Below are 459,870 nucleotides of genomic sequence, written 5' to 3' on the forward strand. Positions count from 1 at the left end.
CTCTTGCAGCCCCCCAGTGATTTTTGTAAGCATCTAATTCCCTGTATTAAATCCTCCCGCTTAAAACACCTGGAGTAATTGCTGTTTTCTACACTTTTATCCTGGATGATACCTGACTACAGTATTTGTTGAATATTGAATAAGTGTAGCCAAGTAAGTTTAAGGAATATTATATTAGCACCTTAAAGGCTTTAGAATTCCTGTAATAAGAAACTAGATTAAGTCATTTAACCCAACTTTTCCCATCATATTTAACAGACCCTTCAACAAGTGGGATGATGTTTCATGGAACATCAGGTAGGGAAGCATTGAGTAACACAATTCAGTATTCACGAGATTAAAAACAAACCAGTTGCCAATAAACAATTAAGATAGAATTTTTGAAAATACCATTCACTATAGCATCAAAACCTTCTAATATTTAGGGAAAAAATGAAAGATGTGTGAGACCTACACAGGAAAAAAAAAAAACTATAAAACATTGAGAGAAGTTAAATAGGACCTAAATGAGCAAAGAGATATGTCATGTTCATGGATTGGAAGGCTCAATATTGTAAAGAAGTCAGTTCTCCCCAAGTTGATCTATGGATTCAATATAATCCCAATCAAAATCCCAGCAGATATTTAAAAAGTGATAATTAACAAGTTGATTTTAAGATATTTTATGGAAAGGGAAAGGGCCAAGAAAGCTAAGACAACCTTGTAGCAGAAGAAATTGGAGGACTTATTCCACAAGACATCAAATCTTTTTTTTTAAATTATTTTATTGAGGTCATATTGGTTTATAACATTGTGTAATTTCAGGTGTACATTATTGTATATCAGTTTCTGTATAGACAGCATTGTGCTCACCACCAATAGTCTAGTTTTTAATCTGTCACCATACATATGTGCCCCTTTACCCCTTTCGCGGACCCCCACCCCCTTCCCCTCGGGTAACCACTAATCTGTTCTCTTTATCCATGTGTTTGTTTATCTTCCACATATGAGTGAAATCATACAGTGTTTGTCTTTCTCTGTCTGGCTTATTTTGCTTAACATAATACCTTCAAGGTCCATCCATGTTGTTGCAAATGGGACGATTTTGACCAGACAGCAAATCTTAATATAAAGCTACAGTAATTAAGGCAATGTAGTATTGGCATAGGAATAGTCAAATAGACCAATGGAACAGACTAGAAAGTCCAGGACAGACCTTCTCACATATGGACAGTAGATTTATGACAAAGGGGAAAGGATGCTCAATAAATGGTGCCAGGTCAGTTGCATGTCCATATGAGACAGAATGAATCTGGATCCTTACCTCACACCATGCACAATATCAATTCCAGGTGAATTGTTGATTTTAAAGTGAAAGGCAAACAATAAAGCTTCAAGAAGAAAAAAAATAGAAAAATATATTCTTAAAAGGTATACAAAAAGCTGCAATGTTTGGTTACATTAAAATTAAGTTCTTCTATTCATCAAAAGCCACCATTAAGAGGGTAAAAAAGGAAGCCACAAGGTAGAAGATATTTGCAGTACATATACTTGACAAAAGACCCATCCCAAATATAGTTAAAGAACTCCTGTAAATTAATTAGAAAAACACATGCAGTCTAATATAAAAGTTAACAAAATATTTGAATAAATACTTCACAAAAGAGAATCTGCAAATGAGAATTTCAGAAATGATAATTAAGGCCACAGGGCCGGCCCTGTGGCTTAGTGGTTAAGTGCGTGCGCTCTGCCGCTGGCGGCCCAGGTTCGGATCCCAGGTGCGCACCCACGCACCGCTTCTCCAGCCATGCTGAGGCCGCGTCCCACAAACAGCAACTAGAAGGATGTGCAGCTATGACATACAACTATCTACTGGGGCTTTGGTGGAAAAATAAATTAATTAATTAAATTAAATTAAGGCCACAATAAGATGTTACTACACGCCTATCAAAATGGCTGAAAAAGAAAAAGACTGGCAATGATGAGTGTTGGTGGAGCAACTGGAACTCTCATCCACTGCTGGGAGGAATGTAAAGTGGAAAAATGTTTTTCAAATAACTATTAAAGCTGAATATGTGCATGCCCCATAACCCAGCCATCTGACTCTTAGGTATATACTTCCCAGAAATGCTTACTGTGTGCACCAGAATGGCAGCATTATTCATAATAACCTCAAACCGGAAACAACCTAAGTGAAGAACTTGTGGTATGTACATACAATGGACTACTATACAATGAAAATTACAGGAATGAAAATTAACAACCTACTTCTACTCATAACCACATGGATGAATCTCACAGACATAATGATAAGTGAAAGAAGCCAGACTAAAAGAATACATACTGTATGATTCCATTTATGTAAGCTTCAAAAACAGATAAAACTGTGGTGTTAGGAATCAGGATAGAAGTTGCCTTTGGGGAGGAGGGTGGGTGTAGTGATGGGGAGTAGTCATGAGGGGGCTTCTGAGATGCTGGTAGTGTTCTATTTTTTTATTTGAACAGTAGTTATAATTTGTGATAATTCATTCAGCTGTACGCTTATGAATGGTGTGCTTTTCTGTGTTTATGTCATACTTTAATTTTAAAAGTATATATTTTTTAAATTCCTGGTATGAAAGCCTGAAAAAATGTCTCTAATGGGTCCTCATGAAGAGGATGCTCTGTCCTTGGCAACAGATGCAGTACAACTCGGGCTGTTTCTAACAGTGTCCCTGATGTGGGCTGAAGGCGGGATGCCAGAGGGAGAGTCTGTGCGGGCCCTTGCATGAGGGATTACTTCATTGTTTCCAGTACTTTGCTCTCTGCTGACCTGGCTCAATCCAAGGGTTAACAGAGTAGAGAAAAATGGATGGGCTGCATATCCTGCAGGCAATCCTGAAAACACGATTTCTCTCAGCTGAGTTTTTGCTGCGTAGTGAATGAGAGAGCGATGGAGATTATAGACTCTGACAAGAACTCGGGGTACAGATACACTCTACTGCCAAGTCAGGACGGATCTAAATGTTTTTCTTTTTTTTAATAATTTTATTTATTTATTTTTCCCCCAAAGCCCCAGTAGATAGTTGTATGTCATAGCTGCACATCCTTCTAGTTGCTGTACGTGGGACGTGGCCTCAGCATGGCCGGAGAAGCGGTGCGTCCGTGCGCGCCCGGGATCCGAACCTGGGCCGCCAGCAGCGGAGCGCGCACACTTAACCACTAAGCCATGGGGCCGCCCCCTGGATCTAAATGTTTTAACCATAAAGTGAGTTAGGAGGAGGATTGGTGTCCCTGAATGAAAATCTAACAGGTCACTGTGAATAGAAGCCCATCTCCCTGTCACAGGGAGGTGGGGACAAGGTGAAATCGGGAATACTGTATTTCATTAATTCTAAGATAGATATTTTCCCCCAACATTTTAACGTTTTAAAAATTAGAATGCATTTTACAGTGGATGTCTCATAGTTTAGTTGGCAGTGTTTTCTTCTTTCAAAAATATGATGCATCTTATAATTGATAGCATCTTAGAGTCAATTCAGTCAGTCACTACCTTCCCTGTGGTTCCCCTCTTTAAGCCTCAATATCTCCAACTACTTGGAGGTGATAGTTTAAATTTATTTTAAAAGTCTAAATTTTGGGCCGGCCACATGGCTTAGCGGTTAAGTGCGTGCGCTCCACTGCTGGCGGCCCGGGTTCGGATCCCGGGTTCGCACCGACGCACCGCTTCTCCGGCCATGCTGAGACCGCGTCCCACATACAGCAACTAGAAGAATGTGCAACTATGACATACAACTATCTACTGGGGCTTTGGGGGAAAAAAATAAATAAATAAAAGTCTAAATTTTGCTTGGGACCTTAGGGATCGTTTACTATAGTACCCCCCCCCCCCGCCCATTCCGTCCTATCTGTTGCCTAGGAGCCAGCTGTAGGAGGCATATTTTGATGAATATATAAAATGATTTGCAGTAGGTTATGACTTGCTTATATGGAAGGTAACTAGATTCCTGCAAACAGTCCATCCCTCTGCAGTGGTGTTTACACTGTAAATTTCCTTCGCAAACTCTTCTTTTCCAGATAATGTTGAGGCAAATATCAGCATAACCCATCTAAAATCACAGTCTAGATGATGAAGTTTCCTCATATTTAATTACATCAGCTCTACAACACCTTAAGTATTAGCCTTGGGGCTCCAGGAAAAGTCTACAAATTGCAGTATGAAATTGTGAAATAATACTTTGTCAAAGGAAGGCTTGATGGAAACCAAAATGCAAAAAGTTTAGAGAAGAATCCTTTGTTTTCCTTTATTTTTAAATTATTATTAAAATCCATGAATCCTTTTTCTGTTTGTTATGACAGCTGGAGTTTGGATTTAAAGATAATTTATAAAGAGAATAATTGGGCAAAGCCTTGCATGAGGAAGGTTAACCGCTGCTGTCCTTGCTTTTAATTAAATGCCCACAAGGTGGTAGGTAGGGCCTGGTCGGCCTCCTCTGCCCACGCCCTTTTGGAAGCATTGCACCTTCTCTCCACACTTACCACTGCCTTGACACCCTGGCAGACCCCAGAGCTAACAAAATCCCTTTCCCGCCACCACTTCAATGTAGGGAACAAATCGCATCCAGTAATTAACATTTAGGTGTTAATAATTGATAGTGGTTTGATATATTACCCTTCCTGAATATATTTACATTAAAAAATGTGTTACACAATTGATACATGTTCATTGCTGAAAACGGAAAATTCAGATAAGCAAAAAGAAAAAAAAAATTACCCCCAGTCTCATCAGAGAGAACCACTATTACTAATTTCGTTTCTATTTCTGAAGCTCTTGTCTGTGCATGTACTAAATTTTTGGGAGACTGTAACCTCCCTTCCTTCCTCTCTCTCTCTTGCCCTGAACTTATCATCCAAGAAGGAGCGGTTGTACATGTGTATACAAACCGACTGTGGGTAGTGTTACAGAACATGCCCCCATTCTTGAGAAATTCACGCGCTTACAGAGGTTGGTAGGTAGCAGTTCTCATTTATTTTTGGAAAGCGGTTTCCTTAGATGCTTATGTTGACGCAGATCAAGTTGACATCTCAAAATATTTGATTGGCCACCTCCCAACTCTTCAGGGGAGGGATCAAGTGTGCTGAGCGTGCTGCGGTGCTGTGTTCTAGGTGTTTAATTCCTTCCCTTCCAGAAGCCTTCCCTCGGTCCCCTGGGAGTCAGAAGGGAAGGATTCTGAACTTTTGCAGCCCTTGTCTGTGTCACTGAAGTGGCCCGGGGTGGCCTTGTATTGTTGTTTGTGACATCCACCTTCACAGCTGCACAGGAGCCTCTCAAGGCCACACTTAGAATCCTAGAATCTTACACTGCTTAAAGGGCCTCCCAGAGGGCCGGTTTAGATGGTCGGAAACTGAGGCTCGGAGGGGTTAGATAACCTGCCCAAGGCCACACAGCTTTTTAGTGAGCTAGGACCCAGTTCCCTTAAAAGTGCTCTTTCTATTCCAACAGTGCTAGACATGCTCCCAGGAGCCTACAAGTTGTGAAAATTGTTCAATTTTGTGGTTTATGTTTATGATCTATAAATTTAACCTAGGCACATTTCTGATCATCTGGGTCTACTCGTTATACTTGAGTAGCCTCTTAATTTCATTGTTTGATTTTGTGTTTTGTGTTGTCCTGTTGGTATTTTTCACTGGTTGGACCAAGTGGTCAGGCGACAGCTGTTAACATGTAATGCAGTGGTTCTTCTAGGGGGGGAGGGGTGACAAAGTGGAGGACACGCACTCGGGGTCCCCACTTTTTCAAATTTGAGCAACACTACAGGATAGCACACCACTTCTTGTTCCCCGCAAATGTGTTTGTTGATGACGCATTTTAGTAAAAAAAATAAACGTTCTGTCTTGGCCTCTTGTTTCTGATTCACAGTATTGTGTTGAGAGTAAAGGTGAACAGATTTTTGGCGTTTTTTGGTTACATTTTGGGAGTCGGACTGATTTCAGTTCTTGGGGGTGGGATCTGATTAGTAAGAACTGGAAGCAGGAAATAGATTTTGCCGGCGTGCCCCTGAGCATCCACGGTTTGAACTATCTCCCTAAATTCAGTGCCTGTCCCGAGAGCTGACCACATGTACTCATACTCCCTGTAACAGTGACATCTTGTGGCCCCGGGGTAATAGGACAGCAGTTGAGTGGCTGATGTGTGGATTTTGATGAGATGACCTTATTCTATATAATAAAGCAGTTGCCTGTCACCACGGAAGCCACTGCCCTTTCCCAGAGAGCCCCCTCCCCTCCTGTGACACATTCTCCTCCAATCGCCCCACACCCAGTAAGCACCTTCAACATTGTCCCTGCTTCCTTGGGGCGCTCTCCTCCCAGCCCTGCTGGCTCTTGAGCAGCAGACAGGCTACTGATGGCTGCCTGGGTGGGAAGAAGTGAACCTAACCCATAGGGCCCATGTCAGCTGCCATCGGCCATGTTAGGCCAGGCCTGGCCTGGATTCCGGTGCTCGAGGGCCAGTGATTTACTGCCTCCCTGGGCAGCAGGTGGCCGGGGTATTTTTAGTGTCTGGAGCCTTTAGGAGAAGGGTTGGGTGGGGGTAGGAGGCAGCAGTGGAGGAGTCACGCTTCCAAGGTTCAAGTTCAAAGCCTCCCGATTGTGGGGTCTCTTCCCTAAACTGTGGGCTCTCAGGCACTTGGTACAGGGGTCCCCACTTTAAAAACCATCTTCTTGCATCTGTCTGTCTTTTTCCTTTTCCTAGTCGGTTTGGAAGCTCGAGCTAGAGAAAGTGATAACTTTAGGGTGCCAAGTTGTTTGGTGTCTTGGAAAAGGACTGGGTGTTATTAACACCCTGCATGCATATTCATTCCACTTCAAGCCCTTTTCTGTTCATTGTGTGATCTGATCCTCATGATGGTCCCATGAACTCCATGGATAGGGATCATCATCTTCCTTCTATGGAAGAAGAACCTGGTGAAGGAGGGTGAGCATCTGCCCAATACCACAGGGAGTGCGTGTGCGGGACCCTGAAGCCGGCTGTCAGGATTTGCTGCTGAGCAGTGCTGAGTTGGAACCCTCTTCTGGGTTATTTATTTAGCTCTTCAGTCTCCTTACCGTGGTACTTGGCACATACAGTTGTGAGGATGAGCACATATTAAGTATTCCATAAGCTGTTCCTATCTTATCCAAATAAAAGCTCACACATTTACTTAGCTTTGAGTGGGTCCATGGTCCAGGTCCTGAGCATACGACATCGCCACTGCCTTCATATGGGAGACAATCTCAGAACCAGCTATTAAACATGCCAGCATGCTCAGGCCTAGAGCAGAACTGGCCAAAACCTGGGCTTCTGAGCAGGCCCACCAGAGAGAATAAAAGGTGAAAATTAAAAAGGCTGTGCGCCCGGAAACTTTGTCAGTCTTACCATCTGAGACTGGATTTGAGTTACTTTCATACTGCAATTACTTGGTGGCGTAAATGTTTTTGTGATTCCTTGTCCTCAGCATCCTTTTATGTCCTTTCTAAGGGAACCTTCTGCTTGTGATTCAGGGAAGAAGGAATTTTGTCAGCACCTGAATGGAATGGTAGTCAGCACCACGAGAGACCTGGAGAAACTGGGAAAATGAAGTGACCGAGCCTCCTGCAGGGAGGGAGTTGGGGGCGGCTATGATTGTAAATTATCCACTCCCGCATTTCACCCAGACCAGCTGAGCTGGACACCCTGGGCTTATCCTCCCCATGACTGCCCCTACCGTCTCCGGAGCCAAGCCTGACAAGGCGTGCCACTGTGAGCCACAAGGTCCCCAGCTGGTGGAGAGGCTGCTGTAGGTTTGATCTTAGTTTTGTGTGGGGTTGTCAACATGCCGTGAATCTGTGGGTCCACTGGGTCCCAGCCGCCCTGCTGGGTGCTTAGGAACCTTCTAACTGGACCTCTGCCTGCGCTTCTTTGTTTAGTTAGCACTTCAGTTTCCATGAGGGAAGAATCTGTCTTAAGTCTCAGTTCATTTGCCTGTTAAGCTGAAACTCTAAATAGATCTAGCCAGTGGAGAGGGGCTTGGTCGTGGTGGTGAAGATGTCAACATACAAGGAAGCAGATCCTTTTCCTGTTAGTGCTGGTCCCCAACTGACGCCCAGCCCCTACTCTGGAAAGTGTCGTCAGTAGTTCACTAGTCCAGTGTTATGTTCTGTGTAGACAGGGTGCCGTGGTCATGATCAAACACTGTACCATATCCCCACCCGCCATGCCTTAGAGATTGGCTATTCCCCACATCATATTAAGGGCTCTGAGATGTCCTGCATTAGAGAAGTCTGTTTAATTCCATTGAACCCAGCATTTCCCCAGCTTGTTGGACCGTGGAACCCTCTTTTGAAGTCAACAGCTCTTCACATCCTTCAGAACTAGTGTTTCACAGAACCCACCTTGGGAAGCACTGGCCCAAATCAAGCCACAGCCACCTCGTGATAGCTGTCAGCTGCCTTGACTCGTGGCTGCATTCCACCCCAGATGGCCTCTCCTTCGTCACTGATCCCTCCTGAAAGTGAACCTGAGCTCATCCCATCATGAGCCAGCCCCGCCTGGCCCATCTCCCCAGTTCTAATCTCACTCAGCCCTGGCTATCTACCACATTCCGGTTTGCCTGGTAGCTGAGCCGTCGTAGGGCAGCAAGGGAGAGAGGATTCCTCTGTGTCTTCATGTCTGCCACAACCATCTTCACCGTTCCCACCCAGATGAACACTGAAAGTGCAGCTCACCTCGATGCTGGGAGCCCACTGGACAGACATCTCTTGCTTTTCCCTGCTTCCCTCCCTTCCAGCTCCTCATGCTGTGCTCCCAGCATCTGCTTGGAATGCCCTGGGCCTGGGAGGAGCCTTTTATTAGGTGAGCTGGTCCAACAGCCTTATTCCTGATTCAGAAGTCTGTGGCTACCCTGGCCAGGATTCTGAGAATGTATTACCCTATTTTTTTGTTAAATCCTAACAAGTTGTGAACCACAACCCTTGACTCTACCTGTCCTTCCTCCTGGGTTTCCCTCCTCCCCAAACCCCCAGGCCTCCAAGCTTTGAGTCTCTTCCACCTGGCAGCCCCATTCCAAGCAGAGCTGACACTGCAGGGAGGATGGAGGATGCTTTGCTACAGGGCTGGGTGCGATTAAACTCCAGCGAGTCCTGCCCAGCTAAGGTGCGTTTCCGCCTCTGCTTCAGGATGGTTTCCTCCTCTCTGCTTTGATCAACATCATATGGGAGTCTCTGCTTTGAATCCCAGGATCTCTGGCTTCTGGAACCCATTGCCTGCTCTTTACACTTTACTAAACCTGCTCTCAGCAGAGCATCTAATCAGTGCATTCATATGTTAAGATCAACTTAACACCCCCAAGATGGGAGAGAGGTTTACAGCCAGGGACAACTCCTGGGAGCATGTGAAATTGGGAAACCAAGGGATTTAAGAGTTCTGTGCGAATATGCAATTTCGCACAACTTAAAATTGATAAGTAGTATTGTAGCCACACTCTCCCCCGCAGCATCCAGGGGTGCATGTTCCCTTGACATGACCACATTTATGTCGGACTCTCCAGTGTGAAAAGTCAAAGCGTATGCTAAGTGAGTAGGGCTTCTTTTGCCATCCACTACACCTGTCTGAGGTTAGAACTTCTTTTCCTTAGCTCATAAAGACGCAAGCTGTTTTCCTGATTTGTACTTGGAATACCATCCCTGAGCATTATTTTATAAACCTGTGAAATCTTAATATAAAACCTAGATAGGTAGTTTCCAACATTCAGTGCCTGTATTAGTCAGCTAGTGCTGAGGGAAAAAAAAAACCCACAAAAATCTCAGTGGTGGGCAACAATAAGCATTTGTCTTCAGAGCTCTGTGGGTTGTCTGGAATTTGGCTGATCCGGGCTAGGCTCAGCTGGTTGACGCTGCTCAGACCGCAGTGGCTGAGTGACTCTGCTTCTCACTTCAGGTCCCTGGACCTCCTTGGTAGCTTTACTGTACGTATCTCTCATCCTGTCCTCCTTAGACAGCAGGCTAACTGAAGCTTGTTCTCCTAATGGTGATGGCAGAGGCAGAAGCGTGAGCCCCAGTGAGCAAGCACTTTTCAAACCCCTGATCCCGTCATATCTGCTACCAAAGAAAGTCACGTGGCCAAGCCCACAGTCGACAAGGAAGGACACTCCGTCCATGATGAGGCCATGGCCAGAGCGTGGATGGAGAAAGGAGTGAAGAATTGGGGCCAATAATACCACTGTGCTAGCCTGTGGTACACAGGAAAGAGCTGAAGGATTTCTTTTGCCAGTTGCTGCTGGCAGCATTTTGTTGCAAAGATGCTACAGGGAACCCAGGAAACCTCTAAACTTAAAATAGAAAGGAGAAAAAAGGAAAGGAAAAAAGACTTGTTTCTTTGTGGTTGGTTTTCACAGCATTACTCCCCTGGGAAGCTCCTCAAGATGCTCACAGGTTCCCTGTGGCCAGAGAACCAGGATACCCCCCCGGGGCGATCCTGAGGAGAGAAGAGGGAGCAGGCAGCAGGAGGGCAGTGTGGCAACCAAAGAACTCTTCCATGGCTAAGGGTGGTGAACCTTTACACTCTGACAAATGGATGCTGAGGAAAGCACCAAGGAAGAGAGAGCCCCTGGGGCCAGTCAGGTGAAGATCAGCTTTACCCGAGAATCGGAACATGAGGGAATACCAGATAGACGAGGCTGAGACCCTAACTCCAGCCTACAATTGGTTGAATTTATATGACTAAATTAACCATTAAGTAAGCACGGTTATCCATGGTGTTTTGTTGCTCTTGACTAATTTATTATTTAACACGTAGTTTTAATTTTTCTAAAAAGAATACAGATATCTGATTTAAGAAGTGAAATAAAAATAGAGGCTTATAATGGAAAACAGCAGTCTCCTACCTCACCCCTACTAACTCCTAACTCCTTCTCCCCAGAAGCTACTGTTTTAGCTGTGTCTTCTGGTATTTTATCTACATTTTTTTCCATGTTGGTGTTGCTATTTCTCGATTTTTCAACTTTATACATAACCTATGCTCTTCGTACCTTGGAAGACAAGAATTTAACTCTCTTACACTCTCCCCCATGCTCCACCCCCACATATATATTTCCCTTCCCCCATCTTCCCAATATAGATATTTTGGTTAAATGAATATTTAGTATTTACACTATTATCACTATGTAAAAATTGTTCGCCGCTGAGCCAATTAGAATACTATGATTACGTTTCCTTTCAGTGCAACTTTTTGTTTCCCCAGGAGCTGATAATTGTCTTTTTTGTCTATTTGTTTGCTTGGTTTTCTACATACTTATTAGTAATACAACCCTAAACTGTCAAAACTGAAAACTTCACTGATATAATCAAATAGATAAAGTAAACTATTGGTTTTGTTTGTTTGTTTGAGACATCCTTCTTCTGGAAGCTGTTCATCCTCTTGCTCTTGTCTATACAGGTTGCTCTGGAGGCCTCTGCATAGCTGTTGCTCTGCAAATTCCTTTGCTTCCCTCTCATGTCGAATTCCATGTTGCCTGCATCCCACGTCTTCGTTTTGTTTTATTCTCTTGAGGAAGCATGACTGCCAGCAGCTTCCTAATAAAAGGTGCACAAGTCCGTGCATATCTGAAAATGTCGTTATTCTATCCTCATGGTTGATTGATAGTTTGGGTATAAAATTCTAGAACGGAAATAATTTTCTCTCAGAATGTTTTCTCTTTACCTTTTTTTTGTTGTTGTTGTTAGGGAGATCAGCCCTGAGCTAACATCCATGCTAATCCTCCTCTTTTTGCTGAGGAAGACCGGCTCTGAGCTAACATCTATTGCCAATCCTCCTCCTTTTTTTTCCCCAAAGCCCCAGTAGATAGTTGTATGTCATAGTTGCACATCCTTCTAGTCGCTGTATGTGGGATGCGGCCTCAGCATGGCCGCAGAAGCAGAGCGTTGGTGCACAACCGGGATCCGAACACCGGTCGCCTGTAGCAGAGCGCACGCACTTAACTGCTAAGCCACAGGGCCGTCCCTGTCTGATGTTTTCTTATGATTAGACTGAGGTTATGGATTTTTGGCAAGAATATCACAGAGATGATGTGCCCTTCTTAGTGCATCATATCCAGTGTACATGATGGTGGTATAGACTTATTACTGGTGATGTTACTCTTGATCACTTGGCTAAGTGGTTTATGCCAGGTTTCTCCACTCTGAAGTTACTATTTTTCCTTTTATAATTGATAAATATATTGGTGGACATGCTTTAAGACTATGCAAATATCCTGTTTACCCTCAAACTTTTACCCACTAATTTTAGCATCCATTGGTGAATCTTGCCTACAACAATTATTTCTGTAATATTCATAATGGTAATTTTCTATTTCTCTCATTTCTTTTACATTTATTAATGGAATTCTTTTGTAAGGTAGAGCTGTCCCTTCTCCATTTATTCAGTCAATCATTTATTTATATCAGCATGGACTTATAGATATTTATTTTATTCTAGGGGCTATAGTACAATTTCATTGTTCAAAATGCCCTCAGAATTAAAGGCTTTGCTCCATTATCTTTTAGATTTTAGTATTGCTATTAAGAAGTTTAATGTCAGGCCGGCCCGTGGCTTAGCGGTTGGGTGCATGCGCTCCGCTACTGGCGGCTCGGGTTAGGATCCCGGGTGCGCACCGACACACTGCTTCTCCGGCCATGCTGAGGCCGCGTCCCACATACAGCAACTGGAGGGATGTGCAACTATGACATGAAACTATCTACTGGGGCTTTGGGGAAAAAAAAGGAGGAGGATTGGCAAAAGATGTTAGCTCAGAGCCGGTCTTCTTCAGCAAAAAGAGGAGGATTGGCATGGATGTTAGCTCAGGGCTGATCTTTCTCACACACGAAAAAAAAAAGAAGAAGTTTAATGTCATTCTGATTCTTGATCTTTTGTATATAACCTGTTTTTCTCTTTTAGGGTGTTCTGAAATTTCACAATATTGTCTTTTTGTGTTTATCTTTATAAAATGTGTTTGTCTTGGGCATTTCATAGGCCCTTTCAGGCTGGAAACTCGTGTGTTCTGGGAAATGTTCATGTTTTATTTATCTGAGAATTCACCTTCCTCTACTCTTTTTTATTTCTGGAACACTCATTATTCTAATGCCAATTTTTGGACTAATCTTCAATATTTCTTATGTTTTAATTTCCTATTTTTCATCCTTTATCTTTTTTAGGAGATTTTTGTGTCTACTTTATCTTCCAACTTCATATCGGACTTTTTGGTGTAGATTTCCAAGAGCTCTTTCTTGTTTTCTAAATCTTTTTTATAGTAATCTTGCCTCATGGATGTGACATCGTCTCTTATTTCTAAGAATACTTATCAGTTTGGGGAAGTGTTCTGTTGCTTCCTGCACTTGTCTCTCTTTTGTCTGAGTTGCTGTTTTCCTGTTTGTTTTTGTCTCTCTCTTTCATGTTGGCGGCTTTTTCTCAGATGTCCTGTCATCCTTTATTGCCTGTTCATATCTGAGTAATGTGTTGAACAGGATATTCACACTGTGCCAGGTGTTACCCACAGTCCCTGATGAGGGGAGGAATGGACCTTTACTGTGGAGAGAGATCTAGTGGTCACTGCCTTTACCAAGGGATCAAACTTCACTTCACTACCGGAGAGATATGCAGATGCTATCTCCTGATGCGATGCAATATGAAGCAGAGAACTCCACCCATGTGTCTTGCCAAAAATGTCTGATCTGAATCTAGTTGTGCCTTTAGATCTAACTTCCAGTTAACAGGATTTACAAGAGATACAGGGACAAGTTGTATGATATCACAAGGAAACAATTAGACAAATCAGATGTGAGACCCTCCTTCAGTTAAATGGCCTGGTCCCTTTAAAAAGTCAAAAACATGGAGCAAACAAAAGGAAGGGGGATTCTTCTAGGAAGGAGAATAAAGAGACATAATAAGCAAATGCAATGACATTCTAGAGACAATGGGGGAAATTTGAATATGGATTGAATATTAGGAAATATTAGGGAATTATTTTAAATTTTCTTAAGTGTGGTAATGGATTTGGGTTATGTATGATAATGTCCTTATTCTTTGGATAGAAATACTGAAATATGTAGGGGTGAAATATCATAATGTCTGCAACTCATTTTCAAATACACAGGAAAACAATACACGTACACGTATATAGCTAAAGATAAAGCAAATATGTTAAGATGTTAACAATTGTAGAACTTAAAATGTGGGTATATGGGTGTTCATATACTGTTTTTTCAATTTTTCTGTATGTTTACATTTTTCTGTAATAAAAATGAAGGTGGAAAAAAGAGAAAGATACCAAAAAGCTGCTAGAAGCTTGTGTGAGCCCTGGGTATATGGGCAGGGCTCATCAATTGGTGAGCCAATTACTTCCTTGGAAGACCTTCAAATGTCAATGTCGCATGCCCTCTCTCCAGCAGGTCAGAATTGCTAGAGAAGAGCTCCCAGTCCCTGCCTGGGGGATGTAAACCTCACTGCCAGCACATGGGAGCTGGACAGGGAAGGGGTCTGAGCAGCCTCATCAGTCAGTCACAAACTTCCACTGAATTCTCCTGTTTCCATAGATGTCTCCCCCATCCTCAACTGGGAAATGCCTTCAGAGGCTAAACTGACAGGATTCTACCGGAGAGCAGAGGGGCAGTTGCCTGGCTTAAGTAAAATAGCGAAGTCTGAGGGTATGTCTCTTCAAACAGACTTTCCACCAATTCTGTTTTCAGCCGCTCTTTGATCTCCCTGATATTCCAAGTCCTAAGATCTCCTGGGGTTTGGTGCAGAAGGGCTTGCTTATCATGGTGAGGCTGTGTAGAGAATGGTCTCTGGGACACACCTCTGCGGAGGTTCAAATTCTGCTGTGTGACCTGGGGCAAGTTATTGAACCTCTCTGTGCCTCATCTCCAAAATCAGGGTACAAACTCTAGCATAGTTGGGGGATTATATGAGTTAATACACCTTCAACACTTAGTCCCGGCACAGAGTAAGTCATTTGAGCTATATACACACACACCCAACCCCCAGCCAATTTAGGTTTCTACTTTCTCTGGTCTGTGAGGTCACTTTCCATCTTCCATAATTTTATTGCTATCTCAAGCCTGCTACTTTCTCTTCTGCTTTCTTTGTCCTTGGGGGTTTGGGGAGATAGTTGACTTACGTGGATGTTCCATTTCACAACATTAAACCATGAGTCTCAACGACTTTCTTTCTTTCTTTGTCCCTCCTAAAGACCCCCTTCAGGTAGTATATTCCTCATATTCTAGCCTGAACTCACTGGAGTGTTGCAGGCAGAGCCTGGGGAGTGAATGTCTGGGCTTCTCAGTCAGGTCTGGAACCAACACCTAATGTTATATCTAGAAAACACCTGAGAAGTGCCCCAGGATGAACCTGCTGGTCGAGTGTTCCATGAGACCTTTCTGAAATCTCCTGAGTCATCATCACTGGCTGAGGGGAAGGAAGGGCTCATGGCGGGGCCACCCCCAAAGCTTGTGTGAGAACCTTGTGACCCATTGCTGTGTCAGAACAAAACAACCAGCCGGCTTCTCACCCCCACCCCCAGAGCTCTTGATTCCTCAGGATCATCTGATCGTCCTAGAGAACTTGATCTTATCTTCAAAGTGGTAGAAGGGGGTACCTTTGCAAATGATTTGCTTGAAGAGTTTGGAATGCTGGCTTAGAAGAATGAGTTCCCTCCCAGGTCGGATTAAGCCCATGGAATTTGTGATCTTCAGTTCTTTTTCTGCCTGGGTTATGGATGTTGTCCTTCTACACTCAGAGAAGCCCCACTCAAAGTGTAGGATACAATTCAGGAAAAAGTGGCTTTTCCAATTAAAGACTGAAGCTGCGTTCTGGCTGGTCATCCCTTGGACTAGAGCACTCTCTATTGCACAGAAATAAAGAGCTGGGGCTGCTTATTTCCCAGTTGCCATGCCCCACCCTTGTCTACCTGCTCCCTGCCCTGGGAAGCCAACCTCTGATGAAGACAATAGGAGAGTGGGAGGAAGGAGGGGCCAGATTATTAATTCCCTACACTCCCCATCCTGAAGGGGTGCTCCTGGGCTACCCAGTTAGTTCCGCACTCGAGGCCACCTTTTCCAAGCGCCTGAAAAGATGGCAATCCCACATACCCAGACCTTCTCTCCTGGACCTGCTTTCTGCACACAGTAGGTCCTTGCTGTGTGGACAATGACAGGTATGTGGCCCACATTCATTATAGCTTTAGGCAAGTTGTGACGTTCCAGCCCTTTCCTTTTTGGCGGCACCCCCATACTTCTTTCAGCTGTTTTCAACTTTTAGCTTTGTTTTTCATAAATAAATGAAAAGCAGTAGGATATATTGGAGTATACGAGGAAGCCATTTGGTTTAAAACTAACTCAACCTGACCTTGTTTTTCCAAAAGGGCCTGACGTGGCCTGTTGAGCATGCATTGTACATCTGCTTGAAACACTTACTATGTCCCAAAGACAAGAATGTTGCCCTTAAAGATAGGGATGTAGCTTCCCCCATATCGGCATTTCTTTAAGGATAAGCATCTCCTCCTGGAATCTAAGGATTAATTCCTGACCTGCAGTGCTCACCTTGTGACCACTGACCTGCTGACCATCGCCCTGCTGTGCCAGCTAAGCATCTCGTGACAGTGGTAAAAGAGATACTCCTGTCATGTGTGATGTATGCTCTTTGTTCCAAGACAGTACATAACCACTCTGTACACCCCACTTCTTTGGTGCCCTCCCTTCCTTGGGAAAGGCAGGCTCTGGGCTGTAGTCTTCAAACTTGGCTCATAATAAACTCACCCCAATTTTGATTTATAGATTGATTATGGATTATTTGCATTGAAATGTCCTTCACAAAAGCTTTCCTGAAAAGATCTTGAGAATTCATTCATATTAAAGTGCAAATAACTAATTCTCCCTGCTGCCTTTCTTCTAGGGATATTTTCTTTTGAAAACTGAAGTCCAAGGGATAAATCTGTAATTGTAGAATTACAGAGAGACATGGAATTGAGTGTAGGATTCAATGTCCAATCTTCTGAAATCATTCCTATCAGTTCAACCTACTAGCTTTTGCAAGAGGAGGGTGCATTTAAAGTGCATAGAAGAGATACTAATTCCGGGCTCTCAGTACTCAATTGAAAGTGCTTTAGTCAAGGAGGGGCAGAGGAGAAGCACCAGAATAGAGGGACATGGAGGCTAAGTGCCTGGAGTTTCAGAATTCGTGAGAGCAGTCTTGGGTCCTGCACTCCCACTGCCTCTACCCTTTCACCAGCCGTGGCACCCTATTTACTCCAGAACAAATCTGGATCTGGAGAATTCTGGGGAAGAGATCTGCAAGAAAAGCCTGGGCCCCAGAACTCTATGCTTCATTTGCATTTTTAACGTGCTTTAGCATGACTTAATGTTAATAACTGTCCGTTGTTGAAAGCTAGACTGTATGTTCAAGGGCAGGGACTGTGTTTGTATCTCCTTCATCCTTGTAGCTTTGCACATAACTCAATGCATTGCACATAGTAGGTGCTCAAGAGATACAAGTTGACCAGATGAGCACATTATCTCACTGAATTCTCACAAGAACTTTGTAAGGTACCTCCTATTATCATTCCCATTCTGTAGATGAGGCAGCTGGGGCTTAGTTGGGTTAAATAATTTGCCCCAGGTTACCCCCTTGGTGAGGAGTAGAGCTGGTGTTCTAGTCAGTTCTGACTGACTTCCAGGGCAGACTCCAAGCCAGCGCACTCAGTTGCATTTAGACAGCACCAACTGAGCAGAGGCCGGGGGTTGCATCTCCATCTTGGTAGCAATTCTCTCATGGAAGAATTTTCATAACCCTGATAATCTTTATATACATTTCTTTGTATCCTTTATATTTTTCTTCCAGGTTAAGCCAACACTTAATGCCATAAGAAACTGAAGTTTGTGGAATTCAAAGAGAAGGTAGAATAAAAATTGCAAACGATACAGTGTCATTTTCATAATCCAGAGATAATTTATAATCATGAGGTCTCCTTTTATTTGAAGAATTGGAAGTGCTTTTATGAGAATTAATTCGTTTAGGTTTGCAATTTCATGCTTGAAATAAGCTGCAAAAATAACCATGTGTCCCAGGTTGCTGGGGGGAGATGGGAAAGAAGAATTCATTATTAGATTTTAGCTTGAAATCTGAGGCAGAACAATGCCATTTCTTATGGAAAAATTTTAAATACTTATAATCTGTAGCTGCATAACCAAATTTCCTTAAGGGTGAATATGTCAGAGGAGTGGAAATCAAGACAATGAGGTTAAAATAAAAGACTCTTTTTTTTCCTTTCTAAAATTGTTTTGTCTTTCCTGAACTGCTGCTTGTACAAGCTGTGCGGGAAGGGAACGAAGGGGTCACACTTTACTGCACCGAGAAATACTTCTCTCAGTAAACCCAGAGGAAATCCCAGGTCCCCATAATCCTGCGGGAGGAGAGTGTGCAGTCAGACTGAACTTGTGTTCATCATTCCTAATGAAGGGTCCTCCAGAAAACTTCTAGATGCGTTCGGGTTGATTACCCTTTCCCCACGTCGTTTTACTAATCATGGGAGCAACTAGAACCTCACAGAGCCAGGCCAGTGGGGTCTGTGGGGGAAATAGAATTAAAACCAAATCTCCTGCCAACCCAGAAAACTTCTCCACAAAGGTGGTAGAGAAAGAAAACAGTTTCCTTAGTGAATAAGCATTAAACCAGAGTGTGATGCGCACAGAAAGGAATCTTCCGTCTAATTCTGGCTTATAAATAGCCAGGCAGATACAACCCATTACCTACATGGTCTCAAGATAAACAATAATCAATCCTCAAGTCAGAGGACCTGATGGGACTATTTGTCACACAGCGTTCATCCTAGATTCACCTGGTAATTGGGGTCACCTTCTGTGTCAGCAATTGGCTTTATCCTAAAGAACAACAAACCTCTCATATCTTTATGACAAGAGGTAGTTTTGCGACTTGGAGCGAGGCCCCCACCCAGTTAGGCTCCTCTCCTCCCATAGAGACTGGGGGATGGGGTCCCTATCTCCCATGAGGATTGCATTTCAAAGGGATGGCTCCCAGGTCCTTGAGAAAGACATTCCTGAGCCCTGAAGTTGGCGAGGCTTATTTAGCTTTTACAAAGATTTGCATACATTTCAAAGAGACAGAGGAGAGAATTTACAAGTTTTCTAAAGGACATGCTCTAAGAAAACGGAGGGAGGAGAAATCTCGTCCCTTAGTTTCAACAGGGAGAATTAAGCCTCTTATTTTTAACCTGTATTTGCCCTTCCAGGCCCAAGAGGTGGCAGCAAAGGTTGGTATTTCCACTTCCTGTTCAGGGACTCTCCCTTCTTGATCCAGACTCAGAGACAAGAGGCACAGACTGATGAACAATCTCATGATTCCCATTTGTCAGAAGGCGGGGGCAGGGGCTTCTGGAGGGGAGCGGCTGCCCCACCCTTGTTGAGTTGCATCACGTTGGTTCCGAGGAAAGTGTGAGTCATTTTTTTTTTTTTTTGTGAGGAAGATCAGCCCTGAGCTAACATCCATGCCAATCCTCCTCTTTCTGCTGAGGAAGACCAGCCCTGAGCTAACCTCTACTGCCAGTCCTCCTTTTTTTCTTTTTTTCCCTTTTTCTCCCCAAAGCCCCAGCAGATAGTAGCATGTCATAGTTGCACATCCTTCTAGTTGCTGTATGTGGGACGCGGCCTCAGCATGGCTGGAGAAGCGGTGTGTCGGTGCGCGTCCAGGATCCAAACCCGGGCTGCCAGAAGCGGAGCGTGCTCACTTAACCGCTAAGCCACGGGGCCAGCCCCAGTGTGAGTCTTTTTTGAGGTGACCTCACCACCTCACCTGAGATTGGGGCTGGGACTGAGGTGTCGATGTGCCTTCTAAAGCCTAAAGCCTCGAGGACGAGAAGGAAAGGCAAGGTCCTGGCTCATCCACGTGTTGGGGATGGAGTTGTGGTCCACTTTCAAGGACACAACTACCCCCAGCCTCAGCAGTAGGAAGCCAGTGTGTAGACGTGTGAGGACGGACAACTGAAAACCAAAAGTCAGCAGGACCAAACCAAAACTCGTATCCTGTGGTTCTTACTTTCACCAAAGGATTGATTCTGACCAAGAGGGGAAGAAGAACAATCTTCACAATCAATGAGTCGGAAAGGGAGAGACTCACCCTTCTATGCAGAGGGCTAATCAGTTCTCCAAAGTAGAACAATTCTCACTGGACACAGTGGTCGCAGGAAAAAAAAAATCTGATTCATTTATACGTAAGAAGGAAATAGATACGTGCTGTTGTGCCTTTACAGCCGCATCCTCTCTGCGCATTCCCGCTCCTTCCCTCACTCTCATGGATTAATGAGGGGCTGATGGACCTGAAAGGTGTGGGTGAATTGAAACAGGAACCTCTCGCGTACCAAATACCTCTAGGGGAAAGAAAGCACCATTTAAAAAACAAAATGAAACAGAAAGCATGGTTTGTTTTCCCTGAGTTGTGGCTCTGTAATATATATACATATAAATGGATGTATAAATATATATGTGTATCTCTGAGCAGAAGAGCAGGGGGGAGGCCCCTCCGTCTGCCCCCTAACCCCCGCTTCCACGTCCCCAAGGGCTCCGGCCTGCTTCAGGTGGGGAGGCAAGAGCTGAGGCCACCCTGCTGACTACTGACCGCCTCCCCTTCAGTTGGCGGCAGCAAAGGGAGCGGATTCCCGGTCATAAGGGCCAGCCTTGACCTGTTGCCACTCCTGCTCCCCGCCGGGCAAGGCAAGCTCCCCCGTGGTCTTCAGGGAAGGTTCTGAAAAAAGGTGGGGTCCACCCTCCCTCCAGAGCCATTCCTGTGAGGGTGGAAGCAGAAAGAAGGACGGGAGCCCTGAAGTGGGCAAGGCCAGGCCGCTGCCTGGGCACAGTAGAGCATCCTCGCCCTCCTCCTGGGCACCAGCTCTGGGCCCTGTGCCTGGTCTCACTGGCCACCCCTGGGGGCACAGCCTTTCCCAAGGGTGGGGCCCGGCACCATACCCCACCCACCTGCGCCAACCCTTCCACATTCTCCTCTCAGGCGCTTCTTGGCCCTTTGTCCCCACTTAGCAGCCCTTCTCCTACACAGACTGAGAGTCAGGCAGTTCTAAGAGCGTGACATGTTCTAGAAAGAGTGTGTGTGACTTTTTGTTGTTTTAACTACATAGGATGCCTGAAGGTTTGTGCTGCCATTTTGGCTCTCAAGCTAATGAACCTCCTGGTGTTCTCATATTTTGGATTTTATTCTGGACAGTTCAGAGGACCTGGGGACTCCCTGCCATGACACACAGTTCAATAGCTTTAATCAGTTATTCATTATTCACCCATGTATTTAATGAGCAACTCTCACTATCTAACATTCCAGGCTTTGAAGAGGGCCAAAGGATGTAAGGGATTGCCTCTCATCTTTAGGAATCTACACTGTATCCGGGGAGACCACATACCAACGTGTGGAACCGCCCCAGTTAAGGCAGAACGATGTTGGGCACTAGGAAGGGGGCCCTGGATGAGCGTGGGCTGGAGTGTGCAGGCAAAGCTTCCTGCAGAGGTGGGATCGGAGGGTCCTTAAATAGTGGGCAGGATTCTAACAGTAGGCAAGGAAAGGAAAACCTCCTAAGTCTGAGGAACAGCAGGTGTGTCAGGAGGCTTTCCTGAGTTTGTGTGAACCTGGACGCCTGCTGCCGCCACTGGGGCCACCACTGTAACCACAAGGACGGTCTGCTGACCTGGAAGCTTGACGGTCCAGAGCACACACAGAGGGGCATCAGAAATCCTAGCAGGTGCCGTAGGGCCTAGCATCATGTGGATTCCCACAAGTGCTTCAGGCAAACGTCTCAGGAGCCAGTGAGGTGGAAGGCTGGCAGAACTGCCCTTGGACTCTGAGGTTCTCAAAGCCCACTTTCCATCAGAGAATTGTGTAGTTAACGTCCCAAAGCTCACCTGCTGGGTCGTTCCACGTGACTGACTTGATGTTCATTCCCTCTAAGCAGAAGTGGGACCAGCGGGGAGTTATGGTTACCACTAACGGAGCGTGGTTCTTATGATCTTTGCTTTGTTGTCCTTCTTCCCAAATTTTATCCAAGGAGGCTGATGAAAGGAGACTTCCTGGGGCTTATTAAGAGCAAGCACATCTCTCTTCAAGAATTTGGGGCCGTCGGCACACGCTCAGACCCACCTGCTGGCCTCCTTGTCTACGCTGTCTCGTCCAGCAAGGAGCACACTCTTGAGCAAGAGCCTGGTATGTCCTGGTGTCAGAGACAAGCCCAGCGTGGCTGAAGCAGAGGGATCGTCAAGAGAATAGGGGAAAAAATACCCACAGCACGATGGGGCAGCTGCGATGACAAGGTGTCCGTTCAGACCAATGTGCTAGCAGTGTGCATATAAGTCAAAAGATACTCTGGTTGTCCTCTAACCTGTCTCCCTGCCTTCAGGATCCTCTCTCCACCCAAACACAGCTGCACAGGTCCTCTTCCTGAGTACAGATCTCATCATGTCACCCTCCAGCCAGCACCTGGGGAAGGCTTTCTGCCACGTATCAAAATACGTTCAGGATGTCTAGCAACACGGCAGGTGGATCTTTTCCCATTGTGGAGTCAGAGAAATATTGGGTAAATTATAACCAAAAAAGATACTTTATTTTAATATATGCTGTCCTCAAACAAAAAAAAAAAAAAGAGAAATCGTCAAGTGGCAGAAATAAAAAGAGAAACCAAAGCCAAACAGTTAAGTGGAAGTGGAAGCCTGTTGTCCACGGAGATCTTAGAGGAGCCCAATTTAGACTCTAGAGACTGGGCTGGGATGATAACGCTTGTATGGGAATGGGAGATGCGGCCTTACACTTGCTTGGAGGAGAGAAACTTTTGATCTGAGCTCAGCAGAAAAGCAAGAGCATCAAAGAGATGTCCCTTCCTTAAAAGGGGATTAGAAAATGCTGCCCACACGCTCAGGTAAGTACAAGGAAGCAAATGGTCTATCTTGGGATGTGGGCATGAAATAAAAATCATCTGACAGAAATTGAATCCCTAGAGCCTGTGCCATGAACGGGCGCAGTGTCCAGGTTTATACTACCTGTGAGGTCCATGGACCCCTAGCAGAGATACTAACATAACATAATGTTTGGTCTAAAACAATTGAAACCTCCAGGATCCTAGTAGACACTAATGCAAAAGCCCTCTGTAGAAACACTGTCACAACCCAGAGCACATGGGAGTCACACAGGAAAAACAAATCCTACTGAAGATGAGCTCACAATAAAAAGTGACAAATCACATGATGAAATGAGCCTCTGTGAGCGGGAACCAGTAGGTGCATCCAGCAGGGTACTTGGTGTCTCCAGGACTGCAGATAATGGAACAATCTGAAAGAAGTTGTAAACACATTCATACCCAGCATTTCAAAAGCAGAACTCAGCGGTTCTGGCCCCTGTCCCAACCTGTTCCTCCTGTGTCCGCCTTCTTAGTTCATGCCATTCCGATCCCTCCTGTCATATGGACTCAAAGTCTTGAGCCATCGTCAGATTCTTCCCCTCTCAGCTTTTCCCCTTACAAGTGGCTCTCAATTTTCCCATCTTTCTTCCTCTCCTCTGTTACTGCGATGGGCATCTAGCTGGTCTCCCTGGCTTCCCATCTCCAATGTGCCCCTTTCTTTTTATTCCACCCCCACACTGCCACTAAGTTATCCTCCTGAATGTCAAGCCCTATGATTTCACTTCCCCAAGCCAAACTCCTGATTATGAAAGCCCAAGCCTTTCCCAACTTAGGCTTAAACTTTTTTCTAGTTTTATTTCCTATTGTAATATGTCACCTGCACCCACTCCTCCACCCCAACAGCCACTCGGGAATACTTATCCTTCCTACACTCTCCATCATGCTTCCAAGCAGTCTCTTCCCTTGGACTAGACTGCTCCCCCATCACATCTGCTGATTGAAGTTAAACCTTAGCTTCAACCTTCTAGAAGTGTGATGTTGTGGAAGAATGAAGGCATCATTAGTGCTAGACATATCTGGTTTCAAATTCCAGTTATGTCACTTATGCTCTGTGCCTCAAGCAAACCTCTCCAAGCCTCAGTGTCTAATTAAATAAAATGGGAATGAGACCTACTTTGCAGAGTTGGGAGAATAGAGATAATCTCTATAAAGCACCGAGCACAGAACCTGGCCCCAGTAAGTGCTCAATAAACAGTTGCTGAATTAAGCCTCTGTCCTTGCATTTTTATGGGAGCTGTGTCCTACTGCTTCCCCAACCAGGGCTCCATGAGGCCTGAGGCTTTGTCTCATTTATCTTTGCATCTTCGCACTTTCCTGTATCTAACCCAGGAAGTCTTGAAACACGTCAATTGACAAATAGTGGAAAGAACTAGGCATGCCTAACCTGATGCTAGAAGGGAAGATTTTGGGTAGAGGGACCTGGCAGATCTCAGATGTTGGAAGGGTATTGAGGGCCAGTTTATACTGTGTCACTCCAGAGAGGGCAGAACCACCATCAGGAGCTAAAAGGAGGCTGGTGTTAGCCCAGGATAGGGAGGAATAGCCAACATTTAGAGCTGTTTATCATGAGAGCAGGTGCCAAATGTAAGCCATGTGCAATTTAAAAACTCAGATTATAGAAAGTATTCACTATTAATAATGAGAGCAATTCATTCCTATTATAGGTATCTTCAAAATTCACACATTCCATCTGGTAGGGCCTGGTTCATATCTAAAAGCTCAGTGTCTTTTGCCACAAATTCAATGCTCTCTGTATTTTTTGATTAAATGAATGAATAAATGAATGAATGAAATCACTGATTAATCTGATCTTTAAGGAAACACGTGCTACAAGAAGGAGAAAAGAGCAGGAAAAAAGAAAGAAAAAAATGAAGGGTTTTAGAAAAAGACCAACACAGGGTGCCAAGAGGGTAGAGAAGGGTGAATCAGGGTTAGAGAAGAGGATAAATTTTGGAAGGCCCAAACCCCTGGCTGAGTACCCCAGTGAACTTCTAAACCTAGGATTCTGTGGGAGCAGCCTCACTGGCTCAAATCTGCCAGCCCTGGCTGCTTGCACTTAGAGCCATCATGGCAAATACCCAGGGGCTACCAGGGATAATTGCTCATAAGATCATGACTGGGTCCAAATGATATTCTCATTTGATTTTGAAACCTCTTTCCCTCTGTGAATTTAGGTCTTAATTATTACACAACCACTTGTCACTCTATTATTACAATTGCTCAGTTTGCACTTAGTAATGAGTTATTAAGTGAAGTTTGTTGAGGTATGTTTTTTTCCTTCGAGTATCATTATTCTAAGAATAGTTGATTTTCAACATGAACACTGGTGATAATAAGTCCCAAGAAGAAAACATCTTGTCCAAGTGCAAAGGGATTTTTTGTTTGATAAACTGAGTTTAAGATTCTCAAGGATTAGCTGGATTTTCCAGTTCATATGAGCAAAGATAAGCTGCTCTGTCCGGGTCAAGACTTCTTGCTCTCCCCGGTCCCTGCCGCACCTGCACTCGCCTGGAGACACGCTAGCTGCAGGATTTCAGGAGGCTCCTCAGGCTCTGCAGGGCCTCTGGCAGCCCCTCGCCGGTGAGGGCACTGCAGGCCCGGAGCTCCCAGCAGCGGTCCTGGAATCTCTCCAGGCCCAGCCTGTCTCTGATGGCAAGCATCGGCAGAGCATCAGGTGCCTCCTGCTTGTTGGCCAGCACCAGGAAAGGGACACTGGCCATGTTGGGGTTGTCCAGGACTTCCATGAGCTCAGCCACTGCCTCGGGCAAGCGGGCTTCGTCTGTGCTATCCAGCACATACACGAGGATGTCCGTGCCTTCTAGGTAGTCCTTCCAGCTGGCCCTGAGCTGGGTCTGCCCCCCGACATCCCAGAGGGTCAGACACACATGCCCCGGGACGTTGAGAGTCTCCACGTTGAAACCGATGGTGGGCAGGGTCTCCACCAGCTGGTTGTCCTTCAGTTTGTACAGGAGCGTGGTCTTGCCGGCTGAGTCGAGGCCCATCATCATCACCTGGGCTTCCGCCTTGTGACCTCGGGAATTCACAGAACCCATGGTGGCCACGGCTAAATCCTAGGGGAGAAAGGCCAGGTGCACACATCAGCCATTCATTTCTAAAGGAACACAAATCCATGCAGGCACATGGAAGAAGAGCGTCTGCTCCAAAAGCAGAAAGTGTCTTTACAATGGCAGGTTTCAAACATGAGCCTGGGCTCCGAAAGGGCCAGGAAGTAAGAGTGTGTGAGTCACCATCAGCTGACCCATCTCCAGGGGGCGGGGGCGGCTGCTTCAGAGAAAGTAGGCTCACATTCCTTGGTAGTTAGAGCAAGGGAGCAAAACGAGGTTCCAATTAGACATACCTAGTCCAGTAGAAATGACAGAAAGACGTCTTCACTTCTTGCTAGTTTGTGGTTTCTAGCCTCTGTTTTCCTTCTGTAAGCCTAAGCATTGAAATGGAAGCTATCTTGGATTCAGTGCGCCGAGCGAAGAGAATAATCAACTCAGAGTAACTCCTGCTGCCGTTGGAACTCCCCACAGGACCAGCACTGTGTCCTGTAAACAGTGGCTATTTATAAATACTGTTGAGTGGGGACAAATTTACCAGTTGGAGCAAAGTGGTGTCCTCCAATGTCTTACCCAGGTAAATTACCTCTAGAACCCACTCATGTTTTTCAAGAATTCCAAATTTTAAGACTAAGGCCTGTTCCCAAACTAGTCAGAGGAAAACTGGCTGGGACAGGTGAAGGGACATCTAACCCCCAGGAGAATATTCCAGCTGCCCCTGGAGGAAAATAAGACAGCCTCTGTTCCTTCCTCATCCCAGGGGTAGAAGAGTAAAGGTAAAGTTACCTGCGTGTTATCAGACTGTGGCGGAATGCTCCTCCTCTGCGGCTCTCTGCTCCCGTGCAGCTGCTTTCTGCCCGTCAGTAATGTCCCAAGAGCGAGATGTGAAGCAAGTGTGGTGACTGCTGCTGTTTCTCCTTTTTCTGCTTCCTTTTCCCTGTGGTTGGGGGTTGGGGCGGGCTCCACAGCCCCTCCCTCAGCCCTAGGGGGTCCCTGAGCAGTCGTCTCACTGGGAGTGTGCCGCCAAGATGTCCCCAGCCCTGCAGCTCTTAATAGAGCGAGGCCCAGCACCAATTCCCAGCTCTTAGCAGCTCAGACTCAATGCAGGAAGGAGGGTGCCCCACGCAGAGCTGTGCCCACGTTCAGCTACTTTCTTTCTCCCTTCCTCTTATAATCTGTGACCTCCTCCGTGGAGAACTCTGCGAATCGGTCCGTTTCCTGCCAGCGCATGCCTCGATGTTTTTCTGGGGCCAGGAGATTCTTTTGTTTGACTGGAACCATACATGCTTTAAAAAACTACCTAAGTATGATTAAAACACTCTAAGAAATAGGTATATAGGTTGAAGGTAAACCACAACAATTTAAAAGTTGTGTTAATGGGCTAGAACTATGGGCGAATGAAGTTGTTACTTAATTTTTTCTTGAATAGTGTCATTACATTTTTCCCAGTAAAAATAATACCTTCAGAAAATATAATTTTTTTAAAATTTTATTTATTTATTTTTGCCCCAAAGCCCCAATAGATAGTTGTATGTCACAGCTGCACATCCTTCTAGTTGCTGTATGTGGGACGCGGCCTCAGCATGGCTGGAGAAGCGGTGCGTCGGTGCGCGCCCGGGATCCGAACCCGGGCCGCCAGCAGCGGAGCTCGCGCACTTAACCGCTAAGCCACAGGGCCGGCCCCAGAAAATACAATTTTTAAAAAATTGGCTAGTCAGAATTCGGGAGCTACCTGATTGGGATCCGAGTTGTCGTGATTTGGCTCTTGTAACCAGTAACGTTTATGTAGTGCCTTCTGCTTTCCTGCTCGTTATTTCATTAAAATGTCAAGAACCAAGTTGGGGGTTATGATGCTGCCATTTTACAAATGTGGAAACAGGCTTAGACAGGGTGAAGAGTTGCTCATGATCCTGCTGGGATTTAGAATTGTCTCTTTCTCTTTCACTACGTTGTGCTACTCACTGAGAAAGTGCTTTGTAAATGGCAAACACCCTATTGTAATTGTGGTTGTCAGGTTTTAACAGGAAGAAGTGATTAGGAAAAGTCAGAAACATGGACACCACTGTGTTATGTCCACCACTGGGTCATGTGTTGTTGAAGTTACTGCATGCCTGTGATTGTAGGCTACAGCCGTTTTGTAAGGGCCAGGGTGTGTGTGGTGAGAGACAGAAGCATGATAGAAGGGATAATGGGGGTGGAAATATCGTCAAAGAAAAGCCAGAGCTGGACAGTAGTTAAAGTAGCAAAAATAGATTTTGTTCGGGACTATTGCAATCGGGCAAAAGAGACCTCAGTATAGAACTAGGCTCAATTCTATATACAGCATGGGCAAGTGGGGATTTATAGCCAAGGAGCAGAATGGGAGTCAGTGGATGGAAAATTACCAAGAGGAAACATGAGGGGTAAAAGTGGGTTCTGGCTAAATGGAGCTAATAGGATTCTTGCTGAAGGCAGGCCAGGGGGATCAGATATCACGTGGGGGGTGGGGGGGATGAGGAATCTGATCAGATATCAAGGGTGATCAGATATTGAGGGTGGGGATTCTGATTAAACTGACTTAGCAGAGTTCTTGCTGACACTGGATTTTACAAGGAAGTACACAGATGGGCCTAGGAGAAGGTTCAGGAGCCTGAATAAAGTTTGATCAAGTAAAGAATCTTTGTCATTATCCCAGGGCAGTCTCAAAGCAATAAAGAATTGTCTGGAGGAGGGCTTGTCCGTCTCACCCATGGTGCAGGGCAATCAGATCAAGCTGGGACTCGGTCCCGTCCAGGCGCCGCGGAGGAACCAGTGGGAATTCTGCCAACACTGGATCTGCAGGAGGATTGGGGTGGGCAGAGGATGAGGATGCAGCAGGCTAAGGATAAGGGGTGCCTGGGGGCTGGGGAGCCAGGGGGTTCTGACTCTGGTCCCCATGTCTGAGCCCCAGGGAGGGAGGAGAGGTGGGCAGAAGCAGAAGAAGACGTTGATTGAGAGGCTTAGAGGCACCATACCAAGCTGCTCAGAGACACAGTGAGGGAAGGGACCCTCCCTTTGGCCTCCTGCCCCGAGAATTTCGGGGGAAACCTGGGGCCACATGGGCATCTGGAGGCGCCTCTGTGGTATTGACCTTGGGATCTTAGAGAGGCATTGCCCCTCAGGGACACTGCTCAGGCTCCCCTAGAAGTAAAGGAGGCTTTCCTAAGGGCTAAGGTCCTGCAGTAGCTGGAGAAGATGAGAGCCAGGGGAATAGCAATTGCTTTGAATATGACCCTAGTTCTACCCAAAGGCCATTGTGGCCCGAGTTACCTCTGTACACCCCACTCCTTCAGTTCAATTAGGAGGGAAGCTTTTCATTGGACACCCTCATGTGGGGAGCTTAGAGGGGCTGCAGTCCGGGGAGGCACAACAGAGCAGAGGGTAACACGGTGGGCTTTGACTTTAGTTCACCTGGGAGCACACTTGGCCTCCACTGCTTTCTGCTCTGTCACCTCAGGCAGGTTCCTGAATTTCTCTGTGCCTCAGTTTCTTGTTCTGTTATAATATGGTACCTAACTTGAAAAGTTTTGGGGGAAGATTAAATAAGTTAAGGCACGTCAAGTACTTTGCCCCCAAAGCAGGCACCTCATCCCAGGTTAGTCCTATGAAATAAGGGAAGGGGAGCCATCAAAAAATAGAGGCGTGTGGCCGGCGCGGTGGCATAGTGGTTGGGTTTGTGGGCTTCGAGGGCTCCGCTTCAGTGGCCCAGGGTTTGCAGGTTCGGATCCCAGGCGTGGACTTAGGCACCACTTGTCAAGCCACACTGTGGCAGGCGTCCCACATAAAACAGAGGAAGAGGGGCACGGACGTGAGCTCAGGGCCAGTCTTCCTCAGCAATAAGAGGAGGATTGGCAACAGATGTTAGCTCAGGGCTAATCTTCCTCACGAAAAAAAAAAATAGAAATGTGGTTGGAGAGGGACACAGCAACTTTGTAGGCCTGTGACTGCAGCTTCTAGAACTGTAATAGAAAAGAGAGGCTCTGCTAGACTCACTGAGACAGTAGGGATGAGGGTCTTGGGCCCCACCTCTACCACACCAAGAACTCACAACTTCCCCAGAGGGCCACTGACTAAGAGCCCGATGGTTCACAGTGTGAGTTTAGAAATAGACTTTTGCCAATTCTCATACAGCTAGTCAGGCCTGGAAGATCAAGGCATACTCACCACACTCACAGAGAAATGATTTATGACCCAGAATACTACTTCTTACATCTCCAATGGGATCTATTTGGCCCAAGACCAAGGGCCAGTTCTCTGTGCAGCACACCCGGAGGAGGTGGTGGGGGAGGGAGAGGCGTGTGGTGGATGCACAGGGTACTGAGTAAATCAGCCGTGGAAACCATGTGCACACTGGCTGTTTGGAAACAATGGAAAGTTGGTGGTTTTTAAGGGATTGTTTGTCATGGAACAGGGCCTGGTGATCACTTTCTGTTCTCCTCTCTACAGATAGGTCCAAAGGAGGAGAGTGCTAGAATCAGAGCTTTGCTCTCCTGGAAAGTGCTGGAGAAACGCTGACAGATTCTTCCTTTCCAGCCCTCCTGTTCCTGCGCTCCATAGCAGCCCCCACCTTTCTGTCTTGTCGTGACTTCATCTTTCTCTAGTCACTCACTTTCTCAACTTATTTCCAAGGACAACATCTTTTAAAAATCAGATTTTATTTATTTCTATTTTCAAGCTATCCATACAAAATCCAAAAGGTACAAAAGGGTAGAGTGTCCAGGTCTTCTCTCACCCCTGTCCTCCAGCCAAGCAGGTCTTTTCCTGGGGAAAAACCCACATCATCATTTTCTTAGATATTTTCCCGGAGATAGTCTGTGCATATATAAGCAAGTAGGATACATTCGTTTTTCATATTTTTCCTTTTTTTTCCCCCCAAATGGTAACATACTTTGAGGGATTTAATCTCTTGAGTAAATCTTCTCTCAGTAAGAATTTCTTAGCCACGGGCTCTGTCAAGGATCCGCGGGAGCGAACGAATCTGGGAGGAGTTACAGCCAGCAGCCCTGGGCCGCCCGCCCGACCTCCCTAACCCTCAGCAGCTGCCCAGTGAGTGATGCTGGGGAGCATGGGAAAGCTGTCCTTGGGGGGCATTGTGGTGAGAATCAACGCTCCAATTACGCTAAAGGTTGAAGTTGTCTGAGACATTTAATTCCCTCTATGACTATCATTTATTAGGCAACCCTGTGGATCCCTAAGCAGTATATCTGAATTTGGGATGGTGGCCACAGGTGCGGTATGCTTATAGTTGCCTTTTACAGGTACGAATGCCCATGGTTAGGCTTTCCCACGCTTGGAGAAAGTGGGCAGAGAGCACAAGTCGACTCCTAGACTGAGTGCAGTGATTCTCAATGGCAGCCCTTTGAAAGTCTCTTTAGAGCATCCCCCTTGGCACTCAGGGGGCGGAGGCCAGAGATCATTGCTGGGGATCATGCTGCGCAAGAAAGAATGCTTCTTGAATTTAAATTCAACTTCTGAATTTCCCAAACATTTACATAGTTTTTACAAGCCCACTATTTAAAAATTATCTGATTCTAGAATCTAATTTTGTTTTATACGTAAACACAACTATTTTTTTGCATAGTTTCACATACATTACAGTGTCTAGAAATGAGACAACTCTGCAAATTGAGAGAAGCTTGCACTTGGTTTTGTTTGGAGCTTTAGTGCGAGCTGTTCACCGTTTTTAGAAAATCACATGACTGATGGCAGCACTGCCTTGGCACCAAAGTAGCAGATAAGATGCACGGAAACACTGTGTCAGGTGCTACTGCAGCCACATTGATTCTACATTTAGATGCAGGAATTTGACGGCTTCATTCCTGTGATTGTCCCTGAGCACTTACGTAAGGAAATAGATATTCTTTTATCATATTTACCTTCCTTTTATTTGTTCCTTATCTTATAGTTACATCATTAAATTGATTCTCTTTCAAGATTATTTGGGCAGGTAGATTCTATTATTTATGATTTTCATTTCTAGATTAAAAAATAGACATTATAAAATATTTGTTGTATACAACAAGAGGTGAGTTGCTCTGTTCTGGGCCCCTCCTAGAAGAGGAGATAGTTGGGTGGAGGAAAGGCTGAGCAAGGAGTAGCAGTGGAGCCAGGTGGAATGACAACAGGAGACTGCAAATCAGAAGTCATACATGGTGACAGCCAGAGGGGTCACCTTGCTCTCTGAGTCGGTGAGGTCTGTTCCTTCAAGGTAGCATGCATGCATTCTCATCCCTGTGTGGAGCCTGGCTTCTACCAGCATCCTGTGAGCTACGTTGGAGCTAAACACTGTCTTGTCAACGTATGCAGTGATTGCAGAGGGGGCAGATGCAGGAGCATGCGTGCAAAAGTGCAAGTCAACCACCCAAAATATCCAAATTCATGATGGGTCAGAATTTTTATATATGAAGATCTAAATCTGATATAAGATACAGTAGATGCTAATTTCAAAGATATTTTATTTATATTTATAATACGTAAATGTATTTATTTTATTTTATTTTTTCATATGCTTTTTAAACATACATGTCTGTGATAGCTGTGTGCCCTTCCATGCTTTTCCTTGGTTTCATGGACTATTGCTGATACATTGCCCTCCACAGAACTCCCGAGAAAACAGAAATCTGTCTGCCTATGCATTTCTAGCACTTGGACTACAAACAAGGGTCTCATAGTAGAGGGTGAATCAATAGGAAACATTCTACAAGAAATATTTATTCAGAAAATGGCATGTGGAAGCTGTTTCCCTCTGTTCCCTAAATCCCAGGTTTCAGATGCTCTGCACCTCCCTTAGGTGTCTGAAGAGCTGAGATGTTCCTGGTACATCTTCCCCAGGACCTGTGTGGCGGGTTCTGGGCCAGGGCTCCTGCTGGGAGACCTCCTCAGGGTGCAGCTGCGTCTCTGCTGCCGGATCCTGCAGCTTCGCACTCAGCTGTCTGGACTATTTTGAAATCCACCTAATGGCCTTAGTGGAGAGTAAACAATGCCCTTTGTGTGCCCCACTATTATCACTGTCATCTTTTCTCATCTTTCCTCCCTTTTCTGGTCAGAGTTTCTTCAACAGTCTGCAGCCCCCTTATTTCCTGTGTTCCGCTGCACTTACTTAACAACTGATTTGCCAATTATAGTCCGGCCTAATTATAGCTGTGTTCTACGTGGTTGTAGCCAGAGTGTACATACACTTCTGTATACTGATATTTTTCATTTAAGTTTATATAGAAAATTACACTGCCTTACTCCTACATAGTCGCCAATAAAAATTTTTGTGTTGGCTTCATAGTTATATGACATCAAGGAGAGATATTATGATTTACTTCCAAAACAGTACTGAATTAAAGATTTTGTGAATAAAGTTTTTCTCTTCATCTGGATTCTTTCCATTGGCTAGACTGCCAGAGTTGGCATTCCTAGGGCAGAAGAAATGAACACTTTATGGCTTGCTCAGATCTTTCAATAGCTCATCATGTTGCAGTACAAGTTATGCTTTGATTTTACACACCCAAGTTTGTTTTTTTGTTTTATTTTTTTTGTGAGGAGGACTAGCCCTGAGCTAACATCCTATGCCAACCCTCCCCTTTTTTCTTGAGGAAGATTGGCACTGGGCTAACATCCGTGCCCCTCTTCCTCTACTGTATATGGGATGCCGCCACAGCATGGCTTAACAAGCGGTGCATTGGTGCGTGGCTAGGATCTGAACCTGCAAACGCCGGGACCCCGCAGCAGAGCTTGCGCGCTTAACTGCTGTGCCACCAGGCTGGCCCCGTCGAGTTTTCTTTTTATTTTCTTTCCTTATAGGCTGTCCTCTCCACCAGCTCCCAGGCCCACAGCACCCACGCCTAAGCTCCTCAGCATTTGGAGAGGAGGTAGCAGCTGGTTGTACTGACCCTAGAGCACTGTTGTAGGGAAAAGGTTCCAGGAGCCATGGAGATTGAGGAGTGGAGAAAACATTCCCACTGTTGAGGATGTTAATATAATGGTTACAATGATTATGATATGGGTAGCTACCATTGATTGAGTTCCTTTATGTTAGGCATTTTATTATCTCATTTCCTCTTCACAACCACCCTGCCAGGCAGATAGAGTTGTCACCATTTTATAAAGGAAAAAGCTGAGATTCAGAGAGGCAAAGTACGCCTTCAGCTGCAAGTTACAGAACACAGCTACAGTAGCTGAAACTGTAAGGTTTTCTTATTCTCTCACACGACCACAAGTGAGGAGGGAGGTGGTTCAAGGTTGGTTTGGCAGCTCAAGAGTGTCATCAAGGAGCCAATCTCTTTCCACTTTTCTGTCTTGGCATCATCAACTTTTGGGTGCTGTTTCCTTTCCGTGGTGCAGCAACACCAAGCATCTTATCCCTGAACAACTGAATTCAAATGCAGGAAGAAGAGGAAAGGTGGCAATCTCCTTGTGTGTGTGTGTGTGTGCACGTGTGTGCATTTATTTTATCAGGAAAGAAATATTTCCCAAAATCCTCCCAGCCAATTTCCTCTTATACCTCATTGGCCAGGAAAATGAAATTACTTGTCTTGGCCAGGCTGGGTCCACCTCTGAGCATATTGCCCCCCATCCCACAATCCCTGAATAAAATTGTGCAACTCTTAGCAAGAAAAAAGTGGGAATAGTGTTGAGTGGGCAACAATGTCTGCCACATTTCCCCAATATTCCATGGTAGAAGGTTCTCTTCTCACAATACAATGCTGTCCTCCAAGTCCTTTGTCTTTTAACGTGAGTTAACTGTGTGTGTGTGTGTGTGCGCTTGTGTGTGCGTGTGCACACGCACGCATGCGTGTCTCAGGCATTCAAAATTTGTTGTTCATTTAGCATGGTCATCAAGTCTAAAATTAAGAAACCAGAGGTAATGCTGCAGCAATTCTTGCCTGCTATCCTGCAACTGAGAGACAGCGTAGGACAGTGTGGCTGGATCAGTGAGGCACAATCATAAATGAGGATGAAGGATGGTTGAAGAACTAGGAGATCTGGATTCCAGCCCCATGTCTGCCACTTTCTATCTGTTTTAGCTTGGGAAAGTTATTTAGTCTTTCTGAACCTCAGTTTTCTAATCTGTAAAGCAAGAAGATTGGACTAGGTAATTTCTAAAATTTCTTTCAGTTTTAATATTCTATAGGTACAATGCAAGTTTTACTGAGCAGCTATGAGAAACACTCTGTACAGTCTCTCACATTATTTCTTAAAAAACTGTTCAAAATGCATCTGCATGCCATATGAATGGGGGAGGTCATTATTCTTGTATATGAAGACCAGGACATCATATAATAGAATTAGATATAAAATATAATATTGCAGACTCTTTTAAAAGGTCTTTATATTGCATTACAAATTGTATTTTGAATTATTATCACTTTAAGTGGCTTATGAGTGTTTTACATTTAGACCACAGCTCATCTTCCAGTTTCCATTTTATTGGAGATGCCATCTCTTTATAACCGAATGAGGAACGCGGCAAAGCTGGGGGAAATTTTCCTGTCTGTCTCTTTTTGCTCTCTCCCCCTCTTACCAGAAATACTATCTTGGCAGTCGATCTCTTTGTCTCTTAAAAAAAAACAGGAAAAGGAAATGGCAGGGGATGATCTGCTTTCTGAAACAGTGTGACAAAGATCTGAAGGATGTTAGCTTTGCACTGCAGCACCTTCAATTTCTGCTTTTACAGTATTTGCAGGAAGCTTCCTGACGCTAAGGGGGAAAAAAAGCAGTGGCCCGAGACTGTCTCCCGAAAACGTGCAGGAAGGATAACGTGGAGGCCGAGACAAATGTGTGTGATGAGCTCTGGCCGAGCCTCAGAACAGGAGCTGATGACAGCAAGCTTTTGCTATTTTTCTTCCAAGGTTGTTTCAATATGCAAAGTAGGTCCTCAGCAGCAGCTGCTATTCAATCAGCCACGTTTCCTGAACTGGATAGTGTATTTTTAGTTGGCAGGAAAAAAAAAATTGATTAGGAAGGAGGTTGGTAGGTCACTGAGCAGTTAGAAACTCAGATCAGCACTTGAGACTTTTCTGCATTTCTCAGATGAGTTACTGTTGCTCTGGGCAGCAACAAGCAAAGGGTATACTTCAATTCTCTTCTTTTTATTAAAAAAATGGCATAAGTGGGGCCGGCCGGTGGTGCAGGCAGTTAAGTGCGCGCGTTCCGCTGCGGCAGCCCTGGGGTTCGCCGGTTCGGATCCCGGGCGCACACCAATGCACTGCTTGTCAAGCCATGCTGTGGCGGTGTCCCATATAAAGTGGAGGAAGATGAGCATGGATGTTAGCCCAGGGCCAGTCTTCCTCAGCAAAAAAAGGAGGATTGACAGATGTTAGCTCAGGGCCAATACTCCTCACACACACACACACACACACACACACACACACACACACACACAAAAGTGGCATAAGTGATGAGGAATACATTTTTCTGTATGAGAGTCAAACAATATAAAAGTCTACAGGACAAAATTCCTAAGTTCGTCCTCCAAATCACGACTCCCTCTTCCTCACAGGTAATCAGGATCAATAGTCTGATGTACGTTTTTACAGTTATCTTTCTATATACTGACATATTTTGGAGCACACACATTTACTTTATTTTATTGTTTGTTTTTGGTGGTTTGGGTCTTTTTTAATGTAAATGTGATGTCCGTAACTTACCTATTTCATTTAACAATATGTTTGTGTGATCTTTTCGTGTTAAATAATAAGGTCCACTTCTTTATTATTTCTAAAGAGAATTTATTAAATACTAAGAAAGCCACAAGAAAATACAAGAAGTATAATACTAAAATATTTACAGATGAAATTGTATGGTTCTGAGATTCGCTTATCAATAATTTGGCAATGGAGAAGAAGTAGCTTGGGATAGAAACATAACAAGATTGGCCGTGCACTGATCATTGTTGAAGCTGGGTAGATGGGGGTGTGCTATATTAGTCTCTCCATTTTGCATACATTTCAAACTTTCCGTAGTAAAATATAAAAACATATATGAGGCATAAACTATTCCAGTTTACAAATCTCTGATTCAGCCATAGTTCACAGGGTTCTGGGGCTCCTAGGCGGTCTTGTCACATGCCACATTTTTTCTGCAAGAGCTCAAAAGTTACCTTCTCTGAAAGCTTCCATTACTTCAGCAGATGTAAGTTGCCCTGGCTCTACTCTTGCTACACTTGGTATACACACCCCCAAACACACACAACACACTCACACTCACACATAAGCTCACACATTAAGAGAATTATCTTATAAAATTGAGATTTAGAGGAATAGCTGTCACAGATTAAGGCCCTAATCTATATCATACATGATATCTATGTTAGTTTATTTACTCCTCCCGACAGCTCTGAGAGGTAAGATTTTTTTTCTCCTCATTTATAGATATGGAAACTGAGGCTTAAAGAGATTAAGTGACTTGCCCCAGCCTAGTTCTTTCTTTTTTACTGTCAATCAATGTTATATCATTTTGTCAACAACTGTTTTCATATAAATATATGTGAAAAGTTATCAACAAAAAACTGAGAATAAAGCACAAATCTAACTAAGAAGGAGCATTGCCGTTATTAGATGAAGGCTCCCAGAAGATGAGCTGAAGACAGTCTCTGGGTCATAGTCAGAATTTAAGCTTCCTTGCAAGTTTTACAAGAGTCCTTCTGGGGCGGCTGTGGGCAAGGCCATGACAGAGTCTTAGGAAGCATAGGGCTTACAGCTGGCAGGCCTGTAGTGTGAGCCCCATGCTGGTTATCCAGTAGGAACATGGTCAGTAGGAATGGACTGCTCTATATTTTCTACTTCAAAGCTTACCTTCAAATCTCAGGAATGGGCAAATCAGAATACTTCTTGGGGCACAGGGAGTATCCGCAGCTGATCCTGGCTGTAGGGCATGGAGAGGAGGGAGAAACTTATTTAGCACATGATCAATGCTGTTATCAATCCAATCATATTTGGATATCAATGGCTTCAGATAAGAATCTGAGGCAGGCTTGCCTGGGAGTTTTTCCCTCCAGGTAAAAAGTATAATGACTGTAGATAGCGTGGTGATAACAGTCCTCACTGTGTCTGTCTCTTAAATCATACTACTTCAATCTGAACTAGTTGCTTTCCAGATCGTTGGCACATCCTCTTTGAGATTCCCTTGACCTCTCTCTCTCCTGTGTTGGATTTGCTGCTTCTGTATCCCAGGTTTTCCCCTTTCTTGGTTCACTCTGTCGTTTTGGTGGAGCACATCTTCAGTAGCTTCTTGGATGCATGGGAGGTGAGTTTTCAGACCTCAAATCCCTGAAAATTTCTTTATTTTACTCTAACAACTAATTGATAGTTTGGCTGGATATGAAATTCTAGGATGGCAAGAATTTTCTCTCAGAACTTTAAAGGCATTGATTCATCGTGTTCTGGCTTCCACTATTGCTGTTGAGAATCTAAAGCCAGACTGATTCTTGATCCATTGATTGTGACTTTGTTTCTCTCTGAAAGTTTATGAAATCCTTTCTTTGTTCCAAGAATTCTGAAATTTTATAATCATGTTTCTTGGTATGAGTCTATTTTCATCCACTATGTTGGAAAGCTTAGTGGGTCCTTTACTCTGTAATTTATTGCTAGAAGTAATTTACTTTCAATTCTGGGAAATCTTCTTGAATTCTCCCCATTTTTTTATGTGCTTTCTTTCTGGAATGCCTATTATTTGTTTCCTGAACTATGACTTATTCTCTAATTTAAAAAAATATTTTCTTTCCTTTCTTTGCCTTTGACTTTTCACTCTTCTTTCCAGAAGATTCCTTTAATATTATCTTTCAACCCTTCCATTAAGTTTTTCATTTCATCTATTATATATTTTTTTGTTTCCAAGGGCTCTTTTTTGTTCTCTGAATTTTTAAAAATAGCATGCATATTTTATAGCGTCTCTCTGAAGTTTGATGGAACCAGGTAGAATGACAATAGAGACCCTGAGTCAGAGGACACATGTGGTAACAACCAGAGGGTTCATATTCTCATTTTTTGAGTTAGTGAAGTCTATTTCTTTCAAGGTAGCTTGCAGTCTTTTTCCTAGCTTGGAGCCTGCCAGCCTGCTTCTACCTGGATCCTATTTGCCACCTTGGAACAGAATGCTGTCTTGTCAATGTGGGCAATTATTACATTGGGGGAAGATGAAGAAGCACAGAACATTCATCAACACAGACCATATGTTGGGCTATAAAACAAGTCTTAATAATTGTAAAAGAATTGAAGTCACACAGAGTATGTCTTCTGTGTGACCAAAGTGGAATTAAGGTAGCAATAAAGGAGCCGGCCCTGTGGCGTAGCCATTAAGTGCGCACCCTCCACTGCTGGTAGCCCGGGTTCAGATCCCAGGAGCGCACTGATACACCACTTGTCAAGCCACGCTGTGGCAGCATCCCATACAAAGTGGAGGAAGATGGGCACAGATGTTAGCCCAGGGCCAGTCTTCCTCAGCAAAAAGAGGAAGATTGGCATGGATGTTAGCTCAGGGCTGATCTTCCTCACCAAAAAAAAAAAAAAAAAAGTAGCAATAAATAATGGAAAGATATCTGGAAAACCCCCAAATTTTTGGAAATTATTAAATAACATACCTCTAACTAACCCATAAATCAAAGAAGAAATCACAAAGGAAATTAACAAATATTTTGAGCTGAATGATAATGAAAATACAACATATCAGAATTTGTGGGTTACAGCAAAAGCACTGGGAAATTTATATGCTTAAATGCTTATATTAAAAAAAGAAATATATAAAATCAATTATCTAAGTGCCAATCTTAAAATGAGAGAAAAAAAGATAAGCAAACTAAATGCAAAATAAGTAGAAGAAATAAAATAAAATAAGATTGAAAATGAATTAAACAGAAAAAATAGAGAAAATCAACTAAGTCGAAAATTTATTCTTTGAAAAGATTAATAAAATTGACAAACTGCTGATAAGGCTGATTAAGAAAAAAAGAGAAAACCATGAAGAATAAAAAAAGGGACATCGCTATAGATTTTACAGACTTTGAAACAACTGACAAGGAGGATATTATGGACAACTTTATGCCAAGAAAATCAACAACTTACATGAATTGAATAAGCTATTTTTTTTTCTGAAAGACTTGAAATATCACCTTTATTATACACTAATTCATATATTTATAGGTAAGTGTGGGTTTGGATGTTTCTGCCTTCTATATTACTTTCCATTTTCTAATTGTTCCAAGAGCAAGCATTCCAGGGAACAAGTGGGAAGCTGCATCACCTTTTCTGACCCAGCCTTGGAAGTCACCCAGTGCCACTTCTGCTGCATTTCATTGGTATGAGCAAATTATCAGCCCACCCCGATTCAAAGGGAGGATACGCAGACTCTGTTTCTCAATGGGAAAAGCGCCAAAGAATTTGTGGCCGTTAGAAAAAAATCCATCCTGTCTTCAGTGCTAATGCTTCTAATGTTTTTATTAAGTATAATATTTTCTGTAGGTTTTGTACAAATATCCTTTACAGGTTTGAGAATCTCTCAGGTTAGATTATGAGCAAATAGAAACAGCAGTTGTCATTTGTTTTTCTCGTAGATAAATTAATATAATTCATGAAGAATATTTTTTAAAAGTTAATTTATACTGCCAGATTTCGTGCTAGATTTGTGAAATCTGGCTACACGGATGAAATTTACTACACAATACCAAATAATATTTGGATTCTAAACTTTGGATATTAAATCTTTGTCTGGAATATTTTACCACATAAGTGGGATATTGTTCTTTATGAATTGTAATTTGGCTGATAGTATCTAGCAATATCCACCACATATTGCAAAGAGATTCATAAAGAAAAGAATGATTTGATTTTTAAAATGTGAGAAATTTCTTATAGAAACAATACATTTATTTTTCACACAAAGGAGCTGTTTTTCCTTCAATCATAAATCTAGACAATGATCAGCTAAATACATTTAATTTCACTAATACCGCAAATCCCTCTGTAGAATCCTGCTGAATTAGATTAGATGAGACAACACTGTGAGCTCTTTAAACAAAACTAAGTGGTTTCCATTCCTAAACCCACATTTGTCATTTTAATGATGAGGAAAGGCTGACCTGGAGAAGAATGGACAAGAACCAGAATATAAGCCCCAATCTCTAGAACTGAGTTGAGTTAGGCCATCTGCAGAAGACCTTTCTAGAACAAGGAGTGGTGCAGCTTCCCTGGGCAAATCTTCCCTGGCTGCACAAGTAGTGATAAGAAGGGAGATCAGTGGCTACTCTAGATGGAAGGCAGAGCTCTCCCCCAAAAGAATGGATGTTTACACAATACAGCATTATTCATGTATTTTTGGCCCCTAGAAAACAGCCCAAGTGATGTTCTTGACCTTGGTACATACGCATGCTTGGGAAAGGTGTGGAGGTAGGGGGAGGTGAGGAGGTGGGGAGAAATCTGGAATGTAAAGAAGCCTGGGTTTCCATTGTCACCCCTTTTCTCTTAGAGAGATATTGACACAGTCACAGGATTAAATTGATGTTCCCATCTCAATTAACTCACGAGGTAGGAACAATAAGTTTACATATCAATGTGTGGGCTTATTCTCATGAACCCTCTATCCAAAAAAGGGGAGGAAAAAGATGATTTCCCCCCCCCCCACTATCTAGCATTGAAAACTTTTCTTCTCTTTAATTGCTTTCCCCAATGACATCAGGTGAGTTATATGTGAAATGGATATTTCAGAGTTTGCAGTGGTAGAGAAAGAAAGAGGTAGTAACAGGACCAAAGAAAAGGAGGGACATTTAAAAACTGTATCAAAATATAAGTACCGATGCCCCATCCCCAATTACTTGTAATAAGTGTTAGAAGCAGCAGCAACACCAGGTTTCCATTTGGCCACCTGCCAAATCTATTGCCTTTTAAACAACTGTAGATGTCATTCTTGTTTTGATTAATGCGGGGAGAGGGCTGGGAAACCTCTGCCTGGCATGTTATAACATGTTAAGCTTATATACTGTTTAAACTCTAGGAAATATGAACCCTGTATGAATTCTGACTCTTCCTCTTCAAACGGGGTTTTTATCCCTATTTGGACAGTCCTTGATATACCTATTGCATTTTTTATTGGCAATTCTTCCTTCTAATCTCGCTCATTGATTAACTTCTGAGTGGTCTGAGATAAATCCTACTAATTGCTGAGTTTGTTTCCTTGTTTGTGAAGCGCTGAAATAAACCTCTTGTGAATGTGCCTGGGCCACATTTTAAAAGTTGGTGTACCCTATAGTAGGTGTGGAAATATTGCAATAATTTCAGAACTGGATGAAGAAAGTATCTTGAAATAAAAAAGTACTTAAGCCTATAGAGTATACCCTAGCTTGGTATGAATTTCTTATTAGGCAGTATATCAAATCTAGGTTGGTTAGTAAATAAGCTAGAAGCAAACAAAATAAATGGGAATAAACTGTTTAACAGATGCTGGGTTTTGGCCCATGCCACATGGTGGCAGGCTTACTCTGTGTTGTGCTTCCTCTTCAGGACGAGAAAAAAAAAAAAACCCCCCCACACAAAACGGGAAAAACAAACTTCATTAAGAAACAAATCTTAACACTTGAATTTAACTATATTAAACCAGATCTTTTAGGAAGTTGACTTTTAAAAAGGATGACATAAATTATTAGTTTGTCAAGATTATATTTTCTTATTAAAATGTTGTTTACATCGTATCGTACTTGAGAAGCAATGATTTGGCCTTCAGTAGGACATTCAACTTCTAGATCTCAATTTCTTTTTTTTTTTTGGTGAGGGAGATCAGCCCTGAGCTAACATCTGTTGCCAATCCTCCTTTTTTTGCTGAGAAAGATTGGCCCTGGCCTAACATCTGTGCCCATCTTCCTCTACTTTATATGCGGAACGTCTGCCACAGCATGGCTTGATAAGCGATGCGTGGGTCCACATCTGGGATCTGAACCCGCAAATCCCAGGCTGCAAAAGCGGAGCTCTTGAACTTAACCACTACGCCACCAGGCTGGCCCCTAGATCTCGATTTCTTCATTGCTAAAATCATGAGTTTGGATTACTTACAGTTCTAAAATCGTTGCCCCTTTCTTGTAACTAAAATAAGGCCTAAATATTCTTCAGTAACACGAATTTCAGTCATATTGCAGTTACCTTGATAGGGAATATGGTTTCTGGGGTTCGATTGCCTAGATTTGAGTCCAATTATTGCCATTTATTAACTGTGAGATATTAGGTAAGGAACTTCGCCTATCAAAATTTCAGTTTCCTCATCTGCAAAGTGGTATAAATTATAGTACGTATCTTATGGGATTGTTAGAATTAAATGGAAAAAAATGCATGCATGGCAGAGACTGGCAAATTGTTCACCAAACCATTTCTTTTTCTTCCTGGGCAAACAGCTAAACCACATTTCCCATCTTCACCTGCAGTTAGTTGAGGCCGTATGACTGAATTCTGGCCAGTGGGATGTGAGCAGAAGAGACGCACGCTGCTTCTAGGCTCAGCTCACAAAAATCCACCAGTGTGATCACCCTGTTCTTCCCCCTTCCGTGGGTTTGCCCTAGAAGCCACTTGTTAAAGGTGGCAAAACCACAAAGTGGAAGGAATCTTGGTCCCTGAATCACAGCTTGCAGGAGAGCTTTATGCCTGTTACGACTCATTTTGGACTTTACATGAGTGAGAAATAAACTTCTATTTTGTTAAGCCATGAGATTCTGGGGTTTATCTATTAAGGCAGCTAGCATTAACTAAAATATCATGTAAAGCACTCCGCATAATACCTGACACAATACCTGCTTAATAAATGTTAGTGTTATTGATATCATGACTCTTAATAACACAAATCAAGAGCCTAAAACTCCACAGCAATAGTATGGAGCGCCCTTCTGCAGTATACAACATTTGCCCCCCTCCTCCTTTTTTTTTTTAAAGCTAGAGGAAGTCTAGGAAGTAAAGTTGTGTGTGGAAGTAGTAAAAACCTGAGTGCTTCATGCGTGTAACTTGCAGAAAGTCAATATTTTGTATTTATATTTGCTACTTTTTTCCCAAAAAATTAACAGAATATAAAAGAAGGAAAATCAAATAAAAAATTTAAGTTGTGCCATCTTTAAAATAATATTTAAAATTATTTCTTCCTTGTGATGTCTTCAGTCTGTGTTATGATTCGTTCAATGCTTTCTCTCAGTATTTCACACAATCCTTACCTTTCTTTCTTGAAATTGTCTTCTTTCTTGGCTTCAACACTTTTAATATTTTAGAGCTTTTGCTCATGCCTATTCCCAGTTTTCTCTAATGAAATTCTACCTCTCTTAAAGCCCAGATCAAATTTCATGTATTCAGTCAAAGCCTTCCCGGACATCCTGGTTGGAAGGGATCCCACTTGGCGCTAAACTGTAACGTTTATACCATTCAAGCCTCTTGCTATTTGCTGTCTTCTATCCTAGGGTTTATCCTAGGTGGGTTTGTATAGCTTGCTTCTCCCTAGTCAGATTGTAAGCTGCCTGATGACAGGCACTTTGTAAATTTTGTATTGTCCATAGAAAATAGTAGAGTCTGTGCAAAGAGTTATTGATAATGGACTCATTGATTTGAAAGCTCCAAGTATATGAGTTCCCCTAATATTTTAATATCTATCTTTCATGGAGTTTTACAAGAGTGAAGAACAGCTCTGACAAAGTTTTCTTTATGGATGAATAATTTATAGTAGGAGGATAATAGTGGCAGAGGTGGTATTTTATTGTCAGTGGCTTAGGTTAGAGGAAATTTACAAAGAATAAATTAGTGCCTGATTTTCCATATTGAAACGAGGGCAATTTTATATGTACACCAGTTAAACTTATTTTGCTTTTTTCCTGTCCTTCATTCTAACTATTCACTTTTTTCTTTCTTTTCTGCATATTTTCTTGAGATGTATTCCTTAAAAATATTAAAAGTTATAGGTGAAAATTTTTAACATTGTATATTCAACATCATAAGGACCTTAGGACATTTTAACTCTGCATCTTGCCTTTCATCTTCAATTTGGTTGCTATGTAATATTCTAGTTCCACCCTGTGTTTATCCTCTTAAAATTAATAATTTTTTATAGTTAATGTTTACTTAGACTTACTGTAACTGCAGACCCTCCCGCACCAGTTCAACTGACCCTATCTTATTAACAGAGTAATTAAGAAATTGTCTTTCAGAAAATTTGCAAAGTCGTATAGCCAGAGCATGCACAGAAGAAGAAATCTTGACCCAAAATGACCATGGAACCAAAGATTCTCCTCCCCATGGAACCAAAGGACCAGGACATGACTGGAACTTACAAGTTGGACTCTTATCAGAAGTGAGGGGTCTGTCAATCAGGAAGATCCAGTGTTAAAATTCCTTCCCCACCTTACCATAAATGTTTAGAACCCTGTCATAAATGTTTAGAACCTTATCATAAATGTTTAGAACCTCATTGTAAATATTTAGAACCTCATCATAAATGTTTAGAAACTTACCATAAATGCTTGAAGCCAACCAATCAAAACCCGTCCTGCCAGCATTTCCACATGCCAGCCTCTTCTCCCTAACCTCTTAAATTTCTCCCCAAATCCTGAATCGGGGAGACAGATCTGAGGGCACATTCTCCCTCTCTCCCTGCAGAGTGATATCTCAGAATAAAGCTGATTTCTCTCCCAAAAGCTGATGTCATAATTAATTGGCTTGTTTATAGGCATCAGGTAGGAGAAACCCATTTTTGTGCAGTAACATTACCAATGTGCTTACTAATTTCTTTGCTCACTATTGATTCTTGCATTCTAATCTTTCCTCCTGGGTTTATTTTTCTTCTTTCTGCAAGGGTGTGTGCGTGGGAAATTCTCTTGGTCTTGGTTGAAAATGTCTTTATCTTATCCTCACCTTTGAATGCTAGTTTAACTGGACAGAGAGTTCTAGATTAGCAGATATTTCCCCTCATGATTTTGAAGATATTATTCCATTATCATCTGGCGTCTACGGTATGTGATAAGAAGCCAGCTTTGTCTATTTATTGTTTCTTTGTAGGTAATGTGACTTTCAGGTCCATCTCTAACATTTGTAGACCCCAGGGTAAACTTACAAATGGAGGCCCACATACCATATGTGTAAAAATTTATGAGTTAAAAATCAAGCTAACAACTTGTCAAATAAAATAGGTTCTATCCTCCTATCTTGACAAATACAGCTTAAATATAGCTTTTTAATGACCTGGGTGGGCAAGCCTTGAATTTAGGATTCTTAGAATCCTTGGAATTCATACTGGAACTTGGCAGGGTAGGGAGAGATTGCCATCCCATTCCCTCCCCACAGCTCATCCCTCTTCTTTTCTAATCCTAGCTTCGTCTCCATTGCAAGGGGCTTCACACACATGCTTGTGGACACTCCACTTCCAAGGCCTACAACAGCCACTCCCTGGCCACCCTATGGCCCTAGTGGTGCACAGTCTTTCCTTGGGGGCTGGACATAGGGAAGAGGCCCCTGCAGGTGGGCCTGGAAGTGGGCTGGGAATTCCAGGGTCTTGGGCACCTGGCACATGGTTTGGAGGGAGGGGCAAACTTTGGGTGGGTATGTTTCTTGATGCTGCAATAATCTCTTTAATAGTTTCCTCCCATCCAGTCTGTTCTCCACACTATCAGAGAGAACTTTTTTTAAATGCAAATCACAGTATTTTACTCTCTTGCTTAAAAACCCTTTAAAGGCCTCTCATTGCATTTGAAATAAAATCCTTTAAAAGGACTACAAAGCTCTGGGTGGTATTTCAACATGCTAAGCTCTTTGGGAAGAGCTTTTATCCAAGATGTTTCTCTTTCTGAAACACACTCTTCTACTTGCTCTTCACATGGCTGACGTCTACTCTTGCATAGTTTACCTCCTATTATAATGTCACCTCCTCTCCAAGTACACCTTCCCTGTTATTTGCTATCACTGCATCTTGTTCATTTCCTTTGGAGTACAAATCACAAATTTATTTTACTTGTTTATTTTCTTCTCCTCCAAACTGTAATCTACCCTAGAGGAACAGTCACAGATAAGATTTCCTGGGAAGTGGACTCTGAGATGGAGATTAGCACATAGGAAGTTTATTAGGGAGTACTCTAATCAACACTTGTTGAACAAAAGAAAATAGTATTGGGCATCAATCAGTCAGTGGACACTGGCTGCCCAGAGGGAGGCCTGACTTTGAGCAAAGCAGCTGTCTTCAGCTGAAGGAATTTCTAAGAGGGCTGACAGTTGTGGTCTGGGCGGGACAGTATAGCGTCCAGGACCGTCCAGGCCTTGTGCCACTCAGATCCACTTTCTTCACATGAGTTCTGAGAGCAGCTCCTTCGGGACACTGGTCGGCCTCTTTTCCTGGGGGAAACTCGTAAAAGGAAGGTTAGTAAGATGAACTACAACCCCTCTGCTGCAACAGCTGGTCTGAGGCTGCAACCTATATTCATCCTCTCCCATTTCTGTTGCCCATTCTAGATTTTCCTCACTATCTATTAGCACCTCTTAAGGTTTAGGTGTCTCACCTGGTAGAGAGACTCAGACTCAAAATTGATGAGTTCCCATTATTGTTTACCATGCTTTTCTCAGGCTGCACCTGCTGTGCTTGTCCATTTGCCATAAAAATTGCATAAGACAGTACTGAAAGATATCCAAGTTGATCATCTGGGTGCCAAACATATGCCTCCCTACCTCCATTGTATCACAGTGGCTCTACTGCCTCTTGATAAGAGTAAATTACCCCCAACAGGATCTTTTTCTTGCCTGCTGGTCCTTGGCATGAGGGGCCCAAAGTGCCTGGGTGGTGGTATAGCTTCAAGTGCAATGAAGAGTCTTGCTGTGTTCCCTGGTAGAAATGTTCCCCCTTTGGGAACCAAGACCCTTAAACCTGTGGTTACAGTTGTGAGGATGAAAAGCACAAATTCCCAAGTGAGTCACTAGGATTGATGATAAATAGGGACACTTCTGCTTCCACACCTTAGATCCCACTCCCAGGTATTCTCCTACTAGGGATACAGCACCATATAATGGTGATCGATAGAGCATTACTGCATCCTGGAGGTTAGCACTTTACCCTCACAGGGGATCATCTCCAAGCTGGCACTTCAGCCAAGCTTTCAATAGGCAGTTCCATTGCTTATTCGGCCAATAGCTTCTGGATGGTATGCCATGTGATAGGTCCAATGGATTCCATGGTCATGTTCTCACTGCTACAACTCCTTTGAATAAAGTAGGTTTCTTAGTCCGATGCAGTGATATATGGGATGCCATGTTGGTGGATCAGATACAATATAAGCCTTTGGATAGTCAGGTTGGCTGAGACTCTACAGACAGGAAAGGCAAACCCACAGAATATGTGTCTATTCATGTTAACAGAAACGACTGCCCCATCTAGAGTGGAAGGAGTCCAGTAGGGTCACCTTTCCACCAAGTGGCTGTTTGGTATCTTCAAGATATAGTGTGGTATTGGGTCTCAGCACTGGTTTCTGTTGCTGACACGTTGATCATTTGCCCATGGCAGTACAGTCATGCGTCACTTAATGACGAGGATATGTTCTGAGAAATGCGTCATTAGGCAATTTTATCGTTGTGCGAACATCATAGAGTGTACTTACACAAACCTAGATGGCATAGCCTACTACACACCTAGGCCATATGGTGTAGCCTATTGCTCCTAGACTACAAACCTGTACAGCATATTACTCTACTAAATACTGTGGGCAATTGTAACACAAAGGTAAGTTTTTGTGTATCTAAACATATCTAACATAGAAAAGGTACAGTAAAAATATGGTATAAAGGATAAAAACCTGTTTAGGGCACTTACTTTGAATGGAGCTTGCAGGACTGGAAGTAGCTCTGGGTGAGTCAGTGAGTGAGTGGTGAGTGAATGTGAAGGCCTAGGGCATTACTGTACACCACTGTGGACTTTATAAATACTGTACACTTAGGCTACACTACATTCATAAAAACTAGTTTCCTCTCTTCAATAATAAATTAACCTTATCTTACTGCAACTTTTTTACTTTATAAACTTTTTTATATTTCTAAACTTTTGACTCTTTTGTAATAACATGTAGCTTAAAACAAAAACACACTGTACAGCTGTACTAAATATTCTCTTTCTTTATATCCTTATTCTATAAGCGTTTTTCTATTTTTTTAATTTTTATTTTTTTACTTTTTAAACTTTTATCTTAAAAACTAAGACATAAACACACGCATTAGCCTAGGCCTACACCGGGTCAGGATCATCGATATCACTGTCTTCCACCTCCACATCCTGTCATACTGGAAGGTCTTCAGGGGCAATAACACTCATGGAGCTGTCATCGCCTATGATTACAATGCCTTCTTCTGGAATACCTCCCAAAGGACCTGCCTGAGGCTCTTCTTGAGGAACTGTCACTCTTTTCAGAAATATGTCCATGGTGGTTTGCTTTGTTTGTTTCTTTTTTCATCATAGATTTGCTTGTAAGCAGATAATGTACCATGAACATTCCTCTCTATTAATGAAAACCTTTTGGTGTTGAGGTCTGTTTTCAAACTTTTTAAGGAGATTGTTGAGGTCTGCAAAAGCTTCTACCAAACCCTTCACTATGGGTTCTTCTCTTTCTTCTACAGTTTCCTTTTCTCTTGCCCCTTCTTCAGCTATGCTTTCCTGTTCCATTTCCAACAACTCCTCATTAGTCAATTCCTCAGGAACCACCTCTAGGAGCTCCTCAATGTCACCTGCATCCACAGTCAGATTAAAGTTGTTTGCCAACTCAACCATAGCCTTGTTGATTTTTGCAACCTCCTCATCCTTGGCAAATCTGTTGAAGTCATGAACAAACCTCTCGAGTAGCTTCTTTCAGATACCATTCATACAGCCCTTAGTGACATCACCCCAAGTCCAAGCAAGGTTCTTTTTTTTTTTTAAAGATTTTATTTATTTATTTTCCCCCCCAAAGCCCCAATAGATAGTTGTATGTCATAGCTGCACAGCCTTCTAGTTGCTGTATGTGGAACACGGCCCCAGCATGGCTGGAGAAGCGGTGCGTCGGTGCGCGCCCGGGATCCGAACCCGAGCCGCCAGTAGTGGAGCGCGCGCACTTAACCGCTAAGCCACAGGGCCGGCCTTCAAGCAAGGTTCTTAATGCAGTCATAGGTGTTGCAATTCTTCCAGAATTGCATCAGTGTCTTCTCAGTTCTTCTTCAGTTGCAGCAATAGCCTAGGCAAAGGTCCTCTTCAGGTAGTAGGCTTTAAAAGCTGCTATACCTCTTTGATCCATTTGGTTGGATCAAAGAGGTGGTGTTTGGAGGAGGAAACACCACTTTGATATTAGGATGAAGATCACCAATAAAAGGAGGATGTCAGGGAGCATTATCAACAATAAGTGAAATCTTGAAAGGTATGTTATTCTCCAAATTGTACTTCTCTATTTGGCTGGCATAGCAATTCAGGAGGCATCTTGGAAGAGGACCTGGGTCATCCATGACTTCTTTTTGCTCCTGTAGTACAAAGGCAGTGTGTGCTTATTGTTACGCTTAAAGGCCCTGAGGTTCTCACTGTGCCAGATTACAAAGGGTTTCAATCTGTAACCTGCAACATTGCAAGGCAAGACTGTTATCCTGTCCTTAAAAGTGTTGAAACCTGGCATTGACTTGGCCTCAGGCATCTGTTTCCAGAATAGGGAGATTTCATCCATATTGAATATTGGCTCTGCAAGTAATTTTCCTCCACAATCAGTTTATCTAGAGTTTCTAAAAATTCTTCAGCTGTCTTCACATCAGCACTTGCAGACTCACCACTCACTTTCACATTACGTGATGAATAAAGATTCTTGAATCATTTAAACCACACAGAACTAGCAATAATCTCAACACTGTTGTTGGGTACAGCTTTTTAGTTCAATATCGCAAACAAACTTTTTGCTTTGGCCCTGATGGTCATGGTGCTGAGACAGATACACTTCTGTGTCTAGTCTTCAATTCAGGTCATTACAAGTTTCTCCATGTTTCAGGCCGGCCCCGTGGCTTAGCGGTTAAGAGCACGCGCTCCACTGCTGGCGGCCCAGGTTTGGATCCCGGGCGCGCACCGACGCACCGCTTCTCCGGCCACGCTGGGGCCGCATCCCACATACAGCAACTAGAAGGATGTGCAACTATGACATACAACTATCTACTGGGGCTTTGGGGGATAGAAAGGAGGAGGATTGGCAATAGATGTTAGCTCAGAGCCGGTCTTCCTCAGCAAAAAGAGGAGGATTAGCACAGATGTTAGCTCAGGGCTGATCTCCCTCACAAAAAAAAAAAAAAAAAATCACCTAGCACTAGTCCAGGCCAATTTTTGGTGAAGAGCTTATGATATGTCTGATAGAAAGTTGCTCAATCCAATAAATAATACTAGTACTAGTAGATAGGTCATTCTTCCAAGTACATCGGTGTTAAACTAATTAGGTTTCCTTTGTCCCAGAGGTAAATAAGGTCACCAAGTCCAGCCATACAGGGTTACTTGCTTTTCCTAAATAAATAACACTGTTTCATGCCTCCCTACCTCTGAACATACTGCTCTCTCTCCTAGAAGGTATTTCCCTCCCTTCGTCAACTAACTACTACTTTTCCTCCAAAGTCACCTTCCCAGGAAGTTTTTTCCTGACCCCTAATTCGTGGTGCCTCATTTGTGTTCACTTATCCTGTATCAGGATATTTTTCACCCTGCACTGGAATAATGAACCAGACTACACATTCCTTGAGATCAGCAACCATGTCTTATTCAACTTTTTATCCTCCAAGATGCTCTAAGTATGGCATCTGGTACCTAAGCAGTGAGTACTCAGGGAATATTTGATGACTCAAACTCCAAACCCCCATTTTTTCTCAAACATGCTTACAGAATTTTTTTTTCAGGTTGTAGCCTAAAGGAACTGATTTCAGTTCCCTTGAGCAAAGTAGGGCTCTTTTAGTAAAATCGCTGAACTGCTAAAACCTTGGTCAAGCCACTTAGGGGATATTGAGGGTCTACCACATGGACCCTCATTCATTGGATACTGAGGGCACTGTGCTAAGCCCAGGAGTCCTGTTTCAAAGAGTTTATAATCTAGGGAGGAAGATAGGGATAGACAATTTACCTCTTACAGGAAATGTACAGTACATTCCTGGGCAGCATGAGACTTACAAATCAGAATACGTACAGTGTGCTGGAAATCAAGGAAGAAGTTACAGCTGACACTGCCCTAGTGAACTCCAACTGCTGAAGCTGTTGAATCAGGGAGGAGGATCCAGAGAAAAAAGACAAGAGTAGGTGGTATTTGACCTTGATTTTGAGAGATGAGCAGGACACTGATGTGTACATTGGGGGTTGTTAAAGAAAACCAGAGCTGAACAGTGGTGAAAGCAGTAAAAACAGATTTTATTCAGAACTATTGCAACAGGGGAATTGAGCCCAGTTCTATACTGAGGTCTCTTTTCCCCTGTTGCAATTGTTCCTGAATAAAATCTGTTTTTACTGCTTTCACCACTGTCCAGCTCGGATTTTCTTTATGGGAGAAGGAGGAGGTGATTCAGGGTATTTCAGACAGAGGCAAAAGAATGAACAAACGTGAAGAGGAGTAAAGCAACTTAGGGAAAAAGTAAGTAATCCGAAAAAAGTTGAGCAGTCAAGGAAAACAGGAATCGTCTGTAGCCAGAGTCTAGAGTAGTGTTGAGGAAGTGCTAGAAGATAAGGAAAAGTGGGCTTGTTTTAGTAGATTAGCTGAGCTGTTTGGTGATATTTAGAAAAGGAAATGTTTTTCTGTTTATTCCCTGGAGCTCAAATGGGAAAAGTTAAGTTTGAACAAGATTGTTTGGAAAGTTACTCCAAGAAGTTTGGACTTGATCCTCTGGAGCCAACCGGGAGTTTTCAGAGGGCTCTACAGCATTTTACAAAGATGTCTGTGGTCTCAATAGATGATAGGCTGGAGCCGCATGAAGCATCCCTTCTCCCGGCCTCAGTTTACTCATTTATAAAAAGAAAAGTGTTGAGTCTCTTGCCATTTTAGGTCCCTCCTAACCTTGACAACCCGCTTCCGAGCTACCTCTGCCTTCCTTCCACTACCTGGGCCCTGTGCCTCACCCCTCCTTCCTTCCGAGCTTGGTGCAGTTGCCACCGTCCCTATCTCCCGGCCTTACTGAGGTGCTTTCCGACCTGGAGGTCGGGAGGGGGGCCACGGCTCTGGAGTAAACGGAGTCTCTCCTCCGAGGCCCTTCGTCCGAGGCAGCAACACCTGGGTAGTGCCTAGAGTGGGCAGGGCGCGCTATGGAGCAGCGAGAAGTTTCCAAGCGCTTTTCCGTCCGAGATCCCTTGGGGCGGGGGCGGGGGAACGACGGGGTGCTGGTCGGCTGTCCGGGGAGGACGGCAGGAGCGCGTCCCCGGTTCCTGAAAGACAAAAGCCTGCGAGCGTCAGCAGCCACTAAGCTCCACCACCACTCTGCAGAACCTGGGGGCTGGCCTCGGACGGCCAATCAGCTCCTAGAGAAGCCCCGAGCCCGCTGCCCGATGGTCCACCTTGCAGGGGCTGGGGGGGGGGGGGGCAGCCGCACGGCTTCCTTGGAGAGCCCGCACGGCGCGCGCAGCGTCGGCGTCACGTGAGGCGGCCTGGGCCACGTGACCCGGCGGCCCCGGACCCTGTGCCACGCCTCCCGCTCCTCCCCTTCGAGACGCGGCTAGCTCGCGGTTCTCCGGCTCGCGAAGCTGCCCTCGGCGCTCCCAGCGGCTGGGCCTGGCCGGACGGCGCGCGGCAGTGGCTGGCCTCCCAGGTAGCCAGTGGGTTGCGAGCCCGAGCTCGCGGAGGCCGCTCTCGCGCCTGCCCTTCTGCTTGCTCCCCTACCCGGCGGGCCGGGCCGGCGTGCCCCGTTACTCCCGCTCCCTCCCTTCTTCCCTGCCTCCCTCCCTCCGGCTGCGGGCCCCGGGCCCCCGCTCCCCGGCCCGCGGGGCACTGCGTCCGGGCGGGTGAGGGGGCCGCTGGCCAGGCACCATTGGCACCTCAGCTGGCGTTTCTTCCGAGGAGGAGGGAAAGGGTGGGGAGAGGCTAGGGAAAGTTTTCCCTGCTCCCTCTCTTTTTTGAGCTGCACGGACGCGGTTTTGCTAACAGCTGAAGTCGGTCATTGCTCTAGGTGCTGTTTTGCTGAGAGACCTCCCCTCTGACTCTCCCCACCCTCGCTCGGCTCTTCCCAAGATCTTAGCATCTCCTCTCTCGCCTCCGGAGAGTAGTGGTGTCACAAACCATATTCTTTAGTTTCCCTTTCCTCCACAACAAAAGGGAGTTCACTTAGCAGGGGCCTTTATCCGGGAGTAGTGAGTGAAATGACATTTCTCTTGTCCTGCCTCGGATAAACTACCTGCTTTGTTTTATTTAAGATGACCATCGAGGCACACTCTGTTCTCGTCTCGTAAGTGGCTTTTTGTTTATATCTATTTGCATGTGAGACACTCTGAAGTCATCTGCTGCAGAACTCTTTGCAGCTGGGAATTGCAATTTTATAAAGCGATATTATAATCTTAAAAGAAAAAACATTCAAAGTCTTACTTGTCTTTCGCCTATTCTTTTTGTGGGGAGGATTAAAGCCCTTGGAGGCAAAAACCGGGTTCTGAGACTAGTGTGCGTTGTGAATTAGTAACATCAAAACATGAAGGTATATAATGCTGAAAGGAATGGCAGATTATGTTGTGCTTTAAACTTTAGATAAAGTATCCATTTGAAATGAGCACTGGTTGAATTTCATCTCCTTGAACTGCTTTTAGGGTTGAGTATGTAACTGTATATTTAGATTCTATTAATACGTATAGCAGTTAATCTGTGGGACTGATATCTTTTAATCCATTGTGTTAATCCCAGTCTGTTTATTAATACTTCTAGATAGGTCCTTTTTCTTCTACCGGCTAGTCTGTTTCTCTTGAAGAGGAAGGATATTAATCTTTAAAGAGATTTCTTCTACAGTGATTTTTATGTATGTGATCCAAATGATCAAGTTAGGGGAACTTCAGAATACAGCCATAAAAACCAAAGCAATCAAGTTTGCAACTTAAAAAAACTTCTTTTAAATTTTTTAAATTAAAGAGTGACTGTTATGTTCCAGCAAGAGCTTGGCTCCATCTTAATAATCAGTAGCTCAAGCTGGGAAGTCTGAGACAGTGTCCTCCTTTATTGGAAAGTCACAATGAGGCAGATGAAACTGAAGGGAGGTCAAAGACCTTCTTTTTATTAGTATACTATTCCTTCTGTGTGTACTACATTAAACAATAAGTCATACATGGGAAACAAAGTTTGGGCCCTCAAGGAGTCTAGAGTCCAGGCAGGGCATTAGGACACATTTTAAATATTCTGTGATTTAAAAAAAAAAATCTAAAAATGTTACATATTGTGTACATGTCGAGGAATGCAAAGGAGGTGTATGATGAATGTCGGCCGAGTTGAACCAGAATAGACTTCCTAGAGGAGGTCAGTTAATCCAATAATTATCTAAATCAATAATGTATTTGACCCACACTACGGACTTAATTAAAAAATTTTTTCCAAGTACATTAAGTCCACAATATAGACTTTTTTTAAAATTTTACAGGACTGAAAGAAAATTTAGAAAATACAGAAGCGTGAAGAAGAATATACCACACCTATAATTGTACCTACTATCTATAGATAACAGTTAATACATTACATTGGTGTCTAAGTACTTTTTATTATACAAATTTACTGGGTTCCTGTGTTCAGATAGTGAGATTTCAGATTGTAAGAGATACTGTGATGTCCATATCTGGTTCATTCCTGAGTCTAAGAGAGCCAATAGCAAAAGTTTGAGTGTTGAAGAACTTAGCCACGTCTGTTTGATTCTTGAATTTAGATAGAGTTTGGATAGCAAGAGTTCCGATAGCTAGGGATAGCTCTGTATTTTTTAGTATTAGATACACTTAAAAAAATGAGATTATATGGGCTGGCCCCATGGCTTAGCGGTTAAATGCGCGTGCTCCGCTACTGGTGGCCCGGGTTCAGATCCTGGGCGCTCAGGGACACGCTGCTTCTCCGGCCATGCTGAGGTCGCGTCCCACATACAGCAACTAGAAGGATGTGCAACTATGACATACAATTATCTACTGGGGCTTTGGGGGAAAAAAAAAAGGAGGAGGATTGGCAATAGATGCTAGCTCAGAGCCAGTCTTCCTCAGCAAAAAGAGGAGGATTAGCGTGGATGTTAGCTCAGGGCTGATCTTCCTCACACACACACACACACAAAAATTAGATTATACACATGCATACATAATCAATTGTGGTGTGAAATGACTTTGGGAGATGATGAATCCCAGCTGGGGAAGACTACACTCAGACCATTCCTGAAGGATCGTGTCTATATCCTTCCCACGATCTCAAAAAAGAAGGTTCCATGGCTTTTCTGAGATTAGCATTCCATGGGGGCAAAGGAATATCTTTGCAGAGGTAGTCTTTTTGATGCTTAAGAAAAAGTTCTAATTTTGGAAATAGACAAAGTCTGTCGCCTCTCTAGTGCTTTTCAATGCTGAGTCCAAATGGTATAGTGGAAACATCCAGTAAAGTTGTTTACAGCTGTGGTAGTGTGTTTTCAAAGATGACTGCCAGCCATTCCTCCCATCCCTGTCCTTGACTGCTCCTCCTCCATCAACAGATGGAGTCTGTTTCTGCTCCATTTGAGTTAGGCTGGCCTTGTGACTTGCTTTGAGCAATAGAATGTGGCAGAAGTGATGTCATGCCCAGTTCTGGGCATAGTCCTTGAGAGCATGGCAGCTTTAGCTTTCACTCGCTTGGAAGCCAATCAACATGTATAGAAGCTTGGGCCAGACCAGGTGGAGAAAGAGAGACCACCTGGAGTGGTCCAGGTACGTGAGTGAGGCTTGTTTCAAGCTCTAGTCCATGTCCCAGTGCCTGTGACCTCATGAGTAACCCCAGCTGAGTGCAGTCACAACACAGAATTGAGAGAAATAATAAATTGCTATTGTTTTAAGCTGCTGAGTTTTGAGATGGTATGTTACCCAGCAAAAGATAACTGAAAAAAACAGCATAGCACCTTGTGCCGTAGAACCCTTGGTATAAATCTGGTTCCCGTATATCAGTCCCAAGATGTGATCCCTGAGCACAGAATTATAGTCAACGTATGCAGTTGCATATGTTAATGATAAATCTTAAAATTAAATAAATCTTTACTTCATATTACATAGAGATGTACTTATTGAATTAATTAAACCAAAGACTGTGGCTTTATCTCATACCCTACAAGGTAACCAGTTAAGTCAAAAATCATTTTCTTTTGTGTAATTGGTTATTATTTGTATGTATGATTGTTATTATCAGTCTTAAGTTAGCAGTTAGTGATGTGAGTATCTGACATGTTTTAAAGAAGTTAACCCATTATTGAGATGATGGATGTGTGGTATTTCTTGCAGTTTGTCGTTTGATGAAGTTAGCGCCATGACTGTAAGTCCTTATGGTACAGAGGTGAGATCTGCTGCAGTGAATACATGTATGAGAGGTGCTTTGTTCTCAAGGGTCAAGGAGAGCAAATCTTATGTAAACTGTTATTTCTAATGTGTATGTTACAGGACTTTAAACAAACAAAACGATGGATTTTTCAGTAGCACATCTGTCATTGCCTTTAAATGAGAAAATCCTTTAGCAGCTTTCCATTCCAATTCTGTTAGATCGGTTTTTTTTTTTAAAAAGCTCTTTCTTGGAGAAGAAAATCTCACAGGTCAGTTGGGTACCTTTATAGACTTACGGTCTCCAGCTTCCAATGAGCTCTATCTTAGTGTCTTTTTAGGTTTCCCTGGTCAGTGCTTTTTCCTGTCCTCCCTGGTGGCTGCTTCAGATTTTTCCACCCTTGTTTTTTATTGCTCCAGTCCATTTTCTGTTGCTACCTCCCCTCTTACTCTCAACAGAAAGCCTTCCCTCTTTCTTCACAGGGACAAATAGGTGCCCTCAGAAGAGAATGTCCCCAGATGCAAATCAAAACCACAGTGAGATACCACTTCACACCCACGAGGATGGCTACAATACGAAAGACAGACAATAAGTATTGGTGGGGATATGGAGAAATTAGAGCCCTCATAAATTACTGGTGGAAATGAAAAATGCAGACTCTCATTAGCAGAGAAAGAGAAACACACACACATAGAGAAAAAAAAAGAAAGAAATTGCCTCCAGCTTAATGTACACATCTGCTTCAGATCCGATTCCCTGCTACTTTCTTAGAAACCTCATTTAGTTATGTCCTCTCCTCTATCTTTACTGGTTCCTTCCCATTAACGTTTAAACATTTTCAAGTCTCTAACATGTTTAAAGTAAAAAGATCACCCAAAATATATCCTCCAACTCCAATCCATTTTACAATTACTACCCTATTTCTCTTTTTTCCTTCACAGTCAAATTTCTTGAACAAGTTGTTTATGCTCGTCGTTTCCTCTTCGCTTTTCACACACTCCTCAAACTGCTGCAATCTGGCCTTGTCCACCCACAACTTCACTGAAACTCTTCTTGTTAAGGTCGCCAGTAATTCTCCTTGTTAAATCCAGTGGACATTTCTCAGTCCTTATCTTGTTAGCTCTCTCAGCAGCATTAGGCACTGATACAGCCTCCTTTGTGTGATGTTCGTGTCCCTCGGCTTCCATGACACTATGCTTCTGGTTTTCTTCTGTCTCTGCCTGTTCCTTCACAGTTTCTTCCATGGGGTTTCCATGTCTTTTTGCTCTTGGAGTTTCTTAGAGTTCTGTCCAGGATCCTCTTCTCTTAGCCCACACACTTTGCCCTGAGTGATCTCATGCTAGATTTCCAAATCTTCAATCCAGATCTCTTTCTTGAGCTTGAGCTTTATAAATTTATCTATTGGGCATGTCTACTTGGATATCCCACAGGTATCTAAAACTTAAAATGTCCACGGTAGGGGCCGGCCCGGTGGCGTAGTGGTTAAGTCTGCGTGCTCCGCTCCGGCTGCCCAGGTTTTGCAGGTTTGGATCCTGGGCGTGGACCTATGTACCACTTATCAAGCCATGCTGTGGCAAGCATCCCACATATAAAGTAGAGGAAGATGGGCATGGATCTTAGCTCAGGGCTAATCTTCCTCACCAAAAAAATAAATAAATAAAAACTAAAATGTCCAGAGTAGACCTCCTCATCTCCCCTGAACTTTCTGTGTTCTCTGTCATAGTGAGTAGCATTACAGTTCACTCAGTTACTTAAGCTGAGCATCTGGGTGTAATCCTTGGCTCTGCCTTTCCCTTATGCAGCTCCCCTCCTCCCAGAATCCTCTTGAGTCTATCTCTTGTCCAGTTTTCTCCAATTCCATTTCCCTGGTATAGGCTTCCATTCTTTCTTTCCTGGCTTACTGCATCCACCTTAGGCTCCCTCTAAGTACTCCTCCTTCATTCCCACCTAATCTCTACATGCAGCCAAAGTAATCTTTTACGAACATACTTCTGATCTTGGCACTTCCCTTCTTAAGATCTTTCAGTGATTACATGTTGCTCTTAGGATAAAGTCTAACCTTTTTGGCTACAGCCATGCTAACTTTCTTTCACCAGACTTTTACCTGGCATATATGTTCACTGTTCCAGGTACCTGCCTTCTCTTCAGGTAGTTGACAGTTCCCAATTCTGGTGCTTCCATAGCATCCGAACCTCCCCATCAGAGCACTGGCCACCCTGTGGTGAGCATCTATTAAGGTGTCTATACTCCTCCTCCCCACATAAGTTCTGCTGGGAGCCCCGGGTGGTTGTGGTGTTGGCTCTGTGTCCTGTTTACCCAGCGGAAATTCAGTGAACATTTATTGAATGAATATAGTATGGTTCTGTCTGTCTATTGCTGGACTTTTAGTTTGGCTTTAGGCCATCGTGGGTACAGTTGATACTTTTTATGCAGTGGAGACTAGTAATTGAAATCACTTTAGAAAGGTCCACTTAGGAAGGTTCATGATACCATAAATAGGCTTGAACTTGGGCCCCTCCATTCCAGCCTTGGAGTCATTAGAGAAATAAAATGAAGTATTATTGTGTTCTATCCATTTCTTTGACCTGTTGGCACATCTATTTTAATTGGTCTATTTTTTTTTCTTTTTCTCTTTTTGGTGAGGAAGATTGGCCATGAGCTAACATCTGTTGCCAATCTTCCTCTTTTTGCTGAGGAAGATTGTCCCTGAGCTAACATCTGTGCCCATCTTTCTCTATTTTGTATATGGGACGCCGCCACAGCATGGCTTGACAAGCGGTGCGTCAGTCCATGCCCGGCATCCGAACCCACGAACCCCTGGCCACTGAAGCAGAGTGCACGAACTTAACCACTGTGCCACCAGGCTGGCCGCTTATGTGGTCTATTTTGTGAAGCCTGTATGTTTGGTACAACAAAGAATGAAACTGTAAAAGGAAGTTATTTCTAATCATTAGGGTTTCTTTTCTGGTTTCCTTTTTTTGTGTGTGTGAGGAAGATTAGCCCTGAGCTAACATCTGTTATGTTGTGCCCATCTTCCTCCACTTTATATGGGAGGCTACCACAGCATGGCTTGACAAGCAGTGCATTGGTGCATGCCCAGGATCCGAACCCCAGGCCACCGCAGCACAGCGCACACACTTAACCTCTACGCCACTGGGCCTGCACGTTACGTGGTCTATTTTGTGAAGCCTGTATGTTTGGTGCAACAAAGAACGAAACTGTTAAAAGGAAGTTATTTCTAATCGTTAAGGTTTCTTTTCTGGTTTCCTTTCGAAAATAAAAGTATCTCATAAAAGGAATATTTTATAAGATCACAGTCAGCTTCACAACCCTGGATATTTTTTTTTTTTTGCTGCTAATCCTATTGCCACTTGGGTTGTTTGCTTTTCTAACCTGAGCACATGGCTTCAATAGGGTTATTTCTTCACTGACAATGAGCTATCAGTTTCCCTATGTCCCAGAATTGCCTAAAGGTGTGCAATGAAATGAAAGCCACCCTTTGGATGATGGGGCTAAAGAATTGCTTCCAGAGGCAATATTGCAAATTGTGCTTCAAGTCAAGTAACTTATTGGTGGTTGGGAAGTGACAATTGTCCTCTTAAATGAGTGATGAATTTGAACAAAACTAATGAGGCAAAGGGCAGTCACAGTGAGTGTTAGGAAATTCAGAAACAGCAGTCATGCTGTTTTTAAATGAAGGTAGGAGGATTACCTTGTCACCTGTACAGCTGCATCTCTATGAAATATGGCATAAACTCTTTTGGAGCTACATTTTTAGAGTCTCTTAGTCTTTATGGAATTTGTCAAGTATTCAGGACATGCTTTCCCTTTCATTCTTGTAGTATGGTAAACTTGCAGAAAAGAGAAGTAGATGACAGCTGTTCTAGCAGCTGGGGCAGTAACAGCATCAGTGAGTGTCTCAGCAAATCTCTGAAACTTTGCTTCTTTGTAGTACTTATACCATAGAATAGGTGAAATAGTTTTAAAGTCTATTTTTATTTAAAATTTTTTGAGGCTGATTCTATCTTAGAGGCTTGTCTGGACCTGGGAAATATATTTGGTATCTAAATCAGAGTTGTAGTGGACTCAGAGAACTCAGTCTTAAAAAAACTCATCAGAATAAATATGGAAATTGATAAGAGTAACATTTCACTCTTCCATAACTTAAGAGGTTTTTTGAATTGGTTTTACTGTAGTTTAGGTGTATGACATAGCAAATTGTAAAGTTGTACCCCAAAAGTTTACCCCAAACCCTAGAACTCGTGTATTTGAAAGTTTTCCTAGAATTGAAATGTAATGTACTCAAAAATAGAGAAAAGATGGCCACACCCTTAAATCTTTTGTGCCCAAAAGGGAACTTCCATTGATGAAAAAGGAAGAAGGCTATGAAAAACGCTTGTTCCTGCAGGAAACTGGATGATCTTCACTGAGGAAGTGTGTACTAGAATACTGAGAATCTGATTTATGGGATTTCATATAACAGTTTTCTGGGATATATAATTTTTGTATAGTTGTAACTGTTGTGCACATATTTTTTTTTCCATGTACACATTAACACTTATCACATGGACTATATATTTGCATGTTGTATCCCATTGTTTGCTTAGTTATTCCACTTATGTTTGCATTCTAGGTTTCCACTTACTAGGATCTGACATTGTATTACTCTTTATGAGTTCCCCCAGCATTCTTGGTATGTGGGGTCATTGTCAGAAAAAGAATTAATATATGTTATCTTTTTTTTTTTAATTTTTTAAAAATTTTTTTGTGAGGAAGATGAGCCCTGAGCTAACATCCATGCTAATCCTCTTCTTTTTGCTGAGGAAGACCGGCTCTGAGCTAACATCTGTTGCCAATCTTCCTCCTTTTTTTTTTTTTTTTTCCCCAAAGCCCCAGCAGATAGTTGTATGTCACAGCTGCACATCCTTCTAGTTGCTGTGTGTGGGACGCGGCCTCAGCATGGCCGGAGAAGCGGTGTGTCGGTGCGCGCCCGGGATCCAAACCCGGGCCGCCAGTAGCGGAGTGCGGGCACTTAACCGCTAAGCCACGGGGCCGGCCCCAATATATGTTATTATTTTGTTCACTTTATCATACAGTAGTCCTTTTTTTTTGTAAGACATCTTAGACTTTATCAGTAGCTCATTAACCATAAATAAATTCCTATTGTAAGGCAGCTTAGCAACTTAAACTGATAGCTAAAATAATCACCCATCCAGTTTATGAAAACAGAGAAACTTCTATTAGGGATCTTCAGTGCACATGTAAGTGCTTTAATTTAATTAAAGTTTTTTTGCAATTTAAAAAAATCATTTTTCATAGTTGACATTGCTATTTCAAATAGTCTAAACCCGGCTATGGCTTGTATGCTGAAGAACGTATAGGCCATTTTAAATGGATTGTTCCAACAATCAGAGTCCTTCCTGTTTCCTGTGACAACATTAGCTGCCACAATAAAGAATAATACAAGCTCACTTCATGCCCCAAGAATGACACCAGATGAAGAGTCATAATCTTGGTGCTAACCAGTTCTGCAGGGTTGCTCACTCTATTCTGACCTCTTTTCCTTAGCACGCCTTTAGGTCAGCAGAAGACAGGTCCAGAGGTATAAAGTTGCGTTGGTGGCATCAGTCTCCTTTGTGCCAAATACATCTGGTTAGAATGGGGAGGTTGAGGTCTGTGTGGAAGCCACATGCTTGCTTATATATAAGTCTACTCTAAATTTCTAATATTGTTTAATATTTGGACCATTATTTCATCAAAAACAAAGTTTTCTTGTACTATTTTCTCCATTTCCTGTTGTTTTTTAAATTCTGTAAACATACTCAAATATATTTTTGCTAAATCGGTAAAACAAGACCTTCCTCCCACCCTCCCTTATTATTTGGTTCCTTGTCGTCCTTAGTGCTGTGGAGTGGATTCCGACTGCTGGTGACCCTGTGCACAGCAGAGCAGAACCCTGCCTGGTCTTTTTGCACCCTCTCACCCTCCGGTGGGATATCAGACAGTGCTCTGCTGCTATTCATAGGGTTTTCATGGCCTATTTTTTCGGAAGTGGGTGGCCAGGTCTTTCTTCCTAGTCTCTCTTAGTCTAGAAGCTCTGCTGAAACCTCTCTACCGTGAGTGACCCTGCTTGGTATTTGAAATACTGGGGGCATAGCTTTCAGCATCACAGTAACATGCAGCCGCCACAATATGACAGCCAACAGATGGGTGGTGTGGTTTCCTGATCGGGAAGCACACCCAGGCGGTGGTGGTGAGAGCATGGAATCTTAATCACTAGACCACCAGGGCTGGCTACTATGTTCCTAGGGGAAGGGAAAATAAATGTGTCCTCTTCTAAAGGAATCAAAAAATTGGTTGCTATATTACTCCTTTAGTCTTCGAGTTATAAATGTAGACTTCTAAAATTGGAAGATCTGTGTTTGTCTTCTTGACTGAATTTGCTTTCAGAGTGTAAAATAAAATAAGCTTTTCTTCCCCATGCCACAAACTCTCTGAGGGACAGTGCCAGTCACTAGGAAAAGCCATCTCAGGGAATGGGATATTGATACATAGTATTAGTGGACACAGAATAAGTCCATGGGAATATAGGATGTATTTTCAAGTGCCAAAGAAAATCTAAAGAGCCAGGTGGGTTGGCGTATTATCCTCTGAGGGTGTTAAACTCTTTTCCAACCTCTGCTTACATTTCTCTTTTCTGCTCTTCTGTTCTTCCTTTATCTCCATACAGCAAAATAAACCATTGATTCACCTACTCATGCACAATTGTGATAATTCAGACTGAACATATCATTGCTATTTATGAGAAAGTATTTCCTAAATAAAAGAATGGATTAAAAAAAGTTTACAAAAAACCACTATCTTACTGAAGCACTTCAGAAGTAACTATTTAGTATAGCTGACATGCTTGTTACAACTCTTTTTTGTGTGTGAGGAGGATGGGCTCTGAGCTAACATCTGTGCCCATCTTCCCCTATTTTGTATGTGGGATGCCACCACAGCATGACTTGAGCAGTGCGTAGTTCCGTGCTGGGGATCTGAACCTGCGAACCCCAGGCCGCCAAAGCAGAGTGCACGAACTTAACCACTACGCCACTGGGCCAGCCCCTTGTTACAACTCATTTTTATGATTATCAGTCAAGCCCTGGAAGGACTGGTCATCATAGCTATTACTTTGTCTAGTTTGATTAGCTGTGTGTGTTAGAAAGTTCTAAGAAGGCTATATTTCTTTTAGAAATGTTCCATTCAGAATTTCCCTATTCTGAACTTGCCTTCCCAAGACAGAATTAATGAATTATGATTGTACTTTTCCAAAAATATTTTTTAGGACTGAAACCTTTCTACATTTAATTTTTAAAAATATATCTTTGAGGGGGCCGGCCCGGTGGCGCAAGCGGTTAAGTGCGCGCGCTCCGCTGCGGCGGCCCGGGGTTCGCTGGTTCGGATCCCGGGCGCGCATCGACGCACTGCTTGGTAAGCCATGCTGTGGCGGAGTCCCATATAAAGTGGAGGAAGATAGGCACAGATGTTAGCCCAGGGCCGTCTTCCTCAGCAAAAAAAAGAGGAGGATTGGCGGATGCTAGCTCAAGGCTGATCTCCTCACAAAAAAAAATAAATAAATAAAAAAAATATATATATCTTTGAGTTTATTAATGCAGGCTTGATGTAAGCCTATGGGATCATAATTTGATTTTTAAAAATTGTAGTAAAATATACATAACGTAAAATTTACCACTTTAAAAACCATTTCTAGGTATATAGTTTAGTGACATTAAGTACATTCACATTGTTGTGCAACTGTCACTACTGTTCATCTCCAGAACTTTCTCATCATCCCAAACTGAAACTCTGTATCCACTGAACAATAGCTCTCCATACTCATCTGCCGCCTAGTCTCTGGCAGCGACCATTCTACTTTGTGTCGCTATGATTTGACTAGTCTAGGTACCTCATGTAAGTGGAATCATACAAGTTTTGTTCTTTTGTGTCTGGCTTATTTCACTTGCCATAATGTCTTCCAGGTTCATCCCTGTTGTAGCATACGTCAGAAATTCATTTCTTTTTAGGCCGAATAATATTCCATTGTGTGTAGATACCACATTTTGTTTATCCATGTGTCTGTTGATAGATGTTTAGGTGTTCCACCTTTTGCCTGTTGTGAATAATGTTGCTATGAACATGGGTTTACAACTATCTAGTCAAGTCCCTGCTTTCAATTCTTTTGGATATGTACTAGAAGTGGAATTGCCAGATCATACAGTAATTCTATGTTTAATCTTTTGAGGAACTGCCATAATGTTTTCCACATTGGCTGCACCATTTTACATTCCTACTTTCTACATTTCATTTTATATTAATAATTCATTTTACAAATTTGTCTGAAACACTCTGCAACCCTAGGTTGTGAATTTAAGGTAAGAATACCTCTTAAAACTTTTCACAGCTTACAGGGTAAACATAATTCAAATAATCAAGCTTTTATTTTCATTTAAAATATTTGTTTATTTTTGATCACAAAGTATTTGTTTTAGAAATTTGGAATATATTTAAACAATACAAAGAAAGGAAACATCACCTCTAATCTCTCCGGAGAAATACATTTTGGTGTGTATATGTATAGCCTTTTTTCTGTATATATTATACTTTAAAAAATTGTAATCATATAGTACATATTATTTTATAGCATAGCTATGCCTTACAGGGTACATTTGTTTTTTGTGGAGTTTATTTGTTTTTGTTTTGCTTTTAATTTGGGAATAAGCACATAGTTTAGCTTTTTGTTAGCATCTTCCCTCGGGATGCTTTATTTGATGGATGCATTGTAACATGGGAAGGAAAAGCATTGGGTTACCTTCTTTAAGATCCTTAGTGAATAACTGCTGAATACTTACCAAAGTAAAGGCCTATCCAAGATGGCCTAGGTGGAGCAGGCCGTTTGAAGATTCTTCCCAATTAGTGGTGCCTCCTCAATACGTTAATAGAATATCTTCACATATTACCCTTTGAAACATCTAAAATTTTTTGCAACCTCTAGAATAAGGATTTCAGTGAAATGTAGTTGAACTATTTATATTCCTTTAAAGTGAAATCCATACAATTAGAACAAAACTGTAAATACTTTAGGCAAGTTTAGTAGATGTCCTAAGACATCAGAGCTGTCCTAACTCATACCGCTCTTCTTGTGATAGATCCTTATATTTCTGAGTCAGCCACAGGTTCTTAACTCTGATATAGACTTCATAACAGATTAAATGCTAGTTAATTTTTAGTGATTCCACCTGCTTTAGCTTTTTGGATTAGTAGTATACATATATACTTTATAATTTTGTGATAGAGGGTCCAACATTGTCTGTGAAATTGATAGAATTATGATGCTTAGTGTGATTTTCTTAATAGTAGCAATAGTGCAACTGCCCTGAGGAAAATGGGTAATTAAATATCTCACCACAGTAATCTAATTGTGATGATGATGGTGGCAATTTTGAGTTAATTAGAAAATTTTAGTGGTATTTACATTTACATTTATATTTATATCGTGCTGCCTTAGTAAAGATGTGCCACATGCCCAAGCTCAGGACTCCGGTCTGTTTTTCTGTATTGCACAGAGCACATACCGGGTTTTAATACAACCACAGAACCTCTCAGAGAACCTTGCCTGAATTCTGAGGCTATCCTTTTCATGTCATCAGCTGCCCAGATTGAGTAGAGTCTGCTGAAGACATACTTTAGCCTTAGCAGTCTAGAGCCCAAGGATGTACCTTGTGCTCACACACTCTTGTGAGCTCCCTGAGGACAAAGGGCATGTTTGGTCTCCAGGGCCTGCCTCCCAAAGGTTTTGGAAGAATGAATGAATGAATGACACTCGTGAGGTTTAACTGGGCAAATCTAGACAGAGCCATATTGAGGAACACATTTTTTTTTGGAAGCACTTTTTGTATTTGAAGCATTTTAAAAACAGATGCTGGTGTATATTTATGAGGCAAGATAAAGTCAGAAGGAAGTAATGTTGGACAAGTTTAGCCATTGAAGATCCAGGACTGATGTTCTCTGTAAGAATCAGAGGAATGGGAGTTGAATCCTGACTATGCCACTTACTGCTCTGTGACCTTGGGAAGTCATTTCACCTTTGAACCTCATTCCTCATCTGCTAAGAATGGATTATGATTTCTTCCTTCCAAGAGTGTTGTGAAAATTAAATGAAATAATGTATGTGAAGCTCCCTAACAGTGTCTACAACAAAGCAAGTTCTCAATCATTGTTCGTTTCCTCCTTCCTCCTCTTTGTTTGTTTTGCCGGATTGTGTTGCTAGGAGTAGTTACTTGCTTGGCTAACATTACAGCCCTTCTTGTTCTCATGCATTCAGAAATCCCCCATTCTTCATTACGTCTTGAACATGCAATTACAGAACATGTTTTTACAGAACAGCTTTTTGGGAAACCCAGGCTCAGAAAACTAAGTAGCATGTCACACAGATTGGTTAAAAGTAAACCTGGGACTAAATCACAGGCCTCAGGACCCTCAGTCCTTTCCATTCTGCCAGGGCTGTTGGTGATGCTTTCTGCTTTTGTGATGGGTGTGTACATGGATGATGTATGACCTGGTTTTTATATTAACTCTTTGTAATTAATTACAAGTCTTTGGAGAAATATGTTGTAAAATAAAGTTTCAAGTAGTTTGGCAATGGGGGTAACTCAGTTCGTGTAATAAGCCATCATTATGAAAGTCAGCTTGATTTTTCAGGAGGTTACCAACCCTCGGGGCAGAGTTGCCTGTACTTGATTAATGACTTTAGAATAATTGTACTGCTCTCTGGAAATTGTATGATTTTGAATGGTAATATCCCTTTGTGTTGTAATTTTAAAGGTGGTGAATCATATTTTTAGCTAATTCTTTTTATCCCCCTATTTATTTATTTAAAAGGTAATTGTATATTACATAAAATATTGCATTTTGAAAACTAACTTTTACGTGGTTCATATTCTAGGAAACTATGCTTCTGGATTGTCTTGGAAGTTATCTACCTGTTTATAGGCCTTCACACTGTTTCACTTCTTGGGACTCCTTTCCCTGTCTGTTTTGTAAGAGGCACAAGGCAGGCCATCTGTGGGGCAGGCATCCTTTTAAATGTTATGTAAAAGGATGATGTGTGGGCTCTTAAACATATGAGACTGAGAGGCGAAGAGTGCGCCTGCTGCCTCCGGTTGTGTGGCTTCAGGTCCTGACTCTGCCACTTACTAGTTTGAGCAAGTTCTTAAAATCCCTGTGCCTCTATTTCCTTGTCTGTAAAGTGAGGATTAAATGAATTAATAAATGTAAAATACTTGGAACAGTGCTTGGCACATAGTGCTCAAGAAGTGTTAGTTGTTGTTGTTGCTGTGATTGTGATTATTTTTTTAAATGATGCCCAAGCTCACTCATTATAAGAGAAATTCAAGTTTAAACAATACTGACACACCATAATATTACACTGTGTGGTAACGTACATTGATGGTTATTTTATATATTGTTACTATGTCAGTAGAGGACAATTTGAAATAGCTATTCCAGGTAACATAGCTGTTAGACTTTGACCCGGCAATTCCATTTTTAGGAATTTATCTTAGAAATTTATGTATAAAAAAAGACATGTATATACAATAATACATGCAAACAATAATTGCAGTATTGTTCATGTTAGCATAAAGACTGGAAATGACTTAAATGTCTCTCAGTGGAAACAGGTAAAGTGTTAAAGAGATGTAATGGAATGCTATATAGTACCATTGAAAAGAAATGAAGTTAGGTCTACATGTGCTCATATAGAATGATTTCCAAGATGTACTGTTAAGCGGGGGGAAAAAAGCTTCCACACATACATACATATAATGCTGTAAGTATACACTATGTCTGGAAGGAATTAGAAACAACTGCTAACAGTGGTTGCTTTTGAGGAGAGGGATGGTACTGAGACTTACTTTCCTATACCCTTTTGTACCACTTGAAACAAAAATTTTTAACATGTTTATGTATTAGTTTTTACCCTACTCCAAATCCTTTACCTGTTACCCCCAACACACCACCCCCCCACACACCCGTGCAAGCACATTTTTCACAACATTCAATTGTTATTCCAGGAGTCTGGCTGTGCCGTGATAGGGAATAGCCTGTCCTGATGGTGTTTAACGCTCATTGAATATGTGGTGTGATACTTGGGACATAGCAGGCACCTGATCCTTGTCGTCCAAGTTGGTGCTGATGGGAAAAAATCTCCCTGGATGGTGGAAACTGAGGCCTTGGCTAAGTATGCCCAAGCCCGAGGCTTGCTCTACAGATGCTATCAGAGGTGCTGGAGACAGAAAGACCTGGGTCTTGAGCCTGCCTTTCTTGGCTATTTTTAGAGGTATGAGAAGAAGGTGAGTGGGAAGGAACTTGAAGAGTTCTGTACCTCGTTAGGAAACCCTGGTTGTATTTATCAGCTGTTTGGTTCTATTTCAGTTTCCAGAGGTGAGAGCCAGAATGGAAACTCACTTGGCACGATTAGGGTTTTGTGCTTATGCAACCCCCTGGAATTTCTAGAAATACTTGTTAACCCGAGAAGAATTGGAGCCATGGCAAGGATTCTTTGTGTAAAACTCCTTAAACGGATCAAGTTTAGAGTTTTATGGAAATTTATACATATCTCTACTTTTTATAAGGTACTAGTTAAGCTGATTGCTACTTGCATGAAGGCTGTAGTCATCAGCTCTAACACCAAGATTGGGGTCAATTGTCTTGTTCATATGATAACTTTTCTCAACGTGAAATGTCTGCATATATGTAGAAAATGTGGACATATAAATTAGGACCAGACTATAATACTTTCTTTTATGGTTTCATCTAGTAAGTCTTAGGCTAGTGCTTCTTAATATTTTTGCCACTCTAGACTATCTGAGGGATGTCCCATTCCCATGATTAAACAGCGGCTCAGTGTGGCAGTGATTTTGTACAAGGGATGGGGGTCTTCCAGTGCATCCTGGGGTTGGTAGTGGGAGAGTGGGGAGGTAGAGGTAGTGATTCTGATTTTTATAACACACACACTCCTAGTTGAGAATTAACTGTCTTAGATAGGCTAGTATTGTAACCTTTAACTTTATCTCAGTACCGTGGGGAAAAAAATACCTGATGGGAGACCCTGGTTTCAACCAGTTAGCATGTCTTCTCTCCATTTTCTGCTGTCTGGTTGCATATGAGCATGTATGTACCAGGTAAGCACTGGTAAGTAGGCAAGACAAACAGCTGGTTCTAGCAAGTTGTTCCTCCCATTACAGGAGAAGGCCCGGGTGTGAAGGTGGAGGAAGGATTGGACACGTTGCCGGGGAAAGTGAGCAATCCATTTAACCAAAGGTAGGTAGTTTATTCTGGAATTAGCTTTTGTTTTCTTTTATTAACAGTGTCTTTTTTGTTTTTGTTTTTGTTTTTAGTTTAGTGGTTATTTAAGTTTTTTCTTGGAATACTTTTTGTTTGTTACAGCAGAGATGTCGGCTTATTTATAGGAATTACTTGAAGCCAGAGTCATGGTGGATGTAGGAAAGTGGCCAATCTTCACTCTGCTCTCACCTCAAGAAATTGCATCTATTCGGAAAGCATGTGTCTTTGGCACCTCAGCCAACGAAGCACTCTACGTTACTGACAATGATGAGGTAAGAGATCGCTCAAAACCCGGAGTTTAATTTTAAGGCTTATTTGGAGGTTGAGCTTTAAAGTGTGTAGTCTGAAGCCTGAGAAAAGGTGGAGGATAAAGAGAAGCTGAAGACTGTGTCTTGGATAGAATTTGTCTTTCCTTTCAGTTTCTCCATTTAATACCCTTCGACCCCTACTACTCTTTGAGTTTCGTAGTATAGCCAAATATTCTAAAACTCAAGAAATGTCAGCAGAGGCTGAATTTTTTTTAACAACCATATCAGTCTTTTTCTACCTACTGAGCTGTCACACTGAACTTCAGAGTGGGGAAGGTAGCCTTTGTGTAACTTTAGGCCCAATGACTCAGACAGAACTGTTTGTTTTCTAGGTCTTTGTATTTGGACTGAACTATAGTAACTGTCTAGGAACTGGAGATAACCAGAGTACACTTATACCCAAAAAGCTAGAAGCCTTGTGTGGAAAGAAGATTAAAAGCCTTAGTTATGGCAGTGGACCACATGTTCTTCTCAGCACTGAAGGTAAAGAGGGAACAAGTCCAGCTTTTCAGTTTGTGGGAAATGGAGCAGTTCATTCTAAGCTAAGGGGAGGTAGGGAGGTATCAAGTAATTAATTTCGAATGGTTTGTTTCTTAATTTCTGAGGGGAAGTATACAAAGCAGGTAAAAGTTAAATTCAGGCGAACTCGGGAACAGCCATAGGATGACTTGCAAAGTAAGCAAACTTCTAAGGTTTTAGACAATTTATGGAAAGCTGTGTAAGATTACATATAATATAGCAAACGAAGTGGTCCTTTGGCCTAATTTTTCAGTGGATTTGTGGTAGCAAGGCAACTTTCAGGTTTTACTTGGTATGTTTTTATAAACACAGATGATACTGATTTTCCTTCTTTTTTTTTTTTTTGTGAGGAAGATTAGCCCTGAGCTAACATGCTAACATCCGATGCCAATCCTCCTCTTTTTTTGCTGAGGAAGATTGTCCCTGGGCTAACATCTGTGCCCGTCTTCCTCTACTTTATATGGGACACCGCCACAGCATGGCTTGACAAGCGGTGCCTTGGTACATGCCTGGGATCCGAACCTGCGAACCCTGGGCCGCTGAAGCGGAGCGTGCGCGCCTAACTGCTATGCCACCGGGCCAGCCCCTGGTTTTTCTTTCTATGTGTAGTTTCTGAATCTTGAATTCAAGAGGTCTTAGTTTATTCCCTGGCATCATGTGGGTGCCATATGGAAAGAGTGTGGGATAGATTCTTCTCCTTTTTCTCTCTGCCTCCCTAAGGTCACTAAAGGAGGAGACCATACATTCTTTGATAATTTATCTGCACTGTGGGCAACCAGAACTCGCTGAGAATCTGTTCTATATAAGCTAAGTTCTTCCCTTTATATTTCAGGCCTAGTAGCTCTTGCTCTCTCTCTAGCAGAGGTCCTCAGCTTTTTATTGCTAATCCTTTAGGGTGGCATTTGGGAGACAGTTTGTTTCTCTGCTTTTCTGTCTTAGACTGAGGAATCACAGCTTCCTTGGATGTTGCCATAAGTCTTAGTGTTGAGCTTTTTAATTGCCTTTAACTCATAGCTGAATCCACTCTAAGTTCTCTGCGTCTTTCTCAAGCTATGAGATCCAGATCTGAGCGTGATCATCTGGTAAGAGTATAACTGGTATCGAGCATAATGAGGTGATTATCTCACTTTGAGTTGTGTAGCCATGCCTTCTGAAGTCACACTGGCTCTTTCAGGCACTTACTACTTTGCTGACTGGTTCAGCTTGTCATCCATTGTGTCCTAATGATTTAATTTTTCCTAACACATCAATTTTAACTAGTCATTGATTTCTGACCATAGAGAACTGAGGCAGAGCCGGCCCCGTGGCTTAGCGGTTAAGTGCGAACCCTCCGCTTCTGGCGGTCCAGGTTCGGATCCCGGGCACGCACCGACGCACCGCTTCTCCAGCCATGCTGAGGCCGCATCCCACATACAGCAACTAGAAGGATGTGCAACTATGACATACAGCTATCTACTGGGGCTTTGGGGAAAAAAAGGAGGAGGATTGGCAATAGATGTTAGCTCAGAGCTGCTCTTCCTCAGCAAAAAAAAAAAAAAAGAAAAAAAAGAGGAGGATGAGCATGGATGTTAGCTCAGGGCTGATCTTCCTCACAAAAAAAAAAACTGAGGCAGTTTTTTAGAGAAAACATATACATTCAGATTATTGTTTTTTTTCAAAGTGGTGACCTTAGTAAATTATAACTCTTCTTTTGGGATTATTTTCAGAGTCTAGATCATATAGTTTTAACTATCTTGAGTGTTACAATTAAGATATAGTTGTAAATAAAGATAAAACATAAAAATATAAATGCAAATAAGTGGTTGTCTTGGGATATTTTTCTTTTTGTTTTTAATTCAATTTCGATTGTCATAATACATTTTACACAATATACATTAAACATGCTATACACTATGTATCATATGTATGTATAATATGTATATTATTATGTATGTATATTCTTGTGTATTATATATGTATTACAATCAAATAGTTTTAAAATAATTTAACACTTTAAAGCATCAAATAGTATATGACTTTTAGTAAAAAACAGAAGGACCTCTGCCTCACCCCTCCTCACTCTTAGAAATTACTCTTCAGAAGGAAAACTTTTAACTTCTTCAAATGTGTCTTCTGATATTTAATCTTACATTTTTTAATTAACATGCTTCTACTGCTATTTCTGAATTTTCAATATTAGGTCTTTATCCTTGACTTTTTATAATGGCAGATGGAATTTAGCTCTCTTTCCTCTATCTTCCCTCCCCTTATCCTTTCAATATGATCATATCACCATTTGGGTTAAATCAATATTTAGTGTTTACATTTTTAGGACTTGGTGCGTATTATCTGTAGGTGAGCCATCTCACTTCTTGTACAACTGTTTGTTTCCCTGAGGTTCATTTACTTTTCTATACGTGTATCGTGAATGTATGTCCAGACTCTTCTATAGTGCAGTATTGTTGCTTCTCAGCCCATCTGAGCATATCAGATCATCTCTGGAGCCCTCTGACCTGCTCGACCCTGGCCTGGTCACTCTAGGCCTACTGCAGAGCTGTGTGCCTAGAACTTCATTTCACCATCATTCTTGGAAATCCTTTCACCTTTGTCCTTTCTGGATTCCCTATTTTTTGTGTCCTATGTCTTCCTCCCTGGATTATACCCTCATTTGGGTGAAACACGTTCTCTAATAGCTTCCCAAGGAAGGGGGTGTGAGAGAAATCTTTGAGACACAGTCTTAAAATGTCTTTATGTTACCCATGCAATTGATCAGTGATTTGGCTGGGCTTAGAATTCCTGATTGGAAATCGTATTTCCTCAGAATTTTGAAGTCATTGCACCTTTTAAGTTTCAGGGTTTGCTGTTGAGAGTGTGATGTCATTCTGACTTTTGCTATTTTGCATGTGACTGTTTTTTCCTCTTTGGAAGCTTTAAGGATCTTTCCTTTATTCCAAGTGTTCTGAAATAATCATGATTATGTACTCTGGTGTGGGTAATTTTTAATTTATTGTATTGGTTATTCTATTGTCTCATCAGTCTGAAAATTCCTTCATTTCTAGAAAATCTTCTTGTATTATTTCATGGATAATTTCCCTTCTTTGTTTTCTCTGTTCTCTGCTTTTTGGAATTTTTCTTAGGAAGTTAGAGATTCTCGACTGATCCTCCTAATTTTCTTATATTTTCTCTCCTGTCTACTTTTTGGGAAATTTCTTCAACTTTATCTTACAATGCTTATGTCTAATTTTAACATTTCTGCTGTTACATTTCCAAATTCTCTTTCTTGTTCGCGGTGCCTTTTTATTTTTTATTTATTTATTTTTATTTTTTGTGAGGAAGATCAGCCCTGAGCTAACATCCATGCTAATTCTCCTCTTTTTTTTTGCTGAGGAAGACCTGCTCTGAGCTAACATCTATTGCCAATCCTCCTCCTTTTTTTTCCCCAAAGCCCCAGTAGATAGTTGTACGTCACGGTTGCACATCCTTCTAGTTGCTGTATGTGGGATGCGGCCTCAGCATGGCCAGAGAAGCAGTGTGTCAGTGCGCGCCCGGGATCCAAACCCGAGCCACCAGTAGTGGAGCGTGCACACTTAACCACTAAGCCACGGGGCCGGCCCTCTCTGCCTTTTTAGAGCCTCTTGTTCTTGTTTCATGGGTTCAGTATCTTCTTTTGAGGCTGTTATAGGTTATTTTTAAGGTCTCTTCTGTTCTCTGCATTGTTTCTTTTTTTCCTTTCAAATTTCTAATTCTCTTTATATTTTTTAGTCTCTGACTTTCAGGTTAGAGGCTTTCTTTAAAAGTTTGGTGATCCTTGACTGTTTGTCCACAGGTAAGAGCCAGGCACTAATACCCACATTGAGAGTACTGGGTTCATGATGGGGCTCGTCACATGCTGAGCTTCACTTTAGGGAGATAGTGAAATAATTGTTTCATTAGGGATGCTCCCACTATCAGTATATGAACTTCTGCAGGGTGGAATCCTCCAGATTCCTGATCTGGATATGTTTTTTTGCCAGCTTTCGATGAGCAAGGGAAGGGCAGCGACCTCAGTATTCAGTAGGTGGACTCCCAGTTCTCCTTTCTCACTACAGCGCCTCATTGCTGCCTCCAGGGCCTCTATAGACTATCTTCTAGCTTCTGTTCTTTGCTGTGTTATGTGGGGGAAGGGAGGGAAGCAGGTTTGGGCAAAGGCAGAAGTTGGGCTGCAGTGCAGTGACAATAAGAAATTCACAGCAAGTAAATGGTGTAAGTTTCTTGTCTTTTTCCAGGGTTGAGGAGGGGTAGTTGCCTGACCCGGCAGGAAGAGGAGGAAGATACGGGGTCTAACTGCTTCTGTTTTTAGTTGCACCCTGCACTTGCATCTCCAGTGGTCCCTGGTCCCTCTAATCCCTAGACCTTCCTGAGATTCCAGGGCTGGAATTGGCTGCCCCTTTTGCAGATGTAGGTGTCACCTTCTCTGGTCAGCCATGTTATGTACCACACCCATCTGCTTTCCATCTTCCAAGATTTTGTTGACATCTCTCATGTAGTGTTTTCTTCTCTGTTGTGCTCCTTGTCCTTGAGTCTTTATGCCTTTTGTTGTTGTTCCCATTACTATCATTTCACTAGGCTTTGGGGAGGGAATAAAGATAAAAACGTGTCCAATTCTCCATGCTTTACTGGCTTGTGTGGTATTTCTAAAGGGTGTTTTAGGAATATTTTGATCAATGCTATGTTATTAAATTGAACTTCTAGTCCCACCTGGTGACTACTCTAAAGATCAATATTCCTTTGGTATTATTATTTCACATACAGACCTAGGGCTTGTGGGTTTCTTTTTGTCTTCTGAAGCAACATTAAATTAGGTTATAAAATTATATTGTATATAATTATAAAATTAATTGTTTCTGGCCGCTTCTCCAACTCAGTGTCCAGTCTCTGAAGGCTAAACTGAGTTTCCTTGAAGGTCAGAAATTCATGGGCTACTTCTTTGTCTTCCTCTACGCTCTCCCTTTCCGACTCCCTTCCCACTCCCACTCTCCTTCTAGCCTGGTAGGCTTCACTGTCACAGCCTTGGGTAATTTTGCTCATCTCTTAAGCTTCAAGTGATCCTGAAGTTTCATCCTTGGTCCATTAGAGACAGCGTGACAAGAGCAGGGCTGGGAAAGTGGACACTGGTGTCCGGTTGGATTGGGTTGCTTTGAAGGCTTCCTGAGGAATTGGGACTAAGAGCCATTTTGTGAGGAGTTCACTTTTCCTATGCTTCATCACGTAAAAAGAGAAGAAAGATGTATATATACTATTTTACAAATAGTAAAATAATGTATTAACAAGAAAGTAATTGCCAGGGGCAAATCTGGAGAGGACATAGCTGAGAACGGGCAGTTGGCCGCACTCCCAGCGCCTGGGGAATAAGTCCTTAATCCTGAGGGGCATCTGGGTGACACAACACAGTGTTCACTAAGCATCTCCCATGCACTGCTCAGATCCACGTCTTCCTGTATGTTTTGGGTGTAGCTCCTGCAGGATTCTAGTGGCCCTCTTTTCCTAGGGAAAACTTCAAGGAAGATCATTAGTGGGACGAATTACAGCCTCTGTGCTGCAGCTGGTCTCATGGCCACAACTGATACTCATCACCTCCTTCCTCTAGAACCCATCCTAGATACCCCTCACATTTGGCTAGCACCTGGCTCAGGTGGCTTACCTGATTGCATGACCCAGACTCGCATCCTTAAGGGGTACAAGCCCCTGACCAGGCTGTGTACTCTGGCCATGGCTGCTGCACATTTCTGTTTACCATCACTATTGGGCAAGTGTGTACCAAAAGACCACCAAATGTCACCTGTGTGCCAACCATATTCCTCTCTGACCCCCATTACATAACAGCAGTCCTCCTCTTCCTGTTGACTGGGGCTGTTGCCTCCGGCAGGAGGGTGACTCCTCTTCTTTCCTGTTGGTCCTTTGACTAGAGGAGCAGAGAGTACCTATGGCAACCATAGCTTAAAGTTCAGTGGGATTCTTGCTGTGTCCCTCAGTGGAAGTGTTCCTGCTTAGGGAACCAGGCCTTATAAACCTACAGAACCTCCAGTCGTAGAGACAGGAAGCACAGACTTCCAAAGGCAGTCATTGGGAGTGATGGTCAGCGGGGCCGCTCACGTATCCACTTTGGTTCCTGGACCCATGTTTTCCACCTATTAGGGACACAGCACTATATAGTGGCTATTGATTTAGAGTGTATACTTTACGTTGGAGGGTAGCATCCCATCCTCACGTGGTGTCATCTCCAGGCTGATGCCTCAGCTGTGCCTTCAGCCCACTTGCCATCACTCTCTTCAGCCTGCATCTTCTGGATGTTGTAGTATGTGATAGGACCAGTGAGCCCCATGGTCATGTCAGCACTGCTGCACTCTTTTGCAATAAAATGGGTCCCTTGGTCTAATGAGATGTTTTATGGGATCTTGTGTCAGTGGATTAAATACTCAGTAAGCCCTCAGATAGTGGTGCTGGCTGAGGCCCTGTGGGCAGGAGACCCATACCTGGATTATATGTTGATTCCTGTAAATATGAATGGTTGCTCCTTCCAGTATGGAATGGGTCCATTGGAGTCACCTTGCTACCTTGAGGGGTTGTGCTGTATCAAGGCTCTGGTCTCAGTTACTGGTATAGTGGGCATTTGGCAGTGGTAGTAGTTAGATAGATCAGCCTTGGTGAGTAGGAGTGCAATCTTCTGTTATTTGCATTTTTCTTCTTATGAGTGACGTTGAGCATCTTTTCATATGGTTAAGAACCATTTACATTTCTTATATTGTGAACCGTCAATTCGTATTTCTATAGGGTTCTTGGTCTTTTTCGAAGCTCTTTTTATATTAGAGATATTATCTCTTGGTAATATAAATTACAAATATTTTTTCTCAGTATTTAATTTTTTTCTTTGCTCGTGGTATTTTTTTTTCCATATGAAGTTTTTAAAATATATATAACTAGATTCATCTCTATTTTTGTTGCTTCTGGATTTTGAGTCATGGGAAAATTTTCCCTACTCCCGGGTTATGGAGGAATTCACTAATTTTTCTTTCTAGTTCTTGTTTGGTTTTATTTTTTACATTTAAGTTTCTGATTCATTGGGAAATATAGTATATGGTGTGAGGAGTGAATCTAATTTTTCAATATGACTGTCCAGTTATCTCAACCCAGCTTGTAAAAAGTCCATTTTCCCCCAACTGACATAGCTTTATTTCTACATGCACTTGGAATATTTCTAGACTTTCATCTCTGTTCCATTGGTTGGTCTGTCTGTTCATGTTCTAGTATTAATCTTAGTTTTAGAAACTTTTTATGGGTTTTAATAACCAGTAGAGCTAGCTATCCTCTCACTTCTTTTTTTAGGGTTTTTCTATTTATTCTTGTTTGATCTTCCTCATGAACTTTCTAATCAATTAGTCTAGGTCCAGAGAGTAACTTGAAGCATTTCATTGCCATTACTTTAAATTTATAACTTTACTTGGAAAAATTAGCATCTTTGTGATATTGAGTTTTACTGTCTGAGAACAAGGTGTATGTTTCTATCTGTTCAAGTCTATTTTTCTGTCTTTTAGGAGTTAAAACACTCCTAGGTTTAGACATTTCTATCTCCTGATTTAACACATAACATTGTGGATCATTTTTCTAAGTTTTATGCTCTTTCAGTCTTGAGCCCCATCCTTCTTAGGATGAAATTTCCTATTTATGGTTTTAGTTATAATTTCTGTAATAGAGAAACCTCTTGAGAAACACACATCAGAGGGTCTCTAGATCTAGCTTGTACCTGGAAGAGGACCCTACCTTTGTTGACTTGTTGTCATTCTAGATTAGAAAATCAGAAACCTACGTAGTTATGAGTACCTTTCCTCTGGTTGCTTGGGGACTGTTGCCTGTGAGTCACAGCCTGATAATAACACTTGGATTTCTGCTGTTGCTCTTGGATATCATTCTTGCCAGGTCCAGATTGTCCTTAATAGGTCAGCATGTTTTATTATCGTAGGAAAGTCATGAGAAGAGTATATCACTCGGGGATATCTGCTCTTGATACTCAGCATGCTGTGGGAGGAAATGCACGAAACAGTAATACTTCCAGAGAGGACACAAAACAGAAAAGTTACCTCTATCAGAATCCCAAAAAGATAAAGTCATTAAAAAAAAAAATTCAGCCGTATTTCATACCAATAACTAGTCTGCTTGAGAGAAGCTCTGTGATTTTTATATATAGTACATACCTCTTTCCTCTGTACTTTGTGAGTGAGTGACACCTGCCCCCCAAGGGTTCTCTGAGACTTGGTATTTAGTAAAACGATGGTAAAGATTAGTGATGAGCTTTCCTGTGTCTTCTGCCTTTTGCTTGGTACCTGACACACAAACTATTGAGATGAGTCAAAGTGTTTAGAAGGTCTAATTTTTGTATCCAGTCGTGCGTCACTTAACAATGGGGATATGTTCTGAGAAATGCGTCATTAGGTGATTTCGTCACTGTGCAAACATCACAGAGTGTACTTACACAAACACAGCCTACTACGCACCTAGGCTCTGTGGTACTGATCTTATGGGACCACCGTCGTACTTGCAGTCTGTTATTTTCCGAAACATCGTCAGACAGTGCGTGATTGTATATAAACTGATTTCTGACCACAAAGCTGATCTTCTTTCTATGTTTGTGCCAAGTCCTTTCTTTAATGACTTTGCATCTGTCTATCCTGTTTTCTCATCCATCCCTCTTTCCCTCACCCCTCATCAGTGGTTACTTTATAGGGAGGAGGGGGCAGTGTGAAAGAAATTGAGGTTGCAGAATGAAATTACAGAGTCTTGAGAAGAAAGTACAGGGCTTATCATTTCTTCTTGGAGCTGATTCTTTGCGTGTGGCCATCTTGTATAGATGGAGTTGTTTATGCCTGGGGCCACAATGGATATAGCCAGCTTGGGAATGGGACGACCAACCAAGGCATTGCTCCCGTCCAAGTCTGCACCAATCTCTTGATCAAGCAAGTGGTTGAAGTAGCTTGTGGCTCACATCATTCAATGGCTTTGGCAGCTGATGGAGAGGTAAGTGCCCTGATTTTATTCTTTATTTTTAAATTGTGGTAAAATATACATAATATAAAATTTACCATCTTAACCATGTTTAAGTGTACAGTTCAGTGACATTAGGTACATTCACATTGTTGTGCTACCATCACCACTATCTACCCACAGAACTCTTTTCATCTTGCAAAACTGAAACTCTGTACCCGTTAATCATTAACTCTCTACTTCCTCTTCCCCCTAGGCCCTGGCAACCACCATTCTACTTTCTGTGTCTATGACTTTGAGTACTCTAGGTACCTCATATGAGTAGAATCATACAGTATTTGTCCTTTTGTGACTGCCTTATATCACTTAACATAATGTCTTCAAAGTTCATGTATGTGGTAGCATGTGTCAGAATCTCCTTTCTTTTTAAGGCTGAATAATATTTACATTATTAATAATATATTATTAACATATTATTACTCAATATTACTCAGTATTATTATCGAGTATGTATATGCCACATTTTGTTTATCCATTTATTTCTTGATGGATATTTGGGTTGTTTCCACCTTTTTGGCTATTGTGAAAGTGCCTTGCTTTTAAAAAAATAAAACAATGACCATAGTTGTTCTTGGTATAGTGTGAACATAGTAGTCCTGTGTGCATAGCTAAAAGCATTGTGGGAACACACTCTTTTTCTAACACAACCTATATTGTGTGATCAAGACCACTCTTGATGATAGTAGACCTTAGTCTTAAAGCAGTTGAGTCTCATGCTCTTTCCTAAGACTACAAATCAGATGTGTATGACAGCGTTCTGTACTTTTGTTTTTTTTTAATGACCCCATCCCTTAAGGTCTTTTTTGTTTTTCAATAAATGTAATGATGTCATAGAAAATAACTTTACCAACATTATAGTAGTTACTATACCACTTGTTCACCCCCCACGTTCCATGTTTATCCTAAAGGTTACTCATCCTATTGATTCTCCCTTTTAATTTCTTGTATCATTTTGTTCCTCTCCATCTCCATAACCTTAGGTCATGCTTTGTCACCTGCCTGGACTGTTGCCGTGGCTTCCCTTGTTCCATAGCTTTTTGATTGGTCTACATGTCCAATATTACTTCCCTGCCCACTGTGGTTTCTAAAGCACAAATCAGATCATCTTGTTCTCGTTTAAAGTCCTTCAGTGATGTTACAGTGATTTTACTAAGTAGGGCGGGTTATGGATGAAGAAACCAAAGAAGCTCGGGGAGATCAAGGTTTCATGGCTGGGATGTGCTGGAGCCAGGCCTAGCATACAGGCCTTATGCCTCGGAATCCACCGTGTCCTAGTCTGTTTCTTGGTTAGTGGAATCTTAGCTCTCATTTTTTTAGATAAAAGGCAGCTGCATTGCAAGGGAACCTGGGATATTTGAGAAGTGCCAGAAGAATGATTGTTGAAATTAGAACTCACTGATTTGTACAGCCTGGATTCTTGGTTTATTTTAACCTTAAGCATATGCTACTTTGGATAATTGTGCTAAATATTTGCATTATTATGCTAGATATTCCTGTGAATCCACTTTCAGGAAGTGTTGCGGGTTCTTTCTTTTGTACCTGTGAAGTGAACCTGTAGCACATATTCTTTTAAGACATCAGCGGTGGGTTTCTCTGTTGTTGCCTTGGGCAGCATCAGACATGTGAAACTCAGAAAGTGCTGACAGAAGAAAGAAAGAATTGTGGAAACCAGAACTCAGGATGTGTGAGGACCACTTCCTGCAGGCAAGTGAAGGGGGGTGGGAGAGGTCCTTAGAAATTCTCCTAGTGGTGGAGGAAGTTATTTCCTCTCCTGCCAACATCCTCCCTCCCCTGATTTTTCTCTCTGTCACACTCTTGTTTGATAGGATCAGTTGGTAATTAACTTGAAGTGATAGGATCACTTGGTAATTAACTTGAAGTGATTTTTGTTTTGTTTTTCGTCTTTGTTACTAGATTTTAATTAACTTAGAGATCCATTTGTGTCTCTCTCCCTTGGAAATCTGGCTTTCATGTTATGGCAGATCACAGGCCAAAAGCAAGCAGGATGCAGTTGAGGAAGGGAGCTGCTTAGAGCTGACAAACAGCAAATGAGAACTCAGAGGAAATATTACCAAGCACAGCCCCACAACCCAGTATCATTTCTGTAGGGGCAAATGTCTCTTTAGTACTTGGGAGCATTCCTGTGTTATAATGTGGAACTACGATTGATAATTATAATCGTGATGGTCCTGAGTCATCAGGAAAGGTTATGTAATGTCTAGTATTGGTGATTAGTGAGACAGGGAAAAGCATAGTATGGTTTCAAAAGGTTTCCATGAAAAAAAAAAAAAATTTGTGCCCAAAGAGTTAAGCAGATTTTTCATATCACTGGTACTTGTGTGGCATATACATTGTTTCCTAGTGATGCCAGATTAAAAAACAGATGTAGCTGCCATAATTATAGAGGCACTATGGCGTAGTGCTTAAGAGCACAGCTAAATGGCTTGGGTTCAAATTCCACTTCCACTATTTACTGGTTGTAGAACCTCAAGCAAGTCACTTAACCTCTCTGTGTTTCCATTTCCATATATTAGGTGGGGATGATAATAGTATCTACCCCAGGGTCACCTTGTAGGATTACTATGAGGGTAAAATAGGTGAATGCATGTAAAGCACTTAGAGCCATTTACTCATTGTAAGTACTCATTAAGTGGGTTTATTTTTATTTTATGATTATTGTCATGTGTTAGAGGTAGAATTTTCACCCTTACTATTCTTTCTTTTTCTTTTTCTCTTCTCTTGTGTAGGTATTTGCCTGGGGCTATAACAACTGTGGCCAGGTGGGATCAGGATCTACAGCAAATCAACCAACTCCTCGAAAAGTCACAAACTGTTTACACATTAAGAGGGTGGTTGGCATTGCCTGTGGTCAGACCTCGTCCATGGCTGTTCTGGACAATGGTGAGGTGAGCTATCTCTGCGTTCCGCTTTCTGCTTCCACCTCCTCTTTCAGTGAAATGTCATTTTCTTCATGAGGTGCATGTATTAGGTCATGGGAGGAAGAGTGCGTCATTTTGATAGCTAACTGGTTACTGACTGAGGAGTAACCAGAGGATGTTTGCTCCTCAGTATGAATTTTTAAATTTCAAGATTTATCTGCAAGTAAAAATTCTAACGTGTCTAAATTTTACTTTTTTGCAAGATTCAAATAGCCTAATGCTTATAGGTGTGTGTTTGCGATTTAATGTCATGAATTAAAGAATTTGACACTGCCTCTTTCTTCCAAGGAAAGAATCAACTGTGCAGTCTTTTTTTCTTTTTTTTTTTTTGTGAGGAAGATCAGCCTTGAGCTAACATTCATGCAATCATCTTTTTGGTGAGGAAGACCGGCCCTGAGCTAACATCTATTGCCAATCCTCCTCCTTTTTTTTCCCTTTTTCTCCCCAAAGCCCCAGTAGATAGTTGTATGTCGTAGTTGCACATCCTGCTAGTTGCTGTATGTGGGACGCCGCCTCAGCGTGGCCGGACAAGCGGTGAGTCGGTGCGTGACTGGGATCCAAACCCAGGCCGCCAGTAGTGGAGCACACGCACTTAACCACTAAGCCACGGGGCTGCCCCCTCAACTGTGCAGTCTTTAAAGTTAGCTGATGGGGGTCCAGCCCAGTGGTGTAGTGGTTGGGTTTGTATGCTCTGCTTCAGCAGCTCGGGGTTCGCGAGTTCAGATCCTAGGCGTGGACCTGCGCACCACTCATCCAGCCATGCTGTGGCAGCATCCCACATGCAAAGTAGAGGAAGATTCGCACAGGTGTTAGCTCAGGGACAATCTTCCTCACCAAAAATAATAATCTATTGTTGACCTGATTGACATTGCCATCAATTTAAATAAATAAATAAATAAATAAAATAAAGTTAGCTGATGATGTTTATAAGCAGTCAGTGATTCCAGTGGGCACGAAGTCTCTGTAGAAGTCCCTGCCTACATCTGGAATGTTTGTTCACAGGAGGAAGCAACTTGCAAAAGCAGAAGTTTTTGTCCTGACTGTTGTTAGCTACTTTCAAAAACCTACCTTTCGGTGACTCTCTACCATGCTTTGAGCTGATGGTTATTTCTATAAAATTGTTCTCATTGCAACTTCTACTTAAATGGACCTGTTACCATCTATGTATGCCTTAGTGCACAAAAATATACAAAGATATGTCTTTGGAGACAGACATGTGGAATCATGCATTGGGGTTCTGGGGTGCTTTAGAATTTACTGAATGCTCACTCATGTTACTTATTTTTTTAATCAATCCTGATATCATCCTGGATGACTTCAGAATTCCTTGAGATAGTCATCTAACATTCTCCATTTCAGTATTCTTCACTTCTCCTTTTTTAAAAAAATTAATTTAATTTTAAAATTATTATTATGTGGTTATTTTAACAAAGGAAAACAAATGAAATGTAAAAAGTAAATACCTTTTCCCCAGTCTTGTTAATAGTTTGATATATAGTCTTTGGACTTTTCTCCATAAACAATTACAAAGAGGTGAATATAATTCCCTTTTTAAAAAAATGAGATGATTATACCTACTGCTTTTTTCTGCTGTCCTGCGACTTCCCTTCTTAACAACATATATGTTTTACCTGAATCTGTGCTCAGACCATTTATAGCTGTTTTCCATTATAATGGCTGCTTAGTTTTCCTTGTGTGGATGTTACTGTTTCTTATATGGATGACCCACATCCAGAGCTCTACTGATGGACATTCCAATTATTTCTAATTATTTGCTGTTATAAACAATGTTGCACTGATTTTCTGTGTTACTGTTTGTGTGTGTGTGTATATCTTTGTACACTTGTGCAGTATTTCTATAGAGTAAGTTCCCAGAAGTAGGATTTCTGGGTCAGGGAGTATGCCGTTAAAAATTTTCATAGCTATTGCCAAATTTCTGTCCAGAAAGTTCAGACCTGTTACACTTCTGACATTGAAAGCACTTGTAACCATCACTTGCTAGAACCCTAAAGTCTATGACTCCTTTCCTGTTTTATCACATTGCCCTGAGAAGCCCCAGCCGATGCCCGTTTGCCCTGTATTACCGTGGGGTGTGGTGCCACCACACATCTCGGGTTTCTAATTTGAGCTAGACCTTTTGTCTGTTCCTGGTCTACTTTTTCTTCTCTCCCACACTGGCTGTTCTAAACCTTTAACACTCCTGTCAAACCTGTGCCCAGCTCTGCCCTTTCAGCTGATGACTACCCTGTCACTCCAGGTATCCAAGGGGTCACCAAGTTCCACTACATCTGCCTCTCTAACCTCTTTCCTATCCACTCCCTCTCTCTTGGTCCCACTGTCACTGCCTTAGTTTGGACCCTCACCAGAGCTCACCTGTTTGCTGATGAGAGACAAATTTGTCCACCAAATGGTGCCTGCCTCTAGTCTTACGCATTCCAGTTACCCTTCATGTTGTGGCCGGTGTGATCTTTCCAAAAACGCAAATTTAATCATATTAATCTCTGTTTTGAAATATTTCAGTGGAAGATCCACAGATGCATTCCCTTTCTCTGCTATGTGTTTTGACACTTTATCCCTGGCCCTTACCTTTCCTTCTAGTCTTTTCCCTACCACTAACCCCGGATGTGTCCAGCCAGGCCACCTGCTTGTCTTCTGAACCAGCCTCCAACACATTCTGTGCCCTCTTCCTGGAATGCCTTCACCCCTCATCCTTCACCCCTGCTCAAATTTCCACTTCTGAAAAGTCTTTCCTAAACTTTCTTCCTATAGCTAAATCCTTTCTCCTCTCTGCTGCTATAGTGCCTTGATTATGTCTCTATTATAGCACTTGCCACCTGGCTGCAAAAAATTTGCGTATGTCCATCTCCCTTGTTAAACTGTGACCAAAAACTTATTCCTCGTATCTTGCACAATGTCCTGACGTAAAATAGGTGCTTAATAATTGTTGATGAGCCTCAGCTTACTCATGTATAAAATAAGAATTAGTGACTTGCCCAGGGCTGTCCAACTAGTAAGTTATGGAGTAGGAACTGCCAAACTCTGTCATCCCCACCCCTAAAGCATCTTCTATTTGGAGATCAGTGTAGGATCACATAGCGTGGAATATTGGTGTTGGAGTGAAGAAAGTGTACTCGATTTGTTTAGACGGACTGCATTTTTACCTCTTCTCTCTCACTAGCAGTTTGAAAAGCCTGTTCTCTCCCTTCTCTCCCTAAGGTGTATGGATGGGGTTACAATGGCAATGGTCAGCTGGGCTTGGGAAACAATGGCAATCAGCTGACCCCTGTGAGAGTGGCAGCTTTGCACAGCGTGTGTGTGAACCAGGTACGTGTGGTGGACTCTTAGCTGCTGGTCCCCATCTATCTTCCCTGCTCTGACTTGGAGGAATGTTGAAGATTTACTCTTCAATAAATCTTTTCAAACAATACCCTGTGCCTTCATCTTCCACATTTAATATTATGTTCTCTCTAAATTCCCACCATGAGAAGGAAGACTGTGGTGCTGGGACATCAATGTTGACAAGATAAAAAAAGCTAGCGGAAAAATCCAGTGGTTTCAGGTTTAGGCTTTTCTAATGCTTTTTTAATGTTCCAGAGAATGTCAGTCCACACTTGATGATGAATTGGCATTCTGCAGAAGCTGGCTGTAATTGTTAGGTAGATGTTTTCCCTGCCCTTCCTGTTTTCCTGTTTATGGTAACCATTCAAATTTACTTGCAGATTGTCTGCGGCTATGCACATACTCTAGCACTAACAGACGAGGGCTTGCTCTATGCCTGGGGAGCTAACACGTATGGGCAGCTGGGAACTGGCAATAAAAATAACCTGCTAAGCCCAGCACACATCATGGTGGAGAAAGAAAGGTAACTTGGCTGTGCTGTGTCTTGAGATTGTGTGTGCATTGTGGACTTGGGACTGTGTGTGCTGGAGCTGTGGTGTTTGGCTTTGTAGCTGTTCTGTTTATTAACATTCTCATTTTGAACAAAAGAGTTTGAGTACCAGCAAGAATGACCGTGAAGTTGATATGATTCTTGTGCAGCTTTCTAAAATAATGTCCTGTGATTGATAGGCATTGGTATAATTCCTGCTGACTTCTTGTTGCCCATTTAGTAGGGAAGTAAAAGAGGGTCTATCACCTAGTTGAAATTCAAAGTGTAGTACAAAGTTTTCCTTTGCGCCAACTAAAACAACTCTAAATAAATAAAATCTGCCTTTGAAAGGACATTATCTGTTTAAATATTGATTTGATTTAATGTGTGTTACTGGAATAGATGCTTAATGTTTGTTCTGCCAAATTGTGAGATCTTAGCCACTGAGTTTTAGAATGTTGACTTCTGATTCCGGAACCCTGCCTAAGAGGCGTACTGAGAAATGTAGTACGTTTGGCTTGATGCCCAGTGGATTGGGATATTCCGAGTCCATGACCCCTAGACCAGTGCTTATCAGCCTAATGAGTGTTCTGAGCTCTGGTAGGGGATGAGAGGAAAAGTTGTATTTGTAAGGAAATGATATGTTGGAGACGGTATTTTTTTTGCTACTATCTAAGCCCCTAAAACTGTCACGGCATTTTGTCAGAGTCCACTTTCCTCATTTCCTTTGGTTTCTAGTCCCTTTTTCCAGGTTTTCCTCAACAGTATGTTTTATTTATCCTAACTCAGAATGAGGTTAGGATGAGAAGTGGGGCGACGGGAAGGGGGAAATGCAGTGCTCTTGCTTCAACCTTGTGGTTTTGTCCATATAGCTTGGCAGCTAATGTCCCTTGATCTTGGGCTGTTTTTTGAGGTGTTCCAAGCATGAACATTTCATTTACCTTGTGTGGTGTGCTGTAGGCTTTTGTGATAAAGAAGTGACAAGCATTTTTCTTAAAACTTTTCAGGGTAGTAGAGATCGCAGCCTGCCACTCTGCCCACACATCTGCTGCCAAGACCCAGGGAGGACACGTGTACATGTGGGGCCAGTGCCGGGGCCAGTCGGTGATCCTGCCGCACCTCACCCACTTCTCCTGCACCGATGACGTGTTTGCCTGCTTTGCCACGCCCGCCGTCTCATGGCGCCTCCTCTCTCTAGGTAAGAAAGCTCAGGGCTACTTCCACCCAGAAAGAAGGGTACTATCAGCTGACCAGTTTTCCTGCATATTTGCTGATTATCGGCTCTTGTAGGTTCCAGAATGTTTTCTTCTCCATTAGCTTTAATACATTTTCCCAAATTAGATTTGCGTAAGAGAATATATTTATATGTTATGAAATATTATATGGTCTTATTATTTTCTCCCCTTAAATGCTTTCATTTTAATTGAGGTGAAATTCACATACATAAAATATAATCATTTAAAGTGTACAATTCAGAGGCAGTTAGTACATTCACAGTGTTGTGCAACCACCATTTATATCAAGTTGTAAAACATTTTCATCACCCTAAATGAAAACCCCATGCGAATTGAGCAGTCACTCCCTATTCTCCCTTTCCCCCAAGCACTGGCAACCACCAATTTGCTTTTCATTTCTATGGATTCACCTATTCTGGGTATTTCATATAAGTGGAATCATACAATATGTGACCTTTTTTGGTCTGGCTTCTTTTACTCAATGCTTTTGAAGCCCATCCATGTTGTAGTATATATTAGTATTTCATTCCTTTTTATAGCTGAATAATGCTCCATTGTATGTATATACCACATTTTGTTTATCGATTTGTCTGTTGATGGACACTTGGGTGGTTTCCACCTTTTGACTATTGTGAATAGTGCTGTTATGAACATCCATGTACAAATATTTTAGTAACCTGTTCTTAAGTGCTTTTGTTATACTAAATTTATTACATAATTCAATACAATATGAACCAAAAGTGAACTTTAAAAAAAGTAAAGAACTTGTGGTTTTTAAGGTGACATATTAACTCTACTTTCTTTCTTTTTCTTTCAGCCAGTCTCTTGAATAGTTTTATTTCAAAAGGGCATCAAAACAGAGGTTTTTATAAAGGGTAGTGAAATTCAGGGTGATCTTTGGTTACATAATCTGTCCTTTTTTGAATATTGTTTTAAGAGTCCATTATTGATCAAAGATATTAAAATGTTGTACAGCTGAATAGTCATTAACTGGATGATTTTAATTTCTTTTCCTTTTATTTCTTGTTCATTTCTTTTTGCTAATGCATTTCTTTATTTTTTTAATTTTTTTTAAATTTTTTGTGAGGAAGATCAGCCCTGAGCTAACATCCATGCTAATCCTCCTCTTTTTGCTGAGGAAGACTGGCTCTGAGCTAACATCTATTGCCAATCCTCCTCTTTTTTTTTTTTCCCCCCAAAGACCCAGTAGATAGTTGTATGTCATAGCTGCACATCCTTCTAGTTGCTGTATGTGGGACGTGGCCTCAGCATGGCTGGAGAAGTGGTGCGTCGGTGCGCGCCCGGGATCTGAACCCGGGCCACCAGTAGCAGAGTGCACGCACTTAACCACTAAGCCACGGGGCCGGCCCATTAATGCATTTCTTCTAAGTTGTCCTTCATTTGTATGCAGAGAGAATAAGTGGGTCATGATGCCCTGTGTTTGAAAATTACTGTAGCTCTTGACAACCAAGGACTTGGGTTGCTCAGCAATTGATATTAAAGGCTAGTCTATAATATACATCGTGCTCAGGTGTGTCAGACGGCTGGTGCTGTCCCATCGTCAGGTGACCAGTCTTTATGGTCGTGGGGGCAAGAGTATGTTTAGGAAGCGTTAAGCTGCTGCTCAACTTAAAGTGAAACAAATGGAACACTTCCAGGTTCTTTCGCTATAGTACAGTGTTTGTTTTGCAGTGAACATTGTGATTAGAAAAAATTTAGTTCCCAGAGTGGGACTATTGGGTGATAATCACACATATATGTATAGCACGCACAGTGAAAGCACTCTGTATGCATCTTCAGATTCCCGTGTACTACTTAACCTGGACCTGTTTGTAAAAGTCTTCCCAGGCTCTTGCATCTTAAAATGGCACAGACATCCTTTTCAGAACAAACGTCCTAACATTTTTGAGTGTTAAGTTTGGAAAAAATGTGGTCATTGGATATATCTCCCAGATAGCTTCTTTCCCTTCCACCCTCTAAAAGTCAGAAGTCTTTTTTTCCGCTCAGTTTATGATCTCAGCTGAGTATTAGGAAGAAGGTCAGAGGTGAATTCACACCTCTGAAGAATATTTCTTCTCCAAAAGGAAGTATTATACTTGTTGCCAGAAACGAAGAGGGGAAAGGTTATTTTAACCTGTTGACTAGATGCAGAAGTTGAGGCACTGATAAGAAGCTATTTTTTGGATGGGTGGGTAGCAATCTAGACCCCTGGACTTCTTGCTTAGTCATTTCCTTTCTTTTATTCACCGGGGATCCAGGTTACAGGGTCAGGGAAAGCCTGATTTTTGAGAGATTGTCCACTTTTCCTCCATAGCCAAGAGGGCTCTGCATTGTGGGAGTTGGGGAGGGCTGTGAGTTAAGGTCACAGGGCTTAGGTAAATGAGATTTCCTTGGGAAGTTCTGATAATAAAACTCATGGATAAGTTCATTTGTTAAATTTCAGCCTGAGTTTTCGCAGTTGTCCCTCCTCTAAGAGTTGCCCTGGTAACGCTAGGCTACTGAGAGACACAGCTCAGTTCTTTGAATGCCATTCTCATTTGGTGGGCAGTCGAAACGTGTCCCTCTGTCCATAGGACCTTCGTTCAGGGCCGATGAGGATCTCTGGAATTTTTTTATTTCCCCGTTAGTCGTCTTCTGCTTGTTTGTACATATAAAGCACAAGAAAGTGTTGCGTGAATTTGCACAAGTGCCTTTACTTTTCTTCCTAATGACACAATTCTGCTTACGTATAACCATAACAGCAATTCTGCTTATTAGGCAATGTGATCACATTTTTGTAAAACTGTTCCCTTTGTAACATTGTTACTAAGTAAATTTGCTCTATTTTTAGATAGTATGTAAGGATTATTGTTTCTACATTAGTTTTTAGGGTTAAGAGGGATGTTTAGATTCCAGATAACTAGGAAAAAGGGTTTCTCTGCATAAGGACATGACTCAGCATTACCACTTAAGTGGTGAGTTTGTTTTTTGACACTCCTTGAGTTGAATATACCAACCCCTTGAAACTACCCCAGAGCAGAGCAAAGGTGTTCTTAGTGTTTCAGTCAAGGAAAATTGATAAATTCTTAGTCTTAGAAGAGAACCACTCAAGTTTTGAGAGAGTGGTTATATAATCATAGACTACTTATAACTTTTTCTTTTTTTGAAAATACACATTTTTAATGTCTAACTTAGTATGTAAGACTGGTATTTAGCCTTTCCAAATACATATTTTTTTGTGTACTGTATAGACTTAGGATACTTATTTTAATACTGTGAAATCGATTTGTTAAATAAGGCATGAACTCTTTTGAAAAAAATCTAATGGAATGATCCATTATGCTAATGATTATCTTTTTGAAGTCTTTCAAATCTTGAGTATGTTTCCTGAGCTTCCTGTATTAATAATGTGTTTGTTGCCTTCAGAGCACGAAGACTTTTTAACAGTTGCAGAGTCACTGAAGAAAGAATTTGATAGTCCAGAAACTGCTGATTTGAAGTTTCGAATTGATGGGAAATATATCCATGTTCATAAAGCTGTTTTGAAAATCAGGTATTTTTGCATGAGCTTGGAGGCATCAATAACCTTACTTTCTTGCAATCTCCATTTCTTTGTTATTCCACAAAATGGGGGCTGATAAGAAATAGCCTTGGCAGTAGAGAGAAATGGCACAACTTAATATTTTTGCAGATAGCATCGGTCTACTCATTTTTGGAGAGTTCTGCGTGTGTGTGTGTGCACACACTCACGTGCCTTTTAGGAAAAGTGTAACACGGTAGTCTAAGTATTTCTCTGTATTGTTTTTTAAGTGAAGAATCTTGTGAATACTTATTTCCATCAAAACATTTGTTTACGGGGCTTAAAAAAAATACAAAAGATTGTCAGTGAAAAGTACATATGTCCTCTTTTAATTAAAGATTCATTATCCCCAAGTAGAATACTCTCATAGTCAGGAATGCTGGACTTCTGGCCCTGAGAGCCATCTAATTCCCAATTAAAGACATGTTCTTGGGATATAGTAAATGGCAGGAGTTTTTTGTATAAAGGTGATGGAACTTCATATTTGTTAATAAGTGTTTGGACTGTTGCTCAATGAGGCTGCCATTACAGAGAAAGAGGCCAGTCAAATCAGACCATTGAGAGTTAAACTGGCCGTTTACAAGTCTTTTTGGAAATTGAGTTAGAAACTTATTTACAAAATAACATGTTTTAAGGGAACTGAAAAGCCATATGTTATTCATTACTTAAGGGAGTAAGTATCTGAACGAAAGTATTAATTGAAGAGATGAACTGGAAATGATTCTATCTGTGAACCTATGGTCAGCCAGGCTATTCCCTTCATGTATCATTTTCTGACCCATTTTACCTATTATTTCTTGCTCAGATAGCTATTTCTTTTTACTTCTTAGATGAAGTAATTTCTTATGTAAGGAGAGCCATTCTTTTAGTATTCTGAGTGGATTTTGAAAATATTTTGTATTTATTTATACTATATCTCATTTTAAAAGGATTTGAAAAGATGATTTTTTAAAAACTGTGAATTTATGTTATACTTTAAGAAAATCTAATATTCAGAAATCAGTTCCTCATACAGGTGGATTGGTACATGTAAATACAATACAAAAAGACCCACTTAGGTTTTCTTGAAATATGTGACTATCCTAGCAAACATGTTTTATTAGATAAATTGGTAACAGGCTTGGGAGGAGAGGAAAAGGGAGCAGGGCAAAGCACAGGAAAAAAATAGGAGTGATGGCTGTTTTGAAGAGGAGTCAGAAAAGAAGGAAATTGTCATATAAGGTAAGGGAACAGTAATCAGCTTAAATGTAATCTAGTTAACGTTGAAAACAGTTTAAAGAATATGCTGATTACATGAAACAAAAAACAAATGAATCATTTAAATGATGTTATATAATCAAAAGTTTTAACTCTTGTTTCTTTTTTTAAAGGATTGCTGTTTTGCCCATATATGGGACTGTTAAGAGATGAGACTTTTTTTTTTTTAAGTAAGATTGCCCTGAGCTAACATCTGTTGTCAGTCTTCATCTTTTTATTTTTTTCTCCCCAAAGCCGCAGTACATAGTTGTATATCCTAGTTGTAGGTCCTTCTAGTTCTTCTATGTGGGATGCCGCCTTAGCATGTCTTGATGAGCAGTGAGTAGGTCTGCCCCGAGGATCCGAATCAGCGAACCCTGGGCTACCAAAGCAGAATGTGCGAACTTAACTGCTACGCCACTGGGCCAGCCCCTGAACTCTCATTTCTGAATTTCCTGTAATTTCATTGTTTAAAATGCATTTCTGTAGAGCATCTTTTTAAAAAAACAAGAGAGCCAAAAAACTTGATCTGAATGGGGGCTGTCAAATGGAAACGGTAGTACTGCTTAAATGCTGAAGTGAATTGGTCTACATGTGATACTTAATATTTAACAGGAAGTACTCATCAGAAATGAAAGTGAGTGTACTTGAAAGGCACATATAAAGCCCTTGCACATGGAGTGTTTTTAGGATGCTAGCTACAGATTCATGATCCTGGAGTGTGCGAGCCCAAATATGTAGCACTTAAGGATACCTGTACTTTTTATCTGATTCCATCAACTTAATTAGGTAACTTTTGCTGTTCTGTTTTAGGTGTGAGCACTTTCGATCCATGTTCCAGTCTTACTGGAATGAGGACATGAAGGAGGTGATAGAAATAGACCAGTTTTCTTACCCAGTGTATCGTGCCTTTCTCCAGTACCTCTACACAGATGCAGTCGATCTGCCGCCTGAAGATGCTATAGGTACTTCAGCCACTTGGGACTGGCCAAGCCACATGGTCAAAATATATCTCCTCATGTTCTTATAGTATTGGAATGTAAAGTGTCAGGTTTATTGGATTTTACATGGTTTTTAAAAGATTTGAAGTAAATGTCTTTAAAAATATTATTGTGTAGATGTTAGCTCAGAGCCGGTCTTCCTCAGCAAAAAGAGGAGGATTAGCATGGATGTTAGCTCAGGGCTGATCTTCCTCACACACACAAAAAAATTATTGTGTAGTCATCATGGTTAATAATTATGGACAGTTCATTTATGACTTTGGACTTATTTTAATTTTTTAAGACTGATGTTGTTAATGATTTAGCATATCATTTTGGAAACAAAATGAGGAGAGAAATTCCATTTTTTCCCCTTCCTTTGTACTATAGAAGAAATTGTATAAAGTGAGTATGGAAGAGGAATGTTTTGGAGGTGGGGGAGATAAGGAGTAAAAAGAGAATTTATTTAATAAAATTCAGAGTATTATTCACTAAGAAACCTCTGCTGGTTTATCTACATAACTGTTCACCAAAATGAAATATATATGTGTAGATATTATGGGAAATTATCATAACCTTGATTTAACCTTTCACACTTTTTACTTTTAGGTCTTTTGGATTTGGCGACATCTTACTGTGAAAACAGACTGAAAAAACTTTGTCAGCACATTATCAAGCGAGGAATCACTGTGGAGAATGCCTTTTCATTGTTCTCTGCTGCAGTCAGATATGATGCAGAGGTAACATAACACAGCAGAGACCACAACCACCCTAAGTCCCCGCGTGCTCTGTCCCCCCTTTTTCTCGCATGAGGCAAGGAACGTGATGAGTAATTTCACTTCTGTTGTCAATGAACGGACTGATCCCTAAAAAATGAAATCTGGCCTCGCTTGTTCATTCTCTGTTTGTAGTTTCAAAAATGATTGTTCCTCTACTTTCATTTTTAACTAAGAAAAGAAACTAGCTGAGGTCTCAGCAGCTGTACTGCAGGTTGGAATGTCAAGTGCCACAACTAATGGGACTAACAAACAGCATGTTTTAGTTTCAAGTATTTCTCAAGGTCAGCATATATATTTTTTTCAAGACCCACTTTGTTGTCTCCCCAATTCTCCCCTGTCACAAGGCAAGGATGCTGTATGATTTATATCTGTGTATGCTCTGAAATTCTATCATTGTCTGGTCGTAACTCACAATTATTCGTGTATGAAGAACTTGCTCTGGATTCCTTTTTGTTTGTTTGTTTTTGCACTGGATTGAATTCTTAGTCTGGGATTCATGGATCTCTAGAGAGTCTATGAATGAATGGGCTTTTGGAAGTCTGAAATTTTGTGTTCATGTGCATTTTCTTGAGGTTAAGAACCACAGCATCATCAGATTGTAAGCTCTTCGTGAGCAGGAACTATATCTTATTCATCTATGTGTCTATAGTGCCTGGCACATAGTAGGTGCTGGATGATAAATGTTTGTTGAATTGAATGAAGCTCATACCACCTGAAGGATGCATCATGGGTGATTAGTGAATTGAAGGCTGGTATGGTTGGGTTTACAGACTCATAGACAATAAAAGGTAGAGAGTAATAGCTTTAGAGTTCAAGATATCTAGCTAAGGTATGCACCCCAAATGGCACAATTAGTCTGTTCTCATACGTATTTTGTCATCATATGACGAGGCAGAATACCTGGTATCAGGGAATTGACCAGACACCTGCAGAGATCTGCAGCTGTGGCCTCAGAGATGTGGTGGAGGATATACTTCATCTTTGTCACATTTAGGGACTGAAATGGACCATTATGTCTATATTTTCAAGATGTATCCTATTTTTGTTTGAGATTATATTATGATTATAAATATTTGATAAGGTCAAATATAGCTGACTTTCTCTGTGGCTTGACAACAGAGGGAATCAAAGTAAATCATTTCTAATAGGAAATGGAAGTATAGTTTTTTTTCCTACCCTTTTTGTGACACCATGAACTTCTTTATTAGAAGTGTTATTTCCTTAGATTTCATTTCCACCCAATGATATAATTTTAAATTGGTTGATGACTTTTCTCTCCATTTGGTGGTTGATTTTATTTATTTATTTTTTTGTGTGAGGAAGATCAGCCCTGAGTTAACATCCATGCTAATCCTCCTCTTTTTGCTGAGGAAGACTAGCTCTAAGCTACCATCTATTGCCAATCCTCCTCCTTTTTTTTTTCCCCAAAGCCCCAGTAGATAGTTGTATGTCATAGTTGCACATCCTACTAGTTGCTGTACGTGGGACACGGCCTCAGCATGGCCGGAGAAGCGGTGTGTCAGTGTGCGCCCAGGATCCGAACCCGGGCCGCCAGTAGCGGAGCGCGTGCACTTAACCAAGCCACAGGCCGGCCCGGTGGTTGATTTTAGAATCTTCTCTGTCTCTCCACACTCCTCCTCACAGCTAATGAGTTCCATAGTCTTGGGATTAGGATCCTGCTAATCGACTAAAACCACTCAGAACCTTCTGGACAGAGGCAAACATCTCGGCTCTAGTTGCTGGAAATCCCTTCCTCACTTGCATCTAAAATCTACCCCAGAAAGTTTATAGAAAAAGCCTTATGCCACTTCTACCCATGCCAGCTGATCATTTCCTTTACTAGTTTTGATTTTTCTCATATTAAATATAAATTGCATTAAAAACTGGCCCTTATTTGAGACCACAGGTGCACGTGATTCCCCAGAGTCTGTCACAGTGTGGGCATATAGTTGGCACTCAAAAATATACGTTGAGTTGAATGAATGAATGAATATACTTGAAACACCTCGCCGTGAAGGTGTGCTTTTTAAAAAATGTAAAAGAAGTACTTTTACATTTTATTTCTTTAATGCTATAGAATGTAGTAAGTAATACTTTAGAATATAAAAATGAAACCTACTTACTATATCTATTAGTTAATGAGAAGACACTACTAAGTTGGATTTGAAATTAACTGGGAAAATGATTATTTTCAGAAGCTCAACTTGGGCATACTAGATGACTTTCCTTTCATTCTGTGGGTTGAAATGCTAGAAGATGGCAACTACCTGCTTCTCACGTTTCTTCTCTTTTCTATAAAAGTTATCGTGGTTCCTCCATACCCTCTTGTGAGAAGATAATTTTGAAGCAAATGTACACACATAAAACCAAAAAGAATGTATTGACTCCATAGTTCTGAGGATTTTAAAAAGTAGGCTGAATTGTTGTGGAACCCTTGCATTATGAATGCATTGTGAGACTTTTCTACGGGTTTTAATAGAGTAAAGAAAGCCTTGGAGAAGGAGCACTCAAATATTCCTGTAGTACAAACCCAAATAAATGTTGACATCAAGGGAGAAAATGTCAATAAAACATTGTCTAAAGATAGTTCTGTATCACATTATAAAGATTTTGAAATGCTTCTATTTATAGTGTTTCTTTTCAGGAAATTTTTGTTTTCTATGTATATTTGAACATTAGGAGAAACTAGGGAAGTATTATTTGTTTAACCAGAGCAGAGAACTTTCCAGAAAATCCTACTTGCTGAGCAACTTACATCTTAGAATTTTGCTTTTGGTGGGAGGTAATAAACATGAGCCCAGGAATCTAATTCCGAAATTAGTTTGGGATATGAGTGTTGGAAAACTTTGTGCTAAAGCCATATGTTCAGCATTTTTATCTTCTGTCAGAGGGACAAATTAAAAGTTTTCAATGATCAGTAGACTGTAAAATATTTTTGGGGTAGTGAGAGAAAGCACCTTTAGTTTTTATCATATGGTAAGACATTTCAATACATTCTAGAAAACAAAAAACAAAACCCACTTAGATCTGGAATCTTTTTTACTTGATATACTATAAAATGAATTCCAGACTTGATTTTTGGGTTTTGTTTTGTAATTGCTTCAACTAAGTTTGGACAGAGTCAGGTGTGGTTCACAGTCTTACCATCTGGAATGTGTCTCAAGAGGGGCTTGTGACTCAGGCAACCTGTCTCACTCTGGCCAAGTGGCCTTCCACAAGAAGTCTTAGCATTCTATCTTAGCTATCTTAAGCTTGGGATTTTAGGACTGGATAAGAACTCCATTAAAGGCCGCATTAGCATTTTAAAAATGTGGATATTGAGACCATCTATTCTCTGTGGTTTTTATTATTAAAGAAAACCTGTGGAAAGGAAAAACAACTTATTTTCAGAGTATGTATAGGGATTGGAATAATTTAATCAAAAATTTTGGAATGAATTTATAAATTATTTCAGAAGAGCAATTTTGTATTTTGATCTTCCTTGCTAATTACAGCAAATCTGGTATTTTATCTGATTTGCATCAGAACCACTTCATAATAATTTCACTGCAAAATGTCATAAATGTGGACTCTAGTTTCTAGAATACCAAGAATCCTGTATTAGACTCCTTGATTTTATATCCTCTCCCACTTCCCTGTTCCATGGGCCTTGAGAAGACCCTCATTCTGTTATGAGCGTTTGACATCTACTGGTCAAGTGATCCTTCTCGTCCTTCTTGGAAATGTCTTCTTTAAAGCCTGGCAGTTCTGTTAATAGTTGGCTTATTAGTTGGGTAAGAGTTGAATTTTCTAAGTAATTGAAGATCTGATCCTTTGCAGAATGAGGTGAGGAGATCATGTAGGTTCTTGTAGTATTTAAGAATTATCAGAAGGGTGTTTGATTCATACTCAAAGACAAACTGGCTTAGGGCATTGGCTGCTGAGTGAGTCTGTTTGGTGGTGTCACTCTCTGGTTCATGCAAATGAACTTGCAGATTCCAATTTCTCTCGCTCCAGGTGCGTTCAGTGCTTCCTTTTCCATGGATCTGCCTTAAAGGTTCAATTAGGGCTGGACCAGTGGTGTAGTGGTTAAATTCACATGCTCCACTTCTGCGGCCCCAGGTTCACGGGTTTAGATCATGGGCACAGACCTACGCACCACTCATCAAGCAGTGCTACATACAAAGTAGAGGAAGATCGGCACAGATGTTAGCTCAGGGCCAATCTTCCTCACCAAAAAAAAAAAAAAGGTTCAATTAGTTATTTAAACAACCTAGATTTAGATTATTTTCAGCATTCTGTAGTTAATATTTGAAGCTGTTAAACATTTGTTGAATACTGAGAAATCTCACCAATTCCAACTAATTGGAGGGGAAGGTAAGGCAGTTTGATAGAATGTTTTCATAGATTTAGGAACTGATTCATAATTAGAAGCACCGTTTATATACCTATACTATATAAAAAAGTCCTTAAAGTTTATACTCAAGGTAATCTGTACAATTAGTACACTGAATAAGCTCTTTCATGTATAGTACAAAGATCTTGAAATCTAAATTAGTAGACATAGAAGTGACAAAGGTTTTACAATGCCAGAATTTGGTACACTCTTCTTTTCCTTTGAATTTGAAATTATATAAGTAAAGCTTAATATTTAAAGATCTTTATCTGATACGTTACATGGTTTGAAGAACTTTCTGTGCTCATGACTGGCTACCTCTTCCTAAGTTATCTGTAGACAAACTAGTTTTCTATTTTTGATAAATAAGAATAAAATGTGACTTATCTCCCTTTGGAATATAATTTAGTCCCTTGAGCTATTAATTAACCATTGGGTTATAATACCAGGAGTAGTGCTTTTTCTTTAATATTTATCTGAGAGGGAATGTTTTATATAGTTTAACATTTTAGTTTATTATAAGACACAGAGCATTCAGCTGTATATTCAGCCCACTGGGAATCTCTTAAAAAACATGGATCCGGAGATTGTCCTAACATTTTTAATGCATCTTGAATTATCTAGAAAACAAAACTCTGGCAGCAGCTGATACACATTAGTTGTGGTTTATCTCTTACTGATTATATGACTGGAAGGGGGCATCTTTCAGCTAGAAACAAAGGGACTCTTGGAATAAGGAAATATTTGTTTGCTGGGTCTGCACTGAGAGAACAGGAAAGAGGTGTGTCCATATGTTTGTGTGGGCCCTTCCCCACTCTGCCTAAAATTCTCATTTCATGGTGGCTGGAAACGTGAAGCCAAGACCCTGCAGTTTAAATGTTGAGTTTCTGGTTTGAAAGAACCCTGAGTGTTGACCTTCAGTATAGCCAGCCAAGTTATAAAAATCAAGCTATTTGTGATAAGAGCTTTTAGTGTGATTTGCTTTTATGTACTTAGTCTTTGTATACATTCCAGGTGCCTAATTGATTTCGTAAATATACATTCCAACATTTGAAGGAACAGACGCCATTATAGGAGAGTTTTGCTGGGGATGAAAGGATGTATCAGCATCGGCAGAAATAGATTTATAAATTGTTCTGGTTTGCCACTTGTATATGTTCCTTCCCTTCTGAATGTTGGTAGTTGGTGACTTCCATTTGTCTGACTGAAAAATCCAATCTGTGACTCTTCTTCACTGGATTGACTATCTGAGAAATTAGTGTGCTAGAAGTTGTAGTATATTCTTTGTGGCTTTAAAAGTGAAGGCATTTTTACTTTAGAAGAGCATGGAAGTGAATTTAAGGTCCTTGGAATTTTTTTTTTAATGTGTCACTTTACGTTCTCTAAATCTCTTCATCACTTTTCTATTTCTTAAAGTCTTCTCTTCCTTAAACTAAATAATCCACATCTTAATTCCTTTCTCTGACTTCTTGAATGTGGTAAAACATATGATAATGGACTAAAGTTGCTTTCAGCTTTTTAAAACAATGTCTGTAAGTATGACTAGACCATGTGGTAACCATGAGGAAACTTTCCCCCACAGACGGTGTGTGTGTGTGTGTGTGTGTGTGTGTGTGTGTGTGTGTGTCTGTCTGTCTGTCTGTCTGTCTGTCTGTTCTGAAGGGTCAGATTTGAGGTAGCAGAGTCGTTGCTCTTACTGTGTTCTGAGTAAATAGTATGTTTTTCTGACACCTGCCTGTGGTCACTTGTTAGCCTAGTTTGAGGTTTCTGGCCTCGAATATTTTTTCTAGGGGAGGGTAAGAGATTTGGGGTGAGGGGTTTGGAGAGAATTAATTCAATCAAAGTTAATAAAAAAAGGCCTCTTCTTGTTTTTATTTTTGTTGTATGTGTCCAGGATTTAGAAGAATTCTGCTTTAAGTTTTGCATCAATCATTTGACAGAAGTTACACAGACTGCAGCATTTTGGCAAATGGATGGCCCTCTGCTAAAGGAATTCATTGCTAAAGCCAGTAAATGTGGAGCCTTTAAGAACTGAAGCCCAAGGCTGCTGGGTTTTGTGTGAGTGCTCTGGGCCGGGTATTGGGTGATGGTGTGTTGTTGGTGCTCTACGGGTGATGCAGTTCTGCAGGTAAACAACCCATCAGGTGGTTTTTTCCCACATCTGAGACACCGTTCTCTGTGTAGGAATATATGTATGAAGGATCTACGGCTTTTCCTGAACCCATTTTAAACAATTCTTGTTTCCAGATATGTCTATTTTAATTGTGACCTTAGGTTGGCTGGAACATTGTACAAGGGTGAGAGTTTAGCTGGTTGTTTTTTTTGTTTTTGTATTTGGGTTGAGGAACTGGTAAACTTGGGAAGGGGAAGTCAGTGGCAACTCTCCAGGCTCACATATCAGCAACCTTTTTGACACAAGGAGTTGGGATGGTTTGTGAGTTGTGAGACAAACATGGAGGCCCCACCGTGAATTAAAGATGCTGACTTTGGGGCCTGTTGAAGTGCTGCTTTAGTTGCTACTTTGATAGCCTTACTGTGAAGGAATAGGTAAGATCGTGAGGCTTTTGTTTGTGTTTGCACTATTGATGACTTTTTTTAATTTCACGGTGTATCAAAATAATATTCAGTTTAATGAGTTAAACCTATTGAAATGATAATTATGTAAAGATAAATTTCTAGGTTAGCCAAGATTTCTCTTAAGACTTAAGCGCATAAAGAGTAGTAATTTAGAACTCTCCGTGAAATGTTAATAATGAAAAAAACTTCATTTGGACAATGGTGAATATTTTATAAATTAGAATCTCCACTACTATCCAATTGTGTTTTATTTTATTAAGATAAAATTTGAGAACTCAAGTTTAAATTGCCCCTCCCCCTTTTCCCCTATAAATGCTAATTGTAAGAGGGAAATAATGACATATTCATTATACTCTGGCCTTCCTAAATTATGGCTGCTAAATCAGATCTGCTACATCTGACTCAAAGAAGTGGTTCTTAAACCAGCTATTTTTACAGGACTTAATGGACTTCGTTTTCTCTCTTTTATCTATGCAAAATGCCAGCACAAATTTGATTATTTGAAATTTCACCAGCTTTCACTATCGATTTTCCTCTCCTTTTAATTGTGTTAGGTATAATACTTAGCATAATTTAACTTTTTTCAAAGGATCAAATTATGGGGGTTTTTTTGGTCTGGTTATGAAGTGTGACTTTGGGAGGTAGGAATGCTCAACTCTGAGTTTTATCACTTGTGTCCTGTGAGCTTACTTTAAGAACAAAGCTTTGTTCTGCTCTCTGGCCCATGGACTCATTTCCGTTTGTGGGGGCTCCTTAGTGAACTCTGCTTCCTGCTTGGAAGGTCCCCCATCTGAACTTGGAGCTTCAATACATTTCAGAGCCAAATTAACAAGAAGGTGAAGAGACACTGCAGCTCCTGTTTTTAGCAGTGTTTTAAGTGTGTGGTGGGGGGGAGAGGGCGATGAGGGCCCAAAGATAGGAATTCATTGATAGGTGAAATAAATACAAACCTAGAAGTCCCAGCCCCTTTTTCTTGACCATGTCACAAGTGATTGAAGCCCAATGAATTATTAGTTTAGAATTAGTTCTGCAACACGATAGAATTTTTCTTACTAGGTTGATAAATGCACATTAATTTGATTATTAGCTGTGATGGGTAGTGTTTATAACAATGAATGTTCTGTAGGCTTATGATCTGGACAAAACAACTTCAGTAAGTTTACCATTGCTCTTACTTGAAAAAAAAAACTTCAAAAAAAGCACAAATTAAAGTAGTAAATTTCCATAGATCATTCATTCAACAAATATTTACTGAGTTCCTAATATAGGTAAAGAACCACTTTTCATATTAGATTACTGAGTAATTTGAGTATGTATGTAGTAAAGAGAACACAATAAGTCCTTCAAAAAGTACTTATCTTTTTTTTTTAATTCACTCTCTTATTTTTCTACTTGGTTTTGTTGTTAATCATAGCAAAAGATAAAAACTATTCTTTGAATTGCTTTCTTCATGATGTAATAACGAAAGCCAAAGTATTCATATTTCTTAAAATAGCCCTAAATGTACTCTTGAACTTCTTACTGGAACAATGTTTGATACTCTAGCATATAGGCTGTATTTATGTAATGTTTAGAATGACATATTAATAAATAAAGTAATCTCTTAAAACAGGCATGAAAAGTTGTTTTTCCCCCTCAAAAATCAGTAATACGCAGCCTTAAAAAGGAAGGAAATTCTGATTTGAGATGAACCTTGAGGACATCATGCTAAATGAAATAAGCTAGACACAAAAGGACAAGTCCTGTATGATTCCACTCATATGAGGTACCTAGAGCAGTCAAACTCATAGAAATGGAAAGTAGAGTGGTGGTTGCCAGGGCCTGTGGGGAGGAGGGAATGGAGAGTTAATGATTAATGGGTACAGAGTTTCAGCTGGGGAAGATGAAAAGAGTTCTGTGGATGGATGCTGGTGATGGTTGCACAACAATGTGAATGTACTTAATGCCACTGAACTGTACACTTAAACATGGTTAACATGGTAAATTTTATGTGGATTTTGCTACAATTTAAAAAAAAATCAGTACTATGATTCTTAGCAGGTATCAGGCTAAAAACAGATACCACCACGAACATGTCAACTGTTTCTCAGCTACACCCCCCCCCCCCCCCCCAGAAATCCTTTGGTTTTGCTCCTGCTGAAAGAAAGTACAATTAAACTATCATAACAGAAAAATGTATCTTGATCCTTTGAGGTACTTATAAATAAGGGAAAGACATAGTCCCTTGTTAGGAGAGAGGAGAGAGGTTTAGGAATTAACAACACAATAACATATTTATAAACAGCTTTTCCTAATAGTCAGTGAGAGAAACCTAACAGAGTTAATATGAGAAGCAGTTGTTCTGAACTTGGTTCAGAAGACTTTTGTGCAGTGCAGGGGAAAACATAAAGTGTCCTTTTAGCTCATTTCCAGAACAACTGGTAAGTGGCACAAGCAAAGATTTAGAGGTGGGGGCTCATGAGCCTTCCAGAGATCACCGTAAGCAAGTTAGTTTGGTTAGAATGGAGACAATAAGCCAGGGCCCATTAGGAGGAGACATCGTCCAGGGGAGAGAGTGTGTGTGTGTGTATATACACTTATTTCCCACGGTGCCAGGTCTTGTGCCCTGTGCTTCACATTTTCTTTTTTAGTGCCCACATTTTGTACCATAAGGTAGGCAGAGTTAGGCTCAGATAGAGTAAATAATTGGGTTACAGTTTCTCAGTAGTAAGTGACATAGCTAAAGTACAAACCTGGGTCTAACAGTTTGCCCAATATTTGCCTCCTTTGTGACTGCCAAACACATGTTGCTCCATGGTGCCAAATTACCTACTGTGAATGACAGATTAAATTTGAAAGCACCTACTGTGAATGACAGATTAAATTTGAAAGCAAGGTGGGAGACAAAGGTTTTCTTTTAAAGATCATGACATCAAAACTATTACTCAGATAAGCTTTGTATAGGAGGTGCTATTGGGAGGAAGCTGAAGTTACAGTAAATATCTATTCCAGGGGAAATCTTTAGTCATTGGATCTGGGATGGAGTCTTGGCTTCTGTAGTTTTTTAAGTGTCTCAGGTGACTCTGATGTGCAGCCAGATTTGAAAATCACTCATTTAGATTCTGTCCCTCAGGTAATGACGACTTGGGCTAGGGTTGCCATTACAACAGGACATGTTCTTTTTTATCTACATCATATTCTTCAACAGAAATTTTTTGAGTACTTATTACATGCCAGACACCATGCTGGGGACCCGGATCAAACTCATTTTGAAATGCAGCATTATTGTGAATCAGAGTACCATGATAAAAAATTGGAAATATGAATTTGAGGTCTTCAGGGGTCAGACATGGTGGTGGGGCATAAAAATCTTTATGGTATATTGTTAGGTTGAGAAAAGTCTTAACTATCAATTTTTTTTCATTCATGCATATTTCCACGGATCTTATTCAGGGAGTCCAGTTTAAATTTAAACGTTTATTTTGAAGATGATGTATGTGCATGTGGTGACTGTGGCTGGAAGAAATTTAAAAAGCAGACTTTGTGACAAGAACACAGGTAAATTTGGTACAAGTAAAGTAGAATATTCAAATTTATTATATCTAAGAGGCATTATGGGCTGGAACTAGTCTCAAAAGATAAGAAAAGTTAGTGCATTTATTCAGCAAACATTTGTTGAGCGTGCTGGGAATGTAATTGTGAGCAAAACACAGAATAGTGAGTTCCTGCCCTGAGACAGCTTACATTCTAATGGTGTAAGGTAAGGGACAGTGGGTTACACTGGGAAGTGATATGAAGGAAAAGTACTCTCAGATGGAGTAAGTGGGAGAACTGGTGTGATGAGATCTACAGGAGGAGCAGACAGAGAAGTTAAAGAGAAGTTAAAACTTCACGGCAGGATGTGCAAAGGCCCCAGGGGTAGGAGCACCTGGTGTGTGACTGGAATCAACTTAGATCCCTGGAGTGTGGGAGAGGTGGGTGGCAGTGCACCAACAGGAAGCCACTGCAGGATTTTCAGTGCAGAAGGTGGGAGAGATGGGAGGCATGATCCAATTGACTCAAGTAGACCTGAGAAACATTTTATTGGAGAGCGGAGGTAGAAGTGAGATGATAAGGGAGGGCAGTAAACACCCAGTCAGGCATGAAATGTCAGTCAGCAAGAGGGTAAGAGCTGATGAGGATCGAAGGTTGCAGACCAGAGAGAGATGAGAGGCCAGGTCCTAAAGATGTGTGGCTTTCACAGGCCAGAACTCCAGTTTTGAGCCTGCTTGCAACTATGCCTGACTTCTGGCTTAGGAAATGGCGAGCATTAAGAAGACAGAGAAGACTCTGAAGTAGAACTTGATCTAAGGTCTCTGTTTTCTTGAAGAGAGCACAAGGTTTGTTTTAAGTCCCGAAGTAGCTCAATCTCTTCCTTCAGCTGCTGCTGCCTTTCTTCAGATTGATGAATTTTATTCTCTATTTCTATAAGAAGAAATAAAATGATTGATTTCAGATTATTCAGTAGTTTTATAAAGAATGTACTATTTCTAGCCCCTTTCACTTGTAAGTACACAATGCTGTGCCCCAAATGAGAACAATCTGGGGTCTCGTGAGCAGGAACTGGCTCTTTTATGCCTTTGCTTCCTCTTTCTTCTAATTCAGGATAGAATTCTAGCACTTTTCACACATAAAGCTGATCAGTAAATCTTTAAGATTTTGTATACATTCATAGCAGAACCACCTTTTGTATATCTTTGAGAACTCGAAAGCAGCGACTGTAGAACCTTCATGCTCCACTATATCCATTTGTGGAGAGATGATAATTGGAGAGCGCATGTGGTTAGAACATGAAGGAGAAGGGCAAATCTTCCATAAAAATGAATCCAATTTTTAATGTTACATAGAAGCTTTTGATTTTATTTAGAAATAGGAAGGCTTTTATTGTGGAAACTTAGGAAGAAGATACTTTAGTTAGGCTTTATAAATAACAATATTACTCAGTGGCAATGTCATTTTTTTTTTTTTTTGGAGGGGATCAGCCCTATGCTAACACCTGCCAATCCTCCTCTTTTTTTGCTGAGGAAGACTGGCCCTGGGCTAACATCCATGTCCATCTTCCTCCACTTTATAGGGGATGCCGCCACAGCATGGCCTGCCAAGCAGTGCGTCGGTGCGTGCCCGTGATCCGAACCGGCGAACCCTGGGCCGCCGCAGCGGAGTGTGCACACCCAACTGCTTGTGCCACCAGGCTGGCCTAGGCAATGTCATTTTTTTAAAAAAACCTCATAATTGAAAAATGTTAAAACACACATAGATAATCTTTCTTTAGAATACCTATGTACCTGTAGTTAAATTTCTGGAACATTAGAAAGGCTAAATTAAGCAAGAGAGTCTTTATCAGTTGGGGTTTCAAAAGTTAAGCCTTTTATGTTGGTTCTCATGCAATTCCAAATAGTGTCCCCTCCTGGTGCCCCTACACCCCCCAAACACTACACTGTAGTGTCTATACTCCCAACTAACCCACCCAAGCAGTGACATGTGACATGTTCCAGACATGTAACTTTTATATGAAAGAAAAATAAACACAGATGCAAGTCCCCTACAAAATAAAGCTTTCTAGAAAAAGATTTTAAAGACTGCTTGTTAAAAAAATATGGATATCTCAATTAGCAGTATGCAGACCTTCTCAAGAGACTTTAAAAGATATATGATTTTTAGTAGATTTAAAAAAATATTTTCTGATTATAAATATAATACAAAATTCACATAGAAATGTGTAATATAAAAACAAAAATGAGAAAGGCTTGTATCTATTGAGACAGGGATATGAACTAATATTTTCTCCACAAATTGTCCTAATACTATTTGCTGGTTAGACAAATACATGTGTAGGAAAGAATAGAGTGTAGGGTACTGTGTTTGTGTGACTTCAGGGGGAGCCATCTGCACCAAATTCTGTGTGACTCTGTGCCCCCCAACTCCTGCTGGGACGTGCAGTGCCCAGCTGCCCAGCTGTGAGGGGCAGCCTTGATGGAGAAGTCAGATCAGACACATAAATAAGTGGAAATTTAGCCTGTTTTGAAGGCATCTTAAACAATGGTGAAAGGACCTACTCAATAAATGGTTGATATTTTATAGAAAGATTAAGTTTCTGCCCCTACCAGGTTTTCTTCTTTTTCAAAAATTTCTTCGCTATTCTTTCTCGTTTTTTTTTTCCAATGAACTTTAGAATCAGTCAGTCACAACCCTCCCCACACCACTAGATTTGAAGATGAATGTTGGAGAATTTAAACTTGTATACATCATACCTTGTGAGAGGGTTACCACAGCCTCGCCACCTCAGAGCAGAGGCTGCAGGAAGCCTCACCAGTTCCTGCTGATTCCCAAACATGATGCCCAAATAATCTCCCATTTTACAATCAAGTTTTTGTTGTTTCTTTTTTTTTTTTTTTTTGCTGAAGAAGATCTTTAGCCCTGAGCTAACATCTGTTGCTGATCGTCCTCATTTTTTTTTCTTGAGGAAGAGTAGCCCTGAGCTAACATCTGTGCCAGTCTTCCTCTATTTTGTGTGTGGGACGCTGCCACAGCATGGCTGACGAGTGGTGTAGGTCTGCGCCAGGGACCCAAACCTGCGAACCCACACTGCCAAAGCAGAATGTGCCGAACTTAACCACTACACTATGCGGCCAGCCCCTCTACTTTTTCAAATGAGTTTTTTCTGATTATGGAAGTATTGTGTGTATGCAGAAAACGTGGAAAATACAATGCAGCACTAAAGACAAAAGAAATCACTATAATCCAGCCACCTACAGATTACTGTTTCCATTTTTTCTGTGTGCATCTGTGCCTCTCTGAATTTATGTATTTTTTTTTTCTGTGTGTGAGGGGATCATTGTTTTGTAATGAGCTTTTTCATTTAATAAAACAATGACCATTCTTCTAAAATATGATTTTTATCACTTGAATAGTATTATATTATTTCAACATATATGATAAATATTTATAGACTTTGCTGCTCAGTTATAACTCGTATACCTGCTTGAAAATTCACGAATATATCGTCAAACAATCTGCAGTCGAGAAGTGAAGTTCCAATTTCTTCATAGTCTGGAGGGAGAAGAACATTTTCAGTTTTAATTTAAATAATTTATATAGGCAGAAACAGCTCACAAAATAACCCAAAATAGGGAAGAGTAAACAGAGCTCCACTCCTGCTTCTAGAATGTCAGTGTTAGACTGCAGTAGCAGCAGCATCACCTGGGAGCTTGTCAGAAATGCAGGTTCTTAGCACCTTTACTGAATCAGAACCTCCGGGGGCAAGGCCCAACTATCTGTTTTAACAAGCCCTCTAGGTGACTCTGAGGGGCATGTTTCAGTTTGAGAAGTGCTTGGTCTAGAGAAAAGAATAAATGAATAAAAGAATATAATGGGGCCGGCCCCGTGGCTTAGCGGTTAAGTGCGCGCGCGCTGCTACTGGCGGCCCGGGTTCGGATCCCGGGTGCGCACCGACGCACCGCTTCTCTGGCCATGCTGAGGACGCGTCCCACATACAGCAACTAGAAGGATGTGCAACTATGACACACAACTATCTACTGGGGCTTTGGGGGAAAAAAAGGAGGAAGATTGGCAATGGATGTTAGCTCAGAGTGGGTCTTCCTCAGCAAAAAGGAAGAGGATTAGCATGGATGTTAGCTCAGGGCTGATCTTCCTCACAAAAAAAAAAAAAAATAAATAATGAATGAGCTTTTGGAAATGTTTGCTCTTAATTGCACTTTTTGGTTTTGTCCTATAGAAAATAATCCCTTTCAAATAATCCTATATTTTACATTGTTGCCTAAAATATAGACGGTCAAGCTTTTCCTTTTAAAATAGCTATGTTTATAATAAAGTTTTTAAGCTCATAATATAGGTTATAAGAAGGCGAAGTGGCTATCTACCTGCATGTACAAATGGAACTTTGGCTTCCCAAAGAGCTCTTTATGAAAGGTCATATTTAACTAAACCAAACATCAATAAAAACATTAAAATTACTTTTTTCTTCTATACTTTACAATACAGAAAAAGACAGTTGGTTTATTAAGGAATAGAAATTGAGTCAAATCAAAACTAACATAAGGCCATTCTCAGATCTTAGCAACAAGTGTGTCAGCAGTGGGGGGTGGGTGTGTGACTGAAGCTAGCTCTGAGCGTGCCTGTTCTCTTGGTCACTCTCAGTTATGCACCTCTGGAAAATACATCAAAACTTTAAGGGCATCAGGGTGTTTTTTACTAAATTACTGAGTTTGTCAATTACCCACAACCTGTTGATCTATAAAAGACGAGATCTGGAACAATGAATTTTATTAAAGAATGAGATAAAGAGGAAAAGAAAAAAGAAATAGCATGGAAGGAAAATGTGTAGTACTTTTTTGTTTTGTTTTATTTTGTTTTACATGTAAGTCTGGAAGAAGTCTCTATATGTAGAAATTTTGCTATTTCAGTACCTGATTCTGAAGTAGTCTTATCCATGAGTCTTTGCTGAATCAAATGAAGTTTGTCTAATATTTCTTCAAATAAATCATTAAGAAGCCCCGCTTCCTTACATTTCTTAAGAAAAGCAACTTTCACAATTGCATCTAAGAAGAAGAAGAAGATTTTAGAAGGAAATGGTCTGTCTTAGGGCAGCTATCATAAACCACTTTATGGTCACTTCTTCAGACCTTGCTAGTGGTGGATGAGCACTGTTAGTAAGATCATACAGACAGCACCTTTGTCTTTTCTATTAATTGTAATTTCATCATACCTCATTTTTTCTAGCTGAAACAATGAATGAAATGTTATAAAAAGTGAAAATAAAAACTTCTCTGCTTAGAGTAATTATATGAACCAACAGGATTTTCTAAAATTTAGCTTCAAATCTTTGAGATGACAGCCTCCGTCAGTTTTTCTGTCACAGTTACTGTGTGTCATTATAGAATATCTATTTCCTTAAAGAAGAGAAAGCTACAATTACTGGCTTCAGCTTCCTGGGGGCTCACGGTGTGAGGGGTGGCTCATCCCTGGATTCTGAGCTCAGGCAACCCTGGCTTCTATACCAAGAAGTGGATCCTTTCTTAATACTGAAGAGTGATGGACCATCCCAACCTAAGTTATTTTGATCTGCTGGAGTTATGCTAGAATGGATAGTTATGATAAAAGATTTCTACTCTTATAATTAATTACGTAAATCTAGAAGAATAAAGTGGAATACCAACTTTGAAACACACAGGTCATCATTTTTGTAAGTACTGTAGATTATATTTGTTACAGACAAAACTTATAGCAAACCTGTGTGTCTGTCATCTTCATGCATTTGTTTTATGCCTCTATTGAATGCCGCTGCTTCAGGTGACTAGAAGGAGAGAAAAATCAAGATTACTTTACACTGATTTTATTGTTGGCATTTAATATTTCATAAAATGAAAACCAATCTTTTGTTGTGCATAATTCAATGATATGCCTTTGGTGAAAATCATGCGCCACGTTCATCTGTAAACATCAAACGTATTTTTGTTTTGTATAACAAAACATCAAGAGGTGTGACAAGCATCCTCCTGTATAATCAGCAAGAGGTAAAGGTTGCTGGCTCCTATTAATTTAGTTTATATGAGCTGATGTGTAAAAGAACTGTTTCAAAGCCCCAAAACATTTTCATACACTTTACACATAATAATAATCCTGAAAATTATAAGAGTTACAAATTAGGTCGAGTGCGGATCATGCAGCTGGGAAATACTTGGCTACGTAAGGATGCTTGACTGCACCTCTGCTCATTTTAAGACCATCAACACCCTCTGAGCTCAGATCCTCTCACTACATCATGCACCTCATAACGATGTTTCGGTCAATCACGAACCACATATATGATAGTGGTCCCATAAGATTAGTACCATATAGCCTAGGTGTGTGGTAGGCTATACTATCTAGGTTTGTGTAAGTACACTCTAAGATGTTTGCAAAACGACAAAATCTCCTAACGATGATTTTTGAGAACGTATCCCTGTCATTAAGCGACATATGACTGTGATTTGGTATGAAGGGATGCGCTACAGGAGCCGTGGGGCTGTCACCTCCTGAGGGTTATGTGCTTGGATACCGAAGACACATCCAACTTCTCTTTAATACTCATCTCATTATGGTTCTATCATCATTTTACCTGAAATTCAGAACGCTTAAAATAAGGACTTTGGACAAAGAAACTTAAAGCTATAATAAAATTAAGTCAAATTACCTGTACCTGAATGTCTGCTGAGAGACGTTTCTTCCTCCTCCTTTTTCTTTTCACTCCTGAAAAATCAGCTGAAAATAGAGAAACCAGAATCCATAAAGGAAAAGATTGATGCTTGACTACGTAAAATATAAAACTCTCGCATGCCAAAAGTTATTACAAAGTCAAAAGATACGGCAAATTTAGACTAAATGTTTGCAACATATATGATAAAAGGCCAATTTTTTAAATATAAAAAGATCTTATAAATCAACATGAAAAAGACAACTGAGTAGAAAAATGGGCTAACGGGGAACCTTCTGCAACGAGGGTTCATTAAATAGAAAAACAAACAGATTGGGTCACAGGAAAACAAATATAATTGACTGAAAGAAAGGGTAATACACTCAATTTCACTCATGAGATATGCAAAGTAAAACAATTTTTCACACATCAGATTGACAAAGATGAAGATGTTTAATATATAATTTTGCAAAGATTTGGGTCACTGTGTACTGCTGGTGTGGCCTCTTTGGAAGATAATTAGCCAATAGTTAACCAAGTTTTCCTTGTTTATACTCGTTGACCGAGCAATCTATATATAGGAATTTTTCCTTATAGTATAGTTGCATAAAGGTACAAAGATGAATGGAGAAGAACGTTACCTACAGTATTAAATGTGACAGAAAAAAATGGAAATAACCTAAATGTCTATCATGCAGAGACTAGTTAAACTGTGGTTCAGTTATACAATTGAATAATATACACAATGGAATATCACATAGCATTTTACAAATGAGGTAGATCCACTTGTGCTGATATGGAAGGATCTCTAAGATATATTAAGTGAAAAAAAGCAAAATATAGTGGTAGGTATGTTCGAGTACACAGAAAATTTTTGGAAGAATTCAAAAGAAACCGATGGTTTCTTCTGGGGAGAGGATTCATTACAGGCAATGTTATAATCTGCTTTTTAAAATTAATATGTTATTGTCATCTTTCCCTGTCAGTAAACACTGACTGACAGCAATATTTTTTATAGTATTTCCTGATGAGTTAAAAGGGTAATGACTGAAAAACGAGAGTAACAATATTGTTTAGAGAGTGTTGTTTACCACCACAAAGTGCAGTTGGCATGATACAGAACTAAGCCATGGGGCCGGCCCTGTGGCGTAGCAGTTAAGTGCTCGCGCTCCGCTGCTGGCGGCCGGGTTCGGATCCTGGGTGTGCACCAACGCACCACTTGTCAGGCCATGCTGTGGCAGCGTCCCACATAAAGTGGAGGAAGATGGGCACGGATGTTAGCTCAGGGCCAGTCTTCCTCAGCAAAAAGAGGAGGATTGGCATGGATGTTAGCTCAGGGCTGATCTTCCTCACAAAAAAAAAAAAAAAAAAAAGAACTAAGCCTTTTCCAAAGAGATCCTGACTCCAGTCCAGATTTAGTGCTGATGAGACTCTGCTGTTCAGGCAGCGCTCAGAGGCTGTTCATTCATGAATGAATGTACATCTCATAACGCCAGTTAGCCAAGATCCAATTTTCTTAATTAGAACTGAAATGCTAACCATGCCTTCTTAGGAAAATTTCATTCAGGGAATGTGCAGCATTTTATCAATTTTATCTACTGAAAATTCTAACATTCTTTTAGAAAAGAAGCAGTCACAAAAGTCAAAGCTTTTTACCATGTCTCTGCTGGGTCCCCTGATTGTCATGAGAATGGAAGACATCACGCAAAAGTGTTTCTGAGAGTAGATCTAGTTCACAAAGTAGAAAAGTTAGTTCATTATACTGCACACTGCACAAAGAAACTGACAAGTTAATTTTATAAGTCTGTAAAATTTTAAATCAAAAGTTTGTATTTTAATTCAGTAAGGCTAGTAAATCAGACTATTCCATGTCTTACCTAAATGTTTACCTGTCTTTAAAGCCACAATACTAAATTTTAGACACTTACCATTTTGAGTGATCCATGGAGCATGTTGTTGGCAAAAAACTCTGAAAACATGCAATTAAAAAAAAACTGTTAAATATTTTTATTTACACTTTTCAAATATCATGCCTATTTTCTTGTGATTTAAAAAGGAACTAACCGGGGCCGGCCCCATGGCTTAGCGGTTAAGTGTGCGCGCTCCGCTACTGGTGGCCCGGGTTCGGATCCTGGGCACGCACCAACACACTGCTTCTCTGGCCATGCTGTGGCGGCGTCCCACATACAGCAACTAGAAGGATGTGCAACTATGACATACAACTATCTACTAGGGCTTTGGGGAGAAAAAGGAGGATTGGCAATAGATGTTAGCTCAGGGCTGATGTTCCTCACAATAAATAAATAAATAAATAAAAAGGAACTAACCTATTTTTCCTGAAGGCTTCACCTTAAATATTTATTTGTTAAAGAAAAATGCTGTTGAGACCTGTGTCAGTTACTGAGCCACATCAAGTGCACATGGAGCCTCTGTGCTCTCAGACCTCGGCAAGGTCAGTATGCTCTCTGAAGGAGTGAGTGCTGACAAAAGATTCTGAACAATACTAACTCATATATAGTGGTCAGTGGGATTTTACTGTATAAAGATACCTAAAGATCCAACATCTAAGACATAAATTTTCATCTGACTACACAAGGTTCTGCTGATTTTCAACAATAAATAGCACAAAATTGCATGCATTAATTGGGGGAAAGTAGTTTTCTAACTCAACAAGCATCTCCCCCAGATCTTAGATTTGAACTTCATGAACCTGGAATTGATCAATAGCCTAGAAGAGAAGAAAGGAGCATAACAGGCTACAACAAAAAAATGGAGTGACTGAATTTTAAGGAGCTGCTCAGGCCCCATTTTCTTTCCAGCCTTTCTTCCTCCTCAGCCCCCAGCTACGTTTCCCTTCCTTTCCTTATGGTGCTGACCTCCAGGATGCAGGGTCACCCTCGCCTAGGGGAATGTATGAATTCTTCCTGTCTTACGCCAAGCTCCACCTCCTCCATACAGTCTTCCTAGCAACCCCACCCTCTCCCCCAATCAAAATTATATTTCCTCACCCTTTGGATTCTGGTATCTCTGAGCACTTTCATTTGCCAGGTACTTAAATTTTTTTTTTATTATGGAATATTTCAAACATATATAAAAGTGAGCAGGAGGAGATATGAGCAGGAGGAGGTATGATGAACCCCCATGCTTCAACAGTTTCAACAATTATCAACTCAAGGCCAAGCTGGTCTCATGTAAGTCTCCTCCTGCTCCTGTCAAGCCATGTGCTTCTATTAGCTTTGACTTTTCTGGTCCTCCCACGAGGTGATAACGTCTCTGAGGTTTAGTCTACATCTTGTTCCTCTTTATATCCTCACTGCAACTGGCAAGGTGTCTAGTGTATGATAGGCACTCTGAATGTTTAAATTCAATTTAAAAATGCATAAAGGTGCACCTGATATTTGATAAAACAATGACAAAAATGACTTTTTTATTGAGTCTCTATTCACTGGTTCTACTAATGTGTGATCAGTGTTTTTTCAAACTTTAAGATACAGCAGCAACTCAACTCCTTTTTGTTTGATATTGTAGCTCTGCTAATAATAGTCTTTCTAGTGGGTGTTTAAGGTCATTGTAGAAGTCATAATAAAAGGAGCTCTTTGGGAAGGTAAATAATAAAAGTGAAACTGAGAATATTACAATTCATCAGAAGGAAGATCAAGTTTCTTCCTGGATAAAACAAACATAATTCTATTGGACTTGAAATATGCTTTAGTGGGTCAAAATTAACATTAAAGAATTACTGAGGGCCGGCCCCGTGGCTTAGCGGTTAAGTGCATGCACTCCGCTGCTGGCGGCCTGGGTTCGGATCCCGGGCGCGCACCAACGCACTGCTTCTCCGGCCATGCTGAGGCCGCGTCCCACATACAGCAACTAGAAGGATGTGCAGCTATGACATACAACTATCTACTGGGGCTTGGGGGAAAAAATAAATAAATAAAATTATTAAAAAAAAAAAAAAGAATTACTGAAAGAAATGAAGCAGGATTTAAAAGCCAAAGGCAATACAAACAGGATAAGTTTCTTCAAGGATTTAATGACTGATTACTGGATTTGCTGCATAGTTTATCATTTTTAGCAGCTATTTATAGGTAAGATGGTGGGGAAATACATTCATTCAGCAGTCAAGATGGATAAACCATGGGCCTGTGGCTGACAAGTAAGGCTCCTTTCCTGTTTGCAGAAAAGAGCAAATGTGAAGTGGTTCTCAGTCTCGTGGCCACCCGTTAGGTCACTCATGCCACTATGACAACCAATGCTTTCTACCAGGAAAGAAAAGATGTAGGAAGATTAAAACCAAAACCAAAATCAACTCTGCTTATTTTCTTCCCCATGATATTTGGGGAAGGTGTTGTGAAGTCAGGTTCCCAACTAGGCATCCCCCAAACCACGTTCTTACTTGGAAACTATTTGCATAAAATTAGCTTAAAAAATCTCCTTGTCTTAATCTAACCTTTCCTTATTTCAATTCCCCAAATGTGGCTTTAAAATGTTTTATTAAATACTTATAAATTCCTTGAGATCCATCAGTTTGCAGAACTGCGTTGTCATTCTTGGCACAGAAAAAGTGGTAACTCTTGGAACAGGCTTTTACATCACATCCCACGGTGGCTCCTTTTTCACCGCAAAATTTGCATTTCTATAGAAGAATAGAGTTTACTGAGTAAGCATCTCTTTTTCATAATCTTTGCTAAAATTCAAAGTTAAAGATGTCATTAAATGTTATTTTTTGAAGTCAGCAGCCCTGATGTCCTCAGCTACAAACATTAGGTACTAACATTTGGCAGCTCATTTTGAGATTTCAGCAAAACCTCAGCTAACTAGAATACTTGGCACAGACTGTTTTGTCATGATCTGATTAAAAGCAGAAAACCCTTTTTGTTTCCAAAAAACCCTATCTCTTTCTCTCTTTTAAAAAGAGATTTCTAAAAAGCAGGTTGGCAAAATTGTCCAGCTCCAGGCAAGGGGTCCTATTAGGGACATTGAGTCTGTGGCAAGGGCAGCTCCTGGCTGTGCCATGAAGAGCTGTGTGATCTCCAGCCAGTCACTTCCACTCTCTGAGACCCAGATTCCTCCCTGCGGATAACAGTGCCTGTCTTTACAGAGTTACTACTGAGGACAAGGTGCGATAAAGTCAGTGAAACCTCTTGGGAGTCTATGTACTAGGGTCAAAAATTAAAAATTAACAAAACCCCAAACACTGAGTAGTAAGTGTTTTCTTAGTTTAATTTATTTGATTTCTTGCTTTTATATATTAGTCTATCTATCTGGTACGTTATATGAGAAGGTAGTGTAGAGATGGCTAGGGGGACAGTGTGCAGCCACAGAAACGTAGCTGGTTTAGGGGAATCCGAGCCATGAGCAAGGCTGATTTACATCACACTCTTGCTGAATGAAGTGGGGGCACAATGACACCACCTTGCAAAGCATGAGACAGCTCACACACTATCCCCAGGTTAGCACAAGCAACCATATAAATAGTTAAAGAAAATTCAATTATGGGTGAGAAATTAGATTACGCTAAAGGTGGAATTTCAAATCAGAGCACAAAGAATGATCATTTAATTTGGGGGGAGCCATGTTGCTATATGTGTAGAAAAAAATAAAGTTAGATCTCTACCTCACAACAGGAAGCTTTCTAAGCAAGGCAGGAAACCCAGAAGCTGCAAAGATAAAGATTGACATATCTGACTATAGTAGTCCCCCCTTAGCCATGGTTTCATTTTACATGGTTTCAATTGCCTGCGGTCAACCACGGTCCAAAAATATTAAACAGAAAATTGCAGAAATAAACAGTAAGTCAACAGTAGTGGATAAGGTACCTGCCTACATGAAGTTATAGTGGAGAGAGACAGACAGGGACCAAATAAAGCAAACCTAAAGACATAGTGATACATGCTTCGCAGAGAATTAAAGCGAAGTGACAGTGGTCACTGGGTCCCTACTTCCGAATGGGTACAAGTAAAGGCCTAAGGAGGTGATATAGAATGCTAGATTTGAATAATAATAAGAGCTCCTAGCACCCAGCAAAGCAGGGAGAGGACATTCTAAGCAGAAGGCCTTATGTTCTTGTGGCAAGAATGAGCTTTCCTGTTGGCAAGCTTACCAGAAGGACAAGAGGGACAGGCTAGTGTTGTTGGTTAGAGGTGAGGGCAAGGGGGAGAGTCTGAGATAAGATCCAAGGGGTGAGTAAGGCTGGGTCACGTAGGGCTTACAGAGTAAGGAGTTGGGGTTTAATCTTCATGAAAGGGGAGCATAAACTGTTAATATTTTTAAGACACTATTCTGACTGCTGTGTGGAGAATGGGCTGGGGTAGGGATGAGCAGGAGAGAGCAGGACTGGTATTAGCAGTGTTCAGCAACCATCCAAGAGAGTGAGATCAGTGACTTCATAATGTTGGATCAGTGATACAGAGAGAAGTGGAGGATGCAAGGGCTGTATGGTGACGCTGATGGGCTCTGATGGGCTCGATACTGGCCGGGAGGTCAATGAGGAGATGATGATGGACAAATGATGTGCTGTTTACTGAAGTGAAGAGTGAACAAGTTTGTTTGGAGAGTGTGTATGTGTGTGTAGAGGATGGAACTGTGGTCTTTTTTGGCCAGTTTAACATGAGATGCTATTAGACATCCATGTAGACATGTCAGTTTGGTTGTCGGGGCTGGAGATGGAGTCCCTGGCATAAGTGTGGTATGGAAGCCATGGGAACTGGATGAGGTCACATAGGAAAGATGTTCCGTTTGAGGAAGGAGCCCAGGACAGAGCTTTGGGCACTCCAAGCTTTAGAGGTTGAGCAGAGGAAGAAAAACAATCAAGGTGCCTGGGAAGAAGCAGCCAGAAAGGTAAAAGACGTACTAGCAGAGTGTGTCAGGAAGTCAAAAGAAGAAAGTCCTTCAAGATGCAGGGCACAGACAAGTGTGTGATGAATACTGCTGAAAAGTCAACTAAAAGACAGAGAAGTGACATTGTAATTGACCGATTTCTTGTGTATAAGGGAGCATTTCTTTTTTAAGATGACCTGATCAGTTGACCATGTTTATATGCTGAATGGAATAATCTAGTAGGAAGGGGGATACTGACATGAAGGGGGTAGTGGGAAGTGCAAGAGCCTGGTCCTTAAGGAGGGGAGGAAGGGGCTCCAAAGCCCAAGAGGAGGGTTGGCTTTGACAGGAGGGAGGTCTGAGAGTCTGGGGACAGAGGTGGGTGGGCAGTGGTTTGGATAGTGGAAACTCCTGTCTAATGGCTTCCATGTTCTCAGTGAAAATCACGTAAAGAAATGTACAACACCAAGACTGAACCCTAACGTAAACTCTGAACTTTGGGTGATTATGATGTGTCAGTGTAGGTTCATCAGTTGTAACAAATGCACCACTCTGGTGAGGGAGGTTGATAAAGGAGAGGCTGCGCTTGTGTGGGGGCAGGGGGCATATGGGAAGTCTCTGTACCTTCTCTTCAATTTTTCTGTGAACCTAAAACTGCTCTAAAAAAGAAAGTCTATCAAAAAAAAAATCAGCAGTAGTCATCAACTCGGAGATGAGAAGTTGGGGTGGGGAGAGGTTTTGAAGAGAGATGAGAGGATGTGAAACAGTAAATGTGGAGGATGAAGGGTGAAGGGTTGAAGGTCTGTTTGAGGTTTGTGGCCATGAATCTAAGATCAGTCAACGTATCTGTGGGTTTTTCTCCAGCTGCACCTGCTCAAGTGCTGGTGCTACTTGGCATATGCCAACAACAGGCAGATGCATTTCACCAAGGCTGGGGCTTTGCTAGGTGAGTAAGGAAGTGGTCTGTGGGGGGGTGGGGGTACAGGATGTTTGCAAGAGAGTGACTGCAACGCTGGACCATGGCTATGAGGTGGGGCCACTGACAGTAAAGGGATCCTTGAAGAACTGCTCAGCTGAGTGAGCTGGGAGGATGGAAGATGCCTGAAGAGAAATCATGCTCAACCTCTCCAGTAATCAGGGAAATAAATGCAAGGTTACCCCTTTCTGTCAGACTGGCAAAAATTAACAAGATTTACGATGTTCGCTTTTGTCAAGGGCTGGGAAAAGTGCTCTTTCATCCACCACGTACAGAAGTATAAAGTGGTACACTCTTTGCAGGCAACAGTTTGTCAGCATGTTTCAAACTTTTTAAAAGGGAATGCTCTTTGACTCAGCCATTCTACTTCTAGGAGTGTGCTCTATCTACAGCAACACTCAAACAAATACTCAAGGATAATGTGCAAAGATTAGTTGTTATAGTGAAAACCCAGAGGCAACCCATTATCTAACAACAAGGGAATGGTTTCATGCCTTCTAGTACATCCTATGGAATTCCATGAAGTGAGTAGAGAGAGACTCTCACGGAGAGTCATATGCTTACAGTTTTATGAATGTGCCATGTCTTTCTTGCCTTCCACACTTTTGCACATCCTGTTTCCTCTCTCCGGAATTTCCCCCTTCCCCATCTTCATTTTCACCCCCCTCCCCAACTAGGAAGGCTTCCTGATCCCCAACTGCATCGAGGCGCCTGTTGCAGAGCACCCAGTGCTGACCCCTCTCAAAGCACATCAGGCCGTGTGGAAACCGTCCACGTATGCTCACACCTTGCAAGGACTAAATAAATGTTCCAGATCATTAATCTTATTGTGGTAAGGGCATCAGGTGCTCACACTTGCTATACTGCTTGTTAAGCTGTGAAGGGCCTTTCGTAGAGGAAGTCGACTGTAATGGACCCAGTAGGGTAACTGCTCAGTGTTCTTCTTCCTGAGGGGAGCTGACCCCAGCTCCAAGGGTAGATCTGATTAGTTATGCTCACCTCTAGCAACTGTGCAGGAAGAGGCAAGCGGCCTAATTAAACTTTCAGAAGGGCTCTTATTCCACGCTTGGGGATGAACTTTCTCTTTCACTAGACAGGAACAAGAAAGCCTGACTCATCAGTTGCTGCCTGTGGCCTCCTATAACCACAAAGGGACCAGCCGATGTTGTGGACAGAAGGGCAGAAAGGATGAAGGGCCTTTGATAACATAATTGAGCCAATGAATCAACCAACCTTGAAGCCAGTTCTTCCTCTGGCTAAGTGAGAAAATAAGCATCCTTTTTGTTAAAGCCAGTTTGAGTTGGGGTTCCTTCTATTTACCAAAGAAGGAAATAGCCAAAGGCATTCTAATTCATATTTACTTTGCTGATGAAATATGTTGTAGTTTATTTTAAAATATTAAATGTTCAGTCAAATCTAAGTTTCCAGTACAGGTCCTACTTCTTTCAGCTCTCCAAGATGCATCTCCATCCCTGGTTTATCAATCAAATAGTCTTCCTTTTGAAGGTACCCCCCGAGGGTCTGTTCATCCTATATGAGGAATAAAATCATTTATACTTACTAATTTGCTTCCTCTCTTGATTTCTTTCTTTACTGATTTCACATCAAAATTTCTATCGTTATTACGTGGATCATGATCCTCACATTCCACAAGTGCTGAAGAATACAGCTGCAGATTGGGAAAAGAAAAAATCCAGAGTATGCACAAAGTAATGTTGAAAGCTACAAGTCAGAAAATGGTACCAAAAAGCACTCACTAGGAGTGGAAGATGGACTAGGGGTAGAACAGTGACCACCTTTTGGGGTGTGTGAGCAGATCACAAGCTCTCTTGCTTTTCTTTGGGAGTGGCCCTGATCCCAGGCATGTTTCAGACTGCCCAACCCTGACCCCTAGTGGCTAATTGGACCTGGTGGGGGCCCTGACCCCAACCTAGGCCAATCAGATTCCCTATCCTAGGAGAGAGGAATAGGCTCTGAGCCACATGGTCAGAGCAAGCCAGTCTGCAAAGAGAGAAAAACAAAAACAAGGACTAGAGAGGACATCCTGGGTTCGTGACATCTTTCAAGTTTCTGTTTCTTGGACCTGCCTGCATGCCTGCCTTCAGGAGATGTGAAATGCCTCTGCAGCCTTATTACAAAGCTCATTTATGTTTAGGTCAGCTCAAGGTTCTGTGTGTTACTGGAAACCAAAAGAATCCAATCTACCTCTGAATTGAAGATCAACATTATACATATACTCAAATAACAAAGGACATGAAAAACATAGGAGAAAGTTTTTGTGACACTGGCATAGGCAAAGATTTCTTATAAAAAGCAGAAACTATAAAGAAAAAGTTAATAAGCTGGACTTCATCAAAATTAAAACTTTTTGCTCTTTGAAGGACATTGCTAAGTAAATAAAAAGACAAGCAAGAGACTGGGAGAAAACATTTGCAATATGGATATCTGACAAAAAACTTGTATCCAGAATATAGGAAAAACTCTTACAACTCAATAATATGACAAAAAATTCAATTAAAAATAGGCAAAAAATTTGAACAGACACTACACTGAAGGAGAGTTATAAATGGCGAATAAGCATGTGAAAAGATATTCAACATCATTAACCCTCAGGCAAATTGAAACCACAATGAGTTACCAAATATATACTCACTAGAATGGCTAAAATTAAAAAGACTGAAAATACCAACTGTCAGTGAGGATGTGGGGCAAATGAAACTCTTACACCTTGCTGGTAGAAGTGTAAAATGATGCAATCAATTTTAAAGTTAAATATGTACTTACTTTATGACCCAGCATTCCTCTTCTAGGTATTCACCCAAGAGAAATAAAGGCATATGTCCACACAAAGTCTCATATACAGACATTCATAGCAGATTTATCCTAATATCCCCAAACTGGAAATAACACACATGTCTATCAACAGGTAAATGGATAACCAAATTGTGATATGTCCATACAATGGAATACTATGCAGAAATAAAAAGGAATGAAATATAGATACATGCAACAACACGGAAGAATCTCCAAATACTGTGCTGAGCTAAAGAAGCTACACACAAAAGACCACATACTGTAGGATTCCTTTCATATGAGATTCGAGAAAAGACAAGATCAATCTACAGGGATTGACGGTGGGGAGGGAGCAATTGCAAGGAGGCACAAAGGAACCTGCTGGGGTAATGGAAATATTCTATATCTTGATGATGGTTGTGGTTACATAGGTAAATAAATGCCTTAAAACCTCCAAACTGCACACTTAACATGGGTGCATTTTGTTTTATGTAAATTATACCAATCAATTTAACTAAAAATAGTAGCAAATTAACATTAACAGTATATTAGAATAAATCATGATCACCTGGTGTTAATCTCAGAATGGTTTAACAGCAGAAAATAACATATTACTAACAGATTAAAAGGAGAAAATTTGAGACATGAAAACCAAATGCAACTGTGAACTGGAATCCTTTGTTATAAAGAAAGTTACTAGGACAGTAGGTGAAACCTGAGTGGTTTGAAGATTAGGTGGTAGTAATATATTAATGTCAATTTCCTGATTTTGATGGTTATATTGTGATTATGTGAGAGAACATTTTTGTTTGTGGGAACGACATACTAAAGTATTTGGAAAGATAACACATCATGTCTCAATTTAATTTCAAATGGTTCCAACAGCAAAAAAAAGTTCTTTGTACTGTATGTGCAGCTTTTCAGTAAGTTTGAAGTTTTAAAAAAACATCAAATTGTGTACATAAGAAAATAAAATAAAGTATCCATTATTGTGCATGGCCAGGGAAAGAGAGGGAAAGAACCTAGAAGATCATTACAATAAATGCAGAAAAAAATCATTTCATAAATTCAATACTCTAACTTTTAGCAAACTAGAACTTCCTTATTTTAATAAAGTGAAAGTACTAAAAACCTAACGTATACACAAATTTAATGATAAGACCTTAGAAGAATTCCATTAATATAAGAAACAAGACAAGGCTCTCTACTTTAAATGCTTCTAATCACCACTATAACAGAATGTTCTAGAAAAATGCAATAAAACAAGAAAAAGAAATTAGGAGGCCCAAAAATTACAAGCAAAAAAATAAAATCATCTTTATTTACAGATGAAGATTGTCTAAATAAAATATCCAGATGAATCTAAAGACTTTAAGAACTAATAAGAGTTTGGTAAGATTGTTGGATAAGATCAATAAGTAAAAATCAGTAGTGTCTGTATATACCAATAATAGCTCATTTTAAAAAGGTATTAGGAAAAAGTAACATAACAAAAAAGCAAACCTAGGAAAAAGCCTAACCCAAAGTTATAGACCTCTGTAGAAAAAAATTATGGAACTTTTTTGAAATTCATAAAAGAAGACCTGAATAATTGGAGAGACACACCCTGTTAATATCTAAAAAGATTTATATATATGAGGGTGTCTATTTTTTCCCCAAATTCATCTATAAATTCAATGGAATTCCAGTTAAAATTCCAAAAGGAATATTTGTGAAACCTGACAAGCTGATCCCAAAATTCAAAGTGCCAAAAAAATAGCCAAGGCATATCATAAAATCATAGTAATTAAGACAGTGTTGTACCAGCTCAAGGATACACACAGTGATCCGTGGAACAGAAGAGAGCCAAAAACAAATCTGTGCACATACGATATATTACATTGTTAGCGCACTGGATAAGCGTGAGGGTTCTAGAACTAGACATCCTGGGTGAGAATCCTCGCTCAGTCTCATATAGCCATGTGACCTTGGGCAAGTGACTTAATGTCTCTGTGTCTCAGCTGTTTCCTCTTTAGTTTGAGCATAATAACAATACCTACCTGTGAAGGCACTAGCCTACATGCTCTATCTTAACCATGTTTCCTTCTGGCCCCCTTCTGGGCAGGATGCCAACCATCCTGTATTGTAACTCTCTCTCTCAATGAACATCAGGTTCTGAGGGAACAGAGCCCCTCCATGTGAGCTACTGATCCTCGGAATGCAGCCATGCAAGGACAGTCCCTCTTGGCAAGCACGTAGCCTTTGTTCCCCTGCCTACATAAGCAACCCCCTCCCTGTTCGTGGTAGTGGGTGCAGGTGTACAACTCCATCCAGCTGGCCACTCCTGGACATTCCCAGTAAGACCCAATAAACCCTTATGTCTCGTACGCCATCTCTGGCTCTTTTCTTCCATCTTGCCACAACGTATCCCACGCTGCTGAAGCAACTGGGCATGTGGCCAGACACTACCTCTTAGGGTTGTTGTGAGGATTAATAGTTTTAATATAGGTTAAACTCCCAGAACATTACCTTACACATAGTGAACACCAAATAATAATAATAGTAATCATTATTATCACTACACATCGGTGAGGAAAAGATAGATTGTTCAATAAATGGTGCTGGGAAAAGTGATTCATCAAATGAAAAAAAATAAAAGTAGATCCCTACTTTACACGGTAGTCCAAATAAATTCCAGCTGGATTAAGAAGCTAAATATGAAAAGCAAAATTTTAAAACTTTTGGGAAAAAAGACAGAACCTCAGTACAGAAAAGAATTTCTTAGGAGAAAAAAATCCCACAAATTATAAAGGAAAATATAATGAATCTAACTTCATTATACGTTTTTCTATCTGACAGAAAAAACCATAAATAAAATTAAAAGCCAACATACATAATAAAGCATTAGAATCTATTTATATATAAATATAAACAAAACCAACATCTCAAATATAAAGTGTAGTCTATGAACACAAGTCACAGAAGCGAAAAACAGAACCGCACAGAAGCACAGCCAACCAGGCGCAACCCCACTAGTAATCTAGGGACTGCAAATGAAAACAATGAGAGATCATTTCACACCCATAAGAGAGGAAACAATCAAAATCTCATAATATCAAGCGTTGGCAAGGAAGAAGAGAAACGAACCCTGAAACAACAGTGGAAGTCAAACTTGGTACAATCTCTTTGGAGAGCAATTTGGTACATTTAGTGAGGTGCACAACACTCCCTCCCTGTGTCCTGCAGTTCTGCTTTTAGCTATGTGCCCTAGACCAGAGAAATTCTTTCGTGAATTAGGAGACCTATATACAAGGATGTTCATGACAGCTGGTAAGTCATATAAAAAAACTGGAAGAACCTAAATGCTCATTCACAGGAGAATAGTTAAATAGTGATATAGTCATGAAATGGAATACTGTTAACATTTAAAATTAAAGACTTAGGGCTGGCCCCATGGCTTAGCGGTTAAGTGCTCGCGCTCCGCTACTGGCGGCCAGGTTCCGATCCCAGGCGTGCACCCACGCACTGCTTCTCCGGCCATGCTGAGGCCGTGTCCCACATACAGCAACTAGAAGGATGTGCAACTATGACATGCAACTATCTACTGGGGCTTTGGGGGTGGGGGGCGGGGAAAGGAGGAGGATTGGCAATAGATGTTAGCTCAGAGCCGGTCTTCCTCAGCAAAAAGAGGAGGATTGGCATGGATGTTAGCTCAGGGCTGATCTTCCTCACAAAAAAATAATAAAATAAAATAAAAAAATAAAAAGAATAAAATTAAAGACTTAGAGCTACGTTTCTCAACATGGATAAATCTCAATAATCCATAGAATTTGATAAAAATTCTATAAAGTCCAAGAACATGTAAAACAATGATCATATCTTGTTTATAAATATTTATATGTGGTGGGAGCATAAAATTAAAAACACAAGATAATAAGAATCATTAAATTTGTGACGGCAATTACCTCTGGGGAGGGATGGAGAGAGGGGAACAGAGAGAAGTAGTGAATCCTTAACTATCTATGTTTAATTTCTTAAAAAAAAATCAAGCTGAAGCAAATATCATATTAAAATTTACAAATCTGGGTGAGATGTCTATAGGTATCTGTTATATTTGAAATATTTCATTAAAATATCTTTAAAGAAGCTTCATCATAATTCTTTGTGTGTTTGATCAGTTACAAATAAAATTAAAAGTAATCATAAGGTGATAAGATCTGAAACAGTTTAAAAAGTTAGAAAAATATGCTCTCCAAATCCCCACTTAAAAGGCAAAACCATGGCCAACTAGTCATCTTTGTATCCAAAGTACCATTTATCTATTTTGGTGTGTCTTTCCCTAAAAGAACTCATGTGTTTTCAAGTAACTTACCAAACAATTTTCATGCGCAGCTATATTCTCTGATTGTGCAAAATACAGGACACTACACTCGAGGTCTTTGGGGCAGAGTGCACATGTCCTTTTTTCCATCTTTTCTGTAACCTGAAAGACACCTTTAAGTAACATCCCTGATGAGAAACGGAAAAGTGGAATTTCTTGGTCTTCATAACTCCTCCACCAGGCTTAAAGTAGAAAGCAGGGCACTTGTTTTTATAAGAGATTCTCAACTTCCAGGGGGACAAAAAATCGGGATTCAAGTGGAAAAGCAACTTATTTTGTATTTTTTTAATGGCTTAATGAAAGAAAAGAAAAAATTAATGAATTCATTTAAAATGTTTAAACCAGAGGAAAACGTTTATTCAGGAAACATGACCAGGAATTTAAATACAAAGCTCTCAAAACATTGCCTTGCCTATAGTAAGCTCTCAATAATAATAATTATTATTCTCATAAATCAACAAGAAAAAAATGGTGTATCCAAGAAATAGTGCTCTGGTTAACTACCTGTAAAAACTTTTTTTTAGATCCCTATGTCATACTGTATTCAAAAATATATTTTGGGTAAATTAAAGAAGTAAATGAGCAATGTACTTTAATTTAATATGTGCTTTAATCTAGCATTATAAGAAGATAGGAGAGAAAGATACGTGAATGTAGAAAATAGATTTTGTTTTAAACAGAGTGGAATGGAAGAAAGGAAAGAAACCTAAGAGAAGGAGAGCTAGGAAGAACAGGGAAGAGGCAGAGAGAGGCAGGAAAAAGCTAGCTGTTCCCAATGTCCCACTGGGGTGTCAGTGAGAGGAAACCCTCTCTAACCTATTAGTTTGCTGTTAATCTGACCAGATGCATCCATTTAACATTTCTTTGCCCTTTCTAATGCTCCTCCTCTTATTCATTTTGTTTTCTGTAATAGAAAACAGCTTTTATTTTTAATCTTCAAATTTTAGTTTTGAAACGAAGATTTATTTTACCATTTAATGGTGAAAGTTTTACATTTAGATGATGTTAACCGCTTAAGGGGTTCCTAAAAATCCTTTTTGTTATTCAAAAGTGTAAGATCTCTTGGCGTCTCTTAAATTAGGTCTTGCATTCCACAAAGTCAGAAGACTGCGCTTTGGAGCTAGCATTTATTTCACACTCCGATGAGTTTCTTTTATTAATTTCTGTTTCCTGGATTTGGTCCTACCTCACAGTGGGGAGACAAATTAGTAGTCCTGCTCCCCACCAACCAAGAAAAAGGGGGGATATTGAGAGAAAACCTCTCAGATGAAATGGGCTAGCTGCTGCTTTCCATTTGTCAAACAAGCACCAATTTGGGAGCATCTCTTGTAGGAGAGCCCCTGTGCTGGCCGCTTGAGACTAGTGCTGTACAACAGAAACACAGTGTGAGGGCTGGCCCTGTGGCTTAGCGGTTAAGTGTGCGCGCTCCGCTGCTGGCGGCCCGGTTCCGATCCCGGGTGCGCACCGACGCACCGCTTCTCCGGCCATGCTGAGGCCGCGTCCCACATACAGCAACTAGAAGGATGTGCAACTATGACATACAACTATCTACTTGGGCTTTGGGGGGAAAAAAAAAAAAGGAGGAGGATTGGCAATAGATGTTAGCTCAGAGCCAGTCTTCCTCAGCAAAAAGAGGAGAATTAGCGTGGATGTTAGCTTAGGGCTGATCTTCCTCACACAAACACACAAAAAATCAATGCCACAAAGTAATATAACTGCTAATTGAGTGAGAACTACAATACATGCTCTGGATACAGAGGAGGAAGTGCTCCCTGTGGGATGGAGTGTTGTCAAGGCCATGGGCCTTGGGCTGGTACAACCTGGAGATGGAGAGAAAGGGGAATGGGGATGGGAGGAACGTTGCAGACAGAAGCAGCGATGTGGGAAAAGGCCAAGAGATCTGACCTGGAAACAGAAAACCAGCTGGGCTGAAGACGAGAGTCTGTGCAAAGGAAGCTGGAAAAGAATTTGAGAAACATGGTGAAAGGCTGCCAGGAAGGATTTTTGAGCAGTGGGATAACATGATGAAAGAATTGTTTTAAGAAGCTCAATCTCAATACAACATAGAAATACTGTGCTCCTGGAGAGGACGGCTGGACGTTATAATGCTGTCAATCCTGCCCCAAATGAGTTTTAGGTTTAATGTCATTTCAACTTAAATCCCAAGAAGGTTATTTTAAAGAACTTGGGGAAAAAAATGATTATTTGGAAGAATAAATGGGCATGGACAGTGAAGAAAACTTTGAAAAACAATGAAAGGGTATCTGTCTACCTGATTTAAAACGTATTACAAAAGTATACCTAGGACAGAAGTTTGGATGACCATGTCAAAGGAAAGAACATGAAGTGCAGAGAGAAGTGGATCATAATCTATAATAATGAATTTAACATATCATCAAGTGGCATTTGCATTTCTTCTCTGACACTGATGTCCCTAGCCCATTTTTCTAGTGGGTTATTCACCATTTTCTTATTGATTTATAAGTGCTCATCATGTATTTAGGATATTAACCCTTCGTTAGCCATATATGTGGTCTTTTAACTTTGATTATAATGTTCTTTGATATATAGAATGTTTAAATGTTTTATTTGATGAAATTATATGAATCTTTTATATTTTCTACTCTTGGGTGAGGGGGACATAACTTAGAAAACACCTCTATTTTCTTCTAGAATTTTTATTTTTTACATTAAATATTAACATGAAATTTATTTATTTTTTTTGCTGAGGAAGATTCGCCCTGAGCTAACATCTGTTGCCAATCTTCCTCTTTTTGCTTGAGGAATATTTGCCCTGAGCTAACACCTGTGCCAATTTTCCTCTATTTTATATGTGGGTCGCTGCCACAGCATGGCTGCCAATGAGTGGTGTAGGTCTGCGCCTGGGAACTGAACCCGGGCCACTGAAGTGGAGCGTGCTGAACTTAACTCCTAGGCCACGGGGCCAGCCTCAATATAAAATATATTTTATTGTAAAGTATGAGATGGGGATCTAACATTTTCATAATGGTGAGCCACTGATTTAAAATATCCTTTTCATATATTTAATTATTATATATATTTGATTTTGTTCCCATACTTCTGTTTTTCCATTGACCTGTCACTTCCTCTACCAATACCACACTTTAAAATTTTCAGTGCTTTAGAATATATTTTAATATTTGACAACACAAAGCCCCCATGCTAGGGTGAAAATGGGAAAAAAAATCCCAATATTTTATTCACCTCAAGTCCAAAATCTACTTCGATAGAATACTGTGTTGTTATTTAAAAGAACACTCAACTGGACATTAAAATTTGTAACGCACGGGCTAAAAAAAAGTGTCAGACAGTTAAATTACTAGTGCTAAAATTCTCTTAAAAATGCCCTAATAATACAATAATGTTTGATAGGATATGCAGTGCCCCCTGTTGTACAAGAGTTGGACATTTCTGCACAGTGTCACCCTTTCCTGTGCAAAGCTGGACCTTCAGACAGATGGGCTGCATTGGGCTGAGCTGTCAGGCTGCTGATCCCTGAGCATGGCCCCCTTTGCTTGCTCTGGGGACTCCGTGCCTGTCTGAGCTGCACTCCCAAGTCTGCAGGCTCCTAGGGTCTTGGCATCTGGGAATACAGAGGTGGGGGCAACACTGCTATGTGCTGATCTGGAGTTTGTTTCCAGTGCTGATGGACAAAAACCCAAGGTGGAGGGCCAGCCATGTGGCACAGTGGTTAAGTTTGGCGCACTCCGCTTTGGGGGCCTGGGTTTGCAGGTTCAGGTCCTGGGCACGGACCTACACCACTTGTCAGCTATGCTGTGGTGGCAACCCACATATAAAGTGGAGGAAGATGGGCACAGATGTTAGCTCAGGGCTAATCTTCCTCAAGCGAAAAAAAAGGAGGAAGAATGACAAGATGTTAGCTCAGGGCTAATCTTCCACAGAAAAAAAAAAATCTCTGCAAAAAAAAAAAAAAAAAATCCCACGGTGGGACACAGAGGCTCCCCCTAATGGCTTTTTCCTGCTAAAACACCCTCTCATCACAGTTTCCTAAAAGGTCTTGGCTCTTCTACCTTGTTTATTCTTCTAGATTGGAGGAGGTACACAACTCTCTGTAGTTGGGGGAGTCACATTAGAGACTTTTACATTGACAGGCATCCCTCACTATCCAAACGCTTTCTACGCATTACCCGGAACTCATGAACCAAATACATTTGGATAATTTGATATCTCTCACCATGTGAACTCAGGAACTGTATAGATTCAGACAGTGAGAGAGACAGGTGTACCATGGAGGCTGGGGCATTTTAGGGAAGAGTCCATTGGTCTCCATCAGCAGCTGAGACCAAGAACAATGAAGATCAGCAGGGCTCTACAGGGTCTGAGGACCCACAGAGACTGACCCAACAAGAATTCTCAAAAATGAAAATTGGTAGCCAAGAAGGGTTCTACAGAATGAAGCTACAGAAAAATTACAAGCCACGAACACATGAACTGTGACTAGCTCAAACCAATACAGTGAATCTTGGTCTCTCAGCAACGTCCAGGCCCAGCTCTACCCAGGAAGGGATTGCTAACGCCACAGCCTCTGCAGAGATGTCAGGGGCGTCTTCTCAATGATTTTCTTCCCAGAGATGGTCTTGAAGCCTACCAGAAAAAGGCAACCCACCCAGAGGACAGAATCTGGGGTAGCCAGATAGGATGGCCAAGGAGCACATTCTGTCACTGAAGAAATGAGTGAAGCTGATGGAATGAGATTCACTAATCCTATAATTCCATTTATAATCCCCTTCCAGTAGGGTATGGTCTGTGTTCTGGACTGGCAAGCAATTTATGGTGGCGGCTTGGAAATTTCTTCCTTTTTTCTCCTTTGATCAACAGTTTTTATTGCAGTTTACGATTTTAGTTCTTCCATTCTATATCAGAGGAGTAGGAAAAGTCAGCTTTATCACTGAGTCCAGTGACTGCATATCTGAATTGGATGAAGACCAAAACAGAGGAGGAGTAGACATTACCTAGAGGCTTGGTAATGAAGTTGGTGACAGACTTGGAAAATGAATGGCTCCATCACGAAGTCTCAGGATGACATGACTGGATATAACTTTGGGAGAAGTTAAGTGTGACTGAATATGTATTTGGGATAGTTGGAATGCGTTACTGGGGACAGCTTTGGAATGTATAAACAAGAATAAGGATGTGTTTGTTGCAGGGGAAGGGTGGTGGGCAGCCAAGAGGTAGGATGTTCAGTGGACTTCTTTAGAGTATCTGTCTAGCTCACAATCATACAGAGGGATGATCACCAGCAGGCATGTTTGTACTATGTGATTGCATTTCCCTAGGCACAGCTGACAGTCCCAGAGGACCTACCTGCCCATCTCTCAGATATACAGAATTCAGAATAGAAAATTTTAATTCAGATTGGGCTGGTTTCTTGAAGAAGGAAATGTAAAAACCAGGAGGCTGTGAGGCTAGCATCTTCTATCCCATTATCAGGAAAACTGGACCAGAGAAAGAGGAGACCAAAGCAGATATGTTCAGAGATGCAGAAATGAGAGAGAGAGGAGAATGCTGTCAAAGTTTATGATGGCTTCTCAGGTCCTTGTTCCTGGCCCTTTCTGGAAAATGCTACAGCATCCATGCTCCTAAGGTCTGTGAATCTGGTCTCCCTGCTTCCCAGTAACAAGCATCCCTTTTGACTAAATTAGATCAAGTTGTTTCTGTATATTTGCAGCCAACAAGTCCTAATTAACACTGGAAGTACTGTGACCTGATCTGTGTGTACGTATGTGTGTTTGCACATGTGTGTTAAAGAGAGTTTTGGCAGCAGTGTGGAAGGTGGACTGCCCTGCCCTGTCTTTCACCTGGTCCATACCGGTAATCTCATCTCCCTGCTTCTGCTTTCCCTGTCACAACTCCACTCCATTCTTCATGTTGCTGCCTGAGTGATGTACCTAAAATGTACAGCTGCCCATGTTTCTCTCCTGCTAAAGATCCTTCTCCATCTACAGAAGACAAGACAAGCCCCTTAGGGGTACATACAAGCCCATTCATTCCTTCAACAAATACTTAATGAGAACCTACCTTGTACTGTTCTAGGCACTAGAAATAAGGCAGAGAACAAGAAGAGAGTTTTAACTCTCACAGAACTTACATTTTGGTAGTAGAGACAGACATCAAACAAGTATTTTTTTTCAGGTAGCGATAGGAGCTATCAAGAAAAATAGAGCAGGAAGGAAGTAGAAAGTAATGAGGGCTGGTGGGCGGAGGGAGTGCTCTATTAAGGGCAGGCAAGGCTGTGGAGAATACATTTTAGCAGACATTTAATATGGTGGGGAAGTGAGAAATCAGATGCAAATAGAAAGACCTCGAGGCAGGGACAGGTTTGGGGGCTTAGAGGACACACAAGGCTGTGAGGGGTGGCAGTCATCAAGATGGGCAGGGGCTGGATCAGATCAGGAAATGGGGAGCACTGCAGTCCACAGTAAGAAATTATTCTGAAAGTAATGAGATTATTGGAGGGGTCTGAGTAAGAAAATCACACTTGCTTTTTGTTTTTTAAAGACCTTTCTCCTTGCTGTGCAGGCCTCTCTGTCTGAGAGAGTAGAGTAGAAGCCAGGAGACCAATAGTCCAGGCAGCAGATGATAGTGGCTTGGGCTTGGGTGGTTTGGGGTTGGTAGTGATAGAGGTGGTGAGAAGTGGTCAGGCTCGAGATATATTCTGAAGACAGAACTGACTGGTCTGACTAATGCAGTAGACGGGAGGTGGAGGAGGAAGGAGGCACTGGGGGAGCCGCTAAGGTTTTTGGTCTGAGTAACTGGGTGAATGGAATGAGGAAGGCTGGTGGTTGAGCAGGTTTGGAGTATGTGGGTATGTATGGAGAAACAAGCATTCTCTTTGGGAGATATTCATTTTGAGATCATTCCAGGTATTGTGAAGTTGGTTATAGGAGTCTGGAGTTTGAGGAAAAGATCAGAATGAAACCTCATCTCCAGTAACTCCTCATCTTGCATTCCATACATATACTGAATGAAACATTCAACTGCTTGACTTGTGGTTGCTATTATATGATGTTTTGTGGCTGGGGCCTTTATTGGTGTCTTCACCTCTGTCCGGAACACCCTTTCAACCTTTCTACCTCTGGATGACTCTCCTTTTAAATAAAAAAATCGGGCATCCTTGCCTCCAAAAAGCTTCCCGTGAATACCAGGCTGTTAGGAGCCCCTCATTTGTGCCTCTGTGCTTCTAACCAGGTCATATGCAAGTTGCCTATTAGATTTTTTAGGGCAGGGTCTGCCTAACTCATCTCTGTATCCGCAGGACCTAACCCTGAGCCTGGCACAGGGTAGGAGACCTACACTTGTTGAAGCGAAGGGAAGGAGCCCACTCAGAAGACTGCTGCCTCACCCCGGAGTGAGGGCCGCTGGAGACTTGAACTACTAAATGGAGAGGAAGGGATGGTTCCAGAAAGTCATTCTCTGTGGAAACTTTGCAAACTGCTTCCTGAGACCCAGCTGACTACCTCTCTTCAAGAAGGGGTCCACCTCCTGCCTACCTCTCCCACGGCACTTCTGCGACTGCACTGTTTTACCGGTGGGTGGAGCCGCGCTTAGAGAGGAAACCCACCCGAGTTCCCGTGGGTTTTGCTTGATGCCCGTATTGCTAATGGAGCAGGACAGTAGCAATGGGCTGTCCCATCAGCAGTGGGAGAGGTAAAGGGAAGACATACCCGCCTCTTACGTGAAGCCCTGGGCAGTGGTATGGGCGCAGAGCCACTGCGGAATTGCCCCCAGGGCCGCTGGAGGCGAACACGGAGGGGCCACGGGGCCGCTGAGACAAGCTCCTCAGCCCTGCCTTAGCGGCTCCGCTCGCGAGGCGGGGCCGGGGCCCCCAAGCGGCCGCGACCAGAGAGCAGGCCAGGGCCCAGGCCTGTATTTGCGAGACACCGCCCTGCCCGGCCCCGCCCCGCCCCGGCCGCCCCCCGCGCGGTACTCACCAGTGGGGCGAGGGAGCGCGTCCTGCGCCTCGGAGCAGGCGGCGCCGGGGGCCGACGCGGGCCGGGAGGCCACGGCTTGGTCCATGGCTGCGCTCACGGCGGCCGCCCGACTGCTGTACGCTGCGCTGCGCTGCGCTGCCGGAAGTTCGCCGGCAGCCGCCAAGTTTCGTTTTCGTAAAATCCGCGATGACTGATTTCCCCTGGGTAGGGGAAAGTTCCCAGCGAGAAAAGACATGTTGGGTTTGCAGATGGGGTTCTCAATCAGACAGGAGCTCCCTTCTTCCCCAGAGCTCCGAATCTGAATTTTTTTTAAACACGCCAGGCTCTCCCCACGCTGCCCCCACCTTTACTTTTCTGATGGTCTGAGCAAAGGCGGCCAAAGCCCCTGGGCTCAGCTGGAGAAATTATTGCTATTCGGAGGGTTTACTCGTTTTTTCTAAGAATTATGTCACACTGAGTTTGGTCTAAATGGGCATATCATAAACGGACGCAGAATTAACCGACCGTAATTCCAGTTGCCAGTCGCAAGCCTTTATTTAGCACCCATGGGGTACACAGCACCATACAAAACGAGGTTTTCAGTGCATGTACCAAATATACATGTAGAGAACATAAATGCATATAATTAAAGTTAAAAGGAACCCTATAATAGTTGGTGGTTTGCTGGGGAATTAAAGCAAAACTTCTGGAGGTCTTGCACTTTGAGCAGGTTTTAAAGAGAGAAAGGAAGCAAATTAGGCACAGTAGAAAACAGCATATTAAAAAGGATAACTTGGATAGTCTTGACTAATACAGAAATGGATTACAGAAGCAAGAGCATGGGGCTGCAAAAAGAGAGAAAAAAGCAGACTCTGGCAGCCAAGGTTTTTGGCCCTTCAAGCAGGAGGAGGGAAGAGTATTCCATGTCAGGCCCAAAAGAAAATTCTAAAGAATGTGTGTGTGTGAATGAATTTGTGTGAATGAACACACATACACACAAATAGTATTTTCAAGAGAGAAGATACTGTAACCATGAACCAAAAATAGGATGTTATTAAAGAAAAGAAGGTTCAGAGAAGAGAGCTCTAGAAATTAAAAATATGAGACCATAAAAATAAAACACAATAGAAATTGGAATATTAAGTTGAGGAAATCCTAGAAAGTACAGCAAGAAGACAGAGCTGGAAATTAAAATAAAAATCAGAGAACCAATCCTGGAGGTCTAATATCTGGATAACAGGAATTCTAGAAAAGAGAGAACAGATGAGGAATCATTAAAGAAACAGCTCAAGAAAATTGCCCTGAACTGAAGGATGCAGTTTTCAGACTGAAAGACCCCACCAAGGACCCGGTACGAGGGATGAGAATGGACTCTTACCAGGAACAGAACATTGGGACAAAGATAACGCTATAAGCTTCGAGAGAGACAAAAACTGGTCATATATACAAAAGATAAGGAACAGAATGGCATCTGACTTCCAACAGTCACCCAGGAAGCTAGCAGATGCCTTCAAAATTGGGCATGGAGGCTGCTCAAGAATTATATACCCTGCCAAAAGAGCAATCAAGTGTAAGGGTAAAATAACATTTTCAAAGATGCAAGGTCTCAAAATACTTACCTCTCATTTTTCCTTTTCAAAAGCTAGTGGAGGATGTGCTTCATCAATATGTGAGAGTAAACCAAGGAAAAGGGAAATAATGGGACTTAACCAGAAACAGATTTGACATAAGAGAGACAAAGGGAATCTCTAAGACACAGATGAAAGATGCTAGCTGTGAACCAGTGCAGACTGAAGCAGATTAAGATGTCAGGATTTCTGCACAAAAATATTTCCCATATTGATCAAGTGTCTTCACTTTATTTTAGTCCACTGCCTAAAATTCTTGCATCTTTTCTGTGAATAGATGGACTTTTCAATTTTCCTCATCTGTCTACAGGTTGTTAGGTTATAATTTTTTGCTCCTTTTCCTAGTTATTTGATTTCCCACTCTCTAAAACAATTTCAAGTAAAATTTTCATCAAGTTCAATATTTTTTAATTAAATTGGGTCCAAACTTAGAATAGACTTGTGTTTGAAAGGTAACCAAATTAAACCCAGAATCAAGTTCAGAAAAAAGAAAAAAATATATAACCTCTCAAAAACCAGAACTACTTTTAATTACAAACCCTTTTGAGCTAGTATTCCCATCCTGGTTCAAAGGGGGAAGTTCCTGGCAGCCAAATGTACATCTTTGTTATAGATAAAATTAGTTTTGATTCTTGGAGATTCTCAGTCCCCTTTCCACTAGATGATCAGGGCTGGGTATCCTATAGCAAAGTAACTCTTTCCCTTTTTCTCTAGAAAAACAATTTGCACATCATGCCCAAGAGAGACCAAGGGGCTGTTTCAGACTTTGCAGCTCAGCAGAATTTTGTTTTGTTTTGTTTTTTAAGTGAAATTCTTGCCCAGCCTAATTCTTTCTGGCCTAAATAAGCCAAGTGTGACTAGTTTCTAAGTTTCCTTTTCTTATGGCTCTACTCTATCTAGAACAGAAATATTCCAATTACTCCAGGTTTCTATTCCCTCTTTTCCTGTCTGCATTTGTACTGAAAGAGTAAAGAGAATCCGTGAAAAAGAAGTTTCATCTCAAAGAGTTTATCAAACCCTTCCCCCTTCTCACTCAAATGGTTTGATGGGACAGTGTTTCATGGACCAGATACAGCTTCTCCAACTAGTGCTAAAATACTTGGAAGTAATATGTATAAAGTTAGTTTTTACATATTCCTCAGGCTCTGTTGCCCACCTTATGGCTCATAATGGTAAATTATTTACCAGGAATTAAACATAAATAAGTTTTATAAATAAAGATGTGAAATTTGGCCCTTCGGGGGTAAGAACTCAAAAGATAATCACAAAAGCAATAAGAACAGTAAGAACAGCTGAATTCTATTGTGACATTTGTTTTTCTTTATATAATTTACAAATAAGTTACAAATTATATAGTGGTACTTTATATAAAATATACACTCCCATCCTACTCATGTAAAGTTGAACAGTAGTAAGAATAAAGGGATACCCTATGCATATGAAAATGGCCTTATTTTGTTCCCGGCATTTCTAAGTCATGCAAATAAACCCCCGACAAGGGTAAACTGAGAGGAATTCTCTTGATGGATCACAACCTAAATTAATTCTACTGATGACTGAGGGTTCTTTTGCATGGCTCTAATTTCAGCTTGATAAGCTAGTTTCATGAACAGGCATTAGCTACAGATTTACAATATTTTCTTTCTACACTTATTAACCCCACATTGGCAGAGGATTTCTTTCTCAGGCATAGTCCCAGCTTCATAACCATAATCCCAAGTTAGTTCTGTTCTGGCTTTCACATATCTAGAAAGTAGAAATCAAAAAATAATCATAAATTACCTTGAATAACTATCAAATGAACCAAACTTGATTATATCAATCTCATATTAACATCATTAACTATCCTCAAAAATGGTTTATTCTCTCCCTCCAACACCCACCAATTAGGAATGCTCTTTTATTAAGAATAATCATTTGAGGTTTATTTCAAATCTACTAAAATCCTAAGAAGACACTTGTCAATATCCATGAGAAAGGAAGTGTTTTGCGAAGAGTGAAACCCAGTGATATGATGAGGCCTGTGGTGTGGTAGTTGGAGGCAGTTCTGACTTACAGATGTAACACTCTGCGTCACTTATTCCCTGGATTGAACTGGGTGAGACCTGCCACCCTTTGCCCTTTCAGGCATTAATTATAAGAGGATATAAGAATTGAAATTTCAGCTGTTTAAATTTTATTGACTAGGAATAGTTTGGGATAATAGAATATTCTAGGCTACCAGATATTAGGGTATGCTATAGCACATATTTTCCTGTTATTTTTAAAGTCACAATTTCAAAATTAAATCATATAAAAAAATTTCAAACCTGTTAGTAAAGAACGCCATCAATGGAAAATTCCTGTCATGTGTTTCTACAAAAACATTCTGTACCAAAAGATTTGGGCAACAGCTATGCTGTTAAAAAAAAATTAAATACAGAAGTTAGATATAGCATAAAGTTTGATGCATTTTTCTTTGAAGCATTATTATTTTTTTTTATTGGTTTATAACATTGTAAAAATTTCAGGTGTACATCATTGTACTTCTATTTCTGCATGGACTACATCATGTTCACCACCAAAATACTAATTACAACCCATCACCACACACATGTACCGAATTATCCCTTTCACCCTCCTCCCTCCCCCCTTCCCCTCTGGTAACCACCAATCCAATCTCTGTCCCTATGTGTTCGTTTATTGTTGTTATTATCTACTACTTAATGAAGGAAATCATACGGTATTTGACCTTCTCCCTCTGACTTATTTCACTTTGCATTATACCCTCAATGTCCATCCATGTTGTCACAAATGCCTGGATTTCATCGTTTCTTATGGCTGAGTAGTATGCCATTGTGTATATATACCACATCTTCTTTATCCATTCGTCCCTTGATGGGCACTTAGGTTGCTTCTTTGAAGCATTAGAATACCATTCTGTTTCCAACACAACTCACTTATTTTTGTTTCTTTCCTTTTTTTTGCTGACTAATATATAAAATATCATAGCTCATTACAATTCTGTTACTAGTAGGAACTCATTCAGAAAAGCCCTGTTTTGACACTCTTATATCTTGCTGGTAGAAATGCAAAATGGTACAAACTCCTATAATAGACAATTTGTCAATATGTACCATTATTATAAATGCATTTATTCTTTGACTCAGCAATCGCATATCCAGGAATATATTCTACAGATACATCTGCACATGTATCTATGTGTAAGATTATTCACTGAGCATTGTTTTTAACAGTAAAAATTTAGAAACAACCTAAATGTCTATCTAAAGAGGACTTGTTAAATAAACTTTGTTATATCCACATGATGGAATTCTATGCAGTTATAAACAAAACAAACAAAAAGAATGAGCTCTCTGTGTACTGATATGGAAAGATCCCAGCGTATATTGTTAATTTAAAAAACAAGGTGTAGGATAGTGAATATAATATACTATCTTTTATGTAAGAAAGGGGGAGAAATAAGAACATATTTATATTTACTTGTATTTGCATGAAAAAACACTATAAGAATACACAATAAACCAATAAAAATAATTTTACTATAAAGGGAGGAGTGGGGGCAGGCATGAGTGGGAGCATAGTATTTCTCAAGGTAAGTTTTTTTTTTAACAAAACAAAAAACTTTAATATGAAGAATGTCCTTTTCCAAGGCTTTTAACATGATGATACAATTTCCTCCTATTACCACCATTCCAATATTGTTCTGTTGCCCACCAGCTGCCATCTCCACACATTCATCTATCACCAGATTCATAAAGGGATCAAATCCCTACAATATTCCTTGGACATGTCTGCCACCATTTTATTTCAATGATAACTTCCTGCCCATATATTTTTTCAATTTGGGCCAGAGAGAGCTTTACTCATGGTGTCTACTTGGCAGGCTCAGAGCTACCTTGAAATAGAATTCTCTTTGGCTGAATGTATGTATTCTGTATAGCTTTTATTTTATTTCAATTTTTAAATCATGTGAATGTATTATTTATGCAAAAAAATTAAAGAAAGAAAGAAAAGCTCTGTTTTTTTTCCTTCTACAAACAAGGGAGGGACCTGGCTTGTGTGCTGACTGGGAGAGATGAAAGCAACCATATTGTAGTAGTGCAGCCATTATTCAACATAACTGATGGGAAATAAAACCATGACAGTCCCTTCCTGGGGATCCTTCTTTAATGCCTCTCCTGACATGTTGAATAGCTCCTGATATGTTTGGCGACAGTGTAAAAGTAGTCAAAGTGGAACAGAGAACAGCATTTGGGGGACAGAGAAAGGGAGGAGAAGATTCAATTTCCTGTTAACTAAGTATACTGCTAACTAGGAAAGAGAAAAAGAAATAAGCCAAATAAGCAGATTCACCTAGCAAGGAAAAAGCTCTTTGGTTTTAAAGATTTTATGACTTAAGAATATTTTCTCTTCTGATGGCAGCTGAATACATGTAAAATTATCACTGCACATAAATTTCACACCATTCACAGGTCACATTTTAAAGAAGTGTTGAGCTTACCTTAAAGGTGTCAAAAGGAATGCCTATAACAATCACAGGCCATGCATGCTTCCCTTCCTTCACCGTTACTTTAAGGGAAAAGTCAAGGTTGCTCATCCCACTAATTTCACCCACAGGGAAGAAGAGCTCTAATAGAGATCAAAGAGAAAAACTAAGGCCATATCCAGGGGTCAGTGTGCTAGAGTGAACTCCAAAGGGTATGTGGAGGGGATCAAAGTTCTCAGCCTCCTTGCATGACTCTTCTTCACTCTCCCGGATATGATAAGCAAGGACAAAGTGGAGCCCAGAGAGTAGGGGGCACGCAGCAGGGTCTGGCTCAGCTCTTGATTGGGTGGGTCAGGGCTTCCACATGGTCTAGTTTGCCAAAGACAGAAGAGACTATAAAGACACTGAGACTAGAGGTTGAAGGGGATTTTTTTTTTTCCTAGAGGATTCGTGGAACCATAAATTCTCTGACAACCACATATGATGATAAGAGACAGGATAGGATACAAGTCTAATGGGAAAGCCACAAGGTAACTCCAATTCCACTCTCCACAGGAGATATGACCAATAATACAAATTATCGCTCTTATCATGAAGATAACAGGAGTCTTAAGTGTAAATTAACCTTAAAATCAGAAGAATCATAAATATTTCTCTGTATAAATGAAATAAATCTCATTACATATATCCCAAACATACACACAAACAGAAAATGACTATGGTTTGGGAATAAAAAAAGGAGTAAGATAGTAAAATGCAATATTCTGATAAATGTACTGATTTTCCACACTAAGCCACTAAAACATTCAAAACTTAGTGAGAGGAAGTAAAACATAAATACCTCCAACTGATTTTTTTTGACATTTAGAGGCATTTCTGAATAAGACCTATTGTATTATATAAGGCTCAAAAGAGAAACTTATTGTGTGTGTCCCATTGTGATTTTTTGGAAATAACAAATCTTGAAAATCTTTCAATAAATATAAATGATTTTCTTATATACCATTTCTTATAGTTTTCTTAGGCAAATGTTTACCATGTCCTAGGTACTGTTTAAATACTTGATATATATAATTCACTTAATCCTCACAACATCCTATGAAGACAGTTATTATTATCTCCATATTATAAAGGTGGGAAATAAGGCATAGAGAGATCAACTAACATCCCCAAGGTCATATAAGCGGAGGTCACTGGCATTCTAATCCAGGTAGTCTGGCTTTAAAGTCTGTTAATCATATTTTCCTCATGATTTTGTTAAAAAGCATAGAAAAAAAGTTGTTTAGAAATGTGAATCTCAGCCCATATACTCACATTAAGGAAGCGGCCCACATTTCCTTCTTTTGTGGCATCCAATAAAAACACATTCCCTTTATTGAACTTCTTTAGAGAATCAGATGAAGTATTCCTGGTTTCACTTGGCAACTCTTTATCACAAAAGACCTGCTGGTTTTGACATGCTGGAGATTTTTCCTCTTGGGGCTTTTGTATTTGAACCTCAAACTCCTTTATAATATTCTGATTATCCAATGTGGTTGCTTGGTTACATCTGCCCCCTGGTGGAGTTTCTTCTCTACATTTAGTTATATCTATCACATCTGATTCAATCAGCAGACTGTCTTCAGAATCTTCAATTTTGTTTGAGCTTGAGTCCTCTAATAAACATTTTGGAAGGAATTATCAGGAAATATATTGGCTGAGCAATAGTGCTGAGATTAACAGTACTAATTAAATGCTAGTCACTTTAATTATCGCTAATCCTTACAATGTGTTAAGGTAGACAGTACTCCAGTTTTACAAATGAAAACTTTGAGCCTCTGAGGGGTTAAGGGATTCACCTGACCAGCAATAATAATGAGAAGTGGGGTAACAAACCCAGAAATGTCTGGCTCCAAAGTCTGCCTTCTTGCTAATACATGAGTGCCTTGTTATGAATCTACATATGTTGCTTCCTATTACTATATTTAATCTCTACTCCTCACAAACTGACTTACCTCTCTTCAATTTTGGAATCTGCATTTAAGTATATTTTAAAGAGCTATAACGCAGTGGGTGCTCAGGGAGCTCTCCAGGCCTTTAAGACAGCAATGAAAGCCCTGAGAAGACTGGTCGGAGTCACCCTCTACAAGTCCCAATAGCAGTAACTATATTGCTATGGGTTTTGTACACATTAGTGTTTGGTGTTTTTGCTAGATGATCATTCAATAATTACACCTTTAAAAACAATAATACTTTAGAAGATGATGAACTGCTTAATGATTTTTCTTATCTAATGGAAATAATTTTTTGAGAATATTCAAGAGTATGAATGCATGTCAAATGGAATAAGTAAAATCATTTATTTTAAAAAAAGTCTCTTTTGCCACTTAACTCAGTGGCACAAAGAAATTCTGTTTCTCTAAAATTAATCTTGATTTAATCATTACTGTTGCTGGCTATTATTCCTACATGTACTCATATTTTAATCATAGGTTACTTGTGAGGCATAACAGTACATAACTGATTTTTGTAGTGCCTGCCATATGTTGTAGCAATCAATGAAAATGACAAAAAAACAAAAGCAATAGTACTCCTTATGGCTCACATGCATTAAATGGGGAAGGAAATCAAAATAGGTCATCCCAAAATATGTCTCTTTGACATAAGAATTATTCTGAACTAAGGGCAATTAAGAAGCATATGCAGAAAAAGCTTTGCCCTCCCCCTATCTGCCTAAAAGCAGGACATAAATGTACAAAGGTGTCCCTCCTCCTACCAGGAAAGAGAAAAGTTAATCACAGGAAACAACTTCAGACCTTCATTAGCCTGGAGACTGAACCAGAGGAATCTACATAACAAACTTTACTAACTAGCCTTTACTATCATTGGTTTTCCATATATTTGCCTCCCCACAATTTGCTGCCCCTAGGGACCTAAGGTCCTTTTCCTTTGTCTGGTCGCTGCTCTAAAAATGTATTGTTCTTTGGCTAAGATGCTTGGTAAGCTGGAGTTCTAAGCCACCTCTTTGAGTTACTATCTCTGCATATTCCCATGTGTTACACGTATCATACATATGGTTATGGTAATGCATGGTGATAAACTTCTCTTTGTTTTTCTCTTGTCAATCTGTCTTCTGTCAGTCTAATATACAGGGATCCAGCTGGACAACCTAAGATGGGTAGAGGAAGAGATTTTCCTCCCCTACAATGGTGAAATAATTGTAATACATAAACACCCTTTCTTGATAAACTTTTTCTGTCAAGGAGCTGCCTTGCCTCTCCCAATCTCCATCCTTTAAGACTAAGTACAGGGGCCAGCCCAGTGGCGCAAGCGGTTAAGTGCGCACACTCCGCTGCGGCGGCCCGGGGTTCGCTGGTTCGGATCCCGGGCGTGCACTGATGCACTGCTTGTCGAGCCATGCTGTGGCGGCGTCCCATATAAAGTAGAGGAAGATGGGCACAGATGTTAGCTCAGGGCCAGTCTTCCTCAGAAAACAGAGGAGGATTGGCAGATGTTAGCTCAGGGCTGATCTTCCTCACCAAAAAAAAAAAAAAAAAAAAAGACTAAGTGAGGAGTTGGAGGTGCAGATACAAGGAAGCTCAAAGGGAGAAGAGGCAATGGCTGGTCAGCTCTTCAGAAAGGGTCATCTCTCAGCAATGTCTCCTCATGGAGGGATATAGTGAAATGCAAAAGTACCAAAATCCAGGTTTGTCATGTTGTAATAGTGATTGTGGCAGGACCAGTAACACTGAAAGACAAGCACTCAGGGTAGCAATATTTTTGCTGAGCATTCCCTGCAGCAGCGTTGGCTGGAGTACGGCAGGAGAATGATGTGTCTTTGTTTTTAAAGGAGCCCCAAACAAAGAGTTAGGAAATGGCTGCTTTGGACAATGCTTCCAAAGCCATAGATAACATGGTGGAATATGTAGACTCAGAGTTGTCCACCCCACTCCTTCCTGCCATGCATCAGGTCACTGTTGGCATCTAGACCAGGGGTTGGCAAACTTATGTAAGGGGCCAAATAGAAAATATTTTAGGCTTTGACAGCCATGCGGTCTGTTGTGCCTCTTCTACAGCATAAAAGTATTCAGAGACAATATCTAAACAAATGACTGTGGCTATGTTCCAATAAAACTTTGTTTATGAACACTGAAATTATAATTTCATATAATTTTCAAGTGTCATGAAATATTATTCATATTCTCATTTTTTCCAGTTATTTAAAAAGGTAAAAATCATCTCCGCTCATGGGCCATATATAAACAGGTGGTGGGCCAGATTTGGCCCACAAACAATAGTTTGGCAACCTCTGATCAAGACAAGCAGTAACTTTTGTGATGAATGCAGCATGTTTGTTATGGAGTCTGAGAAAACGAGCCACAGGTATTGAGCAAGAGAGACAAAAAGGCTAAAGAGGCAGGAAATCACAGAGTGAAACAAAGCCTACTTTTCGTTTCCTTGGCTTTAGAGTTCAGATGTACTTGGGATGATTTAAATCCATCATTATCTTCTGAGGTGACAAACTCTGAGGAAGCAAATCCCTTAAAAGAAGACAAGGAAGATGTCTTTACTTTCTAGGTTAGGTAAAAGAATTTAATTTAGTAGTTAGGCCTCTTTTATTAACAATCAATCTTCATAAACTTCATACAAACGAATCTGGATCTACTAGATTAGTTTTGAAAGCCTCAAAGCTGGTATCATAAAAAATCTTTGGAGTGATGGAGCCCTTTTGGCTATATTCTACTTCTAGGCACTTTAGTAAGCCACAGCTATAAAAACTAGAAAGACCGTCAAGACATTCTTTAGGCATTAAAATTCAAATACATCTGTTTGTATCCCTCAATTCTGATATCAGATTATAAATTTGGCTTCAACTATAAGATGTGCAAAGATAAAAACACTCTTTGGCTAGTTTCTACTTCAAAGAAAAGGTTAAAGGAGTTGCCTATATTTATGCGTTGTAGACACTGCAGTCACTTTAAATGGTAATAATTTTTAAAAAGTGGTATATGCTTAGCACAATGCTTGGCACTCAACTAACTGCTCAATAAATGCTGACCATATTATTACCATTCAAGTACTTAAATGGTCAACAACTATTGAGCACTTAGTTGGGTGACAAGCATTGTGCTACACAAAGTTTCGATGTTTATCTCATTAAATTCTCTTAACTCCGAGATAGATACAATTATCCTCACTTTACAGATAAAGAAAAATAGATATGGAGATGTCACCCAGCTAGCAAGCAACCAGATGTACACCCAGATGTAAGCAGCAAAGCTGGAGGTCAAACCCAGGTCTATGTGATCCCATGGCTCAATCTTTTCTTAATTATGTGATACTGAGGAGGCACCCTCTGTGTGTTACCAGGCAGAGGACAAATATTTGCACGGCACCTAGGACAGAGTTTTTATTTTTCATCAACAAGCCCCACCGTGAACTACCATTATGTCCATCTCTGTTCTTTTTCCTGCATCTTTCTCTGCTTCTCAGTTATAGTCTCTGACTAGTTATTTTTCTCAGTTCAGACTGAAAAGTTTACCTTCAGAGGCTATCATGTAAAATGTTCCTTGCTGGGTGATTCTTTCATTAGGCTGCATCTCTTCTTTCTCCTACATCTCACAACCTTATCTCCTTAACCTAAATTACTCCATTCTTTTTCATATTATGTATCACTATCAACTCTTGAACACTTTAGCTTCTCCTACAAATTCTCAGAACTGGATAGTTCTTAGGCTCAGTGTAACACACTGTCAGATCATGACCAACATTCTCCTTATATACCTAACTTGGGAACATGGCAACCACCATGGAGGATACTAAGTAAATAAAACATGGTCCTAATACTTCAACAGTACACCCATTCCAAAACAATAAAAGAAATCCTGCACATTATTAAGTAACACAAACAATTTGAACTAAGTAAAAGACAGAAAGGGGAGATAATAGTTAATGTTCTCAGAAGGGCCCCATCTACATTTTGCAGTTTTTACCATCTTTTCCCCATTGCGTTGAATAAAGGCTGTCTTGGCTTTAGGACTTCTAATGACTGAATGATACTGAATTCTTGAAATATTGTTACATTTCATTTCTCTGAAAAGGAAAAAAAAGTTATTCTGCATATCACTAAAAATTCTCTACTGGACCTTGAATTATAGATAATATTACTTTTACATAAACATCCATTAGAAATTAATCTAAGTAATAACATCTATGCCTACCCTTCACTAGAAGAAGGAAACATAATCATATTTTAAAGTCAATCATTTTTGAAGTATGTTAAAAAAATGAAGAAAATCTATGAAAAGCTTTGCAAGTAAAATGGTGATAGAAAATAAAAAGAACTGCAAAAGTATGACATCCATAAAGAACCTGATTAAAGTCATAAAGTTTTTAAAGGTAAAACTCCAGAAATGGAACACTGAGGAAATAAAATATGTTGGTTAGATTTTCATATCTAAGTGTCTTAGATTTCTCACCGTGTTAAACTTATAACTGTGAAGCAAACCGATATGTAAGAGATACATAGGAGTTGGGGAGAAAATAAGAAAGAAAAAGAGGAAAGATAATGAACTACTCTTGATCAATAATACATATAGATCAATCTTGTCTGAGTTCCTAAGATCTTACTTACGTAACAGGCTGTTTTGGATTATTATTGAACCTAGGTGGATGTATCTCAGTCTCAGCACTTCTAGAATGTGTTTCCAATTCTAATGGGATAGCTTCAACCTCACAATCTGCAACTTCTATTTTCCTCTTTTTCGAAAACATATTTTTCATAATATTCTCTTCTTTTCTACTTTCATCAATAGCTTCAGATTTCTCAGTGTTAGATCTGCTTAGTAATCTTCCTAAAACAAAAAAGTAAAAGAATTTAACAAGACAAAAGATAAATTGTTAAGCAACAAATGGGCATCTCTATTCTGCTCCATTACTAAAGAATCCTGTGAGGTGTACCTTATTTTTAGAATGAGGATAAACACATTAACCGATCCTAGAAAATTATTGTAAGAAATAATAAACAAAAGACCAATAAGAGATTTCATATCTTCCAGTATATGAAAAAAACACAGGGCATCTAAAAAAAGCATTTGTCTGTTTTGGTATAACATGAAAAAGAAAAGATTTAGCTACAATAATATAAAACAAAAGTAGAAATCAGAAAGCACTCTAGAAAATTAAAGTGGTGAACTCCAGTGTTAAAATTGCAGCTTTTGTGTCTAGTTAAAGACACTATCATTTAAAACCTATACTCTTTTTATAAAAGTGACCTATTTAAATCTGTGGTGATAAGTGCCTATTATTCTCATATTAAGTCCTACTATAACATTAAAATCTTAAAGTTTATGCATTTTCTTTCAGGGGACTCAAAACTACGGTCACTAAGTCAAAAATTAGCAGCTGGATCAGTGAGATACATTAGCTGCAATTTCTAGCAATGCAGATAATGCCAACAATACTTCCTAGACACCCTCCTGCATTTTATAGGCAGCTGAATTTCATCAAAGACTTATTTTGAGAAATATGAGAGACGACTGGTCAAGTTGTGTTGTATGTGTGGCTGTAAGCGGTATGTAGTAGGGATCTAAGTGTAACTACTCTGAATTCTGATAATTCTTGCCCTCACTGAAGTGAACCTGGAATTTCAGATGAGGGGGTTGCTCTGGTCCCTGTTGCCTGGCTGTCAAGATTCCGTCTACCTCGTTTCCTTTAGACTGGCTCTGGAGATGTGTTTCCTTAACCTTTCTCATTTTATGGTACACATAGGAAGTGAGGATTTTTGCCTGACACTCTGGGGTAAATGGCCAAGACTACTGGAGACCGACATGTCTGGCCTGGGGGCTGTGGCCCGAGTCAGTAACTGCACAACTGTAACATACTGGTTGGGAAGTTTTGCTCAGAATGTGGGCAGCTCTCTCAAGTGAGCTGCCTAATTCACTGCCTGAATCACCACATGCAAATATTTATCACAAAATTAACTTATTAAATTCTAATAGCTCAAAACATTAAAGAAGATAGTCTTTGATTGATAATCTTTACCTTGGCAAGTCAGTCATTTAGTTTCCTATTTAAAATTTTTCTTACCTTACCCCAAAGCATCTGTAGCCATGGAAACAAAAAATGTGCCTCACACAATAACCCAAGTTTTATCTCTGAGCCTTTCTTTTCTGGAACATCCAGTACCTCCTAAGCTATCTCATCCCTTCAGTGCTCGATTTCCCAGTCACTTGCCTTCTTCCTCTGATGCTCCTCCTATATATTGTTGCTCTTGTTCCTGCTATAAGATCTCAATGGCCCTGACTAGTAAAATGGAGATTCAGAAATACAGATCTTACTATGGAGTAATTTGAAAACAAACCTTTGCTTTACCTGAATAAATGCAAATAAATGTCCCTCTGTCAATGTCATCTAGGCACCGTACTCCCCATCCTTTCTTTTCAGTTTTGAATACCTGCAGCCTCACTTGAGGTCCATGCTGGACAACTCGGTTTTGACACATTTGTCGATTACACTTGCACAATAGGCTGCATTCATAAATGCTGTCAATAAAATATGTAAGAGAAAATCAACCAGACATCCTAAATTAAAAGGGAAAGCAGTTTATATTGCTACCTCACTAATAATTACCAAAGGAGCCAGACTAAGTGTGAAGGCTCCTACAGCTATACTGCCTAGGTTCCCATCATACCTCCTCTCCGTGTTTCAATTTTCCATTTTTAAAATGGGGGTTAGGGCCGGCCCCGCGGCTTAGCGGTTAAGTGCGTGCGCTCCGCTACTGGCGGCCCGGGGTTTGGATCCCGGGCGCGCACTGACGCACTGCTTCTCCGGCCATGCTGATGCCACGTCTCACATACAGCAACTAGAAGGATGTGCAGCTATGACATACAACTATCTGCTGGGGCTTTGGGGGAAAAATAAATAAATTTTAAAAAAAAATTATAAATTAAAAAATAAATAAATAAAAATAAAAAATAAAACTTATAAAAAAATAAATAAATAAATAAATAAAATGGGGGTTATATGACAGTACCTACCTCATAGGGTTGTTTTGTGAAGATTAAATGAGTCAATATTTATAAGGTGCTTGAGACAATGCCTGGCACAGAGTAAATGTTAGTTCTTTAAAAATATCTAAGAGAGCCAGCCCCGATGGCCTAGTGGTTCAAGTTCAGCACACCCTGCTTCAGTGGACTGGGTTCGGTTCCCGGGTGTGGGACCACACCATTCTTCTGCTAGTAGCCATGCTGTGGTGGCAGCTCACATAGATGAACTACAAGGACTTACAACTAGAATATACAACTATGTACTGTGGCTTTGGGGAAGGAAGAAAAAGAGAGAGGAAGATTGGTAACAGATGCTAGCTCAGGGCGAATCTTGCCCAGCAAAAAAACAAACCTTAAAAAAAAAAGTCTAAGAAGGAAATGTCTGGGAAGGGAATGTCTAGGAAGAAATATTTTCTGTTTCTGTTTATTCATTTATTTTTTTGTGAGGAAGATTAGCCCTGAGCTAACACCCACTGCCAATCCTCCTCTTTTTGCTGAGCAAGACTGGCCCTGGGCTAACATTCGTGCCCATCTTCCTCTACTTTATATGGGACGCCGCCACAGCATGGCTTGACAAGCGGTGTGTCGGTCCGCACCTGGGATCCGAACCTGCGAACCCTGGGTTCCGCCAAAGCGGAGCATGCGACCTTAACTGCTATGCCACCGGGCCAGCCCTCTGTTTATTTTTTAATAATAACAATCTTGAAAGGTTGAACATTCCCAATTCTCAGATGAGCTTTGCACAGTATATTTCTTAATGGGGGAATACCTGCCCAAAGTAGGCTAAGCCTAGAGGGGTAAGAGCCAGACTCAGAGCAGATGAGTGGTTGAGAACACTCTGCATGATACATGTGGCTCTCTGACTTCCATTTCTAAGAAGAATATACAGGTTTGGGTTTTTATTCCTTAATTTAGATTTCTGGTATAAGAAACTAAGATTTAACAACATCTATAAGACTATAGGCCACAATGATAAAGTACCCACCTTCAAAGATACAAACACCCTGCAACAAATCCTCAAGGTATCTTACCCAGTAGGTATTTGTCTCTGTAGTCTTTTATATTTATATCCAGTTCTTATTTTATTACTTGACAAGTGGCAAGTCTTGGCATTCCGTGCTGTCAGTTGAAGACACGCACATTTTGTTCTAAAAGGAAGGCAATGGATGGAGAAGTTAGAATAAAAAAGCACCAAGTAAAGAGACTGTCTTGATATAAGTGCAAATGATATGACAAAGGATATAACTGTACTGAAAACAGTCGTTTGCCTCATGGACAGTTGGACTTCTTTCCTAAATAGACTTCTTCGAAAGACAATATGTATCCAAAGTTTATAAATAATTATAAACTGCCCTATTTGCTCACGAAATAAATACTTAACTATATGAGTTTTCTTTAACTTTTCAAAATGAATTCCCTTCATTTCCCATTCAGTAGAAGCTTGTTTGTGAAAATTCTCCTAGGTCCAGTCTCCTACAATGGATAAACTTGTGTGTGTCAAACTCAAAAGGGCATACATAGTTTTGCAGATGTCTTAAATTCTCTCTCCCTCCAATGACATGAAAACAGACTGGGGAGACTGATGCTGGGTATCTGGCTACTACAACCTGTTTTTCATAATGTTGCTAAACAGGAAACATGCAACCATAAAAGTCTTTTCCCTCTAACTATTTAGTAATTATCTAACATGCCAGGGACTTATAACTCAACAGGGAGTAAGAAACCTGGGTATCTCAGCTATAAACTAGATATGTGATTACTGGTGAGCTGGTTAAAATTTCTGGACCTGTCTCCACTGTTGAATAAGAAACTTTAGTCTTTTCCTCTATGATTCTCTTCTGCATTCTTCTGTATATACATAATACACATCATAGAGTGGTAGCGACTGTTTGCAACAGAAAAAAACAAATTCATTAATTTGGATTCTGTTTACAGGTACAGAAATTTACAGTTGCTTTTTTTGATATGATTTTGTTTGCCAAGTTTAAAAAGTACAGAAAAATACAAATATTAATATAATAAACTCATATTTCCACCGCATAGAATTAGCTGTCACGTTTTGTCCAGTCCTTCTTTTTCCTATGTATATAAAACACATACACTGTATATATGATCTTTAAAAATAAAATAAAACAGTACAGATACAACTAAACTCTCAAGAGGTTTGGTGCTGCATCCTTTATACTTTTACATACATATATATCTACAAACAATATATTGTACTATTTTGAAAATTTTATTGTAGTTATATGCTACAATTTGCTTTCTTTGTTCCATACATTTTTGAAACCCATCCGTGTCATACACAAATCTAGTTACTTCCTTTTAACTTTTCTACAGCATTTAGATATGCAATTAAGTTGCTTGTTACAATTAAGTTGCTTCCAGTTTTCAATATAACAAACAATGATGCAATGAACATCCTTATTCTTATGTACATGGATAAGCATCTCTAGAGTTAGTTTTCAAATATTTATTATTATGACCCACAGTAAGATACATTTTCTTCATGATCTCACACAGGCACACATATTTATATATGTGTGTATGCATAAATGGAAAAAACAGTGGCATTGAACTTCACCATGTGTGATGCACTTGGGTATTTTATGTACTATTTAATTTTAAAGAATGCTAAATGATTTTACATCCCACTAAATCTGTAGCTTGGAAAACGATACTCTAGATGTACTTAAAAGTGCTATTGGTGTCAGCCCCATGGCCTACTGGTTAAGTTCGGCATGCTCTGCTGCAGCAGCCTGGGTTCGGTTCCTAGGCATGATCCATGTACAAAATAGAGGAAGACTGGCACAGCTGTTAGCTCAGGGCAAATCTTCCTCAGCAGAAAAAAAAAAAGTACTATTGCTGGAAAGTAGGTATTCATGTCTTCAATCACTGTGTACTTGTTTGAATACCCTACTCCCTCCCCCTGCAAAATGACTGTCTGGCTTGGTACAGAATTCTAGTTTTACATTTATTTTCCTTCAGCATTTTAAGCTAATGTGCCTCTTTTTGTCTTCTATCATTTCTGATGAAAAGTATGTTGTCAGTCTATTTTTTCTCTTTTCCATCTGATAGCATTTGAGATTTACTCTTTACCCTAGATACTTATTAAGTTGTATCATAATATATTTAGATGTACATTTATCTTATTTTCCCTTTTTAGTACACAGTAGGCTTTTTCATTCAGAAGACTCCTATCTTTCTTCAACTATGGAAAATTATCAGCTATTATCTCTTTGAATGTTGCTCTTTTCCTCTCAGATATGTGGTGGAGTTTCTCATTTTAGCCTCCATCATTTTTTAACCTGTAAGTTATTTTCCCCATATCTTTGTGTCGTTGCATTCTGGAAGATCTCTTTAGTTTTGCCTTGCAATTCACTAATTCTTTCTCCAGCTATACCAATGCTACCATTTAGTCTATTCAGTTTTTCATTTCAATGACCATATGTTTTATTTCCCGTATTTCCAAATGGTTCTTTTTCATATATACCTTTTTTAAAAAAAATAATCTCCTTTTCTGGTTACATGGATGCTAATATTTTATATCTTTGGACATTTTAAACATACCTATTTTAAAATTTCTTTTAATCAGATTCTACATTTATCTCTGATTCTTCAGGTGTGAATTCTCCCATTTGGGACTCATGCTGCCTTCGCGGTACTAAATGTCTTTGTGTGCTTTGACTGTCTGAAATCATACCTTCTGTGCTCCTCTATGTTGGCTGCTTTCCCCATTGCTCTGGCTCTGACCTATGGGTTTCACAGTTCTAAACCTCGTTGTTATTAATACGATTCCAGGCCCTGTGAGATATTAGCCTACTTCTCAGTCTTTCGCAGGTCCCTTTTTCTAGCCCCTTGGAGAGCTCAGTGCCTACTCTCTGCCATGCATGGGACATGTTTAATTCTCATTCCTGTAAGAATTAGAATCCCTGGCCACAGTGCTTATGTCCATTTCCAGATTCAGCCTTTGCTTACTTGTGTGATTTCTCTTGTCATTTCTGACCAACAGATGAAAATACATACACTGGTGATGTATGTTGTGTGAAGGTTAGTTTCTACAGTCTAAAGGCAAAAATCACATATGGTCAAAATTACTCTTTAAAAGATCTCATAAATTGACCACAAAGTAGATTAAACATTGTCCAACAGTCAGTTTTTTTCTCCAGCACTGAAAGAGGTTGAGCTTGACCAGATGTAGCTGAATTATGTTTAGAGGCAATATTTTAAAAAAAAAAACTTATTTTTAAATAGAGTAAAACTTGGCATAGTGAGAGGCTGCCTCTATGACAGGCCTAAAGGAACTGAGCCAAACTGAGGTAACAGCAGATTTATATATCTCATCTCACACTCCAACTAACTGAGAAGATGGTGAAAACTACTATCTATAATATTTAAATTATTTCTTTTTATCTCTCTCATTCTTTTGCCTAGTATAGGTAGCTAAATTTGCATTAAATTAAATATACAAATAATGCAACTGCACTCTATATATGCATACCTACAAATACATGTATATTATACACTTTTAAAACAAAAAAGTTTTTAAAGTCTCAATACATTAGGAAAGTTTTCGTTTTTTTATGGAATGTCAATGTTATGACCAAGAGAGTACTAATTATAAGCACCATTAACTTTCTAAAAAAGTAGCAAGGAGGGCTGGCCCCGTGGCTTAGTGGTTAAGTGCTCGCACTCCGCTGCTGGCGGCCCGGGTTCGGATCCCGGGCGCGCACCGACACACCGCTTCTCCGGCCATGCTGAAGCCGTGTCCCACATACAGCAACTAGAAGGATGTGCAGCTATGACATACAACTATCTACTGGGGCTTTGGGGGAAAAAAATAAACAAACAAAATTATTAAAAAAAAAAAAAAAGTAGCAAGGAAATGATTTGTAAAGGTAAAATAAAACAGGGCCCGCCCGGTGGCGCAGTGGTTAAGTACGCGCGCTCTGCTGCAGTGGCCCGGAGTTCACAGGTTTGGATCCCGGGCGCACACTGACACACCGCTTGTCAAGCCATGCTGTGGCGGCATCCTATATAAAGTAGAGGAAGATGGGCACAGATGTTAGCTCAGGGCTAATCTTCCTCACAAAAAAATTAATTAATTAGTTTAAAAAAAAAGTAAAATAAAACATATTACATAGTGGTTAAGAGCACGGGTTTGAATCCTGGTTCTCCAGTTTCTTTGCCCTATGACCTTACAATTGGCTTCTCAACTTCCTCATTTGTAACATGGAAATAATATTACCTACCTCATGGGGTTTTGTAAGGATTAAATAAGAAAATATATGTAAAACACTTGTCACAGTTTTTGACACTATTACATGGCATTAGCTGTAATTGCCGCTGTGATGATTATGGTACTAGATTAAAGGAAATATTCATCCTTAGAAGAAATAATTTTCAAATTAGTATAATATTTGGTAAAGAGTTTTCTTTTCTACTGCTAGTAAGAGAGTACATCTTTCCATTTCAGACGTTTGGTGAACAGGTTTTAGACAGTTAGACAGAGACAGACAGACAAATTGATACATAGCAAAACTTCTTGACAAGTAGCCCTACATTCAGAAGATTTTTTGAAATGCCATGTTTTTCTACTCACATGTCTATGCAGCCCTCAGAACAGTCACATGAATCAGTAAACATGTTGGAAAAGTTGTTTAGATAATATGCTCGTGGCCACATAGTCTTTCTGTATTTAAAGTATGGAAGCTTTCTATTGTCAATTTCATTACAGAAAGAAATGGGCACCGATTCCATTCCATTGCTAATATCCACATCAGAAACAATTTCTTCTTGCTTTGGGTAATTTCGAGTCAACTGAACATAGGTATTGAAAGAAAAGTTATCTGTAAATAAAAAGTTACACTCTGTCTCAAGCAGGTAACGAAAAACTTCCTCCACGTTTCGTAGACTCCTTCCACAAGGGGTTTTATAACTCACATGGAGTGCTGAAGAATGCGAGTTTGTCTTCGCATGTCGTCTTTGGAAGTGGCATTTGATTGGCAGCTGTAGAGGGTTTTCTCCCTTGAAGGTTAGTGGTGTTTTTATCAGACAGGCACCAGAGCAGTCATGACTTTGATAAGATAAATTCAAAGATGACTCTTTTTCTCTAAAGTCTGCAACTTTATTTTCCAGAGGGGGAATTTTCTTATTTTGGGGGAATCTGTTTAAAATTAATTATTTATTAGTATCTCAAATTTATAGTACAATTCCCATTTTTAAAAAACACTGCACACTAAAGTGGTAATTAGTTCCTATTTTCTTCTTCTTAGATACCACTAACATAAGCCAGATTCTGAAATAAACATTTTAATATGTTCTGCAGCCATATAAAGGTTATACCTCAAAGGGTTTTCTTCCTCCAGACATCAAACATGTGCTGTTTTTTCCAGCACCACTTCTTCAAACAATGATTTGATTCAATTCTGACACTATCTACCGGGAGTTAGCATTAGATCCCACAAGTTAAAGGACTCAGGCCCACAAGGTGCCCCCACTTCAGATGCCAAATACAAGTCCCAGGCCACCCATACTTCCAACCAACCTGCAGGTTTCCACAACCCCCTCCTCAGGTTTGATAATTTGCTGGAAAGACTCACAGAACTCAGGAAAGCACTTTAATTCCTATTACCAGTTAATAATAAAATATACAACTCAGGAACTGCCAAATAAAAGAGATGCACAGGGCAAGGAAAGTGGGAAGGAGCATGGAGCTTCCATGCCATCTCCATATATGCCACCATCCCACCACCTAAAAGTGTCCACCAACCAGGAAACTCCCAGAACCTTGTTGTTCAGAGGTTTTTATTCTACAGAGGTTTCATTAACGTAAGCATGATTGATTAAATCCTTGGCCAGTGGTGATTATCTCAATCTCCAGCCCTTCTCCTCTCCCTGGAGTTGGGAGACAGGGCTGAGAGTTTCAAACTTCTAATCAAAGTTTAAAAAGCTAATTAGGAGGCCCTCACCAAAAGTCATCTCATTAGCATGCCAAAGACACTCGTATTACTCAGGACATTCCAAAGGTTTTAGAAGCTATGTGCCAGGGACCTGGGCAAAGACCAAATATCTTTCTTATTATACCACAACCTAATTTCAGAATATTCCAGCTATAATCACTGAACTTTTTGCTACAGCACCTAACAAATTCAGAGTTCATTTAGAGCATGCACTCAATAAAGAGCTGAGGAAGGTTACATCTTCAGGCAAAAAACTAAAAGCCAGCCAAAAAATAATTAATTCATCAAGAATCCTTTATGCTGTTTGTTTGCCTTCAGCAATTGTACCAACTGAATTTTTTGCATATTATGTAATCCACCTGGCATCATACTGACACATATGAAAATGGTAAACTGACAGGAGAAAATGAAGTTATTAAGAAAGAAAAATCTGTGAAAAGATTCCATGTGTTTAAAACTTGGGTTTTAAACTTTCACAAAGAACCTAAGTTTGTTTTCCATATATTTTCTATCTATCTTTAGGTGTCTGTCATTTATTATAAAAGTAATCTGTGTTTTAGAGATATTTTTATACTCACCATATAAAGCAGCACTGTCCAACAGAACTTTCTGCATTGATGAAAATGTTCTATAGAACATCTTTGCTGTTAAATTGGGTAGCCACTAGCCACATGTAGCTGCTGAGCACTTTTAAATGTAGCTAGTGCAACCAAAAAACAGAATTTTAAATTTCACTGATTTTAATTAATTCAAATTTATAAATAGCCACAGGTAGCTGGTGGCTACCATACTGAATGCACAGATATGAGGTTTCCCATCCTTTTTCCAGCTGTAATTCTCTCCACAAATCCCACAATTTATTTAACTATTTAACTAACAATTTAACTGGAAACACCTTTAGTATTTCCAATCTTTTGCTATTACAAATCATGATGTAATGAATAAGCTTGCACCTAACAATTTCATACATGTAAAGATTTATCACTGCAGAATACATTCCCAGAAGTGGGAATACTAGATCATAGGGTAAATGGATTAGTAATTTTGTTAAGATTGCCAAATTGCTCTCCATGGGGTCAGCTCCTTCAGCAATTTATGAGAGTGCCTGCTTTTGCAGAGCCTCATCAATCAATGGCTCTTGATGCTTTTGGATTTTGGACAATCTAATAGGTAAAAGGATGTATTATAATTTGTTTATAAATCTTTTAATGTTGGAAACATTTGTTTCCAACTTTTCCCTATGTTAATACTTTGATGAACATCCTCATACATAAATCTTTGTCCAAATTCCTGATTATTACCTTAGGATACACTCCTTAAAGGGGAATCACTAGGTCAACAGAATATACATTTAAAAATAACTTTTTATTAATAAAACTTTCAAACACATACATAAGAGCATATTTTTCTCACTAAAAAAGATTGATATATTGGACCCCCATATATTTGTGAGAGCTGCAGAACTCTCGGCACATGACGACTCTGCCCCAACCTGTGCACTAAGAGACAAGAGAACTCTAGCAAGGCTTCTAGCAGCATAAGGCCATGTGTCTAGGATGACCCCAGCCCCCAATAAAGTGCCTGCCTGAGAAAGCTCAATGCTGCCAGGAGAATTTACTGTTTCTTCTAGCCAACGCCTGAAGATAAGCCCCTGACCTTTCTTTCTCACAGAATTTACTAAAAAATGCTTTACAATTGTGAAACTTGCCTTGGTCCCTCTGAGATGTATATGTTATCTCCTACAACTCAGGAGTGTCTTTCTCAAGGACCTGAAAGCCATTCCTTTGAAAGGTAATCATCAGGAAGGACAGGGCCTCTGTCTTCCAGTCTCTGTGGGAGGACAGAATCCTAACTTTGAAAACTGGCAGCTAGCGCACACAGCTGGCCTCCTGGGCATTCACGCTGACCAACTCTTTGTAATTTCTCACTTGAGCTCCTGCCTTCCTCCCTCCCTACTCCCTTATTTCTCTTTAAAATGCCAGTCACCTCAGCACAAATCGGAATGGAGCTCAGCTCTTTCCCCTACTGTCAGTAGTTACTGGATAAAATCTGTTTTCACCACTTTAATGTCTGGCTTTGTTTATCTTTGATACTTGTTACCAAGCTTCAATAATTATCAACATGTTGCCTATTTTATTTCATCTATTCTCCCCCCTCTTGCCCCACCCTGAAACATACTGGAGTATTTTAAAGCAAATCCTAGACATTATATCTTTTTACCTGAAATCAGTATGTACTTCTAACAAATAAGACTTTTAAAACATTGTTTCCCCTTTAAAGAACTTCAATCTATTTTTGTATTTTTGAATAATGTTGGGTGTGCATTCCACAGTAAGAAATATATTCTATAATGTACCTTTTGTTTTACTCTTCCATTTAACTTCTTCTTTAGCCTAGTCTACTTTAGTAATTGTTTTTCTTCGTTTATTTATTTATTTTGGTATCCAACACTTCCTTGCTTTTTAAAGCCTGTGCCTAGAATTGCTTTTCCCCTATTATCAAGTGCCAAGTTCCTTCCTACCACTTTTTCTTATAAATCATTATAGGATACTCTGAACTCTGAGCACTTCTATTTATTTGTCTATCTGAGATATAACCCCCTTTGTTTTGCTGCATTCAGTATTCATTGTAATAAATTCTCTTAGGCTCTCACAGCTTTGTTCTGTTTTGATGTAGGCTACTCACTCTCAAGTAAGTTATACATCTACAGGGTTGTATAACCAGTAAACTGAATGTTTCATTTCCCTTTTCACCTTGCCTTAACCAAATAAATTATGTTTTAAACTGATTTCTGTGGCATCTTTTTCTCCAAATGTCATTATTTGATTTCCCCTATTTCAACTATGATCTTTTTTTGTTTCTGTTTTCCTATTTTGGGGGAAGGAGAATATGAAATACTAATTGGATGACTCAAAAGGTTCTTCTCTGAATATGAAGGGATTAACTCAGGGTATATGTGACAAAGTATCTGGGTTACCCTTAGTTCTTAAATAATAACTAATATTTGTATAGTAGTTTACAGTTTACGGTGTGCTTGTACATAATTTCCTCATGTAACACTTAATAAGTACAGCTGCGAGTTAGTGATTACTGGAAGAATATAAGATTAGAACTACTTAGGACTAAATTTGAAATAGTAAACACACTGGTAAAATCTGTAATTTGGAATTTAGGATTTCAATAAAGTTAGCCAACCCGGCTTAAATGTACTCTTCTGGTGACTAATCTAATAAAAATTAAGAAGTGTAAGCCTCAAGTTATCGAGCAATAACAAAGGGAGAAATATCTTACTATATTTAATAAAAGTTAGAAAACAAGAAGCAGAAAAACATGGAAATGAAACACTGATACGAACTTTAGAAATGATTCTTTTCTTACCTGTGCCTCATTTCATAAAATAAATGAAAGAAAATCAACTTACTACAAGTCTCAAGAGTAAAGTAACCTAATTTCAATCCCATTTTATGGGGAGGAAGATTAACTTTCTTATATGTATGAAGACACATTACTGGAAAAAACAAAAATAAAAAGAAAGAAAACCAATCCTATGCAGTGTTGTAAACCTAGTTACTGATCAAAACCATTAAAATGCTGGAGGTAAACAAAAGATAAGTAGGTATGGCTATCCAGTATTGTTTGCACCTGTCTGCCAGGCTCTGGGTAGGAGTTTCTCAGTCTGTATGTGGCTTGAGAACTGTTTTGTCATTAGACACCTTGAACTTGAACTACAAGGCAGAGCACGGCTTCTGAGACTGCCAACTGATTTCTAGCTTTTGGCAAGTCTGAGGTAAAAAGTCATTCTATCCTTTATGACCTTTGAAGGGGCATATTTAAAAAAATGAATGAAAACTGTATTCATCTTAAAGACTGTAGTAGACAAGTTTATTTTCTGCTAAGTTCCTTCTTTGGTCATCCTATTCTCAAAAGTGGTCATTTTAATTTCAGTGGACTAAAAGCTGCTGGATCACGTATTCATACTGGGCTATTTACAGTCTCTCTCAAGAATTTATATTATCAAAAAATATATCACAAGGTAACACTCGTACTAGGTCACATAGTGTTTAGGTGGGGCAGCTATGTTAGGCTATATGGGAACAGAAGAACCAATTGATAACATATGGAGAAAAGCAGAGCTAAATAATGTGGACCTTGACCTCAGGGACTGATTTTCCAGTTCCAACTCTAGTCTCTATACGGCCTGCTGTATTACATTTTCTGTTCTTGAACACTTAACTTATTTACATATGTATGTGTAGGTTAGGTGTATGTGTGTGTGTGTGTATTTTTTTAAAAATAATTTCTGTTGGGTATTTGCGTGCACGTCATATGAAAAGCCAAATGACTTAAACTCACACCTGTGTCTTTTAGTAGCGGAGCAAGCCCACTTTCACCATGTACACTAGCCAAAGCTGCATGCCTGGTATCTCTAATAAATTCCGCTACTTAAGCCAGCTTGAGTAAGTGTGTGTTGCTGACAAACGAAAGTACTTGACTGAGAAAAAGAATTAGGGCCGGCCCCGTGGCTTAGCGGTTAAGTGCATGCACTCCGCTACTGGCGGCCTGGGGTGGGATCCCGGGCGCGCACCGACACACCGCTTCTCCGGCTACGCTGAGGCCGCGTCCCACGTACAGCAACTAGAAGGATGTGCAGCTATGACATACAACTATCTACTGGGGCTTTGGGGGAAAAATAAATAAATAAAATTATAAAAAAAGAAAAAGAATTAGGGGCCGGCCCGGTGGCGCAAGCGGTTAAGTGCGCGTGCTCCGCTGCGGCGGCCCGGGGTTCGCTGGTTTGGATCCCAGGCGCGCACCGATGCACTGCTTGGTAAGCCATGCTGTGGCGGCGTCCCATATAAAGTGGAGGAAGATGGGCACAGATGTTAGCCCAGGGCCGTCTTCCTCAGCAAAAAAAAAAAGGAGGAGGATTGGCGGATGTTAGCTCAGGGCTGATCTCCTCACAAAAAAAAAAAAAAAAAAAAAGAAAAAGAATTAAGCCAGGTTTCTTGACATCACAAAAGTATCTTTGTAAAAGATTTATCATTGGAATAAAGTTTTTCTTTTTACATTTACCTATGTTATAGCTCACTTATATGGAAATTCAATTCAACTCAAGAATAAAATACAAAAAGCCAGTTTTCTATGAGACCTAAAATTTTCACCCTGGTTTTGCCATTAACAAATTGTATGCTCTTGAGCAATTCAGCTGGGGTTGAGAATCTGTGCCTTAAGTTATTTGCCATTTACTTTGCCAGTGTGCCTATGAGACTGCTGGCCTACTAGGAGTTTAACTACTGAAAGCAAAACAAGTAATAAACTCATGATGTGCAGAGGAAATATAAAAGGAATTAAACACAATTCTGGTCAAGAATGAAATGTGGCCTTGGAATTCTTAGTGGCAAAGAAAGAAAACCTGAGCCTAATTAGACATGTCCCTTCATCTGAAAATATTTCAGAAAGTTCAACTCAAAGTTAGATAAGATCTCATGGACAAAGCCTCTGAGTGGGAATACAGCACAAGAAGAACTGCAGGTTCTAAGGAAATGAAGTTCTGATTATACAATCATAAATAATTCTAATGAGATGGGAAAGCAGTTATAGAGAAAGCAATTTAATTTAAGAAGCTCAGATTTTTAAAAGAATATGTACAAAAGAAAAAAAGACCAATTATGAATACAAAATATTGGTGTGAACCTACAAGAAAAGTGTCACAAAAGCTCATGCCTACTAAGAACTGAGGATTCCAAAAATGCTAATAAAACAACAACGAAATTTTTAAAGCTGTGTTTGGAATAAGAAGACAGTGTGTTAGCACAAGGTTAACTGGCAACAGAGAGAAGAAAGAGCTCAAAAACAATTTTGCTTTGTCTTTTACATCTATTAAGTATCGTCCTCAAGTTGGAAAGACCAGAAGAAAATGAAATGAATTGAAGTCTGTGATAGTTAAAAAGGGGTCCTAGAAGAGGAAGACTGGCAATGGATGTTAGCTCAGGGCCAATCTTCCTCACCAAATAAAAAAAAGGGGGTGGTGGTCCTAGAATGCTAGTTTATTTAAATATATTTAAGACTCTAAGCACAAACAAATTAAACCTCAAGGTCTTGAAAAAACTTCAAATATGAATGAAAAATGGGAAAATGCTGCCTTGATTTTTTAAAAAAGGGACAAAGGTTAATACTCCAGAAAGTACAGAATGGTTAGCTTAATATTGATCTCTAAACAATTTCTAGAAGAGAGAATAAAGCATGTGACTTTTAAATACTTAGAATTTGAAAAGCCAAGATGAACTAGGTGAGAAAAGTATAAATTAACTTAATTTTCCTTTTTGATAAAGTTTGGTAATGATATCGAAAGCTATAGCAGTGAATCTTGATTTCTCAGGAAAGCCTTGTGAGTAAAATAGAGAAATGTAGGTGGGACAATAGTAGAGGTAAGTCAATTCATGGTTGGTTGAACAGTTCTTTCTGAAGAGTAATGAAAAGAGGTCTCTAGCAGTGAGCTAACCAGGTTTTAGGTTTTCCTTTGGTCTTGTCTTATCCAATATTGCTTTCAGTGACTTGAATAAAGACTAGAAAGCTTTTTAAAATATATTTGTACAAGATAAAAAGCTAGAAAGAAAACAGAACAGATAGATTCAAATTCAAAAGATTCTGATAAGCTAGGATAACGAACTTAAAACCAGAAAGGGACACTTCACGAGAATAAACCAACTCTTGCATTTAGGCTTAAAATACAATTATCTAAATATAAAATGAGGGACAGTTGGTTTGGTGGTAATTTATATGAAAAAGAATCTGATATTTTAGTGATTTAGAGTGACTGAATTTGCTTTTAAAAGGTAATGAAATTTTGTACTACATATCAGAGGGTCAGAATTTCTAGGAAAAAAATTTGTTTTGTGAGCTACTGTACTGGCCAGTTACAGAGTTTTAAAAGTGTGAACTTAGCTTTCTTTGAGAGTATTTTAAAATAAGTTTTATGAGTCTTTTAGACTTAAACTGTAGGGACATCTCTAATATTTGTAAATGCAAATCATATGTAACAGTGTCAATCTACAACTCTCATAAACACTAAAAAGAGGGCCGGCCCAGTGGCACAGCGGTTAAGTGTGCGTGCTCCGCTGCAGCAGCCCAGGGTTTGCAGGTTCAGATCCCGGGCACGCACCGATGCACTGCTTGTCAAGCCATGCTGTGTCAGCGTCCCATATAAAGTAGAGGAAGATGGGCACAGATGTTAGCCCAGGGTCAATCTTCCTCAGCAAAAAGAGGAGGATTGGCATCGGATGTTAGCTCAGGGCTGATCTTCCTCACAAAAAAAAAAGCACTAAAAAGAAAAAAAGAATTCTACATTGACAATTTTTTTGGTTAATATGTGGCTAAAAGGACAAACAAAATAAGGCAATAAACTTAAAAACTTTCTTTCTATAGAAACTTTTTTGTTTTTTGAAATTCTGTTTCCTGCCCTACCACAAAATACTTTCAGAAACTTCCCTTTTAACTAGTACTTGAAAGTTTTAGTACAGACATTACCCACTAAAAATAAAGACTAAGTGTGAGCGTGTCAGATTTCCTCTTATACAATTCTACTTTATGCTGAGGAATCTTCACTAAAATTAGTGGTAAAGGAGAAAGACAAGGCCAGAAAAATTTAGCCTATTCTCATAAACCTTCTGATACTAATTTAGAGCTGTTATGCATTTTAAAAACTGAACTGATACTAAAAGAAATACTTTTGACTCTTTTCAATACTCTACTTTAAAAGAAATAATCCAGGAAAAATAATTTTCTAGTTAAAAAAAAAAGCCAGATGGTAGATTTCAGTATGTTAATAATACACACAAAGACATCCTAAGCTAAATTTTATTAAAAGACTTGATTACCCAGGGACATTAACAAATAAGTAACCTATTAAGGGACTCATGAGCCTTTATCTTACATAAAATACTAAAATTTACAACTTTTAAAGCTTTTTATGGGAAAGGATCTTTTTTTATATATTATATCTACTTATGTCAAATATTAGAAAGATTAAATCTCTTTCTGGGAGCAAAAGCATTAACAACATAAGTTTAACTTATATACATACAGAAATGTACAGTCTTCTGGAAAGGTGTCTTCATGTGATGTAGAGGGCAATGAACTTGATTTGTTTTCCTGTTCATTTTGGGTCACAGACATATGATCTACATGAATAAAATACAAACATGAGTAACAAGTATACCCAATTAAAAATTATTCACTCTATTATCTAATAATACCTTTACTGACTACAGATATATGGAGCTCTTAAATCTGTAAACATATTAAGATTTCAAGATTGAACCACAAAATTAGGTGTCAATATTTTCAAAAACATTAAGAAAATAAGATAGGATAAAACAAAAGACTTAGGATAAAAGAGATTTCTACTGCAGAAACTCTAGTTTGGCCTGAACTTAAACAACTTTTAAGGTGAACACCAAGTATCCCTACTTCTGCTTATTTTATAGAAAATAAAATAACTCTTAAAGGCTCTATAAAAGGTCACAAATGGAAAGTTTATGTATCTATTGTTTTCTCATTCTACTACTCTATATATTTTTTGGGGGGCAGGAGGGTATTTGGGTACCTCTTTTTGTCTTTCCAGTTGTCTTTTAATATTTCTCCTAGTCTCTCCTATATGTTTCTGCACTTAATTTCATCTCATTTCTTGTCTTTTCTTTTTCTACTTGATCTATTCTTACTCTCTAACATGATGACAATATAGAATAAGTTTTGTATTTAATGAAAAAAGTTATAGATTTCCTTTTCTTATTTTGAAAAATGGATAGGTGGACTATCCTATGTTTGGTTTAAAGATTTTTTTTTTTAATGTGCTTTTTCCTACGCACTGATGGACCTTAAGAAAAAGTGATTCTCATCCTGCCTTGGATTATTAACTTGCATTGGTCCCTTATTGTGCAGACCAGTCTTATTAAAAAGAAAAAAAAGTTTAAGTAAATAAAAGAATACTTTAAGTTATAATCCAAGGTAACTTCTTGGCTAATTGGAAAACAAATATCCCTCTTTAATTTTCTAGGTTAAGAAAGAAGGCTTAAAATCTGATAGCTGAAGAGAGCTATAATAACCAATTAATTAAGAATTTCTGATTTTTCCTAGCTAATTTTTTGCATGAGTCATATAAATCCATACTACAAATATGAATAAAGCAAATGTATATAAAGCATAGTTAGAAATAAGATTTACTGAAAAACATGGAGATTTAAAATTAATCACTAGATAAGGGGGTAAAAGGGAAATAATAATTCCTTTCAAGAAAACAGTATCCAATCCTTTGTATGCGCACACAGCAAATATTTTACAGAGTTATACACAAACAAGAAAAATAAAGGTAATTAGTGGTTTGGGGAGTTTAGGCCAGATCTGGGATGTCTTGTTTTGATCTCAATACCAAGTCCTTTTATTTCTCTCAGTCTCAATATTCTTTGTAAATAAATACTAACATGAAACATTATTACTAGAAAGTTTTTCATTTGTCAACAATGTCAATTAAACAACTGCCCAATTACTTACTTAAAAACATTGCTCTACCACTGGCAAATATATTCTTTTATTTTGACAAATTCATTACATTTAAGATGAACTATGTAGAATACGAAATTATAATAGTCAGCATTTCTACTGATGAAATTATTACTTTAAAAGAACAAAAACAAAAGCTCAACTTACTTATAGTGGGAAATAGATGGTTTCAGATAAAACAAAGACTTTGTTTAGAATTAGTTCCTTTTACCACCTCCTGGATTTAAAGTCTCTCTCTTGCAAAACGAATGTAATTCCTTAAGAGTGTGTTGATTCCAAGTGCTACTGAAGGATACTGCAAAAGACTGTTTTCTTAAAGAATCTATTCTTCTAAAATTATACATTGGCTACTGAAATCGAGAATACTTTTGAATAACAAAATGTTTCTTTCTTTCTTTCTTTTTATTTTGTGAGGAAGATCAGCCCTGAGCTAACATCCATGCCAATTCTCCTCTTTTTGCTGAGGAAGACCGGCCCTGAGCTAACATCTATTGCCAATCCTCCTCCTTTTCTTTCCCCTTTTTCTCCCCAAAGCCCCAACAGATAGTTGTATGTCATAGTTGCACATCCTCCTAGTTGCTGTATGTGGGACGCGGCGCTCGGCCTCAGCATGGCCGGACAAGAGGTGCGTCGGTGCGTGCTCGGGATCCAAACCTGGGCCGCCAGTAGCGGGGCACGCACACTTAACCGCTAAGCCATGGGGCTGGCCCCAAAATGTTTCTTTAAAAGAGACTGATGATGCTAGGCTATATTTTCAGAGATTTAAAATCTTAAGGCTCCAAATTATAACAGTTAAGATTATTACAATTTGTTGACAATATTTGGCAGTATTAATTAAAATCTAGTAAATGCATACTTCCTCAACACTTTAGCAAATTAGTAATAGACTAAGATTTATAGGATAGTGATTCTGATAAAATAATTTTTCAATTTTTCTTTTTCTAGTCCTGGTACATTGTCTTTGATCAATTTCATCTAAAATGAATTTGTTTAGGGGCCGGTCCCATGGCTTAGCGGTTAAGTGCGTGCGCTCCACTGCTGGCGGCCTGGGTTCGGATCCCGGGCGCGCACCGACGCACCGCTTCTCTGGCCATGCTGAGGCCACGTCCCACATACAGCAACTAGAAGGATGTGCAGCTATGACATACAACTATCTACTGGGGCTTTGGGGGAAAAAATAAATAAATAAAACTTTCAAAAAAATAAAATAAAATGAATTTGTTTAGAGTCTGGAAGACTGATGGCCTAATAATAATCTAGAAACGAAAAGATTTTCCACCAACTTATCTACACCGGAATATAACTTTCTAGTATTGTTCTTCACACAACGTGGGTTTATCGTGGTTTGGACTCTTGCCTTTCTTATACGAGAAGCTTTTTTGAAGAAGAGATACATTTCCTATCTCTGGATGGGTAGGACTTTTCATTTAATAGGGAAACTGATTTATATAACTTACCTATATAGATCTTACATTTTATTTTAAATTATCTTTAGGTAACGTGACATAAATAAGGCTGGCCTGCTTCAACTCAAGAAAACACCAGAGAATACTCTACATTGGGATTAGAAATGTTACCTACCCTTTATCAATGTCGAATTGTTACTGATAGTTGCTTCATTCACTAGAATCATTGCTTGATCGTACTCTGTTAAGGAAAGGAAACAAGAAAGAAAACAATCAGCAGCAGCAGCACCTTTATTCATGGTGCCAACTACTGTACTAAACAATTTACATCCTTTATCTCATTTAATCTTCACAACTCCTCTGAGAGGTTCTTACGGTTATCTGCATTAGAGAAAAGGAAATTGAAGCTTAGAGATTAAGCTATTTACTCCAGGTCATTCAGCTAGGAAGTGGCAGAACTGGATTCAAACCTAGATATATCTGACTCACGAAGGAAGGAGAAGGAATATCAAAATGAAAAGTAGTACTAATTTTTTGGACAAGTACATAATAGATTAATGTCATAAGAACATTCAGAAAGTATTAAGAATAGTTTGGGAAAAAAATAAAGAATAGTCTGGGGGAAAATTTGCTTGAAAAATCATATGTCCTGATGGAATGAAGGAGCTTTCCACAGAAAGTCTTATGTTCTACAACCAACCAGGGTTGAAGACAAAGAAAGAGAAAAAAAAAAAAACTTGGATGACTGAATTGACTGCCTACACAGACTGCAAGTTTGCTTTCAGAAGACCAGTAGGGCAAGTTCTGTTTAAAGCAGGTAAAATATAGTTACATGTACTTTTACATTTAAAAAAATACTAGCTGTCTCTGAATGATGGGGTAATAGATAATTTTTGTTATATTTTTCTGTATGTACCAAATGTACAATGAGCAGATAATACTTTTGCAACACCCCACAAAGGAAAAAAAAATAGGGAAAAAAAGGTAGCCTAAGATAAAAAGAGATAAATTCAGTAGCTATTATTCAAAATAATCATCTTTACCCACTTTCACAAAATGTCCATGGTACGGTAAAGTTTTTATAGAAGCAGAGAACACAAAAAAAGCAGAACTGATGTTAGGTTCTTAGAAAACAAAAGAAATTATTTAACTTTTAAAACAAACAACACTGGAAATAGAATTATACTTTATTGCTAGTGGGTAATATTTAGCATTAAATGTACCGAAAGTTTTTATCACTTCAAACCTTTATTTGTGGCAGACCCATCTTTGATCTTTTGTTTCAGTGACTGTAGCACATTTTGCACTTGTTCAAATATGAAATCCACTTTTCCATCATCTTCCAGCTCCATCCAGAAAGTTTTTGCATCACCTAAAATAAAAAAAAGTGAATAGCCTAAGAGCTCGTTAGAAATAGACTATAATTTCCCCAAGGTACATGTTACAGAAAATCTGCTTGGTTTCTAAACAAAATCAAGATTTAATTGGTCTATGGCTTTCCTTGAGGAAAAACATTTTGGTCATTGTTTCTCTACAAAGAACTAGAAACAAACACTATGATCTAAGTATCTCACTTATTGCTGCTAATTTAAAAAACATGTTGAGGGCCAGGCCCGATGGCCTAGTGGTTCAAGTTCAGTGCGCTCTGCTTCAGCGGCCTGGGTTCAGTTCCCAGGTGCCAAACCACACCACTCATTCAGTGTCCATGCTGTGGTGGCAGCTCACATTAAAAAAAAGGGGGGGAAGACTGGCAACAGATGTTAGCTCACGGTGAATCTTCCCCAGCAAAGAAAAAAGAAAAAAAAATATGTTGAAAACTTTAGTGACACTACTTCTTAACTGGAAAACAGAAAGAATGACTTCATTCTAGGGTGGTGGGCATATGTACAGACACATATACATTTTAAAAGTTTCAAGGATATAACCTCTACTGAGTATGAAAGTGGATGGTTTCAGAATGAAACATCTCAACAATTACTGAAATAACTAAACGTCCAACAATAAAGCTTTTTAAAATGTCTTTTATATTAACTTTTTAATAATTACATGAAGTAAAATGTTTGAAGTTTTTATAAAGAAAGTTATATAGATTAGCCAACATTTTATTTTATTTTAAATTAATTTTTACCTGTTTATTTATTTTTAAATTTTTATTTATTTATTTATTTATTTTTCCCCCCCAAAGCCCCAGTAGATAGTTGTATGTCATAGTTGCACAGCCTTCTAGTTGCTGTATGTGGGACACGGCCTCAGCATGGCCGGAGAAGTGGTGCGTCAGTGCGGGCCCGGGATCCGAACCCGGGCCACCAGCAGCGGAGCGCGCGCACTTAACTGCTAAACCATGGGGCCGGCCCCAGATTAGCCAACATTTTAGATGCCCAACAAGCTAACAACTTAATCGAACATTTCCTAGAGAAATAATCCTTTCAAAGCTGAAAACAGAAGTATGAGAAAGGCAATTAAAATAAATTGGCAGGGCCATTCCTGGTGGACCTGTGGTTAAGTTCAGCACGCTCTGCTTTGGCAGCTCAGGTTCGGTTCCAAGTGGACCTAGACCACTTGTCAATGGCCATGCTGTGGCAGAGGCCCACATACAAAATAGAGGAGGACTGGCAACAGATGTTAGCTCAGGGCGAATCTTGCCCAAGCAAAAAGAGGAAGATTGGCGACAGGTGTTAGCTCAAGGCAAATCTTCCTCAGAAAAATTAAAAAAAAAAAATAAATTGGCAAAAACCAAATCTCACACTTACACCACGTTTAAAACTAACAAAAATACCTAAAATGCTAAACACAACTTATTTATAAAATGTTAAAATTAATGTATAATATGTTTAAAATTAATTAATAGGGCCTTAAGCAAAGGAAGGACATAATAACCGCACTTTAGAAAGGTCCCTTGAGAAGTCATTGGGAGGATTAATGAGAAGGGACCTCAGTAAGTTTACAAAAAATACATTTTCCTTAATAAAAATTAAACCCAGAACATACAAGTTTGGCAATGCAGTGAGGATCTTCATAAGAGGCTTAGGCCTCAGAGTCCCAACTCTCCCTGACAAAGTCACCTTACCCAAAGGGGATTTCTGGCTAATGAGGGTTGCTGCAACCACAGCAGCCTCAGGAGGAATGTTGTTTCCCTGTTAACCCTCTGGTCCAATGTGTACTACACAAGACTAAGCCTACTTTTAATTCCCCATAGCACAGTTCAAACAAGGTTTCAATATTTGAAACAAATGCAACATGAGAGGACAAAAGGGATGAGAAATGCTTCAGAGGCGGGGGGGGGGGGGGGGGGCATGACATGGAGGGCCTTGTGTGCCATGCAAAGCAACTTCATTTTTGCATGGAAGGCTATGGGGAACCACTCAAGAATTTGAAGATCTTATGGTGTGATTAGATTTGTTTCTTAGAAAGATCACTCAGGTTGCAGTGGGAAGAGGGAGGAGACAAGAATGATTTCTAAGTCTCTGACTCAGGCAACAATAATTATAGTAATGATATTCATTGAGAGAGGGAATAAAGGTAGAGAAACAAGTGAGAAATTCAAGTAGGGCAAGTAAACTGGATACACAGGCTCCAGAGTAAGATCTGGCCCAGACATACAAATTTTGGAGTCAACAGCACACAAATGCTTGCTGAAGCCACAGAATAAATGTGATTAGGGAGAATATGTAGAATGAAAAGAGGGCCTTCTGTACAACATCAACATGTAAAGAACGAGTACAAGAGAAAGGAACCATGGAGACCGAGAAGGAGCAAATAGGTGGAAGGAAACCACAGCAGAGTAGCATCTCAGGAGTCAGTGGGAGAACAGAAGCGGAGATTAACAATCTGGGCTTTGCAGTTCAGATGTATTTGGATTTGAATCCCAGGACTGCCACTTATTAGCTGTGTGACCATATCTGTAAAATAATGAGAATGATAATAGCATCTACCTCATAGAGTCGATATGCAGATAAGCACGTGGCAGTTAGCAAGAAATTACTGTATATAATTTAATAGGGAATATAGTCAGGCAAAAGGAATTAATCTTTAATTGTGGAATTTTAGAGATCATTCAGCTAAGTGGGGAAAATATTTTGTGAAGCAAGGCTTTCCACAAATCCTTAAAATCACTAAGTTTTTTACTGACAGATAACAAAAAAAATCATTGTTTTAAGGCAAAACTATTTATGAAAGTACTTAATTGACTACTGTTACCATGTTTCTTTTCATGGATATGAGTCAATACTCCACACTAGGGATTTATCTTTATTTGAGGTGGACATCTAGAAGGGAAGGATGTTGAAAGGTATTTAGAAATAGCTTTTGGTAGCATTATAATTTTCTGGAATCATATACGACTCTCTCCTGGCCTGAAAAAATAAATAGTGATGATGAAAGAAAGCAATCAGGATTTATTTGAATTAAAAATTGAATTAAAATTCAATTGAACTTAATTGAATTAAAAATTCAGGACTGAATTTTTGTTCCTCAGTGACTATCATTTAAAACTGTGTTAGAAATGTCAATATATGAAACCACATTATTCTGATAGGAAATACTTAAAATGAATTATTTAAAAAGTGAACATGGTAAATGCTTAGTCTTGGAATGGATTAATAAAGAGGATACTGGTAATATAATTTAAGAAAATAAAGCCAATCAGAAAACACTAAAAATATCTACTTGTACAATAAATGAATTTAACTAAGCAATTCAAATTTATTTATTCTAGGTTTTTAATATATTGTTCCTTATGACATCCTTATTATCGCATACTGCTAGGTTTAATTCTCATATTTAAATGGCTCTTATTGCTCATGTCTTCCCTCTTGATCATTTTTGTCTTCTTGCTATGGACACTTTTAACCACAGTAATATTAAGTATGAAAAGAGATAACCAACATATCTGATAAATGAGATTAACAGATCCAGTTAATAACTTTTTTGAACAAAGAGGCTAAATAAGTATCATAAGAAGAAACACTTGAGTGATTTCATTTCAATTGTAGACTGTATAGATGGTTACTACAATGTAAACAATTTTAGCTTCCTGCTCCTTTTCTTTACTTCTTTGTGCATTGTATGAATGCTCAGGGTTGTAATTTAAAACCTGAAAAATTTCAATATATTTCACTATATATACTGAAGCCACTTACTAAGAATATAGGAGCAGGTACTTGAATTGCAAAGCAAATCAGTATATTAATATTGCTGCTACTTGCCTCCAGAAATGCAGAACACCATCTGATAACTCTACTGTTCTTGCTCCCTTATTTAGCTAGATATGACTATTTATTGTAAGAATATAATCGGGGGTCGGCCCAGTGGGGCAGCGGTTAAGCGCGCACCCTCCGCTGCGGTGGCCTGGGGTTTGCCAGTTCGGATCCTGGGCACACACTGACGCACTGCTTGTCAAGCCATGCTGTGGCGGCATCCCATATAAAGTAGAGGAAGGTAGGCACGGATGTTAGCCCAGGGCCAGTCTTCCTCAGCAGAAAGAGGAGGATGGGCATTGGATGTTAGCTCAGGGCTAGACTTCCTCACAAAAATAAATAAATAAATAAATAAGAATATAATCATGAAGCAGAGCAGCTTTGTAAAGGAAGACAACTGACTTATATAGTTACACTATATGTTTCCACATTTCACTTGAGATAGACAGTCTTTGTAAATAGGCAATGCTCATGAATCACACTAATCTGAATTCATGAATATTTACAGAGTACTTACTAAATACATTGATAATGACCTAGGTACACAGAAATATATATATCTCTCTCTTCATCCCTTGAGGAGCTTCAGGGCATTGGTCTTGAGGATCTCTAAGACATCTTTCAGCCTGTGATCAACAAACTGTGCTCTATGAATCCTTGAGGGTCCCCAAATCCTTTCTCAGAATACGCTATGTGAAACTACTTTAATAGTAATACTAAGACATTATTTGCCTTTTTTCCCTGTATTGACCTTAAGTGATGGTACAAAAGCACTGGTAAGTAAAAGCGTTGGTGTCTTAGCATGAATTAAGGCAGTGGCACCAAACTACCAGTAAGTCACTGTATTCTTCACCACCACTCTCATTTGAGAATGTCCTTGATAAAGCAACATAAATTATCACCACAGTTCAATGGCTGTCTCAAGGAAAAGCACTATTGAGACTGTGTGAGTTGTAAGCTAAACTAGCCGCTCTTTTTTTTTTCTCATGGAAAACCATTCTTACTTAAAAGAACCACTAATAAAAATTATGTTTTTTCAGACTTGGGTGTTTGGTACACATTTTTTCAAAAATGAACAAAGTGAGCTTATCACTCGAAGGACAAAACTGACAGCACTTGTTGTTAAACATAAAATTCAAGCTACCAAGTTAAAATTAGAAATTTGGAAACCTTGTATCTGCCATGGTAAGCTTGACAACTTCTCAATACTTAATCACTTTTAGATGAGATTGGTAGCAATATTAACAAATGTGACTTTTTAATATTGTATGATGAAATGTGTCAACATTTGGAAAATCTGCATATTCATTAAACCAGTATTTTCCAAGTGGCCAATGCCTGTTATAAAATCATACATGTGTAAAAGACCCATTCAAAGTGCAAGACAGACTAACAGATTTTAATGTAACAGAGTGTAAAAAAACTCACTGATGGGGCCGGCCCGGTGGCAAAGTGGTTAAGTGCGGGCACTCCGCTTCAGTGGCCCAAGGGTTTGCAGGTTTGGATCCCGGGCGTGCACCAACGCACTGCTTGTCAAGCCATGCTGTGGCGGTGTCCCATATAAAGCAGAGGAAGATGGGCACGGATGTTAGCCCAGGGCCAATCTTCCTCAGCAAAAAGAGGAGGATTGGCATCAGATATTAGCTCAGGGCTGATCTTCCTCACACACACACAAAAAAAACAAAAACTCACTGATAAGAGTTCAGATTCTACACTATGACTAACCTTAAAGGAATGACTACTTGTTGAGTTTTGTAGTTGTATAAAAGAAAAATATTCACAATTATGTGAAAGGCTATTAAAATATTATTTCTTTTTCCCACTTCTTCTCTGTGTGAAGCTTCATTTTCTTTATACATTAAAACCAAAGCAACATATCACAACAGATTGAAGCAGATCTGAGAATCCTTCTTCTATTAAGCCAACTTGAAAGAGATCTGTAAAAACTTAAAACAATGTTCTTCTCACTAACTTTTTTATTTTAGAAAATAGTTATTTCTTACAAAAATGTAACATATGTTAACATGTTGCATTTACTGTTAAAAAAAAAATGAACCGATTAACATTTTTGAAGCTTCTCAGTTTCTAATACAGTAAATACGAACAGATATTATCCACATAAACAAAAGCTGCTAGGGGTTTTAAATATTTTAAGAATATAAAGTGGTCCTGAGATCAAAAGAGAGTTTGAGAACCACTGGCCTAGATAATGGCCCAGTGAAATCAGCACAGTAGTCCCTCTTATCCACAGGTGATATGTTCCAAGACCCCCAGTGGATGCCTGAAACTGCAGATAATACCAATCCTATATTTACAATGTTTTTTCCTATACATACATACCTAATGATAAAGTTTAATTTATAAATTAGGCACAGTAAGATATTAACAACAATAACTTCTCTTTGGTATATCCAAATTGCCAGCATGACTACTGGTGCTTTGGGGCAATCATTAAGTAAAATAAGGGTTACCTGAACACAAGCACTGCGATACTGCAACAGTTGAGACAGCTACCAAGTGACTAATGGATGATTAGCATATATAGCATGGATACACTGGACAAAAGGATGACTCACATCCCAGGCAAGATGGAGTGGGACAGTGCAAGATTTCACGCTACTCAGAACGGCATGCAATTTAAAACTTATGAATTGTTTATTTTCTGGAATTTTCCATTTAATATTTTTGGGCCATGATTGACTGCAGGTAACTGAACCCATGAAAAGAAAAATTGTGGATAAGGGGAGACCACTGTATTATGATCTGTATAATAATCCATATATTACAAGTATATTAAAGGGTGGTGAAACTATTCTGTATGATACTGTAACGGTGGATACGTGACATTATGCATTTGTCAAAATCCATAGAACCTTAAAGCACAAAAGAGTGAACCTTAATGTATGCGAATTTTAAAATATCATTTAAAAGGTCAGGATCCCAGGAAGGAATGCAGATTGTGACAAGAGATTCTATATTACAAATGTATACACAACTGCACTGAAGGACCGGGTAGAAAAGGTGCTGATCTAAATAACTTTGGAAATATATGGAGTCCGTAAGACTAAAGGCAAAAGGAACTGAGCACAAGCACTGTAGTCTTCCACCCGGGAATAAGTTTACCTTTCTGATACTGCTATATATATATATATATATATACTGAAAGCGAGTAATTAAGTAAATGGATAACACATAGTGGGAGCCACATTTCTCACTGTTCAAGTGGGAGTTTACAGATGAGCAAGGAAAGTAGGCTAGAATGATCCATGTGGTAATGGATTATCATCAATATAAACTCATGTTTAGCTTAATAGAGTACAGATAGTTATATATAGAAATATTTATAGATACATATATGTACAGGTTAGTACATACATACATTTCCTTGTTCTGACAGCTGAGAGGGCCTATAAGCAACGACACCTCATTAACAATGAGCACACCTGTCACCAGATCTTGGTTTCTAATACCATTCTCCAGTAAAAGGAATTAGGGCTCATTCAAGAAACAGCTGATTCTAGAACTGACGCAGGAAATATATAAGATGAGCATGGAGCATCTTCTAGTACTAGAAAATAAAGAGTTGCTAAAAAACAAAAATAAGAAAACAAACAAAACAAAAACTACCTATATTAATGGGGGTATGTCAAAGGGACACAGCCTAATGGGGGTAGGTCAAAGGGACACAGCCAATTGAAAGAGCTTCCAATGGCCAATCCTGGGACAATTTGAGTAATAAAATAAAACAGTACTGGTTTATAACCCAAAGTATAAAATAAGTATCCATGATTACATACTGATATAAATAAATGACTGAACAACTACAGAAATAGGGGAAAGGAGACAAAACTTCCTTGCAGAAGAATTCTATAATTAGTGTAGATATTCCATTCTCAAGGAGGGGGAGCATAAATCCCCCACTCCTTAAGTGTGGGCTGCACATAGTGATTTCCTGTCGAAGAGTACAGTAGGGAAAGGGAGTGGGGAAAAAAGAGTAATTTACAGTAGAGAAACCAGATAACACTATGTCAGCCAGGTGATCAAGCTCAACATCAATAAATGAGAAATCATGTTGATAACATGTACCCTTGATATGATGTGGTAAAAATGGTACTCTATCTCTATGGTCTTCCTCCCCAAAACCCATAACTCCAGTCTAATCATGAGAAAAAAAATTAGTCAATAATTCCAATAGAGGGGCATCCTGAAAAATACTTGAATACAAAATCCTACAAAATAAAAATTAAGCAATGTTTGAGAAATGTCACATCCAAGAGGACCCTAAGGAGACATGACAAGTAAATGTAATGTGGTATCGTGGATGGAATCCTGGAACAGAAAAAGACATCAGGTAAAAACTAAGGAAATATGAATAAACTATGGACTTTAGATAATAACATATCAATAATGGTTCATTAATTTTAACAAATGTAGCAGTCAAATGTTAAGATGTTAATCACAGGCAAAACTTGGTGCAGGGAATATGGGAAATCTCTGTACTATCCTCTCAATTTTTCTGTAAATCTAAAAGATAAAGTATATTTTCAAAAAGTGCATTAAAGTACTGACTTAGCATTACAGATACACAATTAATTATAAAGACAGTTAAAATTGTTGACTACATGAGAATAAACCCTTAATTCCTTTTAATTCAGAAAAGTCACTTGCAACAAAAAACCTTGAAAATTCCACAAATCAATTTCATTAAGTAGTCTATATACTTTTAAACATAAAGTTTAACAATGGTTTTTCAACCTACCATTTTTTTCTCCCATCTTTTGGCGTCGTTTATAAACATAAAACTCTTCAAAATTAACTTCATTAAAGGACTGAATCACTTTGATTGGAGAATATAACTGGAATCCAACTGTGGTCTCTATGATATTTGCAGTCCTCAAAGAAAATACATCATTACACCATTCTAAACCAAATATTCTTTGATATTTGAATTTTCAAATAGAAATTCGTTGAAGAAACCTTCAGAAACGACCACTAGTCCAAGCTAATGACAAGTCCATGCATCTTTATCAAATGAATATTTATAGTTATATCAGATCATTGATAATATCTTTTTAAAAATAAAAACCAACTCCATCTTTTGGTCCGTGAATTCATTCTGTAAGGAAAACAATAAAGAATGGGACATATTTGTAAAGAATAAAATATATGAGAAAAAAGAGATTGTTATAACAATAGTTCTGTCTTTTAAAATAGCATGAACTATTATGAAAAAAGAATACATATTAACTGGAAAAAGTGTGTAAATATCAAAATTAGGAAAATTACAGAGAAATTGAGAATCACTCATACTTAATATATTTGTTAATTAACATAAACTACCCCCATTTTATAAATACTTTATAAAAACTTTTAAAATGAGGATAATAATGCTAACTACCTCAAAGGGTTGTTGTGAGGATAAGACTTAAACACTCAGAATAGTGTCTGGCACATACAAAGGACCCAATAAACGCTAGCAATTATTATTATCCTTTCAATATATACTTTTAAAACAAAATTTGGATTTCAGTATAATTTTTTATAATCTTTCATTGATACCATATCCTGAATTTGCCCCCTATCATTAATATTTTTCTGTGACTTTTAAGTGGCTATATAATGTACTTTGGTTGCTAAGCCATGCTATGCTAAGCAATGCTAAGCTATTAAAGTACACTAAATAATTTTAATAATTAAATTTTAACAAATTATTAATTAGTACCGTAAATAAACCTCTATATTGGACACTTAGATTGTTTCTATTTTTTCAGTATAATAAATAATGCTGGAACATACTTTATACATATCTCTGATTATTTCCTTAAGATATATACCTAGAAGTGGAACTAATAGGTCAAAAAGAGATTAACAATTTCCAGTCTCAAGATATTAGTCAACATATGATAAATTCTTCTCCCACTCCCACACCAACTCCACAGAAATGTTAGAAGATTTTTTAAAAATTAAAAATATATAGTCATGCTGAAAACAAAAAGGGAATTCTCTATGTACCAAGTCTGTGAGATCTCTCTGGGGAAAGGAAACAGATGGGAAGCTGCAGAGATAATGCCAACCACCATCACAACACGGCAAAAAGAAGAGCCAGTCCTCTCAGAGACGAGTGCACAACTGAGAGTCATCAAACATCTGAGGAAAGCTACACTATGAAAGAGACTTAACAAGCCCACCAAATGATGGACTTACATTCAAGAGGAGAATTAATAGAGCATCCTGAAAATAATTTTAAAACAAATGTTACTGCATTTAATATCTTCAAAGAGCTAAAGAAGGAAACCTCATCCATGAAATAACATACAATTTTGAAAACTAACCAATTAGATATCCTGGATATAAAAACAGTTGTTGAATAAACTCAACAGATGATTGAATAATAGCATAGACTCAGATGAAGAGCCAGTTATTTTTTTTTTTTTAAGATTTTATTTATTTATTTATTTTCCCCCCAAAGCCCCAGTAGATAGTTGTATGTCATAGCTGCACATGCTTCTAGTTGCTGTATGTGGGACGCGGCCTCAGCATGGCCGGAGAAGCGGTGCGTCGGTGCGCACCCGGGATCCGAACCCGGGTCGCCAGCAGCGGAGCGCGCGCACTTAACGGCCAAGCCACGGGGCTGGCCCAAGAGCCAGTTATTAAGATGGAAGATTGAGTTGAGTAATTCATTCAGAACACAGAACAAAGAAATAATAAGAGGAGGGATAAAACAGAGAGAATGAAGAAGCAATAATGACCCAGAATTTCTCAGAACTGGAAAACACATAAGCCCACTAAGGGTCCGTTGAGTACCAAGCAGGATAAGATTATTAATACACATCACTAGATGAACTGTGGATAAACTTCAGAATATCAAGAATGAAGAAAAAGTCTTAGAAACTTCCAGAAAACCTAGACTATCTAAAAGGAATGTGTATCAGACTGGTAATGGGACTTCTCATTAGAAATGCCAGATGCAAACTGTTAACAGAAAATAAGTCTGAATCCAGAATACTATTTCAGCCAAGCTATCTTTCAATAGTGAGGGTACAAAAAAGAGACTTTTACAGACATTCAAAGAGCCACTCAGAGACTCTGAAAGAAATAAAGAAGTAGTTCATGAACAAAAAACAACCTAGAAGGGGAGCCGTAGTGGTTCAAGTTTGTGAGCTCCGCTTCGGCAGCCCGGGGTTCCCAGTTCAGATCCCGGGTACGGACCTACACACCGTTCATCAAGCCATACTGTGGCAGCATCCCAAATACAAAATAGAAGAAGACTGGCACAGATGTCAGTTCAGGGACCATCTTCCTCAAGCAAAAAGAGGAAGACTGGCAACAGTTGTTAGCTCAAGGCCAATCTTCCTCACCAAAAAGAACAAAACAAAACAAAACAAAAAAACCCCACAAACCAACCTAGAAGGTATACAGAGGTACAAGAAGCAATAGTGTGCAAATAAATGAGTAACACACATTAATGCTAGATAAACACAGATTAAAAATGGGTTTTAATAAATGAAATGAAACAAAATGAATGAAACAAAAATGCTAGAAGATATAACCATGGGAAGTTATGTTTTTGAAGGGGGGATGGAAGGGGATTGTTGCAAGATCAGAGAAAGTAAAGTAGAAGCATGCTAAGTTCTTCTTCATAGGAAGGATCTCAATACTAATTAAATTTAAACTTTGTTAGGAAAATATAAATTTTAAAACTGTGCTGAAAAAGTAAAGGTAATCTATTAGGAAAAAAACAGGTAGAACAAAGAAAACCTGGGCTAACCTCAATTAAAAAGAGAAATGGAAAAATAAGATACAAAAGATACAAAGAGAAGCATGGTAAATAAGATGAGAAGAAAAAGGGCAAATATTAATAATCACAAAAAAGGTGAATTTGATCATCTTACTCATTAAAGGATAAACTCTCAGATTGGATTGCAAGCAAAACCTAGCTGATATTTTTAAATAAGAGACCCAATTAAATCACACAAAATGTCATCTAAAGGTTGAAATGAAGGGATGTGAAAAGACATACTAGTAAATACAAGAAACATTCGTATCAAATAACAGAATTTAAATATGAAAACCAATAAACAAAGAGAAATATTTTACACTGACAGAACAATTCACCCTGAATATCTAATTGAAATTATTGACTCCATACCAAATAGGCTCAAGAAGTAAAAATCCCAATTAGAGTGATAAGTATAGAAAAGAAACTGAAACAGTCAAGGATCGTAAGAGCTGCATGCCACACATCCCCACCTCTCACTCCCAGTATACCAGGTCCATAAAGTTTTATAGATGAAGTCTATAAAACTTTCAAGGAATGGATAATTTCTATAGTACACACTAATTTCTATAGTACACACACAGTTTCAGAGTAGGAAAAATATGGGAAGCTATTGAACTCTTCTTTTATGATTAGTATAACCTTGACACATAAGAAAAGAAACTCAAGGCCATAGAAGCAAAATAGTAATGGGTATAGAAGCAAAAATAGTAAGTAAAAATATACAGCAGTAGAGTGTTGATGCAAATAATCAATAACCAATCTACAGATAAGAAAGATAGAGTGTTATTTATTGATATTTAAGGAACCAATGCTGAGGACTAGCCCAGAAGTGTTATCTTCCCCAGGAAAGAAAGCACTCGGAGAAGCGTGGTTTATGGCATGGTTATATATCATTTCAGAACAAAAAACATACATCAAGCATGACAGGAAAACAATTATTTTTCCCCAAAGTCACAAGGAGATGTTTTGCTGCAGTTTAGCACATACACAGCAAGTCAACTTGACCTTGGTTCTCTGGGAAGAAAAGCTTATCTTCAAAGAAGTACTGGTAAGGCTTCAGAGAAAGGGAGACATTCATTCCTATCTTTAAAGAGCATATTCTTTGCTTTGGGAAAACGTTTGAAGCAGATGTACAATGCATGTTTGGCGGGCCGTAAGTCAGTCTGCTTTTGGAAAAGGAAGTTTTAGGCCAAATCAGATTTAAACCAGAATGGCTTCTCCATATACCTCAGTATGTGAAAACATTATTATTTTTATTATTTTTATCAAGAGTAAAAGTATATTACCAATGTAGGGTTTATCCCAGAAATACCCAAGAAGTTTAACATTGGGAAGTTTATCAATGTAAATTTCTACATTAACAGATAAATGGAGGAAAACTATCATCTCAGACGCAGAAAAACAAAACAAAAAAATTCAATAGAAGTCAACAACTATTCTCAGGAGGAGGGCAGAGGGGGAACCCTTAGCAAACTAGGAATAAGAGAGAACTGCTTTAACCTGATAAGGACTACTAAAACTTAGCAGCAAACATCATCCTCAATGATGAAATATGAGAAGCATTTACATTAAAGTCAGGTACAGGATGAGGACACTTGCCACCACTGTTCTTATTTAATATCGTACTGGAAGTTTTAGAGAAATGCAGTAAAATAGAGAGAGACCTAAAGATTGTAAAAAAGAGAAAAATCTATATGTAGAATAAATAAACAAAAACTAACAAAAATAAACTTAAAAGCCAAGCAAAAAGTTGAGAGAAAATGTTTGTAATATATTTTAACAATAGTAAGAAAAAGGGGATGTAGCCATAGACAGTGAAGAAATTTTTAAAAATTATACAAGTACAGAGTATCTAGGACACAAAGAACTCCTTAAATCATTAAGAAAAAGATGACTCAACAGAAAAAATGGATAATTTTTAAAAGAAATTATAGAAATTTACATAAGTTATAGGTTACTAAACATATGGATAGATACTGCAACCTTACTAGTAATCAAAGAATGAAAAATTTTTTTAAATGAGTATTCATCCGTCAGACAGGCAAAACGTAAGAAGATAGTATCTAGGTTGGTCTAGATTGTAGGGAAATTGAACTCTCATAAACTACTTGTGGCATGTGTAAATTAGTAGAAGTAATTTGGAGGCAAATTTGGCAAGACCTATTAAAATAAAAAATGTTCAGAACTTAAAACCAAGCAATTTCACTTTTAAGTATATATCCTTGAGAAATAGCACATGTGCACAAGAAAACATACAAAGATTTCCCTGCAGAATGGTCTGTAAGGTGAAAAACTGGAAAAAACATAATGTCCATCAAGAGGAGGATAGTAAATAAAATGTGCTATATAGTACATATCAAACAAAATAGAATTTAATATGAAAAAGAGACAAAGATAAATATTTTACATTAACAGAACAATTCAGTTATACACTGGAACACTATCCGGCAGGTTAAAAAAAAGAGAGCTAACATGTACACACTGCAAAAACATTGTCAAGTGAATAAAGTTAAAAAATTATATAGTATGACACTATTTCCATTCCAAAAAATTACAAATGCATATATGCCCCTATAGAGAATATGTAAATATAAAAAAAGGACTTGAAGGCTCTGCACCAAAGTCTTTAGTGTGGGTGGTGGTGGGGGGCAGAATTCAGGGATTGTGAAGTATGCTCTTTATCTGTAAGGTTCTAATTTTGTAGAAGGAGAATGTAAAAGTGTACTTAATTTAAAATTTAAGTATATAACTTTCAAAAAGGCTTTCTTAAAGCAATCTGAAGCATACTGCCAAACTGCTTTCCAGAAAGGTTCTACCAATTTATACTTCCACCTACAGCATTTAAGCACACTCAGTAATAGCTTCTTTTTAAAGAGAGCTCTCACCAGTGTCATTCATACCGTCTGATAATTTAAAAATAACTGAACTTAAAACATGGTTACTGAAAAAATTTGCAAAATATAGTAAAGCATAAAGAAGAAAATTTAAATCCCTCATAATCTCATCATCCAGAGACAACCAGTGTTAATATTCGGGAGTGCAAAAGGGATTTTTAAATTTGTTCATACTTTTCTCCTTCTCACTTTTTCATTTTGGCAGAGAAGTAGTCACTCCGTTTCACTTCAACTTATGATTCCTTTTCGTTTTTAAAAATAGGCTCTTATGAAACTGTGATCATTTCCTCTCTGTTCTTTATGTTTTAACAATGATGACAGTAATGAACATTTATTGAGTATAAACCATGTGTCAGGCGCGCTTCTAAATACTTCACAAGTTCTCATTAATCTGCATAACAATCATGTGGAATGAAGTAGCACGCCAGTTTTTCTAATGAAACTAAAACATGTTACAATGTAAGTGACAGGCAAAAAATAAGGAACCAGACAGCCTGGTTTCAGAGCCCATGGTTTTGATGATTCCATTCTACTGCCTCAGTTACCTCCTTTCTTGGCCTCATTCATTAATACATACAGAATTGACTGCAGGCTTCCACATGCCAAAGAGGACAGTTACATACTGTTCCTTATTTTATTTAATTTCTTATTGGGTAATTACTTATCGGATTGTGGCTAACGAGAGTCAGTAGCTCTTAGGATCTGATCTCAACTCCATGACCCTGGATAAATGATTTTACTTATTTATGGCTTGTGCAGTCTTACCTGTGAAATAGGTCAATGGTTAAACCTTCAAGGTCTGCTTCTGGATTTTATACTGCGGTCCATTTCCTACAGCCCTTTTTACAGCCTCAGGTTCCCAGCTGCTTAGGAATCACCTCATACTAAGGTGTCCATCCACCAGGAGATTTGAGACTGAAATGGGGGTCGAGAACTCAGTGCGCCCCCGGTCCCTTCTCCAGCCCGGGACTGCACGTGAGTGAAAGGAGAAGGGAGGCTGCGAGGTCCTGGGCCGGAGGAGCCGTCGTGGGGCAACCCAAGGCCGTGCCTCGGCTACTCTGGCTCCACTGCGTTTTCCACGCCGCCCGCCAGACCTGAGGGCTGCGCTCCGCCCGCTCCGTTAGAGAGGCTGGATTCCCCCGCGGGCCAGACGCCTCTCCGACTCCACGCCACCGACACCCCACGGCCCCAGGTGTCCCCTGGCCGGGAAGTACTTCACCATTCACTAGACCTCACCTCAGCAACAACTGTCCCGCCTCGCCTCGGCCGGGGAGGGTGGACCGCCCAATTTCTAAAGTCCAGGCCTACCTAACACGAACCCTAAATGGGAGGAGTCGGCCACCGACGACTTCCATCACCTGGCCGGGAGCCCATTGGTTGTACACCCCACTGGGTCCACGCCTCAGAGGCTCTGCGCGCGTACCGCCGGCAACGCGGCGGCGCCGGAGCGCGCCTCCTTCCGATTGGCTGTCAGTGCTATCGGGTTGTCTCGCGCTCTCTGGCTGGGCCAATGAGGATATCCGCAGTCGAGTATCCAGCATCGCAGGAGTGGTGGCGCATCTGTTTCCTCTGGTAGGTGCTTGGCTGCCATCTTGTGTGTGGCTGGGACTGGGCTTGGCGATTGAAGGCTTCCTAGCGGCTCCAGGTGTAGAGGGGTCTTGAGGGAGCCGAGCCGGCGTCTTCTCACTTGTTGGAAAGGGGAAGGTTTTCCTGCTCTGAGTCTCAGCTCTGGCTCTGGAGAGCGATGAATGGTCGTGGTGGTGGGGTTCCTACGCTTTGGTTTGCTCGCCATTGTGTGGGGTTGGCGGGGGCTCTGATGCCTTAACACTGATTCTTTGGGTTTCAGGGAGCTATTCCAATAATCTTTGTCTCGGAAAGATTCTGACCATCAACCCCCATTACTGAGAAAGTAGGTTGGCTGATGGACTGCCTGATTCAGAAAGGAACAAGGCTGGTAATGGAAGGGGAGGAAGGAGATGCCTCACTACTATTCTCAGGTTTGAAAGAGACGTCTTCATTTTCCGTCGTTTGCGAGGGAGCGGCTGCTAAAGTGTTTGCTCTTCTCGGTAGTTACCCTCTGGCTAAGGCCGTCCTTCGGTGGTAGTGGGCAGCAGGTTCTGTGTTTGGGCAGTTTTATTCATTAGTGTGCAGCCAGCATTCCTGCAGTGGTCTCTTTTAAACGCTAGAAAGTGGTGGTCTTTGCAGAAACAGTGAAAGTGAAGGAAGAATTTTGTCAGATCTTGGTTTACTTGATTTTGATTTGCTGAAGATTTGGAAATCTCTGAGTCTGCCTTGACATGCTTGGTTGCTGCGTCATGAGGCTGGGGGAGGGAAAGCCTTTGTAAGGGAAAGCATCTTAACTTCTGAGCTCTTTTTGGGGTGGGAGGAAGGAGATAGAAATTACCTCATTTTCCTCTTCCTCATTATCTTTTAAAATCGAAGTAGAAAGCACACATTGTCTTTCATTTGAAGGGAAAATTTATCGGACCCGAAAATCTAGCCCATAAAAGGCCAGTTATTTGTGATTTACTTGAGCAGTTTTGACAGGCATGAGAAGAAAGTAAAGATACTTATCTTCTTGCCTTGAGTTTAGTTTTCAGTTATTCAAGGTTAACTGATGATCCAACCCAGTCAACAATACCATGTTATTTTGTGGCAAGAATACCAAAGAAAACAACAGTAAAATAGTTGAATAATCAAAAATTAGTTTTCTTTTTAGAATTTACTTTTTAATCCACGAGTCTTATACAACCTAAGTTGCCAGAGTTGAATTATTAATTTAGTGTTGAGTTGATGGCTAAGGTACATGTTAGTACCAGCTATCAGAAAGTAATAGATCGGTGGCTAAGAAACACCAATAACACATAGTAGTTGCTCAGTAAATGTTTGCTAAAACTTTTGTATAGCGTTCATATATAATAGTGCCTGGCATATATTGAAAAGTATAATTGTTGAATGAATAAATAAAATAATGCAGTAATTGGGAGGTAGGGATATACATTTATTTTTAGACTAACCAAAAAATAATTTTTTAACCTGCTTTCTGGAAAACTTAACTTTCCGTTTGTTTGAACAAAATTTGTTTGTTGCTTCCAATTTACAAATAATACAAATACAAATAATGTTAAAGATAAGTTCATAATCCTTTTGTGAGGTCTGTTTATAAGATCTTAGTATAGAGAAATTTAGATGATGAAGATGAACCCTGAAGTAATAATGCTCTATTTGCCATTTTTTTCTTGAAAGCATATAGTCTCAGTAAATGAATACCAAACTTATCAGTGCCTTAGATCTCTTCTGCTGAAGAAAATTTATTGCTTTTCTAGTTTCTCTTTAACACAACTTAAAGTCAAAATACTGCAACTTTAAATTTACTATATTGCATGAATATGTTCTGTAATTTTTAACTAATAGATAAGTATCTTCAGGTTTTTCTTTGAAGAATAGTTTTTTAGATTTCGCAATATATAATCTGAAGATCTTTTGAAATTTTTTGAAATATCGCTTTTGCGTGAACAGGTTAAGTAAAAACAATTTTAATTTCATACAGATTTAGATTTTTTCCTGTTAAGTGATGCATGCTGTGTTGGGGCCCAGGGCAGGCCACCCCAAAATATCCCACAATAGCATATTGATTATTTTGAATTAAAGTTACTTGAGAAGCGAAAAGGGCTTTCTGACTCTTCTGTCTCTGTTCCCCCTGAAAGCAGGACATAAATCTCTCCTGTGAAAGGTGCACTCTGTGCATCCTTATCACTAGAGCTAGGAGATTCAAGGCCGAGAAGCCTGCATAAACAAACCTTGCTAATTTACTACCTCAAGCCTAAACTCTGCTTTAAATTCGTCGCTAATTATGTACCCCAAATCTAAGTTTCTTTGTCCTGTCAATTTTTCACAAATTTATGTTTCTTTGTGTAAAAGATATATATACTGCCTGTTTTGTTCATTCTCTGAGCATCATTTCTTTATGGTCTCTGATATGTACATATTACTGGGTTTTTCTCCTGTTAATCTGGTCTTGTGTCAATTTTACTGTCAGTACAGCCACAAGAGCACAAGAAGGGAAGAAAGGGGATTTTCCCCACCCCAGTAGCTATTTAATTATAACAAAAAATTTGATAAACACCTTTTAAATGAATATGGTATTTTGTGACAGAATGTAGATTAAAATCTGTTTATCTAATTCAGCATAAAAAAAATCAATGAAAATTGCTCTCAGAACCTGTTTGGAATTCTTGCATTTGGTACTTAAAAATCTAAATGATTTTGTAAGTGAAGATTTTAGAGTAGTTTTAAGCACTTCTTTATTTAAAAAAACATTTAAAATGTGATAGGTTTCCCCCCTCAGTAACTGAAAAACCAAATCGCAAATAAGAATCATTCCTCTTTTTGAAATTATTTTTGAAGTACTAGAAATACCTTGCTATGCTTTGTAATAATTTTGATCATATAGAAATGTCACTTTGGGGGAACATTTTGAGATTAATTTTCAGAAATGTTTCCATATTCCTCATTAATTTAGTTCATTTTGCCGTCACTTTTCTGGTCTTTAACTAATATGGTCCATTATGGGGATAAATTAAACAATGTGACTAAAAATAAAAAATGATTTAAAACTGTATAAATGACCACTGCAAGTTGTGGTGTTCAGCTAATCAATAAAATTGATTGAATGCCTGAATCATGAGGATGCCCGTTAACTAATGAAAATGTTTGTGAGATAAACAGTGGGACATTCAGATTATTTCACTTAAAGAAGAAAATGGAGAAAATGGTTAAAGTATTATATATTTGGCTTTTTTAAAAAAAATGGAGGCATTGGGGCTGGCCTGGTGGCATAGTGGTTAAGTTCGTGCACTCTACTTCACTGGTCTGGGGTTCAGGGATTCGGATCCTGGGTGCCAACCTACACACCACTTATCAAACCATGGTATGGTGGCGCCCCACATACAAAATAGAGGAGAATTGGCATGGATGTTAGCTCAGGGACAATCTTCCTCAAGCAAAAAGAGGAAGATTGACAATAGATGTTAGTTCAGGGCCAATCTTCCTCACCAAAAATAAATAAATAAATAAATAAATGGAGGCATTGAAACACTAAAATTTTGCCTTTACTGTGACTTCTCTTTTGTAATCACATTTGTTCCTGCTGCTTAAATTATCATTTTTGTGCAAATGAGCCCTAATTCTATGTCAAGTATTGCTTTCATGAGCACTTAACACTTATTTCTCACAGCTTTTTGGACAGATTTACTCAATTTGTATACAACTCTCCCTCTTCTATGTATCTTACCTTGATTAACGGCATAGGCATCTTCTGAGTGGCTGGGATTTAAAACTTCAAATTCTTACCTCTCCCTTTGCCCAGCTGTATAATCTGTAGCCTCAACCTCCAAAATAGCTTTCTCCTTCATTTTTCTACTCTCATTGCCACTTCCCTAATTTAGACCTCTTTTTATTTTTCTTATAAACATTTTATATGCCATTGTATTACTGACAAAGCCCCCATTCCTCAACTTGTAATTTGTGTTAGTTAAGATATAGGTTTGGCTGGTGTGACAGAGAAACTGAAAAATAATTGTGGCCTAGAAAATTTTTTTTAATAAAATAAAAAGTTTATTGCTTTTCTGTGTAAAAGTATGAGCTGTGAGCTGATTGGGTAACTTTGCTACAAAAAGTAGACAGGAGCCCAAGCTCCTAACCTGTTGCTCTGCCATGCTTATCATACAGCTCCGTTTTGTGGACCAAGATGGCTGCTTCACTTCCTGCCATTATATGCCACATGCTTAAGTTAAAGGCTAAAATGTATTGTGGTAGGGGGCAAAGACTATTTGCAAGTGGTAGTAGAAGTAGGATTTTATTCTCTACCTTAATTTTTAAAAAGTTATATTGTCCCAAAAAATTTTAAAGTAACAATTTCATCAGTTCTGTTATGATTTCATGAAGTTTGGATGGTTCTGTTAGATTCCTACAGTTATATTTGGGAGGAGTAAAGTGGGTAGCTTGTGACCCTCAAATACTATGCTTGTGGCCTATATTGTCACTTGCAGACCTCGAGACTACTTTGTGCTTTCCTTTTCTCTCAGTAAAAATGGTTCCCAGAGCCCAAAATTACTTTGTTTTGAAAGTAATTGATACCTAGCTCATCTTCCTCCTTGAAGTATAGACAGGTTTCACCCAATCACAGTCTCTTCTTACGCTATAGTCAAATTCTTCATTTATGCATATTTTATGTTACTTCATTTCTTGTTGTGTGTGTGTGTGTGTGTGTGTGTGTGTGAGGAAGATCAGCCCTGAGCTAACATCCATGCCAATCCTCCTCTTTCTGCTGAGGAAGACTGGCCGTGAGCTCAACATCTATTGCCAATCTTCCTCCTTTTTCTCCCCAAAGCCCCAGTAGATAGGTGTATGTCATAGTTACACATCCTTCTAGTTGCTGTATGTGGGACACCGCCTCAGCATGGCCAGACAAGTGGTGCATCGGTGCGCACCTGGGATCTGAACCCCGGGCCGCCAGTAGTGGAGCACGCAAACTTCACCGCTAAGCCACAGAGCCGGCCCCCGTTACTTCATTTCTAAGAGGCTTGTGAGAAACAAAATAAATCCTTGGAAGGCAAGACTTCTTCCTGAATCTGGTGAAAACATGTTTGCATACAGTTGATATTGGATAAATATTTGCTCATTTGAAGTATGTTTCATATTTGAAATAGAATAAAGAATTGAGTGGGGAGTTCAGAAGTAAGCCTATCTGGCTGTACATATAAAGTGTGATCTATACCTTTGGGGAGTGTATTCATCTCTTACAAATCACCAACTAAAAACATTAGTACCCTGAGAGAAAATGAGCAAATGACATGAACTTGTGATTATAAAAGAACAAGCACAAATGGCTTACATGAAAAATATTTAACCTGTAAAGATATAAATATTTAAACAAAGCACTTTGTCAGAATGTGTAACAGGAGACAAAAATATGTATACTCTTTGACCCTTTCTAGGAAACTTCTGTGGAAGTGGAAATGGCATCAAAGCTTTATGATCACAGTGTAATTTTATACTTGTGAAAAATTGGAAATAAGAAATATCCAGTGGTAGAAGAGTGGTTTTGTAAATTATGGCACATCCATCATGATTGGCTATATTTCAGCCTTTTAAAAGGAATATTTTGGGGGCTGGCCCCATGACAATGGTAAAGTTTGGTGCGCTCTGCTTCAGCAGCACAGGTTCATGGGTTTGGATCCCGGGTGCAGACCTACACCACTTGTCAGCCATGCTGAGGCAACGACCCACCTACAAAATAGAGGAAGATTGGCACAGATCTTAGCTCAGGGCTAATCTTTCTCAAGCAAAAAAAGAGGAACATTGGTAACAGATGTTAGCTCAGGGTGAATCTTCCTCAGCAAAAAAAAAAACAAAGAATGTTTTTGAAGAGTGCTTAGTGTTATAGGCTATTTAATGAGATAGGAAAATGGTCACCATTTTGTGTTAAATGAGAAAAGTACAGAATAGTCATTGAGAAAATGCAAATTAAAACCACAGTGAGATACCACTATACAACCTCTTAGACTGGCCAAAAAAAAAAAAAAAAATACTGAGTGCTGGCAAGGATGCAAAGCAATGGGACTCAAATCTTGCTGGAGGAAATTCAAATGCCACAGCCATTGGGAAGACTGTTTGACGATGTCTTATAAAATCGAACATACCTAGCAATCCCACTCCTAGGATGAAATTTACCAGCAGGATATGAGAATTCCATTAGCTTCTCTTTCTTGCCAGCACTTGGTGTTATCAGTTTTTTAAAAACAATTTTAGCCATTATATGAGATATGTAGTGGCATCTCATTGTGATTTCAGTTTGCATTTCCCCAACAACTATTGTATGCTTTTCTCCTGAAAAGTGAAATGAAAACCTGTAATTGCCTCTCTGCAAATTTTTATAGCAGTTGTGTTTGTAATCACCAGAAAATGGAAACAACCTAAATGTCTCTCACCTGGGGAATGGGTTTTTAAAAACTGCGGTACATCCATACAATGTAACACAGGTAGGAACCTCTTCTCAGTCCAGGATAACAGATAAATATATGGGGAAAGGGACTCCGATATAACTACATACTAAGTTATTATAAGAAAACTTAAAAATAAGCCATAAAACATTACATCATGTAATGAAAACACACCAGAAAAAATGTGATGGGCCACAAAGCAGATGAAAGTGATGATCTAAATATTTCAAAATAAGTGAAGAGAAATTAAGCAAAAGATGAAAGATTTTGTTCTTTGAAAGAACCACATAAATCATAAATAAAAGGAACTCAGAAATGAAACAACTAGGCCGTAGAAGGATGTGAAATGAGAGCTGACAGAACTCAAGGAAGAATTAGGAAAAAGAAGAGTGTATATATATATATATATATATATATATATATATATATATATATATTTGTGTGTGTGTGTGTGTGTGAGGAAGATTAGCCCTGAGCTAACATCTGATGCCAATCCTCTCCTTTTTTCTTGAGGAAGAGTGGCCCTGAGCTAACATCCGTGCCCATCTTCCTCTACTTTATATGGGATACCGCCACAGGATGGCTTACCAAGCAGTGCGTCGGTGTGCACCTGGGATCCGAACCTGCGAATCCCGGGCCGCCGAAGCAGAGCACACGCACTTAACCGCTTGCGCCGCCAGGCCGGCCCAAGAAGAATATTTTTTAATGACGATTAAATTAGAAAGAAAACAAGAATGAATATACCTCACAGAAAGCACAATAAGAGAACTAGAGAACAGGAAGAAGAAAATCAAACATACAAAGATTTTTTAAAGGAGTCAAGAGAAAGTGACAAGACAGAGAAAGAGAGCCAAAATATCTGTATTAGGAGTTCTCCAAATGTAAACCAAAGCACAGTGGTGATGGTTACATAAAATTGTGAATATACTTAATGCCACTGAATTGTATACTTGAAAATGGTTAAAATGGCAAATTTTATGTTGTTTATTTTACCACAATACAAAAATGTAAACCAAAGCAATAGGCAGAACAACTATTAGAACTATAATTCAAGAACACTTAACATTAAAGAAGGTTTAAATCTACATATGTTGAAAGGCACACTGAATCTGGGGAACTCAACCCAGAGCAGTTAACACTGAGATATATTCTTGTAGAACTGTTGGATTTTAAAAATAAAGGGGGAAAAAAAAAAACTTGTGCATCCGTGGAAAAAAAGACCAAGTCAAATTGGAAAGAAAATCAGATTGGATTAGATTTTTGGGCAGCAGCATTTTATGCTAGATACTAACAAAGCAACATTTTTTAAATATTCAAGGAAATAAATATTTCATATCTCACCAAACTATCCTTCAGGAATTCAGGACATCAACAAGTATTTGTAAACATGAAACAACTCAAGAAATATTGTTCCTATGAATCCTTCCTGAAGAATATGCTAGAGAACAAATTTCAGACAATCGAGAAACGATTGGAGAATCATTTCTCCAATCACCCAACGTAAGGTCGGGTGGTGAGTGTTGCATATATTTTATGTAGCACTAAGATTAAAAGATGGGAATAATGGTGATAGAATGGGATATAAATATTATATAGTCTGACAACGTAGAAATAATACAACACACACAAAAATGGGAGGAGAATGGGAGAGTAAATGAAAAGTGGAATAAGGTGTTGTTTGCCTCTTAGGAATTAGCTGTGAGGAAAATGAGAGCACTTGAAGCTAATTGATGGAACCCTAAACATACTATAAGTATACGTACTTACATATATGAGATAAAACACTAATAAAAATGATACCAGTGATCAAAACTGAATGGTGGGGTTGAAAAGAAAGGGAAGTTACTAATTTTGTTACTGCTTACAGCAGTAACACTTAAAAAGAGTGCAGGGGAATGATAAGTATTATATAAAGATATTACTATAGAGTTAACCCCAAGAACAAGATACACAAAAACTTTCCTAAATACTAGAAGAAATACCTCCCCTAAAAAGAGCAAAGGAAACAGACCATATAATGATATGCACACATTTTTCTATATGTATTTGTGTACACACACAATGAATAGAACATGAAACATTATCACAACACCAAAAACATCAGGTGTGTTAATAAAATGTATGTGGGCTCAACTTACTTAATGATGCTGTATACAAAAGGTACAGTTGTAAGAACTATGAATAATAAAGAGAATAATAAATGAAGAATAATTAAAAAACAGAGAAGGTCAAAGATAAATCAGATAAATGCAAATTTGAAAAAAAGCAAGGTTCCTCATCTTAGTATCAGGCAAGGCAGAATTTAGTTCAAAAAGCATTAAGATACAGGGTATTTTATAAGCCAAGGGCTACATTCACAATGAAGATTTTTTAAAATGTCTATTTACCAAATGACACATCAACAGCTTTCATAAACTACAAACTATAAGAGATGTAAGGAAAAATAAAAACCTGCTAATAGTACGGGACTTGAACACACCTCTCTCAAAATAAGTCAGGTTAAGTGGACAAAAAAAATTAGTCATAATGCATAATCAGTAAAGTGGATCTTACAGATTTATATCAAAGTCTGAATCCACTAAGGATACATCTTTTCAAGTACACAGGGAATAGTTATAGAAGTCTATCATATATTAGACTACAAGGAAAACCTCAGTTCCAAAAAATAAAAAGTCAAACAAAATTCTGACCATGTGCAATAAAACTAGAAAATAATTTAAAAATTAAAAAAGGTTTCCGTAGGATGATGGCAACTGTCTAAATCCAAATCTCTCCATACATCCTTTAAAAAAACTATACAGATCTATAAGGAGAGCAAATTACATAGGATGATGGCAACTCTCTAAATCCAAATCTCTCCATACATCCTTTAAAAAAAACTGTACGGATCTATAAGGAGAGCAAATTAAGCCACCACCACCCTTGCCTAACTAACGTAATTTCAAACTGTGGATATATAGGGAAATAAACACGGAAATGCTGAGCCAGTTCTGGAACCCATGCTAAAGCGGCAAGTGATGTTGAGACTGTTCAGTTACAATAGAGGAGAGGACAGCAGGACCTAGGGTCAGTAGGTTGCGGATAAAATAACTTCAGAAAGAGAAAGCCCCACCCTAAGGAGGGAAAAACTAAGAGGTTTGAGACCTGTTAGGCAGAAGGAAGGGACTTGAAAGTGCATGGGACCAAAGAGGCAGTCTCAGAAAGGTACTGCTTCTGGGAAAAGAGGATGACTTAGAAGAGGCACTATTTTCCTGGAGGCTTGGTGGTAAAGAGAAGAGGTAGTAGAAATTAAGAATCCCGGTGACATAGAATAGAAGATAGATCAGCCCCTCTCCCACCCAAAAAGGAGTCATTGATTAAAAAAAACTGTACTTTATTAAGCCAATGGAAGGTGCTGTTGAACTAAAAAAATCCAGTAATTCTTCCAAATCCCTCACTGTTGTCTATATACTAGAGTTATCTGGTTTACGAAAATTAAAACACTTCAAGAGGAACAGAAAATGACAGACAGCATCCGTATAAAGTTACTGGAAGTAGAAAACGTAAAATGAGAGTCGAAATATTTCAAGTGATGAAGTCTTCCCCAAAACGTTCAACTACAGAGCTAAAGGAAACTATAGCACAATACTCCTACCTGAATTAAATATCCTTAAACAAGCATTTGCAGAGATAAAAATCTCAAATATGAATTCAGAACCCCCAAAAAAATGGACAAAAAGAGGAGGATATGAAAAGTGAATTTACTGAACTCAAGAAATAAAATGAAAGAAAAGAAAGCTCATCTTTTGAAATGAAGCTCAAGTCCAAGGTACCTAAAGGAGAGTAGAGTTAACTGAATATAAGGGGCGTTGAGGAAAGACATGAAGGCAGCCAAAAGAATGAAAATTAACTGAAGAGAGGTAAAAAGAGAGAGAAAGTGATTGATATAGACAATATATAAAATTAGAATTCCTAAGAAGAAAATACAATATTTTAAATTTCAGTCCGTGAAAACATTCTGGAAGTAGCAGAAGACTTAAATCTACATATTGAAAAGGCTTGTTGTGTACTGGGAAAATTGATCCAGAATGGTCAACTCTGAGTCTTGTCCTAGTAAAACTATTGGACTTTCAAAATAATGAAAAATTTCTCTGGGCTGCCAGGCAGAAAGAAGAGGTTAGCAACAAGCTTCTCAACAGCAACATACAAAGCGAAAGAGCCACGGAACAGATTTAAATTCTGTGAAGTTATAAACCAAGGATTTTATAACTATGATTCCATCCCAGAAAAAATTAAAAACCATGATAAATTCCACTATATTAAAAAAAACTTTACATGGTGAAAAATGCCATGAGCAAAGTCAAAAGACAGGTGACAAAGTGGGAAGAAATATTTGAACTTATATCACAAAGAGCTACTCTCCTTAATGGAAATAACCTAAAAATAAAGGCAAATGACCATTAACTCAGTAGAAAAGTGGTCCAAAGATAGGAAACAGAGTTCACAGAAAAAGAAATGCAGGTGACAAACATAAAAGATGTTCAACTTCAATCATACAAAGAGAAATACAAATGAAAACTATACTAAAAATTACAGCTATACTAAAAATTACAGCTACACTAAAGCCTTTTTCACCAAAATCCAAAATTGTACAATATACTCTGTAGACTGTGGGGAAACATGCACTTTGATGCATTGCTGGTAGGGATACAAAAGCACAAAGCCCAGGAGGGAGTTTGGCAATATCCAGCAAAATTACAAATGCATTCATCATTTGACCCAGGCATCTGACTTCTAGGAATCTGTTCTAAAGACACACTGGCATAAAATATAAACTGGCATTTGTATAAAGTTAGTCACAACAGCATTAGTTGTATTAGCGAAAGATTGGAAACAACCAGAATGCCCCTTAGTAGGGAACTGATTCAAGTACATGCAACAATGGAACAATCTCCAGGTAGATGGTGTCCCTTCCAAGTCACTCTTTTTCACAGAAGAGAGTACATGGGGACTACATTTCCCATAAAGAGAATGTAGAAAGTCTCCATGTGCCAATATGGAATGATCTGGAGAATATATTGTGAAGTAGAACAAAACAAAGGCACGTAACAGTGTATAGAGTAATCTCTATGTAGAAGTAGGGAATGGGAAAGGTGCCAACAATGGAAGAGGGATTTCTCTAAATATAACTTGTTTATGTAATTTTGATCTTGGAATCATGTATGTTTACATATTCAAAAATCAAATAAAAAGAAAGAAGAGGAAAAACTAAAAAGAAACTGAAACGAATTTACATAACTAGATAGCATTTTGGTGACATAACCGCACAAGAAAAGGAACAATTTCTAGTGACTTTAGAACATAAATTTTCGACCTTACCTTCTTAGTGGAGTATATTCAGTAGTATTGTTGTTGTATTGCTATTTTAAAAGTGTTTTATATATATTGTTGGGTAAAATAAGTGTTACAAAATGTTGATAATTGTTGAACAAAACCACAGAAGTTTATCAAGGCTATGACTTAAGAAAATTGAGTCTGGAAAGCCCTTTGACAGATGGAGCAAAGTGGAAATGAAGTACAAAATTACACAGAAGGACAGCTGACATAATAGAGAACAAGTTATATGGCAGGCACTGTGCTAGGCACTCTCTCTCTATATGTATGTATGCATGCTATATCATTTGACTCTTGAAGCTATCCATTGAGACTTGTGATATAATTTTCCTGAGAGTTTCAGAAGGGTGGTGATTTAAACCGAGATCTATGTAGTTCCAAAGCCTGTGCTTTTTCTACTACATTGCTGCAGGATATACATCAAATATTCAGAAGAAAGAACATCAGGAGCTAAATGTTCTATTTAAACCTGTAGTTGCTGGTCAGAAAATAAATAAAGATGCAGACCCGAAGTCAGTGGTTTATACGTTCCTCAGGCAAGAGCAATGTACTGAAGGAGAGAAGTGTAAGTTTTCTCTTATTTCTGCTGGGAAAATGTGAACACACATACACATCCTTATATTGATGTTGGAGGTTGAAATTTTACCAAAGTTGCTATTGATGACTGAAATTAGTAAAAGGTGCAAACTAAAAGTATGGCAAAGCAGAAAAGAGAAAAATCTAGTAGGCATGGGTTTTCAGGATGCTGTTAAAAGCAAAAAACCCTTTAAAGCTTCCCTTTGTGATACTTCAAAGCTCTTCTAAGCTTTCCACAGCCTTTTTGTAAACAGTGGCCTTTGAGATACTAGTTTAAATAAGTTGTGTTTCCTCCTGTGGAAGATGAGGGCTGATTGAGATTTCGGAGGTGCTCGAGTTCCCCTCACCCAGGCTACCTCATCACACTTCTGCTGGTTTCTCCTGATGATAAAATATTTTCATTCGATTCAATTTCACTTTTTAAAAGGTCTCCCACTTAAACTAATTGGGGTAGGGGGATTTTTTCCTATTTTAATTTGATTTATCTGTACATGATTTTGATGGAAATTTAATTGATAATTTTATATATCTGATAACAAGAAAATATGCTGATTTTGCTATAAAGGTTTTCAAAATTAATTTTTAAGGTTTTCTTTTTGTCAGAAGCTGTGTTGATCAGTGACTTGGTGAAGGCTGAGAAAGTTGAATTTGCAGATGATACACAACTTCTGAGGTAAGCTAATATAATAACTCCATCAACGTTGTAAGTGCTCTTGACAGACTTGTAGACTATAGTAACACTAAAATAAAATTTATCAGGAATAAATAGAATATCCTGATTTAAATTTTACAAAGCAATTGCAGAAGTATTAAATAGACTTCCATTTCTGACAGCATGATAGACAAGCAATCCACCAAATATATAAAATACTAGATTCAATATTTTAAAAAAACCTTTAAAATGAATGGATGAACCTATAAGAAAATAAGGGAAACTTTCTGGGGCTAGAAACAAAACAAGTACATTGTGTAAGGTAAGCAAGGCTGAAGTCACTGAATACTTTGGCGGCATCCATGGAGTTCTCTTGGCATAAAAACTTGTGCACGGAGAGGAATGGGGACTGGGGAAAATTCCTTGGTTCTGCAAAGTGTAGGGGGCCTGATCAGAGACCATCTTGGAGAGGCGTACGGCTCTGGACGGTTAAAATCTCCTCTAATAATTCCTGGTTACTAGCTCACATTCACTTGGATTTGAGGCCTTAATTTACACTATTTTCGTGGTCCCTAAAACTCCAGAAATGGAGTGTTTTAGTTTAAAATGGACTTGGGTCTGTAACACTCTTTGGTACCTGGCAGGAACAATCAGAAATCCTCCATGGAGGAAATTATCAACCCAGTTATCAAATAATCATAGTTAAAATTCTAACAAATAAGAAAAACATTTTTTATAACATTAAAAAAAATCATAAAACATAAGGGGAAAATAATCAAAACACTATGAGGAAAAATCAGCAGAAACCATAAACAATTAAAACAGATCTACAGAGATTTCAGCTGTTAGAAATATCTAATACATAAAATAAATGTTTAATATAGTTAATAAATAAAAGAGGAATTCTAAAAAATAAAGAGTAATAGACTATAAAAGTAACCAGGCACATTAAAATAAGAACCAATTAGAATACCAGAAATGAAAAATATAATAATAGAACTTAAAAATTAAATGATGTTTAATTTTTAAAACCAGCATATAAGTCACAGTTAAAAGTAGAAGGAAACCACATAAAAGGCCATACACAGAGAAAAAAGATATATGATTTAATCAGAGTTCCAGAAAGAAAACATGAAATAGGAATGAGGCAATGTTCCTAGTTGCCATTAAAAATTTGCCAGAATTGATAAGAGACAGAAATCCTTAGATTAAGGAGCCCAGGGAATCCCAAGCAGGGTAAATAAAAAGAAATACACATCTCACTGTTGTCATGCTATAGAATGCCAAGCTCAGAGAGACCAGTAGGTCACAACCCCCACTTCAGCAAATACTGTTCTAAATGGTTATGCTTCAAGAAGAAGGAAAATGGTCCTAAAAGGAAGGTATGAAATGAAAGAAGACATAATAAAGAAAACATGAATAAATCTAAGCCAACATTGTTGGAAGGAAACAGTAATAATAGTACTAATGTCTAATTTGTGGCTGACAGATAAGGTCGAGCTGTAATACTGTACTGGCCTGCAATGGCATGTAAGCCAGTAGGGGTTGATTGGCATTTCAGTATCCTATGGTCCATGTACTGTGTGAACTGAAGGTAAAGGCATATTTCAAATCCAATCACCAAAAGAAGACAAATAATTTAAAAAATTTAAAAAAATTTAAAAAAAGAAATTTAAAAAATTTCTTTTTTAAACCAGAAAAGGAAAATAATGAAGTGAGGGGAAAAAAACAGTAGTAGGCAAGAAATAAGTACTTATTTTTTCTTGTCTTTTACTCAGCTTAGTCATTTTAGAGATTCATCCATGTTGTTGCATGTATCAATAGTTTATTCCTTTTTGTTGCTGAATAATATGTCATTTTAGGGATATACGTACCACAATTCATTTATCCATTCGCATATGGGTGGAAATGGGTTGTTTCCAGTTTTTAGCTAATACAGATAAAGATACTATGAATTTTCATGTACAAATCTATATGGACATATGCTTTCTTTTCTCTCAAATAAATACCTAGGAGTGGAATAGCTGCATCATATGGTAAGTGGGTGTTTGACTTTTTGAAGAAACTGCTAGACTTTTTTTAAGTGGTCATCAACAGGAAAATGAATACCAAATTGGTATGTCTATCCAATCGAATACTACTCAGCACTACTTGTAACAAAGTGGATGAATTTCAGAACAGTTGTGCTACATGACAGAAACCAGACAAAAAAGAATACATACTGTTTGATTCCACTTATTGAAAATTCTAGAAAATATAACTAACATATAGTGACAGTGCATATCAAATGCAGGGGATGCAGCAAGGGATTCTATGAAAACATGAAGGGAGCAGATATGATAATCTAAATATTGACAACAGGGATTATTAATTGGGATTCAAATATTTAATAACATTAAGCAAAGATAGCCTCAGGAGCCATCTCTATACTAGCCTCCATCTATATACCGGACCCTGGAACCAGACAGTTCTAGAGCATGCTTGAATGGGCCTTACCAAATTTAACATTTTCTCCCCACTGAATGCTCCAGTGGCTGACCAGTGTCTCTTCTGAATGAGCCATTCATCTTTTAAAATAGATATGTTAACACTTTCAATTGGGTTACAGCCAAGTTATGCAGGCCTAGCTATTTTGTCTTTTAGGTAATGTTATACATGTCTTCTATAGTTTTCTATAGTTAATTGTACAGTTAAATTAACAGTATTCATATTATTTATAGTAGTTCCGCATTATTGGATTTATCTTATTCCCACCTGCCGCCGACTATCTACACCATAAAGAAACCTGTCTCATTTCACATCAGTTAGCAGTATGAGAAAGGTCATCTCTAGTTAAGTATAAATTTCTAATTCTGTAACTAAATTTAAATTAAATATCATAGATCAAAATAAACTCTAGGCTAATTAAAAGGAAAATAAGCATTACAGCCAGTAGCATATTTATCAACTTTGTGGCAACTGGTAGCTTTCTCAGCCTTGGAGTAAAAAAACACTGAAGAGTATTTTATAGATTTTAATAAATTTTGTAACTTTTTTGTACCAACAAATGTTAGTAAAACCAAAATGAAAAAAGACAACAGATTAGGAGAAATATTTGAGCCAAGTAACAGAGTGATATTTATAAGAGATAAAGAATTTACTAAATTTTATGAGAAATCCTGGTGGATAAATGAAATACTGATGTAAACTTAAAGTTCTTATAAGAAGAAATTCAAAAACAAACAAAGGGGAATGTTCAATCTCACAAGTAATCAAACGAATGCAAGTTAAAACTATGAGAGAACATCTTGTATCTTTCTAAATAAGCAAGAGTTCAGAAAGGTAATTGGAGATGGTGAGGTTCTTGTGAACCTCATGGTGTACTCATGCTGGTAGCATTTTTAATTAATATAATACTTTTAGAAATCACTAATGTATACCAAGGTCCTCAAAATGTATATTTTGACCCAGTAGACCTATTTGTGGGACTTTATCGTAATAACATAACCCAAATAAGGAGGGAAAAAAATGCATGGGAAATTTTTGACAGGATTGACCATAAGAGTGACAAATGGGAAATGACCTAACCACCAGCAGTTATGGGTTAGGTAAATTACTATAGATTAATATTGTGTTGTCAAAAATAATTTTTTCTAAAATGTCTATATAAAAACATGGTTAATGTTTTATATAGTTAGTGAAACAAATAGGTAAAATTTTATACTATTACTACAGTTATGTGAAATGTATATGATAAAAAGGTGTTAGGAAATACTTTGAAATAAAAATAGCTTTTGTGTTAACAGGTTGAGATTTTGTGTGTGTTATTGTCCCTAAACTTTTAAAAATGAATTTTTAGTGGAAAAAATATAACTTGAAAGAATTAGATGAGTGAATGAATTCTTACTTAGAATTGTGGGGTATATAATTTTCTTAGAATTGAAGTTCTGAATTAAATTAATTCTCAAATATTTAGGTGCTTAATGAAATCATTTTCACTTTGCCTATTCTAGCTTTCTATCACTAGTATATAGGAATGTCGTTGATTTGGTTGAGGTAGGTGCTACATTTTGTAAATTTGCTGAACAAATTATATTTTACTCAAAGAGCTTGCTTATTTGAGTTATCATCAAGCCACATGAGATCATTTACCTGGTTAAGTACATGTCTAGTTAGAGAGCTAAAAATCCTCCCTTCAGGGTGAGTTGTTGAATTATTGTATCTTCGTTATTAGAACTAAATACTGTTTTGTAAATGTTTTTGATGTTTTCATATCACGAAAAAATGTTAGTATAATGCATATTATAACTTAGTTCTCCTTATGGGAAAATGGGGTTGAATCAGACGTGAGTCTGTCGTTTTCCAAGTAGATAACTTGGGTCTAGAGAGTTGACTGTATATGTGAGCTATAGTTAAAGGGCTGTTGGGACAGAATGAAAGTTATATGTACGGATGGTTTAATCACACAAATTGTTTTGATAGTTATAATACAGCATTTTTCAAAGGGAGGTTTGATAAGCTATCTGTAGGAGCTCAAATTCTAAAACAGCTTTTTTTTTTTTAAGATTAAGATGTAATTGACATATAACATTATGTTAGTTTCAGGTGTACAACATGATTTGTTATTTGTAAATATTGTGAAATAATCACCACAGTAAGTCTAGTTAACATCTATCACCATACATAGTTACAAAAAAATCTTTTTTTCTTGTGATGACTTTTAAGATTTATTCTCTTAGCAACTTTAAAATATACAATACAGTATTATTAACTATAGATACCATGCTGTACATTACATTCTCATGACTTATTTATTTTATAACTGGACATTTGTAACTTTTGACCCCTTCACCCATTTTGCCCACCTGCCACTGTTTGCCTCTGGCAACCACCAGTCTGTTCTCTATATCTGTGAGCTTGGTGTTTTTTTCGTTTTTCAAATGCCACATATAAGTGAAGTCATATGGTATTGGTCTTTCTCTCTCTGACTTATTTTATTTCACTTCATACAATGCCCTCAAGTTCCATCCATGTTGTTGCAAATGGCAAGATTTCATTCTTTTTTATGGCTGAATAGTATTCCGTGTGTGTGTGTGTGTGTGTGTGTGTGTGTGTGTACACATACATATACCTGCCACATCTTCTTTATCCATTTATCCATCTATGGACACTTAGGTTGTTTCCATATCTTGGCTATCGTGAACAATGCCGCAGTGGATATGAGGGTGCATATATCTTTTCGAATTAGTGTTTTTGTTTTCTTTGGATAAATTCCCAGAAGTGGAATTGCTGGATCATATAGTAGTTCTATTTTTAATTTTTTTAAAATTGTTTTATTGAGGTCATATTGGTTTATAACATTGTGTGGTTTCAGGTGTACATTACTATATATCACTTTCTGTATAGACTGCATCCTGTTCACCACCAATAGTCTAGTTTTTATCCGTCACTATACATATGTGCCCTTTTACCCCTTTTGCCCACTCCTCCACCCCTTTCTCAGGTAACCACTAATCTATTCTCCTTATCCATATGTTTGTTTATCTTCCACATAAGACTGAAATTATGCAGTATTTGTCTTTCTCTGTCTGGCTTATTTTGCTTAACATAATACTCTCAAGGTCCATCCATGTTGTTTCAAATGGGACAATTTTGTCTTTTTTTATGGCTGAGTAGTATTCCATTGTGTGTGTATGTGTGTGTGTGTGTGTGTATATCTCATATCTTGATCCATTCAGCAGCTGATGGGCACTTGGGTTGTTTCCACTTCTTGGCTATTGTGAATAATGCTGCAATGAACATAGGGGTATATAAATCTCTTTGTAGTGTTGATTTCATGTTCTTTGGGTAAATACCCAGTAGTAGGATGGCTAGATTGTATGGTATTTCTATTTAGAATTTTTTGAGAAATCTCCATACTGTTTTCCATAGTGGCTGTACCAATTTACATTCCCACCAACAGTGCACAAGGGTTCCCTTTTCTCCACATCTTTGTCAACAGTTATTATCTCTTGTCTTCTTAGTGAAAGCTATTCTGACAGCTGTGAGCTGATATTTCATTGTGGTTTAGATTTGCATTTCCATGATAATTATTGATGTTGAGCATCTTTTCCTGTACCTGTTGGCCATCTGTATGTCTTCTTTGGAAAAATGTCTATTCAGATCCTCTGCCCATTTTTTAATTGGATTGGTTGTTTTTTGCTGTTAAGTTGTATAAGTTCTTTATATATTTTGGATATTAACCCTTTATCAGATATAAAAAAGCTTTTTAAAATTATAGCTAAGAAGGGACTTAGAACATTAGAAGGAAAAAAACAAAACTCTTTAATGGAGTATAAAAAGAAACATGTCTCTTTAAGAATAATGAACATTTAATAAAAGAATTAAATGATGACTCTAAATGTCCAAGAATTAATACTTTATTCTTCCCTTAACATACTGGCACTCTATTTTGCAATAAAAATATATTACAAACTTCTGAATTATGCTTTTGAAATAAAAAATCAGAATGTGTTATGAGTTTAGTTATAAATGACATCTATAACTCAGCTTTTTCATAATCTTTTCTCTGTATCATTTTTACCTTCTGCTAAGTAATTCAGAACTGGAGCTACACAACACATTCTTTACTTGAAGTTGACTTTCTTGTGATACTGTAATTTCAATAAACCTATTAATTAACTTAGAGTAATTAATCCTATGCTAAATTTATACCATGCTGCCTTCGTAGGTATTCTGAAGGTCAAAAGGCTTAAGGTAGGAGAGACCCTGAAGCAAGACTTTATGGATTGTTGGCCAAAGAAATGTTAGCAAGACACTGCAGTTTAGATGAAGAGAAGACCTGAAAGCTGAGCTGGGAACCTATGCCCAGAACGAAGAGGGTAATGCTGTGTGGCACAATGAGAATGGGCCAAGAATGCCTTACATCTAAGACATGGGAGGAAGAGAGTGAATAGCTGGGCAGAAGAATGGTCTTTAAGACCAAATTCATGCATGTAATCTATATGAAGAAAATCATCAGAAATATGCACAAAAACTTATTTAAAGGATATGTATGGCATTATTTATGATAGAGAAACAGGAAATTTAGACCACCTGTAATAGCACTTTATGAAATTAAATATGGTACATTTCTCCAGTGAAATAGTGTGCATCCGTTAAGATGGGAACTTGATAGTGAGAGGCAGAATAGAGTAATGGGGAGGTGCATTTTATTTTAACAGGGGCTGTCTTTGGGTAGTAGAATTGTGTCTTGTAGCATTCAGGGGGATTAATAACTTAGTTGAAAGTACTTACCATGGTATCTGGGACGTAGAAAACACTTGGGAAATGTTAGTTACTTTTGGATGTTGGGTAAGAACTCAAGAACTGAATTTGTTGTCAAGTGTGTCTCAAGGGGCATGAAAAAACAAAAGACTTGGAGAAGGGTGGGAAGCCCAGGCAACTTCAGTCCTGGGCTAAAACAGTGGGAAGGTGCAAGTAAGTAGCCCTGGCTACTCCAGATAAATGGAGGCCCTTTGTATTTTAGGAAGTTAGAGGAGGGGGCAACAGAGGAAGCAGAAGGGAAGAAGAAGAGAATTGAATGTTAAATTATACACATTATATGTGCTAGTATATCTAAATATTCACATAGTCTATATATTTTGCAATTTAAGAAAGAAGTTGCAAAATCTTCTCTAGGTTGTGTAAATTGGTTATATTTATGACACTGTGTATATTTCGTAACATGAATATCAATAAGTATTGTTTAAAGTATTTTTGTTATTTGAGTTTATTTTTGAACTCTTTATATGTATTATCTATTAATAATTTATGGCTTATTTAGTATTATCACCTGATTATATCTAAAAAGTTACAATGAGCATTTTAAGGTACTATTTTTATCCCTATATGTATCAATAGAAACAGGAATAATTTGGGAGGAAAAATTTGTGAAAAGTGATTTTTTCCAATGGAATATCCAAGACTCTCTTCTCCCCTTAATTGAATCAAAGATTTTGCTATCTTACACAAATATCATTTGCATCTAATTCACTAATTAACTAAGAAAGAAAAGACATTTTAAGAAATAGAGAAAAATGTATCCAAAATATGAAAAATTGTGAGGGTATTATTTTATGAGTGCACACTGGGCAATGTTCAGAAGCAGATATGAACATGGAATTTAATGAATAACAACAAAAATAAAAAGTCTAAATAAAGAATTTACTTTGATTTGTGGGAGGCAAAGATTCCTTTTTGTAGTCAGAGAAATAGTTATTAAAAATAACTTTTAAAGCAATATTTATGGCAAAATTCTTGATATTTCTTGATTGTGGGAGTTGACCAAAAATGAATTAAAACTATTCATAAATCTACCTATTCAGAAAATATCTTTTGTGGCACACGTATCTTCACAAAATAATCTCTTCCAGTGAGGAGACATTTTTAAGTATAAAAGATAAAAATTACGGTAATTTTGTGAGATTATAATTAACCAAATGTTATTTCAAATACGGTGCAATACGAAACGAAATAGCTGATATTAGTAGAAATGCCATAGGATTTGAATCCTGGTGATTCTACTTACAAGTTGTCGTCTGAGTCAAGCTTTTTAGCCTCTCAGTTTCAATTTTCTTATGTGAAGCTGCTATAATAATAATATTTGCATTATGTTCCTTTCAAGGCCTTTGTAAAGAACATATATATGCACAGTCTTTGATATTATAAAATGCTATATAGATGATAATGATGAATATTAATTTAGGACTTTTAGTTTAAATTTGTATCAATTTAAAAATAACTTTGCAAACATCTTTGAGATAGACCATTTAATTTTTGGAATTTAGGAATATATATTCAAAAACTGTTACTTGTAATCACTAATTTCTATATCTTTACTAGGCTTTTTTTTTTTTTGGCTGAGGAATATTTACCCTGAGCTAACATCTGTTGCCAGTCTTCCTCTTTTATTTTTTTCGCTTGAGGAAGATTCATCCTGAGCTAATGTCTGTTGCCAGTCTTTCTCTATTTTGTACGTGGGTCGCCACCACAGCATGGCTGCTGACGAGTGGTGTAGTTCCGTGCCCAGGAACCAAACCCGGGCCAAGGAAGCAGAGTGTGCCAAACTTAACCACCAGGCCACAGGGCTGGCCCCTTTACTATGCTTTTTATTTAACTTTTGTGGCAGACTACTTATTGTCTACGCAAAAGTCATGCCAAACCTCCTACTTGCCTGCTTTCTTCACATGATTGAGGCTAAAAATGCCAGATACTTATTTTTCTAGACTCTTTTGCACTTAGGAGTAGCCATTTTATCCTGTTCAGGCCAATGATATGTAGAAATTTGTTGGAGGATTTCCTGAACAAATGTTTTTTTCTCTAATAAAAGATGAGTATGTGAAGAAAGTCACCCTCTCTTCCTCTGTTTTCTTCGGTCCTTATTTGGGTGCCTTTAAATGGGAACGTGATGCCTGTAATTGCCAATCTATCTGTGGTAGCCAGCCTCCAAGATGGCTCCCACTATGTCCTAGTATTCATGCCTAGTCTTCTTCCACAAAGTACCAGGATTGATCTGTGTGACCAATAGGAAACGGCAGGATATTACTTTTAAGATTAGGTTATAAAATACATCGCAGTTTCCATCTTTATTACACTCTCTCTCTCTAATTACTTGCTATGGCAGAAGTTAGCCACATTGTGAGCATACCTATGGAGAGGCCCATATAGCAAGGGACTGAAGCCTCTAGCCAGTAGCCATATGACTTCTTGGAAGCTGTTCTTCCAGCCTCAGTCAAACCTTCGGGTGATTGCAGCCCTACCTGAGGCTGATATGTGAGCAAGAACCACCTAGCTAACTACTCCTAGATTCTTGATTTTCAGAAATTATGTGATATAATAAGTGATTATTTTAAGCTTATAAGTTTTAGATAATTGTTATGCAATAGGTAACTAATACATGTTGGTACCAGAACTTGTATGATGTCATAACAAATATTTGTTAATGTGGGTTTGGCTTTGGAACTTGTCAGTGGGTGAAAGGTGGATGATCTTTGAGGATAATATTAGTGAAAGTCTAAAGTGGACTCGTTATGAGCTTTGAACAGGTTGCCAGTGAAGGCTTAAAGGAAAGTGAGGAGAATGTTATTGGAAACTGGAGGAAAGGGGATCCTTCTAATGGAGTAGTAAAAATTTTAGCAACACTGTCACCTGTAATAATGTAGAAACTACAAAATGTCCGTAATGAACTGGATGATCTAGCTAAGGAGATTTCCAACTAGAAAATTGAAGATACTACTTGGTTTATTCTTGCTGCTGTCGGGGAAGAGGGAGAATCCCCCTCTACCCTTTCCCTTAAGGTTCTTATGGCTGGCCAAATAATTAAAAGACAGGTTAGCAGGAGAAAATAATACCAAGTTTAATAACGTGTACATGGGAGAAACCAGGGAAACTGAGTTTCTCAACACAATAGCAGAGGTTCTTGTCTTAAATACTATCTTCAGCTAAAGACAAAGAAGGATGTTGGGGGTGGGGAGGGAGACAGAAATTACAGTAATCAAGGGTATGTAGATTTAAGTCCTCTCATACCGTACTGCACAGATAAGGCCATCCCCTCCTCTTCCCAATACAGAGGGGGAGATATCTTTACAAATGGAGATTTCTCTTATAAATGTAAATGTTTGTCTGGCAACTCTTTGCAGGGCCACCTAGAGAATGTGGCCTGGGAGAGACAGAATTTTTGTTAAGATGGGCTTGTTGGTGCCTTTCCTATTGTAACATCTATTTTACATTATATTATAGCCATCATATGATAGTAACTCCTTCTTGGAACAGATCTTCTATGTTAAATTCTTTAGGCAGTTTAGGGGAGGTCAGATGTTCATCAGAGAAAATAATCAAGGTAAAGAGACATAATTCAGAGTGGCCAATTTTGATCTCCCACACTGCTTATAGTAAAATGTGGGAAGAGCAAGTATGCTAAAGAAAGGTCTAATAAACAAAAAGGAGCTGGGACTTGATGGTTTTGACCATTATCAGCCTCTCCAGACAGCCAGTGATGATAAAATTAAGAAATGGCTTCTTCCTAACAAAGATAAAAACCAAGGCATTGTCAGGAAAACTTGGTCTAAGGATGAAGCTGAGGGTGTGGCTGTAAAATCCTTTGTTAATACTTAAGAAAGATCTAAGGTGCTGCCTCAGAGTACTTTCAGTCAGATAAAGGGCCCTCTAAAGACTTGAATGGTGTTACTGACAGATTCATTCAGTTGAACAACAGGGCTTCTAAAGAAGTTTACAATATAATCTTTATCCTTCAGCCATTTCAGCAGAAGCTCAAGGTAGAGAAGGACTTAATCTGAAGAGATTTGTTCTTGTGGCTTTTGTTTAATGGAAAGAACCCCAATAAGATTCCTAGGAGTCTCACAAAGCTTTAAGAGAATTATATTTTAAGGATCACTGCCCCTGGGACTAAAGAAGACAGAGAGTATGAAATGAAGCCTTTGGAACCTCAAACTTCTACAGCAGGAAGCAAGGTGAAAAAACTACTCAGCTGTGCTACCTTTCATGAAAAATGAAGAATGACTCAGAGGCTTGAACCTAGAGGGTAGAGTCCAGAGCTATAGAGAGTCATTTCCAGATGGAAGTGGGACTGAGTCCTAATCAGGGAAGTTCTAACATTTGCCTGGCTGTATTTCAGTGATTCCTATGTACTTCTCATTTTCCCCCTTTTTGAACAGGAGTGTCTATAGTGGTTACCTATACCTGATCAAAAATTGGATGAGTCAAATAACTTGTCTTTTTAGCTTGGGGTCAGCAAACGTTTTCTGTAAAAGGTAAATAGTAAATATTTTTGGCTTTGTCGGCCATTTAGTCTCCCTGGCAACTACTGGACTCTGCCTTTGTTATGTGAAATAGCAGCTATAGACAGTGTGTAAATGATGGGTGTGGTCAGATATGGTCTAAATGCTGTAGTTTGCCCACTCCTGCTTTAGCTCGCTGGTCTGTAAAACAGGAGAGACTGTATCCAGGAGGTGTACCTAAGGAATTATACCCAAGGGGCCTCATCCACACCTGGATCTGATTTAAATGATGAGATACGGGACTTGGAGCTGATGCTGTAATATGATGAGACTCTTGGAGTCTTGGGAGGAGGTGAGTGTATTTTGCATTGGGAAAGATTTTGCAATCTTTGAGAGTCAGAGGGTGAATTATGGTAGCCCAGCTTTAAGATGTTCCCCAGTGACGGGGCTGGCCTGGTGGCGCAAGCAGTTAAGTGCGTGCACTCTGCTGTGGCGGCCCGGGGTTCGCTGGTTCAGATCCCAGGCATGAATGGACGCACCGCTTGTCAAGCCATGCTGTGGTGGCGTCCCATATAAAGTGGAGGAGGATGGGCATGGATGTTAGTCCAGGGCCAGTCTTCCTCAGGAAAAAGAGGAGGATTGGCAGGGAGGATTGGCAGATGTTAGGGCCAATCTTCCTCACCAAAAAAAAAAAAGATGTTCCCCAGTAATCCCTGCCTGTTGGTATTCATAGCCTTGTCTAGTCGCCTGCTACATTGTACCAGAGTTGGTCTGTGTGACCAATAGAATGTGGCAGACGTGATGGTGTATCGTTTCCGAGCTATGTCATGATACGTTGCAGCTTACATCTGGGTGGCCCTCTTTTTCTCTCTTGGATCACTTGCTCTGAGGGAAGTTAGGTGCCATGTTGCAAGCAGTCCTATGGAGGGGGTGAAACTGACGCCTTTAGACAGCAGACATTTGAATGAGCCTTCTTAGAAGAGGATCTCCAGTTCCAGTTAAACCAGATGACCACAGCTCTGGTTGGAATCTTAACTGCAACCTCTTAAGGGACGATGAGCCAGAACCACCTAGCTAAGCCACTCTCAAATTCCTGATCCTAAGAAACTGAGATAATACATGCTTGTTGTTTTAAACCACTAAATTTGGAGTAATTTGTTATGTAGCAATAAGGAACTAATATACTATCTTACTACTATGAGGCTACAAGCCTGAGGATGGCTAGGGGCAAGGGTGGAAATAGACAGCCCTTAATGACATTCCCTGAGCTGCTGAAACACCTGGGAACTGCCTGCCTGCCACACTTCTTGTGTGAGTTATGTCTTTATTATTTAAATCACTCTTAGGTGAGTAGTCTGTTACTTGAAAATAAAAATCATAACTGATACAAAAGTATTTTAATACATATCTGTATATTGATATCCACATGTTTGTGATTTTTATAGTTACATCATATCCAATTTATTGCCTCATAAGCTATTAACTATTTCCTTATTCTTAGGCTTTTGAATTGTTTCTGATTTTTCTTAATTATCAATAGTATTGCTTTGAAAATCTTTTGTGTAGGTTACTTTCTTCTCCCTCTTAGGGTTATAAGAATATTTCCTAAGTTGTATTTTTTGGGTGAAAGGAGATGGAACACGTTCGTCACTATTATAATTATCACCAGATTACTCTCCAGAAAGTTGAAGTTAATTTATGATATCACCTGTGGTAAATGTACTTGTTTTTTTCATAGTTTACCAAATAGTTTTGCTAACATGGCTATGCATTTTTCTGTGTCTTCATTCACTTATTGTATTCCTACTTGGAAACTGTTTCCTTTGACAATGCACAATTGAATTTAAGTATTTTGTACACATCTCTTTATATGTGTATATATGCACATGTATTTTTCTACGTACACATATAGTTTTGTATATTGATATTTTAAGTAGCAGGCTTTGTAATGATTTTCCTAACCTATTATATTTCTTCCTACAATTTTTGTTTTATTTGATTATAAAAAAGTTTTACTTTTCATGTATTTGAATTGATTTGTCTTTTTCTTCAGGACTCATAAATTTTTCTTCTAGCTAAGATAATATAAAAATCTTCTATTTTATTCTAGCTGTTTTTGGACTTTTCTTATGTTTATATTTATGAACCTCCTGAAATGTATTTCCATGTATGTTGTGACGTATCAGTTCAGGTGAATTCTTTTTTTTTTTTAACTTTTTGTTTATTGTAGTAACATTGGTTTATAACATTGTATAAATTTCAGGTGTACATCATTATACTTCTATTTCTGCATAGATTACATCATGTTCACCACCCAAATACTAATTACAACCCATCACCACACACATGTGCCAAATTATCCCTTTCGCCCTCCTCCCTCCCCCCTTCCCCTCTGGTAACCACCAATCCAATCTCTGTCTCTATGTGTTTGTTTATTGTTGTTATTATCTACTACTTAATGAAGGAAATCATACGCTATTTGACCTTCTCCCTCTGACTTATTTCACTTTGCATAATACCCTCAATGTCCATCCATGTTGTCATAAATGGCTGGATTTCATCATTTCTTATGGCTGAGTAGTATTCCATTGTGTATATATACCACAGCTTCTTTATCCATTTGTCCCTTGATGGGCACTTAGGTTGCTTCCAAGTCTTGGCTATTGTGAATAACGCTGCAATGAACACAGGGGTGCATGTACCTTTACAAATTGGTGTTTTCAAGTTCTTTGGATAAATACCCAGCAGTGGAATAGCTGGATCATATGGTAGTTCTATCCTTGATTTTTTTGAGGAATCTCCATACTGTTTTCCATAGTGGCTTCACCAGTTTGCACTCCCACCAGCAGTGTATGAGAGTTCCCTTCTCTCCATATCCTCTCCAACACATGTTGTTTCCTGTCTTGTTATATAGCCATTCTGACGGGCGTGAGGTGATATCTCATTGTAGTTTTGATTTGCATTTCCCTGATAGTTAATGATTTTGAACATCTTTTCATGTGTCTGTTGGCTATCTGTATATCTTCTTTGGAGAAACGTCTGTTCAGGTCTTTTGCCCATTTTTTAATTGGGTTGTTAGTTTTTGTTTTGTTGAGATGCATGAGTTCTTTATATATTTTGGAGATTAAGCCCTTATCAGATGTATGGTTTGCAAATATCTTCTCCCAATTGTTAGGTTGTCTTTTCGTTTTGTTGATGGTTTCCTTTGCTGTGCAGAAGCTTTTTAGTTTGATGTAGTCCCATTTGTTTATTTTTTCTATTGTTTCTCTTGCCCGGTCAGACATGGTGCTTGAAAATATGTTGCTAAGACCGATGTCGAAGAGCGTACTGCCTATGTTTTCTTCTAAAAGTTTCATAGTTTCAGGTCTTACATTCAAGTCTTTAATCCATTTGGAGTTAATTTTTGTGTATGGTGTAAGGTAAGGGTCTACTTTCATTTTTTTGCATGTGGCTGTCCAGTTTTCCCAACACCATTTGTTGAAGAGACTTTCTTTTCTCCATTGTATGTTCTTGGCTCCTTTGTCAAAGATTAGCTGTCCATAGATGTGTGGGTTCAGGTGAATTCTTTATACTGACATTCTATTGTTTCAATATTTATTTAATTGAAATTGCTTTGTGTTTGTTACATTTTAAATTCGTTTTAGTACTGAAAATTTTTTGGTTGAGTTTTCTGCTTAATACATTATTGTGGATTTTGACAACTGTAGCTTTATAGTGGTCTAATTCTAGTGAAATGAATCCACTCCTGTTAGCTTAAAATATGTAATTTGGTATTCTTATCCTCCTTTTGTAAAATATACATTAAACTTAGTTATTCCAGTCAGGAGCAAATCGCTGTATATTCATTTATTCCTTTATCTAACTAAATAATATATTCATTTATTCCTTTATTTCTACCATTGGAGTTTTGTGACTTTTAAAATAAATTAGTATCCTGTTAATTCTCAAGTTTTAAAAGTTTTAAAATAGACTTTATTTTTTAAAACAGTTTCAGATTTAAGAAAAATTGCAGAGATAGTACAGATGGTTTCCATATATTCTGCAACCAATTTATTAACTGTTACATGTTAACTAATGTTACAATTAATGAACCAATATTGATAGGTTATTATTAACTAAAGTTCATACTTTATTCAGATTTTCTTGGTTTTTACCTAAAGTGCTTTTTCTGTTCTAGGATACCACATCACATTTAGTCTTCCTGTTTTCTTAGGCTCCTCTTGTGCTGTGACAGATTCTCAGACTTTCCTTGTTTTTAATGACCTTGACAGTTTTGAGGAGTACTGGTCAAGTATCTTGTAGAATGTCCGTCAGTTTGGATTTACTTGTTTTTCTTATGAATAGACTGAGGGTTATGGGTTTTGAGGAGGAAGATCACAGAGGTGAATTGCCATTTTCATCACATACTGTCAATGTGACTTATCACTGTTGATGCTGACCTTGATCACACCTGGGTGAGGTAGTGTTTGTCCGTTTTCTCCACTGTCCGGGTACTACCACTCCCCTTTTCACTGTACTGTCTGGAAGGAATTCTAGATGTACAGTTCACACTTAAGGAGTGGGGAATTATGTTCCACCTGCTAATTATTGGGAATTCTTCTGCACAGAGATTTGTCTCCCTTCCCACTTATTCAAGTCTCTTCCTTTTTTTTCTAGTCTCTAAAGAATAAGAATGCCAATGAGGTTATAACTTGGAATTTTGCTGCACAAAACTTTCTATGTTTGTTATTTTGGTTGAATTTCTTCACTTTTCTACGTATATAGTTATTTTTTGTTCTATTTCATCCTTTAGAGGTGAAAGGCTTCTTCATGTTTGTGTTCTCAGTTATGTGGCATGGTGTCTGGCACATAGTTCACTTTCAATAAATGTTGAATAAATGGATCAAGAAGGGTTTTTTTGTGGGGAGGGAGTTGCTTATTTTTATTTTCTGGTTCTTATGAACTTTTAACTTTACAATGACTTAGAGTTCTGACTTCTATTTCTCTCACTAATTCTTAAGTCAGAATTAGGTACAGTTGTTCTTCTGCTTGCTTTACTCAAGTTAGACTTCCAGCAAGTGACCTTTATTATTATATTTTGTGATTTGCTTAAGAATCATCTTTCTATGGCATTGGTTCTTAAAGTATAGTCCCTGGACCAGCAGCGTCAACATCACTGGGGACTTCTTAGACATGCAAATTCTCACCTGCCCAAATCTATTTAATCAGAAATTCTGAGGACGGGACCGGTAATCTGTTTCACCGCCCTCCAGATGATCTTGATAATGCAAGTGATTGAGAATCACTACTTTATAGCATATTCCTTCACCAGTAGCACATCTGTTTATTCTTTTTGTCCTCACTCAAGCTCGAGCATATTTCTGCACTTACGTTTGTGGATTTCATTAAGTTTTTGTGGTTTTTACATATAATTTGGAAAAAAAACTATAATCTGAGAATAACACCTTCTAATATTCTTAGAAGTTAATTTAGTATCATTTCATTCATAAAATATTTTTGACTGAGTTTTTCCAGCATGTATTTTAATACTTAAAAATTGGCTTTTAAAATCTTTATCTTCATTGCTGAACGCTCTTGGTTTTTTTCTTCTAAGAATTGCACACTGAATAATAGTAGAGAAGAATAAATTTGAGAAGTGCGAAGAATTCATTCTAGTTGCTTACAGTCCAGTGGTAAATTCAATAAATAAAAAAGTAAGGAGGAAATACAGTTTTAAATGCCAAATTTTCCTTGACCTAATATTCTTAGGAAACATTTATTCTTTATTACTAAGTTTATAATTGCCTTGCATTATCTTGAAAATTAGTAAAGGTATTTGCTATGTAAGTGCAGTGTGTCAGAGGAGTTTTGATTTGAAGGGCCAGAAAATTTTGAGAGACGAAAAGGAAATTGTTGTAGAGTTCATTGATTAGTTAACAATGCAAAGTGGTGGGGATACAGTGGCAAATAAGATACTCAGTTTCAGCACTCAGGGAGCTTACAGGGTGTCTTAGGGCAGACAGACAGTAACAGATAATTACACTAATGTGTTTGCATTCACATATTATTACTAGCATTCATGTCTCCCTAATGATTGTAAAAATGATGAAACAGGGAATTTTCATTCTCAGGCTGGCTCTGTTAGCTGGCTATTATAATTGTGTTAGTGAGGAGGGGTTCCCTAATTGAAAAACAAAGTACAGTTCTGCCTGCAGTGGGTATAGGCATTGTCACATGAGAAAATCCTGATTATCAGAATTAAGAATTTATCTGCATTAATATATTTTAGTATGTGTGTGTATATATGAATGTGTTTGTATATGTGTGTGCATTTATTTCTAATTATATTCGTAATAATATGGTATTTTAGGGGGGAATTACTTGAGTAGAAATGTTTAAACTAGGGAATGATTTGTATTAAAATAGCATGCATTACTGAAAGCATGCTTGTTCTAACAATATACTTGCTAAAGGCTATTTATTCTTTTCCCTCAGGGAAGGAGGGAGCAAGTAAAGTAATAAGGAAGGAAAGGCATCAGATGTAAATTACTCCTCGAGTACCATGAAGGAAAGGACTATGTTTGTTTTATTCTCTGTTAATCCCCAGCTCCTAGTATAGATCTGACATACTGAAGACTTTGAAGCATTTATCAAATGAAGAGTGCAGTTTTGTTTTAGAAAGGCTTCATGGAGGAAGTGAGGTTTGAATGTGCTTTGGTTGAGTAATGAATATTGAATTACAAAACTTAAAAGCTGTAGCGAAACATAAAGGGATTATGTTGGAGTGTAAAAGTCAGGAGAGCACCATGAGATTGTTGGTATGAGATTATATGAGGAGTTACTTGAAGATAAGGTTGAATAGAAAGAGTAGACTTAAATTATGGAGAGCCTTAAATGCCAGGGTCAGAAATTCAGGCTAATTCAAATGGGTGGTGGCAAACTATTGTAGTTCTTTTAGAAGTAGAAGGACATACTGAAAATAATATTTCTAAAATATCTGTTTGAGCTGTGTCCAGAAGAGATTGGAAGGAAGACAGGCCGAAATAGGGAGACCATTTAGCAGGTTATTTCAGAAAGTCTTTAATAATAAACGATAAAAGTTTACTGGGATGATCACAGCAATGAGGATGATAAGGGAGTCTGAGATATTTTAAAGAAAATATTAGAGAGGGCCGGCTCCATGGCTTAGCAGTTAAGTGTGCGCGCTCCGCTACTGGCGGCCTGGGTTCAGATCCCGGGCGCACACCGAGGCACCGCTTCTCTGGCCATGCTGAGTCTGCGTCCCACGTGCAGCAACTAGAAGGATGTGCAGCTATGACATACAACTATCTACTGGGGCTTTGGGGAAAAAAAAAAAAAGGAGGAGGATCGGCAATAGATGTTAGCTCAGAGCCGGCCTTCCTCAGCAAAAAAAGAGGAGGATTAGCATGGATGTTAGCTCAGGGCTGATCTTCCTCACAAAAAAAAAAAAAAAAAGAACATTGCTGGTTAATCTATGCATCTGCTTGACTGCACCTGTCCCTTTTTCTGACTCTTGCCAAAGCACCATATAAGCTAGTAGCAACCCTGAAAGTATTGACAGTATTAATTGAAGTTCAATATGCAAACCACCTTGTGTCACATAGAAGCTATCCAAAAATTATTTGTTGGAATGGAAGATATGGTTTAATCGAATGTAAAATAAAGCATTTTTATAGAGCATCTCCTTGATGATTTACCATTAATTTCAGATTCACAAATATTGTAGAACCCCTCTGCCACTTCTAGAAGCTTTGAGATTGCCTGTAATCTTTTTTACCTAGATCAAGTGCCTAATAGTCCCATTTCCCTTGCCCCCACCTCAACTCTACCTTTGGGTTAGGGCAATCTGATATGATGTAAACGTATTTTTTTACCTTGTTCTTTTAGCTCCATTGTGGTGGAGCTAAAATGATAGTGGCTTCTGGAAGTTTTTCCAGTTTGATTTGAGAGTTAAGTCATAGAAAAATAAGAACACATTTATTCTTTATACCCATTCCATTTTACTAGTTTTCTAGTTTAATAATTTGTCTAGTTATTTACATGTGTGTGTGTAACATTAAATTTCCATAATCCTATGAGGGATAGATGAAGTATCCCTCCTTAAATACATAGAGACCAAAACTTAGAGATGTTCATTGACTTGGGCACAAGGCAAGCAAATGATGAAGCTAGACTAAAATCCAGGGTTTCTGTCTTCCTATCCTATGCTTTTTAAAAATGCTGCATCCAGTATTCTTTTAATGGAATTATTTTAGTATGGTTGGTATATAAGACAAATTAAAAAGTCCTTAAACACATAGTTAATGGTTTAATGCTGTAAGCGTATGTGTATCTCTGGAGCACCTGGTATGCATCCGCTAAGTGTTTAATAAATGAAGTTGATTACACACTACTTGTGACTCCAGTGAATCTTCCCCATTCCAGAGTAGTGACAGGGCAACCACAAGTGGACTAATGTGCTTTTAATATATGCTAGAGTTGGTTTTTTTTATTTTATGAGTGGAGCAGTGTGTAACATTCAGCACTTAACTAAGTGCCAAGCATGTATGCATATTATTTCACTTAATCCTCACAACCAGTGCTGGAACTGTATATTAGTATCTCCAATTTAAAGATATGTTACTTATGCATAATCAGGTTTTATTCAAAGCTGGGTCTGCCTAATTCAAAGACTCTGTGGCCTATGAAACTAGCTACTTGATATCTGAAGAATATTCAGAATAGCTTATCACATAAAGGCCTTCAGAGGCTATATATCTATATTTGTTGCTAGTTGGATATAGCTATAGATATATGCTATCTTGGCATTAGGGAAACAAGACAGTCATTACTTGGACTGGCGTAGTAGATCCTATTGCTGGGGCTAAATATTGCAGCTGCCTCTACAGCTCAGTACCAGCAGGAGGCCAGAGAATGCTGAAAAGTGAGCAAAAGAATGATGTTCTTGGCTTTAAGAGACTGGTCTGGTGTTTTTGAAATACAGCCAGTGGGAGTAGGGGTGTTGCCTAATTTTTGTTATTCAGCTTCCTTCTTCCTAAAAAAAAGTAACAGAAGGAGATGGGAAGCAGAATAGCATAAGAGAGAAACCAGAATAATTAAGCTTTGCTATCCTGTTAAAGTTAATTACAAGACCTTTTAAAGATTTCCAAATTTGTCCAAGATTAGCAATTAATAGACAACTGGAAATGTGTTTTTCATTCTATCAATTAACCAACATTTCTATGCAACTTGGACACCTCTAAAGCATTTCTCCTATAGCATTTCTTCTATGTTCTGCTTTTGAGAAAGAAATTTGAATATCTTTAAGCAATTTCCAGGCCACAATGTTAATTTTATCTGAAATGGAAATTATGAGAAGGAAGAACTAGAGATATCTATGGTACATGGGTAGCATGACAAGCTCCTGAGACAGTAAACAGTTTTTTGCTTTGGGGCTCCCTTATTGTCATAAGGCTATTGAAGAATGAATCAAATGTTATTCCTGGACTATCTGGAGGTATAGCTGTGATATTTTATATTTATGCTATGGTCTTTAGGAATAGAGTAAAACAGAGAAACAAAAAGTGTGAATGAGAAGTAAAGAAAAAAAGATAGTGGGAATAAGAGAGAGGTAAATACCACTGAAAAAAAAAAGAGATCTGAGTTACCCAAATTAGCAAAATTGCAACAAGTCCACAATACTTTTTAGCGTTCTCTAACATATACATATAGGAATACATATATTTTATGATGGTCAAAATAATAGTCATTTCTGCTATAATACTTGTTTTGAGAACACAAATTTTTACTAACATGATTGATACATTAAGGAACTATTTGAACATAATGCAGATTTCTCGTTTGCTTTTGTGTAGTTTCATTCGTGAGAAACACTATATGAATGCAGAAAACCACAAGCTAAACCAAGCCACAGAGGAATACACAAAATTTACACATGCATACACCTCAAACACCTACCAGCTATCTCAGTGTACCACATGTTATATGAGTCACATCCCTGCATGTGTGGTGTTACAACTTTCCAGCTGATTTCCAATAACCCTGTTTCCACTGTTTCAAAATAACTCATAAGCTACAACTCTTCTTACACCCACCTCCACAAGCAAATGTCAGGTTTTTTTTAAGGTAAAGTGTTATATTTATTTTAGTATTTATGTACTTTTTAGCCATTTAACATGTGTGAAACTGTGCTACTATTTTTATTAGATTCCTACATTTAAAAAAATATATATCTCTGACAAAGTTTTTTTTTTTATTGATGTTTTAATAGTTTTTAACATTGTGAAATTTGGGGTTGTACGTTTTTGTTTCTCCATCACCATATATATGTCCCTCTTCACACCTTGTGCCCACCCCCCACCCCCATTGCCCCTGGTAACCACAATACAGTTCCCTGTCCATGTCTTGGCTTATATTCCACATATGAGTGAGATCATACAGAGTTTGTCTTTTGCCTTCTGGCTTACTTCACTTAACATAATACCCTCCAGGCCCATCCATGTTGTTGCAAATGGGACGATTTTGTCTTTTTTTACGGCTAAGTAGTATATCATTGTATATATATACCACATTTTCTTGATCCAGTCGTCAGTCAAGGAACACTTAGGTTGCTCCCACTTCTTGGCTATGGTGAATAATGCTGCAATGAACATAGGGGTGCATAAGCCTCTTTGGATTGTTGATTTCAGGTTCGTTGGATAGATTCTCAATAGTGGGATGGCTGGATCATAGGGCATCTCTATTTTTTTTTTTTGTCTTCCCCTTTTATTTTTTTATTTTTTTTAAATTTTTTGTTTATTGCAGTAACATTGGTTTATAACATTGTATAAATTTCAGGTGTACATCATTATACTTCTATTTCTGCATAGATTACATCATGTTCACCACCCAAATACTAATTACAACCCATCACCACACACATGTGCCGAATTATCCCTTTCGCCCTCCTCCCTCCCCCCTTCCCCTCTGGTAACCACCAATCCAATCTCTGTCTCTATGTGTTTGTTTATTGTTGTTGTTATCTACTGCTTAATGAAGAAAATCATACGCTATTTGACCTTCTCCCTCTGACTTATTTCACTTTGCATAATACCCTCAGTGTCCATCCATGTTGTCACAAATGGCTGGATTTCATCATTTCTTATGGCTGAGTAGTATTCCATTGTGTATATATACCACAGCTTCTTTATCCATTTGTCCCTTGATGGGCACTTAGGTTGCTTCCAAGTCTTGGCTATTGTGAATAACGCTGCAATGAACACAGGGGTGCATGTACCTTTACAAATTGGTGTTTTCAAGTTCTTTGGATAAATACCCAGCAGTGGAATAGCTGGATCATATGGTAGTTCTATCCTTGATTTTTTTGAGGAATCTCCATACTGTTTTCCATAGTGGCTTCACCAGTTTGCACTCCCACCAGCAGTGTATGAGAGTTCCCTTCTCTCCACATCCTCTCCAACACATGTTGTTTCCTGTCTTGTTATATAGCCATTCTGACGGGCGTGAGGTGATATCTCATTGTAGTTTTGATTTGCATTTCCCTGATAGTTAATGATTTTGAACATCTTTTCATGTGCCTGTTGGCCATCTGTATATCTTCCTTGGAGAAATGTCTGTTCAGGTCTTTTGTCCATTTTTTAATTGGGTTGTTAGTTTTTGTTTTGTTGAGATGCATGAGTTCTTTATATATTTTGGAGATTAAGCCCTTATCAGATGTATGGTTTGCAAATATCTTCTCCCAATTGTTAGGTTGTCTTTTCGTTTTGTTGGTGGTTTCCTTTGCTGTGCAGAAGCTTTTTAGTTTGATTTAGTCCCATTTGTTTATTTTTTTCTATTGTTTCTCTTGCCCGGTCAGACATGGTGTTTGAAAATATGTTGCTAAGACTGATGTCGAAGAGTGTACTGCCTATGTTTTCTTCTAGAAGTTTCATAGTTTCAGGTCTTACATTCAAGTCTTTAATCCATTTGGAGTTAATTTTTGTGTATGGTGTAAGGTAAGGGTCTACTTTCATTTTTTTGCATGTGGCTGTCCAGTTTTCCCAACACCATTTGTTGAAGAGACTTTCTTTTCTCCATTGTATGTTCTTGGCTCCTTTGTCAAAGATTAGCTGTCCATAGATGTGTGGGTTTATTTCTGGGCTTTCGATTCTATTCCATTGATCTGTGTGTCTGTTTTTGTGCCAGTACCATGCTGTTTTGGTTACTATAGCTTTGTAGTATATTTTGAAATCAGAGAGTGTGATACCTCCAGCTTTGTTCTTTTTTCTCAGGATTCCTTTACTTATTCAGGGTCTTTTGTTGTTCCAAATAAATTTTAGGATTCTTTGTTCTATTTCTGTGAAAAATGTTGTTGGAACTTTGATAGGGATTGCATTGAATCTATAGATGGCTTTAGGAAGTATGGACGTCTTAACTATGTTAATTCTTCCAATCCAAGAGCATGAAATATCTTTCCATTTCTCTGTCTTCTTCAGTTTCTTTCAGCAGTGTTTTATAGTTTTCTGTGTACAGCTCTTTCACCTGTTTGGTTAAGTCTATTCCTAGGTATTTTATTCTTTTTGTTGCAATTGTAAATGGGATGGTATTCTTAATTTCTTTTTCTGCTACTTTGTTGTTACTGTATAGAAATGCAACTGATTTTTGTATGTTGATTTTGTATCCTGCAACTTTACTGTATTCGTTTATTACTTCTAAAAGTTTTCTCGTGGATTCTTTAGGGTTTTCTATATATAAAATCATGTCATCTGCAAATAGTGACAGTTTCACTTCTTCCTTTCCAATTTGGGTCCCTTTTATTTCTTTCTCTTGCCTGATTGCTCTGGCTAGGACTTCCAGTACTATGTTAAATAGGAGTGGTGACAGTGGACATCCTTGTCTGGTTCCTGTTCTTAGAGGGATAGCTTTCAGTTTTTCACCGTTGAGGATGATATTAGCTGTGGGTTTGTCATATATGGTCTTTATTATGTTGAGGTACTTTCCTTCTATACCCATTTTATTCAGAGTTTTTATCATAAATGGATGCTGTATCTTGTCAAATGCTTTCTCTGCATCTATTGAGATGATCATGTGATTTTTATTCTTCATTTTATTAATGTAGTGTATCACGTTGATTGATTTGCGAATGTTAAAGCATCCCTGCATCCCCGGAATAAATCCCACTTGATCATGATGTATAATCTTTTTAACGTATCATTGTATGTGATTTGCTAGTCTTTTGTTGAGGATTTTTGCATCAATGTTCATCAGTGATATTGGCCTATAGTTTTCTTTTTTTTTGTTGTCCTTGTCTGGTTTTGGTATCAGGGTAATGTCGGGGTCATAGAATGAGTTAGGGAGCTTCCCCTGCTCCTCAATTTTTTGGAAGAGTTTAAGAAGGATAGGTATTAAGTCTTCTTTGAATGTTTGGTAGAATTCACCAGGGCAGCTGTCTGGTCCTGGACTTGTATTCTTGGGGAGGTTTTTTGATTACTGTTTCAATCTCCTTGCTGGTGATTGGTCTATTCAAATTCTCTACTTCTTCTTGATTCAGTTTTGGAAGGTTGTATGATTCTAAGAATTTATCCATTTCTTCCAGATTGTCGAATTGGTTGGCGTATAGCTTTTCATAGTATTCTCTTATAATCTTTTGTATTTCTGAGGTGTCTGTTGTAATTTCTCCTCTTTCATTTCTGATTTTACTTCTTTGTGCCTTCTCTCTTTTTTTCTTGGTGAGTCTAGCTAAAGGTTTGTTAATTTTGTTTATCTTTTCAAAGAACCAGCTCTTGGTTTTATTAATTTTTTCTATTTTTTTTTGGTCTCTATTTCATTTATTTCTGCTCTGATTTTTATTATTTCCCTTCTTCTACTGATTTTGGGCTTGGTTTGTTCTTCTTTTTCCAGTTCCTTCAGGTGCATTGTTAGATTGTTTATTTGAGATTTTTCTTGTTTGTTGAGATAGGCCTGTATTGCTATAAACTTCCCTCTTAGAACCGCTTTTGCTGTATCCCATAAATTCTGGCATGTCGTATTTTCATTTTCATTTGTCTCCAGGTATTTTTTGATTTCTTCTTTGATTTCTTCGTTGACCCAGTCGTTGTTCAGTAGCATTTTGTTTAATCTCCAAGTATTTGTGGCTTTTCTGATTTTCTTCCTATAGTTGATTTCTAGTTTCATACCGTTGTGGTCTGAAAAGATGCTTGGTATTATTTCAGTCTTCTTAAATTTATGGAGACTTGTTTTGTGGCCTAATATGTGATCAATCCTGGAGAATGTTCCATGTGCATTTGAAAAGAACGTGTATTCTTCGGTTTTGGGATGGAATGCTCTGTATATATCTACTAGGTCCATCTGTTCTAGTGTATCATTTAAGGCCAATGTTTCCTTATTGATCTTCAGTTTGGATGATCTATCCGTCGGTGTAAGTGGAGTGTTAAAGTCCCCTGCTGTTATTGTGTTACTGTCTATTTCTCTTTTTATGTCTGTTAATAATTGCTTTATATATTTAGGTGCCCCTACATTGGGTGCGTAGATATTTACAAGTGTTATATCCTCTTGTTGGATTGTTCCCTTGATCATTATGTAATGACCTTCTTTGTCTCTTTTTACAGTTTTTGTTTTAAAGTCTATTTTGTCTGATATGACTACTGCTACCCCAGCTTTCTTTTCATTGCCATTTGCATGGAGTATCTTTTTCCATCCCTTCACTTTCAGTTTGTGAGTGTCTTTAGGTCTGAAGTGTGTCTCTTGTATGCAGCATATATATGGGTCTTGTTTTTTTATCCAGTCAGCCACCCTATGCCTTTTAATTGGAGCATTTAGTCCATTGACGTTTAAAGTAGCTATTGATAAGTATGTACTTACTGCCATTTTTTAACCTTTTTTCCTCAGTGTTTTAGTAGGCCTTCTCTGTTCCTTCCTTCTTCTATACAGAATTGATGGTCTCTTTAGTTTGACCTCTGTCTGAAAGCTCTACTCTTTAACTCCCCTCCTCCCTCCTTTTATGTTTTTGATATCATATCTAACCTCTTTTTTGTACATTTGTATCCCTTACCCTCTTATCATGGAAATAGATAATTTTTCCTATTTGTGGTCTTCTCTTTTCCCCTTAAATCAGTCCCTTTAACATTTCTTCTAGCACTGGTTTCTTGGTGACAAACTCCTTTAATTTTTGCTTGTCTGGGAAATTTTTGATCTCTCCTTCCATTTTGAATGATAAGCTTGCTGGGTACAGTATTCTTGGCTGTAAGTTTTTTCCTTTTAGCACTTTAACATATCGTGCCACTCTCTTCTAGCCTGTAAGGTTTCTGCTGAGAAGTCAGCTGATAGCCTTATGGGGTTTCCTTTGTATGTAACTTGTCTTTCTCTTGTGGTTTTTAGGATTCTCTCTTTATCTTTAATTCTGGACATTTTGATTATGATGTGTCTTGGTGTGGGCCTCTTTGGGTTCATCTTGTTTGGGGCTCTCTGTGCTTCCTGTACCTGGATGTCTGTTTCCTTCCTTAGGTTAGGGAAGTTTTCATCTATTATTTCTTGAAATAGATTCTCTGCCCCTTTGTCTCGCTCTTCTCCTTCCCGGACACCTATAACATGGATGTTGTCCCAAAAGTTGATGTTGTCCCAAAAGGTTGCTTAGACTGTCCTCACTCTTTTTAATTCTTTTCTCTTTTACCTGTTCAGCTTGGGTAATTTCTTCTCGTCTTTCGTCCAGCTCACAGATCCGTTCTTCTGTATCCTCTACTCAGCTTTTGAGTCCCTCTAGTGAATTTTTCATTTCCAGTATTGTATTCTTTATTTCTCGTTGGTTCTTTTTTATAGCTTCCATTTCTTTGTTGACATTCTCAGTGAGTTCATCTAATCTTCTCCCCACATCAGCGAGCATCCTTAACACTCTTTGTTTGAACTCGCTGTCGGGTAGGTTGCTCATTTTGGTTTCACTTAGTTCCTTTTCTGGGGTTTTGTCCTGTTCCCTTACTTGGAATGTATTCCTTTGCCTCCTCATTTTGCCTCTTTTGCTGTGCTTGTGACTCTGTATTAGGTAGGTCAGCTATGTCTCCTGCTCTTGGATAGGTGACCTTATGTAAGTGATGGCTTAGGAGGCCTGCCGTGTGCTTCCCTCAGTTCTCAATGTTCCAGGGATGACCCCTATGTGGGCTACATGTGTCCTTCTGTTATGGCCTGTTTGCTGTCCCTGTAGGCGCCCAGGGAGGCCGAGTTACGTTCCTGGTCAGCTGTTGTAATGCTCAGATGCTTGTAGTTGTTGTGGGCCCTTCAGTCTCTTTATCAGGTGTGGGGAACCCCAGCACAGTTGGCTGCAAGTTCTAATACCACATTTGTATTCCAATATTTCTTTTAAGTGAGTAGGCCCCTAGCATGGCAGGTTGTTAGGCTCAGGGCCTTACAATTGCTATAAGCCTCCAGCCTTTAGGTCTCTTGTCAGCTCTCTGAGGATTGCAGCTGGGTGGGGCTGGCCTCGGGCACGGGAGCACCCAATTGTTTCAGGCTTTGGAAGGTGGGGCAAACCCCCTGTGTGGGTCTTTGAGAAGCACAAGTCTTCTGCATCTGACAAGCCTTGCTGCCCACAAGTCCACATACACAGTCAACACAGTCCTGCCCCGTGTGCGTGCCCCAACCTCCCGAGGCAGACCCAGTCTCTCCACGGTGGTAGCCCCACACACTCCACCACTGCCCCACACTTTCCACCTGCTCCTTGTGCACACCCTGTCCCACTGAAGTCGGCTCAGTTGCCAGGCTGCAGAGAATCCAGTCACCAACCTATGCAGGCCCACAGGTTGCCTGAGGGCATGTTGTTGGGTGGGGCCAGTCTCTAGGGTGGGCTGCCTGCCCTGGCTGAGCTGGATTAAATCGGTGCTCTAGTGGGTGGGGCAGACCCTGGGCTAGCAGGCCCCAGGGAGAACTCCAATGGCATCTGTGTCAGCACACCCACACCAGGCCATAACAATGGCGGCCGTCAATGTCCCAGTCCCTGGAGAGGTCTCACCTGTCACCGAGATGCACACAGGGCCTATTAGGTGAGTCTCTTTTCACCAAAGCACTGTGCACCTTTCTTTCTGGTGATTTTAGGTTGTTTTCCGAAACGGGTGAGTTTGCGCGTGGGCACTTTAAGAGCCGGTTTTAATGTCTTTGTGAACCAGCTTTTCTGGGGGTACTCCCCAGTGTTTTAGTAGCAGGCAAAGTCAGATATTATGCCACTCGTCTCAATTGTGCTGGGTCCACAAAATGCCCACAGCAGGGGCGCTCCCCGGCTCAGGGCCCCGCGCTTCCAGGGAGGGCTGCGTACCTGTGGGCTGCTCCCGGCGGCGGTGAGGCGCTGCGGCTTGTGAAGGCAGCGTTTTTCCTCTCCAGAAGGGAGTTTCTGCCTCTTCCACCTCAGTTAGGATTGTCCGTTGTTGCAGAAGTTCCTCTTATCCAGTTTTCAGTTCTGTCTCAGGGGTAATTTTTCCACGAGTAGTTGTAAATTGGCTGTGTCCGTGGGAGGAGGTGAGTTCAGAGTCTGCCTATGCCGCCATTTTGACCTCTATCAGGGCATCTCTATTTTTAATTCCTTGAGGAATCTCCATACTGTTTTCCATAGAGGCTGCACAAGTTTGTATTCCCACCAGCTGTGTATAAGGGTTCCTGTTTCTCCACATCCTCTCCAACATTTGTTGTTTTTTGTCTTGGTAATTATAGCCATTCTAATGGGCGTGAGGTGATATCTTAGTGTTGTTTTGATTTGCATTTCCCTGATGATTAATGATGTTGAACATCTTTTCATGTGCCTATTGGCCATCTGTATATCTTCTTTGGAAAAGTGTCTGTTCATTTCCTTGCCCATTTTTTGATGGGGTTGTTTGTTTTTTTGTTGCTCAGTTGTGTGAGTTCTTTGTATATTATGGAAATCAACCCCTTGTCAGATGTATGTTTTGCAAATATTCTCTCCCAGCTGGTGGGTTGTCTGTTCATCTTGATTCTGGTTTCATTTGTCTTGTAGAAGCTCTTTAATCTGATAAAGTCCCACTTGTTTATTTTTTCTTTAGTTTCCCTAGTCTGGGTAGGCGTGTCATCCAAAAAGATTCCTTTATGACCAATGTCAAATAGTGTGTTGCCTATATTTTCTTCTATGAGTTTTATAGTTTCAGGTCTCACCTTTAGGTCTTTGATCCATTTTGAGTTAATTTTCGTGAATGGCGATAGCAGATGGTCCACTTTCATTCTTTTGCATGTGGCTGTCCAGTTTTCCCAACATCATTTATTGAAGAGACTTTCCTTTCTCCATTGTATGTTCTTAGCTCCTTTGTTGAAAATTAGCTGTCCATATATGTGTGGTTTTATTTCTGGGCTTTCAATTCTGTTCCATTGATCTGTGTGTCTGACAAAGTTTTTGAGTTTCAGCTCCAACCCTATTTTCCCCATAATTCCTATGGTTTTTACTGCACAGTTTTGTGTAGCATGGTGATTTTTAGGAACACTTATCTCATGTTGTTGCAAAACTGACAGTACATGCTAATTATAGAACATTTGGAAAGCATACAAGAATACAATAAAAAATTAATTACTAGTGATCCAACTAATGTTAACATTTTGGTATTCTTTCCTTGTCCATATGGAAGGAGATGTTTCTGTAAAAAATAAGATTGGGCCGGCCCCGTGGCTTAGCGGTTAAGTGCACGTGCTCCGCTGCTGGCGGCCCGGGTTCGGATCCAGGGTGCGCACCGATGCACCACTTCTCCGGCCATGCTGAGACCGTGTCCCACATAACAGCAACTGGAAGGATGTGCAGCTATGACATGCAACTATCTACTGGGGCTTTGGGGAACAAAAAAGAAGAAAGGAGGAGGATTGGCAACAGATGTTGGCTCAGAGCCGGTCTTCCTCAGTAAAAAGAGGAGGATTAGCATGGATGTTAGCTCAGGGCTGATCTTCCTCACACAAAATAAATAAATAAATAAAAATAGATAAATAAAAAATAAGATAAAAATTTTGGGCTCATATTCTTTACTAAGTTTAGCATCTTGGATTTTTAAAACTTGATATTATATAATAAATACATCCTCATCTCTTTAAATATTTTTAAAGAACATGACCACGAAATTCTGTGTGGATGAAGGAACACCACCCAGTGTTCAGCAGTTGTGGTGAATGGCCCATGACTGCAGTGGTTGCTTGGATGTCTGCTTTGGTTGGTCAATGCCCATATCACATGTAACTCAATGATTAAATATAATGAATCCCATAGTTTTGGACTTAAATTTTTGGAGTTTTTCTGCTTTTGTTTTTGCTTTGCTATAAGTAGTAATGTAGTAAACATCCCTGTATGTGCTTTCTTGCATACTTATTAGTCTTAGAATAAACTTGTAGATTTGTATACTGATTACTGAGTAAGAAGTGTATGAATATTTTAAGGCTTTTGCAACTTACTGTTAATATCCCTGCAGAAAATTTATGTTAATTTACAGTCTATGTTAAAGTACTGGAGTTCTTGTTTCATTGCACCCTCCCCAACCTTAGAAGTATAATTAAAACAAAACACAAAAACAAACTTTATTATCTGTTTAGGTAACTATAGTGTTATTGAACACGAGAGAAGAATGTGGGGGAAATACAGAGACTGACTCCTTTCTCTAGGGAGTTAAATACAGAAGGATATGTACAATGGGAAGTAGAGTGATGGCTAGAACTGATAAATGGAAATTTATTATTTTAAGTAATGAATGAATTTACTTGACTAGAGGTTTTATAAAAGATATATGCAAGATAAAGGCTAAAGGAAGCTGTAAAATTTCTGCATTCTTGCCATCAAAAATGCTGAATGATCTAATGATATAAGAAAAGTCCAATCAAAGGGAATGGAAGTCTTATTTAATACTCTCCAGGCATCACTTCCAATTATCAGATTTTAAGCCACTCTTCTCAGAATAATGACATTGTAAATGAGCAAAGTCACGGGTACATGAAATGAGTCATAGTCAGTGGGGTAATATGTGGTGTTGCAAAGCTCCACCTGGGTAGAATTTGAGTAAAAGACAAAGAATGAGTTTATATGGGAAAGGATAACTAAAAGGGCATATACAGACTCTGAGAGCTTAAGAACTTCCTAAGTGTTGTACCTGCCTGTTTCTCTCTCCACTGTGATCACAGCCCTAAGCTAAATTAGTATGAGCAAAAGCAGGGAGGCAGAAAGTGTGAGAAAGATATGAAAGAACCTAGAAGAAGATATGATTAGAAGATATGAAAGATATAATTACAAAGAAAAGATATGATTGGAATTTAGGAGAAGCCTGAAGACCCAAACATCTTTCTTCTTCTCTTTTGTTGGGCAAAGGTAACAGTCAACCCCAGAATACAAAGCAACCTATTGGGGTGCAGCCTGTTGTAAAGGGGCAGGTTTTCCCCATTTCTTGGAAGAAGAGGCCAAGATGGAAGCAGTTTAACTTGGGGGCTTGACTAATGGGCAGAGCAATGAAGCTGGTTAGAGACAAAAATCACAACAGCAGGTCCAAATTCAACAGTTTCTGACTTTGATTGGTAGAAAACAAGAGGCAAAATGATTAAAAGCCAATTGAAAGTCTAAAACAGTTGTATTGTCAAAAGAATTTCAAGTCTGAGAAATAAAGGCCTGCGATTTCCCATCTCCTGGAAACTCCCAGACCCCTAAATCTGACTTCAAAACAAGTGGACTGCTCCAGCAAGAAAGTTCCCAAGTCAGGAACCATCCACAAAGACCCTATCAAATGTGATTTTGGAGGATAATTTGATAGAGGAGGTTCTCCCAGAGATCAGAGAGATTAGAACCAGGGGCAACCAGTTTGATAACTAAGAAACTCATTTCCCTTCCCAGGCAAGGAAGCTTGCTCTTCCTGTCCAGCAAAATATAGTATATATTACGGGCTGATGTTTCTTCACCACCCTTTTTTCATGTGGGAGTATTTATTGCTGGTATTCTGTTTTCCTTTTGCCTTGTTTGTTAGATGTCTTGGGCTGGGAGGTTAAATTTATAATTGAGCTGTAGGATGCTGGACCATAAGGAGCTACTTCAAACTTAATTGAGAAGCATATAACCAACAGAGATCTTGGAGCTGGATGCAGTAAACAAGTTGGAGCACAGGTGAGTGCACTGTTAATCACAGTTGGAAAACTTGCCCAGTGTTAGGCAGGACCATTGTTAAAAGTATGGATGTGGGAAAAGAGTAGATGTGGATGCTGAGCAACCAGGTTGGACTTTTTTGTGGAATGGTATTATATAATACCCAAATGTAGCTGAGTGAATCCAAGTATATATGCTTTGCAATTAAATCATAGCACAGATAATCTCACCCAACATTTTCCTTAATGACTAAGATAGATAGAAGACTTGAAGTTGCTCTTTCATAGTGAGCCTCTCACTGTATGTTTCTCCTGTCAGTCACTTAGCGCTCATGCTAATACTCAGCAGCGAAGCTGGTCAATAAGAGCACCACATTCCTATGGATATGGTTATTAATGGTTGGTTACCTGAACTGGCAGGACCAGAATCATTTTCCAGGGATTGATATGGCTACTAAAAGAGGCTCAGGGACTTTTCTCCTTTTGAGATTGTGGGGACTAAGGCCATATAATCTGTCAGTGACCAGCTTTGTCACTGTGTAGAGAGAGCCCAACTGTGAATGAAGACAACACAGAAGAAAGCAACGCAAAAAGAAAGAGAGAAAGATCTCCAATGATATTGTTTAAGCTTGGGCTAAAGTTAGCTTTAATCCAGGGTCTCTCAGCCTTGGCACCGTTGACATTTTGGGCTGGATAATTCTTTGTTGGGGAAGAGGGCGTTCTCTGATTGTAGGATGTTTAGCAGCATCTCTGGCCTCTACCCACTAGATGCTTCCGCCTCTGAGAACCACTGCTCTAATCCTAGGCTTTTTGGTTACATGATCCTTAATTTCCCTGTTTGCTAAATTTATTCGCATTGAGTCTGTCACTTGCAGTCCAATTGTTTTAGTTAATACACTTTTTCTTCAGCTTTTATATGAAAATAAAAACAATTATATTAATTAAACATAAACAACTCTAAAACCAATGAAGTAAAATTAACAATAATTTAATCCAACAGAAAGCACTAAATTGCAGATTTAGCAATCATAAAAATACATATTTGTGTGTTTAGTATCTTACATGTTAGAGTCTTGATTTTTTTTTTTGAACATGACAAACTAGTTTTTGTGTCGGTTATTATTATTGTTGGCAGTAAACTCTTTTTAAACCACAAATGTGTTATTTTGATGTACTAATCAATTTAATAATGTGCCTTAAAAAATTCTATAACTAGTTCTAACACTTATAACTAGTGAAGTGTTGCATTAGCTATATACCAAGATTGAATCTAAGTCTTATAACCTTATAACACTCAGTAATGTGAATGTGACTGCCAAGGTGGAGGAGGTAATTTGAAATTCTACATAATTATACTGCCACATATGGTGATGAATCACTTTTCTCACCACATTTTTGTGTTCAAGTAACCGTAGAATTGTTGCTGACTTAGTGTACCACAATGTCATTTGACAGTAATTTGATCTATATGCATCATTTACATTTTTAACTCTTGCTCTGTGCTTTTCTCAATAGCTAAAACGACTCCATGGAACTACATCATTTATAGGTTGTTAAAGTCTCTATTTAATAATAAAAAATTTAAAATCTCATTCTGTGAAATTTCTCTGAATTCTGAATTAACAATGTAAAATAGAAGTTTTGATTTTGCAACAGGTAAAATAATTCAACATTTTGACTTTATAACTCTCTAAAATAATGGTAGTCGTATACTGTATGCTTACGAGTACATTAAAAGTTAAATTAGAAGTTAACTGCAAAAAATTCTTTAAACCATATTCATTAGTTTTATTGTTAGGAATTTTTGTATTGTTATTTTGAATCTATGTGAAGTATATTGAAAGATAAAGCAAATACATCATTATGCTAATGATAATAGAACCAAGTTTTTATATAAGAGAAGACAGATATAAAATCAAAGAAGTAGAGGGCCCGGCCCTATGGCCAAGTGGTTAAAGTTCCACACACTCCGCTTTGGCAAGCCGGGTTCGCAGGTTCGGATCCTGGGCGTGGAACTACTCCACTCACCAACTATGCTGTGGCAGTGTCCCATGTACAAAATAGAGGAAGATTGGCACAGATGTTAGCTCAGGACTAATCTTCCTCAAGCAAAAAAAGAGGAGGATTGGCAACAGACATTAGCTTAGGACAAGTCTTCCTCAGCAAAAAAAAAAAAAAAAAAAAATCAAAGAAGTAGAGTTAAAACTCTAATGATAGATTAGAATTGAAGATATCAAATATAAATAATGATTTTTTAAAATGTGTTTCCTAACTTTCACCACTGACAGGTCTAGAGGCAGTGACATCCCAGTAGCAATGAGTATGCCTGGTACCCAAATTTTTTCTAAATACTCTTCCTCACTAAAAAGAACTAGGGCTCCTTGGAGAAATGGCTTATTCCAGATATGGGACAGTAAATACAAGGTAAGGCTGAGACATTTTGTTGAAGTAGAAAGAAATGAATGTTCAAAGATTAATGGAATTGTATCAAAAGGATGCAGAAGCTATCTTAAAAGGGACTCCCGCTGGCCAAATTTGGGAAAATTGGAGCAATTATTCAGATACCTTTTATATACTTTCACAGATTCTCTAGGACTCACTTATTTCATTTCAGCCCTATGCAAACTCTCGTGCAGGCATAACCTTAAACAGCTTCATTTCCTGCCATTCTGCAAGCCTTTTGCTTCCTGCAGTGTCCACAGGGAAGATCCACACATGTGCAACCTGGAAGCGCAGAGGAATTAAACTCAAGTGTAGGGGAAATGTGCTTTTGGGAAAGCCTTTCATCAATGAAAGATGAAAGCCAGTGGATAAATCTTTTCTCTGCTTTTTCTCTCCACACCCTAGGAATGGTCCTGAATTGCAGTTTATATGGCTTCTAAGAGGTTCAGTCTGACTGATTAAACAGGCGGCCAGTTTGATAATACATTGTCATATTGGCTCTCCCTCCTTCTTTGCTTTATTGCCCTTGTCCCTCACTCCTGCTTATTGTGATTGGATTTCTTTTTAAAATAATATTACATAAGTCTTCAGATCCTGGATTTTGGGGAACCCAGGCTAGAAGGACAGCATCAAAAAGAATAATGCCGGGGCCGGCCCCGTGGCTTAGCGGTTAAGTGCACGCGCTCTGCTGCTGGCGGCCCGGGTTCGGATCCCGGGCGTGCACCAACGCACTGCTTCTCTGGCCATGCTGAGGCTGCGTCCCACATACAGCAACTAGAAGGATGTGCAACTATGACATACAGCTATCTACTGGGTCTTTGGGGGAAAAAAAAAAAAAGGAGAAGGATTGGCAATAGATGTCAGCTCAGGGCCGGTCTTCCTCAGCAAAAAGAGGAGGATTAGCATGGATGTTAGCTCAGGGCTGATCTTCCTCACAAAAATAAATAAATAAGTAAATAAATAAATAAATAAAAGAATAATGCCTATAACTGATTGAAACATATTGAATATATAAAGATTTTTGAACCTATAATGATATTCAACAAAAGAGAAAGACTTCTCTCACCAAAAATAAATCTCTCATTTGCCACCATCGGAAGTGAATGTTACCAACTTCTTACTCTCAATGCCTTTTCAATTGTAAGTATAGTTGAGGAGAAGCTCTTTGTTACAAAAAAATACCATCCAACATATGCAGGAAGAAGAATAGAATTTAAAAAATCACCAGTTTGCAACCCTAGTGAAATGATTGATTTAGGCAAGGATCATCAATGAATACTAAAATCATTGGAGGAAGTTTTGATAGAGAACTGCATATTTGTATGTTGACAGAGTATCACCCTATACCTTACTAGCTAGTCAAAAAGGAAAACAAGTCTTTTCAATAAGAAATTTGCTATTATTACCTTAACTTAGTCATCAAACATAGATCACTAATAGTGGACAATGGGACATTATTGCCTCCTAATGCTATACATTATAAACTTATGAAATTATCTTGTGAAAAAGGTTTGACTTTTTTTTATGCTTTTAGATCTAACTTCCTGTTTTTAGGAAATACAGGGGATAGAGGAACAAGTTAAATGGTACTACAAAACATTCTAAAGTGTCTGTGAGACAGTTGTCCTGGTTTCTTGAAAATGTCAAAATCAGTTAGAAGAGAGGGTGCATAACCAAATCAATGCTTTATTCTTAAATAGATCCGGTTTGAAAAAACTATCTTACCCATCCAGAGATCAAATAAATATTTACCTGTATTTTTTATAGCTCTTTTATGGTTTAATGTTTCATTTGACATTGGTATTTTTGTTTTTTTTCCATCATTCTTGTAAGATATTTATCAATTTTATTGATCTTTTCAAAGAATCAGGTTATTTTTCATTGTTTTTCTGTTTTTAACGATTTCTGCTCTTTATTATTTCCTCAGTTCTCCTTGTTTTGCATTTAATTTACTCTTTTTGCTTTGAGTGAAAGCCTACGTGATTAACTTGAGGCCTGCCTTCTTTTTTAATATAAGTACTTAATGTTAAACATATCTCTTTAAATACTTCTTTACCTGCATCCCACAGATTTTGATATGTCATGTTTTCATTTTCATTTAGTTCAAAATACTTTCTAATATCCATTTTTATTTTCTTTTTTGACTAATGGATTATTTAGTAGTGTGCTGTTTAGTTTCCAAATATTTTGGAATTTTATCTTTTATTATTGATTTCTAAGTTAGTATGATCAGAGAACATATTTTGTATTTTTCTATGTTTATTACATGTCAGGTCAAATTGGTTTTAGTACTGTTCAAGTCTTGTATATCCTTATTGATTTTTCTATCTACTTTTTTCTGTGAGTTATTGAAAGAGGAATGTTTATATCTTGGACTATAGTTGTACATTTGTATTTTTCTCCTTTATTTCAGTTATTTTCTTCATGTAATTTGAAACTTTGTTATTAGGTGCATAAATGTTTAGGGTTTTTATGACCTCTTGTTGAACTGACCCTTTTATTGCTATGAAATGACCCTTTTTCTCCCTAGTAATGTTCTTTGCTCTGAAATCTACTTTCACAGTATTTATAGTCACCTCAGCTTTCTTTTGAGTAGTATTAGCATGGTATATCTTTTTTTGTCCTTTTACTTTTAATCTATTTGTGTCTTCATACTTAAAGTGGGTTCTTATAAGCAACATGTAGTTGGGTCTTGCCTTTTTTGTTCAATCTAACAATATCTGATTTTTAGTTGGAGCTTTTGGAGCATTTACATGTAGTATGGTTATTGATCAGGTTGGATTTAAATCACCATCTTGCTATTTGTTTTCTATTCATCCCTTCTGTACTTTGTTCCTTTTTTCCTCTTTTTTCTGCCTTCTTTTGGATTGATTGTTTTTTATTATCTAATTTTATCTCATTTATTGGCATATTAGCTATATCTCTTTGGGTCTCTTTGTTTATTTGTTTCTTTAGTGGTCGCTTTTGATTTTATAGTATGTGTGTTTAACTTATCACAGTCTACCTTCAAGCATATACTTCCATTTTCCCCTTTCTGGCCTTTGTGCTATTGATTTTGCTTCTAATCTCAAAATACATTGTTTTTGCTTTAAAAGTAAATTCTCTTTTATAAAGAGATGTTTTAAAATAAGAAAAAATTCTTTTATGTTTAGCTACATGTTTATTATTTCTGGTGCTATTCATTCCTTTGTGAAGATTTCTATTTAATATAATATTTTTTCTGCTTGAAGAAAGGACCTCCTTTAACATTTTTTGTAGTTTGATCTTTTGGCTTTGCTATGTCTCCGTTCGTTTCTGAAAGCTATTGAGAGTTATTCTTTTAGTACTTTGAAGATGTTTCTCCACTACTTTCTGACTTGCACTGTTTTTGATGAGAAATCTGCTCTCATTTCTTTCTTTTTTTCTCTGTATGTAATGTGTCTTTTTCCTCAGACTGCTTTTAAGATATTCTCTTACTACTAATTTTAAGCAGTTTGATCATACTGTGCCTTGGTATAGTTTTCTTTATGTTTCTTGTGTTTGGGGTTTGTTGCTCTTCTTAGATCTGTGGGTTTATAATCTTCATTAAATTTGGAAAAATTTCAGTTGTTATTTCTGCAAACATTGTTTTTCACTTTTTCTCTCCTCTCCTTTTTGGACATAAATGATATGTATGCTTGAATTTTATAAGTTCAGATATGATTTTTTTTTCTTTTTTTTTCTGGTCTTTTTTTCCCCTCAGTGTTTGATTTTGGTAACTTCTGTTATGTCTTCAAGTTTACTAATCATTTCTTCTGCAGTGTCCAGTCTGTTCGTCCTATTTGGTGTAATTTTCATCTCAGACATTGTAGTTTTAATCTCTATAAATTTGATTTGGGTCTTTTTTATACATTCCATGTCGCTCCATAACATATTTATGCTTTCTTTTACTTTCTTGAACCTATGGAGTATATTTGTAATAGTTGTTTTAATAGAATTGTGTACTAATTCTGTTATTTGTGTCATTTCTGAGTCAGTTTCTATTGATTGATTTTTCTGCTTATTATGCATTGTATTTTTCTGCTTTTTTGCATGCCTGGTAATTTTTGACTGGATGCCAGACATTGTGACTTTTATGTTGTATGCTAGATTTCTAAAAATTCTTTTAATATTTTGAATTCTACTCTAGGATGCAGTTAATTTATTTGGAAAGAATTTGGTCCTTTCAAGGCTTACTTGTAAGCTCTGTTAGGAGGGACCAGAGCAACCTTTAATCTAGGGCTAATTTGGTCCCGCTACTGAGGCAATATCCTTCGCAGTACTCAACCTAATTTCCCACATATTATGAGATTTCTTCACTCTGGCTGTTGGGAACATGAACTATTCCCAGCCCTGTGTGAGTACTAGGAATTCTTCAGCCTGCCTCTTTCCAATGGTTCTTTCCTTGGCCTTGGAGAATTTTCTCACAGACATGTGCTAATCAGTTCTCAGATGAAGATTTTGAGGGGAACCTTCTGCAGATTCTGGGGCTCTCTTTGCAGCTCTCTCCTCTCTGGCATTCTGCTTTATGAATTTTAGTCACACTGGCCTTCTTGAATTCTTAACTCTGTCTCTTTAACTCAGGGAATCTGCCATGCTCTGTTAGGATTCCCCTTCCTGCTGTGCATCCTGGGTAAATTAAGGCTTACCTTGTTTGTTTCTCTTCTCTCAGGAATTACTGAGCTGAGCTGCCTGATGTCCCAGATCTGAAAACTGTTGTTTTATATATTTTGTCCAGTTTTTTAGTTTTGTAAGACAGAAGAGTAAATTCAGTCCCTGTTGCTCCATCATATCCTGAAACAGAGGTCACTGTAATTGTACTTTTAATTCTCTGTCAAAATAATTTTTGGAAGATGTTCGTTTTAAATTTTTAAGTAGTAATAGGGCTTTTTAAAAAACATTTGCTTATCTGTTTAAAATTTTAAAAATAACTTCTAGTTTTATTGTCTTGTATTCAGAAGATGAAACTTGTACCATTTTTCCTATGGAAATTTATTGATTTCTTTGTGGCTTATTACAAGGTCACTTTTTGTGATTTCTTTGTGTACAACTTAAAAAAATGGTTTTTAGTAGGAATCAAATCTAAACATGCACACAATCATATGTAGTCAGTCTTATTATATATTTTAAATATCTTGTCTTTATTTTCTGCCTTAGAATCATAGATTGATGTCTACCAATTTTAAAGTGGCTAAAAAATAAAATTAACCTTGTAGTTATTCTAAGTGCCACCCTTTACAAATTTTGAATTTTTTCAGTTATACCAGAACTCTTTGAATATAATCTTGGACTCAAGAAGATACTAGGCACTCAATACCCCTTAGTGATTTGGGATAATTTCCATTTGACGTTTCTTTAAAAACAAGAAATAAAACTCTAAATTTTCCAAAACTACTAATTGAAGGAATAATTGGCAGACTAATTTCTAGTCTTCTTTAATGCCTGTTTCTTAGGTGTTAACATCCAAATTACCTCATGATATATTTAAATTTTGAAAGTCTACTTTAAATGAACCAGATTAAGAAATACATGTTTTAAATAAATATATATGTATATTAGAAATGTGTATTAAATATATGATCTGTAGATTAAGAAATAAAGCCAAGCTTTATTTTCTTATTTTTCTTAAGGATTATAAACAACTGTTTACAGATAATTACCTTTCACTTTATTTAAGCTCATACTCATAGAGTTATTTTAGTTCTGCAGAGAGAGATTAAAATAATAATAGGTCTAATAACTTCTTCTGTCAGCTCTGTAATTGAGAGATCTATCATCAGAAGACGAGGCCGAGAATTTTGATTGGAAACACATAGTGGGAGACAGAGAACCTAAAAGTCTTTGGGGCTAAGGAACTGGAACAGAAAACTCCAGAGCAGGCTCTGACCAGCATTTTCACAGAGCCAACATGTATTCCAAGCTGAGGCCATTGCCTCCTAATGCCAAAGAATCCTACAGATGCCATCTAAGCTTGTCACCAACCATCTCACTCAGCTTTCTACCTAATTCCTCATTCCCAAACATGCAGAGAGATCCATAATTTTAAGATATTTTACTTTATAATTATACATGTATAATAATGAAAAAATGTTTTTTATAGCCTGTAGCCTTTTAAATTCTCATTGAAGAAGTATTATGCATCTGGACCAATAATGCTTGTATTTGTGTGTGGGGGGGAACTTTTTAAGCAAAATAATTATATATGGTATAAGCTGCTCTATTTAATTTTTTGTGTCAATATTTTTCTATGTTCTTTATAATTTTCCCTCTTATGACTGCAAATGTTTGTTCTAAGTTGCAAAACATACCACATTTAAAAATACATTAAATTTTCACAAAATTACACTCTAAATTATGAATGCTCTAATTCTAAAATCTTCTTTGCTTTTTAAATTTCAAGATTAAATTGATAATATTTAAGTATGTACTTGCTATACTTTCTTATTATGATTGGGAATAGCATCTTCCCTGAGGAACTAACATATTAGCAGATGAATCTGTTACTATCACTATCAACATGCCTTTGTTAGAAACCTTTATTTACATTTTTAAGCAAGATAGTCAGGCCAGTTTAATCTGTTGACAAAACCCCATGTGTGAATAAGTATAAGACTGAAAGGGAGAAATGGGATGAGAAAAAAATTTTGTTTATCCCTGGACTTTTTTTTTTTTTTGGCCAAGAATTAAATTTGCCTCAGCTTAATTGCTTTATGCACATTCTTATGACGTTGCACCATTGGGAGCGAGGAAGAAAAAGAGCTGTGACTGTGTGGTATGTATCTAAGAGTGTGTTAGAGAGGGAGAGGAGAACGCATAAGCAAGCTGGTTTGACCAGAAACAGAACTGCCTGTGACAGATTAAGAGACAAGCAAGGCTTGGAATCTGAGAGCAAGCAAAGAGAGTGGAAATTTACAGCTCCCCTGTGTGAGTGTTCAAGTGATCATTTTCTGCTAACGTTTTCCGGTGGTAACTGTTGCTCTTCAAAGAGAGAGACAGAAAGTCAAGACAAGATTGTGGAAACTCTTTTCTCTTCCACGCTTTGGTAATAGGAGGCACCCTCTATTAAATGGAAGATAAAGACTACTTCGTCTAAGGTGCTTTGAACCCGAGAGAGAGCTGTCTTCAGCACCTCACCATGTGTCTACTTTTTGTTGCTTAGACAAGCCTGGGCATTTCTATAACATTTGGTGAGTATCAACCAGGTTATCTATACCGTTTCATAGAAATGGAATTAATATGGTAAACTTTAGTTCTAGTTGAAGTTTTACAGTTGTTGCTTAGACATTCATTTGATAAATCATGTTGTTACCTTGTTTCTTTATGCATGATGAACTGCTGTTACTAGGAGAGGTTTAAAAAACAACTACAAAACAATACTTCTCTGTTGCCTAAGGCATTTGAACCATTACCAACTATTCTGTGTCCATGGACTATCTTATTTTGGAAATGGGTTTTTATTTACAAAGTTTCCAAAAATAAAAGTAGTGGCAGTATACCATTTTTTATATTTCTCTTTAAACTGCACGAAAATTCAAAAGCTATCCCTTTCTGTCTATTATCAGTAAATTTAAAATTATCATTGTGAGGTTTGATATTATCAATTATTATAAATTACAGCATTCCCTTATAATTCAAATAGAAATGTTAATGATACCATTAATTAAAAGGATATATAATTTAAATGTTGAATGTTTCTGTTAGATCCAATAAGTGACACATGATTTTTCCAAAATTCTGTAATGAAAATAAAAATTAGACAATTTACATATCAGATTTACCATTTAATACAAAATGAATGCACATGGATTTCATATTAAGGAATAAAGCAGTTATTTTGTTCTTATAGCTGATACCAAGCTCTCATGTAATGTTGTTCTGCTGAAGAACTATTATAACTAGATGCAAATGTATATAAGCAATAGAGCAGAGAAAAGAAAAGTAAACTCTTAAATACGTATTTACATTCCAGTTCCAAACTTCATGTGCGACTGTAACATAGGAGATTGTAGGCTAATTTTATAGGCATTGACAGAAGACATGTAGTCATTCCTCTGTGGGAGGAAGTATGTATTGTTAGCTGCTACACTGAGTCATTGCATAAAGATGCACCATTCTAACAAGTTTCTAATCTACTCTCTGCCAGCCTCAAAAAATTTCCTTAGTTACTGATTCAATTGAGTCCTTTAAGGCAGAACAACTTAGCTGAAATGAAAACTTCAGCAGAGTGTCAGTAAACCTATTAAAAGAGTTTGTACCCTAGACATAATATAAAATGGCTGTACTTTTTCTGATATTTCCTCTATGTGTGCAGAAGCCTGTAGAACAGGTTTTGTTTTGCGGGGTTTTTTTTTTAGCCTATTGACCTGTGTATAAGAAGAAACTCAGCTGGTCTGTGGAAATCTTTTCTGGACCAATATCTTGCATTTAAAGTCAAAAGTAGATACAATAGAGATAATATCACAAACTCAATTTTTACTTCTTTATGGAATTTCCCACCTTAGATCCTTCTTAGACCAATGGAAGATTTGCACACAGCTTCACAATTGTCAGAGTAATTTTTTATTTTAAACTAGTAATTCATTAGTATTACTTTAGTGGTGGCACCATTTCTTAAGCACATAGGAACGTAAATATAGAAATAAAGTATAAGTCATCCCCAATTTACGAATGTTTTGTACTTTAGAAATTTAGAGTGGGTTGTTGGAAATTTGGGACGCATCTTCTCTGGGAAACAGTTTAACAAAGGATTGTTTGGCTTTTATTATAGCCTAAGAATATATTTTAGTCACACTATAGAAGAACCATCACCACCCTGAAAAATATTAGAAAATCAATTCTAGTGATGAAACTAAATATAAAAACAATTATGTTAAATAAGACATTATTTTTATTTATCCTAAATATTAATACTTGAAGAAAAGCAAATTTAATGAGATGGATGGGTATTTGGAAGAATGCTTATAAATAGGATTTCTAGGTACTTTTTTTTAATAATTTTATTTATTTATTTATTTTTCCCCCCAAAGCCCGAGTAGATAGTTGTATGTCACAGCTGCACATCCTTCTAGTTGCTGTATGTGGGACGTGGCCTCAGCATGGCTGGAGAAGCAGTGCCTCGGTGCGCACCCGGGATCCAAACCCGGGCCTCCAGCACTGGAGTGCGTGCACTTAACCGCTAAGCCACAGGGCCGGCCCTCTAGGTACTTTTAAGAGCTTCCAAGGTTGATTGCACTGTTTATGAGATCTAATCTTATGTTAAAATCAGTGATGTTTCTTTTCTTTGCTACAGGAATATTTCTAGCCATTGCTTTCATGCTTATCAGCCATTTCTGAGGTCCAGCCCAGTGTCTTGGCACATAAGTAGGTACCTAATAAATAGTTACTAGATGAGGACTAAACTCTTTCTTTGATTCCTGAAAATGGAACTGAGTAATTTTTCCATGGTATCCAAAAATGGAAAGGAGTTTAGGGGCACACACTTTTCATTATGAGAAGAAATGCCTTGACGAGAGTTGGTTGAATTGTGAGAAGTGAACAAAGCAATAGTACAGAATAGGCCTAACTATTAAGAGAAAAAGAAAAGACCTTGGTATAACTTGATGGCAGTCCTGAATGTTAGAGATGGTGATGAGGTGAGACAGTTTACTGGCGAGGTATCTTGAGTACATGGGATATTCTGAAGTAAGGTGTCAGCTTTAACTTTATTTATTTGCGTATGTGTACTAGGACCCATATGAAGGAATGTGGCCTATTGGTAAAACTCAAATCAAGTCTATCCAAATTAACTTTAATTATACTGGCCTAAAAGTTTCTCTAAAGTGCTGAGATATAACATTTAAAAGTTAGTATTGCAATAAACATGTGTAATGGAGTAATTAATAATGAAATAATACAATGAATGCAGATTACAGTTATCTTGGATGATTTTTAGTGGCAGAAAAACTTTTCCATTTGATCAATAAACACTTTCTTTGTTCTGTTTGAAAAAAATTTAAAATAAACCTGCCACCACATAAAAAAAAAATTCAGAAAAGTTCAGGAATGACCATTCTTTTATTGACAAATCATATTTAAAAAGTAATGATTTTGAATAATCCTAAGTGGCATAAAATAGGTGCTTAATAAATATTTGTTGAATGATTGAATGAAATAAGATGGAATAGTTTGGACGATTTTCCATTTCCGAGATATGGATGTCTGTATTTACATGTACGTATATGTATGTTTTTATAGTACAGCTTAAAGATAATATTTAGCTGATATTCTCTTAGCAAGGAAAAAAATCTATTAATACTATATTAGCATGCTTTTTAATTATGGTCATACTTAGTACTCCATTGGTAATTAAAGTAATTGGTTTAAACTGAAATCTTTACTGCTTGTAAATGAGATAATATACTTTTCAGTTTTGTGTCTTATATGTCTTAAATTTCTAGCAGAAACTCATCTAGTCTCTTCCAGCTTTGGAAGAGAGGTTATATTAACCTACCCAGCCAGAAAAACTTTCCGAACCTGAAGTCTAAGAGATACTTGCTAACTATAGCTAAATCGCTTTCATCTCTACTCTTCCGTGTTAATGTTTTTATAGATTGACAGTTCATAGACAACAGGGGCTTACTGAAGCTATGAAATAGTTATTTTCACTCTATAACTGTAACTTTTTCACTCTATAACTATAAACCTTGTCTTACAACCAATAACAGTATCTAACCAAAATTTGGTGATTGTTATGTATAAAATGTATGTGCTTACAGGAAAGACTAAAAAAAAAGTGAATTTTGAGTTTCCCTTGATAATTCCATTGTGAGAAATAACCATTTGTGAATTTTGGTGAGATTTGATGCTTTACTTACAGTTACTAGTTTTTGAGAATACTGATCTAGCTTCAAATCTCTGCTATAAATTGAGATTGTGCAATTCTAATAGTATCTAATTCTAGTAGTATCTAATACTAATTTAGAATTAGTATTCTAATTCTAAAAGTATCATTCATTGACAATCATTAATAGCTAAGAGATGTAGAAACTTTTAGCTCTTACCAATGACTGGAGCTGTCAACAGAAACATTACTATGAATCTAATGAATAAAGTTACTGGTTGTTTTTTCTGGAACAGTAGTCTAGTAGGTTATTATTTATAACAATAAATAAATTAGTAGTTGTATGTCTTCCTAACTTCATATACTAGTTCTATTTTTAAGTTATTTCAGTAGTTACAATATATTAGAATTAAGAAGCAATTCCCAAGGACATGGGTTTCTCTTCTTATAAAAGAGTTTTTATTCCGATGTAAGTCTGATCAAGACTTCCAGATGAATAAGGATGCATAAAAAACTTCTCACATGTTTTCCATTTCTATGTAAATTGTCTTATTTTTAGAAAATGTCTCTCCCTCAAACTCTGTTAATAAAACTTATAAAAACAAGATCATTCTTAGTAATTTTGAACTGAGAAAAAGGATGATCAGTGACAGTATTTATACTTGTCTACTGATTTTCACTCATTTCTTTAGATTTTCAAGTACAAAATTCAATTGTGGTGCCTTCTAATTATATTTAGGATGTATATTAGGGTAGAAGACATTGGAAGATACTTTGACATATATAATATGCTTTATAATGGATTTGGTGTCATAACATATATAACTATAATGATATTCTTTGTAATTTATTATCTCTGTGATGGCAATTCTAAATTATGACTTTGCCGGGGGAGCAGGGGAAGGCCTACTTGGATACAGCAAATATAGTAGAACTTTTAGTATACTAAAATACTTTATGTATTTTAAAATTTACATTCAATCAAATGCACCCATTTTAAGAGAACAGGTCAATGAATATGGGCAAATGTATACATTCATGTAACCTCCATCCCATTAGTCTTTAAAAGATGAATCTTATAGGCCCAATTATTTGCCATAGATGCACTTGATTACATTGTTTCTATCTAGTGAGTCTTATTTGGAATACAGATAAAAGAATGGTAGTAATTCATGAACTTTTCTGAATTTTTCTTATGTGGTGGTAGGTTTATTTTAATTTTTTCAGTTTAAGAGACGGTACCCGTGCCTTAAGTTTAAATTAGCAAACTCTGAGAAAGAATTTTGGAAATGTTCCTCTCTCACTTATTGTTGATTGTAAATAGACTTAAATGAAGGGAAAGAAGGCTCATTTTTAAGTTGGCCTTCTTAGAGTGAGTTAGCAGTTTGGTTATCCTTTTTTATGGTTTTACCTGTGGAAATCTTGAGATTTTTCTTGGCTTCAAAGATAAATTTCCCACTCCCTTAAATTTTTGTGAGAAACCTTTGAAATTAGAACTATTATTGAATAGCACCAATTAGAGGTTAGACATAAAGGCCTGGAAATATTCATTAGCCACCTACAGATAGACACTTATTCCTGCTTAAAATATTTTAAGGGATAACAATGACGGCATTTAATGCCCCAAATGACCTCTTCTCCTAGCTTCGCCTTTCCTCTCCCCCTTCAAACACTCCTCTTCACTTATGTCATTGAACATGTTCCGATGACTTACTCAAGTGATTGACTTTGGGCCATCTTTAATAGGTCTCACATACAAGTTAGGAATATGAAATATTTTAGTGTGTATTAGAAAAGGGAATGCTGCCAAAATCTACTACAAAATCTACAGGGCCTGAATTCCCTGGGCACAGAGCTGAATAAATCTTTTTTGGCTTTCTCTCCAGAATCTGAGCCAAGTACTACTCTTTATGAAATTTCATAGCCAAAGTAACAGAAATTGTATTTGTTTGTCTAATGCTTTGAAACGACATGGTGATCAGATATTCCACAGTTTGAACTTTAAAAAACGGTTGTTTAGTCATTAAAAATATCATTTACGAGAAAGTGTTTCCATTATAAAAGCATTTGCATGATCTATTAAAGTTCGGAAAAAACGGAAAATTTGAGGGAAGAAGAAAATTAAGCATCCATAAGCCAACTTATCCAGAGGCAATCAGTGTTAACTATTTAAAATTATTTTTTCTATGCATAGGTTTGCTGTATTTGTTTACTTTTACGTAGTTGTAGTTGTGCTGTGTAATATGGGATGCTGTTTTTAGCAACATTTCCATTTTAGTTCACATTCTTCGTAAACATTTTAATAGCCATATACTGTATTTCATTAAATCTAACAAACCGTTGGTTGTAAGGCATATACTTTATGTACCACTAAGAAAGAAAAAAAACAAACTGCCAATCAGTTGTAAGACACACCTAAATTTCAGAGATGTTAAAATGGAAAAAAAAAAAAAGTTATAGAAATAACCATATATTAGTTTATTTTCTGAGGACAAATTGCCGGGAGAGGAATTACTACTAAGTCAGAGGTTGTGAACGTTTAAGGGTTCTAGATCAATATTGCCAAATTACTGTCCAATTTATATTCAATATAAATATATTATTTATATTTAAATAAATTTAAATATATTTATATTCAGTAAGAAAAGAGAGGGCCTGTTGCATCTCACCATCAGTAGAATTGAATTTTCTCAAAACAGTAACAAACAACTTCATCATTTGATGGGCAAAATAGTCTTTCACTTTGAGTTTGCATTTTTTATCGTAGAGAATAAACATTTACTATGTGTTTAACTATATTTCCTCCTTTGTGGTTTTCCATTATCTATATATTTTTTCCTAATGGTTTTCTTATTCATCTTCAGAGATCTCCTTTTATGATGATATTAGCACTCTGTCTTTCATATTCATATCACAGAATTCTCTTATTTCTTGTTGCCCTATAATTTTATTTATTTGATCCATAAAAATTCAAAATTTTTATTAGATTTGTAGCATATTTGTATTAACTCTGATTTGTCAGTCTTTTTCTTTGAGATTTAGGTCATCACTTTTAAAATTAGAGAAATTATTTTACATCCAGAAATTTGAAAGTCATTTATATTAACACCTGTATCTAGGCTCTTTTGTTCCATTGGTCTGTTTTTCTTGTGCCACTGTTTTACTTGGAGTACTTTATAACACTTTTAATTTCATTCCTTCCTAAATAATCTTCCTTTTTAAAATTTGTTATCCTTGCTTTTTTGGTCTTCTTGACTTAGTTTAGTTACCAAGAACTTTTTTGGACATGTAACTGGAATTGTATCAAACCATGGACTTTAAGAATAATTGACATCTTAATAATATTCAGTTATTCTGTTCAAAAACAAGATAGGTTTTTCTACTCAAGTCTTTTTTATCTTAGTTATGTGGGTTTTTTCCCTCAAATCTCTATTGTTTCAGGAAAGAAGAAATGTACGCATTATAAATAATGCAGAAAAACACCATGATGAAAAAATTTAGGGGGCCAGCCAGGTGTCACAAGTGGTTAAGTGCACGCGCTCCGCTGCGGCAGCCTGGGGTTCACCGGTTCGGATCCCGCTTGGCAAGCCATGCTGTGGCGGCATCCCATATAAAGTGGAGGAAGTGGGCACAGATGTTAGCCCAAGGCCAGTCTTCCTCAGCAAAAAGAGGAGGATTGGCAGATGTTAGCACAGGGCTGATCTTCCTCACACACACACACAAAAAATTTAAATGTATCACAAATCTCATAATTCAGATAATACCATTAATGTTAGCTGAACCACATTCCAGAAATCATTCTACAGATATATACAGTTAAAAGGATGGCTTGCTGAAGGATTGCATAGATAAATAGACACATCTTGTATGTCTTTACGTACGTCTTTCACTTATTAGTTTTCTACTTTAGGAACAGTACTTGCCCTTATGTTGGATTATCATTTTCAATTTTCCATAGTGATAGATTCCTTATTTTTAACTTTTTATTTTGAGATAACTATCGATTCACATGCAATTATAGGAAGTAATACAGAGAGATCCTGTATACCTTTCATCCAGTTTCCCCCTATAGTGACATCTTGCATAACAAGATGTACTTGCATCTTGCAGTATCACAACAAGAAAATTGACATTGATACAATTTACAGACCTTATTCCAATGTCATTGGTTTTACATGCATTCATTTTGCATGTGTTTGTATATTTAATTCTTTGCAATTTTATCATATACGTAGATTCAGATTCGTGTGACCATCACCACAGTCAAAATACAGAACAGTAACATTGCAAGGATTTCTTCACTTTCTTAGCTGTAGCCACCTCCTTCCCTCACCCCTCCATAACTCTGGGCAACCATTGTTCTCCATTTTTGTAATTTTAACATTTTAAGAATATGGAACGGAATAATTCAATATGTAACTTTTGAGGTTAGCTTTTTCCACTCGGCATAACTCCCTTGAGATCCAAGTTGTTGAGTGTATTAATAGTTTGTTTCTTTTTATTGCTGAGTAGTAGTCCATGGTATGGATGTATCACAGTTTAACCATTCGTCCATCCAAGGACATCTGGGTTGTTTCTAAATTTTTGCTATTACAAATAATGTTAGTGTGAAAGTTTGTGTACAGGTTTTTATGTGAAAATAAGTTTTCATTTCTCTGTGATCAGTCATTGCCTTAGAGTGCAATCAGTGGGTTGTATGGTGATCACGTGTAGTTTTGTAAGAAGCTACCATATTCTTTTTTAGAGTGGCTATACCATTTTACATTCCCACGAGCAGTGTAGAGTAACCCAGTTCCTTTGCATCCTCACCAGCATTTGGGCTTATGTTATGACTGTTTTTTATTTTATTTTTTCTGATATGTGTGTAGTAATACCTCGTTGTGGTTTTTTGTGGGTTTTTTTGCTGAGGAAGATTTGCCCTGAGCTAACATCTGTTGCCAATCATCCTGTATTTTTTTTTTTTTTGTATGTGGGTTGCCGCCACAACATGGCTGCTGACAAGTGGTGTTAGGTCTGCACCCAGGAACTGAACCCGGGCTGCTGAAGAAGAATTTAACCACTAGGCCGTGGGCCGGCCCCTCATTGTGGTTTTAATTTGCATTTCTGCAATGGCTAATGATGTTGAACAACTTTTCATGTGGTTATTTGCCATCTGTATATCATTTTCAGTGAAATGTCTGTTTATGTCTTTTGCCCATTTTCTAATTGGGTTATTGGTTATATTACTGTTGAGTTTTGAGAATTCTTTAGATATTCTGGTTACTAGTTATTTGCTGGGTATGTGTTGGTTATGTGAGTTTTAAATATGCTATAATTATGTATTTTTATATTTAATATTTTTAAATTAAAGTTTTGTAGATTTTTCAAGTTTAGCTCTGGTGTAGATATTGTGTGTATGTCGTTATCAGTATGAATCGGATATGTTTTTCATTATATTTTCTTACTGGTTATTGCTTATGTATGAAAGCTAGTAGTTTATGTATATTTATCATGTATTTGACTACTTTTCTCAACTCCTATTAACTCCAGAATTTTTTTAGTTGTTCATCTTAGGTTTATGATGTATATAATCATATTGTCTGTGAATTGCAATTTTGTCACATCCTTCCCAAATTTTGTACTGTTAATTTGTTTTATATTTTAATGCACTGACCAGCACATATAATAATGATAGTGTGATAGTCATGGTCCTTGTTTTTTACCTCTTTTTAGTGAGAATGCCTTCATTAACAATGATATTTTTTTCGATTGAGCTGAGATTTATGTATCTCTATAGATTTTAATTTTATTGGATGCCTTTTTATCATCAACTGAAACAATTTTTATTTGACTTATTGATATAATTAATTATATTCACCAATTTCCTAATGTTAAATAATCTGATTTGGTCCATTATTCTGTAAACATAGCCTTTGATTTTATTGACAAGAATTGTATTTAGAATCTACATTGAACATATTTAAACTGAAAATAATTTAGATCACTTCCCTAGTAACTCCTGTTCCCATTTCTAATAGTAGCTATTCTCAACTTCTGTCTCTTTCTTTAAAGTCCCTACCATACTCCTCTTCTTCATCTTCTCTTCTACTTAGCAGAGAAAATCAAGGTCACAAAATAAAAATAGATAGATAATATAATCTTTATTTTACCCAACATACCTAAAATGTTATTTAGTTTGTAAAAGTAATTGACATATATATTTATTATATATTATATATATGTAATCTATATATATATATGTCCTGTTCACAATAAAAATTAGATACATACAATATTTACATAATATATATATATATAATCTCTACCCCCCTACACACACACTTATATATAATTTAATTATCTTGAGTTCTGTGTTGTCTCATATTCATGTTGTAATATTGCTTGGTATATGTTTATACATCTCTTTATTCTCAACATTTTTGTGTTATTTTGTTTTAGTTGTGTCCCTTGCAGAATTTATAGCTGAATTGTGTGTGTGTGCACATGCATGCACACTAACCCAATTTGAGTTGTGATTTTTTGTAGTAGAATTTAACACATTTGTATGTATTGTAATTGCTAATGTTTGCTCTTATTCCTTCCATATTGTTTTGTATTCTCTATTTACTATTTGCTTATTTTTTTCTTTTTCTTTCCATTCTTGATTCTAGCTGATTAGGTCAAATTATTTTTGTTCCTTTTGTCCCCCTTCTGGTAGTTGAAAGTTCTACCTCCTACTTCTGTTATTGTTCCTTGAACAAAGTACAAAGTGTATTAAAAGAATTTTACTTATTTTTATTTTTCTAGGTTAGTGTTGTTGTTATTTTTTGTTACGCTTTGCCTCTATCAAAATACTTTAGGAATACTTTTTTAATAATTATATTCAGCTTCACAGATACATTGTCGGCCTTCATTTAGACTTAACTATAAATTTTATTGGTTTCTTCATCCAACTGCATATCTTTTTTTTTTTTTTTGGTGAGGAAGATCGGCCCTGAGCTAACATCTGCCAATCCTCCTTTTTTTTTTTTTTTTTTTGCTGAGGAAGACTGGCCCTGGGCTAACATCCATACCCATCTTCCTCTACTTTATATGGGACGCCGCCACAGCATGGCTTGACAAGCAGTGCGTTGGTGCGCGCCCGGGATCCGAACCGGCGAACAGTGGGCCGCTGCAGCAGAGCACGTGCACTGAACCACTAGCGCCACTGGGCTGGCCCCCCAACTGCATATCTTTTTCAACTATTTTCTCATTTTCTTGTTTCTTCTCCCTCTTGTGCTTCCTCCACTGCTTCTCCATCTACATCCTTAGATAATTTTACTTTGCCCTCACACATGCATAATAGTTTGACTGAGTATAGAATTCTAGATTAAAAGTCTTTTCCCCTAGAAACTACGTAAATAGTGTTTCACTGTTTTCTAACATTTGATGTCAAGTTAAAAGTCCTTTCTTCTCTTAGAATCTGGTTCCTAGCTGCTACTCTGGATTTCCCCACTCTATGGAAGGGGATTTGTAGGATTCCTCTTTAGTCTTAGGATTCAGAAATTTTAGAATGTTCTTGGAGTGGACCTTTCTGCATTCCCCCTGTATAGCCGTTAGTTTATGTAAATCTGAAGACATATGCCTTTGTTTAGCTCAGGAAATTTTCTTTTTTTTTTCTTTGTTGATTTATTTGTTATTCTCTTTTTGTCAGTTATCTTTGTTTTTTTCTTTAATAACTCCTATTCAGTCAATACTGGCTCTTCAGATCTGTCCTGTGTATTTCTCTGAATAGATTCTTTTTTGTATTTATTCGTGTTTTTCTCAACATTCCAGATTTCCATGGCTTGGTCTTCAAATTGCTAATTTGTTTTTCAATTCTATACCATTCTACCAGTCAGCTGCTGTTCTACTGCATTTTTTATTTAGTTGTGCATGCTTTTACTTCTAAGAATATTTTCTCATTCACTGTTTACTTTTTTGTCTCAGCAGCCTGTTCTTATTTTATGGACACAATAGCAGCATGTCATATTTGGGGAGGAATATTAAGTAAATATATATTTTTTCTAGTTTCTTGTTTTAATGCCTTTCCTCTCCCCTTCTCCCAGGGGTTTGCTCTCTTTGTTTATCTTTATATTTCTCTTTCATTTTCTTTATTTTCCTCAAATGCCTGGTGATTCTTAATTGTGATTTATATTTTTAAGCAAGGGACTATATTAATTAGCATTGGTAGCTAGTATGGCTTTCTTCAACTACCTAAAGAAATGGGCAAAGTAGAGAAATAGGAAATTTACAGAAAAAGAAAGTTTAAAAGCCAATAAGTATATGAAAAAGTGCCCATTCTTGTTAGTAATGTGAGAAATACAAATTAAAATAATAATGGGGTAACCTTTTACAACTGTCATGTTGGCAAAAATTTTGAATTCTGACAGTTCCAACTGTTGGGAAAGATGGAGCACAGCTGGGACTTATACACTGCAGTGAGAGTAGAAATTAGTATAACACCTTAGGCAAGCAATGTGGCCGTGTCTGGTGAAGATGAGCATACCGTTTGTGCCCTTTGAATCCACTTTAGAACAGTGTTTTTTTAGACTTTAGTTTGTCTAAACTCACTAGCAGGTAGTGAAATCAATTTAATGGATAATGATCAGCACTTTTTTTTTAATGATGTAGGGTTGAACAGGTAGAATGGAAAATATCCAGAGGGCAGGTATTGTTTCATGAAACAATTATACAATCATTTATACATTCCTTTGTTCTGGGTCATAATGTAACATGCATTTCTTACTACAAGTCACTATAAAAAAAGTTGAAACCAGTGCCCTGGAGAAGTTCTTGTACAAATGTACCAGTAGACCTGCAAAAGAATCTGTATTACAATCATGTTTGTAATAAACAATTGAAAACAATTAGAACTCGGAGAATTGGTAAATAAATTGTGGTATAGTCATACAGTAGGATGCTATACAGCAGGTAAGATGAATAAACTAGAGATTAATGTATCAACACGAGTAAATCTCATAAACATAGTGTTGAGCGAGGAAAAAAGGAGCTTATGGTATGATACCATTTCTGTAAAGCTTTAAAGTGTACACAACAATATTATGTTATCTATAAATGTTAGTAAAAGTGTGAAAAATGTAGAGGATGGATAAATGATAGGCCCAGTATGAGCCGGAGGGGAATGGGATCAGAGAGATGTACCAAGGGGGTTGATTACTTCAGTTGTTTTTTTTTATTTTAATCTGGGCAGTACATATACACGAATTTATTACATTGTTCTCTCTTTCTTCTTCTGAATACCCCAAATATTTTATTTAAACTAAATTAAAATATCTAGAGGGAAAAGTCCTGTTGAAACATTTTGATTAGCATGATGGTGTGACAATCCATTTGTGAGTCAATTGCTGTAGCCAGGGCAGTGGAAGAAGTACTCTGGCCACACCTGTGTCATGTTCCCATCCTTCTGGTAGAGTGAGGTAGGAAAGGAAGCAGACAGGTCTATCGCTAGAAGAGGCCAAATAGCTACCAGAGCTTTTCTTTTTCTTTTCTGATTCAGTTAATTCTACTTCTATTGTTATTATTTTCTATCCTTCTTTTATTGGAGATTTTTGGGGCAGGTTCCTTTTTAACTTGTTTAATTGAATTCTTATTTATTTTTATTCCCATATGAATGGATTATAATTCTAGATTCTGACCCTCTCACATGTCCTGCCAACAATATCAAGGCTCCCTTTCAAGAACTGTTGCTGATTTTTAGCATTTATTTTGTGGAACTCTTGTGGGCTTGATTCCATCTCATCTTTTTGTAAAATTTTTAGTAAGCATACACAGTCTGTTCACACATAAATATGTTGGCTAAAGATTTAATTATGAGGTTAGAGACTTTCCTTTTAGAACTCTGTAGATTTTCTCCATGGTCTTATGACATTCGGTTTTATAGAACTCCAAAGAGAACTTGATTTTTATCCTTTTTTTTTGTTAAGTTCACTTTGTAGGAAAGTGCTTTGAGGGAAGAATGTTTGTTTCTTTTAATAGCCACAGGACACTGAATTTGGGGTCTCATCATTAATCTCAACTGGAAAAATCCTTTAAATGACCAGATTTAGATCTTTTTTCTGCTTAAGCTGTTATATCTTTGTGCTTCTGCTCCGTTTTTTAGTTCCTTTTATTGTTCTTGTTGGCTTCCTCCACTTCCCCCCATTGTTGTAGTACCTTTTTATAGGATAGTACTTTATCTTCTCCATAGCTCTATAATAAACATATATATATATACACACACACATACACACACACTTAGTATCTTTTCTCCATCATTTTAGTTTCTTTGACCTTTTTTTACATTCTGGCAAAATCTTTTGTGTGTCTGTGTTTGCCACTACATTGTGAGCCCTCTGAGGCATATTCATTTTGCATTTCCTAGTTTAGTGCCTGGCACATTACAGGTGCTCAGTAAATAGTTTTTGAATGAGTAACTGTAGACTAATTTTGTCCTTTTCAGTTGTCCTCAATCAGTTTTCTGTGGGGTCATTTCCGCTTTCTGCAGATTTGGATTACCATGCTGCATATGGGGCATATCTGTATACGTGTGTATGTGTTTTTGATCTTTTATCTTGGCCAGCTCTCATTTTGTCTAAGTCTTTTTCTTTTTCTTTTTTCCAGTTATGTCTGTTATATCTCCTACAGAGAATTAATTTTGGAAGCAACCTTTCCTGTCCATGTCCAAGGGCATTTCTCCCCTTTTCTTGTGCTGCTTTTTTTTTTTCTTTAAATAGAACCTATGTTACTTGTTGTTTATTCTGTTTGCTCTCTTTTCAAAGTGGAGGAGTACAACAGGGCCAGTGTCAGTCCACTGGCATTTGTGTGCTGCATGGCCCGCTGTCAGCACTAACGCTAGAGGGCAGATTGATGTGCATGGCCCCAACACAGTTTTCAGTGCCCAGGAGGCATTCATCTAATGTCAGTCTGTTGGACTTAACATGACATCTTCTCCTGTGCTTGCTAATGTGTGTTCTAAAGACTCTGAGGTAGACTTTATGGAAAAATTACTACTACCACTTTATCCCTGCAAAGCACCATTTTCAGGACTTCTCCATTCCTTTTGCCTCCGTCGTATGCACTTTGTCTTTGGCCATGTTGAATACTAGGAGTTAAAGACTCAGAATGGATATGGACCATCGATGAATAACTGAGAGCTCCCTATATATGGCCTATCTAATTTCAAAATATGGTTCTCTTTCTTTAAGAACCCCCATCTTACAGAACGGAGGTTCCTCAAAAATTTAAAAACAGAACTGCCATATGATCCAGCAATTTCACTTCTGGATATTTATCTGAAGAAAACCAAAACAATACTTCGAAAAGATATACGCACCCCCATGTTCATTGCAGCATTATTTACAATAGCCAAGACATGGGAACAATCTAAGTATTCATCAATGGATGAATGGATACAGAAGATGTGGTGTATATATATATAATGGAATATTATTCAGTCATAAAAGGAATGAAATCTTGCCATTTGCGACAACATGGATGGACCTCGAAGGCATTATGCTAAGTGAAATAAGCCAGACAGAGAAAGACAAATACTGTATGATCTCACTTATATGGGGAATCTAAAAAGCAAATAGTAATAAGCTCATAGATACAGAGAACAGATTGGTAGTTGCCGGAGGCAGGGATTGGGGGGTGGATGAAAGGGGTGGAAGGGGGATCAAAAGCTACAAACTTCCTGTTATAAAATAAATGTCATGGGGGTGTAAAAAAAATAAAGTAACTAAACTGGAATTGACAAATAAATACAATGTATCTGGACTTTCCCAAAACATTTGACAAAATTTTTCTTGATATGTTCATGAAAATGGAAAATATGAGTTAAATGATATGACTAGGTGAATTCACAGTTATTTAGTTAAGTTAAAAAAAACCCAAACTTTCTTTTTATAAATAGAACAAAGACACTCAGACGAGGGTGATAACTTTAAATTATAGTAGATCAGGGCCGGCCCGGTGGCGCAAGCGGTTGGGTGCGCGCGCTCCGCTGCGGCGGCCCGGGGTTCGCTGGTTCGGATCCCGGGCGCGCACCGACGCACTGCTTGGCAAGCCATGCTGTGGCGGCGACCCATATACAGTGGAGGAGGATGGGCACGGATGTTAGCCCAGGGCCGTCTTCCTCGGCAAAAAAAGAGGAGGATTGGCGGATGTTAGCACAGGGCTGATCTCCTCACAAAAAAAAAAAAAAAAAAAAGTCCACTTTGGGCCGGCTCCGTGGCTTAGCGGTTAAGTGCGCGCGCTCTGATGCTGGCGGCCCGGGTTGGGATCCCGGGCACGCCCCAAGGCACCACTTCTCCGTCCAACCCAAGGCCGAGTCCCACGTACAGCAACTAGAAGGATGTGAACCTATGACATACAGCTATCTACTGGGGCTTTGGGGGGAAAAAAATGAATAAATAAAATCTTTAAAAAAATAAAAAAATAAAAATAAATAAATTATAGTAGATCAGTTACCAACTCAGAACTAGACTTTGTGGTTGTTGAACAGGTAGCGTGGAGTGCCAGTTGGCTCATTTCTTATGACTGGTGGGTTGAATGATGTGATTGGGGTGGATGCACATGAGTGACCAGCACAGTTGCCCAGAGAGTAGTAGGAAGGGCAGCCCCAAGTTTGAGGGTGGTGGGGGGAGGTGTTCAGTTTGGGTATGGGGTAGGGTTGTCTTGGTCTGAGGAGAACAGAGCAGGCAGGAGAGTTTCACCCTAATTTGTAGGGGATTTGGGGCCTGGAACTGCGTAGTTTGAGAATACAGATTTTGATTCCCCTCAAAATATGGATTGCAGAATTGAAGAATGATCTTATGAAATTTTAGAACATTACTAAACTAATTTTATAGTTATTATGTAAATAGATACATTTAAAATATGAAAATAATAAATTCGAAAAAGGGAATGCTGTATTAAGAGGCATATATACTGTGTGTTATTTCCTTCTGTTACATAATTTTATTGCCCCTAAAATGTTTGCTTTCTCCACTTAATAATAATCTCCAAAGAGCAGGGATTGTGTTTTTCTTACTCATGGCTCTATCCCTAGTACTTAGCAAGGTGCCTGTGCTTAGTACTTACTCAGATTGTTTGTTCAATGAGTAAGTGAATGAAGAAATAAACCAACAGGCAAATGAAAAATTGGGAGACAGTAAATTAGGAAATGCTGGCTAACTACAATGTTAACATGGAAGTCCTGAAAACATTTATAATTTCAGCAAAGTTGGCATGAGAATTAGCTTGATACAGTGAGAACTGAGCAGAGCAATAGGTAATGGACAAAAATCATGTCGTATCATATATGTGATTCCTTATCATAATTTGTACTCTGTTTTGATGTCAGGGAGTATTTAGTTGAAATTCGTACAGTGAACTCTTAGTGCAGTAGAACTACATAGAGAAAGAGAACAATTACACAAATGCATTCAGCCTTTTTAAAAAAAAAAACAGTTTTAATGCTAAATATTTGAATATTGAGTATTTAAAATTCAAAATTCAAAGAATAAATTTTTATTTTTTTTGAAACAAAAGATGTATGAGTGACTCCAGGAGCCAGAAGTGTCTAGGACACTTAATTAAGACAAAATCGTATCTCAATTCCTATGCCTTACTGTTTAGTGCAATAATTCATTAATTATGTCATGGAACTTTTTGTAATAATAGCACCTAAACATAGAGTACCTCACCTATACAAGGCCTGTGCAAGGTGCTCTTCATAGCTTTAATCCTCAAAACAACCCTGAGAGGGAGGTGTTATCATCCCCATTTACAGATAACACAGAGCCTTAGAGAGATCCCATACTGTGCCCAAGATCACCCAGGTAGGAAGCAACAGACTGCTTGCTCTGCGCAATGATCAGTGATTGTTTCAGCACCCACCCCACCTCCACACTACAGAAACTTTTAAATACACTCTACCTTTATTTATTTATGTGTAGGGCTGGTTATTAAAGAAAAACCTAGTACATCCTTATGATTTTATTCTTGAGTTTTATAAAGGAACCAGACACAATGTTCTTCCAGTGCTCTCTTTTTTTGTTCCTGACACCACCCTCTGAGAATCACAGTGTGGTCTTCATGTACTTTGCCTTTGAATACTCTGTCAACTTTCAGTATCTGCTTTAAAGGCTGACTGGTATCCCTTAATATGCTGTTCAAACTTATCCACACCCTGAGAGTGGACAAGTTCCCATCACACTTACCCTCCCCACATTGGGGACTTGAGGCATCCGTACCAAAAACAGCATCTCTACTGAAAATAGGGAATGTTTTTTAAGTCTTCTAGGTTTTTTTTTTGTTTTTTTTTTTGGTGAGGAAGATTACCCCTGAGCTAACATCCGTTGCCAGTCCTCCTCTTTTTGCTGAGGAAGATTGGCCCTGGGCTAACATCCCTACCCATCTTCCTCCACTTGTTTTGTATGTGAGACACCTGCCACAGCATGGCTTGATAAGCAATGGGTAGGTCTACGCCCAGGATCTGCACTTGTGACCCTGGGCCTCCAAAGCAGAGCACACAAACTTAACCACTACGCCACTGGGCTGGCCTTAAGTCTTCTGTTTTATCATCAAAATTCACACTAACAGTTTTGATTTCTACTTCATAACGTATATGTATCCCAATGGAATTCTTGATCACAAACAACAAATACTGAAGGCATTTATTAGAACGATATAAGGTAACTCACAGATCTGACAGAAATCCTAGGGAACCAGATTTGGGAAGTAGGAATATAGGGAGATGAGGGATTTAGAACCATAACCAAGGTTATACTATAGGAATAGCTGGTTAGAGTCCTGCTGTCAACTGGTGTATATGTTTGTGTATGCACGTTTGTGTGTAATATTCTTCATTGATTAATTGCATCATTGTTAATAAGAAAAATATTAGGAAAAATGGAATTAGCCCAAAAGTACATCAATAGGGTCTTGGTAACATAACTTTTATAATAATTTAATAAGAAATTGCAAACAATAATAATCATGTAATGTATCTGTATAATGGAATGCTATATTACTGTAAAAAATATTGTAGTAGAACTAAACATACACTCACAGAATGATATTCAAGATATAAAAAGTGAGAAGAAGTTACAAAATACTATGTTTAGTATTCTATTTTTGCTTTAAAATATATTTATTTTTGTATGTCTAGAAAAAATTTGGGAGGACTATCTACCAAGTTGATAATAGTTGTCATCTCTGGGTAATTGGTTAATGGGAACCTTTGATTTATTACATCATATTTCTATAATGTTTGAAATATTTTTTCAAATAAATGTAAAGTAAATGAATATACCTCTACTAACTGGAGCCTTCAGTTATAAGATTTTTTCTCTATTATTTTTTATATAAATAGGGCAATGACAGCCGTATTTGGCTTTTTCTGTTCTATGTAAATAATTGTTCTCAAAAGCAAGAATTGAAACTTCTTTTCCCCACCCTCCTCACCATCCACCATGATAGTCTTCATTTTATCAGTGAGTATGGCTAGCTGAAAATTTAAAGAGCAAATAAAGAACAGATTTGAAATAATTTTACATTGCAATTTTGTGATTGCTATGGTGTAGTATGCTTTTAAATATTGTTGTACCGCAGTATGTGGGTCCTAACCCCCCTTTTGTTTTTCATGTTTTATTTTATCTATTATTATCATCATTATCATCATTACTCTCCTTAGTCAAATATCTCGTTTTAAATATAGGCTTAAAAAAGCCTGTCACAACCAAATAAAGTGTACATGTTTCTTTTCTTTTTTAAATATATTTTTGATTGTAATTAAAAATAAATAAATAAATAAATAAATAAACATAGGCTTATTTTTGAAAAGTACTCCTTTTCCATTCTTGCATAATCTTTGTGTTTCTATTGCAGGAAAGATTTTAAACTTTGAGTAAAAACTTTTTTTTTTTTTTTGTGAGGAAGATCAGCCCTGAGCTAACATCCATGCTAATCCTCCTCTTTTTGCTGAGGAAGACCGGCTCTGAGCTAACATCTATTGCCAATCCTCCTCCTTTTTTTCCCCAAAGCCCCAGTAGATAGTTGTACGTCATAGTTGCACATCCCTCTAGTTGCTGTATGTGGGACGCGGCCTCAGCATGGCCGGAGAAGTGGTGTGTCGGTGCGCGCCCAGGATCCGAACCTGGGCCGCCAGTAGCGGAGCGCGCACACTTAACTGCTAAGCCACGGGGCTGGCCCGAGTGAAAACTTTTAAGTAAAATTTTTAAAATATCTTCCTTAAAATATTTTATATGTATTTAAATTTGGTATAAAACTTGATGAAACCTATTTTCGTCTGATTGATTTTAATGTTTCAAATTACTGAACTGAGGTTATTGAAAACTTATAAAGCATTTTGATATAACAGTTTAATCACATTGAGTTAAATTCATGATGTTTGTTTGTTTTTAGCATTCCATATTGGAAGAAGAGATTTCTATAGATGAAAAAAATGCCTTTGTTTAGTAAATCACACAAAAATCCAGCAGAAATTGTGAAAACTCTGAAAGACAACATGGCCATTTTGGAAAAGCAAGACAAAAAGACAGACAAGGTATGTGCTAAAACAATAACATTATCATTAAAATACATGTATTCCAAGACCAAAAAACAGCATAAAAGCTTAGAGTCCCAGATGGGTCTGTTATGTGCACATAGAGTTCCTATAAACACATTTATATTGATTTCAGATTTTATGCAACTGATAATTGCTACAGTGCAACCTCATTTTAGCATTATTTTAAGATCTTACCAAGTAAGGCTTCCTCATAGGAAGGCCTTTTTAGTATTTTAGTTATTCCTTCAAAGGGATGTTGAATCCTACATATTGGATTTCTCTCTAAAGTGTTAGTTTATGGCAAGATTCACAATATCTATAAAGTTAATACCCTTGAGTTCATAGTATCTTTCTGTCCCAGTGTATGGTACAATCTTGTATTCTTATAAGGATGTAAAAATATATTTTAAATTCTAGTGAACTTTGTAATATTGAACCAAATATTGGCCCAAGTAGAAAGAAGAAATGACCTTCATAAAAGTAAATCTAGGGGTCAGACTGGTGGCATAGTGGTTGGGTTTGCACACTCCGCTTCGGCAGCCCAGGGTTCGCAGGTTCTGATTCCGGGCATGGACCTACGCACCGCTTATCAAGCCATGCTGTGGCGGCGTCCCATATAAAGTAGAGGAAGATGGGCACAGATGCTAGCTCAGGGCCAATCTTCTTCAGCAAAAAGAGGAGGGTTGGCAATAGATGTTAGCTCAGGGCTAATTTTCCTCACCAGAAATAAAAAATTTAAAAAAGTGAATCTAAATGACAAAAGAGAAAAAAGAGAAAAACGTAAAGAGATACTCATTTTCATTAGTAATCAGGAAAAGGCCAATTAAAACCACAATAAATTCGTATTACACACGTACTATCTTGGCAAAAAGGAAAAATATCTGGTAGTATTAACGGTTGACAAGTATGGAGAGCAAAAAGAACTTTCATTCACTGTGAGTAATAAAGCATAAATTGGTGTTTGGAAACCAGTTTGGTATATTATCTGAAATGTGAAGATATGCATGTTCTGAAACCCTGCAGTTCTGCTCCTAGGTATAAACTCTAGAGATGTTCTTGCAAATGTGCACCAGGATGCATGTACAAGAATGTTCATAACATTGTTGTTCACAATAACCCTTCAATAGAAACAACCCAAATGTCCATCAATGGTAGAACTGATCAGGAAGTTGTGGTCTAGCCATCAATGGAATACTATAGAGCAAAGAAAATTAGAGAACTGCTGCCTACATGCAGCAGCATGGGTGAATATGGTGTTGAGAGAAAGAAGCAAGTCATAAAAGGGTACATACAAATGCTGTTCCAAATCAGCAGAACTGAACTGTATTGTTTGAGGATGCAAGCGTAAGTGAGAAAAGTGTAAAGAAAAGTAAATAAATGATTGTCATCAAAGACATGAAAGTATTTACTTCTAGCCTGAAAAGGGGGCATTCAGGTGTCTTCTGGTGTACCAAAAATGTTCTATTTCTTGCCCTACATTATGGTCACACAGGTGTTTGCATTATAATTACTCTTTATATATATGTTTAAGGTACTCTTCTGTGGATATATCTCATAATTTAAGAAACTTACAACCTTTATTTGTTTTTTTGTGTGTGTGTGAGGAAGATCAGCCCTGAGCTAACATCCATGCCAATCCTCCTCCTCTTTTTTTTTTTCTTCCTGAGGAAGACTGGCCCTGGGCTAACATTCGTGCCCATCTTCCTCCACTTTATATGGGACTCCACTACAGCATGGCCTGACAAGTGGTGCGTCGGTGTGCGCCCAGGATCTGAACCCGGGCAGCCAGCAGCTGAGCACGCCCACTTAACTGCTATGCCACGGGGTGGGCCCCAGCTTCTAACCTTCAATAAATTAAGGATTGCTTCGATCAGATCATAAAATGTATCTGGAAATTATTTTTTAAAGTAATGTCATGCTACTATGAATTATTTTTATTTATTTTGCCTTATTCCCTTTTTCAGTTATAATGATTAGAGTACTTTACTTGAAAGTAATAGAACTGCGTTTCTTTAAAAATATTTAGCAAATCAAATTAACTAATTGGCCTGTTCTCCTATCCTCACCTGTATTAATTTTTCAAAAATTTTTATTGAGTGTGATTCACATATCATATAACCCTGTACCTATTAGCAGTCATTCCTCATTCTCCCCTCTCCAGGCCCTAGCACCCACTAATCTACTTTCTACTTCTATGGATTTTCCTATTATTCTTTAAAATGCAATGAGGTGGGGTTTTTTTGGAAGTTTCATAGACAGCAAAAAAGATAATGATTATGTGTGAGGGGTAAGTGGATTGACAAAGTTTATGGGTTTTGGCAACTTATGATTTTATACCTAGTCCATTAAAAAACAGAATAGGGATTTGTTGAAAAACCTTAACAAATGCTTTAAGTAAATACTAGTAGCTACTGATAAGTCTTCAAAATGGAGTCAAATGTAATTTTCAAGAGTTATTTTTATAGTTAATTACTAGCAAAGTTGGCTGTGTCTGAGTATGGTTTAAAGGAAGATTGTTTCAATTATGTTGACTAAGTAGAAATACTAGAAATCTTTTTTATATAAATAAATTGTAGTAACATTTTCTAAAATAAAAAAGCTGTGCCTACTAAATGTTTTTGTTTGTTTGTAACTGTACAGTGTTCTTTGATCATAAATAATCAGGGCCCAAGAAGTGGTTTTTGTTTGTTTATAGCCTGAAAATTTTTATTGTTCTTAACTATTAGCATACTTTTTGGTCACTAGACTTCAGAAGAAGTGTCGAAATCACTGCAAGCAATGAAAGAAATTCTGTGTGGTGCAAATGACAAGGAACCCCCAACGGAAGTTGTGGCTCAGCTGGCACAAGAACTCTACAATAGTGGGCTGCTGGTGACACTGATAGCTGACCTACAGTTGATAGACTTTGAGGTAAACTATCTGTAAAAGGACATCTCTGCTTTTTGATTTTAGTATATATAACTATCAGTATTTGACTTTAATTTTTTATTACTGATTATTTAAAAATTTAGTTTTTTCTAAAACATCTAAAATCACTTTAATCTTTTTTTAGAAGAGCAAAAAGGTATACTATAGTTAAGTTTTGTGCAGCGAGGTAGCAAAGTTAGTAGCTAATAATAATAATAATAATAACATTTGTTAAATTCTTACTACATGTTGTACGGTTGTAAGCACTCAACTCATTTAATTCTTAAAATAACCTATGTGATTGGTACTATATTATTAGCCCCGTTTCATAGATGAAGAACCTAAAGTTCAAAGATATTAAGTAATTTGCCCAAAGGCACTCAGTTACTAAGAGCCTAAGCTGGGATTCAAACTCAGTGTCTCTCAAGCCTGTTCTTTCAATTAAAATATTATACCAATGATTTAAAAAGTTTGTTAAAGGCTAGTAATATAGGATATTTGTCTCATTTTGAAAGCAATTATACTTAATTTATCTAAATAATAAATTAAATAAAACAAAAACCTAGAAACATAAGTGGTGAATATGTGTAGGTGTTTTATTATGTATAGTATATCTAACTTAGAACAGTGATTTTTCAGTGAAAAATGTGTACATTAGGCAAGTTTGGGCATTGGCTATTTCAATGGTGGAAGTCTTGGTTTTGATTTGTTTATTGTTTTGTTGCTACTATCAGGCTTTTGTTGCTATCGGGTCATTGCTTAAGTCTCCATTAATTCTCAGAGATAGAGGATAATGCAGATTTCTAAAGTGAATTGCTTTTAGTTTTGTAACTAAGGAGGTAAAAGGAAAACTAGTTACAGTGGTTAGACCAAGGTATGGTCAGGGCTCTGGGGACCTGTGGAAATACTGGGCCAGAGCTCTCTGGACAGCTTAGATGGGGGAAAATTTTTGGCTGCTTCAAGCCAAGAAGGAGGAATGCAGAGCAAGACTGCTCTGGAGATGTGGAGCCAGGTGTGTTGGCTGGAAGCACCAGTGAGGACCCCAAAGAGCCCAGACTTCAGCTCCTCCTTCCTTTCAGATGCACTTGTCTTTTTCTTTCTTTCCTTCCCTTATCTATTCCTGTATCTGACATTTTCTGCCCAATAATCTCTTTTCCTTCTTTTTTCTCTTGCCTGGCTTGCCTACGCTCCCTCCCCATTTTACTCCCCATTTCCCTTTTAAACTGGCCATATGTGGAATTAAAGTGTAGCTTTATCATTATGTTTATATGCTTTCATGTTTCTTTTATTTAGTTTAAAATGAGATATTATGAACATTTATAGAAGCTGTGCATAATGGAGAAACACTTGACTTGGGATTAGAATTGTTTAGAGTCCCTGCTCTGGCATTCTATAGTCAGTAACATAACTTCTTTGAGACTAAATTTTCTCATCTAAAAAATGGGAATAATATAAACTTACAGCATTGTTTTAAATATTAAACTAAATAAAATATGTATACGTATGAAAGAACACTAAATACATGTGCAAATTATATAAAAATACAACGTAGTATAGTTTCATTTCCTCTTTCTCAAACTAAAGTTAAATTTAAGCTGGTTTATTTTTGTTATAACTCTTGACATTTGTTTGGTTTTTTTGTTTATTATTTTAGTTTGAGGTTTAGTTGGTCAGTGACTGTAAAAGGGAAAACGGCCCCTGCTCTTGGATTACAGTATTATATTTCTATACATTTATTTTTTTTGCACATTTCCCTGAAAGCAGCAATATATTAAGCTATTATCATCATTAATTAATATGTTAGCTTGAGTTAGTTTATGACATTAGCCCAATTTGCAGTTGGATGCTGGAGGGAATATGACCAAGGATGGTTATGTTTTGAAGAATAAGTCAGGGATAAGATGTTGTCAGGTACAATGATCTGGAGAAGCCTTGAGCAGCCACAGAATAGTATGGGTTCAAATTGCTCTCCAGGAGTCAGGGAGATAGGAGTACACCAATGAGAAACTTTGAGTACCTCACAACTTTGTTCAGCATTGGCTTAGACAACAAAAGTGGAACAGTAAGAAACACGTAGGTGAGTTTCCCTTATTTTACATGATATACTGAAAATAAATAAATTTACAGAAGATGTTTACTTAAAAATTGTTTTGGGATTAAGATTCAAATGCCTAAAACTTGAATTATACATTATCAAGTAGAGTAAACTTTTACTCTCCGGAATCCCTGGAGAAAAGAAATATCTTTCTGAATATTTGAATTTTCCATGTAGCTAAAGATTAACTCTTCAAATGCAAAGAGTTAAATAGATTACTTTTGTGGATTACCTTACATTTTCTTTATAAAATGCATTATATGCTTGCCTCTCCTCCAAAATAATATATTAGATATAACAATTTTTTTACTGATAGCTCAAAACTATCATTGTGAAGATCTGTTATTGTGATATTAGCAGATAGTTCTTTTTTCTCCCCTAGCCTTATTGAGGTATAATTGACCAGACAGTTCTTGCCTTTGTTCATTCAATTGATGTAACACAATACTCAGAACATAATTTTAAATGAATGTGACATTCAGTAGATGAAGCTGTCCTTCTCAAGCCCAAAGAAAGTAAATACTATAAATACTTCTTGGTTGAATGAATGAATGAAAAACAGTTAAAATTTAGGACAGTTTGGTTTTAAGCATTCTACCAACTACATACTCATACTATTTTCAGGAAGGAGGCAGCATTACTAGCATTGTTAGCCTACTTGGAGAAATGTGCTATATATCTTTTTAGACTGAAGGCATAAATGATCAGCGTACAGGCAGCAACTTTCCTTCTCAAGCCTAAAGTATCCATATAAGCCAGTGACAGCTTAATAAAATTCCTCCTAACTTCAAAACTCAGTCTAATCACACAGAACCCCACCCTCCTCATCTCCTAGTTCATAGGTAGCACGGGTACAGCGCCTTCTGGATTGAGAGTATCTTGAGTACTAGGATGGTGTTTCCCACACCTAGTGCCATGTCCATTGGTTGGTTGAATGAATGTAGGAATGAGAATGAGAGAGAGAAGCAGAGGTAACAGAATTGGACCAAAGGAAGATGTCTTGAGGCACAGCATTAAGCCACTTTTCTGAAAGAATTAGTAAATTGTGTAGAAAATAATTCAAGAGTAATGATGATAATATTTCATTAAGTGAATAACCTCTCCTGGGGCTTCTTTGAAGAGTACAATAGGCATTTGACTATAAAATTTCTGATGTGTTTTTGTAACAAGAAAGAAAAATTATTACTTTGGGGATGGGCTGCAGCTTTTGCCAGATAACCTAAAAGGACAGAACATTCCTTACAGAGAAAAAAGTGAACTTTTGTTTAGAAGACACCTAGATGGGCTTTTTTGTTAGTTGTGAAAGGTGAGGTCTCGAGGCAGTGTTTGGAAGGAAAAGACTGAAAGAAAAGAGCTTAGATTCCCTTTGTAGAGTAAAGTAACAGAAATTTGAGGAATGCCCTCTCTTTGGCTAAATTTGTTAGGAGCAGGAAATAGAAGAGAGATAGGGGTAGGGTTTGGAGTGAGGGAGAGGGAAGGCTCCAGAACCATGAGAGAGGAAGGGGCTTGAGGAAAAAGATGATCAGGAATGGTAAGGAACCTTTAATAATAGTGATAAGTAGGATTCAATTTGAAGTTGTTTCTGCACTGTGCTATAATTACCATTTCTTACCCTTAAACCTTTAATAAAAGGACTATGTAATAATAGTCTATGTTGAGTGAAGGAGAAGTGGCAGTTTTCCACACTTGGGATAAATAGGGTATTGAGAAAATAACTAGTTGCAGGAGGCAAGACAATGGACAGGGGTTGAGAGGAGCTGGGAGCAGGGATTTGAAATCCAGAGCTGACAGCAGTGATGGTGGCCCAAGGCGTTGCCTTAAATTGGGTAGCAGGGACTGACTCAGGAATCTGGGTGACAAACCCATTTCTCCTTCAGAAATCAAGAGGGGAGTGGTCCATTGGGGTAAGGAAAGTATTGGAGGATCCTGCTGTTATATGAATAAGGGCTAGTTAGGAGGCAGACCTTTGGGTTAAGATTGTTTAAAAAGAAAATCTCATTACTTTGTAGCGATAAATTTTTATCTAATCCTTCAAGCCTTAAAATTGCTGACAAAAAAGAACCACTTCAGCTTATGGCTAAGATTGCAAGTCTTTTGATTTTGCAGGCTCAGGATCCAACTCAGAGCTGTGTGTTTTGAGGTTTGGCTGATATTAAAGACGCAGCTTTAGATTCTTTGATGTTTTGAAACACAATGCGATAAGAGATCAAAGGATGAAAATTTATTGCATGTAAGAGTTGATGCATTCATTTTAAAGGCAGGTGTGCCTTGCAAAACTAAGGTGGATGCAAAGTCAGCTGTTCAGGCTGAATTAGAAAGCAGCTCAAAGAAGCAGAAAACTTACTACTGTTTTAATTTAACCTCTAATGATTATTTCTTGCTACGTTAAAAAAAAAATCAGGAAAATAAGCCATTTTGTGGTCCTAAGTTTTTGAAAATTTCTATCCTGTAAAGATTCTTTTCTCTTCCCTGGCCCTGATTAAAGTGGTCCTTATAACCTTTGGTTTTATTACTGTAAAAATGAGAAATCATGAAGCTTTAAGATACAAGCTTTGATTGTACTTCATGCATATGACAATTTGAAATGCTTACTTTGTGTGTAAGGCATTGATTCTATTTGGTCTTGATCCTGATTGGTTGTTTATATATTTTGCACCTGTCATTAGACAAATTAAGTTAAAGAATTTACAATTTTGAGTGGGGAAATACTATATTATATTAAGTAGGATTTTATGTTATTGTTAGCCTATTGTCCCCTTAAAACTAATGAATATAAACTTTAGAAGCATTTATACCTATAATGGTACGTAATTTATGGGTGATTAAAAATGGTATTGGTCCTTAATCAGAAGCATAGCCTGTTAATTGTTTGTATTCCCCCTATAAAAATTAAGACAATGACCATTTTAGTTTGACCTTATCATGGTTTTTAAGGAATGTAATCTGCCGTAAGGGTGAAGACTGCTCATGCCACGTATAATGTACAGAATATTTTGTCTGCCCCTCTGCTTTCTGGGGAATGCTCCCTCCTTCCCCACCCACATGATTACAGTGAGAGGAACCATTTTGTGCAACATGACATCCTGCCCGACACACAGCTGATTGGCCAGCAGTGGACATCTGACCAAAGCAGGACCAGAGTTTTTCTGCAGGATTCTGGAACTTAAAAATTTTTTAGAGCAATTAGTTCTCTGCTAACGTGTGCTTGGTTTCTCTGAAGCTTTCTCAGTATCTGTAAATTAGTTTAGTTTGAATTTTAGTCCTCTGGGAAAGAGTCCTTGCTAATCCATGCAACGAACGCTCACCCCACCCCACCCCACCCTCGCCCCCCATAGACTGCTCTATCTAGCTCTGCTACTGAAATTCCTCACAAACATTTGCCCTACCCACCTCAACTCTCCCTGCCCCCCTCGCCCAAGGTAACACGTACAGGAGCAGAATAGAGAAGTCTGTGACTTCCGTGGCTACAATTAACTTTCATTTTTTAAAATTAAGGTATAATTTACAAATAGTAACATTCTCCCCTGCACAGTTCTGTGATATAGAACAATTCTATCACCTCCCAAAATTCTCCCACGCCCCTTTGTAATCAGCTCTTTTTCCTACCCCTAGCTTTTGGCAACCACTGATCTATCCTCTATTCCTGTATTTCTGCCTTTGCAGACATGTAAATGTAACTCACACAGAATGTAGCCTTTTGAGTCTGGCTTCTTTCACTTAGTATAATGTATTTGAGATTCATCCATGTTGTTGCCATGTGTCAGGAGTTTGTTCCTTTTTATTGCTGAGTAATAGTCCATTGCGCAGATGTACCACAGATCATTTATCCATTCCCCAGTTGAGAGGTATTTAGGGAATTTCCAGTTTTTAGCAATTACAAATGAAACCTCTGTAACCATTTATAGTTTTTTGTGTGTGGATGTAGGTTTTCATTTCACTTGGATAAATACCTAAGAGTAGGATTTTTGGATAGTCTTGGGGTTTTTTGTTTGTTTTGGCTTTGGTTTTTTTTTTTTTTTAATTTTTTACTTATTTTTCCCCCAAAGCCCCAGTAGATAGTTGTATGTCACAGTTGTACATCCTTCTAGTTGCTGTATGTGGGACACGGCCTCAGCATAGCCAGGCAAGCGGTGCGTCGGTGCACGCCCGGGATCCGAACCCGGGCCGCCAGCAGCGGAGCACACGCACTTAACCACTAAGCCACGGGGCCAGCCCCCGGCTTTGGTTTTTTAATTTTAGCCTTTCTAATAAGTGTTAGTGGTATCTTATTGTGGTTTTAATTTGCGTTCCCCTAATGACTAATGAGGTTGAGCATGTTGTCATGTGTTTATTTGCCATCATATCTCTTCTTTTATGAAGGGTCTGTTCAGATCTTTTGCTGTTTTTATTTGGTTGTTGAATTTTGAGAATTATTTATGTATTCTGTATACAAGTCAATGGCAGAAATTTTAAAGTGGGTGTTTTCTTTTCCAATCTGTGCCCTCTTTTACTCTCTCATTTGCGTTTTCTCACTTCTGTTATCAGTGAAGGATGCTCTTTATTAGCAGTTACTTCTAATTGCTGTGACTACTGTTGATCACTTCTGTCTTCCCTCTTTTTCTCTTTTCTTATTTGATTCCAGTTGGTACTTCCATATATATCATTCATTCAGCAAATAATCGTTGAGCATCTTATATCGGGCTGATCTTTTTTGAATTTGCCAGCTAACAAAAGTGCTTCTTCACATTTGAGATGTGATCGGTTACATTATATGTAATCTTAGAGTTACTGGCTAATTTCAGACATTTTTGGTCATTTTTAGATGTTACTTCATTATCATCAAAGATGCTTTTAGAGTTTTTTTCTTTTTTATTTCTTCTGGCCACTTGTAGATCCAGAGCTTGAGATCTGGCAGCCTGAGGGTTGCAGAAGATTGGTTTTGAATAGTTAAGGTTTTACTCCAGTTAGATATAGTGTGATGAATGGATATTTACAAAGGTTACATATAATGTAGAGACCATCATTCATCATTTGTACTTGTTTAAACTTTCTCTAATCCTTTTCATTCTTCTCCTTCTCTTGGTTTTGGGAAGCTGCCCCTGGTAGCAGAACTTGTTTTTATTATCCACAGGGGGCTTCCTTTGCCTTTGCACACATTTGCTAATGAACCAGAAGAATGTTTTCCTCTGTGTAAAAGTTGGATAGAGTTCTGTGGAGCTTCATTTCTGCTGTTCACTGGAATGCTGTATGGAAATGTTCTTGTGACATTTTACTGGGAAGTATGAAAAACACGATCTTATGACATTTCAAAGAGGATTGATATTTATTCTGCAGTATTACACTTTAGAGTCTGGAAAGGTTTGAACAAAACAGACCACTTCTTTCATTTCAAAATTCATTTATATTTACAGCTATACCTCCTTTATACAGCAAATATATTTTTTAACATCTCTGTAAATGAAATTCATGTAGTATGAACGTTCTTTAGTGTTTTAAAATTGTGAGAGCGACTGATTCTTTTTTTTTTTTAATTTTTTATTACAGTAACATTGGTTTATAACATTGTAAAAATTTCAGGTGTACATCATTATACTTCTATTTCTGCATAGATTACATCATGTTCACCACCAAAATACTAATTACAACCCATCACCACACACATGTACCGAATTATCCCTTTCACGCTCCTCCCTCCCCCCTTCCCCTCTGGTACCAATCCAATCTTTGTCCCTATGTGTTTGTTTATTGTTGTTATTGTCTACTACTTAATGAAGGAAATCATATGGTATTTGACCTTCTCCCTCTGACTTATTTCACTTTGCATAATACCCTCAATGTCCATCCATGTTGTCACAAATGGCTATAATTAACAAGACAGGAAACAACATGTGTTGGAGAGGATGTGGAGAGAAGGGAACTCTCATACACTGCTGGTGGGAGTGCAAACTGGTGCAGCCACTATGGAAAACAGTATGGAGAGTCCTCAAAAAATCAAGGATAGAACTACCATATGATCCAGCTATTCCATTGTTGGGTAATTACCCAAAGAACTTGAAAACACCAATTTGTAAAGGTACATGCACCCCTGTGTTCATTGCAGTGTTATTCACAATAGCCAAGACTTGGAAGCAACCTAGGTGCCCATCAAGGGACGAATGGATAAAGAAGATGTGGTATATATACACAATGGAATACTACTCAGCCATAAGAAACGACTGATTCTAAAATACACTTTTAAAATGAAGATTTACCTCCTAATTTCTATTAAAATTTGGATTTTGCAGTGTTTTTCTTATGGGAAGATATAGTTTACTTTCCTGTGTGCCTGTTCTTTATCTCTCTGTGTCTCTTCCGCCTAAATACTTGTTCCTCCCTGGCTCCTTTTCCTTCCTTTCTTCTCTGCTGTTTACTTCTCTCTCTTCATCCCTTATTTCTATCCTTCTTTTTATTTCTTTCTGTGAAATAAAATGAAAGCAATGGATAGCTATAGATATTTCTTATATTTAATTATTGCCAACATTTTGCTGTTCCAGTTTCTTATTTCTGCCAGTTAGACATACCATAATTTATTTACCCGTGCCTAATTCTGGATATATTGATTGTTTCTAACTCTTTATTATCACAGCTATGATAAAGATCTCTGTGCCTGAAACTGTTTTCTCTGTATTTAGGATTGTTATTTAGGATTATTTCCTCAGGCTACATTTCTCAAAGTGGGATTCTAGCACATCAGTCAGTTATTATTAGATTGCTTTATATCCTTACCAACAATGTATGAGAACCAGCATTGAATTTTGTTATTTAAAAATTTACTGGAACTCCACACTGGGATAGCAACATAGGAGAATCCTAAATTTCCCTCCTCCCATGGACATACTGGATATACAGCTACACAGGGAGCAGTTCCCTCTGAGAGAAATCCACAAACAAGCTGAGTGACTCCTCATCAGGCAACTGAGAAAATACCCATGTCGAAATGGGTAGGAAAGGCTGAGACACACTCTTGCCATAAACCCTACTGCCACCACAGCGCCATACAGTTGGGAGACAGCCCCCAACTCCCAGCTTCTCCCTGAGGGGCAAAGAGTTTGGGACCACATATCTAGTGGCCCAACTTTTAGGCTGCCACCTGATGGGCGGGCCCCCAAATCACCTATCTCTGAAAGCTAACAGGGCTTGCATTCACGAAACCCACAGGACTATAGCAAACAAAGAAGCAGTTGTTAAAGGGCATGCAAGCATCATTGTAGCTATCTCTCCAGGGCTAGCAGAGAGGGAGCAGGCAAAAATGTCCATCTCCCAGTCTTTCCGTGGAAGGGGTTTGAGTGCATACTCTATGAGCTGCTGCCTGAGGGTCCGATTTTTAATTAGCATGCAGCTAGGTGCTGAATGTGATCCTCCCAAGATCCCAAAAGAGCTGATGGGCACTTCCCCTACCTTCTTTCTCTGGTTTGCTCAAGAGTAAAACCAAGTCAGCAGTATCTACCTGGAAGGAGGTTGTCCACACATCTAGTACCTCAGTTTTTATGGCTGCCACCTGAGGGATGGGCCCCCAAATTACCTAGCTCTGGTAGTCAATGGGGCTGGCACTCATGAGTCCTGTAGTACTATATGAAACAAAGAAGCAGTTTTTAGATGGAGCATCCCCCACAGCTATACACCCAGGCTCAGTGAAGAAGGAGCAGGCAGTAAAAGCCATCTCCAGTTTCTCCTTAGAAGGGGTTTGACTGCATACTTTCCCAGCTAGTGCCTCAGGGTCCAGCTTCTCATCAGACTGCATGTAGGTGCTGAATGCAATCCTCCCCTTTGGGTCACTGATGGGTCTTGGCACACCCTCAACTACTAGGAGCCACTAAGAACAGCTTGGCAGCTTGGACAATCACAAAATTTGAGAGGCAACCAGGAGTTTGGGCCAGATTGATTGGCAAAATTCAACTCCTACAAGATACCATTCTGTCAAAACTGAGAGAGGTGACTGTTTTATCTGATTTACACAGGGTCACAGAAAATGAAGAAACAAGGAAATATGTTCCAAACAAAAGAACAAGATAAATCTCCAGAAACCAATCTTAATGAAATGGAGATAAGTGATTTACCTGATAAGAGAGTTCAAAATAATAGTCATAAGGATGCTTGCTAAAGTCAAGAAGCAATACGTAATAACTAAGGGAGAATTTCAACAAAGAGATAGAAAATATTTAAAAGGACCATCAGAGAACTTAAGAATACAATAACTAAACTGAAAAATTCAATAGAGGAGTTTAACATCAGACTAGATCAAATGGAAGAAAGGATCAGCAAACTCAAAAATGGGGCAGTGGAATTCATGAATCAGATGAATAACAAGAAAAAAGAAGGAAAAAGAGTGGAGATAGCTTAAGAGACTTCAGGAACACCATCAAGCAGACCAATATATGCATGATAGGGGTCCCAGAAGGAGAAGAGATAGAGAAAGGGACAGAAAGCTTATTCAAAGAAATAATGGCTGAAAGCTTCCCTAACCTGGGGGAAGCAATGGACATCCAGATCCAGAAAGCCCCGAGAGTACCAAATAAGATAAATCCACACGGACCCACACTGAGACGTTATAATTAAATTGTTAAAAGTTAAAGACATAGAGAGAATCTTAAAAACAGCAAGAAAAAAGCAACTTGTTACATGCAAAGGAACCTCCATAAGACTATCAGTGGATTTTTCAGCAGAAATCTTAGAGGCCAGAAGGGAGTGGAATGATATATTCAAAGTGTTGAAAGAAGAAACTTCCAATCAAGAATACTATACCCAGAAAAGTTGTCCTTCAGAACTGAAGGAGAGAGAGTTTCCTAGACAAACAAAAGCTGAAGGAGTCAATCACCACTAGATTGGCCTTACAAGAAATGTTAGTGGGAGTTCTTCCAGCCAAAATGAAAGGATACTAATTAGTAACATGGAAACATACGAAAACTCACTTGTAAAGGTAAATATGTAGTTAAATTTAGAATACTCTAATATTGTAATGGTGGTGGGTAAATCACTTATAACTCTAGTATAAAGGTTAAAGGACAAAAGTATTAAAAATAGCTATACAATAATTTGTATAAAATTATAAAAAAATATAAATTGTGACATCAAAACATAAACTATGGGAGGAGAGAATGCACAAAAGTAAAGCTTTTATATGAGTTTGAAGTTAAGTTGTTATCGGCTTAAATTAGACTATTATAAATATGAGGTGTTTTATTGTAAGCTTCATGGTAACCACAGAGCAAAAACCTATAGTAGATACACAAAAGATAAAGAGAAAGGAATCAAAGCATATCACTACAAATAATCATCATATCACAAAGGAAGAGAGGAAGAAAGGAACTGCAAAACAGCCAGCAAACAATTAACAAAATGGCAGTAGTCTTAATAAATTTAAGAAGATTAAAATCATAAAACATCTTTTCCAACCACAGTGGTGTGAAACTAAAAGTCAAGTACAAGAGGAAAACTAGAAAATTCACAAATATGTGGAGATTAAACAACATTCTCCTAAACAACCAATGGGTCAGGAAGAAATCAAAACTGAAATCAAAAACTATCTTGAGACAAAGGAAAATGGAAGCAGAACATACCGAAACTTATGGGATGTGGTAAAAGTAGTTTTAAGAAGAAAGTTTATAGTGATAAATGCCTACATTAAGAAAAAAGAAAGATCTCAAATAAACAACCTAACTTTACACCTTAAGGAACTAGAAAAAGAACAAACTAAGCCCAAAGTTAGTAGAAGGAAGGAAATAACAAAGATCAGAGCAGAAATAAGTGAAATAGAGCCTAGAAAGACAACAGAAAAGATCAATGAAACTAAGAGCTGGTTTTTTGAAAAGATAAGCAAAATGGACAGATCTTTAGCTAGACTAAGAAAAAATGAGAGAAGACTCACATAAATGAAATCAGAAATAAAAGAAATGAAACTGATAACAGAAGTACTAAGAATCATAAAAAACTACTATGGACAAATTCCTAGAAATGTACAACCTCCTAAGACTGAATCATGAAGAAATAGAAAATCTGAACAGATCGATTACTAATAAGGAGATTGAATCAGTAATCAAAAACCTCCCAAGAAAGGAAGGTCCAAGACTGGATGGCTTCACTGGTGAATTCACCAAACATTCAAAGAAGAGTTAATACCAATCCTTCTCACACTCTTCCAAAAATAGAAAAGGAGGACCACTTCCAAACTTATTTTATGAAGTCAGCATTACCCTGATACCAAAGCCAGACAAGGACACTAAAAGAAAAGAAAATTATAGGCCAGTATTCCTGATGAACATAGATGCAGAAATCCTCAATAAAATATTAACAAACCAAAGTCAATAATACATTAAAAAGATCATACATCATGATCAAGTGGAATTTATCTCTGGGATGCAAGGATGGTTCAGTATCCACCAATCAATCAATGTGAAACACCATGTTAACAAAATGAAGGGTAAAAATCATATGATCATTTCAGTAGATGCAGAAAAAGCATTTGAAAATTCAACATCTTTTTATGATAAGTTGGGTATGAAAAGAATGTACCTCAACATGATAAAGGCCATATATGACAAGCCCACAGCTATGGGGAAAAGCTGAAAACTTTTCCTCAAAGGTCAGAAACAAGACAAGGATGCCAATTCTCACCACTTATTCAACATACTACTGGAAGGTGTAGCCACAGCAATTAGGCAAGAAAAAGAAATAAAAGGCATCCAAATTGGAAAGGAAGTAAAACTTTCCTATTTGCAGGTGATGTAATATTATGTAGAGAAAACCCTAAAGACTCCACCAAAAACCTGTTAGAACTAATAAATGAATTCAGTAAAGTTGCAGACAGAAAATCAATATACAAAAATTAGTTTTGTTTCTTTACGTTAACAATGAACAATCAGAAAGAGAAATTAAGAAAATAATTCCATTTACAGTAGCATCAAAAAGAATAAAATATTTAGGAATGAATTTAACCAAGAAGGTGAAAGATCTCTACACTGAAGACTGTAAAACGTTGATGAAAGAAATTGAAGAAGACACAAATAAATGGAACGATATTCTGTGTTCACCCATTGGAAGGATTATTAATGTTAAAATGGCAGTACTACCCGAAGTGGTCTACAGATTTATTGCAATACCTATCAAAATTTCAATGCATTTTTCACAGAAATAACATAACATTCCTAAAATTCATATGGAACCACAAAAGACCCTGAATAGCCAAAGTAATCTTGAGAATGAGCAAAGGTGGAGGCATCATACTTCCTGATTTCAAACTATTTTACAAAGCTATTTAAAAAGTATGGTACTGGCATAAAAACAGATACATAGATCAATGGAAAAAAATATAAACCTAGAAATAAACCCATGTGTATATTGTCAATTAATTTTCAACAAAAGAACCAAGAATATACAGTAGGGAAAGGATAGTCTCTTCAGTAAAGGGTGTTGGGAAGACGGGATATCCACATGCAAAAGAATGAAATTGACCCCCTATGTTACACCATACACAAAAATAAACTCAGAATGGATTAAGACTTGAACATATGACCTGACACCATAAAATTCCTAGAAGAAAACAGGGGTAAGATCCTAGACATTGGTTTTGGCAATGATTTTTTTGGATTTGATGCCAAAAGCAAAGGCAACAAAAACAAAAGTAAATAAGGGGGACTACATCAGACTAGAAAGCTGCACAGTAAAGGAAACCATCAACAAAATGAAAAGGCAACCTATGGAATAGAAGAGAATATTTTTGCAAACCACATATGCAGTAAGGGGTTAATATCTAAAGTGTACAAGGAACACATACAACTCAATAGCAAAAAGCCAAATAACGCAATTGAAAAATGGGTACAGAACCTGAACAGACATTTTTCCAAAGAAGACATGTGAATGGCAAACAGGTACATGAAAAGGTACTCAACATCAGTAATCATCAGAGAAATGCAAATTAAAACCACAATGAGGGGCCGGCCCTGTGGCTTAGCGGTTAAGTGTGCACGCTCCGGTTAAGTGTGCACGCTCCGCTACTGGCAGCCTGAGTTTGGATCCTCGGCGCGCCCTGACGCACCTCTTCTTCGGCCATGCTGTTGCCACGTCCCACATACAGCAGCTAGAAGGATATGCAACTATGACATACAACTATCTACTGGGGCTTTGGGGAAAAAAAGGAGGAGGATTGGCAATAGATGTTAGCTCAGAACCAGTCTTCCTCAGCAAAAAGAGGAGGATTAGCATGGATTTTAGCTCAGGGCTGATCTTCCTCACACACACACAAAAAACACCACAATGAGCTATCACCTCACACCTGTTAGAATGGCTGTTAATCAAAAAGAAAAGATATAACAAATGCTGACAAGGATGTGGAGAAATAGGAACCCTTGTACACTATTGGTGAGAATGTAAACTGGTACAACCACTATGGAAAACAGTATGGAGGTTCCTCAAGAAATTAAAAACAGAACTACCATATGATCCAGCAGTATCGCTGCTGGGTATGTATCCAAAGGAAATGAAATCATTATCTGGAAGAGATGTCTGTACTCCTGTGTTCATTGCAGCATTATTCACAATAGCCAAGGTATGGAAACAGCCTACATGTCTATCAACAGACAAATGGATAAAGAAAATGTATATATGTATGCATATGTGTGTATATATATATATACACACACACACACATATGAATATTATTCAGCCTTAAAAAAGAAATAAATCCTACTAGTTGTGACAAGGGTGAACCTGAAAGGTGTTATGCTAAGTGAAATAAGCCAGACAGAGAAAGACAAATACTGCATGGTATCACTTATATGTGGAATCTACAAAAAAAAAAAAATGGTGAGCTCAGAAAGAGGGAGTAGAATGGTGGTTGCCAGGGGCTTGGAGGGTGGGGCAAATGGGGAGAGGTGGTAAATGGGTACAAACTTTCAATTGTAACTTGAATAAGGTCTGAGGATCTAATGTATAACATGGTGTCTGTAGTTGCTAATACTTTATTTTATAATTGAAATTTGCTAAGAGAGTAGAACTTGTGTTGTCACCCTCCACCCCCAAAAAGGGTAAATATGTCAGGTGATATGTGTGTCAATTAACTGGATGATGGGAATCTTTTCACAATGTGTACATAGGTCAAATCATTACATTGTACACTTTAAATATATTGCAGTTTTGTCAATTATACCTCAGTAAAGCTGAAAATATAAATAAATAATGTTGGATGAAGAAATACTTTAAAAAAATTAACCTTTATTTTTATTTCGAAATAATTATGGATTGGCATGCAGTTGTAAGAAATAATACAGAGAGATCTTGTGTACCTTCCTAGTTTCCCCAATGGTTAACACCTTGCAAAACTATAGTATAGTAGCATGACTAAGATATTGATATTGATAAAGTGAAGATATAAAAAATTTCCTACCACAAAGATCCCTCCTCTTGCCCTTTTATAGCCACACTCACCTCTCACCCCCATCACCACCCCATCCCTGACCTCTAGCAATCACTAATCTGGTCTCCATTTCTGTAATTTTGTCATGTCAAAAATTATGTAAATGGAACCATACTGTGTGTAACCTTTTGGGATTGGCTTTTTTTTGCTCAGCATAATTCCTGAAGATTCATCCAAGTTGTTGCATGTACTAATAGTTCATTCCTGTTTTATTGTTGAGCAGTAGTCCCTGGTATAGATGTACCACAGTTAGTTTGTTTAACCATTTACCTGTAGAAGAGTTTCTAGGTTGCTTCCAGCTTTTTTCTATTACAAGTAAAGCTGCTCCGCATATTCGTGGCCAGGTTTCATTTCTCTCTGATAAATACCAGGAGTGCAATTGCTAGTCTGGTAGTTGAATGTTCAGTTTTTTAAGTAATTGCCAGATTATTATCCAGATTGGCTATGCCATTTTACATCTCTACCAGCAATGTGTAAGAGTAGTTTCTCTGCATCCTTGACAGCATTTAGTGTTATCACTATTTTTTATTTTAGCCTTTCTGATAGGTGTGTAGTAATATCTCATTGTGGTTTTAATTTGCCTTTCCCTAATGGCTAATGATGTTCATCATCTTTTGTGTGCTTGTTGCCATCTGTATATCCTCTTTTGTGAAATGTCTCTTCATGTCTTTTGCCCATTTTCTAATTGGATTGTTTGGTTTTTACAATATTAAGTGTCGAGGGTTCTTTACAGATTCTAGATAATAGTTTTTTGTTACATATGTGGTTTGGAGTATTTTCTCCCAGTCTGTAGCTTATCTTTTCATCCTATCAAAAGGATCTTTTGCAGAGCAAAAGTTTTAAATTTTGATGAAGTTCAATTTATCAATTTTTCTTTTATAGATTGTGCTTTTAGTGTCCAGTTTAAGAACTCTTTACCTAGCTCTGGATCCTGAAGATTTTCCTCTGTTTTTTCCTAAAAGTCTTATAGTTTTATGTTTTACATGTTAAGTCTGTGATCTATTTTGAGCCAATTTTTGATAAGGTGAATGATATACTTTTGTATATATTACTATTCTTAATCAATACTTAGTCCATATTTTATATGGCCAGTAGTTTTAAGATTGAGTAATTAGTAGAGTAATCTTACTGTCTTCTCTTCATTTTGAGTCTTAGTTCATTTAGTATTAAAAAAGTGCCACATTGATAGATAGGAGAGATCAATGGCCCATATTTGTGATAAAGGATTTACAGATGGCTATGCCTCTAAACTAATAAATAAGTCCAATAAATATTGAATACTACTATATACTGGGCCTTAATATGCGTATTGAAATGTGGCCTGTGTCCTTGAGAGCTTATAGTTTGATGAGGAGATTAGAGACGAAACTCATTCATTTCGATGTGCTATGTTCAGAGTTGGCGTCCATTTAGTATGATGGCTGAGAACCCAGGCTCTGGATTGCGTCAACTTGGGATGGAGTCCTGGCTCTCCCACATTCGGTCTGAGTAAGATAACCTTGCTAGTTCTTCATTTCTTTACTTATAATATGTACATTATAAGGCTGTTGTGAGGATTGGACAATACATGTAAAGCTCTTATCATAAGTGTCTGGCACAGAGTAAGGACTTAATGAATGTTAGCTGCTATGGCGATGGTAAAGGTAGAGGTAGGGGTACTGATCAATGTAGTCAAAGGATGGTGTTGCAATACAGAGAAGGGCACTTATACCAGACACAAATACTTCTAAATTGAATCTTAAAGGATGACTAAGAATTAGCTAGAAAAAGGAAGGAAGGGAAAGCATTCAGGACAAATGGAAGAGCATGAACAAAGTTATAGAAGCATGAAAGACTGTGTATAAGTGTACTTAAAGTAGCAATTGGAAAGTGAGAGAGTGCTGATGAGGCTGGAGAGGTAGGCAAGGGCCAGGTCATGGAAGGCATTGGCCATTTTTCTAAGCAAAAGGGAGTCATTGAAGAGCTTAAGAGAAGAGAATGGCATGGTCGCATTTGCATTCTAGCTAGCTCACTCTGCAGAGTGAAGGATGCTTTCAAGTGGAAGATATAACTGGATGACGCTTTTTAATAGTTCAGTTGAGAAATAAAGGCCAGAATCAGGGCCATAGTAATTGACAGTGGAATGTCATTCTTGTCCTTATTTTCTGTTTAATACACTCCGGTTCAATCTGGAGCTTCAATTGGAGAAGCAGGCTAGCCTCAGGTTGTAGAGTGTGTGAGAGCAGAAGTCTTGTGTATGAGGACTCTAAGAAGCCCTATCCAAGACTGGCTGTAGTTCCTCTGGCTCAGGCTACTAGGACTGAGTGCTTCCTTCTGTTCATCTAGGCTAGACATAATTTCTTACGATCATCTAAGTCAGCTATATCCACCTAGTAGCAAACTCAGTTTTTTTTTAATGCATCAAGGTGAAAGGAGAATGGATAAAGCAGAGGGAAAAAATTACCAAGAAGTATATCTAAGAAAAAGGAATTTGATTCCAACCTACATTTGCTAAAATCTCTATTTTATTCATCTATTTTTCCCTCCTTATTTATGAAGGTTTAAAAAAGTTAAGCATGATTTTCTTCTTAAATAAAGCTAAAAAGTAAAAAAAATAAAGAATTCGTATTCGCTATTTTATATTCTTCTGCGCCATTTCATTTACTGCTGTGAGAAATAGACCTCTAGTTGTTCAAATTTCCCACAGTGCAAATCCTGTGGAAAGGAGCTGCATCCATTTTGTAGACTCTATGTTTGAATGTTTGAAAGCACAGCTAATTAAAAATAAATGAAAAGAGTAAATTAATGTTTTTGCGTGTTGTAAAGGACAGTGCTATTTCTGTTTGTGTGTGTGTGTGTATTAACAGCTTTTGTGATATAATTTACATGCCATACAGTTCACCCATTTAAAGTGTGCAATTTAATGGTGGTTTGTTTCTTTAACAGGGAAAAAAAGATGTGACCCAGATATTTAACAACATCCTGAGAAGACAGATAGGCACTCGGAGTCCTACTGTGGAGTACATTAGTGCTCATCCTCATATCCTCTTTATGCTCCTCAAAGGGTACGTGCATGGTTTCCTTTAAAGTAGGTTTGAGTTTAGAATAGTTGTTAGAAGTATATAGCATTCACCTCCTTTGAGATATATGATGGGTTCTCTTTTGAAATCATAGTAAAGGTATTTGCCATTCTTGAGGTCAACGCTCCAAATCTATGTCGCCATGATTACTTAGGCCGCAGCAAAATCTTTTCTTTGCATCTTTTATGTTTCTAAATAAAGTTCCTTCCATTTACTGCCTCTCTTTCCTCCACTTTCCTCGTATCTGTCTCTTCCTATTCTATTATTGCTTGTCGTTTCCCAGTCTGCCCTTTTCCTAGCTGCGCGAGTACCCTTTTCCTGTTTGCATGAGACCGAATCCCTTCGTTACACACACACACACACACACACACACACACACACACACAATTCTTTCAATGACTAACATCTGCCAAGATGACATGCTTCCACGTGGGGATAGAGTAAATAATACTGTATGTATATGGGACCATAGGGCAACTGAAAAACTAAAGTCTAGCCAGGTAGTAGAATCCCTGATTATTACTTTTTATGGATACTCATTTATAAATGTTTCTTGGACATTTTGAGGCCTCTAACTCCTGAAGGCTGGAGATCTGGATGTAGTAAGACTTGGGGACAGCAGACTATCTTCTTCCTCCCCTTCCCTATCTTTCTACTCTACCATCTCAAACCTAGTGTGATGTTCCATACCTAGTCCATCTCGTCTGTGTTCAGTTTCCAAATACTCTGATACATTTTAAATGTTTAATTATATCAAAGTAATACATACCATGTAGTTTAAAAATAAGATATATCAACAAACAGCACCTCTTTGCTTCTTCCTTCTCTATTCCTCAGTTGCATTGCCCAAAGACAACCACTTTCATCTTTTTTATTTGTTCTTCTGGTGTTTACCTGTGTATTACAAATAATAGGCTTATACTAATCTTTTGATTTACCAATTTTAAAAACTATCTTTTGAGTTTCTCATAGACTAGATGATAATTTGGTTTTTTCACCACCACAACTACTCCATTTTCCTTTCCCTTATCCTCCCAATATACTTATTGCAATTTTTTATTTTATAAAAAAATCACAATAAAATTATTGTCTATGTAATTATTCATTGTTGAACAAAGTAGTGTACTGTGATTCCTTTGTTTTTTAGCACAAAATATTGTTTTTACTGGAGAATTATGTCTTTCAGTTCTGCAAAGGGAAATATACTTGTATCATGTATTAGTTAGGGTGGGCTAATTTTTTTAACAAACCTTAAACTTTATAACAAATAGACCCCAAAATGGAGTGGCTCCACCACAAGATAAGTTTATTTCTCATGTAATAGTGCAGAGCAGATGTTCTAGGTCAGCAGAGATTCTTTCAACATGTGGTTCCTAAGATCGCTTTGTTCATTGCCACTTTGGCCCACAGGAAGGCAAAAATACATGGGAGAATTTATGAGCCAGGCCTGGAAATGGCTCACATCACTCCTACTCATGTTCCGTTTGAGAGCACTTAGTCACTTGGCCCCTTAATTCTTAAGGGAACCTGAGAAATGTAGTAGGGTGCTCAGGAAGAAGAGAATGGATTTCGGTGGGCAGCTAACATTCTCTGTCACATATCGTTTCTTTGAAAATTTTTTCCCCTTCTATTTTTCTATTCTCACTTTCTAGATCTCCTATTAGTCAGAGTTAACTCTCTGTGATTGATTTCTTATCTCTTCTGTTTTCTGTTTCGTCTTTTTGTTTTACCTGTCAGAAGGTGTTCTTAATTTTATCTTTTGTTGAAGGTAAACTCTACTGAATTTTCATTTCAGCTACTGTATTTTTAATTTATAAGAACTCTTTTTTTGTTCTCTGATTATTCCTTTTTCTGGTCTCTTGCACTTCTTGGCTCTGTGACTTTTGGCAAGTCACTGCATCTTTCCAAGCCTCAGTTTCCTTATGTGTAAAATAAGAATAAAATTTATAATATTATCTTCACACTAAAATAATATTGCATTATATACCATTGACTATGCATTGTTAGACAGACCCGTGTTCTTAGTCAGGATTCTGCTACTTAATTACTGTAAGACCTTGAGCAAGTTACCTAACTTCCTTAAGTCTTGGTTTCTTCATTGCGATATGGAGACAATAATAATAACTATTTCAGTAGGTTGCTATGATTCTTCAAAGAGATAATGCTTGCAAAGCACAGACCTAGCATATGATAATCAGTAATTGTTAATCTAAGAAATTATTATCCTTATCCCTCTTAAGAGCTACAATTCACATTGAAATATATGTACTATTTTAAATAACTATAATTAAGTACTATTTTAAATAACTATAATTAAGGTCATATATAAGTGTCAGAATAATATAATAAAGGAAAGTTCTCATTTCCAGCTCAGGTGGATCTGCAAGATTTAATGGACCCACTGAGATATCATCTGCACAGCTGTTCATTGGTGGATAAGGCCAAAATGATCAATTTGGACCTACTTCTAGAGATTCTAAAATGTTAAGCTAAAAGCATTTGGCATTACCTTGTGGGAAATGGGGATCCACTGAAGAGCTTTAGGAGAGGAAGATTTGTGTTTCAGGAAGTGGAGATAAATTAATAGTCATTTAAATTTAGTTTGTAAATAAATGATCCCTTGAGAATGCTGAAATTTATTGTACTAAAAATAAACTGGAAGTCATATCAGCTGATGGAGAAGAGTAGTGATTTGGATGATCTAGAACAGTATCTTCCACTGTGGGCTCACTGTTGAAGGGATGCATGCAACTCCATGAGCTTCATTCCCAGAGAGGGAGTTATTAGTGTGGAGGATCTCCTGTAGCTGTTGTCATTGAATAGCAGTCGGGTAACGGCAACTGCCTTGTATTTACTTTGTGCAAAGAGGCATACTAGGTACAAGTGGCTCTGCTAAAGACATGGATTTGGTATCTTCTTAACAAGGAAATTATAAACATATAGCAGTTAATACTCTTAAACTTTAAGAATTCAGATTAATGAAGAGGAAAGGCAATCTAGTAAATTACAAAGTAAGCTGTAGGGTAATTTAAAATTAATTTCATTCCTTTTATATTTTGTAGAATGATATACATTTTATACATTTATACATTGTATATACTTTGTGGAAGATAAAAACATTTAGCTTAATTGGATATTTATTTTTAAAATTAAGTTGGTGAAGAATGACAACTACATTGAAGAAAACTTCATTTTCTCAATCTAGAATAATGAGACAGAAGATAAACAACTAATTCTAATTGTTATTTATTAATAATTTAACTGCTGGGACATATTTACAGATCTATAGCAAGCCTTTTTTATTTGTGATGTGCACAGGATTCATTAATGTGTAATTGTCCATGGTTTCTCCCCCTCCCCCATCTTTCAGTAGAGCAAATTGAGAAAAGAGCTGGTGATTGGAAGCCAGGCAGGGGAACTAGACTAAGCTGGAGATTATGTCCACTTGCACAAACAAGACTTGGAGATGAGGAGGAAGGAATCAGAGGGAGACAACCCACCAGTGTCAGGAGAAGGTTTTGGAGATTTAATAGTGGGAGGCTCCAAAGTGGCTGCAAGTGAACTGGAGGAGAGAAGGGAGTTTTTGTGATGCTGTAGCTTATAAATTGATATTTTTGAGAGACATATAAAAACTGGAATCTCTTTTGATGACTTTTTACTGCTGGATTATGTTTATTTATATGTGACTCTGTAAAATTTGTGGAGCCTTGGCTTTTTTGAAATTAGGATTATGTATAAAGTTTACTGAGTATGAATAATCAGTGTATCTTTATGTATCTTTATTATATCTTTAGTTATTTGAAAATGTGCCTCTGACCTATTTGATGGTAAATGTTCTGTTCTTATACAAATTATTTGATGGTTACTGTTCTTATACAAATTATTAGATGCAATGGGTCATTCAGTTTCTAAACAAACTATTAAATTGTTGTAAGTAGAAATCTTCCTTATATTTGAAATGCAAACTTTTCTATTTATCACCTGTATTTACCAGTGATCCTATTTTAATGGATAATTTGTAATAAATAATTATATGTCATTTTTTCTGTATTTAAGAAAAAAACTTAAATAGCTTTGTTCATTTTTCTAATATGTAGAGAAAATAATTTTGAATTGTTTAATTAAAAAGCCACTTTCTTAATATACAGATTTCTATTCTGACTCTATTTTCATGTAATTATAGCACACAATAGAGAAATATGAATTGTTTATTTTAAGCATAACTCCCTCAAATCTGATTCGTTAGGAAAGTTTTATAAAATGTCTTTTCATTTCTTCTGAAAAGTTAATATTTAGTTTAGTTTGTAAGGCTACAAACTAAGTTTGAAAGCTTTTTACCATTTTAAACTAAGTTTGTAAGGTTTCCTACCATTTTACAGTTGAAGAAATTAAAACTTAGAGTAAGGCTATTGCTCAAGGTTATGCAGCTAATAAGTAACAGAGCCAAGTTTTCAATCCAGATCCATTTCTAAATTCCATGTTTTTTTACCATTAATATATCCTTAATAAGATTTGAGGACCATTCAGATGTGAAGGGAGAGGAAGTTATAGAAGTCCCTGAGGACAGGGTAGACAACAAGAAGTCCTAAATAGAATAGTTGCACCAGAATCCACTTTACCTGTCACCATTTTCTAGTTTAGCTTGAAATGCTAGAGATTTAGCCCTTTGTTAAAGGTTAGCATTTTCACTGAATTATCTCTTGTCAAGTTACTTAAAAACTTAGGACATAACTTGATTGGTGCATTCATACATCAAACAATGATGTTGTTTAGGAATATGATAGTAGCATGCTATATTGAACCTAAGTCTAACCATAAAGGCTGTTTAAGATAGAAATAAATTGATACTTATCCGTCAAAGAGAATCATCTGGATATGGGATTCAAAACATAGTATAAAGGATTTGGAACCCACATTTTATGAAAAAATTATAAGTAAAGACATTCTCTAGATGAACTTTTCTCCTGGCCCAGGCAAGTGACATTCCAGGACACTGAGAGAACTTGAGGATGACGTCACTAAACAAACTCCTCTCAGTAATCTGTAAAGAATCATGGCCAATAGAAGATGTTCCAGAAGTCTAATATTAAAATCATAAATTTATCCCAATAGGAGAATTTTTATAATTTTTATTATAATTTTTTATTACAAACATTTTCAACCATATACAAAAGTAGAAAGTACAAAGAAACCCTATGTACCCATCACCCAACCTTAACAACCATCAATATTTTGCTGTGTTTGTTTCATCTATCTCCCCAATACCTCTTCCTTTTTTTTTTTTTTTTTTTTGGCTGGAGTATGTTATTTCAGGTAGGAGGCTCCTTTCCACATTTCTTGTAAGGCAGATCTGGTGGCAATGAACTCCCTCAGCTTTTGTCTGTCGAAAAAGTCTTTTTTTCTCCTTCATATGTGAAGGATAACTTTGCTGGATAGACTGTTCTTGGGTGATAGTTTTTGTCTTTAAATATTTTGAATATATCATTCCCCTCTCTCCTAGCCTTGAGAGTTTCTGCTGAGAAATCTGCTGATAGCCTAATGGGGGTTCCTTTGTAAGTTGTTTTCTTCTCTCTGGCCACCCTTAATATTCTTTCTTTGTCATTGGCTTTTGACAGTTTTAATATAATATGCCTTGGAGAAGGTCCTTTTGTGTTGAGATAATTAGGAGTTTTGTTAGCTTCATGTACTTGTATATCCAGTACCTTCCCTAGGTTTGGGAAGTTCTCAGCTATTATTTCTTTGAATAAGCTCTCTGTTCCTTTCTCCTTCTTTTCCTTCTGGGATACCCATTATCCTTATGTTGCTTTTCCTAATTGAGTCTGATATTTCTTGTAGAATTTCTTCATTTTTTAAAAATCTTAGTTCTCTCTCTTCTTCTACCTGAATCATGTCTAGATTTCTATCTTTGAGCTTGCTAATTTTCTCTTTCATATGGTCTGCTCTACTTCCAGTGCTTTATACTTTATTTTTCATCTCACTGTGTTCTTCATCTCCAGAATTTCTGTTTGGTTTTTTTTAGAGTTTTAGTCTCTGTGGTGAAGTACTCCCTCTGTTCATTAATTTTCTTCCTGAGATCATTGAACTGTCTGAGTTTTCCTGTAACTTGTTGAGTTTTTTCATGACAGCTATTTTAATTCTCTGTCAGTTAGATGGTAATCTTCTGTGACTTCAAGTTTGGTTTCTAGAGAGTTGTCATTTCTTTCTGTTCTGCCATGTTACTGTACTTCTTCATGGAGCTTGATGAATTGATCCTCTGCCAGTGCATTTGTGGTAGTAAATACCTTTTTGATTTGGGGTATGCATTGGTTACTTTGATGTTGAGCTGCTTCTGGTTGTATCTGAGAGCCTGCACTTTCCACCCTCCACTACCTCTACCAGAGGCATTGTCAGTGCCCTCTTTGTGCTGCTTGTGCCTCTGAGGTTGCTGGTGCCTTACTGCTTACAATGTCACTGCAGTCTCAAGTGTCACCAGCAGAGTCACCAGGCTGCAATCACTTCTGCTGCTTCCAGGGTCACCTGGATCTCATGTTCCCCAATTGGCTCTCCACAGGGTGTTCACGGGCTCAGGTGCTGCTGTCCCGTGTTCCACCTGCGCTGTTGCTCCTGGGTTATGTAGGGGTGCTGGCAGCACCATTGCCCTGAGCACTGGGTTCGTGGGTGTCACTGTCACTGCCGGGGACCCAGGGTCTTGTATGCAGCCCCTCCTGTTGATAGATTGGCTGAGTAGTTTAAAGCAAATCTCAGACCTCGTGTAATATATTCATATCAACCCTAAGCACTTTAATATGCATCTGAAAAATAAAAAGATAATTTTTACATGACCACAATATAATTACTGCACTTAAAAATTGACAATAATTCTTTAATAACTAATACCCAGTCTGTACTCAAATTTCCTTAATTGCCCCCAGAAAATTTCATAGTTGGTTTGTTCAAATAAGGATCCTAACAAGGTCCACTTATTATATTTGGTTGTAATGTCACTTAAGTCTTTTTTAAGCCACTTTTCATTTAGAGTAGTACCCTCTCCCCTTTTTATGCCATTGACTTGTTCAAAAACTGAGTCAGTTATCCTACAGAATATCCTCCATTCTAGATTTGTCAGATTGCTTCCTAATAGTGTCATTTAACTTGTTCCATTATCACCTATATTTCTAGATTGGAAGTTATATTTAAAGTCTTGATTAGATTCAGATTAAATTTTATTTTGGCAATCATGTTTTGTAGGTGGTGCTGTGTAGTTTGTATTTCACCACATCAGGAGACATACATTTCATAATGCTAAGATTGAGCAATGGGTTCAGATGGTGACAGCCTAATTCATTATAAAGTTCCCCATCAACTACACTTAATTGTTTTACCATCCATTGATGAACATTGATTCAGTCATTTTATTAGGGGTTACAAAAAGGTTGATTTTCTGATTTTATCATTCCTTGCATATTTATTGACTGGAGTAGTTTTATAGAGAATAACTTTCCCTCATCCACCACAATTTAATTACAATTTATACCAGAGAGGAACAATAAATGCCTAGTTCTTTCCCTTTAATTATCAGTTTAGAGAGTAATAAGTTGTTACCCTAGGAACTTCCATTGGTGTCCAATGAGTATTATTTATCTCTCTCTCTCTCCCCCTGGTCTTCTCCCTCTCCCCCTCTCCCCCTTCCCCTTCCTCCTTCTTCCTCTCTCCTTCTCCCCCCAACCCTGTATCGCTTATGAACTAGTGGGTTTAATATTTTCCATACGTCTTATATAGTTGCACACATTTTTCTTTTTGGTGCTCAGTTGTGTATCTGTGGCCTCTTCAAGTTGACCCATGTCCATTTGATATCACCTGCATTAGTTTGTGAGAGTTTCCTTGCTTTCTGGCACAAGATATACCAGGCCCATCTTGTACATTTTTAACACAGACCTGGAATCAGCCATTTCTACCAAGGACCCTTGTTCCTTTTAATGAGGAATGGTTCTTAGAGGCTATAATCTGAATGCTGGGGGTGCTCATTGGTATTGGATTGTTTATGCCTCTAGCCATTTTCAATGGACAGAGTTAGCTCATTATTTTTAAAGTATGCAAATGTTTATAGATTAGAGGCAAAACTTTTTGACTGTATTGAGGAGGCCAAATGTTTTTTGAATGGCATTTTATAAAATGTTTTCAAGTACTGGCTGACTTTGTTTTCTTCCATCAATAACAACAGTTATTTTCCCCCTTACATAATATAATCTGTGTTCTTAAATTGAGATATTCTCACACAAGATCTTTCTTGTAACCATTTTCAATGTAATGTTTACTGTAGCTGACTGCTAGATGAGATAATTGCTCTTACATTTTAGCTTTCATTAAATTTGAAAGGGCTCTTATATGCTGTTATTATTTGAATAAGCATGCATATGTAATAGTGTACCTTATCCACACCCAAACAGTTAATTATAGTCCAGACTATATGATCCAAGCTATAAATCAGAAGGAAGATATGATTCAGTTCTTATTCAATTCAGTAGCGATTCAACATTCATCAGATTAACCTTCATTGGCAACCTGCCATTAAGTTAGTCGTTGTGGAGAACATAGTGATTCGTCATGGTCCCTGGCCTCGGGAACCTAGAATAGAATAAATGAGATAAATATTGATTCTTTACCAAACCCAAGGATATTAATGTTATTGGGATTTGAAACTTAAGATAGGCTTAACTTATGGAGCACGTCTTTATACAGTAGGCAACAAACTATCAAAAGTCAATATTCTAGAGGGTAGGCAGATTGAAATGATATATGTGAATTATAGATCCCTTAAAGGGTACTGAGGAATATTAGGAATTTCCGTATATATCCCAATGCACTCCTAACTTTAAGAAGTTGTCATTTCAGAGAATGATATTTCCACTCTTGGGCACAAGCTACTGGGATGGAATAAGTATTCTGACCCAGAGGAGTATTTTTTTAAATAATATCTTGGTTCTCAAGAATAGATAGTCAGTGCATCACAGATGGTTCCAATAAAATTTACCAAATGCAAGGAAAAAGAGAAGTAATTATACACAAAAGTTGGAATAGAAACTTTTTATGGATAGTCTCAGTTTGGAAGTTGAGTTAAGAAATGAGAAAACATTGGCTAGAGATCATACAGGTTTTTGTATAAGCCAAAGTTTGTGTCTCATTAGAGTCCTCTAGTTTTAAGAATTTTAGTCAGAGTTTGCAATTCATTAAATTCATTGTATGCTTACTTTGTGAAAAACATTACACTAGGCTCTCTTTGGAGATTAGGGTGTGGGTGGAGGGAGGTAAAAATAAATAAGACATAGATGCTATGTGGAGATGGGGGTAGAGGAGGAAAGGAGAAGGTAACAGGATGAGTAAAACATATCCCCAGCAATTAAATTGTTTGTAATAACGTGAAGAAAACAGATTTATAACAACTTATTATGATGTAACATAATACAGAAAGAAAAAGGTGCTAAAGTGGAATTACAGACAAGCTGTTGTAGGAATATGGAGGAGGGAGAGAATAATTCTGAATGGTGGGTGATTAGGAATGACTTCAAGAAGGAAGTGGCATTTGAACTAAACCTTGAAAGATGAGAGAGAATCTTAGAGGTAGAAACGTAAGGAGAAGGGCATTCTAGGTTAAGAGAATGACATACTCCAAGGAATTGGGGAATATGATGGAGATGAAATTGAAAAGTTAAGTTTAGGGCAAAATTATGAATGTTCATAAATATCTTACTAATAAGTCTGAGTTTTAATTGTCTGTCCCCTAGGTTCTTTCTCTAGGCCAACAGTCTTTATTTTATATTTTCTTAAGTACTCTATTAATAAATGACATTGTTTTTCTCTGTCACATTTCAGAAAATATCCTCACTTTATAGCTCTCCATGTTTGTCAGTAGGCTGATTTTCAAATTCTTCTGATAAGAGAAATTGGCATTTTTTAATATTCTGCAAAGAATCATGCCTATCTGAATATATTAGCATTTAATGTTAATTTGAGTTTTTCAGGGACTATTCAAATGATATTTGTGAATATTATTCAGTGTAAAAACAGAATAAAAATGAATAAATGCTACCCTCATCTAATGAATTCACTCAAGTATCTTTCTTTGCTCTTTCCCTGACTGTATTTATAAATTTGATATTACAAAGTAGCCTATTTCCTAACTTGTGGGAAAGAGATTTTATTCTTGAATCTGAATTTCATGTAAATATTACCTTATTATTCTTGAATCCTCAATTTCCCTCACCGCATATTTACTCCCCACCCTACCCCAGCTACAGCACCAACAAGTCCTGTTGACGCTCCTCCTAACAATATCCGTGACCTGCCCACAGTCCTCTGTCCTACCACTACCACCCCAGTTCAAGCCAGTGTCATCTCTAGCTGAGCTTCTCCTCCTCCTACCTAGTCTCCCAGCTTCCACTCAAGCACCTACCTCCCCCGCCCATTCGTCCCTGCTTTACAATAGATTCTCCACAGGTAGCCACCGTGATCTTTTCAAGGCATAGGGTTAGGCCCTGTTAATTTCTTGCTTTAAACTCTCCAAAGGCTTCTACCACACTTAAAATAAAAACCAAGCTCCTTACCTTGGCTCACAAAGCTGTATATGACCTGCTCTTCTCTCCACTCTTGCCTCGTTCACACCGTTTACTACTCTTCCCCCTACATTCCAACCACACTGGCCTTATTTCTCCTCCTCTAACTCCCCAAGCTGGTTCTTGCCTTGGGGTCTTTGCATGGTTAGTTCCCTTTGCCTGGAACGCATAGCCCCTTCCCTGACCACTAAAGTGGAGTAAAGTAAATTAAGTAGTCACACTCTATAATGTACCTATTCTATTGTCTTCAGTTTCATAGCACTTCTCAGTATATGAAATTATCTTTTCATTGTTCCTCCCCACCAGACACAGTCTCACTAAAATATGAACACTGGGAAGGCAATGACCTTGTCGTGCTTACTATTGTGAACCCAGCATCTGGAATAGTGCCAAGCACATCCTTAGATATTCAGTGGGTATTGAATAAATGGTGTTTGAATGAGCTGTGACAAGTGGTATCTATGCTTCTATTAACAGCAGTATTGAAATGGTTCTCTTGATACCATTAATGTTATTTTGTTAATAAGATGACAGAGTTCTCTATTTCTCTCTCGTTTACGCTTTAGATATGAAGCCCCACAGATTGCCTTACGTTGTGGGATTATGCTGAGAGAATGTATTCGACATGAACCACTTGCCAAAATCATCCTCTTTTCTAATCAATTCAGAGATTTCTTTAAGTATGTGGAGTTGTCAACATTTGATATTGCTTCAGATGCCTTTGCTACTTTTAAGGTAATTTTTTTTTTCTTAATCAGCCAGGTCATTTAGTTTCAGCATTTAAAGTCACTTGGCCTCTGAAGAGGCAATTTAATTTTAAAAAGCATAAAATTATATTCTTTAGGCCTGAGCATAGCCAACTGTATATGATATGGATCGTAAAGGGGATTCAGTAAATAGAATGCAATCTATTAGGCCAGTCTGTCACATTATGGAAAAAAACAACTCAAAATACTTGTCATGAACTCATATGAAATGAATTCCAATATTTAAGTGAAAATGAACAAGTAGTGCTCTGTGTATGGCGTGCTTTCATTTATGTTAAAAACAGAGTATAAACTGCCACTTAAGGTGCATGTGCACTGAATACCTCTGGAAGGATATCTGGGAAACAGTAAGAGTAGTTACCTCCAAGGAAAGGAACTGGGTAGTAAAGGAAGATAGAGAATTACATCTTTGAATATGAAAGATATCACATTGTTTTATCAGTCTAATTTTAAATACCCACATGGTAAAATATACGCTAATAATTATAGTTAATTTTTTGTAATCATGTATATATTTATAAACTTATTACCTATTTTGTTATTATATAGGAAATTTAATAACTTAATTTAATAGTCTTTTAAATTTTATTTGTGGTAAAATACACATAAAATTTACCATCTTGACCATTTTTTAGTGTACAGTTCAGTAATGTTAAAGTATATTCGTATTGTTATGCACCCAATCTCCAGAACTTTTTCATCTTGCAAAACTGAAACTCGTATCTTTATACTCATTAAACAACTCTCCATTTCCCCCTCCCTCCACCTCCTGGCAACCGTCATTCTACTTTCTGTTTCTGTGAGTTCGGCCATCAAAAAGAAGTTTAGAGAGCATATTAGAAAATAGCTAGCTAATTTGCAACTAAAATACTAGAACTTATACAAAATGAGGGACGACACCTTCAAGGTTTCTATTTTAGAAAACCATTTACTTATTCTTATGATCCTGCCATTATTTAATATATTTTGAAATTGGTATCAATGTCTGTAGCATGTTCATTTTTCAATAATAGCAAGTCTCTATCCTTTGAGGGCAAATAAAAATTTTGGAAACAGCGAAAAGCTATTTGAGATCCAGGTTAGTGGATAAAGTGGGTGATCAAGTTAGCTAGAACTGTTGTTGTTTTTGATAATGATAATAAAAATAAATTTTAAAATGACTAAAATAGTCTGATTTTCTTCAGTGTCTACCAAATCGGTTCTGAAGGCCATTTTAGAAGAGGAATTCCAAAAACATTTTGAGCTGAAGATGAAATAGCATCATTGAAAAAAATAGGTTTTCAAGTTGATTATAAAATAGGCAAGGCTTATTTAAATGTATATATTCAAATTTGTTTCTTTAAAGGCATTTCAGCAATCCACTTGTTCGTTACATAATTCCAAATTTACTTCTTTCTTTCAGGGTATAAATATGTATTTTTACTTAATTATAATCTATGTATGACTTTATTTTTTATATATTATCTTAAATACATATTTCAACAATGTTGACATAGTTCATATACTAATATTAATATATACTTTAATCTTATTACTTTATGTACATGGTTTAAAAGTTGCCTGTGACCTGGGTGATAAATAGTTCTTTTTAATAGCTCTCTAGCAGTGGACAAAGGTGAAAGCAGTGGTGTTGCTCTGCTGAAAACTACATATTATCTCAGAGACTAGGAATTTACTCAGCCTTTCTGAGAAGGTTCCCTAAGTCTATTAAAAGGTGTGTTAGCTCACGTGGTGGCAGGAAGTGTGTGAGTGTCAGGGAGCAGAAAGAGTCAAGAAGGGGCAGAGATTGGAGTGGAGCAGGAGGAAGGGGGGCCTCAGGAGAAGAAACATGGCCAAGGAAAAGGGATACAGCAGGGTGCAAGTGGAGGCGGGTCCTGCAGGCGGGGCAGTGACGGGGGCTTGCTGTGCCCAAGAGAACGGAACGCTGGTGAGTGACTCTGCCCTGAAGGCAGCCTGGTTAGGGGTAGGCAAGACTGGGTGGCTGCCTGGGACACAGTCCATAAAGGGAACCAAGATACCTCCGGAAATAAAATGAAATGAGGAAAATTGTCTTGACAAGAACTCCTGTCGGGGAGAATCCTATTTGAGGATGACAGTTAACTGTGGCACTTTTGTTTTAACAAACGGGATGTGCAGGTTTGGGAGCAGGGCTGAACTGTCTGAGACAGTAGAGGAAAGGAGCTGCAGTGCCGTCGTTTCCTAAAAGCCTCAGCCAAGCCTGAAATAAATACAGAACCAATCTAGAATCTCAGTTTGAAGAGAGGGCGGTCACCAGCCTGCTTAGGTTTTCTGTCTCCATTCAGTCCTGCCTGCCCCCTAGATTCTCCCTGAGAAAACAGGGAGGAGAGGAAGAGCCCACGCCTGGAAGTCAGGGACAGACCGAAAAGAGCAAGGGAAAGAGAGAAGGGAAGAAAGGGGAAGAGGGGAGTATGAAGAAGACAACGACTAGCGTAGGGAAGAAGAAAACTGGCAAGAACAGCAAAGAGTAAGGGGAAGGAAGGAAAAGAAAGAGAGGAAAGGGTTGGGGACAAACTCTAAGGAGAGTTGACTGGTGGGCGGAGGGAGGGGGAGTGCGGGCAGCAAACATGGACATGTGGTCAGAGTGCTGTGAAACCCACCCCAGGAGCCTCTCCCATTTCACAGGCGACAAGTCTCACTCGGGAAAACAAAATTGTACAGTGGCTACAGATGAACCCCACAAAAGAGTTTATCTAGAGCACATGGTGAGAGAGGCCTTGGTGCATCAGATGTGAGGAATGACATTTAACACAAAGGATGATTCCATTTCTTTCTAGCAAAGTGTCTGTGCCTAAACAACTAATATGTTTTCTGTTAATAGGTACCGTAGTCCTATTTTTTTCCCTTTTCTATGAGATGACTCTTAACTGTCATGGAAACAAGTTAGTTCCTTTTTTAAAAAAACATAAGTAAGATTTCACAAATAATTATAAATATAGAACAAACTTTAATGGAGGGAAAAAGCAAATACAAATCAATATGTATTTTTGAAAATTTCCCCAAAGATTTTTCAACGTTTAATAAACTATACTTGATAATAATATCTTGCTATCATATATTCTGGTCAATTTAATTTTCTGTACAATATTGAATCACAAAAATAAATTATGATGTTCTGATTTGTACTTCAGTGTATTTTCCATTGAACTTAAGTCCTTAAAAATCTAAATAAACAAAAAGTTTTCTAGTATGCTAACAATATTGGAAATGTCAATTTTCTGTATTTTTCCAAAATACTATGGTTAATATATAATGTAACAATGACTGTAAGTCAGCATTTTTTTTAAGTAGCTGGTTTCAAGGGGTTTTGTTGGTTAGTTGGTTGGTTGGTTTGCTTTGGTTTTAGTTTGGTTTTATTTTGGTTTAGGATTTTGTTTTTAACCTCTTAGATTTATCTTTTTTGTTTTGAGCTTCAAGATCATTGTTGCCCAGTTTAATCATTAATGTTTTAACATTATTAGTTTATGTTTTTGTCATGGTATTGTCTACAGATTGTCGTTTTCCAAGAAAGATTCCTTACAGCTACAGTCTCTTTCATCCTTCCCTCCAAGAATCCGCATGATAGAAGTGGTTGCTTCTATACTTAAGACTATGCAAAACTTAGTTCTGTCCAAACAAAATTGTTAGGAGGTAGGATGAAAGAGTGTCTTTATAATAATTTTAAATTCTTTAAAAGTTGAACTTTATTTTTCTTTGAAATTTTTTGCTTTTTCCTTTTTGGGTAGGATCCTAGCTAGGTTTTATTTTTCCACTCAGTTATATGATCTATAATGATGCAGCAATTATGTTTGTCTATGTATTATATGTATATATGCTTGTTTGTATTTATATATATATGGTATAGTCCCTCTAGTTTTGTGCATACATTTATGATGTACATAAATTTGAGGGTATATCTATGAATATACAGTATATACACACTCAAGTATAAGGGTGTATGTGTGTGTGTGAGAGAGAGAGAGAGAGCAAATCATTTATTGGCTATATCCAGCATATACATGAGCTGGAGGAACTCTACCCTACCATATTTTATTTTTGTATTATTGGATTTTTGAGTTATTTCAAGTTTTTTTCCCCTTGGAATTTGAAGGAGCTGCTACTAACAGAACTCCCTTCTAGTTCCTCTTTCTTTGGTATAACACTAATGTACAGTGAATGGAAAACCTTTCCGGGAAGCGCTCCTCTGTGCAGTGCTTGCCTTTGCCATCGTCACTGCGTGTGCAGGCCCTGCAGCTGTGGGAGAGCGCGGGCTTCACCCTCGAGGCTGACACTGGTTGTCATAGGTGGAGAATTCCCACAGGCACAGCAATCCACAGTGTCTGCTGCAGCCCATGGAGAGCACCCCTTTCTAACCTGGGTCAGCTCAGAAAATCACTGATACTGCTCAGGAGATTAGGGAAGGGAGTGTCTGAAAACTAGGCATCCCAAATATCCACTTAGAAAAAGATTAGGAACCCCAAATGATGCTGTGGAACTACCTTGCTCTCTCAGGGGTCCCCTGATAGAGGAACTAGTTTGAATTTTGACTTTGGACAGGCTGGGAATGAATCCCTATAGAAGGTTTTCCCGTTTTAAAATTCCAGTTCCAGAACAGTACTGAATGTCCTACTGGAAAAAAAAGTACCACATTTCCACTGATAGGCCCAAACTTGTGACAATAAGTAATATGAAATGAAATTAATAGCTAGTGTCATTATTTTTGAACTTGAAAATTATAGTGCAAAATGCTTTAAATATTTTACTTTTTATTAAAATAGCAATAGGTGGGTTTTACCATTACTGCTGTCTTCTTTTTCTCTTGAGGTTGTGTTTTGTGTCTTCTATATGCTTTTATGAAGTTTTAATTAAATATGTATTAAAGTATAAGAATTTATTTTGGAAAACTTTAAAATTCTTGTTATGTTTTTAATTAAATTCTGCATAGTACCTAGACAGGGTATTTAGCCTCTAAGTGTATAAAAGGGATTAGGTGAGGCTTGTTTTCTTTCAACATTAGGGTGAATTAAGGGTATAATTTAGGTGTGAGTTGAAGACAGTCAAATGTTCCTTTATGCTTTTGTTGAGTTTTCTGAGTGTTGTGTCTGTAATAAGATCGTGCTACTTGTCTTCAACTTTGAAAGGGTGCATTGTGCTACTTCCTAACTGCACAACATCTCACAGCCAGTAACCTGAGAGCAGGACCAGCCTGAGGTGGCACCACTAAATGTCATTCTTGTGCTTCCCAGCATTCTAGGCACCTCCATTTTAAAAGTGGTTAAGAAAAAACCTAAAGGTTAAAATCCTTGAAAAGCTGTTAACTTGTGAGATATAGTTTTAGGCCATTCAGAATTCTTTATTTTTTATTTTATTTTTTTTGTGAGGAAGATTAGCCCTGAACTAACATCCAATGCCAATCCTCCTCTTTTTGCTGGGGAAGATTGGCCCCGAGCTAACATCTATGCCATCTTCCTCTACTTTATATGGGACGCCGCCACAGCATGACTTGACAAGTGGTGCATTGGTATGCACCCGGCATCCAAACCTGCGAACCCTGGGCCACCAAAGCAGAGCACGCAAACTTAACTGCTATGCCACCAGGCCGGCCCCCAGAATTCTTTTTTTTCAAAAATGATTAGTTATTAATGACCTTTTTAAAAGATCATCATAAACTGTATTTGAATATTTATTATATCATAATCACAGTGCAGAGTTATGGCTTAAAAACATATACTGTAAACTTGTCTCAGGTGCCATTTGTTTTACTAAATTATTTCTATCATAAATCTAACAATAATATGAATTTAAAATACTTTGTTGTTTTTAACTTGAAACAAATGTGTATTTCACATCTCAAACTAAGAATGGAAATAATTTTGTGATGTAAATCAAAATATTCTTCTGAAACTTTTATATAAAAGTTTCAAATTAATGGACTGTAAGACAGATTTTAAAATTTATTAGCTATAATAATTTTGTTTCACTTGGCTGTTCTTTTTCTAGGATTTACTAACAAGACATAAAGTATTGGTAGCAGACTTCTTAGAACAAAATTATGACACAGTAAGTAGAAGTCGTTTTTAAGACTTTACCTCATTCTCTCTTCCTCTCACTCCCTCCCTCCCTCTTAGATCTCTGAGCGCTTACTCCTATTTATGATCCACAGTACAAACCAACCATACACCCAATTTATCTATTACCTGGAAGCCAGGTCATCAGGCTCCCTGACAGGCAGAAACCTTAACTGTCGAACCCGGGGGTTCAGAGTACAATACAGACTTTAGAATCCACTTGCTTGGCTTCAAGACTCAGCTCTGCCTCTTACTAATTGTGTGACCCTGGGCAAGTTACAGCACCTAGTACAAAATGAAGATATTAATAATACCTACCTCATAGGGTTACTGTGAGAATTTAACAAGATTTAAAGTTTTTAGAGTGTACCATGGTAAGCACTCAGTGTTCGTTTTTATCGTTATTACCCTATCCGTAATACCTAACTCAGAGCCATACATCTGGTGGTGTTCCATGAATGTTGAATGGACAGATACAGCCAAAAGCAGCTATGCTTTAAAAACAATAGAAGCGGCATGTTTAAGTAGAACATAGCGCAAACCTAGAAGCAAAACTTTATAAGTTCTGTTCCAGTATTGGTTCTGATGCTCTAGACCAGTGCTGTCCAGTTAGAATATAATGCAAGCCATCATGTAATTTTAAATTTCCTAGTTATCCACACATAAAGATAAAAATAAACAGATGAAATTAATTTTAATAATATTTATAATATGTACTTAATACAGTATATCAAAAATATTTTAATGTACTATCAATATAAAAAATGAGCTATTTTACATTCTTTTTTTATGTGAGTCTTCGAAATCTGGAGTATATTTCACACTTACAGCACATGTCAATTCAGACTAGCCACATTTCGATGCTCGTTAGTCACATGTGGCCCTGTATTGGACAGCACAGCACAGCTCTAGACTGTGACTGAGGAGGACACTCTCTCTTATCATCTTCATCATCATTGTCATCATTATCCTATTGGTGGTAGCACCAACAGCAGAAGTTATTTTTTACTGAGATTTTAGGCATTCTATATGTGTTAGTTAATCTTACTCATCTTTGTTTCCTCATTAGCTAGCACAGAGCCTGACACATAACAGCAACAATGTAATCTGCTATCTTAAAAGAGTACTTTGATGCCCAAACCAAGAAGTTCTAATTGTTTACATATATATATGTAAATCATTATATATATATATATTTGTATATATATTGATTAGTGGATTTTTGGTCTTCATCCATTAAAAGCAAAAGATAATTTTATGTATATATAGTATTTATGATAGTAATGAATAAATTAAGATAAAGTATCCTTATTGGTTGAAAGCTTTTGGTATTGAATTAAATTATATGTATTTACAAAGAGAAATGTATTTTTGATGATGACTTTGTTGCTTCATGCCTTCCCAACAGTATCAAGCAGAGAGTTGGCACATAATAGACATATAATCAATGATGGCCAACAAATACTAATAATAACCCTCAAGAAGTCTCTGAACCATTTCTACCCTAGACACAACTTGCAGTATACTCCTGGACTCTAGGAATATATGGAATACCCTACCTGTCAGTGTCCTTTATCTTCACACATCCAAATCACAGAAATTTAACTATGTCCCTCTTATTCATAAATTATATGCTGGTCTTCCTTTGATTTAAGATTAAGAATTAGCAATATAATCATGAAATCAAAAGTGATTTTCATATTCTAAAATTATCAAGAAAATATCTGTGGGATCAATTGGAGTGTTTTGATCTAAGTGTAAAACCTGAAGGGAGAATAATATTTATCACCAGAGACATCCAAAATCTTCAAAACTAAAAGAAAATGACATATTTTTGTATTTAGGAAATGAGATGTTATTATAGTTTGGTTGTTCGGTAACCGTATATACTAGATGGAATGTTAAAGAAAGACTCATTAGGTGTTACATTTATAATAAATGAAAATGAAAGAGGGTTAAGATAGCTTATGACAAAATCTGTAGTATCTACTACTAATCTTTTCTATAGAACAAGAGGTAAATATGTTATGCAGTAATGCTTTGCGTTCAGGGATAATACACGACAATTTGAGAGACCATGGACTCATTCTCTTTGACGCCTTATTTACCTAATTTTATGTTTATATCTATACCACTGCTTATGTAATTTAGTAGTTTCACAGACATGGAGCCTGCGGCACTGACTGAACACTACTGTGAGAACTCATGCTCCCTCAAACATTTCATACTTCTTCAGTTTCATATTGCTTTAGCAGAAAACCATGAAGCTGGAGCACATGATATGCCTCTAAAATAATGAAACTGGCAGCTTGGGGAATCAATCATACCTTATACATGTATTTACATTTTATAGTTACAATTAAAACTTACCACAAAGTTTGATAAATTTAATGACCCATAAAATCTTCCTTGTGTTTCATGACATTTAGAATAAATAGTAAGTCCTTCACATAAAAGAGTATAATTACTGTGATTTTAATGTGAGCTACATATTTTTGTTTTTGCTTTTCACTTTCTTAATTCTTTATTGGTAATTATCACCAGTTTGCATGGCATGCCCTCATCACACATCTGTACACACATGCACACACACCTTGCACTCAGCCCTCTGAGGACCAGGACTGTTCCACTCTCCTCAGCCCCTGAACTCTTTCTCCTTCAGTTCTCTGCTGAGCTTGCTCCTCCCATCTTAGTGATCTCTGAGTATGTCACATGTGGTGGGAGGTTGACACTGAGCTTCCCCAGCTGCTGGCACTCTGTGTTAAATTGAAGGGCCTAGGTAATGATTGATGACCAGCTTGGGAAACGGGAGCCCCAAGCAGCAGTGTCCCCCAGCTTCTGGGGAGAGTGGAAGTGCACCAGAAAGGCCAGCTGGGATTAGCATGGCCATCATGCGGCATCATGCCCCATTCCTCTACCTGTTCATGCGATGAATTTGATTCTTTTTGGGTTACCAAGTGAAGCCCTAAGTGTGTTATTTTATCTTTTTCCAAATTATTCGTGGGCTAATAACTACCAGCAAGGCTACATAAACGGATTTCTTTAACATGGCATAAAATAAGTTCACTTGCAGCTCATTTAATAGATGAGTTAACACATGTTTTATTCAAAATGATTTATTGGGAAGACTCAATTACTCCATTTTCTACTCTGTTTTTAATTTGCATAACTAAAATAAAAGAGAAGTATGTCTCTTGTATCACTTGACCTCCCTATCCCCTAGTGTTTTTGTGTGTAAACGAGGATGGTAAAATGAGGAAACCTCCCTCTGGACAGTGGTGACCAGCCTAAGGTTAAGCATATCAAGATACAAAGCATAGCAGCTGGGCTGCGCTGGCTGGGAGGTTGGGGATTTACTTCAGAAGCAAGAGAGTAAGCAAACCTAATGCACAGAAATCACTGCTGGTTTTACACTCTAATATTTATTTTCTTTTCATTAGATTTTTGAAGACTATGAGAAATTGCTTCAGTCTGAGAATTATGTGACTAAGAGACAATCTTTAAAGGTAACATCAAATTTCTTTAAGTTAGAGTCGTCATAAGTTGATATCTTATTAGTAAATGATTGGTCTATTAGTGAACAAGTGAATATAGAAAAATTGAAGTATCCCTTTTTTTGTAACTTGAGAAATATGTTTTATGTTATGACTATACCTTATAGCAAAACAATGTAAGTATGATGCCTCAAGTATTTTGTGTTTTTTTTTGGCAAGGAAGATTTGCCCTGGGCTAACATCTGTTGCCCATCTTCCTCTTTTTGCTTGAGGAAGATTAGCCCTGAGCTAACATCTGTACCAGTCTTCCTCTATTTTGTATCTGGGTTGCTGCCACAGCATGGCTTGACGAGTGGTGTAGGTCTGCACCCAGGATCCAAACCCATGAATGCTGGGTCGCTGAAGCAGAGCGTGTGAACTTAACCACTACACTACCAGGCTGGCCCCTCAAATACTTTTTGGAAGTAACAATATAAATAAGTACACAATAAGGGGTGTGTGTGTGTAATCAAACGACATTTGCAATTTGAGATTATATCTCCTACACGACCCCTATGGAAATGCCACTCTCCCTCATCAGACAGGGAGCCTGGCAGAGTAGGGCCACATCTGTCTGTGAGTGGCCTTCTCTCCCTCAATGAAAACAGTCATTTGGCCAGGAGGAGGTGGCACAGCTCATAGGGGAGTGGGACATCAGCTAGAGCTGCATCTCCAGCTTTCAGATGCCATCAGATATTCAAAAGAATGTTGTTCGAGATAATAATTGGCTGTTTCTTGTCAAGCAATTTGTATGATGTTTAACCTTCCTAAATATCACTCTTATATTATTTTTATATGTTGGGATGATGACATCCATAGAACAATGCATTTGTTTCTAAATATTGGACACAGGTTTAAGCTAAAGCAATAAATTAAATCTATTTTCTACCACATTTTTGTCAGTTCACTTGGCCATGATTTTGTGATGGCCATGACCTGCTTTCCCCTGTGTCTTTATTTGCAAAGAGCTCCACAAGGACAACCAAAACCAGGGGAGCTTTTCCATGTTACAAGAGATAGTCGCCCTGGGAGGGAAGTGGAAATTGGAACAGTAAACAGAGTGACAGTGCTCTGAAGGGCCAACATATAGGAAATCGCTCATAAATTTTCCAAATCCTTTTTCTTTTCAGTGGGAATCTGTCAGATACTGGACCAAAGTAGAGAGGTTCGTATGAATTAAGGTGACTGAACCAAATTGGGATCAAGAAAGCTGAGGGTCATGGACTTTAGAATTTATCCTTGTACCATTTTCAGCAACGACAAGAACTTGTGACAGAAATTCTTCTGTGATCAACTGTCTCTAGGACCTTAGGCACAGTTATAAAGCTGACAGTTTTTTACCCAAACATCTTCCTTCTGGGCCCTCTTCCTGCTTTTTCTGTCATGTTATCCTATCATCCCTTCCTACCCATGTGCCCAATGCCCTCATTCTCTTCTCAGGATGTCTTCAGCTGCACCTTGTCCTGTTCCCTTGTTAATATTTGTAAAATGGTTAGAGCAGAGCCTAGCACATGGTAAGACCTAGATATGTTTGCTAAAAAAAATAAAAATAAATTTTATAAATATTCCTCATCGTTATCCCCAGAGTTCATTCTGTGGAAGGTGTTTGATCTATTCTAAATAAATAATTGGGACTAGGGTATGAATTAGACTTTTTCCTACCAGGATGCATTTGCATTTAAAAATAGAAACCTGTTAATCCAGTGGATGTAGGATTAGTTCAATATGTGATACAAATTTTGGTGGGTAGCAAAGGGGAGTGAGGATGACTCATTTCTCACCACTGTCTGCTGCCACCAGCTCTCCGCCATCCAACCTCCCTTCTCCTTTTCATGCGGTTCTCCAGCTACAGACCTAGACCCTATTCCCAGTGACGTGGGCAAAGAGCAACCGAATTTGTATCTGGTATTGAAAGTCTTGTTTAAACTCTCCCTTTTCAAACTGACTGTTTCCTACTTGTTTACCAGTGCCCCAGCCCACTCATGAGGCCTCTCTCCTGTTCTTTGTTAATCCACCCAGACATACTACATTAGCTGCTATTCCTGCCTAAAATTCTTTACAGTTGAGTGTCTCACAATATTTGATTTACAGTATGGGAAAACCAAGCACTGGTTGGACAGTGAGAAAAACTCATAAAAGGCAGATAAAGCGTATCTAAGAATGCAGAAATTATTAAAATGGCTAGCAAGAGTTAGATTTTTTCGGATGCTAGATTATAGGCAGAGACATTGCTAAAATGGTCTTGTATCACTCTGTTCAAGGAAGGAGCTCATTAAATATTGTTTGCTCTTTTCTTCAATAGAAAAACATTGTTTTGGAGAACTCTGCCAGTGCACTGTTGGTTTTTCCTTTTGGGAATTAGATCTATGGGAGCATTATGTTCTATTTGACATAACCATGTTTATATTTCTGGATTTGGTAATTTTTTGTACATAGATGTTTCATAATTTTAAGAAACAAGAAAGGTTAGATTATTATAAAAGTATACTTATTTACAGTATTCTATAAGTAATAAACTGTCTTAAAACTAGGCTATTTTTGGATTCAAAGTAGTTGCTGGTGTCTTTTGTTAATTACATTCTAAATTTTCCTGAACTATGTTGGGGTGCTTAGATTCCTGGTGTCAATAAAAAATAATTAACAGAGAAATTCCGTTCCCTCATGTGACACAGCTTAGGAATTTATTTCTTATCTACTTCAGAGGGCTGGCATTTAATTACTAGGAAGAAAGATTATAATTCAAAAGAAAATTGGTGGAATTTTGGGGTTTTTTTGGGCTCTGGTCAGTTTCATTAAAACACTAAGTTTTTAAAAAACTTATTATTTCTACTTACTGTGCATGGTTTTACTGTGTACTATGAAGCCTATAAAATGAAATTTAAAGAAGTAAAATATGAATTTTTTCCCATTTACTTAGTACAGTATTGCTTTATAGTGCTTTGTATTATAATGAAATCCAGCGTTTTGTCATTGTCAGTGTTAATTAAAATAGATTAACATTTAATGTCTAAAAGATTCAGTGTTGTTAGTCAAGGATTTAACACAATTGATTACTTCAGAAAAATAATGAAAATTATATTGGCAGAGGACAGATTGGATAGAATTTATATGTAGGCATCCCTGTGTAATAAAAATTGAAGTGACTTAATCTGAATCTAACTCACAAATGTCACCTCAACAAATGTTTATTGAATGTGTGTGTGTGTGTGTGTGCATGCGTGTATGTGTGCACATTTTAAGGGTCAATTTTTTTACATGAAATTTCTTTTTCTGAAAGACCTTTTGATATGTCTATGTGATATGATATATATGTGTGTGTGTATATGATATATGTTATATGATATATTTTATAAAAATATATCTATACAGAGTCTGTATGTATATAGAAGCCATGTGTACACACATATGTGTGTGTGTGTATATGATATATGTTATATGATATATTTTATAAAAATGTATCTATACAGAGTCTGTATGTATATAGAAGCCATGTGTACACACATATGTGTGTGTGTGTATATGATATATGTTATATGATATATTTTATAAAAATATATCTATACAGAGTCTGTATGTATATAGAAGCCATGTGTACACACATATGTGTGTGTGTATATGATATATGTTATATGATATATTTTATAAAAATATATCTATACAGAGTCTGTATGTATATAGAAGCCATGTACACACACATATGTGTGTGTGTGTATCTTTAGAAGCTGCTTGTCAGCTTTACAACCCAGAATTTTTTTCTTTTTTAAGAGTCTGGGAGCCATCCACCTGAAATGTAAACATCTAGGAAGATAGCACTCCTATCTCCCTGTCACAGGAGAATTTAACCTTGGTGCTTCTCTCCAAGCTATAACCATTTGCTTGTCAGTGAGATAAGAGATGGTTTGTTATTCTCTTTTTTAGTTAGATAAAGGCAATTAATTAGCTAAAACAAATTGCTCCCTCAGTGGCTGGGTGAATTTAGGATAAACTATGAAATGGTGCACAGCAAATGGCGCTGTCAAGTCTTCTTAGAGGGATAGGTTACCTTTCATCTTGAGAATATATGTATGTAATGGATTATAGCTGCTGGTCTGTATAAATAAGGTGGAATTTTATCTGTCTTAGTAATGTCATTTTTGCAGATTACCTACAATGTTGTGCTCTGGATATGCTTATTCAATAATAGAACTTTCTTTTCTACATTTTGTGGAGAGGATTCTATGTTGGTAGGACTTGATTTCCCCAACAATGTCCACACATATCACACAGTTAGCTTGTAAGGGATACAAACACAAGCGAGATTTGATGCATGCCCTTATGGAGCTTACATTCTAAAGAGGCTCATAAGTAACTCTGTACCACAAAGCAAAGTGAGAACAACTAGGAAAAGACAAAGAGCACAGAGGTGAGAGAGGAGATTCAGCTCAGGAGAAAAGTCGAACTCATAGAAACAGAAGGTAGAACGGTAGTTATCAGGGGTTGGGGGGTGAGGAAATGGGAGATGTTGGTCAAAGGATACAAACTTTCAGTTATCAGATGAATAAGTTCTGAGGTCTAATATACAACATGGTGACTATAGTTAATAATACTGTGTTGTATACCTGAAATTTGCTGAGGGTAGATCTTAAGCATTCTCACCTCAAAAAAGGAGGGTAACTATGTGAGGTGATGGATGTGTTAATTAACTTGATTGTTGTCATTGTCTGCTTGACTTGCAAGTGTATCCTCTTTTATGTAGCATGCCATGCTGTTTCTCAAGTGACAAAATGTGTCATTACTGTATTATTTCTATCATTACTTTATTATTGTTATATATTCTTGCTGTGCTGCTAGTTCTATTTAATTTTCATGAAACTTCAGCTGTTTATACTGTTGATGCAAATAATCTGTAATCAATCTATAAATCAAAATTAAGGTGAGTTTATTATGAGCCAAATTTGAGGACCATATAGCCCGGGGCCTTCCTTCCCCAAGGAAGGAAGGGCACCAAAGAAGTGGGGTGTACAGAGTGGTTATATACCGTCAAAGAGCATGTATCACATATGATTGCAGTGTCCCTTTTATAATAGTCACAAGATTGCCCTGCCAGCACAGCGATTGATGGAACACAGTAGGTATCAGGTCTGCAGTCTCAGATGGGCACAGCAGGTAGCAAGTCTGTTGTCTCGAGTTGGGTGGTCACAGGATGAGCACAGCAATCAGATCCTAGCCTAGGGAGAAATGCTTATCCTTAAGGAAATGCCAATGTGGGGGAAGTTTCATCTTTGTCTTGAGGGCATTTGTTCTTGTCTTTGAGACATGATAAATGCTTGAAGCAGATATATAATGCAAGTTCACAGGCCACAGGCCCTTTTGGAAAAACAAGGTCAGGCTGAATTAGTTTTACACCAAATGGCTTCCTCATATGCTCCTTTATGTCCTATTGCTTACTATTTATTTATCAATACTTAGAAGCATTTTGAAAAGGAATAAACTCCTTTATACATATGCTTAAAAAAAAAGGTGCTAAATATTTCACAATGTGTATGTATATCAAATCACCACTTAATATACCTTTAAATATATACAATTTTGTCAATTATACCTCGATAAAGCTGGGAAAAAATGTTTAGAGCAAAGGGAGTGAAGCCACAGAGGCAGAAGAATGAGGAAGACTGATGGAGCTGAGAAAAGAAAGCAGTAGAAATGACTGGAGATCACAGAGGGCTTTGAATGCCAGGAGTTTAATTTTTTTTTCCTAAATCCATAAGAATCTAGAGATTTGTTTGTTTATCCACTCTCTGTATAAGTGGAATTAGTAACATGAATAGGGCTGATCTTCAGGAAGATTCATTTGATGTAACATGCAGAATGAATTGGAATGGGTGAAAACTGAAGGAGAGACCATTTTGCATGCTGTTGCAATAGTCCAGATGAAAGGTAGTGAAGGTTTGAATGAGCATAGCAACAGTAAAAATGGAATGAAGGATGTTCGAGATGTTTAAAAACAGAAAATTGGCAAATCATGGATGTAGATTTGATGTAAGGAGCAAGGGAAAGAAAGGAGCTGAGAAGACTTCAACTTGCTCCCCTAGGGGACTGGCAGATCATGATGTCATTAACAAAGAGAAGAAAGAGAATTGTTTTTAGAGACTCTGAGTGGGATAGGCCAGGAAAGTGTTCAACTGCAGCTGCCCAATGCACAGTTAGAAATGTGGGTATAGAGTTTAGGAAAGAAGTTCAGACTAGAAATGTAGATTTGGGAGACATCTTCCTAGAGTTACAGTTCAAGCTGTGGGCATAGATGAGGCTGTTGGGAGATAAAAGATAAGAGATTCAAGTATACAGCTTGGAAAATTCCTACATATATGGTACAGAAGGAAGGAGAGCCAGTAACAGAGGCAGCAAAGGAACAAGCTGCAAGAAGTAAGAAATCAGAAGAAAGCAGTAGCCTTGAAACCAAGAACAAGTAGTTTCCAGAAGAGTGTTCAGTTAGCATTAGATGCTGCAGAGATATTAAAGAGGATGAAGATTAACAGTTTACATGGTTGCTTTCCGTATGTGTGAGACTAACTGGTGACCAGCTAACATCCAACAGTGGTCATCATTTTTTGTGTTTAGCAACTATGATTTTTGTGCACCAAAATAACTTTAAGGTGTGTACTTTTTATTTGTTAGCAAAAGATGCATCACAGGCAAGGTGGTTGTTTACTGGCAGCCAGACACACCCACACACATCCCCCTGCATACCTTCTTCTGGAGTTCTGTTGCTAGACTCTGTTGTGATACACAGTTAGCCCTCAGTTCATGTGCTTTCTCCTCCCATCCAGGACTCCTGTAACCATCTATACAATGTGTTACTATCCTGAGGCATCCAGAAAAAGTCCACTAAATAGGATAATAAATAGTCCTATTTATTATCCTATTTACTAATAGTCCAATAAATAGGATAGGAAAATAAATATACCATGTATAAAATTACTGTAGTCCTCCCTTATGCATGTGAGATACAGTCCAAGACCCCAGTGGATGCCTGAAACCAAGACCCTATGGATGCCTGAAACAGTGGAAACCTGAAACCAAATCATATATGTACTGTGTTTTTTCCTATACATACCTATGATAAAGTTTAATTTATAAATTAGGCACAGTAAGAGATTAACAACAATAACTAATAATAAAATAAAACCATTATAACAATATACTGTAATAAAAGTTAGCATAGATCTTAGCAACCTCAGTATATGATTTTTTTCCTTTCCTTATTAAGTCAAGAACTTTCACCTTTTCACTTAAAGGAAGCACTTTACAGCTTCTCTTTGGCATATCTTTTTTTAGGTATAATGTTACTAAAATTTTTAGGTACTGCATACCTAAAAAAAGAGGAAAATGAGAAACACATCACAGAAAACCACCAAACTGAAATGGCAGACAGAAACGCAATGAAAAAAGGAAATACAGAGTGACGAGAAAACAGAAGATGAAATGGCAGTATTAAGTCCTCATATATCAGTAATCATCATAAATGTAAATTTATGCCAAATGTAAATTTGCCAACATCACTACTCTTGTGATTTGGGGCCATCATTAAGTAAAATAAGAGTTACTTGAACACAAACATTGCAGTACCATGACATCTGATCTGATAATCAAGAGGGCTACTAAGTAACTAATGGGTGAGTAGCCTATACAGTGTGGATATGCTAGACAAAGGGATGTTTCATATCCCAGGCAGGATTGGCCTGGACAACAGCACAAGATTTTATCACACTACTCAGAATGGCATATAATTTAAAACTTATGCATTGTTGGAGATGACATCATCATCACTTCCCTTCAATCTACAGTGAGTAAAATGTCCATAACCCAACAAAGGCTAGATTGCTCAATGTACGTCCACACATCAGTACAAATGAAGGTGAATGGATTGGGGCACATAGAGGAGACACAAGAGGAGAACAGAAGAAGCAGTGCCCAGGATTCTGGACCCCTGACCACGACAGCTGAGCCAGCTGCCCTTGACCCCCAGAGAACCTGGTGGGCAGAAGTGGAGGTGCACATGCAGCTCTGGCCAGCCAGCTGCAATGGCACCTGTTGTCGTGGGGAGCCGAGCAGCAATGAAGGGAGAGCCCCATGATCCCAGTCCCCCAACCATGGCTAAGAGCCCGGTAGCAGCAGCAGAGGCACGCTGACCTCCCAGCTGTAGCAGCACCTGCAGCCACAAGGTAATGGGCAACAACAGAGGTGGTGCCCTGCAAACTTGCCTCCCTCCTCACCCTCTCCCTCCCCCTGGAGCTTCTGACCCAGGTGATCCCAGGCATGGTTGAGGTGTCAGCCATCCCTGTACCCTTGGCAGCAAAGCCAGCAACTGTAGCAACACCGGCAACAGCAAGGCATCAGTGACCCCCCAGAGGCACAGGTGGCAACAATGAGAGTACCAGCAACACATGGAATAGAGTTGGTGGAGGGTGGAACATGCCTATCCTCAAATATAGCCCGAGGCAGCTCAGGTAAGAGAAATCAAAAACTGACACTATAGTGCCACCTACTGAAAAATAAAAGAAAGGCATGTAATCTCCAATCAGTTGAATAGTTTGAATCAAAACAAACAAAGCTATACTTAAATAAAAGGGTTTGCTATGACAAGTATGCTAACAGAAGAATAACTCAGCAAGCACCATGAAAAGCCACAGTAACATAGCATCACACACACAAAAAATAACAGTTCTCCAGAAACCAAACATAAAGTCATGGAAGATTGTGATCTAACTGATAAAGAATTCAAAATAGCTGTCATGAAGAAACTCAATGAGCTATAAGAAAACTCAGAAAAGCAGTTCAGTGCACTCAGGAATAAAATCAATGAACAGAAGGAATACTTTACCAAAGAGATTGAAACTCTAAAAAAGAACGAAACAAATTCTGGAGCTGAAGAACTCAATAAATGAGGTGAAGAATGCATTAGAAAGCATTGGAAATAGAGCAGACCATATGAAAGAGAATTAGTGACTTCAAAGACAGAAACCTAGAAGTGATGCAGGTAGAAGAGGAGAGAGAACTAAAATTTTTAAAAAATAGAAATTCTATGAGAATTATCTGCCTCCATTAGAAAGGGGAATGTAAGGATAATGGGTATCCTGGAAAGAAAAAAAAGAGAGGAGAGCAGAGAGCTTATTTAAAGATATAATAGCTGAGAACTTCTCAAACCCGAGGAAGGAATTGGATATACAAATCCATGAAGCTAATAGAATACCCAATTATCTCAACACAAAAAGACCTTCTCCAAGACATATGATATTAAAACTGTCAAAAGTCAGTGACAAAGAATATTAAGGGCCACCAGAGAGAAGAAAATAACTTGAAAAGGAAGCTCCATCAGTCTTTCAGCAGATTTCTCAGCAGAAACTCTACAAGCTAGGAGGGAGTGGAATGATATATTCAAAATATTTAAAGATAAAAACTGTCAGCCAAGAATACTCTATCCAGAAAAGCTATCTTCCAGATATGGAGGAGAAATAAAGGCTTTCCCAAAGCTGTAAGAGTTCATCACCAGTAGACCTGCCTTACAAGAAATGTTAAAAGGAGCTCTCCTACCTGAAGCAAAAAGGCAAAGGTATACAAAGCTTTGAGCAAAATGATAAATAGACAAACAGAATCAGAAAATTGAAACTCTAGATTAGTTTACAAATAGGTTAGTAAACAAAATTATTTATGACATAAAGACTAAAGGGGAAGGAAGCATTAAAAATATCTATAACTACTTCTTTTTGGTAATGAACACACAATACAAAATGGATAATTTGTGACAACAAAAACATAGAAGGGAAAGAGGAAAAGGACAGAACCTGCATAGGAAAATCAAGATAAGATGCTATCAGCAGAGAAAGGACTATCTCATCTCTGAGGCCTTTTATGCAAACCTCATGGTAACCACAAAACAAAAATTCAAAAAAGAGACACAAAAATAAAAAAAAGAGGAAAATGAGAAACACATCACAGAAAACCACCAAACTGAAATGGCAGAGAGAAACACAATGAGAAAAGGAAATACAGAGCGACCAGAAAACAAAAGATAAAATGGCAGTATTAAGTCCTCATATATCAGTAATCATAAATGTAAATAGATTGAATTCACCAATCAAAAGACACAGAGTGGCTGGATGGATTAAAAAACAAGACCCAACAGTATGCTGCCTCCAGGAGACCCATCTCAATGCTAAACACAAACATAGGCTCAAAGTGAAGGGGTGCAAGATGATACTCCAAGCAAATGACAACCAAAAGAAAGCAGGTATAGCCATACTTATATCAGAAAAAATAGACTTCAAGCCAAAAAAAGATAACAAGAGACAAAGACATTAGATGGACATTATATAATGATATAAAGGGGACAATCGATCAAGAAGACATTAACATTTATTAATATAAATGCACCCAACATAGGAGCACCAAAATATATAAAGGAATTATTAACAGACCTAAAGGGAGAAATTGACAGCAGCACAGCAATAGTAGGGGACTTTAATACTCCACTTACATCAATAGATAGACCATCCAGACAAAAAAGTCAGCAAGGAAACATGGGCCTTAAATGAAACATTTGACCATATGGACTTAACAGATAAATATAGAACATTCCATCCAAAAGCAGTAGAACACAAATTCTTCTCAACGGTACATGGAACATTCTCAAAAATAGACCATATGTTGGGAAACAAAACAAGTCTCAATAAATTCAAGAAGATTGAAATCATATCAAGCATCTTTTCTGACCACAGTGGTATGAAACTAGAAATCAACTACAAGAAGAAAGCTGGGAAAGTCACAGATATGTGGACACTAAACAACATGCTACCAAACAACTATTGGATTAATGGAGAAATCAGAAAATACCTGGAGACAAGTGAAAATGACGACACAACGTTCAAAAGTCTATGGGATGCAGCAAAAGCTGTAGTAGAAGGGAGGTTTATAGCAATACAGGCCTACCTCAAGAAACAAGAAAAATCTCAAACAATCTAACACTATACCTAAAAGAACTAGAAAAAGAAGAATAAACAAAGCCCAAAGTCGGTAGAAGGAAAGAAATAATAAAAATCAGAGCAGAAATAAATGAAATAGAGACTAAAAGGACAATAGAAAGGATCAATGAAACTAAGAGCTGGTTCTTTGAAAAGATAAACAAAATTGGCAAACCTTTAGCTAGACTCACTAAGAAAAAAGAGAGAAGGCTCAAATAAAATCAGAAACAAAAGAGGAGAAATCACAGTAGATACCACAGAAATACAAAGGATTATAAGAGAATACTATGAAAAGCTTACACAGCAAAAATTGGATAACCTAGAAGAAATGGATAAATTCTTAGAATCATACAACCGTTCAAAATGAATCAAGAAGAAATGGAGAATCTGAATAGACTGATCATTAGTAAGAGGATTGAAACAGTAATCAAAAACTTCACAAAAAACAAAAGTCCAGGACCAGACAGCTTCTGTGGTGAATTCTACCAAACATTCAAAGAAGATTTAATACCTATCCTTCTTAAACTCTTCCAAAAAATTGAAGCGGAGAGGACACTTTCTAACTCATTTTATGAGGCCAACATACCCTGATACCAAAACCAGACAAGGACAACACAAAAAAAAGAAAATTACAGGACAATATCACTGATGAACATAGATGCAAAAATCCTCAACCAAATATTAGCAAACTGAGTGCAATAATACATTAAAAGGATCATGCACCACAATGAAGGGGATTTATTTCAGGGATGCAAGGATTGTTCAACATCTGCAAATGAATCAACATGATATACCACATTAACAAAATGAATACAAATCACGAGATCATCTCTCAAAAGATGCGGAGAAAGCATTTGACAAGATTCTGCATTCATTTGTAATAAAAACTCTCAATAAAATTGGTATATAAAGAAATTATCTCAACATAATAAAGGCCATATATGACAAACCCACAGCTAATATCACATTCAATGGTGAAAAACTGAAAGCTATCCTTCTAAGAACAAGAACAAGACAAGGATGCCTACTGTCACCACTCTTATTCAACATAGTATTGGAAATCCCTGCCAGAGCAGTTAAGCAAGAAGAATAAATTAAAGGCATTCAAATTGGAAAGGAGGAAGTAAAACAATGACTATTTGTGGATGACGTGGAAAACCCTAAAGAATCCACCAAAAAACTATTGGAAATAATAAATGAATACAGTAAAGTTGCAGGGTACAAAATCAACATACAAAACTCAGTTGCGTTTCTATACACTAACAACGAACTAGCAGAAAGAGAAGTCAAGAAAACAGTCCCATTTACAATTGCAACAAAAAGAAAAAAATACCTAGGAATAAATTTAACCAAGGAGGTGAAAGCCCTTTTCACTGAAAACTATAAGACATTGTTGAAAGAAATTGAAGAAGTCACAAAGAAATGGAAAGATATTCCTTGCTCATGGATTGGAAGAAGTAACATAGTTAAAATGTCCATATTACCTAAAGCAATCTATAGATTCATTGCAATCCCTGTCAAAATTCCAATGACATTTTTCATAGAAACAGGACAAAGAAACCTAAAATTTATATGGGACAACAAAAAAACCCAAATACCAAAAACAATCCTAAGAAAAAAGAACAAAGCTGGAGTTATCACACTCCTTGATTTCAAAGTATACTACAAAACTATAGTAATCAAAACAGCATGATACTGGCAGAAAAACAGATAACACAGATCAATGGAACAGAATTGAGAGCCCGGAAATAAACCTACACATTTATGGACAGCTGATTTTCAACAGAGGAGCCAAGAACATACAATCGAGAAAGGAAAGTCTCTTCAATACATGGTGTTAGGAAAACTGGGCAGCCACATGCAAAAGAATGAAAGTAGACCACTATATTACACCATACACAAAATTTAACTCAAAGCTGATTAAAGACTTGAATGTAAGACCTGAAACCGTAAAACTCCTAGGAGAAAACATGGGCAGTACGTTTTTTGACATCAGCCTTCACAATATCTTTTTGGATATGTCTCCTCAGGCAAGAGAAACAAAAGAAAAAATAAACAAATGAGACTACATCAAACTAAAAAGCTTCTGCATAGCAAAGGAAACCATCAACAAAACAAAAAGATAACCTACCAATTGGGAGAAGTTATTTGCAAATCATACATACAATAAGGATTTAAGATCCAAGAGGTACAGAGAACTCAGGGATTTCTCAACAACAAAACAACAACAAAAAATCAACCTGATTAAAACAGAGACAGAGAATCTGAACAGTTTTCCAAAGAAGATAATGCACTTGGCCAATAGGCACATGAAAAGATTGTCAACATCACTAATCATTAGGGAAATGCAAAGCAAAACCACAATGAGATATCATTTCACACCTGTCAGAATGGCTATTATTAAAAAGACAAGAAGTAACAAGTGTTGGAGAGGATGTGAAGAAAAGGGAACCCTTATACACTATTGGTAGGAATGTAAATTGGTGCAGCCACTGTGGAAAACAGTATGGATACTCCTCAAAAAATTAAGAAGAGAACTACCATGGGATCCAGCTATTCCACTTCTGGGTATTTATCCAAAGAATACTCTTTTTTTATGTTTCATGACCAGAGGTAACTGAAACCACGGAAAGCAAAACCATGGCAAGGGAGGACTACTGTGTATGTTAAAGGTACATTTCAGCTGCCTGGTTGCTGAAGCTTTAAAAATTGCTACCACTACAGTGAAAATAAAAGTTTATGAGGGGGCCGGCCCGGTGGCTTAGCGGTTAAGTGCACGCACTCCGCTACTGGCAGCCCAGGTCCGGATCCCAGGTGCGCGCCGATGCACCGCTTCTCCGGCCATGCTGAGGCGGCGTCCCACATACAGCAACTAGAAGGATGTGCAACTATGACATACAACTATCTACTGGGGCTTTGGGGAAGAAAAAAGGAGGAGGATTGGCAATAGATGTTAACTCAGAGCCAGTCTTCCTCAGCAAAAAGAGGAGGATTAGCACGGATGTTAGCTCAGGGCTGATCTCCCTCGCAGAAAAAAAAAAAAGTTTATGAGGTAGAGCAACAGTACATTCAGCTTTGCCGCTAGAGAGTCTTCAACTTTTAATATTTTTATTTTGTTTTGAAGTGTCTTAGTTTGTTCCGGCTGCTATAACAAAAATACCATAGAGTGGGTGGCTTAAGCAACAAGTACTTATTTCTCATAGTTCTGGAGGCTGGCAAGTCCAAGATCAAGGTGCTTGCAGTGAGAGAGCTCTCCAGGGTCTGTTTTATAAGAGCACCAATCCCATTAATGAAGGCTCCACCTTCATGTCCTAACTTCCCAAAGGCCCCACCTCCTAATACTATTACATTAGGGTTTAGGATTTCAACATACAGATTTTGGGGGGACACAAACATTCAGTTCATAATGTGGAGTAATGCTGCATTTTGAGAACTATGTCACCAGAAAATATTTTGCTTTACTTTTTTATAAAAACTTGCTGTACATGTTAAACTTCATATGGATTCAGGGTCAATGATTTTGTTTTTCTGGCTGTATATGAGGTTTTATAATAAAAGTTAGGGGGAAGTTAAGAGTCAGTTAACCTGTTTTTCCAGTAGGCTACGAGAATACATTTATTCAGGTAAGGGAGGTATAATTGTAGAGTCAATTTTGTTATTCTTATCCTACCTCAGTGCCTAAGGGGAAGCATGTTCCTGGGAAGCAAGACAGTTGAAGTAGTTGATGAAAATAATAAATTCATTTCTGGCTAGCTCTTGATGAGAGCTGCAGAGAGAGCTTTTTTAAGCTGCAGCAATGACTGACTTTAAAAAAAAGATACAGAAATACATTGGGCACTGACTTGAGCAAAACTATGTGTGAAAAGCTTAAAATAATAATAACTACTGTTTTCATGAAAACCCTGTGCTTTAAGATGCACTTAAGGACTTTCCATTTTTTTCATGTCAACATTCTTAACTCACATTTATGTTTTGTTTTTCAGTGAGAAGAAGTGAGATATATTTTAAATAAGATGACTCTCCGGCAGATGATAGCTTTGACCTTGTGTTTTTCTGTAGCTGCTAGGTGAACTGATCCTGGACCGACACAACTTCACCATTATGACAAAGTACATCAGCAAGCCGGAGAACCTCAAGCTGATGATGAACCTCCTTCGAGATAAAAGTCCCAACATTCAGTTTGAAGCTTTCCATGTCTTTAAGGTAAAGTGCAAGCTACAGAAACTGGGTGGACATTTGTTTTCCAGTTTCAAGTGGCAAACGCCCTAGTTTTTACTCTCCTTTGTACTTGAGAGAAAATTAAATAGACAGTCTTTCTGTTTTGCATGACTTGGATGAAATTTTAGAGTTATTTTAATGAATGCCCATTTGTTTCTCAACAGGTTGCTAACTAATTCATATCTCTAAATATTTTCATTTTCTTCACTGAGAAAATAGTGGATATTGTTTCCCAAAAGTTACTAAAATAATCAGTGATTGATCTAGAACCCAAACCCTGAGGGTCAGAATTTGAATGCTTTGCTTTCTGCCTTAAGTGTTTCTTTGAATCTTAAATGAAGCACTGAAGAAACACTTGGGTACTACTCACTTTTACTACTTGCTTAGAAATATTTTTTAAATGCATTTTGTTGTGAAAGCCCCTATAATGCCTACTTTTTCTTTCTAATATTTTTTCTTTGATATGAGTAATAAAATAGCCCCCTAAAAACTTCAGATAATAGATTTTTTAAAAAGTAGGGTAGGTGGGAGAAATCTAATCTGTAATCCCATACTCCTAACCTAACTATTGTAAAGATTTTAGTAAATTTTATTTTCCTGTGTACATATTTGAAGTTTTTTTCTGCAGCTGTATTCACATTGTACACAAAATTGATGTCCTCATTTTATCACTTAATGCTGTACCATAAGTGAGCACTAATTCACTGTGGTCATATATAGTTTTTAGAGCTCTAGTTTTATTGGCATCATAGTTTATCATTGAGTATATTTACTCTAGTTTACTTAAATATTCTGTCATTTATATTTAGGTTATTTCCAGTTTTTCCTACTGTAAGTAATGCTGCAATGAGCATTTTATATATCCAGCTAGTTTTTTCCATATTTAGGATTATTTTCTTAGGCTACGTGGTGTAGAGTAGAATTAAAGGTTCACAGAGTTTCAGGTTTTTTTTGGCCTTTATAACATATATTTGATGATTGAATTTATAAGTCTATAAATGGGAGACAGGGCAGTTTATAAGGTATGTAATTAGTGCTTTGAGAAGTAAAAAGAATTTTAGTCCATCTGTCAGTCACCAGATCTTTGTTGTCCAAAAAGCTACTAGAGCAATTCAAATCACAAATTATAGGATTTATGGTAAATGAAGATAGTGTTGTATTGGCACAGAAATAGATAAATAGAACAATAAAACATAGTACAGGGCCCAGAAATAAACCTGTGCAAATATGAAACTTGATATTGATAGTGGAGGGATTACAAATCAGTGAAGAAAGGGTTAACTATTCAGTAAATAGTTCTAGGCTAATGAATTATCCATATAGAAAACCCTACCCTCCACTATACTCAGAAATAAATTCTAGGTAAAGATCTATACTTGAAAAGCAAAATTTTTTAACTTTTAGAAGGAAAAATAGGAGGCTGTCTCTGTGATGTTGGGTGGGAAGAATTCCTTTATAAAGAAAATCATAAACATAATAGAAATATTAATGTTTGACCACATTAAAATTTTAACATTGCTTCTCAAAAAGACATCATAAGCAAAGTGAAAAGACAAGATAGAATGTGACACATATAACCTACAAATCTTTAAGAAAAGACAAACAGTTCAATAGAAAAATGGGCAAAGGATACAAGTTGGTAATTTACAGATGAGGAAACCTGATTGGCCAATAAATAGGTGAAGATGCTCATCTTAGTAGTAATCTTGGAAATGGCCATTAAAATATCAATGAGGTATCACTTTACATTCTTCATATTGCCAAAAATGTTTAAGTCTGACAATATCAAATTTTGGTGAGGTTGGAGGACAGTGGACTCTATCACACACTGTAAATTGGTACAACTACTTTGGAGAGCAATTTAGCAAAATAAAGAATTGAAAGTGTGCATACCCTTCAATCCTGCAGTCTTATTTCTTGGCAATTTCCTAGAGACACTCTTGCACATGTGCATAAGGAATTATGTACAAAAATGTTTATTTCAACATTGTTTAGAATGGTGTTAAATGATAAAAAAACATAAGTGGGCATCAAAAGGAAACTGGGGAAATAAATTGTGATATATTCATACAATAGCATATAGAAATGGGTTAAAACTAGTAGAGTTATGTGGATCAGTTTGGATAAATCTCAGAAACATTGAGTGGGATAAGCAGACATTAAAAGGATGTTATTTATTTAAAGTTTGAAAACATGAAAAACAACACTATGTATGAATTCATACATATGTGGTTATAGTCTAAAAACCTGCATGGGAATGATAAATACCAAATTCCGGATAGTGGTCACCTCAGGGGAGGGGTAGGGAAGAGAGTGGTATCATGAAGAAGTAACCAACAGCCTTTAATTATATGTGTAATGTTTGATTTTGTTAAAAAATCTGAAGGCAAGTTTGGTAAAAAAAAGATTTTGATAGAGCTGATGAGAACATGAAGTCAGATATGTTATTTCTGTACTCTTCTCTGTATTGGAATTATTTCATAAGCAATAAACACAAATTGGATGAAACAAAAATAAACTGCTGTAAGACTGGAAAATGCCTATGCAGTATAAAGTGATAGACCCTCTCAAGACTGTTCTGACTGAAGACATTGTAGAATGCTATGTGTCATGACATTCAGCTCCCATAGAATTTTAGTGTATCATCCCAGATGAGAACAAGCTTCATATAATTTTGTTCAAAAATACATTATTATAGGGGCTGGCTCTGTGGCATAGTGGTTAAAGTTCGGCATGCTCCTCTTCAGCTGGCCTGGGTTTGCAGGTTCGGATCCCGGGCGCGGACCTATACCACTCATTAGCCGTGCTGTTGCAGTGACCAACATACAAAATAGAGGAAGATTGGCACAGATGTTAGCTCAGGGCTAATCTTCCTCAAGCAAAAAAAAAAAAAAGAAAGATTGGCAACAGATGTTAGCTCAGGGTGAATCTTCCTCAGGAAAAAAAAATATATAGTATTATAAAAGTATTCAGTGAGTGACAAAATAGAAATAACCTACCTCCAACCTCTGAGAAGATCAGAATTTGGATCATCTAATCATTGGACAGAGGTAGATGATTTAAAAAGAGTTGACCACTTGTTTACTTGTATGTGTATAAACAGGCCTACCCTGTACCCTAACTATGTTCCTTCCACTGAAGTATGAACTGAATTGTTTACTTGCCAAAAATAATATTTTGTTATTTAGAAAAAGTAATAGCTGAGTCCTAGAATTTTTTTCACAGTTCTTTATTAATAATTTTTTTCCCCAAAGCACCTTCCACAAGGTGCAGAAAATGTGGAACACATTACTAAAAATGTCTTTGCCAGATTATTAGTGGCTTATTTTTGTTAGCTTGCTGATAAGTTCAAGGACTCCAATGAAATGCCATTTCACATTTTTCTCCTATTGTATCGACGAGCAGGATGGTGTGGTGGAAAAGCAGTGGATGAAAGTCAAGAGACCTGGGTCTTTCTTCTGACTCAGTTACCAGCAGTGACTTTGAGCAAATCCGTCTGGATCCATTTCCTCACTTGCAAAATGAAAGAGTTAAATTAAGTCTAAAGTCTAGTCCTAAGATACTAGGGTCAGGAGACCTTTGTCTCTGTGACCCTAGCTCTCGCAGAGATGTGTCCAGCATGAATGTAGGAGTCAGCTATGAGCTGATCATCTCCCTTTCCTTTCCCCGTTAACCTTAATAGCAAAGGACCATGTTGCCGCTTCCCCCCAAACTGTGTAGGGGATGGGGGTGGTCTGTGCCTTTTGGCTCACCTCTCAGAGCTGCTGGAACTTGGGCATGGCCACTGCCAAAAATGGTCCTGAGTATACTACTCTATCACTCAGATCCTAGCAATTGGCCGCAATAGCCATTTCCATGGAAACAAGAAACTGCACCTGAACTGCACCTGAGCTTATCCAAAATACAAAGGCCAGCTTGACAATTCACCTAAAAAAGTATACAGAACAAGAAAGATCCTAGATGAGAATAGTTTCAGTGTGGTCTTGGTGAAAAGAATGCAGAATTACAGATTAATTTAGTAAAAGACTAACCATGAATTACCCACATCCTTAAGGACTCATTTTTCAGCAGGCCAATTACTCCAGTCACGATGTACCAAATCTGAGTCTACTGATGGAGAAAGCAATGGAGACCAAGTGAATTTAGGAATTGGCTATGAGCTGATTTAATAATAATAATTTTTCCAAAAATTTTAACAGTACAGTGAAAAATGTTTATATCAACTGCCAACTTAATGTTTTGTTAGCTACTTTTTTTTTTTGTGGTGAGGAAGATTAGCCCTGAGCCACCATCTGTTGCATTGGCAACCTCTTTTTGCTGAGGAAGATTGGCCCTGGGCTAACATCCTTGCCCATCTTCCTCTACTTTATATGGGATGCCACCACAGCATGGCTTGATAAGCGGCGTGTAGGTCTGCACCTGGGATTCAAACCTGCGAACCCCAGGCCGCCACAGCACAGCACATGAACTTAACCGCTATGCCACCGGGTCGGCTCCCTGTCAGCTACTTTTAAATAGTGTAGAATGCTCAACTTTATCCTGTCCTCGTTTGAATTCATTGTGCCCTTTTTGCTTATTTAACAAAGAGGTAGAGGAGAAAAGTGAAAAGCCGTAATTAAGACGTGACTTCTCCTTTCTACTTTTTAAAATACTTTGTTTAAAAATTCATGAAATATCAACTGTATATTTATTTATAGAAAGGTTTGTAATGAGTGTTTGCAACCAACTTTAGGAACATCACCAAACAAGTATGTAAATATATTACTTATGGCTCTGTTTGATAATCTTGCTGCTGAATGTTTATAATATTATTACCTACTTTGGAAATATTTTTACAGTAGTATATAAGGAAAATGAAGACTATATGTAATGTTTGTGAATACTATTAGAGTAAGGAATTTTTCAAGTTCCTTTTCCATATAATTTTGGAATATAGTTTCCTACATAATTTCCACAATTGTGTGCAATTTTTAAATCACAAAGACTTGGATTCCAAAATATGAAAGCAGTTGTAATAACAGTGTTACTAACATGGGAATATTCTGTAGTGTACAGAGCACTTTCCCTTATAAAATTTCATATGATTCTCGCCCCATCTGTGAGATCAGACAGGTGTATTATCCTCATTTCATGGGTGAGGAAACTGTTTCTCTGAGAGATTAAGTGACAAGCCTGAGCTTGCACAGACCCAGCAACCTGCTGCTTCCCAACCCCGTGTTCTTTCTTCTACACATCTACACGGATGTGTGGGGCTCTGAAGCTGGTAAATTAGAAATGGCAGTGCCTCTTCCTAGACTTTGTTCATGTTATAGAAGCTCTTTGAGAGCAGGGATCCTTGTCTGATTTTTTCTCTGATATATCACCTAGCATCTAGAAGGGCCCCTGGCACATAGTATGTATTTATTAAATATTTAATAAGTGACTGAATAAGTGAAGTAATGTGTATGTTTCTCAGGGAAGGAAACTGAGAGCTACGGTGCTTCTGAACCAGATAAGGTTGCCAGATAAAATACAGGGTGCCCAGTTGAATTTTAATTTCAGATAAACAACAAATAATATTGCATGGGACATGCTTATAGTAAAAAATTATTCATTGTTAATCTGAAATTCAGATTTAACTACGTATCCTCCATTTTTGTTTGCTAAATCTGGTAACTGTTAACTAGAGGAATTAACCATTATATCAATTTTTAAATATCTAGACGAGAACAGCATCCTGGGTAATAATTTTTTTTAAAAAAAAAATCTTCTCTTTTAAAATGTTTGACAAGCATCTTAATGTTAAATAGTCGGAACTATTCTGATTTGAGGATATATGTACATCTTTCCTGGTGTACTGAATTCAGAAACTGAGGATTTGTGGATCTGGAATCCATGTTTTGTGCAGGTGGTTTCATCTGGGAAGTCTTGATTCACATTTGTATCCGAGGCTTGGCCAATGAGGTAGACAGTGTGTGCTCCTCACACCTGATGGAGCAAAAGGGCTCTGGGAACCAGCATTCTGGAAGAAGGATTCTGAACTGCCACCTATTTGTAAATTTTGGATGAAGCCAGGGATAAGTGCTAAATGCTCAGTGGTGTAAAGTACAGGATCACAGAAGGAAATCCTTCTGTGAAGGAAAAATACGAACTGAGAAAGTGATGGCACAAATAGAAAAATCCAGGGAGAGCAGGTGCTAGCTGAATGCAGCCTTCAGATGCACAAAGAAGGCGGTACTTTCCTCAACTCTCAGATTTTACTGGAATAAAGTTTATATTCACAACCCTAGGAATCTTGAGAGATCGTCTTGATTGGCCATCTTGTCAGGTAAGTGACTTTTTCTTAAGGATCCCTAGAAAAGGGACTCCACAGTCCGTCTGAGATGCTTGACTGAAGGAGGGGTGTGTAGAGGACACAGAGAGGCTAAAGAGAGAAATGCCACAGAGACGACTGAGTTATATGGAAAATAAGACCTATGTGGAAAGATTTAAAACGCTAATACACCAAAAAAAAAAAAACAAAACTACAGAGATATGTCATAGTGGTGCTTGAGACCAGGAGCACACCTATCACAGAATATTATAACCCGTTGCTGGTTTTTGTCACTGCTCGATCAGAACCAAAAACAGCTATCTGAACATGGAGCAGGAGGCAGACTGTAAATAAAGCAAATTTCCTGAGAGGGAGAGTTACAGACATTGCAATAGGTTATTGAGGATGGTTGTAGAATCACCTTTCCAGAAGATCTAATAGGAGAGAACTCTTGTCTGCCCAAAATTACCTGTGGGTTGTGTCTGAAGTGGGAGGATGAATTACCTAAATTCTTGAGGTCCCTCTCAGTTATAAGAGTCTACTCTTCTTTCTACAATTGATTTTGATAAAGTATGTTAGAACTGTGCATTCGTCTGTTTACATATTACCAGGAGTAAATACCAGTACTCTCTTTGGTTAGAGGATAATTCCATTTTTCTGAGATTTTTACCCGTTATTATTATGTTTAATTGTTTAGATTTTCTCACTTTGCACTAGTTTCTATACTATTGTAGTAATATAATGGAGGGGAAATCATTGTTACCAGAGAATACAAATATGTATAATAATTAATAAGCAAAGAATGTCTTTTAAGCCAGAACAAAATTTCAAAATAGTTAAAATGAGCTGTTGGGTTTAAATGTATATATCTTAATAACCTGCATCTGCTTGACAGCAAAGGTTTGGGGAAGCAATCACTATTATATGTGACAATGGTGGTGATTTCTTATTGAAGAAATAGCAACTCTAATTTAATGAGCAATTACTGTGTGCCAGGGACTCTGCTAAACTCTTTATAGGAATAATGTCATTTAATCCTGCCAAAACTCAGTGAAGTTTTGGCAATAAAAGAGAATGAAGTACTGATACATCCTACAACATAGATGAACCCTGAAAGCATTATGTTTAAGTGAAAGAAGCCAGTCACAAAAGGCCACATATTCTATGATTCCATTTATGTGGAATGTCCAGAATAGGCAAACCTCTAGAGGCAGAAAGCAGACTAGTGATTGGGGGGTGGGGTGGGGATTGACTGCTAACAGTGGGTATGAAGTTTCTTTTTGGGGTGATAAAAATGTTCTAAAATTGACTCTAGTAATGGTTGCACAACTCTGTGGATATACTAGAAACCATTGAAATGTACACTTTAAATGGGTGAACTGTATGGCATGTGAGTTATATCTCAGTAAGCTGTTTAAAAAAAATTTTTAAACAACCAATGAAATATAGGTAACCACTAAGTTATAGTCCTCCTATAAAACTTGAATTGTTCGATTTAAATTAATATGTTCTTTATCTCTAAAGAAGTTTCCAGATATCTACCTTATGTTTGGCTGTCAAAAGGCAATATGAAAATGATGAAAAAACTTTAGAAAGAAGGCAAAAAACAAGTTCTCATTTATTTGACCCACTAGTTGGCTTAAAACAAAAGTTTTATAGATAAGGAATGTGTGTTTATAGCTTTACTCCAGACCCTTCTCCCCTCTTGCCCTTACCTTTAGATAAGCAGTAAAGAATATTTGAACCAAACGGTATGTCTCTGCCTCAAATGGAGGAGGTGGGGTGGGCAACATCACAGTACTGCGGTTGGTGATGGTCATCTATCAGAGCTCGGAGCACAGCCCTGGAGGCACCTGCAACACGGCCTGGTAGCCAGTGGTCTGGTTTTTTAACTTCTCTAAGCCTCATCTAGAGAGTGAGGGAAAATAGTATCTTCTTCACAGAATTGTTGTAAGGGATCCAATATGGATAAAATACATAACACGGAACCCAGTGCATAGCAAGGACTCGGCAGACAATATCTATTACTGTAGTCCTGACTATACCTCAAATGCTGATCGGCTCACTTAATGTTAGTAGAATCTGTAAGTGTGAAATACATATTATTAAATGAAAAAGCAGGTTACAAACCACTCTATACAGAATGCAAGCCCAGTTTGGTCTAAAATATATTTACATATAGCTATGTGCACAGAAATAAATGCTGGAAGGATGTACACCAAATATTCACAATGGTTATCTTTGGGTGGAGGAATTATGTGACTCTTTCTTCTTTGTGTCTTCTTCTTTCCCAAGTTTTCCACGTGTATCACTTTTATAATCAGAATGGTGATAAGGATGGTGGAGGAGGAGGATGACTTCAGGAGATCCTGGAGATTTTTGGAGCATTCTGAACTTCCGGCCTGCTCTCTTCTTCCACCCTCACTTCCTTCCCAGGGTTTTTATTCCTCCCTGGGCATGCAGTGTGGCCCAGTTGGTCCTGTTGTGGTCTCAGTGGTGCTCATATACATCAAACCAGCTTGCAGAAGCAGGGATGAGGTTCTTCTTTCTTAAACAGGAAAAAAATTACCTGTCTCTGATGAGTACTAACAAGTATTGTGTCCAAATATTCCCCATATTGTATTGCTCAGATTTGTAATCATTGGGGATGGTAAACCTTTAGAATGAAAATGTCTTATTTTACATTTACATGGAATGGAATTTTGCTTTGAGTAACTTCCACGTGACTATATCAGGAGCCCCAATTTCAAATCCATGTACAAAGCATTATGGGCTTACAGCATGCCTCACAGACAAGGAAGTTTGCAAAGCAGAAGATTAGCTTTCCAATACCTCGTCTAGCGCAAATCCTCCTTAACAAAATAAAATTTGAATGAAATGAATGAATATGTGTATAAGACATGCATTTTTTATCTTTCATAAAAATCATTCAGATTTAAAATAGACAGCAAAATATTCTTAGTTTTCTGAGCTAAAAATATTTGTGTTGTATTAGCGATATTTGTCTTTCTGTAACCAAGCTTGAGAACTCCATAAATCACATTTATGAGACATGTTATGTAAATTAAAGGATACAGCCAATAACACTGCATTCTCAAAAGAGAAGTCACAGGTAATTTCATTTGTTTAACTTGTTTGAAAGTGGTTTGAAACTACTTTTTAAAAAATTAATACAGCAGAGAGAGAACCAAGAAATTCTCTATACTGGACACAATATTCAAAAGATTTGGTTCCCCATACTTTGATTTAAAAGTGCATTCCTTATGATAAATCTCAAGCCTTCTAATTTTAAATTAGGTGAATCTCAAGGTTCATCTCAAGCCATGACTAGGGCCCTTCAGCGTCCCACTGCCCCTAGGGACTCGTGCACTGTTGCGTTAGTTGCCTCTAATCAGCAACTACCTTCAGAGGCAGCAGAGTTCAAGAGTCATAAAAAATTAACATAAAGAAAATTTTAAAACTTGAAAACAAACAACATTTTTTAGATCTGTTGTGCAGTATATGGAGTCAATGGAGTTGATCCAGTGATGCCTGTCCGTAAATTCCACTACATTTTACATTTATTTTGGATTGAAACAGATATATTTAATCTTTTTTTTTTTTTTAAGAATGAAAGACTAAGAGGCCGGCCCCGTGGCTTAGTGGTTAAGTGTGCGCACTCCGCTGCTGGCGGCCCGGGTTCGGATCCCGGCACGCACTGACGTACCGCTGCTGAGGCCGCGTCCCACGTACAGCAACTAGAAGGATGTGCATCTATGACATACAACTATCTACTGGGGCTTTGGGGGAAAAAAATAAATACATAAAATTAAAAAAAGAAAACAACATAGTATTAAAAAAAAAAAAAATGAAAGACTAAGAGTGAATTATGTAGTTACCACAAAATGCCAGACAATTTCTAGCTAAAACTTCACAGCAACTCCCTTGTAAACAAATGGTAACCAGAGGAGCCACATATTTGGCTCCAGTATGTGATTTCCTAACATATTAATAGGTGTTACATGAATGTCAGGCATTTTGTGTAATAATGTAAATGAGCCTGGGGTACTTTTTTTATAAGTGACAGTTTTAGTTTATTGTAGTAAAATCCATATAACATAAAATTCACCATTTGAAAATGTACAATTCAGTGGCATTTAGTATATTTACAGTTTTACACAGCTATTACCACTGTCTAGTTCCAGAACATTTTCATCACCCCAAAAAGAAAACCTGTACCTATTAAGCAATTACTTCTCATTTTCCTGTATCCCCAGCCCCTGGCAACCACTAATCTGCTTTCAGTCTCTGTGGATTTGCCTATTCTGGATATTTCATATAAATGGAATTATACAATATGTGGCATTTTGTTTCTTTCATTAGCCTAAGGTTTCAAGATTCATCCATGCTGTAGCATCATCAGTACTTCATTCCTTTTTATGCTGAATAATAGTCCATTGTATGGATATACCACAATTTGTTTATCCGTTCATCAGTTGATGGACTTTGACTATTGTGAATAGTGCTGCTATGAACATTTGTGTACAAGTTTTTGTTTGAACAAATGTTTTCAATTCATTTGGTATATACCTAGGAATGGACTTGCTCAGCCTTATGGTAATTCGGTGTGTGTCTTATTGAAGTACTGCCAAACTGTTTTCCACAGAGGCTGTGCCATTGTACATTCCCACCAGAAGTGTACAGGGTTCCAATTTCTTCCCTTCCTCACCAACACTTGTTATTGTCAGTTTTTTAATTGTAGCTGGCCTAGTGGGTGTGAAGTGATATCTCATTGTGGTTTTGCATTTCTTTGGTAACTAATGATGTTGAGCATTTTTTCATGTGCTTATTGGCCATTTGTGTATCTTCTTTAGAGAAATGTCTATTCATGTCCTTAGCTCCTTTTTAAAAATGATTGTTTATCTTTTTGTTGTTGTGTTGTAAGAGTTCTTTATATATTCTGGATACTGGACACTGATTTACAAGTATTTTCTCCCATTCTGTGTGTTATCTTTCACTCTTTTTTTTTATATTATTTTATTGAGGTCATATTGGCTTATTAACATTGTGTAAATTTCAGGTGTACATTATTGTATATTAGTTTCTGTATAGACTGCATCATGTTCACCACCAATAGTCTAGTTTTTATCTGTCACCATGCATATGTGCCCCTTTACCCCTTTCATCCTCTCCTCACCCTCTTCCCCTCTGGTAGCCACTAATCTGTTCTCCTTATCCATGTGTTTGTTTATCTTCCACATATGAGTGAAATCATATGGTGTTTGTCTTTCTCTGTCTGGCTTATTTCCCAGAGCATAATACCTCAGGGTCCATCCATGGTATCGCAAATGGCACGATTTTGTCTTTTTTTTATGGCTGAATAGTATTTCATTGTATATATATATATACCACATCTTTATCCATTCATCCACTGATGGGTGCTTCGGTTGCTTCCACGTCTTGACTATTTTGACTAATGCTGCGATGAACATAGGGGTGCATAAATCTCTTTGAATTGTAGATTTCATGTTCTTTGGATAAATACCCAGTAGTGGGATAGCTGGATCATATGGTATTTCTGTTTTTAACTTTTTGAGAAATCTCCATCCTGTTTTCCATAGTGGCTGCACCAGTTTGCATTCCCATCAGCAGTGTATGAGGGTTCCTTTTTCTCCACAACTTCTCCAACATTTGTTATTTCTTGTCTTGTTAGTTACAGCCATTCTGACCGGTGTGAGGTGATATCTCATTGTAGTTTTGATTTGCATTTCCCTAATAATTAGTGATGTTGAACATCTTTTCATGTGCCTGTTGGCCGTCTATATATCTTCTTTGGAAAAACGTCTGTTTGTATCCTCTGCCCATTTTTTGATCGGGTTGTTTATTTTTTTGTTGTTCAGTTGTGTGAGTTCTTTATATGTTTTGGAAATTCACCCCTTATTGGATATATGATTTGCAAATGTTTTGTCCGAGTTGGTGGGTTGTCTTTTCGTTTTGATCATGCTTTCTTTTGCCTTGCAGAAGCTTTTTAGTCTGATGCAGTCCCATTTGTTTACTTTTTCTTTTGTTTCCCTTGCCTGAGGAGACATGGTATTTGAAAAGATACTGCAAAGACTGATGTCAGAGAGTGTACTGCCTATATTTTCTTCTAGGAGTTTTATGATTTCAGGTCTTACATTCAAGTCTTTAATACATTTTTGAGTTAATTTTTTGTGTATGGCGACAGATAATGGTCTACTTTCATTCTTTTGCCTGTTGCTGTCCAGTTTTCCCAACACCATTTATTGAAGAGACTTTCCTTTCTCCATTGTATGTTCTTGGCTCTTTTGTCAAAGATAGCTGTCCGTAGATGTGTGGTTTTATTTCTGGGCTTTCAGTTCTCTTCCATTGATCTGTGTGTCTGTTTTTCTGCCAGTACCATGCTATTTTGATTACTAGCTTTGTAGTATATTTTGAAGTTGGAGATTGTGATACCTCCAGCTGTGTTCTTTTTTCTCAGGTTTGCTTTGGCTATATGGTGTCTTTTGTTGTTCCATATAAATTTTAGGATTCTTTGTTATGTTTCCATGAAAAATGTCATTGGGATTCTGATTGGGATTGCATTGAATCTATAGATTGCTTTAGGTAGCATGGACATGTTAACAATGTTTATTCTTCCAATCCATGTGCGTGGAATATCTTTCCATGTCTTTATGTCTTCTTTGATTTCTTTCAATAATGTCTCATAGTTTTCAGTGTATAGATCTTTAACCTCCTTGGTTAAATTTATTCCTAAATATTTTATTCTTTTTGTTGCAATGGTAAATGGGATTGTACTTTGACTTCTCCTTCTGCTTTTGTTATTAGTGTATAGAAATGCAACTGATTTTTGTATGTTGATTATGCACCCTGCAGCTTTGCTATAGTTGTTATTTCTTATTAATTTTCCAGTGGATCCTTTAGGGTTTTCTATATATAGAATCATGTCATCTGCAAACAGTAGAGTTTTCCTTCTTACTCTCCAATTTGCATACTTTTTATTTCTTTTTCTTGCCTAATTTCTCTGGCCAAAACCTCCAGTACCTGTGTTGAATAAGAGTGGCGAGAGTGGGCACCCTTGTCTTGTTCCTCTTCTCAGCGGGATGGCTTTCAGTTTTTCCCCATTGAGTATGATGTTGACTGTGGGTTTGTCATGTATGGCCTTTATTATGTTGAGGTACTTTCCTTCTATACCCATTTTATTGAGATTTTTTGTCATAAATGGATGTTGGATCTTGTCAAATGCTTTTACTTGTCAAATGCTTTCTCTACGTCTATTAAGATGATCATGTGATTTTTATTCCTCATTTTGTTAATGTGGTGTCACATTGATTGATTTGTGGATGTTGAACCATCCCTGCATCCCTGGAATAAATCCCACTTGATCATGGTGTATGATCCTTTTAATGTGTTGTTGTATTCAATTTGCTAATACTTTGTTGAGGATTTTTCGTGTATGTTCATCAGCAATATTGGCCTGTTATTTTCCTTTTTTGTGTTGTCCTTGTGTAGGATTGATATCAGGGTGACGTTAGCCTCACAGAATGAGTTAGGAAGTGTCTTGTCCTCTTCAATATTTCGGGAGAGTGTGAGAAGTATAGGTATTAAATCTTTGAATGTTTGGTAGAATTCACCAGAGAAGCCCATCTGGTCCTGGACTTTTGTTTTTTTGGAGGTTTTTGATTACTGTTTCAATCTTTTTACTTATAATTAGTCTATTCAGATTCTCTATTTCTTCCTTATCCAGTTTTGGGAGGTTGTATGATTCTAAGAATTTATCCATTTCTTCTAGGTTATCCTATTTGTTCAGATGTAGCTTCTCATAGTATTCTCTTATAATCCTTTGTATTTCTGTGGTCTCTGTTGTAATTTCTCCTCTTTCATTTCTGATTTTATTTATTTGAGTCTTCTCTCCTTTTTTCTTAGTGAGTCTGGCTAAGGGTTTATCAATTTTGTTTATCTTCTCACAGAACCAGCTCTTAGTTTCATTGATCCTTTCTATTGTTTTTTTAGTCTGTATCATTTATTTCTGCTCTGGTTTTTATTATTTCCCTCCTTCTACTGACTTTGGGCTGTGTTTGTTCTTCTTTTTCTAGTTCTTTTAGGTGTAGTTTAAGTTACTTATCTGAGATTTTTCTTGTTTGTTGAGGTAGGCCTGTATTGCTGTAAATTTCCCTCTTAGTACCACTTTTGTTGCATCTCATGAGAGTTTGTATGCTGTGTTTTCATTTTAATTTGTCTCCAGGTATTTTTTGATTTCTACTTTGATTTCTTCATTGATCCAATGGTTGTTCAGTAGCATGTTGTTTAGTCTCCACATATTTGTGACTTTCCCAGCTTTTTTCTTGTAGTTGATTTCTAGTTTCATAGCACTGTGGTCAGAAAAGATGCTTGATATGATTTCAATCTCATTAAATTTATTGATGCTTGCCTTGTTTCCCAACATATGGTCTATTTTTGAGAATGTTCCATGTGTACTTGAGAAGAATGTGTATTCTGCTGTTTGGGGATGGAATGTTCTATATATATAGTCCTTCTTGACTTTCTGTCTGGATGACCTATCCATTGATGTATGTGGGGTGTTGAGGTCCCCTACTATTATTGTGTTGCTGTCAGTTTCTCCCTTTGGATCTGTTAATAGTTGCTTTATATACTGTGGTGCTCCTGTGTTAGGTGCATATATTAATAAGTGTTATGTCTTCTTGGTGGAATGTCCCTTTTATCATTATATAATGCCCATCTTTGTCTCATTATTTTTTTTATCTTGAAGTCTGCTTTGGCTAATATAAGTATGGCTATCCCTGCTTTCTTTTGCTTGCCATTTGCTTGGAATATCATCTTCCATCCCTTTGCTCTGAGCCTATGTTTTTCTTTAGAGCTGAGATCTGTTTCCTGGAGGCAGCATATTGTTGGGTCTTGTTTTTTAATCCATCCAGCCACACTGTGTCTTTTTTGTGTGTGTGGGGAAGATCAGCTCTGAGCTAACATTCATGCCAATCCTCCTCTTTTTGCTGAGGAAGACTGGCCCTGGGCTAACATCCATGCCCATCTTCCTTCACTTTATATGGGACGCCGCCACAGCATGACTTGACTAGCGGTGCATTGGTGTGCGCCAGGCTTGACAGTGCGCACCCAGGATCCGAACCCGGGCCGCCAGCAGCGATGCGCACACACTTAACCGCTACACCATGCGGCCAGCCCCCACTCTGTGTCTTTTGATTGGAGAATTCAATCTATTTACATTTAGAGTGATTATTGATATATAAAGGCTTGATACCGCCATTTTATCTCTTGTTTTCCGGTTGTTCTATATTTCCATTGTTTCTCTTCCCTTGTATTTCTGAATGCCATTTCAGTTTGGTGGTTTTCTGTGATGGTTTTCTCAGTATTTATGATTTGTGACTCTGCTCTGATTTTTTGTTTTGTGGTTACCATGAGGTTTGTATAAAAGATCTCATAGACGAGATAGTCCATTTTCTGATAGCCTTTTATCTCCATTAGTAAGCAGGTTTCATCCCTTTTTTCCCTTCTATGTTTTTGTTGTCACAAATTATTCTTTTTTGTGTTGTGAGTTGGTGACTAAACTGAAGGGTTTATAGTTGATCCTTTGTTGATAGTTGATCAAAAAGTTGATCCTTTTTTTCCTTTTATCTTTTATGTTATAATAAAGTGTTTCTAACCTTTTCTGATAGAGAGCTGTAATTTTCTGATTTTGTGTCTATTTATCTCCCTGCTCAAAGCTTCGTAAACCTTTGCCTTTTTGTTTCAGGTAGGAGGGCTCCCTTCATCATTTCTTCTAAGGCAGGTCTAGTGGTGATGAACTCCTTCAGCTTTTTTTTTTTTTTATCTGAGAAAGCTTTTATTTCCCCATCATATCTGAAGGATAATTTTGCTGGATTGAGTATTTTTGACTGATAGTTTTTGTCTTTCAGTATTCTGAATATATCATCCCATTCTCTCCTGGCCTGTATTGTTTCTGCTAAGAAATCAGCTGAAAACCTGATAGGAGTTCTTTTGTAGGTTATTTTCTTCTCTCTCGCTGCTCTTAATATCTTTTCTTTGTCATTGACTTTTAACAGTTTAATATTGTATGCCTTGGAGAAGGTCTTTTTGCGTTGATGTAATTAGGAGTTCTATTGGTTTCACGTAGTTGTACGTCCAGTTCCTTCCCCAGGTTTGGGAAGTTCTCAGCTATTATTTCTTTGAATAAGCTCCCTACTCCTTTCTCCCTCCCTTCTCTCTCTGGGATACCTATAATCCTTATGTTACTTTTCCTGAGTTGGATATTTCTCAAAGAATTTCTTAATTTTTTTTAAATCTTAATTCTCTCCTCTACCTGAAGTGTTTCTAGGTTTCGATCTTCGAGGTCACTAATTCTCTCTTCCATAAAGTCTGCTCTATTTTTATGCTTTCTACATATTTTTTATCTCATTAATTGTGTTCTTCATATCCAGAATTTCTGTTTGGTTTTTTTTTTAGACCTTCAATCTCTTTGGTGAAGCATTCCTTCTGTTCATTAATTTTATTCCTGAGTTCATTGAACTGTCTTTCTGAGTTTTCTTATAACTCATTGAGTTTCTTTATGACAGCTATTTTAAATTCTCTGTCAGTTAAATTGTAATCTTCTGTGACTTCAGGTTTGGTTTCTGGAGAGTTGTCATTTTCCTTCTGTTCTACAGTGTTACTGTAGTTCTTCATGGTGTTTAATGAATTGATCCTCTGCCAGCACATTTGTGGTAGTATCACCTTTTCTTATTTGGGTACAGATTTGGTTGCTTTGGTTCTGGTCACCTGGGTCTCGTGTTCCTCCACAAGTTCTCCACAGGCTTGGATGCTGCTGTTACATGAACCACCCATACTGTTGTTCCCAGGTTGTCTTGGGGTGCTGGTTGCACTACTGCCAGGGGTGCTGGGTTCACGGGTATCACTGTCGCAGGTGGGTGTCTGGGGACCCAGGGACTTGTATACAGCCCCCGCTACTGGTGGAGCTGGTGTTGCCACTGGAGGCTGGGTCACCAGTTCTGTTGTGGTTCCTGTTGCTTCTGGTTGCAGATTCCACCTGCAGCCGGGGTGGGTGGGGGTGGGCAGGGGCTATTTTTTCTGTTCCCACCCTGTCTGCTCAGAGTTGTGCTGGTTGGGCTGCTCTGCGTTCTCACAGGCCCGGCCACTGCCTCTCGATGGGTCGCACTCACGCAGGCCTGGCTCCCACCCAGCAGGGCACTTTCACGTGGGCCAGGCTGCTGCCATGCTCAGTGGGAGAGTCTGCTTCTCTGGTGGGCACTTTTGTGTGGGCAGGGCCACCACAGCATGGTGGGCGCTCCCATGGGCCAGGCTACCACCACTCTGCAAGCATCTGCGCGCAGGCCAGGGGGCCCCTGCCTCCACTCAGAGTCACATTGGCCACTGTGTGAGGATCCGTGACCTGGATCTCTGCCACCAGGGAGGAGAAGGGTGCTGCCCCCCTAGTTCCACTGTTTCCCGGGGGTCCAGTCCACCCACCTTCAGATGTATAGGTACATGGATCTCTCAGGCATCCTGTTGTGCTGTGTAGGGAATCCTCTGTTGGTTAACGGATGTACATTTAGTTGTAACTTAGAGGGGAGAGACAAAGGGAACAACTCACTCCACCATGATGCTGACATCCATCTTCATTCTCTTGATAGTGTCGTTTCATACACAAAAGTTTTCAATTTTGATGAAGTTTATTTTACCTGTTTTTTCTTTTGTTGCTCATGCTTTTGGTGTCATAGCTAAGAAATGATTGCCAAATCCAAGGTCATGAAGATGTATCCCTATGTTTTCCTCTAAAAGTTTTATTAGCTCTTGTATTTAGATCTTGGATCAATTTTGAGTTAGTTTTTGTTTATAGTGTGAGGTAGTCCCAACTTCATTCTTTTGCATGTGAATATCCAGTTGTCACATGTTGAGTGTTTTTTTATCATGAAGAGGTGTTGGATTTTGTCAAATACTTTTTCTGCCTCAACTGAGATGTTCATGTGGTTTTCTTTCGTTATTTTAATGTGGTATATTAGTTTCCTAGAGCTGCCATAACAAAGTACCATAGACTGAGTGGCTTAAAACAACAGAAGGTTATTTTCTCACAATTCTGGAGACTGGAAGTCCAAGGTCAAGGTGTCAGTCAGCAGGGTTGGTTCCTTTTGGAGGCTTTCAGGGAGAGTCTGTTTATGCCTTTCTTGTAGCTTCTAGTGGTTGCCAGCAATCCTTGGCATTCTTTGGCTCATAGATGCATAACTCCAATCTCTGTCTCCATCTTCACATGGCGTTTTCCTCTGTGTATTCCTGTGTGTCTCTGTGTCCAAATTTTCCTCTTCTTATAGTGATTCCTCTTCTAGTCATTGGATTAAGGCCCATCCTAACACAGTATGACCTCATCTTAGTTTCATTACATCTATAAAGCCCCTGTTTCCAAGTAAGATCACATTCACAGGTACCAAGTGTTAGGACTTGAACATTCATCTTTTGAGGAGACACAGTTCAACCTAGTACATGTGTGTATTACATGGGTTGATTTTGTTATGTTGAACCACCTTGTATTTCTGGAATAAATCCCACTTGGTCATGGCATATAATCCTTTTAATATGCTGCTGGACTCAGTTTGCTTTTATTTTGTTGGGAATTTTTGCACCTTCATTCATAAAGGATATTGGTCAGTAGTTTTCTTGTGATGTCTTTTTCTAGCTTTGGTATCAGGATAATGCTGGCCTCATAGAATGAGTTAGAAAGTGTTCCATTCTCTTATTTTTTTTGGAATAATTTGAAAAGGATTGGTGTTAATTCTTTAAAAGTCTGTAGAACTTTCAGTGAAGTCATCTGGTCTTGGGCTTTTCTTTGTTGGGAGGTTTTTGATTACTGATTCAGCTTCCTTAGAGAAATAAAAAAAGATTATAAGAGAATATGATGAATAATTGTATATCAACAAATTAGATAACCTAGATGAAATGGACCAATCCCTAGGAATACACAAACTAGCAAATGACTCAAGAAGAAATAGAAAATCTGATTCATAGACTAGCTTTCATGTTACCCCCACAAAGAGCCCTTCTTGTTCCAAACCCAGAAATCTAATGTTATCTCCACCTCCTTTGAACCTCCATAGCCTTTCATTCCCCTCTCTTAGGTCCTTAACATCCTTTTATAGTTTTCTCCTTCTCTCACTTGCTGGGCTTAGAGGAACCTTGAGGGCTCAACCTTGTAGCCCCCACTGTCCCCACAATCTGTCCTTGTCCATAGTGTGCTCAGTGTAGAGTTATGCACTGTTGGAGGTACAGGATGGGGAGGTGGTGGGCAGAGGGGCTGGTGGTAAATACCCAGCCCTTTTGAGGAGTCAGGAGCCCAGAGAGCTATATAGGAGTCAGATATTTTTATCTGTATTCTGGTCATGTTGTCATATATGTAGCATCTAACTAAGAATTGTGTCCACTGCAAAATATTATACCAATCAGTATTACCGTTTTGAGTTATTGTGTCCTATTATTGTTATAGGTGATGCTGTCTTTTATAGTATAGCTGAGTTATTAGTCCAGGATTGCAGTTTCAACTAGGATCTTTGTGGAACTTTATACAAATAGAGAGTGCCAGACCTTTACCCCAGATCTGCTGAGTTGGAATCTCTGGGAGGTGGGGCCTGGGCAATTGTAAATTGTAAAGCTCCACATACATAAGAAAACAGTAACATTGGTGACCTCCAGGGAGGGAAGGTGAGAGGGGGCTTTTCACCTTTGTCCTTTTAGAAATTTGAGTCAGATGAATATATTACTGTTCAAAAAAATAAATTATAAAAAAAAAATAAGCACAATCAAATACTATGCATTATGTTTACATATATATGTAGGAGGCAGAAAAGGATAAAAACGTGCCTGGGGATGGTAACATGCTGCTCAGGGGAGTGGGGAGAGATAGAGCGTGAGAGTTTGACTTTATTTGTAATGTTTTATTTCTTTAAAAAGAGAGATCTGAAGTAAAATGGCAAAGTCTGTTTAATTTGTGGGTGAGTATATTGGTATCTGTTATGTTATTTTCTGCTTGAAAGATTGTATAGTTAAAAGCACATAAACGTTTGAAACTAAAACAAAGTAAAAGTAAAAAATGTTAACAGATAGCTCTGATGTGCTCCTGGCTAGCTACCAAGAAAATGGATACAGGTGGGGAATTACTGATTTTCCTCAATAGGGAAACTTAATCCCAGGCTTTCACACAAGTAACACATGAAACACAAGTGGGATCCGTGTTGTCCCTGGTGTGTATTCCTTGTGCTAGGTGTTTGTTTCTTATGTTTCAGGTATTTGTGGCCAGTCCTCACAAAACACAGCCTATTGTGGAGATTCTGTTAAAAAATCAACCTAAACTCATTGAGTTTCTGAGCAGCTTCCAAAAAGAAAGGACAGATGATGAGCAGTTCACCGATGAGAAGAACTACTTGATTAAACAGATTCGCGACTTGAAGAAAACAGCCCCTTGAAGATCTTATCCAGTTTCCTGCCACAGTCACCGTCTCATCTGTTCAGTTTGTACAAAAGTGTCATTTCAAAAAGTAATCGTTCTTGGGAAGTCTTTGGAGGTGCCTATTTTTTCTCAATTCATTATTCAAGGTAGATGGAATATAAACATTTGAATGAAAAAATAATTAACCTAGAATAATGTATTCATTTAAATCAAGTCTGTGGTTATTTTTGTGAAATCAGAGCCATTGTACTTGACATGGAGAAAAGCAATTTTAACCCTTTGTTGATGAAAGGCTACAGGGCTGTGGGCTTGCAGACCCGAGCTCTCAGCCACCATGAGCCACCAAGTAGAAGCCCAAATGATGGGCGTCACTGAGTCCTCAAAGAGGATTAAGTTCTCAGAGGAGAACTGGACATGGGGGCGAGAGGTGCAAAACCGTCTTGCCTATCTGCGCTTAGATTTCTTAAGGCACTTAAAGATCTGAGAAAATAAGATGCCTGTTTTCAGCCATTACATGTTCTTGTTCCTTGCCCATATCTTTTGACTGTAATTAGTGGTTCCCAGCTTCCTAGGGAATTGATGCCCACCTCCCACTCAGCCTTCCTTTCTGCTCACTATCCCACATTCCATCCCAATGGATCTCTTCAGCACATCTGACTCATGGCGCACGCACGCGCACACACATGCTTACACACACACCCCACTCCGACCTGCAGTAAGGTTAGCATGGAACCAACTAAGTACGAATAAGATGGATTAACAAGGGTCATAGGGGCATAGAGGTGTATGACCTACTCACTTGAGAACTTGGAACGGTGGTTAAGAACCACAGCTCCAGCTGTAGTCACTGCTGTTTCACACTGACTTCTGTAGGGTTAGGGAATGTTTGGAATATTTCATTCATAACTGTCATTATGGGAAAGATTTTTTTGTGGTGAAAGTGCGTTTTAGAGTAGGAGTCATTGCATTAGGATGCCTAGCATGTACAGCACCGTGGGTCCAGAGGGTTGCACAGGTCTTTAGACCACTTTTATAAATAAGGGAACGTTGCTGTTGGCTGGGCAAACAAAATGCATGAAAAAATTCTCAAACTAAAAATTTTTTTCAGTTTATTTTCTAATTAGCTGTCACTCGACTTTTCCATCAAAGTCTTCAGTGAAAAGGTAGAAAACCTATAAAATTTTGGTCCCAAATATTCTCTTGCATACTAGGATGGTTAAGGAATTAATTTAGGTTCTTTAAAAAAGGCATAGGACAACAACAAAAAAAAGGTCATGATTTGTTTTCAGCCGTCAAGTGTATAAAATGGAATTTTAAAGCTATATTTACAAGGCATTAAAGGTGCAATTATTAATCTGTATTTTTTCATCATTCTGTTTCCAAATCATGAGTTGTTGCCTTCCGTAAGAACCCTCACTTTTTACAATATCGGGTGCTGTGTTCTTCAATCAGACATGTCTCCACTCGGAGAGGGAAGTATCCCTCCCCAGGGATCCTTCTCCAGGATCAGTGCCCTCTGTAAATTTTGCATCTGAAAAATTACCTGGCAGAGTTTCACCCTTCTTAGCTGGGACACAGGGTTGTGTTTTCTGTGCCCATGTGGAATCCTGAGGCAGATGGTGTGGGACCTGTGGGACCTTCTCATGGCAGCTCTAGCCAATGCTGGCGTGGGAGTGTCAGCCGGCAGTCGATCTAATGACCTTCATTCTTTAGTCACTGAAGTCAGATTATTTCTATAACATTCCCTGACCAGTCCAGAGTCTCTTAGAACTTGACTTTTCTGGTTTTGCTTACTTGATTAAAAGAGAAGAGTGTAAGTATAAAAAGCGAAGGTGCAATAACCATTGGAAATTTGTTTGGTTGCTTAATACTGTTCCACAACATCATGGGACGCATGTTTTCTATTGGAAAGCAAGGCTTTGTTATGATTCTTTCTTAATAAATAAAACATATTTTATTTCCTCTGGGCTTGAATTAGCTCTTTCCTAGCAACCCCTTATCCGAGTTTAGTACCTGCAAATGGAATACTAGAGTCTGAGAGGCAATAAATGAAGTAGCTGGGGTTTTGTTGTAATACAAATTTGTAAATTATTAACATGAGAGGGGGAGCAAGAAGCTCACAGTCAAAATATGTTTGCACAAAATTCACTGTAATATTGTGAGAATTAAATTTTGAAAAGGTCACATTTAATAAGCTATTTCAAAAGCACACATTTAAATAAAGAGTGACTAAATAAAAAGGTGCCACATACTCTGTGGTCAGTTTCATTCCTCGGCATGTCCCGCATCTGTGTTCTTTTCACCTCTCCAAACAGGGAAAGGCCCAGGTGAAGGGTCGGTGTTGAGCCTCTGGTTCAGGCTGCCCAGAGGCTCCCTACTGACTTTTCCATGCTCTGCTGTCCCATTGTCCAAGTGATGCTAACTGGAAGGCACTGAATATACACATTACCTTATTGATGCCTCACCACAGCCAGAGTCATTCTTGTTTTATGTTTGAGAAAACTGAGGCTCTGGGCGGTTTATCCCAGACAGTGTGGGCTAGAACCAGGATACAAACCCACAGTGGCCTGATGCCGAACTCCTGCTCTTCTGCCCTCTTATCATCCTCAAGGCTGTGAGCTGGGGAAGGTCTGGGGTGTCAGAAACTGCTTTGTGCCGTCCCCCCGCTGCGGCCTGGGAGGTTCCCGGGGGTGTTAAGATCCTAGAGTGAAGCCAGCAGGGCTTGAGATCATGATGTTCTTGGACGAGGCTCTCGGCTAAAGCTGGGCATCTGCCCAAGTGTTAGGATTACCCTTGGAGAAAAGCCGAGTGGCCCAGGGCCCTTGTTCAACAGTTCTTGACTGCCAGCCTCCATAGGTTCTCATCCATGGGGGGCTCTGGGGGAGCAAAATATGCTGGGGAGGGGTGGGCGAACTTTTCAAAGCCTGTCACTGTCCACACTGGTTTGTCTGTATGAGATGCAGGTGCTCATAGTGCGGTCTGGAAATTACACAAGGCCTGAAAGTAACTGAAATAATGTGAAGGAAAATGAAATTGAAAAATCACTAGAAGTTTTTTAATATGAAAAGATAGTTGTTTCAAAATAGATTTACAGATCTTTCTAATCTACTATATTAGAAGAAATTAAGATTTTATATCTTTTTACTTTTTTCTGTTTTATCCAAAAGACACTTGTACGTATGGCATGAATAATCACCATCTTATCATCCATTTTTCAGGAAGGTTTGGGATATTGTAGTGAGGGCCTATAGTTGGATAAATGTCTGAAATATATAAAGAGACCTTGGAAAGCTAGACATGATCTTCCTAAGAAGATTGAAAAGATTGAAGACGGATATGAACAATGACGTAATTTTGTTTTTGAAATATGGAAAGTGCTGTTACGTAACCACCGTAATGAAAGCAAGTAAATCAAAATGATAAGCCTGGCCGGCACTGGGCCTCACAGACATCTCATTAGTGGTATCAGTCTCCACTTTATGGAGGACGCTGAATCACAGAAAGGGTGAGTAACTTGCTCCAGATCAAATAGCTGCCAGCAGAGCCAGGATTTAAGGCCAGGTCTGACCCAAGAGTCCATATCTTTGGAAACCAGGCTGCATGTCCAGGCCTGCTCCTCAGCTCTCTCCCCAGGGCAGACACTTCATTCATCATGGCCCCCAAGGAAAGACGGAATCCTGGATTCCACTGCTTAGGGTTAACGCAACAGAAAGGTTTCAAAGGCTAGATTCATTTAAGGGGGGTAACTTTGCTCCACTTGGTTGTCTGATGTTTGGAAGATCAAATTAGACCTATGTGTAGGATCGGGGATTTGATCTTGAATTTCTCCATCACTTTGAGCAATCCCTTGATTCTACGTGGGTATTAATTTCAGACTGCAATTCTGCACCTGCTTTTGTTTTCTTGGCTTGCTTTTTCAGTTGGACATAATATTAGCTTAGATCTCTGATAAGAGGGGTTGCTCAGCCAGCCATTCCTCCACTTCACATTCCTCAGCAGCCCAGCGCCACAGGGCTACCACAAGGCAGTTCCTGATGGATCCAATTCCTGTCAAGGTCACCCAGTTCCTCTTCTCCCTCCCAGGGAAGAGGATGTTCAATTACCAACACCCTAAAATAACGTCACAAAGCCACACAAAAAGTCACAATCCCTTTACCATCAATTAATTCAATATCAATTGTAATTTAATCACTGCACTGTGAGCCATCTATGTTACTTTAAAAAAGCTATGATCATAGGGGCCCTTTGGGAGAACATATTGTAATAGACATTAATTTATCCTTTAGGGAAGGTTGGAAAAAATGAGTTCACCTCATTTTAGTTCTTCTGAAATTTGAAGCCTAAAGCAACCAAAATATTTATTTATTCAACCACTTGATACATTCATCCAACATTGAACTCATTCTCCGTGCCCCTTAGGGGTTGATCTGGGGAACAGAACCACCAAGTGACACACTGGGGTTACCAAAGGGGTTAGACCTTACCTGCTGTGGGAGTTGGGTAAGCGGCCTTTGTAAGTCCGTCCCTGCCTCTGGTGCTGGGCCTGAGTCGGCAGGGAAGTGAAGATAGACTTGAAATGGGAGCCCCCCACTTGAGGAAGCCCCACATGAGGAACAGCTGGAATCCACGGAGACGATCTGCAACCCACACTGCCCTCTCCGCCTTCCAGGAGGTGGCTGACCTCAGGACAGCACGATTCACCACCGAGCTCCCCAGGCTGAGCCCAGATTCAGAGAAGCTGAAGGAGGAGATGCTGGGCGAATGGGGGGACCCTGACAACAAGGTAAGCCAACAGGTCTGCAACAACCCTCGTGCCGACCTTCCCAGTATAAATGTGGCTGCCACTTCGCTTCCCCTTGCAACTCTGACAACTTTCTCTTGAGACCAACTCAAATTCATTAATTCTGGAAACGTGTTCCAGCTTAGCTAAATCGACACATTACAAACCCACCACTTATGTTCTCTACTGGGGCAGTTGTTCCTACGTCCTCTTAATGTCCTCCTCCTCTCGAAGATCTCTGACTTTTATCCTCTTAAATGACATGAGAAGTTTGTGTGAAGTCAGTGGAACCACATGGATTTTGGGGACAGCCACACTTGGATTTAATCGCAACTCCACTACTAGCTGATCTGGAGAGTCACTGAGCTTCAGTTTCCTACCCAAAAAATGCGGCAAAAAGAGGACTTGCCTCACAGGGTGGTTGTGGGAATCAACGCTCCCATGTCAGCTCCTTCAGCCACTCCAGGGGCTCACTGCCAGTGGAAGAGGGGATTCCACTGCAGTATGGAATCCAGGCAGAAGGGGCATGAAGCATGGCGGGTCAGAGAATCACAAGGCGTGTGCCCCGAGTGTGGGGGGCATGTGAATGTGGAGGGGGCTGGGGGGGAGCCTTGAGTACCGCCCTAAGTTTACGCCATCATCAAGGCAGCTGGCCTTTAAGCAGAAAGTGACACGCAAACCTGCAAGTCTGAGCAAGGAGGCCCTAGAAGAGAGCAGCCTGGAGTGGGGAGCATGGGGTGAGGGGGCACAAGATGGTGAGGACCCTCTAAGAACAGCTATTGCTGATTTAGTGCCTGTTCTGCGTGGGCCCTGTTCTGGATGCTTCACAAGTACTTAACTCAGTCCTCAGAACCACCCTATGAGGCGTGTGCTCCTATTATCCTGGTTTTACAGATGTGCCAACAGAGGCACAGAGAGGGTCACTTGCCCAAGATTATACAGTGTGCACATGGCAGAGCAGGATTCAAACCCAGGGCCCACAGGCAGGACCCATAGAACTTGTGAGATATTTAGGGCTTAATATTCAGTGGACTTAGTGCTGTACCATTTCTAGAAGAAAAGGACAAGGAAGAGGATGCCTTACAGGCCTGTGGCTTGGGCGACCTGAGCAGATGGTGACGTGCTCAACCAAGACAAGACTTAGAACGAGGGGCTGAATCACATGAGAGATGATGAGTTCAGCTCTGGACCAGTCAGGTGTCCAGTGCCTGAGACAGCTACACGGAGAGGTCCAGGCAGAGGTTAGACAGATGAGCCTGGGTGTGGGCCAGAGGCACTGACTTGGGGATCACTGAGATTTAGGAGCAACTGACCTCTGAGCTAGGAGGAAGCGATCCATTCCTCACTGTGATTCGAGCCTCGGAACCCACCCACACTTGCATCTGTTTTCGTTGGTATTTTTAACTGACTGTAACAGTCTCCTGCTTGAACACTTTCTCCTCACCTCCCGGTGGAGGCTCAGGGGGAAACCACCGTGTCCCTCCCCTGCGGCCTCCTCCTTTTGTTCAGTTAGGGGTGAGGGCTGCTCGGCTGTAGTATCCCCAGCTAGGCCTCCAGGACCCCAGCTTCAGGAACTGACCAGGGTTCTATATCCAAGGACTCAGGGAAAGAGGCAAGGCCCTGACTGCAGATCATTGTTCCTGCTGTGGGGAGAGAAGCTTCTGCCATTTTCTGGGCACTGAGTGTGACATTCACATGGCCATGACCTGGCATCTGTATGAATGAGACTCTGTGCTGCCCTGGGTGTGGAAGGAAGGGAGGAGGGCGTGGAAGGAAGGGAGGAGGGCGTGGAAGGAAGGAGCCACCCGGTGGCGTCTGGCAGCACCAGGCTGCCCTTCACTTTGACTGGGGACCTTTTCCAAGCAGAGCAGCTTTTTTCGGCTGTCAGTTTGCTGTGCCCATCTGCATCCAGGCGTAGCACATGGCCTGAGCAGCCAGGAAACTGGCACCTAGAGAAAAGAGCCAGGGCAAGGAGGGGACACAGGATGTCTCACATGGCACTGTTATAGGAAAGGCTGAGAATCTGGCCCTGGCCCCACGGCATGGAGCCGGGCTCTGGGCCAAGTTGCCTGTGGAAAGGCGATGATGAGCTCGTGCGCCACAAGGTGGACGCAGTGTCCCTGTAGTCCCAGCTCCTCCCCAGGCTAGATGCTGCCCCCTCTCAGAGTCCTCTCTCGGGAGCCCCACCAGCCCCAGGAGGTGAGTCTGTGAGAGTCCATTCGCCATAGAATGGCAGTGTCCCAGGACGCCCCGAGGCCCCCGGCTGAGGAGTTCATGCACATGCAGTGTGCCTGCCCCACCGGATGAAACCCTCTCCACTATTGGCCCTTATCTTCCTCCAGGGACAGGAGACTCTGTCACCACTGCCCAGTGAGCTACACCCTGCCCCAGGCTGGGGAGCTGCAGCAACATTGGGTCTGACCCCATCCAGGGGCTGCTTGTGAGGGTCCAAAAGGCTGCAGACCACCAGGCAAACCCCTGCCCCCAACGAGCCAGCTGATTACCCCTGGTTCACAGCCTCTGCTCCCAGTCTGCGCACTTCTCCTCCTGTCTCTTCTGCGGAGGCTGCCACATGCTGTGTTAGTCACCTTGAGCTGCCATAATAAACCACCACAGACTGGCTGGCTTAAACCACAGAAATTTATTTCTCACAGTTCTAGAGACTGGGAAGTCTCAGATGAAGGTGCCGGCCCATTAGGTTCCTGGTGAGAGCCCTCTTCCTGGCTTGTAGACAGCCGCCTTCTCCCTATGTTCTCACATGGCCTTCTGATCAGAGCCGCACCCTTATGACCTCATTTAACCTTAATTATTTCCATAAAGTTCCCATCTCCACGTACAGTCATTTCAGGGGTTAGGGCTTCAACATACAGCTCTTAGGAGGACAAAAACATTCAGTCCATGACAGATACTTTCCTGCTTAAGTCACTAAAAATCTAGCTCAGAGTAAACTACTTGCCTGACGAGAGAAAATTCTGTATTTCAAAAGAATGATAACTAGGAGCCGGCCCAGTACCGTTAACGGTTGGGTTCACACGCTCTGCTTCAGTGGCCTGGGGTTCGCAGGTTTGGATGCTGGGCGCGGACCTATGCACCACTTATCAAAGCCATGCTGTGGCAGCGTCCCACATAAAGTAGAGGAAGATGGGCGCGAATGTTAGCCCAGGGCCAGTCTTCCTCAGCAAAAGAGAGGAGGATTGGCAATAGATGTTAGCTCAGGGCTAATCTTTCTCAAAAAAAAAGAATGATAACTAGACAGTAACAGACTTGAGTTGCAGCAAGGATGATTGTGATGAGACAGACAACTTCTTGGAAGGGTGAAAGGGTTGTTAATGTCATTCCGGATTGCTGATTTCCTTGCATATTTCCCATGGCCACACTCACCTCAGACCATCCCCACTTGAGATGATGACTCTGGTTTCTACATATTCTCTGTGAAAGTTAAGCCCTTAAACCCAACTGTCTTCCTCTTCCCTCTCTATGCACTCACACAGTTTCTTCTCCTCCAGGCTGGGGGATGAGACATCCAGACTCTTCAAAGACTAACCCAACTGCCTTTGCCTTGAATGCCTTTCCTTCATCTCTTCCTTAAATAGCTTATTCTGCAGCTTATCAGAGTCCACCATCTGCTTTCCTTCTCTGCCATCCATCCTGGACAGGTAAAAAAAATATCATTTGACCATATTACCCTCTCCAGCCACAGTCTTTTTCTGTAATCTTTTACAGGAGTGGCTTATACTCTAACTCATCTTAAAGCAATCTCTTCTCTTGCCTCAGGATGACCAAATCATAGGACTGGAAGGAACCTAGGTTAGTTTGGACCTTTTCAGTTACAAGTGATAGAAACACCTCTCAAATGTGCTTAAGAAAAAAAAAATCACTTAACTGGGAACTCCAAAGGGTAGAACCAGTTTCAGACATGGCTGGATCCAGGAACAAACCACATCATCAGGGCTCCCTCTGACTCTTCAATGCCCTCTGTGTGGGTTTCATTCTCGGGCAGGATGTGTCCACATGGTGAGAAAGTGGCCATTGGTGTTCCCAAACCAACACACTTATGGCACATGATTCAGAAGGAAGAGAAAGACTCTCTCTCAGTGTCTCCTAACAGCACTTGATGGTTCCTGCTTGTGTCTCATGCTTGCCCCTGGAAAATATCTATTTCTATTTTGAGATATGTCCATCCTAGGGGAGAGATGAGAAGGTGGTGGCGCATGGAGGAATGGGGCACTGTCGGAGTAGGGGCAAAGTGGGTCCCCTGAGGAAGGGATGCTGACAGAAGACTCAGGTAGTCTTTCCTAACTGGGCCAAACATTGTCTCCCGCTGATTTTAATAATCAGGGCTCTACACAGCTGATCCCATTCCTCTTTCTTTCCAAAAGACCACACCTCCTCTGTCCCCATGACCAAACTTCTCTAGGATGTTTCAAAGGCACAAAAAAGTGTGGGCTGGCAAAATTACTCCTCCTATGGTAAGGTTTCTGGTCCCCACTACCTGCCATTGCAGCATCCTGGTTCTCTGGACCCACTGAGCACACCTTCTGACTTTTACTGGCCCCTCTCTTATTCTTCATAGTTTATTACAAATATGTTCATTATAAAACATTTAGAAAATAGAGGTAAGCAAAAAGCAAATAGTTAAATTAACATATAATTCACTAGGCAGAGGCAACAACTGTCAACAACATCACTTCAGCCTTTTTGTGTGTGTGTGAGGAAGATCAGCCCTGAGCTAACATCCGTGCTAATCCTCCTCTTTTTGCTGAGGAAGACCGGCTCTGAGCTAACATCTATTGCCAATCTCCTCCTTTTTTTTCCCCCAAAGCCCCAGTAGATAGTTGTATGTCATAGTTGCATGTCCTTCTAGTTGCTGTATGTGGGACGCGGCCTCAGCATGGCCGGAGAAACAGTGCATCGGTGCGCGCCCAGGATCCAAACCTGGGCAGCCAGCAGCAGAGCGCGCGCACTTAACCGCTAAGCCACGGGGCCGGCCCCAGCCTTTTTTGATGCATAATTTTTATTGACAAAAATAGAATCATGACATACAACCTCAATAATAAAAAGATGAATAACCCAATTAAAAAATTGGCAAAGGACTTGAATAGATATTTCTCCAAAGCAGATATACAAATGGTGAATATACATGGAAAGATTCTCAGCATCATCAATTATTAGGGAAATGCAAATCAAAACCACAATGAGATACCTTCACACCCACTAGAATGGTTAGAATCAAAAATTCAGATAATAACAAGTGTTGGCAAGGATGCGGAGAAATGGGAACCCTCATACACTGCTGGTGGGAACGTAATGACACTGCTGTGGAAAAGAGTCTGGCAATTTCTCAAATGATTAAACATAGAGTTATCAAATGACCCAGCAATTTCACTCCTAGGTATATATCCAAGAGAAATGCAAACATATGTGCACTCAGAAACATGTAATGAATGTTCATAATAGCCAAAAGTTGGAAACAACTCAAATGCCCATCAGCTAATAAATGAATAGACAAAATATGGTATACAGCACAATAAAATATTATTCAGCCACAAAAACAAATGAAGCCCTGATACATGCTACAACATGGATGAACCTTGAAAACACCAGGCTAGTGAGAGAAGTCAGACATGAAAGATCACATACTATATGATTCCATTCATATGAAAGTCTGGAATAGGGAAATCTATAGAGATAGAAAGATTAGTGGTTACTTGGGCTGGAGAGGGAGGTCATGGGGACATAGGGAGTGATAGCTAAAGGGTACAGAGTTTCTTTCTGAGGTTATGGAAATGTTCTAAAATTGACTGGGGTGATAGTTGCACATATCTGTGAATTAATATACTAAAAATCATTGAATTGTACATTTTACATGGGTGAATTGCATGGCATGTGAATTATACTTCAATAAAGCTACTAAATTTAAAAAATTATATATCCATGATACTGTTTTGTAACCTGTTTTTATGACTTATTATCTCATGAACACTTTCTATGTTATTTGATATTATTCTGTCTTTTTCATGGCTGCATAGTGTTCCACTGTATAATTGTCCCATACCAATCACCAGTTATTTCCAGTGTATCATTTTTACAAATCATACCACAAAGAATATCATTATAATTAAAGTTTTTGCACCCATCCATGATTATTTCCTTGTAAGAAATTCCTGGAAATCACAGGGTTATGCACCTCTCCAAGTTTACTATTCCCAAATGCCATCTCTGCCAGCACTGTAGGACTGCTTTGTTTCCAGATCTTGTTCCCTTGCTTCTCCCAGCTTCTACTTGGGTGAACCCCAACTTTCTTGTTGGGTCTTGGCTCTTCTTTCTGACCTCTTCCCAAGTTTTCAGGTAGTCCCTGACAAGTGTTTCCAGCCATAACATAATACTTCTCTCTCCATTTCCAACTGCCTCTTGGACTTCTCTTTTTTATACCTAACCATAAGCCCAAACTCATCATAACTTAAACCAGATGGGTTCACCCAAAACAGATTCCCAACTTCTATTAATTGTGCTGCCTTTTCTCTGTCTTCCAGTCACAAACACTGATGTGATCTGTAGTGGCTCCCTTTCCTCTGCTCCCATCAAATAAATCCAGGAGGCCTGGACTTCTCCAAGTGCCCCCTGAGAGAACCAGTCTGCCATGAACCGCCCTGAGTGAGCAGCCCTGAGCCCACTGGCTCAAGTCTCTGTTTGCCTCAGTCACTGCCAGGTGTCCACACCCCTCACCACCCCTGGCCATCACCTGGCCTCGGCTCTCCATGTTGCCCACTGATACCCGTTATAAAAACACCTTCCTTTATCCCTCAGGCCCACTCCAGCTCCCACTTCCATGTCTCTGCCCTAAACTTCTCAAGTCACTGCAGGGATGGGCCCACCTCCTCACCTCCCATGTACCCCCCACCCCCTAACCCTGGTTTCCCCCAACTCCCCTGAAAACGCTCTTCCTAGAGGCCAAACAAGACCTCAGTGTTGCCAGATCCAAGGGGCAATTCCAGCCTCATCTAACTCACCCTCTTGGCTGCAGGTGACAGACGGCCTCTTCTCAAAGCCCTGTCCTCTCCTGGCTCTAGGAACCTCACTCTCCCGGTCTTCTTCCTCATCTGCCTTCTCGGCTCCCCCTCCTCTTCCTCACACTTGAGTAGCAGCCTGCAGGCTCTGTCCCTCCCATCCCTCCTCTCCATCCATCCCTTTCCTAGACGGCCCACCATGCCCACCTCTACCTCTATAACCCGTGTGCATGCCGGTGACCCCATTGTTGTACCCCAGATCCACTTTTCTTTTTCTTTTCTTATTGTTGTTCAGGAAGATTCTGTCTGAGCTAATACCTGTGCCAGTCTACCTCTATTTTATATATAAGCTGCTGCCACAGCAGCAGATCTTCCATTACCCTTTGGAATCAGGTAGAAAAAATTACTGCAGGTTGAGTGTGTTTAAAAAAATAGTGTGGCTGATTCATATGTATCAGTAACCTGAAAAACAAAAAAACAAAACCAAGCAAAGCTATGGGTTATAACTTTTTCCCCTCTAAATTAAAATTGGAGAAGTGAAAGACTGCAAACTGCTTTTGACTCATCCACGCTAAACCTAATTTCTTTAAGACATCTGACAATGACACAGTGGAATTTGTCATTCTCAAATTTTGGTATCTGACCATAAAAAAAGCCTGTGTCACAGTGGTACTAGATGAACGCTCTCAGGTCTGACACACTCAGGCGTGGGTAGTAAAATACTTACTGATACTCACTTCATGGTTTACATCAGGGGCTCTCAGCTGGGGTAACTTTGCCCCCTAGGGAACATTTGTGGGTGGCATCTGGTGGGTGGAGACCAGGAATGTTCTACAATGCACGGGACGACCCCACACAGCAAAGAATCACTGGGCCCAAGTTGCCAGTAGTGCCAAGGTTTGGGGAACCCTCATCTACATTGATTTTCTTGTGTTAGAGTACAACTACTCTAGAACATCAGCAAAGGGTTTTCTGGCACATCCTTCAGGTAGTATCTGGAATAACTCATAGCTTTAAACTTGTGCTAGGAGGTAAAGGTACATTGTCAACTCTGGAAAATAAAGATTATTTTTGCAGTCTGCTACTGAACAAATTTATTAAACTTCTCAAAATTCAATTTTGTGAAATTTGACAGTACAAATTTAATTTCTCTTATTTTATAAAGCGTCTAAAGCAAATTACACTGTTTCCATTTTGAGCAGAGAGTCTATCACAGCCTGTGGCATGTCGGTGCTCAGGCGTTGAGTGAATGGTACCATAGGTACCACAGGCCTAAGTTCCAGAGTCAGTACCTTATACAGGTGGCCTGAGCCATAACTCAGAATCGCCTTCTTAGGGTGGCTGAGGCAGGCCTCCACAACCCAAGTTAGGACCCTTCCTTCACCGTATTGCACAACAGGCCGCAGTACAACTGGTCGGAGACCAGTCTGCTCAGCTACACAGAAGTTAGAAAACCCGCAGAGACTCTGGCCCAATAAACCTCCCTGGCTAACCAGAAGTGGGTCACCCAGGTTAGAGCAGCTAGTTATCTTTTCCTATTAGGAAAAGCACTACAGGCTAAGGAGAATGAAGAAATTTGACAGACAAAAGGTAATAAAGTGCATGAAACAAACTGGTTATAAAGTCTCTTAGAAGGAGGCGTAATCACAGCTCCCTCGGGAACAGTCCCGAGAGGCTCTCAGGGTGGCTCTGAACACCGCGGTCCTGCATGAGCATGGACAGTCTTTCAGGAATCCACGATGTGCCCTTGAAAGCAAATGTAGAAAAGATGCAATCTAAGGCTCTAACCTAGATGTCAAAAGAGGACGAAATTACTTATGACTAAGACTCCAAGTGCTAATATATGTCAATCCTGCATATTGGGTACATGAGTATTTGTTATAACTATTTCTTTATACTTTTTTATATGTCTGAAATATGTTATAATTTAATGATAGCAAAAAAATGAAAAGACTTCAGGAATGTCACACCTGAAATGAAAGTACTAACCTGATGCTTAATCCTAACAAGCAACAGTAACAGCCTCAGCTAAATGCCACGTGGCCACTATTGGCAAGACCAGGACTTTAAAAAAATGGTGTTTAATGGGGCCGGCGTAGTGGTTAAGTGCACGCGCTCCGCCGATGGCGGCCCGGGTTCGGATCCCGGGCGTGCAGGGAGGCACCGCTTGTCAGGCCATGCTGTGGTGGCATCCCACATAAAGTGGAGGAAAATGGGCACGGATGTTAGCCCAGGGCCGGTCTTCCTCAGCAAAAAGAGGAGGATTCGCATGGATGATAGCTCAGGGCCGATTTTCCTCTCACACAAAAAAATGGTGTTTAATGCCACTTGCTCTAAAGTAGGCCAAAAGCAGATTGCTGTGGCAGATCCTAAAGCAGAACTGTTCATGCATAAAATGAGGAAGATTTATGAGAGAAGGGTATATTTTCAAACTCAATAAGTAACCAAGGAAGAAAAACCCATAGAAAAGCTGGATTAAAAAAAAACTTCAGCAGTAATACAATAAAACAATACACAGAAACCTGTGTGTACTCGACAGGAATGGAGGGGACCTGGCCCATGCTTATGCTACCTCGTGTCAGCATATTCCACTGTCACTTGGCAGTAAACAAATGCAGAGCTAGTCTTTTCAAATTATGAACTTAGTATTACCCTCCCAATCTTTGAATTTAAGGAAGACGTTGTACATTTGTTTAAGTGCAAATTCTGATTTCTCAGGCTAAGGGATGAAGCCTCTTGACTCTGAATTACTAGATCTTAGTCAATTTTGCTGCCCTGGGGGGCTCTCGGTACAGCTCAGCAATCTGTGCATCTCCAGTCACTTCCCTTTCCTACTTCCCAGTGCGACCATCCATGTCATCCATTACTTTCTCTCAGAAGTTCATCTCATCCCCACTGTTTGTCTGGCCACCCCCTGTGCCCCCTTCAGGACCCACCATAAGCACCTCACCTCTACAAAAAAAAGCACCCTTTCTCCATGCTCACCAGAGCATAGGCTTGGCCTCTTTTGCGCCACCACTGCTCCTATACTTACATCCACAGGGTGGTTCTCAACCTTAAAGGTCATCAGAATCTGCTGGAAGGTGTATGAAAATGCAGATTGCTGAGCCTCACTCCCAGAAATTCTGATTCAATAGGTCTGGGTGGGCCCTAAGAATGTGCATTTCTAACAAGTGCCCGGGTGACGCTAATGCTGCCGGTCCAGGGGCCCCAGCCTGGGCATCATTCTCGGTTACTTGATTAGATGCTCATATCATCCACTAGACTGTGACCTCTTGAGATCAGGGAGCATTTGTTACACATCTCATCTCCAGGGTCTAGCCAGTGTCCAGCGGTCATTCGATCAATCAACAGACATTCATTGAATGCTTATTATGTGCCAGGCACCATTGTAGGCACTAGATTCAGTAGTTTAAAAAATTTATATATATATACCTGCTCTCATAGAGCTTTCCTTCTGGTACTATACAGTTAACTCTCAAGAAATGTTGAAATCTGACCAGTTGTACAGAAGGAAATATGACCTTATCATGACCATTTTAATAGTGCTATGGAAATATCAATTTTCCACTTCATAATCATAGCTTTTCCCATTTGTATGTTTCTCCCTTCTGATATCCCCCCCAATGCCAAACACAAAATCCATAAACGTGGCAGTATACCAGGCATTTGGGTCTTACAAAATATTTGCTGACTGATTTATAAAATACTTGATGCAGTTGACATATTAGCAAAAAACAACAAATCTAATATGAACTTAAGCACGTATAATCACTATATTAAAGCAATCGGGGGATGTAAGCAAATCTGAGTATTTTCATATTGATAACAATTGAAGAATTGCATAACTACTGGTTTTCAAATTAGCCTTAGTTATCTCTCAGGGTATCTTTCCTCCCCTCCCTCTCTATTCCATGCCCAGCATTTTGTGTTAAAACGTTTATGGCAGTTCTCAACTGCCTGCTATGGTGACTTTGAATCCCAGGGCACATAAGCAGGCTGCTGTACAAGCAGGGGCCTTGGGTCAACATTTGGATTGTCCTGTGTACAATTCTGAGAAACTGGGAGGAGGCCTCGTGAGGCCGTGTGATGCCATGGAAAGGAAGAGGACAAGAGCAGAGGAAACCTGATCACCCCTCCACAGCCAGGGGAGTCAGTCCTCAGGACGTCATGCGCAGGCCTGCGGGCCGTGGGCCATGCAATTCCCTCCCTAACTCCAGGAAAGTACGATACATGCACCTCCATCTTTGGACTAATTTTCTGAAAGTTTCTCAGCAAATAAAAATGAGAGGACTCACGAAGAGCAATCTGGAATGTAACTGAATTGACCATAATGTTTACTTGCAAGATTTTCAGTATTCTCAAGGTTTGCAAATGTTTTTAAAAGGCCTTCCATTCAAAGCCGTGAGATACTCTGTGTTAATTATATGGAGGGAAAATGGGCAGCATTTATGAATGGAATTTGAAAAGCTATTTTCAATATTCCAGATTAAAATATTTCTTCTCTCTTAACATCATAAACAAATTTGAGGCTCAATGTTAGTGATTTCGAGAGTCAGTGATATGAAATAGTGATACTGTCTCAGAATGATATTCTCCTCCTATTGCTACCCAAAATCAGCCATATAACACTCTAATCCAAAACCATTGTGATTTTTACATATTGAAAGATTTAAGAAAAATTAATAACCTTGTGAGGAATATACTTTTATAATGGAAATTTTATGATTAAATTCTAATTAAGTAAATTCTGACTATTAAAAGTTTTGGGTATAAATGTGAACTTTTAGTGAGCCATACACTGACTTAAAAAGGCTAAGTCACCAGTTATTTCCCTGGAGCAGTTTACTAATTATCACCTTCATAATCCAAAGGAATTACTATTTCTTAAAAAGTATGTAATTCTCTGCTGAGAAGTGACTTCCAGTGACTCCGTCCCTTTCAAACTGGCTAATATAAAGCTAAGAGAAGGAGAAATCAATTCCTATGAGTGATTAAATCGGTCTCGTTAAATTATTGCTACCTCATTTAGTGTAATAAAAGAACATACCACTACAATCTAGAAAACAGAAATAAATCTAAAATAAAAATATTCTCATTAACATAATTCATATGCTGGTAATAAATTAGCTTCCTTAAAAAATTTTTTCTATTTTTCACAAGATCCATCCTCATTTTCTGAGTTAACAAGGCTGAATTTAAAAAGTGCAATAAAAATTCTTGAGGCTTTCACTCTAGTTTAGGCAGGACTCAGTGCTTTCCAAGACGCAACTTCTTGTTCTGGTGCTGTTCTTCATCCAGAGGTATAGGTCTCAACACACCATCTAAGTGTTCAAGAATAGCTTAATGTCAGGAAAACTTCACTTCAAATACATGGGTATTTGTTAAAGTCTTATAGGTTGTAAGATCAAAATAATGCTTTAGTTACTGAAAAGGAATATTCATTAATTTTATCTCAAAATTCTTAACTGTTGAAGAACGGTTTCTAGATATTTCACTCAGGCAATATAGTATCTGACCTTTTAAAAACTGGATTCACTCAACGGTGTATAGCCACAATTCATAAAACGTTTTTTGGGGAAAAGGTATTACCACGATTAGGCTGGAAGAAACAAAATGCACCTCCTCATCCTCCAAGGAGAGGAGGGAACCGTCTGTGGGGCAGGGAGGGTACAAGGAAGCGCTCCACCATTCCTGCACTCCTCCCTGGAAGGAAGACAGACTATCCCATTGGTCAAGGGGAGAAGGGCTTGGCTCCAACCTCTTCCTGTCTTTTGATTTTAATAGCTTTATTGGTACAATAAACTGTGCATGTTTAAAGTGTACAATTTGATGAGTTTTGACCTAAGTACACATCCGAGAAACCATCACTGCAGTCAAGATGACGAGCAATCCATCACCTCCAAAAGTTTCCTCTTGCCCCTCTGCTTCCCGTCTTTCCAGGGACCTGTCTGCCCTCCAAGCCTGTGTGTTCCGCTCTGCTCGGTCTTCCCAGTCATAAGGACCTGGATCAGGGCGCAGGCTTGCCCTCAAGGAGGTAGATCTGGAAAGCCTTCTCTCTCTCGTCTTATTATGTAATATTTGAAACATTAAAAAAAGAGAATATATGTAATACAGACGGGAATTTTAAAGCCTAATAATAAAATGAACACTCAAGAACCTACTACCCAACCCCAAAACCAGAACATTTTCACTTCCTGTGTGCTCCCCAATCTGATTCCGTCCCTCTTTCACCCCTATTCAGAGGTAACCGCTATCCTGAATTCTGTATTTATCATTCCATTACTTCTTCTTCTGTCTTTTTTTTTTAGATATTGCAGTGATTTCTTTTTTCTTTTATTGTGGTAACATTGGTTTATAACATTGTAAAAATTTCAGGTGTACATCATTATACTTCTATTTCCACATAGAGTACATCATGTTCACCACCCAAATACTAATTACAATCCTTCACCAGACACACATGCCTAATCATTCCTTTCACCCTCCTCCCTCCCCTCTTCCTCTCTGGTAACCAACAATCCAATCTCTGTCTCTATGTGATTTTTTTCTTGTTGTTTTTATCTTCTACTTATGAGTGAGATCACATGGTATTTGACCTTCTCCCTCTGACTTATTTCCCTTAGCATAATACACTCAGTGTCCATCCATGTTGTCATAAATGGCTGGATTTCATTGTTTCTTATGGCTGAGTAGTATTCCATTGTGTATATACACAATATACCACATCTTCTTTATCCATTTGTCCCTTGATGGGCACTTAGGTTGCTTCCAAGTCTTGGCTATTGTGAATAACGCTGCAATGAACACAGGGGTGCATGTATCTTTATGCATTGGTGTTTTCAAGTTCTTTCGATAAATACACAGCAGTGGAATAGCTGGATCATATGGTAGTTCTATCCCTAATTTTTTGAGGGAATCTCCATACTGTTTTCCATAGTGGCTGCACCCGTTTGCACTCCCACCAGCAGCATATGAGAGTTCCCTTCTCTCCACATCCTCTCCAACATTTGTTATTTCCTGTTTGTTAATTATAGCCATTCTGATGGGCGTGAGGTGATATCTCATTGTAGTTTTGATTTGCATTTCCCTGATAGTTAATGATGTTGAACATCTTTTCATGTTCTGTTGGCCATCTGTATATCTTCTTTGGAGAAACATCTGTTCAGGTCTTTTTCCCATTTTTTAATTGGCTTGTTAGTTTTTTTGTTGTTGAGATGTATGAGTTCTTTATATATTTTGGAGATTAAGCCCTTATCAGATATATGGTTTGCAAATAACTTCTCCCAGTTAGCAGGTTGTCTTTTTGTTTTATTGATGGTTTCCTTTGCTGTGCAGAAGCTTTTTAGTTTGATGTAGTCCCATTTGCTTATTTTTCCTATTGTTTATCTTCCCCAGTCAGACATGGTACTTGAAAATATATTGCTAAGACTGATGTCGAAGAGCGTACTTCCTATGTTTTCGTCTAGAAGTTTCATGGTTTTGGGTCTTAAATTCAAGTCTTTAATCCATTTTAAGTTAGTTTTTGTGTATAGTGTAAGATAATGGTCTACTTTCATTTTTTTGCATGTGGCTGTCCAGTTTTCCCAACACCATTTGTTGAAGAGACTTTCCTTTCTCCATTGTATGTTCTTGGCTCCTTTGTCGAAAATTAGCTGTCCATAGATGTATGGGTTTATTTCTGGGCTCTCGATTCTATTCCACTGATATGTATGTCTGTTTTTGTGCCGGTACCATGCTGTTTTGGTTACTACCGCTTTGTAGTATATTTTGATATTAGGAATTGTGATACCTCCAGCTTTATTCTTTTTTTTCAGGATTCCTTTGGCTATTCGGGGTCTTTTGTTGTTCCACATAAATTTTAGGATTCTTTATTCTAGTTCTGTGAAAAATGTTGTTGGAACTTTGATAGGGATTGCATTGAATCTACAGATTGCTTTAGGAAGTATGGACATCTTAACTATGTTAATTCTTCCAACCCAAGAGCATAGAATATCTTTCCATTTCTTTGTGTCTTCTGCAATTTCTTTCAGCAATGTTTTATAGTTTTCAGTGTACAGATCTTTCACCTCTTTGGTTAAGTTTATTCCTAGGTATTTTATTCTTTTTGCCGCAACTGTAAATGGGATGGTATTCTTAATTTCTCTTTCTGCTGCTTCCTTTTTAGTGTATAGAAATGCAACTGATTTTTGTACGTTGATTTTATATCCTGCAACTTTACCGTATTCATTTATTACTTCTAAAAGTTTTTTGGTGGATTCTTTAGGGTTTTCTATATATAAAATCAGGTCATCTGCAAATAGTGACAGTTTCACTTCTTCCTTTCCAATTTTGAACCCTTTTAATTCTTTTTCTTGCCTGAATGCTCTGGCTAGGACTTCCAATATTATGTTAAATAGGAGTGGTGAAAGTGGGCATCCTTGTCTGGTTCCTGTTCTTACAGGGATAGCTTTCAGTTTTTCACCCTTGAGGATGATATTGGCTGTGGGTTTGTCATATATGGCCTTCATTACGTTAAGGTACTTTCTTCTATATTCATTTTATTCAGAGTTTTTATCATGAATGGATACTGTATCTTGTCAAATGCTCTCTCTGCATCTATTGAGATGATCATGTGATTTTTATTCTTCATTTTTTTAATGTGGTGTATCATGTTGATTGATTTGTGGATGTTGAACCATCCCTGCATCCCCAGAATAAATTCCACTTGATCATGGTGTATGATCTTTTTAATGTGAATGGATTAACTCAGTGAGAACATCAACAAAGAAATGGAAGATTAAAAAAGAACCAATCATAAATGAAGAATACAATACTGGACAGGAAAAATTCACTAGAGGGACTTAAAAGCAGAGTAGAGGATACAGAAGAACAGATCAGCGGGCTGGATGAAAGACAGAGGAAATCACCCAAGCTGAACAGATAAAAGAAAAAAGAATTAAAAAGAAAGAAGACAGTCTAAGGGACCTCTGGCACAACATCAAGTGCACTAACATCCGTGTTATAGGTGTCCTAGAGGAGAAGAGAGAGACAAAGGGGCAGAGAATCTATTTGAAGAAATAATAGATCAAAACTTCCCTAATCTAAGGAAGAAAACAGACATCCAGCTACAGGAAGCACAGAGAACATCAAAAAGGATAAATTCAAAGAGGCCCACACCAAGCCACATCATAATTAAAATGTCCAGAATTAAAGATAAAGAGAGAATCCTAAAAGCCGCAAGAGAAAGACAACAAATTACACACAAAGGAAAACCCATAAGGCTATCAGCTGACTTCTCAGCAGAAACTTTACAGGCTAGAAGAGAGTGGCATGCTATAAAGTGCTAAAAGGAAAAAACCTACAGCCAAGATCACTCTACCCAGCACGGTTATCATTCAGAAAGGAAGGAGAGATAAAGAGTTTCCCAGACAAGCAAAAATTAAAGGAGTTTATCACCAAGAAATCAATCTTACAAGAAATGCTAAAGGGACTTATTTAAAGGGGAAAGAGAAGACCACAAATAGGAAAAATTATCTATTTCCATCATAAGAGGGTAACGGAGACAAATGCACAAAAAAGAGGTTAGATATGACATCAAAAACATAAAATGTGGGAGGAAGGGAGTAAAAGAGTAGAGCTTTCAGATAGAGGTCAAACTAAAGAGACCATCAACATAATACATATTGCTATATACGTAGGTTACTATATATGAACCTCATGGTAATCACAAACCAGAAACATATAATAAATATACAAAAAACTAAGAGAAAGGAACCCGAACATAATACTAAAGAAGGCCATCAACCACAAGGGAAGAGAGCAAGAGAAGAAGAAAGGAACAGAGAAGAACTACTAAAACACTGAGAAAAAAAGTAAAAAATGGCAGTAAGTACATACTTATCAATAGCTACTTTAAATGTCAATGGACTAAATGCTCCAATTAAAAGGCATAAGGTAGCTGATTGGATAAAAATACAAGACCCAAATATATGCTGCCTACCAGAGATACACTTCAGACCTAAAGACACTCACAAACTGAAAGTGAAGGGATGGAAAAAGATACTCCATGGAAATGGCAATTAAAAGAAAGCTGGGGTAGCAATACTCAAATCAGACAAAATAGACTTTAAAACAAAAACTGTAACAAGAGACAAAGAAGGGCACTACATAATGATCAAGGGAACAATCCACCAAGAGGATATAACACTCATAAATATCTATACACCCAACATAGGAGCACCCAAATATATAAAGCAATTATTAACAGACATAAAAGGAGAAATAGACAGTAATACAGTAATAGTAGAGACTTTAACACTCCACTTACACCAATGGACAGATCATCCAAACAGAAGGTCAATAAGGAAACATTGGCCTTAAATGACACATTGGACCAGATGGACTTAGTAGATATATACAGAACATTCCATCCAAAAACAGAAAAATACACATTCTTTTCAAATGCACATGGAACAGTCTCCAGGATTGATCACATATTAGGCCACAAAACAAGTCTCCATAAATTTAAGAAGATTGAAATAATACCAAGCATCTTTTCTGACCACAAAGGTATGAAACTAGAAATCAACTATAGGAAGAAAATCAGAAAAGCCACAAATATGTGGAGGTTAAACAAAATGCTACTGAACAACAACTGGGTCAACGGAGAAATCAAAGGAGAAATCAAAAAATACCTGGAGACAAATGAAAATGAAAATACAACATGCCAGAATTTACGGGATACATCAAAAGTGGTGCTAAGAGGGAAGTTTATAGCAATACAGGCCTATCTCAACAAACAAGAAAAATCTCAAATAAACAATCTAACAGTGCACCTAAAGGAACTGGAAAAAGAAGAACAAAGAAAGCCCAAAATCAGTAGAAGGAGGGAAATAATAAAAATCAGAGCAGAAATAAATGAAATAGAGACTAAAAAAACAATAGAAAAAATTAATGAAACCAAGAGCTGGTTCTTTGAAAAGACAAACAAAATTGACAAACCTTTAGCTAGACTCACCAAGAAAAAAAGAGAGAAGGCTCAAATAAGTAAAATCAGAAATGAAAGAGGAGAAATTACAATACCTCAGAAATACAAAGGATTATAAGAGAATACTACGAAAAGCTATATGCCAACAAGTTGGATAATCTAGAAGAAATGCTTATTCTTAGAATCATACAACCTTCAAAACTGAATCAAGAAGAAATAGAGAATTTGAATAGACCAATCACCAGTAAGGAGATCGAAACAGTAATCAAAAACCTCCCCAAAAATAAAAGTCCAGGACCAGACAGCCTCCTTGGTGAATTCCAGCAAACATTCAAAGAAGACGTAATACCTATCCTTCTCAAACTCTTCCAAAAAATTGAAGAGGAGGGGAAGCTTTCTAACTCATTCTATAAAGCTAACATTACTCTGATACCAAAACCAGACAAGGACAACACAAAAAGGAAACTACAGGCCAATATCACTGATGAATATCGATGCAAAAATCCTCAACAAAATACTAGCAAATAGCATCCATTACTCCTTAAAAATAATTTTATGACAAAACTAAACAATACACTATTTGGTTTCTTGTTGAACTTTATATAGAAATTGTATCATAATGTACTTAAGTCTTCTGAAACTTGACTTTTTCTATCAACATTATATTTCTAAGATCCACCCATGTTTATGAATGCAGATGTGGTTCATTTATTTTCACTGCTATATAATATTCCACTGTGGGAATACACCGTAATATTTTTATCTAATCTCCAGAGATAAACATTTATGTTATTTCCAGTTTTTGTTTTAAAGAACATACTGCAATGAATTATTTGTCTCTCTGTCTTTTATACAACATGCAAGAGTTTTTCTAGGGCATATACTTAGAAATCAAATTGTTGGGTCATGGAGTACATACATGTTCAGCTTTACAAAGATATTAAATTGTTTTCCAAGGAGGTTGTGTCAATTTTCAGTCCAATTGGCAATATATAAAAATTCCTAGGGGCAGCCCCATGGCATGGCGCTTAAGTGTGCACACTCCGCTGCTGGCAGCCCAGGTTCGGATCCTGGGCGCGCACCGACACACTGCTTGTCAGGCCATGCTGTGGCAGCATCCCACATAAAGTGGAGGAAGATCAGCACGGATGTTAGCTCAGGGCCAATCTTCCTCAGCAAAAAGAGGAGGACTGGCATGGATGTTAGCTCAGGGCTGATCTTCCTCACACACAAAAACATAAAATGAAAAAAATGGAAAAAATAAAAAATAAAAAAATAAAGGGGCCAGCCTGGTGATGTAGCAGTTAAGTGTGCATGCTCCGCTGCAGCAGCCCGGGATTCGCCAGTTCAAATCCTGGGTGTGCACCAATGTACCACTTGTGAAGCCATGCTGTGGCGCCATCCCATATAAAGTAGAGGAAGATGGGCATGGATGTTAGCCCAGGGCCAGTCTTCCTCAGCAAAAAGAGGAGGATCGGCATCAGATGTTAGCTTAGGGCTGATCTTCCCCCCCAAAAAAAAAAAATCTCCTAACGATCCACATCCTCACTTGGAACTGGAAACTTTAATTCTGCAACTCTAATGGGTATAAAACATTGCTTCAGTGTGGTTTTAATCTACATTTCCCTGACTTTACTAATGAGTTTGAGCATTTTTTCACGTGTTTATTAGACATTTGTGTTTCTTCTTTTGTGGAATGCCTATAACTATCTTTTACTCATTCTCTATTATTATTTTTTTTTCCTTATCAATCTGTAGGACTTCATTATATGTTCTGGAAACCAATTCATTGTCACATGTGAAAAATATATTCTTCCAATGTATAGCTGGTCTTTTCACTTTATAATGTTTTTTGGAGAAATAAAGTCCTTAATTGTAATGTATTCTAATTTTTCAATCTTTTCTTTTATGGTCAGCATTATTTGCATCCTGTGTAAGGTATCCCTTCTACCCCAGGTCATAAAGATATTGAATATTTTCTTCTAAAACTTTTTAAAAAATCACTGAATTTCTGGTTTCTGAACTTCTGAACTTGCAAGGAGCTTGGAAGTTGCCACACAGTCCTAACAACAAGTAAAAAGCTGAACAGACTGAAAAACCAACAACTTTTCTTGGATCTTCAAGAGAGGAGAGGACACAGGGCAAACCCCTGCCCCCAAGATTGGAGAGGCAGACAGTTGAATACAGGGAGTTGCAGCTCACCAGAGCAGACTCCTGAGTAGAAACTGCCCTGAGAACCAGAGCCAGGGTAGGGAAACCTGAACCATAACTGATGAATTGCTGGAGGCTCAGTGTGGACCCAGTCATGGAGGGTTCCCACAATATTGCAAGATTTACCTCCAAGAGCTTGACCATGTTTTCACAGTAAATATTGAAAAATGCCCTCATGCTCTGGTGTGCGGAGGGGAAAACGAACCATTCTGAAATATGCTAGAGCATGCTGTTCTTTTTAACAAGTCCTGTCCTCAGGGGAAACTAGTTAATGAGAATCTATTCTGGTAGGAATTTATCAGAGCCTAAATGACCTGGGGGAAGGGAAATACCCAACTCCAGCCCACTCTAGCTATCTTGTCACACTTAAGAGGGGAGAAAAAAACTGAGAAACACTTGGGAAGTTCACAGTCCAGAGGCACAAGCTCACTAAAAAACTGAGACGTAATCAAAGAACTATAGAATGCTTACCCTCCCCTAACACCTCACCACCACATTGCTAAGGCCTATTTACAGCAGTTCCTTTCACCTGATACATCATGTCTGGTTATCAAGAAAAAAATTACAAGGCATACCAAAAGGTGAAAAACACAATTTGAAGAGATAGAGCCAGCATCAGACCCAGATATGGCAGGGAAGTTGGAATTATCAGATTGGGAATTTAAAATAACTATGATTAATATGTTAAGGGCTCTAATGGATAAAGTAGACAGCATGCAAGAACAGATGGGCAATGTAAGCAGAGATGGAAATCCTAAGGAAGAAGCAAAAAGAAATGCTAGAGATAAAAAACACTGCAACAGAAATGAATACCTTTGATGGGAGTATTAGTAGACTGGACACAGCTGAGGAAAGAATCTGTGAACTAGGGGATATATCAATAGAATCCTAGAAAACTGAAAAGCAAAGAAAACAAAGACTAAAGAAAACATCACAGAATATCCGACTGTGGGACAACTACAGGAGGTGTAACATATGCATACCAGTTGCATACCAGAGGGAGGATACCAGAGGGAGAAGAAAGAGAGAAAGAAACCAAAGAAATTAATATCAGACACCAAAACGCAGATCCAGGAAGCTCAGAGAACAGCAAGTAGAATAATGGCAAAAGAACTACACCTAGGGCCCAGCCCCGTGGCGTAGCGGTTAAGTAAGTGTGCTCTGCTGCTGGCGGCCCGGGTTCGGATCCCAGGCGCGCACTGATGCACCTCTTGCCAGGCCATGCTGTGGTGGCATCCCACATAAAGTGGAGGAAGATGGGCACAGATGTTATCTCAGGCCAGTCTTCCTCAGAAAAAAGAGGAGGATTGGCATGGATGCTGGCTCAGGGCTGATCTTCCTCACAAAAAAAAAAAAAGAAAGAAAAAGAACTACACCTAGGTATATCATTTTCAAACTATAGAAAATCAAAGAAGAAGAAAAAGTCCTTTAAGAAGCCAGAGGAAAAAAACACTTCTTACTTACAGAAGAACAAAGATAAGAATTACATCTGAATTCTCAGAAACCATGCAAGCAAGAAGACAGTGGAGTGAAACTTACTGAGAGAAAAAAACCCACCAACCTAGAATTCTGTACCCTGTGAAATTATCCTTCAAAAGTGAAGGAGAAATAAAGACTTTCTCGGAAAAATAAAAATTGAGGGGATTTATTGCCAATAGTCCTGCCTTGCAAGAAATGTTAAAAGAAGTTCTTTACAGAGAAGGAAAAGAATGTAGGTCATAAACTTTGGGGGCCGGCCTGGTGGCGCAAGCGGTTAGGTGCGTGCGCTCCACTGCGGCGGCCTGGGGTTCGCCAATTCGAATCCTGGGCGCGCACTGACGCACTGCTTGGCAAGCCATGCTGTGGCGGCGTCCCATATAAAGTGGAGGAAGATGGGCACAGATGTCAGCCCAGGGCCAGTCTTCTTCAGCAAAAAAAGAAGAGGATTGGCAGATGTTAGCACAGGGCTGATCTCCTCACACACACACACAAAAATAATTAAAAAAAAAAATAGGTCTTTTACTTTGATCTACATAAAGTAACAAAGAGCATCAAAGAAGGAATAACTGAAGGTAAAATAAAAATTTTATTTTTCTTATTAATTGATCTAACAGATAACAGCTTGTTCAAATTAATAATACCAACAATGTAGTCAATTATGTATGCTTATATATATATATATTTATGGGCTTATGTATGCTTATATATAAGTGAAGTGAATGACAACAATGATACAAGGGATGGGAGGGAGGAATTGGATTATTTTGTTATTATAAGGTACTCTCACACTACCCTTGAAGTGGTATCGTGATATTATAAAATTGATTTGGATTAGCTGTAAATGTATATTGCAAACCTTTTATTTCTTACTGTAAAAAAGTAAAAAAAGAGGTGTCAGCCCCATGGCTAAGTGTGTGCGCTCCACTGCTGGCGGCCCGGGTTCGGATCCTGGGCACGCACTGATGCACTGCTTGTCAGGCCATGCTGTGGTGGCGTCCCACATAAAGAGGAGGAAGATGGGCACGGATGTTAGCTCAGGGCCAGTCTTCCTCCACAAAAAAAGAGGAGGATTGGCATGGATGTTAGTTCAGGGCTAATCTCCCTCACAAAATAAATAAATAAATAAATAAATAGATAGATAGATAAAATTTTTTGAAAAAGTATAACCAATATGCTAAGAAAGAAAAAAAAAAGGGATGAATCGGCCCCGTGGCTTAGCAGTTAAGTGCGCGCGCTCCGCTGCTGGCGGCCTGGGTTCAGATCCTGGGCGTGCACCGACGCACCGCTTCTCCGGCCATGCTGAGGCCGCGTCCCACATACAGCAACTAGAAGGATGTGCAGCTATGACACACAACTATCTACTGGGGCTTTGGGGGAAAAATAAATAAATAAATAAAATTATAAAAAAGAAAAAAAGGGGAATCATATAAAATGCTCAATTTAAACCACCAAAAGCAGAAAAAAAAGTGGAAAACAAACACAGGAACAAAGAACAAGGGCAACAAATAGAAAACAGTCATGAAAATGGTAGATATTAATCCAACTACTGCAATAATCACTTTGAACACCAATAGTCTAAATGCACCAATTAGAAGACAGAGGGCCAGCCCTGTGGCTTAGCGGTTAAGTGCGCACGCTCCGCTGCTGGCGGCCTGGGTTCAGATCCCGGGTGCACACCAACGCACTGCTTCTCTGGCCATGCTGAGGCCGTGTCCCACATACAGCAACTAGAAAGATGTGCAGCTATGACATACAACTATCTACTGGGGATTTGGGGGAAAAAATAAATAAATAAAATTATTAAAAAAAAAAACAAGACAGAGATTGTCAGAGTGGATAAAAAATGAGACTAACTATATGTTGTCTACAAAAAACCCACTTTAAATATAAAGACATAAACAGATTAAAAGTAAATGGAAGGATGGGGCCAGTCTGGTGGCATAGCAGTTAAGTGTGAGTGCTCTGCTTCGATGGCCTGGGGTTCGCAGGTTCGGATCCCGGGCACGCACCAATGCACTGCTTGTCAAGCCATGCTGTGGCGGCATCCCGTATAAAGTAGAGAAAGATCGGCACAAATGTTAGCCCAGGGCCAATCTTCCTCAGCAAAAAGAGGAGGACTGGCATCAGAAGGTAGCTCAGGGCTGATCTTCCTCACCAAAAACAAAACAAAACATAATTTAAAAAAAAATAAAAGTAAATGGAAGGAGAAAAATATACCATGGAAACACTAGTCAAAAGAAACCAGGAGTAGCTATATTAATTCCAGGGATAATTAATATCACAGATAAAAAAGGGCATTACATAATGATAAAAGGGTCAATTCTCCCAGAAGATATAATGATTTTTAACAGCTAGTCACCTAACAACAGCATCCAAGTACATGAGGCAAAAACTAATAGAATTGTAAAGAGAAATAGATGAATTCACTATTATAGTTGGAGACTTCAACATCTCTCTATCAGAAATTGATAGATCCAGCAGGTAGAAAATCAGCAAAAACATAGTTGAACTCAACAGCACCATCAATCAACTGGATATAATTGACATCTATAAACTATTCCATCCAACAAAAGCAGAATACACATTCTTCTCAACCTCACATGGAACATTCACCAAGACAGACCATATTCTTGGCCATAAAACACACCTTAATAAATTTAAAAGAACAGAAATCATACAACATCTGCTCTCAGACCACAATGTAATTCAAATAGAAATAAATAACAGAAAGATAACTGGAATATACCAACATTCACAGAGATTAAACAACACACTTCTAAATAACATGAGTCAAAGAAGAAATCTCAAGATAAATTTTTAAATATTTTGAACTAAATGAAAATGAAAACACAACTTACTAAAATTTGCAGAATGAAGTGAAAGCAATGCTTAGAGGGAAATTTATAGCATTGAATGTAAATATTAGAAAAGAAGAAAGATCTAAAATCAATAATCTAAGTTTGCACCTTTGGAAACTAGAAAAAAGAAGAGCAAGTTAAATCCAAAGTAAGCAGAAGAAAAGAAATGGTAAGAATTAGAACAGAAATCAATGAAATTGAAAACAGGAAATCAATAGGGAAAAAAAAAGCAATGAAACTAAAAGCTAGTTCTTTGTAAAGAGCAATAAAATTGATAAGCCTCTAAACAGGCTAAGAAAAAAAGAGAGAGGACACAAATTACTAATATCAGAAATGAAAGAAGGGACATCACTACAGATCCTACAGACATTAAAGGAATAATAATGAAATAGTATGAACAACTCTGTACCCCAAAATTTGATAACCTAGATGAAATGGATCAATTCCTTGAAAGACACAATTTGTAAAAAATTACAAAGAAGAAATAGACAATCTGAATAGGCCCATATCTATTAAAGAAATTGAATCAATAATTAATAACCTTCCAAAACAGAAAGGACTAGGCCCAGATGGGTTAACTGGTAGAATTCTACCAAACATTTAAAGAAGAAATTATATGATTTCTCTAGTCTCTTTCAGAGGATAGAAGCAGAAGGCATACTTTCTAACTCATTCTATGAGGCCAGCATTGCCCTAATACCAAAACCAGACAAAGACATTACAGTAAAAGAAAACTACAGACCAATATCTCTCATGAACATAGATGCAAAAATCCTAAACAAAATAGTAGCAAATCAAATCCAACAATGTATCAAAAGAATTATACACCACGACCAACTGGGATTTATCCCAGGTATGCAAGGCTGGTTCAATAATTGAAAATCAATTAATGTAATCTATCACATCAACAGGCTAAAAAAGAAAAATCAGATGATCTTATCAACAGATGCAGAAAAAGTATTTGATAAAATCCAACACCCATTCATGATAAAAACTCTCAGTAACTAGGAATAGAGGGGAACTTCCTCAGCTTGATAAAGAATATCTACAAAAAACTTACAGCTAACATCATACATAAAGGTGAGGCACTCAGAGCTTTCCCACCAAGATCAGGTACAAGGCAAGGATGCTCCCTCTCACCACTCCTTCTTAGCAATGTACTGGAAGTTCTATCTAATGCAATAAGACAAGAAAAGGAAATAAAAGGTATATAGCTTGGGAAGGAAGAAATAAAACTGTTTTTGCTCACAGATGATATCACAATTTATGTAGAAAATCCAAAAGAATCAACAAAAAAACTGCCTGGAGTACAGGAGTGATGTCAGCATCATGTCAGAGTGAGCTCTCCCCTTAGACTCTCCCTTCTGAGATGCAACAAAAAGAACATTCACATACCAACAGAGGATATTCACACAACACAGAAGACGTCTGAGAGACCCACGCAGCCATACATCAAAAGATGGAGGTGATGGACCCCCCAGAGGAATTGGAAAGAGGTAAGAACTCCTCTCCCTTCGGAACAGCAACAACTCCGGGACTGCGTGGCTCTCGGGGGGGGGGGCAGCCCTCTATGGGAAAACCGTCACTCTCCAAGTTCCCTCACAGTCCATGGGAAACTCCCACATGGAGGTGACTGAACTGCAGCAGAGGTGTCTTCATCAAGCTACCACCACAGGAGAGCAGATGGTGAGGGAAGAGCAAGAAGCTCCGGGTATCAGGCAAGCAAAAGAAAGTGCCCCTGCCCAATCCAGCACTCCAGCACAGCCGGTCATCCAGAGTGCCCACAGATTGAGGTGGGCTCAGAATACACTGCTATTGACAACCACCCAGTGGCAGCAGGTGGAAGCTGTGACCAGATATTATCGCTATGTGGAGACACAAATCTACACTGTCAAACAACATGAAAAAATATAGTAAATCTCCAGACCAGAAGGAAAATGACAAGCACCCAGAAATCAATCATGAAGAGACAGAAATTTATAATCTAAATGGCAGAGAATTCAGACTACCTATCATAAAAAAGGTCAATGAGTTACAAGTAAATATAGATAGACAGTACAATGAAATCAGGAACTTCTTCACAAAAGAGATTGAAACTATAAAGACAAGCAAATCAGAAATGTTGGAGATGAAAAACACAATGGAGGAGATAAAGAAAAATCTGGAATCTTTAAAGAACAGAATTGACAATATGGAGGATAGAATTAGCAATCTAGAGGACAGGAATGCAGAAATGTTCCAGATGGAGGAGGAGAGAGAACTAAGACTAAAAAGAAATGAAGAAATTCTCCAACAAATATCCGACTCAATTAGCAAATGCAACATAAGGATTATAGGTATTCCAGAGGGAGAATAGAGGGAAAAAGAAGCAGAGAGCTTGTTCAAAGAAATAATAGCTGAGAACTTCCCAAACCTGGGGAAGGAGCTGGAAATACAAGTGAATGAAGCCAATAGATCTCCTAACTATATCAACATAAAAAGACCCTCAACAAGGTATACAGTAGTAAAGCTGGCAAAAGTCAATCACAGAGAAAAAATATTAAGGGCAGCAAGACAGAAGAAAATAATGTACAAAAGAATTCCTATCAGGATCTCAGCGGGTTTCTCAGCAGAAACATTACAGGCTAGGAGAGAGTGGAATGATGTGTTCAAAATTCTGAAAGACAAAAACTTTCAGCCAAGGATACTCTATCCAGCACAAATATCCTTCACATATGATGGAGAAATAAAAACTTTCCCAGATAAACAAAAGCTAAGGGAGTTCATCGCCACAAGACACCCACTACAAGACATGCTCAAGAAGGCCCTCATGCCTGAAAAAAAAAACAAAAAAGAGAAAGGGGACACAAAACCTTGAGCAAGGAGAAAAACAGGTAGACAAAATCAGAAAAATTGCAGCTCTCTATCAGAACAGATTAGCAAACAATTATATCATCAAAGAAAAAAGGAAGGAAAACATCAGAAATAAATATAACCTCGTCAGTTTAACCACAAACTCACGACACAAGATGGAATAAGTTGTGACAATAATAACTTAGAAGGGGAAGAGGAGAGGGATGGAATAGACTTAGTCTAAGGATATAAGAGGCTATCACAAAATGGACTATCTCATCTACAAGATTTTTTATACAAACCTCATGGTAACCACTAAACAAATAATCAGAACAGAGACACATATGATAAATAAAGAGAAAACTAAGACAACCATCATAGAGAACTACCAAACTGAATTGGTAGTCTGAAACACCTGGGACGAGAAATAAAGGAAATGCAGAAGAACTGGAAAATGAGTGATAAAATAGCAGCATTAAACCATCATATATCAATAATCACTCTAAATGTAAATGGATTGAATTCTCCAATCAAAAGACACAGAGTGGCAGGATGGATTAAAAAACAAGACCCAACAATATGCTGCCTCCAGGAAACACATCTCAGCTCTAAAGACAAACACAGGCTCAGAGTGAAGGGATAGAAGACAATACTCCAAGCTAATGGCAAACAAAATAAAGCAGGTGTTGCCATACTTATATGAGACAAAGTAGACTTCAAGATAAAACAGGTAATGGAGACAAAGAGGGGCAATATATAACGATAAAAGGGACACTCCACCAAGAAGACATATCGCTTATAAATATATATGCTTCCAACACAGGAGCACCAAAGTACATAAAGCAACTATTAACAACCTAAAAGGAGATATTACCAACAACACAATAACAGTAGGGGACTTCTCCTGCTATTATTGTGGACCTTAACACCCCACTTACATCAATGGATAGACCATCCAGACAGAAAGTCAATAAGGAAATAGGGGACTTATATGGAAAACTAGACCAGATGGACTTAATAGATATATGTAGAGCACTCCATCCAAACACAACAAAATACACATTCTTCTCAAGCGCGCATGGAACATTCTCAAGGGTAGACCACATGTTGGGAAACAAGGCAGGCTTCTATAAATTTAAGAAGACTGAAATCATAACAAGCATCTTTACTGACCACAATGCTATGAAACTAGAAATCAACTACAAGAAAAAAACTGGGAAAGTGACAAAGATGTGAAGACTAAACAACATGCTACTGAACAACAAATGGATCATTGAAGAAATTACAGGAGAAATCAAAAAACACCTGGAGACAAATGAAAATGAAAATACACCACACAATCTCATATGGGATGCAGCAAAAGCGGTCTTGAGAGGGAAATTCATAGCAATACAGGCCCACCTTAACAAATAAGAAAAATCCCAAATAAACGACCTTAAACTACACCTAACAGAATTAGTAAAAGAACAAACATAGCCCAAAGTCAGCAGAAGGAGGGAAATAATAAAAATTATAGCAGAAATAAATGAAATTTAAACCAAAAAAACAGTAGAAAGGATCAATGAAACAAAGAACTGGTTCTTTGAGAAGAAAAACAAAATTGACAAACCCTTAGCCAGACTCACTAAGAAAAAAAGAGAGAAGACTTAAATTCAAAATGATAGAGAAGAAATTACAATGGATACCACAGAAATATAAAGGATTATAAGAGAATACTATGAAAAACTATATGCCAACAAATTGGACAATCTAGAAGAAATGGATCAATTCTTAGACTCATACAACCTCCCAAAACTGAATCAAGAAGAAATAGAGAATCTGAATAGACCAATCACAAGTAAAGAGATTGAAACAGTAATCAAAAACCTCCAAAAAAATAAAAGTTCAGGACCAGATGGCTTCTCTGGAGAATTTTAACAAACATTCAACGAAGATTTAACACCTATCCTTCTCAAACTATTCCAAAAAATAGAGGAAGATGGAACAGTTCCTAACACATTCTACATGGCCAACATCACCAAAGCCAAACAAGGACAATACAAAAAAGGAAAATTACAGGCCAATATCATTGATGAACATAGATGCAAAAATCCTCAACAAAATATTGGCAAACTGAATACAGCAATACACTAAAAAGATCATACACCATGATTACGTGGGATTTATACCAGGGACACAGGGATGGTTCAACATCCGCAAATCAATAAATGTGACACCACATTAACAAAATGAGGAATAAAAACCATATGATCATCTCAATAGATGCAGAGAAAGCATTTGACAAGATCCAACATCCATTTATGATAAAAAAATCTCAATAAAATGGGTATAGAAGGAAAGTACCTCAACATAATAAAGGCCATATATGACAAACCCACAGCCAACATCATACTCAATGGGGAAAACCTAAAAATCATCTCTCTGAGAACAGGAACAAGACAAGGGTACCTACTCTTGCCACTCTTATTCAACATAGTACTAGAAGTTTTGGTCACAGCAATTAGGTAAGAAAAAGGAATAAAAGGAATACAAATAGGCAATGAAGTGAAACTCTTGCTGTTTGCAGAGGACATGATTTTATATATAAAAAACCCTAAAGAATCTATTGGAAAAGTATTAGAAATAATCGACAACTACAGCAAAGTTGCAGGGTACAAAATCAACTTATAAAAATCAGTTGCATTTGTATACTTCATTAACAAGCTAATAGAAAGAAAACTCAAGAATACAATCCCATTTACAATCACAACAAAAAGAATAAAACATCTAGGAATAAACTTAACCAAGGAGGTGAAAGACCTATACAATGAAAACTATAAGACATTATTGAAAGAAATCAGTGATGACATAAAGAAATGGAAAGATATCCCATGCACATGGATTGGAAGAATAAACATAGTTAAAATGTCCATACTACCTAAAGCAATCTACAGATTCAACACAATCCCAATCAGAATCCCAACAACATTCTTCATGGAAATAGAACAAAGAATCCTAAAATTCATATGGGACAACAAAAGACCCCAAATAGCTAAAGCAATCCTGAGAAAAAAGAACAAAGCTGGAGGCATCACAATCCCTGACTTCAAAATATACTACAAAGCAATAGTAATCAAAATAGCATGGTACTGGTACAAAAACAGACACACAGATCAATGGAACAGAATCGAAAGCCCAGAAATAAAAACACACATCTACAGACAGCTAATCTTCGACAAAGGAGCTAAGAACATACAATGGAGAAAGGAAAGTCTCTTCAATAAATCGTGCTGGGAAAACTGGACAGCCACAGGCAAAAGAATGAAAGTAGACCATTATCTGTCACCATACACAAAAAATTAACTCAGAATGGATCAAAGACTTGATGGTAAGACCTGAAACTATAAAACTCCTGGAAGAAAATATAGGCAGTACACTCTTTGACATAGGTCTTAGACGGATCTTTTCAAATTCTATGTCTACTTGGACAAGGGAAACAAAAGAAAAAATAAACAAGTGGGACTTCATCAGACTAAAGAGCTTCTACAAGGCAAAGGAAACCAGAATCAAAATGAAAAGACAACCCACCAGCTGGGAGAAAATATTTGCAAATCATATATCCAACAAGGGGTTAATCTCCATAATATATAAAGAGCTCACACAACTGAACAACAAAAAAACAAACAACCCAATCAAAAAATGGGCAGAAGATAGGAACAGACATTTTTCCAAGGAAGATATACAGATGGCCAATAGGCACGTGAAAAGATATTCAACATCACTAATCACCAGGGAATGCAAATCAAAACTACACTAAGATATCACTTTACACCTGTGAGAATGGCTATAATCACTAAGACAAAAAATAACAAATGTTGGAGAGGTTGTGGAGAAAAGGGAATGCTCATTCACTGCTGGTAGGAATGCAAACTGGCACAGCCTCTATGGAAAACAGTAGGGAGATTCCTCAAAAAATTAAAAATAGAAATACCTTATGATCCAGGTATCCCACTACTGGGTATTTATCCAAAGAACTTGAAATCAACAATCCAAAGAGGCTTATGCACTCCTATGTTCATTGCAGCATTATTCACTATAGCCAAGAAGTGGAAGCAACCCAAGTGTCTATTGATCGATGATTGGATAAAGAAGATGTGGTATATGCATACAACAGAATACTACTCAGCCATAAAAAAGACAAAATCATCCCATTTGCAACAACATGGATGGACCTACCTGGAGGGTATTATATTAAGCAAAATAAGCCAGATGGAGAAAGACAAACACCACACGATTTCACTTTTATGTGGAAGATAAACTAACACACGGTCAGAGAGAACAGTTTGGTGGTTACCAGGAGGAAGGCAGTTGAGGGGTGGGCACAAGGGGTGAAGGGTCGCATTTCTATAGTGACTGACAAATAATAATGTACAACTGAAATTTCACAATGTTATAAACTATTATGACATCAATTAAAAAAAAACAAAAAATCTCCTGGAACTAATAAGTGATTACATCCAGGTTGCTTGATACAAGGTTAACATACAAAAGTCAATCTCTTTCCTATATACCAGCTTTGAACAAGTGGAATTTGAAATTAAAAACATAATACAATTTACATTAGCATCCAAAAAAATGAAATACTTAGGAATAAATCTAACAAAATATGTACATGATCTTTTTGAGGAAAACTCTGATGAACAAAGTCAAAGAAGAAATAAATAAATGGAGAGATATTCCATGTTCATGGCTAGACAGACTCAATATCGTCAAGATATCAGTTCTTCCCAACTTAATCTATAGATTCAGTGCAATCCCAATCAAAACCCCAGCAAGTTTTTTGTAGATATCAACAAAAGTATTCTAAAGTTTATATGAAGAGGCAAAAGACCCAGAATAGCCAACACAATATTGAAGCAGAAGAATAAAGTTGGAGGACTGACACTATCCGACTTCAAGACTTACTATAAAGCTACAGTAATGAAGACAGTGTAGTGCTGGCAAAAGAACAGAGATCAGTGGACTAGAATCAACTGATTTTTGATAAAGTAGCAAAAGCAACAAAATGAAGCAGAGAGTCTTTTCAACAAATGGTGCTGGAACAGCTGGACATTCGCATGCAAAAAAATGAATCTAAACACGGACCTTACACTTCTTACAAAAATTAACTCAAAATGGATTACAGACTTAAATGTAAAATGCAAAACTATAAAACTCCTAGAAGATAACATAAGAGAAAACCTAGATGACCTTGGGTATGGCGATGACTTCTTAGATACAATACCAAAGACACAATCTATGAAAGAAAGAATTGATAAACTGGACTTCATTAAAATTAAAACTTCTGCTCTGTGAAAGACAAAGTCAAGAGAAGGATAAGACAAACCACAGACTAGGAGAAAATATTTGCAAAAGACACATGTGATAAAGGACTGTTATCCAAAATATACAAACAACTCTTAAAACTCAACAGTAAGAAAACAAACAACCTGATTAAAAAATAGGCCAAAGACCTTAACAGACACCTCACCAAAGAAGATATACAGATGGCAAATAAGCATACGAAAGAATGCTCCACATTATATGTCATCAGGGAAAGGCAAATTAAAACAACAATAAGATACCACTATATATTTATTAGAACGGCCAAAATCCAGAACACTGACAATACCAAATGCCGATGAGGATGTGGAGCGACAGGAACTCTCATTCATCGCTAGTGGGAATGCAAAATGGCACAATCACTGTGGAAGACAGTTTGGTGGTTTCTTACAAAACTAAATATACTCATCATATGATACAGCAATCACACTCTTTGGCATTTACCCAAAGGAGTTGAAAACTATGTCCACACAAAAATCTGTACACAGATGTTTACAGCAGCTTCATTCATAATTGCTACAACTTGGAAGCAACCGAGACATCCTTGAGGAGGTGAATGGATAAACAAACTGTGGTGCATCCAGACAATGAAATCTTATTCAATGCTAAAAAGAAATGAGCTATCAAGCCATGAAAGACATGGAGGAACCTTAAATGCATATTGCTAAGAGAAAATAGCGAATCTGAAAAGACTATATACTGTATGATTCCAACTATGTGACATTCTGGAAAAGGCAAAACTATGGTTAAAAAAAAAATCAGTGGTTGCCAGGGGTTGGGGAGAGGGGAGAAATGAATAGGTGGAGCACAGAGGATTTATAGGGCAGTGAAAATACCCTATGATACCATAATGATGGATATATGTCATTATATATTTTTCCAAACCCATAAAACGTACCTCAAAACTGAACGGTAATATAAACTATGGACTTTGGGTGATTATGATGTGTCAATGTAGGTTCATCAGTTATGACAAATGTACCTCTCTGGTGAAGAATGTTGATAATGGGGGAGGCTATGCATGTGCAGGGGGTATATGGGACTTCTCTGTACCTTTCCCTCAATTTTTCTGTGAACCTGAAGTTGCTCTAAAAAAAATAAAGTCTTAATAAAAAAATGCAAAAAAAAAATGACCTTTTCCCCTTAAGTCTTTAATTCATATGGAACTGATGTTTGTATATTGTGTCCCCTCAGAGCTGGACAGACTCTCCCTTGAGTATCCTTTTCAAGGTCCAGACTTGGTTGAGGGTGGAGTGGGGTGGTTAGGAGAGGTAAGGAAGGACAAATACTATAAAGCCCTATTTGGCCAGAGGTTAAGCCCAAGTCTAGCTATAAAGCTGGTGTTTTAATTTTCATCTGTTTGATTGCTGTGTCTGTTTCTCAGCTGAATCCAAAATTGGAAAGGAATCACATACTATATGATTCCATTTATATGAAATGACCAGAATACATGAATCCCTAAAAACAAAGTCGATTAGTGGTTGCCTGGGGCTGGGGGTAGAGGAGAATGAGGAGGACTACAAATGGGTAAGAGATTTCTTTTTGAGATGATGGAAATGTTCTGAAATTAGATCGTAGTGATGGTTGCACAACTCTGTGAATATGCTAAAATTCTACACTTTAAAGTAAATTCTACACTTTAAAAGGGCAAATTTGTGATATATAAATGATATCTCAATAAAGCTGTTACAAAATTGAAAATGAGATAGGGATATTATTTATTGATATAAAACACTTGTTCAAAAATACATATATGGGCTGGCCCCATGGCTTAGCGGTTAAGTGCGTGCACTCCGCTACTGGCGGCCCGGGTTTGGATCCCGGGCGTGCACCAATGCACCGCTTCTCCAGCCATGCTGAGGCCGCGTCCCACATACAGCAACTAGAAGGATGTGCAGCTATGACATACAACTATCTACTGGGGCTTTGGGGGAAAAAATAAATAAATAAAAAAATTAAGAAAAAAACATATAAAACATAAACTTGTAGTTCAATGAATAGTCATAAAGCAAGCATACATTCAACCAAGGCAATAAATAAAACACTGCCAGCAAAGCAGAAGCCTTCCTCTTGTCCCCTCCTAATCACGACCCCTCCTTCCGATCTCAGGACTTCTAACCACAGCACCTCTTCCTTTTCCTTAGTGATCTAGAACAAGAAATCCTGGATACAAGCCCTTTGTTGACTATAAGTGGCAAATATCTCCTATTCCATGGCTTGCCTTTGAACTCTGTTAATGGTGTCTTTTGATGAACAGATGTTCTTAATTTTAACATAGATAAATTAATCCATCTTTTTATGGTGCGTGCTTTTTTGTGTCCCTTCCCTAACAACAGAGAATTATTAACTGACCCCCTCAAAAAGTGTTATTGAATACATATTCTTTAATCAGATCCATATATATTTTTCTTTCCTTTTTCCCCTTCACTTTTTTCCTGATAAATTTTTAAGAAGAAAGATGGAGTGGATATGTATTTTTTTCCAGATTGCAAATAAAAAATTTACTACTTGAATAAAATAAAGCTAATTCAGAACACAGAAAATAAAGATATTTGCATAGAAATTATTCTCATAAAGATCTTTATATTTCCTGATTTTTCAGGGTAATCAAATCATTGCTATTACCAAGATAACTTTACTTATTCAATTTACCTAGAATCCAAACAGGAAGATAACATAGCTAATATTTTAAAATCATATTGTATAGCAATAACAATGTTCAAAATTATGCGCCTAAGGAATTGCAAGATCTCTCAAAGATTACATTACATTAAAAATATCTGTGTCAATATGCAAATAATAAAGCTTTGAAGATTAGTAATTCATTTATGGTAGCTGTGATGACTCTTAGTTAGATTATTCAAATAAACAGAACATTTCCCTTCTCGGACCAATCTGAGCAAATGTGGCTTTACTCTAAAAAGAATATATAATAAATATATATCCTTATAATCTGGCCATAGATCCATTTATATTAATTATATGTATTTTTCCTTTCTAACTGCTCAAGAAGCATTGCTTTGGTATAGAAGAGAATTGTTGTTTACTGTTTCCTATAAATTTATTTTATAAATTCAATTTGTACATAATTATTTGTATTAAACTGCAGATTCTATAGGGCTAATTATTAACCAGCACTTTCTATCACACCTAGCATACAGTAGATACACAAATGTTTGAGAACGAATTGAATAGCAAAAATCTAACTTGCAAAAAGAATATGCCCCATCTATGACCACAACAATTTTCAACACCTGACCATTGAAATTCACTAAGTGTTCTTTCTTCTTAGGAACAAAGTGAACCTCAATAAAGGACTTGTAAATACTTACTCTCTCTGCTTTCAGGCTCATTTTGTTCAAGAACACAAGTTCCTGATGGATTCAGCTGCCACTGTAAAGGGCAAAAACATTATTTATATGTTTAAGAAGGATTTAATAAAAAACATTTCAGCACCCTACTTTCAAATATCAAAACAACTTTAAAAAATGTAAGAAAAACGAGTTAGTATGTCCATACCAACAAAGCCCTAATAACAACCCTGAATGAATGATATGATTTCTGGTATCAGAATCAATATTCTTAGAGAAGGAAGGAACTTCAAAGATCCTTTACCTTCATTTTACAGGTAGGGAAGTGGAAGACCAGAAAAGTGTAGCAAATTGCCCAAGGTTACACACTAACTAAAGGCAGCGACAGAATCAAAACCTGGGTCTGCCCATGTCCAATACTATAGAATTTCCACCACATCATAGTCTATCTCCAGGTCCTACAGAATCTTATATTAAAGAATGAAAGTATGACCAAGATTACCTTGCCTTTTTTTTTTTTTTTGTGAGGAAGATCAGCACTGAGCTAACATCTGACGCCAATCCTCCTCTTTTTGCTGAGGAAGATTGGCCCTGAGCTAACATCCGTGCCCATCTTCCTCTACTTTATATGAGATGCCGTCACAGCATGGCCTGACAAGCAGTATGTCAGTGCACGCCCGGGATCCGAACTGGCGAACCCCGGGCCACCACAGCGGAGCGCAGGCACCTAACCACTTGCGCCACTGCGCAGGCCCCCGTACCTTGCCTTTTAATAGTTATACAGTATATACTACTACTTATATCATATCATATTATATATATCATATCATATCATATATCATGTCATATCACATCTCCTTTGATTAAAGTTTTCTGTCTCAACCATTCGTAAATAAATAGGGAAGCCTGAATATTCTCAGATATTGCAGAGAAGCCTGGAGCAGCACATAAGAAAAACTGAGTGTAATCAGGATCTCACAGCATAGTCCCTCCTTTCTTACTTGGCTAGAAATCCCTGCCATCAGAATCCCTAATGACTTGACCAAAAAGGCCCGACCGGGGCACTATCTTCAGAGAGACGTGATTGAGTGTGCAGGACCTGGAGCCTCTTCCATCAGCATCAGTTAGTTCCTCAGATAAACTAGCTGAGCTCATGGACCTTGAGGGGGGATGAGATACAAGACAAACATTTTACCGCATGTAAAAAAAGTCCTTGGAGAGGGAAGACATCTAGAACTAGTTGGTCACCTATAGAAATGGGATGGTTAGGGTTAGCACAAGGAAAAAAAGGACTTATAAGGGATAGGACGCTATATATATGAAAAATTTTTAAAAAGGCATGTTTCAAAACATGTCAAACCACTAAAGTCTATTAATTTGGTTAAAGTAAAAACCAACAACCCTGAATTTACATTTAAGGATATTCATAAAAAGACTATTTCTAACTGTAAAAACTTAGAAGCAACCTAGGTGTCAAACAACGGGAATGGTTAAATAAGCTATGTCTATAGGTTGGAATATTGTGCAATTATTAAAAATTATTTTTAAAGAATTTTCAGTGAGAGAAAACACAGCAACATGTTAACAGTGGCATCTATGAGTTGTGGGATAATACTCGTTTTTTTTTTTTTTCCTAGTTCTCTACAATGAACATCTATTACTTTTGTAATCGAAATTAAAAAAGTAATACAACCTAGTAGAGAAAAATCCACACATATTAAATAGAAAAAATAAGAGTTTTACTCTGGACATGTATATACACTGGCAAAATCTATTCTTGAAAATACTGTTTCCCAGCCCTAGTCTAGTTTGCAACAACCCTACAGAACAGAACTGCTTATCTCAAGGTCTGTGGTAATACCTCAAAGAGAAAAGCAAAAAGTTTTCAAACAAAATTAATTTCAATTTGCTTTAATTTTAAACAAAACATCAAGTTTATTGACACTACTATTTATTGATATATTATTATATCATATTATATATACTACTTTTGACAGTCTAAAAGTATAATCATTGCTTAAATTCAAATTTAAAACAAATAGTAGTTCATATTGGTTACTGGTATTTACAAAACTGGGTGTTTATGCACCCTTATGTTCATCGCAGCATTATTCACTATAGCCATATGTGGAAGCAACCCAAGTGCCCATCAATGGATGCATGGATAAAGATGTAGTATATATATACATACATATACACACGGAATACTACTCAGCCATAAAAAAGACAAAATCACGCCATTTATGACAACATGGGTGGACCATGAGAGTATTATGCTAAGTGAAATAAGTCAGATAGAGAAAGACAAAGACCATATGATTTCACTCATATGTGGAAGATAAACAAACACATAGATAAGGAAAACAGATTGGTGGTTATCAGAGGGGAATGGGTGGGGGGAGGGCAAAAGGAGTAAAGGGGCACATATGTATGGTGATGGATGGAAACTAGACTTTTGGTGGTAAAAACAATGCTATACAGAAGCTGAAATATAATGTACATCTGAAATTTACACAATGTTATAAACCAATGTGACCTCAATAAAATAATTAAAAAGAAAAAAACTAGGTGTTTAGCTAACTAGGTACTTTAAATTACTGCATAATATTTCAAGCCAGGTCAGATGAGGGAAAGGAGGGGAGGGTAGAGAGCTCCTCTTCTTCTGAAGGACTACAGAGAAAGACCATGTGTACCTGAGTGAGGGTACCCCTGGGTGTGTCTTGGCCCAACAGGTACCTCCATATCCCATCTCTCCCCAGGGGCCTTCACTCCCTTTGTCCTCCTGTCTCCTTCTGCTTCTCTTGCCCTATCTTATATTCTTCTGATCTCTTCATTCTCTTAACAACTGAAAAGCTACTAAAATCCACCAGTAAGCAAGATACTTCAGAATTTACTTAACCCGTCACTCACAGTCCTGAAGAGCTAGGTCACTTCGTCTTTATGAAGAGAATTTGAAAAATCTCTCTCTTCCTACTCTTTAGGAGGAATGAAGAGACAGAAAACAAAAAAGCTGGAGATTTCTCTTTGCCTGGCTGGATGTAAGCTTTTGTTTCGTTTTACAGAAGAGGCATCTTTCCCATCTCTCCCTTCTTTCAGTGCCCCCCTTTTAAAACTGTGATATGCTTTAAATAAAACAACTGGAAATAAAAAACCAAAATTACATGACAAAAATAAAAAAGGTAAAAATTGATGACACTTCATACACACATATAAACTAGATAGTATGTTATATTTTTAAGATTTTAAATATATTTATATATTTGCATAAATATCTATTAGGTGTCTGATAGGTTCCAGGCACCCGGACTGAAACAGGAATGTAAAGTTGAAATTTATAAACAGTTCTATTATATGCCTTTTGTACCCACTACAAATTCTAGTATATAAATGCTACATTAAATGCCGAGATTATCATTAAAAAGCAATATATGATTCTGGACAGGATCCTTTTGCTATACAGAACATTATTGGGACAGTTGGTGAACCTTGATTGTAATCTGTGGATTAATGGCAGTAATGTATCAATGATAATTTCCTAAGTTTTTTGGTTGTATTATGGTTATGTAGGAGAATATACTGTTTGAGGAAATATACAATAAAGTATTTATTATACCAGAGAGATCTGGTACCATGTCAATAACTTACTCTCAAATGTTTCTGGAAAAGAAAAGTTCTTTGTAGCATTTTTGTAACTTTGAGATTGCTTCTAAAAAGTTTTTTAAAAACCTAAATAGTAAAAAAGTATAAAGAGTTAAAGTTCTGGGTTTTCCATGAACTACCTCAGTACTTTTTTTGAAATATCAAATCCCTTCTATTTTTTTCTGATTTTTCTCATAAAAAATGTGTGGTGCGCACGTGTGTGCATGTGTATATATGTGTGTGTGTCTTTCTGTCTTTTGGGTAATCTTAAACTATTTTCACCTCTATTGATCACTCTAAGCCAGAAGCAAGGGTGAGGAAGAGGTGGGTCAGGGATTTTCTCTTATTAGCCACCAGATGGCACCAAAGGGCCCACTAATTCAGGATCTGTACGGTCAATGCTCAACTCTCTCTATAGAGGTCTACATTCATAAGGCAGGGATCCTAAGCTGAACATTTGTAATTAGGTAAATGCTTGCACATAAAAATAAATTCAATGATAATAGTTTGTTGAAACTCTATAAAAGGGTGGGAATCTAATTTAAAATATGCAGCAGGGTACCTAACAACAAAATATACACTATACTTGAAAAAATGTGTATCTACTTACTGTAAATTTGCTAACACCCTCGAGTTCCCCAAATCTCATGTAAGAGATGTCTGCCTTCTTTTTTCCAACGTCTACATCCCCTGCATAGATTTGTTTTATGCCTGCTCCTTTAATTAAAGGTACACATTCATCACATGGGCACTTTGTCACAAAAATCATACTTCTTTCTTCTGGTTTTATTTCTTGACACCTAAAATAAATTTATAAAATATTAGGAAAATAGTTTCTGAAAGGATACGTTACATTTTGGAGAAATCTTTAAACACCTAAAACAGCTGCTTTAAAAATAGATTTACAACATTATAAACAATAATAATCAAACCTTATTCTTGCTGAATTAGTGAATGTTCAAAATATATAAACTCATAAAACATTAAAATACAACCTGAACATGACAATTACCATAACTAAAATTCATTTATTTATTCTGAGCAATTTGGCAAGATGTTCAGTATTAGAGTAAAAAGCAAATGAATACAGAAAGAGACAGACACCGAAAAAAAGATGGAGGGAGAGAGACAAGAGAACAATGGTTTCCAAGTAGGTAAGAACCTCTTTATAATGACAGAATTAGGGGCTGGAACTAACACCCTCCTTAAGAATTTACCATGTGTGACTAGACATTAACTCATGTTAATGTTAATGAGTTAGCCAGAGATTTGGGTAGCCAAAAGATTTACCCCTTATCTGGTACCCAATGGATATTTAATAAATGCTTACTAAATTGATAAACTAATATTAAAGTTCTGTTTTGAGTTATAGTTCCATTACCTCCTCCCTAAGACAGGATAATTTTATTTAACAAACGTTTGGATTTGACAGATTCATAACTCCATACAGAATAAAGCAAGTAAATCTATAATGAAGAGCACAAGGAAAAGAACACAAGAGTTATTTGCTGGCGGTGGATTAGGACTAAGGAACACTCTCACCTAAGGCTACAGTGGTTGTACTTCCTGCTTCCATGGTTTACATGGCTCTCAGCCAGCTGTCATATAGCCGCCAGCCTTCCATATCCATCTTCCTCGTTCTGTTTGCCTGGACTAAGGCAACAGAATTTTATGCATCTAGTCTGTTCATACAATATACTTGCAAAAGTGATCCGTAGTGTGGCTCTGTCAATGCCACTCCCCCTTCCCACTGCCTACTAAATGAAGTCTAAACTCAAAGTCCTCCCTTGTCCAGTCCCAACCTATTCCCACAGGCTCCACGGTCCAGCCTAACTGGAACACTCATGTGCCCAAACACACAATGCATGTTCCTACTTCAGACCACTGCTATGTCTGAAGCAAGATGGCTTCCCCTCAAGCAAGCATCTCCAGGTAAGCCCCAGTCCTACCAAACCTTTAAAGCTCACCTCAAATGCCACTTCCTCCAGAAAGCTTTTCCCTCCCACTCCCCCTTCATCCACAGCAGCCCCCGAATTTCCACAGCACTTTGTGTCGGCCTTTCCCACACAACCGATCACATTAGACTGAACGCAGTCTTATATCCTCAACTGCATTATGAGCTCCTCAAGGACAGGAGCCATGTCTTTTTCAGCTTCCAGTCCTCCACGATCACTCCCTTAATGGCATATGCAGAGAAATGTTTGTGGAAATGATCTAAATTACCATTAGAAGGAAGTAATGCCAGTTATAATCTCTAACAAAAACCATGTTAAAGCAATTTGTTTCATAATAAAATCTATATATTCATAAATATGTGTGCTCTAGATTTAGAAAACAAAGGAGATCTTACAATCCAGAAATACACAAGACCCTAAGGACAAACTTCAAGCAGTTTTATATTGGAGAGAGAAGGAAGGAAGGAAAAAAAAGACTTGCTCAATAAATCTGAAGGCCTGGAGGATCTCTGACAATGGCCTCAGTTCAGGCTGCAAGGACCAAGCTTCACCAAGTTATACTTCTGAAAAGAATATTTCTTGGAATTTTAAAAAAGGAAATAAATTACAACTAAAAGCAAACTAATTTCAACTAACCCTTGCTACATTTTAAAGACAATACAAGCAAATGAATTTCATACCTAAATGTCAAGGCATTCTGTTCAGCATGTACGATGTATCTGAATTTCCTTATTTCTCTGTCTTTCTGTTTGTCGTCCATGTGTGGGAAGTCAGCATACTCAGATCCAGCAGGAAACGCATTATAACCGCATCCTACGAAGTACATCGCACCTGTTCCATCACAGTTTCGCTACAAAAGTGAGCAAACCAATGAAGCTTAGTTTTCAACATTCTGAAGAGGCACCTTGCCAGGGATTTTTAAAGCCTACCATCATACTTTGCATAAGGAATTCAATTTTCTATGACAAACTGAGCCATCAAAACAAGACAATATTAGATCTTCCTACTGCAGTGTGGTCTTGTCAGAAGTAAATTTCAAGGCTGACCATCTCTAATATATTATCTCATGGCAGTCCTTGGTTTTAGCAGTTAATTAAATACCAGCTTGTTTAATTCACAAAATGTTTCACTTGATTCAGACATCTCTCCCCAAATAGGTTATAAGATCCTGGAAAAAAGAAACCATATTTTATACTTCTTTTCTATCCCTTAAAGTACACTTACTAGAGTGTTCCATACAAAGCAGGTACTCAGTAAATGATTGTTAATTTCTTATACGCTCTGTGCTGTGCAACTGGTTAGCAAGCCAGAAGTTTTAAAAATATTTTGAACAGACAATTTCTGTCCTTGGGCTAAAAACGTGCTATTGCGATATAGCTGGGAAATTAAAAATGTACTTTCCTTTAATCTTCAATATTTATTGAACCTTGATTGTATGTATATATTATCACGAAACTTCTTACTTCAGTGACTCCTTTTTATTTCTCCTGGTCAACGCATATTAAGTGTTAATATGAATGCTTTATCAATTATTAGAATGAAATATTTTATAAATCATAAGTGTTTATAATAGTTTGGAATATGCTATAAACCTCACTAAATTTCAATCTATTACAATTACTCATGTGACAGTTTTCAACAGACTCGTTACTGTAGCAGCTTGATAAAAATTGTTATGGTGAGCCAACAAAAGCTTACAAATAAAATATTCTGTCGGGCCGGCCCCGTGGCTTAGCGGTTAAGTGCACGTGCTCTGCTACTGGCCGCCCAGGTTTGGATCCTGGGCGCACACCGACGCACCGCTTCTCCGGCCATGCTGAGGCTGCGTTTCACATACAGCAACTAGAAGGATGTGCAACTATGACATACAACTATCTACTGGGGCTTTGGGGGAAAAAAAGGAGGAGGATTGGCAATAGATGTTAGCTCAGGGCCAGTCTTCCTCAGCAAAAAGAGGAGGATAGCATGGATGTTAGCTCAGGGCTGATCTTCCTCACCAAAAAAAAAAAAAATTCTCTCATTAATAATAAATTATTCTTGAGCATTTACTAAATGTCAAACATTATGCTGAGTCTTATATGTATTATTTCATTTAATCAATCCTCACAACAACCCAGAGAGTAGTACTATTATTATTTTAAATAACTTGTCCAGGGTCACAAAGCTAGTAAGTAATAGCCTGAATTCAAGCCCAGGTTGCTTGACTCCAAACCCATGCCTTTCCCCTTTACCATGCTGCCTACACTATAGATAACTGGAACCTTAAATTCTTCACAAAGTGGCTGAAACCACATGTTAAGCCAAAAGCTGCTGAGCATTCATATAAACACAAATGAGGGTTCCGACCATAGGCCAGGCATAGTGCTGGTGCTGGGAATACGGCTGTAAACAAGACAGAGAATCCCTGCCCTCACGAACCTTCCAAGCTGGAGATGATAAGAAACTGGACACAATTTTAACTGTGATGAGTGTCACAAATGAGTTGTACAGCACGCTGTGGGAGTCTGGGGCAGAGGAATCTAGTCTAGTAGGTATTAACAGTTGCGGTAGAGATAAGTAGAGTCAAAAGTGATTTTGAGGGTGGAATTCATAGCACTTGATGATTGATTGTATGTGTGGAGTAACAGGGAATGGGATGGTGACCACTGAGGAAAGAATAGGTTAGCAGGGAGGATACTGGATCTATTGGCTAGCTTGAACTTGAGGGGCTTATGAAACATCCAGGCCAAGAATCAAATTGCTTGCTGTAAAGTCTATTCAAGCAAAACTTAGGCTCCCTACTATCTTTCAGTCAGCCACATAGTTACCAAGTATCTCTTGATTCCATCCTCTCCTGACCCACTCCCATAACTCTAAGCCCTCATCATCTCTTTTTTATTAATCTCCCTATTTCCTGTCTAGCCCCACTTCATTTTTTTTATAATCTAAATTGGATCAAATCATTTTCCCACTTAAAATGTTCTTGGATTGCACTGTCCAATACAGTAGCCACTAGCCACACGTGGTTAGTCCAAATTGAGAGGTGCTATAAGTGTAAAATACACACAAGATTTTGAAGACTTAACACTCCTCCAAAATGCAGAATATTTTGTTAATAACCTTTTATATTGATTACATGTTGAAATGATATTTCTGGACATATTAGATTAAATAAAATATATTCTTAAAATTAATTCACTTTAATTTTTTTTAATGTAGCTCCTAGAGAATTTAAAATTATGTACGTGGCTTGCCTTTTATTTCTACTGGTTATCACTGTTCTGGGGTATCCCACTGTCTAAAGGATAAGTCCAAACTCTCTACATGGCATAGAAAGTTCTTCATGGTCCAGTCCAATTTTTTGCCACTACTTTACACAGGACTCAGGATTCCAACATGCCAAATCATTTGCATTTTCCCACATTCTCACCCCCTATGTTTGCATGTTATCCTCCTAGTCCTATGAACTTGCTCTGCCTGGTGAATTCCTACTCATTCTTCAAGACTAAGAGCATCCTACCTCCTCCAAGAACATTTTATTTGTTTCTCCAAGCAGAGCAAAGGTTCCTCATCTATTGCTTCACAAAAGCTTTCATGGTATTGTATTATGAGACTTATATACCAGTCTCTTTTTCACTTCTCTGTCTCCACGACTAGACTATAGAAGGCCATGAAGGGCAGAAAATGTGGTTTTTAACTCCCTATTGTTCACTGTGACACAGTGCCTACTCTGTAGAAGGTGTTTAACAAATCCTTGCTAAATGAAGGACTCTATCTAGAAAATTGTTGAAGGAATGAGCAGATGTCTATAAAATTTAATAAATGCACCAACAAAAATATTAATCCCAAGGGATCGATAAAATGTAATACATTTAAGATTGAACTATATTTAAACAAAATCAAGGTTAAATGTTTAAAGAATTATTTTCATACTTACAGATTTCCCTTCTGCCCAAATGACTGCTCCAACTCCTGTTTTATGATCCTCTGAAAGATACATGGCATGGAACTCAGTAAAAATCAATAATCTGCTAGTTTCAGAAATACGTTTTTCCAAAAATAACAAAAACATATTTATTGGAACATACTTCACAAATGTAGCAGCAATCCTTGACATCTTCACTAATTACAGAAAAGTGTCAAAATAAATACTTTTAAGCATGGAATATGGACGCTAGGTACTAAATAACTAGACAGTGTTACTACCAACCCAGGCACACACAATCTACGTATATGTGGAGATCATTAAAATGGCAGTGCCTACAGTCAGGTCACTTCAAAGCTGTAACCAGAACTGAATGTAATTTATTGATTCTCCACCAACAAGACAGTTTCTAAATGACTATTTCTAATAGATGATGAAATTGATTAAGAAAGAAGTATAATCAAGGGTAAGGGGTGACTGGGCACATGTGTATGGTATCAGATGGAAATTAGTCTTTGGGTAGTGAACACGATGTAGACTACACAGAAATCGAAATAGAATGATGTACACCTGAAATTTACGTAATGTTATAAACCAATGTTACTTCAATTAGAAAAAAAGAAAAGTTTCTGAACTAATGAGTTTAGTGTATAACCGTTCACAATAATCAAATCTGTCTTCTCCTAGCATTTTTTACACTCTAATCATGGAAAATACATTTTATGGAAATATTCTCGCTAAAAAAAAATGTTCAAACTTATAATACAAACATAGACAAATCTTTATGGGCTTGCATATATATATACTGCTGGAAAGCGCATGAAAGGGATTTTGATTTAAACAAAATGTTGTCCTTTCCCTGACCCTCACAGTTTATCCTGAGGGGAAAAAGAATGCCAAGTTAGTGACATGATGCTCATTTTTAAATCGAGTGGCAGAAATTATAAACATAAGATTATAATTTCCCTGCAAAACCAAAACCTCTGCAACAAGTAAAGCTGTACTTCTTGAAACCATTAATCAGAAACAGAAAATAAAAAACCAAAATGAAATTCTACATATTAAGCACTGACTTTTTCTTTCTACTAATACTAAGGGTGAGTTTCAAATTTCTAAGACAATTATACACTAATTATGAAAACCATAGTATTTATCAAAATTTTAATAAGGGACTAAAATAATTAAGTAGGTACATTTACACAGAGAAAGTAACAACCATCTGTGAACTGACTCCAGGGCTTTTTCATATTGGTGAGAATTAAGTTCACCTGTGGCTTCACTTTACAATTTACTAAAAATTAATCCTTCCAATGATAACATATTTAAGTACCTATTTTTCTAGTAAAAGTACAAATAAACTTTATTCCACCTATGCAGTAAAAATTAGGATGCTTTATAAATAAGTTAATTTTTAAAAGTTATCAGGGCCTGCCTGGTGGCATAGTGGTTAAGTGCAAAAGTGCACGCACTCCGCTTCGGTCGTCCAGGGTTCGCAGGTTCGGATCCCTGGCAGATCCCAAGCGCGCACCAATGCACTGCTTGTCAAGCCATGCTTTGGCAGCATCCCATATAAAGTAGAGGAAGATGGGCATGGATGTTAGCCCTGGGCCAATCTTCCTCAGCAAAAAAAGGAGGATTGGCATCAGATGTTAGCTCAGGGCTAATCTTCCTCACCAAAAAAAAAAAAAAGTTATGATACTATAATGAAATTCCCCATCTTCAATTCAAGTAAGCTTAGGTTTTCAAAATTGTATCACAAAGCATTTGTATAATTTAAGTAATTCTACCCACTATTTCATTTTTATCCTAAAGGTAAAGCAGATAAAATTTCCTTTTCTAGATGAGAAAACAGGCAAAGAAATTAAGTGACCAAAATTTAGCCCTTCAGACCCAACCTACTTGCCTTTCCTCTACCCTTCCTTTTTTTTTTTTTTCAGTGAGGAAGATTGGCCCTGAGCTAACTAACCTGTTGCCAATCTTCTCCCTTTTTTTTTTTTTTGCTTCAGGAAGACTGGCCCTGAACTAACATCTGTACCAATCTTCCTCTATTTTGTATGTGGGTCTCCACCACAACATTGCTTGATTAGTGGTGTAGGTCCCCACCTAGGATCCGAAACCGGAAACCTGGGCAGCGGAAATGGAGCACATGAACTTAACCACTACACCACTGGGCCAGCCCCTACCCCTCCCTTTAACGTTAAGAATTTTGTAACAAAGATTTCCCTTTACTGAATGTTTTAGAGTGGTGTGGTAAACAGAAGGCCCTATATTCATGAAACTTGTAGTCTGACGTGAGAGGAAGACAGGAATAATGAAACACATCAGTAAGCCTGTGCTGTGCTACGAAGGAAATGAACACAAAGCTGAGGAATGGAGTGTTCATGAGGGCTTATTCTACAGAGTGGAGATTGACAGGAAAGGGATATTGATGTAAACAAAATTTTGTTCCTTCCAAGATCTTCAGAATATAACATGAGAAGGAAAGAATATAATTACGGCTTTATGCTCATTTCTAAGGCAACTGGCAGAAGTTATAAACACATGATTATATTTGCCTGCAAAACACAATGTTTAAAATTGTACTTAATACCTGCATAAATCTGAAACAAAAAATAAAAAACTGAAATAGAAGTTGTTCATATTAAGAGTGTACTTTTCCTACCATCGACCCTAAGTATTTTTCATGTTATATTTTTTTAGTCCAAGCAGCCACTTTTTCTGTTTCAGCCTGGGGACAGACTAAACTTTGTCAGGAAGGAAAAAACTGTGATTTTCCATCAGTATGCACCTCTGCTGCCTAGCTAAGGTGAGGTACACCAAGAGAATATTCTTTTCTATGTGTCATTTAAAATCAGAATAAAATTCCATCCATGTTAGATGGAGTAGATTTCACACAGCTCCAAGGTTGGATGACAGATGAGGTAATATCTCAAAAATCTTTTCATGTCTGTAATTTGTACAGAAATTGCTCCCCATGATCTGGTCACTCACAGAGTTTTCTTTGTATACCCTTGAAGGAAAGGTCAACTTACAATCACTGAGCCAAATTCCTGAGACTCTTTGATCACTAAAAGTCAGAGAACTCTTTATCCTATGGTTCTGGAACACAGGCATGGTTATTTTGGCTTTCAATTCTGTAGTCATGTCAGGGTTTGTCCAGGTGTGGTCCACAGACCACTTGCATCAGAATCACTTGGTGCTTGTTAAAAAGGCAGACTCCTGGCTCCCATGGAAATCCCCTGAATCAACCTCTCCAAGGAGGCTGGCAGGGCTCAGGAGTCTGCCTTTCTCAAGAGCAGCCCCTCTGATTCGCAGGCATACTGAAAGTTGAGAACTACCAAGTTACGATTTGAAACAGTTAACTTTCTTAGCTACTCCAACCTACTTTCATCATCAACACTGTGGTTCAGGAGGAAGGCATAATCCTCAGCTTTAGAAAATGTATAGGTCTAATGAGAAAACAGGACCCAAGAAGAGATAAAAAATTACATTTAAACCAGGTAGATAAGATGTAATGTCCTCCTAACTCTTTTTTCCCCCTAGAGTCTAAATAAATTTTGTTACTTTTTGCTACCTCAAAGTATCCTAGAAACATACTTTTAATGACATCTCCGTGGAGCCTCTTTATTCATCATTCAGAAAGCAATTACCAAGCACTTTCAATTACTTTTAGAACTCTATTGTTAGAGCTTTTGGAGTTCATTTTAATCATATGTACATTTTTAAATGAAATAGTTTAATGGAATGATTTTCTTCACCTATAAATTAGAGTGAAATAATGTCATCAAAGCAAACTGAATAGTGTGAAATTAAAAGTCTGAGTTAGTAGAAGCCCACTCCATCATGGGGATATCTACCTTGCTGGATTGGCCTCAATCTTACATGAGATACGTATATAAATCGCCTAGCTCTGTGCCTGACACAGAGTAGGTGCTCAATAAATTGTTATTTTTATTATTTATCATCAATGAAGAATACAGGTCCAGAATTCCTTATCTGAAACCCTTTATATCAAGTTTTTTTGACAGCTTGATGCACTTATTTTGTGGCCACATCTCATCAAATGTTTAGTGCAAATATTCATACATTTTACTCCATATGTATAAATTTATTTGATTACAAGGTACTGCTCCAGACCCCCGGGAGTGCTGCGTAACATACAGTATATGCACCATATTACCTTTCTAAAATCTGAAAAATTCTGAATTCCTTTTCATCTGGCTCCAAGAGTTTGGGTAATGGATTGTGGATCATTTATCTTTGGATATAAAAAGATTCCCTTTATCCACTCAACACACTGCTTAGTGCTAAGGAAAAAGTGACGATGAAGGCCTGGTCTCTTCCCTGGAAGAGCTCACAGTGCAGTGGATGCATGACAGAGTTGCATCGTATTCAGGATTTGGGTTCCAGACAAAAAAGTCACAAACAGTCAAAAAATTAACCTTGAAAAATCTTTTCAATTGCCCATCAAGTGCAGAAGCATGGCTTTATATGCAAAACTCTGCACAGAAATAGTGGATAAATTTATAATTAGAGTATCTAATAAAGAATATATATGCAAATTTATATCTATACATTACTGCATCTTTCAACACTGGAATCATACATGGTATGATGAGGGTTCTCCTATGAGAAGCCAGAGGTACAGAGATGAAGTAAAAGAACAGCAGATTCACATCTCTCAGCTTCAGCTCACTCTGGAAACCGCTGAAACCTAATTAGCATAGGGGAATTAGGGAATTACAGCTGTAACAGCTGTTCCCATTTATGTTTCTGTCCTTCCAGAATGGTTTAGACAAAAGTTCTTTACAACGCTGGTTTTGGCAAAGAGGCTAATGGATAGCCCATGACACAAGATAATTACGGTAAATCAGACTTTTACACAATACAGTTGTTTGGCATCATATAGCTTGCGCCAGTAATAGAATCAAATTCTTTAACAAGAATTGAGTGATTATTAACCTGCTGAATGTCAGAATCCCTTGCATAACTTTAAAAACTCATAAGTCTAGGCCACACCCTTAGGGACTTGGTTTATCAGGACTGGGTTGGAATTTGAGCATTTGAACTTTTAATAAAAATTTCAATGGTGTTTCTGATATGCTGCCAGTGAAGAACTTCCATTCTTCCAAAATTACTTTGACCTGTGGTCACTGTTTAGAATATACTGCAGACCAGGGACATTTGTGTGGACCTTTTCTGAAGATTTTCTCTCTTCTCCTTATTTCTTGGCATAAGTTTAAAAAATCCTACTATAGTCCACTCACCAAATCTTACTCTATTGCTCCTCTTGCTTTATTTTCCTATTTCAAAGCTGCATTTAAAAAAAAAAAGTGATCATGATTCTACTTTGAAATATCTTACGTCTCACAAGATGTAAAAACACTCTATAATTGGAAATACAGATGCCATCTTTTATCACAATAAACAAAACTCCCAGGTAATATTTTCCTTTTTCACATATATACTCATGCACAACTTAATAAAGTAAAAATGTTTGATTTCTCAACTTGCTGATTGAAGACATACCAGCAATTGAAGAATCTGCCAATATTCCTTTACTTTGATTCTGTTAGTTATTTTGAATTCATGTTTTTAAAGTTTTTGTTAAATATTGAATACATACAACATATTGAAGAGTTAACAAAAACGAATGATTTTGGGTCTCTCTCCTTTTTCTTTTTGTCCCATCTCTAGTAGAAAGCTTAATGAACAGTGAAATGATAAAAGAAGCAGAAAGAAGGGCCTAGATAATCAGGCCCTGATTTATGAATGTGGCACTAAATATACGGCCACAAGGAATCCTAAAACTGCTCTAAGAGTTGTTACTCAAGAGCCTCACTAACTTCTCTATACTTTATGACCAGTAAAACTTGTGTCTAACAGTAACTGAGCTCTACCGCAGATCGGATGAAGACCACTTTACTTCTGAGACAAATACAACCCAAGCAATCAGGGCCCGCTTATGAACTAAGCATGTAACTCACCAGTTCGATATGCCAATAACCTGGCCTGAACCATGCAGTGCCTTGCAATTTCTTGTGGCAAACTTTGATTGCGAATGTCATTAATCTGTTCAGTACTGCCACAATAAAATCCGTAGTGTTTAAAGTTGGGCACACTGGAAGCTACTGTGGCCAAAAGTAGGACAAGGTCTTTCATGTTTTGCCTTAGATTGCTAAAGTATGGATTTTCACATAGGTTCTCCAAACCTATAGTCATCAGTATTTGCTTATGCATTTCTTCATTTGAAACCAAAAAGAACACTTCATATTCTTTTATTCTTTCTTGTTTACATTCAGAATAAAAGTCAACGTTAGCATCCGGCAATGTTTTTCTAATTTTTTGAATAAAGTCACATTTGTAAGAAGTCTCCTCTACAAACTGCACCATATAACACACCAAAGGCTGCAGTAACACACACACATGGGCTCGACTGTTTGACTTCAATCTTTCCACTGCTTTAGCATCTAACTTTGCATCTTCAGAACTAGAAGCCTCAGTAAGCAAACTTATTTCTGGATCAGCAGGCCAATATGAAATTCGGTTAACTCCAGCTGAAATACAAAATATGAAAGGTAGTTATGAGATACATGCTGAAATTAAGGGTTTTCTTAATAAATTCACCATATCAATTGCAGTAGATTCAGAGGTTCCTAAATAATAAATGTCTATTACCAAGTCACCTATAAATGCAGCCCCAGGGTTGGCAAACTATGGCCCACAGGCCAGATCCAGCCCATTGCCTGTTTTATACAACTTGCAGGTTCAAGAATGGATTTTAGTTTTAAATAGTTGGAAAAAATCAAAAGAATATTTTGTGACATATGAAAATTACATGAAATTCAAATTACAGTGTCCATAAATAAAGTTTCATCGGAACACAGACACACCCATTCATTGACATAGTTTCTGGCTGCTCTTGCAATACAACGGAGTAGCTGGGTTCACAGCTGAGTAGCTGTACAGACACTATATGGCCTGCAAAGCCTAAAATACTTACTATCTGGCCCTTTAGGGGAAAAGTTTGCTGACCCCAACAAAGCCCATGGAGGGTATCTGAGGAATCACTGGCTTTGCTGTGTGGTCCCAAAGCCCAGTGCTGGGACTATATACCAGAGTCCTCCAAACAATCAAATGGCTCCTTTTTGAAATATCATAGCTAACTGATATTGTCTAGAGTTTTGTATCTGAAATAAACTATTCATCCATGCATTAAAAATGTACCTGTACTCTGAATTCTTCCTCCAGGAAGCTATTCTAAGAAAATATTCTAAATAGAGACAAAAAAACTCCACTCATGCATATATTTAGTGTAGCATTGTTTAAAACAGTAAAAACTGAAATGGCCAAAATAGGGGAACAGTTAAACACATTACGGACCTCCTCATAATAAAATATTATATAGTCATCCAAAATGTCCACAAAGAATTTATAATATGAAGGCAGTGGGGGGAGGAGAGAAGCAATATTAATTTTTTTAAGTCCATAAAATTAAAGACAAAACAACAAAGCAGAAGGAACATTTTTCAATCAACATGACACAGGATAGGTTAATCTTTAATATACAGAGATTTTAATTCATTAAGAGTACATATGAAATGTCAAGAACAATAAGGCCTCAAGAGAGACAAAAAAATAAACAGACAATTTACAAAAGAGAAAACAAAACTGGATAACAAACATATGAAAAAAATATTTTAATTTGTATTTGAGATTGAACAATGAGATATTTTATACAGAGTTAAGCACCCAAATGTACATCTATTAATTAGTATTTTACAACAAAGAGACTCCTGTGCATGAGTATCTCATGTAATTTCACCTAGGGAAAATGTTTGTGCCCAGAAGTGAATACACAGATGGCCCATAGTGTTCTACATTCAAAGTAACAGATGAACTAAAAAGTCTGAGGTGAACAAACGCACATTTCTATCTACTCCCTGCTACTTCTGACTCTTACTGGGGCTTGGAATGTAAAGCAAGTTTGAAGGCCTCAAAGCTAATATCAGAATGTCTCCTCCGGCTGCATTTTACCGTCTCTCGGTTGGAGTTTTCACAATACATTTCCTAACCAGCAATGATGGTCAATCTTTCATCTAAGCATCCTGGTTGCTTCCAGTAATCCTGATCCAAAGAGAAGAGTGGATGACTAATCTTTGAACGAATGTTCATGTACCAGTGGCAAATGCTACAGCAGAGGTTCTCAAATTTTTTGGTCTCAGACCCTGTTACACTCTTAAAAATTAATGAGGACCTCAAAGAGCTTTTGTTTATGTGGGATTTATCTACTGATATTAACTGTATTAGAAAATTAAAACATATTTTCCAAAACAAGAACAAAATCTAGTTGAAAAGCACAGCACTGTTTTAGGTTTTTACAAATCTCTTTATTATCTGGCTTAATAGAAGACAGCTGGATTCTCAAGTCTGCTTCTGCTTTCAATCTGCTGCAATAGTCTGTTTTCATTGAAGTATATGAAACGTATCCGGCCTCACACAGATATGCAGTTGAAAAAGGACTTTTTTTTTTTTTTTTTTTGGTGAAGATTAGCCCTGAGTTAACATCTGTTGCCAATCCTCCTCTTTTTGCTGAGGAAGACTGAACCCTGGGCTAACATCTGTGCCCATCTTCCTATACTTTATATGGGACGCCGCCACAGCATGGGTTGATAAGCAGTGCATAGGTCTGTGCCTGGGATCGGAACCTTCGAACCTCAGGCCGCTGAAGCAGAGCCCGCAAACTTAACCACTACGCCACCGGGCCAGCACCGAAAAAGGAGTATTTTAACAGCCATTTCAGACAATTATGAATATTCTTCTTTGATACTACATAAAAATTTGACAAGGGAAAGTTTCTTAAAGGTTAGTTACAATGTGGAATCTGAAACCATATTAAACTTTCTGTACTGTTATGTTAAAATCCATTGGTCTATCTTGCACTTAGAATGGCTCTTTTACTGATACATGGTTTTGTAGCATTGTGCATTGGTCATCTGGAAAACACTGGTTTACTGATTTTACAGTATGAAAAAAAATCCATTCAGTAATATGACCACCAATATCATCAGAAGAGTCTTTAAGTGTTGGGAAGCTGTAAGCTCATGATGGTGGATACAAATTTTTCAAAATTCTAATTTTCACTTGAAGGCTCAAATTTTATCATTGGCAACAAGTACTGTCAGTTGTTTTCCTGGAAGTGACAGGTTCACTTCATTCATTTTTGAGAAAATGTCTGCCAAATAGCCAAATCTAAATAATTACAGTTTGTCAGTTCATGATGTTCCATAAAAAACAGTAGATAATTCAGTTGTAATTCAATTACATGAGTGGTTTTCCTTAAGATAACCTTCATACTTAGGTTTGTAGCAAAAGTGCTTTACGTCCACCTCCTATTTTCCACATAGAATATTAAAAAGATGTGAACTCAAGGTTGGGATTTAACAAAATTAATAACTTTTACTGTTTCATCAAGGACATTCTTACATGAAACTCTTTTTTTTAACTCCAAGTACATGGCCATGAAGAAGACAATGACTACTACTGCCTTGATATATACTAGGGCTACAGTTGTTTTACTCACCACTGTTTTGGTATTATTAGTGTAAATGTAGCATTATTATGAAAACAGTTTTGACCTCCTGGACCATCAAGAGTTCATAGACCACACTTTGAGAACCACTGTGCTTTAGAAATGTTTGCTTTGTAACTGAGCTAACAGTAATTTTAACTAAAGTAACTCAGCTATAGCATGGGGTTAAACCATGCCCCTTCCCAAGATATAATATACAAGCCTCATCTAACGTAGCAATGTTCTTTATACATGGGTCTAACACTGACATCAAAGCATTTCCATTGTATGTCCTTCCTGATTTTCCACACTTCATTACCTCTCTTGCCAGGTTTAAACATCTTAACACAAAGTCATCAAGCAGTGGTGAGTTAGTTGCACTCCCCTATTTTTCTCTCTAAATCTTGGCTCTGAGCCTATTAAGAGTGCTTTCAGCATAGTCAACTCAGCACAAAACCCAACTATCTTAATCCATTCTTCTCCCTTGACTCTAGAAGAGATCAGTCAACAAACGTTTTGGTTCTTCACATTCTTTCCTTTCTATATCAATGCCACCATCTGAACCCTATCTTATACTCTGCCTAACGCAACAGTCTACTAATTGAGTTCTGAACCTCATCTTTCCATGCTCCAATTCAATAACAAAAAAATAATAATAATTTTAATCATTTTATGTCCTGCTCAAAAATCTTCAATGGCTCTATATTGTCTATAATAAGAATTATAGGTCAATTAACACAAGTCATAAAATGAATATTCAATCTACTTAGTTAATTGAAAAAAGAAGGAAAAAATGCCACCACCACTATCATATCTATCTTCTCTATCTGTAACTGCAGGGGAGGGACTACAGAATCTAACAACTATTACAGACACCTACTTGCGTGAAACACTTGTTGCAGGCCAGGAGGCTCTAGCCACATGACCATCTCTTCTGGAAGTCATTCCGCTTGTAGCTCAAGGGCACTGCCTTCACCACCAAAACGATCATTACTCTTAAGACTTTGATGTAAATAAAAACAGCTCTTCCTCAAAACAAGTTAAGAAACTCTGTTCCATAAGATAAAGCCCAAAGGCCATACAGTTTTTCAAAGGTCTCCACTAACGCCCAACCTATCATTATAATCCATCTGCCACTATTCTCTCCAAGAATAATTCTGCATTTCAAACACTGACCATCAGAATCTTGCTTCTCACAACTTGATGACACCCCACGTGCTGTCCCTCTGACCAGGAAAGTGTTCCTCCTCCTATACATCTGACCCATCAAGATCCAGCTTAAGCCCTAGCCTTTCCTAACATGCCAACCTGCAAGGATCACCATTCCTCCTCTGAGCTCATGTTACATTATTTGTTATTTTTGGCCCCTGAAATAACACCTTCATGGAAAAGATTAAGAACTATACTAACCTTTTTTTCCAGAAGCTCTCTGAACCCTATCCTTTTGGGTTTTTAAGGAGGCTTCACTACATACATATAATTGACTAAATTATTGGCCATTGGTAACTGAACTCAAACTTCAGCCCCTCTCTCCTCCCCAGAGGTCTAGCGGGTGAGGCTAAAAGTCCCAACCCTCTAATTACCAGGTTGTTCCCCTGGCAACCAGGTCCCACCCCTAGGGGTTTTCCAAAAGTCACCTCATTAACATAAACTCAGGTGTGGTTGAAAGGGGCTTGTTATGAATAACAAAAGACACCTTTATCACTCAGGAAATTCCAAGGGTTTTACTTGCTGTGTGCCAGGAATGGGATGAAGACCAAATACGTAATTCATATTATGAATCACAATACCACAATGCCTAAGTAAAAGATGATAAATAAATGAATAAGGAATCCTATCCTATGCAAGCAATAGGATATCTTGGGGTATATGAGGAAGCATTTGATTTAAAACTAATTCGGCCTGACCTTGTTTTTCCAAAAGGGCCTGACGTGGCCTGTTGAGCGTGCATTGTACATCTGCTTTAAATATTTACTATGTCCCCAAGACAAGAAGGATGCCCCTAAAGATAGGGATGTAACCTCCCCCATATTGGCATTTCCTTTAGGAATCCTAAACTAAAAATCCCTAAACTAAGGATTAATTGCTGACCTGCTGTGCTCACCTTGTGACCACTGACCTGCTGTGTTCACTGATCGGCTGTGCCAGCAAAGCAATCGCGTGACTATTGTAAAAGGGACATTCCTATCATATGTGATGTATGCATTTTTGTTCCAAGATGGTATATAACCACTCTGTAGACCTCACTTCTTTGGTGTCCTTCCTTCCTTGGGGAAGGAAGGCCCCAGGCTGTACTCCTCAGATCTGGCTCATAATAAACTCACCCCAATTTTGATTTATAGATTGACTCTGGATTATTTGCGCCAACATTTCTAGCCATAGTCACGGCAGGATTTCAAAGAAACCCACTGGAGACCACCTGGAATCTACACCAAACTGGCATTTGGTACCAACAGGGGCCCACTGAGCCCTCCGGGATCACTGCATTCTTCAGGTGACCCTGGTGAGTTCTCCTGAAACCCAGACCTCCTTACTTTAAGTCGATGGTCCAGAGATTATATGAGTTGTTTCAAACCTTAAGACTAGGTGTCTTAAGGGGGTACTGGTACATACCCTAGGTAAGAGGAACCTAGCGGGGGATTTCCTAAGAAAGAAAAACCTAGGGGGAATTTCCTAGGCCAGGGGAGCCTAGGAGGAACTTTGGAGTGAAGGGGGTAGGCTGACCTTTTTTGTTTTTTTTTTCTGAGGAAGATTAGCCCTGAGCTAACATCCATTGCCAATCCCCCTCTTTTTGCTGAGGAAGATTGGTCCTGGGCTAACATCTATGCCCACCTTCCTCTACTTTATATGGGACGTTGCCACAGCATGGCTTGACAAGCGGTGTGTTGGTCTGTGCCTGGGATCTGAACCTGCAAACCCTGGGCCACCAAAGCAGAGCGCATGAACGTAACCACTATGCCACTGGGCCAGCCCCGAGGCTGACCTTTTTAATTTCACTTTAAATTGAAAAGATTTGCATTTATAAAGTCTGAACAAACTGCTTGATAGAGAAATGAGAGTCTGAACTTGTTCAGCTCTGAAGAGAAGGGACACCAGCTCCACCCAGCCGAAAAGTGTTCTTAGGTGACTGAGAACCTCGTGGGAATGTCAGAGGATCAATCCTTGCGACAAGTAGCAGTCTTGTAGGGAACTCCACTATCGTTGACGTTAATTAATTAAAGGCTCGTCCAGGGAAGCACATGCAAGGGTTGGTTGCCCACGTGCTCCAAGCCCACGTGCTCCAAGCCCCCGTGCTAGTTTTAGACTGCTGGCGGGAGAAACCAAGGCACAGAAGAGAGTGTTTACGACTTTTCATTAGGAAGTAACACTCACAAGCAGCACATTTCCAACCCATCACACTGTCCCTGGAAATTGTTCAGACTTTATAGTAAAACTAAACTAAAAGAAGAACGGCATCAGTTCCTGAGTGGGCAGCCTCCCCCTGGAACTCCAGCTGGCTTCATGCTGAAACTTGCAAGTGCTTAACAAAATCCGAAAATGGCTGGCAAGATAACCTGGGAAAATTTAAAATTACAGTGGCCACTATGGGGCCCCTTTTTAAGAGCCAGGTAATAGAGAAATTTTTAAAGAACTGAGCTCGCCACCTTCCGGCATAATTGCTCAAACTAAAGGTTCCGGAAGCTGCAAATATTTACAAAGAACAGCAAAAAAAAAAAATCTACCAAACTTGTTTCATGTCCTGGGGCTTGGCTTAATAATCATCAGGTTGGAGGTCCCAAAATACGGTCAGACAAAAATGCGGTTACACCCCTTCTGCAGTCAGAGATGGTCAGACAGAAATGTGGGTTGCACTCCGTTCACAGCTAAGGGTCCTAGCCAACTGCCGCCAGCCTCAGGGGAATTACACTGGCCGACAGAAGGGACACTCCGATTAGATAAGATCATTTAAGAAGTGCACTTAAAAGCAAAGACTTCAAAATCCCAAAAATAAACTTATTGAAAGTCTTTTGTTGCAAAAAGCTAATAAAAATTAACTTATAAAAGGTATCTAAAGGAAAATATATTAGGCCATGGCTTTACAGACACCCCCGTAATCTACTCCCAGAGTTAATGAGACTCTGAGAAATTTCTGGGAAACAGCTAGGCTAAAGATTACTGGAACTGTTCAGTACTGCCAGGTAGTTACTGTTGGTCCCGGCTGAAACCTGACAGGGTATTTAAAAGAATTTAGCAACTTACAATGAGAAATTCGGCCAAACTGGAAGCTGATATTCAGAGCCTGATAGGAATTTTCTTTCCAGGCCTTCTTCCCTAAGTTAAAATAAAACTAAGCACTCGGAGGGAAAGAAGCAAATTAGGGATGATGTAGTTGGACAGGCAGATCAACCTATAATGTGATTTAAGTTACAACAAAAATTTCTGAACAATCAAGACCAACTATCCTTAAAAAAAAAATCCTTGTCAGACTGGAAAAGCAGCTCCAGAGGCAGCTCAGATTCCACCCAGTTCCTTTATCTCAGAAGAGATTATCACCTCACCTCTCTGGGAACGGTTATCTAGCCCGTTACTAATTCCTAGGACTGAAAGGAAAAAAAGGGAAAAGGGCAAGGAAAACAGCCATAAGAACACCCTTGCCCAAATTCTAGCATCTTGAGTGTCTTCTCCACAAATATTAGGAAAAAAAAAGAAAGAAAAAAAGGTTTTTCCACCTGAGTGTGTTTCAGTTCCTATTTCTGATACCCGATTTCAACTGACCAATGCAAATATCTCCAAACCAGGATGAGAAGACAGCATCTGTTGTAGACAGCTCTCCCAAGACTCCAGACCTGGCCTGTATTCCCAACCTTATATGTCCTTATTTAAACCTGTGTAATGCTTAAACTATATACCTGTTTTATAATTGTTCCATTTAAGGTTTTCAGAATACTGTCATACTTGAAGAAAGTGACTGATTTGGAACAGGCTGGTCTTGGAGGCCAGGCATTTATCGGGTGGCTTCTAATGGAACTCAGTGGTTATGTGGAACAAACCTCTGGTCTTGGCTACTGCCTGGATGGCTAAAACACTGCACCCTGAGCTTCCCTCGGATGTAGGGAAGGATTCACCCTGAGCTAACATCTGTTGCCAATCTCCCTCTCCTTAAGGCCAGATGGGCTCATTCAGTGTTCCATTGGTATGGCCACTTGGCGGCTATATTTGTTCCTTCCTTGGGGCTAGAAGATGCTATTATCACATACAGAACCCCTGACTAAATTTACTCAGCAAGCCCTCAATGATAGTCAAGAAGGAACAGCCTTATTAAATACCAGAATATCTTTAATGAAAAAGGCTGTCCTTCAAAATAGAATGGCCTTAGATATTTGAACTGCTTCCCAAGGTGGTAGGTCTACAATCATTCAAAGTGAACGCTGTGTTTTTATAGGTGACGAATCTTCCAATGTGTCATCTCTGCTAAAGCACATAAAAAAGCAGGTGAATGTCTTAAGAGATCCTACACTCAGTCTTGATTTGTTTCATTGGCTCCCTTCAGGTACCAGTTCCCTTTTTCGATCCAGATTGCAATTCCTATTTCTATTACTTCTTGGAATTCTTGTATTAGTCATAATATTCAAACGAATTACTTTTTCTTTACTCAGTGTTGTAAGACTGGCATGCAAGATAGAGTAACGATTGCTCAGCGACTGGAGATGGTCGATTGATCTTACAACTCTGGACAAATTTCCTTTTCTGATAAAGACTATGTCTAAGAACTCATTTTTAAAATTGATCTTTTCAAATATTGAATTGTCATCGTTACTGTACCCGTTCTATAACCGTAAACAATGTGAGCATAAGGAGTCCTGTAAAAGCAAATGTACAATGTTTGTGCAACAACCTAAAATTAGTTGAAAAATCTATGAAATGCTTCCTCTGTTAATATATATACCTCTATGCTTGTCCACTATATCTGACTATTTCCCTCCAGTGTGGACAATTGGGCAAATAAATGAGATAAAAGCCTGGCACCAAGGGACATAATGGACCCAGGGCAGGCAACAACCACTCTGGCGCTGAGGGACAATATTTTGATCATCAATGCTTTCTTTTTTTTTTTTATAATTTTATTTATTTATTTTTTTTCCCCAAAGCCCCAGTAGATAGCTGTATGTCATAGCTGCACGTCCTTCCAGTTGCTGTATGTGGGACGTGGCCTCAGCATGGCCGGAGAAGCAGTGCGTGGGTGCGCACCTGGGATCCGAACCCGGGCCACCAGCAGCGGAGCATGTGCACCTAACCACTAAGCCACGGGGCTGGCCCTCATCTTTCTATCGAAAGATTATAGATCAAAAGGGGGAAAACGATAAATAAATGACAAGCAACAGGACATACTGGAGTATACAAGGAAGCCATTTGGTTTAAAACTAATTTGGCCTGACCTTGTTTTTCCAAAAGGGCCTGATGTGGCCTGTTGAGCATGCATTGTACGTCTACTTTAAATATTTATTATGTCCCCAAGACAAGAATGATGCCCCTAAAGATAGGGATGCAACCTCCCCCATATTGGCATTTCCTTTAGGAATCCTAAACTAAAAATCCCTAAACTAAGGATTAATTACTGACCTACTATGTTCACCTTGTGACCACCAACCTGCTGTGTTCACCGATCTGCTGTGCCAGCAAAGCAATCTCCTGACTACTATAAAAGGGACATTCCTAACATATGTGATGTATGCTCTTTGTTCCAAGATGGTATATAACCACTCTGTACACCCCACTTCTTTGGTGTCCTTCCTTCCTTGGGGAAGGAAGGCCCCATGTTAGTCCTCAGATCTGGCTCATAATAAACTCACCCCAATTTTGATTCATAGATTGATTACGGATTATTTGCATTGACAAAGATATATAATATTTTTTAAATGGGAGAATGGTCTGCATATTTACCTGGATGCAAAACAGAATCATAAGCACAAAGAGGTTTAGTGAGCACCCTGGAGTGACAGAGATGGACAGCTATATATTGATAATTTGTGCACCTCCTTCCAAAGTGTACAGTAGTCACTGGGAGATAGCTGCCCAGCCAGGAACTACAGTTCCACCAATGGATGTGAAGAGAAATGATGTATGTAACTTCCAGGCCAGGGTTTTTTTTTTTTTTTTTTTTTGGTGAGGAAGATTGGCCCTGAGCTAACATTTGTTGCCAATCTTCCTCTTTTTGCTGAGGAAGATTAGCTCTGAGCTAACATCCATGACCATCTTCTTCTATTTTTTTTTTGTATGTGGGACGTCACCACAGCATGGCTTGACAAGTGGTGCATTGGTCCATGCCTAGGATTCGAACCTGCAAACCCCAGGCCAAATTAGTTTTAAACCAAGCAGAGAATGCAAACTTAACCACTACGCCACTGGGCCGGCCCCCAGGCCAGGGGTTTTAAGAAGCAGGTATGCCTTCTCCACTCTCTTTCTCAGTCAGCCTCTGGATGCAGAGGACTCAAGGCCCTAGGGGATGACAGTAGCAATAAGACAGAAGATGCCTAGGCCCATGAATCAACAAGATGTCTGCTGTTCAGCAACACCTACATTGTACTATCACATGGGTGATAAATGTCTAGTATACCAAGCCACTGAAATTTTGATGTTTAGCTGTTATAGCAGCTAGCATTGGTCCACTAATACACTGAGGATCACTAGTTAGTGACAGAGCTGAGACTGGAATCAATGTTTTCTGACTCTTCTTACAGTGTATCAAACTGCCTTCAGATATATATTTATATTTCTAAATTATCTCTTTCGTATTTAAGCAATTTGTTCCCACTGGTTGTTCTCAGATAAATGCTACTAATCCCCAACAAAGCCTTATCTGCACTTACCATTTACAATCATTTTCAAACAAGCAGAACATGGTTTTCTGGAAAAATACAGATCACAGTTTTTCAGCCTTGACCCATGTTTTATAAGAGCAATTTTCCCAGCATGTAAATCTTCACTAGAACAGTGGAGACCAACAATTTTCATGTTTTTCACCACCACAAGACCAGTTTTCTTCACCTATATTAAGATACAAAATAATAATTTATTAGTTATAACATCTAATGATCATATCATGAATTATATTTGATTTATTAATAAAATAAAAGTTTTGTTTAATTCTTTATCTGAACAGTTTGAACAAAAGCACATTTCTCAGGTCCAAAAAAATTTCTGTAAGTTTAATGTTGACTTTATACCAGAAATCTTCTAAATCCAGACTTTCTTAACCAAACAATTAAGCATTTAATTATCATTAATTTGTCCTAGTGAAAAATGAATACATTTTAACTTAGTTAACCTAGTAAAGGGCAAGAACCAAGATGACTTGACTTGTTTCTTATAGCATCTATTTTGTATTAAGCTTCTAGATGGTAATAAGAAAAAATATGGAAAACTGTGATTTTACACATGGATAAGTAAAGCCCAGAGGGTTTACATGACATTCTGAAAGACCCACAGATGGTAAAAGCAGAACTAAAGCAGAGGTCATCTTAAATTTTAAAATATTTTAAATATTGACTAAAATAAAGATAATTCTCAACCTCTTGCTAACAACTGGCTCTACCAATTTTTAGCACGACAATCTAGACTAATGTGGTTAGGTCCCATGTCCTACAAATATACAGATTATTTATAATAAAAAAATGTTTTAAAATGCATATTCAAGCTCCAAAGAAAGGAAGACATACCCTCAGGAGTTAGAAACGAAAAGAGAACTCAAAGCAGGAGCAGTAAGCTGGAGCCACCTCGGCAGTATCCCACCCACAGGAGGGGACTGGGCTGACTGCTTTAAGCGCTGGAGGCTGGGCACTGGCAGGAGTTGCTACTTGAAACCTAAAGTGCCCTAACTTTTACAGATACTAATCAAAAAAAGCTAGTGTAGCAATATCAGATAAAACAGACTGAGGTAAAAATCAGTTCTACACAAGGCACAAAATAGTCTACGCTGTTTTCACAGCCAAAGACTCTGAAGTAAGGAATGTAAACCTGATCCTTGGGCTCCTAAGGGATTGTTAAAATACGAGGGGAACTCCGGCTGAGAACAGGGTATCCATTATCCCCTATGCCCTTTCAAAGGGATTTTACTCTACAGTTATCCCCAAAAGAACATATTTGAAATCACTGTAAAGATCAGACCAAAGCTATATTCACTAAAATAGTCAAGATTCAGTTTCAGTTATGAGTATAAATGTTTGAAACTATGGATAATGATATTTTGTGAAATGCTTAAAAAGAAGGAATAGAGGAGATTTTATAGAATTCCCTTTCTGAGTTAACCAAGCATCTCCTAAACATTAAGAACATTTAAAAGGAATACAAAACTCTTTCCTTTACAAAATATATACCCAAAAATATATCTAAAATATGAAAGATCTACCTATATTGGCTTTTAAAAAAAGCTTTAAATTTACCTTGAATTTGTGAACCTTTGCCCCTCCCCACCCCCAAATTTCTTAGAGTTTTAGGTTCCTCAAATACAAAGTATATGTTAGTATCTACTTCTGAATACTTCCAGCAAGTTTTTTAAAAAGAAATTATCACTTTAGAAAAGAACTGATGAGGCCTTGTCAAAAGATCTTAGCACGCTAAAGCTCACTTTATTAAACTGAATAAACTGTGACCAATGAAAATGGCTGCAATTCAATGATATCAGCTTTAGATTTTCTAAATAGTTAAGCAGACAAAAATAAAGCCAGAAAAATTGACCACAAAAGACTTTTTAAAAAATTCTTCCTAATAAATGAGAAGCATACTCATCAATTTATTTTTTATTAGAACAACCTTTTAGGCCAAGTTTATCACTTTTTGTCTAGAGTCCTTTTCACCTCAGAAAACATCTTTTTTTTCATTTTGTTTTTAGCGAAGGCCAAAATATGAAGTTTGAGACAAGGATTTTTCCATCCCAAACTTAAAACAAAACAAAGCCAATAAAAGCCTAAGTTGCATTCCATTTCAGCACTTCCCCTTACTACAACTCCCAGAGACGGAATCTTTTCAGTGAATCACTGCTCTGGAGCCTGATTTTGCTTCCCTTCACTAACATCCTGGCAAGTAGCCTACGTAATCCTAGTCACAGATAGGCAAAAGAGAACAGTCTGTTTTGTATATGAACTAGTATATTTACTTAAACGGTGATTCACTACTTTTTTCCCTTTGTCTTTCTTATAATTAAAAACATCTAAATATTCTGAGACAAATTATTGTTATATTCTTGTTGGGCATTTTAGAAACTCACTCTCAGAACTAACCAGGAAATGTACAGGAATTATATCAGAATCATGAAGATAACTTTTATCAAAAGATACATGTTTTGTCTTCCACACCCAATGAATCGGAATCTCTGGAAAATTCAAAACATTAAAATAATAAGAAAATACTATGCAAAATTAAAAAGAACATGGTTCATCTTGTCAAGTCTGGGCTTTGATTTTAACCTACTTACAAGCTAGTTAAGTTAGCCTTTTCATAGACACTGGCAGAAGACATGAAACTCCTAGCTCAGAAACAAAGGACTTGATCATTCACAGCACAGCAGGCAGTATGAGCATCACGTTTGCGATGGTTCCTTTGCCTACAAATCCCCTGGGGTTCATGCAGATGGGTCCACATGGATTTCTGGACGTGAAGTGGGTTGTGTTATGGGAGAGAAACACTGAGCTTGGTGATTCTGTTGCTTTATCGCAAACAGTAAGCAAACCTGCTTTGTCTCAGAGGGAGACGTTACCTCAACCCTCAAGGTTGCTTGCTGCAAACACAAACTCTGAGAAATGGCCTAGGTAAAGAACAGTTAGGCCCTTGCATTCTTTAAACCAGCAAGGTGTGTTGGAGTTCAAGAGAACCACAGAAGTGTGTTTCTCAACACATCTATAAGAACTAATGTGAGAAGGTGTCAAGAGTTAAATTTGAAAATTTTAAAAAAGCAAGATGTAGGAGCATATTATAGAATAATCTCGTCTGTTCTTTTTTTTTTTTAGAGAGACATGAATAGTCTTGTAAATGCACAGATAATTTTTAGAAGAGTATATAAGAAACTCCCTTGTAAGTGGGAAGAGGGGACCTGCGGATAACAGGGACTTTTATTCTACTTTATACCATTCCTTCTGCTTTGTTATTATGAGCATATATGTCTTTTTAAAAAATTGTAAAAATTCACCAGTTTTTTGTCAGTAGATACTCTGGCCATCTCTTCATTATCTCCTACAGGTCCATGCTTTCCCTCTTCCTTTTCCTAATGGAAAGCAGATTAACGGAAACAAAAGATTAGTACATAGGACATATGATTAATTCAATATTTCCTATTTAAAGGCTGGTTTCCTTGGCTTTGGATCATTCTTTTTTTTTTTTTTTTTGCTGAGGAAGATTCACCCTGAGCTATCATCTGTCACCAATCTTCCTCTTTTTTTTTTTTTTGGTGAGGAAGATCAGCCCTGAGCTAACATCCATGCCAATCCTCTTTTTGCTGAGGAAGATTGGCCCTGGGCTAACATCTGTGCCCATCTTCCTCTACTTTATATGGGACGCTGCCACAGCATGGGTTGACAAGTGGTGCGTCTGTGCGCGCCCGCGATCCAAACCCGGGCTGCCAGCAGCGGAGTGCGTGCAGTTAACCGCTACACCATGGGGCCAGCCTCTTCTTTTTTTTTTTTTTTTTTTTTTAATGTGAGCTGCCGCCACAGCATGGCCATTAACAAACAAGTGGTGTGGTTCTGCACCCAGGAATCGAGCCTGGGCCGCCAAAGCGGAGCGTGCCGAACTTTTAAGCACTAGGCCAGAGGGGCTGGCCCTCTGCATTGACTTCCCGCTTCATTCAGGTTCAAGTTCAGACTACTTAACCTAGCAAATAAGACCTTTAGGATCTGGCCCTTGCATACTTCTCCAAAATACAGAAGGACTGGAAATTGTGGCCAGAAAATAAAATTCTGTAGTTTAAGATTCCAGGGCCAGCCCTGTGGCTTGGCGGTTAAGTGCATGCACTCCGCTGCTGGTGGCCCGGGGTTCGGATCCCGGGCGCGTACCGACGTATCGCTTCTCTGGCCATGCTGAAGCCACGTCTCACATACAGCAACTGGAAGGATGTGCAACTATGACATACAACTATCTACTGGGGCTTTGGGGGGAAAAATAAATAAATAAATAAAATTAAAAAAAAAAAAAAAAAGATCCCAGAGTTAGGGCAGTTTTGAGCAATGGAAAAGTCCAGAGTGTGGCCATGGCTAAGAAGGACTAAAGGGGAAAAGAGGTAAACTAACTGGCATTGGGAAGATAAGGAACTACGTAGCAAAAGTATGAAATAAGGATTGTGGCAAGCAGAATAACGGTCCCCCAAAGACCTCCCTGTCCTAATCCCTGGAGCCTACAACTACGTTATATTATGCTACATGGCAAGGTTGCAGACGGAATTCAGCCTGCTAATCATCAACCTTGAGACAGAGAGATCGTCCTGGATTATCTGGGTGGGCCGATGTAATCACAAGCGTTCTCGTGTGAAAGAGGGAGGCAGGAGAGTCAGTGGCACTGTGATGCAACATGAGAAAGACCTGGTCCACCACTGCTGGCTTTGAAGATGGAGGAAGGGGTTTACGAGCCAAGGAATCGCCCACACTTCCAGCCTCTAGAAACTGGAAAAGACAAGGGAACAGATTCTCCTCTAGAGCTTCCAGAAGGAACAAAGACCTGCTGACACTTTGATTTTAGCCCTGTGAGACCCATTTCAGACTTCTAACCTCAAGAACTATAAGATAACAAATTTGTGTTGTTTTAGGCCACCAGCTTTGTGGAAATTTGTTACAGCAGCAATAGGACGTCAGTATACAGATGTCCATAAGTCTCCTTTAAAAGTAAAACTTGAAGTAGAAAGTTTTGAGCCAGGGGTGCAACTCCTTCATTCATTTATTTATTTTCATAAGAGATTTATTCTTCGTTTATTAATTCAACAAACATTTATTGAGCCCTTGCTCTGTGCCAGCCATAAACCTAGTTGCTCAGGATGCAGCCCTTACAGAGATAATGATTTATGAACACAAGAAAGTGACTATGGAGTGAGTAGATAATTAAGACAGGGTGATATACCAGACTTCTGTGAGCTCCAAAGTAGGTGGGATGTGTAATAAATAGGAGAAATTGTGAAAGTGGGAACGGCAAACTTGGTGAATATTTGACCTCTCAGTCTTATGAAACAAATGCTGGATGCTAGAAAAGGAGTAACTTCTAAGAAGTTTACAAGAAAAGCCAGGCCCTGGGAACGAGGTTTCTGTTCAAGCAGAACAGGAAATAGAGGAAGTGGTGATGTTGGTAGTGAAATGATGGGGGTGTGGATGATAGTAGTGGTGATGGTGATAATAACAACAGTACCTAACATCACTGAGTGTTTACTATGTACCAGGTCCTAAACTACCTCAGTTAATCCACGCAATTTTACAAAGTAGCTACTGTTACTCCCATTTTACAAATGAAGAAGTCATAGCTGAAAGAGATTAAATAACTCGACCATGGTCACACACCTAATAAATGGGTAAGCAAGGATCTGAGACCCAAATCCACTATCTTCACCATTATGCTACATTGCTTCTGTTCTGGAAAAGTAGCGAGGTCTTTTAGCATGAAAATAAGGTACCCGAGGACACAATGGGAAGATTTGGGAGAGAGGGACAATATGTGATGTGTAGAGAAATATGAGGGAACAATGCAGTTATTCTAATTCTTATACTAAAGTAACATTCAGGCAATTTAGATAAGTCTTACTTAACTAAAATTAAAAACTATGAACAAGTAGGAGAGAGAACTACTTTTAAATGACAGCCATTTTCAATAGTACTTGATTTCTATTCTAAAACTTTTAATTAATTGTTTTTTTCCCAGAAGTCTCATGAACAATTGCTTTTTCTCCCACTCATTTATCTAGTTTTAGACTGGATTCTTACAAATTCTTACTCTTTATACTCAATGTATATCTTGCTGAACAAACCTCAAGGAGCACCCATACATTGTAAATATTTGACAACATAGAAAACTCAGATATCAGTTATACTTAGAAGTGGTTTTAAGTTAATAATACACTAAGGCTGGTAAAAATTACAGACAATTTAAAAATTCAGACAATATTGGAATTTAAAATGTAAATTTCAATTATAGGGGAATAGACACGGTACACTGATACAATGGACTGTTATGCAGTCATTAAAATGATAATCACAAACACATATAGTACATAGTATGTGCCAGGTACTATCTAAGAGCTTTACAAATATTACTCATTCGTCATAAAAGCCCCATGTCGTATGTACTAGTAATATTCCATTTTACAGATGAGGAAGTTGACAGGCAAAGTAACTTCCCCAAGGTTTCATAACTAGTAAGAGGTGGAGCCAGGATTTGAACCTAGGCAGGCGAACTACAAAAACCACTGGCTACTTTTAAACCATTAGACTAAGTTGGTGCCCCAATGTTTATAATAGTATTACAGTACAAGTATTTTCCTATGTTAAGTGAAAAAGGTGAGATCCAGAATTAAATGATCTCAAATGAGTAAAGGAAATACAGAAAAAAGATTGAAAAACAGCACAGAAATGTCAGCAGCCTCCAGGTGGTGGAATTATGAGGAATTTTTTTTCTTTCTGTTCATTTTATAAATAATAAACATATATTACTTTGGCAACACGTAAAGATATTTTATTTTTAAAAAGGTTGGTAAAGTGTCAAAAGCAATGTTCCCAATACAATTACACATCAAATCGCATCTTAGAGTTTCTGTGACTGACTTTGCATAGCAAAAGCAGAATAAAGAATTTAAGTGAAACAAACTTATTACTTTAGCTTCAAGAACATTTTTCTTCTCTTAAAGGAAAAAAGATCTTACTCTACTCTATGAACATCAATGTGCAATTAGTACTAGAATTATTTATTTAATTTAATGTGCCTGTCTGTCAAAAAAGAACTTAATTTCAGCACAGGATGTATTATAGACATATATATCCTTATATATAAGATTGATATAAGAATTAAAATGAGATAAAATCTTGACATTTAAAAGGCTGCTTCAAAATTAGTACTCAATCTAACAAGATCAGCTTTTTAAATGCGCTTTTAAAAAGTCCTAAATCTCTAAACCTCTGCTTCTAATCTGTCTCTTCAAGACAAATTTTATCTGCAAAACAAAACAAAACAAAAAACCCCAACAGCTTGAAAATCTTCTTTCATAAAAATAATACTAAGCTATTATTAACAAGCAGAAAGAATAAAGGACTTCAAAACCATGAAGGAAATGAAGAGCCTTCTCAAAGCCATTAATAATGTGTGGAGCCAGGGTGGGGGTTGGGTAGTGGTTGAGAAACAGGGAATAAAAATGAATAACATTTTTAATAATGTTTTACTATTTGTAAAATATTTCACATAGGAATTGGAGAAAACTACTCCAAAAGATAGCACTTTATCATGAAAAGTGAATTTCTTATGTATACACAGACCTTATACCCTTCACAAAAATTAACTCAAAATGGATCAGAGACCTAAATGTAAAATGCAAAACTATAAAACTCCTGGAAGATAACAAAAGAGTAAACCTAGATGACCTTGGGTATGGGGATGACTTTTTAGATACAACACCAAAGGCATAATCCATGAAGGAAATCAATGATAAGCTGGACTTCATTAAAATTAAAAACTGCTCTGTGAAAAACAGTGTCAAGAGAATGAGAAGACAAGCCACAGACCAGGAGAAAATATTTGCAAAAGACACATCTAATAAAAAGACTGTTATCCAAAATATACAAAGAACTTTTAAAACTCAACACTAAGAAAACAAACAACCTGACTAAAATATGCGCCAAAGACCTTAAGAGACACCTCACCAAAGAACATATACAGATGGCAAATAAGCATATGAAAGGATGCTCCACATCATATGTCATCAGGGAAATGCAAATTAAAACAATGAGATATCATTACACACCTATTAGAATGGCCAAAATCCAGAACACTGACACCAAGTGCTGGCGAGGATGTGGAGCAACAGGAAGTCTCATTCATTGCTGGTGGGGATGCAAAATGGTACAGTCGCTTTGGAAGACGGTTTGGCAGTTTCTTACAAAACTAAACATACCCTTACATACAATCCAGCAATTACATTCCTTGGTATTTACCCAAAGGAGTTAAAAACTTATGTCCACACAAAAACCTGCACACAGATGTTTATAGCAGCTTCATTCATAATTGCCATAACTTGGAAGCAACCAAGATGTCCTTCAGTAGGTGAATGGATAAATTGTGGTACATCCAGACAATGAAATCTTATTTAGCTCTAAAAAGAAATGAGCCATCAAGCCATAAAAGGACATGGAGAAACCTTAAATGCATATTGCTAAGTGAAAGAAGCCAATCTGAAAAGGCTACATATTGTATGATTCCAACTATATGACGTTCTGGGAAAGGCAAAACTACAGGGACAGTAAAAAAAAAAAAAATCACTGGTTGCCAAGGGTGGGGGAGGGAAGAATAAGTGGAGCACAGAGAATTTTTAGGGCAACGAAAACACTCTGTATGATACAATAATGATGGATACATGTCATTATACATTTGTCCAAACCCACAAAATGTACAACACCAAGAATGAACTATGCATAATGCAAACCAGAGACTTTGGGTGATCATGATGTGTCAATATAGGTTCATCAATTGCAACAAATGTACCACTCTGGGGGGATGTGGATAATAGGGGAGGCTATTCAGGTGTGGGGGCAGGGGGTATACAGGAAATCCGTGTACTTTTCCCTCAATTTTGCTGTGAACCTAAAAATGCTCTAAAAAAATTGTCTTAATTACAAAAAAATGAATTCCCTAATTCCCTGTTAAAATTCTTCAATGCAATCTCAATACTTAGAAGATAAAATCTAAACTCCCTTGCAAGGCATACAACGTTTTTTATGATCTGATTTCTGTATACCTTTCCAAGCTCATAGTCAGTTTCTTCCTTCCACCCAACTTCACCCTCCAACATGAGGACCACAAGTTCTCTCACTCCTCCAAGATTTTCCAATATGGAGTCCCTTGGCTTGACAAATACCTACTTATTCTTCATATCTCAGTGCAAAAGCAGCCTCCCCTGTGAATCATTCCTTCCCACACTTCCCCACGTAGAGCCTAGCTCTTAGTTTTCAGTCTTGGTAGTACCTCTGCTTATACTTTATACTTGCCTCTACCATCTAACTGTATCTTAATTGTTTAAATGTCTAGTTTTTCGTCCCCAATAGAAACTTAAGGACTACATCTTTTCTTTGTATCTCCAGTACCATACACACAACCTCATCCACAGTAAAGAAGGCATCAAAAATGGAAAAGAAAAAAAGGATAGTTATGAATGACCTCATAAGAATACTGTGGGAATTTAAGGATTTACAAAAAGTCTTTCTGTGGAAAACCTAAAGCAACCTCCCAGCAACATTATCAGAAAGTTGGAAACTTCAATAAGCATATGCAGAATATAATTACTATTTTGTAAGAGGGAAAAAAACACAACAACCTTGTGCTTAAAAAAAGATTGAAGGAAAGTAGCAAAATGTTAAAAGCGATATTGTTAGGGGCCGGCCCAGTGCTGTAGTGGTTAAGTTTGAGTGCCCCGCTTCAGTGGCCCGGGGTTCACGGGTTCAGATCCCGGGCGTGGACGTACATGCCGCTCGTCAAGCCATGCTGTGGCGGCATCTCATGTACAAAATAGAGGAAGACCGGCACAGATGTTAGCTCAGGGACTGTCTTCCTCAAGCAAAAAAGGAGGAAGATTGGCAACAGATGTTAGCTTAGGGCCAATCTTCCTCACCAAAAAAGAAAAAAAAAGTGATGTTGTTAGAATGGTGAGAAGCCATGGGTAATTTTTCCCTCTTTTTCTTCTGTTTTCAAAATCATCTTAAATACTTAACTTAACCTAATACTATTTTCCATAATACGACGTTGGCCCCCTAAAAATTAATGGCAACACTCTAAACTTCCACGTCTACTAAACCAAAATGGTGGGAACCTAGCGCCATGCATGGAGGAAACCTAACTCCAAGCATGATGGAAAATAATGAGAATGTAGCACCTTGCTGCCCCAAGAGTAGGAGAAAAAAAGATGCAGAATGTACACACTTCCAATACACTTTTATGATTATTCTTACTACACATTCCTAATCTGTTTTGATCATCTCTTTTGAGATTCAAAAAAGAGACTACTTACACAGAAAAAAATCAATTAACACCCAGAGATTACCTATTCTAATAGTAGATGCTAAGAGCTATACCAAGTAAAATACGACATGGTCTCTACCTTCAATCAATTTAGTTTGCTGGGAGAGGGAAAAACCACTCAGATAAAATACTAACAGTATACAACTGAGCTATAAATTATGTGGTATAGACAATAATCTAATTGGCCAAACATATAATAACATGTAAATACCATTAATATCTGATAAACATGGCACAGTCTGAGAGGGTAACTATTCTATTTTTGAACTGGAAAGAGGAGATATTAAAGCTATGAATTACAAGTATCACACTAAACCATAAAGGTAGTTTGAAAATTTTAAGGCTTGTTAAGTTTGCTTTTAAGCATGATAGAAACTGGGGCAATAAAATCAAATTTTAGACCATTGCTTTTCTAACAGGAAAAACTATCTAAGGAATCACATTATACCTGAGATTTTTGTCTTTGGTCTTCTGCTGGAAACAGCTCCATCCAGAGACTGAGCAGAGTGAAAAGGTTGACTTTAGAAAGTCTTGGTGTTTGACCTACAAAAGAAAGGGCAAACACTTTAAAATTTTACTAATGATGAAAATAAGAACTAAACTCAATGCCACTTGAGTACTGCAGACTTAGCTCAGCTGTTTTAGCAGGAGGCAGAGACAAAGGATTAAAGGGCAAGAGAATCTAAGCGCTTTCTTAGCAGGAGACTGGTTTCAAGCTCCTTGCGGGCGACCCCCTCTGGCACTTTCCCAAGTTGGGCGCTCTTTCATCTGGCAGAAAAAAACAGTACGACTGATATACGTAACTATGGGAACAATCCAAAGGAAGTTATGAAAAGTCCTTGCATCTTATGTCATCGTGGAGCAAGCTTTTCTTTGGACTGTGATGAGGCGTTGCCACAAAGGCAGTGGTTACAACACATACTAAAACTGCGGTGACCTTTGAGTGTAAAGCAGTTGAAATACAGGAAATCCTAGCGTGCGGTTAATTTTGAAATCAAGGCAAAAACACGGTTTGAGAAATTTTCAGGCTCGTCGATCCCCGATCCCCGTCGATCCCAGATCTTGCTCTTGAGAGGAAAAGTAAAGTGGGGCAGTGAAAGCGACTTCAAAAGCCGATGCAGCCGGGTCGAGGGGGTCCCAGTGACAGAGGCGGGGACGCGCCCAGGGCGGGGATGAGACACCCAGGAGCAGAAGCGCCGGCGAAGAGGGGCAGGCACGGAACCCGGAGTCAAACGGCGGGCGACGCACAGGGCAGAGCGAAAGGCTGCAGTGGCGGGAGCAGGCTGAGGGGCACTCACCGGTCATGCTGCCAGTCTGGGTGCTCACTGACCGCCTGGCCCCCGCGCTCTCCAGATTTTGCATCTGCTCTGCTTCTTTCATCCCAACCCCAGCGGCCTCTGCTGCCCAGAAAACCCTCGCTGTAAGGCATGATCTTGGCCCCAGCACCTCCCCTTCTCGCCTCCTCCCACCGACTGTAGGGCAGCTGCCAACTCGGCGCAGCCAACTGACGTAGGAGCCCAGTCGCCACTTCCGGGCGCCTTGTGTGACGTCATAGCGAGGCGTGGACGCGATGGCGCAGGGCTGACCCTCGGCCGGCGGCAGGCTGGGTGTGAAGCGCTATGCGATGAATCACTTGAGGCCCCTATTGGGTGTGATCGTTTGTTTTGTCAAAGTAGGATCGCTTGAGGATGTCTTGGCTCGAAGTCCCAGGTTGCGCAGACTCTGATACGGTGATGAGGGCTGCGCAGACTTCAGAGTTTTGGTCACAGAGCGTAGAGAATTGAAATGGAAACCTGCCTCATCTGTCGTGGTCAAGGTCTTAGAGAATCTGGGCGGCGAAGGGGGGTGGGAGCTTGGAGGTCCAGGTTGTTTTTATCATCAGATTGGCCAGTCCTGGGGAACTTAGTGCCAGGGACCACCATAGGAACATGCTGCTTCTTATCAGACGCATGAAGACGTTAAGAGGTGGAACTGAGATTGTGGGAAAGGTGAGGGTAGGAGGAAATAGCAAGTGGCCCCTGGAAAATGTGAGAAGTACCTGACACTGTGGATTTCTGCCCAGTGCATTTTATTTTATTATTTTATAAGTATCCCAGGCATGACTCAAAATGAAGCCGCCGCCCCCTCCCCCCCCCACTGGTGACTCAGAGCCTAGTTTCCATCAGCAGCCGGTTCTGTTATCACAACTATTTGGTAGTTCTTATTTCTTATTCATTTGTAAGCATTCTTTATGTATCCTGGATGTTCATTCTCGGTTGGGTGTGTGTATGGTAAATATCTTTTCCTTATTTGCCTCTTGCTTTTTCCCTTACTTTATGATGTTTTTCAGTGCATAGCTCTTTATTTTAATGTGCCAAACATACAAATAATTTTCTGTAATGGGTTTTGTATCTTTGTATCTTTAAAATGTCTTTCCTACCCAAGGTAATAAAGGTATCTTTTATTTCTTTAATGTTAATTATACCTCAATTTAAAAAAGATATGTTTTTTATTTCCTCTAAAAGCCATAAGTTTTTCCTTTTATATTTACATCCTCATGTGTGTAGAATTCATTTTTGTGTTAGGTGTGCAGCAAGGATCCAATTTTATTTTCTATTTGGTTAATCAGTTATCCCATCACTACTTCCTCATTGATCTGCAGTGTCATCTCTGTCGTATATCAAACTTCCATATACACATGAGTCTGTTTCTGGGCTCTGTCTGTATTGTATATCATTGGTTTATTACATCTCCGCCTCCCCCCCAAAAAAACCCTTATTTTCTTCAGGAATATCTTGGCTCTTTAATCTTCCATGTAAGTTTTAGAATCATATTGTCATATTCCTCAAAAAATTCCACTGGAATATTGATTGGAAGTGCATTGAATTTATAGATTAACTTGAAATATATAGGCTTCCTATCCCCTGAGCCCATATGGTATATCTATGTGAATATGGTATATTGGGGTTTCAAAAGGTTTTATAATTCGTCTCCACAAAGATTTTGCATATTTTAATGATTTAATCCTAGTTTTTTTTGTTGCTATTGTAAATGACATCTTTTTAAAAATTATATTTTTAAGTATTTGTGGCTAATATTTAGAAATGCAAGTGATTTTTATATATTTATCTTATGTTGATCAGTCTTGCTAAATTTTATTAATTTTAATACTATTTATTTTCAGTTTCTTTTGTTTGCTGGATTGAAACTATATCATCTACAAATAAGGACAATTTTATTTATAGCTTTCTAATCCTCAAACCTTTTATATCATTTTCTTGCCTTACTGCACTCTAGGATGGCCAGGGAAATATTGAACAGAGGTACTGGTAACAGGCATCCTTTCTTATTCCTGAATCTAAAGGAAATGATTTTAATGTTAAACTTTAACATATAGTTTTTGCTCTAGACTTTTGATAGCTGTCCTTTATCAGATTATGCAAATTCCTTTCTATTTCTTTTTTTTTTTAATAAGATGTTGAACTTTTTTAAATGCTCATGGTAGATGCCTTTTATCAGTTTAAGAAATATCCTTTCTCTACTGCCTTGCTGTGAATTATTATCATGAATGGATGTTGACTTTTATCAAATACGTTCTCTGAATCTCTTAAAATGACCCTATAGTTTTTCTTTCTTAATCAGTTAATGTGGTGAATTATACTAATCGATTGCTTAATGTTAAACCAGCCTTGTGTTCCTTTGGTAGACCCATCTTGCTCATTATGTGTTAATTTTTTATTCATTGCTGGATTAAATTTGCTGATATTTTATTTAAGATCTTTGAGTCTTTGTTCATGAATGAGTTTAGGATATATTTATCATGGTCTCTTTGGTTTTGATGTCTTGATTAAGCCAGCCTTATAAATGAGTTAGGTAGTGTTTCCTGTTTTTCTTTTCTCAGGAAGAGTTTGTGTAAGATTGTAATTACTTGTTCCTTGAATGTTTGTTAAAATTCTCTTGGGAAGACCATCTGAGGCTGGTGCTTTCTAAAGTAGAAAGACATTTCACTACTAATTCAATTCCTTTATTGGTTAAGGGACTACTCAGACTGTCTATTTCTTCTTGGTCAGTTTTTGGTAAGTCATATTTTTTGTGAAATTTGTTCATTTTATATAAGTTTTTTAATTAATTGGCATAAATTTGTTCAAAATGTTATCTCATTTTTAATTTCAAGAGCCATCTAAACTCAGGAGTAAGTAAACAAACAATCCAGTTGGAAAATGGGCAAAAGACTTGAATAGTCACTTCATCAAAGAAGGTATACAGATGGCAAATAAGTACATGAAAAGATGTTCACCATCATTAACCGTTAGGAAAATGCAAATTCAAACCACCATGAGATACCACTGCACACCTATTAGAAAGGCTAAAATTAAAAGTACTGGGAGTACTAAATGCTGGCAAGGATGGAGAGCAGCTGGATCTCTCATACATTGCTGGTGGGAATATAAAATGGTACAACCACTCTGGAAAACAATTTGACAGTGTCTTGTGAAGTTAAAAATATGCTCATCTTATCACCCAGCAATCACACTCCTGGGTATTTATCCGAGAAGAATGAAAACTTATGTTCACACAAAATTCTGTGTATGAATGTTCATAGCAGCTTTATTTGTAATCATCAAAAACTGGCAAGAAGCCAAAAAACGAGTGACTAAAAAACAGTCACTATCTATGCCATGGAATACTACTCAGCAATAGAAAGGAATGAACTATTGATACATACAACAAATCAGATGAATCTTGAGGGCATTGTGCTGAATGAAAAAAGCCCATCTTACAGGGTTGCATACTGTGAGATTCTATTTGTATACCATTCTCGTTGTGAAAATATTAGAGTGATGGAGAACAGATCAGTGGTTGCCAAGAGTTATGGTTGGGAGAAGGGTGTGACTATTAAGAGATAACATGAGGGAGTTTCGTTGTGTTAATAGTTAGTCATGTCTACACATGTGATAAAATTTCATAGAACTCAACCCCTAAAACCAAAACTCGTGCATTAAAAACTAGTAAAATCCAAATAAGGTGTATACCTGAATTAATAGTATTGTACCAATGTCAGTTTCCTGGTTTTCCCAATGTACTATGATTATGTAATGTATTATCATTGCAGAAGTTGGGAGAAAGGTCCATAGTAACTCTATTATTTTTGCAACTTGTTATGCATCTTAAACTCTTTCAAAATAAAAAGATATAGATATCCATATTTCTATATCTTATATATGTGTATATATATGTGATTATATATAATATATATATATCTTATATATATATAAAATCTTTGATCTCTAGGAGTCAAGATCTACCCTTAGAATGACCATTAGCTTCATTACTCATTTACTTCTCCTTGGATTCCTGTTCTCATTCCATTTTCAGTCTTTTAGTATTTCAGAGTAGTTTAAATACTTAGACTGTTTCCTTGACTTGCTTGCTAGCTCAGCCATGCTTTATCCAGCATTTTAATGCTTTGTAGCCAAAGTGTTTTGGGGGCTATCTTATCCATAATATTGCTGGAAATAATAGTTCTGCTGCAAAGAAGAATAAGAGGACTAAAAAGAATTATAAGACAAAACGCTACCTAAGTGCTAAGGAATGGACAAGTTCAGTTCAGCTGAGCCCTACAAAGGCCAACTTAATCAGTAAAATGGTTCTAAAATCAATAAATAATTCTTTATATCAAATGGAAAGAGCATGGGCTTTGATGTCAGATCGACAACCTATATTCACAGTCTAGCCACGCAAGTTATTTACCAGTTAAGTGTATCAGTGAGCTGAGACTAAGTTTGCTGTGGATCACAAATGACCACTGGATCTCAGTGGGTTGCCACAACAAAGATTGCTTTCTGGCTCATGCTGCAGCTGTGCTCCTGTGGATTGGCTCTGGGATCCAGGCTAAAGGAGCAGCCTCTGTCTGGATATGCTTTTCCCGTGGCAGAGGGAAAAGAGATGGCAGAACTAAGTGATGGCTCTTAGAGCAAGTCACATGGCCAAACCAGACATCAGTGGGGTGATATATATAATCCTGTTTCAGGGACATGCTGGAAAGGCAGGTCCAGCAAATACCCCAACAATAATGCGATGTTAGTAAATTAGCCTTACTAATCATGGACCCTTTGATCTTGTCAGTACAAAGAACTCCCATATCACCTTCTCCCAGAATCTGCAATTTTCAACATTTCACTACATTTGCACCGTCTTCTATTATTCTTTCTCTCTCTCTTACATTTGCATACCCCCATTCTTTTTCTGAATCATTTGAGAGCAAGTTACAGACACTGTACCCAGTTCCCCCCAAAAAACTCCAATGTGCATTTCTCCAAAACAAAGACACTCTCTAACACATGCTAATTCAACCGTCCAAAACAGGAAACCAAATTGATTGGACACTACTATCCAATTCACAGACCCATTCAAATTTCGAAAAGTGTTTCAACGTGTCATTTTTAGTTCTGCTGCAGCTTCTCATCCAGAATCACTGAGTTTTCCATCTTGTTAGTTTCCTTCAACGTGGAACATTTCCTCAGTCTTGCCCTCTGTTTCCCAACATTAACAGTTTTTAAAGGGTACAGGCTTTCATTCTGTAAGATTTCTCTCAACCAGGGTCATTCTGATGTTTCCTCACAGCCAGCCTCAGGCTATCCATTTTTGGTGAGACGACTCCAGGAGTAATGCTGCGCTGTTTTCCACGGATCACATCAGGAGGCAACTCAGTGTTAACACATCCCTGGTGATGCCAACCTTGATCATCTGGCAATCAGGTTTCTACTCCATTAAGTCATTATTTTTCCCTTTGTAATTGATGAGTATTTTATGGGGAGATAATCCCCAAACTATGCCAATATCCTATACCCATTAAACCTTCATGCAACAACTTCAGCATCTATTGGTGATTCCCACATGAATTAACCACTGTGATGATGATCGTCTGATTGTGATTTCTGTCATTCTTCTTCATATAGTAGTTATTCTACTATAAGGAAGAACTTTCCCTCTTCCTCATTCATTCATTCATTTATATCAGCATGGACTTGTGAATTCTATTTTATTCAGTGGGTTTTAATCTAGTATCATTAATTTTAGTACTCAAATTGTCCCAAATTTGGCTGATGAAATCCCCTTCAAGTTGTCTCCTTTATCCTTTTGACATGTCCCAATCATTCTTGGAGCACTTCCTTACATTCTGGTACAACAAGATGCTCCAGTCTCATCTTGTACATTCCCTGCCCCAGACCTAGAGTCAACCATTTCTCCAAGGAGCCCTGGTTCCTCTTAGTATTTAAAAACTAAGATCTAGGCACTAAGTATGCTCATTCCTACTGAAATGTCATTATTACTAGACCCTCTGGGAGGATAGATCTAGAAAATATATTTATATCTCTAGATGTATATGTGTATACACGTACATATATAGACACACTCATATAACTCTCTCTCTCTCTCTCAATGGCTATCTATCTATGTAAAAAAGTTCACACCAATACCTTCAGTTCCAGTGCAGCACATCAGGGTTATTTCTAGCCTTTCCCCTTGCCATATTTGTAAATCTCTTCTCTAGCAGCAAGAAACCTGGCTCTCATTATTCTCAATAGAGTTTTTTTCTTCTTTCCTTTCTTTCTAATTTTCCCCCCTGAATTCCCCTGTATGTGACTCATCTCCCTAGCACACTGCTTGCCTCCTGGACTTCCCAGCCCCTCTGCTGCTGCCTCCACAGCCCCTTCTGCCTCCAAGGGAAGGGAAAGGGAAGGGAGGGGAGGGAAGGAGAAGCTGTCAAATGACTTTTTGACTGAATTATTCAGAGAGGGAGGAAAGAAGAAAGGATGGAAGGAAAGGAGGGAGGAAGGAAGGGAGAGAGAGAGGGATGGTGGTAATATGTTTGTCACAGATTTTCTTGAAGACTAAATGATCCCAAGTAGCTCAGTGCCTGGCAAATAGGTGCTCATATCCTTAATTATTGTCCCTCCTCCTTTGTGTTCCATTTGCTTATTCTCTATAGATAACCCAAATCTTTTCCTTTTATTCTAGATCCTGTTGGTTGGGAATATTAGTCCTAGCAGTGTATTTATTTGGACAGAATCTTTTCACAACAAAACAAGCTGAGGTCCCATGGAGCGGATCATATAGACTGTGTCTATACTGGGTTTGTTGATAATGGCGGTGTTTGGCAGAGACCGAATACCTGGCTTCTAGAAGAAAACATACCTCACACTCAATCTTGCTCTTGTACGTGGAAGGCACACCATGACCAGTGACCGTGTCTTCTGCATGCCTGGAGATAAGGTGGCCACAGGACCCATAGGGACTATTAGTGGCCAGTGTACCCTTGTTCACTGGGATTAGGGATTGGCCCTAATTTGGTCATTTCCGGCAAAAGTAACCATAAACATCACCCTGCATCCAGAAATTAAGGTTTCCTAAACAATTCTCAGAAGGCAGTTCCTGACAGCACTTAAACCCCAAAGAAGCAAAGAGAAGCCAGAAACAAAATCCAGATGCCTATCATGAAACATTCACTTTGTTCTGGAGGCCAGTGCTGCCAAAGAAAAATGACTTCTCAGGCTTTCCAGATACTGTCCCAAATGGTGTCCTCAGTAAAGTAAACTTGGTGCCACATAGATTAATGTGCTGCAAAGTAAGAATGCCAGGGAACCTGGGAACGTTTGTGCTCCCATGAAGTGGGAAGGACTGGCAAGCCCACTTCCTGTGTTGTCCTGAGGTCCTCTGCCACAAGGCCACCCAAGAAGGGCTGGGCAGATGGGCCTGAGCACCACAGTCCATGTCCAAACTCCTTTTGGGGTCCCATTTGTGTGGCACCCTCTGGACTGGATTTAGGGTATTTCTGAATCAGCATTCCTGAAGAGGTTCTCTAATTAAACACGTTAGAAATCAACAGAAGGGACTGGAGGGAGGGGTAGGGATGAGAGGACAGGAAGAGAGGAAATAGAGGGGACTACCGCTGATGGAATATCTGCCATGCATCAGATACCTTATGTAACAATGATAATAGTAATAGTATCTTAAATTATTGGGCATTTACTATGTTGCAGGCTCTGTTCTTACGTATATTATCTTTTTTTTTTTAAGATTTTATTTATTTATTTTTCCCCCCAAAGCCCCAGCAGATAGCTGCACGTCACAACTGCACATCCCTCCAGCCGCTGCACGTGGGACGCGGCCCCAGCATGGCCAGGGAAGCAGCGCGTCGGTGCACGCCCGGGATCCTAACCCGGGCCGCCAGCAGCACAGCGCGCGCGCACAACCGGCAAGCCACGGGGCGGCCCTTACGTATATTATCTTATTCGCTCCTTCCAGCAACCTTAGGAAGCAGGTATTATTATTACTATCCCTACTTATAAGAACCAAGACACTGAGTAACCTGCTCAAACACAGAGCTTAGAAGGGGTGGGAGCAGGATATAAATGTATATTCCTTCATTTCATACTCACAACAACCCTAAGATAGATATTTTTACCATCTCCATCTTACAGGTGAGGAATCTAAGACCCTCGGACCACCAACACTGGCATCACTCAGGAGCTTGTTAGAAACGAAGACTCTTGGGTCCCACTTCAGATTCCCTGAGCCAGAACCTGTGCAGAACCGCTGAGCTAGCCCAGCGGGTCTCAGACTTGTGCACATGGAAGAGTCATCCAAAGACCGTGTTAAAACCGGGATTCCTGGGTCCTGCCCCTAGCGTTGCTGAGTTCTGGTATTTAGCAGTAGTAGTATGGCCCTCCATAGAATTGCTTCTACTAAGTACTTTTTGGTATCACATCATCTTTCAACATTAGCTGGTGTTAAAAAAGTGCAATTTTCATAGTTATTAGGGAGCAGGTGTCAAAGTTGTATTTAGTTCAGGGGTTGACAAACTTTTTCTCTAAAAGCCCAAATAGTAAGTATTTTAGGCTTTGTGGGCCATTCAGTCTCTGTCATTTGTTGCAAAAGCAGCTGTAGACAATATGTAAATGAATGAGTGTGGCTGTTTTCCAGTACAACTCAGTAATTCCCCCTCATTTAACTCTTAACTGAGGGAACCTCCAGTGATGGAGCGACACCTAGTTCAGAGTGTATCTGAGGAATGAGGATTTTAATATTTGGACAGGAAAGGACAGAAAAATAACTAATACTGTAGGGGAGGAAAAACAATTTTCCCTCTACCTTTCTAGGTTCTTGGCTGAGACTCCCTTATAATCAAAGATGGATTAACAAGAGAAAAACAATTTTAATTATGTACGGGAGTCCTACAAAGATATGAGACTCAACAGGCAGCCAGGCAGTTGAGGCCTATATACCATCCTGAGCTAAGGAAAAGGATAGGGGTCTGGGGCTCAGAGGGGAGGAAGGCAATTCACAGGAAGGTGAGAAGAGCAGATGTTTGGGAAACAAATGTTTGCCCTGCCACGCAGGGAGATCTCTCAGAAGAAAAAGTTCTCTCTGGTAATAGCTCTTTTCTTGGTACAGACCCCCTTTCTAAATTCTTGTAGGCAGTTAAGTGGAAGGTGAAAAGCTTTTCCTGAGTCTGCTAGGTCTTCATTGCCTTCAGCTCAAATTAATCCACATGCTAAAGTGGCACATTCTGGGGTGGCTTGTTCTGAACCCCCTCAATAAAATATGCCTGGTTAACTTTCTTCAGGCCCATTCAACCATAACACGTTTGGGGTTAACTTTTCTACTGGACTATAAAATCTTAGCACTTAATCAGTTTCTGCAAGGTAACCTCTCATCTTACAGGGCTATAAATTGTCACTGCCTCTATCAGTTGTGTGTTATTAATTAAAAAAAACTGTGACGACAAACTTGCATTCCCCCAGAGTATCAAATGAGAGTTCCATTTGACCAGGTCCTGATTTTATTCAAGTAGGAAATTATTTTGTAATAATAGAAAATGCATATCGAAAAAGAAATCAAGTAAACACCATTGTATCATTTTTTTCCGAGTGGGGATAACTTTTTTCGTTGACATTATAAGAAGAAGCCCTGTGACTTCAGTACTGTTTGCTGTGAAGATTGTGGTGGAGGACATGGTTTTCTGGTTTACAGGATGACATCTTGGAGTACCCACAGGATAAAGTCTCCTGTCTCCTGTGAATCATATAATCTTCCTAACCAGACACCAGGGCATGAATTTTGTGTCCTCTCTTTCTCCCTGGTAGAATCTTATTTTACCTACACTAATTTTTACTTAGTTCTTACTTTCCCCATTTAGTTAATTTTTATCTTATTTTGGGCATTTTTGTAAATTGCCTTAAATCCTTTTTGGAATACAAATTTATTTAGATAAAAAGAATTTCAAATTTGAGGATTCTTTAGTTGAGTGTGCCTTGGGAAGGAAGAGGAAGTGAAGCTGATATTTTATACTTAGAAAACAATACATACGATGTCTTTGTAACAACTTAAACGTAACATACTCACATTTACGTCATCACTCATATGACAGAAGTTGAATGTTCTTAGTTGGCATGTGCATCATACCCACCTCACCTAGAGGGACCTAAATAATCTAGACAGTTACTCCACAGGCTTCTTTTCTGTTTTGTTTTTCTTTTCTTTTCTTTTTTTTTTTTTTTTGGTGAGGAAGATCGGACCTGAGCTAACATCTGCCAATCCCCCTCTCTTTTTGCTGAGGAAGACTGGCCCTGGGCTAACATCTGTGCCCATCTTCCTCTACTTTATATGGGACGCCGCCACAGCATGGCTTGACAAACGGTGCATCAGTGCGCGCCCAGGATCTGAACCGGCAAACCCCGGGCCGCCACAGCAGAGTGCGCTCACTTAACCGCTTGTGCCACCGGGCTGGCCCCTTGTTTTGTTTTTCAAACAAAATTCACATTTTATTAGATTGAAACAAACTGCACAAAATTGCTTGTCCTCACAAAAAAAGCAATATTTTCTGTATTATTCCTAGATAAACCACAAAACTCTTATTTTTGCAAGAATAATCAAGATGAGGCAGTAGATACAGCCCATGAAAAAAACCCAAAGAAAACAGGCAACACCAGACAAATCAGTTGCCAGTGTCTGCGGACTCAGGTTCTGTCTTGCCTGTGAAACAGAGTGTTCACTGTACGTCTGCTAAAAAGCTGATGGCCCAGTTAGAACATAGAGACAACAGAGGGATACAAGTAGCAGTAACACCAGTGGGGCAACAATGGCCATTCTTCCATTTAACGGTCAGGGAGGGTAACTTGTTTACTTACATTCCCCTGATGAAGACAAAATCTACACTGAAATCCTCTTCAGTTGAGTACACAGTTTCTATCATTTTCTGGTAATTTCCATAACCAGCCATTACAGGTATTTTACAATGTACTTTAGTCAGAAGCTTCATTGCATTTTATGAATTTTTTTCCTCCCCCGTCATCCCTCCTCCCTCAACATTTATTTCTTCCAAGAACTGATAAATCAAATCCTGGTCATTACATCAATGATAAAAAATGTCATGCCTAAAATGACTTCAACCCCTCCATTGTGCCACCAGCAGGAATCTCATAGCACTTTCAATACTATCTTCTTGGAGAACAGAGTCTTCAAAATGCAAGTTCAGATGGTGGCCGTTCAACAGGTGAGTGGTCAGTGGCTAATGGATTCCGTGGGAGGCCTGTAAGCAGAGTTACCCTCAGAGGCTAAGTGGCCTGCATGCACCTTACAGCTTTGCCTGCTAGTACCAATAAAAGACATCTTAAAACAGTCTCTCAGGTATTTTCAGTGATTTCTGAATTACTTTAGGAAGCTCTGACACATTTGTATATTGTGGGAGTAAGATGGAAACAAAGATCAAATTTAGCTCTATTTATGTTCCAGTTACGAACAGGTATAACTATTACAGTAAAATTAGGACATTATAACTTTGAAACCTGCATGTATTTGCTTTCCAAGAAAATCTCTTTTTATCCCTGTATCATCACAAGTAGTAGAAATTCTTGGAACATTTTCGAGACTTGCACACTTGCTGCCAAGATGAGAGAAAGGAGATGTCAACTGTGGCCCTTTCTGCTATGGCCTGCCTGGGCCTGGGTGAGGAACAGCTGGGACCGTTGCAGGAAACTAAGGTGGGAGCGCCCAGGGATGTGATTGAGGGTGGGGAAAGGGACACTGTCTCTGCTCTGAGGCCACGACGTTGCTGAGGGTCTTGGCTACGGGAGGTGCTGAACCTGGTCATGTTACTGCTCCGGTGTCACTCTACCCCACGAGTGCCTATGCCTTGGGTTATGGTAAATAACTCGTCCCAACCGGCCTCCCAGGCTCAGCCTCCCCCCAGCCCATTTCATCTGTTTTGCAGGCTGCAGCTCCTGGTTACATCAGTGCCCCCACTCCCCTCCTCTCCTATTCCTCAGCGGCTCTTCCTCCACTCCCTTCAGCCCCCTGTCCCCCGTGTGCCATTTTCGCTCCTGTCTTGAGCTTTCCCTTGTGCTGTCCGGTGGCTCAGAACAGACGTCCCAGTCATCTGCTTACTCAACCTCCATCTCCCGTCCATCCCCCGGGGTGAAGATCCCTGTCCCCTCCTTTGCAGCCAGTTGAGTTCAACGCACATTGTTACCTGGGCAAAGGACGCCAAGGGGAATAAAACACGGTCTGTCCTTAGGGAACAAGTTACACATCCTGGGAACCAGCCACGATGTAACAAGCTAAGTGCCTCGAGACAGACAGAGAACATCGCCCGACTGCCTGCCTCCCCACACTCAGTTCACCCGATCTGGTTGGCACTTTTGAGCCCTTATTACACAGGCGTCTGTTACTGTTTAAAAGTGTGTGTTGTTTTGCTACGAAGGTGGCGAGTAGAGTCTGCCTCTGTCATCTCCTTGTAGCTTACACAGAGCGAGGGACATGCTGAGTGACTGGCCACAAAGCATGCCTGTGGAGCACTCGCTTGTTCCATGACCAATGTTCCTGTGCTCCCGGGAAAGGAAATGCTGATTTTTGAAGGCTGCTCTGAGCTGACCAGGGTCTATGTAGTATTTAGAGTTCAGAATCTTTAGAAAATTGGCTTACAATTAAAAATTGCCTCACATCCATGTTTAAGAAATGCCTTTTTAGAGCTCCACTTAAAACACTCGACCGGTACAACCACAAATACTTATGTAAGAAAAGCTTCCACATACTGGCAAATGTTACTATTACATAAGTAGAAATAGTTAGGAGAGGCTGTGTTCAAACTTTTAAACATCATTAACACATTGCTCTCATGTCCCCTTGAGGACCTTGCACAGGGGACTGTTGATTCCTAGGAAGTGCTGTGCAATCCCTCTTTGAACATTCCCTTCAGAACTGGAAATGGTGCATATTGAAAAGGGGAGGAATATCCGTGTGGATAGGACTAACCTGATATTCTGCAGGTCCATCAGATGTGCTTTTATTAACCTGTGAGCTGAATCTGTGGTTTGTCTAGGTGACAGAATTACACATTTCAAAAAAAAAATGCCATTAAAAAGGTGAATGATTTGGACACTATGACATGGATTCATTTTTCTAGTGTGTCTGCCATACACTGTCTAGCACTTAGCCGTTGCTTGGTATATATTTGCTGAGTGAATGAATGAAACACAAGTCCTTCCCCAAGGCTGGTGCCTCACCTAACAAAAGCAGCTTGGCCTACAGAAGGAAGAGAGGGTTCAAAGGGAACCTTGCAGGGATGCAGCACACATCTCTCTCCGGGTGTAGGGCGTGGTCCCAAGGCACAGCCCCCATGATGCCGTCCCAGGGAGGAGTGAGGCCCAGGACTGAAAACCACAGCCCAGCTGGCCCTCTCCAGTGATCCCTGATTTGGCCTCCCCAGGTTTTCCCAGACCCCTCACCCCCTTTATAGCCACTTGTCAATGCAGGGGAAGGACAGTCTCTGTTAGGGCAGAGAACAATTTTAGATCTTAGAATAATTTTTCACATACTTTTGACCATGACCCACAGTAGGAATACATTTTATTTTGTGAACCAGGAAAGATACCAACCAATACATAACTGAAACGAAAGTTTCACAACACAACAGCTACCCTTATGACATGTGATGCACTGATTTCTCTTCTATTCTCATCCACTCCATCCCATTAAAGAAACAAGTGACCCACTCCACTGACTCCACAATCCACTAATGGGTGAAAGTGGCATTTCAAAAACAGCCACACACTGATCTGCAGGAGGGATGGGCTTCAGACACACCGTCTCAGGGAGCCTGTGGGGAAGGAAGAGTGGTCCTCCCCACGCCCACTCCGGGGAACACACTTAGGTCACAGGAAAATGTGATGTAAATCTCTCTTTTCTAGAATCTGAGCAGGAAAGCTCAAAGGAGAGGTCTTTGCTTCTATATCTAAAATATTATACTATAAATATCAGTAAGGTTCTTAACCATGACCTTCCACAGGGAAGAGGCCACCTCTGACTGCCTGGGACAGGAACTCCCATAAGCAGAAAGACTGTGTGGCAGCAGCTCCAGCACGTCCCTACTTAGTGCTACCAAGCAGAGGAGTGGCAGTGGCACAGGGCTGGCACCTCCTCTCTGAGAACCCTACATCTGTGTCTCCACAGTTTTCCTCAGTCCATGAGGTTTAATAAGAGTTCTTGGAGAGAGGGGATAGGGAGTTGGTTCTGTGATAAGATAAATCAAGGAAGCTTCAACACTTCTCATGATGTCTTTTGTGACTCTTGGGGAGGGGGTACAGTATGCAGTGTTTTCCTACCATATTTGACCACAGAATCCTTTTTTCAAATAATCCTCGAAAATCTGCAGAACATGGTTTAGGGACTGCTGCCCCAAGTGACCACTATCGGCTGCATTCACTAGCTGGTAGAAACCAATGTCGACGAGAGACTTCGCTGCTGCACCAGCTGAGGGCGGGACCAGGGGGTTAGGACGCTTCAAGGGGACTTGAAGGCATCACCGTATTTGGCTTTCATTTTTCAAATGAAAAAGCAACAGAACTTTGTCAGCCTGTTGAGCAGACCCTTGTTGTTGATGGAGTCACCGTTTGTAGTTTACAACTGAACAAGTTGTGCTCTGCCTACCTCCAGGGGGCGCCATTCATACAGACCTTGGTGTGAATGATGCCCGTTGGAACTGGATGGGGCAGCCCTCTGAAAATAGGTTTATGTGTTAAACTGTAAAAAACGAAACAAAGTTAAAGAGTTGTTGTTCAGAATGTCCAAAACATTCTCTTTAACCCTTGACTAAATCCAGTAACTGATGTTTTTCAGTAAGAGCAGCTTCTCAGCGTGGAAGTGGGTTAAGGATCTTACGGATAAGTTCAGACTCAGACCTACCAGTGTCTGTCTGGGAAATCTAAGACTCACTTCCTTCAGTAGTAAAACAGGAAAGATGACAACACTTATCTCACCAAGCCAAGGCAAATAAGGCATATTAAAACTCTTTACAAAGGTCACTCTGTCCGGAAGCTGGTGCCCAGGTTTGCTACCTCACGGCCAATGGCACTGGGACAGCCCCTTGGGCAGTCTCAGGGAGAAGTGGGTTGCAACACAGTTGTTTATACACAGTAGTTCTGAAAGAGGGTATTGTGCCCAAACTTTATGGTTTGCTTGGAGCCAGGAGAGAGGTGGGACCCCTACACATTGGACTCTACCCAGAATTCCTTTCACTTGCTTCTAAAAATTTTTGCAGCCATATATAGGCATTAAATAATTTCTTGGATAAAAACTCTATCCTGTGTTCCTTGTATATGCACCATTACATTTATTTTTTTATTTTTATTTTTTTATTTTTTGTTTATTGCAGTAACATTGGTTTATAACCACCATTACAGTTATCCAAAACATGAAACCAAAATACACCCCTGACCTCAGAGGGGACAAGTTTACAACAGCATCTCTCTGTATCACTTACTAACTGTAAAGCTAGCAATCGTATTTCCAAAGACTAGGAGGATGAATACTTACAAAACCTTCCCAGAGCACATTTTGTGATGTGGGATTTCACGAGGCTAAAATGAACGTCCCTGAGAAGGTACAAGAAAGGAAAACTAGAAAGGTTGGTACAGTTATATTTCACACTTTGATTTAAAAAAAAATCATGCTATGACAAAGTTGCTGACCACCTTGCAAAATATCAACCACTCTTTCCAGCTCTCGTTAACAGCATCAGTTCCCCACTTTCAGTCCTTTGTCCCTACAGACCTCTTTTCTCTGAAGTCCCAGAACCGTGGGTCGAGGCGACTTGCTTGGCCGTGAGGCTTGCTGAGGTCTACGTTAGCGCTGGTCTCCGTGCAGCCAGCCGTGTCTGCACCCATGTCCCCTTCAGGGTCCCTGCTTCTGCAGAAATCTCTCTGTCTGGATTGTCTGGGCAGCAGCAGTTTCCAGGCCGCTGCTCTATAGTTCTCTGAAATGAGGTTGTAGAGGATCGGGTTGATAGACGCACTCAGAAAAGTTGCAGAGCAACGACGTTAAAGTACTGAGAGAAATACATCATCCGGGAATCTTCCGAATTTATGTAAATGATTCTGCCAACGTGGAAAGGCAACCAGCAAATTATAAACGCCAGAACCACCACCACTGCAAAACAAGACACAGGAACCAGAATTAGCTGAAGCATCCGAAAACAAATAAGGGTCCCCAAGAAACCATCTGAAGTAATAAGCAGCAGCAAAATAAATTAGATAAAGCTTTTACCCAGCCAAATCCCCATCCCAGAAAAACTACCCGGCTGGCTGCAGACACCGTCGTTATTTGCCGTAAAACCGCATATTCGGCTCATGTATATGTTTTCGAGGCTGGATATAAACCAGAAGGTGCCGTTTGTACTAAGAAGCTGTTCTGGCAGGCTTACTTCCACAAACCCACTTCATGGACATGTTCTCTGTTTTCTGTTGAAAAGAACTCTGCAAGAGGCCCGCGCAATCTTTTATTTTTTCTTACGAGCATGGCTCACTTTAGCCTTCAGGATAATCTAACATTAAGTGAAGAAACTTTATCTTAATGTGATCTACCACGGCTTCTCAAGGGTACTGTGAGTAAGCCACATCTGCCGCATCTGACGGAGACACGCAGTTCGCTTAAGAGCCTCCAATTGCCATCTGGGATCAGCCCGGCTCACTGACCACAGCGGCTTTGGAAAATCATTGCTGTTTACCTGTCCCGGGTACCCCGCCTTCAGGGGCGCCCTGGGGTTAGCCAGAGCTCCTGGAGGACCGGAGATGGTTTACTCTGCAGACGGGAAGGACACGCAGGTGGAGGCTGGAGTAGAACTACAAAAGGAAATGCAGCTAGAAGAGGCACCGAGGGCTGGGAGACCAGGGGAAGGGAACACAGCCTGGACCGCGGGTTGGAGTGTTTGGAACAGAGGGGGCGCCACTTACTCAGGATGTGGAGCGTCTGCCGGTGGCCCTTCTCCCGCCCCGAGGCGGTCGGGCCTCGCAGCGGCCCCGGGCTCCTCCACAGCTCCCGCCCGGTGAGCCCGCAGAGGAGGCTGAGGCACAAGAAGCGCAGGAAGAAGTAGGTGGTGGTGACCCACAGCAGGTCGCACAGCGCGCCCAGCCGCGCCGGGCTTGGACGGCACTCGCGGCTGAACAGCGCCGCGGCCGCCGCTGCCTCGGGCCCCGACGGCGGGGACAGCGGGGGCGCCCGCGAGGACCCCAGGGGCGGCGGGGACGGCGAGGCGCGGGGCGAGCGGGCGAGCGCGGTGCCGTTACGGTCCGGGACCGCGTCCACGCCGGGATCCTGCTCGACGCCCACCAGAAATAAGAAGGACGCGGCGGAGAGCAGCGCCACCGCCCAGAGCGCGGCGATGAGCGCGCGGACGCGGCGCCGGGTGACGAGGACGCGGGCACGGAGCGGGCGACAGATGGCGGAGCAGCGCTCGACACAGAGCGCCGTCATGTGCAGCAGCGTGGCGTAGGTGCAGCCCTCGCCCGCGTTGAGCGACAGGCGGCAGAGCAGCTGCCCGAACACCCAGGGCCGCGAGCGCCAGCGGCGGTACAGGTCGAAGGGGAGCCCGAGCAGGACGAGCAGGTCGGACACGGCCATGCTGCCCAGGTACAAGTTGGTGGTGGTCCGCATGTCCCGGTAGCGCCCGATCAGCAGCACCGTCACCACGTTGCCGCTCACCCCGACGGCGAACAGGCCCAGGCACGCGGCGGTCACCGGCACCGGCGCCCTCAGCGGGAAGGGCAAGCAGCGGCGCTCGTCGCACGGCAGCAGCTCGGCCCATGACGGCTCCCGCGCGCCTCGCGCGCCGTCGCTGCTGTTCCAGGGGCTGCCCATGGGCGCGCCGCGCGGGGCAGACGCACGGACACGCGCGGGGTCCCTCTGCGCCGCCGCGCGCCCGGGTGGGCCGGGAGCCTAGCGCATGGACCCCGGGCGAAGCTTTTCCTTTAGCAGCCCGCGCGCAGCGGGCCCACCCAGCCCCTGCCCGCGCTGCCCGAGCTCCAGGCGACAGTGCCCGAGCTGTTCGGACTGTGCCTGAACGCGGCTCTGCAGGGTCCGCTTTGAGGCCCTCCCAAGTGGGCGGTGCGCAGTCTCCGCCCCCGGCCACCGCCCGCCCCACTCCCGCACGCTCTTCTAGGCCTATCTTATTCCAGGGCGCTTGCCTCCCCACCTGCTGGAACTTGGGAGGTGGCCGCAGCGCACGAGTCCTGGCCGGTCCTGGGCAAGCGGTTGCTGAACCCCAGTGAGGCTGGTTAATGGACCCAGCGGAGCGCGGGCGCTTTTGTCGGTCGGGTACAGAGGGGGACCTTCTGAGGGACCTTGGCTGGTGGCTGCGTCCTGACGGTTAGGGTAGGTTGCCTCAATGCTAAATAATAGGAGAGGAGTTTAGGCCAGAATCTCGAGTTCCTCTCGGGTTCTGGCCGTGACTCCACAACCCCGTGATCGCGGATCAGTCCCGGCCTCGCCCAGCCCAGTTCTCCTGTTCTGTAAATTCGCAAGTGGTGGTGAAGGGAGTTGACCAAATCGTTTCAACGATCTCATATAACTCTGAAATCTATGGGCATGATTGTGTCTATTAATTTTAAAGACCAAGGCTTAAGTATTTATGTGTACATTTGAGTACTTAAACATGTGCTATATTGTTTCCATGTGCAAAATATTTTATAGACTTTAAAAAGCAGAGTATTTGCCAACACCAGAAAGAACTAAAATTCTGGGAAAAAGACTAAAACTGATTTATGAATCCGTTCTTTGTGGTCTTAATGACAATACCTGACACTTTCTGAGTGCTTAGGACGTGTTTCGCCCTGTGCTTTCTGTGGAATCCTCATGTTCTTAGGAGCTCATTTTACCCCTGAGCAAAGTGGGACTCGCTTGAGATCACACAGGCAACAAGAGGCAGGACTGGGATTGGGACTCTGGTCAGCCTGACTCCAGAGCCTGTAGGCTCGATTCCACCCGCCGCCACCTCCCCCACCCCCTGCCCACCTGCGCCCCCTCAGTCGTTGTAGCCCTCCAGTCCTCACCCAAAGTGTCCCAGATTGCTCTGGAGCTTCTCTGCTAAGTTCTGTATCTCTGTGGGAATGGACACATGTCTAGCAGTTTTCCCACCCATCCTACTTTGGTTTCAATCTTCAACTTCTTCTCCCAAGGTTCGCTTCTCCTTTCTGGAACTGAAACCTGGCTTTGCCCTAGGGACATGCTTCCCCTGCTGTCCTCTCTCACACACAGGAGCCATGGGCTTGGAGGAGGGTACCTGTCACCTTCCTCATCCTTGCTGTTCCCAGCCCTCCTAAAACCTAGCCTTGAATCTAACTTCCTCAGACTCTGCCCTCTGCAGCCCCCTCCCCATCACTCACCCTTGTTCTTGAGGATTTTGGTGCCTGACCTTCACTCTCTCAAACACGCCTGATAAAATTCACACCCACACACCTGAGTCTTGCAATGCCTCAGTCTCTCCGTTTGTCAATGATCTTGTCCTCCACCCTGTCTCAGGCAGCGGCTCCTGTGGACATCCCTTATACCTTATGCTTACCAGTTCCCAGGAGTCCTCCTTCATCTCAGTTTCAGTCATCCGAATTTCTGACCTCCACTACCTGTCTTTCTAGCTCACTTTCTCTAATACCTCAGCATCTGCAATCCTTCAACCGCACTGGGACCTCCAATCGGTCGCTCCTCCTATCTTTACCTTGTCTCTCACCTGCCTCAAGTCCTCACTTCCCTACTCTACCCAGTTTAAACTCCAGGAGCAATCCTAATCACTCCCATGCAAGCACCCTCAACTCCGGTGCTCTTTTCTCCGTTGTCATACTTGCCTCTTCCACCAGACACAAGCACAACGCTGGTTAAGTTGAATCCTCTGCCTGCTCCATGCACACTCCCAAATAGCTGTTGAGTTGTGTTAAAGAGAAAAGCCACAGGCTAAAAATGGCATAGTTGTGTTAAAGCCCATGATACCAAACCTAGATTTAATACCTGATCTAATTGCAGTTTCCACCTTCCCCAGAAATGTAATCTTAACCAACCAGTCTGGAATTTTCTGGTCAGTACCAATGAGGTAATCTGTTCCATGGGCCCTCTCCATCCCCCAGAGGAAGAAAAGGCAATCTGTGTGATAAAACCCTTGCTGATCCCATCCCTCCAAAGAGACGAGGTCCTGGCCTCCAAAAATCTTTTCTTTTCTTTTGTTTTTTTTTTTTTTGGTGAGGGAGATTCGCCCTGAGCTAACATCCATTGCCAATTTTCCTCTTTTTTTTTTTTGCTTGAGGAAGATTAGCTCTGAGCCAACATCTGTGCCAATCTTCCTCTATTTTGTATGTGGGATGCCTCCATAGCATGGCTGGTGAGTGGAGTAGGTCCGTGTCCAGGATCTAAAACTGCAAACCCAGGCCACTGAAGTGGAATGTGCAGAACTTTAACTACTTGGCCACAGGGCCAGCCCCCCAAAATCTTTTCTTTTCCTTTGCTGGTAACTTCTTTGCCCCACTCTCCTTCCTATAAAAACCTTCCATTTTGTATAACTCCTCGGCATATCTCTCTGCTTGCTAGATGAGATGCTGCCCAATTCATGAATCACTTAATAAAGCCACTTAGATCTTCAATTTACCTGGTTGAATTTTTGTTAACAGTTGTTTCCCTTGAAATGCACAACTTCTAGCATGCGCTTAGTGTTCCCCAGCCATCCTCATACTTACCTTATTTCATTTGCTCTCCCTGCCTCCGGGCCAGTCTTTGTGCATCCTCCTCTCTCCTTAATCCCCAACACCACCTCCTTCATCCTCGCTCTCAGCTGGTGACCTTGCACTCTGCTTCTGGGAAAGAATAGAAGCAATCGGAAGAGAACTTCTACAAACCCCCCCCCCACCACACACACCACCCGGCCTCCCCTCGTTCCCTCCCACAGATGAGTGAGTGGGTGGTCCTTGTAACTGGTCAGCTCTGCCCCGTCAGCACCTCATTCATTTCCTCAAGGACATCACTCTAGCAATTCTCTCTCTCTTGCATCATCAAATTTTTTCCTTCTTCTGGATTTTTTCCATGTTTTCAGCAAAACTCCCCAAAAGAGTTTCTGTATTCACTTTTCCTCCCTCCCTCCTGCCCCTAAGCAGATAAAATGCAAGTTCTTCATCTATAGTTCATCTAATTTTCCTACCTGCTGGGTAGGAAGAGAAAATTGATTATCTAGCCTGAGTAAAGCATGGACCAGTTGGATGAATTAGACAGTTCCTCTGGGTAGTGTTCACTTCTCTTGGATAATATGCTTGTCTTCTCCCTTCCCTGTCTCTCCCTGAGGGGGCCCAGGTGTATGGGGAGGGGAGGTCAGGAGGCTTAAAGGTCCTTAGGAAATAGAAGGGAGAGAGGCATCTAGCTTCATGCAGGTTCCTAGGGTCCCCTGGCTGGTATTTTTGAGACTCCAGTTCAGTGTCCCCCTCCCACCTGGCTACCAGGTGCTCTGCTAACTCTGGAGGCAGAGATCTGTGGCTGGTGAATTTATGGTCCCTTTCTTTGACTCAAGTGACACTCCCGGGGGCACCTGACACCTTCCCCTTGGCTCTCATGGACTACAGACCCCTGAATCTCTTTCCTTTTTCTTTTTTTTTTTTTGCTGAGGAAGATTCACCCTAAGCTAACATCCATTGCCAATCTTCCTCTTCTTTTCCCTGAGGAAGATTAGCCTTGAGCTAACATCTGTGCTCTACTTTATATGTGGGACACCACCACAGCATTGCTGATGAGTGGTGTAGGTCCACGCTCAGGATCCGAACCTGCAAACCTGGGCCACCAAAGTGGAGCACGTGGAACTTTAACCACTCAGCCACGGGGTTGGGCCCTCCTTTTTCCATTATGCTCCACAGCCTGGTCTGCCCAGCCTCTGCTGAAGGCTCCCTCACTCCTGTCCCCACCCACCATTGCAGCTCTGAGAAAGGCTAGCTGGGTCTCAGGTAGTGCCCATACCAGGCAGGCTGATGAGTACCAACTATGCCCTCTCCAACTATTCTGTGCTATTTACCCTCCATTTATTACCACCCAAGGGGAGGTCCTCTGCCCACCACAAGACATTCCAATAGTCAAGAGGCAAGGTGGTAGGAAAGAAAGGGTTTTATTAATTACAGCTTGCTGGCAAGGGGGGAGATGGCTGACTAATGTCAGAAAGAACCATCTTACAGAACAAAGACTATAGGCCAGTTATATAGGGGGCTAGTCTCTGGGTTGGGGAGGCATCTGGTTTTCAGGTGGGGCACACATCTGGTCTTAGTTCCTGATAATCTTTTGTTTTACTGGATATGCATCAGAGATTAGAGCAATGCCTTATACCCTGATTTAGTTTAAAGATAATAAAAAAAACTTTAATATGTGTAGTAAAGATTACTGTTTACATGAGTGGTGCCAACAACTCCTCACTGTCAGTTGTAACCCAGCATAATCATATGCTGGTAACAGGAACAGGGTCACTGTTGTCTGTCTGGCTACTTCCTGCTGAATGGGATCAGGATAGGGGGACCATTGAATGAAACAGAGTCACTCCTGTTTTGCCACCATGACTCTGGAGAGGGAGTTGCCAAGTCATTGACACAGACAGTTATCATTGATGATGGCTATTAGCATAGACTCTCTGCCCGGGGGTCATCACATTCCTAAGGAACTCAAAATCATAAAGTTTTTGACTTATCACAGCTGGGAGGAGCCATAAAATCTACAGAGCATGTATATCTCCTGGAGGGTGCATATCCAGCTGGATTAGTTAATCAGAGGTCATTCAAAGTTACAATATGGTTTCTTTTCTACAATATGGCTTCCTTTATTTCAACCTTGTGTTGAGCCAGTATCAATTCCCCCCTTTTTTTTATTCATTCCTCAATCTTGAGGGATATCCTGCTGATGAGGGGCATAGGTTGTTCCATCTCATTGAACCAGTCTCTTAATAAGACTGGCGATGCAGGTGGGCTCCCAAAGTTAGGCCTATATTGTGTAAACAAGTAAGCAGGTGTTAAATAAGAAGCATGTCTAGAGAGATGTTATGAGAGGTTCGGGGATTCGATCGGAGATGTAAAAGACACTTTCTACTCCAAACAAATGGACTGAAGGTATATTTTATTATATAGAGGATAGTAAAGGCGATAGTCTGCAAACAGATCTGAATAGGTCAAATATTAAGAGGGAAAAAACATCAGCCCGACTGGAAAGGGAAAACACCCACGTCGGCTGAAGAGAAATGACACAAATCAACCGGGAAGAGAAACACCAGGTTGACCGAAAAGAGAACACATCAAATCAATTACTTTATATCAAATCAATTACTTCACATCAAATCAATTACTCACAACATCCACGCCCCACTGCCGGGAGAGCCCTGTCAATCGACATGGCTGGGCAAGGATCACATGTCCTGGGCAAGGTGTCCCTTCCACAGGTGAAACTCTCACCAGGTCTCAGTTTCCAGCAGTTTTTATAAGCAGTTACAGAGTTTACAGAGCAAGCATCTAGTGTTCCCATGCACAAAATGGTTATCAGTGGCGTACGTGCACTGAGCCCCCTGGCTAACGTCCCAGCCCAGTAGTTGTGTACGTGCATTGTTCTCTTTGGTTATCGTCTCAGCCTGGCACAGATGGCCAGTCCATTCCGGGCTACGACGCTCCAAGAGCCTTGAAATGTTACAACTTGCAACTCTCTCCGTGGGAGAAAGGCCAGTTCCCGGGAAAAGGCCAGTTCCCACTACACAGAAAGCAGCTTTGTATTTCTTTTTGTGCTGGTGGCTGTAGGTCAATGGAGCGGCCAAACATGGCTGTACTCATGTCAAGACAAGAGACAAAAAGGAAAACAAAGTTAATGGTGGGAGCAAATTATAAACCAGTTTCTGAGCCCAGGGGGCAGCCAGTCAAAAAAATTTCTAGATATCACTCAAAGCATCTTTTGCAGCTTGAAATGTCTCTGATGATGTCATCGAGTGTTCAGGTATCTTTCTTATTGGCTTACACAGCAACAGACATGAATCTCTCTTAAGTTTGTATCAAGTTGTCCAGCATCAGTTTGCAAGACTGCAGGAAAGAGGGCAAGTGCAGTTCTCAATGATTTCAAATGAAAATGATGCAAAATGTTAGTTTGGAGATTTGTGGCCGGATATTTCGGGAGACTAGAAGAGTTCAGGTGTAGCCAGATATTTCAGGAGACTAGAAGAATTCAGGATCCAGTCCAGTTAACATATGTAAAACAAAAACCTCAAGGACAATGAATAGAAGTAGAATCTAATATCCATGTATGTGTACTATAGTTTCAACTGAAACATAATTTTTCTCTCTAAAATCACCCTCGTTTTTACCAAATATAGTCAAATTAAGACTAACCGGTTTGCAAAATAAGTCTAGTTTCAATAAAACTTGATCCAATTATTTACATAATTGCAGTAAGAATAGCCATTGATCATATAGGCTCTTTTAAATCTGCTTGGGGGCCGGCCCCGTGGCTTAGCGGTTAAGTGCATGTGCTCCGCTGCTGGTGGCCTGCGTTCGGATCCTGGGCGCGCACCGACAGACCGCTTCTCCGGCCATGCTGAGGCTACGTCCCACATACAGCAACTAGAAGGCTGTGCAACTATGACATACAACTATCTACTGGGGCTTTGGGGGAAAAAAAAATAAAAAATTTAAAAAAAAAAAAAAAGGGCCGGCCCTGTGGCTTAGCGGTTAAGTGTGCGCGCTCTGCTGCTGGCAGCCTGGGTTCGGATTCTGGGCGTGCACCGACGCACCGCTTCTCTGGCCATGCTGAGGCCGCGTCCCACATACAGCAACTAAGAAGGATGTGCAGCTATGACATACAACTATCTACTGGGGCTTTGGGGGAAAAAATAAATAAAAATTAAAAAAAATAAAAAATAAAAAACAATAAAATAAATCTGCTTGGCCTCTCGAGGCCAGGAATGCCAAGCCAAGGATTTGTCATCAGACTGTGTCTGGAATAGATTCAGGTGAGTTCCTCTCTTCTCTTGAGGTTCTCCAAATTATTGTTGAGGTTCCTTGCACCTGCCAGAGAAGTGACCTTCTTTACTCACCTGGTAAGGTTTCCAGGAACTCTGTAAGCAAGGTACCAGGCCAGTATTTCCAAGTGGCTTTATTTCATAAAGTCAACCTTTGTTCTTCAAAAACTGTCTTGTCATATCTGAGTCTGCATGTTTCTCTCAAATATGACATTCCAGTCAAAGCTTTGGTAATATAACCAGTGTTTCCAATTGTGTTCTGTTATAAGGAGAACAGATTCTTAGTAAACTTATGCAAATAACTATATTGCCATTAAAATAACAATACTCACTCACTCACTAAGAGTTTAGAGGAATCAGGTAGGGAGAAAAAGGTAAAGGTTTCAATTCTGCTTACAAAGGTATTACCAAATTGTTATACGTTACGGTAGCTTAAGAGAAAAAGGTTTCCTTAAATCTGGAAAACAAAACATTAAAAAATCAACAATATCTCAAATGCAAAGTCATAAAAATTATAATCATCCTCATCAATTCATTCAGTCCTGTGTAATCAATTCCTGATCTTAATTTTCTGTTAGCAATTTCATGAAGTCATCAGTTTCTCTGTTAGAGTTTTGTAATTTCTTACCCAGTTCAGTTTTATGATCTGAAAGTTTATCAGAAACCTATATTCTAAAGTGTCAGAGTCCTTTCCATGAATTCCTCTGAAGATGAAACATATTTTGCAAAAGCATCAGAGTAAAACAATAACTGTCTGTAAAAGACAAAAGACTTCAAAATGGCAATTGACAAAGAAATTTGGTTAATTTTGTGACTTACAACACTTTAAAATACTAACTAGAGTTATGACTGATAACCAGGACAGATCAGAATTTTAGGAATGTTATATAATTTTAAAACACTTATGTCAATAACATTTACCAACATAGTATCATAGATAATGAAATAATGCTTAGCTATCCATTTAACCATGGTGACAATTAAAGATTTTCAGGCAAATGCAGAAAATTAAATAGTTGTAAGAAAAACTTTAGCACCTGTGATTAAATAACTGATAAAAATACAGGAAATTTATTTTGATAAAACAAAAAATCCCTGCCTTTCTGGTAGACTACTCAAAGAAAAAACCTTTCATAATCTGTTTATCAAGAGCAGACTAAAAGTTCAGGAAAGTTATCCTTTTAAGAGAGAGAAAACCAAATTCTAATTTTGCACCAGACTACTTTTAACATTACAACTCATTTACTTAATTGGATTTACTTTAATTTTAGCTAACTTGACCATGCATAAAACTCCTCAGGGTTTTACATTCACAAACTGTCACTTACTTTTTACATTCAAAATTGTCCCAAGTTTCCTTTTTTCTATACTTTTTTTGTACTTTAGGACAAATTTATCTTTCTTAACAAAAAACAAATATTTTTATTATTTATACCTTCCTTACTGAAAATATTTTACTTTCCTTTTATGCAGACTTTCTAGAAATATATGCTTTCTTATAGAAAATTCCTCAGCATGTACAAAACCTGTCTATCAACAAACCCAAGCATTTTTTTTTAGTTTCTCTGAGATAAGAAACCAAAGACAGACAAATCTATGCTTAATAATCAACATCTAATATTTTGTCTTATGTGGAAATGACCTGGATACTCAACAAATTTTTATCATTTAACTTAATTTAGCAAAACTCTAAAGTTTTAAGTTATCAAAAAGAATTTGGAAGCTGTTTTTTTCAAGTATGCAGGCCATAAAACATAATTATTGTACCCCAAAACTCTTACACATTTTCATCTATCTAAATCATTTGTTTCCAGCAATTGTGTTTCGATTACCCATGAAAACTTCATCAGACATTAGACAAAATTAGCTATCATTTAAAGCTATTATTTCCCTGACAAATTTGTAACAGGGATAACATGAGCTTATTTGACTTGTAAACCCAGGCTGCATGTCGGCATCATATCCAAATACTGACAACTCTGAGGACATGCCTATTTCAATCAAACCAACAAACTTAAACAAGCTTTCATTTACCAGAGATTAGCTTATATCATGTTAACTTGAAAGACATTTGGGTTAGTTTCTGTTACATTTAGAAATAAATTTTGTAGGTGCTTACTGTAAGCCAATTAAACAGAGCTCTTAATTTTGGCCATACCATCTGGAGGTAAAATATCACATATATATACATACATGAGCACACAGGTAGACACAAACAGAGACCTTACAGCTTCCATTAAATTTTTATGAATCAGGTGCAATATAAAACTCACTAGATTCTGAGAAACATTTGCATTTCAAACAATGGCTCTTAGATCCTCGAGAAGATGGGAGCAGAAAATTTACATCATAAAGGCACAGAGAAAGCAGTCAAGTTTTTTTTTCTTTTTTTCTAGATGGGGCATATTTGCCTTATCAGTTTCAATATCTAGGAGCATTTTGAGAAGAACAGGGCAGGCTTTGGGATTGGCAAAAGGACAAGTGAACTTTGAACTGCTTTCTAGAGCCATACCTCCTGCCTTGCAGAGATTTGTAAGACAAAAACTGTTGTTTACAATTCCCAAAGAACTGGATTACGGTCTGAATGACAAAAGAGGTTGACTCACCCCTCCAGCTACATTTTTTCCAATTGTTTCCTTATATCAGAGAAATTTTTAACTTAAGGGGTGAATCAAAAGATTTTTGTGTTCTAAAACTTCAGGACAATGTTTGGCACCTTTAAAAAGTCTGAGGTAAAGTTGATATAACCCCTTTAAATAAAATTAGCTCAAACATTCCAATCTTTATAATCTTATCAACACTTATACTTTTACATTTTTCTCAATTTAATTGTAGCCTGAGTCAGGGTCTTAAGACTATTCATCATTTTTTATATTTCTTTTTAATTTAGTCTTTTGATAGTTACCAATAAAACAATTATGATGAGAGCTCTCTAAAAATTTTTTCAATTTAGAAGTTTTTCCAATTTAAATGATTCACCATCTGGCCACACTGATGAGTAGGATCTTAGTAGCAACTCAAACCAATAAGCCTTTTACAGCTTAACCATGGATGCAAGGGGCATTCCCAAGAGAGTGTAAAAGAAGCAGCCCTCACCACATCCAGAAAGTTCACTCCTAAAAATAGTCTAAGAAAGCAAATCCCTTCCTTGCACAGGCATTCAGTGCCAGCATTATCAAGCAACAAAGGTTGAGATGACAAAGGCCCCTTATGAAAACAGCTGGGACCCCTTATGACAAACTCCTCTGAGAGCTGACACAGCCAGACAAAGAGAGTGCATCTTGGAACCCCAGTCTTATTCGACTGGCTGCCAAGATGCACACCAGTACGTGCATCCTCCTGGTGGCAGAGACCAGAAAGGTCACAAAGCCAAGCTCTCAACACAGAGAACAAAATGAAAGAAAAAAACCTCATCTTATATGCACATTAACAGCTTTAGCTAAGGCTTGGGACTCTGGAACCAAATTAATACTAGGAGGGAGGTGTCGTGGGGTTGGGGATTGTGTGTGGTTTTACAGAGTACCTTGTTGCACAGACATTTTCTTGACGTTGGCAGGGGACCTGTGTCATTTGCCCTGTTCTATGACCAACTTGTCCTGTCGTGGGAGTCTTCTTGAGGTGGGGAGTGCCCTATGGCTCTTAACTGCTCCACCCCTGCCCACCAAACTTGTGGCCTTTTTGGCTTCCAAGATGCCCTTAGCAAAAGCTTTCATCTTGTGACATATTCCCAGACAACAGGCTTATAGAGATGCCTCTGTCTTGCCTTATGGTTTTTCCTTTTTATGACAAAGGACCAAAAAAAAAAAAAAAAAAGACAAAGGATAATAGTGACTATCTCTGAGAGAAGAAGATCAATAAACCAGTGAGTACTCAGTAGCTTGTACTACATACTCCTAGCTAAAAGTTGCCCAATTTGGGAAAATGCAGCCTAAGAGGCTACAGGTAGAGATTGAATTAGCATTTCCCATTGTTTCAGAATTTAGACACTGCTGATCAAAAGTATATTTTTGCTGCAGCTAGAACCAGATCACGAAAATTTTTTGGCATCCCTGAAACCAAGACACTCAGAATGAAGGCCAAGCCAAGGCTTTCTTCTAATGGCCAATGTAACTTCCCTGAGGCTGATGGCAGTTTGGTAGGACACTTAGCCACAAATGGAAGTGCAACCTGCATTTCTGTCCAGCCATCCCTTACTGCAAAATGGAGTGCAACCACATTTTTGTCCTACCCCAACCTACGATTGTCAAGCCAAGCCCTCAGGACACAAAACAAGCTTAGTAAGATTCTGCAGTTCTTTGTAAACACTTACAGCTCCTTTATGTTGAAAAGTGGAGCCTTTAACTCTTTAAAGATTAAAAACTTTTTCTTGTTCCTTGGTTTGGAGGCTCAAAAAGAGCCCCAAATGACCACTGTAATCTTAAATTGTCCTGGGTTATATTGCCAGCTATTTACAGTTATCCCCATTTTAGGGGGCTTTTCTCAAGGTGGCTGTAACAAATAAGGTAATTTCTAAAGAGAGTTTGTTATAATCACCGAGAAACTCAGTTCCCAAGCAGCCAATTTTAAGCTGTTTACTGACATAGACACAGACACAGAAAACCAGACACCAGTAAACTAGTTCCCAGATTTAGGGTAAAAAGTCCTACAAGTGTTCCCATTCCAAGTGTGAGCCCAGATCATCCTATTGGACCCCAGATGGCCCTGCCGTAAATGGAAAGACCTCAGATGGAGGGAAAGGGAGTTCATGGGCGTCCCTGAGGCAACTTACCCTATTCTAGATTGAGCCTGTGGACTAGCCAGACATAGCCATTTCTCTTCCTACCATAGTCAGCATTAGGAGGCAGCTGGCATTGGTACAGGAAAGCAGGAAGGGCAGATCCTCAAGACAAAAAGAGCCTCGGCAGCTGCTAGGGACTTACATGACAGGTTGCCCGTCTGAGGTCAACTGGCCATTAGCAGGACTTAATGTCCCACCAGAGTTGCCAAATTTGTTACCACCCAAGGGGGGTTGTCTTCCCGCTGCAAGACATGCCAATAGTTGAGAGGCAAGGCGGTAGGAGAGAAAGGGTTTTATTACAGCCTGCTAGCAAGGGGAAAGACGGCTGACTACTGTCCAAAAGAACCATCTTACAGAACAAAGACTACAGGCCACTTATATAGGGGTCTGATCTCTGGATGGGGGAGGCATCTGGTCTCCAGATGGGGCAGATATCTGGTCTCCAGGTGGGGCAGACATCGGGTCTTAGTTCCTGATAATCTTTTGTTTTACTAGATAGGCATCAGAAACTGGAGCAACGCCTTATACCCTGATTTAGTTTAAAGATAAGAAGAAGAAAATCTTTAATATGTATGGTAAAGATTACTGTTTATGTGAGTGGCGCCAACACATTTGGACACTCCTCTCCTCTGTTGTATTCTCTCCCTATAGCTTATTCCCAACTGACCTACTATTTAATTTACTTAGCTATTTGTTTGTTATCTTTCTCCCTCCTTCTCCCAACATTGTGTGCTCCAGAAAGCAGGGCTTTAATCTATTGTGTCCTGTGCTCTTTCCTAGTGCTTGGATCAGTACCTGGTACAAAGTGAGAATTTATAATAAATATTTGTTAACTTAGGGAATGAATAAGCTTCTACAGAACCAGGTACTATTATTTTCTTTATAATTCCAAGTGGTTGAGAACAGTACTCTGATTATAGTGGATGTTCAGTAAGTGTTCATTGATAATCTAGTTCAAGATAGAATACTGATATGGAGAGATGGACTGATAGCAGGCCTTTTCCACAACATTGTTCCTTTGTGCCTCAGGCATGACTTAACCCAGAGGGAAGATCTGAACCCTTATTATAATGGCTTGGCATTCCATGTTTTAGGAAGAAATGGGACCAGATATCTGGAGAATGACTAAATCTGCTTTCTATTTGGTATTTCTAAGGTCACCACCAGTTTACTGACTTCATACTTCATCTGTTGAGAAGAAGAGGACATTCTCAGTAGACCAAGTATGTGGACACCTCTCTCCTCTACCCTATGAATACCTCTCCATCCGGTGCTTGTGTGGGGCAAGAGTGAGTCTAGTCTGGCCCAGCTGTGACCCTGTGTCCCTGGAAGCAAGAGGCTGGTATCATCAATAGGCCATTGGCCCATGGCTGGAGGCCTCACAGGTTGACCTTGGGCAGCCTGGGATGTCCTGGATAAAAATGAAACTAACATTTGCTGTGTGCAAGGCACTGTTCCAGTATTGCATATGTTAACTCATTTCATCTTCAACAGCAGCATTATGAGGTGGGTCCTTTCAGTATGTCCATTTTATAGGTGAGAACACCAAAGCACAGAAAGTGGAAGTGCTGTCTGCTTCCTGAGTCCATGGGCATAACCACTGTGCTGTGTGGCCTCTTGCTTTATAGACCATAACACTACCAACATTAGGAGTGGTTGATATGATCCAGATTCTGCTAGGAAAGTGTCTTCCAGCTTATTTTCGGGAAACTAGATTTTGTGGACAAATGGAAGGATACGGAAAGTTTTAAGGAGCCTTGGGATGTATCCATAACTTGCAATGTACCTGTTGAAACTTGTAAAAACTCTATAGGTTTTACACTCTTTTCTTCACAGAAGAGTAGGGTATGAGACAGAGGTTGAAAAGTGAATGCACATGGCAACTGACACACATTCCATAACATTTTGAGCCAATCTTTTACACTTGGGAAATTTCATGTAGAGTTCCAGATTTTCAGCTTGTCTTGCAAAATGGGAAGATCTGGCAGCGCTTGGCCCACATTCCCCAATGGCCATGGCAATCCAAGCTGAGTAGCAGCTGTCATCGTTAGACAGGCACCCACTCTGTGTGCACCCCACAGCCCCCATCACTCACGCGGCGGCTGTGTGGGCTTCATGCCAGTCGCTTCTTCATTTGCAAGACTTGCTGGCTCCTCTAGACTCAGGTGCCAGGAAATAGCATCTTATTTAATAAAATGCAGAAATGGCAAAGCTGGCCCAGGAGGGGGAATCCTTCGCAGAGAAGACGAAGTGTCAGCTGTGGTTGAACCTCACTTCCAGGACCTGACCGCTACTTGACCTGGGGCCTCAGGCTTTCCTAGGTTTCTCTTTGTACTGCAGGGTATGGTAGGGTAAATCCAGGCAAGACTTTGTGGGCTGCACAGATTCCTATTACTCCATGACTGTTTCTTTAGCAATATTCTCTTGGTCCTAGTTTTTCCTAAGAGAGAGACAGGCTCACCATGGCAGCCATTATCAAGGGTGGTGGTGGAGAGGGAGCGAGTCCCTGTGAGCGGTGGCTGGGAAGAGGGCACAGGACTTTGAAAAAACCCTCTTGTAAATTCCAGTACCCCCTCAATCAACAGTCCCTGGTCAAGAATGGCCATCCTGGCTCCCATGGGACAGCAGCTCACCCTGGGACCCGCTTGGGCTCCCCTCGCCACACCCTCTCTGCCATAATGTGGTCGGTGGCATCTTCTGCACCCATCAGCCACAGGAACACACTTAGCTGTCTCAATGCCACTACTGCTTGAAGTGTGGTACCACCCTCAAAGTTAAGGAGATGCTGAGATGTAAGCCACAAGTCTCTCAGCTCTGTAATAGCAGAAACCTCAACATGTTCATGAAGATGAAAATAAAAATAAAGCTATAAACATTACTTATGATGCAACTGACTTGAATTACAACATCTGGAAAGACCCACAAGTACTACCTCTGAGTTATCTGAGTAATCTGCTCCTGCCTCCCCTCCTTCCAATTTTTTAAAAACACCATCTACCCTTCAGACCTCAATAGAGCTCAGTCAGGTTGCCCCACAATGGCCGTGTACGTACAATAAGGAATACTTGCATAAAGTAACAAGGAGAGATTTCTGAGCACCTTCACCCCAATATTCATCTTCTACGTAGACAGAGTTGTTATTGTTCGTTATTTTTACCTCTTAAAGGGGCTGCATAGGTATAACTTTCTGTCTCAGGAATTAGGAATATAAATGTTCTCACTCCATTTTGGGGGAATGGAATGGAGATAGAAGGAAGTTTATCCTTGGGGTGTCCCTCCATCCTCCGTGTGGGGACTTTCCTCAAGAGACTCGGAACAGAGTGATGAAGAGTGTGGGTGCTGAAGTCCTCTCAGGGGGCAGTTGGTATGTGAACTTGGGCAAGTTACTTAGTGTCTGTGAGCCTCCTGCTCATCTGTAAATAGGGGTGCTGATACCAGGACCCACCTCACTGTGTAGTTCCAACGAGTAAACATAGGTCCTTAGCTTGGTGCCTGGCACACAGTGAGCCTTCTGTAACTGTTAGTTCTTCTTATTAATCATAATAATTACAAAAGAAAGAGGCTACCCTTGGGTCCATTCTAGCCCTTCATCTATTTCTTTCTTCAGTCAAATCTATGCTTTGTGGCCCCCATGCCCTCGCCCCTGCTGTTAGCTCTCCTCCCATCTCTGTCAAAAGTCCAACCCATTTGTCCTTCAAGGGCACCCAAAATGTCACCCTTTCCAGGCCAAGTTTCCCAAGGCCCTCAGTGGGATGCAAGTGTTGTCTCTCATGCTCCCAGAGCCCTTGTTACCTACCCCACTCCCCTGACATATTGGGTTGAGGCATCATTGAGCAGACTCTTGCCTTTCACATCCGCCTCACTAGAGAGCTGCCCCTATGCTACAGCCTGTGTCACCCATACAGGTGGCTGGGGGCGGGTCCCTTGTAAACGGGCCATGTCTGCAGGTGAAGTGCGTGGTCAGTGCAGAGGAGGGGTGAGGTTATGCTGCCAGCCTCCAAAGACCGGTGGCCTAACAGCTCACACATTTATTTCTTGTTCCCCTAGAGTCTGCCTTGAGTCTTGGGGATGGTCCAGAGAAGTTATCTTCATTTGATGGCTCACTGTTTCAGGCTACTTTGATCATATGACATCTCTGTAAGAGCAGATGCTCCCATAATCTCTAAGGTAGGAGAGAGAGAAAATAGAGGCCACTTCTTAAATGCTTCCACCTGAAAGTGACTGTGCCAACTTTAAGCTGTTGTCTCGGCTCCAAATCCACCCTTCTGGGATTCTGCAAACTGCTCCTCTCCTTTGCCCACTGGCTGCGTTAGGCTTATCAATAGGTATGCTGGAGGGCAGGGGGAGTGGAGAAGGCACTTGCTCCTTCCTGTTTGCTTGTGTTCCTTTCAGTGTCGTCCCACAATGGCCCTGTGCCCTCCCAGCAACACTGGCTCCAGTCTCCAGCTCCTTCAGACAAACAGAATCACCAGCAACAGCAGGCAGGCAGCAGCTCCTCAGAGGTCTGACTTCCAGTTCCCAGGGCTCCTACGCTAACCTTCTAGGTTCTGATATCCTCGACATCTTCCCTTTGCTCCCATCCCCAAAAGTGGCAGCTTTTTCCTGCAGTTATGATCTCTGTGTCACTTGCTTGCTTTTTCAAGTCAGCTGGCTTAACACTTGTTAAACTGATGCCCAATGTTAAATTATCCCTGTTAAACGACAAGTGGCATCTGTTTTCCTGATTGACTCCTAATGAATACAGTGACGAATGTCTTTGCTGTTCACATTTCATTGGCCAGAAGTCACCTGGTCTCCTCCAACCTCAGCGGTATGGAGGTGGGGTGGGTGGGAGTGCCCTGAATATTTGGCCAAGGACTTGGTTTTTTATTTATTTTTTAATTTTTTTGTGAGGAACATCAACCCTGAGCAAACATCTGATGCCAATCCTCCTCTTTTTGCCTGGGAAGATTGGCCCTGGGTTAACATCTGTGCCCATCTTCCTCTACTTTATATGGGACGCTGCCACAGCATGGCTTGACAAGTGGTGCGTCCCGGGATCCGAACCTGCGAACCCTCGGGCCACTGCAGTGGAGCAGTCGCACTTAACCGCTATGCCACTGGGCTAGTCCCTAGGACTTTGTATTTTGGAATTTGAACTACGTGTTCCAGTAACTATTACTGCATAACAAAAATTTCAACCACTTAGTGGCTTAAAACAACCATTTTATTGTGCTAATTCTGTGGGTCAGGAATTCAGGGATGGCTTGTCTCTGCTCCATGATGTCTGGGACCTCAGCTGCAAAGACTCAAAGGCTGGGAGTGGCTCAACAGTTGGGGGCTGACATCATCTGAACGCTCATTCACTCACCTGTCCGGTGCCTGGACCCAGGAGACTTGAAGACTAGGACACCTGGTCGGATTCTATTATTCTGCACCTTGCTTTTTAACTTAATATCTTGTTGTTCTTTCCAGATCAGTTAATGGAAGGCTACTGTATTCTTTCTGCTACAGCTGCACAGTGTTCCATTGCATTGGGTGTACAATTTGTTTAACCAGTTTCCCATTGTTGCTCATTCAGGTAATTTTTAATCTTTTGCTGTTACAAAAAGGTCTGCAGTGAATAGTGTTGTCCAATATGTCACACGTTTGTGATTAGATCCGTAGGATAAATATTTGTCAGTGGACTTGCCTGATCAAAGAGTATACGCAGAGTGTAATTTCCCTTCGTAGGGACTGTACGGCTTAAACTCCCCCAGCAATGTGTCTTGTTTCTCTACAGTGTTACCAACGCAGTGTGTAACCAAAATTTTGCCTTTTTGCCAATGATAGTGAAAAATGGTTTTTCCATTTTTTATTTTCTATTTCTTGAGACTATGGGCTTTCTATTCAGTTCCTTTAGTTTTTTTGTGCTGGTATTATAAGTTATTGAAGCTTTATAATTTAGTGGGGCTAGTCCCCTCATTGCTTTTTCAGTTTATTTCTATTTTTCCAAATGAATGGCAGTATCATACTCTTTTATTTACAGAGGATTTATAGTATCTTTTAAAACTTGGTGTCCTTTTCTTCTTTAAAAAAAGTAATTCTTAACTATATTGTCATAAACTGTGTGCGCTCTTTCTGGAAATGTGTACTCCCTGGGCCTTTACAGTTTTAACGTTTTCACCCCTCTGAGGTCACCTTGAGCCAGATTTATAATGAATGGACTCCAAGTTTTTCAAAGTATCATAGGACACTAGACTTCATGCTGGTTTAAATGGGTCTGAATAAAATTTAGAGAATCATAAATTAATTCTACTAATATTATTACTTGAGCACCTAATACATGAACTTTCCTCAGAGGTTTTCTAGATTACTTTTCAGAATATAGGCTGTGAGAGAAAAGGTCTTATAATACTATATATGAACATTTTTACTGCATAGCAGTTCTCATTGGTAAACTGTAAAAGAAGATAATTTCTTCTCTAAGACCACGGGTCATCCTAGAAATATTGAGTCAGATAGAGCTGATAACTTAGGCCTGGGCAGGCCAAATCATTTAATAGATATCAAGGATATCCATAAAAATTTCAGTTGTAAACCAGGCAGGCACAACCCTCTGACTGAAAGGAGTGGGAACACCAAAGGAGGTCTGGAAAGTTTGAAAAGGAAGTGAGAAGTTGGCCTGTGTCCTTAGCAAAATGGATTTAATGACTAGGTCAATTTATTTTATTGACTCGATGTCCAGGATTCTCTAGTCCTAAGCTATCTGTATATCAGTCTTTAGGTCTATCTTATATTTCCTTTTTAAAATATAGAGGTGAAATTCACATAACATAAAATTAACTGAAAGTGAACAATTCAGTGGCATTTAATACATTCACAATGTGCAACCACCACCTCTGTTGAGTTCCAAAACATTTCCAAAATAAAACCCCATACCCATTAAGCAGTTATTCTCCATTTCCTCCTCGCTGCAGCTCCTCGCAAACACTAATCTCCTGTCTTTATGGATTTACCTATTCTAGATATTTCATATAAACAGAATCATACAATATGTGAACTTTTATGTCTGGTTTCTTCCACTTAGCATAATGTTTTCGAGGTTCATCCACATTGTAGCTATATTCCTTTTCTGAACACATTAGCTTCTCATTTGTGGTAAAGAGATTTCATTCTTGGATGAGTAAGTATTTAAGAGAATGGGTTATCCTAGGGCTAGGTGTGGGCTCAGAATGGGAGTCAAAGTATCAAATGATGAAATCCTAGAGGAAATAAATTAGAGCTTCTCATTTAGTCTGATACACTTGTACCAGATTCTCCTTGTCTGATTTCTGTTCAATCCTTACAGGGCTGTGGGTTGTTTGGATATGGGTGTTTAGCACAATGCCTGGCATACTCAATAAATGCTATCATAAATGGAATATTAAAGTCAACTATTATTTTGATTTCTTAGAATTCAAGACTTCTGGGAGCAAGCAGAGGATAGTGGTCAAGCGTGGGGGCACTAGACCAATCACGTGGATTCAGATCTCACCTCCATCATTTATTAGCCATGCTACCTTTGCCAGATGCTTGACTTCTCTGTGCTTCAGTTTATACTTAATAGAGCAATTAAGAGGATTGCATGAGATAACTAAGGTAAAGCACTGAACACAATGCCTGGCACACAGTGAGTGGCCAATAGATGCTATTATGATTTGAATGCATCACATGGCTTCAAAATCTATCCAGTTGCAAAACTCTTTTGGCAGATTTCCCGTAGCAAGTTATCATTGTGTTTATTATATAAGATGCAAGTTGGCCTCATAGCATCTAAACATTTGAAGACACCACTCCAGACTCTGAGGATGTGAGGACCACAAATATTAAAATCTTAGCTCTTCTGTCAACTTTCTCTTTTTGAGTCTTCTCTCCCCTTTAAGGGTACCAGGGAGAAAATAATGAATAAATAAAGGGATACTCTCAATGGCATATACATTATCTTAAAAAGTTACATGAAAATAGAATACTTAAAAATCTCTTTTAAAATATGTGGCATTCTCATCACTTGTGGGTGGCAGGTGGTTAGGTTACGGGATGACTGGTTTTAGGTTTTGGGGAACCATTTTCTTTTGCAGTTGGTTTGCCTGATTGAGCCACCATACACATGGGATCCTCCCTGCAGAAAATCTGTTCATGATGGTGAGAAGGTATCTATGTTGGAGACCAAGCCACAAAATGCTCAAACATGACGCATAAAATTCCTATTTCCAATCTACAGGAAAAAAAAAATGAGGTGACGTGCAACACTATAAATCAGAATATTCTTCTCAAGGCTGGTCTCATACTTAGTTGCTTCTGTAGAGTGATGCTCCTACATCCAAAATATCTCCTATTTCCCACCCTAACATTTTAAACTTGATTGTGGTACTTGCCGTTGTTGCAATTAGAGATCCACCTGGATTTTAAAAAGCAATGCATCCCCGGATGAGGTCTGTGGGATGGAAATTTTAACAGGGGATGAGTGAGAGGGAACACTGAGCTTCCAGTATACGTGTGAACTTGCAGGCATGGTATGAGTAGGAGGGAATGTTGAACTCTGGTGGAGGGCAGACCTGGGGGCAGATGGCAGTGCCAGTATCAGGAAGGTTATGCCCCTGGGGGCAGGAGAAAGAAGGTACTAGGAAATAAGTGAAGAATGCAGGAAAGGTAAGGTCAAAGATTTTCTTTCCAGTGGAACTTTACCTCAGACTCATCTTTATTCTTTATAAAGGAAGCAAGATATCTAATGAATTGCATAAAATCAAGTCACTAGAATAAAACTTCTAATTTAATTCTTTAATTTACTGGACTTTACCTTCTTGAATATGGGTCCTCTCGTGTTGAAGATTTGAATACTGTTGAAAAAATTGTTGTAGGCCCATTGCAAGAAGAGGGGAGATCTTAACATTTCATTTTCTAAAAGAGGTAGCAAATAATGAATGTATATAAATACAATAAACATATCTCAAAAAAGAATGATACAACTTTTATTTTCCATGGATTTTAAAGCTATTTTTGCTACATAGTTTACGTATTTTTAGGAGATTATATTTTTTCATTTGTATGAAGTTCAACCTTATACAATTTTAAAGTGATATGTTTGGTAGTGTATCTATAATCTTTAAAAAGTTTAGAGTTTTTGGAATGTACAGTATATGAGGTAAAATAAGATTACATTAAAAATTGTTTTCTCCTCTGCACTAATTTTGCAGTGAGGCTCAAATGGCAAGTACACTATTAAATGACATTTACTATCAAAAATAGGAGTTCATCTGAATTACTATGAAAAACATAAGCCACTGTAACTGTCACAGTGGCACATTTTACCATTGTAGACATTCAACTGTATAGAAATCTCTGGGCTATTACACTCAAACTCATTTGTACTGCCAAATGTGGCACTTGTAAGAAGTTTCTAGAAAACAATTGCAATCACTGTTGTTTGGGGGGAAAGTTATCAGACTATACATAAGAGATTAAATTTAAATAAAATGTAAACATACAGTATATTATAGTGACAGATCATTCTTACCACTTGGAAAGGCCAAGTTTATCCATTTCTTTTTTGAACAAAGGTTAATGTTTTTTCTACAGCACGGATCATTTGACACAGAACAATTACAATACATGCCCATTCTAATATAAGAGAAATTCTTCAGAGATCTTCAAAGTACAAAACATGTCCTTTTTTCAAAGACTGACAGAAATGCTTAGTAATCACTAAAATGCTAACCTCAGCAACTAAAAATTAGTGATTCACTATCCTAAAATTCAAATAATAAATAAAAAGGCTAGTTACAAGTGTTTTACAGATAACAGATGTGATAAAACAAGAATTTTAGATAGTTTCATTACAAACTGTATTATTACTGGCAGTCATCAACATCTATGCAAGATGTACAATGTGATACTTGACAAGATTCAATCTGATCATCCAATAACTCACAAATGCAAGCTCACAAAACATTTATGAATTATGCAATTGCAAAGTGCTCTAATGCAACATTAACCACATGCAATCAACAACTTGGAACAGGATCCTAACAGACATTACATTAAACATTAGTTTTTCAAGAAAGAAAGCAGCTTGAAGTTTACTGGTGCAAATTAATTTTGTCTTCGGATTTGGTGCCCCAAACAAAAAGGTTAGGTTTGATTATGAATTCTGATGGTGATGGCAGTAGTTATGGGAGAAGCAGCAAAACTTATGGGAGTTCTTTCAAAATTAGCCTATACCAGATAGATGGAGTGAGTGCGTGTATGTGTGTATATATATATTTCTACACTGGTATGTATAGTTTACATATACGCTATATACATACGTGCATGTCCTTATACACATACATATAGTTCAAAGGTTCAAAAAGCCAATTAAATAGGTTTGAAATTCAGAGTTGATTATAATTACTTTTAAAAAGTAACTATCTAAAAGCCCTCTGGTTCTTTTCCATGTTCTCAAGACCTGAAGAGGTGCTTTTTGAGTAAACATTAAAATATTTTTAGGCCAAGTAAACTGTCTGTGCTTTCTTTAAGTGACTTATCTGTGAATTCATGAATATATACTTGTAATGAAGAACTCCACATTTATCAAATAAGAAGTTTTTTTTTCATGCGTATTCTTTCATCCAGTTTTTGTTTGCTAAGCCCCTCCAGTTATTCATCATAATCCCCCTTACCAAATAATTAAGACAAATGAGGAGGTAGAAATACAGCACTAGATTGCTTTCACAGCATCAGA

The 459,870-nt window shown here is 38.8% G+C and overlaps 6 protein-coding genes and 1 long non-coding RNA gene across 32 annotated transcripts; 3 read left to right on the plus strand and 4 right to left on the minus strand.

Annotated features, from left to right (window-relative positions):
• Positions 1-24,153: 24,153 nt before the first annotated feature.
• On the minus strand, positions 24,154-27,079 carry ARL11 (ADP ribosylation factor like GTPase 11). Its single transcript, XM_058548129.1, has 2 exons — positions 26,813-27,079; positions 24,154-26,035 (listed from the first exon to the last, which is right to left on the minus strand). The coding sequence occupies exon 2, from the start codon at positions 26,015-26,017 to the stop codon at positions 25,484-25,486; it is 534 nt and encodes a 177-aa protein (XP_058404112.1). The 5' UTR covers positions 26,018-26,035; positions 26,813-27,079; the 3' UTR covers positions 24,154-25,483.
• A 26,622-nt stretch (positions 27,080-53,701) lies between these two features.
• On the plus strand, positions 53,702-105,787 carry RCBTB1 (RCC1 and BTB domain containing protein 1). Of its 5 annotated transcripts, XR_009221184.1 has the most exons (15): positions 53,702-53,778; positions 70,751-70,826; positions 70,953-71,122; positions 71,491-71,641; positions 80,538-80,704; positions 83,479-83,637; positions 86,887-86,994; positions 87,390-87,532; positions 88,546-88,736; positions 92,179-92,305; positions 94,382-94,533; positions 95,158-95,288; positions 101,597-102,249; positions 103,892-104,044; positions 105,712-105,787. XR_009221184.1 is itself a non-coding variant. In XM_058548137.1 (13 exons), the coding sequence occupies exons 3-13, from the start codon at positions 70,997-70,999 to the stop codon at positions 101,735-101,737; spliced, it is 1,596 nt and encodes a 531-aa protein (XP_058404120.1). In that variant the 5' UTR covers positions 53,702-53,778; positions 70,751-70,826; positions 70,953-70,996; the 3' UTR covers positions 101,738-103,885. The 5 variants fall into 5 exon arrangements, 4 of the variants coding, with proteins under 4 accessions (XP_058404120.1, XP_058404121.1, XP_058404122.1 ...); XM_058548137.1 differs by lacking the exons at positions 103,892-104,044; positions 105,712-105,787 and having other exon boundaries at positions 101,597-103,885; XM_058548138.1 differs by lacking the exons at positions 103,892-104,044; positions 105,712-105,787 and having other exon boundaries at positions 70,956-71,122; positions 101,597-103,885.
• A 22-nt stretch (positions 105,788-105,809) lies between these two features.
• SETDB2 (SET domain bifurcated histone lysine methyltransferase 2) lies at positions 105,810-185,731 on the minus strand. 6 transcript variants are annotated; one of them, XM_058548136.1, is made up of 21 exons: positions 185,093-185,731; positions 178,413-178,769; positions 169,705-169,830; positions 168,634-168,699; positions 165,578-165,674; positions 156,135-156,698; positions 151,564-151,680; positions 149,859-150,028; positions 148,120-148,339; positions 147,479-147,578; positions 145,933-146,026; positions 127,429-127,550; positions 121,846-121,953; positions 116,992-117,125; positions 114,418-114,458; positions 114,146-114,217; positions 112,490-112,557; positions 111,547-111,610; positions 110,724-110,855; positions 109,276-109,347; positions 105,810-106,722 (listed from the first exon to the last, which is right to left on the minus strand). In XM_058548136.1, the coding sequence occupies exons 2-21, from the start codon at positions 178,426-178,428 to the stop codon at positions 106,568-106,570; spliced, it is 2,538 nt and encodes an 845-aa protein (XP_058404119.1). In that variant the 5' UTR covers positions 178,429-178,769; positions 185,093-185,731; the 3' UTR covers positions 105,810-106,567. The 6 variants fall into 6 exon arrangements, with proteins under 6 accessions (XP_058404119.1, XP_058404117.1, XP_058404116.1 ...); XM_058548133.1 differs by lacking the exons at positions 105,810-106,722; positions 109,276-109,347; positions 110,724-110,855; ... (5 more) ...; positions 121,846-121,953; positions 127,429-127,550 and adding exons at positions 135,926-138,763; positions 139,327-139,415; positions 142,821-143,161 and having other exon boundaries at positions 178,413-178,546; positions 185,564-185,725; XM_058548131.1 differs by lacking the exons at positions 105,810-106,722; positions 109,276-109,347; positions 110,724-110,855; ... (5 more) ...; positions 121,846-121,953; positions 127,429-127,550 and adding exons at positions 135,926-138,763; positions 139,327-139,415; positions 142,821-143,161 and having other exon boundaries at positions 185,564-185,725.
• A 128-nt stretch (positions 185,732-185,859) lies between these two features.
• On the plus strand, positions 185,860-341,934 carry CAB39L (calcium binding protein 39 like). 12 transcript variants are annotated; one of them, XM_058548149.1, is made up of 13 exons: positions 185,931-186,324; positions 198,116-198,268; positions 198,883-198,952; positions 231,633-231,769; positions 234,036-234,171; positions 261,413-261,554; positions 264,303-264,467; positions 282,911-283,029; positions 294,200-294,368; positions 300,398-300,457; positions 303,906-303,971; positions 319,055-319,198; positions 339,803-341,934. In XM_058548149.1, exons 6-13 carry the CDS (start codon positions 261,444-261,446, stop codon positions 339,980-339,982), a joined length of 1,014 nt encoding a protein of 337 aa, XP_058404132.1. In that variant the 5' UTR covers positions 185,931-186,324; positions 198,116-198,268; positions 198,883-198,952; positions 231,633-231,769; positions 234,036-234,171; positions 261,413-261,443; the 3' UTR covers positions 339,983-341,934. The 12 variants fall into 12 exon arrangements, with proteins under 12 accessions (XP_058404134.1, XP_058404132.1, XP_058404129.1 ...); XM_058548146.1 differs by lacking the exon at positions 234,036-234,171 and adding an exon at positions 241,236-241,373; XM_058548152.1 differs by lacking the exon at positions 234,036-234,171.
• On the minus strand, positions 336,535-419,543 carry CDADC1 (cytidine and dCMP deaminase domain containing 1). Of its 3 annotated transcripts, none has more exons than XM_058548142.1 (10): positions 419,364-419,542; positions 418,514-418,608; positions 411,005-411,079; positions 407,691-407,868; positions 396,260-396,829; positions 390,285-390,334; positions 387,049-387,218; positions 385,024-385,213; positions 380,796-380,856; positions 336,535-338,386 (listed from the first exon to the last, which is right to left on the minus strand). In XM_058548142.1, exons 1-10 carry the CDS (start codon positions 419,443-419,445, stop codon positions 338,379-338,381), a joined length of 1,479 nt encoding a protein of 492 aa, XP_058404125.1. In that variant the 5' UTR covers positions 419,446-419,542; the 3' UTR covers positions 336,535-338,378. The 3 variants fall into 3 exon arrangements, with proteins under 3 accessions (XP_058404125.1, XP_058404124.1, XP_058404126.1); XM_058548141.1 differs by lacking the exon at positions 336,535-338,386 and adding an exon at positions 349,559-357,077 and having other exon boundaries at positions 419,364-419,543; XM_058548143.1 differs by lacking the exons at positions 336,535-338,386; positions 411,005-411,079; positions 418,514-418,608; positions 419,364-419,542 and adding exons at positions 349,559-357,077; positions 410,294-410,972.
• A 128-nt stretch (positions 419,544-419,671) lies between these two features.
• Positions 419,672-429,234, plus strand: LOC131410191 (uncharacterized). Of its 4 annotated transcripts, XR_009221186.1 has the most exons (4): positions 419,672-420,053; positions 424,669-424,802; positions 426,067-427,369; positions 427,530-429,234. It is a non-coding gene; the product is annotated as an uncharacterized LOC131410191 (long non-coding RNA). The 4 variants fall into 4 exon arrangements; XR_009221185.1 differs by having other exon boundaries at positions 424,669-427,369; XR_009221188.1 differs by having other exon boundaries at positions 419,672-419,881; positions 424,669-427,369.
• A 5,499-nt stretch (positions 429,235-434,733) lies between these two features.
• Positions 434,734-437,410, minus strand: MLNR (motilin receptor). Its single transcript, XM_058548158.1, is given in 3 exon segments — positions 434,734-435,400; positions 435,403-435,531; positions 436,335-437,410. Coding segments are annotated over 3 exon segments (1,299 nt in total). The 5' UTR covers positions 437,239-437,410; the 3' UTR covers positions 434,734-435,134.
• Positions 437,411-459,870: the final 22,460 nt, after the last annotated feature.

The sequence above is a fragment of the Diceros bicornis genome, chromosome 9 (genome assembly GCF_020826845.1).
Source record: "Diceros bicornis minor isolate mBicDic1 chromosome 9, mDicBic1.mat.cur, whole genome shotgun sequence".
NCBI classification, from domain to species: domain Eukaryota; kingdom Metazoa; phylum Chordata; class Mammalia; order Perissodactyla; family Rhinocerotidae; genus Diceros; species Diceros bicornis.

Coding starts and splice junctions, on each gene's coding strand:
- ARL11 (XM_058548129.1), bottom strand. CDS start 26,017: ATGGGTTCTGTGAATTCCCGAGGTCACAAGGCGGAAGCCCAGGTGATG.
- SETDB2 (XM_058548136.1), bottom strand. Junction 151,681..156,134: donor TCTGAGGGCTGCATAGACAT/GTGAGTAGAAAA, acceptor CCTTCCTTTTAG/AACAAAATGTGCGTGTCTTC. Junction 109,348..110,723: donor TAAGACTACTTCAGAATCAG/GTACTGAAATAG, acceptor TTCTCCCTCCAG/ACTATGAAGAAATTGGAACT.
- CDADC1 (XM_058548141.1), bottom strand. CDS start 419,445: ATGAAAGAAGCAGAGCAGATGCAAAATCTGGAGAGCGCGGGGGCCAGG. Junction 407,869..411,004: donor TATCTACTGACAAAAAACTG/GTGAATTTTTAC, acceptor ATCTTAATATAG/GTGAAGAAAACTGGTCTTGT. Junction 387,219..390,284: donor TTTGGGCAGAAGGGAAATCT/GTAAGTATGAAA, acceptor TCACTTTTGTAG/CGAAACTGTGATGGAACAGG.
- RCBTB1 (XM_058548137.1), top strand. CDS start 70,997: ATGGTGGATGTAGGAAAGTGGCCAATCTTCACTCTGCTCTCACCTCAA. Junction 94,534..95,157: donor GCCGCCTGAAGATGCTATAG/GTACTTCAGCCA, acceptor TTTTACTTTTAG/GTCTTTTGGATTTGGCGACA. Junction 95,289..101,596: donor CAGTCAGATATGATGCAGAG/GTAACATAACAC, acceptor GTATGTGTCCAG/GATTTAGAAGAATTCTGCTT.
- CAB39L (XM_058548151.1), top strand. CDS start 261,444: ATGAAAAAAATGCCTTTGTTTAGTAAATCACACAAAAATCCAGCAGAA. Junction 261,555..264,302: donor AAGACAAAAAGACAGACAAG/GTATGTGCTAAA, acceptor TTTGGTCACTAG/ACTTCAGAAGAAGTGTCGAA. Junction 319,199..339,802: donor AAGCTTTCCATGTCTTTAAG/GTAAAGTGCAAG, acceptor CTTATGTTTCAG/GTATTTGTGGCCAGTCCTCA.